The sequence below is a fragment of the Corvus cornix genome, chromosome 2 (genome assembly GCF_000738735.6).
Source record: "Corvus cornix cornix isolate S_Up_H32 chromosome 2, ASM73873v5, whole genome shotgun sequence".
NCBI classification, from domain to species: Eukaryota; Metazoa; Chordata; class Aves; order Passeriformes; family Corvidae; genus Corvus; species Corvus cornix.
In genome coordinates, this window is record NC_046333.1 from 111304724 (window position 1) to 111881439 (window position 576716).

Genomic DNA, 576716 nt, shown 5'->3' on the forward strand with positions numbered 1-576716 from the left:
CAACAAAGTAATAATAATAATAGCAGTAAATGCATCCAGGCGCGGGTTGGTGTAGTCGATCCCCATCGCGTGGAAGCCGCCCGGGCGCGATGCTGCCGGCAGGGCAGGGCAGGGCAGGGCAGGGCAGGGCAGGGCAGGGCACTGTCCCGCGGCTCCGGTGCCGTGCCCGGAGCGGCTCCCGTGGCACCTCCCGCGCGGGGCGGAGCGGAGAGGGGCGGGCGGACAAAGCCGGGCTGTCAGCGGGCGGGCGGGAGAAAGGAAAGAGGCGGCTGCTGCCGGCGGGGAGCGGAGCAGGTGAGGCGAGAGCCGGGGCTGTGCCACGCTGGCACCGGGAGCGGCCGGGAGGTGCCCCGCGCCCGGGGGCTCTGGCGGGCGGGCGCGGCTTTGTGCGCTCCGGGCGAGCGCCTCGCCCCGCGGGGGACGGGACGGGCGCGATCCCTTCAGCCGTGGCAGCGCGGGGCGGAGGGCGGTGGTGGCCGGCGCTGTCTGATTCAGCCATTGCCTGTGGGGCCGAAAGTACTTTGGGGAAGGAGAGAAGAGCTTAGTATTCCCTGCTTAAAAAAAAAAAAAAAAAAGAAAAGGAAGTGAAATTTCAGCGCTGTGACGGTGCTAAAACAATCTCCTGAGTCGAACCGAGTCCGCTATCCTGTGGCAGTGAAGCTGGAAAAATCCCATGAGTATTATGCTGAGTTGCGTCACTAGAGAGTAATTAGTATTTAGCGGACTGAAGGACCGAGAAGCGTGTTTGTGTGTTTGTTTTGTTGCTGTGAATAGTTGGGAAGCAGAAGAGTTGTTGGCTGGCTCTGTGGTGCGCTGTGTTTATGAATTTTAAATCCTTCAATATATAACCAGTTCGCATGTCCCTGCTCAGCTGCAAGCATCCAAAAGATCTTCTGGTAACAGAGGCTTGAAAAGGGAGCTTTCCTTCATCGTGCTGCATGGTAGGAAAGCTTTGTGATAAATAAATCCTATTCTAGGGAAAGCACTTAAAAGCCTGATGATTCAGCATGCTGCATCCACTGACTAAGGGTGACAGTTCCTGCGAGGAAGGATGCAGCACTGTGGGCAGATATAAACATTACCTGAAGCTACAAGCTTCCCATGCAGTAGTGCCACACCTTAGGTTGTGTCAAAAATAAAAAATGAGGCTCCCCCCCGCCCCCCCCCCCCCCCCCCCCCCCCCCGCCAATACCACCAGTTTTTCACTTTAAACAGCTTCTTCTGATAATTCAAACAAACAACCCTCTGGTGCTTTCTGTGGTGAGTGAGTTATAGTCCTTTTTGTCATTGCTTCCCAAAGGGATAGTTGCCTTTTATCTGTGGCCCCAAACTGTGTAGCAAATGAATAGAGGCTAATAATATAATAATATTATAATAATAGCTCATAACTTAACATGGCAAGAAATCTAAAGCTGTAAAGAAGGTGGAAACTTTTTACAAGAAATACTGTGACAATTTTGCTGTCTTTTAAGAGAAGACAAACACTGAGACTGAGATGACATTTGAGAAGTGGAATAGCAGAATAGTATTTCAAACAAAGCCTCGTGCAGCTCAAAGGTTATTTTGGTAAGTTGCACTTGCTCTTCAAAAGACAATCTCTTTTAAAAGTCAAATGAACCGTATAAAAGCTTGTACAGGAACACTATTGTGGGGTGAATCTAGTCAGGGTTCTGACTGCTTCCATGAAGAGCTAAGTATTTAGAAGTATCATCTCAAGGGCATGTTGAGGTTATCTATTATTCACCAGCTGTATGAGCAACTGTACACACTGTCATGTCAGGATGCCCAGGTCACGAGCTGAATGCTCTCCAAATCCTCGGCGTACACACACTCGCTCTGTGTCTTTGCTCTGAGGTACAGGGGCTCCTGCTTTAATCCTTGTTTATGTCTTTATGTGCGGGGTGGGCCTTTACCCAACGAGTGAGAAGATACAAAGAGCACAAACTGTCTTTGTCTCACACAGGGGTCGTCAGCAACCGTTGCTGAGATTGAATGGCTTCTTGTTAGTGAAGCCCTTGCAGTGAAAATCATCCCTGAAGTGGAGGGACAGGAGGGTTATGACCCCTTAACTCACCTACTTCCTTATCATGTGGGTGAAGTGTTTGAGTTACAGGAAACTCTCCATCTTTAAAAAAACACTCAAGATTTATGTTACTGCTGCAGTAGTGAAGTTTCATGCTGTCCCTAGCAGGGAAAGTTGACTGAGATGCTATATAATCTATTTAGATTCAACCAAGGGCTTCACAAATTATTAGCCGTTGATGAATTTGACTTTTCCTGAGGGCAAACCTGCCTCAAACTTAGCCTACAAAATCCATGAGCTACTTCAGTTTCCTAAGGAGAAAAGATCAGCTTATTAAGAGAGGAAGGGGTCAGAGAAAGCAGCAGGTGGGGTACTTAATGTCTTGCAGGCTTGGTGTGTATGAGACACTTATGCCATATGGAGATATTTCAAAGACAGGAAAATGTAAATAGTTTTCTATAACCTCACTTTGTGGCATGTGTCATGGGACAATGGTATAACTTGGCCCATTGTCCTGTTAGGCTGTATCAGAATGCCTGGTGGTCAGGTTTGGTCATTTGGTGGTGTCTTCTGCTTATTTAAAACCTTTGGCATTTGGCCACTTACCAGGTACCTGTTCAGGTGCCTGGAGCTCCTGGAGTTGGTCCAGCAGAGGGCTATGAAGATGACCAAAGGGCTGGAGCATCTCTCTTATGAGGAAAGGCTGAGGGAGCTGGGCCTGTTCAGCCTTGAAAAGAGATGACTGAGAGGGGACCTCAGCAATGTCTGTCAGTATCTGAAGGGAGGATGTCAAGAGGATAGAGCCAGGCTCTTCTCGGTGGTCCCAGGCGATAGGACAAGAGGCCATGGGCAGAAACTGAGGCACAGGAAGTTCCACCTGAACATGAGAAAGAACTTTATTGTGCAGCGACCATGCAATGGAACAGATTGCCCAGACAGGGTGTGGAGTCTCCCTCACTGGAGAGACTGACTCAAGAACTGGATGCAATCCTGTGCCACGTGCTTTAGGATGACCCTGCTTGAGCAGGGAGGTTGGACCAGATGGCCCACTGTGGTGGTTTTCCAACCTTACCCATCCTGTAATTTTGTGATTCTGTGATTCTTGAAGGTTAAGTCCTCCTGTAGCACGCCACTTCCTCTGAGAAGCAAAAGGGTCTCTTGTGCCACCACTACTGCTTCTCAGGCAGGAGAAGCTTCCTGTCAACAAGGGCAGCAGGCATCATTCACTTGGGAGGACATTGTCTGAAGTGCATTGGAAATAACCTGTGCATTGATGATGGTGACTGGTAGTCTTGGGCTGGGATAGTTATTTCAGCCTTATGATTTTGTTTGTAATGGCCTCTATTAGTTTTAGTCTGATACTCTAAATCTAAGGCCCCCCTCTTATGATAGAGCTCTCAAATCAGGTTTCTTTCAGCTCTTACAAGTCCAAGTATTCTCAACTATTTATCATTGTCTCTTCTGGCTATCTGGCATTTTTCTGTATTATTTTTGAAAATTCTTTCAAATTCCAGTGAAATATTTGGAGGAGTTAAAAAACAAATTATATCCTCTCCACCACACCACACCCACTCTCCCAAATGGATAACCACAATAATTTATTGTTGTGGTTTAACCTCAGCAGGCAATTAAGTACCATGCAGCGGCTCTCTCCTTGCCCCCGCAGTGGATTGGAAAGGAAAAGTAAACCTTATTGGTTAAGAGCAATTTAAGGTTTGAAACAAAATATAGTAATAATAACAAACTACTAATATTAAATGCTGTCCTTGCTGTACTCCCTCCTGGATTCTTGTGCGGCTCCTCAGTTGCAGAGCAAGAGATACTGAAAAGTCCTTAGCTTAGGGTAAACACTGCTTAGGAATAACCAAAACATCCGTGTGTTATCAACATTATTCTCATACTAAATCCAAAAACCAGAGCACAGTACCAGCTACTAAGAAGAAAAAGAAATCCCTCCTACCCAAACTGGGACATTTAATAGTTGAAAAACAAACTTGTGGGCTTTCAAAATTACTACAACTTAGGCTGAAACATATAATTCAAATTTACCTTAGAATAGCTTTTATCCTGATCCTTTTTCCCTTAAGCCTTGAGACACTGAAACCTTAATACAGTCAAGTTTTATTATTTAAATAGCTTAATTCCAAAAGAGGGAGAAACATTAGACTAATGCAATTAGGTGAGTGGAATGCATTTTTCCCTCAGGCAACTCTGGAGAGTGATACTATATCATGTTAAAAACTGCAAGTGGTTGTGTCAGAGCGAGTTGGGCTGGGCAGATGTTGGCATGAAGCACAGGAGGGAGAACTCTCTGCACAGCTGATTCAGAGCCCCAGTGGGAGCATGTTGATAGCATTGCTCTGAGTCACAGGGGGCCCAAAAAACAACTCTGTCATGATGGCTCACATGGTGGTGTTGGGTGAAGTTTAAGTGAGATCCTGAGCCTTCCAGTACCTTTATGTATAATATTTATTTTACTGCAGGTACAGGTACACGTGTGCGTACATAAAAGTCTGTTTTGGCCCAGCTCCTCTGAGCAAAGCTACAACTGCTCATGTGAAATCCTTGCAGTTTCAGTGGGGCTTGATTTGTCACTGGTGGAAAGGTGAGGGGATTTGGGCAATTCCCTCTACGGCTTTTGCCACGTGGATCCTGTGTATCCTCTCTGCTGATGGCCTCCACTGCCTCTGTCTCCAGGAGCAGTGAACCTGAAGGCTGAACTCTGGCAGAGCAATGGATGCTCTCACGGCAGCAAGAGAAAGTGGGGTTTAGTCTGCCTCCAGGAAAGGTGGGGAAAGAGCCTCAGGCAAGGTGTTGCTTTCAAGGGGTTTGAAAAGACGCTTCACTGACTGTAAGGAAGCAGCAGTGACTTGTCTTCTGCCTTTGGGAAAGTCAGATGAGAGGAAAGGGTGCTGGCAGCAGGGTTCAGGAGCAGGGAGAGGAGAATGCAAAACCTGAACTGCAGGGAAAGGATCCCGAAAACAAGAATGTTCTAGGAAAGCTGTCAGGGAAAGCATTTATCATATTATTATTTAATTGGATCTCAGAACAATTTCATGTTGTGTTTGTCCCTGACGAGCTGGAGCACAGCCCCAGCGCGCAGTCGCAGGACAGGCAGGATTAAGGCACAGACCTGTTCTAGGAGCAGTGCCCAGTGTCAGCAGCCAGCAGCAGGGCTACCCTGTGCTATTTATATTATGGCCATGACCAAAAAGTGTTTTAAAAGTACCAAAGGAAAGCAATCCTGCTAACAGAGGCCCTCTAGCAAGAGAACGGCTTCAGGAGGAGCAAGTATGCTGAAAAATGCTCAGCAACTGCTGCCCTAAAGAGGGGATGTTTCTTCACAGTGCTCCAAAAAGATGCCCAATGGTAGTGAAGAGGAGGAGGATGTGATAGAGAAGATGAAAACATGACAAAATTTGTGGGAAGAGCCTCAGTGATCCTGGCTGAATGCCTCCTCAGACCCAGAAACTCTTTTGTCTCTTGTGCTGAAGAGTTTTACAGTCAACCACTGGGCCTTTAAAGGCCACAGATTTCAAATTTGTCCTATTTAAAGTTTAGGAATGGTTCTCTTAATAGGAGCTTAATCTTTAACCCCGTCTCTTTTGAGAATGGCTCACCGTGTTACTTTTTCCCCTTCTGGGAAGAAGCCAGTAGTATTTCTTCAGCAGGGCAATTTCAGATATTGAGTACACCATTTATTTGAGTCTACTCTTTTCCTTAAATGATAAAATTAGTAGGGTCCTACCACTGGATAATCTACCATACGCAAAAATGAAAAACTTCCAGGTTGGTCTAATTACCAATGCCAAACCACATAAAAATGTCAGGTTGTCAGAAAATAAAAATCCTGGATAAATTTGACAGGTAACAAGGATGTAACTATAGAGGTCTATCAGCTATCAGACACCTAAATTGTTTTAATCTAGTAAATCTTGATAGAATCATTACAGTCTGCAGGGGAAATCTGTCTCTCGTCTCTCTGCGTGGTTAGTTTGTACAACCTGTAATGTGAAATGTCTGAATATCTGCTCAGGCTGCTCCTTACAGTAGAGTTTTATTAAAATAGGCTTTGATCTGATAACCATTTTATGCCTCAATTAATACTGGGTTGAATATAGACTAGTAACAATCTCTTCAGAGAGTTTGAATGACACTGCAAGCAATGCGTGTCACATTTTATCAAAGGAAAACAATGTGTTTTGTTTGCCTTTGCTATATTCAGACTAAGTAGAAACACTCATTCTTGAAGCTTCTTTGCAATATGGCACTTGAAACTAACCTTGGATCTCATGACTCATCTCTGCTGGGATTGTGGCATCCCTTACAGTTCTGAATCCAAGAATATTGGTGAGCCAGATGCAAAAACACAGACTAAGAAGCAAAATGGAAGCAATAGATGAATACCTCTCTTGATTTCCATCAGAGTCTGGAATTCTTCCTGTCTGATATTAGTTCAGAAGACACTGTCTTGCAGGAGTACCTGAAAATGCAAATATTGTTTGGCAGCGTTTAAGTCTTGTGGATTTAGTGGCCAAATAAATGCATTTCCAAGCACCTGCAGGTATTGTCTGCTGTGCTTTGTAAAGTTGGAAATGGCTCCTTGGCAGATGGCATGAGCACATTGTTAGTATTAATAGACCCATACACAAGGAGAACAGGGGACTTCTGTTGGTAATTAAGCTAATCACAGAGGCAGCAGAGAGCTCCTGTCTTATCACTTATCACTGCTTAAATTTCAGCTACCAGACTGCACCAGCAGAGCAAATAGTTTCCTTGGCATTTGATGCTCCCCAGTATTGTGTGCTTTGGAGTTTCCCTGGAGTTGTAAGTAGTCAGGTTTAGGACATTCCACTCATGCAGCTCTGTTCCACTTCAACAGGTTAGTCTGCAGGTCTGCTGTAAATCTAAATGATTGCCAAACAATTGGGTATTTAAATCCCCTGACACAAATAAAGCGTGCAACATAAACAAACTAACACTTAAAGCTGTTAATTTAGTTCTTTTCTGCTAGCTTTTGCATCTTTTTCTTGCAGCTCAAGTTCTCAGACATTATTGATTGCAGTAACTTTTTATAGTCAGTGCTACTCCTTTCAACTCCGTTAACCCTTTAATTCCCTCATGAATTTTGATGTCAATCATAATAATGGGAAATATTATCAAAATAAAGCAGGAAATTTAGAGGTACAAGAGACTAGGTATTGGCAATTGGTTGTGAACATCTTTATGTCTCATTAGCAAGCCCCAGAAATTTTCTAGGAATATACATTTCTGTAGAAGAAGGGGTTGTGGTGTGCAGCTGAAACCAGTCTGGGGAATGTCCTAGGAAAACCACGCTTGGTGAAGTTTTGAACAGCAGCTCTAGGTAGGCTGTCTCTTGGAAGACCTTTGAAGGGCAGATGAAATAATTCCAGATGATGACAAAAAAACTTTGTTAAGAAAACAAAAGATCTGGGCTTCCAGCCACTTCAGGGTAGTTGGTTTTGCTCCTGGAAAGAACCCTGCATCCATGCACTGCTGCTCTCAGGCTGCTCCTGTGGAGTGCCCCTTTCTTTCTCATCATACAAGATGATCTTATGAGATTTTTCACATTCTTTATCTGTGATGTGTCTCTTCCCCTGAGCTAGCTGCATCCTGACTTCACCACAAAATTGGCACTAATTCTATTCTGTCAGTTTGCTTTTTAACTTCCTCTGGCCTTTGCCTGAAAGGATCCCCCATTTTTCATAGTAACATAGAAGACATCATAGAATGGTTTGGGGTGTAAAGCACCATTAGAGGTTACCCAGTTCCAAGCCCTCATCTCTGGGTGGTCTTGGACCACCAGCCTTTTGGGTAACAGCAAACACCCTGACTGATTGTGCCACAGAGACTCCCCGCTCAGGCTGCTGTGCACCTGAACCCCAACTTTTACCAGGCAGAGCCTTGGTTGCTCTTTGACAACTCTCTCTTGTTTCCCAGCCTGGCCATGGGTTCAGTAGGAAAGGGGTATCACAGGTTAACCTTAGCCCAGCTGTGCAGCAGAGCCAGAAAATGCTGTGCCTGACCAAGAGGAATGAGAAGCAGCCTCTGTGCTCAGAGGTTGAACACACTGCTTTATCCAAACAAGAACTTTTGATTTAGGGGGACCATGAAGAGGGAGGGGACTATGAAACAAATCAGGACTGAAAGTCAGTCGTAAGTTTTCCCCTGAACATGAAATGTCAGCAGGCAGATTAACTCTGTGCTTTAAAACATTGCTTCCTTGCTAAGTACAGGCAGATTTAGAGGAGCTCTTGTAACTGTCCTTGCTCAAGAAAGCAAATGTGTTTCTAAGGCTGGCCTTTGCATGGAAGCAGCTGGCAACAGCAATTATCAGTACAGGTACTGCTGAAGTGCCTCCTCAGTAAAGACCAACCCACCAGCCCCTTGCTTGCAGGCATGTACTCACCTCTCCTGCTTTTGGCTGCCAAAATATGGTTTGGTCACCTAAGTTTTAGCAATTCCCTCTGGTTATAATGGCAAAAGGTGTGATTACGCTTACAGCTGCATAATGCTGTGTTTGCCATTATTTTATTGCCAGCAATAAAGTAGCTCTGTCAGGCAGTGCAGGTGTGCCATTGTCTTTGTAAGAGCTGTTGGTCATTGTCAGAAAACAAGGCTTCAGACTTCTTTTTTCCATGCATGGTGATTATTAGGAATGAATCCCAGGCACTGAGTGTTTTATCTATTGATTTTATTTGCTAGCTGCTACAGATGAGACTATACTCCATTTCACCATTTCAAGTTTCACTATTGGGATATAGGTACTACCAGCTGAAGGAGCAAGTCCTTTGGAAGTCAAAGCATCATCTCTGGTATCTTCCCAGTACTGTATTTCTAAATAGAGCATGGTTCCAAGCCCTAGCCTGGGAGGTGCATCTGTACAGTGTGAACTGCACTGAACACAACATTCTAGTACTCCTACCCTGATTTCTGCTCTTGCTCATCTCCTGTGATACTCCTCCTCCTTTCACCCACACCTGTGGGTTTCCCCATTCTGTCTGGGAACATCAATTCAAGAGAAGTGATAACCAAGAATGTCAGAGCTGACCTGTTTAGTCAGTCGTTGCTGAAGTGGAAAGAGAGGAAGCTGGCCCAGAGGGAGCACCTCTGCTAGAGAACCTCACAGATTGGAAAGAAAATGAGTTTGTCTCAATTTCTCCCAACTCTGAGTTTCAATAGAACTGCTTTGTTTTCTCTTGTATGTTATGTTTGTGACCTCATTCAAAATTTATCTTTTCCTCAGAATCATCAGACTTTCTCTAAGGACTGAAATGGTTTTATTAGCCTTGGAGAATGCTGCAGAGTCTCTGTATTCACATACAGTAGAGCATGTGACTACAGACTTCCAGCCACAGCAAGAGACATAGGTATCTGTCCTTTAAATATGGATTTTAAAGTCAAAGATGCTTTATCCTACCTGCAGAAGTACAAAAGCAGTGAAAAGTGAATGCTGTATTTTATTATGTAACATTTCCTGTTGCAATAAAGGTGGCTTTCTTCCTTTGTCTGACATCTGGGATTGTCTAATATTGAAGTAAAAGTTCCACATGGATATGTATTTTTTAAGCACCAGTTAGCATTATCAGACAGAAATGGCCTGGTACTGTGAAAAGGGATGAACTTTCTTCTTGTAGTACTCTTTAAAGTTAAGATTTGACCCAAGTCACGAATTCTCAAGAAAATACCTCTGTTCTTTGTATCAAGATGGAACAATCACTTCAGCTTAAATACAGGAAATGTTGGGTATAATAGTCATTACTTGCACAGATCTTGTTAACAAGAACATAATTTCCTAATCGCTCCCTTGAAAGCAAACCCAGATGATAGAAGCATAGTTGAACTCCTGCCAGACACCTCAAGAACTCTAATTTCACACCCAGCCTCCTTCAGGAGTGCCAGGATAACCTCAACTATTCAGTGAAAAAGAAACCCCAAATTTAAGCCCTGTGTTTATGGTTCCTCATACTTGTATGCTTGAACAGTAGGGATAGTACGAAAAACTAAGAGACAGGAGTGCAGCCACCTGGCTGTGTTTGTATTACACACTGAGGTAATATAAAACTCTGCAGGCAGTATTGCCTTAGTGGCAACGTCCTGATCCATCGGCCCACCCTCTTGAGTTAGGCTTTGAGAGAAAAGAAAGTTGAGGGGTTTTAAAATATAGAGTACTTAGAGGACAAAAGAACAGATTCTAATTGTTATTGGTGGCCCCTCCATAGTGAAGGCGTGTGTGCAATTTAATGAGTCATGCAAAGGGCTTTTGTGTTGCATCATCTTCACTCTGGAAGTGCTGAAAACAAGAGCCTTCACTGGTGGTGGAGGCTTGTCTTGAGGTGATGCAACTGGAAATTATTGCAAGTTCAGAGATATGCTGCTTTTCAATATAATGCATCTCTAATACCAATAAATACTCCAAGCTGGTAGACTTCCCTCAGGTTGTTACAACACTGCTTTTAAAAAGCAAACAACTGAGCAAGTTCACCGACCAGATGTTTGCAGACCAAATACCAAGATGTTGCAGGAACTGCAAATATGGGACACAAATTTAATTTTGTCTACATTTTCCCCGTCAGCTTGTGAAACTGTCAACTAGTTATCCACTTAAAAAAAAAAAAAACAAACCCAAACCACCACATGATAAGTTGATAAAATAATTATATAGCTTCAGAGAAGTGGTGGTTTGTTTTTTTTTTTTTTTTGGTAGGGTTTCTAAATAGGATGAAAGGTGGAGCTAGTCATTTAGCCACACCCATGGTGAGGTTTATAAAGGGAAGATATCTAAGGGAAGCTCTTTTCTACCAGTCTATGACAACAGGCAGTTTCATTTAACTGGTTTTTAGCTTAAAACAGAATACCAATCCTACCATGTCAAGGCTTCTTAAAGGTTCCCGTACTGGGGATACTCCTCTAAATGAACCTTTGAGACAGCAAGGTAAGGTAAGTCATGGAGTCTGCTTTACTACTTTAATTCCTTTTTTACACCTAATATTTCTCTGTCAGAGAATGGAGTATTACTGTCATTTCAAAGGCCTGTGTTTTCTCTGCCATGTGTGATTGAGGTTTTGTTCTTTATAGCTTTGTAATCCTGTATCACTAACTCAAATGGAGAAAAAACAGCCTTAAAAAAGCATCCCCAAGCCTGGAGAGGTTGTTGGTTGTCATAGGGTAATTATGCTTTCAAGACTGATGACTTTGAGGGCTAGTTTGCACCACCTGCCCACAACACTGAGGTTAATGTGGCTGTTGTAATTGTGCTGCTGTTTGTCAGTCATACCAATATTAACTTCTCAAGCATACAAATAAAAGATATGCTATGCTTCATTGTGCAATTGCTGTGGCTTAGTCATGACTTTTTTTGATACACCCAAAAATCCTGCTATAATTTTTGTTTTCTACTGTATCACAGTTTCCTTATATATACATGCACAGGATTGCTTATGAGTTACTCTGTTCAGCAGAGGCCTCGTGAGTGACTGTGGATGTTCCTCAATGAGATCAGGTGCCATAAAAGTTTGTTTGCTCTTGAACACAGGTGTTCATGTTGGTACAGTATTTCTGAGGACAGGTTTCTATCAGTTTACAAGATGTCTGAGTGAAATCTTTCATAGTCTTTAACTGAAGTTAAATGTAGTGTATGAAAAAGTGATCACAGCAGTGCAGGGGGTGTAGCATGGATGTGGCAAGAACACTGGTCAGCATAAAAAATACCTATCTCATTAAACTGGTTACCTAACTCTGGGCTTATTGCTGGTGTGATGGTAAAGCAGAACTGTGAGGAACTGGAGAGCAGGGAATGAACCTTGAAAGTACTTTTTAGGAGCTCCTTCCAGGCTGCTGGGAAAATGAAAGGACGTGTGGATGGATTTCTTTGAAAACTTAATAAGCAACCAGATACAAGTGTCTTAACTTTCTTCCCCAATTACTTCATCTGTACATAACTAGATCAGAGAAGAGTAACAAGTTTTCTTTTACAAGCCTTCAATATAGAAGGAGTAGAAGTCACTAATATTTTTTGTTACTAATTGTATCCAAAACATGGGAATATTTGAGGGTCAGTAGTCTACCAGTGGTCTGAGCATATTCTGGAATAACTACCATGGGCTACAGAAATAACCGAAGTAATGTTTTCCACAAAACTGGTGCTCTTGATGGGTTCTCTTTTTCAAATTGTAAGCAAAACTGTGAAGTAATGTATTGACAAAAGTTGACTGCTGGCCTCTTGGGCAAAATGTCATGATGCAAGTTGGAGACACTGTCAGAGCACTTTGACTTTGTGTGATTAGAGACATGAGAAAATAAATGCATCTTACATTTGAATGGACACATTTTCCACCTTGCTAATGCTGTGGGTTTTTTTTCAGAGCTTCTGCTGTCAATGTTAAACTTGTAGGATGCTTGACTTGAGCAGTGTGGTCACTTCTGCTGTCTACCATATGTTTTTACTGATATGTGGCAAATTGTGGCTGTGCTGGATTGTGGTGAGAAGAGTCTTGTTTGACAGCACAGCATCTCCTGCAAGGGCGGGCCCTTGGCTTTTTCCACTGCCATGCTTCCGGGAGATTGACATGCTGCAGTTAGATTGTCCATAGGTATTTTTAAGTGCATTGTGTTTATTTTAAGTGCCTTGTGTTGATTAAAGTCTTAAAAAATATTTGCTGATGTCTTATTGTTCTAGTACAGTAGATTGAGGAGATGAAGGAGGAGGACAATACTGTCAGTACTGGCAGATAGTTTTAGGTGTCTCTACTCTTGGATACTTTCGGCTGGGTTTTCTGAATCAGGGAGAGAGTTGAAGCTTTTTCAAGTGGGTAATGCAGAGTTACTTAATTTTTGACATCATTGCATAGCTTAACATGTTTGTAAATTTGGTCACTCCCCCAAGCAGGGATTAAAATGACTTGGAAAGCAATATTTATGCAATACTTATCTAGCATAATTCTGACACCTGCTATTCAACACAAATTACTCAAGTGACACTGACTGTCCTGTGGCTGATTACTTATTTTATTTGATAAATTTAGATAAATCTTCAAAAGGCTACTTTTGAGTGGCCAAATTACAAGCCTTTGGGTGCCATCTTCCTTTTCTGATTTGATTTTTGGAGCCACTTATGTACTAAATGTAGGAAGACTTCTTGGTGGTGCGCTGAGTAATGAAGAGGACGATGGCCGATGGCAATCTCTTGTAACTTCCTTGTAACTCCTTTGAGGCACTGTATGAAGACTCACACTGGCAGTGGCATTACCTTGACGTGGTATTCTGTTAGTCCCTTCACATTTCAAAACTTCTGCTATCAGAAGATTTCAGCAGAAAATTTAGAATATGTAAGTGGATGCTAAAATTGAGTCTGGCTCTGGATTCTCCCTCCTTAACTCATGCATGGCAACCCCAGTCTCTTCAGAGCTGAGCTGGAGGTGGGATGTGGGGTGGCTTGCAGGTTTTGTTGGGATGAGTGCAGGGCTGGTTGTGGAGAAGAGTCTGGTGTGGACGGCTTGAGAGGATCCGAAGGGACGACGTGGACGCCCAGGAGAATGGGGAGGGCAGAGTGGAAGGGGAAAGGCCCTCTCACAACTGCAGCTTCTGAATCTGGGCCCAGCCTTTAAACCTTGCTGGCCCTGCACAGTCATCTCTTCCACTACCACCAATGGATGAAAATAGAAAGGCATTTTTCTCTACATTCCTGGGTCACAACCAAAGTCTATTTTACCTGTACTGCTGAGAAGACCCAAACTGACCCTGCTCAGCTGGATGCCTTACTGCTCTATGGATTCCTCTGTTCAACTGTCATTTATTTAGATTAAATCAGAATGCTCTACAGATCTTAAAATAACTGCAGTTTCTTTAACATTATTTGATGACCTTAAATAATGTATTTTTTTTCAGGGCAGTGCTGTCAGAGGACAGAGACAGCTGGCTTTTGTTGCCCTAGTTTAGTTGCAGTCAAACCAAGTTGCTGAGTTTAAACAGTAAATCTTGTAGACTTGCAATTTTTCAGTTTTTTTCCACCTGACAGTCATGCATATAGACAACAATTTCCAACATAATGAAGAAGACTGAAATTAACTCCTTTGTGCAAGCTGGAAGGGGAGTTGTAAAGGATGTGGTATACAATGAAAACTCCTTAGATAAGTGAGATCTAAATAATAAACAGAGAAAGAAATATAACTCCCAGTCAGATGTCACTTGGCCTGAAACAATGTTTCTGAGGTGTGTTGTAAAACACTTGAAGGCCACATCAGGTGAAGGATGTGCTTAGCATCCTGTCTATGACTTTAGGGTGATGCATTGTCTCTGCTGCAGCAAAAATCTTTCATTGGGATGCAGGGACTACAGGCAACATGTGATCATGGTAGAAAACCAGACAGAGAAGTCCTATCATGGGCTTGTCAGATGACAGGGAACTTATTATGTAGCTGTGGAACAGACCAACAAGAAGCACTTGTCTGATGGATGGCAGAGATATCTCTGGTGTCCCTTTGAAAGGAACGCGTAGCTACTGGTACAGTTCTGTCCATTAAAACAATGTGGCACAGAAGGATTGATGGTGCTTTGTTCCAGCATTCACTGTGTGCTACTGCAAGAAATTGAAGTGCTGCCTTCTGATGTGTGACGGTGAAGGTCTTATTTCAGGTTTTATTGGTTTCAGTGATACATAATAAATCACAAATAAAATGTGTCTGTTCTGCAGTAGCCTAACTGTACCCATTTAAATCCACTAAGATTGGTGGCCTCTCAGTTTCCTGCATATATCCTGCTGTACAGTGCAGTGTTTATATGTGTTGCTTTTCCTGATGACCTGTTTAAAATTTGAAATTGCAAGTAAAGATTTGTTCAGAATTATGTCTGAGGTAAAACTGAAAGGCATTTCTGCTTTACTCATAGCCCTAAGCATATGGGCTGGTCCTGGAAAGTGCTGGAGAGCCCACTCAGAAGTAATCAGTGGGAGCTGGGTATCAGCCTGTGTGCTTGCAGGGTGCTGCAGCAGGGCCTGAGCTTCATGGGGGAACCACACACTCTTTCATATAAGCGTAAGTGAGGTGTTAGGGGCTTGCAGCCCACAAAACTGATTTTATTAGAACATAAAAATAAATGTGACAAGAAAAAGCACTTACTGACAGGACAGAAATCTGGTGGGTGAGATTAAAGCTATTTAATAATATATACCTTCCATGCCCTATGTATCCTGTGCAGTAGGGTCCTTCCCTCCCATCTTTTCTAGTTGTCTAATTTTGTGACTTCTGAAGCTGAAGAAATTTTTTGCTGTCTCCAGTTTATATCCACTTCTTGTTGGGTTTGCCTTTTGGTTCAAGTCCCTGGCATGAGCCCAGTACTTTGCTCAGGCATCTCCCATTGTCCACTTGCGCATCACATTGAACACGGAGGGGTTTCACTCCCAGCTCACCCCATGGAGTGCACTCACAGCAGTCAAATAAATAGCTCTGTGTATGTGTGTATAAACATAAGAACTCTTTGAGTTGGATTCTCTTGCCATGCTACAGGATGCCTTTCTGTTGATATCAAGTACAGACAGGGCTATTTCTTCTGGGACAGGGACTGACAAAACAGTGGCCTTATTCCAGTTTTACAAAACGACTATAAAGGAAGCAGTAACTTGTGTTCCTGGACTTACTGAGTTCTTAGTGTCAGAGAGCTGTTACATTGACTTGAACATCCTGTTTTCCTGCATGGAATAGTAAGGGAAAGAACACAGCACTTCAAACAAGGAAGATTCTAAGCATCTGTGCTGAATAAGGAAAGCAGAATTGTTCCTGGGTTTAAAAATACTGCACTTCCCAGAGTAGCTTCAGGTCACCTGGTTAAAGCTGGGACAGGCTCAGTTATATTTTTCTTTACATGTCTTGTATGTCAAAGTATGTTATCTTGATAATTTTCATATCCTGGAAATTAAACTTCAACATCAATTTGTCATCAGAAAGGAGTAGGAAAGCTGAACCCTGACATCTTGTCTTGGATACAGCAGTTTCTCACAACCAACACGTCACGCCGAGGGAAAACAGAACAACGTGAAGTAAAATGATGTGCTTGTGCTCTCGACAGGCAAAAGGCCTTTAGTTTGATAAGGTGCCAAACAGTGTAATTTGAGAGTGTTGTAAAGACTTCCAGCTGTCTTGCATATGCTAACTAACTATCTGGGGGATTTGGAATTTATCCCTGTGAGTATTTCACCAGAAGTGACCTTGCATTCTGGTCACTTGAATTCACCTGAATTCCAGTGAATTCAAGATCAAGTGCAGCTTGTTGCATTGTCCTGGTAATATTTTTGACCAAGGCTGCATTTCTCTGAGCATCCTGTCCACTGCTGAAGGATGGACTGTGTTTACACAGCCAGTCTCTCCTCTTGCCTCCCTCCCTGCTTGCTGCAGGAGATGCTGCCCTGCTTTGTTGACTCATGTGGAAGGTGTGGCATGTTTTGACCAGGAATGGAAGGGCGTAAGAGAGTAGCAGCAGAGTGCAGCAGACTCTGAGATAGGCCCTGAAGGGACATCAATCTTATGGGAAAGCGTAGGTTGAATCTCGGATTTTTGCTATGTGAGTTAATAAGTAATCTGACTACCAAAAAGGGAGAAAAATTGGACTTACACCACCAGCATACGTAAAACTGCTCGGTGGCTTGGGAGAGACAGACCTGCTTTCAGCTGATGGTGGATGCTTCAGCTGCAGGCACTATGCAACTGCTCATTTGTTCCACAAGTTACTACCTTGATTCACCTTGGGCATGTTCAGTTCAGTAATATCTTGTTATGGGGACTTCCAATAGCTGACTAATCTTGATGAAAACACAAAGGCTTTGTTAAATGAGTTCATGCCTGGGAAATAAGGACTATGTTTTCACAAGTTTTATTTAGAGCCCCAAAAATGCTTTTGTACATGTGTTTTATATCTAGCACTGTTTACTAAAGCAGTCGTGCCTGAAAATATCTGATAGTTGCCGTCTCAGGAGCCTTTGATGCGAAGAGTGTGAGTTTATGCAAGACAGGAGATGTGCCAATTGTTCTTTCAGGCTCATCTGAAGGACACTCTGGTCATTCCAAAGAAAAACAGCTACTGGGAGGCTGCTGCTACAGCAAGTGGCACAGTTTGAAGAGAGCTTATCTGCAACATTAACAGGGGCTGGGTTCTTGAGGGCAGATTGCATGTGCCGGAGTAAAAACAGTAAGACTTGTTATTCTGCACAGAGTCTGCTGTACTGACAGGTTTATGAAAGAAGGAGACAAACAAAACCAAACTCTCCCATACACCAAAACTGCTAAAAGGCTTTGTCTTCTAAATGTGAAAAATTGGCTCTTGTATAAGTCTATAAGGGAAATAAGTATGTATGTAAATGACCAGTCAATCCAAAGTAGCTGTTTTTTCAGTTAAGTGATGACTTTTCTTGATTGGTTTGCCCAGCAAACAAAAAGCGTAAGTGTCTGGGAAAGGCAGTGAGAGAAGTGTCTACACTTAAATTGTGTATACTATTGAAATTAGTTGAGTGCTCTTCCAAATCAGTGCTTACACAGTGTGCTTGAAGGAAAAGCTTTGCAGAGCAGATTGTTGTGGAAGTTTAAATTCAACCTGATACTGTAAAATAACTTGAAAACTTCCAAATTAGGTTTTCTTCTTATGAATAAGTGATGCACATGTGTTCATGTTAGTGGGCTGGTCCACTGTGTTCTGTGGCACTTGTCTGCAGAACAGCATAAAGAATTGGTAATTCATGTGAGCTTTGTACTGCAGCTTCTTGGAGGAAATATTGCAGCCCAAAAATTTCTGATACGGTAGAATTCAAATGCAGGCTATCCTTTCAGAACAAAGCAATATTAACTTCAGGGGTTGAGGCTTAGCAACCCATCTTTTGAACTCCCTCCCATATGACTTGCTTTATTGTGTAGTATCATGGAGTACTTAAATAAAGCAACAAGCTGTCACTCTTATCTCACAAACTGGAATATTTTTCCTTGAACTTGAAGTTCACAAGCTGTGATCAGGTAGCAATGCTATTGTAACTGAAGGAGTAAAAGGTATTTATGCAGTTTTCATATACAGTCCTGCCCTGAAGAACTTCTGCATGGCTTTTTTTAGTTTCCCTCAATGGGGAAACTTCCAGCTCTACATACACTCAAGATCCCAAAAAAGCTGGGTTGGTTCCGTGCTCTCTTTGTCAAATATACAGGTTTGCAGTTTTAGCTCTAATTACTTGTGTGGGATCATGACCACCATGCAAGTGTCCTCAAGCTTCAGTGTATTTTAGTTTTCCCATTTTGCAGGCGGGAGGCCCCCAGTTTCTGACAGACCTTTTGCAAGTGCAGGTTTCTGGTTGTAACTGAGAATATAGGTAGCTGTTATATTTGTCTGTGAAGTTCTGCTTCTCTTAGTGATAAGAGGTACTGCACCTGGGTAGGGTAAGCAAATCAGTACTCACTGCTTTGAAACATGAATAAATACCAAGTTGTATTTCTCTGCCTGCTCCCCCAAGAGATCCAATCCTATCAAATCCCCAGATTCGCCACTTGCTTTTAGTCAAAATATGTGTGGAAGAGTGTGAAGTGTCGGTGGGCCGTTCCTCCACCTTGTAGACAAGGAGGGCTGAAGGATTGACTCAAAACATGGGATACTAAAGGGGATCTGCCCCTCGGCAGCTTGGAGAAGACTTAAAACATGCTCCTGCAGAGTTTCATGATCACCAGGTTGTGACTATATCACTGCAACCCCCTGCTCACCTTTCTCCACTGATTAAGTAGTGTAAAAGATTAACATGGTCCTTTCAGCAGAGATGGGAACCCAGGGATGATTGTCACACTGTGGATCTATGGAAAAGTGACTTTTGCATTCCACCTAGGAAAACCGGATGGTTGGGATTGATTAGATGAAAAGGAGAGACTTCTTTGGTTTTTGGGAGTACCTGTGATGATCTGTGCAGGTCAAATGACGTGATGCTACACCCTTCAATGTCCCATCAGCCATCACATGAGCACCTTATCAGAAGTTCACAGGACATTTCTACAAATTGTAGCCTTAAAGCCTTCATAGGTTTGCACATACATAATTGACTGCAGGTAATCCATTCTGCTCACACAAGACAGGAATCCAAGAACTCTTACCTGCTTCACCAGTGCTGTAAAGAGAAAAACTTTTGAATTTAGATTTATGTATTAAATATTATTTATTATAAATTTATTTATATACTATATATGTTTAGATTTCTAAGGACCAAAATAAAAACCAAGTTCCAAGACTTGAACTGCTTTAACTATTGCCACAGATACCGGAATCTATCTTTACATCTTTGAGTTAGTTCCCTTTTTCTGTTCAGCAATTTACAGCAGAGAAGGATGCCAGAACTGTTAAAAGGGCTGAGATGGCAGTTCAGAACCTAACTAGGGCTCTCTTTCCTGGGTAAGGCAGGCAGGCAACAAGTAGCCTGCAGTGATGCTACTTCTACATGGAATCACTGGATGATACTGGTTGAAAGAGATAATCTTGTCCATTCCTGTTCAAAGCTATCCTGAACAGGTCAAGTTGCTCAGGAACTTTTTGAGTTCTGAGTATCTCAAACATTCAGATTTTCCAGCCTCACTAGACCCAATGTTCAACCACTCTCATGATGAAAACACTTTTCCTAACATGCAATCAGGATATTCCCTGTTGAAACTTGTCTGTTGCCTCTTGCTATGTCCGTGTGCCTGTGAGAAGATCCTGGCTCCATCTTCTCTACACCCTCCCCGTAAGTAGCTGAGGGCTGCAGTCATACATCCCCCACACACCTTAAACCTTCTCATCTTCAGGCTGAACAAACCCAACACTCTCAGCCTCTCCTGCATCGTACACTCCATCTCCTTACCTATCTTGGTATGGTAGACTGGGCTCCAGCATGTCTCTTACTGGTTTGTGGCTCCCCAGTACACAAGTACCGCGCTTTCGCAAGCCCTGAATGCAGTAATTACTGCCCTGGATCTGTAAGCCTAGAGCTCGGTGTAGAGTTCCCCTCCTTTTCTGCAAGAACATTCTGCTGAGTTTTTTTCAACTTGTTGTCCACTGAGACCCCCAGGTATTTTTTTTCTCTGAAGTTTGTCTCCAGCTGGCTGGTACCCAGCAAGGTCATTCCTTCCCTGGAGCAAGAATTTGCATACTTGCTTTCCAGACCTGTCCTCACGTCTTTCCTGGTCTCAAATAGGCATAGGTTGTGAATCTTGCACTGTTTTGGAGAACTTTTTTACTTTTTAAAGGAAGTTACTGAATTCTGTAACTTAGCAAAGACCACCAGTTTGTAAGTCTAAGCAATTTGTAGGCAAAGTGCTTATAGTAAAGCACTAGGTTAAAACAGAGAGTTGGTAGGAGCATTTATTCCCCCTCTGTCTAGCCATCTAAATGATTTTTGCTGAATGTTCTCTGATGTGCTGAATTTTCTTCACTCACTGTAAAGAGAGATCTGAAAAACTAATCTCACAATAGTGGGGGATTCAGCCCATTTAATCTCAGGCACCTGAACTGAGCTACCTGCATTTTTCTCAGGCATGTCTGGAGGTGTAAGGCTTACAGTGAAGAGTGCCACTTTCATTTAAGTTACTTTTTGAGTTAAAATATCTGTCTTGTAAACCAGCTTGCTCTTCTAAATGTTTTCCTGAAGTTGGTACATTTTATATCCCTGAAGCAATTTTGAGAATTCCCCAGACGCTGCATAACACCCCTATGGAAGTTATCTTTGGGCACTTCCTACTGTGCTTGTTCAGCAGGCTTATTTTCAAAGAATGTCAACTTGGGTAATTCAGCATATTATTATGCCATCAGAACTCTTCATGTTAACTTCAGGATTTGCTGTTTTAAAAGAACTTCAGAAAATAGCTCAGGTCAGAATACAAAGGGGGTTTTTTTGTTGGTGGTTTGTTTTTTTTTTTTTTACTTTTGAATGTGTATTTTAATGCTTTTCCCTTGAACCTTCTTTTTAATTCTAAGATGATGATTAGTCTATAAGATTCAGCTACAAAATGAAGCCTAAAACTGAGTATAGGAGAGGATACATCTGGAGACTGGTGGTGAGTTGACCTGGACCGGAGCAGTTGCTGCTAGCTGTCTTCCATGTGTCTCTTGCTCCTTCCATATTGAACGGGGGAAAGTTGATGTGTGTTCTGCCTTAGGTCTGTGTATCCTCTGGTCTTTAGACCATATCTGAGGACTCTGTGTCTGCTTTTAAAGCTTGATATTCCATCCCACTCAGTGGAGTTGTTCCCTATGTCTGTTTCTGGCCAGCAATACCAGCCAGTGAGAGAGATCCTGTCCTCCCAGTTGTGACAACCCAAGTGTTGATGGGGCCTTGCTGTGTACTGTAAAAACCAGCAACTGTCCCAGATTTACTTTTCTAAATCTGAAAAAGAAAAAAAAGAAAAAAAAAAAGGGGGTGGCCTTGAAATTAGATCCCTTTTTGCTTCTGCTTCAGAGTGGATGGGATTCAGAGTTCTAGCAAAACTGCAGGGCAGCCCAGAGAAATAAATAAGGAGCAAACAGTAAGGGCTGGTATGCCTTAAGGCAATATTATTGCCAAATTCTTCATAATGGGAAACCTTAGTCAATGCTGGCTTTTCTTGCCTCACTATAAAACATGCATCATCACAGCATAACTTTGTTTATAAGGAAGTATTTAAAAGAAATGTGTTAAATGATTCTAGTGCATGAAACTAAGCAGAAACCTGATCAACTCTAGTTATTTTTAAACCAAGTGCTTTCTTTAAGATGATATAATGCCTACCAGAAAAAAAGCCCAAAATATAATAGATGAGTACATACAGAAGTGCATCATAGCAAACTGCAATCCAGTGTGCTATCTGCAGACAGGCACCAAACAAAATTGGTGTGTTGGATGTAGAAGTCAACAGACACAGGCACTGACAGTGGCAAGTGGGACACAGACTTTTAGTTGTGTGATAGAAATTGAGATGCAGACATCAGTGACTCTGAACTAAATTTTAAAGAAAAGGATGCCTCAAATAATTGAAGCAAGATTCTTTTTCTCCAAATGGAGCAAAGAGAAGCTTTTTTTTGGAGATGAGCGAGATGTGGCAGCCTGCTGCTAAATACAAAGAACGATAAATACGCAGTCTCATCTGGTCACCCTATTAGGTCTGCCACCTACTGCTTGATAAACTGGTTTGGCATTGCTTGTCATGCAAAAAAAAAGGGTTTGCCAAATCTGTCACACTACCTAAGTAAAATCACACAAACTGAGCTCTGTTACCCTTTCCAGGTTGGAAGATAATTACTGCATCTCAGAGTTACTGGGCAGGAAGGGAGTGAAGGTATTTGTGAATAGGAGGAGGACAGGTAGGCTGCTGCAAAAATGTAGGTGTCACACTGCAGTTGGCTGGAGCTTTGAACCCAGCAGTGTCATAGAAATTCCCCTTTACAAGAAGTTGACGGGGGACAGGAGAGGACAGCAGAAATGACACAAATTGGTTTACTGCTCTATAGGGAGAAAAATCTAAAGGCTTCCCAAACAGAGTAGAAGTCTTCCTGAGAAAGGATGCATGTTCTTTCCTACAAAGTTGCTAAGTAGGACATGCTTGGATTTACTTTATATGTAAATGACCAAAAAAAGTTTATTTGCTTTGTAAATGAAAGGGAGAGAACAGAGTCTTATAAGAAATCTCTAGGACCTTTTTCATGCCAGTAGATGACTTGAAATCGGAGCACTGGAGAGAAGCAGAACCACTGGGACAAATCCATGTTTGAAATCGGAAAAGGAGAAGAGGTGGGAAGTGCTCGGTACCAGTATCTCACATCTTCTGGGACTGCCTTCCTTGTGAAGCACTCTGGGTCAGACTAGGTTTCTTGTAGTTTTGGAGCTGGAGACAGTATTAAACTCAGCTCTATTTCATGACTTCTTTGCTTTGGGTCTTTGCCTTTGTGCCTTCCCTGTAGTGCCGCAGAGCCGAGTCCTGAGTGGACGCAGAGGAATTACTCAGGAACAGTGAGACAGCGTAGGGCTGGGCTGTTAGTTAGCAGCAAGTTGAGAAATCTGCCAAACTGTGAATAGATGGGGATTTTTATTTTGGTTTTTGTGATTCATGCACAGCTCATAAAAACAGTCGTTCTTTCCTTTGACACTGGAAGCCTTAAAATTAATGGTTTTGTTCATCTTTTCAACAGGAAAGCATATGTAAATAGTGATATACATGGTTTTCTGATTTACACTCTGAGTTTGTCCATTTCTGTAATTCGTCAAGCTATTCTCCACTCAGTAAATGGCTGGATAGCAGCCACATGGGGTTGCTTAAATTCTTTCAGTTGCTAAAAATAAGTTGGTTTTGAAGTTTTTTTCTGTAACTGCTGAGGATATTTGAGGCAATAATCAGTGACTGTCAGCCTATATTACAAATTGCTTTCATGCAACATTGCATTTCCAGTCTTTGGTAGGGGGAGGAAAACAGATCTGTGCAGTGTGGAAGAAAGCATCCAGTACACAGAGAGACAGTAGCAGAAGACAGGGCTCAGTGCCCACAGGGGAAACACAGTTTCTGGAGACGAAGTTTTGAACTAGAAGACATTAGATTTAAATGAGTTTAATTACATTCTGTCCTAACTTTTCCTCCTTGGTCCTTCAAACTAACAACAATGGGTACTACTTTTCATATTACGATTGTAGGATGTGCTTCTAGACGCTGTTGTTCCTTGTTTATTACAGATTCTCTGCTGTACTTTCTTCTTCCATTTAGTTGCTTTGCTTTCTACTTGCATTCTCATATCCTTCTTGCCCAATTCTTGTTTTGTTTGGGGTGGTTTTTGTTTTGATTTGGGATTTGTTTTTGGTCAATATTCATTCAAATTAAATGTAATGCTTTACAGCATTTCAAGGGCTATTATTATAGAAGCCCCTTCTGCGTCAGTTTGTGTCAGTAGGTTCAGCATTGTGGATGCAGCAATAGCTGTTGTGCACAGGGAGGAAAAGTATATGCTGAGAGGGAGCAAGTGAAAGCCTCCAGAGACCACGTAAGCCCTGGAGAGCAGGAGTCTGGCTGAATCCACTGGACACCCCAAGATTCCATAAACTCTGAACCGTAAAAGTTTGCCAAAGCTGCCTGAGGCCTCCACTAGCACTCATTAGTATCAATCAGAATATGTAACCCAGCAGCATCTGAAAAAGTGGCAAATGTAGGCTACAGAGCTGTGTACACAGCTGGTGGAGCAAGGGAAGGGACCCCTGAGGGACCCTGTGGAAGCCAGTGGCCCACTAGTCCAACCCCCCTCGCCTGGGTTTCACTTCCCGACTGTAGCTGTAGCGGGATGACACAAGGGGTTGTGGGAGGGGGAGAACTGAATGCACTACGTGAACAGTCATTGGCTACTAATAAAAGCTACTCAATTCTATTAATAACAGCTAAACTCAAAAGCATTTTATGATAAACATTGATCTGTTTTCTCCCAGTGTAATTCACTCATCAGGGAAATGGATAGTCCAATATAGGGAACTTCCTGCTATGTGTAACTTCACACATAGCTGCAAATACTTGCATTACAACATTGAACAAATCATAAGTTTCTGTCCTGAAAGAAGAAAAACATAGTTGTTTTTGTCTGTTTTACTGCACAGGATTTTCTGAAGCTACTCTTTAAATTGCTCTTAATTTTTTTTTTTCTGTATCCTAAGGTCTTTCCCATTTTCCTGATCCTCTACAGCTTCATCCTCTTTTTCCTAGGTTTTCCAATGTGGAAGAAGGAATTTCTTTAGGTGTCTTGGAAGGTGACTTTTTAGGAGATGGGAACCTATTTTAGAATCAGTTCAGCCTGTGTGTGTTGGGGAGTTTTGAGGAATTGAATTGTGCTTGCTGGCTTACGTAGGGTGGTGATGTGATGCCAGTGTCTGCAGCTGAGAGCGGTGCATGGCCTGCTATGAAGTAGAAGGATGTGGAATCCTTTTCTCTTTGTCTTCATTGTACATCTTTATCCCTCCACCCTTTTAAAGGAGACTCCAGCTCTCCATCCTTACCTTCCTCACACCCACTAAGACCTCTACTGCATTCCTTTGTCCACCTAAATTAAATTCCACCCTAATGATCCACTGTTTCCTGCCGCTCCCTTGCCTGGGTGCTGCTGCGGCATCTCAAGCCAGCAGGACGGGTTGAGGTGTTGGCGTGGCTTACAGAGCAGGTGGAGACCTGGCAGTGCTGCTGCACACAGCAGCAAGTGCCAATTATCTCATCTGGCCACAGCGATCGCACTGCTCCCTGCAGCTCAGGTTTGAAGGCAAAAAGGCAGGAGCTGCTGCTGAGATGTACCTCTTTGGCCTGACCTGTGCAAGCATCAGCAGAATCAGCTTCCAAGTTTTAGGATCCTGTGCTTTGAGGATTTTTTTATTTGAGACTATGAATGAAGTTCAGTATGGTGGTGTTACTCAAATCCCTCTCAAACTGAGGTCTACATACTGAAGACGATGAAGTTAGCTACCTCTGTCTTCAATATGCCATAAATACCACACTCTTCAGAAAGTATAGCTAGGAAAACATTCCATGAGTAAATTAAGTGTCATATTTCTAACGGAATCACTGTGTCTCTCCACTGCTGCTGCCTGTTAGAAGTGCTGGTCAACACCTTCTGGCGAGAGATGTCTTCTTCTAACCATTGTCGCAACTTGTAAGGACGGGACACTCTTGTTGGAGTAGTGCTGTCAGATCTCAGTTCAGAGGGGCACTACTTGAGCAAAAGCCAACATACCATGATGGATTTGCTGTTCCTTTGCCAATAGGATGCCTGAGGTTTGTCAGCTGTGCTGGAATCACTTTCCACATTAAACAAATGGAGGAAAAAGAGTACATTGAAAACTAAAGCTTAAGAGGCTTGGAGAGATTCAAAGAAATGAAACAATAACATGTTTAATAGTTAATTCCCATTCTGGTTTGGCTTTAAGGTAGCTTCAGCTTTCCAGTTTGCTAGCAGCCTTCGTAAGTTCTCTGCCAGGATGAGTCACAGCTTCTGGAGCTGGGATCCAGCCCTTTAGACAAGCCATCTTTAAAGGTCTGTTTACCTTTTCCAGATGATAATGAATTATAGTGAGAATTGCTTTATGTTTTCCTCCTCTTGAAACAGGGGTTTTGATGAATATAAGTTCACCTGTGGTAGCTTCTTGCATCCCTTGGTCCCTGATGCAGTCTGAGTACTCCTGGGATCCTATTTGGTGTAGTTCCGTGCTGTTACACAGAGATAGGTGTCTTTGGAATACTCCTCCCTGCTGGGCTGTCTCAACTAGTTGACTAGGAATGCAAAACAAGCAATAACCAGAGCCCTGGTCTGACTGTAAACCATTATTTACCTGCTAGGAATGATATTTCCTGCTGACTGAGGAGTTGAATTAAGAAACTTAGCCACGTAACCATAGTATGTAATTCAAGGCACAAACTGAAACCCATATACGGTTGCTCCATCTTATGTTTCTGTAGTCTGTAATGTACCACTTGAGAGAATGGATGTGAGGACAAATTTAGCATTCATAGGCAATTCCATGTAGGAGCACAGAAGGGAATGGGCCTTAATGTGGCTGCTACAAGGGGGCAGCACCACGATTTCATTGTTTAGTGAGACACTTCAAAGAACTGCCAGCGTTTTTGTGCTGTGTTGGCAAAGACACGGGCTTTCCTGGATAACAGTTACTGTGCTTCTCAATGGCAGATTTTTTTTTTTTCCTCTGAAAAGCTGTTTAGGCAAGTGCAGCAAGGCTCCAGTTGCATGACACAACAGTCATAACTGATTGCCTGTGCTCGGAGGAAGCCTGCTTGGATGAAGAAAGACCAGTGTGCCTGGAAATCATGAATAAACTCTAAATGCAGTACTGCATAAGGGAGCTCATAGACCTGCTACTCTATCAGGGGGCATCTGATTGTTGTGCAGATGTGTTAGACACTGAGCCATTGTGAACACAGCTGAATTGGGGCATTGTAATGAAGAATTTCTACTCATTTCAATTTTCAGCATACGACTACAGCATCACTGCTCAACCAATGCAAACAAAGACCATCCAGTGAATCTTTTTTTCCCCCCCCTCCTATTTGGTGGTTGAACTAAAGGTTTCATGTTTTCTTTTCAGTGCCAAATTGCTGCAAGGAACAATTCAAGCCGGCAACCAGGGAAAGTGTTTGGATGCCCAAAGTAAGTATGTTTGTGCATTTGTGGTTTTTTTACCTAAGAACTTGTGTTTGATGGCTGTAAGGCAGTAGTTAAGTAAGTTTGGTATCAATAACAAGTGATATTCCTCTCCATCATCTTTGACTATGTAACAGTCATGAGACAAAACTGATGAAAGCTAAGTGAGAGGCCACAGACATCTTATAATAAATAATTTTATAATAAATATAGTAAGTGATTTGGGGGGAGGGGTTTTGACTGGAGTAAGAAGGGAATGGTGACAGAAAGGAACTAAAAAAAAAAAAACCTAGAGGTGGACAATGAATCTGATGTCTCCCTTCTGCTTGGGAGATTCGAGAAATTGTATCCTTCCTTGCTTTTGTTTTGTTAAATGTTAGCTCTTCTGCACTTTATTAGTGCTGCCATCATAATGTTAAGTGGAAGAAAAGCAAATTACATGAAGCATGTGTATGGAGTTAGTAATTAATGCCACATAGAATTCGTAAGGTGCTGTCCCTTTTTTAATCCCCAGCTATGGGATTTTAACTTCAGTCATCCAGCCTCCAGCTTGGCATCTGTGAAATCTGCTCGGGAAGTCACCTTGGGAAAGTGGAAGGACCGGTGATATCAGACAGGAGGCCCACAAGGTGGCAATGTTTAGAAAGCCTTCAGAAGGGATGTGCCCTGAACAGATCCCTGCTTCCTGCGGTTGCCATCACTTGCTGCCCTTGTACCATTGCTGCTGCCTCTGTGCTGTTAAACAAGAAATGCCAGTGTTGCCAAAATGGAGCATAGGATACCTGGTACTAAACCTCTTGTTTGAACGGGTTCACCATTGGCAGTGCTCACCATACTGTGCTGGATACCATTCCTTCCCTTTCCCTTGGAAGGAATGTGCTGCAGCATTAGTGGTTTGCAGTAGCATGGGGTTTCTTTATTCACAGCTAGTAATAAACACATGCATGGCACTGAAATGCTGCTCAGCCTGTGTAATGAAGAACTTTCATTTTCAAAACATACTGCTGCATTTTAGCTAATGCTTGCAAAGCTGTTATAGTGTGTAAATAAATGCTAACTTTGGATGTAGGAGGCAGCTCAGTTTGCAGTGATACTTTCTTCGTGCTTCACAGCTAAAAGTGAAAAGACTAGCTTTACTGTGAAACTAGGGGGGTTGCTCCAGGTTATGTAATGCCCTGCCAAAAAAAAAAAAGAAAAATATGTTTGCAGAAAGGTTTCTCTAGATACCTGATAGGTGTGAGAAATTATTCAGGATAAGTTCTATGGTAAATACAAGAATTGCCACCAGCAATTGTTCACCAGCACAGACATAGGTAAGTAGGAGAGGGACAGTTAAACAAGGAATCATGTAGTCCAGATTCACCAGATTGCAAGAGTAACTTCGACAGCAATTAGCAGACATGCGGGGCTCAAGTGTATTTGATGACTCTCAGGACAATCAGCCTATAATTTAGTCAAAAGTGGCTCATATGCCTCAAGGACGAAGCAATAAATCTAGACTACAGGAGGCATCTCAGAGCAAGAACTAGGAAAATGTAATGTCCTCCCCCGTGGATGCAACCCTTCCCGGGAAGGTGTTGCAGATGGAAGTGCAGCAGGACAATGCCCTGTGCTGAGCCACAGAGCCTTTCATCTGTTGCTTTCCGCTCTGGCATGGAGTAGATGCTGCTGCTTAAAGTCAGGCTTCGTCACTGTGGTTATACTGGCATTGTCACAAGTACTTGGAAACAACAGGAAGTCTAAAGAAAACTGTGAGCATGGAGATAGTGCACAACCACCAAGTGGACATTTATAAAAGCAGACTGCGTCCTACCTGTCTAACAGAAACTTATCTGACATGTGCAGATTTCCTGCAACGTGTAACCCTTTCTGTGAAGCAACAGACGGTTTTCCAGTGTATTCCCAACGGATTGCTGCTCACTGTTTAGCCTTTCCTTTTCAAATCCTTTAGTCCTTATGGCCTATTATATATCCAAATGAAGATCTAGTTATCAGCCTTCTAAGACCAGAGATTCATTACACTGCTATAGAATTAGCTGAGCTATTACAATTCCAAATCCATGTAACATATTATTATATACTAGTCTTTGCACAGGAAACCTTCTGGTCAGGTTTCAGTGGCTTTGAGCCTGACAAATGGGTGTATTTTTCCGTGGAGTTAAGTTATATGGACAACAACATGAGGGATGGATATTGGAATATCCAAGGAGTTTTACAGTTCTTGTATTAGGTGCTCTCATGTGCAACATGCAGATGGGGCCTTTTGGCAGTAGCAATTCCTTGATTGATGCATTATCACCAAAGCAATTACAATACGTCCTAACATTAGAAAGCAAGGCTGGTTTCTACTGGAACATTAGCTCAGGAATTACTCATTAGATTTCAGTTATTTTGGGATAGGTGAAGAGAAAGAAAATACCTTAAAAGTGTGTCCATATATATATATATGTACACGTGTATATAAAGTATGTTGGTATGATGAAGTACTAATTCATGAAGTGTTCAGGGGAGATCTGAACAAAGGCCATTACGAGCTTTTTTCTTCCCTGCAGACATAAATATTCTCTGGCTGTTCATGGTAAAGGTGCATGTACTTAGCAAACCAGCAGACTAAAGAATTGCTTCCTCTCACTTCTTTCTCCTTATCTCCCAGCACCAGCACTGGTACAGAAGAAACACTATTTCTAGATGAGAGCACTTTGTTTCCCCCTCAGTCCCCTGCTGCTTGTTTCCCCCAACTGGTTCCCACAATGTCCACCAAAGAAGACCTGACTTTCCTAAGGGATGCCTTGCAACTTCAGCCAAAAGACTGAAGAAGTGGGAAGTAGGTGGGCTGAGCGGAGTGCTTTTAAAGCATGGTCATTCTGTGGCAACACCATAAAGTCCCGCAAAATGCAGTGGAGGACATCTGTTTGGGAGTCAGTCCTGCGCAGAACACAGATGGTTTATAGCTGGTTTAGATCCAACATGAGAAAACCAGAGCCCTAAAGCCTGAACCTGAGGGAGCAAAGTTAACCAAATGGAATGTTTGCTTATGGCTGTGCGCTCACCAGCTCCATTCCCTTCTTAACTTAGGAACTGGGTAGCTTGGATAGCCTTTTATGGTGCTGTCTGAAAATATTCTGAACTTTGGGGTGATATTTATTTTTCCAGTACCCGATACCAAAAATTATCCCACAGGAGCTCAGCAAAGCAGCTGATGATTCATCAGGAACGTAACTGTGCTTTTCAAAAAGATAACGTGTGGTTTTGTTCAGAGTTAATGAGATCCTTTCCAACGCAGAAGCTGTCAACAGCACTGACATACATTTACAGTTGCAAAAACACATAGCCTTGTGGTTGGGGTTTTTATTAAATAGAAACCTCATTTTCTACTGTAATGAGGAAAAGGCACTGTTTTCTTGCCACTAGTACCTTTTGTACTCGAAGTGTTAGAAGACTTTTATTATTATTATTATTATTATTTTATATACAATGTGGCTGTTCAGAGGTTACAAAATGGTGCCACTTAATGCCAGGACTGCTGAAGCCATGATAATATAAAATAATATAAATTAAAAAATATACCCTTGTTTCTAGTCATCTTTTATTGTCTTCTGCATCTTGCCTATCAATGGTGCTTCATTTAGAAGCTGGAGAATGTTCATTAAAGGATGATTCAAGTAATGATTGAGTTTTGCTCCAGCAGAAAAAGAAACCATAAAATCTAGGACCTTGGAAAATAGTAATCCTTGTCAGATATATCAAGTATTTATAGTGCATGTAGATGCTATAAAAATAACTGTGTGATTTTTCAAAGCAGTTTCTAGATTTTATAAATATAATCTTGCATGTGCCCCTGTCCTGTGGTAGGCACCAGGGAGCTTTCCTGGCCTCTCTTCCCATGCTGCTGCTAAAGCCTGCATCTGCACAGCAGGCATTGGGATACTGAGCTGTGGTGCTCAGGGCCTCCAGCAGCAGAGTAAAATCCAGAGGTGGAGAGGCTCCAAGTATCAGCATTTTTTAATATTTCTCTGCAATCAGTGGAGCTGGAAACTTTGGTTTTCATTAGCTGACTGCTTGGATGCTTATACATGCTCCATGATCTGCAGCTTGCAGAAAATCACTCTATATACTGAGTCAGAGCAAAGTAGGAGTCACTGGTGATGCACAGCACACTAATGAGGTCAGGTGGAAGCAACATTTAAGTTGTTCTTACAGTAGAATTGTTCCTTGTAATAGTGGCTTCTTCGACCTTCTTAGACACTTGTTTAGCACTAGGTCAAGTATGAGAAGGCCACTGTTGTGGACAATGCTATTGTGTTACAATACAAGGTGGCAAAATTAGAGGTTTTCAGGTCTTGGGACCTAGTAATTTGTTGCACTCAAATCCAAATGTTGTAATCACCGGTAGCATCTTGCATGTCTGCTCCTACTTGAGCCTGGAGCAGGCACAGAAACAGGCATTTGGTGGGAGGTGCAAGGGGGCACAGGGGCAAAGTCAGTGGCATCTGGCTTGAGCCTTAAAAGCCTCAGCTGGAGATCTGCCACCAAAGTGTGCACAGTTGCCACCCGTGTTAAAAATCCTCTCTGAGGGATGAGACAGGCCAGGTACATGTCATGGGTACCACTTCTTGTGGGGAGCAGCAGTTTTAAGTCTCATCAGTACCCGTTCCTCATAGAAGGAAGCTGGCAGAGCCCCCATATTCAGGTTTATGCAGTGGCTTCCATTAGAGCTTCATCCTCTTACAAAAGGTCTGGATTTGGCGCACAGCACTAATGACCTGAGCGGGATGTGTGGGATAAATGCCTTCTGAACAGCACTACGGGGGAACTACCCTTACATCATGTTGTAGGTTTTTAAACAAATAACTAATTCCTGTCTTGTGTCTGTATAAAAGAACAATATTGACTGTGCTCAAGTATTTTCAGACTTGATCTGATTTCATAGCTATGATCGTTTTTGTGTAATGTAAGAGGCTTCACATAATCACTCTTTTAAATCTACAGCTTATGTTTGACAAGTGGGTCATTGGTTAATGGAAGCAAGTAAATCCAGCTGTTTATCTTTTCAGTGGGATCATGCACTTTCTGTATGCTCTTGTCTGCTCAGAATGGAGACCTGTACATTTTTAATGGCCCTCCCTCTATTTTAGAGTAGGGGCATGAGCTTTACATTATATTTCATTTCTTCCCTACATTCAAATAAAATATAGTCACAGTATTACTTCTGCTGGTATCCCACCTGATCCACAAATTTGTGGCAGCAGTTGTGGTACTGTTAATTTAATTTCTATGTGTGATTTTTTAAAAAGTTGTTTATTTGACTTCATGAGGCAAATTTACTGTTGTACACTGTTTAAAAATTTTCTTGCTTCTTTATTTCTCCTACCCAAACCCCCAATATTTCTGTGTGTTGCTCTCAACAGATGCATCTTCCACTAAAGCAGACCAGCAGGAGCTTTCTCCCAGCTAGCTTTAACTCTTAACATTTTTTGGGTAATTTGAAATTTCAGGGTTTCAGAAATTGCTATGTAAGCCTTCTGTAGGGTCCCAGCATCTAAATAAAGCACTTGCAGCACTAGGTTAATAAAGTGCTCAAAGTATTAATGGAAACTTAGTCTAATAGGTCAAGCTCCAAAAGTCCTCTTAGGGAATGTCTGTCAGCAACATAATTTTCGTGACACAGTTTTCAAGTATTCTAATTTTTTTTCAATTCAGACTACTAATATAAGTGTAACATGATTAAAGCTGTCTATGAAAATTATTTTTCCTCTGCATTTGAAAGCTATTTTATTCATAAAGGCTTAGCATAAACACTAAGATGATAATGAGCATTGACTTGCCAGGGGAAAGAGTCTGTTTTCCATCAATAAGTGAGAAAACGAAAACTTTCAGATTAGTAAGGGTATTGTGTTAAGTAGCAATTAAATTATACTCACAGAACACTTTCTTGCTCCCAAATGCTCTAGTACTTGCAAACAGAAGCTATTACTTTAGAAGTGTGTTACAGGTCTAAATTCTTAACAGCAATTTAAAAAGCATGTGTGTAAGAAATCCTCAGAAAATAAAGAGCAGAATTCCTCAGATGCTTGCATTTGGCCAGGAAGGAGCCTGAAATAGCTGAAACAAGTCTATTTGTCTGTGGGAAGACAAACGTCTGTTTAAAAATGTTGTGTGCAATACATGTATTTGCTGTAGCCCAAAGAGGAGGCACTCCCTGATTTCTCTTCCAGCTAGAGATCACAAGCAAATCCTTGGCAACCTAGTTTTTCACAGGTGCTGAGGTGCCTCAGGGATTTCAGCTCTTTGGTGTGTTAATGGCAGCAATGTGTCACATGAGGTGGTGAATCCTGGCTGTGATGCAGCCTTTAAATACAGGTGTCACTTCCTGGGGTGGCTGCATGTGAAGGTGCATGCAGCTCAGCAGGCAAGTACTGCAGCCCATTCCTCTTGGCCAGGCTGAAATGAGGTGTAATGACATATGTTAGTATGTTAGCTGACATAATGACAGTATGTTAGCTGGACAGTAAGTATGCTGGGGATTTGTCTGAGGGAAGGCAACCAATTTGACCCAGGTCCCCTGCAGGTGGCTGAGGAAGGAAAGTGGAAATTGCCCAAGCCTACAAAGGATTATGTCTGACAAAGGAAGAGTGGGGAAGAATGGGAGAAGGAACAATGGAGAAACCTCAGGTGTGGAAGAAATCCTGAGATAAAAAGGAGGAGGCACTCATTAGTTATAGCAATGGAGAAGAGGGATTGGATTTGCTTAGCTGCAGAGCTGGAAGTACTGAGAAGATTAGAAAGCAACCTGTGGAAGAAAGGATGGAGATGCACCACAGTGGTGCTGAGGATGAAGCTTGCACAGACTTGTGACAGTAAGTGTCTTGAGGAAGCTGGTCATAACAGCAGGGCCCGTTTCTGTGCTTGTAAAATGAGGAAAGTTGACAGAAATCAGTTTTTGTTAAATGTTATGAATGTCCCAGATAAAAAGCAATTATCTGGAGAAGGGGGAAGGTTGCATACAAACAGAAAAGCACACCACTTTCTGTGTAACTTCTTGGCATTTGCTGATTTGATGGGCAACGAGACACCTTGGCTCTGAAAGAGAATGATTTGTAGTGCAGTGTAGGGTCCTGAGAAAACGCATTTTGCAGCAGGGCAATGGGTTCTTGGGCTGGGGTTTGCAATCACAGAAACACTCACACGCTACTGAATGACTAGGCAGTGTGATTTTGATCCTGGTCAGGCATGAATGTGCTCTGTATTTCTTTCACATTAGCTAGGGCATGTGATACTGTTTATGTTGGCTTTTTGCTGGGTGTGGGAGGAGAGACACTTAATTAACAGTTTCCTGGGACAAAGTAACCCCTTCAAATCCTGGTTTGTAAAGTCTTTGTCAGCTGGTTGAAACATTGTTGATCCAGTAAAGTTTAATAGACCATCTGCTGGAATCATTACTTTCTTGTGCCAGCCTTCTCTCTTCCTCTTTAGCAGTGGCGAGCATCTTGGGCAGGTCAGACAGGTCTGTAGCAAAAGACTGAAATGCCTTCAAAGTGTATTGCTAACGTTTTCAGTGTAGAGCAGTAAGAACATACATCAGAGATGGAGACTGTCCACTCCCACCTGATTTTATCATCTTTTTACCTTTTTCCAGACACCCTTCCTGAGCCCCAAGAGAGCCAAAGATTCCTCAACAGCTGAAAATAAGTAAATAAATGCTAGGCTTAGTCTCTCACATTTCCAAGCCCTTCCAGGCTTTTGCCGTTTCTAACTTGTTTTACTGGTTTTGTTTAAGATACGAATGTCTGAAGCTCTGACTTTTCCCAGTTGTAACAGTCATAAACTGTACTGTATGGAAACATGAAAACCCAAATCCTTCTCTTCTAGAACACTAATCTCACTTTCATTTAATTCAAATTCTGTCATCCTCTGAAAAAATGTAGGAATCCAGATTACCTGAACATTTTTGATGTTTTTACTTTTGGCTTTCCATAGTCTTTGCATCTGAACTCTGACAAAACAAGTCTAGAAAACTAGTTAACACCTCAGTGCTAATGGAAGTGGTAATGGTACATCTAGAACAGCTCCAGCCAAACAATTCCATGTAAATGCATGTGAATGAGCCATGAGTCATTCTCCAGTCTCAATTCCTTTCAACCAGTATTAAGGACACAGGAATCCTTACTCAAAGCATTTATTGATCACAGCCTCCATTTACAGGTTTTTAAATGAGAGCTGCTCCACAAGGTGTGTCTGAAACTCTGCTTTAGCCCAGTGGGTATCACTGAAAACAAATGCAACAGACACTAAAGAATTCCAAATTTTGGGTTAGTCTGGAGTTAATGGAAGTAAAAATTTCTTCTCTTTGGAACCATTCCTCACTGAAGTATTTCCTGCTCTCACGGGAGCTTTTTGTTATGTAGAAAGTACTGGATAAAAATGTTCTGGCTATTTGGTGTGAACTTCTTATGTTTTAAGTAAGGAATCCTTTGATGTATACCGAAGAATGCTTCTTTCTAAATAGGAATTTGGGGAGTTTATTCTTTAAAGCAGCTAGATTTAGCTAATGGGATTTAATAAATGTCCACTAAACCAATTTATTAATTTTAATCAATTAATTAATTTTAATTAATATTAAAAGTACACAACTTAAAATATTTTATTCAAGGTTTTTTGAAATCCTGTTCCTGTGAATGTAAGCCCTTGTTTTGTAGACAGTATTTGAATCTTGAATTAATCCTTTGATTTCTATTTGATTTCTACAGTAACTATAAAAGGTAACTGCAGTCTTTCTGAAGGAAAATACCCACGGACTGTGGCTCTACAAGATGTCTCTCTTTAGCAATCGGTTCATGCACTAATGGTCAGATTGGATTTGCAACTCGTAAGACCAAATTTTCAAGTATGCTTAGCAGACAAAGACTCCAACATTTATTTTACGCTTCCTCACAGGCACAGAACACTTCTTAAAATGTTAAATGTGAGCTCTGAAATATAAATATCTCTGTATATTTAAAAATAGACTTGAATTACCTCATAGGGATGTGGTCCATGCACATTGTGTAATTGGGACAGCCCTCTCTTTTTTGTTTTTTTTTTTTTCCCCCCCTCTTTATCTCTGTGTCTCCAGGGAAGACAAATAATCAAGACTTGCTTAAAGTGGCAACACCAGAATCCCCAAGGGTGGGAAGCTCATTCTTTGTCTACAGGATGTCTGGAGTGATAAGTAACTGTTTTAATACAACTCATGCAGTGTTTCTTTGTCGTGACAAAATTATAATTTGGTGTTTGGCATAGTGAGTTTAAATGCCTAGAAATACAAGGTATAGAATGAAGTACCAGGATGGAGGTGGGACAATTTATTCAGTGCTGTGTAAACAAAGTCTATAAAGTTACAGTTTTGAATTTTCACCTGAAGTGATTTTATGCCACACTGCCTTCCTTTGGGTTGATCAGTGCTGTTGACAGTATGTCAGCAAAACAGGAAACATGAGTTCTGCATAACCCAGGTCAGCTTGAAATTTACCATGCACCACATCATGTCTGATACATGTTTGCTGTGTTAGTAACACTGCTGTTGCTGATCCCTTTATGGGTGTTTCTGTGTGGTACGTTATCGTCGCAGGTTAGAACTGTGCTCTAGTTTAGGCTGGCACAAGCCGGTGCTCTCTAATAGACATTCAGTTGCAGGTACCTCACTTGCACTTCTCACAGATAACATGCAAATCTGATCTCCTAAATCTTCTGTTCCTAATCTACTAAATGCAACTTTAGAAATTAGGCTGATTGTGATGCAGCCTAATTAAGTATGCTCATGGTTATACCCATCTTACTGAATCTCCTCTTGCTGGGAATAAAGTATGTCAATGTACCTTAATGAATTGGGACTTCCTTGAACAACCAAAATGTGCCCAAGACTTAACAGAGTGACTTCTTTTAGCTCTTCCAAAACTTTCTTCCTAATTTGCTTTATTCACTTATTTTCAAATTTAAACACTCTTGGCCAACTCCTTCAGGAGAAAGAGCCTGTTTCTGCATGGGTTTCTGATAAACACAGGCACACGACTGCTAGAATTAACTTATTTTAATCTACAGTGTGTAAATCTGTGGCTTTACAGAATTCTGTTAATCTTTGTTGTGATAAAAAAAGACTATGAGAATAATTAAATTAGGAAAGCGGACTACATTGCTCTGGACTGTTGCTTTCCAAAAGTTATTGCTACCTTCCAACTGTTTTCTGAAATCTAATCAAAGGAATTTTTTTCCCCCACTGGAAAAAACTGCACTTGTGACAGGAATGTTCATTAAATTCCTCAGAAAAGTGATGTCCATGGCCCAAAATAATTATATTTGCATGGTGTTTGCTGCAGTTTGTAGCTGGGCTGTATTCTGAGAAGAGTGCAAGCCATATCACACTGACTCCTTTAGAGCTTGAACAGAGATGTCAGAGATGAGGGATTCAAGCTGGCCACTGTAGGGTTAAATGTGTTTTTCTTAGTCTCACTCCCTATTGCTTCCCCCACCCGAAGTTATCCAAGCAGTGGGGAATTTCTGCAATCATTAATTGTATTTATAGTTTGGCTATGTCACATGAAATACTCCCTAAAACTGTGTGTGTTTTTTTTAATCCCCTTACAAATGTATCAGCAGAAGTCTCTAGCCTGGCCATCACCTCTGCTGTCAGAGGCTGTACATTGATTGCTTCTTATCAGCATTAAAATATTTATAATTTATTTCCACATTAACTGCCTAATATAAAATTCTGGGTCGAGTGCGCCTGAGGTCTTTCTAATGCCGCATCTTGGGCTTTTAGAGGATTTTACTCTCAGGCACTGTAAATTAGCCTGTATGGCCTTTCTACTGCAGTAAGTGAGACTTAGAGCAATTAAAGAGAGAGGAACTGAGAACAAAAGCTCTGAAGAGGAAGGAGCAACCAGATTTTGGAGAACGATGTTTAGGCCTGTTCTAGTGTTCTCTCTACCTGGTTCACCATGGCAGAAATCAAAGTACTGGAATGCATTTGATGTGGTAGGGTGATGCTTTTTGCATCAGCAGTGCACCTGGGACTTGCTGTGTGGCTAGCATGGCACGGGAGCATGTGGTCCTGAGAGGATGTGACGTCTCCATCCTTGAAGATTTTCAAGATTTGGATTGATTAAGATCATGTCACCAAATGTGACCTGATCTCATATTGGTGATGATCCTGCTCCAAGTGGGAGATTGGACTGGATGACCTCCATAGGTCCCTTTCAACCATTGCCTCTCTGGTCTCAGTGCTGAAGATCTATTACATCAGGTTTTGTAATTCCACCCTTCAGAGTAAATTGCTTTCCTGGCTCTGTGCTTTGCTTAGTCTGCACATCACTTGTGAGTACCAGATTTCGGTACTTTCAGCATACCACAGGTGGAGCTTTTTATCAACACCGACGCTGACCTTTCCTTCTTCAGATCAATTCTCTATTGGTGTGCCTAGTGCATGTAAAAATCTATAAAGGTAGCACAGATGGACGGACACCTAATAACAGCAACGAGTTTCCTCTTTCTTTGAGACCTCTTAGCTTAGAATGGTGGAAGTGGGAAGAAGATGCTGGGGGCTTCCAGCACATAGAGATAGGAGTTGTGATTGTGGGCCACACGGTGCCCAGAAACAGAGATTAAGTAGAGGGAAGGCTGTGCATATGGAATCCATATTGCACCCAGAGCCCCCTGAGCTGTGCTAGATCCACTGAAGCCCACTGAAATGTGTGCTTCCTGAAAACCAGTACCAGGCTTCTTTTTCCATAAAGGTAAGGTACTGTGCTGAGGCAGCATGGGTTTTTCTGACCTTGAGTCCTAATGCAGAGGCAGAAGAGGTCTGAAGCAAAGCTGTCATGCTCTCCTCACCTGCACTTCTCTTCTATACTTTTGTTGGTACATGTTTTAAACAGTTTTGGAGACTTCAATAAAGAAGCTTCTGTTCTTTGCCACTGGTGAAGAAATAAAAATGTTTTTACAAGTTAGGGTTGCAGAGTGTTTTACTGCTTGCTGCCTTGCAGAGCAGGTAGGGTTATGTCTGGCAGATAAAGACCTGCTATTGATTATTTTTATATTCTGTCACCACATAGCATTTCTGGCTTCTCCATGTCCTTGAGTGTTACTAAGATGCTTACTGGCCTTTTTAAAAGAATGGTTTTTGTTGCTTGTTTTGAAAAAGGCTCAAAGGTAGCTTCCTCCAATTACCAGATGAATGAAACATTTTTCAGTGAAGTGTGCCAATTGCAAATGTCCATAGATTGGTTACTGAAAGATAAGTTTGAGTGTATTTGAAAACCCGGCAGAAAGAATAAGTAAGATCCCCTGTCTTGATGTTCAGAGGACAGTGGCAAGTTGTCAGACTAACTTGAGCCTTGTTAGAGATTGCTCTAAAATGTGTGTTAATGTATACATCTGATTTAAATCCAAGGATATTCTCAGCAGTCCAAGTGCTGTGCAGTTGGTGCTATTGATAGTATTCACCTTATAAGCTCTCTGTGAGTGGTCTATATTATGAATATAATCATGTAAACTAAGCTTTCAGTGAAGTGTGATTTCAGTCTGATGTTAGGTAAAAATTAGTTAAAATTTCAGTAAGTCACTGTCTTTGTGCAGAAAAAAATCTGGGATAGAAACCTGATCAAACTCATACTTCAGAACTTCTGAGTTAAAATATCAGCATATGTCTCTGAGAACACATTAGAAATACTCACATGGCTTTTGTTTGACCTACCATCTTGAAATTATTTTTAAAAGAGTGTTGGATTTGGGGGCATGTATTTTTTAAGATGTTAATAGATCGGCTCAAATACTTTGCATCTAACAGCCTTGAGGTCATACAGATCTGTTTAGAGACTGTGCCTATAGCCCCCCCCCCCCCCCCCCGCCCTTGTTGGTTTCTGCTTAGAGAAAACAATTTGTAAACAGCTGGATAGTATGTTTTTCTAATGTGGTAGAAGTGTGGGTTTCGATGCACTATTGGGACATGAGGGTAGGTTTTGACCACAGTGAAGTTCAGATCTGCTCCTTAGGATGACCAGCATTGATCTGTGGTAATGTCAAACTTTGAAGCACGTTGCTATTTAGGCAAGGGGAGATATGCAGAAATCATGGAGCTTTGCAGAAGGAAATGGACTGGGGAGGATGCAAAAACCTTTCTAGAAGGAGGGGAAGAAGAGAGGAGGGTTGTGTGATTGGTGATGCTACCAGTGCCAGAAGTTCAGTGCTACTGCCTTGGCAGGTCTCTTCCATTCTTGTTTCTGATCCAAGCAAGATTTTAAAGGATGTACCATCAAATGTTTTTTCTGTGGAAGCCTGAGCGCAGGAGAATGCTGGAAATGTGCAATACAGCTTGACAGATGTCGTGGTGTGCTCTCCAGTGAAGTTGTAAGCAGGGATACAGAGCTTGGTAACTTGAACATCCTGGTGTTTGGGGTGGAAATACAGGCGGAGTAGCAGACACAGGAACCGGGAAAAAAAGAGCATAAAATAACTTACACCTTTGTGTGCTGTTTTATTACTAGGAGTCCATGATTTTTTACATCTTGTAGTTTCATGTCACTTAATATTTATGCACTTTTAAAAAATAAAGTGTTTACGATATGAAACACAAAACGCCCTCCATGATTCTTGCAAGCTGCAGCCCGTGCAGGCGGGCTTTGTGCGGTGGGGATGGCCATAGCCCCCGGCACACCCGCACCGGGGGAAGATGCTGGGGAGAGCTGGGCGGTGTTCGCTGCTGCGGCTCGGCGCTGTGTAACCGAGCAGCCCGGCGTGGGGGCTCCTGCAAAAGAAGGAGCCTGAGCGCGATAGCTCCCTGGTGCGGGGAAAAGGCGGACGATGCTGAGGTACCGGGGCACGGAGGGTGATGATGAGGCATCGGGCTTCGAGGTCTCGGCTGGTCTCGTACAAGCCGGGCGCACACGCGGCTGTCACAGGCGGCGGTGGGCAGGGGCACGGCGCGGTCCCCACGGGAGAGGCGGCGTTTCTGTGCCGCCCACGGGTGCAGGGACAGGCGCGGGGGCGGCGGGACCGCCGTGCGCGGCCGGGGCGTGTGTGGGGGTGCCCCGGCGCTTTGTCTGTGCCCGCGCCGGGCGGGGGCCGCCGGAACGCTCGGGCCGTTCCGCCGCGGGGGCCGGCGGCTGCCCCGCACTCCCGGGGCGAGCGGCTCTTTGTGTGGGGGCGCGGGGCGGGGCGGGCCCCTCTCCCTCCCTTCCCTCCCTTCCCTCCCTTCCCTCGCCGCTGCCGTCCCCGGGCGCAGCGCGGCGCCGGCCGGTTGCCATGGCGAGGGGCGGTCACGTGTGGCGGCGGCGGGGGCTGACGCGCGGCGGGGCGGGGCGGGCGGGCGGCAGAGTCGCGGCTGCCGCCACCTTCCGCACACCAGCAGCAGCAGCAGCGGCAGCAGCTCGGGGCTCTGCGGAGCGGCGGGAGCGCCAATGCCCGGACCGACCCAAGCCCTGTCCCCAAATGGCGAGAACAACAACGACATCATCCAGGATAACGGGACCATCATCCCCTTCAGGAAGCACACGGTGCGGGGGGAGCGCTCCTACAGGTACTGCGGGGGCGCTGCGGCGGCGCGGGGGGCGGTTGCATAAGGCGGGCGGGCTGCAGCCCCCTCCTCTCCCCCGGCCCCGCATTGTCCGGCTGCGGAGCGCTCGGGGGATAGGCGGGATGCGTGCGGGGGCTCGCCGCGCCCGGGCGGAAGAAAGGCGGTTAAAAATGATAATTAAAAAAAAAAAGAGGTGGGGAGGGGGAAATAAAAAGGAGGGAAAGAACGCCCCCCTCGCGGGCAGCCAGCTCCCCTTGGAAAAGAGCCGCAGCACCTCGCTGCGGATCTCGGAGGGAGGCGGCGCCGTGCGGGAGGCGGCGGCCGCGGATGGCGGGGCGCGGGCAGCCCCTGCCCGGCCGGGAGAGCCGCACCGGGCACCGGGCAGTGCCCGCCCCCCGCACGCCGGTGTGGGGGTGACAGCCGCCCCCCGCTCCTCGGGGCGGGGGTGACAGTTCCCGCGGTGCCTGCGCGGGGGAGGGCGGCTCCATCCCCGCCCCCCGCTCCCCGCCAGCCCCATTTTGTGTTTATTTATCGTCTCTCATTTGGGGGGGACACCCGTCTTTTGTCGCAGTTGTAGGCATTTTTGATGAATCGTTTGGCATGCGGTGCTGGCAGCGCTTCTGCATTAACATCTCTGACAATATGTTCCGGCAGATAAGCTCATTAAAATTGTTTGCATTGTTTGATAAGGGTCGCGGCGCAGCCCGGAACGCAACTGGTTTGATGTGCTCCTTGCTGCCGACTCGAAGGGCGATAATAGGGCCGGTGGCTCCTTATGTCAATATACAGTTATTTTAAATGCTCCCTGGATGACAGCAAGCAGTGCCTCTGCAGAGTACACGCCCCTCGAAGCTGATTTTCAAGCAGCAGGAAATGATGCTGCTCTCAAATATCTGACTAAAGTGGCGAGTTGTAGCTCGATTACATGAAAACAAACGTGGATGGCTTGGCTTGTTTGTCTGAAGAAAATCAGAGTATTTTTTCTTCTGCTGAGGAATAACGGAGCTGCCACCGGCATAGCTGGCCATTAATAACCTTAACAGTGAATCTCATTGTTGATAACACACTGACGGGTGAGCGTGAAAGGCGTCGGAGATCCCAGTGTGTGGTTTGTTTGAATTGCACAAAATTTAGTCGGTGTCTCTCTCTGAATCTCCTTATACCTCATGCACTGGAACCCCAGTGCACGCACTTAGCACAACGCGGCAAAATTGCTTTTGTAAGGACCTATTTCTACTTGCAGAAAGCCTGGAGCTCTCACTTCTTATATCTAAATTTCAGCTGAGTAGTACAAGATTCTGTTTTAGGAGAAAGCTGTATTTCCATCTTGCACCTAAGCAGAAATATGAAATAGATTTGAAATGCCATGCATCTATCTTTACTTATTCTGACATGTCATAGGTACCACTGATTGCTGTCTCACTTGTTTCCTTCAGAAGGGTTCTTTTGAAAACCTCAGTTAAGTGGGGTTTTCCATTCTTTTTCAGTAGGTTTGTATGGTTTTCTGCAGTCATCAACAAGTCAGTTTTCTTGCCCTTTTGCCTGTCATATCATACACTGAACTATGTCTAGAAAAGACGTTTTGTGAGGCTGCTGTGTTCAGCGCATGATGACAGGAATAACTGTATCACTTGCCCAGTTTCCCAGAAATTGTGAAGTTACTCTGTATCTGAATAGCCTTTCCTCCAGAGAAGTGCTCCTTAGTCCTTCAGGGATTTTTATCCATTTCTATCTCTCTCTAGAGCAATATAAAGGAATACAGAACTACTAATGCTAATGTTGCATGTTATTTTTGGGCAGTAAATAAGTAATTCAGTTCAATATATTTCAGAAATAAACCTTTAATACACAAATAAAAATTTCCACTGGGGAATTCTATTTAGGTTATTTTTTTCCTTTTGGAAATTTACCCTGTTCTGCAGAGTCATAACACCCATATCTGTTGATTTCTCCCTTTCTCCGGGGGAGAAAATGATGCTTAACTTGCTTCCATCTGTAGGTAACATACTTCAGGAAGGAAATGTCAAGCATAACAGAAGAGAAACATTAAAGAAAATACGTGAAAACTGCAGTGAAGCTTCTCCTTGATACTGGAAAAATGGCTTTCAACTTCCATGACAACCTTTAGTAGCTAGGCAGGTTTGGTCCTTGTTCAGTGTGAGTGGCAGCAGGAGATCACTGGGTACAACAGATGAATTCCATCAGTTTAGTGCCTGCTGCCACACTGGACTGTCGGTGTCATTCCAGACTTATGGAGCGGCTTGTAGGACCTCACCATATGACACATCAAGTTGCTATGCCTCTGATTGTTGGCCTGGGTTGTTCCATCTAGGAATATGGAATAAATATGTCATTACACACACCCTGGAGGTTGACATCAGATGAGCAGTTGTACAAAGCTAAAACACTTCTGCGTCCTGCAGCTTTGCTCTCAAGTTAACCTGCATCTGCCATGTGTATAGAGGTTCAGTATTTGCCTTTCAGTCCTTCTTTCCTGTAGTAACAGAAATGCTTTCTCATTTTACAACTTTTAACATGTTCTGTTTCATAAATATTTTAAAACAGAAGTAGTCTTACCTGACCAGGAAATTTGTATTGATCAGATTGGATACTCTCAGACCTAAGAAACAACTTCGCTATTTCTAATACCAGGTCTTACCAAAGATTTGATATCCACCTCCTGAAGAAGATTTAAAAACAACTACAGGTTATACCTTTTTACAGACTAGGAAGCTGACATGGAAGGAGCTGCTGTAAGTTGTATGCTGAGCTGAGGATGCAGCAGGGAATTGAACTTATACCACGATTCCCAGCCATGTGCTATGTATGCAAAGCCACAAATAGTTTTCTCAAGTCTTCCAAAGGACATATTATATTTTGCAGACTGGGACATACAGGCCCAAGGTGTTAAGTTTCTCAGCCAGATTTACTTAGCTGGTAAATGGAAACCAGGCACTTTGGCATAAAATTTAGTCACAGGGTGATGTTACCTTTTGGAGTTAATAACTGTAATCAATCTGTATTGCTCACGTGCTGTTTCATGTGCTTCAGATCAGGAGACTGTTGAAAATTTGTTTGGTACTGAGGTGTCTTTCTGTTGGCCCAAAGTAGACTTGGGGTCTTTTCTGAAGCAGTGAAGAATAGCATTAACATTTAACGATAGTTTACTTCCGTGTTCAAAGATGGCTGAAAAAATTCAATGAGAAACAAAATCAACAGCTGTGTGGAGAATTTTTTTTTAAATAGGGCACGTTTGCAGTGCTTTTTTTGCCAGACTCCAGGCATCCTGTGTGGTTGATCAGCTCATCATATTTTTAAAAGCTAAAGTATTGAGTGAATACTTGTAGGTTCAAATGGCATACCTAGTCTAAACCACCCTGGTCCTAAAGAGACAAACTGTTGTACCTTCCTTTGCAGAATACTGTGCTTAACTTCTGCTTTGTGTGTTGCTAGAAAAATGGTTTTCTGGGCCTTCGTTCCCTGGCTATATTTAGTTTTATACCCAGAACTTGCATGAAGCAGAGGGGAAGGGGCCAACTTCCTGATTATTTTTCTTCAAATCACTAAGCTAAAAGGAAAGAGTACTTTTGTTTTAGTTTTTTATCTATGAGTGTATACCTTTTTAATGTTACCTGTTTTAAGTGTTTGTTTTTCCTAAGTGTTGTCTTCATTCTAGAAATCATTGTGTAAGCAGTGAGTCATGGTGTTGTGCATAATAATGAAAGCTAGACAGCAGTGGTGATTTCCTCACCCACTGCTGGAATAAGTTGTGGGGTGTTACAGAGCATAGCGGGCTGCCTTTTACAGCGGTATGGGCTGATAACTTCCATGCTGAAAGTCAAGATTTACGTTGTAGCAAAATCTGTTCTGGTCTTTGCCTTCCGAACTCCCAGTGAATTGCCGGATGCAGGCTGGCCCTGGGCAGCAGAGAGCATCCATCCCTTGGCAGGACCTGCCCCTGTCTCTGGTGACTCTGTGCCTTCCACATGTGTGGCTTTACTCAGGGTTCAAAGGGAGACCTGTTGCTTCGACTTACTGTGGGCAGAAGGAATTTACTGGTCTTTAATTAGGTTCCACTGAATATGGTAAGCAGGTAGATACACTGGAGTAAAAAAAAAAAAAATTGTGTTGAAAAAATTAATATATTAAGGCCCAAGCTTGCTGAGAACTGGGAAGATGATACAGAGTAAAAGCAGTGAGTTGTCTTCTCACTTCACAGTACAGATAGGTGTGACTTCTGAAACTGTAAATGCCAGTCAAAGCAAATGCTATTAAATATATTAGTAAGTGAATCTTTATTTTCAGAGGCATCTGCTCTTGACCTAACAGCTGCATTGCAGATTATGAGAATTTTGTCCTAGATTTCACTGAAAGCAGGAAAAATGCAATAACAAATGTTTGAAAAAACCAGCAGCAAACTAATATAAATTACACCCCATAAATTTGGCTTGTGTTTTTCTAAAAGTTGTCGTTGTGATAACCCCCTTGTCTGCCAAGCATCTGGATTGCAATAAGACAGTTACTGCAGGGAGAAGACCATCCTGATGACTTAGAGCCAACAGCTTACTAGCCAGCATTAAAGAGGGACTATGCAGAAATCTTTCTTTGGTTCCTGTCAGCTTAGGTACCCTCTATTTTCTCTTCTTTCACTTTCATAAAGCTGTCTTCCTATTGCTGCCACTGCTGTTCTTCTTTAATCTTGTTTTCTGATTAGGGAGTACTCTGCCTAGAGAGAGCTGTTTCGGTGAGTATCTTCTGCTGGGCAGGTCCAGCTCTCAAAAAGCAAAGGGTGAAACTGTCTGAAGATAACTTGGAATCACATGTGAGAGCATGTAAATGTCTCTGAGGGGTAGGAGGATGACTCTGCTCAATACTGCATGAGTAATTTGAAACCTAGATAGTCCCTGCCTGTATTATTGGGGTATCTCTGTTGAACTGGATTTAGACCTTCCTTGATGGAAATACCTTCATAGTGTTTTGGGGGTTGGGGTTATTTGTTTAAATCAGGGGCTAAGACGGAGGTAGCTTTTTGGGGAGTGGGGAGAGAGGAGAGAAAACACTGCACAGACAGCCCAGTTTGTGTAAGGAAATGGAGGTAATTTTCAGACAGCATGAACTTCTCAGCTTACACCCAAGTGCTCTCACCAGAAAGGTCTGAGAACGCCTAATTTGCACCCAGCCTCCGTGGGTTTCAGAAACATCCTGTAGGTGGGAGGCTGCGTTCTGGTTTTTGTTGTGTGATGTGGTTTTTTTTAAACTACCTTGTTGAGCTGCATAGCAACAGCAATGTGTTTTTGGCATATTAAAAGAAAAAGGAGCAAGTTTGGCACACACGAGAACTGAACCTGATGCTGGCACTTTCAGAAACATACATTTTGGCTTCTGCCTAGTGTCTTCAATCTAGTCTTCCTGGAAAACAGGCGCTGAAAAATGTGCTGTATTGTGAAAGAAAGGTGATTTGGAGGTGGGGCTGTGCAGCAAGAGACCTTGATTAAAGCTATTTCTTTGGCTCGTTTGAGGGAGGTGCAGTTATCTCATCTGGACCACAGGAATGTTATTCCAGGGGGCATACCTGGACTAACCTTTTGTGATATAAAACTTGTTTTGGGAGGCAGTAAGAAAAGAAAATGTGTGGTAGGTCTACATTTCAAGCCTTGGCATTTGAATGTGTGACTCTTTAAAAATATCTTCAGAGGTTTTGGGGTTTAGTGGAGAGGTTAGTTTAATTTCACAGTCTCTCCTTCCTTATGCCCAAAGCTAATTATAGCAAAGGCTTGGTAAGGAAGCAGATGAATAGTGTGCCAGCTTTTCATTTTGGAAGTGCAACTTTCAGCCTTTGATAATTGAAAACGAGTGGTCTCACCACATCTGTTCTCAATCACGCCAGCCACCGAGTGGGATGGCACGAAGGCTGTAGCGCGGTGGCAGCAGCCGCGAGACTCGCACTGCACCGGGACAGCGTTTGGCTGCTTGCATCCTCCTCACTCCCTGAATCCTGGCCTCCAGCTAGCAGCACTGATCGCTCACTTCCAGCATCAGTGCTAGGGAATGTAAATGGAAAACATCCGTGTTTCTTCTGTGGATGGTGTTAGCTGTGCGCTGCGTAGCTGTTTGGATCTTGCTCAGATCTCTGCTGCCTGACTCACCGATAAAGCATCTTCTTCATATTGTTTCATTACAATTAGGTGGGACGGAAAAGGGAATATCAGCTATAAAAGTTTACTAAACATGCCTTTAACTGTTGGGGTTTAAAAAGAGTGGGGTTTTTTTTATTTTTAGTACAAATCTACTGTCTTTGTGCTATGAAGTATTTCATTCAAAATTGAAACCTTGCCTGCAATATTTTGACAAAAGTTTGTCTAGTTTTCTAGTGGTATACTAAGTTATTAAGTATTTTGTAGAGAAGGCTCTGTATTCTGAAAGCACACCCATTAAATGTCTCAGTTTAGCCACTCTGAAATAATTTCTTGTTTCCCATGGAGCCCCATGATTAGTGAAGGGTGCTTTTGTGTTAAATGTGGTTTTTTGCTATGCTATCCAAACAGGAAGTGTAAACATTCATCAGTGAATCAAGACTTAAGGATGTAGCTTCCGTAGGAAATCCTACAACTGTGCCAAATTATTCTGCCTGGAGAGAAATATGCCATGCACGTTGTACTGTTGATCTTCTGGCCTTGTGTATGACCATCTTGCATTGTTTTGTTTCGGAGGCTTAATTTTCAATATTATGTTTCTTGGCAATTTGGAATCGTGAGACGGACCTCAGTGGAGCCCTTAGTGAGATCTGTGCACTTCAGTTTTATCTTTTAGGAGCAACTCAAGTGAATTTTCCCCCCTAGAGCAGGGCTCCTTAGTACCATACAGAATTCCTACCCAAGCAGCTGTAATTATTCAGAGATGCACATGAATGCAAATTCTTTCCTGTCACTCTGGAATGCAGTGTTGATGCTCAGAAGGGCTCGCTGGCAGTATGTATTAAACAATTTTGGGGGAATGAAAATTCATTTTAGGCAAATCTTACACAGTTGTTATGCTTCGCTTCTTAAGGTTAATCTCTATGGAGCTAGTCCAGTAATATCAGGAATAGGAAGCACTGAAATATTTGAAGTAGAATACTCATTTGTTTTGCTTATGGATTCAGTGTTACACAAATCATAGCTTGTTAAAATAACTATAGAATCTATGAGTAATTGTTTGTATGGAAGTGGAACACATAACCCAGTGATATGGAAGTCCCACGGGAGCTTGTGTATACAGAAAGACCATGGTGTGTAGGAGTGCTGAGAGCAGGGAAGCAGTGGTAATTGGTTGGAGAGAAGGGATACATTTTCCCCAAAGGACAGCATTCAGTTGTAATTAGTCATTCTGTTGGAAACCTTGTTATGCAGAATGGTGTTCGTTATATTTTACTGAATTGAATTGTTTGGGGTCCATATCACTGCTTGCCCATAATAATGTTTCAGAGTTATACATGAGGTAGATTCTGAATCAGGGTCTGAAAACACTGTTTTCAGTCAACACATTTGTGTTGTGCTTGTTGTCAGATTCAAGGAGGCATAAGGAATATTCTCTTTTTGCTTTTTTATTTCATTTAATATATCTGCAATGAAGACAGGCTGAGAGACCTGGGGTTACTCAGCCTGGAGAAGAGAAGGCTCCTGGGAGACCTTAGAACAACCTTCCGGTACCTACAGGGGGCCTGCAAGAGAGCTGGAGAGGGACTTTTTACAAGGGTATGCAGTGATAAGATAAGGGGCAATTGCTTCAAACTGAGAGTATGTTTAGATTAGGTATTAAGAAGAAATTCTTTACTGTGGGGTGGTGACACACTGAAACATGTTGCTCAGAGAAGTTGTGGATGCCCCGTTTCTGGAAATGTTTGGGACTTGGTTGCATGGGACTTTGAGCAGCCTGGTCTAATGGAAGGTGTTCCTGCCCAAGGCGGAGGAGCTGGAACTATATGATCTTTAAGGTCTCTTCCAACCCAAACCAGTTCGTTATCCTGCGTATTTCTGTCTGCAGAGGTTTGGCTCTCTAGTGCACGTTTATAATCTGTGGTTCCCAAGTGTGGAATGAGTTCCACAGCAGCAGGGATGCTGTAGAACTGCCTTGTCTCTCAAGCAGCTCTATTTTTAATATGGTGAGGTGTTTTTTTCCACTACCACATTGTGCACAGTTGTTCCTGAAGGGTTACACAGTGTGGACCTGGTGGTGCTGGTGAACAAGATGAACATGAGTCAGCAGTGTGCTCTTGCAGGGAAGAAGGCCAAGCCCATGCTGGGCTGCATTGGCAGGCATGTAGCCAGCAGCTCCAGGGAAGTGATTTTTCCCCTCTGGTGCTTCTGAGACCACATCTCACATACCTTGTCTGAGCCTGGCCCTCTCCACTTTGAGAGAAACAGTGACATACTGAAGTGAGTGTGGCAGGATGCTCAGGGGGCTGGAGCTTGTGACCTGTGTTTGGTCAGTCTGGATAGGAGCCATCTCAGGAGAGGGGAAGATCTCACTGCAGTCTTATCTGTCTAGTGGGAGACTGTGTGTGAAGAAGATGGAGCCAGGTTCTTCTGAGGTGCATGGGGAAAGGATGAGAGGCAATGGCAGTCAGCAGCTGCAGCAGTACAAAGTACTTTAGATATTGGGAGGAATGTGTACGCGGTAGGGACAGTCAAACACCAGAAGTTACCCAGAGGGGCTGTGGAATATCTGTCCTGGGAGGGTCTTGAAACTGAGACAAGATGGGATCACCGGCAGCCTTCTCTTGCTGTCTCTGCAGTGACTGGGAGGCTGGAGCAGGTCTCTCTGGAGTTCCCTACCTACCTGAGTCACTTTATGATCCCATTCTGTAACTCTAATAAACATAAACAGCTCGTGACTTAAAAAACAAAGTAAAGAAATCACATGCTTTAAAGATGAAAGGAATATCATCTGGCAACTTTTTTACTGCCATGGAGGTGAAATCAGCCTTGCCATCAAAGATTTCAAATGGAAAAGAAAAATATGTGTATGCAGTCTCAGTATGACTTCATCAATATCAAATGTTTTCTAGTTTAATTCTTGCAAAAGCTGTACTGCTGCAGCTGCAGTATATTAATTCATATTCATATAATTTCATATTGCATTCTCTAAATCGCTGGGAACAACTTCTGCAGTTTAGTATCTAGGGCTGATCAAAAGTTTGTAAGACACAGCAGAGCAAAGGGATAGTTTTGCTGTGTCATAAAATTAATTATGTACATTGCAATTAAAGATTATGTCTTGAAGCTAATAGCTGATAAATTGCTTGCTCTGCTTTTAAGGAATTTTAACTTTTTTCATGCAGAAAATATTAGCATTATTGATAAGTTGAATCTGCAGAAAATGCTTTAACGATGAGCATAGTTCTTAAGCTGTGTCAGATGTCCGCTTAGTTTGATGTGCTTTTTACAGGGAGTGGTGCAAAACTGTCTTGTCGCATGGCCTGCAGCAACACTGAGAGGGTTGCAGGAACTAAATATTCACACTGAGCCCAGATTACCTTCCTAACTGCACTTACATGTAGTTGAAGGCAATTCAAGCAATAAACTTTTTTCTTCCTTGTTTATTGTGAGAGTTGCACTTGGTAATGTCACTGTTTTCCAGCTGGAAGCAATACATGTTAGGAATTGACCTCAAGATATTCCATGAAAGGAGGCCAAATCCTATTAAACAGTACATCTATGCGTCTCTTAGCTTAAGGTGCACAGCTTTACTGGGGCTTGTACATAAAGACTGTTGTAACTAATTCAGCTTCTACAATCACAGTTACATCAAACCAGTGAGCACCATCTAAAGAACATTATTTAGAAAACAAAGCTTTGGGGATTTCCCCCTTTAGATAGGCAGAAGATGCTAAAAGTTAAAATCTGTCTGAAAAGGCCAATTTCACAGACCTTCAAAGACCAACATGGTTGAAAAAAAAGGTTTTGGGGAAGCTTTAGATGATGCTGGTAGACTCACCAATTGTGTTGGTACTGCAACAATGGTAAAATCAGTCTGTGGTTACTGGCACACAGCAAGAATAATATGTTACATAAATCACAGATGGTTGAGCTAGAATGTTCCTACAGGGCAATTTACTTCATGAAGGATTAGTGAATTCTAGTTTTAGTTGCTCCAAAATTAATTTAGCAGTTAAGCAACTGCACTTGGAAGTTCAGCCCTGTTCTAGATAGTACTTGGTAGGATTAATTCTTAAGATAGGTGATTTACTGGTAGTATGTTGAGAACCAGAATAATTTAAGAGTGCTTCTTTGTCTGTTATGGTATTAACTCATGAGAACAAGGGAAGAGATCAAGTTACTTTGGTATCCAAACCCGAAATTAAGTGTTGTGGCTGGTAGTCTTAACACTTGAAGTCTGGATAATATTAAAAATGGTTTGTAGGGAGTTTGTAATAAGCCAAAGACTTGGATATTTATTTGTGCCTATATCAACAACACTGGAGATGTCAGAACTCCAAGATTTATTATTATCATCATTATCATTTTTAGTCTAGCTTTCACCAGTGGTTGAGGGAGAAGAGGGAGAGAGGTTGGCCTCAGAGCATAGTAAAAAGCTCTGCAGTGTGTTGGTGCAGTGGTCTGCAGAGGCAGTGCTGCAGGGGACTTTCAGCTGGTTATCATCACAGATGTTGTCTGGAGCACGGTCCTGCATTCCCAGCAGAAAGCCTGGTGCTTTTCCTTTTCCCCAAATGGTAGCAGAGCTGTGATAGCACTGGGAACCCTGGGCAACCGTACTAAAGCTTAATACTTTCGTTGCAAAAATACACAGCTGTGTTTTAGAGAGTGATGCACCAGTGAAAGCAGCTAGCATGGTTGCCCGTTGCTTCATCTGTTGTCACATGCTTGTTTACAACTTCAGGGCTTAAAATAAGTGTTGCCTTATACCCCTGATCAGTGCCATCACCTTCCTGCCAGGATGACTTGTTCAGGGGTGGAGTGGGGCTGGCTGCCTGGCTGGTATCTCAGCAGCTCTGTCGTGCAGGCTGTGCTCTGACACCTTTGCCCGTGGGTCCTGGGATACTTGCGTGAGTGGTTGCTGTGCTGTTTCTTGACCCTTGGTACCACTCCAGGAACAGTCAAAGTGAAGGTGGCCTTAGAAAGCCACTTAAAAAGGGCCTTGTTCTCTGCAGGAACAGAGAGTTGGACTTGATGATCCTTGGTGGGCACCTCCCAACACATTATATCCTGTGATTCTAACATATATGTATATTAAGGTTAGAATAAATGTTGAAATGCATTAATCAGTGTGTATCTACACTTGTTTTTGATGTAGGAGAGAGAAGAGTTGATGCATGACAAAGCCCTTGTGCTCTGTCCCATAGTGCATCATTTGTGAGTGGGAAAGCTGTATTGCAGTCCCTCCTTAGCTAGTGCAAGGGGTTTCCCTTGGGAGTGCTCTCCTCCTTAGCTTCGCCTGCCTTGGACAGCCAGGGTATTTTAAGTATACTGCAATCTCTTGTTAGGAAACGGCAGCTCTATCCTCCTGGTTTCCCTTCTACCCGGACTTGTCCTCTTCTGAAACCCATGGATGCTCAGTGCCTGTCTCCTGCTGAGTCACTGCCTCTCTTGCCTGGCTCTGCGGGGTTGTGAGGCACTTGGAGGCTGCTCAGGCCCCCCCCGTCAGGAGGGCTGTATAGTATTACAAAATCTCATTTGCCATTAGGTTATGCTTGGAGTAAATCAGCGTGTTACTTTAGCCTTTCACCTCGGAATGTATACATGCCGGAGAGGAGGAGGGGGGGGCAGCGCAACCCCGGATAGGTTAAAACTAAATTCATTTGGTGACTTCATCTGTCTCTAGTTGGATCTCATCCCTGCTGAAACTCCCAAGCCTGCCCGCAGCGTTTTCTGGACTTAAAAGGCGGAAATGGCGGGAGCCGGGAGCAGCCGGGCTGGCAGAGCTGCCGCTGGGCTGCAGCGTGGCTGCTGTCCTGCTGCGTTCTGCCTCTGGCACAGTGCCTCGGTGCCCTGCAGCCCCCGTGCCCAGCTCTGCTGGCCTTTCTCAGTCAGGGCTTCTGACTGTGCTTGTCCCTTCCTAATCACGGGCAGGTATTCCTTGGTGTAGACGCAGGTGGGTGGCTGTGTCCACGATGTTTTGCCTGGAAGTTCACAGGCTGCGCTGTGAACTCCAGGGGTCAGTGGATTTGGGGACAATTTGGGGACAAGCTCTCCTCCACTGCTGTTTTCATTTTCCAGTAAATCTGCATTTGCTAAAGAACTTGGAAATCTCCTCTCTGAAAGTGAAACTACTCATCCATCAACTCGTGGGAGCAAAATAATAGGAGGTTCCCCTGTTATTTGCAGAACTCGAGCTAGGAGCTGAGGTTTGCTTACACGGGCTGCCTCTCTAGGCATCCTTTCTTCAGTGCTCAGCGCTGATGTTACCTTGCTTTATGGCACGTTTTTAATCTCTTGGAAATCCTTCATCAATGTCTCCATGTTTGCTTGGTAATCTGTTGTTATCCCTAATGGAAAAAAAAAAAAGAAAAAAAAGGGGAATTGAAGTTCCTGTTTGTGTCTGGGTGAATTCGAGACTTCGTTTAACAGAAGATTAAATGATGGTTTCTTCATCAGCTTTCTAGAGGTTTTCTCGTTACAAAATGATCACAGGCATCTTCTGTTTCCTAAAATGTAGGTGTTTTTAATTGACTTGAGAATTATAAGTCTGAGAATTATTTTCCTTTGAATCAACTTCTTTTTCCCCCCTTCACAATCCCCTTGTCTATTGTGAAAGGTAGACTAGTTGCCAGTGTCTATTGTGAAAATTTGACACGTTGAATGTCTTCCTTCAGGGCATCAGAGCAGCAATTCAAGCTTAAGATCTTAGAGTTGAAAGCCTTGGCAGGGGGAGGGTAATAACTGTAAGTAAAAGCAGTGAAGTTTTTTAGCATTGCAGCCTTGCCACAGTTAGGTTCCTCTCATTCAGCCAACTTCAAAGGTTTCTTGTTGTTCATCATTAATAAAATGCCTTCTTAATTTGTAGTAACATTCTTTTTATACTGAAATGTACATGTCCTTACCCCATGTTAACTAGTGCCTGTCTGTTCAACACAAAACATTACTACAACTTTGTTCAATTGCTCTAAGGTGTGGTTTGAGGGTGCTGTGCACTGCTGTGGTTCATTTCTTACTGCAGTGAATATACCTATGTGGAAATGGTGGTGGCCAGAAGCTCTGAATTGCTTCCATTTTGTGTAAGCTATTGATGTCTGCCTTTCTTGAACTTCTGTCCTTTGTCAAGAATGCTTTTTTTTTTTTTTTAAATTAGGATTTGTTTCCTCATATAAATTGATCAGGAGCCTTTCAGAGCATGCAAATACCTTCAGCCAAAATGAAGATATTTTGTAGTTAGGTGTTACTGTTGCATTTTACTTTTGAAGGCAAAGGTGAAGCGTGAAAAAAAAAAGGAATTGTGTTACTGTAGAGACATGACATTGGTGTACAGTTTCAGTGGCAGCAGGAGTGAGAACATAATTGGAGAAATAAAGTCTTGCTTACGATATGCAAATACGACTGGCAGATGCAAGTGAGTCAGTGAACGTGGCTTGTCCTCCTCAGGTGGACCTTTAGGTGCCCTGAAATCTTTGAAACACTAAATAATTGTCTTGGAATTTGAAACTGTTATTTTCATTTTTGTGAACTACCCCAATTTCATAACTGGTTAGTGAATAAATTTCTAAGTATTTCTAAAAGCTATGCAGTAGACAGTGTAATGCAGTGCTAGTTATTAGGCTAGTTATTGCTAGTTATTAGTTATATCAGAGGTTTTGGCTCAAGTTGTGTATATTATTTGAATACTTCTGGTTGTGTTTTCCACATTTGAGGGAACTGAATGTCTGAAAAAGAACTAGTATTTTTCTGCCTTAGATAATAAGCTTTTTGGGGGGTGTTAGGTTTTCTAAAGTCACGTGTAGCATTAACCAGAATTGCCAGGAGTCTTTAGAAAAGATACTCAGATTTGGGTCTAAACCAGTCCTTTAGAGCTGTCATAAACATTTATGTAGGTCAGAACATCCCAGCATTGGCAGGAAGCCTCTAATTCAAAAGAGAAAATTCCCTAATCCAGTCCGAATACATCTCTATTACTCTCATTTCACTTTCATTTAAACAGGGAAGTGCAATGAGAACAATAAAAAATATGCTGTTGGCTGTGTTAAATGATAATCCTGCAATATTCAAGCCATAAAATGTACATGGATTGCCTCAGTTTCGTCTAGACTCTGTAGAGTACTTCACAAATCATTTTAGGTCAAGTCAGATCCGTGTGATAAATGTAAAATGGCATTCAGAAGTTGGTGAGGTACACAGATAATAAAAATATTTTTAACATTTCAGGGCTATTTAGTAACATGGGAACAGTGCAAAAGAGATTTGACATTCAGCATTTTAAAACATTCATTTCTCACAGTGTTATAATCACAGGATTCTTTTATTCTTTTCTTTTTTTTTTCCCATGGCAATGCCTCATTGTGATTAATCTTGTATCTGATTCAGTTTCTGGCTAGATAGAGCCTTTATGTTGCTTGCTACAAATACCACTGCAGTTGCAACACTGATGCCATGGTATTTGCTGCAGAAGTACAGCATAAGTCAAAAGGGAGAGTATGAACAGTGTTGTCAGCACTGCATAGGAGCTTTTTGTGTTGATTTTCCATCCGCAGGACTCTTTTCAGTAAAGACAACCTCAAGCATAACTGGCCTCTAATGACTGTGGCTAAGGCTGTGTGCAGTGAGCGTTAAAGAAACAGGCAAGGTCCAGCTGCAAATCAGTTGTCATTTCAGGATGATATAAAAGGATGACTTTTCTTTGTACAGGGATTTAGCTACTGAATATGGCAGGTTTCTCCTGTGGGGATTTTTTTGTTTTTGCAGTAGCTTTAATCTACAAAGCCTTTTCACCAGCAGCTGCAGCAGTCTCACTTGGCCTGATCTTAGCCTTTCTGCTGTTATCTTCTGCTTTAGTAATTTTTGGTGTGAAATCTTTTGTTTTACTGGCAGTATCTTATCAGGTGTCAGCTTCCCGAAGGCTCCTCTGTACTGTCACACAGACTTTCCACTGCATTTAAAAACTTAGTATCTACTTGTCTCTTTGTACTACTATTTAGTACGAATATGTCTATTTGTACTAAATGAGAGGCAGCAGGCAGAAACTGGAACACAGGATGTTCCACCTGAACATGAGGAAGAAATTCTTCACTGTGAGGGTGACTGAGCACTGGAACGGGTTCCCCAGAGAAGTTGTGGAGTCTCCTTCTCTAGAGAGAATCAAAAACAAACATCTGGACACAGTCCTAATGTGCTCTGGGTAGCCCTGTTTGAGCAGGGAGGTTGGACTGGATGACCTTCAGTGGTCCCTTCCAACCTTGCCTATTCTGCGAAAATGTGAAGGCCTTGTGGGTTCAGAGGTGATGGCAAGTTCTTACACTACAAATAGTTTCCTCGCTGTAATCCTTCTAGGCTTGTCATTATTACTGGTTTGTTGTGATACAGCTTCTGCTGTCAACAACCGTTAGTTTATCCCTGGAAAAATAAAGTAAATGTGCTTCTTGCAAAACTGTCCTTAGGAACAGCTGGATAGCACCTTGTAACAGCTGCAGTTATCTGTAGCAAGAGCAGTGGAAAATACCCAATATCTCAATGTTCAATGCTGCATATAATGCCTTAAAAAATCAGTAGGCTTTTGGGTGTAATGTTTACCGTCAGACGTGCTGAGCCAGTATATTTCTAGCTGGGGAAACTGCTTAAGCATGTACAGGATTTTCAGCACCTGTCTAATCCTCTGAACTCATGTCTGTGGTGTGTAGTTGTGCATGTGTGAAGTGTTTTTCTGAAATGGCCTAGACTAATATGTGAAGACTTTCCTAGGGCTTGATGTACACAAGGGAGAGTCCTTTGTGGTTAGGCAGTGCTGTAACAGCCAGAGGTTTTTACTCTCCCCCTGTGCCCTCTGAAGTGGGAGGTATGATGTGCTATCTTCAGTCTGCTTTCAGTTACTATAGCACCACCAGGCACCTCTATGGAATCCAGGTAGATACTGGTTTTCAGGCTTGTGTAAGCCTCGTTGCAATCCTATGATTCAGAGCCTTCAGTCTAAACAAGTGAAAGCCTGAAAGTTGAAAATGTAAATAATGGTATTGGAAAGAAGCAATATGTTAGGACATAAAATCAAGTTGTTAGCTACTTGGCTGTTCCAAGTATGGCCTGTGTGTCTCCACCTGTCCAACTGTTCTCTTGCATTGCCTTACTCATGTTTATTAATGTGTTTTGAAGATGGATCACATTTTTCAAAGTACTTCAGCACTTGGGGAACTAAGTCCTGCAGAAAACCCCAGCCCAGCTGTAGATGTTGAGCACAGAGGTTCTTGACTGTTGCTGAGCATGGTAGCTGTGCTACCTACACCTGCTTGTTCTTTTTTTTTTCCTTCTTTTTTGTTTTGTTCAAGGTCTCTCTGTGTGGCAAACAGGATATGTGTGTATCTGAGCACCAAATTAGAACATGCTTACTGTAAAGGAAACCTTTCCCAGCTGAGTTTATTTAGGACGTAACCAGTAGGAAGATGGGGAACAAGAGATGCAAAGACAGAGTGAACTCTTTCAAGAGAGGCAGCTGTGGAATATTCACATGTATGTCAACAAAACACTTCAGAATGAATGGCAGGGGCATGTTACTGAGTTTTTTAACAGAAATTCTGATTAATTTTGCTTGACTTTGTTTACAGTTGTACTCATACACCCTTGTGCATACTTGTGTACAAATCTGAAGCTGTTGTGTCCAACAAATAGTTTGAACTTGTCTCTAATAAATAGTCTGAACTTTTGTTTGACCCATAGACCATAATAACTCATTTACAGATGCAGCATAAGTTGTATTATCCTTCAGGGTAGCATTGTAAAACTCAAGGTTACTCATTTACTCACAGTTTCCTGCAGTGGAGTTCCCCACCCCATGCACTGGAGCAGAGGAAGTTGTTTGCTCCCCTGTGGGTTGCAGAAAGATGGATATTTCTCTCTGCAGTTCTTTGTGGAAAAAGATGATGAGGGAAGTTCTGCTTCCTTTCTGTGTGTGTGTATTTTCTTGATCTTTTTAACAAAGTGAACTTTCCCTTTTCACTAGCGGTAGCTGATGGTTGTTCTGAGCTCTGCCTGGCCTCAGAGGCCAATTAAAATTTTCTTGAAGTAGGGACAACTACATATCAGAGTAACTTTATTTTACATGTTATCATCTAAGTATCTTTAGTTGCTTTAGAATTCAGTGGACTCTTCTGCATTGAACTGTTGGTTTATTATTGAGCTCACTATTCTTAATTCTAAGTGAATGTTTAATTCATTATTAAGCTGTTATTTCAACTGATTTTACAGACAATATCTAACATGTTAGTTTAATAGTGACAGTGGTGGTATCCTTCTATTAGTTTCTCATCTATATAAAAAGGCTAAAAATAATAAAGTAAAAATGATGTGTTTCAAACTTCAGATGCCATTGGTACCAAAGGTGTTGTTTGCCTGCTCACTGCCTTCCATCCTGATGTTGAAGCTAAGCTTTTATGCTTAGCCATTATGGTGTAGTTTTAAGAGTAAAAGGGCACTCCCTGTTTCTAAAACTTTGTTCCTAGCGCTTGGTTCAATCCAAGCACTTAGTGCGTGCCAAGAAAGCGACCTTTGCTAACTCTTACAGTGAATACAGGGCTGTGTTCACACAACTGGCTGTGCTGCATGTGAGCCCACAGGAAGAGCAGGGCAGACTGAGCTGTCACAGGCTGGTTTCTTGTGTGCTCCAGAGCTGCCTGTACAGAAAGAGGTAGGGAGGCAGCCTGGTTCCGAATGAATTTCTGGCACTGGTTGTGTGACTACTGGAGCATGAGTTTTTCAACCCTATTTTCTCTCTCTTTTTTTTCTTTAATTCCCCATAAAGCAAATTTGTGGATTTTATGTCTTGCATCGTAATGTCAGCAGGTGGGAACAACTTCAACAACCTTCTGTTTGTGAGATTTGCTTCCTAGAAAGTGACCTGTATTATGAACTTTGTAATCTTGTATTTAAATGTATTCTCTGTGTTGTGTGCTTATACACTCATATGTTACCAAGTCAAGTTTTGTGCTGGCGGGTTTTTCCACACATTTTACCTAGGTTGCCCCACCTAGTTAGCACACCTAACTGTGGGTTAATCTGCAGTCTTTGTGTTCCCTGCAGAATTATCTGTCAGGCTTCAAAGGGTTACATCTCTGCAAATTCTCAATGGAAATAGTCCACACAGACTTTGGATCCTACAGAGAAGATCCTGCTCTCTTGCATTGACTGAGAAAGTTGAGGTCCAAAGCTGAGATGGCAGGACTGGCACCAAAGTTAGACAGATAAGTGTTAGCTACAGGGTGCCACTAGAGACAAAGGTGTGCAGTCCCCAGCAAACCAAGCATATTATTCTTTCCAAGAATAATCGTTCAGCTTTGACTCTTTGGTCGTTTCTGAGACACCTCATACTTGAATTGCTTCTAGTGGACTTTCTGAAGTCCATTACTCATGGGAACATTACTTACTCTCTTCATGAACTCGATTCTGCTCTTTGAAACTACTGATGAGATAAACTTGAGTGTGCTCATCTTTCCTCTTTGCAACATCTTGCAACAGAAAGATGGGACTCGGGTAGGATAACAGGAAGCAAAGTTCAGTAGTACGTGTTCCTAGTCTATGTACCTAGGAACATGATAAAAGTTAGCATGAGTTACTGACTTCCAGGAAGGGACCTTTGCTAGCTAGAAGAATCTATCTGAGGTGATGTAGCTGTGAAAACTAGGGACAGAGTGGCATTTACCAAGGTCTCAGTGAAATGTTGTCTGAACAGTGCTTGAAACTGTCTGTTGAAAGAGGACTGCTGGCATGATCAGTCACTGAATGTCTTAACTTGATATAGGAGACTCACATTGATTTGTTTGATCTAGACTACCTGGGCATTGGAACAGACACTGAGTGCTGTCCCTAACGCATTAGGAAATCTGCTCTGGGGAAGAAAAAGCCATTAGGGCTGGAGGAAAATGCTGGCAGAAGAACAAATGGGTTTAAGCTGAGAAGAAATGCTCCTAATGTTTTAGGAGAATCAGGCTCCACGGCAGCTTTCCAGCTGGACAGTTGGGGGTGCAAATCTCAGTTACCTTCACGATAGAGGTTGGTAAATTGATAACAGAGATTATCTGATATTCACTCTGTGACTGTTAGGAACTGAATTAATGATCCAAAAGGGCTCTGTCCCAGTAAGAGATCAGTATTTCAGTAAGTAGAACAGCTACATCCTCATTTAGAAGTTATCTCAAATTAAATGTTGATTTAGGGAGCCTGATCATCCTGCAGTGGCAAAAAAATGACAGATGTCAGATCACTGTATTGGTGCAGCACAATGTAACAAAATCTTTGGTCTCTGATCCTGTCTATGTATCTTTAGGCTATGTCTGATGCTGGTTTTTTTTTCTACCTTATTGGCATGAAGCAGAGTACCATAGGTTTGTATGTTCTTTAAGGTCACAGTGACAGCCAGAGAAATATGTTCATAGATTCCAAGAGGACGTTGAGGAGGTTATGTATCATCAAAGAATAAAAATTAAGCCTCTTTTTTCAACAAATAAGAGAGGGTTGTGAGTGTTGCACCTTTTCTTTCCCTGTTTTGAGCATGAAGCATATATTCACTGTATTCAGAAAGCAATTATCAAAATGTCAAAAATATTTTTGTCTCTCTTTTTTTCCTAGTTGGGGAATGGCGGTCAACGTGTACTCTACCTCTATAACCCAGGAGACTATGAGCAGACATGACATCATTGCATGGGTTAATGATATATTAGCTTTAAACTACACAAAAGTTGAACAACTCTGTTCAGGTAAGAAAGCACAGTATGCTCTACAAATGTTTATTTTAAAACCACTTTAAAAGTCTGATTTGTTGAAAATAGATAACTTTTAACTTTGACATAAACCAGTTGCTCTGAAAGGAGAGACAAATGTATGTGCACAGGAAGCATTTTTGCGTTTGTGTTAATCACGGGAAGATAAGGTACCTTGGGAAAGCATAACAAAGGCAGAGGCGAATGGGACAAATGTAGCAGGAGATACATAGAAGTAATAAAAAGGTTGGCTAAGCAAGCAAAGAATACAGTGATAAGTTTTAGTGTTTTAAAGCCACTGGGGTGGTATCTTTTCAAATGGAGAGTGGACATAACTGAAAAAGAGACAAATAGAGAACCAGCACCCCAGATGAACAAAATTCTCCAGCTCCTTTTCCTTCCTAATGAGGTTTCTCAAATCCCTGCTGATGTTTACAGGAGAAAAGCACAGGTGTGACTGAAGAAAAAACATGGATTTGAGGAAACGAGCCTTTAGCTGCTGTGAGGGCTTCAGAACTTTGTCAAAATCTGCCTGTTTCTCTTTAAATCTAACTGAGTTATTGTTTTAAGTATATTTGGTAATGAGCCCTGAAGAAAGGGTATTAGTTGGAATATTTCAGACATTTTGGTTAATCAGAGTGGCAGCTAGAAGATAGGTGTTAAACAACAGGGTCTGTAACTAGATGATGGCTAGAAATGACACAGAAAAAGGCTGATGTTTCACTGTGAATATACATGCCCCTGGGGAATGATTTCTTTCTGATTTCCTACTGTGATTTTTAAATGTGAAGATGTTTGTGGTGGAGGAGATCTAACTTAGATTGCTACTTCAACTAACGTGCTGGGAATATTTTATGAAGATACTATCTTATCTTATGAAGACAGTGCTCAAAGTACATGGAAGAGGAACCACATGACCAGATTTCAGCTGTTTCATGGTTCAGATGAAATGCATAAATGAGGTCTTATATTCATATATTTGATTTTACCTACTGTTCTGGGTAAATTCTCTGTCTTGGAGATATTCCCTGGAAGGTATAGATAATCCTTTGAGGTTGATAGTCTTGTAGCCTATTCTTCAGAATTAAAAAAAAAACAAGTCTCAGCTGCAGAAGTAGGGTTGCATGTTTGCAGCCTTGCACAACTGTAAAATTGAGGTTGAAAAAGTGCAGGTTAGGGTGCATGTAAGCAAATGATATAAACTGAAAAACTAAAGACATCAACCATGGGAAATAATCTCTTTAGCTGTTACCAAACTTTAACTTGAAATGTTGTCTTTAGCTGTTGTTATATTTATATGTCGGGAAGTTAGCCTAAGTATTTTATTTTGGAGTAAGTAAGGACAGTATTCACCCAGGGAGTAGCTATAGATAGATAGAGATAGATACATGTGTGCACACACTGAAGGAGATAGAAACATAGAAGAAAATAGACTTTTGCTCCCAAAATACCCAAAGTTTGCTATTGTTTGAAACAGGAAGCATAGTAGACAAGTTATTGACTTGTTCCTGTGTAGCTATTTAAATGCTTATAAATAGTTGAAAGGAAGCTTTTAAAGTGAGTTCTCAATCAAGTTAAATGTGTGTGGGCTTACAAAAATAACCCACCCAAACAAAAAACCAACTAAGACATAAAAAACTTCACCAAAACCCTTTCTGAAAATAGGGGAGAAGTGATCTAAGAAAATATTGACTAAGCAGAATAAAATGAGTTAAAGTTATGTAAGAAGATCAGATAGAGAGACTTCAGCTGGGTGGGGCAAGGAGGGGAAAAGCATGGGAGCTGTCACAAATCCACTGTCCCATTTCATCACGCAGCTTCTTACACAACTTTTTCTGTGACCTACAGTGAGGTTTTTGGGACACGCCACAAGGGAAGAACTGAAAAAGGCTTGTCTCATTACAGCTCTTACTCCATTCTGTATAAAATTAAATCTTTTCTTCCTTTAGAATTTCCTGGATTGTGTTAATTGTTATTGTTACCTGATGCTTCTACATGCTTGTCTTTACGGGTGAAAGCTGTTAATTTGAATTTCCCCACTTGGTTTGGTAGTCTTGATGCTTACACATTGCTGTTTTTACATTCATATGCATTGCAATCCAGAAGGGGCTGTAGTAGTTCCTTATCTAAAGAAGCATTCTAGCATGGTACTTCCTGTGTTAGTGTTACGCAGGACTTTACTCTCTGAACTGATGAACCAAAACACTGAGAGATTATTGCAGACACTAGAGCACAGTAATCTTAGTCTTAATAGGTCCTTCCCGTTTGGGACTGTGCAGTGCATTTCTCATGTGCAAGGCATCCGTGTGTAGCAATTGAAGACAGATGGACAAACAGCTTTGGGAATCTTTCTGCATTTCATATAGTACCCTGTGTAAATGCAAAGCAATTTATTTCATGTACATGTATTTTATTTAGCCTATTTCTAGCGTAGCTTTCAAGAGAGAAACTAAGGGAACAGTAGAACAAATGATGAGCCAGCTAGCAGGCAGAGCACCAGGAAGCATGGTATGGACTGCAGTTTGAGAACAGCCAGCCTAACTCATTCATTCTGGCATTCTTTGGCGGATGTTCCTTGAACCATTGGCAGCTTTCATGCAGATTAATGTTCGTTTCCATAAAATACAAGCATTTCTCCGGGACTTCAAAGGGAAGGAATATGTGGGAAACTCTTTACAGCTATGAAGCATTTCACAGCATTAACAGGGATCTGCAGAGCTGCTGTAACTGAAGTTTTATAACCTACTGTAAAATTGTATGGACATTTTCTTCTTTTTTAAAAAAAGCATTAAGATTAGTCATGCTGTTTTATGACTATTCAGTTCTTGTTCATTTTTGTTAATAAGGAGCTATCAAAATGCCAGAAAAAGCTAAGTGCCGGGCCAAAAAAGTGGGAGAGGGAAAGTGGGGGGGATGCTATATCGGAATTAAAAGCTTGAAGGAGTTACTTTTAGGAGGTAGGAGCAACCTAGATATGGCATGTGCTTCTGTTCAGCACCTGGCTGTGAGACCTCATGGGTGCTCACATTCTGCAGCCAACCCAACAATAATTTTTGACATTCACTGCTTAAGCAAGAAGGAATAATGTGACATTCTGCCTTTACTGAAGGCTTTATTCAGAGCATATCTGAAGCTTAATGTGACAGTAGTTACAACGACAGAAAAAGCAATCAGACCTTCTTTTCCTCATTGCTGGGGAGAAGTAGCTTTGGTGATACACAGGCTGTAGCAATACCAGCCTGTTTCTCAATTTCCACTTACAGGAACAGAGCTGCTAGGATGAGGAGCAGCAAAGGAAGAGGCTGGCTTAGTCATAAAGTATTTGTATTCTTTGGGAGTCTTAGATGTGGTTTTTGTCTCTGCTAAGTAGGCCAAGCAAAGTGCAGTGTCCCCTGAGCTTTCTGAATGCCTGCTGTGGTGGTGATGTGCCAAGAAAGCCAGGTTATGGATGGGTGCAGCCCTAGAGAGTCTAAATTTAGTCTGCAGCTCCTCTGGTAATTTAGTTTTGACAACTAAACAGGGAAAATCTCTCCAGGCATCTCAAAGCAATACAATTCTCTTTGCTTTAGACACGTCATATTGTCAGTTTTTGGACTCTGGGTTTGATTTCCTGCAAAGTTGTTTAACCTGAGCATGAAATTTATAAACCATGGTTTTAATAGAAGGCATAGTGCATTCCCTTTAGATTGGCATTAGAGAGGGCATTTAATTTGATACATCAATGAATTATAATAGAGAATATATAATGGAGAAGTTGTAATGTCATAGGATCCCATCTGCAAAACACATAGGTTTGGGGGATAGGAGTTTCATATGAAGTATGACACTAGTTGTTTCCTAGGAGTCATGCTATTTTTTTTAAGGAATACATGGTGGCTTCTTAGAAAGAATTCTGACTAAGCACCTTGTAACTGAATTTTCTTTACTAAGGCTGTTTTTCATCTCTAAGGAATACCAAGTATATGTGTTACAGGGCTTTTCATGACTGTTAGAATGTTACATGAGAGTATATTCAAAATAAGAGTCAGGCAGGAGCTAGAGGGCTTGCATATGAATTAAAAAGAAACAACACAATGTGTACAAGCTATATAATGTCAAGGAAATGGTAAATGGATAGAAAGGCAAATGTGGCCTGGAGCAAGGTACAATTTTTGTCTTAGCTATACTTCTGTGATCCTATGAGATTAAGGAGATACAGAGTCTCCCCACTCCGTGCATTTGAAAATTCTCAGTAGAATTATAAACTTGCAAATTGTCTGGCCCCCAGTGCCTACAGACCTTCTGTCTTTGAGGATTTGTATGCAAGGATCAAGGATTGAATGCAGGGTTGTTTTTTTCCTTGCTTTTAATAAATGGCCGTATTATAAAGAAAGCATGTGGTTTGGCATTTTCAAATTTTAGACTGTGATGCTTTCTCTGCAGATGCCCTGGGTGCTGCCACAGGGAGTTTCTCATGTGGTGACTGCTGTCGCTGGTACCGTATCTCAGTTGGTGTTCGTCCTGTGGAAATATGTAGTCCCTTTATATATACTTTTTGTTGGCACTCTGCCGCCCTGGTGTCATAGGAAAGCAGGCAGTGTGACAGTAGGGCAGATGTCATTCTTTCTTTGACTGTGTTGCCTCTCTGGCTTGGGATTTGGGGGAGAGCTTCACTGCAGCATCTGTGGGCTGTTGTGCCTTGCGACTGGTGCTGTGTGAGGGAGGAGGGTCGTTCCTGGCTTGTGGAGGGTGTCCATGGTGTTCTGCTTCCAGGGACTGGGTACTGCACGCCAGCCCCTCGGCAGGGCAGTGCCTGTTTTCAAGGCAGCCATCGTGTCTACAGCCCCTCAGCCTCTGGGCAGCAGCTGGGAGCGCGTGCCAAGCATGCTGCCTCCTGAGCAGTGCTCCATGGGAGCCGGCTCCTCTTCTCTCCACCATATGAGAGGCACAATTGAGGGGGGCTGGAGAAGAAGGGTTTTGGCCAGACAGAGAAATGGTGAGCAGGACTATTTTTTTTGAAAGTCAGTCGTGTAAATATACACACAAACGCGGTTTGTTCTGTGGGTTAGCTGCATAGGATTTGTGTTTTCATGTCTCAGAAGGTGTATTTTGCTCAATGCCTATATTAACCCATAACCTCCTACGTGCGGATTACTATAATCTGCATTACAGGACCCTGTTGCCAGCACTCCTCTACATCCCAGTGTGCCTGAGAAGCCAAAGCGTGTTTCCACGTTGGTGGTTTTGGTTTGTTCCCCGTTTGCAGCCTTGCAAAGGCTGGGTCTCTAGCGCAACTTGGGAACATGATTAAAACATGGCTTGATCCCATTTGCACTCTGTAACCGAGGCATGTTTCAAGGAACTGGCATGTTGTCCTGAGGTCATGCAACACAGAGTATACTCAGTGTCAATGACTCTCTAATGTCTTCCATATGATATTTAGGATTAGAGGGATACAATGAATGTTAATGATTGAATTTAAATCATTTCCAAAACTTTCTGGGGAAGCTTGCAAAGCAGTATTGTGAGATTCCCAGCCAATAATTTATTTTTTTTAAATGTCACTCATTAAAAATTCAGGAGGAATAGAACTTGAACAAGTTTTTGCTTTTAAAAAATAATTATTTAATTACTCAATAGCACTCATTTGCAGTCAGTTGCTTGATTTCCCCCTGGTTTAAAGAGCTTGTTAGATTTTGTGTGGTACTTTTTTTAGGCATGATGAGTTACGCAGCTATTTTAACTTAAATGGGAACTGTGTTTTCTGAAATTGTTCTGATCTTCCTGTTTAAAAATTAACGAATTCCAAAATAAATTACTGCCAAAAATTTAAGTGTTAAAAACTCTGCTGTGTATAATTTATGAGCAGCTTAATGATTTACATATTTAAGAAAAAGAGAAAACAAGTGAACACAGGGGAAACCTACCTCCAATATCCATTATTTAAGATGGTATGGGGATACTGTGGATTACATCACACGCATGCCCTACCTCTGTGGAACAGGACTTTTGGAAGCAGATGTCCTTTAGGTGCACGTTATCTCAGGGGCTGTTGGTAAGGCTGGTAGGAGGTACACAGTTCTTGTAGGCTGTGTCCTGTGGGGACAGCACTGCTTTTGCGAGCTCCTATCTGTATGCAGGCACTCACCCTGCCCTCTTCGAGGCAGCTGTGCTCATGCAACTGTGAGCAAGAGGGCAGGGCTGCGCTCTAATCTGCGTCGGTTCTAGGGCTTTTTAAGTGGCCTCCTAGGACTGTTGCTGGGAAGGGTGAAACTAGGCCAGAGTGGCTTCAGTGATGCACAGCCCCATAAAAGCTTGCTTCTCTACAACTAAGTAGGTGGTAAATTGATGTGTTCTTGAACACTCACTGGGAAATGGGCTGAAACTTCTTAAATAAGAGTGAAGGCACAGGGAGTGTGTGTGTGTTAACTGGAGAAATAGAATGGTGTTGACCTATATACTAGGTCATATAGGTGCTGCTGGAAAGGAAGAGGAATTTGAAGACCGTGGTCTCTCCAGTGGAGCACTCAATATAAAGTGTTCTGTTTCTTAAACATGTGGCTGTATGTAACACAGCATTATGCTCACAGACAGGGAATCATAGAATGATTTATGTTGGAAAAAACTTTAAAGATCATGGAGTCCAACTGCCAAGTCCACCACTAAACCATGTGACTAGGAGCCACATCTACACGACTTTTAAATACATCCAAGGGATGGTGACTCTGCCGCTTCCCTGGGGAGCCTGTTCCAGTGCTTGACAACCCTTTCTGTGAAGAAATTTTTTTTAATACCCAATCTAAACCTCCCCTGGCACATCTTGAGGCTGTTTGCTTTTGTTCTATGGCTTGTTGCTTGGGAGAAGAAACTGGCCCCCACCTGGATACAGCCTCCTTTCAGGTAGTTATAGATAGTGAGAAGGTTCCCCCGCAAGCCTCATTTTCTCCAGGCTAAATAACCCCAGCTCCAGCAGCTGCTTCTTCTAAGACTTGTTCTCCAGACCCTTCACCAGCTTCATTGCCCAGTTTTTAAAAAAACCTTTGAGTGGCATAACAGAACACCCATATTTGAAATCTAAATGAAAATCTATACTCTGGTATCCAAGTTGAAGACCTACTGCTGTGTGCTTACCTAAACATCACTGCCAAGGAAGCAGTCCTAGAAAGCCTGAGGTAAAAGACCAGCCCTAAGTGCTGCTATACTGTAAACAATGATTGCTGGCGCTTGTGGGTTTTTCTCTCCCTTTCTTATCAAAACTATTAAGTCACACGTGCTCCTTGCGAGTCACTGCTCTTTTTTCATTGTTGTTGTCGTCCCAGCAACAGAAATACGGGGTGTGTGCAGCCTTCCATCAGCTTTAGCAACCATAGTGAACTGAAGTACTGATGACTAATTCATACACAAATCATCCTGTATTTCCCAAATGCATGATCAGGTGGTTGCAGCTTTGGAGAGAATGAATAATTTGAAGGAGTTTCTATCTAACATGACTGGATATGTGTTTTTGTATTATCTGAAAAATACTTCATTAAAGCAAACAAACTAATTTTGTTACAGAAAAAGGCAGTCAGCCCTTTTCCCAAATGGAATTTTTCAAAAACTGAGTGTGTGAAAATCTGGTTAAAAATCTGGGACTGGTTAAAAGGTTTAAACTTGATTTGTATGCAATTTTAGAACAAAATTAATACTAAACACGTATACCAAATTTCTAGTGTAGAACTTGGCTCTATTTGCTGTGGTTTGGGTTTCAGAATTAAAAGAAATCAGCCCCACCCCTGCCCCAGAAAGGCCCTATCTTTTCATGGGTCCTTTGTTTTCCATATTGGCTGGTGTGGTTTTATATGGTTTTCTGGGATCTTGCTCCCACACACTGCAGGGATTCAGGGAGGAGCCACGAGGGAGTCTTTTGACATTAGATGTCGAGGATTGACTTAATTTGTGTCGGGCACACTCATATTGGCAGTACCTGAGCTTATAGTGTTTCTACCAAATATTTTATTAGCATAATAAATTCTAACTATAGTATATTAAAAGCAGTTAGTTTGCAGATAAAGTTTTCCTTTTAATTTAAATATATAAACATCAATGCTAAATAAAACCAAGGGTCTAATCTTGGTTTCAGATCTCTAGTCTGAAATCCAGGAAGTTGACTGAGTGGTAAAAACTTGTTGCAAACAGGATTCTCTTGTCTTCATTGTTGCCTCCTTTAATTTCCTTTTGATTTAAATAGTCAGGAGCAGAAGTATTTCTGATAATCAAGAAAATACTTCTTTGCATTTGTGGATTCATCAGCCTCCAGATGGTGAAGGAGAGGAGAAAAACTGAAAATCTCTAATGATGCAGAGTGCGTATGTTTCACAGCAGACTAAGTCAACATGGACAGTGTCAGAAAGAAACATAGAAGCAGGGAAGGAAGCATACAGGACAAAAGCTAAAATTAGTTCAGCATTGCTTACTGCAAGGGGCTAGTGAAAGATTATCTTCAACTCTGCAAATTCTGTAAGACATTCAGCTTTTATAGATTTGGTAGTAATTTTCAGCTTTACCACTGCATGTGGCAAAATTCTTGAATTGTAACAGCTTTAAATAACCACCTTTTCAATTCTGAGTTTGTTCGTTTGTATCTGAATCCTGCCCTGGCATCCCTTCCCCTCCCGTGGCAGCTGCTTGCCCAGCCTGGTGGATGCAATGCCCTCCCTCCACTTGCTGCCTGCCCTGCCCCAAGCCTGGGATGCCCAGGAAACACCTGCAAAGCCCTCATGCTGCTGGGCTCTTTCTGCTCACTGATGGGGCTAAAAATAGCAACTCCTGGGGGTGATTTCGGCACAGCCACGTTTGCAGGCTTGTTTCAGAGCCAGGCCTGTGAATATCTTCTGTAGCTAATGGCTGCATCAATAGTCTAGATCAAAACACAGGAGGACTTTTAGCCAGCGATTCTAAATTGCTTGTTAGCTAATAAAGGATTAGAGGTTTTTAGCATTGATCCCTCTTCTGCAGTGCCACCAGCTGTACTTTTCATCTTTCATTTGAGTAGATGTCAAATTATTTCTTCTTGTGTGTGTATGTGCATGTTTACGCATATAAAAGTTTTTTGGTCAGAGAGATAGATTTATTGTAAGAGCTATTCTGGTAGTGTGTTTTCAACTTCTCTGTACACATTTGATAAGATATAGGTTTGGGGGTCTTTCGGGTTGGGTTTTGGAGGGGAGGATTGTTGGGGTTTCTTTTAATTTTTTTTCCCTCCAGAAAATGTAGGGAAGTTTTCTAATACCGAATAAAATACAGTAGCATAAAAATTCTTTTGTTTGTGTAAATTAGGCAAGAGGTATGTCACAAGCCATAATGTCTTTATCCCTACTGTTGTGTTCTTTGTATTCCATTAAAAAGATTCCTTTCTCATGCCCCTACATTGAGACATCAATTGTTCAGTACATTGCAGAGGCCTAAAGTGCTGTCCCATGTGCAGAGGGCCACATGGATATGCTGCAGCTGGAAGATAAAGGCACTGCAGTCTCACATCACTTAAGTAGGGCTCTTCTTTCTGCTGCCTCCAGGAAATCTCAGCCATGGGCAGCATAGACAATAGTGTCCTCATTCTGTTGCACTGGTGTTTCCCATTTAAATGTAATCTGACAGCTACAAGCTTTAGGGGGTAAAATTTTGAATTATAAATAAACGTCTGTATAATATTAAATACGTACATAACCTCAATGTCCAAAATCAGGCAGTCTCAGTTGACTGTAATGATATTTTTACTTTCTCCTGTTCCTGTGGTAGGCAGGTCTCTGGCTGTTCAGAGTCGGGAGGAATTTCCTCTCTTTGTAGTTCAGTGTTTAGTTCAGTCCATGTTTGTGCGTTGCCTCTGCTCTTCAGGAAGGAGTATTTTAATGAACTGTATTTGCCAGTGTAATAAAATCCTCCTGTTGGGGAGACGGCCCAGCAGCCGCTCCAGTGTTGTGTCAGAGAACAGGTCCGTGCTGCCATGTGGATGCAGTCCAGTGTTTTCTGCCCTCGAGTGTTGTGCAGACCCAGGACCACCTCCTGGCTGGCAAAGGCACAGAAACAACTGCCAGCAGTCCGGGGAGAAACACACGGAAATACCCTAACTGGAGAGAGACTATCTAAAGGCATGGAGAAGGAATTTGCATTACCAGCAGAAGAAGAAAAATCTCATGTGAACACTTTGGGCTTCTAGTTTTCTAAAAGGATCTAGATGAAAGGTTGTGCAATGCATTTTTAGAGCCTCCAGGCAATTACTTAGATATCAGAGTACAGCTTAGAATTGGGGTATGGGGAGGATGAAAGGACAGAGTTAGGAACAAATTCAATTTATAACATTAAATGATTGCATAAAAATCTTTTTGCATTAAATTAAGCAGTAATAAGTGTACTCAACCTATGCATTATCTGTATCCATGCTTTTAACTGCAATGTAATTTTTCCATTGCCATGTATTTACAAGTTCTCTTGCTAAGGATGTGTTTTGAATAAATAATTGTGTTTATAAAGTTTTCTGTAAGACAATGCAAATTTGTCATCTGATGCTTGTAACTTGCCAGAAGGCTCCTTTTCCTTTAGGGAATATTTTACTTTGATTCCTAATCATATCAAGACCATTGCAAACAGCTAATCACAAGGTGTCCTTGGAAAATGAGATTTTATATTAACCATTTTCTGCACAAAGCTAGGCAATGTTAACAGACTGGTTTTTTAAATGGCAGTGGTTTTCAGCACTAAAGCTGGATCTTGGTAAGTCCCTCAGTAAAGTTTGTGTTGGTATTTTAGACAGCATTTTTGGACCCTACTCTTAAACTCTGCTTCTCTTTGGGAAGTTACAATTTCGGTAACCCTTCGTATGATGGCTGACTGGATACAGAGAATGAGAACTATCTCATGCATAAAATTGGTCCTGTCAAAACATATGCATACCCATGGAGAAAAATGACTTAAAGTTCAAGTTATTGTTGACTCTCCTGTAAAACTGGGCAAGCCAGGTGTCTGCTTTGTTAATTTGGTTTCTCTGTGAACACTCAGAAATATTTGTGATTAAAAAATCGTTGTTGATACTTGGCTGAACTGTTAGGTGAGATCTGGACACTTCTTTGTCAAAACTGATCTGCACAAAAAGCACAACAGTCTTTTTTGTGGTAGTGAAATTGAACTTGTCAGGGGTAATCGGGCAATCACTTCCCTGCCCTGATGCTCAAGCACAGGGGCTGCACCCTCCACAGCCCTCTGTGGACCTCACTGAATCTTTGCCGAGTATAGAGCATTTTATAGAAAACTCATCTGAAGAAGAAAGAAAATTGCTTTTCCTCTGATTTCCTCAAACATTTTCATCCTTTATTTCTAAACACTTGATTGTGTCAACAGTAAAGGCTTTGCAAATGTCAATGGCATGATGCTGTAGGAGGAAGCTCCCTGCATACAAGAAATGCTGTCTCTATTAGCTCTCCTCAGGATGCTGGTTAGAAATTTTTCCATATACTTCCTCCTTTGTGCTGGATTAGTTACACACACACCCCTACCCTCTAAGTTCAGAGAGCTCTCAAAGTTGAACTTAGGAAGCTTACTGTTTGAGTGGGAACTAAAGATGTCAGCCCAGCTTTGAAAGCTATGGGTGGACTATGCTAGAGTCTGCTTATTTAAATGCTTTTCTCAGGAAATGAAAATTAGTAAAGATGTTCATTGCAGAGGGGTGGGAACTGACTAATATGTTTTAAGAAGCTGGAGCCTTGCAATTAATTTTTTTTTTAAATCATGGATTTAATCTCAAGTGATTGCCTTGGACTTGCTTGGCATTTGGGTAGAAGGGCCAGAAGAAAGATGATCCTGGGTTGTTTGAATTCAGGACACTGTGGATTGAGGAATCTTATTAAGAGATTTTCATTTTCACTGTATGATTATCTTTTCATTATATGGACAGTCCTACTGTGTATAGGGACTCCAAGAACATTCATTTCACTTTGCATTAGTTGTGGTGATTCCTTGGATGCTGCACAGCAGTGCATCATGCATCCAGATCGAGTGGAAAAGAACCACTTGAATATGTCACTGCTCAATGTGCATTAGATAAGCAGGTCTTGGGTGCATAGTGTTAGGCTGAATTACAGCAGGGACTTGTTCAGCACTGTTGCTTTCTGCTCATGCTTTCTGCTAATGGCATGAAACACCATTTGGTCTTAGCTGGGTGCATCTGGATTAACGTCAATGCATTCTCTTGTTATAGGAGCAGCTTACTGCCAGTTCATGGACATGTTGTTTCCAGGGTGCATTAGCTTGAAGAAAGTAAAGTTTCAAGCAAAGCTGGAGCATGAGTACATTCACAACTTCAAACTTCTGCAGGCATCATTTAAAAGAATGAATGTGGATAAGGTAGGCATTCTGTATTTGTATTTCGGTCACTACATGTTTCAAAAGTTATATGAATTGTGTAACATTAATAAGTAGGGGAAACAAACTTCAAAACACTTGAAAATCCATTTTTTCAACTTTTGGATGGAGAACTGGAATTGCAAGTAGTGTATGAAGATGTTCTTGACCTTTCATCATCTGAAAAGGGTGTTTGGGTGTGAAGAAAGAAGTTTGGCATTTTGGCTCTGTTTAGGTACAAATTGAAAATTGAGTCCATATGTCTGCTGAGGAGATGTGCCATCTAACTCATTATATCTTAATATCAGAGATTATATTTGATAAAACACCATGTGTTGGAAATTCCTTGTCATTGGTGAATCTTAATTTTCAGATAAGTAAAATTATTGGTGACCTGCATTTCCAATGAAACAACTTAAAAATATGCTGTTATAAGTATACCATGTTTTTTGTCTGAAGCAGGGTTTAAGGAATTTAAATAATTTGAAAGCTGGAATAATTTACCCAGTGTTTTAATAGATTGGTCAGCACATGTGATCTTGTGAAGTTGAGAATGGAAGTCTCTGAGAAAATGCTTGTTCAGACATAATGTATTTGGTTTATGCTTGAATGTGAGAGTTTGACAGACTTGCCAATATAAATTACTGTGTTGATAAAAATGAATAATGGAAGTTACGTTGTCATGCTTACAGTTTTACACTGATGCACTACCTGTTTACCCTTTTAAGGTTCTGCCCCGGCTTTTTGTGTTGCCTTATTCTGAAATTTAAACAGTCATAATAGAGGGTCCCTTAAGACTTCTATGAAGCACTGGAAAACCCTCATTGTTTCATGAAATGTTACGGATACTTCTGTTTACAGTGTGATTTGCTAGTGAAACATTGGAAAGACTAATGTAGTGAACATTGTCAGTTTTCCTGTAGGGAGCAAATTTACCATACCTTTTTAAGTGGAGTTAAGATACAAATGGAGCAACGTGAAAAGACATGCAAAGTGCAATGTTAATTCTTGCAGAAGCATCATAGATTTATAAAATGTTGTACAGTTGGCTTAATCTTGAAGAAGAAATGAAAGCCCTTTTCCAGCTGAAAATTCAATACATTCAAGAGGCAATAAGGTCCACCTAACTTGGCTCTTTAATCAGCTGCAGGAAATAATCAAAGCAGGGCATCTCTCCTGCAGCTGTGGTCCCTGTCTGCCCTCCCTCCCCATGTCTAGGGACCTTGGGTACTGTAATATTGGCTGAAGACACCTTTTGGGGGTTTCATGTCTGTGAAAAATTTCTAAGATATTGATATGGAGACATCCATAACCTTTCCTTTGTTTTACTAGAACTTCATAGGCGTTTAAGTCAACTTCTGCACGTCCACAAACTGTTCTATGTATAGCTCTATGTGGAAGAGAAAAAAATTACACGGTTAAAACCTCAGGGTTGGTTCATATGATGACCATGTGCTACCAAAATGTAGGTTGGTTTGAACTTTAGCACGTCTTGGAAAAGCTGCTGGGTTTTGTAGTTCAAATAGTAGGACAGAAAGCAAGAAACTTCTGTCTGGAGTTTTTGAAGAATTGTTTGTTTGTATGTACCATGTGCATTAAAACAAAAAATCCCTAGTTGGCTGAGCATAGTGTTACTGCCAGAATAGTCTCATTCGTCATGGGATGTACCCATAGGATGTAAGGGAGTACCTCTGTAGAACAGCAGCTATAAAGGCTTACATACACCTACTGTAAAGCTACTTCAAAGGCTGGGTTCTCATTGGGTTTTGTTTTCATTTTATAAGAGCACCTGCAAATTTACCCTTTCTTTTAGGAACAAAACAATGGCAGAGGTTTATTTGTTGATGCATTTAGTAGATCTTTTTAAGTAAGTGTGTATATGTAATTTTTCTATTTAAAAATGGCAGTGACATAATATTTGATATTAATATCTACCTTTCAGGTAATTCCTGTGGAAAAACTGGTCAAAGGGCGCTTCCAAGACAACTTAGATTTCATTCAATGGTTTAAGAAGTTCTTTGATGCTAACTATGATGGGAAGGAGTATGATCCTGTGGAAGCTCGACAAGGCCAAGATGCTCTTCCTCCACCAGACCCTGGTGAACAGATCTTTAACCTGCCCAAAAAGTCTCACCATGCAAACTCTCCAACTGCAGGTATTTTGCGTCTTAAGAAATTCCATTTCTGTCTCTGAAGACAATCATAAACTATGGTTCACTTTACATAAATCCTAGTTAAAAGTTATTTCCTTGTGTGGTTGAGCCATTATTTTTACCTTATCATAGGTTTAGCATCTTGAGACAGCAGAAAGTTAACATCTTGTGTGCTCTAGTTTGGCCCAGCCCCACTGAGCGTAGGGTCTCCTCCCCTGAGCCCCTCCATGTAAATGACGTGGACTCTGGTAATGTCTGACGGTGGAGACAAAGGCATTTAACCATCTTGTTGCTGAATGTGGTATGTGCAAGTGTATTCAGGAACATTAAATGGAGTGTGTTCCTCTTTCACACCTCTACCTTTACAGGAGAATGCTTGCACAAGCTGATGTATTTTTTAATTTTTATGGTGAGTAAAATGTTTCCAAGTCTTAAGGGCTGACGAGAAGAGCAAAAATTAATTTTTTTTTGTTTTATGTGTGTTTATTGTTTGGGTATGCTAGTCCTCCTAACTGAACAACATACAGCTATTGCTCTTTCACAAAGATACCTCAGTCTTCTAATTTTTTATTCTGTGCTTGTATTGGGTTTTGCTAGGATAGAGATAACACTTCAGAGGAGATTGGTGCTAAATTTTAAATTTAAAACCAAAAGAGTGTTGATAAGGCATGGATATTTTAATTATTGCTAATCAGTGCTTACACAGAGTCAAGGCTTTTTCAGTTTCTCACATTGCCTTGCCAGCAGGCAGACTGGGGGTTCCCAAGAAATTTGGAGGGGACACAGCCAGGACAGGTGACCCCAGCAGACTGAGCAGCTAATCCATACCACATGGCATCGTGCTCAGCAAGAAAAGCTGGGGCAATAAGGAGAAGGGTGGGGAGGAAGGTTCAGAGTTACAGTGTTTGTCTTGTCAAATCACTGTTATGGGTGATGGAGTCTGGCTTTCCTGGAGGTGGGTTAATTCCTGCCTGCCCGTCGGAAGTGGTGAATGAATTGTTTGCGTGGCTTGTGTTTTACCTATTAAACCGTCTTTATCTCAACCCATGAATTTTCTCCCTTTTGCCCTTCTGAGTTTCTCCCCCGTCTCACTGCAGGGGACAGTGAGCGAGCAGCTGTGGGGGCTCAGCTGCATGCTGGGGTTAAGCCACAGCAGTGTTTCTGGAAGAGGCCAAAGGACTAAACCTGATCTTTGGTCTTTATGTAATGTGGGCATGACTAGTCACTAAGCAGATGTCATTTTTGTTAACTGAGAATTAAGTGAACAGGAGAGCAGCTAACATTTAAGAAAAATAATTAGTCACTAAAAAAGTGTTACTGGACATAGGTTTGTGCATATGGAAGTACACACACCTAATTCCTTTATTGGTTTGTCCTGGGTTTATGCTAACCTATTCCTCAAGTAAAGATTAATATTTAATTGTTTTAAATCTGTGACCTGTCCTCTCATGGGCTCAGATATGCACCAGTACTGGCAAAAGCAGGGGCAGGTGTGAAGCATGAAGCGCCCTCGCTTTTAGGCTGCCTTGTGCTCTGGAATCCTACCCAGATTTCAGTGTTCTGCTCTGATCACCTCTGACGTCAAAGTGGGGCATACTTGGCCTGCTGCCTTCAGCTCATTAGTGCTTCCAGGAAATGGGGCACCTAATAGCAGGCCAGTGCTACTCTGGGCTTCTAAAGCTTGTTTACATCTTTGTTTTGTACCATCTTGTGCGTGAACTTCTGAATTTCAGGGTCTGGCGCACTCCAATTTCCCATGTGATGTCTTGCACTCCCTTTGGAAACAGAAAATCCAAGTGCTAATGTCAAGATGTTGTCCAATTCAGAAATTGAAAAAGACACTTTTATTAAACACAGACTTTACTGTGCTTGTTAATTCTTCCTACAGATGGTCTATTTTTACCAAAGTCACAAATATGTCATCCAAATTAAAGCTGTGGAGGTGACAATCCTACAGAAATTGAATAGCTACTGAAGTGGAACCAGCCAGCTGATATGGAGGATAATGCAGTGATGCCATGTTGTGCTGTTGGTCGTATGAAGAGCATGTCCTGTGCCTTCCCAGCCTTTGTGTGGAATTGTACAACTGAGATAGTGTGAAGAGTTTTGATAAGATCTTGTGGCTGTGAGAGTTACCTTTTTCATGGAAAACTTCCTTCATTATTAACTTAAGTATTGTCCAGAAGTATGACAGGCAGGACACTAGTTTAATTGCTGAGCTGAGGATGGTGGGGTATGGATGTTACATGATGCAGGGTGAAATGAGAGTTCTGGCTTTTCTTGCTGCTTGCATTTCAGAACAGAATTAGTTCAGTCAGATGTCAGTCATTCCGTGGGTTTACTGAATTCTGGGTGAGCACAGCATCATGGCACTGATGTATGGTGCCTTTGTGCCTCGCCTCACTGCATCACAGAACCTGCATGTTGGAAGGAATGGGAGCCTTTACTGATGCTCTGGGAGGAGTTCTGTGTGCATCTGCAAACTTGTGTGTGCCTCATCTCCTGCTGTTTGGGAGTAAGTTGGGATGACACAGGAGCAAGTTCTGGGCAGCTGGGAAATTACCATGAAAGATGTGCTTCTGTACCTCTGTCTTGTGCACTTGCACACTTAGCTGGAAGTGAAGGGAGTATTCATTACAGCTGCTATAGGAGCCATAATATACAATATATACATGGCTGGCCTTCTGGGCTGCACGTGCACATTGCCAGGTCATGCTGAGCTTCTCAGCAACCAACGCCCCAAGTCCTTCTCAGGGCTTCTCTCAATCCATTCCCCACCCAGCCTGTGTTTGTGCTTGGGATTGCCCTGACAAAGGTGCAGGACCTTGCACTTGGCCATGTTGAACTTCATGAGGTTCCACCTCTCAGGCCTGTTGAGGTCCCTCTGGATGGCATCCCTTCCCTCCAGCATGTGACCGCACCACACCACAGTTTGGTGCCATTATTAATTTGTGTGATTTGCTCTACATTAACACTGAAGCTTTGAAGTTTTAGTACTGCCTTTTCAGTTCACTAACAAAAGAAAAGGAAGCCCTAGTGAGAAAAAATAAAGAACCCAGAAGATCCTTCAACATAATCCAAATGGTTTTAAACAGCGTGCAGTGGACATACCTAAATGTACGCATCTGTTGTTTGGTGTCAGGGGCAAGCAGATATATGGGTACTCATTCATATTTGGGGGTTTGGCAGGCTTTAAAATATGCCTATTCTAAATTGATCAGATATATGTATTTCTAAGGGAGTAATTTACTTTAGCTGCTAGCAATTTCATATGCATTTCAGGTGATTCCTGTTGCTCCATGGAGTAACTCTTCCAGTGCCCTTTGACAGAGTTTGGGGTTTGAGTGATTTAGGAGATGCTTGTTAACTATTCATAACTGCTTTATAACACTGTTCTAACAATATATTTTCAGAGGTAGACTAAGATATATGTCCTTGAGTTAACAAGTGGTCACATCCCTACAGACTGCTATGAAAACTTATCCAAAAAGGTACTGGCATGAGTTAAAATAGTTTTTGACATTTTAATCTAAAGCTTGACAGGACCCCTGGTATCAGGTAGCTGCTTCCTGTACCTGTAAATGGATATTAACCTGTATATTAACTCTATAAATGCAGAGTGTGGTCTTGATTTAATTTGAAAAATAAACACGTTTAAAACAACCCAAAACTCGAGAAATCTAAAAATGCAGCGGGTTTTGTGTTAATCAGTGAGCAGGCCAGCAGCCATAGCCCTTCCTGTTCCAAAGGTGATCCTACTGGGGAGTCAGCGCAGGTCAAGGATAATGCAGCTCGGAAATGGAAGCATAAATAGGTCCCTGCAACTAATCTGCTGTGCCACCCCCGCGTTGCCTTGTCCCCTCCTTCAGAGACAGAGCCGATTTGTGGCTGGGCTAACGGTGGTGCCGTGGGTGGATGGGTTTGGTAACGTGCCGCACTCTGCTTCTAGAAACAGCAGGAGCAGCAAGGATTCACCAGGTGGATGCAGCTCCCGGCTGGGGAAATGAGGGTCTTCTCCTCCTTCAAGGAGCAGAGCCAGCAGCACAGACCACTGCTGTAGGCTCTCTGGCAGCAGCACTACAGCTGCTTTTAGATCTAATGCCCTCTGCCAACCCTGAGCTGACTTTCGATCTCCTACAGCCTCCGCTCTTCTCTAATGCAGTGGTAAACAGCCTACTGATGTAGAGTAAAAATTAGGATTAAAATATTAGGGCACTGTTGTTTGTGCCACTTCTAATGCTCCCTGCGGGAAGTAGCGGAAAAAGCTCCATCTGATCAAAATTGAAAATAGTGATCAGGTTGTCAGGATTTTAGCTTAGTGTCTTATGTAAGTATTCCTGTATGTCACAGCAAATCTCCGTGGAGCACTCTGGTGTATGTAGTGGGGTGTCAAAAATACATGGGTAAAAGACAGCTTAATAAAATTAATTATTTACATGTGAGCTAAAAGTGTGAGAGGTTAGATCTGAAGACTGTTAGATTTTTTTTGGTTTGAAATATTCAGTGAGAGCAGGATGACTAAAGCAGAGCTGGAAAATACTGGAGAATCACATGAGGGCTAAAAATACTCATGCTATGACAGGGAAAATAACCAGGGCAGAATGAACTGTTCGTGCATGAACACATTATGTATAATGTGCCATCGAAAAGCCAATTGCACAAGAGAAATACTGATTTTCTGTAGGGAAATGGTATATCCTGCTGTGGCAGATGTGCTGTAAATTAATTTTGAGGGATAAAAATACTCAGCAAAACCTGTCTTTATTTTAGCAGCTAGTGATACAATTAGGATTCCTGGGAGACTAGAGCACTCCTAATGCTTTTTTTTGCATTCCACCAAGACTTGCTACGTTTTTCCCCGGTGGCAGGCAGTAGGTGTTGGCAATGGCAATCTCTGCTCGCAGTGGTGCGGTGCTCCGGGACAACGTGGCAGAGCTGGAGAGGGGAAGAGCTGCAGGGTGACAAACTGAAAGTGTTTTCATCCCTAGTTCATACAAGGCCAAGGAATTGTACTAACCGATGGGAACAGCATGTGCAGTGACAGTGCTGGCCTGGGAGGTAAAGTGGCTCAGCTGTAATACAGACACATCTCCCCTGCCAGCATGAGGAGAATTTAATTTTTAAACCCACTGAGCTCGAGAATTTAGACCAGGAGGCAACGTTCCTTTCAGTGCAGGAGCCAGAGCCTTTTTTCAAGAGAGGTGATTGTGTTTGGAACAGCAGTGGTGAAAATGGCTATCTTAATTTTCAGTGTACTGTGGGTGTGGTTTGAGTGTCTGTGTTGCACAAATGTTTGCACAGTCTTTCATTTTTCAACATGCATTTTTTTGCAGATTATTTTTCAGATTTTCCTTTTGCGACTGCTTTCTCCTTATAGCTAAGCAAACAGTGAGATTTTAGAAAATGCAGGTTCTTAAGAGCATTTGAAATTTTAAATTGTATTCTTCTGTTAAGCCTGTGTGGAATGGTTTAATCCGTTGAAGATAAATGTTTGACTACTTAAAGATGTTTCTAGAGCAAATAGAGGTTTCAGTTGAGAACAAGTAGTAGGTGTTGATTATTTTATATCTAGAGTAGAGTCTTCATTTATGATGGGGGAAAGGCTTTGGTTAGTTCTCTTCTATCAAATATTGTATTAAAGACGAACTGACAGAGTCATGCCATCAATAAAAACTTTTTCATTTGACTAGTGGACTCCATTGGACTTTCTTGCTTGGATAGCTCTGTTGAAATTATGAAAATTTCAAGTACTCGTACACACTTCTCCTTGCCAGCTGTCTGACAGAGAGGGTGAATGTAGAGCTCACCAGGTTGTACTGGACCAGCAGCAGTGAAGGTTTGGGGAGCTCAGGGGACAGAAGGGTCCTGCCAGCCAGGGGAAAGTAGTACCACGAAATAATTAGGACAGCTGCACCCGCAGTATGTTGGGATTTTGAAAGTTGAGTCAGATTTTGTCTGAGGTGATTTAATTCCCCTTAAGCATCATTTGTCATCGCTTATTCCATTAAGTGTCCCTAAATTGAGCATTTTCTTGTGTCCTGGTGTAGCTACAACTGTGTGTGTGAATATTAATTCATCCACTGTTCTCACTCACTTGGTTTAAGCGGGTGGAGAGTTTTTCTTTAGCTTGTGAAGAAATTACTGTGGCTTCTTGTTGGGTTTGGTTTTTCTCCTGTGGCATGAGTCAGGAATATTCATTTTATGAAATCCTTTAATTTGACTAAAATAGACAGCGAGTGATTCCCAAATTCCACTGAAGCAGTGGTTGTGTGGGCTCAGCCACGTCTTGTGCTTGTTCAGGGCTCCCATTGCTCTCCACTGCTCTCCACACTCTCCTTGTGCACATCCACACTGTATTCATGCACGTGTTTTCCTGAAATTTTACATAATTATTTAACAGCATACTAATTACTCATATAGCTTCAAGGAGGATTTCTCCCTAAACGTTAAGTAGGTCTCTTGTCCACAAGACTGTGCCTGTGATGCAAAGAGAACTGGAATTTGCAGCCTAGCTTTTTTGTACCCAAACCTGCACAGTGCCAACATCCACTGTTTTATGTTGCAGAAGTTTACATCTGTTTGTAGAACTTACATATTTAGCAAAAAGAATAGTGAAGCTGAAACTGTGTGGGATACGTTTAATTACGGTGGACTGACTAGTAATTGTTTCTGGAGTACCACAGATGGGAAACCTCTAATGCACTTCAAAGCTGACTCATCTTAATTCAGTACAAGAACAGAATAATTTGTCTTTCAACTGTGAATTTACTTTTCTCATCTCTGTGAGTATTATGTAGGTAGGTACAAAAAGTTATCCAGGTCCAAACTGAAGCAGCTGCAATACTGTTTACAAAAAAATTCTTATTGGAGTCCTGCCTTGACCTAAAATCAGAGCATGCTGTCACAGAAGTTCTCACAGAACCATGGAGGTGGGAAGACACCTCTGAGGTCATCCAGTCAAACTGCTCTGCTGAAAGCAAGGTCACCTTGAGCTCGTTGCCCAGGACCATATCCAGTCATGTTTTGAGTATCTCCAAGGTTGGAAGCCCCTCAACCTCTCTGGACAGTTTCCTCCAGTATTTGATAACGGTCAGAGTGAGGAAGTTTTTTCTTACGTTTAAATGGAATTTCTTGTGTTTCATTTTGTGTCCATTGCCTCCCATCCTTTGGGGACCACTGAAGAGGAGCCTGTTTCCTATCTTCTTTGCACCCTCTCTTGAGGTGTAGATAAGATCCCCCCCGAAGCCTCTCTTCTCCAGGCTGAACAGACCTAGCTTTCTGACTTGGCTCATGGGTGAGATGCTCCATTCCCTTAGTCTCTGTGGCTCTTTGTTGGTCTCTCTCCAGTTCATCCATGTCTGTCCTGTGCTGGAGAGCCCTGGACTGAACCAAACATTCCTCATGTGTCTGGCCAGTGCTCACTAGAGGGGGAGAATCACCTCCCTGAGCCTGCTGGCGATGCTCTTCCCAATGCAGCCCAGGAGGCTGCTGGCCTTCCTTGCTGGAAGGGTGCTTTGCTGGGTCATGCTCAACTCTGTGTCCACCAGGACTCCCAAATCCTTTTCTGCCACAGTGCTTTCCAGTCTTTTGGCTGCCAGCACTGGGGCATGGGGATGTTCCTTTCCAGGGAAGGGCCCTGCATTTCTTTTGAACATCAGCAGTAAGCTTGAAGAGGAATTAATAATGGCAAACAGTTATGGTGCTGATTACAGTGCAGTTCTCTCACTGATGGGGGAGCAGAGATGATTATTTGATACTTTTTACATAAAATACCTGTATAAAATTTTGTGCTTTCTCACAATGTGTAAATGGGTTATATATAAAAATATTTTCATGAAAGGTATGTAGTTGGAAAGAATTTAAACTGCTTGGATTATATAGTGCCTCTGAACAGTGCATTAGGAGTTATTCCATTATTGCACTAATTGACTGCGAAACCATTGCTCAACACCCAAGTCATTCAGTCTATCAAGATCTTTCGTCTCTGTTTAGATGTCTGGCTGTTACAAGTACTTTTCATTACTCTATCAACCAGCATCCTTTAATTATTTTATGAAATTAGGCTTCTGCTGGAATGGAAGCTTACCTCTGAGCTGATTATAAAACTGATGCCTCAGAACAAATGTGCAGTAAAGGTTTTTTTTTTTCCTCCAGGAAATTTAAAATTAGAAATCCCTAAGCGTTCTCTGTTGCAATTAAGTTCTATCCAGCTGTTGCTGGTACCTTCTAGCAGCTAGTTAGCTGTTTTTTATCTGTGTTACTCAAATTGGGATAGCATAGTCATTTAAGAGCTGATCATAAGCAGTGCAGCAAAAGTTGAGTTCTTTTGATTTGTCTGGACTTTATAAAGCTTAGTAACACTTTGCTGTAGAAATTCAAAAGGCTTTGTTGCTTTCAAAGGAGGGCAGAATATAATGCCGTGTATCAGTGCTGCAGACACTGGGGATGGGGTTTGCTCAGCATGCTCTGGGGGGGCACCTCAGCTGAAAATTAGAGAGAATACCTAGGGATCAAATGTTTGTGCCTGCTCTGTCCTTAGCTCTCTCTGTGTCAGCTTTAAAGCATTTACTTTTCAGCTGATACCCTGAACCTGCATCTTGTAGTTGTAGAATACAATAAGAAGTAAATGTTGATGCTTTGGTCATTAAATAACTTGAGACCCAACTGGAATGCTAGAGTCAAAGTGATTTTATCTCATGTGTGTGTTTTTCTTGCATATTTTGACACTAGTTTTCTTCTGTTTATTGCTAAACCAAATGAAAATTATTTTACTGGCTTTGAGAACATTTTAGCAATCCTGCTCTGGAGCAGCTGATTTTTAGTTAGTCAAAATATGGGCTGAACCCCGTTGAAGGCAGAGTGCTAAAGTTTAGGTGATTTCATAAAGAAAAATAGCAGCAAAAGATCTTGGCATTTTTAATGTTTTTCCACAAATGATTTATTCTTTGCTGATCTAAGTATGATGTGAAAAAAAGTTTCGTTTCAAACATATACACAACACTGAATTTTCCCAACTTTAGCAAGCCTGTGTACTATATCTGAAACGTGCTAGCGAAGAGTTTGTGTATGCAATTGACATGGAAGCTATTGGAGTCACCCGTTTCTGAAAGAAACAAAACCAAAACAAAAAGCACCAAACAAAGGGGAAAAAACCGCAACAAAAATACAAAAACCCCACCAGTATGTTTTTTTTTCTTATCCATCTTATGTTAAAGAGCATAGAAAAGGAGGATGGCCATCTTGCACAGAAATGTTTACACATGCTAACTGGATTACCAAGTTGTTTGTTTGTGTTCTGTTAGCATTAGGTGACCCAGTTAATACAGAGTTATCCGTAGGGGTGGGAGGAGATGCTTGCTACAGAGGGAGGCCTGTGACTACATCAGGAAAGCTTAAGCTTGATTAAATAACCCATTGCTGCTCTCCTTTCCCATCACTTTCCAGCTCCACCAATGAACCACTGTCATAGTTCTAGGTCAGTGACATTGTGAGCTCCATGGTCTGGACATATGGACAGCCCCACAAGCTTTCTCTTCCTCTCCCTGCCTCCTTGCAATTTCTTCCTAGTGATGGCTTTTTTTCAATGCATTGGGTTTACAATGGATTGCTTTATTAAAGCATTGTCTGACACTGGGGATACATCATGGAAATGACAACTTAGAACAATTTGTAGTGTGCCATAAACCAAGTAATCCTATGGGAGGAGCAGCTGGCGAGGTGTGGGGTAGAAAGTGGCTGCTGAGAAAGCCGGGGCAAAATCCCTCTGGAACTGGTGAACTGCCAGCTCAGAGCTCAGCTGGGAGCTGGGTGCCTGCTGGATTAGGGCTGTCTCCTGTGTGGCTCAGGCTTCAGAGCCAGCAGCATTTGATGGTGGAGGATGGCATGGAGCCTGTCAGCACGTTTGGACAACTGTGCTTTGCTCTTTGTAGGAAACAGTGATGAACGTGGGTGCTGCCAAGCAGGACCTCTGAGTCACATGCCTGCTTAATAAGTCAAACCAAATAGGCCAGAGAGAGGCTGGGTTTCTGTTTCGTCTTCTTAACCAAACCAGTTTCTCTATCAGATGTCTGTCCAGTACATCTCAAATTTATTCCTTGTTGGAGGGACTAAGGAAAAGGGCGAGTCAGAGTGCAGTGCTTGTGGGAGCTGCGGCAGGGGGAGAGCTGTGAGCCAGGCACGTGTGTATGGGCTGAGCGACTGCATCAAACAGCCAGCATCAAGAGCTGGAAGATGGAGAGGCAGAGCAAGGCGTGAGGAGCTGGCTGGGAGGTTCCTGTGAAGGCACTGCAAACCCTTTCACACAACTGTTCTTCTGCTGTGGCATTTATGTGCCAAGTCACTGCAGAAAAAGAGTCTCTGTACGCACCCGTTACTTGCCATTTTTGCTGATGAAGATGTTGCTCCATATTCTTCTGGCAGATTTGCAGTGCAAGTAATTAAAAAGAAATAGGAAAATCTAAGGAGATCAAAACACATCTGGTTGCTGTGGCCAGCTGTGAGTTCACCAATGGGTTTAATTCTGCTCTGAGTTTCAGTGCCCTTGTCTCAGGGGTGGTTTACATTTGAAAATGAGAAAAGCACAGATGCAGTTTAGCTGAGTTTATTTCAGCTCTGTCTTTCTCCAGGGAAATTGAGGATAGCTATGTATGTTAAGTAATGGGCTGGGGGCACACTCTCTTAATGGCACATTTTTTTTAAGCTGAAAGCTGCTCACATCTAAGGGAACTTTATATTATTGGTTTGATGTTGTTTATTTTGGTTTTAGGGTTACCTCACTCTCAGTACCGAACTCAGATTGGTAGGAAATGTGGTTTTTCCTTCCCCAAGGTATAACAGCAGTGGAATTTCCTCTACTGTCATCTTGAAGTAAGAGAGAGGATGGATGGCTGTAAAATCAATACCTGTGTTTCCTATTCCTGCCTATTAATCAGGTTAATAGGAATGCATTTATTATGGAGATCAATCTTGTTTATTGTTTACTTATTTATTGTGGTTTTCAGGTGCTGCTAAATCCAGTCCAGCTTCTAAACCAGGATCAACACCTTCTCGCCCATCTTCAGCAAAAAAAGCTGCACCAAGCGGCTCGGCATCCAAATCAGACAAAGATTTGGAAACTCAAGTCATACAGCTCAGTGAACAGGTAAATTTGCTTTAGGCACAAAAGTAGATGCATTCATTGTCACAGGCAGGCATGAAATCTAATATTGTCTTCTGATGAATGATGCTCTCCAGAATTACAAAGGGACAAAAGTGAAATAGCTAAGCTGGAAAGAAAAAAAACAAAAGCGATTTATTGTAAAAAATAATGTCTGGCAGAGGTGAGTGATGTTTGCCAGTATTTTTAAATTATGATTTTAGGAGTGACAGGTATGTCTTGCTGAAGTAGGATAATTTCATTAGATGTTGAAATATATCTTTTATTTCACTTGGATAGGAAAAATCCAGATAGTGTCTTTGCTCTGGTGTATTACGAATTTGAAAGAAATCATTTAATGTGCCATTGTGGAGAAAACAAGCCTGTTTGTAATACCAAGGTGTTAAGAGATTTACAGCTAAATTGAGACTAGAGCACTGTGCTCTGCTTTCTGGAAGGAAGGTGTTAAGAAGCTAACACACCATTTTCATTTAAAAATGCGATCTACCTTTTTGAGTCTACCTAGTTATAAATAATGTTCTGCAGTATAATTAATAAAGCATCGATATTTCTGTAATGTTAGGAATGTAAGGGCTTCATTTCTGTTTATGCTCTGGAACTTTACACCGTTCTCTCATTTCTGGACTGCAAGAGTGCCTGCACTGGACAAGAATAAATACCTGTATCTGACTTAAGACTGTGCTGTCAGAATGGTGTAAATGCCACTACTATAAATGAGGCCTGATCTGTGTATTTGTCCTTGGTGAGGGAAGATGGAAAGGAAAAAAACTCAGAGTTTGAGCTGCCTGGCAGCTGTATTGAAGAAGCAATTGTTATTCTGGATCAAGTATAATTTTCCACAATTAAGGGCATTTCAGTTTCAGACTTTCATTGACCTGATCAGCAAAGATTTCAGTTTGCTGGGGCACTGTTTGCAAGTTCTTGATCAGTTATACACTGAAAGGTGGTGGATGGATAGCCACATCCCAAACACAGCATTCTGCAGATTGAGGGTATCATTCTGAGCAGCAGAGAGCACAACAGGGTCCACCAGCCCTCCAAATGGACTCTAGATTGGTGCTGTAACAGAACAGTTTTTAAATGTTGCACAGGGAATGGATATATATTTTTTTAATGGAATCTTTTTTGTTTGATCAATGTCAAGCGGAGTTCAAACGTCAGCTTAATGCCACTTAAACCGTGACATTTGTACTCAGAAGTCAGAATGTGTTTGCTTCAGGAAGGAAGAGTTGGTTGGCATCTGAGCAACATCAAAATATTTGATCTTTACTGCAATAGACAGTCATTATCACATCCACTGCTAACATATTCCTAGCACGTTCCATGTGTGAAAACCTTAAGCTTTATATACAAATAACCCTGAAGGAAAAACTGATGATTTCCTCCATCACCAAAGAGAAGAAGAAATTCTGAGGATTTGAAAAACTGATTCTTTAATAGCTAGTTTTTAAGAAACATCATCTAGCTAGAATGGTCTGGAAGGCTTTTTTTTAAATGCTGACAGCATTTGGTATCTCATTTCCCACTAATGGATACTTGTAAACCATGGGCATATTACACGAGCCAAAAAAGCTATGCTGCAAGCAGCTCTGAGCCAGGTTCTCCTGACCCCCAGTATGAACATGATGGAAGAGCCAAATTGCCTGGTTTTTACTACTCTACAGCAGTTGTGGAGATGAGGGCAGCAGCCACCATTACCCAGTTTCTGTCTTGATTATGAGTAAGAAGGGCTGAATTGTGTCTTGGATATCATGGTCCTATGTGGCTGTAATAGTTTTTTCATCCCTTTCATGGATAGCAGCCAAGGGAGATGGAAACATCTGAACTTGCATGCAATTTGTAGCAGAAAAGTTTAATTAGTGGGGATGTCTGGACACTCTGTTTTACCATAGTATAGCTTAATGAGCTATTTGCAATAATTGTAAGCCATCCCTAACATTTGCCAGTTTAATGGCTCCCAACAATCCTAAAGTTTCTCTTAAAATCATCTTCGAACTGTGCCAGTAAATTAAACTCCAGAATGAAATTCTAAGGAGTGTCACTCTGTACTGGGACTTGATTACCCATAGCATTAAAATAACAAAGTGGTCCCTGTTGTGTCTTTGGTCTGTGCCAACTACTGCTCTCCTGAAGAGTGTCTGAGTGCAGCTGAGATGACAACACAAACCAGGGGCCATTACATACAGAGAAGGGACTTTTACATATGGAGAGTGGTCCCAGGAACTACTAGCTGTGTGTAGTTTCTGAAAACAGCACCATCATGGGTTTTTGCCTACAGTTGTGCTTAATCTGCAGCCTGGCTCTGCAGCCCTGTGAGTATTCATGCTACCAGTAAGTGCCATCAGAGAGAAGACCAGTCAGTAAGAACTTCTGCCTTTGCACCCATTAACTGGGTTGCAGAGGGTGACTTTTGGTCCAGAAACAGAAACATGGGAGAAACAGAAACAAGTGTCAGCCTTTTGGCAAGTTCATGGAAGGAAAAAGTGGGATGCAGATGTGCAAAGTATCTGAAGAAATACGGATTCACATGGCCCAGACAGGTAGCTGGTGTGTAACTGAAGGAAAGCATGTCTGGTTTGGTTATAACAATGGTTACTGTATCCAGTAGCTGATTAACTCCATGCAAATGTACATCGTTTAATGATTTTGTTTCTTTAAGCAGTGTGAATGTGATAGAATGAAAACAGGAGAATGTCTTCATACTAAATAGGTCAGAAGGGGAGATGGTCTAAGCTATTAGCTGCCAGTTTTTCAGCTGAAGTTCGTAGTTTTCCCAAGCTGTAGCAAGCACAGAGAAGAGATCTGGAAGCAGTTACATACTTGTTCTGGTTGGATGCAGGCATTGCTCTCAAGCAATATGCTGTGGCAGTTCCAGAAGGCACATCCTAAGTATGAGGTCTTTATCTATAAACCAGAATATTGTAAACTCTTGTTTCATTTTGCTATTCCTACTTTTGTCAAAAAATAGTTAATTTTAAGGTGACTGGTCATTATATCCATCATGGATTCAAACGATCAAGGGAAGACTTGAGTGTCACACTCAGGCAGCTGGTTAGAAATGAATTAGTACATAAATGAGATGCTCTGAGATCCTGCTCTGCTAACAGGTCAGTTCTGCTGCTGGATGCCTTGAGAGTGCAATCAAAGGTCAGAAGAAGGTATCACTAGCTCAGCAGTCATGGAAAAACAAACTGAAAGGATTTAGTAGGCTGTCAAAGCATTTTTTGAACTCTGCTGGTATTTTTACTAGTGAAGGAAATCAATTAACTTCCAGTAGAACTGGCAGCACAGAAGTTTCTATTAAATTGTATCAGTTCACTGATAAGATTTAATTTATTTAGCATGTTTTATTTAGAGAATCATTTGTATAATTGCAGGCTCTAAAATGTGAATGCTAATTTGGCTGTAATTGGATGTGATTGGGGTCAGTGTGTTTACTGTAGACAGCTTCATCTGTGATTATTTCTGTTGGTTTTTATACTGCTGTCCTCCAAGTTTCCAAGCCACTTTGATGTTATCCTGATCGTGTATGCCCCGATAGACAGAAGTTTATATGTCATGCTACCACAGAGCTGTTCTTTTTAAAATACATATGTGTAAAAATATATCGCGACATGTCGTGATTTGTACAAAGCCTAATCATTAACAGCTGTGTTGCCCATGAATTATTTGCAGCAGTCCTAGTGGTGAAATTGAGGCTGACAGTGTAGCTTGAAGACTCCTGTGAACAAGGTTGCAAAGAGAAAGGTACTTGGCATTTGAGAGAATTTGTTGGTAGAAACAGCACATCAGCCAGAGCAGGGAGCCCGAGGTGCAGCCAGTCATGGCAGCAGAGTGCTGAAACACAGGTCTGTAAAATCTGGTAAGTGGGGAGGCAGAACAGGAGAGGTGGAAAACCAGCACACCAATACCACATTTGTAACTAGAGGACCTTCTCATTTCCTAACTAGACTATTTCCCTTTATGAGCCCTTCTGCTAGTTTTGTGTATTTTTAGTCAAGGAGATACTGTATGTTTCCCAACAACGATACATTAATCCAGGCAAAATAATGCAAGTACTGAGCTGAACGTTTTATTAGTTACCACTACATGACACTGCTGGCAGCCCAGTTAGGAGACACAGCTTAGGTAGCCCTGATTTCTGAACTGCTGCTTTGGGCTTCAGTATAAAATAGTGCTGAGAAAGTTGACCTTTAAGGATCAAGGTTAAGATGTATCCAGAGGGAGTAATGGGGGAGCCTGATCTACTGTTCTCTAATGGGGTATGGTTCAATTTAGCACTGAAGAAAGAAAATTGGACTTCATTTTAAGCTATAAAATTGAATAAGTATTTAAGATTGTTTAGCATACAAAATTTTAGACTGAGTTGTTTTGTCTGCAGTGTACCTCAAAACTGATGCATCATGTCTTGGTTTATCTGCAGGTACATTCATTAAAACTTGCACTTGAAGGCGTGGAGAAGGAAAGGGATTTCTACTTTGGCAAATTAAGGGAGATTGAACTTCTCTGCCAAGAGCACGGGGGAGAGAATAATGACCTTGTCAATCGGCTAATGGAAGTCCTTTATGCTTCAGATGAACACGTAAGTTGAAGCTTAATGGTTTTTATTTCAACAAACCATCTTAATTTTGTAAAATTTTATTGGTTTAGTATTGGGTCATATCCTGTATTTAGGCCAACAGAACTGTAGCAGCTAGGATTCCTGTGACTCCTCCCCAGAAAAGAAGTTTGCGTTTGCAATTGCAAACAACAGACTTTTTAGCTTGGGGAAAAGATTCAGGAGGTTGGTTGCTTTTCACTGCTTCAGTGGAGTTTTGCATTCTGGGTTTGCTGAGCTATATCTGAAAGGGGAGGGTCTGTGTCACAATTTTAAATTGATTTCATATGGTTCTGAGCCTTAGTTTTGTTTTTTTCATCTTCCCCCAATGTGCATGAAGTCTTTTATTCATGTCCTTTAACGTGTTGAAAATCACAGGAATTCTGGCAGAGGTGCAGTTCACTGTCTACAGCTGTGAACCTTCTCTGGCCCATGTGGCAGTGTTGGAGTATGTATGCTGCAGGTTGCCAAATACATGATTATAGCTCCAAAGATAATGCTCTTTAGCATTTTTTATCCTGTTGCTATAGGCAAAATTCTTCCTTGTGCAAACCAAATAATCCTCTATTAGCAAAATTTCAGAAGTGTATTGTCTGCAAGATTAAGCAAGAATCTCATTGCATCTTAGACTTAATGTTGTAGACACTGAACAAAGCAAGAAGCTGCAAAGGGTGCTGGTTAAATTCCTCAGAGACATTCAGGGATAATGATTCAGTGGAGATTTAGCTGAACTACTCCCATTCATGTTAGCTAAATCCCTGTATGGATTGTACTGACAATTGACCCTTCAGTCTCCAGCAGACGAAGGCTTTGGCTCCAGAGTGTACAAGCATCAACTTAATCCCTTGGCAGCACAGTGGTACCATATCTGCTCCCAGAAAGCTGTTGCAGCAGTAGTCAGCTGACTTAGTTTCATATCAAACATAGTGCTGAGGGAACGACTAACTCAACATACTTTTTCTAAAAGAGGCTAATGTAGGGCATAAATGTTTGAAAGTTAGGTGCAAGAGGACCACAAGTTTGAAGCTGACAGGTGCCACTGCTCAGATGAGAACTGACGAGGGAAAGAGGATTTGTTCAGCAGTGCAGGGTAAATGCTAGAGAGGAAAAGGAGGAAGAAACCATTATTTTCACAGGAATAAACAATGAGACAAATTTGCCAGGCATGTGATAACAGGGTAAAAGTGTTACATATATATAGCGGTCAGAGAAAATGTCTTCTGGATTCAAGAGCAGTGATTTATTTATAAAGCAAAGCCAGAAAAATCCCTCTTCTCCCCATACCCCTACCACATCTGTCTGTCTGTTGGCTTAAATAGCAGAGTGATTCCGCACCAAGGAATGCATTTGTTGCTTTTCCTTCTGCAGTTTTCCTTGCTGGCAGAACATTACAAAATGTTCTACTTCAGTCCATTTCCCAGTGTTTTATCTACTTCTTCCCTCCAAGCCTTTCTCTGTTGAAATCATCATCCATGCCTGCATGTGAGCTACATACCACTGTGCTTTCATCTAAAATGTGGCTGCTGTTGGAGACTGGGCGTGTCACTGCAGCAGGAGAGCACTGCTCCTCCAGAGAGGAATACAGAGGCCATTCCACACAATTTTTTTGTACCTTTTGGTGGGAGACTTGATCTCCTCAGCTTAACAGATGGACTGTGACTGCTGAGGAAAGATCCAAATGCATCAGCACTAAACCAAAGACTGTAGCTTAGTGCTGATTTAGATCCTGGCTACTGCTTGGTTTTGGACTTTACTCTCTTATTGCCCTTATTTGCCCTTCAGATCTGGGGTTTTTTTTCTCTCTCTCTGTAATGAATTTGTCCCAAGTTAAATTCTTTATCTTGCAGTATTTTGCAGGTTAATCCCTTGGTAACAGCAGTTTGGCTTTCCCAGTCAGCCCACGAGGCTGTTAGGTGAATTGTGTGTAGAATGATTCAGAATGCAAGTATAGAGTTTAGTCCCTGATCATTCCCCAGCTGTTTAGTTATTGTAATATTGCATTGAAGAGATTTTTATCAGGTTCATGTCTTGGGGTGGGGAGTGGGGTAATTATTTTTCTCAGAATTCCAGTTTATAGTGTAGTTTCAATCATGTCACTTCCTAAGCTTCTGTTTTGCTTAATTCAAAAAGAACTAATTTTTTAAGACTGAACACTTTTTTGGGGTTTTTTGCTTGATTTTGGTGAGTTTGAGCAGCACAAATATCAATCCAGTTGGGTTCCTTCTCTTTAGAGCCTCCCTTTTCTTTTCCCTCTTATGGTACTGCTTAAACCTCATCATTATGTCTCTGCTTAAGCAAGAGGGATCTTCTACTGTCATTTAACAAGTGGCTGACGAGCCTGTAATCCTTTGTAATTTTTAATTATGAATGGGTCATTTGTAATCCTTCTTCTCCATCAAGAACATCAAAGTTGCCAGAGAACAGTGCTCAAAAGGCTACATTTGCGTGATGGAGAGATGTGGCCCGTACTTTTCAAGCTCTCAGTGTGTAAAACACTTGTTCATGTGGTATTACATTAAAAGAGCTTCAGACTGATGGACAAGAAGAGGCTCTGTGTCTGGTTATGAAGCCCAGGGCTGTTTAGGTCTTGGCTTAAAGCAGAAATGTAGGAAAGCTTTTGCTTTTGTTCACAGGCTGTTGTGGTTCAGTTCATGTAGAAGTTGGGAGCACTGTTCATGTGTGGTATCTCAGTTGCTCTACTCAATTTCCCAGAGCAATTGCTCAAAATGCAGCTGGTTTGGTAACTTTCTGCTCTAGCAGCTTCTATATCTGCTGCTACTTTTGAAAAAGGCCCCCACCGTCCCTGACACCAGGTTTTTGTAGTCTAACTCTTTCAGTCTACAGACACACCTGAATAGTTTGAGGCATATGGATCTAAGGGCCAAAAGAGAGCACCTCTCAACGTGGGAGACAGGGATGACCGTGGTCATGTGGCTCAAGCCAGAAATAAATGCTCTAAATAGATCTTCCACTACTTTCCTTATTAGGGGATGCTGTTCAATGAGATTCTACAGTCCCAAAGTAATTGGACTCTTATGGTTCCCATTTCATGGATTTATACAAGCTGTACATACTCAGAAATGTGTCTCAAGTCTCAGAACAACTTCTGAGGTAGTTACATTATAAGATTCACTATTTCCATCAAAGATAAACCGGGCAAAATAGGGGCCACCACTTCTCTTCAGAGCTGTGGAGTAGATTCCACTCCCTGTGCTTAGAGGCTTTTCCTGTTGTACGAATGAGAGCAGAGCACGTAAACGACCCATGCACAGGTGGGCTTTCTAATAGTGCATCCCATAAAGTCATCATGCACAGGGCCTGTGGAACATGTGTATTCCAGAGCAGGTCACCTCAGCACATAAGGAGGGTCAGGACAGATGGGGTTAAGGCAGCATCGCTCACTGTGGCTAAAGAAGTGTCAGTTTTCTCACCCCATGAGGCAGGGTCACGTTCTCACAGCTGTCAGCTCCTCTCTGTGAACCTCCTGTTCTCTGCACGTCCTGCACCCTTGCAGCCCATCACAGGAGCTGCAGTTTTTAGGTACTGCTCACAAAGCTGTTTTGATGTGATGTACCTACTGTATGTAATAAAGGCATCATTTCCCCCAGGGGGCCAAAACATGCTCAACTTCAGCTGCCCTGACTGATGTGTGGCTTCTACCTGAAAATGGCACCCGAGTGTGATAGAAAGCTTGTTTTCAATTGAAATTGGGCTGTTTCTATACGTGGTAAATGGATGGCTCTTTCCATTGTATCAGCAAATGTTAGGAACCTTATTCTGCTTTTGCCCTTTAGATGAATATTTTACTGCCAGAAGGCAATTTGCTTATTTCACAAGCTGCTCTGGACTATCGTGGGAGAACTAAAATTACGGCCTTCCTTTTCTTTTGATTTTTGCCTCAAACTTGAAAACTTAGCAGTATCGATTTGTTAAAGTTTGTTGTTCAAGCTGCTTGCTTCTAACAAAAGTTAGGGAGCCAGGCAAGTTCTGCAGAGGTACCCCACTGGGGATGCTGGGTTTTGAATGGCAGCTGAGTGTCTTGGAAAAGTGTTTTCTTTTGGAGCTGCCTACGGCAGAGCGGTACTAATGCAGAGCAGAGTGTACACGAGAGCGATCTCTTCAGTGAACCGTGCTGTGGAAAGATGGAAAGCTGCAAATGCAGCTGTGCTTAATGGCAGTCCAGAAGGGATGCTCTAAAAGTCAGCCAGACTTTTTGAGCTCAGATAACATTCAGGTCAACTCAGGATACTAGGCCTGTTGCCTCTAATTTGAAAGTTGTTTGGAACTGGTGTCACCTGCAGCGAGGATCCAGCCTTTCCTTGTGTCAGGGATTCATCTCATCTCCCAGTGGGAATGTATATTCAGAGAGACAGCTTTGGATAATACTGTGCATAAAAACAGTGGGAAGTGATTACTTAGTAATTAGTGCTTTTTACAGTAGCTCTAGAAGTCAGTGAATACGGGGCTCTTCCCCCCACCCTCCCCAAGAAAATGTGCTTGCAAGTCTGTGGGAGTTAGCATGGGAGTATTATTTTGGGAAAGTAACATGCCTGACCTCAAAAAGGAGGCTGTGTTGAATTTTTAAAGCAGGTGATAGTAAAAGTGTCTTGTCCATTTAGTCATCTAAACCTTGAGAGAAGATTGTGTGAAAACTACAGCAGACAGGTTCAGAAAACCTTGGACAAGCTGAAAATGGGAGGACATCAGGATGCTATGATACAGTATCTAACTGTTGGCGTATCACCATCTAACTATTCAAAATGTTTGCTCACTGGAACAGATGACAGTGATGTTTAGAGCTGACATTTTTTCTAGGGAAATATCAGTACTGCATATGCCTCAATTAGAAGTAAAGTAAGTACATTTTAATGTAATATTATGAGATGCTGCTTTTCTCAGGTAACAGCTCATTTTGTACTTCCGTGCATGGAAATTGTTAAGTTTTATGCTACAGTGGGGCAAGATTACATCAGGAATGATTTCTGCTGAAGAGCATTTTGGCATCTTTTTCTCCCTGCAGGAGAGCCACACAGATGAGCATGAAGGTGAAGAGCAAGTCCATGAACAGCCCCAGCAGCAGGATGAGTACTGACTCATGCAGCATCTCTGACAATTTTCGTTTTGTGTGAGAACTTTCTTCTGGAGAATGGAACATGTGCGGCCTCAAACTTGAAATCAGTTCACTCCCAGTCTGCCATTAACATTTATGTACCATAGTGAGTGCCAGCCAACCACTGCATTCTGTACCAATACTTTGCCAAGATGCATTTGCAGACGTCTTCTTTCAGTGTATCTTCCCAAGAGGTTGTAGGGCTACATCACCTACTGTACATCACTGCAACTTCACCACTTGGCTGCTTGAGATTTGTTCTGCTCTTTAAAAATATATATATTTATTTTTTTTTCTTTTTCGTCTTAAGTATGATACACTTGTAACTTGTTTCTAACATATTTATATTGGCATTTTGTGTGGCAAGGAGTTCTGTACCACTAGCTGTGTCTCTCACTTTGTGGTGCTTTTGCGTTTTCTAGTACATCTGCCGTGGGGCATCAATTTGGCCGAACAATTGGAATAAAGGGATACAGTGGATGTCATACTCAAGCCATAACGATGAGGTTGTGTTGTGGAGGAAAACGCTTGTGTTGCTCACATTTATTCCTTTCCTGCCTTCACAGATGAAAGGCAGAGCATCTGTTTCACTGGGAGATTTAAACCCCTGTGTTAGGAAGCTTGTTAGAAAGCTGCATGGTATGTTTTTTGGCTTATTTCTGGAGGAACAGACATCCACATAAGCTTTTTGAAAACCCACCCAGTTTCCTAACTAGTCAATAGACATTTCCCAGCTTTTCTTCTTTCCTGAGGAATCCAGTCCCAGCCTCCAGCTGCAGCTCTACCTCCACAAAGCTCAGTACTGAGGGAGGAGAGAAATCTCCTTGACACAAGTGTAGCTGCAGGACACGGTCCCATCCTCCTTGGCTTTCCGCCCCTCAGAAAAGGAGAAAGTAGGCCAGCCATTTCTTTTTGCTTTCCTTCCCCCTTCCACTGCCCCAGCCATACAAGTATAGAAGACAGAAATTTTGTCAGTAGTGCAAAGTATGGGGGAAAACAGCAACAGCATGGGCCCCGAACCCCACCCTGAACTCCCCTATAAGTGGATGGTGAACATTTCACAGGTTTAAGGCTGCTTCCAAAGCATGGAGAGGCAGTGAGGAGTCCTCCTGGAGACAGAGCACACATCAGAAGGGGACCATCTGACTGAGGGGCACAGAGCTGGTTCTGCACTTGGCTGTCCTTCCGCCTTCGAGGCCAGTGTGGTGCAGAACCATGTGTGCACTGGAGATGTCTGCAGTGGGAGTGTTCCCTTCCAGTGTGGTCCCATGGCCCTGTTCTAAATGATGGTATTTTATAAACAGAGGTATCTTGAAGTATAAAAAGCATTCCTTGTTCCTCTCATACCCCTGTGCACTGTAGTCTCTGGTTATTTAATGCCTGGTTTCCTGGTCTGTGACTTCATTTTCTGAATTCTGGTTTGCTGTGCTGATTTAGCAGGTACGTGGAAGTCCCATCGCAATTGGCATTCACTGAAAAACTCCACAGCCTATTGAACAGCTAAATCATTTTAGGTGTTCATAGGCTCCTAAAGCATTAAGTCCCCAGCTTATGCTTGCATAGAAAGGTTCCCAGTGAATCAGCCCCTGGGCACGCACACACACATGCACATGCAGTTTTCCATTCCTAATCAATCTTCTGCAGCTAAGTGGCTCTTAGTTAAATGTGAGAACCCTGCTGTTGTGTTGCACCACCAACAATATATAAAATACTGTTGAGCACCAGAACAGGTATTTCCAGTTCCTTGATCCTTCCCCTGCACAGCAGAAGAGTTTCTGGACCCTGCAGGCTGGTTTTCCCAGCTCTGCATCCAGTATTGACCTCACATCCTACCCAGTGATGAAATCAAAGTACTGCAACCTGCAGACCAGCGCTTTCCTCTCCCAGTTCAATTGGTTACAAATAAGGTCTGGTTTACAAAATTGTGTTTATTCCAAAATAAGTATTTCCAAGAATCACCACAAATGGGGGAATTGTCATTTTTGTTGTATTTGTGTTTATTAGAACATATGTACTTATTACAATTGTCATTGTAATAAACAGTAGTTCTTCATAATATTGTTGAAGAGCAGTTACTAATTTTTTTTCCAGACTCCAGAATGTCCTTTAACCTTTATGGGATCTCTGAATGGGGCAAGGAGTTTGGGATCAGGCTATATATAAACTTAATTTCATCAGCACATCTCTGCTTACCAGAGTTCATCCTTCTGCCAATAACAGAGCAGATGCATGGAGAGCACTTCAAGGGAAAACATTTTCTGAAGGTGCAAATGGTTGGGGTTGCTGAGCTCCCCAGATGGTTCATAGCCAGGCTCTTGTGCCTCTCTCCTTTTCTCTCTTTTGAAGCACATAGAAAAAAAAAATTAAAAGAATAGCTGAACTTCGTTTCCTGAAAATTCCTTGTATCCTGTTTCTGATCTGAGGACCATAGCCCTCTCACTGCTTGTACCAAGGGGGGAGTGACTGATGTAAGGAGCCAGGGCAGTGAAATACTTTGGGGGCACCAGAAATGTGGCTGTGCTGAGGGGAGAGCAGTGTTCTGAAAGGGGAAAGAGTTGTCCTTCCCCCCCACCCCCTGTGAGTAACCCATTCTTCTGTTATGGTTTTAATATGCATTTGTAATTACCTTTACTAAATAGCACACCATAAAGCTTTGGTTATATATTAAATGTAAACTGAAAGGAATGTAAACATATGTATTGTTAATTATAAATAGATAAGTAATGGCATAATAGATACAAAAGTCTTATTCAGATGTATCAGTCATTTTACATTATCCACAAATTGTCGCATGATAGAGTAGATTTTTGTCTGAATATGTGAATAACTTGACTTGCGTTTATCTTTTTACATATTTAATAAAAAAATATATGTTAAAATCTGTCTAGCTCTAGAGACTATTCAGAACATTCTAAAATAATAATTTTTCTGGATTAAATACATTTTTTTAATTCATCAGGGGCTGCATATGGGAGGAAAAAGGCAGCTGCTTTAAAAACCCAGTAGTTCATTTATCCTGTGTGTGTGGATAGCATCTCTTTCCCCAGGAGCTCAGCAACTGTATCCCCTTCTATAAATCAAAACAGAAAATGCATGTATGTATGTGCATGTAAACAGCACATTTTTGTTCATGGTAAATACTTTCAGATTTTGGAGTGCTGACTCCCATGGGTATCAGTCAGAAGCAAAACTGGCAGCAGCCAGGAGGCAAAGAGAGCACTGTAGAAAGGTACTGAAGCTCCCAGTGGGCTTCCTTGCAGTGGCCAAGTATTCAGGGATGAATCTTCAATGCAGTGCATTCAATGCAGCCACCTACATTTTAGATTAAAGCATTAGGTTTTGTTGGAAGAAAAGGGGGAAGATTCATTGTAGTTCTCACAGCTCTGTTCTTTTGTAGCAGGAGCAATGTTGCCTCGGTAGCTGCTGCTCAAGCCCAGGAGCTCTGAGCCTTGGGCCAGGATCCTTTTCTTCTGTGTTGAAGTGACCCTGTTGTGAGCCACCAGCTTGTGCCCTGCTGCTCCAGGTATCCCTGGGCCTCTGACAGAGGAGGGGAGAATGAAGCAGGGACCAGAGGAGCCTATTTTCCAACCCACGCGTTCAAACCTGGGAGAGCAGCTCTTGTTTAGTTGCTTTTAGTAAGACCAGGAGGACGGCATGTCCTTGGGTTAGTGCAAATGCTCTAAAGCATAAATAAAATTTACATATTTTCCAGTTCAGATAGTTGAAAACTTTCTGCCATAATGTTGTGACCACAAAAATCTGTTGTTAGACTGTTAGGTCACCTACATACGTGACTTTGCAAAATAAATCTGTGACCATACAGCCATATGAACAAAGCATTTTTATTCCTAATCATGGAACCAGTTGCCATCCACGATGGCTAATAATTCAGTATATACACTGTGCAGTACATGATCTCTTTTTATACTTGTCTTTATACAGACTTTAGTGACAAATTGCTTTGAAAAGGAAAAAGAAAGTTACTCGCCATGTTTTCATATAGAAGGTGAAAAAGCTGGCCAGAGCCGAATGTCCTCTGAAAGTGATACTTGATTTCTTGTTAGAAAGGTACAAGTGCAGGCAGGTTGTGGTAGTTCAAATTTTCTAATTCCATTTAATGAATATTTCAAAATACTCCATTCCAGTGCATCAAATTGCACTGCTTCTGTGACCCTTATTTCCAGCTGTTTCCTAAATAAGTGCAAGACAGATGGAAAAAGGAAGCCTGTTCACAGAGTTGCTCCAGTACAACCACATTCAGTTTGGAGTTATTTTTGTTTATTGTATCCTAATTCTTTCCTCACCAGAATTTCCTCGATACTTGTGAGGGACAGGTGAAATACAAACTGCCTTTAATAAAGCAGGTGAGACTGTTGTGGCAGTGTATCAGGTATTGGATGTAGTATTTAACTTCAACAAACATTGCTGGGTCCATGCAACAACACCAAACTCGTCGCTCCCCTTCAAACACAGTCAGAACTGCCTTTTTTGGCAAACCTCATCAAATAAAGAGCCTTCAGACTTACTCCAGGGGAGTCCTTGGGCAGTTAGGGAGTGCCTCTGTGGAGACCCCATGCTCTCTGGGCATCACACAGGGCAAGGGCATGGCTGCCACACCAGTGGGGAGGAAGGTTGGCAGATGCCTCTTGTAGCTGGACCGCAGTGGTGCCCAAGGGCATCCTCCCTTCCCTGCTGGGCTCTTGGCAAAACCTCTGACCCAGCATTACAGGATGACCTGACCCCTCTGCCTAACTCAGACCTGAAGCTGCTTGAACTGTGACTCATCTGATGTTCATTTGGGGGTGGGACCCTCAATGTGCTCGTTTGGTAGGTGGAACATGGATGCTTTCAAACCTGAAGGAACTTTCTGAGTCAGAGTGGTATTTCTGCTTTGTGAAAAGGGGAAGCTGATATGCAGGTTTGTCCCCTGGTGTCTGTGCTTAGGGCTGCCTGGGGAAATCAGCCCTGCTGCTGTTGTGGTAGAGCAACTGCTGTAACAGGCAGTACCAGCTTATGCTGAAGCTGTTCATACAACTTGCCAGTGCTCAGCTGGAAATATTAATAGAAGCTACTGATGTCAGGGTAAGTTGACTGGGGGGGAAAAATGATCAGGCTAGTGCTAAACCCAGAGAAATGGTCCAAGAACTGAAAAAGAGGAACTTCAGGCTCAGCTCAGCAGCTCAAAAACTGCACTTCCACCTGGCTTCTGGCAAGCAAGATGGTTAAGTAGTTAATAAACATGCCAGGCTGTCAGTCACATCTCTCTGTGCTTACCTTGGGGAAGTGGACAGATTGTTTAATTAGTGCTTTGAGGCCACAAAGGCCCTCTGGCTAGGGCAGCATATGAAAAGAGATGAAACTCAAATTCTTACTCTCTCGTCCAAGGCACACAGAAAACCTACGTGTATTATAGATGAAGGGAGAAGTTTGCATCTGCATGCAAACATGCAATGTTTAAAAAAAAATTTTTCTTGTTTCTTTTTCCTGTGACATTTTCTAAAACCACAAAAATTTGCTTCAAGCACACAGGCAAATAATGACTTGTTTAGCATTTCACAGTGGTAGATGATGTCGGACTGAAACTAGTTTTGCAGAGAAATATGCGAATCTTCAAAGGTTTGCTGGCCAAATTTATTTTCAGCTGTTTACCTTTGTAGGCTATATTGTTTGTTGCTACTGAAATATAAACAATATGCTTGTTACTGCCTAGAAAATAAATAGAAGGGCCAGCTGCTGCTGTATAGAGCCTGCATTTCTGACAGGTCAGCTGAGACTCATCTTAATGCTGAGAATGGGGAAAAAACTGTACATTTCAAAAACGCTTTACTGCACCCATAGCTTTCTGAGCTCATTCTCTTGTCTTCACACATTCATATGGGGTGGGGAAAAGACTCAATGTGCATAAGCCTTTCAGGAGGTTGTGTGGAAGAAATGAGTTGTGAGAAAATAAATATGGCAAATGAAGCAGGCACAGATGTCTGAGTGGGAAGGACGTACAGGGAGGGTTTGCAGTGCTGGGGTCCCACTGGTGACTAGGCTGGGAAAAACCAGTGCTGGTTATAAACCACCAAGGATCTCATGTAACCCGGCATGGACTTACCCAGGACTTTGGACACAGTGGTAAGGAGGAGGAAGACAAAAGAGAGGCGAGTAACACAGCTGGTAAAAAGAATAAATATCACCAAACAGAACAACCTCGTAAACTCTGCTGGACAGGCATCTGCCTCTGAGATGAAGCATCTTGCTGCATAGCTCATTGTCGCAGTGGTTCAGATAGCTGTACTATTCTATTCTTTGGTTATTTTAATCAGATTCATTCCAACTATTTATCACATCAGAAGATCTGCAAATCTCCATGTTATGAGTTACAGCCTGATGGTAGTGCAGGTGTTCACTCTTGGACGCGTTTCTTCAGGGAAAAGATGTAAATGTTCAAGTGCTCACTCAGCTGCCTACCCTGAAGAGAAATCGCAGAGATTAGCAACCTATTTTATATGTGCTTCACAATTCACTGCCTCCTCTCCCAGTAAGAGGAGGGAGGACCCAACCACTGTCCTCACATACTTGGGGATCTGTGAGTACACAGGGACCTGTAAGTATTCAAACAAGAGAGCTGTTTTCCTTACATTCCTCTTGCAACACACTGCTGGGAAGCTAAACAGCTACAGACCAGATTCCCAGGTGACATCAGCTGTGATGGAGCTGGGCCCCTCAGTCAATAGTGAATTTTGACCAGGTATTTCCATTCTGACCCCCACCAACAGGCCCATATTGATGCTGGGGTAGATTCTACTATGACACCAATGTCTGCTGACCAAAGGCTGCTTTCAAAGAAAAATCCTTACATGCCATTGATGTGGCTTAAATAAAAGAATGCTGACCAGCTCCCTCTGAAATGAGATCTTTGCCATGCAAGGCATTTTATCTAAAAGCTAACACATTAAAACAGTTGCTAAAGCATCATTTGACAATTTTAAAAAGTGGGCATCAACAAAGTAAAACTTAAGCAGTAGTTCAGATGACAATGACAAGACTGAGATCTAGCAGACACAAAAATGTGCTGGTAAGAGTGAATGAACTGGAAAGCTATTCATGTCTCCAGCTTGAGAGATGCTAGCAGAGGGCCAAGAAAAAATTGGGACAGCTATTTTGCCTGCAGATTCAAAGCAAAGTTGACCTTATTTTATTCTTTCTATTTATGTCACTTTGCATTTTACCTTCCTATTTTTTCAGTCAAGTGACCTTAGGAAGAAAAAGGCAAAAAAAAAAAAAAAGAGTGGTAGGAGCATTTATGCTACATGGCTTGACTGCTATGTAAAACCAGTCCATAAATATTCTGATTCTGATGGGTTTAAAGCCATAACCAGTTGGCTACATTGCAATAACTCAAGTCACTGAACTTGCTGCACATGCAAAAGGCATTGCCTGCAATAAACTGGCTTATTTTTGTTTATCTTTAGACTAAATAAAACAACACACAGGATTAAAAAAAAAAACCCCAAAACATAAACATTCAGACTCCCAGACAACACCCCAACCAGAAACTGTTTTCAGAGCCCTTTGCTCACCACGCAGACCCCGTAGTGCACGTGGGCAGCCGTGACCAGGGCGGCGAACACGCCGAGAAGCACTTCTTCCATGCAGCCCAGCAGGCCGGAGATGGCCGCGTACACCAGCAGCGCCAGCGGGAACAGGAACCAGTGGAGCAGCTCCGGCCGGGTGCTGCTCATCTGGCACACGATCACCTTGCACTGTCGGAGCAAAAGGGGCCACGTCAGGAGCTCTGGGCCAGCCCCGAGGGTCTAAGGAAAGGTACTTCCATCCTCTTTGCAGGTTGCTTTGGGTGAGGGGGAAACGTGGCTACAGTGCAAATGGGGCTTGTTTCTGGTGAGAAGGCTGCTCTAGGTACACACCTTTCTGCCTCACTGGGTCCTGGAGGAAGTTAGGACAATTGAAAATACACCCTTTTCTGGAGACAGTGCTTTGACACACTTGGTAAGTGGAAGCACATCTTCACAAAAGAGGAATTTGTTTGCCACCTTACGTTTTCACAGAGACTCATGAAGTTGTGATCCCAAATCAAATGTGCCACCACTGAATCACTGGGAGAGCATGCTGGCGTGGCAGAAATATCTTCTGGTTCATTGTATGGAACGGAGGGAAGACAATATATGACATTTTCACATCCTGTTTTTCTTTTCTAGCACTCCTTTATGTACTAAAACCCTAATTTATTGGCTCAATCATGGCAGTGGGCTCCCTGGAGATGTAGCTGGGGGCCCAGAGAAAGGGATCCCACTCAGAATGGCAGAAAAAATGAATATATGGTACATGGTTTAACTGAAGGCAATTAGCTTAATTCTACTGAGTTCTGGAAACATAATGAGACGAACTCACTTGAAATTCCATATTTTAAAAGCAATTAAGCATACCAAAGTGTTTTGTCTGGTTTAGGCTCCTTAAGAAATGTGTCTCATGTACACCATGCCCATTACCAAAAAAAAAAAAATTTAGGCACATCTGAAATATTTTATTGATTTAAGTTTCACTCAAAATTGAAATGTGGTTAAAAATAGATTTTATGTATCCTGAAAACAGTAGAAGAATGAATAACTCATTCCCTGTGCAGTGCCTGAAATCTTATGACAGCAGCAGTAGGAGTCCGACCATAGGAACAAAATACTGGCTTTACTGCCTGTGCTGTGGAAGCTGAAGAATGCAAAAGTAAACCATGAAAAAATAATTAACTTTGAATAATGGAAGAAGTAAGCCTTTGTACCTAATGTTAATATTTTCACTTACATTCTCAGTATTGATTGTGAACTTTTTAAATAACACTGGTTTTATGAGTCTTTTGGGAATCAAAGAGGGGTATCAGAAATTGCTAAAGCAATCTATATGCTATAATTTTTCTGGCTACATAATTGAACCTGTCCAGAGGTTGGATTTCACATTGTTTTAAACCATTATTATTCTTATATATTTGTGTGACCAAATACATGGTCAAAGGCATGAGAAGTTCCAGATACTGGAACCGGAATGGCAGGTAGAGAAACATGGTCTGCAGTTTGTGCTCTACAGAACAGGTAATGGAAACCCAGTGTGTCAGGCTATCACGGAGAAGAAAAGTATTGCCGTGACAAGCCTTCCTCTGATGCTGAAGAAACGTGTCTAAGGGACCAGAAGAGGTGAAAGGAAATGCAGCCTTGATTTGCAACTTCAGAATGTTACAAATTCCAGCTAACGCCCATACATTTTTAATGCCTGCTTTTAAAATGTTAAACATTTCAGCTAACATGCATACATTTTTAATTCACACGAGCCTCCAATGCGGCAGTGTATGTTTTGGGAAAAGAAAAAGCCTGAAGAATACGTATTGCACTCAGTGTCTGATAAACTGCAGCCTGTAAAGAAATTTCTGGTTTGCCTTACTATTTTTCTTCTGCAAGCATCCTGCCACAATCACTCTTGGTAGGTTAAGATGCAGTTGTATTTCCCATTTTGGAATCTCCACCATTCTCTTAAAAAAAGGGGTAGATTAGGTACTGAATAATGCATACAATAAAACTTACACATCTGAAAATAACCTCATTTTTGTGAGATTAAGTCCTTAAGATGGAACTGTTTGTGACCCTCAGAAATGTACAGAAATGTACATTTATGGGATACATCTAAGAAACATCTCAGTTACAATTTTTTTCCCATTCCTGAATTCAGATTTCTAAAGAGGTTATGCTTTGTCTTTTAAAACCCCACATTTTTGAAGATCTCTCTCATAGTGCAAGGCACTTCAAGACTTTCACTTTTTAAACTGGATGTAGCACTGCTCAGTGACAGTATTTTAGATGGTGTTGGAGACTGTTTTCCTAAGATGACACTAGTCACTATCCTCTAGGGTATTTTAGCTTAAATGGAAGAACACCTTTCTGCTTGGCTGCTCTCCTGGCTTCCCCCAGAGGAGAAAGCCCTGGGTTACCTGCAGGGCTCAGCACCACTGTCTGGCTGCCCATGCTAGAGCTGCACAGAGGTTTATGTTGTCTCTTGGGAATTAAAGGGGGGAAACTGTTCACCATGATGTGGTACAGGAGAAACTGATCTGTGAGCAGAGAGCCATCACGAGGCCCCTGCAGCTCTTCACATCCTTCCCTAAAACACACTGCCAGTGGTACACCCTTATTCTAAATGGTGAAGGGAAAATGTAGGATCAGCTGAACTGCAGGATACAGGAATGCATGTACCACACTAATGGGCACAAGAGCAAGGAAAAGCTACAGCTCCTCTACTCTTGCTAGTAAATCTGTGCCAGTGTTGACCTTTCTTTTACTTTGACAAGTCCCCAGTTCTGCCTGTGTGTTGGGGAGTATCTGTTACATTTCTGGAAGTAAGGCATCCCTAGGGTTTCATAAACCCTCAGAAAACAAACCAGAACCCTCACAGAAGTGTTATGCTGTGGCAGAGTAGGTATTTCAGTACTGTAAGTGTCCCGAGTCCAGGCACGTGTTGCGGTGTATTTTTATGAGACAGGGTGTAACACAGAGGTAGAAGAGCTGTGTGACTGCTGATTTTAGCTACATTTTCTGCTCCCTTCTTCTTATTCACAGAAAAGTAGAAAGCTATCTCTAAATAATAGCACCACCTCACATATACTTACAATAACATTTGAGAAAGCAACCCCAACCATCCATAAAAACAGCCTGGGTTGTTTTGCTAATATGTTGCTTGGAGATAAAACCACCCAGACTGTAAGAAGAACAAACAGCAACAGAGGTGACACAAGAGGTAGCAGTCCTTCATACAGAGGGTCATTCTTCAGTGTTTTCTTTAAATGTGCTCTGGAAATAAATACAATAATTTTGTGGAGAAAGGAAGTTTATCCATTCTATTTCTACACAGTAACTTCAGACTCTAGACTAAACTCAGCCCAAGAATTCATCTTGCAACACAACTACCTGTGCAAATGTGCTAGATACCAGACATTTTACAAGAAATGGTAGTATACCCAAGTAACATTTATTTCTGGGGTTAAATTATACTGGGTTATTCACGTAGCTCCTCATCAGCTTCACTTGCTCACCATTGTCTGGCAATGGACCACTAATCTCACACAAAGTGAGCTGCAGTACTCTCAAATATGCAGACATGCTGTGAATTCAAAATACATGGCTTTAGGGGATGAAGCTTCTAACCTGAGAAATAGAATTGTTTCAATCAATACTGCACATTTTCAGCAGCAGCAGTCAAGCACATGGCTGGCAGGTACTGCTGCTGTTTAAGTCTAGAGGTGATGCTGCTTGACAATCCTGTACATTAGCATTTATGCACTTTAGTCCAAGTACAGCCTAAAGGGGAGGCATTTTGGCTAATCAGACTACAGAAAATTAATGATGCATTGTGTTTTTTGGATATTTTAAGCTGTCTTTTAAAGGTAGTAAATGACTGCATTTTCTGTCAGCTAGGGAAATGGTAACTCTAAGTTCACTGCCACTAAACCATTCCTTCATACCACTAGTTCAGAAGAGCAATTCTGTGTTTGAAATGTACTGGGAAATGTCCTGTTTTAAGTCTTTGAAAATATGTATTTATAGAAACAGCTAGACAAAAATCCAAGAAATAGCTTTCTAATGCCAGAAGGAATAATCTACTCCTAAAATAACAACTGAGAACAAGCATCATGATGAAGAAGAGAGGAGATGACTGGAAAATCCCTCATCACTTAAGAGCTTGTGTGTGCATCCTTCAAGCAAACCTGACTGGTAGTTTAAAATTTTTGTGCTCTTCTCTTCAGAGGAATGATAAACCCACCAGAAAGCTTGAGAGGAACTGTCAAGTGACGACTTGAAAAGGAAAACAATAAAAAAACTCCTGACAGGAAAGGAATGAAACCAAAGCCTCAGTGTTCATTGGGGTAAATGCTGCTACTGCCCGTGGCTGACATGCACAAGGTGCTTCCCTCCTCCTCTCAGTGGTCCCTGAACCAGAGTGCCTTGCACAGCTGGTTCCCAGCCCCAGAGCCCAGCCTTTCTGTAGGTCCTCAGCTTTTCCTGCCCCATGTCTCCTGACTCTCCACGCTTCCTGCCCCAACCTGGGGCTGTGCATGCTTTGAGTAACTACCCTGAGTACCACCACACAAAAAGGGCTGTGTAGGAGAGATGCAATATTGTCTTATAGTCTCTCCAAAATTTAAATGTTAATGTCAGTTTCCACTAATTCCTGAAGACAGGCAGTGACAGTCCCTCCTCCAGGACACTTAAGACCTGAGAGACCTGAAGTGACAGATGAGTCAAATGAGCTAGCAAATACTACTGGAAGGCAGGCAGCATTAATAAAAATAGGCCATTGGAGTATAAACTATCTGTGTATAAAATTCCTAGGTGCAGTAAGCCAGCTCTTAGATGTAATCACAGCTTGCCACCTGCCTAGCTTTTATCTGATGGCAATTATCTACAGAATTCATACAGAGGAAAGTTTTACAGAAGGACCAGGAAGACAATTAACTACTTCACAGAGTACAGGATGGTCAGCTACAGAATTCTACCCAGCACAGGCAGAAGTTACAAATCACATTTGATTGCAAATAAAATACAGTGATTTTTACCACAGAACCTTTATCAGTTTACTGTGCAGGACCACTGTGAGAGAGCCAGGAGAATACCAAGTGAAAGGAAGAGAGTTGTAAACATGGAAAAGAAACCAGTCAGATTCTGAAAACTCACCAGAAAAACCTTTTACTACAGTATCAGGACAGCATCTGGATGAAAGAAGCCAGCCTACTTCAAGCATTACATTTATTTGTAAATGAGGAAATTATTAAATATACAGAATTAAAGGGGAGGTGATAGAACTTATTTAATGTTAATTAACTTACCTGTAAATGTTGTATAGTGTTTGTGGAAATGATAGAAATAGACTGAAGCCTGGAAGAGAAAAATATTAATATGTAATTCGACACTAATGACCTCAGAGTTTTCTCATATGATAACAGACCTAGTGTGCTATTCTAAAAATGACTCTGTATTCCTGTACTCATTACAGGATATGAAATTAGTTTGGAGGCTTTAGGCAATAATAAAACTGTCCTTTTTTTTTACAAAAGCTAGCTGCTAGAAATAGTTGCTGATACAGAATTTCTTGTGTAATGAGTGACAAGACCAGAAAGATTTTTTAAAAACTCTGAAGTAGCTAATAGATAGGATCAATTATTTTTCCTACAGGTTTCTCTGCTGGACCCAGGACAGCCCTACTTTTCATGAGCTGCTGTTTATCTAGAAAAATCCAAGTCTAACTCCAAAAGCCTTCCCATGGAATATAGAAAGACAGTAAACTTCAAGCTGGGCTATTCACTTACTACTGGGGAAATAAGTGTATAGTTCAAAATATTAAGGGTCAACTTATCAAACTTATCAGAACTATCTGTTTTGATAATACAATAGCTCAAATGAATTAATGTTCATGACATGTCCATCATTTGAACAAGTGGGGGTTTTTTACTTCTTCTGTAACACAGCTGTGATGTTTCTGGAGCTCAGCTTTAACCCACAGAGCACAAGGGTTTCGCCTTTGCTAACCCTGTGTCTCCCTGCCCTGCTGCTGACATTATCAACGCAGCTGCCAGCAGCCCCAGAGCTGCCTGAAGACCCAGTTGTACCCACTCAAACACCCACATCCAAAATATGCTGGTCCACCCAAGAGTCAAAGAAGACCTTCAGCAACAAGTGGAAGTTTTGAGATTTAAACAAAGAAAGGCACAGCATGAGTCAGCCCCAACTAGGTAAAAATGTATATGACTTTTTAAATCTATATGATTCCCTGTAGAGCTCTTTGGTTTGTATTTTTTCCACCACTTTCTGTGTATTAAGAACTTTTCCCTGGTCAATTTGCTGCTTGGAGATTGCTCTGGGTAGCACATTTCTGCACTGCTTTTTTATTATAGGGCATGAGACTTGGGTGTGGTGCACTAAATTAATACATAATTCCTATTATATTATGAGCAAGAAAATCACTCTGATGTGCTAAACCTTCTGAGTTTGCCCTAAAACATCTCATTTAAGAAACACAGTGTGCTGCCCATACAGAAAAGTAGAAAACTTTAATCTCGTTATTAGAAATATGGGGGGGGGGAATGAATGGAGGAAAGAGCTGATTTCAGATGACTTTGTACTGGGGCTAATGTGACATAGAAGTGTCATGAGAAATGTCAGTGTTTACCCTTCAATCCTCATCAAGGACATACCCAAGTGTTTAGAATGCCCTGGCCACAGTGGCAACTCAAGAGAAGGAAAACTAAAAATGAAAGAATAGTGGAGATCAGGATTGTTGGAAAAGAGAAGAAGTAAAAAGGGATGCAATAGATAATCTATCCCTCCAGTCTTTCTGGTTATCTGCTAAAGAGAAGGAAACAAAGAATTGGAAAAAAAAGAAAAGCCAGCCCATAAATAATTTCAGGTATTGCATTTTTTTCATGTTTACTTTTTGGGTTTGCTTTTTAAAACAATTAAGATAAAGAGCTCTGCTTCTTTACCATGGCAGAAACTCCCTATCAAACAGCTGAAGGATGTGCAATTGAAGTAATATTCCAAGTATTTTGTCAATATATTTCTAAAATTCACAGGCTTAGTGCCTTTGGAGAGATCTGTGTTTAATGTGCACTCCAGTTAGCTGTGTTTTCTATTAGCCAGGGAGCGCTAGTTCAATAAAATCTTGAGTTACGTACAGCAGTTCCAACATCTGTATCACATTAGAGCAGACATGAGACAAAACACTGACTCTTGAGGTTAAATCTAAATTTCCTGCTGCAATCCTGAAGTTTGATTTGTTAGGAGAAAAGCAACCGAGAGGAACAGAAATAGAGACTAGAACTAGAAATAGAATTCAAAGAGCAATGGTTGCCAACAATTTGTTATTTTTATGAAGTGCCATTTTAGCTAGAAATAACACACTGACCACAAACAGCCCCCCAGCTAGCAAAAAGCCACCTTCCAAACGGGGCAGTTCCACCAGTTACTCCCCTGTATTCTCACACAGCTTTGCTTTCAGCACAGCGAGAGAGCTGAGGATGGCAGCAGGGAGAGCAAAGGGTGTTCCCTGTTTCTTATGGGATTTTCGGAATTCCATCATTTCCTACAACGTGTTGCTTTCCCGTCTTTTTTTAGCTAAGGAGGCCTGGCTTGGGGGCTGCTTTTGGTACTCATTAAGTCTGCTTTTTAATTGGCATTAAGGATCCCTTTGTGCCCAGGAGCTAAACTGCTGTATCCGCATTGCTGCCATTCCCTGCTGCTCTGAGGAACAAAAGGTGCAGCCTGGAAAGCAAACCCACTGCTGGCTCTCTGGCGCTCAGCCACCCAGGCACTGCCCAAGTGATGATCATGGAGCTTTTTTTTTTGTTTGTTTTAATGTCCTAAAAGTACCTGGTTTATTTTTATTCTAAAATATTTTTTAAAATCCAATTTCAGCACATTAAATGTTTTTAACACATTAGAGAAAATAGAACTCCTCAAGTGTTCTTAGAAGTAGTATACTGCTCTTCCAGTATTTTTTAGTTTCTTCTTTAGTATTTTCCCGTTCTCCAGCTGATCTAAAATCCGAGACCCAACTGTAAGAACACAGGCCTATATTAAAGGCAGAAATACCAAAGCACAGATGGGTGGCAAAGATACACACAGGGAATTCTTGTGTCACGCTAGGCTGAAAGTATCAAGCCCAAATCCTCAGATTTAGATACAATCCTATCATCAGTCCTCTGTGTTGCACGATGTAGACTCTTTTCAGAGAAATAAACATTTTCAAAGCTCTTTATCTGGAATTATTTTGTCCATATTAAAAAATGCCAAACAGAACCATAAACAAACAAACAAACAAATCCCAATGCATTCAGAAATTCAGGATTAAAGATATATCAGAAGTGAAGAAATAAAGGCATTATCTTGTTTTCCAAATATATATATAAAAGCACACAGACACAGACATGCATATAAATACATGTGTACATGTATATATGTATATATACGTGTATAAAAGAGATCAAAAGGTAATTCCCATTAGCCTTAATGAAAAATTTAGATTTCATTTGGTGCTTTCAAATTCAACTCCAAACCAATAAGATGTTGTGTGATACAGCTGAGTAAATTAATAATAATTTTTTAAAGCTACCACATGATGGATACCATGGTACATTGTCACCCATGTTATTTGGAGTAACAGTAATGTATTTTAATTTTGTGAGGGCATTTTAAATTCTCATGTAACTAAATTTAAACACTACTGAACACCTGCAGGTGGTCAGGCTGTTTCCATGACATGCTGCAGTTACTGTGGCTGTTGTACCTGAGTTAATTCAGGCATTTTTGCAAAATACAGACTTGGTCCTTGCAGAGAAAGAGAGGGTACAGCCAGAAACAAACTGCTGACACTACTGTCAGTTCCAGAAAATGCTACTTCAGTACCCAACAGCCCCATGCTGTCTCTCAGACAAAGCAAGCAGCCTGATGCAGGTAGCCACATTTCTAAAAACACAAAAGCTCACAGACTGTAAACACCACTAAATAAAGAAGTGACCCCAAGACACATAAACCACTAAACAAGTTATACTGCTTCAAAGGAAGGACAACCTTCGCTGTTTATCTTCTCCACACCTTTGTTATCATAAATCCCCTTTGTTGATAAGTTCCCGACTTATTAACATGAATCATCCTTAAACTGTCCTAAGAAAAGCACCAAAATTTTATTTGTTAAGAACTGACTTTCCTGATAGCTAAAAATTCAAAATGTAAAAAATGAGAGAGTGCGATACAGGGATGTAATTTTAGGTGAACACTGCACTGGAAATTGTGTGAATTTGTTCATGAAAGTACCATCCCTGCTGTGCTCCCCCACAAAAAATACTCCCCAGAGTATTCATCCCATTTGGGAGGCAGGGAAGAGGTCTGTGCAGACCTTCTCCTGGGCATATTGCACAAGTTGACCAACTCTCTAACAGCAAGCAGTTGTACTTGCATTTCTGCTTACAAACTAAATACTATCACTCTCTTCTCTCATTTTTCAATTGCCCACACCTCCACATGGCCTTCTTCAGTATACTGCTTGGACTTTCCATCTCTAGATTAATAACTCATCATAATCAATGTTTGCTGTAAAGAAATAGGATGTTATCATTTACCTTTCTTAGTCACCAAGAAAAGACAAGAAAGAAGACAAGAAAAATTAGATTCAAAATATTCAGGCCTCAATATTAACTTGGAAAAATATTTAAATACTTTTTCCATGGTGGTTTTTTCCAAATTCCTTGCACATTTAGAGCAGCTAGACACATGAAAATATCTTAACACACTGAATGTTTAGCACACTGCCTGGAAGCAAGCTTCATCAAAAGGTGAACATTTTAGAGGCACTTGTTACTGGAACAGAAGCTTTTTATGGAACAGTGTGACCTTCTCAGGCATATCTTGAGAAGACAACTCTTTTAATTGATTGTGCAAACACATAATTGCGTATTGAGCTGTCCACTAACAATAAAATTATATTTTATTAGTATGCAAAATGGCAAATTTAAAACCACTTAGAAATTGGTAGGGATGGGGGGTGAACCTTAGAAAATGAATATATAATTTGCAGACTTAATTGAGCCTGTAAAGTCTGAAGACAGGGTGAAAAATACACCCAAAATGCACAGTGTGAAATGATTTTACAGGGATTAAGGGAACAGTGTAAACATAAGCACTGTCTTCGTGCACAAAGTTGATGTAGGTTTTGAATGTTTAGCATCTAAGATATTTCTTGAGTATAAAGATTGTAGAGGGATGCATTTATCATGCTTGTTGCAAAGATATGCATTTATCATGCTTGTTGATTTTATACCTTATTTTCAGTGTCTAAGGAAATGCACACTGCATTTATCTTGAACTGAGCTGTAAGATAACCATTAGCATTCAGAGGCATTTAGTACAGACTGAAGAACTGGTTTATGGATGTAGCTGCTTCTTTGATGTAGTTCTGTTCACACATCATTCTGTTTCTGGGCACAGCAAGAATTAAACACCAGAGAAACAGTGCCTTTATTTGACAAGCCCAGGCTGACTTCCAGAGGGACTCTGCCAGGCAAGCTCCCTTGTTTGACCTTCTCCTGGGGCTCCCAGCGTCCCTAAAGTGACTCCTCACAGCTTAACACCACCAAACTCATTCCCACCTGTAATCAGCATCCCGTGACACTGCTCTGCCTCCGGCCTCGAGCGCTCTGCTTTTCTGGGTTATTGTTCTGACTGGTTCAGAGGAGTTACTCCGAACATGAACTCAGTGGCTTCTTAAATGTATATCTCAAGTGACAGGTGAGTATTTCACACCCTTTACTTTAACGAAGCCTCGTTACAATCTGTCACAACAATGCCTTAATAAATGTTAAATTGGTGACAGACACGTAGAAGCCAACTCATGTTAACCACACTTCTCAAACAGGACTGGTCAAAGCCTGTCGGAGCAATAACATTTTGAAAACATATCACTTAATGTTTAATCATTCAGCAAGTCATCACTAGGGCAGATCCATCAGCCGCTTCGCATGATAAATGGGAGCTATAGGAAATCTCTACAGGATGACTTCTCATTCCACAGGGGGCAGAAACAATTATTTGACCTTGGCCTCCTAAACATTTTCTGACACTGAAAAAGGGGCAGACTGCTGTATGAACACCCATGGCAAGGACTTGTGTATCCTCCTTTGATACACAGGATGTAACACAGTGTAAGTACAAGGCACTGTTTTAGATGGATAACTGTGCTTTCCCACTATGATGGAGTTCAAATAATTGGCATGTTTCAAATGTTACAGCTTGGCCTCATTGTTAGTTTTTTGTTGCTTTTAATTTATGTTTTTACTCCTCATGTTATATACTTAAGTAACTCAGAGAAGAGTGACCTCGAGGAAAACACTCTGCAGAAGTCAGCATAGAACCCAAACCCATGCACATCATAGGAAAAAATTCTGAATGTTTTGGCCCCATCTCTAAAACATAGTTCAAGTTTCAGATCTGTGACAGATGTTAATACTCAATTCACATTTCATGTTCAAACCTGCACTTTGAAAACTTGTCTCAGCTTTGCCACAGGCTTCAGTAGCCAGATCTGGGCACTGTTGACCACACGCAGTGGACTCAAACGTGACACCATGACTGGATTACAGAATAGCCTGCCCCGTGTGCCACACACTGACGAAGTATAACATATCCACTCCATGCTTAAGTGATCCTTTTCCCACAAAGCCTATTCTTGTGGTTGCAATTAAGACTGAGGAGGAGCAGGAAACTCTCTGTGCATCCAGGAGTCCAGGAGTGCAGCCAGTTTTTCCAACTTGCCTTCCTAAGGAATGCAGCTGATGTGCTAACACTGCTTGTTTGTACATCCCACCACAACTTCCAAGCCCTCAGTCAATTCTGAACAAATTTAATACAGTGAAAGAAATTTCCAGTAAGATGCATGTCTCCAGTGAGGAAAGGATTGTAGCCTGAACTCAAATTTTTATAGACATTATAAAATTTGTCTCATACAGAGCAAGTATGAAAGTCCCAATGGGCATTTCCCATGGGAAATGCTTCATGCAGAGCATGCACCTACAGGTCACTTAACAGCAACGTGAGACAGAAACCATCATCAATTAGTAATGCTGTTCTTGAACTACAGATGCCTACCTGTCAGTTAAAATCTTCTTACAAAGTCTACAGCATCATTTGTGGTACTAGAATTTATGTGCAGGACTGACTGCTTTATAATGCTTATTGTAAATATTTTATATTGCTCTCAACCTGATAGCAGAGTGACAGGGAATGTTAGGCATTTGGGATGCCCTGGAGGGGTGAAAATAAATGATAGCTCTCACCCCAGTGCTGCCCTTTGAAGGGACCATTGTTAGCCAAATAATGCTATGAGACAGTTGTGGTTAAATCCCAAGAGAGCTTTTGGAGGGTCATCCACAGGAGCCCTGATGAGTGCAGAAGTAATTAGCTCCAGATGAGCACACAGGCACATAACTTTAAAAGGGTCTGTCTGCTCCGGTGCTGGGAGAGAAAAGGCATTTCTGCCTAGCAGCCAGGTCAACATGCTCAGGAAACAGGAGAAGGACCTTCCTCATTGGTTCAGTGTCCAGATAGGTGTGTGTTTTGGAGCTGAAGGATGGAATTGCATTCGCTGCCAGTGAAAATTATGGGATCATGTTTGCTGGGTAGCTGACAAATTCCCATAAAATACTATGCCGGAGTTTCTCTGTTTCACAGGGTAGTCCTCTGAGGTCACTACTCAGCAGCTCAAGACTTGGCTTTCCTACAGGTGTTCACAGTGTGCCAGACAGTTCCCAGGAACACACATAAAGCTCTCTTTCCTAAAACATCTAATCTAAACACCAGTATTGCTGTACTTTTATGTATATCTTTGTGTGTTCTGGCACCTGATAAAAACTCCATTATTTTCAATGAGTGAGTGTCACGTGATGATACCACAGCTTCCTCTGAGGAGGTGCTTTTGCAGAGTTCATCCTTAGGTTATACATGGGCTATTTTTTTTTCCCAGAAAACTCCAGGAAAGACATCTGAAAAGCACTCTTGTGCATCTCTTTTGGATTCCTTCCCACCACCGAAGGTATGAGCTAAAGCCCAGCTGCTCTCCGAGATGCGAGGGCTCAGCAGCTGAACTCCTGTTGTGTACAGAACTGTAAAAGCACCAAACAAATGCCAGGTATTGATGGAGCAGCTACAGGTTTGTTGTTAGAAGGACCACTAGTGACTACTAAATGCCACCAGATGGTTAAGGACAGCCAGTTAGGGTTTAATGGCTCCTCTCAGGATCCTGGGAAACGAGCTTGTAAAAAGCATCAGAGGCCCACTTTGTTTTTAACTAGCCACAAAGGCATTTAACTGAGCAAGCCAGAGTGGGCTCTCTGATACAAATGGTTCTGGCTGAGCAAAACACACTTGCTGCAGTCTCTCTAAGGGAGAGAATAATTGAATATTCCTGGCTGCTCAGCCTTTGGTGTAGGTTACACGGGTACTTTTTTCTGCAGTCACAGTGGGGTCCTGCAATTTACCATGAGATTCTAAAACCTTTACATATCCCTAGTCACTGCACACAGGCTATCCAATGATAACCACCTTAATCCCTACTGCTGAGCTGAGATTCAAATGTGAAATGGCAGTGCTTTCAGGACCAGCATGATCCTTAGTGGAAGGATTCTACTTTTTTAATATTTAAATTTAGTGTCTGTTTCTAAGAGATTTATTAAGCACTGTGTTGATTCTGTAATATAAAGTCAATCAAGACCATTTTTTGCATACTTTAAACCCATATTTAACTTCAACTAAGTTGCAAAAGTTGTCATTGTGGATAGTGTGCTAGAGACAAAGTTTTTGGAGAAACCTTTTGGCTCCTACTTAAGCCTACTCTGCTTGGGACAATGATGGAAGAAATACTATTCTGTGCTCACAAATCCTTTCATACAAGCATACCACAGAAGACAGAAGCAGTACTTCTTTCTAATAGTAATGGAACAGTCTATCAGACCTTGCTTTGCAGCTGGTTCTGATAGAATATGGAAAAGAATCTTCAAGCCTGCAGATCTGATAACACTGAAATGCTTCCCTTCCACAAATGTTCCTACTATGTTGAACAGTTTGAATTAAACCTTCATCTGTGGCTTCCCAAGTGCAAGGAAAGCCATCAGAGTACTCCCTGATGTCATGTGCCTTAGTGACAGGAACCAAAGCACTGATGTGTGGGGTAGCACAGAACAAGCATCCTCAGTGGGCTGGCCCTGGCTAGCACCTGAAGCTGCCCTAACCTGCCCCTTCTGAGTGAGCCAGCATCCATCTCCCCTGGGCTTGCAGTGCTGCTCCAAGAGCAGAGATCACTCCCTGTCTACAGCTACACGTCGGTCAAAGATGAAAAATTTTCACTGAATCACTATTGAAAAGCCATCCACTGTCTTTTCCCCTTTCCTTTCTTTCTTTCTTTTCATCAGGCCTGACTAGAAAAAGACTGTATAATCTTGGTCACACACTGTTGGTTTTACACTCTGAGTAAAGCACAAAACCATGCCCTTGCACATGCTGCTCATTAGAAAGCACACCCTGAATGCATTTCTAATCTGGGAATTCTGGGAAACTGCTGGGGCAGGAGGTGGTACCTGCTAAAGATCTTGCCATAGGAGAGGGTGATGAGGGAACCTATCAGTGCAGCAGATTCAAAGTCCCCCCCCCGTCCAAAATGCTCAGGTGGCTCCTATCAAGTTAACATGAGGTGAGCACCTATAGCCAAGTCCTCCATTTGGCTCAAGGGCAGAAGACGTTTCTTGGGATGTAAGGCTACGGTATTTGTGTCAAACAGTATTTTGGTACCCTCTTCTCACCACCTCTATGCTCATATAAAAATCCCAAAATGTATATGCTAATTTCTCCACCTTCCAAGCAACTTATCAAAGCCATTTTGCATACACAGATTTTCAGCTAAGACTTCTACGTTTTTAACTCATTAAAATGTAACGGCTCTTGTTCTCAGTCTTGATATAGCAGTCAAAAAACATTCAATGCTCATTTCAAACTACACTGACGGTATCAAATAATGAGCAAATAGGCTATTGCTGTGTATGAATCTCTTCTGTTTGCAAAGGAATTCTAAAGAGCTTAGAAACTACCTGGCTTTTATTCATATTTACAGCTGTGCATGTAAAGTTATTTAAATAATGTCTTCATTCCTTCTGTTCATAATGTTTTGGAACATAGTGTGCTCCAGGCCAAAACATTAAACTTAGAATATACATAAATGTAAGTGACATTTTACCTGAGTGACATGAAGAGTTCCTGAGAGTTTGGGAGCCCAGCCAGCCAGCACACTGCACTGAAGTGCACGTGCAGATAAGGAGTATTTTCTATATTATTTGTGTGCAGTAACTCAGTGAGGAAAAAATTTGCCAGAATTATCTACTCTTAAAAATTTTCCAGTATTAGCTCTTTTAATCATCTTTTTTCATGTAGTTTTGGACTAGCCAACACTTACAAAAGGAAAACAACAAAAAAAAAGGAAACGTAAAAAATAGCAAATCAAAATAATTAAAAAGCAGTACACTTTTGCATAGATCTGTACACTTACCTATAAGCAGGATTACTAATGCATCTGTAATATAATAACCAAATAGCAAAGGCTCCTGCCAGATTTCCACACCAACAGCCCCAGTGAGCAGATACGCTGCTATTAATACCTATAGAAAAAACAGATAACTTATTTTCAATCCTTTTCTTCTAAAGGCCCAGAATTTCACTTATCATCTTAATACAAATGCAAAGGTAAAAAAAAAAAAAAATCTGTTATTTACCTCCTGTCTCTGCTTTACCTTCTGCTGCCATGCCAAAACAATTACTTCTAAGCGGTGAAGCAACCTTCAGGGTCACTAATAGAATTATTTATTTTAAATGTACGAAATATGGTAAGCAAGTAACTTCCCTGGTGATGTGTGCATCTGTTTGTATGTGGTAAGGATTACTGACTTACCTTTTCAAAACACCTAAGTTCTAAATCCACTCTTAATGCCAGCTCTCCCCACTCTACATGCACTCCCCTGTCTTTGGATACAGACTTCAGAATTAGCAATGTGGTTATTTTTGCAGCTCTGCCCCTTGAACTGATCATATCAGAATAACTGAAGGGGGGGAGAAAAACCCTAAGCTCACCTAAAATAATAATAAAAAATAATAAAAACATTCAGTGGAATGTGAAGAAATAAAAAGAATGGGAAGGAGATGAAGTCTTCCCTGATTTTTAATTTGACAGATAACATCATTACAGGACACACAAAAATAATCACACAGATGTCACTAGGAGTGAAAGGACACATACACAAGACTCATGAGCACCCAGCTAGAGGGACTGCTGGTTTGTTCTCAGCTGTTTAGTTTTGCCACAGGACCCATAAGGGGCTGTATGTTTCATGCTACATTAGCTCTAAACTAAAACGACTATGTTAATTACAATGCCATTTAGAAAACTGCATATTCATCAACTTATTCCCAGGTAACACTCAGTAACCTTAATATTTTCCACTCAATACAGCTTCTTACTCTGGGATGAAAAACGCTTTCCAGCTTGACTTGTATTACAGATTTTACTATTTCTTATTTAGGTTCTTTTTATACTAATTTTTTCTATGTTATGTGTTTTCTCCATTTTAACTTCAACAAACACATTTCTAGTCTTCTATTAAATTTTAACTCAAAGATACTCTGAAAACCTCTTTGTTAATTAATGGGCTTTCTAAGATCACAGATTAAGAGCAGAATGCTGATGTTGCTTAAACTTCCATTACACGTAGATAATACTACATTTTATTTCATTTACTTCTCTGTATCTAAAATCAAGATTCTTGCCCTGTCAGTTGTAGGAACCCAGGGTGCTGAGAATATTTCTCTGCCTGTTTTTAAGGGTTCTTGCCCCCCTGAACAGCACTGTTTTAACCTCCAACCTTGGAAAAAATTACCAACGATGAGACAAGAACTAGAAAATACAGTGGTGTGAATTAGGTGATAGACTACTATGTAAGACTGTCACAGGGTGAAAAATGTTGAGGTTTTGGGTTTCTCTTTGTAGTAAATAGATAAGAGTAAAAAACATCAAAATGGAGGATTGTTGTTGTTCTCTGAACTTTCTCTCTTCTTCTTTTACTACTCCATATTCTGCAGTAAAAGTAGTTTGGGATGATTGGATAGAGAATTCCGCAGTTCCTGCCCGTGTTACTGAATAATTGGTAGGAAAGTGAAAATAATATATATTTTTAGTAACTATTGGTTAAATTATCTTTAAAAGGCCATGTAAATCTTGATAATTAGACTTCTCTCCTGCTTTCTGTGCTCTATGCTGTACCTGGGTCATGCTAGTGGCTCTGTTTGTCTGGTAAGACTTAAGGAACAACTATCCGGCAGCATTGAAACTCAAGGAAAAGTCTCGGTTTATCTTTTGAAACTCCTTGCAAGGATTTTAAAAAATTCTCTCCCATCAGGAGGGATTTGATTTATGGCACAGTTCAGTGTCATCAGTATGTAGATCTCTAAGAGGTTTTGCTTGGATTTGGCATTGTGGAACTGCAAACACTGATGTTTGAAATGCCTCTGCAAGAACCAGCAGCACAACAGATCTGCAGCAGGGAAGAGCAGGCAATACTGAGTGTCATTATGTCTCAGGCCACTGAAGACAGTGAGTCAAATTTTGGTCAGTGTGAAGGACACTTATAATGGGTTTTGCAATCCACTACATCAGAGCTAACATTTGGCTTCCTGAAGAAATTGTATTATATTACCCATAAGACATGATGGATGGAATCCTGACCCCATCAAAGTTGATGGCAGAACTCCAACTGGCTTTGATGGAGCCTGAATTTACCCTCACACATTGAATCCTGAACAGACATTTTTGGCAAGTGATAAAAGAGGAACTTCAGTATTAAGCACTATTGCAGTCAGTACTTTTGGCAGGGCAGTCATGAGCATCACTGTCAGATGTCAGCGCATGTCTAGGAACGGGAGTGCGGGTGCAATGGGCTCTCACAGGGAATGCCCTGCCCTGGGATTTGGTGATGCAAGACTCCCAGGTCAAGATTGCCTCTTACTTATCAGATGTAGCATATGAAAAAAAACCACTCCTTGGCTTCAAAATTTTGGTATATTGTTTTTTAAGGACTCTGACTAGAGTGAAGCAGTCTCCTGCTTTAAAAAGCAGCTTTCTAAAGCAGTCTCTGGCTTTAGAAAGCACACCATCTTTAGAAAGGAATGATAAGAAAATGGCTGTGTCCCTTGATCCAAGGTATACTAGGAAAAAATTGAAGATTGTCAAAATTATTAGCAAAACCTAAGTCTGTTAATCAGCTGTATAAACTGTTTTAGAGGCACTGCTGGTTAAAAAAAAAAGTAAAAGTAAAGCAGTGTTCCTAAGTGCAACTGAATAATTCTACTTAAGAAAAGATGGCCAAATTTTTTACTTATCTCTCTACTATCAACTAGCTTTAGTACTTTTCAGATATAAGTGTAGTCTTCAGCAAGTAAAAATAATTGCAGCCTTTTGTAAAATGAGAAGTCCAAATTAAATAATTGTATTTGGTTTGTGTGGCCAGTTTTTGGTAGCAGGGGGACTACAAGGGTGGCTTCTGTGAGATGCTGCTACAAACTTTTCCCATGTCCAGCAGAGCTAACACCAGACATAGATGGACCCACCACTGGCCAACATATTTTAAAAGGAAATTGTTGTAATTACTGCCAGAGAAGAAAGGGGTGAGAATATGCAAGAGGAACAGCCCTGTACACAACAAGGTCAGTGGAACGGAGGGGGAGGAGATGCTCCAGGCACTGGAGGTGACATTCCCCTGCAGCCCATGGTGAGGCAGCTGTGCCCCTGCAGCCCAAGGACACCCATGGGCATGCAGAGATCCACCTGCAGCCCATGAGGAGCAGGTGGGTGCCTGAGAGAGAGAGCTGTGAACCTGTGGGAGGCCTGTGCTGGAGCAGGGTCCTGGCAGGGATCTGCAGACCCGTGGAGAGAGAAGCCCCCACAGGAGCAGGTTTCCTGGCAGGACCTGTGACCCTGTGGGGGACCCACACTGGAGCAGGCTGAATGACTGTACCCATGGAAAGGTACCCCCATTACAGCAGTTCATGAAGAACTGTAGCCTGTGGGATGGACTCACATTGGACTTCATGGAGAACTGTCTCCCATGGGAGGGATTCCACACTGAAGCAGGGGAAGGACTCCTGCCTCTGAGCAGCAGCAGAAACAACCTGTGATGAACTGACCATAACCCCCATTCCCTGTCTCCCTGTGCCAGTAGGGAAGTGGAGGTAGAGCCCAGAAAGAAGGGAGAAGTGGGGGAAAGGTGTTTTTAAGATTTGTTTTACTTCTCATTATCCTGCTTTGATTTTGGTTCATAATAAATTCAATTATTATCCCCAAGCTGAGTCTGTTTTGCCCATTATAGTAATTAATGAGTGGTCTCTCCCTGTCCCTCTCTCAGCTCATGAGCCTTTCATTATTATTTTCTCTCCCCTGTCCAGTTGCAGAGGGGAGTGATAGGGCAGCTTTGGTGACATCCAGCCCACCACATTAACACAAGTGACAACTATATAGCAAGGTAGTGTAGACAGATACAATCTGGGATTCCATCTCTCTGCAGCATCTGACCAGGAGTATTTTTGGCTTGACAAGACCTTGTCTATGAGTATGAGGAATACTTATGCTGAGAAAAATGTGGAAACACAAGGTGTTAATTTGTAGGCTCTTTGATATGGCTGAGAGCAGGACAGCTGGATTCTGAGCAGGGACTCCCTATCTTGCCAAAATTTTGTAAATAACAGAGACATAGTCACATTTGTTCCTGTGTAAAATCAGAATAATTCTTTGATGTGGCATTGGGAAAGTTCTGTGTATACATAAGGCAGTATAACCCCTCAAGGTCTTCTACCTTCTAGCCTCTTACCTGCTCTCTAAAACATTGGATATTTTTAAATCAGCATCTCTTTCATGTCTTTCCACTATTTCAGGTATAGGTTTTGTGACCACAATATTTTAGATTTTGTGTGTACATACATTCTTTTTTCTTACCATTGATTTACCATTTCTGTTTTACACACAGGCACATTTAGTATGCTGTGTGATATTCTACATGGTGAAAAAAAAATCAAATATTTTGTCATCTTTTAAAAAAATGTGGATATGCCTTTAAATTCTTTATGATTCCACAAAAATATGACATTAATTTTACTGTAATATTAAATTTCAATAGCATATTGCTATAGCATTAATTGTTCATGTGCTGAAATATTTTCCATTAACACAGTGCTCAAAATAAACATCTAGGAAACAGTCATTTAAAATACAAGGCTACTTTATTTTTCTCATAATGAGTGTGACACTTGCCTAAAAGAGTAAGAATTATTTCCTACAAGCTATTTCAATAGCAGTTAACTTCAATGTGATGTGCAATTTTTCCATTTTATTTTTTTTTCCTCAGTTTTTTCCTTTCAATAAATAGCTGAAGGCTGTAAATCTTAGACTTTGAAAAATTCTACCTAAGAAGATCACTTTGCATTTAGACATTATAGATAAATAGCTAAATGTGTGGATGATTAATTAATTAATTAAGAAAGGGGAATTATAATCAAATGGTTAAGAATGGAGCACTCTGCTGCAGGAAAAGCCTGTGCACAGCAGGTTCTTCTGTTCAGATTTCACATGGATACACCATGGGGTTTCCCTCAACTGAGTATTGAGATCAGTTTCCAGCCATGTCCGGAGGCAGCTTGAAGCAGACACCACGGTCTGGCCAGCACTGCTTCCTCACTGCTATCAGTTCTCTTACTTCAACAATTCCATTGTGCTCCAACTTTGGAACTAAGTAACAATATTTTTTCTTCACAAGAAAGGCTATGCTTTCCACAGACACTTCAAATTAAAAAAGCTCTGAACGTGAATATCCTTTCAACTGAAATTAAATTGTGAATCCTGATAATGTGACCAAAGAACAACATATTTGCATCCTTATCTTGCCTTTTAATAGACAAGGTTTTTTGCCCCTCAGAAGAGGTAGAATTTTTTTCCAGATGTGATGTGCACTTGTATTGTTTGGGATTTCTCTGCCAGTTCCTGAAACACTGGCTGCCACGGCACATCCCTGGAAAAGGTCATATGAAACATATTTCAGCATGAGTTCTGTAAAAAAGCTTGCCAAAAGAAAACGTGGTATATGGCATCCACGAAAGAAACCTTCCCCAGCTTTGACTGAAAGGAAGGAGAAAAGGAAGTTCTACAATGTTTCAGTTGCTAGGGGCATCGTGTACGTAATTTATTCAGAGTTCAAGGCAGGCAGAGAGTTCTCCCAGAGGCTCTAGGTGGTACTGTCCAAAGCCATCGGGCAGAAGCAGCTGGGAAAGCATCTCAAACTGAAACCCTGGGGCTCATGGTCCAATACCCATCCCTTCAGGCATGACTCTCCCTACAGGTAGGATTTCTGCTCATCCTCTCCTTGCAGGGCAAGGGCTGGGCCAGAGAGAGCTGCCTGTCACCTTTAGGATCTTGCTGCTTGTGCTTCTTCTGAGCTTGCCCTTGGATGGGGAGAGGGAGAGGAAGGAGAGTGGAATTGTCTGGGTCACTGCAGCTCTCACTCAGCTCTTCACTTCTGAATTTTTAATTAAGTATATAAAGGGTATCTCCCATTACACTTAAGGCAGCACCAATGGAGCAGAGGTATCGTTACATCATATTAAGGAAAAATTAGTACTTTGTTCCCCTGCCATGAACTCAGCTGCAGTGGCTTATGAAAAGCAACAGCAGGATTAGGTGAGTATTTAATTAGGGTAATATTAAATTCTTCAGAAAGAAAACAGACTTTTTTTTTAAACAAAACAAGAGGATGTCTGTGAAAATTAACATATGGCAAGAAGCCAGAAATTTTAATTTCTCAGGAAAGTTTTGTCTTTTTTTTTTTTTTCTGCAAGAAACTTAATTTGCAGATACTAGCTTTCTTTGGTTAGCCTTGTGACAAAAATAAAAGTCTTCGTTTTCACAAGATGTATCCAAGGGAATTTCTCACAGATCATAGCAGAAGTTTATTTTTTAGCCTTTTCTTTGGACTTTTGGGGTTTCCAATAGGTGTGCTTACTCAAAAGTGTACGAAAATTGTCTAGATGCTATGGTACAGAGGCTCCTCTCCCTGCACCTTTTTCTGCTACTCAGGAATCAGCACAGGATAGATCCTTGTGCGGGAGGGAGGAGAGACAGGAATAGCTTTCCTTGCTGCATTTGCTGCCACCTTGATTCTGGATCCACAAATGTAACAGTCCTCTGACCAAGCATCTCTCAGACACATTACAGCCATTTTTCAAGTTTACAAACCACAGCTTCCTGTAAATGGTTGTCTGCTGTAATCAAAGCTAATTGGAGTGCCAATTACAGCCCAGCTAGTGTAATTGGGTTACCAGTTCTGATGACTCATCAAGTCACAGAAAAACGTGATGTGCATAAGTCCCACAGATCTCTCTGTCTACAACAAGGTATTTTTTTCAAGAGGAACAGCAGCTCTTTTTCTACCCCAGCTAAGGCAGAGCCCGTGAGCGGGGCTGTCTGTGCTTATGCACCGAGGAGCTGACTCAGCAGCAGCGTCCTGGGAGCCACATGCCAGCTAAGTGCTCATTAAGGCCATCAGTCCTCTATTTGAACACTTACAGTAACTAATGTTTTTCTTGAGTTCTGGGGTGATAACAAAGTCCAAACTTCCTGGCTACCATCAAATTTAAAAGCAGAAGCAGGGAACTAATCACCTGAGCATCTGACGTGTCAATGCAACAGCATCAAGTTGTAGGTGAAATTACTGAAGACAGGACAGAGAGGCACATTCCTGCAGCAATCCAGCTAGGAATGCCATGGAGGAAATACTGAACTAAACATTGTGAATCAGTCTTGAAGCAGCTAGTGAGTGCTTCTACTCTCTGCCTCTAAATGTGACTGTGGGAATGCCTGGCAGAGAAGCAGCAGCAAAAGAAAACATTACCTTTCTCACTCATCATCAGCCATTTGCTATTTTCCCCAGTATCCTCCAAGTTACAGGAGATGATAGTGCATGTATCATGTCAAATTTGCTGAATGGGTTTACAAAACAAGGACACATTTTTAGGGGAATTAAGATATTTTACTAGACTAGTTAGTAGAGCTGGAAAAAAATACATTATGTACTTTCTGGTGTGCATGTAATGTGGTTTAGACTAATGGAAAAAAACCTAGCTTGATCTACAAATCCTGCCTTCTCTTTGTTCATAGGCAATCACAACTACAACAGCTATTTTTTACAGATGGGAAAACTGACATACAGGGTTTTCAATAGTACAGTCTTCCACCACTTCTGATGACTGTGCTAAATAGCACAAAAAAATCCTTACATTTACAAGCTTATCACTTTGACTGTAACCAAGTCATCACAGAAGGTACTAGAAAGCAAGTAAGCAGGACAGCAGTTCAGCATCAGAGGGGAACAGGAAACAGCACTTGTTATCACCTTCCATCCCAGTTAATCAAAGCAGTTTACAAACTTTACTGATATTCAGCCTTGCCAAAAATCTGTCAGGCAGGGAAATATTAATCCCATTATTTCCCAGATGAGAAAACAGTGCCACAGGCAAACAGTGCCACAGGCAAACAGTGCCACAGGCACAGGTCACTAACAGGCACTGACAGAGTTAACAGTACTGCTCTGCTAGTTGATATCCATTCCCAGACTTAACCACTAATACACTTTGGATGCTGTAGCAATCCAGCAGAGCTTTCTAAACATTCACATGTACAGTGATCATCTGAGCAACAAGTGAAATAGGCTATTCCTCTCCTGCTGGAAGAACTTCACAAAGAAGCCTTACACAGACATGGCTGAAACTTGCACACCAGCTGGCTGCCTAATGTCTTAGTCCTGAGCCAACTTCTTCTCCCAAAACTTATTTTCTAGGGGACAACACAGATGCACCACAGCTGGACCACCATCTCTGAGTTGTTCTCAAACCACTGGATTCTGATTATGTTTACAGCAATACATCTGCAGCCATTAATTCGAATACTGTATTTCCATTAAAACACATATTTGAGTATTTGTCAAACTTCTTTTCAATTATTTGGCTGCACCTTTCATCTCGTGCCTGTGACAGGAAGCTCAGAAGACTGACTGTGCTCTTCAGGCTGCAAGACCTTGGCTTTCTGAGACACAGATAAGCCAGCCCAGAGAAATCCCAGTGCTGGGCCCTTGGAAGTGCTGGTTAATACTGTTACTCATCTGTGCACTGAGGATACCATTCACTGTGGTGCCCTGGCCATGTTTCTGAAGAGGTCCACCTCAAGATAGGGCTGTAAACCAGACAAGAACTCAGCTGGTGCTGACTGTGGGCTGATAAGTAATTCATGTTACTGAATGTCTATGATTTTTTGACATCCATGATGACTGACTTCTTTTTCAAAGGTAGAACTCACTTGACAACAGTTAATGCCCCCTGCATAGGTACAAGGCTATTTCCATCACCACATTTGTTGTAAAATGGGGTAGAATTGAGGTCTGGTAGTGTATAACTAGGTAATTACTGTTAACAGATACTACTTGGACTAATTCACATCGTGCCTCGCAACCTGGTATTGAGGGAAAAAATGGTTGTGACTTCAGACAGCACAGTAATTTTCGTTAATACACAAATCAAATGCAGTTAAATGACATTCTCATGGGCACTGTCTGGCTGCTAGGCTTGCTGCAAGCCTTTTTTCTCCTGCACAGCAATGGATCTCTGATGCTGACAACTTGCTCAAGAGCAGCTCTTTATTGCAAATGCAGAAAATATTTCTGAATTGCTTTTAGGGCTTTGCAATTTCACATTTTTCAATATCTCAGCCAAATTTATTTGCCTTGAGCTCCATTTTTCTATTGCTTTAATATTATGAAAACAATTACATAGTTAAAAAACCAAAACCAAAACAGGGATGATAAATACTTACCACTTGGCTTATATCATATCCCCAAGGAAGAAAAAGAACTCCTGTGTTATATTTCTCCCAGTGTGAACACATGAAGTTAAACAAGACAATGCTTAAATATATATACATTGTATATACAGAAACTCCAGTCTTCCCATTGTCACGGGAACAGACAGAAAAAAAAGAAAGAACAAAAATGGAGGTAGCCCAGCTATCCAGCCCATGGTCAAATAATTCTCCCAGAGGAGTACTGGACTGAGTCCTTCGAGCATGTTTCCCATCTATGGAGTCTAGAAGGATTGAGAAAGGAAAAGAAACAAGGAATTAGAGCACAACAAAAGGAGTAGCTTTCTTCACATACACTTCACTACTGCTATATATAACATGCAGGAAAATTACACTCATGACAGCAAACTGAAGCACAGCAGCCCCCTCAATGCCAACAGGTTAGAACTGCTCATAAAATATTTGATCCAGTTATCAAGTAATTTTTCTGTCCTTAGCTCTGAAACTGAATGCCTCCTTCCTTATAAGTTTTAGAAAGACACTCATAATTACTTGCCCCCAGTGGTCTTGAAACACTTTTACATCAGTCCCTGCAATTAGTTTCAAGTGCTGAAAAGTGTCCATAGGGCTTCTTGCCCATCCATAGGTGTTGTGGACCCTTCGAGCCTTGTGGGGTAGATTCACTAAGGCATTTAAGTTGCTTGATGCTCAATACCTCAATGACTAACAGTTACATGGCAGCTTCAAGGAGCAAATTTCACAAAATTTATTTGTATTTGTGCCTCCATATATTTCAAAGTGTTTTTCAGTTTCAAACAAGAGTGTGTTCAGGTGGCCAAAAAGGCCAATGGCATCCTGGCCTGCATCAGAAAGCTTTTGTCCAGAAGGACCAGGGCAGCGATCCTGTACTCGGCACTGGTGAGGCCACATCTCAAGTCCTGTGTTCAGTTCTGGGCCCTTCACTACAAGAAAGACACTGAGGTGCTGGGAGGTGTCCAGAGAAGGGCAACAGAGCTGGGGAAGAGTCTGGAGCACAGGTCTTATGAGGAGTGGTTGAGGGAGCTGGTTCTTGTCCTGGTTCCTGTCCTGAAGAAAAGGAGGCTCAGGAGTGGCCTTACCACTCTCTACGACTATGTGAAAGGAGGTTTTAGTGAGATGGGGGTCAGTCTCTTTTCCCAGGTTACAAGTGACAGGAAAAGAAGAAATGGCCCCAGGTCACACCAGGGGACCAGGGTCACACTGGACATTGGGAAAAATTTCTTCACCAAGACAGTTGTCAAGCATTGGAACAGGCTGCTCAGGGAAGAGGTGGAGTCACCATTGCTGGAGGTGTTTGGAAGATGTGCAGACTTGGGGACATGGTTTAGTGGTGGACTTGGCAGTGCTGTGTTCATGGTTGGACGTGATGACCTTAACGGTCTTTTCCAACATGTACAATTATATGATTCTAAGAATGCATTATAGTTAAGGTGCATTATGTGCTGATCACTTTTAGTATTGAGTGCTTGAAAAATGGTCCAACACTGTTCTGGACCTTACTCTGAGGGTGTAGTTGGACAGTATGGTTTGAGTTGATCTGATAGTTCACTGTGGTCGAACAGGGCAACCTGCAGCCTGTTCAGATGGCGGAAAGTCAGCAAACATTACATTTTCTTGTGGGTCACTGAATTGGTGCTGTGAATGGTACAAAATGCATGGGAGATGGCACTAGGGAGGGATGGTGAATGCAGGGAGGAGAAAGGTGGTCTAGAAGCTGTAACCTTTCTTAGTTGTAAAGTCAAACCATACCCTTAGTCTCTTTTCTGAGACTGTGCAGGAGAAAAATAGAAATATTTTCCTCTTAAGTGCAAAGATGCAGGATGAACCTCTTAGGAAAGAGAACAAACCCTACAGATCACTTATTGTTGTCTTGAATCTCAAAATAAAATGGAGATGTTTTTCCTTTTTATATTACTTGGAAGGTGCTATAGCTAACAATTATTAACTATTGATGGCATTAATAACCCAAAACTGACTAGGAACACAACCCAGCATAGTGAGACCAAAGACACCACAGCTGCTGTAGATCATATACTACTTACTTCTCCAGATTATTTGGCAGTACTATGAGTTTTGTATAATGTAAATATAGTTCAGAGATCTAAACCAGGAAAACATGGGATTTCACTTTGTGCAGATTTTAGACTATATCTCTATTGTAATACCTAAGCAGCTGTGAGTTATCCTCCGCTAAAATACAAATCTCTTGAGACAGTTCTCACAACTCTAAAACTTAAATATCTCATAGAGGATTTCAAATACAGCTTGCCTCCTTCTAGAGACACATTCTCTCTCTATTAACATTTCCACTGAATTTTCAGCATCTTTCTGAAATGTGCTGAAAGAAAACTGTATAAGTTTTAGGTTACTTGAATGGTGTTGCTATGGAAGTAGAAATTCTTCCATTCATTAAACAGTATCTCTGAAACTTAACTAGGAAATAAGGATGTAAACAATCCTAAAGAGTTTATGGTGTTTTACAGTCCAAGAACACCTATCCCAAATCAGGCAGAATTCAGTTACACAGGTGTTAGTATTTAAAATAAGAATGTTAGAAGATTTGTCTGTTTATAAATTTTAGGTTGTCACACAAGTATATAGATACTAAAATATGTACCTCACAGTGAACTAGTGGTTCTCATTTTGCAAAAACTTTGGTTTTTCTAAAAAGAGACTTATAATGTTGCATAAAATACAGTACTTCTAAATATAATGGTCATGAAGAAAAATACAGGAACTATATGTCACATACATAAAATTGGATTTTCAGAAATCCTTAACCACATTTTCCATGTAGTTTCATTAGGTTTTTGAGAGACTGAAAATATTTTCTGGTTTAGGTTTCGGTTTGAAATCATTCATGCCAGTGATGGTGTGTGTTCAGTAGTGGACATACACTGTTTCACACTTCCATTGCTTTAGAATTCTTATATTATGATTCTCCCTCACAAAAGTTCATAAATATTCAGTTTTATTGAAGTTTATGTAACTTTTAAGGAGTAGAATTCAAAGTAACAGCAAAGAGCACTCTATTTCATGGAAAGGAAATGATACCAAACCACCTTAAAAAAGCAGGGGTGGGGAAGAACAGCATGCTAGGGAATTTGGAGACAGTAACTGTGTCATTAAAATAAGCTGAGAAAGATTACAGTTGCATATTTAGTTAGTTATTATGGCTCTTTGCAGTCTTCCAGAGGGAAAACTTTGGCCATGCAAAATTAAATCTGAGACTAAATATTTCATGAAGTGGCTTGGACAGCAGACATAAAAATCTACATATACATTAGTTCATTATAGCTTTGACTGTCAGCATCATATTCCTTGTCTTCCAAGTATTGGGAACTACAGGCTTCACTGGCAGATACCATCTACATTAAAAATCTCAGAAGCTGAACTTCCCATGTGCCTACTGGGGTGCCATACAGTAACACTTCCAATATGTAATTCCAATTTATGAAATAATAGTCACTTCATTAAATTCCATACAATGACATAAAAAATGGTTTTCACAAAAGAAACCACTGCTTCTGAGTACAGAGAGTGGCTGGAGAAATCTGACAAAGGATGGTTGTCCCATTGCTTTTTATGGTACAAATACAAAGAAATCCCAGACAAGAAGATTTTGGCACAATCTCACCAATTGAATAGCAATGCCAAGGCATGTACAATGCAGAGGGAGATGTCTGCCCAAGGGGATACCCCAGGTCAATCAAGACGGCTCTACATGCATGGGTGTGATTCCAAAAGTGGTCAGCCCCTTTACACAGCACTGCAGCCTAAACATAAAACACATCTGTACGTAGCCTGAGGATCTCCAATATGGCACACAAATGTATGGCTGCAATGGCCTCACCAGAAACAGCTCCAAGGAGAGGGTACATTTAGAATCAAAGAATAGACTCATTAAGGTTCTCATTAAGGGAAAGACCTCCAAGGTCACTGAGTTCAACCTCTGACTGAACATCACCATGTCAACTAAGTCATAATTCTAAGTGCCACGTCCAGTAGTTTCTTGAACACCTTCCAGGGGTGATGACTCCACCACCTTCCTGGGCAGCCCATTCCAAGGCTTAACCACACTTCCAGATAAAAATTTCTTCCTGATAGCAATCAGGAACCTCCCCTGGCACAGCTTGAGGTCATTCCCTCTTATCCTGTTGATCATTGTCTGAGAGAAGAGACCAACCCCCACCTTGCTACAGCCTCCTTTCAGGTAGCTGTAGAGAGTAATAAGGTTCCCCCTGAGCCTCCTTTTCTCCAGACAAAACATCCCCAGATACCTCAGCTGCTCCTCATAGGATTTGTGCTCCAGACCCTTCCCCAGCTCCGTTGCCCTTCTCCAGACATGCCCCAGCGCCTCAATGTCTTTCCTGTAGTGAGGGGCCCAGAACTGAACACAGGATTCGAGGTGTGGCCTCACCAGTGCCGAGTACAGAGGGACCATCGCTGCCCTCGTCCTGCTGGACAAAGCTTTCTGATGCAGGCCAGGATGCCATTGGCCTTTTTGGCCACCTGGGCACACACCTGCTCATGTTCAGCCACTGTCAACCAGCGTCCTCAGGTCCTTTTCCATTGGGTCACTTTCCAGCCACTCTTCCCCAGCCTGTGGTGCTGCCTGGGGTTGTTGTGACCCGGTGCAGGACCTGGCACGTGGCCTTGTTGAACCTCCTATCACTGGCCTCAGCCCACTGATCCAGCCTGTCCAGATCCCTCTGCAGAGCCTTCCTGCCCTCCAGCAGATCAACACTCCCACCCAACTTGGTGTCATCTGCAAACTCACTGAGGGTGCACTCAATCCCCTCATCCAAATCATTGATAAAGCTGTTAAACAGGTCTGATCCCCTGGTTGTCCTGCATGTGCTGCATAATGACACTAAAGATGATCTGTTCCGTAACCTTCCCAGACACCGAGGTCTGGCTGACAGTTCCCCAGATCCTCCTTCCAACCCGTCCTGCAGGTGGGCATCACACTGGCCAACCTCCAGTTCTCTGGGTCCCCCCTGGCTCACCAGGACTGGTGATAAATGATGGAGCAGCCTGGCTCTTCCAGCGGTTCTCTCAGTACCCTGGTGTGGATCCCATCCGGCCCCACAGACTTGTGAGTGTCAAGGGGCACAGCAGGGCACTGACTGCTCCCTCCTGGGTTCCAGGGGGTCAGTGTGCTCCCTGTCCCTGTCTACCAACTCAGCAGGCCACCTGCCTTGAGGATATCAGGTCTTTCTGTTGAAGACTGAGGGAAAGAAGGCATCAAGTACCTCAGCCTTTTCCTCATCTTTGGTTACAATGCTCCCCTCCACCTCCAATAAAGAATGGAGATTTTCCTTGGCCCTCTTTTTTTTAATGTATTTATAAAACCACTTTGTATTATCTTTCACAACATGGCCACATTGAGCTGTAGCTGAGCTTTCACCAATCTAATTTTCTCTCTAGAAGACATGATGACATCCTTGTACCCTTCCTGAGTTGTCTGCCCCTATTTCCCAGGGTCATAAACTCTTTTTTTTCTCCCCAGGTTCCAGTGAAAGCTTCCTATTCAGCCAGGCCAGTCTTCTTCCCTGATGGTTCATCTTTTAGCACATAGGGACAGCCTGCTCTTGTGCCTTTAAGATTTCCTTCTTTAAATATATCCAGCCTTTCTGGACCCTTATTACACAGAACTGTGCAGTCCCTTTAAATATACTACCTTGAGTCTCCCCAGAAAAATAACTCTGTTGCACCATGTTGTGGAAAGACTAGTTTGGAATGAGAGAGCTTTGGAAGAGAAAGTGAAAAAGCCACACTAACGTGGATCTCACTCCCAGGTCAGCATCATTTCAGGTCTATGTCTTCATACCACTGCACAGCAAGGTGCAATGTACCTAAAAATACAGTCATAGCACCATATAAAGCAGTAAAAATGGAATATGAAATTGAGGTGTAGGTGTTATAGGAGAAAAACAGCAAGAGGAAAGGAAAAAAAGATACTTATTTCCATAAGAAGCTAAGGTCTGTCATCACATCTGTCATCACCATCTCTCCTGACACACACCTTAAGCACTGAAACACCTAACAATTTCCCTTTTTCTGCTTTGTCCTTTATTTTTCCTATCTTAAAAGCACCCTCTGCTAATGCTGGTGTCAGGAAGCTTCTCAGAATGTCATCATCAGGGGACAAAGATTTTTATGAAACCAAACAGCAGTGACTCCCCTATGAAGACAGGCTGAGAGAGTTGGAGGTGTTCAGCATGGAGAAGAGAAAGCTACAAGGAGACCTTAGAGCAGCCTTCCAGTACCTAAAGGGAGCTGCAAGAGAGCTGGAGAGGGACTTCCAAGGGCACGTAGGGAATGGATTTAAACTGAAAGAAGGTACGGTTAGATTAGGTATTAGCAAGAAAACCTTTACTGTGAGGGTGGTGAGGCACTGGATTGGGTTGCCTGGAGAAGTTGGGAACATTCCATCCCTGGAAGTGTTCAAGGCCAGGCTGGATGGGGCTCTGAGCAACCTGATCTAGTGGAAGGTGTCCCTGCCCACGGCAGGGGGATTGGAACTAGATTGCTGCTATATAATGATTTCTATTGTATCTCTAAAATAATTTGAACTTTCAAGATGGATAAGAGGTACTGTAATAGATCCTCTAATATATTACTTAATATGCTTTTTTGGGGGGGAGGGGTGTTTAAGTCTTATGAATGGGTTTTTCTTGTGTTGTGGCTTGGGGGTTTTTTGTTTGTTTGTTTTTAATCAAAAAGAGAGCTGTTTTGGAAAGAGATCAGTAATTTAGCCACAATGCCTCTTTATCTCAGAATCAGCACCAGTAAATTTGAAGATAAAATTACATGAAAATGTCAGACATGCAAATTATTTCACTGTACATTACCTAAAGCGTAAGCACAGAAGGTGGTAAAAGCACTGAACAGCCACACCCAGGTGGGAACAAGTCCAGGACTGGTACCTGAAAAAAATGGGGGGGTAGTGAGTCAGTGTAACAGGGGTTAACACCAAAGAAATCCCCCAAGATACACATATACATACAACCGAGCTGCCACTGATTAACCCACCGCATCAAACAGATTGCAATGCTGGCGTCTGACCTTCGGGCATCGGTGAGCTCTAGCAAAGAAGCACTGAGCAGGCTTCAATGTGTTTACACCGTAAAGGACAAAAGGTAATGCAGAGGGTTTTGGTCCTGAAATGACTCTAGTATTGCACAAAACAATGATAATAACTAGGCAAAAATTTTCACAGGTCATGGGAAGACTATCCATTGAAAAATTAGTTAATGTTCATGGACTATATAGAGGGGAAAAAAAAAGTTTTCAAGCATGATTATCAGTGCCAGTCTGGGGTTTGTGCAGCACTTTTACCACACAGATCTGAACAGGAAGTTTTTGTCCTTAGGCTAGCAGAAATATTACCACCCTTATTTTTTTCCTCTTGAGAAAAAGGAAGAGATAGCTGAATTGGACAGAGGCCAGTTCTGTTCTTGCTCTCCTGATAGCACTAACCTAAGGTTATTGTTGCTCTTTTAAGGAAATCGATCCTTTTTCCAAAGAGGGTTCTATTTAACTTAAACATCACCCAATACTACATCAACACTAAACAACTGTAAATGCAATGCTCTCTCAGGTTTCTGTCATTTGGCACCAAACACAGGGAATTCCAGCATACAGAGGTGTGTCTTTGCATGAAAGATGCCAGGAGATGCCTGCACCTAAAGTAGTGCCCTGACTACCTTTCTCTCAGTGCCTCATCTCACCATTCTGAAAGAAACGATAACAATTCCTGACTCCTAGCTACAAATCTGCAAACTGTAGAATGAAAACCAACTGTGCAGGAAATTAGGTCGTTTATTTCTGATCCTAGGTATAGGATTGATATATGATACCCAAAATGCTCTTTAGCTTGCATGAAAGTTTTCCAGAAATTGAGAAATGATGGGTACTGATGTGGACTGAGGAAGAGCTTGCAAACTACTCATACAGGTCTCAACTCTAACAGACTTAATCACCATTTCAAATGTCTTCAAGTTCCACGTATATCTGCTGAGAATGTGTCAAGATAACATCATCCCACTGAAAAGATCTGTTCTGGATGCTCTTTTATTACAGTCTGAGTAACTATCATCTGCATTGATAAAAAAACCCCAAGTGTTTAAGAATGAGGCCAGACAACTATTTAACAAGCTGGTCCTCAAAACGTAACTTTTGACCCAAAACTGCTAATAAGTATCCCTGCCTCTAGAATTGCTATGATAAATGTACAAACAGCTCACACCAAAGGGTACATCCTGAAGCTAACCACAGGCATAAAAAATGAAAGGCAGCTAAATGTAGTTATTTCAGGAAATAAAAGTGTTCTCTTCACTAAATTGTCTAGTTTAAAGAAAATCAAAGCCTTTTATCTAAATATATTTTACATATTAATCACCTGGAAGATTCTTACTATTTTCTGTGGCCTCCAAGAGCTGGTCTGAGAAGCCCAAACCAAACATGTCCTACACTCAGGAGCAATCAGATCCAAAAAATTTCTGACTTAGTTTACAATGAGGAGCAAACATGGAGTCAAACTTCGAAAGTCATAATTTGAAGAGACATTTATTTAGAAACTATGCTTCTGTCTAGAAGTAGTCTTGAATAGGGGGTGTGTATGTGTGGAGTAATGAAAGGGAAATGAACTCATTCAGGCATCAGTTTAGGTATTAGGAAATGTGAAATCAATGAAAATGTTATGGAGAATATTCAGGTGGATTTTGGCTGTGTATTTAAACCCTGGAATGAACTTTAAATAAAATGAGATCTTATCAGAGACTTCAAGCAGCATATGCTGAAACCCATTTTAGGGGGAAAATAAAATAAGATTTTTCAATAAAATGATCTAAATTTATAATGCTATGTGTGAGGTAGATTCTTCTACATGCACATATAGGAGCCTCATTAAGGGAGTAAGTGGAAGATTCAAGTGTGTGATAGCTCCCTGTAACATTCAGAAGTATAAGCAGTTCATTTATTCTGAAAAATTACAGTGTGAAGAAATTTACCTGAGGCAGTGTAGTCCCAGTCATAAAAAGATAATAGAAAATAATTAAATAAAATCATGACAAATCCAGAGAATGTTAACAGGTTGGGAGCAATCCACAAAGGCACTATCTGTTAAAAAACAAAGGGAAAAAAATTCAGAAAAATTGTATTTCTAATTGTACATCCTATTTTAATGAAATATTTTGTATCAGGAAAGAAGCCTTTATGACATCAGCAATGTTCAGATTTGTGTATATTTCCCCATTTTCAAATTAAAATACAGTTTTAATGTCTGAAATTTATTTTCAAATGAAATCCTTTTGCCTGATTTTTGTGACTGAGGTAAGAATGACATTTTAAAACATTGTATTCCCTGTGTTGTACGTTATCCTTATTTACCCAGCCAACAAGGAAAGCCTTTTGTGATCAGCTGTATCAGAACTGAAAGCAGACTGCAGCACCCCAGTGTGGTAATTCAGCATCCACGTGGCAGGTTTCTTAAGTACTCTGTTCCCACACTTTAACAAGGAAAGTTCTTCTTTCAAAGTATGTGAATAATTTCTTAATCAAAATATCAACAAAATCAGACCCTGAGTGCATTACACTTTTAGATTCAGAAGATTTCCCTGTTACAAGCATCTCCCTTCTTCTCTAGATAGTAACTTTCTGACAGGGTCTGCCTATTTACTCATCGATTATAAACACTCCATTAATTCATTTTACTTTGTAGGGTGCTGAAAAGGACTCTCTGCCTTTACCTAAACCTCTTTGTCCTAATAACCATTCTCAGGTATTCATTCCCTGTGGCTTTAAGATGCTCCTTACACTGCGACAGGAATCCCTTTTGGCAACAATCTTCCCAAGTAACATGGTTTCTCCAGAATATTTTTTGAAATAGCATACACAGCTTTCTACATGATTTTTAGACAGAACACATTTGCAGAAATACTAAGTATCAACCATTACCATCTCTCAAACACATTATCGATATATTTAAAACACAAAAACAGTGGAGACTTATAATTAAATTATTTGGAGTGTCTAAGGACTCAAAATGTTTATAAACTACTACAACACTATAAAATATTACAAGACTATATTAAAGAAAATCAAGCCAATTTCTGATACTAACAATAGTTTTGAAATCAAATGTTTTGTTAATAGCTCTGCACTAGCTAGCTGAACTAGTCAGCTAGATGAATACATAGTAATTTGTATACATCTTTACATTTCTTCTATCCTACTACTAGATGAAAAATTTACTTTTAAAATCTGAATGCTTAGAATGATTAACTATCCTACCTAGATTATCTTTTTCAACTATAGAGCAATTTATAATTTTCAGGAGAAATTGTGCAACTGATGGTGTACAGACTAAGTGTGCACTTCCAAAAATCAGATTAGAATTCCTGAACACTTTCCCATTATGTTTCTTAGATGTTTTCTGTAATAACATTGGGAAAACTATTATATTTGATATTTACTTTCCTTATTGGCAGGACTTTATCACTAATTTTAAAACACTGTATGTCAGCTCTCATAGTGCTTAAAATACACCATGGAATGCTTACAGCCATAATTTTAAAAATGTAACATATCTATCATTCTGAGTGTTCAAAAGGGCAAATCTAAACCTCTAAAAAAAGGGACAGCAAATGCCCCCTGAAGTTTCTTTTGGAGAGCATCTAAGGAGGAGTCCTTCACTGCATGGTTGCCTTTTCTTACACTGACTGCATGCTCAGCATGCAGCAAGAGCTGCACAGTTCCCAGTTTTGCTACCTGAGGATGCAGAAGATGAATCTCCTGCTGGGGATTTATCTGGTGGCTACGACCTCATGTGGAATAAGAAGCACAGACACTGAAAAAATTCTAGATTTGTCTCTTTTAATCTAAATCATAGATCAAAATAGTGCTTTAAAACACTGTGGATGAAATGTTTACATGGATATACAGATGCCACCCAATGCATTGTTTTAAACTGATTGCCTTTTCCTGGACTATTCATAGGAATTGTTGACTGTTAAATCAAGTGGGGCACCACAAACATCTGCTTTCTAATTAGGCTCATCATTCCAAACAGTCACAATGTCATTATTAAGATATTACAGGAAATAATTTATGCTTACATGGTGCAAACATGAAGAAGTTATTTTAACCCACTTTCTTGCTAACACTGTGTATTTTAAGAAGGAAACCTTCAAAGGATGTTGTTATAGTTGCAATCCCTTTGGCTAACAGACACCATGAAAAACAGTTACAGGAGTTCTGTCCTCAGGAAAACAGACTCTCCTGTAGTTAAACCCTTAAGCATGTTCTTTTGATCCTTACTGAACCTAATCTGTGTAGGTATTTGGAAAGTATTCCAGTTGCAAAATCCCTTTTGTTATATTTAATGCCCCTTATCCTTTTGGTTGGCATTACACTACCATCACCCTATTTCATAATTAGAAAATCACAGGGCGTTCAAGACTAACTTCTTACACACCTTGCAAAAATACAGCGTGAATTTATTAGTATGCTAGAGAAGGATGAGCTGCAATCTTTATTATCTAATTAACAGACAGTAGAGGTCTAATACATCAATGTGCTATATGATTAATACAACTGGAGCTGCCATGCAGAGAATCACATCTGCTCTCTGGCAAAATCCTTGTGTGCTTGAACCTTTTAAAAAACTCTTAGTTCCACAAAGTGTTAACTGATTTCTGTTTCTCTGGCTCTACAACCACTCATTCTAAAAGCCTTAATACAAACAGCAAATGCTTTAATACAGCAGCTATTAGTATAATAAATGGTATAATAAATTAGTATAATAACTGGTGAAGTACACATTTACATAAAGCTCTGTTCAAACTTCACTAAGTCACCTGAGACTACTAAAATTCTACTCTTGCCCAATTCTAGTGATAAATTCAAAGTTCATAAATGCAACAGAGGGGAGTGTAATTGATTTCAGTGAAGCTGGCATACACCTGTGTATTCCAGTGGGATTTCTTCCTTTTCCTCTCATTGTCCAGCATCCACACAGATAAATGAGCTGGGTTATGACAATATTTTTTCAGCTCACAAATTCACAGATCTTTAAGGTCAAGCTCCTCCTAATTTCTTATAACATAGAAAATACACTTTACAATGAATGGTAAAGTCTTGTAACATGTCTTTCAATGAATTCTGTGTTATGGAATACAGAGAAAATTGTGTTGCCATTAGGACATATGAAAGGCAAGACCCAAATCCCAAGCCATTGTTGTCACAGATTTTTTTTTTTTTTTTTTTTTTTTGCTTGGCTTTGTGAATTTAAGGTTGCTTTTTTAAAATTCCTCTAGAATCTGGTCAAAATAGTCCAGGTGGAATTTTTATTTTCACCAGTTTGGAAACTAAAAGATAATTGATTCATATCTGAAAATGGATGTATCAGGATGTCTAAACAGAGTGAAGGAACTTCTCCAAGTCATCAAGATACACAATTGTACAGCTCAATTTTGAATGAACATATTAGATGCAAAAAATTCTTTAAAAATTCTTTAACAATTATCCCAATCTCCCTATTGTAATGCGCTGTTCAAGAACAAAACCATTACAGCAACTTGCATTCCTACTGATATTTTTACAAACAGTTATATTGTGGCCAGTAATTTTGGTGCTCTCACAGTTCTCATTTTTATTTCTAGGAGCAACGTAGACTCTACTGCAATCTCAGTTACATACTGCTTTTCCCTCTGCAGCTATGTGCTGCCAGTTCCTCTGCAGGACTTTGATTCTACATGGCAGTATCTTTTAACATTAGAATGACGACTTTTACAAAAGCTGAGACAAATATAATTTCCCTTCAAATCCTTGTGACACATCACTGGTAAGTATTCTGTAACCCTCCTGCACCAGAAGGCGAAGTAGAACATTCATTGTTGTATCTTCAGGATTCAAACCAAACCAAATGGCACAGTACAGACAGCACCCACTTCTGTCTTTGGTTCTGTACTCAGATTGTTGAAATAGGTTTTAGGTTCTTTGCTCTGGTTTGGGTTCTCCTCCAGCAAGAAGAGAACTAAATCCTGCACACCTAAAACTCCATAAGATTTTAAAAAATCTAAAGAGGACACATTTTTTATAGGACCTATCACCCTAAGCTACCTGAGGACATTCAATAATGTTGCTTTTCTTGTGGTAAAATGCTGCAACCATTAGAAGAACTTATCTCCAAAGGAAGTTTTGCATTGACAACACTCCCCGTTCAATGTGCTAGCAGAAGAATACCCACCCATCTCCTAAACCAAAGGGCAAGTGCACAGTAAAGCTTCTACTCATCTCCCATGCCAGAGTACTGGAGGGGCTTTTTTGCATCATTGTTTTCCTCGATATTATGGTGGGAATAAAAGCAAAGTCTCTGAATTGAATTACTGAATTCAGTGTCACATCTTCGAATTGCTTTTTTCTCATCCCGTGTTCAGGTTGCTTTTTAATTCTTCAGTTGGGTCATATAAACACTTTTCATTAAATTACTTTAAGGTTATGAACTAGAGATTATGATTTTCCTACCATATCAAGAATAAGCAACACCTGAATTATAGCACCCAAAGATGGCAGATCCAACAGCACTCTGACCACATACATCCTTTTTTGTTTGTACAAAGGTTTATTTTCAATTCTACTCCAATCTAAACACTTTCTGTAATGAGGCAGATGCAGAAGTCATTGCTTCTTTAGAGATCAAAAAAGTTCGTATTTATTTGAGATACAGCTTTTTTTTTTTTTGCCAACAACAGCATAACTAACTGTGAGTGGTTTATTTTTAAAAACTGCAGATTGTAATGCATTCAAAAGATGGCATCTTCCAATCGTTATGGTGATCATGGTAACCACTCTCATTTTCAGCTTCTTAGAGGAATGCCTGGCTCCCTCAAGCAAGTCCCCTTGGGAGAAAATGAGACAGTGCTTGCATAAAATCATATGCACAGCACAGAGAGAAAGCCACGCTGTTGTTAGGCAGCATATGCTGCACAAAAATAATCTGTACGAAGTAAAACCATCCATGTCTGCAAAGCTGTTTAATGAAAGATGTAATAATGAAAGATGTAAAAAAGGAATGGATGCCTTTTCTACAGCAATCAGAAAAAAAGAAACAAGCCATTTCTTTCTAAAAAAAGATAATCTCAAAACAACATACCTTAAACACAGCTATATATCCTGCAACATTTGTTTTCTTTTATCAGATATCTTCATTTCAGCTTTATTAATCAATATGTATTTCTAAATGAAAATACATGCTGTATTTAAAACAAATTCTTACATTAACATGTCAAGTTTTTATTAAATAAAATTCTTACCTTAATAATTTTATTCCAGATGGGCTGCATAATATACACAGATAAAGGATTTGTATCCACAGCACTGTACTGTGGGGAAAAAGCAAGCATGTTAAACAAAGCACTGAACAATGGCTATTTTTCCAGCACTACGTATCTTTCAGCATCTAAGAGCACTCAGTGAGACTGGTGCAATTTTATTTTATTCTGAATCATACGGGTTTTATTTAATTTAAAAGCACTGGCCTAATTTACCATTACCTTGTTAGCAACTCCATGTATTAACACAAGGGTTTAGGCTTGTGAAATGGCAAACAGCTCTGCAGTCACAATTTACTTTTAAATTCTTGTTAATTTTACAACCCTCTAAGATTCTGCATTTTTACCATATTTTGGATTTAACACCTTTATTTGCACTACCAGTAATGCACAGTCTGAGCACCAGTTCATTGCTAGTATGTAAGATAGATAGTAAATATGGAATGTGTTCGTAGGTGGAATATTATCTTGCAGAGATACACAGCTTTTGTCATAGTAACACAGTTGCATTTGCACTATGCTAATTCATGCAAGGCAATGTTATTATAAAAATGAGCTCTAAAATAGCACAGTTCATTATCACAATAAAATTTCTCTATTGGATAGACTTAAAATATATGTAAATATGTGTGTCTTATAAATTCCAGTGAGTACATATCTGTATCTTTTGCAAACAAAATATTTCAGAAATCCAAGGCCACCCTGAATTGCTGTTGTCTGCTTTTTCTGCAGAGGACGGTATCAAGTTTTATCCTGCCTTGAGACTGCAGAACAGAGAATAATCTGAGGAAGAACAATATTAACTGATAATATCACTCAAAACCACATACTTGAGCCCTGGCAGGTAGGCATTGGAAGAGGTTATCCATCATTGGGATGGTACATGTAATTATTTCAGAAATTCTTGGACTTTGAAAGTGCATATATGTCTTAATGATGTTAGGATGATGCATATGACACACAGATTCAGATATATCTATATATAGCACTATCCAAACATTGTGTGCAGACAATGGCAGTAACATAGGGATGTGTTAGACCACAGTTTGACAAAGTTGTTCACTCGCAGAAGAGCTGATGACAAAGAGTCTGTCCTTTCACATAACTTCAGCTAACAGTTAATCGTCTCTCCGTATATATAGTTAATTTATTGACCTCTCTTAGCCAAGTACTCTTTGGAGGAGACTGCACTCTGGAAATACCTTTTTCAAGTCATTAATTATTAAAGTAACCTAGGCACTTGTCTTAAACTCAGGTACCTACAAATGAAATACTTAGGAACTCTTCCATACAGTCTCTTTTCCTATCTGAATACAAAGGATATGTTTTAATTACCTTCTGGACAAAACAAAGCGTTCACGTAGTAATTTTATGTGTTCAAGCTTAAATCACAGATCATAAACATAGCATCTCATAAAATTATTATAACACAGCTATACACTGTAAATACATACTGACAAATATAAAAAAATAACCTAGCAGCAACTGGTCAGACCAGGCTGCCTAAATTTCTGAAGGGAATAAAATGTACAGTTTAATGAAGTGTATATCATTGATTTTTATTTTTCTAAAAATACTGGAAGTATTAGTATTCACATTATATGTAATTTTTCTCTGCTACTGCCACCCATATTACTTAAAACCCAATGCAAATTTGTCATCAACAGATTTTCCATCAGAATATATATTAGGATTCTTAAATACACTACCTCAGAAAAAAATGAATACGCAGGTAAAACTAAATTTTTCATTATTCTGTATGTATTTGCAGGTCCAGATGCTGCATCTATCTTTCAAACATTGATTATTACAACTGTTTGATCTTTTGATAGTTCAGCTTGCATGTGAATTACCCAAACCTGTGGGCTTTGCTTAGATTTGTTCCAAAATTAACAGTAATACCAAGCCATATAATACCTATGCCAATGGACCAGTCAGCTAGTACTTAATTCACATGAGAACGATGGAAATCCTCTGAAAATGAAGAAAATTCAAAGCATCCATTAGCACTTCTGAGGTTCCAGGTAATCAGGAGTCTGCCCAAAGTTTCACTGTGGCTCCTGCCCATTTCCTTACCCCAGCTGGTATTCAAAGACCATGTGAGATATGGGACAATTTGCTGACCAGCATTCAGTCATACCTGGATAAGAATGTGCAAAGGTCAAAACAAGTGAGTTTTACCCTTGCTTCTGCTTTGGCATTCTCTTTCTTCCCTCACCCCCAAGTCAAAGTCATGAATAAAAGCAGAAAATTATAGTTAAACAACAACAGTGAAACAAGGCTTTCTACGCAACATATTCACTGGCTGTTCAGAACTATTGCTTTCTCTTAGAAGGACAAAAAGGAAAACCAGTCTCATTTCTTTGAAATTGTTTTCTTACAGAGAAAATATAAGAGACTATATAGGTATTATGTAATTTTTATATTTTCTTAAATGGAAAATATGAGAGATTATGTAGCTTTCCAGCATATCTCTACATAATAGACACAAACATGAGACACAGTTTCCAAAGTCAAGCATCAAAAATCAAAACAGACATAATTGGGGAAAAAAAAAAAATAGAATTACAGCCAGCTTTTGTCACCTAAAGACATTTCAAGACCCACCACACTTCATCCTGTTGATTTCTATGTCTGTGGCTGAACCATGGTCCTCTGGGTGGGGAAGGAACATTCAGCAGATGTGCAGAAGAATGGAAATTTGCTCTTCCCTCAACAATAATTTATTTTAGCTAGACCAAAGAAAACACCCATGGAAAAACAGTTTTCAGTCATGGCAAAAAATAAAACTTGACAAATAAAGTCTGCCATACAGTTTAATCCTCTGCTTTGTTCTGCTCCCAAGAAGCTACTAACCTCAAGGCACTGAAATCCTCAGGAGTTTAATGTTCATGGCTGCTCAGAAAAGTAAAGTACTGAGTAACATGCTCACATTACGATCAATGAACATGAATGCAAGAGTCACTGAACCTGACGTAAAAAAAAGCACTGCCATTTGCTATTGTGTAATTCTGTCATTTTCAGGGCACTTACACTAAAAGACAGAAGTGGAGAGGATAAGCCTGTTGGAGGTTTTTAAGTGCAAGACTCATACAAGTACTAAGCACTTCCCTGCAAACACTTTCTGCCCTGGGAAAGGGATTGATCGCCCTTATACAAAGAAGAAGGGCTTGGAATAATCAGAAAGCTTCTCTCAATTATTTTTAAAAGAAGTTGTAACAGTTGGGAGGAAACAGCAGCAGTGGGGGAATAGGAAAAATGGCGTTGACTCCATCTTACTCCCAAATTAAAAATGCTTCTTCTGGTTTTATTTAATTGCTGATATCTCCTTGAAAGCCATCTGCTTTCTCTCTCAGTGTTAATGGCTTCTAGCAGAGCTGGAAAGTAGAATACAGACACCCAACATGTACACACATACATGGTGACTCTGCAGCACACATGAGATGCGCTTTTACTTTGTGTTCCTGCATCTTAATTTCCACCTAGGGGATCCAGCACAGCATCAAGTTTGTGCTGGTCACCTGTGTTAAGGGGGAAGGAAACAAGATTAAAGAGGAGGAGGGAGAAAGGGATAAACAGTTTAAAAAAGTAGCAGAAAAACAAAAGAAAGAAAAATGAGCAAAAGCAAAGGTTTGGCTACACAGAAGAAAGACAATGGTTCTGCAGTGACAGAGTAGAGCCAAACACCGAAGGGCAAAAGCCCTCACAGTGATCAAGGTCTGCTCTGCTAAATACAAGACAAATGGTACCTCTGGCTCACATCCACACAGCTTAGAAATACTTCCCATTATTGCAAACTGGTCACATCCACACGGCACAGCATCTGCTAGAGGGGTGTTGGGCCTCATCATCTGGCCCCACACACCCAACACATCATTAGCATTCAGTATGTTTAAGTTCAAAGTATTTGAAACAATCTGGAGACTACACTGTAACCCAGCAATATGGCACTTTCAGAGCACGAAAGCAAGCCCTGTCTGCTGTGCATGTTCAGAAAACCAAAAGCCCATGTTGGCAGAGTGCTGAAGGATGGTGAAACCAAAAAAATGATGTGCACTGTCTCCAGAACAGACTACTTCCAAACCAAAGCCCGGCTATTGCCTTGGGGAGACTTTAGAGAGAATAAACAAACAAACAAACAAAACCCAAACAAGGAGTGAGCTAACCATTAGTGAGAGCAGACACTGGATCTTCACTGGACTGCCTAGCCCTCTCCAGCTTTGCATTGTGGAGGCATCACAAGAATAAAATTTTGGAATGACTACAATGAAGAGAAAAATATAAAACATGTCTACATAAACTTCAAAGTCAGGAGAGAAAGCAAGCTGCAAGAAATGTAGTTGCATAACTACATTACATAATTATTTCAACTCCAGCTGCTCTTTATACTAACAGACTATTCCTTTCCTGTACTTAAATCATCTTGTCCCAGGTAGCACCATATTGTGCCATTCAGTCATTTACATTCACCACACCTGTGTTTTGTAAATGACAGACAAGGGGATGGGAGGCATGACAATGGACTCTCTTTTGCACAAGATGAGGTTTTCTTGTGGTTTTGAAAGCTGCAAAATGACCCTCCCAATCCAGGGCATGAACCAGTCGCTATTTAAGAGAGCTCAGTGGGAAATCACCCTTCTGGGCAATGTCTTATGCAACATGAAATTGGCTTCCGTGATACATTACACTTCAGGAACCAGACAAAAATTAAAGAAAATACTGAAATACTGGCACATCTGGTAACAATTTTCCATCAATCTTTCCAATTCCTAGACTACATTAAACATGTGGAGTTTAATTCTACTTCATATATGTTTTTTACAGGTTTGTAGTTGTTATGGGACACAATATTGGATTTTAACAAAACTTCACAAAGGAAAGAAAGAGAAGCATGCTATAAACAACAGAGCTCCACAACACAGTGGATGCCAAATGTGTTCAGCAGTTTAAGTGTTCATGTATTCCAAAACCCAGTCCCGTTATTTCTAACAATAGAATTGTTTTACATTATATCATCAGTTAGTTAATTATTCATAACTAATGGCTTGGATTTTCTATCTCCTACTGCTTAAACAGTAGGAGATAGTTTGGACTATCCTGCATTTCTCCCCACCCATATATATATATATATAAGGTCACCAATATCTAAGTCCAGGAGTTATAAGCCTGTACTAGGGCTTGGTGCAGCTGCACTGTGAAGGAAGAGGCTGTACAAGTTTGGCTCCTGAACTCTTCTCTCCCCTCCCACTTTGCCCCCTTCAGTTCCATTAGCCTGTGCACCCTACAGATAGGAAATATAATTAGATTTTCCTTCCACCTGATACTATTCCTAGTAAATACTAGAATGTCATGGTTTGTGCAATTCAACAATTGTGGTTGGTATTACTAAGTCATCAGGAAGGTGTTATTACACAAACTACTGTCCTGGGGATGTTTTGTTGCATAGGTATATTTATCACTCACCTCCTCATTTTCAGGAATCCTGACACACATGTTGAGTCACAGGCCACATCCTTTCCCTTAATGAAGTAGGTATGGACCCATGTCCATGAGGTCATGGGCACATAAGAGCTGTGGTTCAGGACAGGCTACTCTTAGGGACTCATGCCTGCAAGTGGCACATCCCCTTGCCTGCAGAGCAGTGTCATTGCCTTAGGATCACAGAACCATGGGTTCGGATCACAGGATCATTCAGGTCAGAAGGGACCTCAGCAGGTCTCCTCCTTCTCAATGTAGGCTCAGCCAGGAGCTCAAAACCAAGTGCTTTATACAGACCAGAGAGAGGTGGACAGCCAGTGGGACTGGAAGTCAGCAACCATTTTTCAACTAGTAGTAGTTATATTAAGGATGCTGCCTAATTTGTCTTCAGGAAAAGACTTTGTTCAGTGGGACATGTTCAAGCACTTAACAACAAAGCCAAAATAATTAAAAATAACATAGAAACATGATTAAATATTGAGCAAGGGATAATAGAAGACAGCTACATGTGTGCTGCTGTAAAGGGACAAAGAGGCTGGCCCAGATTGGTAAAAATATAAATCCTGCAAAAACCAAAACCTGCACACTCTCAAGGAACTACACAACTGATCCTTAACTCGCTATTCAAAGAAGCTCTAACATAGCAAGAAAGTTGATTTCTATGGGGGTTTTTTGTGCAGACTGGTCTTCTACACTTGGTAAAAGGAAACAACAGAAGGATTTTGTGCTACACCTATTTCTGTGTGTGTACAAACATGTATGTGCCCTTTAAAGATCAAACAGTAGACCAAGTACCTATCCAGCTGGAGCTCTGCCAGAGTGTGCACCTAAGGCCCTGGGGAACCCAAAGAAACCACTCCAGGCCCAAAGGAAAGACAGGTTAAAAGTGTGTTGTAGTTTTCACAAGAGATGCTAAACAGGGGTTCTGTAGCACATACACTAAACCCTTGTGTTATCTAATATCCTGATGCACAAGAGAGGGAATACTTCACAGAAAGATTCCTCTCTCTATAAAACAACCCTTAGAAGAAGGGTTCCCCTAGATTTATAGCAAACAATCCGCAACCAAATCACAGATATATCTTTGCAATTAGTCTTCTATTAAAACACAGATGAATAAACAAAAATACATATGTATACATGTGATGCCTTAGGATTTTGGCTTTTATACTTTCCAGATCCTGTACTGCTTTAGTGTGTAACTCTAAAACTCCACATAGCCTGTTAGCTACTGTTCTCCCATTCTGGTTAGACATAACAAATCCTCTCTAGGCTTGGACTTCAAGGACACCTTGTTGTCCCAGGCCCTGAAATATGTAAACAAAGCCTCTAAAAAGGGGGAACAAACTTGGGGTAATGACATCATTACCTGAAATTGTAATTGGAGAATTAACCCTGATATGCAAATGGACCAAACTTATAAAAGTGTGAAAAACCCGTCGTCCATTTTGGGTGTAGCCCTAGGGCTCTGTACCCATAGTGTACATTTATTGAAGGCCCTTCAATAAATACGTGCTTTCATCCTCTTAATTTTGTCTAGCCTCTGTTTTTAGGTAGCCCCACAAGGCATCACATGCATATTCTACACATAAAAATCCAATAAGCACTTCAGAACACTAACATCTCTTGATAAAGCAATAAAATGAGATTATGCAGTTGGTATCTGCACTTTTATGAGATTCAACATGGCACACAACTCTTTATATTGAGCATATTTGTCCTAAAAGTGATCTAATGAACCTTTATAAATTCACGGGCATAATATTGCACTCAAAACCATGTACAATTTCCCATGATTGGGAAAAAAGTCCTGCGGCAAGTGATATCAACTGCAGCATCTCAGTGACGTGATTTCATTAAGTTCTTGGTTTATTAGCATATGATACGTAGAAGGAAGATAATGATTACAGAAATCTTGAAATGCTACATTATGTCAGCTACAATTACAACAGGATGAGGAAAAAGAGGTAATGTGTGCATAAAGATTGTCTTTCAGAATTACATATTCAGTTGGACTGTGGCTCTTTGACACATGAGACACATGAACGCAGTGACAGATAATGTAAGAGTAATGGTTTGGTTTATTTCACTTACTATTCAACAACATTTAATTACAACCCCAGTCTTCCAATCCATCAAAGTAACATGAAGAGGACTGCAAGATTTTATTTGTAGAACAGTGGGCTGTTGAGTCACGGTTTTATTGAAGCCAGATGACATTAGTTTTTCCTGCCTCAAATATTCAAGGACTTTATTAAATTGCAGTGGTTTGAAAAATCTAACTACAGCACACACAACTGATAACTGCTTTCAGATAATATTTGGAATGCAATATTAGTGAAAAAACCTGAAAATGCTACGTGGAAAAACACAATATAATAAACATGTAACAAAAGTACTCAACATACATAACATTGTCCATGTGCAATGAGCATTATTGCATGAGCACTACTGAATGTCTCCAAAGAAGTTCCAGATAAGCATGCAAATGAAACTCTCTTATCCTATATTTTCAAAATCTTTTAAACTCCTTGTGTTACAAGAGTTGAAAGCAAAACTACTGTTCAAGTAAGGTGAGCAGAACCCACGATTTTTCTAAATCTCATAGTTACACTTGTAGCCTTGGAAAAGCATAGACTCCACAGAAATCCAGTCTTGTTTCTGGGTGGATCCTAAACTTCCAGACAGTAATTCACTAGCTTATACTCAACACACTTTGCTCTTCTGGTATAAGCCAGTATAAGAGAAAGAGTCAGACCTTGAAATGTGAGCATCATACATCTGATCTTGTTTCTCTAACCCTCCAAAATGAGGGCTGGGATGTAATTTGAGAGACCCTAGCCCAGCGCGTTCACCTAATGCAGGATCACGTTCAGTATACATTAAGGATGCAGATCAAGTTTCCATGAGGTAATGACCCCATTGCTTGCAAGAAACAACCATGTCAGCACACTAGAAGAGAATACATTATCCAAAACTTTCCTAAAAAGGTGTCAGCAACGGTTTATTAATACTCAACACTAGATTGTTGATCTTGTCTCAGAGAAATCAAGCCATTTCTTAAGACTGATAAAATGATTGCCCAATCCCCTTTAGCACCTGTTCCAGCAGGCCTTATCAACACAAGACTGACATAGCAGACCTTAAATTTCTCTTTGTGCAGCCGAAGCTCATGTATTGTCTTTCTTTAAAAGGGCACTCATGAAGACCAACTGGCTGCTAGGCTCTTACTCCCACTTTGCTCAGACTGTTTCACACAGCTCATCTTTTCTAAGCCTCTTAGTATTCACAATGCCATTCTGAGGATGGCAAACTGTGGGCCAAAGAAGGCAGGACACATTATTCCAGCTGATACCTGATCAGTACATCAGCTACAGGAGTAAATGTAACCCTTTGACATATTTATGACACTTCCAACTTAAGAACTTTTTTCTCTTCATTGTAACAGCCACAATGCTGTTGACACTCTGATCCCCTGTATCTTTCCTGCAGTCTGTTGTCTCTTATTTTATGTTCGAAATGCTGATTTTCTTTCCCCTAAGTGCTGTACCTTGTTTACCGAATTTCTTCACATTGATTTCTGGCCATTATATCCCCTTTGCAAGTATATTTTAAATCATAAGCCCATTCTTCAAAATGCTTAGTATAGAGAAGATTTTACAATATTCTCCCTTCTGTTACTTAATGAAAGTATCAAACAGCAATGGACAGAGACACAGCTCTGTAGGTAGAATCCCACTTGACAGAACCTCCTGCTTTGACAGAGAACTTTAAATGTTTCCATTCTCTTTAAAGATGCTTCCATTCTCTTAAAAGAAACATTTTTAACTCTTTAAAATGGTTCCATTTTCCAATGATTTCATCGTAGTTACTTCTATTTACTTTACTTATGAGAACATGGGACAGTAGCAGATGCCTCACTTAAATGAAACAACTTATAACTCATTTACTCTCCCCTCCTAACACAGAGTTACCTGCTAAAAATATGGCTTAGAGGATAGAAACAGTGTGGACGAAACAAGATTAAAATGTGGAACCTCAGATGTTAATTTTTAATGTTGTATCTGATTTTTTAAATAATCTTTTCCAAGGCCTGTTGTTTGAGTCAAGCCTCTATAGTTTGTTCTTAGATCTCTTTTATTCTGAAACAGGATAAAGCATCAAAGTTTTCTGGCCTGAAAAACATCTGTGCACAGGTACTGTAAAAAAAGGTGACTCAAGGCAAATATGCAAGGGAAATCCTAAGAATGAAGGGATGAGAAGAGGCAATGGCAACATGAGCTCACCACTGACATTACTGCATTCTGGTGAGAAGGATAAAAATAAAGAACCAAATCTTGTTTTTATCTGTACTCATCACCTGGTTGTTGCAGAACAGCTTGTCTCCAACAGAAACCCAAGCAGGCAGAAAAAAAGGTAGCAGTGTAGTTCCACGGGTGCTCTTGTAGAACTGCAAAACGCTGATAAAATACAAACGTAAGAACAACATGGTCCAAACCCTGCAATTTCAGTTGGTTGTAGCTTTTTAGCTGTGTTGCTCCATGTCCTAAGGAATAGCACACAAACCAGGGATGAGAATCTTCTGCGATACAGTTGTAGCAGATCACCTGAGCATGCAACCGTCCTGGAATCAGCACCTGCCCCACAGGCAAGAAGATGGCAGAAATATCACAGCAGCAATACTCTGGGTTGTGTCTGAATGGTCTCATCATCACACCTCCACCTGTTCTCAGTGTGGTTTTGAGCAGAAAAAGGAAAACTGAATAGCTAAAGCCTCATTAACACAGAGAATCAATGGGAACAGATTTGTAAAGTGAAATAGCTAGCCCTGAGGAGCCAATGTCAGTGCTATAAGGATTTCAGAAGGTATCACATTAAACTGGTTCCATTATAATACTATGGACTGAATGTATTGAGTATACTTGTGTGTTTGTTCCCAGTACAGCTGGTTTAGGTTCATCCTAAGGGAATGCATTTTTGTGCTTTGAGATCACTCTGTGATGTAAGCCAAAGCTTGGTAATTGGAGAAAACTTGCTTCAAAAGCCTATAATATACATGGACCTAACATGCTAAAGGGTGCTGAAGTCTTTGTATTCAGTAGAGCTCTGCCATTCCCTTTGCAAAGAACTGTGCTGGTTTTGTTCTCAAGGCCCTCCTCCAACGGCAAACAGGAGACAGACAGTGCCTGAGACATACAAGTGGAGCATTCATGGTAGAGAAATGCATTCAGCTGTGCGAAAATTTTGAAAATTGCACAGCATTTTTCTCAGGCCAAATTTACCTTTACAAAAGGAGTTGATTACACAAATTATTTTTTTTTAAGCTGTGTTACGCTCAGAAGATAAATTGTGCAAAGTATGGAGTATATTAAGCCACTGACACTACTACAAATACAATGCTGCAGTGTGACATACAACAGAGAGATGGATGCCACTAAACCTAAAGATTTTATGCATGCTTCAAGTCCAGATGCAATACATTGTTTCAGCTCAATATTGAATGTATGCTCACAAATACTTTCAGAGATGACCTGGTTCTTCACAGGGCCAACTCATGTATCCCTCCACAGTACCACAGAGCTGGGTTCACCAGGAAACACAGTACAGAAATAGCCAGGAGGTTGTAAGAAGAAGTAACCCTTGCGTGCTGGGCACAGCGATCAGAGTTTAGTGCCTGCTGAGTAGGCAGCAAAGGAAGCAGCAATCTCCTCAGAGGGGCTGGGAAGCTGGAGGAGCAGGAGGCAGTAAGGCCCTAGGCCGAAAGGGAGGAGATGGCAGCCAGAGGGCAACAGGAGGTTGAAGATCACGTCTCAGGCCTGGGAGGTGGTGAGAGCAAAGCTTTGGTGATGGCAGCAGCCCAAGGTATGGGAGGGTGAGGGACAAGAGACTGTGGTAGTGATTAGTGTCTCCTTGCTGTACCCTTTTTGTATTTTTGGAGTACTTTAATCCACTGCGAGCAGCATTTAGTAATAGGCAGAGCTGCCATCACCGGCCAGGTCCTCCTACAACCTGGAGCACCAGGAAAATGGTGCAGATACCCAACCAGCTCAGCAGCACCAACCTCATGTAGCTGTACTTCTCTGTGCGTAACCTGTGCCATTTGGATTTATTTATTTCCAAGATATCCCAGTCCCAAGTCACCTCAGATAACAGAAAACTATTTGATTTCATCTTTCTAAACCCTGCACTTACCAGCATTTTTTTCAGAACACAGATGAACAGATAACTTCTCAAGAGCATTGGCTGATTCTTAGAGTTAAGAAAATCACCCTACATAGGTCTTTTTGCAATGCTGCCAAGAAAGCAATAGACTCAAATAAAATGTCTTTTGGTAGTCTTTTCCCCTGTAAATCTTAAGTTTGGCACAACGATTACAAGTTTTCAAAAGAATGTTGTTTTGATTCTTCGCATCTGCACTTGTTTGAAGCTATTTTCATTCAAGTGATAAGAAAGAATGTAATACAAGCGTTCCTTGTATTTCTACTATGAACTCAAATAATTTAGGAAAGTTACTTAAATAACAATGTCCGTTTATGCTAAAAATAGCTTTTTATTTTTCCTCCTCCGGATCTCAGGCAAGACTGCGGCTTCACCATTCAAGCACAGACCTGTGCAGCTCACGCCCAGTGGCCAGAAGCAGCTCGCAGAATGTTTTATCCCACTCACATTGGAGACACACAAACAGGTTGGTACATTTTAATGAGCTGCTGTGCAAAACGAGTTCCTAGTAAGCAACATGGAGAACACTCTCAAAGCCACAGTTCCTCCACCTTCATTCCTGCTGACGTGAACAGGCAGAGCTGCTGGCCCTGGGAAGGGAAGAGCTTGATAGGAACCAGGAAAAGCTGAGCACCCTGGTTGGAGCCCAGCCTGGGAAGGCACATGTTAAGAGCAAGAAGGCAGGAATCTTGGGGAGCATGGTGTAGGGGCTGCTCTGGGAAACTGAACATAACAGAAAATAAAAGGTTGGTAGAAGCCGGCATGCCCCCCATGCTTTTCACAGGGAATAGGGTGAGGGTGTGTGAACAGGGTGGCATGGCCCATCTCAGACACCTGCCCCTCAACTAAAGCAAACCTGGATAATTCCCTGTACTGCATCCCCTCTAACTCTTAAGTCTGTGACATAACACTGGTAAATCCAAATATCTAAAGATTCACCCATTTATTTGGATTCTGCATGCTGGTTATTTGCAAACACAAGGTTTAGTTCAAATTATTTAAAGTAAGTTTTTCTTTTTTTTCCCCTTGGCTTTCTTATTTATTTATCAATGCCAGAGCATTCCTGTGTCCAAAGGCTTTGCAGAGAGCCAGACAAACAGCATCAATGCATGATTTCTTAGAGAAACACCGGATACCTCCAAAACCACGCTGCTCTAAAACGGGCAGAGCTTTTCTAGACGTTGATGCTCACTCAAAACCCAGTTCACTCTGTCTCCACCGAGACCTGCCGCCCCGCGAACGCCCAGCTCCTGCCCAGGGCACGCACTCGATCAGAGCCGAGCCCAGGCCAGGTGCGGGCGGGCACAGGTGGAGGTGCGGGACATCCCCCCTGCGGGCACAGGTAGAGCCCTGCGGACCCTCCGCGGCGGCGGAGGGATGGCCCGGCCGGCCGGGGCCGCAAGCACAGCGGGGCTGGGCTGGGATCCAGCCGCCCCGAGCGCAGCGCTCCGGAGCCCAGAGACGCGACACGGGGAGGACCGTCCGCCGCCCTCCCTCCCGGCGCCGGGGCTGCCCTTACCTTGTAGTGTCGGAAGCCGTGCAGCTGCCGGCCGCTCACATACCGCCACCGCCACATCGCCGTCCTGCGCCGCGCCGCGCTGGCAGCGAGGCACGGAGGGACGGCGGGGACGGGAGGATGGGTGAGGGAGGCGGCGGGGCCGGGGGCGGGCGGAGGGCGGCTCCGCGGCCGCGCCCCGCGGGCTGGACCTGCCCCCGGCTCCGGGCATCCGCGCCGGGGGTGCCCGCGGGGCTGGGTCCGGGCGGCTCCCGTGGGAGCAGGCGTTCCCCCGCGGCCCCGGGACCATCCCGGGGCCCGCCTGCCAACAGCGTGTGTTACACACCCGCGATGACCTCACGGTATTCGGCTGGGCACAGCCAAGGCACGTCGCAGAACCACCTCCGAACTGTTTTTCTGGCTACGTATCTGTTAAAGGTGCCGTATTTACAGCGTGCGCGATGTAAAGTCTCATGAAGTCGTGATGTGCCCGTGAAGTCGCTATACAGAACAAGGCTGAGTAACAAATACGAAACGTGCCAAGTAACACTACACAAAACAATGTTAAGTAACGTGTTTCAGAAACAGGTGACACTGAGGATTAAGGTATATATTTGCATTCCAGCAATAATCTGGGTCTTGCATCTCTTTATTACACCTGCACTGGAGCCTGCCACACCACATCAGTCAGCAGTGCACTCTGAGCCTCCTGATTTCTAGGGAAGTGAGGCACCGGTATAGGCAAAAAAAAAAAAAAAAAAGACTGGAAAACATCAGGAGTAATGTTTCAGCTGCAAACGTATTTAAGCATATGGCATGACACCTTGTGTTACCTTCGCTGTACACTACAGGGAGAGAGAGTTGAAATCATACACATCAGGGTCTGAGATTTTATGGACCAAATGGAATCTATCCAGAAAGCAAATCAATTAAAATCCATTACTTGCAACCCACGAGACATCTTATGTATTATGAGAGTCAGTGTTATTTTACAAACTGTGCAAGTTCGATAGGAATTATATACAAGTTATGATCGTTAAGTGCAAACTGTATACAGTGGTTCTTGTTCTGTATTAGTAATTACACATTAATCAATTGAGATGTTCTTACACCTGCATTCTGCTTACAGCAGCAGCAGCTAAACTTCTGCTCTTGAAAACAACCCAGAACTTTAACTTAGCATCAGGTTACTGAGTTAGGAGCTTGATACCAGTAAGGAAAGCTAAAGTGTTTGGAGTTAATGTTTTTCATGAGACAACTCTAATTTTAATTAATATTCATACCCTGAATTTTGATTTGGGATCCCCTTCATTGTTACTATCATGTTTTTAAGTTGTGTTGTGCTATTAGATTACTTTCCAAGGGTAGATAAGAAAAGATTTGTGACCTCTACCATACTCAGTGCAATTCTTTTATGCAAGTAAGTTACTAAAACTGGCCAAACCATTTTATAGTTCACTTTCACTTCTTAACTCTAACCTTGGAAGCTCCAAACATGAAAGCAGAAATTTGTCTGAAAAACTATTAGGAAATTTGTCTGAAAAACTATTAGGAGTGTGATGGACAGTAGTAGAATAGGTGCTTGTTTTTCTGAAAGGTAGAAGGTAGGCAAAACAAAGTAATTTTTTCTTTTTGCAGCCCTGTGTCAAAAATATAAAGATACAGAAAACACAGAGATATAGTGTAGCAGTGCAGGTGGCCTGCAGCTACTCTTTATCCTGAGGAGAACTCAGACAACCAGCTGTGGTGGTTAGCAACCCAAGTTTAGCATGTAACTTTGCAGTCATGGTGAGAACCCATGAGTCCCTTGTTTTTGCCTTTTGTATGTTTTCCCCTGATTGGTTAATACTTTGTCACCCTGTGTTATGTATGAAGTTATGTATATTCATTTTCCTTCCTTAATATGTATTAGTTCTAGAAAGTTCCTTGTTCCTCAACGCCCCATTGGATCCTTCCCTGAGTCCCTCCTGTGTGCTGTTCCCATTGGTTCCCTTCCTGTCACCTGCTTGTCTCTATCCCATTGGCTGAGATCCCTTTCCCCGCCTATTCTGTACCCAGTATAAGATCCCTGGACCCTCCCCCCAATTGGCTTCTTCGTCCCTTTCGTTTCCCGGGAATAAACCTGTGTGGAGCACATACGGAGAGTCCCTTCTCTTTACTTGTTTGCCTTCGCCTGCGTAACAGCGATAGAAGGATACAGCACCTTTGGGTGAGGAGCTCTACCCCGTTTTCATCGTGTGCTGGGCACTGAGTGCCGCCTTCCAGAGGGGTTTCAGCATTGACCTCCGGGCTTCCTTGTGTTGGCACGCGAGGGGAAAAACCCCTTTTTTCCAGCTCCCAGTGGCTGGAAACCCCTCCAATATTGCAGACAGAAAATAAAAATTTTATTTCCTATTCTCTCGACGGTATTTTGGTGATAAATGAAACACTTAAAAAAACCCCTTAGAATTACTCCACTAAACAAGGAATGTTAAAGACTGCTTACATGTAAAAATGCAATTGCTTGAACTCGTACTTCAGCATGTTCTGTGTCTGCTAATGAGCACATCAAAGGAGGCAGCCTAAGTTACGCTAAAGAGCAGGAAAGGAACCGGTGAATGAGTATGGAACAGCACAGAGCAAGCTATGACACAAATAAGATGGGGTTTGAGAATACAGTGGAAATTATACTGATGTGCTAGCTGTTGATTTAAGGAACTTCCTTGATTTAGGCATCATGATTCATATCAATCGTTGGCCCCTAAAACCGCACACACAGACTGGCCAAGCCCAGGTGCAAGCCAAGGTCAAGCCACGTGCTTTACTGCTACACCTGATGTTCTCACTGTCTCCATGCCATATTCACGTATATATTTAGAGCTTATTCTATGGATATACTTTTCAATCTGAGGTGATTCAGAGTTCTTTTCTGGACAATTGTTTGAGCTGTGATCCAAGCTGTCTGCCCTACATGCAGGACTGTGGGAAGAGCAGTGAAAGCAGCCTGAAGGCTGCAGCACATTCCCTTGATTCTTTTCTGGAAGAGTAATGAGTCGTAGCCTGCATAAGGAGGAGCTCTAACTGGCACGTGAGTATTACTACCTGAACAAACTTCCATTTCATGAGCTTGATCGTGGATGAGATGAGCATTAAGACAAAAGGCCAGATCAGAGTACCGTTAACTTCCACTATAGAAAAAGCTCAAGTCTTTTCACAACTGTTATTACAGCTGGTGATGGGGTCAGTGGCTCTGACCCAGGAAGAGGTGACCGGTCCGGGGAGATGGTCCCGAAAGGAATCGCGTTCCCGAGGCCCGGTGTCTTCCCTCAGCTGCTGGCAGGAAGGCCCTTGCAGAGACTGTCAGCTCTTTAGTGATATCAGCTCGTGATTCCAGCTCAGCTCTGCAGGGCAGCCTCCAGGCCCAGCCAGACCAGAGAGAGACGAGAAGGCCCGTGTGGCTGGTTCCACACGGAAGGTAGCTTTATTGTGGGTTCCCTCCGGCGAAGGGGAAAGCCAGGGATGAGAACTCCCTCTCACAGGGGCAGAGGCCTTAGCTTTTATAGGGATACAGGGGTGGGTGAAGGCCAATGGGTTACAAAGGATCTGCATAGGGTCTCCTAAAGGATTGTGGGTCTGTCTTTTCTCGGCGTGACCAAAGAAGTGGTTGCCTTTCCAGGGAGTCCTGCTGAGCGACTGTGAAATCTCTTATCTCAGCAGAGATCCCTCCAGGGCAGGGGCTGGGCATACCCCACAAACTGTGGCTGGAACTTTTACAACAGGTCAGACTTTATTAAGAGCATGATCCAAACATGGCTTTCTGCAGCTTGGAGGAAATAATTCCACGTCAGATTCGAATTCAGTGAAATCAGCAATGGAATTCCCAGGTCTTCAGTGCTATTTATTAATTACGTGTAGTACTGAGAAGAAAATAATTATTTATTATTGTGAAAGAGTGGACATATTGTACCAGTGGATTATGCAAGAAAAAGTTAAAAATAAAGCTGTTCAACAGATTCAAATGGTATTTTTTTGAAAAACAGAAACCAAACATGAATACAAATGTATTCCTTATCCACCAGAATGGTAGGCAAATAGATGAGGGCTCAGGATGGCCCAGAATAAATACATATATGCACATATATATAAGTATAAAAAGTAAATAATAAATCAATAAATCCTTGAGTTTCATTTTTTTCTCTCTGTTATAAGTTATAATAATAAATTAATAATGATGGAGTTTCTTGGTTCGGGAAGATTGCCTAGTATGGCAAATTTGGCTTTTAATAATTTATTGTCTTGCTTATTGCCCACCTTAAAGCTGTGTACTATGCAATAGGCTTTATCTAGAGGGCATCTAATAGCACATTCCTGCCTACTTTAATAAGTGAAAAAAAAGCAGAGAGAAATAATGTAGAAGGCAAGCCCAAAATGATCAGCTGCCAAAGCAGTAGAAGAAGGGACTAATGTATTACCCTACCCACTTTTTAACATACTGTTCTCCCTTGGGCAAGGCATTTTTCAGGAAGAGTGTTTGCAAAGTCTTCAACACAAGGGCACACCATAGTCATGGTAAAACCAATTAGGCTACAGTAGTATTAATACTAGACCTAAAAGAGAAAATTCAATATCCAGAGTTACTGAAATTTATAAAGCGCTGTGTCATCGGCCCCTCAGTAATTTTAAAATCTTGTTGAATAAATTAAGAGGAAAAGCTTCCGTGGGAGTAAACTGGTCTAACGATTGAAGTTTAAAATATGCCACTTTTTTCCAGCTTTGAATATGTGCCTGCATTTTTTCTCCCCAGCTAGAGCCAAAAGAGAGTACTTTTATGATAGACGTTCAGTTTCAGCTTGGAAAATATTATTTTATTTGCAGTTACCTCATTAAACTACAGGGACACCTTATAAAAAGTAGGCAAATATGTTTCCCAAATATGTCTGTCTGTCAGAAAGTTATGTACTCATATTCCTTTTATAGCACTGACACAGAGAAATAGCAGGAGAAGACAAAAATGTCAGCCAGCCATTGCAAGATGCCATGGGGAGCACTTGGAGCTGGGATGATGAGATGACCTGGCTTAGGCTCAGCGTGGAGCCACTGTGTGCCAGTCGACAGTCAGGACACTCCAGAGGCTGGAGCCCCTCACGTCTTTATGACCCAGGGGCAAGGGCTGGTAAAGAGATGCTTCCTGGGTATGTTGATTCATTTAAAACCTATTTTTGCTTTTGATTCTTAAACGATCAGCTATTAATTTTTAATTTGTGTGAATGTAAGAACTTGACTTTTTGATTCACTGCAACCTGGAATCCCCTGAGGGGTTTTGTGGGGGGGTTTTCCCCATTTCTTCCACAGTTTACAGCTTGCCCCAGCACAGCGATGTGCTGTACTGTGAAATGGTACAATTCAATTTCATGTGGAACTGACATTGTAGCTTGAGGATTAAAAAGACTGAAGTGTTTATTGTTGTTTCCTAAAAAAAAACCTTAGAAAGCCTGGAATGATCAAACTGCAACAGAGTCTGCAGAAGAAAATGTTATTTTGGATCTAGACTGGGATCTGTCTGGGATTTAGCCTAGGTCCTTTGGATCATCTCTTGCCTGACAAACTTATAAAACTCTATCTGACCTGAAAGACTCTAAAATATTTGATGAGTTTTTCCTCATCTACTTCATCCCAATTCAGTGTCTGGGATGCTTGTGACTTTTAAAACTTTCCTGAGGACATGACTCAAACCAAAAACCTTTCTCTGTGTTTGAATTTGACATTGTCTGTACTAGACTTTGTACACTGGAAAGCTTTTAAAGCTCTAACTTAATGCTCTGTAGGAGGAAATGAATCCATAAATCCATATTAGAATGAAGGACGGGCACATTCAATCAATATAAAAAAGTGCTCCAAACTTCAGTAATTTAAGATTCCTTATCTTTTGACTCCTCTGTATAAAATGCATTTTATGTCTTTGAAAGAGTTCTTTCTACACATGGATTAAGGAACATTGGTGCAATCAACAGCACCACCAACAAATAAATGCCCTTTTTTCTGGATTTCACTAAAGAAATCAATTTTTATTGCTAAGAGAAATTTTATATTTTTCATAGAATTTTCATGTAACAAAAATACAAAAAGTACACAATTTCTTAATGTTCCCTGAGCAGCAGTAGATTTGATCTTGAGTGCAAATACAGTCAATCAGTATATCAGATAAAACAGTGGACTCAAACTATTATTTAAGCCTGTGAAAACACAAATATGCTTGTATATGTAGTTGAAAAACCAGTTCTTCAAAAATTACCTAACCAATTATGTTAATTATTACTTCCAAAATATAATGCACAGAAATTTTTTATGGACTTGAAGAATAATGTACTGATATTACGAAATTTAAGTTTTTGTCAAGAAGCTTAGCTTTTACTATTCTTTCTTCACATTATTTCAAATAATGAAACAGAAATATTATTTTTAAAAAGTCGCAGCTCTATTTTAATTCCTCATATACAGGGTGGTTTTCTCACATGCTTCCTCTACTTCCATGTCACTTCAGTTCTTGTTTGTGAAGAACATGAAAACAAATAGAAGAAATCTATTGATTGGGTCACCTTCTTGGGATTCTATAGAAGTAAGTTCCTCCCAGGTGTAAGCACCTTGGAATCCTTGGAAGGAGTTTATGTACAGAAAAAAAATACACTCACTAAAACAGACCAGACTTCTGTGGTCCATTTCTCTGTGGTTTAGCTCTAACACAAGATTATTTAGCTGAGTAGTGCAATAACATACTTTTTCAAAGAAAACCACCTTGAGGATATATAATAGAATTAATTTGTCAGTCTGGTAATTTTAGAAGAAATACCGCAAATTTTTGGAAGGATGAGAACCCAGTGCTTTTAATTCTGTTTTGAACATAAAAATCAAAGGCAGTATGGGGTTTGGATGATGTCTTTGGCTCTTCTGTTTGCAAAATCCACTTTAATTAGTGGCAGTTTTATAAAGAACACCGGATGGGTATTTGCCATAGGGTGCTTTGGAAAAAATACAAACTCTGAACTATAGACAGATATATGTAATTAGAGCTCAACAATAAAAATGCAGTCATGCAGTACCTTCTATCAAAATGTAAGTACTTCATTAATTCTAATTAAGCTACGAGATACAACTACCTCATTTTACAAAGACTGTTTATTATTATCTGTATTTAACAGCAGCAGACAGCCAAGGCAACCTTCTAAAGAACATACAATAAGCAATATAAAGATAACCTATCTGTCCCTTTTCTGCCCGTGTTTCCACTTGCACCAGTAACACATTTGCAAAGGTGATCAGCCCTTTTTTCCTTGTTAGCTGCAACGTACCATTTTACAGAAGTCCATGCAAAGCTGTTTCTAAACAAAGCTGTTTCCTAAACAAAGCTTTTTGTTTAGGAAGTTAAAAAATCTTATTTTAATGGCGTAACAGCAAACGTATTTTTCATCAAGTGCGTTGTGTGTAGACATTACTTGCTTAGATACGTAGCCAGTGTTTCCATCCCTGTGCTTTATTTCCTTGTGGTGTTAAGCATTCTTTCGAGATTTACTTCTGGGTGAACCTGGGTATCACGAAGCATGTATGAGTGACCTCGGCTATCAGGAAGGATGCAGAGGCGAAACCCAGGTTGAAAAACCTCCTCAGACAGGGAGAGACCTCAGACGTCGCTCTCCTCACCACCCCCTCAGAAATCAGCACTGCCAAGTCAACCCCTGCCCTGGGCAGAGAACAGACGGCTCCTCGCTCGCGGCACGCCCAGCTCCGCCTGGGGCCTCGGGGCAGCCCGGCGGGGAAGGAGGAGGAAGGCGGTGGCAGCAGTGGCGTTTCCCGCCGGGAAATCCCCGACGGCTCCCGAGGAGCGGCCCCGCAGCCGCGGCCCCGAGCAGTGACACGCCAACACGGATCGGCTGCCGCGCCCTCAGGGCTGCCGGCCCCGCGCGCGCGCACCGCGCCCCTCTGCCCGGGAACACCGCCCTGCCCCGTGACGTCACCCGCACCCCGCCCAATCAGGAGCCGCGGCTCTGGCGGCGCCAAAGCTGCAAAGGGCGGGCGCGGGCCGGGGCTCCCCTCGGCCCCGCCCCCGGTGCTCCCCCGCCACGTGACCGGGACGCGGCGCCGCGCCGGGGGCGATGCCCGGCGGGAAGGTACCGGCGGCGGCGGCGGGACGGGAGGAGAAGGCTCTCGGCCGGGCCGGGGAGCGCTGCCCCGCAGGGCCCGAGCCGTGGCGCTCCCTGGGCTCTTCGCGGTGGCCTTGCCGTGCGCTCCGGCCGCCGGCCAGCCGCGCCTCCCGGCCCGCTGCGAGGGGCGCGGGGGTGGGTGTTGGTGGTGGCGGCGGCAAAGCAGCAGCCGCCGCGCTGTCCCCTCGCTGCCCTTTCATATCCGGCTCCAAGGCGATACTTGTGTTGGGGACCCGCCACGCTGGAACGCGGGGCGGTGACCCGGGCCTTTCCCCGCGTTCCTGGCGTGCGCGGTTGCGCAACACCGACAGTGAGATCCGTCGTGGCACAGCTGCACCGAAGGGAGAGGGGAGCTCGGCCTTGCTACATGGCAGTCGGGGAAAAAGTGCAGGGAGAGTAAAACTCGAGAGGAAAAGAGAATTGTGGGAATTGGCAGGATTGATATTGTTTTGAGGAGCTTCGCCTCCCTGTCTGGGAGTGGAGGGAGGAGAAGCGCCCGTGCTGGTTTTCGGTCCCTTTCCTTTGGTAATTTGCTTGGTTCCCCGCAGAGTGGCAATTAGGATGTGCTGCCTCTGATTACCCGTGCTTAGCCTAATATTGAGGTACTGCTGAAAGTGGGACTGCAAGTGTTGTTTGATCTATAGAGTTGACAAATGACAGATCTGGTTCCTAAAAATTTTGTCTGTACTGGTCTGAATGTCCAACCGCTTTTTAAATATAAGCACATTTAAAATAAATTTTAATGGAAGAAAATGTCAACAGCAAGTTTAAGAATAACCTACTATACTTCACATAAATTACCTTGTCATATTGACACTTTACATGTTTTCTTCTAAAAGGTTTTAAGTTCTTGACTAGTGAAAAAATGCACACTTAACTGAAACAAGATTTAACCAAGTCTTGTTGCAATGTGATGACAGCTTGCGATAATAGTAGCTCCTTTTGCTGGCAAAGATAATGTTCTTTGTTGCTTTATGAATGAAAACTTGCACTGGTCAAGGGCAAATAAAGCACTCCTCCCCGCTTGCTGCCTATTTATTAAACTGATTAAAAACCCATGCCATAAGATGTAACAAAAATGTATGATACTGTTATTGTATCCTAAGCATTTTGGATAACCTAATTTTGTGTAATCTTTACTAAAATACGTCTGCTTTGATAGATTGCAGAGTTCTCTCTAACTACTCTGCACTAGTTGTTAATACAAAGTGTACTTCAGTAGTATTCTTATTCCATGAGAGTTTTTTGTTCAATGTAAGCATATAATAATTTATACTCTTGCTTAAAAAAGGATGTATAGGCTAAAAAATCCTGACATTCAAATGGTAATCTAATATATCTCGGTATAAGTCGATGAGAATAGTCTTTCATTTACTGTAGCAAAAATCATGCGCATGAAGAAAGGTTTTGAAAGAGTGTTTTAAAAATTTTGGTCTCACACATCAATAGCAATGGGAAAAGTATATTGAGATTTTAATTTGGTTTTAGTATTTCTTTACCATGTGCATACTGAGAGTGGAAGGAGGTAGGGTATGGCATGTTATCATTGCTATCATTGACTGTGATCATACAGTATAGGGTTTTTTTTAATGAATGATTACAACTTGATGAGGACCTTTCTAGGGACCATGCGTGTTCTTGCAAATCATCTTTGGAAAATATGCATACTGATTTTCATAGGAGTAAACAAATAATCTTGGCTGGAAAAAAATACAACTATAGGTTTAAGCCTGAAAACTATTTAAATCTCCACTTGAGTGTTTATAGTGAAGGCTGTTTTCTTGTTAAATTACAACTTTACTTTCTATCTCGGCACTTAAACCAGTAATTAGACTTTCAAAAGCTCTGTATCAGGAATGCTGATTTTTGCTGAGGATGGGATGCCTGTTGTGAAAGTCAGTTTTGTACTATCTTAAAATTGGACTTTAGAAAGCCAAGACAAGTTAAAGTGGTTTTAGTTCATGAGTACTTTTATATGAAGCCTAGGAGAACAAAGGTGAAAGATGAGGGTGGCTGTTGGTCGGTGTTTCATATTTGTGTACTTTTATGTGATTGTTCTCTTCACTTTTTTTTTTAAAAAACACAAAAAGTCTTTGGAAACTAGAGCTGTGATTTTCAATATTTTTTCATTCTGCTCTCTTCAGGAAGAATACAACAGTTGTATTTAAATACTTTTGAGTGCTGTTTAAGTGATGTCACTGACTTTTGGATTTGCAAGCCAGTAGCTGGAGTAGTTTGTGTAGTGAAACATTTAATTACTAGTTTTGTCCTTCAGCTTATGTTGCTTTTTTGTGTTAGAGAAAGTGATGTGTCAAAGAAATGCCACTTGCATATGGGGTAAATAATATATTGGGTCATGTGTTCTGGGGGTTCTTCCCGTGGTTTTTGCAACAACTCTGAGGAAGTGGGATTGTCTGGAGTGTAAAGGGCTTGTAGGGAGTAGCCTTTGAGCATGTGGTCCCAGTGACTTCATACAGGCTGTTTCTGGGTAACAAGTCCTGGCCATAAGTAACTACACAGATCGGTTGAGTGGAGATGTTCTAGACAGGAACATCTATTTAAAAATCAAATCCAACACCCCGGCCCCATACTTGCAGTAGTCTGTTGTATAATCACTATGCATATTCACTGTTTTTTCAGGGTGTGCCTCCCTTTTCCTTACACCTGCACCCTGGTAGGCTGACTTACCTTTATCTCACTGGAAATAACTAAAGGAGTAATGGGATAAGGGTTGCTTGCCATGCCTTTTGTGAGGGGGGCTTGGTCCTAATTCCACTAACGCCAACAGGAGTAACTCAATTTTTTTTTTCACTCATTTAGAAGGAACTACTCCAGAGACAAAATGCAATGCTTTTGTGAACAGAGGTCATGGCAATTTATATATGAGGTAGCCATCCTAGCCTTCCCCTTTTTAACTCTAAATTTCAGAGGTCATATTTTGGTTTCTGACACCCTACGCAATTTACAAGGTTCTTTGTCTGACTCTGGTTTGTCATAAATCTTGGTTTTATGATGTACGCCAGGGCTACATGCTTTAGCTCTTTTGAGCCTGATTTGGTGATTTTTTAAAAAATTCCAGTACCTTGTTTCTATACACTTCATGAATTCCTTTAATAAATTACACAAGTTATTTTTTGTGTGCCCCATTTTTCTTTTAGATTAAAAGAAAAACATGGTTAACCTTGTGACTCAAGATTAAAAGAACTCACAGTTGTTGCTGCATTTCTCTGGGAACAGCACAGTCTTCAGATTAGCTTCATTATAAATATTTATTCCTGAGAAGTAAGTTTCTTAAAATGTTCATTTCTCTGCTGCATTGAAGCAGGCTGGAGCAGAAGCAAAGAGCCTTTAAAACTTGCCATTTCTGCATGCCAGCAGATGTATTCCTGTGGCAGAAGTCCTTGGACACCACACTCTGTGGCAAGGTGGCTTTGCAGGGGAAGGGTGACAGTGCTGTCCCCAGCATTGGCACTGTCCCACCATGTCTGAAGGCAAAGAGCCAAACAGAGTCCCTGCAGGCTGCTCTCAGCTCCCTTGCACCTGCTCCCAGACCCTCTCAGTAACTGTGGATTGAAGCTGTAGGTCCAGTTTCTCGAATTCACATCAGATATTTACATGGAGAGATATAAATTGACAAGGAGTTTGGGATGGGGTACTTGTCTTTAAGGTTTCTTTTTTTTTTCCCATTTTTTAAGGTGATGTAGGATGTGGGAAATGGTGGCAAGATATTTGTATTGAAAGCACAGAACTCAAAGCCACTGCTGTCAATATCAACAATCATAAGTCCTTCTCTTTTGCTTCCTTCCAAGTGGTGTCTGCCAGAAATTTGCAGTAGCTGAGGAATGTTTCATGTAAAGGATATATTTCTTTACTTTTTTGGTTTGGGACTTCGGGGACCGTTTTCAGGTTTTCTCAGTGGTTGTAGTGGCTATAAATTTCTGTGTGGTGGTAGCAGAAACTCTCAGATGTTCTTGAATCTGGGGAGCAGGATACATGGTGAAACAAAGCTAATTAACCAGAATTGTCAGTAGTACTGATGGTTCTTCAGGTTGTAATTAAGTTGTCATGGTGTCAAGCAGCTGCTGGAGTGGTCCCACTGATCCTTGTATCCTTTCTGCTGCTGTGCCAGCTGTAGGTAACAAGTCCTTCTTCCCAAAGAAGTTTTCTGACAGTTTGGTTCATCACTGCTGTGTCTGCACTGAGTCTGACGAGTGCCAAGTGCTTGAAAAGAAGAGGAGGAAGAGGGGACTCCAGTTGTTTCTGGTTTGTCATGGAACCACCTGCCCTGAGACAGCTCTGTAGTGCTGCTCTGAAAACTTGAGCAGCCCTGCCTTTATTCCAGATAAGGAAGTGCAGAATTAAATAAAACTCCTGCTGTTAAGTCATTAATTATGAAAAGTCTTTCTGCCTGTCACAGTCATGACTGTCCAGTACTCTGAATTTCAGTTGTTTAAGTCACTTCCAGTGCAACTTCTCATTGCACTCTAAATAGAAGTGTAACCATCTAAGCATAAACCCAGCTATTTGTTCTACTCAGTCTGCTTTTTTAACCTTGTGGCCTGTAAACATATGCTTTCTGCTTGCACCCCAACCCTTCTTACTTAGGGAGAGGGAGCTAACATGTAGCCTTTATCCGGCTGATTTTTATATGGTGTTCCCATCCCAAATCTTGGCAATTGTGCAGCAGTGGCCATGTCTCAGCTGCCACGTTCTGCTGTTGAGCCCCTGCCTCTTATGTCACACTCTTTCTTTGCTCCGTTGGTATTGCACAGCACAGAGAAATTGAGGTTTGCTGTCTGTCAGGAAATGTCATGATTTTAATAACATGATGAGAGACTTAATAGAGAGTAACTCCCTAGTTCTATGTTTATCAAGCTTCCTAACAATAGAACTACATTACAAAGCCTGTTTCATGCAACTCTTTGTGCATGCAATTAGGTGCATTTCTTTTTCACTTATTTGCAACCATTTCTGCTTTTAACTGACCATCAAAAGTGGTATGCTGTAAACTTGCTTGCAAGCTGTGGTGCTGCTGTTGGCACAGACATGTATTCCTCAAAACTGGAGTGTCCCATTCAAGAAATAAGCTCAGATGAACTGTATTTGATACTGTAAGTCTTTGTCTGCAAAATGTATGTCACAAAATCTTCTAGAGGCTGCAAAACCGGTCATATAAGGAAGACTCCCAGCACTAAGGTTAAAAACCATCAGAAGCACTTGCCAAGAGGATAGCCCAATGTAGAGGTTCCTGTCTAAGCACTCTGGAAATCGAGGCTTGGGCCAGCAGCTTCACTGGGAGAGAAGCAGTGTTTAAATTCTCTTTGTGTTGTAACGTTAACCTTTTTTGTTAAACTGCTGTAGTTTCCTTACTTGACATCGTGTCCTTTCTGAAGTGCTGGTGATTCCAGACTTAATACCACATTGGATTCGAGGCTGTACTTTTCATATATCTGTGGGAGCAGTTATGGGGACAGTTTGACTTTGGTGATAATGAGTAGTTACTTCGAGGTGTAAATACTCCCGGCACTTTTGGAAGAGGCTCTTAGCAGGGTCAGCTACCATCAGTGGAAATGCAAAGCGAGTTTGTTTTGCTCTGTCTTCTTAACATGCACAGCAGGACTGTGTGACTGGAGGGGCGAAGTAAGATGCTGCTCCCTGTACTGGGAGCTGCTTGTTTCATTCTCAAGAGCACTGAAAAAAAACCTATGGAAAGCAAAGACGCACTGCCATTTACAAAACGGACAAAAAGTGCCAAATGCTTGTGCTCTCAAGCACATGGTGTGGTTCTTGGGGCTGTGCAGTGCCAAGATTTGGGCTTTTATGATGCTTCTGGGTCCCTTCCAAATCAGGATATTCTGTGATTCTACTTTTTGGGGTTTTTTTGTTGCCCATATGTTTGACACATATGTTACAGTCCTGATTGACCAGCCTGGTGGAAAATGTGTGTGCTGATTAACTTAACTTTGGAGTAATAATTATTTATAGGTAGGAACTTGCTTGAGAGAAAGTATATCAGAAGAAGACAGAAATACTCAGACAGATGATGTAGTCAGCGTTTTCTAAGATAAGTTTCAGTAGCATAGCAGGATAAGATGTTTATCATACTCAAGTTCAATTTCTGTGTATAAACTGGTGTTGAGTCTGAGAGATAGCTTTGGATGTCATAACAGGCAATTCTCTTATCTTCAGCTATTTTCAGATATTACAATCTCTTGCATGAAATTGGCACTGGGTGCTAATCAGCATCCTGTTTCATGACTTATCTAATAATTCAAAGGACTTCCGGCATCCCGTGTAACGGGAAGGCAACATTTTTGGTGGGGAAATGGTTATGAAAATAAATGTAATTCTTACAGCTGAAAGAGTCTGGGGTGGTTTTTTTTTGGTTGGTTGGTTATTTTTTAATGGTGAACTGTATAGTGATACCTAGTTTAACCTCCTGCATATACTAAATGAAATCGGATTAAATGCAACTTTGAAGGCATTATTTGGTTAAAGTGTATTTTACTGAGCTGTTCCTGTGTACTATAATATTTTCAGCTTCATTGAGCAGCTGTGAGGTACTACGAGATGTAACTTAGACCAACAGAAAGTGTACTTATCAAAAATTTAATTTACTCCTGACGTTGGTGGTGACGTTATTTAGTGCTACGTAAAAGATCCTTGCAAATATTTGAGACTTTTTTTTCCCGAGCTCATTAAAAATTGGAATTTGTTTGTAAACATTCAGAAAATACATGGGGTGATCTAGATTAAGTAAATTTAACTTGAAATTGATTATGTCTACACAGAGTTTTTGATGGGTTTGTTTTTCCTTTCTCTAGCGGAAGAGACTTTGGAGTGCAGAATGCATACCATTCCCAGATGAGACACCCCTACGTCTGAAAAAATCAAATGTCAGGACATCAGTGTCTGCTGCTTCGATTTCCAATGCGTGGCTTAGGTGTGGGGATGGTTTTCAGAGCACTTCAGTGCTGGAGGTAAAGTGCTGCCTCAGTGATGTAACAAAGAGATGCAAACTGACAGTGGATTTCCATGCTTGACTGAATAAGATGTTGCCTTTTTTTTGGTATTGTTGCCAAACTAACAGCATATTGTTGCAACTGTCAAAATAGACAAAAAATGGCAAGCACAGTTACATAAGGACATTGTCTTAACTTGTTAGTGTAACTTGCTGAGCATATGTTAATATGTTGTCTTCTAGATAGCACTTATCACTTAGAAAATTTCAATAATACACTAAAGGATGCAAAAGTAATTTGACATTTGGGATGGAGTGCTACATTTTCTAAAAAATATGGAATAAAAATACTGTAGTATGCATCTGAAGATTTTTTGCTAGACCTAAATAATGTATTTGCAATAGTGAATTAAGCATAGAAAGTCTTGCTCCATCATGAACAGAGATGTTCAGCCAGCTCTGAATGGGAAGTGTTTTGTGCTGACCCAGGCTGCTTTTCTGTTTCTTCTTCTGGTACTGAGCAGCCACAGTGTTGCATATCTTGTGGGATATACTAAAATCAGAGACAGGGCGACCAAGTACTTCTTTCTGAACCTTTCAATAGGGCATATCCTTTATCAAGCATGTTGTTACTGCCCGCTTTTGACATTTTAGTGCTGAAAATACTGCCTCTTGTTCTTCTTAAGGGAGAGTCACATGTGATTTCTGTCATAGTCACAGAAAGTTTGTATTTTCCAAATCTATAAGAATTCAGATTTTATGTTACTGTTGTCATGCTTTAATACCTCATTATATTACAATCTTGTAAAAGATTTAAAAATTAATTTGAAATTGTTCTGCTGTGGTGGGTGAATAATGACAGCTTTGAATATATTGATACATGTTCAAATTATTTTTAATATCTCAGTGATTAAATCTCTCTCCATGTCTCTTTTTAATACAGTCTCAGAGGCCTTCTAATAAGAAATCCAGGATTAAGAAGCGTCTTGGACCACTGTTAACATCTGCTGAAAGTGCATCTAGTATGTTTTGATTATTTCATGTTAACATTGTCAGAATATTGTTACTTTGTTTTGTCCTACACTAGGGTAGAAGTTGGCTCAAAATACTGGTTGCTTCCTTCTGTTACTGTAATTAGAAGCTAATTCTGATAAGACGCTCAGTCTCTTGCTGTTGTGGTTGGGCTCTTCTATTCACCTGGAGTGCCAGAAATTTATTCTGCAAAGCTGCAGGCACTCAGCTATTGCTTTTGAACAGGTGAAAGAAGCATCACTAATGCTGTATATGGTGTGTATTACAACAAGGATAGGATATTTAAATCTTTCACATTTTTATCAAGAGGGAATGAAAAATAGCCCTTAGCTGTGTAGATCGAGGGTGAAATTATTCTGTCTTCTTCTAGACAGACAAGCAGGCATGAGAGAACACATTTTGTAAATATGAGCAATAGATAGAAAAAAAGAATTTTGTCAACCTCCTGCTTTTACAGGCTTCTGTATGCCTTGGAGTTGCTTAATATTGTCATTAAAAAAAAGAACTCTAGGGAGAATAAAGAGGAGGAGGACTTACTGACTCTTTCTAGTTCTTTCCTTTTTTTTTTTGAGCACAGAGGAAAGGAAAGAAAGAGGGGGTGGTATTCTTCAGTCTGTATTTCTGCTTGCTCCAGCAGTTGTGCTGCTTCTGTTGGATGTAAGTAGGTGACCTACTGGGCACTTTTTTTTACCTTTTGTGGTTCTAGCTTTTCTAGATTTCTAAGAGCCACCTCTCTGTATTGCAGGAGGAGATGTGGTTGTGTTTCTCTCTTCTGGGCCCATCTGCCTAATTCCAAATCCCCAATAATTGTCTAAATTCCCTTTTACTTATAAAATTTTAGTAGTGATATGAAGTGGGAAGTTCTGCCTTCCTATGATTCCTCGTTCTGTATGCTCCATGCTAAGTATGAATCCTTTCCTCCTTGCTTTATTAAAAATGATTCAGGAAGGTATTTTGAATTAAAATGTCTTACTTCAGAAGCACAACAGCTTTTCTTTGTAACACCTGAGAAGGTTTGTTTTTTTTTCTCTCAGGAGAAAACTGGAGAGTAATCTCTACTGATAGAATACTTTTATTCCTTTGTTATTCATTGCATAAAGTCAGAGAGCTCCCAAACCCAGAATTCTAAGGACAGTCTTTCTTTAAACCACTTAGCATTTCACAAGGGTACACGTGGGGGAGTGGAGGAGTGTTAGGACTGTGTGTAGGGGGACTAAATGTCAGACAGTCATGACTTGTCCTCACTCGGCTGAAGGACACAGTGGTAGCCTCATTGTATAAAATGAAGTGTTAGCATTTGTCATGGAGAACTAAACTGAAAATAATGCATGTATGTGTAAGAAATGCATGTGAGTTAATGCTTCAGTATTAATCTCTGATGTGTAGTAGCAGACTTGATAATTTTGCCCATTAAAAAGTAGTGCAGTTTAATTTGTAATATTTTAAATTCAACAAAATTGCATTTCAATATAACAATATAACACTTTGCAATGCTTTTTCATAGGAGCTGCTGCTGCTGAAAGCTCTAAGGAAGCTGAGGACATAATATGGACCTCTAGTGGCAGTGATTTTTCAGATGATGAAAATAAAACATTGGTTCCAAGGTTGCACAGCAAAAAAAGTGAAGCTTCCAAAACAGAGGAATCACCTAGCACACATGATTTATTGTTAGAGGACAGAAGTAGTGAAGGTAAGTTGAAGTGCATGATTTAACAAGAAACCTTCTGTCAATTTAAGGTGGTAATGAAAATATTCTTGAGGTCATCCTGACAAAATTACATGATCCATTCCTATTTTGGTTGAATATTCTTGAGGTCATTCTGACAAAATTACATGATCCATTCCTATTTTGGTTAAATCAGTTGGACGGGATTTTTTTCCTTAAATTTCATCTGGGTATAGAGTAAGCTCTTAGTAAAAATTATATACAGAAATTTTAAACCTTGGAGTAAAGGAGCACAGTTGTCTGCATCTGCTGACTAGATATGGCAGACTTTGCAGCTGCAGATACCATCATCTTCTGTGGCATGCATTTTCATTTTGAAACACAGTACTCCTTGCTTCCCCTGTTAGCTGCACTGTGTGAACAGCCATGAGTTTAGTTCTTAGAACTTCCTTTCTAATTGATGGAGCAGGAAATGACACCGGGAAGAGGAATTGATTTAAAAGTGCAGCTGAAGACAGAAAAAGCTTTGGTTGTGTGCTCTATTATATGTGTTAATTAGGATAATGTATAAGTTGCATTAGAACTTGTTAGGAAGTCTTTCCAATGTAAAAAATAAGTTAGGTTAACTTTGTATTACTCCTGCTTGGTCTGAAATATTGCAGTTAGACTGGATCCTGGATGTCTGGCAAAGCATTCAAACACTGCTCTGAGCTAAGCAAATGGATTGACTGATGACTTTTTGTTTCGTGCGTGACACTGGTTAAATATGTTCCTTAGATTTAAAACAAAACTGCAAAATGTTCCTCCTTTCATCTATGTTTTTACCACCTATATAACACTGTCACTGACATATCTGATGGTTATCTTTTGTAATTCCTAGTCATTTTATTCTTTTTCAAAAGGAAGGACTGTTCATTTTCTAAACTGCAATCTGTTGCTGACTTACCATTAATATAATTCACTTGTCCCCTGCAGGTATATCCTGCAGGTTTTAATCTTTCTCTCTTTTTTTTTTTTTTTTAAGAGACAATACACAGACTTTTTTTAATCTTGTAAGATAGCAAAATTTGGTTTCTCTGTGTAGTTGAAGAAACCCTGATGTGTTATGTATCTGCTTGAAGGTTACTGAGAAAATCCAATAATTGTCATATTTTTGGGTTTAGAAGAAAAATATCTTGAAAGCAATGGGGAGTAGAAGGACTGTAATTTCCATGTTTTTTGAAGCGACCATCATATACACTGATTTTAGCATTGTACATAGTGTGCCTCTGTGTGTGCATATATAGGTACAGTTGTAGGTGTGGCCACAGTAGGTGAAAAGGTATTTTTAAAAGAGATGTTCCCTTTCATGTGAAGTTCACTTTAAGAGGCACAGCGTCAGTACTTCAGTGTGACAGGATAAAACGGACTGCCTTTTATTTTTTCAAGGAATTGATACTGTTGTCACAAGGTGCATGCAACTTGTCACACAGCTTCTAGAGGAACCTCTTTGTGCTATCTGGTTGCTGATGCCTGTGTTTAAAATTTCTGATGAAGCTTCCTCATAGTCAGAAACAGAAATGCATTCGTGTGTGTAAAAGGAGGCAATGCTACAGCTGTGTGTTTATTTTTCTGGGTGACTTCAGAGTTTGGAAGTTGGATGTAGAAACTAGTGATTTAGATTATAGTGGCACTGCCAAGTACAGAAGGTGGTGCCACAGTTCCAGGGGTATGTACAGATGCCTGGAGCATTGTGCAGGTGCCTCCTTTCTCTGCTGCCTCTCCACTATACATGACTATTCCAGTGTTAGAAATATGACATTTACAAAGCAAAAAAAGCAACCCCTCAAAAAGCTTTCACCCCTTCTTCGAACATGCTCATTTGTACAAAACACATTGAAATTATCTCTCTCAGTACCTTGTACCTAAAGGGTGATGAGGGTGCTACCACAGCTCAGGTTTCCATGGCCTTCAGTAGATCCTTGGAGTTACAGATGGGCTTTTGGAGTTGCATTAAATATCATGTGGTCATGGGGATGGTGGAAGGAAAAGTTCTGCATTTCTGTCTGCATCTCTTTGTTTATTGCTGTTGAATTGTGAGTTTGTTTGGGGCTTTTTTATTTGTTGTTTTTTTAGCTCCATCTTTTGTTATGCCTGTTTCTATTAATTTGTCATCAGCAATTCTCTCTTTGCTGTGCTTAGAGATTTGATTTGCAGACCTGTATATTCAGGCATAGTGTTCTAGGAGGTGACCATTTCAACTAGTTTTGTCATTCCTCTGTGAGGGTTACCACTAATAGCAGATGTTAGTTAACACTGTTTAAGGCATTTGCTTAGAACAGTTAATTCTGAACAAATATGCTTGGAAAATCCAATGCAACTGGGCAAAAAAGCCCCCTAACTAAACCATGGGAAAATTGATATTAACTAAACTACAAAGAGCACACTACCTACCTATGCAGTTAAATGTACTACCTCTTTGCAGACAATACTTTGAAATCTTTTTTGTATGTATGTAATTTTTATCTTTCTTCAGAGGACATTTTCTCCTAGTAGGATTTAGCTTTTATGAGACACAAAATACTTAAAGATCAGTTGAACATAAGTAAAAAATAATGTTGCAATTCTTCTCCCAAGTTCAGGATAGCTGTAGTATTATTCTCACTTCATGCTTATAATAGATGGTGATTAAGAAAAACTCTTTTTACCAATATTCTATTTTAGATGAATTGGAGCTCATCGACTGGGAGAAGGATACTGATTCCACCGATAAGTGTGATGGGTCAGAAAAAGAGGACAGCTCACTAGAGATATCAGACTCGGACTCTTGCACAAATACTAGTTCTCTGCCTGTCAAAGAGGAGAGTGATGAGCTTTGTAAGGTGAGAAACCATTCCAAGTCTAAGAAAAAAACCTGCTGCTATAATTATGGAATATATTCATATTTGTTTGCATTTGAATTGGGGGAATTTGGGGATTTTGCTTATCTTATCTTTTCAGAAAGAATTCTGTACACAAGAACTTCAAGGCACTTTCTTTGACTGCCAACCCTCAAGACCAAGCCCCTTACACAGAGCTTGGTAGTGTGGTCACTGAATCACAGGATGACTGAGGTGGGAAGGCACCTCTGGAGAATGCCTAGTCAAACCCCTCTGCTCACAGCAGGCTTGAACAGCTGGCTGTTCAAGGCTGTGTCTGGTTCAGTTTTGAGTATCTCCAAGAGCAGAGACTCCACAACTTCTCTGGGCAACATGTGCCAGTGCTCGGTCACCCTTGCAGTAAAGCAGCTTGTTCTTATATTAAAATTGAATTTCTTATATTTCAATGTGTGTGCAAAAAGTCATCAAGTTGGTGGGTTTCTCACCAGAGATGTGATCTTTCGGACTTTCTACAGTCCCTGGCTGCCAGTGACAAATTGGTGCCCAAATTTCCTGTCGTGTGGTGGGTGTGAGACCATATCCTGTTCCTCTTTAGTACTTTGAAATTGTGACTATCTAAAATTCCAGGTACTGGGAATAGAGCATGATGAGGTAGAGGACTATATGCAGGACTCCCTTCTCAGTAATGAGGATTGCAAAGCTCCAGAAAGGGAAGGCAGTAGGAACTGAATTTTACTAGCTAAAATGTGGTAGCTACTTTTCTTTACTGCAGAAAATGTAAGTTTATTTCAAAAGAAGGCATTCTGTGTCAACTCTAGATCTTTAATTAGTATCTTACAGTGAAATGACCTGTGTGAAAAGACTTGAGATGTGACAGTACCCTGGGCCAAAGGAACATTTGAAATGGGCTGCCCACGGTCAGTGTCCCTGGAGGTGTCCAAGCACAGACTGGACGTGGCGCTTAGTGCCGTGGTCTGGTTGACATGGTGGTGTTTGTTCAAAGGTTGGACTCGATTGATCTCAGAGGTCTTTTCCAACCTGACTGACTGTGATTTACCCTCTCTCTGGTGCTGGGGGCTGGTGCCGCACCAGGGAGCCCCGCGCCGGCAGCGCTCCCCGGAGTGTGGCGGAGAAGCCCCAGCCGGGGCGGGCAGAGCGGAGCGGCCGGGCTGTGACCCCCCATGAGGAGCCCAGCCGGGGGAGAAGGGGCAGCGCTCGCCTGGCAGCCGGGAAACACCGGCCGGAGGAGGTGTGGGTGTCGGAGCGGCGGGAGCAGCCGGGATCCGTGCTGGAGCAGCCCGGCAGAGGGCACCGCAGGCCCGGGAACCTCGGCCCGCGGGGGCCATGGGCACGGGGACTCGTTTATGTATCGGTGCGGTATTAAAATGCTCACGAGTGAGTGCCGATGGAGTGTGATAGGACGTCCTGCTCGCACAGGAGGGAGAGCAGCCTCCAGTTTCCCAGGAATCAGCCCCATCGCAGGGTCCTGCTGCTTTGCCGGGGCTGGAGGGTGGGACGGGTCTGCGGCCCCTCGCTACAGGAAAGACATTGAGGTGCTGGAGCGAGTCCAGGGGAGGGCAGTGGAGCTGGGCAAGGGTCTGGAGCACAAGTCTTACGATGAGCGGCTGAGGGAGCTGGGGGTGTTTATCCTGCAGAAAAGTGGGGACCTCATCACTATCTACAGCTGCCTGTGAAAGGAGGCTGCAGCCAAATGGGGTTGGCCTCTTCTCCCAGGCGACAAGTGAGGGGACAAACTTAGCGTCAAGCTGTGCCAGGGGAGGCTCAGGTTGGACTTCAGGAAGAATTTATTCACAGAAAAAGTGATCAGACATTGGAATGGGCTGCCCAGGGAGGTGGTGGAGTCACCACCCCTGAAGGTGTTTAAGGAAAAACTGGATGTGGCACCTAGTGCAGGGGTCTACTTGAACATGGTAGTGTTTTGTCATAGGTTGGATTTGATGATCTTTGAGGTCTTTTCCGATCTAATTGATTCTGTGAAGCAGCAGGTCTGGCTGTGGCAACACATGTGACCGGCTCTTGTTGGGCTCCTGTGGGTGTCAGTCCCACTCTAGTGTCTGTAGCTCAGAGTTCAGCAAGGGTTAGCCAAGTGTTTTCAGGTTTTGAAGAATTTACTTTATATAGCCTAAGTCCCAGGCTGCAGTGTCAGAAGAGACTACACACTCTGCATAAAGCTGTGGAAACAGAACTGAGATTTATGCAAGTGGTAAAAGTTGTCCTGTTTTTATTACACCAGTGTGACTGATCCCAGTGTACATGGAAAGTTGGATAAATGTTATGAGACACGTTCATATTACTAAATGATGCTCATGAGAGGGTTTTTGGGATGCAACCATACTGTAATAAAAAGTTTTTAAATCTAACCAGAATAGTTATGCTAGTACAAAAGATGCTGGTGCATTGGGAGTCTCAAGTTGTCTCTACAGATTTCCCCTTCCCCCATCCTAGCTGGAGTGCCACCGTGTGGGAATTTTGCTGGATGGTCACCTTCACCAGAAAACTTTCTTCTGGGAATTCAGTGTATGCAGGAGGGTAAATCCCCAGTGATTGCTCTGCCTGTTGCAGTCTTTGTTTTGCTTTACTTCGAATATGCTGTTTTCTGGGGAAAAAACTGCTAGAAAAAAACTGCAGGCAAGCCGAGAGGTTTCCAAGAGAGAACAGAAAAGTACTATTCACTATAGGAGGTCATTTGCTGTATGGGTATTCTTTAGAAAGGCCTGTTAATTTTGTGGCCTAGTTCATGGTGAGGGAAGGGGAAAAAAAGCCAAATGTTGATATATCATCATTTTTGTGGTATTTACTAAATATCTAGAATCTAATGGAGTGTGTGGATAATCAAAAGACCATGAAATTTATTTTACCCCACTTCAAAATATGCCAAATACCAAGAGGTTCTGGAGGTTTAGGATTACTGCCAAAATATCTTTATGGTAGTATTTACTCTTGCTAGGAGTGTATTAGGTTTCTACTGGGAAATCTCAGAAGATTGATAACTATGGCTTCCCCCCTCCTTATATCTAATTTAAAAATTGCTTCTATTTGGTGATAATTAACTGCATAGAAAAGCTTCACGTATTGTTTTGGTTGGAAGATAAGACTCTTGCTTATCTGTAGGCTGTGAAGCTGCAGTCACGATTCAGTTTATGTTCCAAGTCCCTGTGCTGTGTCTTTCCTATCAGCTATCCACTTCTGATGTGTAAAGCTGCTTGATAGAGGATAATGAGGAAGGCAAGTTGAAGCTGGCCTTGTGGGGAGCAGCTAATTTTTGTCTTCAGTTCAGAATTTTTGAAGAAAGTATGTGCAAGATATGACAGGGCCATGCTTTACTTTCCTTTGGCTGTTTTTAAGGGATGAGAGAGTTGTTTTATGCTAGCTTTCATTTGACCTATAAGTGGTTGAATTTTTGCTTAAGATGATGCAGGACAAAGATCTGACAAGGTGATCCCAGATGGTTGTATTCTTACAGTTCTTGACTTCTAGTTGCTAGTGGTGGATACCTAAGGGAACTCTTTTCTTGGAGAACATGGTACTAAAATAGAGATTAACCATTAATGTTAGTTTTTCAGCATACATGTTTTCCAGAAGAGCACAGTGTAATCACTTCAAAATTGAAAAACTCCATATTTTTATGCATTGATAGTGACCACTTTTTGCCAAACTTCTGAACAGACTTTTTGTCTCATGAGCTGAAGTTCCATGTTTTGTAAGAACTGCTTATCTATTAATTATTTTTAACTTATAATATTTAAATGCTAGTAATTAATTGAAAACGTGTGTTCCTGTTGGTAAATCCCTCTCTTCTTCCATACTACCTCTGAAACTGGGAACTTCCTCTGGCCCAGTGCACTGGGATGCATCATCTTCCCCACGTGAGCCCTTCCTCAAAACACTTAATCCCTTAAAGTAGGCCAGCACTTTTATGGAGTATGTAATTTTGGTATCTTACAAGAGTATGGTCTTTTCTTTGTGTCCTGTGTGTTAAATTCACTTTATCAGTTTCTGATGGGTAGTCAGATTTGCTTGGTTTACATGTGGAACAAGTGAGGTATATCCCAGAATGGTGTGAGGAATTAGTCTTACGTATTTGCTATGTAGCATGAATAAAGCTTAACTGGTTACAGCAGGTCCTCTTTATTGCACAGCACACTAATAAGTGCAGTAGATACTTGTCTGCTGATCTTAACTTCTGTTTGGGTGAAAATTCATCCAAAAGTCACATGGTTAAGAGCTTGTTCCCTTTAAATCTTAGAACCATTGAATGGTTTGTGTTGGAACGAAAATTAAAGGTCATCCAGTTCCAAACCCCTGTCATGGTCAGGGATACCATTCACTAGACCAGATTTCTCAAAGCTCCATCCAGCCTGGCTTTGAACACTTCCAGAGGTGGGACACCCACAATTTCTCTAGGCAACTTGTTCCAGTGTCTTACCACCCTGATAGTAAAGATTTTCTCCCTAATACCTAATCTAAAGGTGCCCTCATTCAGTTTGAAGCCATTCCCCTTTTGTCCTACTGTCTTACTGCTGTAAGAAATCCCTCTCTGGCTCTCTCATAGGCCCTTGGTAGGGACTGGAATACATAGAGAGTGGTAATATCCCCAAACTATTATGCTGAATGAAGATAGACGACTGAAAAAGAGATTTGCTGTATGTTACGTGTTTCAAAACTCTTTAATAAATCCCTATCACATTCTCAGCTCTCTATTGTGCTGCAGTCTGTGTGCCCTGACAGTGGGCAATCTGATGTGATAACTGAATATTGTGCAAAAATTATTTTAATGTTGTGCAAAAGGTTTATTTTGGGGTTTTCCCCTGAGTGAAGAACACTTTATTTTAGAAGTCCTTCCTGCATGGATATATGTAGGTCTGTGTCTTTTACCTGAGGCCTTCTGATCTTTCAAATTGAGGTTCATTCAGTTGCTTAGTTCGTGGATTTATTACTGTCTTAACTTGGCTTAAAAAAAAACCCCTCAAAACAAATTCTGTCCTTCTGTGGCATTACATTGAGGGGGATTCAACATACTTCATGAAATTCTGAAGAGGTCACTTAAAAGATGAGCAGGCCAAGACTTGCTGTTATTTCTGGACTTGCTTTTGTGTCCTGGCTTTCTTGATCCATTATAATGGTAATTATAACTAACATTGGCTTGGTAATTAGAATTGAGTCTAGAACTATTGTTGTGTAACAGAATTTAAAACAGGTTATCTCAAGGTAGGGAATCATTATTATGGCAAATGGAATTTGTGTCATCCTGTCAGACTGATGACTTAACACGGATAAAGGGTGATGATATGACCATGTTATTGCAAGCACTTTTGTCAGTTCATTACTGAAGGAAGTGTATTAGAATATACACAAAATACCCACAAGCTTACAATTATTTTTAAATATGTACTTTATGGAATAATTCAGATTGGAAACAACTTCCAAGATTTCTTCAGTCAACCTGCACAAGGCAGTCTGAGCTGCAAGGTCAAACAAGGTTGCTTAGGGCTTTATCTAGTTGGATCCTGGAAAACTTGAAGGATGAAGATAGCATAACCGGTCTGGGCAGCATCCTTCTCCCTTCCCTGTCTCTCTCCGTGTCTTTCCAAAAACAGGAACCTTACTTTTCTGGGTAGAACTGGTCTCTTCTAGCAGGGCTCTTCAGCTGGGCCTTTTAGGCAAGACCTACAGATCAGCAGATTGCAAGTCAGTAGTGGCACAGAAAGAGACACCTTTTGCATTCATACCTGCAAGGTGGAAGGATTTATACCTGAATTACCAGACAAAACTGAACCTGTGCATTTGCTGCTTTCTGCTGCATCTCATCAGCAGGGATGTCTCTGCATCTTCTGATACAGGAATCAAGCCTTGAAGCTTTTTTCCTTAGTCACAGACAATATTCCCCTCTCAACTTTGTTTCCGTGATTTAGTCAGATTATCAGAATAGGAAACAGGATGTTTCTGGGTGTGCTGTAGCTATTTGTATTATAACTAGCTTTTTTTCAGTCTGTAGTTAAACAATTACCCCATTAAGTTTAAAACAGGACTGACTACACTAGTTCAGCTAATACCTAACTGGCTCAGATGTTTCTTGCTGTGATAGTTTGAATTATCTTGGGAATAGTTTTCTTTATAATTCTGGGACTCAGGGGTTCAAATGTCAGTGTGACCGAATTGGTTCATTATCCTCCTCAAGAAGGACACAGTCATATGAATGTCTTGATGCATGTTATGTGTACTTTTGGTGGTGTAACAATGCCTGAAGTCTGTGATGCCCATTTTGAAGGAAGCATCTTTGATCACCGTTGTCATACTTACAGGTGCTTTTGTAGGTGGTCCAGTGTCACTGAGGTTGCTGTGCTTCTTTGTGCCTAGTTTGTGAAATTCCTGGATGACTTATTAATTTAGTGGAGACTTGTGTACCATGTTCTGGATGTATGAAATCTGATGGATTACAGCACCTATGACAGTGACGTAAACAGACTTTAGACTTTGCTGCCATGAGCTGTCATTCCCAGAGTGTATTTTTATGTTGTTTGAAGCACCAGGCTGTTTGTGAATGCTAATCCAACCCCTCTGCTTTGTTTAACTTAAGGCTTCAGCTGAGCCCCATATTCTTTCTTACACAGCTCTGGAGAGCAACATCTTTAAGTGCAGCTGACAGCATTGCTATCTTTGTATCCATGTATTGAATGTCCCTCTCTTTGTGGTCTTCCCACATCCTCCCCAAGTCTGCCTGGTGTTTTAAACAAGATTCAAGAGGCCTGTGTTCGCTTTCCTGCAGCTGCATGCCACACAGGGCATCTGCATTTCCTCAGGTCTGGCACCTCTCTGGAGCATGGCTCCTGACAGCACCACAGCGGATCTTCAGGAGTAACAGGGACAAGCAAAGCAGTATCTGTTTGCCCTGTCAGGGCCTTGAGCTCCATCTAAAGAGATGAAGCATGGAAAGAGGGTCTCGTCTGTCTCTTGTTGGTAGCTTGCCTGGTGCTGCAGCAGAAGATGCTACAGGGACGAGCAGAGCATGCACTGCCTGGAGTACAGTGCTCTCCTTTGAAAAGAGAGAGAGGATAAAGCCAGGGGAATTAACAACATTAATAGGAAGTTAAAGACTTTTGTCTTGCTGGTTTCCTCACCTCTGATGAGGCTTTTTGTTGTTTGCTATTATGGATAATTTGCTAATAGTTTTGCTGTCTGCAAAGAGTCGTGAGCACAGTGAGAAAGCTGCTGCGCTTTGCTTTGTCTGACTTTGTCTTCCAAACTGTCTCAGGAGTCTTCAGGATAAATTGGAATAGAGATTGATTTGAATTTGTTGGAAATCCTTTTTGAAGGAAATGGTGGAAGAGAACTTTAGTGGGATACATAGGACCAGTCTTAATAATTTCTCTTTCTTACAAACATGCTTTCTAAATACTGTTATTCTGGAAGGAGACCTGAACAGAGTAGATTGGCTAATGGCTCGAATTCTCTTAAAGCCTTTGGTTCAGTCTTTCTTGTGAGTTGTCACTTTGCTTTAAAAATAATTTTATGATCTTTTAGTGGCTGGTTCTGTCACCAATTTTGTCAGTTCATGGTGTCAGGAGAGGGACCTAATATATTGGGGAAAGTAAAATTCTCTTTTACTACCAAGGATGTTTGTTACACCCAGTTGTGGAAAAAAAAAAAAATCATTGCATGTCATTTTAAGGTTCCTAGTGCAGTTGCAGTTTCCATCTTTCCACAAGTGAATCTTACTGGTGTTGAGGTTTGTGCCAGCAGTATAAGAAAGGCATGCATATGTCTATCTCAAAAAAAGTGCATGTGTAATATTGCCTATAAAATGGCTTTAAAGTGAAAATAAGACACGTAAATGTCCAAGGTCATCCAACTCCTGGTAGAACAAGTAAAGCATGAGGTGTGCCAAAGTCATCCAACTATCTGTGTATTTAGGCTTCATCTTCTAAAGAGTTTCTTGTCAATATTCACCAAAACAGAAACGTTCCTTTTGTAGTATGGGTTAGTGTGTAGCAGCTCTTTGTAGAACCTACTGAATTGTGAAGATCTAGAAGTAAATTTAGACTATCTTAGAAAACACAGGAAGACCAAAGTTTAGAAAGTATTCTAAACTAACCTCAGGGTTATTAAATACCCCTGAGGTTTTTCCAGTGTGTTTCTCTTTAATGGATGAAGCTCCCTCCATATCTATATATGGAAGAAGGCAGTTATGTGGGGTTTTGTTTTGTGGTTGATTTGGTTTTTTTTTAAGTCATGGCACTGTATCTTTAGCTTGTAAAGAATGCAGTTTGATAGTATGGCATGGGGAACATGACTTTTGTTCCTAGCTCCCATTACAGTGTGGAAGTGTGTTGGATAGATAAGAGAAGAATAAAGGGGGGCAGAACAAATGGAATAAAACTGAGAATATGTATAGTAGAACTTGAGAAGTATGGAGGTATGAAATGATGTTGGGCAAGGGGTTGACTTTCTTGGGGACAATAAGAAGGAACTGGGATGGTGTGAAGATGCAATGCCTCTCATATCCAGTTTGTCAGGGTCTGTGTCATGTTCTGTGATAAACAGTTTCTATACAAACGTCTGAATCATCTGTAGATGACAATTCAGATTTACAGTTCTTTTGTTATCAGGATACTCGTGTTCCAGACTAACAACCCTGGTGACTGATTAACCCTTTCTGTGGAGATGATCTCTAACTTCATAGCTGTAATATGGAGTATTAAAGTATGTTAAAGAGGATTTTTCATGCTCTGTAGGAATCTGTTAGCACACTCTTGTGTATAGGCCAGCTGCAGACAATCCTGCTCCATCCCTTATTATCCCCTTTATGATAGCACTATCTGCCTTCAGACGAGGGCAACAGCCTTGACTACCTGCTGGTTTTATCTTTGTCCTCGATCTCTCTGGAAATATGCTATGAAATTGTTACTTCATATGATATCTTCCCCACTACTCACAACTTTAGCCGAGCTTTGTTATTCCAACTTCCTGGAGACACGGAGAAGCTGTTGCACATGGCTGTTGATTCACTGCTCAGTCTCAGCACAGTGGCATTCTTTTTGACTCTGTCCCAGTCATTCTCCTCCCACTCTGTCTCTTCTTCCCAGCAGTCACTATTTCATTCACTTGTCCCCATTCACCTTCACCTGGCCATTGTTTGGTGTCAGTTCACTGGTTCTGTCTTGCCTAATACAACATTTTAGTCCTGTACCACCAAGTACTCTCATCTGATTGCAGCTCTGTAGAAACACTGATTGTGGAAAACCTGTTGCTGTTTTGCAGACACCGTGACACCTTCCTGTGCATGGGAAAGGGAACACTGAAGCTAAGTGAGAAAACCAGACTAGAACTGTCTGCTTGTGAAGGCAAACATGGTGGGCAGGGCAGCTTCATCCTGACCTAAATAGTCATGTATGAGAAGGGTTGAGGTTTGTTCTGGGTTTTAAATACTGTGAAAGGCTGCTAGAAACACCACAACTTTAAGAATCCCTTAAGTTTGCACACAAATTGTACTTGTGGATAGTAGTTTTGGCCTTTCCATTCACAAGAAAAAAGGCGCAGTGGAACTTGAAAAGCTTCAGAGTAAGTTGGTATGAGCAAAAAGTTCTATAGACTAGAAATCTTCAACCTCATAAAGAGATTGCTGTGGAGAAGGCATGAAAGAAACCCATGCCTCATAAATAGATAAGAAGTAAACAAAATGACTGGGTACTGTCTAGTGCTAGGAGGCATTGAGTGAAACTAGCAGGTTGATTCAACATTAAAACGGAGTTGATTCATCCCACCATACGAACTGCTGAACTCCCTGTCACAGGATGATACGGATGCTGAAAGATTATATGGATTCAAGACTAACTGGACAAACTCAAGGAAGACAAGACAAATCTGTTAAGAATTAAATACAAAGATCTTTCCTCTAGTTGTAGCCACAAACTGGAATCAGGAAAACTCTTCTGTGGCAACACTGCTGCATGCTTGTCCTGTTTTAAACTCTTCCCTAAACATCTGACATTAATCATAGTTGGAGACAAAAGTAAGGGGGTAAAATGATCCTTGGTAGACTCCCCTACAGCTGTTCCCACGTTTGTGTGCTGTGGGCTTTTCAGCATGTATGAGTTTTGTCCTTTTTACCATTGCCACCCTCGGTGCTTCCAATGCAGAGCAATTGAGAAGTCACATACCAAAAGACAATGTTGCAAATGAGTCTCCACTTGGTCAGTGCAGTGGATACCCTTCATAGCTGTAGTTCTCTACCACCTGCTGCTCTATGTGGCTTCTGCAGGGTGTTCTTTCACGTAGTTTAGTTTGTGCTTACCTCATGTTTTTAATAAAGCTTTCTGTACAAACATAGGGAAGGAGAGGAGCTTTTGAGACAGCATAGATTTTGTAGAGGGCGATGGCTCTAGCCAGACTTGTCTAGAGAAGAATTTCGTTTCCCTGGAGTGAGCTTCACAGACTAAGTTTCTTTAATTTTCTTGATTGGGTGAGGGAGAAGTGCAAAGGTAAGTCTGGGCTTTTTTGTTTGGTTTTTTTTTTAATTGAAATCTTTAATTTTTATGACTAATTGGAAAAGCACTATGTTGGGTTTTTTAAAACATAAACATTTGTTGAAGTACATTGAAGCATCATGAAAGTAAAAAAAATAATTGGTGTTGCCGAGTTGCGAATCTGGTATGTTCGAGTAATAATGTGATTTGTCTTGGATATGAAGCACTTCAGTATCTTTTAGAATGGGAGAACAGTATAACTATTTGTATAAAAAGAATAAATAAATATCCCAATCTAATAATGCATTATCTGTTTAAAGGCAGAATTAGAAAAAATACCTTTTTTTGGTGACAGTTGCAGATAAAGCATCATGTTGCCTTTTGGCCTGTTCTTTGCAGAGTTGTACAGAGAAAAGAATTAACAATATTATGGACAGTAATATAACAGTTTTACATGGCTGCTTGGAAAACCAGATTATATAGCTGTATACCAGGACACTTTACAGAAGCTTTGACTTACTTATTCCTCCTTTACAGAATTCAGAAGATTCACCCTTAAAATGTGAGATATTTGTGGTGTGTTGGAAGGACATAAGAGTTTTTTTATGGTGTTTGTTTACTGGTTTGGAAAGGAAGGGCCAAAGCAGCTCTTTGGACTAAGATACTGCCATCAGCCTCAGTCTGTAGTAATTGGAGGAGGAGGAGGAGAAGAGAAAGAGCTATATTTTCTCTTAAATAGTTTATGGGTGGAATGTTGGATTAAAAAATACCAGGTTAAGTAGACTTTTTGAAGGGTACAAATTTAGGACGAGGAAAATAAAATAGGACATAATTGCTACTCTCATGGCTAAAAAGCAATGAGCCGGACAATAGATAAGACTGTCACTTTAAACAACAACAAAACCAATGTTTTTACATGAAACAAGTCTGAAATAAGTGCCAGGAGGGTGATTATTCCCCTCTACTTTGTAACCTTTATATGCACTTGAGTCTAGTTTTCCTATGCAAACAGTAGAGCTAGGTTTGTTCCTTATGTTATTTTAGACTTGCGGCTTACATTGCTTACAATTTAAAGATTCTGTGATGCTTTTCTCATATGTAAAAGCATTTCATTGTTAAAAACTTATCACTACCCACAGCAGTTATGGAGGAAAAAAGTAGTTAAGCGGGCATCAGAACAGGGCAGAGAATTTTTTTTTTCTTTTTGTATGGCTTTACAATTTTAGATAAATGCTTCCCATACATATTGATGGCTTCTCAAATCTAATGAACTCAGAGGAAAAATCTGTGGCAAAATCTCTGGTTTGGTTTCTTCAGTGTTAAAAAAAAAAAGAAAGAAAACCTGAATGTATTAGTCCTGTTGATAATGAAGATGTTGAGTTGATTCATCACTTTAATAAGTCTAAGTGAAAAATATTGCACATATCTCCTTGGTGGATCATCCTTGTGGATGCTGAGTATAAATATTTAAGTTATCATAGCTCATTTTGTTCAGAGGTAAGTGGAAGAAATCATAACTTGGGAAATAATGGAAAGTAAATAGTGGAAATATAACGCAAAGGAAGACTAGAACATGATTTTATGTAGAATTGGAAGGCAGCATCACCTCTGTGTCACATTTCTGTGGTACAACTTACTTTTTGAAGGCAGGAATGACAGTAAGATTTGAGGGGGAGGAGTTGCACTGTGTTATAATAAAGTACCCAATATCATTTTTTGTTGTGTGTATAACTGCAACTACTTTGAGCATTTCTGCACTTTTAATGCAGAGGTTGCTTGTGACTTCAAAAATGCAAAACCTTTTACATCCTCCGCATGTGATTTTCAGGGTTTTCAAATACTATTCAGATGTTAATTGCTATCAATTAATTTGTAAGGATTTTGGAAAGTGATGGTGGAAGTTTTCTCTCTGCCTTGCATGCTCCAGACGCTCTGAACAGTCAGAAGTAATAACTTAGGCAATAATCATTTGCCTTTGACACAGTCACGATCCTTGTCATCATCATAGAGGTGAAAAAGTAAGACTGCTGGTGATATAATGTGAGGCAGTTTATTTTCACATTTTGAGCAGGGAGGGATGATTTAAGAGACCACTGAATGCTAATTTCTGTTACTTTGGCACAATGCATTTTAAATGGAAGAACAGCAAATGGATTTAATTTTTATGAGACTTGCGCCAGTAATTGTAAAAATTCTCCATCTGCTTATTAGCAGCACTATGCTCTGTTTTTGAAAAGAAGAAAGATGCTTGTGTTTTCCTGATCTGGAATGAACTGGAATGGATTAATGAATGAAATGTTCTGAAGGACATCTCCAAGTATTGGTAGTATTGTAAGGTTGAACTGCAAGAAAAATATCTTTCAGTGTATTTTTTTTGATCAGCACTGTGACTTTTTAAAAATGCACTTCATTGCTTAAGCTCATCATCTGCCACAAATTCACTGAGCAGAGGTTGCCACTACTTCTTGTACATTTTGGTACAATTCTCAGCATAGCAGTCATTAACTTTTCTGATACTTCTTTAAATGTTGCAGCAATAATAAACCACAATGACTAAATCAGAAATCTATGGCTGCTGACCCACCTGTGGTCCCTTCTAGTGACTTTCTTTGCTGACATTAAAAACATTAAGTAAAATGTAAGAAATTCTACAATATCACTAGAATTCTTCAGAGTTTGATTTAAAAGTGATTGGACCTTTTTCTGGAGAAAAATCTAATTACCTAGTAAGTCAAATGATGCTCCCTTAGAAAGTTCTAGAGTTGCAAGTCACCTCACTCCTGAGGAGTATGTCAGGGAAGAAGCAGAAGCATTCACTTGCTTTGTGCTTCTTTGCTTTTTGCACCTCATGTGGGCCACTGTCCCAGATAGGATGCTGAGTTCAACAAGTCTCTGGCCTGACTTGTTCTTGCTGTTCTCACTTGGTTTCCTTCATCTCCACAATTTTTTAATTGATGCTTTATTGTGTGTTTAAGTCCTCAGCTTCCAGAGCCTTGTTAACATGTTATCTTATGTGGCATTATGCCAGTGTTGATGGGATTAAAGCAAAAGGAAGCCCTGGTTTGCTGCTTGCATCTAAAATGAACAGTAAATCTGATTAGTTATTTCTGTTTAGCGAAACTGAAACTGTACCTGGTGCCTCAGTCTCTCTGGCAGGCATTAGTCCCAGTCTCTGCAGTTTCTAGCAAGAATAGTGTTTTAATTTCTGCTACGTGAAACTAGACTAATTGCATGCTCAGAAATCTAAACAAACAATGCTGGAGAAAGTTAGAAAGGAATTCTTTTGTTTGGTTTTATGAGCTTAACTATGTAGTGTTGGAAAGAGAGGAAACTGTACTCTGGAAAATCAATACTTGCTGAAACTCTGAAAGACCACACAGAGGACAAACTAAGGCAAACTAGTCCATAATGAAGCAGAAGCATAAGATTAAAGTGAAGAAGGTGATAATTATGGATATAAAGAAATTAACAAGAAGTAAGGATGAAATTAAGACAAAAAACACCAATTCGATATTTTATTTAAGTAAGATCTGAGTACAAATCTGTTTTAACATTGTGAAACTGTCGAATCCAGAAGTCTGATGGGTTATATCACATTGTTTCTGTGGTTAAAATGTGGTCACTACTACAGGTGTGTATGTTTGTTTTTAGAAAAATACCTCAACCTGCACTAGCTTTTGAAAAAGAAAACACACACATGCACACATCAACCCTAAGCTGTAATTGGTAAAAATATAAACAAGCATCTAGAAATATGTTGCCATATGTAGCTGGCAAGGAACATCACCTCCTTTCCTGCAAACAATAATAACTTCTATTTAATAAATTGAAAGGTCTTGAGTTTTGTATGCATAGTCAGGTAGATGCAATTTGTTTGCCTCTGTCTGCATTTATTGTAACCACAGATCACGTAAATCCTGTTGTGTTGCCCTGCAGGTAGCTTAACAGCTTTTCCTTTCGCTCATTTTCTGTGCATTTCATCTGGTAATAAGTCATTTCCAGACCAAAGTGTTGTGAGGACTGACAGATCGGGTGCTGTAAAACAGCAATAGAAATAAAATGCTTAGACTTTAAATATTGCAGAAGCTGAAATGCAACACTAACCTAATTGTGGCATTATCCTGGGTTTACTCACCTATGGATTTGATTGTATCTGTCATGTGCTACCGCACTTCCTGCTGCTCTGAAGTCATGTTTTTGTGTTGCTTCTGCACTTAACGACTCACTCTTGTTACAGATATGTCCTAGATTCTTTTCTCTGACCCTCCAAATGGGTGTTTTAACTATTTTTAAAAATGGGTGAGGAGAAAGTAGGAAAACGTGTTAGATTGTCAGGTTCTGCAACATTACAGATAGTAAGTGCTCTTCACTTTATTAGCAAATGACCCAACTCTCAAATTAGTAACTTGGCGTGTTAACAGAACTAGACAGTATTTTCTGTGTTTTTTCAGTATCTGAATCTTGCTTACACTTGTTTTTGAGGAGGATGACCCATCAGATACAGTCTTCCTTAATTTAAAATGACAGCATTGTATTTAAGAAAAAAAAAGTATCCCTCTTGCCTGCATTTTTTTCCTACCTGGCAGGTATGTAATTGTGTGCTGTTGTGGCTGCTTTCATATGTACATGGTTAGAGATGGCTCAGGATTCAGCCATGCTTTGAAAATGGGATTTTACAATTAAACTTACTTGTGGATAGGTGGGGTTTTCTTTTGTGTGTTAAATAAAAACATAACATGGTTCAATTGAAAGTTTTAACTCAAACAATATGTACTAAAGTCAGGGAATTTTATCCTCTGATTTTGGTCCTGGTGCAACTAACTGCATCCAATCACTTGAGATTCCCTAAACTGCAAATGAAAATATGGTAGGACTTCATGTTCCAGAGAGATGAGGTGGTTTAGGAGAGAGGGGGGCAATGGAGCACAGGCCTTGCTGGCTTTTGTGGTCAGCTGCAAGACATGAGGACTTGTTGTTTTGTCTTTTAATTGTAAGAGATCCCAACTATTTTTTTTTCATATCCTGTTCACAGGTTTGAAGGGTGTAAGAACAAATGATTTTATTGAATACACACTTTAATAATACAATAAAAAATTAAACTCACCCTTTTTGAACAAACAGGCCTGTTCATTTGCTTAGAGGCTGTAAACCACACTGGGTGTTAGGAAGACAAGTAGCCTGCGTGATTGCGGTAAGTGTGTCACATCCTGCCCTCAACTTTGCCCTCCTTGGAGGCTCTGGCAGTCTCTCTGTGGTTTGCCCACTAGCCAGCTGGGAGTGGCTCGAGAAAACTTCTCTAACCTGTGGATCTGGTTCTCGAGCAAACTTTCAGACTTAACAGTATCTTGGTTCTCCTTGCCAAACCCAATTAGGAGAGAGGCGAGGGTTCTGGGGCAGGCTTTCAAAGTTTCACGGAAGACTCATCTGTAATTTTGTGACAAATTTAATTGTGTGCATTCAAAGCATGTAGTATGAGGATTGCTGCGGGGCTTTTTCCTCCTTGACAACCCAGTCAACTCCTTTGTAAACATGAGACTACCAAAGAGCTTCCCTCTTCTGTGAAAATCTTCCCCCATCTCTGCTGCGGGAGTAGTGTTTCTGGCTGTGTTTGGAGGGGAATGGGCAGGCAGCTGCTTTGACATTAGAAGCGTATGGTGTGAATGCCAGCACATCTTTATTAAATAAATATGAACTGCTCCTTCCATAGGGATTCTTAAAGATAACTGTCAAGTCAAGACATGTCACTGGAAATTTGCATGTCCTATGAATTCCCTGTCATTTTTGTCATCAGGAATCTTCGTATTTCTTACTTGAATGCCTTTTCTTCCTGTAACTTGCCAAACTCTGAATTCACTTTCTCTGCTACATGTGCCTTCTTGGATCTGGAGTCTGACCATAGAAAGATGAGATTAGAAATTTCGTCCGCTTTTTTTTTCTTTTGCTCTGTGAAAATTTTCACTTCTAGATGGTTGTGTCAAAAAACTGTAGATTGTTTACAGGGAGCTTTTAAATTACTCGTTCTTTGAGTAGTTCCATTCTCTGCTTTGTCCTGATCAGCATTTGTGGTTTTTTTCACATGTGAATGTGCTCTTGATATATCCCACAGAAAGGCAAAAGAAAATGGTGCAAGAATTGTATTTTTTTAAATGTCTCTGGATTTTTTTTTTTTTTATTTTAGGATGCAGTTACTCAGAAAATGGCATTTTGAGCATCAGGAAATTATATGCACAAAACATAAACACTTGAGTTCTTTTTCAGTTATTTTCACTCTTGGGGAATTAAAGCAGAATTATTTTCCGTACTTTTAAAGTACTGAAGCTAATACTATTTTAATTTGAGAGGCACAGGCAGAGTTCTGGGTGGAAGAAAAGGCGTTTTCCGTGATCCTGAACAGGGACTCCAGAAAGTGCCTAATTGCTTCCTATGCAAGTTTTACTGTCTCTTTGGTTAGCAGATGGTTTATTTCTATAGTTGCCAGTGTGTAAAAGTCAAGGTGAAAAATAATCAGTGCAACTTTCACATACAACACAGGCTCAGGATGTTGGATGGACTGGCCAGAGATGTGGATCATCTGCTAGATGCATGTCTTTTTAGGGAATCTATAACTAGACAAAAATGTTGTCATCTCTCAGCTGATGGATGAAGGGTGGTGGAACACGGGATAAGATACTAACTGATGCAGCTTTTCAGGTTTGCACTGAAATGGTAGAAGCAACAGTGGGCTGTCCAGGTAGGGTAGAAATTTTGTCTTACCATCTCCTGTATGTTCCTCTAATGGTATGGACAGGGTGCTAGGCTGAGGATGTGTGTGTGGAAGGTAATGAGGATGAAACTGGATCCATGTTCCTATTGTGACTGATGGCCTGGCTATAAAGCATTACTGGAGGCTTGTGCCATCTGGATGCTAGTGTGTTTGCTGGTGGCAAGTACAGGCCCTGAAGAGGTGACTGCGGAGAGTCCCCTCAGCAGGTGTGTGTGAGCTGGTTTTGATCCTGCACCTACGGGTCTCAAATGTCTTGATCAGTCACTGAAGAGGAACATAGGGCCTCAGTGAGATAAGAGGTGACAGGCGAGAAGAAGGAAAAGGACTTGAGGCCTGGATTTGGAGAGAAAGAGGGGTAGTCTGGGAGGGAGGAAATGCAGAAAGGGGAAGTAATAGCAATATGGTGTGTGGAGAAAGCACATAGAGTTCATGGTTCCTTAAGTTTATTTTGCCTGTCCTGCTTCTACTTGTGTGCTTGTCAATCTTGTGACAAGGTGTTAGCACAATCCATTGGTGAGTGGCATAACTGTGTCACCAGTCATCCCCCATAGGCTTGGGGTGCCTGCTGTGCTGCCTCTGGGTGAGGGCTGGGCGAGGGGGTGAGTCAGGGGCAGCCCTGGCAACGCAGCCGCTGTCTGCCCTCACTGCCTGGCTGAGTGCTGCACTGGAATTTTCCAGGTAGGGCACAGATAGAGGTGAGAGGGAGAGCGCGTGGGACGGGATTTGGACAGGGAAGGGCTCGTCCTGGGGAGATCTACCTGTATGATGAGCCTCTGGTACATGAGGGAATACCATTAATAAATAAACTAATAAATAAGGGGAAAAATGCAGCAGATACATTTAAAAACATCTAATGCAGCCTTTGCATTTTATTACCTTTTCATTACCGTTTTCCTTTATTAATTTGAAACATGCAGTGACTTTTTTTTTTTTCTCTCCCTCTCCAGCGTGGATTTCAACACATACTTGTGTGGGTGCCAAGAACACTGTGTTCTGTTAAGTCACGGGGTGACGTCGGGTGCTGGCCACCCGCCAACCTGGGTCAAGTTCATTCAAATAAGTTTCAGCAGCGGCCCTTGCTGCCCCAGCCCCGACAGTCCTGCCTTCGCATGGTAGATGGCTCTCTTGTGTTAGTTTTCTGGAGAGCTTGGGATTTCAGGGCTTTAAATTTTACAGGCTTTTGGATTTTCCTTAATGTTTGCAGAGGGATTAACAAACAAACAAAAAAATAGCCTGACCTCGCCTGAATCTGTGAGGAGAGAAAAGGAGATGGCCATGGGTTTACTGAGCAGAACAAGGTCTGCAAGTTGGAGCATGTGTTTCTCTGCCCACTGATTTTTACTATTTCTTTTTTTTTTTCCTCCTGTCCTTGGATGGCTTTTAATCATGATGCAAAGACTTTGTGTCTTTAAAGCAGGAGCTGCTCCTGAGTTTCCAGTGACAATCCTGTTCATAACAGAAAAAGATGAAATGGCACAAAGTGTATAAAAGCGGTGATGGCTGTGCTAGATTAATTACTTCCCTTTCCTACAGGATTTTGTGTTTTGCTGTCTTAGTTCTGAAACTTTGGACTGCTCTTAAAAATGCATTAAGCAAAGGAATCTCTTGGTCGGGGTGAGCTTCCCATGTAGAGGATTATCCCATGTCATGGTCTTAAAAATCAGACCAGTTTTCTTGGTCTCTTTATTCCAGCTTCCCTTTCAGGGGACTGTTTTGTTGCTACTTTGCATAGCAGCATACTTTTCCTTCCTGTAACCCTACCAGAAATCACACTAGATCCCCTCCCCTTCACTTCCAGTAACTGCTCTGTGAGCAATAATTTTGGAACTACTGGCAAAATAAGAGTCTTTGACAAGCTTCTAAGATCCTTACAACAGGACAGCATTTGTAACACCAGAGACATCACTAACTGGTCTCTAAGACAGCTGTTGATATTTTAGTATTTAATGAGAATCCCATTCTTCCTGTTTGCTTCTGGGATATATATTTTTAATTAAGAATGAGATCTCTGGGAAAACTTGGTGTTTCCAGAGAGAGCTGATTGGTTTTAAAGAGAATAGAGAAGTGAATTTGCAGCTCATTATTTAGATCTGTTTTCACTATCTCTCGTTTGGACAGATTAGCCATTTTATTTTTATTCTTTCTAGCTGTGCACCAAGTTTCTAGGTCTTGGCTCACTTGATATTTGGCTTTTAAGGGAGAGAAACATAGTAGTGTCAGGTTCCCATGATTCAACACCCACTCCTGAGTTACCTGTTGGTGCTTGCTGGCTTATCTTCTCTGTGTGGGAGAGTGGAGGATGATCAGATTTGTGTTCATCACTAGGTGTCACTCACTTGCAATTACTTAAACTACATTTCAGGGCAAAATTAAAAGAAATAAGAAACTCTCTTGCTTCCTACCTCACCCAGTTTGGGTGTGTGTGGGGGAAGAAAATGGCATGAAATCTGGAAAAGAATATTTTCTCATCCTTCTTTCCCATAAAACTATTGTATGTGGTGTTTTGTAATTTTATTGCTTTAAGTGTGTCTTAGTTTGTTGTTTTTTTTCTTGTATAGTTCTGTTGATGCAAAATAATGTTTTCTTGTATATTTTCAATTATCTTTTCTGCTCTCTTATCAAGTGTGTAAAAACTTGAATAGCAGATAGCATGTAAAAGATCTGGAAATCTAGCTCAAGAGGGGTGCGATGATGTAACTACAGGATCATTTGAGAGAATTCTTGGAAAAAAAATGAGATGACAGGACTCAAAATTGTTCTTGGAACTTAACCGCTGAGCTATGTTGGGCAAAGGATGCTGATTAAAAACTGTGCACATATAAAGATGATTTATCTTTGTGTTATTTAACAAATTATGTGGAATGTGATGCCTCAGCTGGGTCCTGGCTAGCCTTCTCTCTCGTCAAATGATTAGTGTGGGGAATGTACATTCAGTTGTTGAAATATAGAATATTTCAAAATTCTAACACCAGTGCTGAAAAAATAAAAGTGGGGGAGAGGAGGAAGGTTAAACAGTGAAACTCAATAGATTTGTTCAGCACACACCAAATGCTCTAAGTATTTTATTCCAGAGGAAGATTTTTTAGAGAGTGTACAAGTGTCCATGTGGATAGCTGGAAACTTTATTGGCAAGGATGACAAATTTCTTTTCCTGTATCTCTCACCCTTCCCCTGTATTTTTCCCTTGAAATGGGATGTATGTTTTATCCAGCCTGGTTCTGTCATTTAGTTTGGGGGCTGGGACTGCTGTGGATCAGAATGTTGTGTAGACGGTGCCTTCCCTCCTTCGTGTCCAGGTAAACTAGGTCTGGGTTGTGTCCGTCTCCTTGAGAAACTGAATCTCATGGAGGGTCTTGAGGCAGTGGTCACTGGGCAAGGGTCTCTGAACGGCTTCAGTGGTGTTAAATGTGAACTTGGAGTGTCAGGAAAAAAAAAGGTGAAAAACTAAAGCTTGTCTATTGTGCATTTCTTTTTCACCCTCCCTCCTGTGTAACCAGAAGCATTAGTTTAAAAGGTGTAACTGTATACAGAAATTACCTTTCCCCACCCTGTCTTATACTAGAAGAGTAGAGGCTATTTGAGATCACCTGCTTCTCTGTGAAAGGTGATCTAAGCTGAGGAAACCCCTTCTAGACAAAAGTCATTATTCCTGCTGACCTGCAATGAGGATTTGCTGAAAGTAACAATAATAGAGCAAATCTGCTGTGTGGATATCTGGAGAAGTTACGTGCTAACTGTATAAACACATAAATCTCTTAAGCTCTGTGTCAGACCCTGTGTTTGCAATGTCTTTGCTCATATTTAGGCCCGAAAACTAGCATGAATTTCTTATGACAGCCGAGAAGAAAACACGCAGCCTCCACTGATACCTGCACAGATATGACAGAACTCTTAATCATAAGATTTAGTTTCCCTTTGCGAAGATTATAGGTTGAGATTCATCTCCTTGTTCTATCTTGGATTACTAAGTGTTTGTGGCTGTGTGTCACTGTATTTATCTAGTCCACATGCTGTATTTGAATTTAACTGAGAGTTGTGTTTGAATGAATAAAGTAGCATAATTTCCTTCCCTTCCCCTGAAGGAGAGGTGGGTTTCTTTTCAAGTATGGCAGCTATTATGACTAACTATATAATTACACCTTTAATCAGACTGAACTATTTTAGATACACAGTAGCCCCATTTGGCCCCTCAGTGTTGAACTGAAAACCCTCTAAAGATGCATAGTATGGCCCATAGTCATCATCATCACCTTTAATCACTCAGCCCATTAAAGCCACTGTGCAGGAGTGTACATGGCTATGTGATTTACTTTTGGGGGTGGTGGTGAGGACAGGAAAGACACACGTTACTGAAAATTCCTTATTTTGAGTCTGCGAGGATGCTATCGTATGTCTCTTCTTACTGCCTCTGATCATTTTGCCAGCATTCAATGGATTTCTTCTACTGTTGTATTGTGTTTGAAAGTGAATGTGGCTCTGATGATGCTGAGTGAAGTTTTTAGTCTGTCTAGGCTGCTGAAGCTACTGATGGGTGTGGAAAGCAAGTGTTTCAATGCACAGTTCGGAGGCATGGCCTCCAGAAAGCCTCCCTTTGAACAATGAGCGAGGTGTCCTTGTCCTCACAGCTCTTCAAAGACACAGCCGGGCTGCTGGGTGTTCACTTTGTGCAAGCTAAATGCAGGTCTCTAATTTCTGGTGTGTTGGGATTCATCCTTAAAATAAGATGTACTGCCACAACTAACATATCAATTTTTTAGTTCACACACTCCACCTCTGGTGTTAATTCTGACTTTATTAAAGCCTAATGAGTGCTATTTCTTGCAGACCTTAATTATACGAGCAGCTCTTTTTAAAAGAAATCTTTTGCTCTAGTTGAAATACCGTTGCTTGCAATATGTGCTTCTGTTGTGTTTCATGTTTTGCCTGATACGGGGTTGGTTGGTTGGTTGATTTTTGGGGTTTTTTCACGTAAAGAGAAAGGATAGAAGAGGAAAGGGAGGGGCAGATGCCATATAATGAGGGGACACCACCAGAAAGGCAGTTCTGTCAAATGCAGCCAGATGCATGGATTGTACAAGGTGGCATACATGGTTTATTTTTGTTGTCATCTCTGAAACTAACATAAGCTAGTTTCAGCCTAAAATGTTAAACATTGTTGGGAGAAGGCTTGAGAATGACTGAGAATACTATTTAAGAAGGTTAAAAAGAGCTTAGGGTTGTGCTGTAGCAACTGATCTCACATGGAAAGGCCCAGAGTTCAGAAGTGAGCAGACCTGTGGCTGCAAGACACACACATGCACCTGGCAGAGTTCTCGGTCTTAATTATGCACAGTCTATTTTACTTCACCGTGAGTGAAAAGTTCTGAGCATCATGTTTGCAAAAGAGATCATGACAAGGCTAGAGTTTGTTGCCTGTTACTGCATGTTCTCTCACAGCTTACTGGCTATACACGAATATTGCATAGGGATGTTGGTACAACACTAAGATAAGGGCAACAAATTAAAGCAAACATAGGAAATGGAAGAGCCTTTGTAAAAATGTGCAGACAACTCATTCAGCACAACTGTTGATGGCTTGGCCTTGAGCTCAGTTGGTGGAGCTGCTGCTGCCTGGCTGCCAAGATAATGTGTATGATGTAATTGTGCCAAGCCCATACTATCATGGTATTACAGCAAAACTGTCTGTGAACTGGGCACATTCCCAGTTAGGTTCAGATACAGTAACAAGGTAAATGGAAAGGTTTTCCCAATACTGTATTGTTACAATACTGTTACAGCTTGAAGTGGGTGTTTTGGGGCAAAAAAGGCAAAGTGTCTTTTGCTGGGCAGGTAGAGAACGTAGGTTTTGCTCAGTGCCAGTATAATCTCTTTTATTAAACGACCCTACAAGGATGCCTCTCTCCCTAGCTGTAGAGGAGCATTGCAGGCTGCAGAGGAAAGATGTAAGAATGGCTATGTAGGACAGATTAAAAACCCATCCAGCCCATTGCCCCGTCTGTGCCTGTGGCCAGATGCCCACAATGTGGACGCTGGGTATAAGCATATGTTAAACTGAAAGGATTAACTGGCCAAGTAAGAATACCAGTTGCTTTGTTGCTGGCTGTTTATGAAATAATCCCTGATCTTCAGTGAAAACTAGATAGTTGAATGCTAGAAAGTTCTGGGTGTTTTTTGTTCTTTTTGTTTTTTTAATTTGAGACATATTCTTAAGATACTTACATAGTCCTAAACTGAGCTTGTTTATGTGGTCGCATGCAATTTCTTCATGCAACCTTCACAAGCCCTTCCTGCTTTCTGAAGTTTTTGGAACAGTTAGTTAATTCTAACTCTCCATCTTCCTCTTTGACTGAAATTTGCAATTTCCTTTCGAGAAACAACTTCCTATTGAGTACTAACTTATCTGACCACTTTGATGTATTTGAAATATATTTTTGAAGTCCTGAAGGCATTGCAAAATCCAGTGTTGTCTTCACAGCTTGAATTTCTGCACTGTCTAAATTGAGGAAGTACAGAAGTGGATAGGAGTTCATCTAACTAACAAATGAAAATCCAATTAAATTGTGCTTGATCATGCAGTGTCATTGTAAAATTCCAAACTGTGGTAATTGAAACCTGGTTAGGCAGCTCAAGGGGACTGAATTGTCACGTTTTTGCTGTGATCAGCATTGGCTTTGGGAGGTTTGGGAGTTGTGTGGATTTACAAAAAATGCTGCAGCGTATTTGGAGGCAGATGCAGAAATGGGCTGATTTCTGCGGTGCAGCCCATCATCATGCCAGAGCTACAGGAATCTAAGTCCTGGCCTGCAAAACAGCCATTAAACTTAGATTTAGATGCCTGTGTTCTATATACAATAAACAGATGAGCTTAAGTGCTAAATACCAGGATTCCCAGCTACTGTCTTTCTGACCAAGGAACACTTAAGCTCCCTGGTGTTCCTGCACTTTATCTAATGCCTGTTTGATGTGGAGCAGGGACTGAAGCTCTTCAAGACCCTTTGAATCTTGGGGGGCTTTTCTCTGCAGTGACACAGCCTTCGAGGCAGAGGTAGAAATTATCTCCTCATTGCTTTGTTTGGTGGGTTGAGAGCTTTACTGAGAGGAAGGGATTTAAATTCTCTTAATATAGAGATTGTCTAGCTAGAATTTGGGCTTCTCCACTGCTTAGGCTGAAATGCCTGGAGTGTTACAGAAGAGCTGTGTTTACTGTTGGGGATGTGCTTTCCAGTGCAAGCAATGCATGTACAGTATGCTGTGAGTGGAAATCCCTGCAGAGCATAAACTCACACCTACTGAATCAAGCCCCTAAACTGGCTTAGGTACAGAAGTACCAGCTTTGTACTCACAGGCTTAAATGTGTCATAAACCACGAGTCTGCAGAGTTGCAATGCATCTGGTTATGTCCAAAAGGACTGACCTCTTGGACTTTGATGTCTAAATGCCATCAAAACTCCTCTTGGAGCCTGAGTCTTAGCTTTTATAGCTGAAGATAACCTTATGTATTTGGATACATAGAACATTTTTTAGTGGTTTTTTTTAATTGTCATCTCCCTGAAGTTATCTAAGTGATTACCAGTCTGCTGTTTTGAAGAGTTAACCAATTAAGTGAGGACTCTTAAGAGTCCTTTAAACTTGAACATGTGCTTACACTGAATTTAAATACAGATGCTTTGCAGTTCTGATTCCCCCACCCCTGGATGCTAACAGTGCTCAGTGTTTTTGCATGGGAGTTGGTGCCTAGCACTTGTGCAAAATATATTTCAGAACAAAGTTGCCAGATAGAGTTAAGAATCACTTGTGAAAAATTTGTCTTAAACAACACGTCCCCAAACCACAGGAGATGCTAGATTAAGTCTTAAACATCAGGCTTTCTGACTCAGTCCTGCACTTACACCACACCACTAGATGATGACATTTTATTGTGAAGATTCACCAGTTCAGGCACTACTTCATAAACATCATCTGCTTTTTAAAGTAGATCCTTGGCTTTCTATTGCAGCTATTGTTTCCTCTTCTATATCTGAAACAGGGAATTCCCCAGATTTCTCCCAAGAGCCTTTTTTTTTTTTTTGTAATTCTGGGTTGTACTCTCTCCCTGGAAGTCTTCTGGTTTAATTTTACTTCATCAGTCACAAGCAAAGTCTTATGATGGTGGTTGCCATCTACAGAAAATTATTTCCTCTGCTTCCACCGTGGTTTTATATGTTTTCTGTCAAACTGCTTTAGACATCCTCTGTGCTTCTTTGTGCCAGGGTTGTATCCATAGAGAGGCCACATTTGTGCACCTGGTTTTTAGTCTTGGCTATGATATGTGGTGGTACTATAAGAGCTAGAAAACCCATGAGCATAAAACCCAGTGGTGTTGCTATTATAGCAAACCTGATTTATGTGCTTTCTGGATCCTCTCCCTATACTGTGCTTTTTAAATGGTTGTCAAATGAAATAGAGGGGCTTTTCTGATCTCTGTTTCTCCTGGACCACTATACTTGCTGTTCAGGACATGAATAAGGCATTACTTTAATGCTGTCCAAGTTCTGGTTTATCAGTGTAGTATTACTTGAAACCACAGAACCAACTGTGATATTGACCGTAAGTTTTGAGATTTTGAGTATAAGAAAGCATTACTGCTTTTGCTCCTTATTTTTTTGTGCAATATGCTTTTGTAATCCTTCAGATGTAAAGACAGCTGTCATGAAAGTCCTGCAAATCTTTTTATATATTTGGAACTAATTTCTAGAGTATGTACCCATGTGTAGTAGGTTGTGAAGTGATGTGCAGTTCAGTTTTGGGGCAAGGAGGAGTGGGTATGTAGGTGCATGCATCTCCTTTCGACATACGGTCATATTTCCTTTTCTGTTTAGTAAAATTTATCTTGAATTACTACAACCTTACATAGATGAAGTTAGTGAAGATAACTGAAGTTTCTGTTCTGCAAAAGGCAGAGTGAATTAAGGAACCTCTTTAATAGCCAGACTACTTATAGTTTAGGCAGAATAAGCTAGCAAGTTAACCTTAGAAGTACACAAAGAGAATCCTAAAACTGGGGAGAAAAGTATGTGACATTTCCTAAACAGAAAATGACAGGCTTATTTAAATATAAACAAACAAATGTAAATGTTTGTGTGTAGGATGTAGTGAGGTGTGTGCATATACATGTGTTTTTTTCACTGTGGTGTTGGAGAGTGTGGGTGACTTGTTAAATTCAATTTTCAATTTCCTAAGTGCTTTTTCCTTAAGAAGTGATTGTCTCATTAGGTAGTCCAAATGTAGTTGTACAGTTTTGCTATTTTACATAGGGTAGGCTTTCTGTTCTTTCAGTAAGTGCATTCCAGGAATAAATACTGCTTGTACTTGGCTGTAGTGATGCAATTTTGCAGGACTTTTGTTCATAGTAAAATGAAGAGAAAAAAATAAAATCTCTTGTTTGAGGCTACTCTTGGAAATTGACACAAACGGTCAACTTTTGATCTGGAAACTCAGTTATTCCTCTCTTCTAAGTGATTAGTCCATAACAGAATCAGTTGGCTTTTGGCAGTTTGGAAGGAAAATGAATTTAACATGTCTTAGATTTCCAAGTGTAAATTTGTCTGTAGCAGATGTCAATAAACATGTCAAAAGGATTTTTGTCCTGAAGTCTTGGTATGTGTTAAAGTTACATTAATGGTCTGAATTGTAGTAGCTCCAGTGGAAAACTTTAAGTCAGCATTTTGAATATCCAGGGTTTAATTGATGCACTTGTATTTTCACATTATTTTGACATAGGTGTGTAAAGCTGAGAAGGAATCTTTTCTCCAAAAATATTCAAATGCTTCTCTGAATCCTGAAAATATATTCCCCTTTATCCCTGTACTAAATCATCTTGCACCAAACACGGTTGTGTTTGTTCTTATTCTGAATTTTCTTAACTAAATTTTTTGCTTTATTTTAAAAACATAATTAGTGTGTTGTTTGCTTTTAATGAATTGATAACTGTAGAACACAATGTGATACCTACCATTCCTCTGATGTCTCAAAAATTGCTTTAACTTTGGCTCTCCATATTTGAGAAGAGTTATAATACATTGACAGATCCATGTAGTTACTGTCCTAGCACTGAAGGGAAAATACTGTATGAGTCGTAGTCTAAATCATTAAAACATTAATATAGATAAACTGATCGGGCTCTTGGCAAGTAGAAAGCAAGATCTTGCACCACTGCAGGTCTGTTGTATTTTGTACCCTGAAGAATGACCCTAGACACATTTGAACTTTCTGAGATTTCAAAGACAGATTCTTTTTTTACTATTACTATTATTGTTATTATTCTTCAAACCATGTCTGCTGTGATGTCTCGCCCATTTTTCTGACCAAAATGAAATTACTGTTGTTGTGAGCTGGGGAATGCAGATCATCCAGGCAGCAATTTAGTTTACTATATGCACAAGTATCTCTTTGGTGATGGGAGTGGGAGATACAACATGATGTGGTGTTTTAGGTACCGTAGACCCTGATGACCACTTGTTGCTACTGAAGCAATACGAGTGCATGGTGCATTGCTCTCTAGACTAAGAAAAGAACTTCCGATTGAAATTGTTGCCATTAAGACAAGCACAAAATTGATACAGTGGGTGCCAAAATTTGCACTTCTGCATTTAGGCAATAAAGCCGCCTGTCACACAATTTCTAAAAACAGTGTCCAGAACTGCCTGAGCACTTCTTCAAAGCTGCTGTCACTGTCCCTCTCCTTTCTCAATTTAACTTTTTTCGCTTCCCCCGTCCCAAATTTTCAGTGCTGAGCACAGCTCCCAGAGCTTGCTGGTATTTGAGAGTTAACTGCTGTTCAATGAAAAGTATTTTTTTCTTTTTTTTTACTTTCAATACAAACTTTGGGCTTGGGTTTGTGGCCCGAAACATTTCATGAAATTGCAACTTGCAGGGTATTTTTAGTTGCTTTATGCTTCACACATGCAAGTTTTTGATCAGAATGCTAATAGGTCACTTCCAAGTTCAAGAGAAAAAGGATTTGCAACACTTTTTAAAAAAATCCTTCTAGCTGCAGAGTTCAGTCTGAAGCACAAATATCACATAAGCATTTTTACTTTGGGAAGAGGAAAATAAGGAGAGAATGTTTAACAATATTTTGAAGGACACATTTCTAAATGTTCTTCTGAGATTTTGAATTAACTTCTATGATTTTAGCATTATCTTGTCAGCTTTGAGCTTCTCTTATATTATAAATAAAGGGGACACACATATCCCACACACTCATTTTGCGTTTTCCACCTGTAAATATACATTGACATGTGCTAACAGAATAAAAAAGAAAATGACAGTTTTCCATTATTTTTTCCCCTCCCCCTCTGAAGCACTGCTTTAAGAGTGGAAGAGAAGTTGAACCATCACAATCTCTCAGTCTGGTTTGAGATAGTAGAGGAGGCATGAAGCCAAAAGCTATTGGTGACTGCTGTGGAAACCAGTCAGCTATTGCTTTTTCAAGTATGTTAAAGTATGCAGACATGCACTGAGGCTCCCTTTTTCTCTTTGTCTGTAATTGAGAAGAATTACCTTAATTCTTCTCAATAATACTACTTTATGCAAGCTTTATAATCCTTATAAGGAATTCCTTTATACAAATTCTGGATGTCTATATTTCAGGGCTCCTTTCTTTACAAGTTCTCCAGGTCAGCCACTAGCCTGTTCTTAGAGAACTACAGTCCATTGAGTTTCATTGTGTAAGGATTGTATTTGACTAATGGGACATTTCAAGTGTATGTTCCTGATCAGTTTATGTGTGTGCTTATTTTCTAACACACTTTTAAAATATCTGTGATTGTCCCCATGGGTCCTGCAATGTATGTTATACCCATATTATGGCAGTCATGTCGCTGAATGTGATGTACCACACCTATGTTACAGCACACACGTTTTTATTCTAATCTAGATCTCAAAGGAGTTTTAAAGTCTGTACTTCCATGTACTGTGAACAATCAGCACAGCTAAATGTGTCAAACTTAAGACAGTATTGCAGCAGTTAGCACTTTTCAATCTTTCTATGAAGTATGTATTTGCAGCAACATTACAATTTTCAATTACAATGCCTTATCCAATTGATGGTTACTTTTTTTTCCTTCTGTTCCACCAAAGTTTAGGCACATGATCCAAAAGAAAATCTGTAAACTTTGCGTTGGGCTTCATTTTCATTGTTCTTTATCCAAACAGAACTAACTTCAGCTGAGTACATTTAATGTATTTTTCAAAGTAGTTCCATTGTTTGGTGTTCTTTGGCTTACTTGGAAAAAGCAATTAAATGGGTCTTCTGTTTCTTTAGTCTGCATAGAGGTGCTCTCATTAATGTTAGAAATCAGTTTAGGTGAAGGTGGTGCTTTTGTGTGCATGCACATGCTGTCATCACTGACACAGTATTTCAGACGTGGTAAGACATTTCCTGCCCTGAAATGTTTGCTGTTTAAAATAGTTTTAACAGTGCAAAACCACAAAATGATCTAGAAAAGGTAGGCTGTGAAAGGACTCCTGGAGAGGAGGGAAAGAGTTGGAAGAAGCTGGAAATGAAGAGGAGGGAAGAAATGAAGGGACTATTTTAGGCTTTGGGGGCAGTTTCGCAGAAGCTGTGAAGCAATAAATGGGGCAAAGGGAAGCACAGTCAAGTGAGAAGAATGTGGAGTGAGTGGGAGTAGAAAAAAATGGATGTAATGTGCTGCACTGCCCGGCAGCCTGGTGTCTCCTTAAGCTGGCGGTGCTGTAGCCGTGAACGCTGGCACTGCTGCAGCTGGAAGTGCAGAATCTCAATTTCAAGATGTTTCTGTGTGTCCCGGTGGATATTGTTAACAAAACTTTTTCCACTAAGTGCTGAGCATTATTGCAGAAATGATGCCTGTGTTGCATTTGTGTATTTTACCGCACTGTGCCACTTGTGTTTCCATTCTCTCTCATTTTCTTTTTTCTTTCCTTTTATGATAAGTGCTTTTCTAAGGGTTTTCACAGGAAACTGCAGATCCACCAAAGATGAGAAATCGGTGTGAATAATTTGTGCTTCACTGAATATCTGTGTGCAATCTCTCTTTTAGCTGATTATTCTGGAATTACTTCCTTTAATCTCAAAAATAACATGCTTGCAGTTATCATCTACTTTTAAAAAGAGAATACATAATATGAAAGATTTGAAAGTCTTTGACTGTTCCCTGATCATCTATACAGTGACATTACTGTGAGAAGCATTTTCTTTTTCAGAAACAACTTTTTAAAAAGCTTGCAAGATGGTTATACAGTTCATAACTCTATTGGCTAAAGATAAGAGAGAAGCAATTTTATAAGGAAAGATTTAGTTTACTTAGATCAAATGATCTATTTGGAGGAAAAAACCCCAAACTTTTGAGACCTGTAGAAGGGCTTAGTGCTACATGCTTGACTGTTTTCCACGGTTATATCTGTTTGTCTAGTAAAAGATATTACCTCCCATTTCAAGTATTTGTTCTCTCTGAAGGCTTGGAGTAAAACAAAACAGTTGCTTGAAGATGGAAATCTATTTCCTCCTTTAACAGTCCCTACTGAATCCTGCAGGTGTTAGTCTAGGTGCTTTAGGATTTAGTTCATAAATTATAATCTGGCTTTTAATTGTGCCTTTCAGTTGAGTTCTCTTGTTACATCCAAGCTTTAACCAGGATTATTACCATAGCATCACCTAAACCAGAGACAATAAAACTGAGGTTTCATGGCCCGGATCCACTAACTTTAATAAATGAAACTGAGTGAATAACTATAAACAAAGAATGTGAAAGTAGGTTATCAAACCATGTGATAACATCTGTTCCTTGGAAACATGAAAGTAACTATTTCTGTGTCAAGAACGAAACCCTGTTTAAGTGGTATTATAAGCTGACTGCAATTTTCTTGTGTGCCCAAACTTCAGTGTATAATGTTGAGGCTTCTGTGCGAAATGATGTAATTATCTGCATGCCCTATCAGAGTCAGGTATTTATATTTGAAAACCTGGGTCTCTATCATCTGGAGGATCCTTATCAAGATGAGAGCTCAACTGCGTGGGATAATATGCAGTTGCATGAGAGGAGACCTGATTCTGTCCCTGAATAGTTTGCAAGATGCAACACGTGAAGTGGCGTCTCCCCCTTCCCCTCTTTTTTTTTTAAGAAGGGAATGGAGAGCAAGGGTTACAGTAATTCACTTGAATGTAATGTTGGCTAACAGTATGCATAAATTGTCCAAATTGTCTTTAACAGCCAGTCATTTTCCCTGAGAGAAAATGAAGATGTTCTTGTATGATGGAAAAAAACATTAGACAAAGCAGGAAAAGCACTTGTATGTTGTCCATGTTAACATTTTTCAGCATTATTTGGTCTGTTAGAAGTTGGCTATTACTCTGATTACAGACTGATGGTGAGATCAGGGGTAATGAGATAATATTAGGAAGCGATGGATTGAATTCTTAATGCTAAAGAAGTCAACTAAACTACTAAAACAATGCTCTTAAGAGATGCATTTGCAGTGCAAATGCTACAGATGCCAAGATTGCAGCAGGGTTTTCCTTATACTCCATACAAATCAGTGTCCCTTAACTGATGTTGAATAATCCTGTTTCATGCCCATTTTTCACTGTAGGAGCTCACTGTCCCTACTGTTCTTTCCTGTCCTTGTGCACAGCAGACAACAGTTTTGTGTTCAGTCTTACCTTGGGGATCACTATTTAATTCTACATCTACAGAGTATGCTTGGAAATAAACAGTGCTTCTTGCTTTCCACACCGATTTTGTATAAAAAGGCACTTGGGCTGAGACGAGAGCCTCACCTGTTTCGGTCGGCTGATCCATGCCTCAGAACAACCTGTTCTGGGAGAGGCAGGCTGGAACAGCTTGTGGATGTATCTCCAGAGGTATAGCCTGCTTAACCTGTTTGCCTTGTGAAAGCTGAGGTTTCTGCTCAGGATTAGAAGTTACGGCTTTGATTTCATCTTTCTTACCACTTGTGCATTCTTTACCTGGCTTAAAAAAAAGAGTCAGTAAATACCATCTTTGCATTAGGTCTATAAAAATCTGGTTTGTTGTAATTTTAATAACTCTGCAAAAGTTGCAGAGTTAATAAGTCTGCAAAATCTTATTTTAATGTTATTTCTTCTGTTCTTGTTTTCCTCAGTGATTAGTGCTGCATGCAGGATACTCTCTGGCAGTGGTGTATGTGTACGGGATTGTGTGTGAGAGAGCTCAAACCAAACAAAAACATGCACCTCTTCCCTGACAATAAAGAACGCACAGCCAAACATACTGCGTGTAATCCTAATAGTCACCTCATTTTCCACTTCAAGGCACTATGATCTAAACAAGATCAGGGAGCTGATAAATGATGATACAAGTTATTTATTTTATTAATTATTATTTCATGTGTGATATAAACCACCATTTTGTGGGCTTGTGTACTGTGCTTCAACTTCCTCACTCTGTGAATTGTAAGAGGGAGCTTTCCTGTCCCTCCACAACTTTTCTTGGTTTCAGAAATTGTACAGGAAGCCCAGCATCAGATAACTGGCTCTTGGATCTGACAGCATCCATACCATTCCATTAATTTCTGCGAAGTTCCATGAAAGCCCTTTCAACTCATTCAGTGTATGAAAGCATCTCTGAAACTGTCCTATTTGCATTTCTTGTGATAACAGCTACTGGTATTTTTCCTTTGGATTGACTCCTACTTTTGGGGTTACCTTTTAAGACAGTAGCTAATGCAGCTGTATTTTTGACAGGGCTTGCAGAATAAATGGTATCAAACATGGGTAAGACTTCCCCAGGAGTTCTTCAAAGGGAAGCCCAGCAATCTAAGCAGTGGTGTGTAAGGTTTGGTAGTTGGCCTGCTTCCTCCAGAGATAATCATGAATCAATTTCCTTTACGATAGGAAGCTCCGGGCTGCTGGATGCAATGAATCCTTTTTATTAGTCATAGAAGAGAAGTCCTAACCACTTGTTTAAAGGTCTCAAAACACCATTAAGAGGAGATGAGGGTGCAGGCTGTGACCAAATTCTGCTTTGAATAATTACAGTGTTGCTGCCTACACTTTTCCTCCATATTCAAGTAGATGCTGCATTCTTCTTTGCTACTTGGCATAAATGATTTTGTGTGCTAATAACTACTGCATTCCAGCCCTGGGGTGGTGGCAGCTGGGAGACAGCAAAAATTCATTCCCATGTCTGTGTGAAGCGAGATGTCGCTGAAGTTTAGTGGTGGCCAAGCAGGGAGAAAGAAGCTCGGTGGTGCTTACTCTTGCAGAATCCCAGAGAAGTGCTCAAGGTGACTGTCACAGTGCTTGAAGAGCACATGGCTCTGTTTCCTGTAATGGCAGCCACAAAGTGCTAGTGTGTGTGGAGCAGGACATGTCATTTCCTAGTGCACTAAACCATCACCGCTGATAAATATTTAGGACAGATCAGATGGTCTGAGTGCGTGTGCTGGGGAGGAATGCTGTACTTGGCTAAACAACCAGGCATTATCTGAGATCCATTTTAAATATGTGCTGTCTCTGTAATAACACTGGGTGATTGTTCCAGATACAAAATTTCAGTTAATCTGCTGTGTCAGTTTGGGCTTGCAAGTCCAAAAATACCTTATTAGTGATTTATGTCTTTCATTGTTGTTCTTTTTTGTCATACGATTATCTCTGCCCACGCACTGCTACCTAATCTTGTATTTTTGTGTGCTGTTCCTGCGGTTATTCCATGAGAAGAAAGCTTGGTGTCACCCACAGAGCGGCACACGCCTAACTCTGCACTTCAACATAAAGTTTCTTGTATGAAGGAATATTTGAATTTTATCTCTCTAGAGTAAAAGTAGCTAGCTTACCAAGAACCAAATTATTTCTGAAGCTACTAGGAAAGTACATTTGGCATAGACTTCAGTGCTTCAGTTAAAGCTTCAGAAAACAAAGAGCTTTGAAGAAAACTGCAAGTTTTAAATCCTTTGTATCTTTAATTATGTTTGTAGAGCTGAATAATATCCTGCACAATGCTTGAATTAATTTTGTGTTGATTAATTAAGGGAAAACTTCTTTTCTTTTACCTTTACCCTCCTCCCTGTAATCCTGCAAGCCAGCTTCTGGTGGAGTTAGCTTCGAGCATTCATTAGCATGGCCCGGGCCTTTGACATACTGTGCTGATGGTTTATGCTTGTGAATATTCATTGTGCTAAATCCAGTGGCTTTTCTGCTCACTCTGTTTTTTGGAGAGTACCATGCAAGATACAAAATCTCCTTGCAACCTGTAATGTAGGGTATAACTGGGGTAGAAGTTGGCTGCATTTGAATCCCTTTGCATGCACAACAGCAAAGTACCTGCAGTGCAAATGCAGGGAAGACTGGATAAAAGAAGAGGTAGTAGGATAGTCACCTGAGTTCACTGTGTGTGTTTGTTAATACTGGTCAGCTTCCACCCATCCTGAGAGCTGTCATGAGAGGGCAGGTAGGGGAAATGCAGATTAATTCTGAAAAAAACAAGGGAATCACAAAAGGGAAAAAGATAGTCCATGAAAGAACAGGCAGAGGGTAACAGAAAATGCTTCTGGAACCAGAGGCAAAGATACGTGAATGAACAAGTAGGAAAGGAGATGCCATAAGATTAATTTTTCTCTGTATGTACAGTGATCAGAGTCTGAAACTCTGAAATAACTATTTGTGTTTCTGACATAACTTGGCTCTGTTACCTTGAGAAAGCCTGGTTCCCTAAGGGTGCTCTGAGAAACCCTGTTAGTTCTGCCATTTGAGCTAGGCTGTAGTAGGATAATAGGGGGGAAGAAATTTATTTTATTTAGGGAGGGAAATGACAGACCAAGTGACCTCCATCTGCAAAAAGTTGTATCAATATCTGTATAGAATTTGATACCCATTCTTTGTCTCTAAGACATACTGCAGCATGGTAAAGTATCTTAGTTCCAGCTGATAAACTTGCTCATAATATCTTTGAACTTTTATTGAGCATCTTATCTGCAAAGTATCTTCATATCTTCTGGGGAAGATTTACAATATTATCTGAATGTATGACGACAGAACAAATTAAAGTGTAATGAATACAGAGGTAAGGCATGGATATGGATGTTTTTCTGCAGAAATCACTGAGTGATGTATCTTGGGAGGAGAGATGAGGGGGATGAGAAACCTGCACAACTGCTCATCACCTTGCCTCTAATTAGCAATCACTGTCTGAGAGCCATTTCTTTAAAGTACAGATTTATTATTTATTTTGATAGGGTTGATCTGTTAGCTTTCTTTTTGCACAAAAACCTTTGTAAGGTTCTGCTTTCTATGCTGGAGCTGGAAACTTCAAAAGGAAACGTAACCCTTCTTGTATTAACTTACTGCTATTTTATTGATAAGAAATATCAAGTGCTTATTAAACTGATCAAATACAGATATTGCTTGCTTCCATCACTATTGAAGTGAAAAGGTTGTTTTTTCAGACCTTCTAGAAGGAAACACTACAGATTGCCAAGGTACTGCCAGAGAACTCACAAGGTGTTCAAGGTGAAGCAAGACGTAGCTGAAGCAAGTCTCTTGAGGATGAGGGAGGGAGCACTTGGTCACATAAGTAACAGCATGGTATCTTCTGTGCAAAATCTATGTGCTTATGGAATGCCGTCTTCATTCCACTGAAGTCAGGAGTGTTGTCTTTGAACAATTTGGGCTAGGATTTTACAATTTCTGTGGGGGTTTTTTTGATTTTTTTTTTTTTTTTGTTCTTAGTGATTGCAAGCTGACACAGGTAAACATACATTCTTTGGCAATCTTAGCTGCTTAGTTGGGAGGGTATTTGCTATTTCTCATTTTGGTTTCTATTTTTGTACCATCCTCTGTGTTAACTAGTACCTGTGAGTGCTTTCAAAAATGCATCACAAATTAACTAATCTTGAGAACTCTTTCTTTTTTGATGCATTTTGATTAAAAAATGCCTAACTTTAAAATATAGGGTCCTGGATGCTCTGATACAGTACTCAATGACTTCTCTGCTTTTGTGTAGTCAGATCTTGAGAGAAAAAATGGCAGTAGTCTGTGCATTTATACTTGTCATTTTTCCTTAAAGGAAGAGCCATAAAAGGGGAGCATTTAGAGCTTTTCAGCTGACACCAGTCCCAGAGAAAATAGATTTATCTTAAAATGGGACAAAATGAAATATGTTTGTTGTTTTAGTGATAGAGATTGAGGTCAACCCCTGAATTTTTTTTCAGTCAGCTCCTGAATATGGACAAGTAGCTAGCATGATCTAAAAGAGGGTGTTGTCGAAAGGCCATCATAGCAAGTGTAGGTATACCTTAGTGAACAGTCTACTACAAAGTATTTGGAGGGATTGGGATATGTGGGAGACAGTCATGAAAATCCCCGGGACTGGGGATGATTACACTGCGATCAGGGGTCAGAGGAAGGAATTGAGGTGGGGAAACTGAGCCTGCATATAGTGGGAAGCATTGTACTTTCAGCCACTGTAACCAAAACTATTATATTTCAAAATGATAAGCCATGTGGAAAAATCAACTCCTTTTAATTTGACAACTCTTTGTGCTTAGCAGTGGTGCTCTTCTGAAACTCTAATGATATTGCTGGGGATATTATTTTTTTTTAAAAACCCAACAAAATAACAACAAAACTCTTGGAAATCCTTTTTCGTGATGTTTAAGATATTGATAAAAAATAGACAAATTTTAAACTATTTATCAATGACTGTTTTATAGTGAATCAAATAAATGATTTTTTTCCCAGCTTTTCCCCACCATATTGTTGGTAGACTTTCCAGCTCAATTACTGGATACTTGAAAAATCATGTTTGTTCTGTGTTTTGAAAATGTTTTTCTCTTTTGACTAGAATTCTGATTATGGCTACAGTTAAATAATGTATAGAATTGGAAGGCTAAGTTTTTGTTCTTTGTTTTTCTTCTCCATTTCTAGAGTTTCCTCTTTTAAGAAAAATTTCCAACTGACCAATTAAAAAACCAGCAACAACAAAAAACCACTAACAAGCAAACAAAACAAAAACCCCAAAGTACAGTTTCCTTGGGGAAGTCCAGTCTAAACAAGTATACGGTAATAAATATTAGCAGAAACGATTTATTAGACAATCTTTAGTTAGGAAAGCTTCTTAACTCTTACAGCAGTCAGTGGGATTAAAATATGCTTGACTTGAAGCTCTTCCCGAGGGCTTTTCTCATTAGCATTTCACTTGCCCAGAGAATTTCAGATTTGCATACTTTTTTTAGGTGCAGTGGGTATCATAGCTATTTGAGCAAAGTTAAAGCATTCCTAAAGCAAGAGAGTGCATTGGAATGGTGTTTTAAGAATGAAGTCCTTGCTTACTGCTTTCAGAGTCTTTGAAATCTTTCATTTATGGCTCATTTCCAATATGGAAGGAGTTTGTTTTCAGAGAAATATTGTTGCCAAGGGACAGATGTTGACTGTGTTGTGTTTAAAGCAGACTGATATTAATTACATACTTTTAGCTATTCTACTTCTCTGGATAACTTTAAAAGGTCTTTCCAGTTTCCAGAATACTTAGGTAAGCTCTCGGAACATGAGCACAGTGTCTCGGCATTTACGTGAAAAATGTATTAGAGAACTGGCAAGAGCTGAACTTATTTTTGTGCACAGTCAAGAAACTCTGTTTTCAGATGATTGCACTAATTAGTAACATAGAACAGCTTTAGCAAATGCTGTGATTTCCCTCCCGCTCCTCTTTCAAGTCTTTATCTGAGTCAGTTGTTGAACAACCTGTGTGGAGCACTACTTACTGCATTTCACCAGAGGAACGGGTTAATTTTTTTCAGAACTTATTCTGTGATTGAGGCAGCATGATCTGGAGCAATGTCAGTCTTTGGGGTTTTCCAGTTTCCCATTGATAATGCAAAGTTAATGTTTTGTGTTTGGGTTCTTTCAAGGATCAGTCTGAGTTACTTGCCTTGTCTACAGTTTTATGCCTGCTTACTTGAGCTGGGCTAGTGCTGGTGGTCTCAGTGACAGGACTGTCACTGCTCATCCCACCAGAACTTGCAGACAGTGTTGGTTTGGTTGTTCTGGGTTTTTTTTCAACTAGCTCCTGAAGACTGAGCCCAGCTCATGTTTCTTAGTCCTCTGCCTATTTCAGTGGTTTAGATCATTTTGTTCTGTACTGGAACTGGTAAAATGCCACTTTCCAAGTATTTTTGCTTAATACTCAGTACTTTAAGAAACACTGGGTCAGGAGAACATAATGCATGTAACAGCTGTGCAGATCTCACCTTAGGGAGCCAACCCAGCAGCCTTAATCTGCTTTTGCAGGAGCCCTAGAGGAGAGTAAAGTAAGCTCAGCCAAAGCAGGTGAATTTTCCCTCCCAGCCCTCTTCTCAGCCTTCCATGTCTCTGCAGAGTTGTTTTTTCAGCCTTCTTATCCCTCCCTCAGTGGGATGAGTTCAGTGTGTCCTGTGAGTTTCTGGGAGAAGAGCTCCAGTGACGTTCTATGGGGCTGAACTCCAGCCCTGCTGGCCCCCAGCCCTGACTGCTGACCAGTGATCCATCCTCCTTGGAGCTACCTGGAGACAGCCCAACAGCTTATGCTCAACTTTTGAAACCTCCCTGTGAAGCTCTAGGCCTGGTGGACATGGATGGAGGCCTGCTTTAGTGGTCAAAATTATATTTTAACAAAAGGTTACATACTTATTGCCAGCTACAAGCTCTCAATAGAGGCATGTGTTTCTTCCCTCCATTCAGACTATGGAAGCTGACCTTCCTGTTTGCTTGAATCCCAATATAAAAACTCTTTCTTTCTTTCAGCTGCCGGTCATGATCCCTGTCACTCACTGACCTCTCTCTGCTTTCCTCAAAACTTGCTTTAGATAAAAGCATTAGCTTAATTCTCCAGACCTACTTATTTAAAAAACCTAAATGTTGCTCATCTCAGTTGTCCCTCAGGAGATGATCCTTGTATTCAGGAGTTGATGTTAACTGACAAAAGATTGTTGTGCATTTACGGTGAAGTTGTCCAAGTTACGTTAATAAATTCGCATTCCATTTATGGATTACTGGGGAACATAAAACTGCCTACATAAAGCTGTACTATCTCATTAGCATTCTGGTCAAATATCTTTATTTGTTTAGGCAATTTCAACAGAAATATCTGAGTATTCATCTGATAATGACAGCGTGGGAGAAGGAGAGACGAGCCTGGCGACCACTACTCCAGGATCCAGGAAGGGATTACAGCCGAGGGCAGGAGGGGACCTGGGGGATGTTACAGCACGACCGGCCAGCGAGTGGCTGCGGTCGGCACAGGCCCTGCTCCGCACCCCTGGGAAGCAGGCGGGAAAGGCCCCCCGAGCTCCCGCCGAGTCTGCCAAGAAGAGGAAGCTACTGAGGTAAATGAACTGTCCACCTTAAGGAAATCTTTTGGGTTGTTCTTCTTCTTAAATTATAAGTAAAACAATACTTACCAAAGTGTTGGAATGTGCTTCAAGGGTAAACATTTTAGAGATGCAAATACGAAAAACGTTAAAGAATGTAATTTATCTGTAAACAAGCAAAAGAGGCAAGAAAGAACTAAAGATTTTAAATCTGTGGTGAAAGCTCTCAATCTTGAACTCCTGTGTACAAATTGATTGGTTTTTGCACTTCTAATAATGCCTTACAGATGTGTGAGTGGACGTACTTCTGTTTCAGATTCTAATCATTTCACTGCTTTGTGCCTCTCCAGAAAGTCTGCAAAAATGCTGTACCTCAAGTTTTTGGGGTTGGTTTTTTTTTTTTTGGTCCTCTCCAGATTTGTCAGGGCAAAGTTATCCAAAATACTGTAGGAAAGGAGTGGATGAGCAATAGTTTTGAAGAGTGTAGGACAAAGTGGTATGTAGGAATGGGAGGGCATGTTCTCAAGGTGAAATTTAAATGTGTGTAAAGTTAAATACATTAGAAAGTAACTGCTGAAAGAAAGTACCCTGAGATTGAGCAGTTGAAACCGGATGTTCTAGCTAATTTCTTTGCAGAAATTGTGACTTCCTATATTGAATTAATGAAAATTGTGTTAACTTAAATAGTATTTGTGAAGATATGCCTCAAGCTGTGGAGACTACAATTACAAATGGTGCTGCTATACATCCCTGCTGTTGTTTTAACAGTCTGGTTCTCTTACTTCTTTTACAGCTGAAAAAGTACAGTAAACAATCACTTAAAAAGTAAATCTTTAGTTATTAGGCATACTTTTTTTTCTCTGAAATATTCTTGGCTATTTCAAAATGCTGTCTGAGGAAACAGGTTTGGAAGTCCTAATTATGGAGCATCTCTGTACTTAGAAGTGCTTTGCTTGTGCAGTCAAGCTTTGTTTCGTATTACTTTAGAAACCTGCGTACACAGCTGTACGAGGTCAGACCAGAGCTGTAACCCCCAAAAATGCCTTTTAGTGGCCAAAAGCAAGTATGTGTGACTGTCATAAAAACAGGTACAAGTGTACACAGCGGTATTTTGCCCAGGCGCTCTTCCAGCTTTAAGCAGTTCCGGAGCTGTTTGTTACCCTTAGTGGGTTTGTCTTTTTCCGAGGTCCAGCTTCATTTGGTGACCTTTACTATCAACAGTCTTAATGCAAAAAATGTTTCATAGCAAAGATACTCTGTCACAAGTGTATATGAGAATAGATTGCTTTAAAAACAAAACAAGACCGAGCCATCCACAATTATGTAGAATGTAATCTGTCTGGAATGGCCAGAGGAGCAGAGCTTACAGGGCTTTTTACCTTCCATCCTGTGGTTCCACTTTGGGTTCCTTTGGGAACAGGGAAGCAGGCAGGAAATTCCTTAGTTATGAGTGTTGTTTATCTCGTTATTTTGCTCATCCAGGTAATTGTCATCTTTTCACTCTTCCTGTTCAGGGCATTAATTCCATGTGTCTCTCCCATCCTTCCTTTTACTGCTGACAGAGAACATTTTCATTGGTGTGGTAACAGTCGATGTAAGAGTTTGCATCCTCACTAGGAAAGCATGGGTTTTCAGTGCTGTGGATTGAAGGCCAGTTCAGGGAAAGGTTTGTCAGCTTCTTGATTGATGAAGTGACAATCCCTTCTTTGTGGTTAACTAGCTAAAAGCTACAAAGCAGCCACTGGCTTGTCATTTCTCCTTCCTTCCTACCTCTGCTGCAGATCAAGGCCACAGCAGAAAAAGGAGTGAGCAGGGGAATCATCCTGCAAGCTGGATCTGGCCCGTGAGCTTCCTTTCCACTCAGATGGACCATTTGAAACTGCCCAGTAGGTGGAAGAGAGCCACAAGTCTCTGCTTAGCTGGGCTCTCTTTCTCTTTCTCCTAGGCCAGTGCCTAGGGAAGCATGGACTGAGCAGAGGTAGCACGCAGTGGTAGAGCTACCATCTTCCTGCATGAATTCCTGTGCCATAGGTTCAACTCCAAATCCAAATAAGCATACACTGTACTGTGTATGCTTATTTCATGGAAGAGTCCTGATGTAGGTAGAGCAGGTCTCTTCCCATTTTGTTTTCCCTTTTAAGAAAAATAGAAAATACTGCTATTTTCATATCTCTTTGCTATTGGACATGTGTAAATCTAGCTTCAAAAGTAGAGTTAATGTTTTCAAGAAATTTTAGCTTATGTTTTCTGTAGAAATCTTACAATCATGCTGCAATCTACATTTATTTTTGTGTTATCTGATTGCAGCTATGCCTCTGTTACATCAATGGGTACATTTCTCTGTGCAACTTCAAAGAAAACCCCCTAACATATCCCCCCTAACCTCCCAAATCCCAAGCAAAACCAAACTGAACAAAGAAAAGAGCCAGAAGAGTCTCTGGAAGAATTCAGATAAGTTCCGTTCTACTGTCCTCTCCTCCTGGAAACCTCCTGGTGCTAAAATGGAAATGGGTAGTTGCCTGGATGGGTGGAAAGAGTATTGTTTGTTTCAGCCTATTACAGATGCAATTGTCATACACTACAAAAATTGAGATGCAACCAAAGCAACAGAAATGTTCAGAAGTAAGCTAATTATGGATGACTAAAATAAATTTTTGTGATCCTAGCATAGGTAATTTGACTGTAAGTTCAACGCCTTTGAGTGTAAATAAAATGAGAAGCCCATCTATATCCCCAAATCAACATGCACAATATACAGTGCTGCTGCTGCTGAGCCACATTTGAAGGGGTATGTTGTAATTCTCCTCTGTTAGGGGTTAAGTGTGGTCTCAGAAGACAATTGGTGTCTGAAGACAAGAAAGATGTGCCCCACCATATCTACTGCCCCCACCATATCTAATTTTCATATGTTTTCTTGTATCCCATGTAATGTTAGTTTTTCTTTTCAAAAATATTCTGAGTAAAGATTATTCTTTCTACCGCAGTCCCTAGGAGGGCAGGTAATCTGTGTGGTGAGGTTTGCCCTTCGGGGGTGTTGGTGGTTCTGAAGAGCTGTGCTGTAGGAGATGCCAGTTTGTCATGCTGAAGGCAAAGCAGATCATCTCTCATTCACAGCCATCAATGCCACTGCTCGGGACATCCTCACCTTAAACACTGGTATTATATGCATGTGTAGTTGCCCTCCTCTATTTAAACAAGCCTGTTGATGGATGCCATGGGAGTACATAATTTTCCCAGGTGTGCTGCCAGATCTATGTCCTTGTACTGCACCTGTGAGCCACTGAGTTGACAATTAGGTGCTACTAGTGGTGCTTGGTGCTGAAATGAATTGCCTTGGTGATCAGGTCAAGAGGTGTTGGGTTTACATGTTCCTGCCCCTTTTTTCCATCCCAAAGCTTCAGTTTCTCAGCTTGAATCAGCACTTCATGGGAAAATTGTGCAAATGATTTGCATAACCTGAGGGGAGAGGGTATATATTGCAAATGACAGTTTTTCAAGAAGCTCTTCTTGTTACATTTGGAATTCATCTTAATGCTACTGGGTGAAATGTCTGAACTGTATTAGTTCCAAGTCTTTCAAAGTTTCTTTGTGAAAGAAAAGAGAAATGTAGAGTATTGCAAGTGTCAACGTTTATTACATAGATTAAACATATAACTGGGTTAATTCAGTATTTATAGAGAAGAAAACTCAAAATGGATGTACTCGGCTTCTCTTGTCTACAAGTAAACCTTTCTTAAAGATTTTCTGAATTGTTTGCTTTTTCCATTGAGATTTTATTTCCATCAGGAAAAAAAAGTCTGAGGTTCATTGTAGGAAATAAATATCTTAAGTTATAAAATGTTAACTCTGCATCTAAATCTGTCATGTTGCAAGAGCTTTTAGTTGTGAAGAATAAGCTTTAGCTTTTTGCTTGTTTTTTTAAATACTTGAGTGGCTGCTTATAGCTCAAGAGAAACAGGATTTCCCAATATTTTATTTTAAATTGTCCTATATCTACTTGTTTGCAGACTACTTACAAATCTGATCAGCTAAAATTAGCTTGTGTTATCAAAAGAGGAGAAAATTACAGAATGTCCTGGTACTATGTGCAGTAAAATGAAACCCAGTTGTCATATGAGGCCAACTGAGGTCCTGAAAATAAAGGAAATTGCCAAGGGAAGAGGGAGCTGGCACAAATGAAGCAGGCTTTTACTCTAAAATTGGGACTGTTCTTTCTCTACATGCATCCACAAGTGGCATGAGGGTGTAACAGCAGCAGACTAGCCCTTTAGATGGTCATGTTCTTATGCTAATTTTAACTGTTGGATTAAGTTTTCTTTGCTAGCGAATTTCTTGTTGGATTAGGAAAGTATAAATGAAGAATATCATGGCTGCCAGTACTGATGTACCACTTGTCATCACTGGCAGTATACACAGTAAAATTATTTTGCACTTAGAGAAGGTTAAAATGTATTTTCTCTTTTAGAAAGTGTGGATGGTTTCACTGGGCCAAATGTTTGGTGCTAATAGGGGGAAAAAAAAGCACCATGTTTGTCACTGGTCACAGCCAGCAGAGCTTCATGAGGGAAAAGTCCTGCTTGTCAAATCTATTTCCTTCTACCACGGGGTAACCCACTGAGCTGATCTAGGAAGCCAGTAGATGTGATCTGTTTGGACTTTGAAAGCCAATCTTTAGATACTGTCTCTCACAGTACCTTCCAGATCAAATCCACAGCTGGACAACCATGGTGAGTGATGGGTGAGCAACTGGCTCACAGGTCAGGCACAAAGGGTTACATCAGCAGTGAATGGGGTGACATCAGGCTGGCATCCAGTCACTAATGGGGTTCTACAGGGCTCCATCCTCAGCCCAGCTCTCTTCAACATCTTCATTATCCACCTGGATGCAGGACTTGAAGTGATAATAAGTAAGTTTGCCAAAGATACTAAATTGGGAGGAGCTGCTGACTCCCTCCAGAGCAGAGAGGCCCTGCAGAGAGCGTTCCACAAATCAGAGGACTGGGCTGTCACCAACTGCGTGAAGTTTAACAAGGGCAAGTGCTGGATTCTGCACCTGGGACAGGGCAGTCCTGGTTGTGTGTACAGACTGGGGAATGAGATGTTGGAAAGCAGGGCTGCAGAAAGGGACCTGGGGGTCCTGGCCACTGGCAAGATGAACATGAGTCAGCAGGGCTTTTTTTATTTCTTTAGTAAGTGCCCCATGGAGTGGAAGGAGACAGCTGAGTGTCAGTTACTTCACCAGGTAATGTGCAAATAGGAAAGGAGATCTCTCCTTGCTTTGAAATGAGAGAAGGGAAAAATTGCCCAGTCTTGAGATGGGGATATATATTTGTTTTGAATTATGTGGAGTCCTGCATATACTGTGTATGAGGAAAAAACTCAGTAGTGGGATGCTTAAGTTTTGACTTCAAATTAAGTCTGTAAAGGAGTAAACTTGGATGAACAGGGGGGTAATTTTTCGTAAGTGCCCTGCTAAATGAAAACCTTAATAAAAAAAACACAAAAAGATCTCCAACATTTCAGAAAGATTGAAAATTACTTTTCAAAACACAGCAGACTCACTAATGCTCTTTTGTTGTTGCTTTCTGTTAGCCTCATTGGAGTTGGGAGATAGGAACCAGCCTGGAAGTCACAGATTAGTCTCAGTATTACTTTTTGGTGATAGCTGTCACAAAACTCTTCAGTCTTGCTGTTAAAGTTTGTGGGAAGGGCAGCTACCAGAACCTGAGCTGTTTTACAGGATGCTGAGCTTTCTTGCGGTCTTCAAAGCGGTCTTTCATGTGGATATTGTTGGACATGGACAGTAAAGGCAATGTGTTGTTTTAAATACAGTATTTCAACAAACTCAGGTTTAGTATGGAAACAGGACATGAATTGCTGCTTTTAAATCTGTCTGCCTTCAGGGAATTAAAGGAACAAAATAGTTGTACTGGAAGTTTTGTGATTAAAAATAAAAAGGTTGTGGGCAGTGGAGATTGTATCTGAGCAGTTTGACTTCACCGAACAGCCTTTGCATTAACAATTTGCCAAATGTGTTCAATTTGTTCATATTAAAACATTTTGGGGGGAAGTTTGAAGTGCTGGTCAATAATCCTAAACTAGTTTTTGTTATTTCAATGCAGTCTGTCACTTCCCTTGATTACAGAATTAATACATTAGTAATAAAAATATATTTGCTAGTTTTATATACACACACACCCGGGATGTTGGCTTACCTTGTATTCACAGCCAGGAGTGACTCTGACTGTATAGTTCTCAGTATCTCACAGTACATGCACAAGTGTTTTACAGTGTAGGCACCTGTACTGTGCTGGAAGGGATGAGTAGTTTTCAAATTCTGTTGTCAGCAATCTGTCAGCTTGTGTAACAGAAAGCACCTTTTCCTTTGTTTTATGTGTTTGAGCTAAAAAGGGGATTGATCTTCCTGGGTTGCGGTGGTGTTTAAACTCCTTTGTTTCTACCTTTTTAAAAGAAACAAACCATAAAGTACCAACTGTTGCTCTGGCCATACAAATTCCTTTTGTGCATGGCATGTCCTTGAACTGTGTTTTCTGATTTCATGAGGTATGAAACAGACAGCACAAAAACATTTCCAATGACCAGCTGAGAACCTCTCATAAATGCATTCTTAGTTACATTTTATGTTCTGCAACCAAGCACATGCAAATTGCTTTATGATGTTTTCTGTTTAAACTATTTTTAACCTCATTTGGAATGTGAATGGAAGGATTATGATTAATAAATATCAGTGTACTTTCTTAGCACAGAGGGCTACTAAGGAAAATCAGAGTTTTACTTTATATGGACCTTCGTGATAACTGGTATCCTAATACAGACATGGTTAGCAAATTAGTAATGAAGCTGTGAGCATCAGTGAGACCCTCCTGCTAGTCATATCAGCCCTGAAGCAGCAATGATGTCTTGCTGTTGTGTGCAGTAGCCAGAGCAAGGAACCAGAAACTTGCGTTCTTTCCTTCACGCTACAGGGCATTCCTGCTGTAGGTGTAACAGTAGTGGGCTTGAAGAAGAGTAGGAGCTGGTTGACTGTACACAACATTTTCCCTGTTCAAGAAAAAAGGGGGAGATTAGGCTGTAAGCCAATAACAGCTGCTCTCTTCTGCAGGTACTTTAAGGCTTTCTTGCATTGTTTAAACTAATAAAATACATTTCTCTGACTAGTGTCTGTGGAGAGAATGAAGTAGGAGAACACTCCTGTTGAACAGTTTTGTTTCAGCAAAACAAGTTTTTGAGCTACTAACTGTATAGTGTATTGCTACAGTCCAACCACAGGGTTCAGCTGCAGACTCATGCATGCAAGACTTTTAAACAAGCAATCTGAAAATGCATTTTTATTGCTGCATTTTTAAGCCTACCTGAGCTGGCATCTACCAATTCCAGCATGGCTCATGTAAACCACCCAGCCAAACTGAATTACAGCTGCATCTGAGAATGGTTCCCTGGCAAGAAGAGAAACTGGGTGGACAGTTAGTTGGAGTTTGTAGAACTGTCTTGCCCACAAGTGCTGTGGTGTGGTAACGCTTCAGTGCTCAAGTTTTGGAGGAAAATATGGATGAGCACAGTGTTAGCAGCAGAGTAGGTTATCCCATATGAAGTTTTGTGCTTGACTGTGCTGCTCTTGGAACCAAAGCTTCCATTGCACTTCTGTATTAGTTGCCTCTCTGTCTCAAAGCCCTCGTTGAAGCCGGGATTAAACAAGGTTGTTAAGCTTACCTGGAACTTCACTGGAGGCCAATATTTTCTAAACATTTTTGTTTGTTTTTCTCCTTAATATAGCAGGGTTCGTAGCTTAAGTGTGGGTTCATAGCTTGTTAAGTCTGAGTTCTTTATTTTGGGGCTTTGGGGGTTTTCTTCTTCCTCTTGAGTTCTCTCCTCTCTTTCTGACACCAGCCATAGAGATGCAGCAATGTAAACTGCAAAACTTCTATAGGTCATTTTGGCTTAAATGGGGCTCTTGTTTCAGAGTTCGTTCTGTGATCTGCTACTTAGATGTTTAGCCATTGCATGTGATAATTCTTGTGATAATAATAATTTTGCAAAGGATATAGTTGTTCGTTAAAAATTCAGCTGACACTGCTAACTACTTTTTATATAACGTGTTGACTTGTCTGCCAATGAAATTGCTTAATAACTAGTAACCAAAGAGATTTTTTTACAACTCACCTGAAGTTCTGCTTAGCCTTTTTAGCTCCTTCTCAGTTTCCACAGGTGTGTGTCTTCCCAGTTTCACATTTACAATGTGAGTTTTACCAAGCTATTTGTCTTTTTTAACTTAGCCAAAAAATTTTCTTCATGTGCACAAATAGTCATAGGGTGGTTGTATGCTATCTCTATTGATTCCTAAACCAGTTTAACTCAAGCACACATTTCACCTTAGTAGAAATCTTTATTAATAGATTCAATAGTACTTGTGGAGAAACTTTACACTACAACAAAAGAATGAAGTAGGTCTTTATGCAAATAACTTCTTTGAAGCCAAAGAAAAATGCTCAAACACTCCCACAGTAACCCAAAGACAGCTTCCAACACATACATCTTCTTGTTCTTAAAAGTGAGAAATTATGTCTTCTGGCTTTGAATCCAAGGGTAAGAATTGCTTTAGTGTTACCTTAAGTGTATTTGTGCTAGATGCCACTCCTCTGCTCCTCACCTTGGGAATGCTAAATTAATTTCATCTTGGAGAGTGTTCAGACCACTGAAACTGCACACTTGACCCAGCTTGTGAAATGAATCATAGGGTCAAGTATGGGTAAAAGAATATTTTTGTGATCACTCCTTGCCAACAGAAAAACAAATCCGTGAGGGAAAAGAAAACCCAACCTGTTATAACTAGTGGTTATACTGGTTTGTTTTGAATTTGCAACTGTCTCTGGTGTCTAATAGGATCTGTTCATAAGTGCAAGGGAAAGTTAGAAACCTTTTTTTACACTCCTCGTGTACTGGAGACAGGACTGAAAACATGAAGATTTTGGACACCCAGATACTGCAAATGTTTTATTGTGTGTTATGACCTGAGGTGTATGATTTTTGGGAGTAACTCCATTAGAAAAATCAAAATTAGGAGAGCTAATCTACAAAATGTAATTTTACTGTATGATTCTGTCTCTAAGGGTCAAAGCATACATACACATCTATACATCTACATCTGTCCTGTGGCTTGTCACTTGGCAAAACCAAGTATTGATTCCTGGCAAAGCTGAGCATTCCTTTGTCCTCTGCAGGGGCGGGCTAGCTGAGAGATTATGTCGGCTCCAGAACAGAGAAAGATCTGCCATTAGCTTTTGGAGGCATCAGTGTATTTCAGATGATAAAACCCCCTCAGGTAAGAAGCATTCATTACACAATACCACTGGGAAAGTATTATACCTACTTGTATTTATCTATGGCCCAAGTAGGGGTAAAAGTGAAGTTTATATTATTTGCTGCTCTTTCCTGACTTGGGTTTAATGCTATCTTGATTGTCTTCTGAGCTAATAATTGCATTTCTGGTAAATATGAAGGTTTCTAACAACTCAGTCATCATTTGAATGCATAAGGTAAAGGATATATTTTAAGTAGTCTCCATCTAAGTTCTTCACAACTCCTTGATTTCCAGCATCACATGGAAAAATGGTGTTTTCAGCAGGTTTTGGGGTTTTTTTCTTTCTTTATAATCAACTCTTTTTCTTTGCTTGTTCTTTTTGCTTTGTGATCACTTCTTGCCAACAAACAAACATGGATAAAAATTTGTGGATAAGTGCTGAAATTGTGAATGACACCAAGAGTGTGAAGCATAACTACAGGGGTCACATCACTTAAAAAGAAACAGTGGGAGTCATGCAAATTAGTTACTGGTGTCTGATAGTACCACCTTTCAGTAGTGTTTCTTGAGAGGTAGCAGATTCTTAAGAGTTTAAGTATAAAGAAGTAGTTAAGTTCTTGCATCAACTGCTGTGTGTGTGACTATAGTCTACAAAATGTCAAGCATTTATTCTATATTAGGCCAACTGCTTGGTTTTGAGCATCTATTAACTTGCATTTGTTTTTCAGAAAGTCCTCTAGTCCTAATTTGAAAACATGTGGTTAAGTGAATCTATCATTTACCTTGAGAGTTTGTCCCCAGTTCTACTCCCAAATTTTTAAAGGTGGTTTTTCTTCCAAATGTGAATTTGTCTGGCTTCAGTTCCCCTGTTTTGTTTCTTGTTTCTCCCTTACAGATTTCTTTAGTATGTGACATTTTCCCTTTCTGGCACTTGCATAGCAAAACCTCTGCTGCCTCACAATTTTTGTAAACTAAACAGACTGAGCTCTCTAAGGGTCTCTAAAGCATTTTCATCAGTGTTCAAGTGACTTTCATGGCTTTTTACTGTACCCTCTTGAACTGTTCAGAAGGGTCTTAGGAACAAGGATAGCAACTCAGTATGTGTTCTTCCAGTTTTAGTCTCATTAAAATCATTGGCCAGGTCTAGTTCACTCCTCAGCCTCCTGGGTATTTGAGGCCTGTGATAAGTGTTTGAGTCTGGTTTGGCTTTGGTCACAGCATGGTGCTGGGACTTCACCTTGAATTGATTGTCCAGTGTGATTTCATAACCTCTACAGCTGTTTTTCTTCTGAGATGCTGTTTCCCACTCTCCAGCTACTCTTTCTGTTTCTCCTGCCTAAACACAAGGAAGTGTCTGTGCTGTAGCCTGGTTGATTTTACTTAAGTAGTCCAGCTAACCATGCAGTTCAGACCACTGTGTAGCTCAAGCCTGTCTTCTTTTAGTCACAGATTTGCTTGAGTTTGTGGTATTCACACAGTTTCTTTATGTCACTGATTAAACCATTTAATACCATGAGTGTTTACTTGCAAGTCCTGCTGGAATTGCTGTTACTCAGTTATAATTCTCCACTGGTAAAAAGCTCTAACTGCAATTCACAAAGTTAACTCTCAGAATTTTAATTTTTTTTTGCATTCCACTCAAAAGGTGCATTGCTCATAGTGAAAATGGTTGATTTTTCATAAGAAGGTTGTATGATTTAAAGTTACACCCAAACTGTTGGCTAAAGTTCAGTCTCAGTTTCTCACTGGAGCTTTAGAGGGCTTACATCCCTTGGCCATTTGCATGCTGTGTGTTCAAAATGCCCCCCATGCAGAATAGCACGTTGTATTTCTGACCTTAATTCCTTGCTTATTTTTCCAGTCACTTTGCCTAGATCTGATGTCAGGCTAGCTGGTCTCCAGTTATTGTAAGCCACTTTGTTTGCCCTTCCTGAATAGTAGCACAATATCATAGTCCTTTCAGTCTTCTGGAATTTCACCATTATCTGAATACTCACTAGAAAGTGACATCAGGGAACCAGAGATGTCTTTAGCCAGCTCTTTTCAGAAATGCTATGTTGAAAATTATACAGGCCTGCTCACTTAAAATCATGAGAGGTTACTCCGTCATTTGTATGTGGTGTGAGGACATCCTCTTGCTGCTTCTCAAATATGGGACAGAAATAGACATTGAATAGGCTTGCCTTTTTAACGAAATGAAGATTTTTAATGTACTGTGTAGTAACAGACCTGCAACATTGCTAACATGCTAATATTCTTTTTGTCCTAGTTTCACGTGTCATTACAAAACCTTGTGTTTGGCTGCTCAACATTTTGTTAGACCAGCTTCTAGGCTGAAATATTCCATGCTAAACATCTGCCCCTGGCTGAATTCCTTTCTTTGATTCTTCTTCTTTCTTTCAGAAAATGAGTCAGGATTCGTTAGCATTTTATGAAAAAAAGGCTATGGGAAAACACCTTGCTCTATTCTTAAGTGTGTTTAAAAAATACTGATGAGTGTCTTTAAGATGATTTAGTTTTGGCAGAAGATGAACTATTTCTGGGATATGCCTTTTCCATCGTAACAAAATTGTACAAGAAGTCTTTAGGACAAACTACTGTTTCAATTAGCCTGTAAGCTTTTGCTAAAATTTATGAAAAATGCTGAACATGCCATAAATTTAGGAATACACTTCAACTTCACAGCTTAAATTTCACTTCCAATTCTCAGTCCTTATTCCAAAGTATAATGATTATAAAATAATCATCAAAATAGCTGTGATAATATTTTGGGGATACTTTTTCATCTAGAGCAAAATTTATTTTTGATAATTGTATTCTTAGAATGGCCATAATGTTTCGTGTCACCAAAATGAAATTGATGTTTGGTTTGGAGAACATCGGTCGGAATGGTTGAAATCTTAGTAATGTAACTGGATAACCTTCTCTTTGCTTCTAGTGAGGAATGTGAAGTGTCAGCACAGCAAATGCATGTCACTTTCAGCTTTCATCTCTTTAGGTTCAAGCTAAGGGTGTCTCACTAATCTGAGAACCTTCTTGAATTTCGTTTCCCCTCTGTTTTGCCCAGTAATATTTTGAAGCCACGTTGTTTCCAGGACAGTTTCTGACTTCGGCACAGAATTAGAGGAAAGAACTTCTCAAATAACAAACTCACTTGAGTTACTAAAGAAGCCTGAAGATTATTGTGGAGGATTGAAGTAACTTAGTTGCTGGGAGAGCTGTCACGTCATTTTGGATATCCCATAGCGTGCAGACCAGAAGTTCATTGCTAAAGCAACGGGGAGCAATTTCAAATGAGATCGGTTTAAAGTCCTCCTTACATCTGAGATTTAAGGAAAAATTTTTCCGAAGTTCCAGCTGTCATCCCCACTAGACATTTCATACTGCAGAATTCTATGCCTTTATTTTGCTGTTGCTTACTTTTAGGTTGTATCCATGTCCATATTATTCAAAACCCCTAGTTTTCAGCTTTATTTTTTTTAAAAATTCCTGTCTGTTACCTCCCTGACCCCTTTCTGTAAGTAACCATTGTGGTTTGGCTGCCTCTTGGTCACTGGGATGAATCACTGCCCAGAAGAGAGCACCTCCTTTCAGCACGCACTTTTTGGTGTTTATGCAGTGCACAGGGTCTCACTTTGGCTGACTCATTCTGCAGGGTAGAAGAAACCTTTGTGCTTTCTCAGATTTTGACAATTTTGTGGCAGGGTCACATTCTACAGCCAGTCCCTGTGTTGGAATAGGCACTCACCAAGGACATGGGTTTCTGCAAGGTGATTGGGAATCCCACTTCTGTAAATCAAGGCAACCATACCATGCAGAGGCCTGAAGGGAGGGAATATCAGGGTTTGCCCATGCCACACAGCGTTGGTTGGATGCTTTCTGTGGTTCAGCTCTAACAGAGGCAAATGTCAGGCTCTGCCACAAATGCAAAATTTTCTGTTCTTCACAAGATGTAAAAGGGGAGTGGTGGTGCAGGCCACATAACAGCAAGGCTCTCATCAGCCAAGCTGATGGTTTGAGGGTACTCTGTGCAAGGGCTTGTAGACCACTTGCAGGCTTTTTTCTGTATGCAGTGCTGCAACTTCCCCATGAAGTTTCCTGTTTGGGCAAAGAGGAGATCTGGACAGCTGAAAGACAGAGAGAGAAAAATAAACCAAACCCACAACAAAAACCCAAACCTTTTTCCTGTCAACATCTGCTGGAAGAAAAAACGTGGTTTTCTGAGTTACATTTAGACAACCTTCCTGTCTATAGGGAGGGGACACTAATAATATTTAAAGCAAACTCATGTAGATTCCTACTGTAACTTCTGAAATTTTGCTTTCGATGCATCCTATCTTCTATTGGTTTTCTTTGTCTTGCAGCTGTCATCAAAACAATTCTTCACCTTAAATGCAGAAACATTTCTCTAGCATTTGCAGTCTGATGCAAGATTTTTGGTATTTGTTGACCCAAGGTTAAGATTCATGGTTGTGTTACAATTGAATTTGAGAGTAGTGAATACTGAACTGACAATAAAGCAAAACCATTGATCTTTCCTTCCAAAATGCTCCTTCATCTCAGGGAAAAGTGACTTTCAAGGGGCAACAAATTTTCGGTTTGCTGAGGCAAGTGGAAACACATACATGAGGGGAGGAGGGTGAAGCCCTGTAGATGAGGACAGGGTTTCACATGTAACATGTGGAAGGCAGAAAGCCTTAGAGAAGAGGGTATAAACAATCACTCCCCCCTCTCTTCCAGTTTCAGTGACTAGTTAAGATGATGGGAAGAAAGGATTTTAGCAGCCTGAATGCCATGAAACATGTACATGATGAAGAAAACATGGGCAGCCCTTAATAGGGTTTCCTTTACTATGTAAAATTCTTCTAAAAACACAGAAGTCTGAGATTTGCTAGTTGTTGCTTATTTTCTTAATTCTTGATAGTTTGTTTTATTACTTAAGAATTAGTAATATAAATTAGAGACATGGCAAGTGGCCAGATTTCTTTTTCCTAGCCAACTGTCTGAACTTGTTACAGCATTGGAAAGGAAAAAATCAAATGTAAACTTGTCTTCTTCAAACAATAATCTTTGTTTTCCTATGAGAAACAATAATGACATACATAGTCTCTTTAAGTAGCTTACATATGTTCTTATAAAAAATGTGTAGTGTTTAAAGCAAAGCCAAATTCAGCAGCCTTTTAAAAATTAATATAAATGTGGCAAGAAGCCATCATGCCTACGAGAGACATGTTGTGTTTCTGAGAAAAATCTTCTTGAATGGCTTCCGAAGTTACCAGCCCAGGAAGAATAATAACATTTATAGATCAGAATGGCAACCAAACGGTTTTGTACTGGCTGTGAAAACCTTGTAATCCAGAGCTGGTTTTCAGCATTGACTTTGGATTTCAAGGACCTGCTTGGTATCTTCCTGCTTGCTGAGTTTGTTATGCCTGCACCTGCAAGTTATACATGAGGGAGGAGGAAGAACAATAATGAGATGCCAAGCAAAAGAATGGTTTTGTTTTGATTTATGCTTGTAATTTGACATTTTATACTTTTTACGCTTGAGAATGAAAGTAAAACTTTGTGGCTTGAACCAGAAAGTGGTTGGCTATTCTTCCACTGCAGATAGGATGTGATGTCCCAGGAGGGTGTCTACTAACTGCAGTTTTGGAACCACATTTGACAATCAGAAGTTAAATGATGCTGGGATGAAATAATGCCTTCAAAAAAATAACTGAGTGAGACAAATTTGCAAGAGTGTTGCTAGTTTGCCTTATTAAACAAGGCATAAAGTGGAATTTTATTTGTTTCCTTTATAATTCCATAATGTATGTCTGACCTGTTCATCGGAACCAAAGGCAGAAAGTGACTTTCATTCTTTGTGCAATGAGTACTATTCCCAACCTCAATTGCCCATAATTCTTAATACTTTCAGTGGGAAAGTTTATTTTATAAAAGCTTTTAGCTAGGATTAGTAGAAATTTGACTTGAGTGTAACACCTCTATTTTGCATAGTGTGTATTTCTAAAGAATTTCCCAGTTAAGAGGAAGTATAACTTCTCAGCCATGTTTTTTAGAAATGTCAACTAGATATGTCAGGTACAGTACAAATTTACTTCTAAAATGCAGTTCATGTATATGATTTGTTTGATAGTTCTTAGTTTGATAGTTGAGGAAAAGTGACGGTAATTTGTTTTTCTTAAAAGCATTTGTCCTTTCCCCGTATCATTCCGATAGCACTAAGATAAAGAATTGTGACTGTTTAGCTGGTAAGAACAAATACAAATTGTCCTCACTGTTTTTGCACAAAGCATATATTTGTTAGCAGTTTTTCAAATAGTAATGTGGCTTCAAGCAATCTCATGTTCCTCCCTTGCCTTTTCTTATGAGTTTGTCATGGTTTTATTTAGAAAGCGCTCCTTGCATGAGTGTAGTTTTTTAATTGATTTTAAAGGAAGGTGGTGAAATAGTCTTCCTTTTGCCTCATGTTGTGCTTGCTTGGTCTCTTTTATCCGTGTGACTTGTGAGATAAGTCTTGTAGCTGAGGAGTTCTATTTTGTCAGTCTTGCTTTTCATGATAGTTCACATGTATACTTGTAGGTGTTTATATGGTCCTTATTACTGTAGACTTTTTGTTATCACAATAGTAATAATTTCCACTCTGTTCTCCTTCCTGCTTACATATGAGTTGGGGTTTTTTCTGGAATGCTCAGGGGAGCAGAGCCATTCACTGCTTGGCATTTTCCTAAGCTCCAGTTTTCTTTTGTGTTTGTAAGATGTAGTCTGTGTTGTTGTAGTTCACTGTTTTCTGCATTGGTACTGTGGCTTTGGGAACTTATTTATGCCTTGTGTCATGTGATTGTTATGTTCAGATGTAACATCCTTCAGCCCTGTGGGTGAGGTGCATTCTTGCAACATTGCAAGATTTTTAAATTTTCAGGAAGAATGGAAAATTGGAAAATTTAGGAGTATCTGCTGTCATAAACGTGGCTTTGTTTTGCTCTTGTTGATGTGGTGGTGTTACTCTTACTGCTGCTGGTCTGGTATGTGTGGAGGTGCACTGGCTATTCCAGCTAGCCCGTTCAAACCATGCAGAGTTCAGTTTGATGTCCTGAAACAAACATTTTGTCTCACTCTGTAGGTCTTGTAGAGATTGCTCTGCTGCTGGAGTTCTATTGACTGGCTCTAAAGAGAGTTTGTTCCCTTTGAGAACTTTCCATTTAAGGCTACAGGTGCTCTTTGGGAACACTGGAACAGCAGCATTTTAGCAAAATTCACTGGAGTGAGGTGAAACTGTATGTGTTCTTACTGAGATCGACATTTGATGCATTTCCATACATCAAGTGCCATGGATTCTCTCCTTGCAGTGTGCTCAGCTTCCTGTAACTGTATCACTGGAGAAACATAAAATATGTGGCTCCCAAGAGATCATAATTTCTATATTTTCCTCCTCATTTGTCTTCCTTATTGGTAGTTACAGAGTTATTAAAACAAACTTTGGAGCTGTATTTCAGGCACTGAAGCCAGAATGTCTGAACATTTGTTTTTTTAAATTGAGCTCCTTGATGGTTTTTTTTTTTCCCTTTTCTCATCTCCAGACTGCTTTTTGGTTGTTGAGAGTCAAAGCACGCTGGCTTTCTTCTTAGCCTTCCTCCTAGGCTGCCCTTGGCATGGCCAGTGCATCATCTATGAGCATGTACATTCAGTGTTGATGTGGCTTAAATATATGTGTCTGCTGTGAAGCCACTATGTTAGGTCTGAACCTTAAGGGCATTCAGTCTGCCAGAGACTGTAGAGTCATCTGAAGTCTTCAAAAGGCTCAAGACCTCAGGGTCTGTGATCTCCAAAGGAATGGGAAGCTTTTTTTGCCATTTTTCCCCTCTTTTTTTTTTCCTCTTCTTTTTGGTTTTTTTTTTCTTTAACCCTCCTGGAATTCTGAGTAAATGCAGAACATCTTCAAAGTACTGTGTCGAAACACTTTTTGATGCCATGGTATATGACATGGTATATGACTGATGGGCAGCATCACCCTGTGTACTAAAGGAATAAACAAAAATTAAAATAAGTACCCAGGGAAACTGATGCATTCAGTGTGAAATTTGTTTGTTCATCTCCCAGGCACTGGAATTATCATTGCAGTTTGAGCTACTTCATGTCTGGGTTACAAACTGGGGTGAGACACCAACATCCCAGAGGACACCTGGAATTAAATAATTAGCTATGTATGTCAGAGCAGATCTGTTAGGTGGTTAAACCAAAGTGCCTCTAGCTTAGGATCCTGTTTCTGGCAGTGACAAGAGCTAACAAAATGCCTAGAAAAAATGTTAACAGGGCTAACACTCAGTGATATTTTCCCAAAGTATTCTCCCAATTACCTCCCACAGACCTCTGACTCAGGAACTTTCTCTAAACCAGAATTACTGTCTGTGTTCTTAGTAGCTCTAAATAAAAGTTTTTCTCCTACCAAAAAGTTACTGGTTGTTTTTCTGAACCCACACATACAATATAGACCTGTTTTGATCACACAATTATGGAGCATCAGGCTTTTTTGGAAATTATGCCCAAGGTCACCGCCAGGTTTGTTCCATTACTACTGTTGCCAAAAAGACCTTTCCCTGATTTCAAAGGTTCTGCTAACAGTAGCAGTGAGAGTTTGATGTTCCATTTGCCTAGGTTTGGATCAGGATTTCTTCATCTTTGTCAGAGCTTCTTGTTTCTTGTCTGGGAGGTGAGGGAGATTCTTGCCAATCACAGCAAGGCTTCACCAAAGATGCTTCCTTGCTTACATGGCTTGTTCCTCCCACCAGTCAGTCTCTCTTGTGGATTTCACTCCTTCTGGACCCACACTTACAAAGTGTGGAAGAACCAAATTGTTTGATCATGGTCCATCTAGCGATGATTTCTATCTGTTTCCTTTCAGTGGGTGGCATTTATCACAGTGGTGTTCTGCAAAAGGTGATGTGACTAACCTAGCTCCTAACTAGTACCTGATTTTTCTTGTACACTGTCCTTTCCATGACCAATATGTCGATTCAGTAGTGGCCAGCATAACTTTGTGAAGGTTTCTCTTCTTACAGAAAATTCTGCGAGAAGTGAGGGAGCATTACAGGCCTTGGTGGCTGATCCTCTCCTTTCAGATGGTGTTCTTTAGAGGACACATATTGTACCTCTCAAATACCTCTGCAAAATTCATACTCAGCCAGATTTATCAGTGCCTTTCTGTCTTTCTTTGTAGCACCTTAAGCCTTGTGTATCAGGGATTGAATTACACTTCATGCTCCTGGGATGAATAAACCCTGTCTTTATACTCATGGAGCCAGATATTTCAAATGATCCTTGATCCTTTGTCAGTGGATGTTTTCTCTGACTTTCCAGCTGACTCTGTGAAGGCTACAGAGAGATGCTGGAAGGGGCAGCTGTCCATGTTAGGCTGTGTTCCAGGACCAGTGAGCTGCAGCTCTGTCACCCGAGCTCAGAGCACCCAGGGCTTTGCTGAGAAATGCACCTATGTCTCACACTGATCAGGCTGATGTGGGTTTCCATCTTTATCTCCCTCAAGCGTTTCACTGTTTCAGAGGCATCTGGAACCAGATTGAATATTTGGAAAAGGTCCTTCACTGAAAGCATGGTCAATCACTAGAACAGGCTCCCCACAGCACCAAGCCTGTCATTTCAAGGAGCATTTATTGTATGATTTAGTGTTAGGTGATCATGTATGGAGCAGGACTGGAGGATCCTTATGGGTCCCTTTTAACTTGAGATATTCTATGATTCTGTAAGAGCTTTGTTAAGCAGTCCTCAAATTGCTGATTGCTTCTTCATGGAAGATTTCTAAATGCATCAGGCAGCTGTATGCTCACTCTCTGTGAGCATGCCTGTGTATTTGTCTTTCGGTGGGAGAATAAAGGTTACCTTCAAGTAAGTAAACTGAAGTGGCTTTGCGGTTAGCTGGATTAGCTCATTGATTTTCATAGAAACTAACCCTGAAGAAAGAAATCCATAAGTGTTCTGGGCAGCAGAATGTGAAATGAAGAAATTTGCAGTGTAGGAGTGGGCACCATTGCAGCACAGTTATTGACTGCACCTTTTAAAATGCATGCAATTGTAAGGTATTTTTCCATGTTTAATATGACTAGGTATTGCCATGAGACATGCACATCTGTGTGTTTGCATTTCTTGGGCTGTAATTCTGCTTTGCAAATGAAAGTAAGTGAATGATAACTTCAGCAAGCAAGTGGGAATTTATGTAAGTTATCCAAGGCTGAGGGAGAACATTGCAAAACCTTGAAGTGAGCTTTTCACATGGATGAACAAACAAGTAAACTCTGGAAACCATAGAATTTGCAGTGATCCAGCCTGTCTCCTCACCCACAGATTTGCCCTTCAGTGTGCAGCCACATATGTTTGATTTATTTTTGATTGACATAACAATACAAGAGCCAAATGTATTAAAACTGAAGCTACATTCTGAACTTTGGTGTTTCATCATGTGCCAGCAATCCAAAGTGCTTTTCCATGTTGTTCAAGAGAACGCTATCATCAGCAGTAATAATAATTTCAGCGTAATTAAACTAAACTATCTCTGTGCATCTAAATAAACAAATAGATTGTGGTTCTGTAGAATGTGCATGTGTGCCAAGTGTGAGACTTGGCTACTTGTTGAAGTTGAGATGTTTTTAGTGTAGAAGCATTCTGCTTCATTTAGTATCAGCTCCCGGTATTTCCACCAACTTCAGGCTTGCAAGAGACTCTGGTGTCTTGGTAGGATATCTTTTACTCCAATGTCTTTTAGAGACTTTCATACAGATATAGTTCTTGATTTACCTAGTATTTTTAACTGTTTTACAGTCAGAGCTATTTAAAGAAAAATGTTATTAGGCTGTCATTCATTGTCATCAACCTGCTGTATCAGCTGAATAACGTATAAGCTGCTGACTAGTAAGAATTGTCATAAAATTCTGCATGTAAGAAATGCATAGTTCAGAAGTGATGAGCAGTCCCTTTCACAAGTGTCTTAATACTTTTTTTTTTAATAAACTGTTGGTGCGTTTGAAAATTGAAACCGATTTTTCTGTGACTTGGTTTTTAAAGTGGATGCAAATGCAAATTGTGCAGTATGTCTAGAGGGAAGAGGTAAGTGCTTAGTTACTTTAAAGGATGAGAATTTTTGTGGTCAGGAGAATTTGTTTATGCGTGCCAAATGACTTGGGGTTGACAGAGGACCACAACTGCAGCTAGTCAGGCAAAACAGAATTCAAGTGAGAATATTCTAAGCCCTTCCCTTCAGGCATAGAAAACTAGTCAGCGCTCACCCTTGTCAGAATTTTCACATAAGCAAACATTAACACAGTGTAGGGAGTATCTGGAGTGGCACTGTGATGTCACAGCTTTCTCTGAGAAGGTGACAGCAGTGAGGAGCAGCAGCAATGACGACCATCTCTCTTCATCAGTCAGTTTCAAAGGACTTGGCAGAAAGGGTTGATTCTCCTACTTCTCAGATCTGGAAAAGGAGGTCAAGCTGTAATGGCTTGGACAGAACTGGCTTATGTACATCTTGTGTCAGACTGTCTGGTGGAACCCTTTATGCTGCTGGAAAATACCAGTTCAGGGGAAGCAGAATGCTTTGCAGAAGTATGTTGCATGTGATGAAAAATTGGTTCACATGAAAGTGGTTTTGAGAACAATTTAGTTTTATATTTCCAAATTGCTTTATTTCAGTTTCAGTATGAAATTTAATAAAGACAAGGACATAATTTTTTTATTTTATTTTTGTAGAATTCAACTTTATTGAATAAATTCAAAAGGTTTTAGGGCCCAGTTTCTTTGGTTCGGGCTTCTTGAGGGTTGGGTTAAGTTTTTTTTGAAGTTTCTCATAAACTCAAACTAAAATATTTTGATTTATTTTCCAAAGGAAAAACATTCACAGTTGTGAAATGAGCCTTAAAATAAACAAACAAATAACTAGTACAGCTCTGCTGTTAAGTTCCAGTATCACGTTCACTGTTCCTCCCCTGTTTCTTCTTTGCTGTGGGAAGACAATAATTTATATCAGCTGTTTTTCTTGGGATGTTGTGTTTCTCCCAATGCAACTTGTAAATCAAAAAGGGTACAACTGGGGCTCTGCTGCCCTTGTCCTCTGGGACCCTGTCTTGCCCCACTAAATGCTCATAGCATTCAGCAGGGTAACAACTGTTCTCCCCTCAGTGACCAGAGTGCAGAACTGAGTAAGGCTAGGTGAGAATGAGAATAAATCTTACATAATCTTACAGCTCAGGCTGAGGTCTGTCTGGGTAGCTGCTACCCTATGCAGACTGCAAAGGGACCAAGGAGTCCCTTTTCATTTCAGTGCAAAGTTGTTTCTTGTTCAGCGTAGACAGAAGTGCTTAGAATCAATCTGTGTGGATGCCTGTATCTGTTCACATTGCTTTAAAACAAGAGCCTTCTGCCCTGACTGCCTACTGATAAAATGGATGATCAGTTTTGCAATAATTATTTTTAGGCAGTGCATCTTACTCCTTCTTTCTCAACATTTGTCCCTCAATGTGAATCATCAGCTTTTAGATGCTTTGTACTCTTCTAACTTGGTTCCTGACAGCTGCTGCTTTGAGAAAGGTCAAGGAAGGCAAACACAACTTCACTTCTAACACAGTGTTTGGTTATTCTGTTTGTAAATAAATGCATTTTTTGCAGTATCTAATAAAAAAAACTGAACAAAGTCAATGAGTTGCAAGATTTAAAAGTTTGGGTGGGGTGGGAGAGGGCTTGTTGTAGTGAGTTTGTGATTTCACTGGTATTTGGAAGAAGTGCAGGTGGGATTTTTTCTTTACAGTTAATAGTATCTATAAAGAAAACAAAAATTACTGTGAAAGCTTAACACAGGTCTTTTGATAAAGCTGTGTATTCTGCTCATATGTGGATTTATCAGGATCAGACAGATGTGCAGAGCGCAGAGGGATGCACATCTTTAGAGTTCCAGAACTACTTTCTTTCTCCTCATCCAGACTGCACATTTTTATTTTTCATTTTAATTTTCTTTCCAGATAAATCTAGTGTTTTAATTGTGAAGATCTTAGAAATATTTGAGGAGTGCACAATACAAGTTGCCATCTGCCAGCAGCTGGAACAGTCTCCTGGTACTCTTTCACCCGAGGATGCTGTCATCAATGCAGAGGAACCAATACTCAAAGTCCTCTTTGCAAGAGAGACAGCAGCTCACCTGAAGAGCAGACCACAGGACGTCATCCACATCTATCCCCCATGGTGAGTAAGAAGAAGGGGCCACATTTGCTGTAGCACTGCAGAATGAAGAGGAGTCAGTAGAATGCTGGCTGCACTATCGTAGGAAAAACCTTGGAGGGTAATGGGAGAGCAGGGCATTCTTGTGGTCATCTGTCTCTGGCAGCTTGAGAGACTTTGACAGATACCTTAAAGACAGCTCAGATAACAACTAAATGTGTATCATAATGCCTCTAGTGTTGCTCAGGGCTTCAGTTGTGTTTTCACTTAATATTTTCATGTTTAGAGCGCTAGAAAGGCCTGAGCAATGTCTTATCAATGATAAGGCCAATAAAGTGCATACTTTCTGGTAGCAAAGTAGTTCAGGAATGCTCATCTGTTGTTGTGAGCATGGGTATATTTCAGTGGAAAAGTCTGTATTAGCTGTATAGCACTCAGTCTTCAGTTCTGTGAGTCCCTCTTCAGCGCAACCCGTTCTGGTATTCTTCAAGATGTTTGGTCTACATTTGTGATTATTTTCTGAATTGGATTATTTACCCGAATTTTAAGGGGTAGCAAAAAGTGTGAAATGTCTAGTAAAACAGCTGGTTGGTGGTGGCTGTAGCTTGGAAGGACTACTCTTCATAAAAATTATGGGGAACTTTGAAGTGGGAATATTACACCTCTCTTCACTACCCTCCACCAAAATTGTAGAAGAGGAAATATTTTTCTTATGTATTTCAGCATTCATTACCTGAATTTTAGCCTCCAGCTATCTCTAGCGTTTGACCATATCCTTTTGCAAAATACTTTTTCCTGTTTTGCAAAGGTCTGTACCTGGTTTTTATCTTCATTGATAGCTACAAATCTTTTCTGAGTTCCCCAATTTGTAATCTTTTGCTTAACTCTTTTTGGAGCCAATTCAAAAACTAAGAGAAGATATTTTATTTGGGGTTTATTATGGCTACAGATACAACTATTGATAGAAGTAAATAGATCAGTAGCAAAGGGAAAATGCAGTTCAATGTTAATTAAGTCCTAGTTTGATATAACTCTAATTCACTGCCCTTTTTTGTTCTCATTTATCTTTTCCTTCACAGGCTTTTTTTCATGCTTTACATTTGGTCTTGTTTGCCTGTTTTCTTCTTGTTTCTCTCTCCTACAAACTTAGTTCCGTTTTTCTCTCTGTTGTTTTTAAACCACGAGGCATTGCACTTATGCCGCTGTATCCTTCTGTGTAGACCTTAACCTACATGAAGATTTTTGTACCAGAAAAACTGTTTTAATTAGGGTGTGATTCAACTTTTCTCTTTTTTTCCTTCTTTTTTCTTTTCCTGAGCTGTTACTGTAGAATGCTTGGCATGTGTAAGTCTCAGACTGCTCCAGCAGTCTGCTCTGGGAAGATGTAAATCTGCACTGATACGATCCTTTCCAGACTACAGACATCTGCAACTGTACTAGTGTAGTCTTCTCATTTGTTTAAATTTTAAGGTGTTCTGGACACAAAGCTCATTCCTATATGTATGTAAACTGAGATTTCTTTAGAAAGCTTCATAGCTAGCTGTCTGTCTTCCCAGAAAATCCTACTTTTATTTGCTTTTTTTTAATTTTTTTTTCTTAGTAGGATGTGCTTCTCATGTAGGCGAAAGGTTATTTCATGGAACTCTAATGTTTGGGCAGAGGATACATCTGCATTGTCAGAGTTGCTTTCCTTACATATATGTTTCTCAAGGCACTTTATAAATACACCAGTTAATTGTGGTAAAACTGCATTATACCTCTAGTCCTATTTTCTATCTTTTTCAAATTATCTTAATGTTAGTTGTCTCTTTGTTTACTCAACCAACTTCAAAAGAAGTTGGGCTGGATACTGTTAAACTACTGGAGGCGGGAAGGGGAGAGAATGAGGGATGTTTTTGTTTTAGATTATAATTTGGCACTTTTAGTTTACATTAATTGGAAATTGGACTTGTACACTTAGTGGAAGTTTCCTGTATCACTGTTCCAAGCTTCTATTCTCTTAAACTCTTACTTGCGAGCTCTGAATGCTGAAATGTAGTTCTTGTTACTCTGCATTGAATTTGTACTTCTGTTGTTAAAAACAAATGCTGTTTCTGTTAAAATCCTTGTCTGTCAATTCAAATGTGTGACTAGTGAAAAAACAAATGAACTAAATCTAACCCTGACATGGTGAAATAGGCATATTTATGTATCCTATTAACATCTTATGTATCTTATTAATATCAGTCTGAAGCAAAAGGAACCAAAAGACCACTAGATGCAAGGGGAGGCAATTGTTGAATTACCTGTGTGGTTTTGGGACACGTAACACACTGTATATTGTTGTCCTGTATTTTGAGACAGTTGTATGGTAAGACAGAATGGGATGAGATGGGATGTTTTGTAAGTGGTCTGCTTCTGGTGCTGTAGTGTCCTGAGAGCAAAATTTCCTGTTACCTTTAAAATAAAACCCCAGAATTACATTTTGACTTTGCTTTTTTGCTCTCTGACCAGGCAACCAAGTAAGTAAGATGTAGACGCACAGGCTGCTGGCTCCTGGAGGTGATTATTCATGTCAAAAATTGAACACATTGTTTCAGAGCCTTTGTAAAATTAGACTTTGCTTTTGTAACTATTTGTATGTGCTGCGAACTCAGTGCACAACTTGGTATGTAAAACATCTCTAGCAGTAGACTTGCATTAAGTACTTTTGGAAGCAGTGTTTAGGGAAGTGCTAATATACTTGTTGGTATTTGTTTGCATGCAGAATCCCATGAAACTTCAGCACTGCAGTATAAGCAATGTAATTAAAAAATAAAATATTGACAGGAGGCTGGTTATAAGAATCTTACCACTGGACACTGGACATTGCTCATGAGAATGATCCCACTGGATTTCAGAGGAGCTTTGTGTCAGGGCAAGAATTAGCAGGTCTGAACCCAGATTTCTTTATAACTAGATATGAATTTCTTCATGTCTGTTGTCTTAAGGGACATATTTATAATCTTGAAAGCAAGGGAGTTGATGTGAGAATTGTCACTCGCTATAAGGAAAGCAACCCCCATAAACTGATTAAAGCTTTCAAACCAGCATGTGTGGTGGAGGACAGAGCTCAGCTGCCTGTCCACTGAGACATCTGACAGGAGCCTGCTCTGATCTTGTGGCTATATGGAAGTATTATTGCAGTGTTGTATCTAACGAAGGCCTATTAGCTTGGACACATGACATGAAAATAATTGTGTGTTTTGGGCTGAAGCTGTTTTTTGTCTGGCCAGCCAGGAACAAAACAGGCAGAAGAACTCAGCCCTGCCTGCCCCTGCCTGTGTAGGCTTGCCTTTGATTGTCTTTGCAGTACCTGAGCAACTTCTTGGATTAAGATTTTAAATGAACATCTCATAATTTTTTACTAACTGAATCTGAATCATTAAGTGTTTTTAACATCTGGAAAAGAAAAATATTATTACTGAGTTTAATTAAATTGATTACTAAGTCTTTATTCACTTTGCAGAAATACATATCCAGCAAAAAAGTAAAGACTGCCTGCAAAGACATGAGAGAGTGGAAACAAAGGCTTTCACTCTTTTCCACTGGTGGTGATTTTTTGGCTTCAACTTACCTGGTTTTTTTCCTGTTTGTTTCATTGTAAAAAATATAGGAATAGTTTACCATACCTAGCAGAAAATAAGAAGGGTTGGCATTTTTAGACATTTCAGGGTTCAATTGACTGTTGACACTGCAAGACTTGGGGATAGACAGTTTCCCTTAGATACTCCTGTCTTCTGCTCATAGATATGCCTACTAGTTAATATTCAAGATAAACTCACCTGAAGAAAATGGTGCCGATTAGAATTCTTTTCCTTGCCAGAAAGTTTAACAACTTTGAAATGTTTTCCACGTATTTCTGAAGTTAAACTACTAGAAATATGTGATATTAATAGAGTTCTTGGCAATAGCAGCATAAACCACAGATCACGTTTGATTCAGACAGGCTCAGAGATCGATCCATACCTATTGAATGTGAATGTCCAGTATGCAGCCTCTACTTCAGGAGGTTCATGTGGTGCTAATTACTGGAGGCAGGGGCAGTATGAAGGGGACATAACCACTGTGTTCTGTTCTTACACTGCCTGAAAACACTGCAGAAAACAAGATCGTTGGCTGGATAGCCGCTATTCCCCATGCAACTTCTCCGAGACAATTTATTTTAGGAACTTGGTATGGCAAGTACATAAAACACTTAAATCTGTGACATCAACAAGCAACTTCAAAGTTGTTCTTTAGTTTCTCTTAACCTGTGAAACCACGGGGAGTCATAATTACTCAGCTTTGAGTGTTCCAGTGCCTGGAGAAAGTGTTTAATGTGGACTTCTCCTTTCTGTTTGCATAACGCTAAATTCAGTCTCTCCTCAGGAAAGAGGTTTAAAAGACTTTGAATAATTTACTGCCAAGAAGAACAACTCATACAAAACATTGCTGCAGATCAGCTGATGTACAGGGATGAAACCTTGTATCTCAAGTCCTTTAATGTAGGCCAGTGGTGGAAGTTGTTGTAGAAAAGTGCAGGCAAGCTCTGAAGAAATTTATGTACGAGAAGCAATCTGGTTTGGTGGATTCAGGTAATTCTACTTTAGAATTATCCTGGGTATGCTGTAGGCTGTTTTGTTGACTGAATGACAGAATTTATGATAAATGGGTATGTTACTGTGATTTTTGCATTTTCTTACCTAACACACTTGTCTTACATCATCTGGGTGAGAAACAAGAGGAGGGGCACAGGGAGCTAACATGAAATAGGTGTTTTGAACTAGCATGGCTCATGCTAAAGAGTGTTTGGCTTCCATTTGATGGAGATAGAGACTTTTTATCACTGTTGCTCGCACCTGTCAAGGAAAGCATTTAAGAACATTTGCAGAGTACCTTCCTATCACAAGAAAGATCATGTGAAAGGATCTGGGCTTCACCTATTAATGAAATGCAGAAACAATCCCCTGCTGCTCTGTAAAGAAAGCATCTATATCCTTTAAAGTTTTCTCATTCCATAAGGGTAAAACCAAATACAAATTAAAGGAAGACATGTATAGAACATCTTTTACATACATTCAGTTTCTCTGGTTGCTCCACAGAGAGGCAGTTTCTTTGAATGCTTGATGGATCAGTTTTGTCCAACTGATCAGTGTTCACCATCTTCCTCTGAAAGGAAATGAAATCTGGGCACTTATAAATGTATATTCACATATAAATATTCAAACATATGGAAAAGGGGGAGGGGGGGAGATCACCAGTCAGATCCCTCTCCTTGGAAAGATGTTGGCTCTGCCTTAACATCTTCAAAGAAAGAATGTAACAATAGTAGAGTGGGAGAACCCTGATAAGAGGGACAGGGCTCACTCAGAAGATAAAGTTCTACAAAACTTCAGAGCTGTAAAGCCAGTGTGGGCACTATTTCTAAAGTACATATGGGAATGGCCTTGGAGCCAGAGATCAGATCATATCATCTGCTTGGAATTGCTTCTCAGAGATCATGCAGTTGTGAAAATTGAAGTTCCTTTCAGAAGCAGCTGAAGCAGCAGCAGGTTTCAAGAATTTATTTTTTGTTTTGCTAGGATATACCTTTCCTAGTGCAATCACTTCAAAAGAGGTGATTTGCCTTTTAAGAACAGAAATACACATACTTTCTATGAGCTGAAAGTGGTCCCTAGCAAGTTTTTAATGTAATTTATTCAGTGCTTCTTTTGCTTTGCCTTTTCTTGACAGAGTAGTCCTTAGGAGTTTTCTCCTTTCTTTCCTTTAAATAATCAATTATTTTTCTTTTGTCTATCCCCTCATGGAAAGCAAGAAAATTGTATCTTTGGAGCTGCTCAGGTGTATGCTATTTTATACCTCTAGAAGTGGAGAGATTAAGAAATTATATTATTTGAGTTTGCTCACTTTGCATGTAGAAAATCAAAATAATAAAACTTCTTAGTAATCTAATCAATGAATAGTGATGTTCCTTCATAGGTGGATGACATAATTGGAAAAATGCAGAATTGCACAGCTTTGATTCCCAGAGGAGAATAAATCATTTATGTCATTTCTGTGATTTGCCACAACCACCTGAAGCAGCAGATACCCGGTATTTCAGATGTGGGCTATGTCTAATAAACACAGTAGCACGATCACACTTTTACAGTGAGACAGACATGCTTATTTTTATGACTGTGACATGAATAGACGCATTATCTGAATGCCATGTATAAAATATGAGTACCCTGAAAAACAAAAATTAAAAACCTGCTCTCTATAAAAGGGGGTTTCCATGGAGAAAAGAATGGCAACACAGGAAGATGGGAGCCTCAAGATAGTAGGTACAGTGTTCTGTAGAAGATTAAAACTGGATTTTTAAACACGACTGCCTGTCTCTGGACTAACAGCTGATGGTATCTTGACACGCTGAAAAAGGGGAATTTCCACTGTATTGTACCAATGAGGTGCGGCGGTTTGTTGATACATTTGTTTGCTTTCAGCCGAATCAGAGGGGTCAGAAGCGAGCAGTGTGTTTGCAAAGCAGCAGCTTGGTTTCTAGATCAAGGCTGAAATGTGTTGTTGCCGGCACAGAAGCCTCCATTGGGGTAGAATATGTCTCCCTGACCAGATGTGTGTCTGAACTGGGCACATCCAGTCAGTTGTTGTGCTCCTGCTTCCCACCCGGGCAGCCTGCACAGAGCTCACCCAAATGGAGCACTGCATGTTGTTCTCAGGAGGTCGTTCTGTGCTCTCAAGGGAGTCTCCCCCAGGATGACTTTTTCCAATATGAGCTTGTAAGAATAAAGGAGTTGTAGAAAAGAGACAGGGGATGTGAATAGCCTGGTTTCTGCTTGTTATGTGTTTTGCTACATTTTTCCTAAAAAATAGATACCATCCAACGTAGATCCTACTGGAATAACTGTAGTGTCCAGTTAACAGGCAAAATCTGAATCACCTCATTGTGGTGCTTCCATGTCGAGGAATTAGCATACATTTGAGTCTACAGCTTTTAGCAAGAGAATAGGAAAATTGTTTTTAAACATCTATTCCTTACAGTCAGTGATATTGTTTATGTCTGAAAAATTACTGGAAAAAATATCCTGTGAGAATGAAAATGTCTTCTCCTAATATTCACTTAATATTCTTATCCTGAAAAATCTAATAATGTTTTGTTTTGTTTTGTTTTTTAATGAAAGGTCTGTACTTGAAACTTTCCAGCTTTTTTAAGTGAGGAAATTCCAAGCATTTTGTAGTGACAGATACTGTTAGTGGGTAGTTGTCCACTGACGTCAAAAACAGAGGATGGTGAACAGCTTTGTTCAAGTCAACGAAAAATGTACGGTCTTGGATAAACTCTGTGTTAGCAACAGAGCTATCAATGATATACGAGCAGCTTCACATGAGCTCCCATGTGTATTCAATCCAATGCTAAATTCCAGATCTTGTTTAATGAGCAACTGATGGAGCCAAGACCTGGCACTGCAGTCTGCTTTATCCAGTCATGAAGGAAAAACAAGCTAAATAAGTTCAGATGAACAAGTTCAGAATTACTGCAGGGTTATTAAAAAGTTGTGATTTGTATTCCTCTGCTAATGTTTATGACTAACAGATTTGGGACGTGTAAAACAATACTTAATTTGTAAAAAGACTATGTGCCAAAATTCCTTTGGTAGTTTAACCACTGAAGGGCAAGTTTTGACTTTGTGAATGGGTTTCTTTAAATGTTTATCAGTAATCAGCTAATCTTTTTTTTTAAAAAACTTACATTTTGAAAAATTATGGTTTCTGCTTGTTGGATTGCTGTTCAGCAGTTTCACTTCGTGAAATAAAATGTATTTCCATAGCTCACTGTGGAGAGGCAATTTTCAAGACAAGGGCCATTCTTGTTATTTATCAGGTCTGATTTGCTACTGTAATAGTAGGTGTGTATTTAGAGTAAGATTTTTCCGTGCAGTTCTGTATGCGGTTAGGTTGGGGTTTGAATATGCTGGATATTTTCTACCACACTGGGTTTTCATGCTAAGGATGCTCGTGTCCTTCGGCAATTGTGTGTGGGCAAAGAGATGGATAAAGTGTGAGTTTGCCAAATTATCCTGTGTGGTCATTCCCTACGATATCAAGGTATGCTTTGTTAGATTCCTCCTCCTGAATGTCATATTTAAGTGTAGGTAAGCAACAGTTAATTACTGTATTCCTACCAGAAATAGTAATTAAAGCCCCAAGTATTTCAAAAGGCGAATGTTGCTTTCAAATATTTGAAAGATTTGGAATGTTGCTACCCAAAATGGAGTATTTAAAACATCTCAGCTATCCTGGGGGGCGGGAGCACGGGAGAGCAAGGGGGAGAACAAATTTTACTGTTACTTCTACCAGGCAGATTACTTCTCTTTCAGTAAAAGCTCGTGGAAAAAATACCCGTGGTTTTATGTATTCTGGCTGAAGGATGTACTTTGGTATATGAAACAGTTCAGCTGTGAAACATTCAGTGTAGCCTTTTGTGTGTTTGATGAAGCTTCTCTTCCTACCAGTCTCCTCACTGTGCAAATTGCAATGTATTGCTTGTCCTTGGCTGGTAGGCTTCTTTGACAGTGTCCTGAGATGTCTTGTATAAATCCTCCTCCAGTTACTGCCCCACTACAGCCAGGGACACCAAGTTTCTCCAATCTGGTGATTGGAGATCTCTTCTGGAACACCGAGTTTCTCCAATCAGAAGTATCAGAACAATATTTAGAGCACTAGAAGTCCTGTACAACCACTACTTTTACCTTTGAGGGATTTGTGTTTGGAAAGCCAAATCACTGATGTGGCTCCAAAAAAAAAAAATCACACTTGGCAGTATGTGGGAAGGGGGGTGGTTGTGCGTAGGGGGGTATTTTGTTTGTTTTGGTTGATTTTTTTCTCTTTCTTTAACCTCTTTGGACTTCTGAAATGGTACCTGTTTTCTCTCTCCTTGATAAAAGAGTTAAAGAAAGGATTAAAAATGGAGAAGCCTAGTGAATATTTCTGTGGATGTTTTTTGTTCTGATGGTTATCTTCCCCTTTTCTAAGTCTTGGATTTTTAAAATTTTTTTTTCCAAAAAAGCAGTGCATGTTTGCTGTTGCACAGATTATGATGATGGGCTTTTGCATGGTCTTCCTGGGAGTCATTGTCCATAGTCAGTCCAAGGTCCTTGGCTGGCATAAAAAACAGGACTGCATGTCCACCTTGACACTGCTGCTGTTCACAGCACGTCTGTTAGTGCAAACCCGAGTCTGTCAGCATCTCCAGCTAATACCTTGTAACTTGAACTGAGGCTGTGAAGAAATACCCTGGGCTACTCTGAGGTGTTGTTGGGACAGACACTGAGGATCATAACCACTCCAAAAAAAAAGCTGGCAGAATATCTACAGTGCTGCATGCACACACTGAAAGCACTGAACTTGAGAACACTTAAGATTCAGTATAAAACCATAAATTACATTGACTGTATTTGTGCTTTCATTTGTCTTCCCAGCATGGCACAGCATGTCTGTCTTTTGTGTTTCCCAAAAACAAATTTCTCCTCCAAGCTGAGGTTCATTTTTGAGAAACGTGGGCAATGCAGCTATGTGAGATTTGTACATTGCATTTGTGCCTTAGCAAATACTGCTTGTCTTCTGGTTCGCTGAGCTTGTCATAAATATTAATTTAATAGGGGTGGTACTGTTTTATGCATTGTGAATGTACAGATTGAGGAAGAGATAAATTTTATTGATATGGGCTGTCACTGGAACTTACAGTGTTTGTAGGCTTAAAGGAGCTCAGATTTACAGTATATATGTATAATAATCATTCTTGAATTTATTTGAAGACATTTTATACAACACAGGATTGTTCTTTATTATATTCCCAAATATGTCTTACCTTCGTCTCTTGCACAAAACCAAGTAAGTTGCCCAGCATTTTCTTTGTCTTTTTTGCAGCCTCCTGTGATTTACAGTTTGAGAAGTTCTGCATGAGGTGATTGTCTAATTTTGCTGGGAGATATTTGACTCTAGGAGTTTGCTTTTGAATCTTCCTGTATAGCAGGGACCTGTTTTCTAGCTATACTCAAAAGCAAACTCATTTTAAAACCAACTTCGACATACCACATGATCAGCTTCTAGAACAGTCCACCTAGGTCTTGAGAATTGCCTTTGGTTGTAGGTCACTTCGGATACTACTGCAGTTTCTTGATTTTTGAGGACTGATGCTTACTTAGGAAGAAATGGAATCTTACGAGGTTTACTCATTGCCCTGAAACTGCCCTGAAGACAGCTAGAGGAGAAAGCAAGCAGGAGAGGTTATTGCCACAACCTAAATATACATTACACCTTGGGGGGCGGGCAATTTTTACATCTATTTATTTTTTAGATTAGACTACGTATAAAAGTATTCCTTTCCTGTATGTTCCAGTCAATTGGTTGGGATTCTTTACCTTTGATCACGGATCTTGTTCTTAGGCAAAGCCTTACATATTGAAGACTGCCTTCCTAGAAGAGGTCTGAGATTTGGAAATACGTGTAATCTTGCATGAAAAGACCTTCTCTACTTATTTAGATTAAACTCTAAACACCCGTTTCCTAAATTAATTTATGTATTACTTGGTTGCCATGTTGACTTCTTGAAGCTTTTCTTGGAAAGTACTTTCCTATCCCACATTAACAGCTCCATTGATGTATTTTGGCTATGTCTAAATAAAGCCATTTTCCGTCCAGAATGTGCACTAAATGTGTTGGTTAATATATTGGATTTGTTATTAGTTGTATTTTAACTGCTATCATAATGCTACTGCTTTATTAACTGTGCATGAACTGTGGATGATTTGGAGGGAAATACTCCCTGCAAGCTAGCAGGATGAAATCCAGCCTTTTAACGTATAACCTCATCAGATGTTAAAACTTACATCAAATGCATATAGTGACATGCCTCCATTGTAAGTATGCAGAAGCCAGGGTAGTACATGTGTTTTGTTGCCCCTTTCATTGAAACTGGGCACGACGGCAATCCAGTGCATGAGGGCTGGAGTCTGGAATGAGACGCGCTCATGTCCGGGCATGGAGACCGCGACATTTGCCTCCCCTTAACTTCTGTTTTGACTTTCCTCAGCTTCTTCAGCTGTTTTGGGAGTGACAGGAGCAGTCACGCTGGCGATGCGTTGAGCAGCATATTGTACATGTGGTGCAGAATGCGTTCCCTGTGTCGCATTTCCCGTCCGTGTGTGCGCTCGGCCGTACCGCGCCAGTTCTCGGGACTGTGCTGCGCCCTGCGTCGGTGCAATCACAGGCTCTGGAAACAAATTATTCTGAGTTATCAGGCTGGTTACGAAGGGCAGTGGTGGGAAAGCACCTTCCTAAACAGCATCTCCGCGGCAATTCCCGGGGCGGTGGGAGGCTGCCCGAGCCCCCCGGCCGCAGGTCCGTGCCCTTCCCGGCGGCTGCGGAAGGTGGCAATGTTGTCAGCAGGAGCCCAGGAAAAGCTGATCTCGCCGAGGCAGCCGCAGCGCGTATTTGTCCACAGCTTTCTCTGGTGTCAAAGCTCCACGTCCGTGAAATAGGAGCCTGCAGCAGGGGGATTTGTTGGGGTTTGTGCGCCATCACGTCTGCACAACTTGCGATAACTCGGTGCGCTCTCAGTGCTGGATGTGGGGATGCGCATGAGGCAGGCACCGCGCTGCTCGCACAGCTTCGTTCCCCGCAAGGCTTCTCCGCGCTGGTTGCCTCTCAACTTGCAGACCGACAACCATCCTCCACCCGGGAGAGCGAAACTGAGCTCTTTAAGTGAAGTTTCATTTCTGCAAAACACTTGTAAATGTTTCTGAAACCGAGGGTCGTTTTCTGCCCACTCCCCCGGGATGTTTATAAACTTTGCTTTGAATTGAACTTGCCAGGGGAGAAACCGGGAACTTCCCTGCATGCCACAGTCATGTTAAGAGCTACCTCCTGGCTATGACAGGCTTTTAACCTGTTGAAAGCCTAACAGACCTCTTCCAGGCTTTGGTGGGGATGTTTTTCTTTTCATATTTCAGCTAACTCAGTGAATCTTTTTAACTTCTTCAACTGATTTTCTCAAAGACTTTTGTGTCTTATGATTTTTAACATTTTTTCTGTCTAATGCTAATTCCTGACTCTCAAGGGAAAGTACGAGAAAGTTCTTGGTTTATGTTACCCCATTCCTTTCCTCGTGACTGTCTTGATTCTGCACTGGTAAATAGATCATTGATTTTAAATTATCATGGAACTTTTCAACATATTTAATTGCTGGGTTCTCCTCTCATTCTGTGTTCCTTACCAAGCCTCTCTGACAAGATGTAATAGATTTAAACCATTTAGGAGGTCAAATGGGGAAAAAAAATTAAATATTCTCAATGTACTTTACGGTAAGCAGAGAGTAAATAGGATGACATTACCTTGTAATCCCTCACGTTCCAACATAACTTCATTTGCAACACAAATGACAATTTTTGTTGGACTTCTTGTCAAGTTACTTGTTTTTCGTAAGATAGGAAGGCAGAGCTAGGGTAACCAATGTCATACAACTTCTGAGACTGTGGAGCTCTGTGTGTGTGTGTGTGTATCCCATTCCTGACTCATGTACTGGAGATGCTACTCCCTGCATTAAATAGACACTGAAGGTTTCTAGAATTGCTTTGGTCTCTGTTGAACAATGATTGTTTGCTGGGTACCAAAATCTGTTGCTGTACGGATACTTTGCCTACCACTGCTCTTCACTTTATTGTACAAATGACCCAGCAGTTGTCCAGGAGAACCATGGATAATGACTCCTTAGTTGTAAAAAAAATGTAAAGGAAGACTTTTAGAAACTAGTTGGGATTTTGAGCAGGTAGTCTGGCAGAAACTGCTATATCCTGTCTCTCCAAATAAAATGACAAGCCAGCGAAAGCTTTCTGTTTTGTTGTGTGGGGGAATTTTCCTTTTCAAAATTGAAAGTGGAAAAAATAATCTCCAACTCCAAAGAGGAGAATTTAAGATATGATGGGTTGTTACCACTGTAATTTTTGTAATTATTTCTTTTTGTAGTAACAGTCTTATTGCTTTAAGAGTAAAGTGAAATATTTCACCTTGGGACTTAATTTAAACACTGCTAAGTAATGCAGTCTCATGCTGTTGTGATAATAATTTGGCCGAGGAAAAGGCTTTGTGATCATAAAATTTTCACATTAAAGGAAGTAGATGTTACACACAATATGAAACATGGAAATAAACACATTCAGAATTTTGTTTTCTCTTTTCAAGCCAAAGGAAAAGAATACTTCCCTGTGATTTCAGAATATTGTTAACAAGCCCTCATAGCTATTAGGAGCCTAAAATGGTAAACTGCTTAGTAACAACATAATTATATTAATAAACCTAACATCAAAATGACTCTACAAAGTTATGTACAGATGGTTTCATTTTACATGACAAAAGAAGTTTTCTGAAGTCCATTTGCCTAAAACAAGGGTTTTAATGGAACAGTGTAGTGATTTGACCTCATCTCTGCTTATCCTTTTTTTGAATGTAAATATGAATGCCAAGGCAATTAACTGGGTAATTTACCCAGGCAGACAGAGTTGAAGTTCTGTAGGTAGGCACTGCTTTAAGGGCAAGTTGGCGTGCTGTCTCCTGCTCAAGTGCATATCAACCTTCAAAGTGTCTTAGCGCTAGGGATAGTTCACCCTCAGGAAGTTTAGTTTAGATAAGCATCTGAATTTTTTTGGGTACTGAAATCTGGAATGCAGCTGCAAAATCTGATGAGCATGGGCTCTCCTATCTGAGTCAGCAACAGGGCTGGATCCACTCCTGTTGTTCAGCACTTCCACTGCCAGGCCCAGCCAGCAGCAGAAAACAGAGATGCGTGAGAAGAAAAACCAAGGAGCAGAGCAGGGAGTGTACCTCAAAAAAGAATGACCAGGCTTCAAAACAGAGTTTGTGTAGAGTTTGTGTGTGAAGGTGAGGAGCTGTGAAGAAACTCACACCTTCTCCCAGTGTGGCCTTCCAAAACCTCAGGGGGAGTTTGGTTCTCAGGAGGCTCTTGGCTTAGCCCTCTGTAGGCAGGGCTGTGCATCATTAGCACCTGCAGTCTGGTCTGTTTTGCTTGCCAGATGTAAAAGTGAATCTGTGAAATTAAGGTGGGTTTTTTCCTCTGCTTCTGATGCTTTGCAGTTAACAGTATTTCAGGTGTCACAGGGCACACTGATACCGACTGAAATTTTAGACTTGGAGAAAAAATTATCCACTCAAATGGCGGTCTAAGCAAGGAAGATGGAAAAGTAACCAGGAAAAGAGAGTTGGTGTATTTTTCTTAGTGATCTCTGGGTATTACTCAATTTTCTGATCTTTTTTTCCTCTGCACCCATTGTTTTCTAAACCTTGTTACTCATTAATTAATCCCTTTTCTGTAAGTTAAAGAAAATGGCTTCTGCCTCCAGAACTCACGTGACCTGCTGTGGTTCTGCCACAGCAAATACCTGTCACTTTATGTAAGTTTTTTGCTAAAAAGGAATCTTTAAGGTATTTGTGGTCTTCTAAGGCTGAATTTCCAGTCTAGTGTCCATTTCATCTGGAGACATCAAAGCACTTGTCAGATTTTGGCAGGAGAAAGTTGGTCGTGACTGATGGCAATGCATGCTGGGGACAAGGCTTGTGAATCACAGGTTCTTGAGGCAGCCTCCTGAAAACACACCTGAAGCTTAATTCTGTGTACCATGCGTAGAAGGAAGTTCTCGCTGTGACTTCATTCATGCTTTTGGCATCCCAGTGTTATTTCTGGTGATAAAAGAATAATAGAATGAATAAGCAGCTAAAACACAAGAGAAGAGAATGAATTTAATCTTCAGGGAAGGTGAGAACACACCCCAATTCTCATCACTTCTGTATGCCCGTGCCTGTTCTAATTCCGTCCAAACTTCAATACTAGGGATTAAATTGTCAATCATTTTTAAAAGTTCATCTTTCAGAAATTCTAAGGTCTTATTTTCAGATGTGACCTGGTATTGATTTGCATGTATTTTACACTTTGATAAGGTGAAATTTTAAAAAAATTCTGAAGAAAAAAGGGAAAATTTTAAAATCCCTACTATATAGCCAAAAAAACCCGTGTGTATATCTAGCTTTGCATGTAGTACAAAATAAAAAATAGAAAATGGAGAGAAATGTCAAGCACCATAAAGTGTGTAGTATTCTTCAATGGCTACAGGTGACCTTAGCTTGTGCTTAATTTCAGAAGGTACTATGGACATACTTCACTTTCTTTGCTATCTATCTTAGGAAATTGACCAGTTCTACTGAGCCACTACTTTTATTTAGGTAATAAAATATTTTTGTTACATTTCTTCCTACTTCTGTTTTTTAGTGATGGAAATCTCTTATACTTTTTTCTCACTTTGTTGCAAAATACAAAATGAAAGTATTATTTTTAATAGTAATGTATACTGATGGCTGGCTGTTGACATCAGTCAACTTCAGTTAAAATTCATAGCTGTATATATAAAAGTACAGATCAGCTAGTTTTTTCAGTAGCCTCTGGCTGCAATGGCTGCAGGAAGCTGGCTGATGTTTTTCCAGGGCCCCATCAAGTTTTATGAAACAAAATTGATGAGTCTCATTGTCACTTTCTCAACAATACCAATTTGTTTATATGATACACATTTATATGGAATACTAGTGACCTCTGGAGAAGAAAGCAAAAAAGGTGGTTTTGGGTTTTCTAGCTGGTCAGATGTGGTCAGCTGGTATAACAAAGGCAAGAACACTTGGAGAGTGTTCTTACCAGGAAAGCAGTGTGTTTACTTAGCCTGTGGTTCTTCAGAGAGCAGGTTTCCTTAAAAAAGTTGTAGGTGGCATGAGCTTAGTCAGAGGGCAGACACTTGTTTGACCTTTTAGTAACAAGTCCTTCCACTAAAAGGAAACCCAAACATGTTTTTATTTCTTAAATTGCCACAAATGGAGTGAGAAGCTGAGAAACTGGGACTGAGAGATGGCCTGCAAGTTTTGGACTCATCTGGATCTTCATGTGTAGAACTGCAGCTGCACAGACAGTATAACCCTAACAGCTGATTAATTATCAGTAATACTGAAAGTAATGCAACTGTCTTGCTTAGTGTTTCCAGATCTTTATTTTTTCATTGTGGTCAGTTAACATGGAGAAATTTGTATTTATTATGTAAATATTTGGGGGAAAGTGATATATGTGAACACTTTACTACCACCAGTCATATGCCTTAGCTATTCAGGAGGAGTTTTGGCTTCCTTCGTATTCCCTGGAAAATTATGATTAAACTAACATCTACACATTAGGGTTTTGTTGGTTTTGGAGTGATGAAATGATGTATTTTACACTTGTTGTTAACAATTAGAGACATGAAATGGAAAGGTGTCTATTAAAGAGCTCCTTCTTTGCATCCTCTAGAAATGAAGGTATTTCCATACTTCCCCTGCCCCACCCCCCCCCCCATATTCCTTAGCCTTGGCATGGTGGAATCAGGAGACTCTCTGTTTTATCATGGATCTGGTAGCAGCTACAGGGATTTTTTTTTTTTACACTGTCTTTGATACAGTGGTTGACTAAAATATGCAGAGACTTTTTTTTCCCAGGCAAAACATTTTATAACATTTTTAAAATATATGTTCCAGAAATATCAGACTAAACAATACGGAAAGGAGTAAACTCAACTCAAGGACTGCAACTCAACCTAGAGTCTCTTTTGTGTAGTTTTAGCTACCAGTTAGTTCAAGAGTAGAATAAATAAAATAATGCCATTTAATAATGTATTCTCATGAATGAAATTAGAGAGGCGAAGGATTGAAATCCCACTCTGTGATGTGTTAGGGGGTAGATACTGTGTGAAGAAAGAAGGAAACTGAGAAGGTCCGTGTTGGATGCAGCCTGCCTCCCTTGGTGTCATGTCATGTCTCTCGTGAATGTCTTAGGAGAGAAAACACAACCCACCCTGCAGCAGCGTGTCCCTGTTTTCCTTGGCACCCTTCTGCCGCCTGCCTTCGAGTGAAGAAGTTAGAAGTACAGAATCGCCAAAGTCAGCGCCTAAGCTGATTTAAGCCTACGGGGGCCCCGCAGTTTATCGGAAGCACAGACTCCTGTTTTGGGGCAAGGGGAAAGGGGTACATACATGGGTGTGGAGCGGCTCTGGAGCAGCGTGAGCCCCATCGTCGCCCCGTCCCAGGTTTATTCCGGCTCCGTGTTTGTGGGAAGAGCAAGAAAACCCCGGGAGCGGGGCACGGGCCGGCGGCGGGACCAGCCCTGGACTTTCCGGGCCCAGCCGCGGCGGGAGGAGAAGGAGGAGGAGGAGGAGGAGGAGGAGGAGGAGGAGGAGGAGGAATGCTGCCGCCCTGACGTCAGGAGCTGCTCCTGGGAATGTTTTGCATTCCTCTTCCTGGCAGTGGTCAGGTGGCTTCCAGCAAGAAGGAAGGAACAGACGCTTCCAAAAAGAAAAAAAAAAGGGGGGGGGGGGGAAGGGGGGAGTTGAGAGTGCGCGGAGGAAAAGAACACTTTATAATAAAAGTATTGTGGGGGAGGCACTTTTATTAAAAGCCAGATTGGGAATTGGAACCAGATGTTCTGCATTCGAAAGCTGCACGAATGTTAAACGCGTTTATTAATGACTGTGATGGCTTGAGGTATTTGGCTGTCTGCCTCGCTTTAATCTCATTGCTCTGTATTTAAAAACAGTTGAGAAAAACATTTTTTTTTTTTTGTACCCAACTTCAGGCAGCTTCCTTTTTACAAATATTCATTAAAAAAAAGAGACAAGATTTTAATGGGAGAATAGCCATATATATGAAAGCAAGAAACAAGCAGGGAAACGTCAACATTTGTCTTGTTCTGTTAGTTTTGACATATATGTTGTGCTGAAAATTATTGCCCTGAAATTCAGTTTCCTTCTTGATTTGTGGTTGTTGGATAATGCGCGTGATGTAAGCTGGAGAGGTCAGAACATGCAATTATTGCTGTTCACAAAGTACTTCCTATTCCCTTAATTCTCCCTCTTTAAAATCCCTGTCAAAGCCTGTGTTTAAAGCAAAACAAGAGTAGGTACTCAGTCCGATGTGAATAAAGTAGGAATTGCATTCAGCACAGGCAGTGTTTGTGAAATAGCTGCTTTATATCCTTAGATGGACCCGAGTGTATGTTGTAGCTCCATTTCAAGAGCAGTGTCTCCACCTTGGCAGTGCTGCACGTTTGGGAGTACTGAGTACCAAGAGCTTCCGTGGGGACTTCTGGCTTGTGTCTCAGTGGGGGTGAGATACCTGACAACATCATAGCCTGTACAGGCAGAGGCAGATTTGGGGTGTCCCCCAGACAGGCATGGATCCTCCTCCCATCCTTAGGCTCTGTTGTACGCAAATCGTAAGATGTTTTGTGTGAAGCGCAAGGACTGTTGGAGGGAGAGACGAAGCTGTGCCACTTGTCCCTTCAGATCACAAGTGTGGCAATGCCCTGAACCTGTGCCTTTATCCCCTTGAAATGGGAAAGAATCACTTTGTCTGTAAGCACCAGGAACCCCCCTTTTTACGTGGTGTGGCATGGCTGTTTTGTATGAATCCAGACTTCCTCGGGCAGGGGACAGATCTTGTCCTGGGCTGGTGGAGCTGAGCTGCCTCTGGAGTCAGTCTGGGAGGGCCCATACCATTAAAATTGCACCAGAGAGACTTGCCCTTGTCCAGCGTGATGCGGTTTTTTTCTTAATTGATCCTCTATTTTCCTGTTCATTGGCACTGCACGAAGTTGTATTGGGGTGTAGTTACCGATCTTATTCCCAGGCAGTGTATTTGGTGGTGTTGCAGGAAGCTGGTGGGACGGGGAACGTTTGGTAGTTTTGGGGAAGTTTCCTTGGGCTGTGTGCCCGGGTCAGGTGAGGCCCATGAGCAGCCATCCATTTCCTGGTACCGAGTGAAGTGAACAGCAGCTTCCTGCTACAGGGTGGATGCTCTGCTGAGGAATTTCCAGAAATGCTGAGAAGTGCTGACTCATAGCTTACGGCCTGTCTGGGCTGAGGGGAGGTTTTCAAATCCTTGGCTGAAGCCAGCAAAAAATGTTGCTGTAATGTACTGTTTTATTTTTAGCAAGGGGGGAGGCTGTGTTGCTTAGGATGAAGTGCTTGTGAGTGGTTTCAAAATGACAGACACTTCTAATTTTTTTTTCTTTTCTATTTTTAGAACTTGGAAAACAGGTTGTTTTGCTAAAATACAGACACTTCTCTGTTTCCCTAGTAAATGGGTTGTTGTAAAGGAGCCTTAAGGAGTTCATGCAGGAAGACTTTTACCACCACTGCAGTTCAAAATGTCCTTCAGGGTAGGAAATACTGAAGTATTTGAGACTGAAACTCAGTTGGCACTTACTTGCATGTATTTTTCACTTCTGCCGAGGTGGGACTGCAGCTCCAATTGTTGGAGCTGAAGTGTAGCCAGATATGTGCTGCTGTTACAAGATCATTGTAAAAGCTTGGTGCTTGTGTTTCATCCTCCCTTGTTTTTAGCAGTCACTTCACAAGTAATTTGCTGTGCGATTTCGGTTTTTTCTTTCTGAACAGAAAATGCCCTATAATGTTTTCTGCTAACTTCTGCCAGGAACAAGACTGAGGGAGGAGTCCTTTCAAGCTGTACCACCTCTCAAAATACGATTTTAGTGATTAGATTGTAAGGACAAAATTCTTTTCTTCTCCCCCGTCCACACCCCCAACCCCTCCCACAGTCAGTACATTTTTTTAACACATTCTTGACTGTGTGCATTGTTTTTCTGTTGAACAAGCTGTAGTACTTTGGGATGATCTCCAATGTATGCAGTGTCCCAGAGAGTATCATAAATGAAATATGAGTTTGTATAAACTCTTTTGCTTCTAATTTCTAAAATTTGCTGTCAGTGGTTCTTCATTCACATCTCTGTACCTCTGCCTATTGAGCCGTTTGCAGCCCTTTTTTTACACCTTAATAGAGAACTGTGATTCTACAAATGATCTGCAGACTGCTTCTAACCACAGTGCTAATAGTTTTTGAACCTGTAGCATAAACCAGCACATTTTGCAAATACAAAAAAAAAAAGAAACAAAGAAAGAAACCCACACCTCTTATTGCAACCCTGCAGTGTCTGGCTTGAGAATACCTGGTGCACAGCTTCCCTGAGAAAGTACATTTCCCTCTTGTTGGTGGACAGTGTTTAGCTGCTCTCCTTAGTTTTTCCCTGGGACTGAGTGATATTACCTGTCCAGCAGGGTCCACATCTGATAACAACAAAAAGGAAAAGGATAATTCTGTGCAGGAAGTACAGGAACATAGGACAATTCCTGTTTCCATGATGTGATCATTTGTTAGCTCATCACTGCAAAAGTCCCTGTCTTAGTCATTTTAATGTAAATACTATGTGTGCACGTGAGCTGCTGGTGATTTTTGTGGACAGAAAGAATTGTAGGCTGCACATCTATCACAAAATTTCACAATCAAATCCACTTTTACTAATGACTCTAACCTTGCCAGCTACCCACCTCTAAGAGAAAGCTGTTTTCCTACCCAAATCTGCCAGTTCCTTCCAAGATTTTACAGCAGCTGCACAATCTCTTTTAGGAGAGTTGTGTCCTGGCACCCGCCACTATACTGGGAAAATAATATAGGTCATACATTATTTCTAGCCACCTGTCAGTAAATTCAGGACAAGAGCCATGAACTAACAGCTTTGTGTGTGCCCCCTTTTAGATTGATGTGTCATCCGACCTGGGTGGACATGCCTCAACTGGACTGCCTGACTCCAGATAACCCCCTCTAAAATCCTCAGCTGCTTGACCCTACTCTAGTTTGGATGAGGCACAGAACGTACCTTTTTGTGAAGATTCTGTCCCCAAACTTATAAAAAAAATTATTATGCATGAATGTTGTCCAGCTTTCCAGGAATCATCTTGGTACGATGTGTATCAGTGTAGTGGGAACATCTCATTTTACGGTCAGCTTTTTGTAACTGAATCTGCCCTAGTCCTTTCTAGTAGTGTTATGCTACACAGTCTGGTTCCTGTCTCTAATACAGGCATGCCCTGCAAAGAGCTTTCTGCTTGTGGCAGTGTAAGCTTGCACTTTCTCACGTATCTTGGTCTCCTAATGCTCTCTGTTCTTGCATAGCTTTCTGATCTCTCCACTATTTGCTGCTAGTTGCACTACAGTCTTGGTAGCTGCATGAAATCTGAGCAATTCATGTCTTTTTCAGTTGCCACACTATTTTTTTTACTGTATCATTGTCTTAGATAATTTTTACTTTTGATCTTGAGTAATTTCTTCTTACACCCTTCTTGTAACTTCACTTAGGGTCACCATGACAACATATTTCTTTTTCTACATTATAGTGACAGCACAAAAAGAGCAAAAAAGATTAATGGTAAACCTTGAGAAGTCAGCTGCTTTATCATTATTGTCACTTACATGGTAGCATTATCATTAATTGTCTTTTGCTCTGTTTGTCCATTAATCTCTGTTGGTGTTCAGAAGGATTCAGTTCAAGAAATGCACTGCATAGTACTTTACTGTTTGCTGGGTAGGGTGGGTCATACATTGATTTCTATATAATGATGAGATTCCAGTGGTAAAAAATAAAACTTTTTTTAAATTAGTAGTCAGAATTTGAGTATCTTAAGTAGTGCAATAAGTCAATCCAATTGTTTTGGTAAAGGTTAGAGGAACCCTTTGTGAGAAATTTTAAAGCATGCACACAGTAGACTAAATACACACAGTATGTCTGAACACGTGAATGATAAATTCCAAGAATGTAGACTGATACTTCTAAGCAGTTTGAAGCAGTGAATAGAAATAAGTCACATTTTGTTTGAACCATTAAATAATCCAGGGAAACTGGGGGTAGAAAGAGGGAACTGATGGTTAAGGAAAAATGGCTTACCATTATTTTATTTTGGTCTCCAGGTCTCTCGGCCTCATCTCAACTCCTGCTAAGACTCTTCAGTCATCTTTTCCAGTTCTCCTGGTTTTTACATCTTATCTTTGAGTTGAAATATTTTTCCAGTATTTTCTTTTGATTACCGTAATGATTCCATGGTGTAAACTAAATTAGAAGCTGTGTCACAAACTATCATTTAAGACTTAAACTAAATCAAGGTTTGCCTCTTGCAAAACAGCAATGATTTGAATGTGATGTCTGCTATATGTGATGCAGCCCCAATAATCAGTATGTCAAAAAATGAGTACATATGCAGCTGTCAAGAAGACCTGTGCCAACATTGCAGGTTGTAGGCTGAGGGCTTCATTATTAACTCATTTACATATATTCACATCAGGAGCATTGCGGGGTGTGGAGCCTCAGCATACCCCAGAATCTGATCATCCCTGTGCCTGCCACTGCTGTGTACTGTGAATGGCATCGTTTGGTGATTTCCTTCCTGTGCCATTGATTCCCCAGTCTGTTTCAAAACATCTGTGCTGCTGTACAGCTGGGAAAGGTTGTCTGTCTTTCTGCTTTCATGGCCTTCCACAGTAATGTGTCTGTCTGAAATGAAGCTATCAAAGGATGCAGGTAGGATTGTGTGTATAGAAGATGAATTTTCCAAGGAACGGGAACATAGTTTTTGACACAGACATGTCTATACTAGCAAATAATGTGATGTGATAGGAGCAGCTTTGTGGAGTAGAAGCTGGTGTGGGAGATTTGGTCCTGCTGTAGGCATTGTGGGGCTTTACTCCAGACAGGCTGTAAGCTGATCATGTGGCCTGAATGCCTTATAGCAGTTGGAGCACATCTTCAGGTTTAGTTTCATATGAAAAGAATCCGTTGTGTGAGCTCAGAAGACTGCTCCACAATCCAAACCAAAGCTCAGGGAAGATGGAGAGATTTGCTGCAGAAGCACACCACTGATCTGAACTGCGGGACTGGTGTGGACACACCCATGAATGACCAGACATCAAACCAATCCATCTTTCTCAGTTTGGCTTGCTCTGAGAATTCCTATTGTCATACACATACGCAGATGCACACTAGTAAACAGAAAAACTCCAGACAATAAGCTGCTTTTTAAACACTAAGGAGAAGAAACAAAACAAAAAAAAAGGTGGATGTTCAGCTTTTAAATACCTGGGTGTTGCTCATTCTGGTAATGGTGGCTGTGTAGCGTCTGTCAAAGTTCTAGACCTTGTCTGACTGCATCCTTTCTTTTGTGGAGTCTTTAAGACTGTGCTAAAATACTGACATTGTTCCCTTGTAGCTGGTATGTGTTAATTTGAAAAGAGGTATGTTTTCATTCCCTTGGCTACCCTGGAAAGCTCAGACAGCTTTTGCCATATCATATACCTGATGGTACGGCAAACAGATACTTGGAACGATAAGTAGGGAAACCAGTCTTAAGCGCTGTAACTTTATACAGAGGAACAAGTTCAGAGTTTACCGTGGCATGAACACCTAGAAAAAATTTGTATGTGTGAGCTGTGGAATGTAAGATGGTGGTCCTTTACCCCATTGCCCTAAATCAATAATTCATGGTTCTTTCAGGCTTTATTTTGGTGAAGTGATAGAACAGTTATCCCCTGGATAGACATGCCCACACCACAGCAATTGCAGACTCTTGATCTCCCAGCGTATAGCTCGAGGTTTGTTTCCAGGAGAAATGAGCAGGTTCATGTGGACTTTTACCTTGTTCCCTTACGCAGCCAGGTTAGAGCCAGGAAATACAAGCAGAGCAGAGCAACAGGTCAGTCAGACCCAGTCAGGTGCCTTTTAGCACACTGTTTACAGCTTGTTCTTTTGAATAGAAGCTGCAAATGGCCAACCTGCAAGTAGCAGGTTTTTAACAAACAGTTATTGTATACAAGTGAAAAACTGATTTGTCAATATGTATTTCAATATATAATTGCCTGGAAACATGGTTACAGTAAGATTAGGTATTAAAAACTGATCTGAGAAATCAATTGGAGTAGCATACGGAACAGAGGGTTGCTTTACAAATTTTTCCCTTTCTTGTTTTCCTCTTTCCATAGAGAACATGCATTGCGTTGAGGACAGAGAAGCAGAAAGTCTTGGCAACTTCTAGTGTGCCAGAGACTTTGTTCTGCTCAGTGAGGAGGGGTGCAGTTCTCAAGAAAGATGTCAAATGCAGTAATTAATGTTTCTCCTTCATATGATGGATACCATCTGTATTTAGAAACATGTGAGCTTGTGCTTGAATAGAAGTCACGTAGCATTTTTACTGGTACAGTGTAGAACTTGAGTGTTTTTATTCATGATACTTGAGGCTTCGCTCCCAGACATAGTTTACAAATGCGTGACATTCCTTTTACGTTTCGAAGTTAAAAGTGAGCCAGGGTGAGCAGGAAGGACATTCCGTAGCTCGGTGAATCCTAGCAGTTTTTCATTGTGTCATATTTGTTTATATAGAAGCAACTTCAATCTAGGGCAATAAGAGTAGCAAATGAGTTTTTGCCTCATATAAAAACAAACATTACCAGAATCTCTTGTCTGTAAGTTATTCGTAGGGTCCATTATTGTCAGGATGTACAACTTTCCTCTTTTGACAGCCTTTCCTCAGACTTGCCAAAATATAGTATCTTCAAAACAAACAATGTTTTTAGTTTTTACTTCCTTCTTCGCTTCCGCTGTTTCCCTAACAGTGATGCACTAGTAACCTCATTTGAAATAATCTTTGTGTTTCTATCCGTGGCTCTTACAGCTGGGATGTGGCTCCAACAATTCTGTGATGTAGCAACTTACTTCCTATCTTTGTCATGTAATATATCTTCTCAGATTATTATTCCCCTTTGTTTCAGAATATAAACATCAGCAAGTATTATCTTGATTAATCCTCTCCCTTCCTTCCATAGCCTCTTTCTCCTCTCCCTGTTTGGAGAAAGAGTAAGAAAGTGCAAGCTTATTCTTTGCCAGCCAAGAACTACTAGTTTCTGTGAGGAAGAATGTCCCCTTAGTCTTAAATGTGCTTGTTTCGTTTTTTGTTTTGTTTTGTTTAATCTGCATGGAATAGTTGCTATTTGAATCAGTACACCTTTTCTGTAACTTCTCTGAACTGGTGAGAAAGAGTTAGTGGCCCAGAACAAATTTTTGGGCGATAACCTCACATTTCTCAACAATATAATGTTGCAAATGGACAATTCAATGTTCTAGCAAATAGTTTTAAAAATTTTGTTCTAGCAAATATTAAAAAAAAATTTTTAAAATATTGTGAGTCTGATTTTGGAGTCAAGAAAAAAGATGCCAGCTAGCCTGGATGCCTGACTGTGACAGCATGGAGCCAGAATGTTTTCTTTAGGCAAACCTATATTTATGATAGTGCATGAAACCTCAACTCTGCCAAAGCTCTCCTGGTTTCACAGTTTGTCCAGGGACACAGGAGGATCATATGCTGTTACCTCATATTCTACCACTGTGTCACAGAAGTCCATGTCATAGAGCTGGCTGTATGCCAATCACGTGGTCATAATCTCATCCCTTTCTCTGCTGACTCTTGACACATGTTCAAACATCTTGTAGTCTAAGGCAGAATCATAATCAAAGGCAACTAGATGAGGAAAAACAGACTATGTTTTCAAAATATTCTTTACATTCCTGATTTCATTTGGCTTATGCCACAGGCTTCCCATAAAATCTCCAGCAAGCTATCTCTTGTGAGTCTTGATGCATATTAAAAAAATGACAATAGTAGTGGTTCTCAGTTTTATTGGAATATTAGTAAATAAAATTAATGCTAATGAAGCACTGGCCTGGGCTTGAGGGAAGGCCAGAAAAGGGGGGGGGGGGGGGGGAGAGATCTGGGGGACACAAAGTGTGCTTTTCTTAAGGCATTTGGATGAGCTATGTCAGAAGCTGCTGTAGTTCCCAAGAGCAGCAGCACATTCAGAGAGACTTAAAGATGCTTCTGGCTGCTCTTTCTTGAGTTTTGAATCTTGTGCGTCTCCTGTCTAGAGGCATGTGCAGTCTTGTCCTTAAGATGTATTTGTTCATATAGAATGTGAGAACATAGAACACATCTAAATTTATTTTCTGCCAACTAGTTGGAGAAATTTGTTTTGCTTTTGAGAGGAAAGAGGAGAACTTCAGATTGTACCAAGTAATTTGTCTGTGTTGTAAGCAGCTAAAGAGAGACTAATTAAGGAAAGGGTAGGTGGAACATAAAGAAAATTGGAATTAAGCATACACAGTCTGTGTCAGTGGGATCCATTTTCAGGCAGAAAATGAATACACTGTGAACTTTGAGACATTTTAGTATATATACTTATATTTCTCTGACTAATGCTATGTTCATTTTCTTCCTTTACTATTTTCTGAGTATGTACAGGTTTTTTTACCAAAATCTTCAGCATAAAAAGCCCCAAATTAAAGACCAATAAGCATGACATGTAATATTCGGAATATTACAGAATGAAATCATCATAACAAATCAAAGCAAATTGCTCTTAAGCAATTTTGGAAGTTTCTCTAACAGGAAAACCTTTCTTGTGGAGGAATAGCTTCAATAACTAGGTGTGAAAGGTGAATGAGGGGATAGCCCACCCTTGGTTGTGAGCTAGATTTCCTGTTAAAGTGGCGGTGGAAAGCTCTCTTCCCGGAGGAGGATGTATGCAGTTCTGCTGAATTTGCCTGAAACTGCTGAATCCAGGCATTGTGCCTGCATTTTGGCTTCTTTCCCATTGTGAAAGTACAGCGCAATCTCCTGCCTGCTACTCCCTGTGAGCTCGATATCCTCATTAAAGATCAGGGAAAAGAAAGGGGAAAACCCAAAGGGGTCAGTGAGTTCATTTACATACCCTGCCAGTGCTGGCACATGGTTCAACACGTGATACAATAGTGAACTTTTGTGGTGAGCTTGCTACAGCCACTGAGAGACATTTCAAACTGCAGAGATAGAAGGCTGCAATTTCTTATTCACAAGCAAGAGTGAAAGTGCTTTATAACTCAATTACATAACGTAAATAGCATGTTTTGCATTTAGTCAGAGAGCTGTGACAATACTTGATGTTTATTGTTTTGTTTCTGTTTCTTGTTATTACTATTAATGCCTGAACTATTTGACAGTTAATACCATTCCCGTCTTAATGACCTGTGTTCCTGGGAGTCTACAGTCTAGCTGATGACTTAATGAGGTGGAAAGGCCAATGAGAAGTACCTAAAATGAGCTACATTGATGTTCATCTTGTGCTCTCATGTCTGCTTGGACACTTTCTCAATTGAAACTGGATTCTTTTATGGAGCTGTTTAGCTCCATTCCTGAGCAAAGAGCCCTGGCTGCTGCCTGGAGGGTGGGGTGTGTGTCCTTGCCATTTTGCCTGTGCCATCTCCAGCACACATCACACCCGTCTGGGAGCAGTTTCCGTTCACCAGCTCTGCATTACTAATTCCCTGGGTTAGCAAACTGAACCAGCTCACAGACAAGCACGGAGAAGGTCCTCCCCTTTTTAGGGCTAACCAGCATGTGGATGTATTGAGCTGCATCATGTAGCCTTCTGCTTTTGTCTAAGAAATTCTTTTTGTGGATGCAGAAAGGGTTTCAAGATAGCATTTGTATCTTGTTTTCTAAATTTATTTACAGCCATTTGCCTGAAAGTTGTCTGTAACAATGTTACAGCTTGGTGCCACGCAGGTGGAGTGTTACCAGCCAAGCCAAGAAAGAAGGCCTCCTTGTTATAAAATATGCTTAGCAGCATACCTGACTCATGAAGACTTGTAGTACACCCTGATTAAGAATAAATTGCTTACTTATGCTGATGTAACTTTGTCTGTATAGTGAAATACAGTGTTGGTCACTGAACTGGTAAAGATGAAGTGCAACTTCATGTAGACAGATAAAAGCTGGTAAGGCATGCGTGAGCACAGGCTTGCATACAGGAATATTGACCCTCATTGAAGCACTCAGACTATGGAAGGTCCGTGGTGGGTTTGAGGGACTTTCCAAGAAAGAGTTTAGTGTTGTTTGGGCTGCGGGAAGATGTAGCTGGGAGGAGAAAATGAGTAGTATGACACACAATGGGAAGAAGTTTCCATATCCAAGTTTGTTGAAGCAAGGTAGACTCTAACTTTTCTGTCCTCCTAATTTTTTATGTCCCAAGAATACCTTCATGGGATATACATCACTAAAGTGACTGTTTCTAGGTAAGAAATCTCCACAGTTTCCCAAACAGAAATTAAATTCGAGTTCTTGCATGGCTGCATGTAACTATTGTACTGTCTGGTCTATTCTGTTCTCAGGTTTTTTGTATGTTTTTGATGGTTCTTCACATGCATGGTTGATTTTCAGTGTTCTTTTCTAATTTAGAGCATATATGAGAGGGAAAAGAGTGCAAATTCGAAGTAAATTAAGTCTGTTCTCTTCTCTGTTCTCTAACATCTCTTTCCTCTAACATGTCTGTTCTCTAATGTGTTTTTAGTTACTGCGAACACTAATCAATTTTATGTGTGCTTTAAGAAACTGCATCTCCTGAGGCTGTTCAAGGAGCTGTGAGACTCCTCTTTACTTGGACTCAGCTGAAAATACGAGACGTGTTTATTATGATCTCAGTTGTTCCTTAAAGGTCAGAGCACCAGTTTAATTTATGACTCAGCACTCTAGTTACTAGAGTCTAGGTAAAGTGGAGACTGTAAATAATTTTCACCACTGTTCTTAGTTTAGAAATGTGTTCCTGTTCCACACAAACCCCCCCCCCCCCCCCGCTTTTCTTGCAAAGTGTTACAATCAGTGAAGAACTTATACATTTCTCTACTTTGTAGCAACTAAGTAAAGAAGAGAGGACTGCAGTCTCAGCTGGTGTTTGTTTGTGGCCCTATACTTTTAAATAAGTGCTTTAGGAGGTTGTATTACAAAAGACGGATTTTGTTTCTGGTTGTTGGAAAGCTGAATCTTTATCTTGTGTTTGGGAAACTGTATCTGAGTTAAAGTAGAAATAAAAGCACATTGCAAAGATCAAGATTTAGTGGGAAAGGTTTAATCACAAAACAGTAAAATACAGTTTTAAAAAGGAGTCTGCACAGGCTGGTCACAGAATCTTGGAATTTTTGTTTGTTTTATGGTTACCGTTAAAGCAAAACACCCTGACATTTCTGGGAATCTTGCATGATCAAGGATTATAACACTGAGACCATGTTTATATTCATTTTTCATGGCAATTTTTTTAAGCGAATACTTATCTGTTAGATGATTAAAGTTCCTGTTGCCTGCTACCAACCAAGCACATGCCTGGCAATTTTTGCTCTTGCTGGACTTTACACTGTTACTGTGCAAGGCGCTCCTTCCTTACTATCTTTGCTTTAAACAAAGAAGTTCAAAGTTGGTGGCTGGATGACGGTGAAATGAAGAAATAGCTTTAAACCATTGTAGTTGTCCCAATTCCAAGTAAAGATAAACCTTTCTGATTTACAAGGTGTTGCGTTTTAGCTTGGTCTGCGCTCTCAGGAGTTACATCTGAAAAAAATAAAATGTGAAGTATATGCTCAGCTTGGTTTTAAATAGAAAAGCTCAGAAGCGGCACTTGTCAAAACTCATTTTGGCCCAGGCAAATAAGCTGAAGGGGAAAAAAAGAAACCGAAAGCCTTACTAGCTGTAGCAATCCTAATAGGGGCTAATATGTGCCAACCTCAGCAGTGTCAAGGCTGCTGGCTCAGAAACAGATTGGGGTTTGCCCAGTACCAATGCTTCTGGCTGATGGTTTTGGGAAGCCAGGCTCTTTATTTCCAGGACAGAAACCCCTCTTGTGACATAGCACTTTCCTACTCTCTGTTGAAAACTTGAACTCTGTGATAGAGTCATGCTGTGTTGCTTGTGAGGTTTACAGCAACATTGTTTGATTCTTCACCTTGAAGGCAGCTTGAGAAAAATCTGCCCTTGTACCTTTTGTCCCAGGCTTAAAGGCATAATTTCATTTATTAAGTTCTTCTGCTAGGAAGCTGATGGAAGGGTTTGTGCAATAAAATATCAATAGCCCAAGCTGAAACATTTGCCATATGAAGTACTTGAACCATTTCACTGTACTTTTTTTTATTCCTCACACTACTGAGGGAGGAAATTTTTTTTGGAGTTTTTTCAGCACTTACTGAACACTTGGCTTCAAAGGGACATCAAATGCTACTAGATGAGTAAATTAGATTCCACTGATAACTATAAGCTCTCAGACCTTTAACAATTTTTTTTAATAAGACATTTTTTTAAACCAAATATTTTGTAGTTGTTTCACTGCCTGATACTGGAGCTTGACGCGTTATGTTATTATGACTTATTGTGTTATACCTTTGCGTGAAAACTTAGAAGGATACCCATTACTTCCCTGTTTCCACTGGAATTGAGTGGTAGGTTTTCTTTTGCCTGCCCTTGATCACTGGTTTGAGGAGCAGTCTGGAGCTTCCTTTGTTTTCCTTGAAACTCCTGCCTTGGGCTGCCACATCCCTTTGTGCTTTATTTATTGCCAATTTCTTTGATTAGATTAAGGAAGGATTAAGGGATCCAGAACCCTTAACAAAAGGCAACCCATCATTTATAAATGTGTAAACATAATGTAATTACTTCTTAATTCCTTGTGTTAAACAAAAAAGGGGGATTCTTCAGCAGATAAACCCTGAGAGGTTTTTTGAAAATCAAATGAAGGCAATTTGCTGACTCAAAGATGTGTATGCCAAAGATGAGGAGTTATCACCCACAAAGCTCAGGTTTTAGTTGATACGAAGGGCTTCAGGTACTTTGATCTCCCTGTGATCCAGATAATACACCTTGTCAGTCAACACTGGTTTCTCACCATTTCTGAATTCCTATAGTGAAAGGAGGTTTTGTTTCTGCTCTGCTTGGGCAGTTTAGCATTTGCCATTAATTTGTAGTTCAGTGCTCTTTAGGTTAGCAGTGGTAAGGGTTATAGTAAGAAGAGGATTCATCTTGTGTTCAAAAATGTAATGTCTAAAGGCCTAGCACTCATTTTTCTTTTATCTCTACCGTTAGTGGTGATTCTGGGTGAAAAACCATTATAAAAGCTTAATAAAAAAGAAAGAAAAGGTAACTCCTGCCTGTAGGCTTAGTTGGCCTCCTTGCATTTGGAGTTTTTTGGTTTCACAAATTAAAAAACTCTAAAACAGAAGAGTAAATGTGATTCAGATGGACATTGAGAGGACATACTGTGTGCAGTCTGTCCTGAGGCACTTCAAAAGAGTGTCTCAATGAAGAGCAGAAAAACCCTCTTGTGCATGTCCTGTCAGTTTCAATTTTATAATCCTCTACTGTTTGAAACTTAGCATCTTGATCTCCACATTTCTTGTATGTTGTTTTTCCTACCTCATGTGAAAGAGAGGAGGAGAAGCCTTTCTCTGGACAGAACCATCCTCTTACACTTCCATAAAGCATTAGCAGTAGAATGTTTCACCTACTTTATTCTTTCATGTTTTGGCATGTGTTATTTTTCTTCTTTCTTTGGCTTTGTTGCCTGTACTGCATATTATGGTCAGGACTGTTTATTTGTATTATACCTCAGAGGTCTGTAACAGGCTAGTTCTGAGCTCGCTACCTGCAAGAAGCTGTCTGTGCAAACTGCAAACAGCAGGGCTTTGCCTACATGTCTCTGCCAGGCTGATGTCAAAACACTGCTATCAGAAATGACGCCAGTTCACTGGCAAAGGTTTCTGTTGTCTTTTTTTTTTTTTTTTTTTAAACCAAAGACCCTGAACATGGACTGCTAAGCAGCCATCGAGCTTCTGCCATGATCACTCACATTTTTCCACAGAGTAAATAGCTGCAGCTTCTCTGTTGGCCACATGACAGCTGAAAGGAGTTGCAGATTCTGCTTACTGCTTTGGGTGTAATAATGAGCTTCCTTGTAGTGAGCACTGCTTTAAAGAGCAGAGTGCAAATCCTTGCTGTAGAAGACCTGAAATTAACTCTGGATAAATTGTGAATGACATATGCTGACATGAGATTAGGCAGAACAGTTGGAGGAAAGTATCTAGATTGCAATATTACTGCTTGTGCTATCTTACTTTGCCTCTTGCTGGCTTCGGATGGGGACTGTCCTTCAGTTTTGACAGGAACTACGTTCCATTAGAAAAGTGATGGAAGCGGCTATTGCACACACAGGCAGTTCCTTGCTGTCTATTGCAACTGCAAAGGAACAAGTTGCAATTAGCACAAGCCTCGAATAGCATGTTTCCTTTGGAAGTTGCCCTTTGAATGTATCCTTCGGTGTAGGGAGTTTTAAGGGTATGAGGTAGAGGATGATACGAACCAAGCACTCTGACGCCTCCAGCCACAATCTGGGATAAATCCTTGCCTCAGCTCTTCTGGCCTCTTCCAACTGTTCCACTGGACCCTGCATCCTGCTCCATGGCACACCTTGTTTCTGCCAGCCTAACAGTCACTGGGCTATGCTGAGACCTGGATTTGACCAAGGGGAGTGCTCCAGCTATAAGCTGGTGGGGTTTTGGTTTTGTTTTTCTTTTTTTTGAAGGGAGAGGTTTTTGTTTCTGTTTTTCCAAGTTGAATGAGTCCTTGACCTGGTCTGCAGCACAACCCACAGACTTGTCAGCCTAAACGAGGGGTGGGGGCAAACCATGGGTTGAGGATGTTGTGAACCTAGAGGTTCCTTTTCTGTGTTCCTTTAGACAAATTACTATCTTCTCTATGTTCTATTTTCATTTCATGAGGTAAAGAAAAAAACACTTCAACTAAAGCAGACGTTGTAACATGCCTGTTAATTAGTATTGCTGTGTGAACTTTTTAATTTTTGTGCATTACTATAAAATCTCCAAGGAAAAGGTACTGTTAAAGAACTAGACATTGTTTCCAGGTAGCTTACCACCTGCGTCTTTAGATGTTGATGGAGTAACCATTTTAATTTTATGAAATGCCTTGTTCGGTAGAGGAGACATCCTGCACTCGTAGACGCAGCACTTTGTTTGCTGGGTTTCCAGTTGTTGTGCCACTAGCTCAATCTTGTTCTAAAGCTAAGTGTCCTGAGGAAGGTTTAGTTGGTTCAGCAAATCTGCCTGTTTAGCAAAGAGGTTCAGAGAATTCACTAATGTTCTCCTTTCTGTTTTGAACCTGCACTAAGCATGATTGCCGTCTTAAAATCTGCAGGACTAGCTTAAAGCAATTTCTTATTTCCAGACTTTCTGTGGCATATCAGCAACAGTGAAGCAGTAAGCAACAGGTGAGCAAAAATGAATTGCTTAATAGCATGAGATACAAGGTTTTGCAGTTAAATTAACCATTAGCTTTTCAAAACATTGTTATAAAGTGAAGGGTTGCAATACAAGATTATTGCGCTTTGGAAATGCAGTTCCAGTGGCACTGCTGTGTATTTAATTCCAGTGAGTTAAGTGAGAGTGTTGGAACTGATCAGTGTTTTCAGTAGTAAATGGGAAAGTCTTTCTTTCAGTTTAGCTTTACCTTGATTTCCTTATGCACTTTCTTTGTCTGTTAGAGGCCAATACACCCACATATGCTTACAAACAATCAACAAAGCAGGGAATTAAGGTGTTTCTCTTGAAGGCTGGGAAAGGAGGGATTGCTATTGCCAAGACACACAGACACTGACAGGCTCATGGAACTGTATAAATCCGTAATTCGTGAAATGTGAAACTTTCTGCTTAACACTTGACAACTAATATCTCTAGTGGGTGCTTCAGTAGACTTCTGTTGAAAATAGGCGTTTTAGATTTGTGTGGTTGGTTTCAACAGAGAGGAGAGAGTTGGCAGAGTGTCTGGGCAATTAAGACTCTTGCTGTGTGAATAATACATAGCAGAGGTAATAGTTTGATAAAGGTGGAGTTCAAGTTCTCCTTAAGCTGTATACGGGGCTCTTAAATACTGAAATATGGCTTATGTTATACTCATGATAACTTTCCCTTTGATGTATCTGGCTGAAGAATTAGACTTAACCCTGTCTTTGAGACTCTGATTCCTCGTTATATTGAGCAGGCTTAAGGGAGAGCACTGCCAAGAGCACAGGCAGGCCTTGGGGAAAAGCACTGTGTTCTGATTTGTGCCTGCAAGTCCTTCTCAAGAGCTACTGCTGTGAAAGCTGCAATTGCAAAGATTTCTGAACAAATATTGTCAATTGCTTTTCTTCTTTGTTTTGTTGTAGTGGCATGAGCCTAAATAATTTCCCCTCAGCTCAAGAATCAGCCACCCTTGTGTTGAACAGTCACAGAAAATCTTGAGCCATCCCCTAGGTGAAACAGGCAATTGACATTTTATTCTGAGTTTCAGTCATACAAATATAGTACGATCCAAAGTTAAGAGAAATTGCAGAATCAGTCATAATGCAAATACTGAACTTCTGATTTTTGTCAGATGAAAATGTAAAGAAACCTCTAGTTCACGGTATTCAGTAGCATTCCCAAAAACAGCCAAGGGAAGACCCTGTAAATAAACGAGGACAAAAATATAATAAATCAAGCTCTCTTCTCTTTGCCATCAGCTGGCACAAGGCTTACCTGTGTTAAAAACTTGGGGTTCTTCTTTACATTGGAGCAGCTGTATTGTGTATAGCTGTACTAGTTTAAAAATCCCTAGGGAGCTGTGACTCTAAACTTAGTTTTTATTGCGTTATATTAATTTTGTTCTGTGAAGTAGTAATTTCATGGCTGATTTACATTTTGTTTATAAAGTAAAAATAAATTGTTTTGATTATATTTCTTAGGCACCAAATAGCTCAAATCTAAATCTTGCCAGCATAACTGATTAACCTTGTAATAGCATCTTTGAGATATTAATGTACGCACTACCTTATCTTGTGCTTTATCTGACCTTTATCTGTTGATTTTAATATCCTTTGTGGTTGCTAGTGACGTGTTTTTGTTGTAGAAAGGGAGAGATTTTGGCTCCTGTTTATTTCTCTGCTTTATCCTCATTCACTCTGTTTTGTCCTCTCAAAAAAATAACTGCATTAAGCAGAAAAAAACAAGATAATAAACTGTAGCCCAGTAGCACAATAGGAGCCATGTCTGCTTGAAGTGTTCAGAGAGCATTTTGCAAGCATCATGTACAGTTACCAGTCTAATGTGGATTGACAGTGAAAAAAAAGGAATTGATTGTCCTGAACAAATGTAGGAGAATTTTTACCCCTTTACAGCATAATTTACTCATAATTTGCAGCATAATTTATTTCAGTGACTTACGTAAAGTGTTTATATAGGGCAAAGTTTGGCCGTTGCATGTGCTTGCAGCGTTGGATCATCTTGTAGTGCTTGGGCGCTGGTGATCCATATCGCTAAACCAGTAGAAAACTAATCAGAAAATATGTTTTAAAAAAGTTGGGGAGGGGGGAGGAGTATGACTTTTTGACATACTACTGATTGAATTGGTTCAGCAAGATCAAGCATATCCCAGAGTAACAGAGAGGCAAAGGCAGAAGGGAGGCTGCAGCAAGTCTGTCTGCAGTGTGGATTGCCACTGGCACTGCTGGCTTCGCTGCCTGCTCACTCCGGATGCCTTGCTGGACACCATTGCCCCATGCCAGCACAGAGTGGAGATGAATGTGTGAAAGTCCTTCATGCACATTAGTGTGAAATCTGAGAGCTGAGTGGGAACTGATGATTTAAGTCAGTTCGTGATGACCTGGCTGCCTTTGCGCTGGAAGGATTGGAACTCTGCCACAAGGGGTGGTAAGGTCCTGGCAGTACCTAGTGCTGAGCAGCTGAGAGGGGCACTGCAGCTGGGTCTGGAGGAGAATGAACTGCACACCATGTGCTCCTAGGAGTGTTACACTTCTTGGCTCTATGGCCATGGCTGTACCCTCACTACATCTGCTGTGCTCTTTGCTTCTTTGGAGTCACTTGCACTTTTTCTGTGTGGGGCTGTGCTGAACACCAGTGTTATTCCCATTTGTACAACTGTTCATCAGTTCATCTCCTAGAGTTTGGACATATTTAGGAAAACATGGAGCACACTTCTCTGATGTGATACTGTGCCAGATTTCAAGTGGGTGTTCTCCTTGATGCATGACATCTGATTTGGTGGGACATGGAAAAAACTGTGTGGTTTCTTCTGTGAGTGATTTAGTTCAATTTTCATGTGGTTCTACAACAGTGTTTTCATATTTGAAAAGTGAAAGAAAACAGAAATAGGAATGAAGATTTCTTCCCTTAGCTGTATCTCTCTATCCACAAAAGTAGGTGATGAGAAGACCTCCCTCTTCCCAGCATCAAGGAGACAGATAGGGGAAGATCTCCCTCTTGGGCAAGAGGTACATTTAATTACAGGAGACAGGGAGCAGTTTGTAGTAAGATTTCATTATGATTTTTCATAACCCAGTGAAGCCTCCCATGATGTGATGATGGAGCTAGCGAAGCTGAGAGCAGCTGATGCTGTGAGAACCACAGCAGAGCTCATCTCTCCTGTTTTGGCATGGGGATTGCTGGGTTACAGATTGCCTCTGTGCTGTGCTGGCCCTGCCTGAGCAGCCTGGCAGGCAGCATTCAACTCAAGGCACCTGTGGTACAGCTGTGCAAGTATGGGCCTGTCATCCTTTTGTAGGAATCAGGGAGAAGGAAGTTGGCATTTCTGAAGTGTGTCTCCTCTCCTCTTAAGGACATCAAACGAACCTCATTTTGAAGTTTGTTTTTGCTAGACTTTGCAAAGACAGTCTAGGGGACCAGTTGATAAAGTTAGCTAGGTAAGTCCCAGTCTTGAGTGTCTGGTAAGTGTTCAGGCTTTGAACATCTCCAGCTATTTACTGATGTCTTTGTAATACTAATGTAATAGATTACATTTCCCTGCAGAATCTACCATGCTACCCGTCCACTTGACATAGTGTATCTTAAGCATTTGCTTTTATGAGTATACTATAGCTGAAATGAGCAGCAGACATTCTTAGTCTGTACCTAGTACATCTGCTGTATTTTATTTTAGATACATGAATAAATTACTATTTTTATAAGCAAACATTTTCTCTGTTGGTGCAAATGACTCGGGTGAACAAGGTTTCTGAGATTTGGAAAACTGCTTTGCTTATATTACCTTTTTCTGTTTAGAGGTGGCTCAGATTTAAGGTATTATAGCTATAGTGCAAGAAAAGGCTAACTGTAATCCAAAATCTCAACAGGACAACTGCCATCTTGTCCTGCTGACATGTAGCAGATGTGCTGCAGATCACTTTATCTTACAAATATGAGGTTAGCAAATTCTCCTTAGTAGCCAGCCTGAAGAGTTGGCAAACTATAGAATAAACTTATTAATGTAAGCATTTTTTGTTTGGATGCAATGATTATAATTTGTTCTCTTGAAGAATCACATTCATGTTACATCCTGCTCTTAGCAGAGCTCATGGCAGTTGCAATTTGTCAAAATTTGCCTTCTTTATGAACTTTGGTTTTGCTGACAAATTAAATTCTAAATTAAAACAAAGAATTGAGTTTACAGTCTTTTGCTGCCAGGATCTTTCCCCGAAGATGGTTAGCCTCAGCATAAAGTCAAGAGAGACTCATATCCTCTTTCTTTTATAAGAGGTGTTTTAATGAGCCACCTGAAGGCAAAGAGTAAGCAAAATTACTTCCTTTTTTCCATCAGGATTATCACTTAGGGCATGTGTTTTCAAACAAACATTAGAAGTTTCCTGCTATGTTTACAGTTTGGGAGGAGGGCATTCACTTTAATATCTTTTATATCCAGTTTTTGTGAAAAGCATATAGATATTTCCATGGCATAAAACAAACACATATGTATATGCCAGTAGATATAATTGCTTTAATCAAATACTGTGTGCCCCATAGCAACCTTAGTCTGGCAGTGAGGAGCACTGGAAGTAAAGCTAACTGACTTGCTTTTCAAGATAAGTAGATGAGGCTAAGGGACACAACTAGGGAATTTATTTATTTGCTTAACTTGTTGTAAGTTATACTGGTCTAAGTGGTAATAATTATTTCAGAAAGCTATTTGAAGAATGTGCCAGCTTGTGGAATATTTTCCATCCTGAGCATGAGGTACCATGGCTACACATACCTGTGGTCCTTATCCCACTGGCCTTCATCTGACCTGCATTTTCCATGTATAGGTTTCCTGTGCCTGTATCAGCATAGAGCTGAATTATATTTTTTGACTGGGGAATCGGACAATGCTCATAAGTCTCAATGTCGAAACTCTTTTTATCATCCAAGGGTGACTGTTCTTTCTGGAAGTGCCATCCCTTTCCTGGCTCTGGGGGGAAGTGGGTGAAAATTTCAATGCTCAGGGGCATCTTGAGTGGGGCCATGAGCTCTCAGCCACCGAGTCTGGTTTTGTAGCTGCATTTCTTCAGCTGGCACTCAATCATAACACTGTTAATCTTAATTCTGCCTTTGAGATCCAGCACCACATGGTGATGTTCGGTCACTGTTGGAATACTGAGAGACAGCAAAACAGCTGGCAAGAATATTTCTGGGAAGAAAGAAAAAAAGCGAGAACAAAACAAAAAATGAAGGCAGTATTGAATACTGGGTCTATGTTTAGATGGATTTTTTATTTTTTTAATCTTCCCACCTGCAGTGTTCTCTGTAAGGCTGAGTCTGTTACGGCAGCAAAAAGGTATTATTACCCTTTCAGAAAGTGTAGCTTTCTTGATACAGTCCAAGACTCAGTGCAATGGAAGCACAGTAAAGGCTCACCCACAGAGAAGACGATAGAAGAAGTGAGCACAGAGGCAAAGTGTTTGCTTAAAATTTTATCAGCCATTCATTCTGCTGCTTGAATTACTAATTTTCAATATTCTTTTGCTATGTTTTCTGGTCTAGCATAGTCTTTTTTCCTGTCTATGCCTACTCAAAGTTTTAGCTACTTGTGCTTTTCATGTGGACCTTGTTAATGTTACAATTTTATTAAAATGCAACAGCAATTTGTATGCAGCTGTATTATGTAAACAGAAGTAAGCCAACAAAATTGCATAACTACATATTTTTTAGTGGATAGGTGATTTTACCACATTTTTAAAATTGTTTGGTGGCTGTTAGACCGGGTTTTTGGTGATATAAGAACCTGAAAAAGGTAGCTTGGAAAAGTGTACAAATGACTGCTAAGCTGCCACAGTTGTGTTTATTGTGTGTCCTTAAGCCAGATACCCTCTGGCAGCGCAGGGGAGAAGCTCCCTGGATGACTTTAAGAGGCTTTCTAACCTAATGTGTTCTGATCAGACATAGCCAGAAATTCTGGGTGCCCTGGAAACCCTGCTTTCTGAAGTGAGAGAAGGAGCATGTGGGTTACAGAGTAGATGATACACATTTTGGTGCTCTCTATTGGGTAACCACGCTTGGACTTAGTAAGGCCTTGCATTTCTTCAAAAAAAATTTTTTTTAATCTTTAAAGAGGAGACTGAAATAAAAATGGCAGTCCCAGAAAAAGCTTAGAATAAAAAAGGTGAAATCTGCTTGCATCTCAAGCTTTTCACGTGTTCTGTGATGAGTTTATAAAATTAGGGAGTTGTATGCTCATATATGTAGCCATGCAAATTATGTTCATTATTGTCATTACGTGTTCAGTTGTGGTCATGGTCTGTGGCAGCAGGAGGTCTTATACAGACCGCTGTCATGGCAGGATGAGCTTGAGACATAGAAAAATGCGCATGATGCTTTTGACAATCAGCTTTTTTGTTAGTTTATGTCCTTACTGGTGTGGAGGCAAACGGTGGTGGGTGTGATGAACAGATCAGCCCTATCAGGTGAAATTGTAGTTCTGCTTATCTGGGTATCCCATCTCCAGGAGTGCATGTTGGGTGGGAGAGCAGAAGGACTGAACAAACACAGACCTATTCTGCCCTGGATTAACCTGGGAGCTTTCAGCAAACTTCAGTTCAAGGACTTCCAAGGGCAGAGGTTGCATTTCTGCACTTGGCAACATTTCTTTTAAAATGCACTTAAGCAAGTTTTTATGGGAAAGGCAGTAATTTAGATTCACTTTAAAACGAGTGCTCCAGTAGTGGAAACAGGCTTTGAAATAAGATTCTGTAATGCTGCTTGGCTCTGCATAGCTCATTGCCCAAACAGTATCTGAATGATGAAGCTGTGTTTAAATAAGATTCTTTAAAAGATTTTCAGCCCACATGGCCATGTAACCGCAATGTAGAAAACAGATACAAATGTTTTGGTAGATGCTGAAAGAGGGTGGTGGTGTAGGAATTTGGAGGTCAACAATGATAAAGAAGAAATGGAAAGACAAGTGATGTGGGGATAAGGTTCTCTAAAGGAAAAAATTAATACTTTTTCCCCAGATTGAGGACACTGAAGTTTTTGCAGTGTACGTCAGTAACACAGGTGTAGGGCTGTGCAGGCCAAGTCCTCTGTGTGTGCAATTCACCTCCTCAGCAGTTACCAGAGGGAGTACTAACAGTGTTAGCTGAAGGCTAGGGGATCTGACCCTCTCCTCTGGGACAGCAGCTCTGTTCTCTGGCAGGCGTCCCAGGGGTGCTGGAAGGCAACACAGTCTGCACAATCTCTCTGCCTCTTGACCAGAGACAGTCAGGGTCACAGACGTGAATATTATCTTTGTGACGCTTCAAGCAAGCAAACAGATAATTTTTTTTTTAAAGGAATGTTGCATGCAGTCAGTTGAATGTAAAAATGTCATATCAGATTTTTCAAGAGCTTGTTCCCTTGAGGGGATGTTGCGCCAGCTCACCCACCCCCCCAGGGCAGAGGCAAGGCAGGGAGGGGAGCAGGCAAGGCAAGGAGGGGAGCGCACACGCATGTACCTGCACTTCTGTGTGTGTGTGTGCACGCACATACGAGAGTCAGGGACTGCCGTCTTTTCCCGGGATGAGTCCCTTGTGTCTTCCTTCTGATCTTAACTAAGCCAGGGAACTCCTCTTTTTTCCTGTACCATAGTCTGGGAATCATGCCCTGGACATTTTTTCAGCTGAGCACATTTACATACAGGAAATCAGCCCAGAGACTCACTCCTCTTTGGACAGTATTTGTACTAGACAGTTTTTCAGTGGTTTCAGGTATGATTCTTTTTTTTAAGCAACTGATAGACAGGAGAGTAAAGAATACAAGTAACTTTGTTTTAAAACAAGATATATAAATACATGTCAAAATACAATACCCTGAATATATATACTTGTAGAACTTAAAGCATGACTGATCTAGTATCATTGCATTTATATGTTTTTTTCCACGTCCTGCTTAGTGATGCAGTTGAGCAAGGGAATCATTTTTATTCAGGTCCATCTTGAATTCCAGATGAATGGGAGTGTGAAGCGCTCTGCTCCCTCATAGAGCACCAGCATCAGGAGGAGCACTGCAGGAAGGGCCTGGCAGGGTGACTGCAGACCAGGATGCCCTCCTTGGGAAAGGAGATGTAAGAGAAGCTGGCCCTTGGCCTGGATGAAAAAGAGGAGGAAACACTTCTAAATAAAAGACAAAATAAATGCATAAGCAATCGAGGAGAGTCTTGCCACCACAGTAGGAAAAAATGAAGAATTTCTGCTTATATGTGAGGATCATTATCTGCTGGCACAAACTTGTTTCTTTTGGAGTTTAGAAGATGGTTTCTTACCCCTAGTGCTTCAGCTGTAGAGGGAGATAAGGCAGGTAGTTTTGCTGAAGCTTGATCATTTTTGTCTTTTTTTTTTTTCCCTCTCCTGGTTTTGCCTGTGATAGCCTGTGACTCGGCTCAAAAACTGGGGCCATTTAGATCCTGTGTACGTCACGTAAAGCCTGGGGTATTGTACAGCAATACTGCATTTGCTGTTATTTTAGTGGAGGTACATGGAGAGTGGACAGCATGGAAAAGAAAAACGAAACACTTCCTTTATAGGAAGTCAGTCAGCATTCCTTCTTTAGGTTAATATTTCTCAGGTTTTCAAATCTGGCTGCAAAATCCCTTCTTCCAAAACTTGATATGCAGCTTCCAAGCCTGAGAGTAGGGATGCCATCCATTGTTAAATGCTATGGGATATATTTGAGCCCTTGATTAACTTACGGTTGTTTGCTTGGGAAATGCGTGTGTAGTGGAGTTGTTTCACCCTTTATTGCATAAACATTTCTCTGGACTGGCAAATTTTGCTATTGTTTTTGGAATATCATTCTCACTTTAAACTCCAGGGTTTTTGCCAGGGCCAAGATGTCTGTGACAGCACACCTTCCACCTTATGTCTCTCACACCAGTTTTCTCCAAAATCTGTATGTTTTTACAGGTGTTTTCCCACAACTTCAAAGACTTTGTTTCTGCTTTTTTGGCAGGGGAGGGCAGAGTGCAATAGTGAGAGATAGGTGTGCTACAAAATGCTCCTCTGCCTTGGAAGTGGGTTGCTTCCACAGAGAGCTTTAGCTGAAGTGGTTTATCAGAAAACTGTCCCTTATGTGATCATAAGTCACAACTTCATTGCTGCCAGGACTCTTTCCAGTTTTCAGAGGTCATTGATGGCCCTTTTTTTTGGCAGTTGTGTTTGTATCAGGCTTGTAGAGGTTTTACTGTGGTAGTGCTTCAAGCAATGACTCGAGTTGCAATTCTGTTTTCTTAGCTCCTCTAAGAAAATACAGATCTCCTACTTGTCCTTAGTTGTTCTTAGGTTTTATTTCTTTAATGGTATGTCTGGTATTTTGCCACTTCTTTCTGCTTGGCTTATGTTTAGTTTTGATTGATTAGTTTTAAGGAGTTGTGTTCATATGACTGTGCAACACAGATGATTGTGGTGGGTAAACTTATTGGGTTGGTAGATGTTGGAGTATTTTAAATATAGTAAATTGAGGCAGGGCTGCATGTACTTTTTAAAAAAACCAATAATAATAATAAGGGCTTTCATCTTTCCACTATACATCTAACTTTTTTTCTCTCTGAAGCATAAAAGACTGTTTCCTTCTAAAAATAAATATTCTTTGATGTGGAAAAGTAAACCTAGAACATGCTGAAGCTGTGTAGCCTCTGAAGTCTAATAGGAGCACAAAAAACCAGTCCAGGGGTTCATCCATCTCATTGCATTATTGATTCTGCTCTGCTGAGTCACCAGCCCTCTTACATGAATCTGAAAAAGAAATTTGAGCATATAATAGTGTGATGCAGTAGGAAAACTCTCCCATATCTGATGTGATCTGGTTGCGAAGTGTCATTGCAACTGTTCAGTGAAACAAAACAAGCCAAGTTAACAGTGACCTGTAGACCATATAATATTTCAATATTAGAATTAGAATTTTTTGCTTGTTCTGTGCAGTTATGTCTTTAAAGTAACACAGGAATACTAAGATTTTCAGAAAAGAAAAAACATCAAGGAGAACGTTGAACTTAAATGTTATTTCTCAAAGTGTTTTTCCTTGTTTTGACTGAGAGAGCTATGCCATAGAATCCACCTATGGTGATTTAAGGGAGAAGATATGTGGTATTGCATAGAAGCAAAATGAAGCTTTGAAAGTTATTCTTGTGAGTGATAACTTCAAAGTACACACACTATTGAGGGCTGTTTTCTAACCTAAAAAGAAGAAAGGTATTTTTTTTATCACATACGATCAGTGTTTCTGTGGCAGGCTGAGACGCTGAACTTCTTCCTTGCACAGAAGGTTTCACTTAGGCTATGTCTCCGCCAGGATGTTTCGGTAAAGAAGTTTCCACTCTGGTCACTAGCACTGCTGTATTTTCACTGATGATTGTTGTGAGCAGATTACTGCAGAAAGGACTTTGCCTAAAAGAGTTTTCTGTGCTACCTGGCTTATCCACACCACCTTTACTTTTGTTACACATTTATCAATAGTGGCAGCAAATAAAGTGAAAAAAAGGATTTTTCTCAGCTCAGTAAAGCTGAAGTGGACTGTAGTGGAGGAAAACTTGGTCTGTAACCTGCCTAAAGACCTGTGGAGCTCTGCAGGGCAGCTTTCTGTACCAGGGGTTCAGCCTTCGCCTTGCCTGATGATATTCATTGAGACCTCCAGGCTACTTGAGGCATCTTCTTGCTTGAAGCAGAGTTTGACCAGCTCAGAAGGAGTGTTCTGCTTTGCTGTTGTGCTCTGTGGCTCAGAGCAAGCTCTCACTACCTTTTGTTATTCCCAGTTGTGTTACCAGAGAACCCAGAACGACTGCTACTTTCAGTTACTCTTCCTGTGCTGACAGCATTGGATTTGGCTGGATAAAAAGTGACCTCACCAGATAAAACCAGAATTTGGTCTTGCTTCATGGCCTGGCAAAGAAACAATAGGAAATGCCCAGAAATGAGTACCAGAACAAGACAGGAGTATAAGAACAAGTCTGATTGAAGATTTTTGGTTATTTAGTAGTTGTGCTGGGGTTTTTTTAATACTAGATTTGATAATAAAATATTTAAATAAAATCGAGCATATGTGTATATTGATCTGTCTTTCTGAAGTTTGCTCAGGGATAGTTATTTGTTCTTGCTGCTGTGCATGTGAAGACACCTGTGAGCATGAATGCGAGACTGGACTTGTAAGGAGTCTTTGCCAATAGCAAATGCCAAATGTCTATGGAAAAAGAGGACAGTGTTCTTAATAATCTCTGCAAAACATTGAACAATGCATTTTAAAATGGCATTTATTTATTAAAGTTTCTCCAATAGTCCTCCAAACTTGAACCAACCAGCAAAGTACCCTTACTCCCCATACCTTGGTCAGAAAGTCTCAAGTTCAAGTTCTTCATTTTAACACATGGCCCTCAGCTGCTTGGGTGGATATTGCAGAGTTCTGGTGTGAGAAGCAGCTTCTCCTGATACCTCAGGAGTGGTGACATTGTGTGTAATGGTGGCAGAATGGCAACACTCCTGATCTTTCATCCACTGGCAGAGGAGTTGTTGGTGTAACCTGTTGCCTCAAATCTCCATGGTACCAATGAAGAAAACAGAGAATTGGACAGCTTTTTGTACAACAGAACACTATGCAAGTTTGTATTTAATGGCATGCTGTCGTCCTCACAATCCTATGGACAGGGGCATGTGTTCATCCTCATAGTGCTCTAAAACTAGGGCTGGAGAAAGGACTTAGGCTCTCCTGCCGGGAAATTGTAGGTAAATGTGAAGTGCACATACAAAATGATGGAGTCTGGATTGTTGGTATCCAGGAATGTGTTTTTAGTGCTCTGATTGCTTCATTAATATGTCAGCTTAGTCTTCATTTAATGATCAGGAAAATACATGGTAAAATAAGACTTGACTAGAAATGGCATCAAAACCGTCATGATGTCGCTGTAGAAATTCGTGGTGCATTTCTGCATTAGGATTTCAGTCTTCCAAATCAAAGATATGTAGCAGAAGTGGAAAAATAGCAGAGAAGAGTGACAAGAAGAGATATATGGAGCAGCTTCCCTGTGAGAAATGACTAGGGTGACTAGAGCTCTTCACCTTGAGAAAGCAGTGGCTGGGAGAGGATGTGATAAAGGTCTGTATTAGGAAGTGCATCAGGAAGGATGATTGTTCACTGCCTCTTAAAAACAAGAAGTGGGGGGCAGCAATGTAACCACTAGGTGACAGATCAAAACAAATCAAAGGAAGTGGTTTCTCAGATGCGTGTAATTAGACTGTAGAGCATGGTGGATGCTACAGGATGTTGTGGATGCTGTCAATGTGCAAGTGGTCAAAAAGCAGGCACATAGGTTCCTGGAAGAAAAGTCTACCCAAGACTGTTAGATACAACGATATTACTTCTGCCTTAGGAAGTCCCTAAACTGAAAGTTTTTAGAAGTTATCAGACAGTGTTCTGCAGAACTTTCACTAGGTGCTTGCTTTTATTTTCATAGTCTTCAAACATCTGCTGTTTGCTGCTCTAAGCTAGAGTATGGGGTAGGTGGGCCTCTGATCTCACGCCAGTGCAGCCATTTTTGTTCTGTCTAACACTTACCACAAGTTTTAATGTGACGTCACTTTGCAGTTTGCTTGCTTCCTTTTTCTCTCCTTTCAGAATCCCTCTGGTATGTCCCTCTGTGTATGGTGGCTGCCTCAGCCACCTCAAACCCTACGTGCAGTTTAGCACTGGGAACAGAGGGAAGAAGTAATCTGAATGATGAGCTCATGGCTAGTCACACAAGTTGATCTGTGGGGTAAACACACAGATTGGAATTCTTTCATAACCTCTTGATTATGAAAAGATAACCATGATATTTATATCCCCCTACTTACTTGTAACACCCTCATACTGTGTGTGGGGGAGTGGTTTTGTTCTGTTTTTAAAGCAACTTTCCCATTTAATGCTTTATTGTGTGCAGGTTTTTTAATACTAATTGTTTTGTGTCTGACTTACGTATTAGGTATTTAAAAAAATCTCAGCAACCCAGTTGGAGTAGAGTTTTAGTGAATTCTCTCAAAGGTATTACCCCAGTCAGCTCAAGAGATCATTTCCATGCCGCTTTGTACGTAAGCACTACCTGTGAGTGGAATTTTATGTTTTGGTGGTGCCAAAGGTTAAGACTCATCATGATGAATTTAGGTCCAGAATGCTAGAAATTTCAGGTGCTTTCTTCATAGCCAAAAATAAGTGGCTGGAGAGCTCTGAGAAACTTCCCTGCTTTCCAGTCTTTGTAAAGCCTGATATTAGAATAATTTCCTGGAGGTGGACGAGATTTGGTTTGATACCCATCTGTGCTTTCCTACTTCAGAAGACCTATACATCCCCTTCAGTTAGCACACAGTGCAGCTCCCTGCAGAGGTGAGAGCACTGGGTGTGTGGTATAATAATGCTTAATGTTAACCACAAGCTTTTTATAGCAGAGCTCTTCTTAAATGTGAAAATTTCCATACAACTTTTTTTCATGCTACAGGGTGTCATATTTCAAAAGGCAGCACTATGGCAAGCCAGTGGTTAGTTTATATGATTACTCTGAAATTAGTAAAATGATATAGTGATAAAAATGTTGGCTTTGTGTACTGTAATTTCTTCCTGGAGTGATTTCTTAGGTTTACAGGTAATTTTGTTGAAAAGTACAGTAGTATTTTGCAGAAAGAACTTACACTGCAATAGAAAAGATTTATTTTCATTACTTGTGTTGTTTTACTGATTTTCTTAGTTTGCTTTGTGCTTAAGGTTCAGTGACAAATGGTGACAGATTGGGTTGTAACAAATCTATACATTTAACAGCTTCTTGTTCTTTTCTTTGTCTCTTGGAGTCATGGAATAAGTCCTCAGACAAAGTATTTTTCCAGTAGGGGAACAAAACAAGTATCTAGCTGTTCTATTCACAAATAAAAGTATCATACTTTAAAAGCAGAAGTTTCAGACATAGCTTGGGTAGCTTTTTGTTGTTACATCTTCTGCAGACCTGCTACTCTGAGGTGCCAAAGCCACATTTGTTTGGAAACCTGACACAGCTGAGAATTGTATGTTTGCCATATGTGACTCTGGACGTTGGCCTGGATGGTTAGTGCTGTTTTTTCATGGGGAAAAGAGTACAACCAGCCTTGAGAACTTGTACCACAATAATCTGTTGCTTTGAATAAGGTAATTTCAGAGAAAGAGATACCAGCTGATTTTTGTTTTCTGTCTTTGACGTTGGGGCATGGGAAGAAGTTAGGTACTGTAAAATGTGAGCTCAGAATCACAGTGTCCGTGCAGCGTTACAGGGGTAGTCAGTGACGCTGATGGAGACTCACACACAAGTGGTGAGATTACTCATTCATGGATGAAAAGTCTGTGTTTGGGCAATCTCTAGGCATGGCAGAAAGCAGGTCTGTCCCAAATGGCCTGTTGATTTGGTGTATATACTGAGAAGATAGTTACTGTCCTTGGGTGATAGGTGGGCAGAGATCTGTCTGAACTTGTTAAGTTTTTTTGGGGTTTTGGGAGGGTTTGTTTCTTAGTTATTATCATTAGCTCAATGCTCAGGCATTTCTTGGACATTTCACAGATAAAGCATTGCAAATGCTACACAACCCTAAGCAAGAGGCAGCATGAGCAACTTCCTCTACATTGGATAAAACAAGCGATTCCTAGGAAGTCAGGGATGGGCCCTGTATGTTGTTCCTATGTGCAATGATTCCTCATACTTCTGGGCAACAGTGTAAGGTTCTGGCACACTCTTTTTCTACATGTACTACTGCTGTGCTACTTTGGTGGATGTTAAACCTTCTTTACACAGAGATCATTGTTCTGAGACTTGAGAATAGCCTGTTTCATAATTACAGTGCAAGTTGTAGGTCACTGAAATGTTAAGAGTGTTCATTTAATGCAGTGTACTCTTCAAAAAAAAACACTCTAGGCATTTTACACTTTACAAAGGAAAAAAAAAAACCCAAAAAACTACAACAAAAAACAAAAGCCCAGTAAAATACCCAGGGAGAGTGAACAAAAAAATATGTTCTCTAATTTAAAGTGATCCAGAGTCTTCTCAAGTTCATGAACCAGCACCACCGTTTGATGTCAGCAGAACTGAGCGGAAGCGTGTGGTTTGTGAGCTCGCTGCTGCTGGAGTCACAACTCCTCGCTGGCTGTGGATGGGCTGTGCAGGGCAGACCACAGTGCAAACCCACTGGTTGTTTGCCCCAGGATTAAGACCCTGCCCCAAATTGAAACGTCAGCTCCTTTACCCAGTGCCATGCTGTACGTTCTGCAGCGTTTCGCATCTCGGATGGGGACAGACCACAATTAACGTAGAAGTGGGCAAGGACATCTCCTGCTTCTACTTGGCCAGATAGCCTCCATTGTAGGAGGGAGGAAGAGAAAAAGAAAGCTACATTCTTGGACAGAGAAGCAAGCTGCTGCTGGAAAATAAAAAAAATAACATTATTGCCTCATGTTCCTTTAGCATGTGACCAGTTACAGCAATTGCTGATGGTCTACATACCAGGAAAATAATGCCCTGTAGTATAGAATGTTCCCAGTCTCTGCTTCATGTCATTACAAAGGTCTAAAGGCAGTTACAAAGGAAGTCAACTACTAATCCAACTTTTAAATATCCTTTTCTGAGCAAGAAAAATCAAGAGAGGACAATAGATTGTTTCAGGGGGGTTTGTAATCTGTGATGAGCTTTTTTTTTTTTTCCCCCATCATCTCTGTGGTTAGCTGAATGAGATGATGTCTCTCATTCTTTGAAAACTAACTTTTAAAATATAATGAAGGAGATAGAAAAGAAGCAATTTAAGAGAGGTCACAGAAAGCTTGCAATGCTGATTTAACACTTTATGTCTAAGAGGATACTACAGAGTGTACTCCGTATTCTAGAGTAAGGCTGCTTCTGGGTATAGGGAATCTGCAGCTGGAACAGATGCTTAAAGTTGAGGTGATCAGTTATGGTGTCTCAGGCACAGGGGCAACACATGCAGGGATTGCTTGGGGAAGGGATTTTTTTTGTCCCAAATCTTCCAGCCTGTTGGGTTTTCTTTGCCCTGATCTGTACCTGTCAAACAGACAAAAAGAATTAAGGTATACATGTGTCTCTAGCGTGGTTGCCTTTGTTGCAAAGAGAAAAATATAAACAATATACAGGGGCAATGCAGAAATTTCTGCCATGATGACAGTCAAAGTTCCCATCCCGCAGAGCTTGATTTTGCTGAGCAATACTAGAAAGAATTTCTGGAAAAAGAGTTTTCATTCAATTAATTGATACTATATTAATAATTTTATTCTTCATATTGAAGAATGTATATAAAACTTGGTAATAATGTAAATAAACAGTACAATTATTCTATATATTGTATGCAAAATATAAATAATTTTATGTTTTCTATGTGTATGTATACTTACAAAATATTTCCATTCAGCCATCTAAATGCACAAAATAATGAGCTTATTACAAACTTTTTTGTTATTTCTTTCAATTGGGATTTATTTCTATTTATTCCTGGTTCTTTTCATCGTGAGGTATCTGTCCATTGTGAAATAGGGAAGATTTAAGTAGATACATGTGAATGTTCCTCTGATGTAACTGAAGAATTACTGCTAAGTCTGTGCACATTTTTGCAGGTCTAAACCAAGTGATTTCTTCAGGAGAGTGTTTTTAGTGAACTAATTGCATTTAAGAAATGGGAGGCTTCTTATGGAAATGTGTATATGTCCCCATTTTTCCTTTGTGGAAATACCAACTAGCCATTATTTTATGCATTACCCATGTAAAGATATGATGACATAATGAGTGCTTCACCAGGAAAGCTCTTGGCGATTATAGAAGTACTCGAGACATGGAATGCATAAGCATAGCAAAAGCAAGGCACACGTCACTTGGGTATCGGTAAAACCTACCTGCCTTAAAAAAAAAGCAAGTTAAAAACCTGATCACATTTTCCTGCTCAGGAAAATAAAAATAAAACCATAAACCTCAAAGTTTCTACAAATGATTTGCTACTAACGTCAGTATTTTTTTTAGAGAATGAGATGTTTTAGATCAAGCAAACATTCTTCTGACATTAGTGACGTAATGGTCTCGTGTTCAGAGAGATTTCCTGTTTACTTTGGGTCTGAACACAGACATCTCAAGAAAGAAGGTGCTAAAATTTTCATTACACATCTGCAAATAAAGACAGCCCAAACTGTTCCAAGATCTGTAGTAAGCTTTATGTACATTTCTGTTCTCTAGAAAAAAGGGGGTAAGTGACAGTTTAAAAATCTCATAGAATCAGAGGTGTTTCAGTTTGCTGACCAAGCTAATTCCTCAGTTTTAATCCTGTAATGCAGAAAATTATCAAGCAAAGTCAGTTCAGCAGCCTTATGAGCTACTGTCATGCTCTTAACTGGGAGCTTTGTTAGCAAATTCATCTGAAGTCAAGGGACTCGGTGTCCCTTAGACATGAATTGCTGCTCTCCTAAATTGGGGGAGCTCACAGATGGCAGTAAGGCTTCTTTGTGGTGAAGTTCAGGACTTAGTTTTATGCTGTAACTTTTCATGAATTTTCTGTTTCAAATCATAACTTCTCTGAGTGTTCACAGTAGAAGCAATGCATCTTGTTCATAATTTATATGTGTGATTCATAGTTCTAAGTTGTGAGCTTAGTTTTAAATGTATCCTTTTTTCCTAAAAGGCAGAGATCATCTGGCTGTTGTTTTATTTTCCTAATTATAAAATAACAGGGATTATATTTAAAACTTGCTGCAACTCTTCCTATGCCTTTGAAAATATGAATACATCAATCTCCCTTTAGCTATCCACTCTCTAAAGAACGAAGGCGTCTGTTATAAAAGAGACCGTGGTGAAGATCTTGTATGGACTGAGATCAGAAATAAGTATTTTTGAGTGTTTCATTGTTTCATTTTGCTTTTTAACTCTGTATGGTTGCATTTTGAGAAACAATGTCACAGATGTGGAAACTTGCTTCATCTCCATAATATAACTGATGAGCAGTCTAGAGGGTGAAGTTCTGAACTCGGGTCAGCACAGCTTTGCTGCCAAGGCAGGAGGCCTTGTTTTACTCCTAGGTGATAAAAATCTAATAGTAGAAAAATTCAGAATGCGGTAAAGTCACCAAGTTGATTTTGGTCTGTTTTGATGGTCTGTAGAAAATGAGATTACTGGTTGGTTTTGTTAGCTGACTTCATTAGATGTGTGTCCTCTGAGCATAAAAAGTGTACTTCTAAATGTGCGACTGTGATACCAGCATAAGAAAAACCCAACATCAACACATGCTTTGGCATGAAATTATCGTGTGTTTAGAGATTCTGCAAACATTCCCTTAATCTGGTGGGTAAGAAATTGCTGCTTGTGGAGCTGTTTGGGAATTTACATTGGCACTAGAAACCAAAACTGGATCTAGGAGAGCACATTTATTACAGTGACAAATGCACAGGCAAGATAATATACAGCATAGTGTAAGAAAAACATAGGATTTTGCTTTTAGAAAAATAGAGGAGGAAGAAGCAGCTTGCTGCCAGCTGCATGAGAATGGATTTGGGTTGGTGGCAAGCACTCACCAGAGAATGTCCTGCAAGGGTCAGGCTGGGTCCAGCGGAGCAGTGCTCTGAATTAACACGGAGCAGGATTAATAGTCTTCTGTTCATGGCTTTCACCTCAGTAACTGTATGCAGAGGGTCCTGGTGCTCTGTGCTAACAACACAGAGACACCAAGTAGCATTTGTGTGAAACCAGATGGGGCTCAGCAGCTCAGCTGGCTTCCATGTGTAACTTGTCCCTGGGTGCAGTGGATCTCCAATTGCCCAGGGCTATGCCTGAGCTAAAATGGCTGAGCCAAGCCGGCTCTGTGGGATGGGTAATTTGCAATTAGGATAACACACCTCTGAAGTGTTTTGGTGGTAAATATAGAAAAAAGGTGAGAGAAATGCAATGCAGCACACATTTTTAAATAGTGCTTATCAGTAGTTTAACTTGTAATGGATTTGATACCACTTAAATTGTTTTTTCCAGGCAAAAACTGCTTCTCCAAAATGCAGATGTTCCTGTTATCATGAACACTTACTTTAGTCAGAAGGTGCTACTCAGTGAACATTCAGAAGCCAGAGAGAAGACATATGGTCTTACAAAGATGCTTATCAGGAAGAACATTATATCTTTGGCACAGACCTTCAGACTAGATGACCTTGATGATAAGTTACACCAGGAACCTTCAGATAATCAGGTATGGTCCATTTGGTTCACAATTAAGCACTTGGTAAGAAGTTGGTGAGCAGATGTTTGGAAATCATAAGAAAAACAAAAAGTGTAAATTACAGACCTGTTTGGTTTCCCCTTTCATTTAGTCAAGGCTGAATTAATATGCAGTGTTTATTTTAATAATATTTTCTTAGTAGAGGCTTTTAGTCCATCCAAATGCTGAACTGCTGTGAGGTTATTTTGCTGAAATCTCACTACCGCGCTAAACAGTAATTACAACTTGTTTTTTTCATTGATTTTTCTCATATTCTTTATAGCTGAATAGCTAAAAAATAGCTGTTTTCTTGTAACTCACTCAAGATTCTATTTTAAATAAGCATTCGTTTTTCCTATTCCTTTATCTTAACTCATTTCCTTATTGATCCTATCCTTTCTTTAAAGCATCAGTTGATAACATCATCCCCCATTCCTACCCCTTCAGTTTGTTTTCTTTCCCATTTTGACTTTATTTGTATTAAGATGACTACTGACTCTGCATTTCTGTAACTGTGGTCGTACAAGCTGAGGTATTTTAAGAGATTTGTTTTCTTCATGGTCTGTGCCAGCACTTTCTGAAAGTAAGGCTCTTGTAAAAGCTTTATATTGGCTACCTAAATGGTTCTTAATATTTGAGAAGTTTGGCCCTTCAAGTTTGAGGAGCAATGAGTGTCAACATTTTGTGTTTGCCTTATATATAATTCCCATTATAGGCCTGAGAATTAAAAAGTTACATAAATCAAATCCTAATCGCCTTTCTTGCTTCAACTCTGACTTGTAAAAAGCTTCTACTGTGGTATTTGAAAACCAGAACAATTTACTTGTTCCCCTCATTGCTCCTAACAAACAAACCACTTCATTTAAAACTTGGTAGACAAGTTTTATTGCAACTACTTTGTAGACAAAGGGTAGTGTTGTACCACAATTTTCTTTTAAATACTGCAAATTCTTCTTTATTGGTGTATAATACTTATGGTACAGTCTGTGATACTCTGAAAACCTTTCTTGGCATCCAGCTTTTTATAAAAACAGGTCTCATTGTGAAAATAGAAAATTGGTTCATGCTGCAAAGGGACCTATATATATATTGACCATGTTAGTCTATACCTGCATGCAATTTTTATCAAGAGAGATTTATTTTAAAATTAAGATAAATTACATTACTAATTTAGATTAAGGCAAACTGCAGTGTTCATGAAGTTTCTTTTGCAAGTTTGGAAGGTTTTATTAATAAAATATGTTTTTAAAGTAGTGAAAAAATAAGTTAAAGTTTTTGCCTTAAAAGTTTTGTATTTTTCATTAATCATCTAATTCTTTTACTTTGAAATATTTTCCATTGAAATGTGTAAGTCTGAGGACTAGCTTACTAGTCTATAAAAGGCACCTGTTCATTTCCAACTTTATTTGAAAGTCCGGAAGCATTCAAGATGAATTTCACTCTTTTTTTAGAAGAGGAAGGAACAGAACATCAAAGAAGTAAAAATGAAACTCCATTCAAGGGGAAGAACCGTAAGGGCTAATATCTGTTTTCTGTTTTCCTGCTGGTGTCACCTTCATCTCTCAGGGGTTGAGTTAGCTCAGTGCAGAGCACCAGTTAAATACAGAAGCACACCATGTGTGCAACTCTCTTGAGTGTTTATTAAAAATACACAATAAATAACTGGCCACTAGTCTGCAAGTTACCTTAGGAGCAGTAAGTATTTTGAAACTGATTTTGCACTTGAAACTTGATTTTTCATGCTGACGTTTTTCCTCTCTAGCTCTACACAGTTTCAAGGTTCTCTGGAATGTTTCTCTTAATGGGTTTTCCTTCACCAGGTTGCTTGTGCTCCACAACTTCGTAACAATGGTGATTCAAAACAGCATCCCTTGGCACTGAGTGCTGTTAATGATTCTCTGCTTGACATGGTTGAAAGCCAGGGAGCCATGGGATGGAGAGAGGTGCAGGTACGAGTCGTTATCCAGAGGGTGTACTGTTTGCCTGCAAGAGAAGGGTACAGGAGCCATACTCAAGGAAATAAGCCTCTTTGTGCAACACCTGGCATGAATTCAGATCCACCAAATGTTAGGTGAGTAATAAGATGCATGGCAATTTCTTTGTTGAGGCTGTGATACATGAGAAACCAAAGAGGAGGGAGTTCAGAAATGTCATTCTTAGTTGTCAGCCCATGGGGAATAAGCACGCTCAGCAAGGAAGGCATGGGGCTGTTGATGGGAGTGGTGCCGTTTTTTCATAGGTATAGTGTGACACAGAAGTAGTCCTGCCCAGGGAAGGAAAGGATCTGTCTATGTTTACGTCATCAACAGATGACAGGAACACTGAAAATGAATTAGTGAGAAGTTAATTGAGAACATCGTATACTGTTCCTTGAGCTTCACAGAATAATTGTTACATCCCATTTGCCTGTTTCAGTCTCTGGTATGCTCTGGTAGTAAGTTATGCTCATGCAATGGTCTTTTGAAACAAAAAAGAAATACATAGAGAGACACAGAAATGAAAGGCTTTTCTATAATGAGGATTTTGCGCAGATGCTATTAGAGAAACATAGGTGTATATTCCGTTGTGAAGTCACTGGAAAAAGATCCTGTTGACTTCTGGAAATCTGGAGGCCACAGCAGTTAAGATTCCTCTACAGTAAAAAGTGTTGTGGTGTCAAAACATGAGCAGCATTGTGGAAACATTACATGCAAACCCCATGGAACATATAGCTTTCAACCAGTTGTTTTAGCCTCTTATATTTTAGTCTTTGCATTCTAACACTGTTCTGTTTACAGTGGAAGGAATCAAGAGTTGGACCTCGTTTTCTTAAATACAAAAGATATGGCAAACAGTTTTCCTTTCTGACCAGTAGTGAACCATTGAATTCTTTCCTTCTCCTTTTATGATTCTCAAGGTTTGAGGCCAAAGACTGATTTCAGTTTTTCTCAGCAACCCTGCATCTGTGTTAGCTGTGTCTGTTATTGCATTTTCTTCCTTTGGTTTTGCACTAGCTTTTGGTTCATTTGGCTTCAAATTTTGAAAGATAAGATGTATCAGATTTTATTTTCACTCAGGAAGATGATTAAAGTGCATTATAGTAGAAGAGCTTGTATTGAGGTTCTAGGTTCAGCCTTTCAGGACATAAGTAAACATTTCTTCCTGCAGAGTTTGGGACTTGAATGGGGATGTGCAATTAGTTTAACAGGTCCTGTTGAGAACTCTCCAGATGTAATTTGCAATAGGCTTTGAAAGGTTTCTTCTCAGTTTTGAAGAATTGAGTTCCTCTGAGCCACTCTGCAGGTGGATAGTGGTGTCTTCAACAGTTCTTCTTCTTGAGTTTTTGAAATACTAGAATTCTCTCAATTCTTGGTACCTTGTAAGCCACTGGGTAATTTACAGAAATAAAATTTCTCCAGAAGGAACTTACGAAGGTTATTCTTTCCTAAAATACAAGCTTGGTCATCACCCACAGGAAAGTAATTATCAACAGCCTTGTCCCCAACATTTTTAGGAGCTCTTTTACATATAATAGTTATATTGAACATTATTTTTTTAAAGTAATTGATACATCTTGTTGTGTGGACTCTTTGCTTTGTATTTAATTCATTCTTACTATAACATATATATTTTTTTAAAAAGAAAAAGTACTTTACCAGCCCACATTGATATGTGGTTTTGAGGACAGTAGTCCTCCATGTAGATTTTCTTCCAGAGAGCTACATTTGATCAAATGTCAGGGCAGCTGACAGACTGTTATTCAAGCTGATTTTTTAATTTCCAACTCTTTACCAAAAGTACACTTAACTTGCAGTCACACAATTTGAGGTAGTTAACCTGCCTGAGCCCACACCCTTCACAGGAATGGGGTGAAAGAAAGCAGAAATCTTAGATTGCACTTCTTATGTCAAACGTGAAATAGAAATGAAATAAAAAATGAGAGCTTGTTGCTTCTACGTACATGCTGTAGCTGGGTATTCTCATGTGCAGTTGTTAAACTGGTCTCTTAAAAGTTCCTCAAATTTCATAGATAGCTCAGAAAACTGTTTGTTTGTTGTTGTTCACAGCTATCAGACTGTGTTTTGGATCCTGAATCAAAAAAACCAACCCACTTTCTCTTTTGCAAAGGGGAGAACGAACACTTCTTTTACAGACTGAGGAATGAAAAACACCTCTTGCTGCTTTTTCAGCTGCTATTTCCATGGCTGATAAACATCCACATGAGACCTCCTCTACCAAAACCATCTATGTCTGTCACCTGATAGTGAGCAAAAAGGCCCTCTGGCAGTCCTTCGAACCAACTGATGGCTTATTCTTTTGTAACTAAAAACCCCTATTTTAAACTTCTTTCTGTAAAGTAAAACTGCCTAAGAACAAGGTTTGTATTTTATGAGGCAAGATGAGTTAGATTATTCATTGTTTCATAAACAAAAAATTCAAATTGGATATCAAGGTACAATAATACCTAATTGATTAGTATTTTCAACAGGCTGGTTTACTGCATATCCTCTTTTGTAGCACTCCACAATAACCTAGATGCTGTTGGCACAGGGAAGCATAAAAACCTCCACAATAAACTGCAAAGAAACATGACATTAAATGTGGAGTAGGGGAAGTGATGCATTTGGTTCAAGGCATCCGGTTTCTAGTAAGAGACTGGCAAGTTGTGGGAGAAACCTCTATTTTGATTGTAAGGAAGCGGATTAATTTAGTTGATTAAAACTAACACTTGTGAAACATAGAAGCTACGGGGCTGCCTATATGCATCTAGCATTTATTGTTCATAAATACACATGTGTGGAATATAGCCTTTTACTGATAGACAAAGGGATATGTTTGAAGGGTTTAAGTTTGCTCAGCTGAAGTATTCAAAGCATTTTCCAAGGATGCTGAGAAATCTTTGCAGAGACTGAGGAGTTCTCCGGCTTCTGTTGTCCATAAATTGGATCCACATTTCCTGTATTATTGTTGAAATATCTGCCTTTTCCCCCATAACTAACTGCGCTTGCAAATGGACTTTTCATGCTGAAGGAGTTTCTTGGGGTGGAAAAAAAAAAGAAGAAAATATGACTCGCTGTGACTGTCTGCCCATTTCCAACATTCCTGGCATGCTTTTTGCTGCCTTTTCCCCTCTGATGGCAGATAGATACTTTTGTTAATGACACAACACATGTTTGTCTAAACCCAATTGTTTTGATTCTTTTTTAAAATGTCCTGGCTTACAAAGTATGAGGATCCCAAAGAGACTCCTGTCAACCTGAGGAGCTCACTGGCCCAGAGGTGTCTGACTCACTGCGTTGGCCTTGTACTTTGTGTTCCTGGGATAAAGCAGTGTATAATTTGGATTTTGCTCCTGCCAGTATCTGTTTGTTTTGAGCAGGCCACGTGAGTTTAGTAAAAAATAGAGCTGGTTAGTTTTGTGCCTTAAAGGACAGGGCTGGTTGTGTGGTAGTCAGTGTAACTAAAATAGATGCATTTTTAGGACTATTAGGCAGTTAAACTGGTCAGAGCACTCGGAGGATTTGCGTGAGGAGGCTGGACAGAAAAGGGTGTTGTCATGAAGAGCTAACCACTGCTGGTAGAAAACAATGCTAGCTATAGCTGTGAATCCACACTTTGAAATCTGTGGGTGACTAGACAAATTTTCCATTCACTTCTCTTGGCATGTTTCAACCTATTTCCTACCTTCACAAAGCCTGCTATAGCTTTCTATTCCAAGAACAAAAGAAAGATCATATATTTACTTTAAAAATTAGTGTGATCTGCATCTCTGCACTAGTTGTCATCTGTAGTTCTTTCAGTTTTGCTCTTTATTTTGTTTTCCATTTGCCAGATCACAGAGCAGTGGAAAGGTCTGCCACCATGCAAGCAGGACCCTTGGGGAGCAAAATATTTAGAAGAGCTGAGGATTTGTTTGAGTGGCTGGGAGAAATAGAAGTGAGGACAATCACATTTCTCTTTCTGAGCAGGCCCACAGAAACATGATAGTCAGTTGCTGTAATTCATTGTGGTCTAGCAAGTTGTTGCAAGTTTCTGAGTAGTCTGTTCATATGTAATTCTTCGTAAAACAGTTTTATTGGCAAGTGATAATCCTGTAGAACTAATTAATTTCTAAATTAGATTTAATTTTTCCCCTTTTTCTTCATCCAGTGATCTCTGCTGTTTATCTTAACACAGATCTAATCAATGGGTCAACGCCTGGCAACAGGCACAAATAAAAGTTGAGTGTCAGATGCTGCAACTAGCATTCCAAGGAGATGGATTAATATATTGAAAAGTCGTCCTTCTGGTATGGAAAACCTACCTTACGTTTTATAAAGCTTATTGAAATAAACAAAAACAACATAAAAAAACTCTGGAGGTATTCTTATTTGAAAAGAGCCCAGATTGGAAAGGACTGTCATAAAAGATCCATGTTCACAGATGCTAACATCTGTCAGAATGTTTTTTGTGGCTGACTTAAATCTGTTTACAGCATTCCATTTGTTTTTTGTATTTTTTTCAACAAAACATTTTAAATTGAATGGTCATAAATGCAAGTTTTTAAAAATTACATTATGTTTCTGGGATGTGATTTTTCAAGTGGAAAATAAACAGGAAATAAGTAACTGAAATGCAGTAGAGAGTACTCCATAAACTAAAAAGTTTCTCTATTTTTGCCCTTTTCAAATCCTTCTCCGAAGTGAAGATACGTGCTCTTAATATTCTTGCAAAGTAGTCTAATTGCTACTTGACAGACTTATAATAGTTCCTCTAATAGCTGTGGTTCAAGCTCTAGTAACTGGTTTCTGCTTTGAAGTCTCTCTCTCTCTTTTTTTTTTTTTTTCCTTTTTTATTCACAGTAAAGACTCCCTGACACTTGGATTATTCCCTTTTGCCTCCACCCTGCTCTATTTGTAATTCTCAAACTGGAGCCGCCAAAACAGAGAGTAAGAACAAGAGACTGTTGGAAAAACATCTTTGGTATCACACTGTCCAACTAATACTTTAAATTGTCTTATGTAGTTAACACTGTAGCTTCCCCATGCTGTTGTCTGGATAGCCCTGAGAGTCTGTTTTCCGTGCTGCTGATGCTGCAGACAACCAAATGGAACTTGGGCTTCTTCCAGTGCCACCGTAGTACAACAATTTGTTAATTTGACATTGCTGTTTATTTTTCAGTGCTAAATATTTACATAGTCTTATTTTGTCCAAGGGCAAGGTGAAAGCACTGTTATCTGATATACTCTGTACAAATAAAAAAAAAAAAGACCCTTCAATGTACACCAGTGTTTTTCGTCCCTGTGCTGGGAATATGCAATTAAACAACTTGCTGTTGTTCTAAAATATGTCAGGGAAGTGATAAAAAATGCTGGTACAGAAAAGAGGCTTAAGAAGACCATAGCCAGCACAGACCACAAGTGTGACAGGGCTTCAGTCTCTTTGGAAAGCAAATGGGCAGGAATAGAAACCATCAGGTGGCCAATACTGTGTGTAGGCTCCTGTATGCATCTAGCAAAAAGGGGGCACTGGTTGCTTGTGTTTCTTCCATACTCAAGTGCTTAGTCTGATCAGTAAAGCACCCATGTGCTCACAGAAGACAGACACACACACCCCAAGCCTTTTTTTTGGTCGAGAAGGATGTATTCCCCATGACAGAGAAATTGTAGAGATACTTGAGTAGCACAGAGAGACAGGTAAGTGGTATAGAAGCTTCGTTATGTAGAGCTCTGTGTTCCCCACCACTTACCTTGTAACCATACCATTTCACACCTCTCACCTCTGATGATCACATGCAGGGCTTTAGGAAGCTGGGGAAGCTTTATTGCACCTGAACACCTCATTTCCCACTGCCATTTGCTTCATGGCTGTATGCACCCAGTTGGTTGTTTTTGAGGGACTGTATAAATGGTGGGAATGGGAAGAGTGATGTGGTCCCTGTACATTATCCTACAGTAGAAAGCAGACTAGGGAGAAGAAAGCAAACAATTTGAAAAGGTAATTTTCCAGCCCTAGAGCCACAGTCAAGGTATGTGCTGTTGTACATTCCGTGGTTTCAAACAAGAATAGCAATTTTCCAGCACCTGTTAGAATTATTCTAAGATGGCCTACGTAAAAGGTATGGAATCTTTTCCTTGGCTTTGACCTTTCTTCCCCCTGAATTTTTTTATCTCTGAAAGTTATGTGGTTGATAGAACTGAGAGCAGAAATCTTCCATGTGTGTTTTACACCTCTACATTTCACTGACTTCACGACTTCCTGGAGGAGGTGTTAAAGTTGTGCTGAAGCTCTCAGAAACCTTTGTAGAAGTCAGATTGTGTCTCTGGAATTTGTTTTTCTTCTACCATCGTACCCGAAGGCAAGAACCATGAGCAGTGTTAAATGTTATAAATGCCTGGATGGAGGTGAGCTAGCAGTTGGGAGAGAATTTTAACCACCTGAATATTGCATGGCATTTCTTTGCCACTTGGGCAGGTAAACAGTCTTTGTATGCATAGCCTTAAGTATCTGCAGAGGTAGAGCACGTGCATGAAAACATCAGCGCAGATTTTATGTAATAGTGATTTTCCAAAATGGAAGATTCTTAGAAATAACTTTCTGTCATCAGCTTTGTAAAAGCTTCTGTTGGATATAACGGATCAATACTCCTTGGAAAAGTATTACTAACATACTCTTTTGGGAAGAAGGAGGTCTTGAGACTCAAAGAGTCAGGAATACACAGTTCTGTGCAGAGGATGGGCATGCTCTATTAATTAAGAAAAGACAGACTTTGAAAGGGACAATATTGCTGAAACGTAGGCCTGAACATCTATATTTTAAGCTCTTCTACATTTTTTTATAAAATGCAGAAGATGAAGATACAGCTAACAATGCAAATAAACAAAGCTCCTCAGAGAAGACAATTAGTTCTTTCGGTAAGCATTGTGGTTTAAAATTGGTATGTAAGTTATAAATGTAACAAGGTTATCTTACATTCACGTGCCAGTTCTGACTGGTGGCTGCTGGTTTTGTTCCATTTCTCACAGCCAAAGGCAGTCAGCAGCATCACACTGAGTAGGGATCTGCTGTGCTGAAATCCTCGAACTCATTTCAGTTAATGCTTCAACTCCCTCTTTTGACAAAAGGGCTTTTCACAGCGTTTGGAGAAGAACATGCTCCTCAAATGGGAAAAGTGATGAGCAAAGGCCTGGGATGAACTTCCTGTATATTACACTTCACAGTGTAAGGGTTTGAGTGGGTTGGCAGTTAAGAGAGATTTAGTTATTTTTAATTTTCATCCTACAATGAGAAAAAAAGGAATTATTTAATTGATACATACTGCCTGATAAATGTTCAAACTGGTTTTGTAACAGGCTGAATTTAGATACTTTATTGGAGGTGTGTGTTTGACTGCAGTGTGGACTCCTCTGGACAACATGCTTTACAAGTGCCTAAGGCTAGGAGTGAATGCAAAGTGTACTTCAGAGCTGTTTCAGATTTGACAGGCTGAGAAAGTTGGGGCTGTTCAGCCTGGAGAAGAGAAAGCTCCAGGGAAGAACTTAGAGTAGCCTTCCAGTACATAAAGAGGCCTTGCAGGAAGGCTGGAGAGGGACTTTTTACAAGGGCATGTAGTGATAGGACAAGGGGAAATGACCTTAAACTGAAGGAGCGTGGGTTTAGATTAGATACTAGGAAAAAATTCTTTAAGGGTGCCGAGACACTGAAACAGGTTGCCCAGAAAGTTTCTGGATGCCCCCTCCCAGGAAGTGTTCAGAGCCGGATTGGATGGAACTCTGAATAACCTGGTCTACTGGAAGCTGTGGATTTCCTCTCTGAGGCAGCAGCTTTCCCCACTATTGAATTCAAATATGATCTAGTCATGACAACTACAGATGTTCTTGTCTTTGTCCTATAACAATGGGATTATGCATTTTCCACTGCCTCTGAACAAATGCCAAAATTTGTAAATTCTGTTTGACATGAGGAAAAATGTTCAAGGAAATTAATTTGATTGGAACAAGTTATGTCACATCTTCAATATGGAGCTATAAATTAAGTGGCTGTATTAACATAATATAAGTGGGACGTGGAAGACAATGTTAGCAAAGACACTCAGTGCCTAATCTTGCCAAAAGTGTTTTTAATTTCTTTATTTCTATTTAATTTAATGGTAAGTGGTTATTTCCTTTCCAAGGGAGCTGAAAACTGCCAAAACTTTCTTGCTGCAGCTTGGGCTGTTTAGTCATGATGAAAAATATCTGGGTTAGGAGCTCATCTATACCTTGGTGCTTCTGTGTATGAGTCACCATTTGTATTTGGACTGCCAGGGTTTGAGGGAGAATCATAGCAATAACATTCTGAGAAAACAGGTATTTGAAGTGGATGCATGAACAGTTAGGAAAATCAGTGTCTCTCAGGCCGTTTATGTTTAAGCATAAACAAGTGGGAAGGGACTCTACTAAGGTAGTGGATTTTTAAGAAATTAGTTGGAAATCAGCTTATATGTGCAAGGAGAAGGAGGAGAATTCAAAGCAAAAAGAGGTGTCATATCTGGTTTAGAGGTTGCAACTTCAGCAAATCAATGAATTGCAATCAGGTAGTTTCTTTTTAAATGCTTGCAAGGGTTGGACCTCATAGGATAACATCTATGTGCTAGATTTAGGAAACTCCTGCATAGACAAATGAGTTGCATTTTGTGATTTGTTTGATCCCTGCTGAATACATAGAAGCTGCATTTGGGGGTGATCTGCCTGGTTGCCATTGCTATTTGGGTAGTGCAAATCAGAAGAAATGAAAAAGTCATGCATTGAACAAAATCGTGAGAAAGAGGAATCATGGTATTTGGAAATAAGGTACTTTTTTTTTTTTTTTTTTTTTTTTTTTTTTTTTTAAGATAAATGTACTTTTGAGTCTTCCTAAACTTTTTCAATGAAGAATCCCAAATTTCCTGATCGACCTTGTGTATAAATGAATTTCAATTATAAATGAAAATAAAAAATAAAAGCTAGGTATGATTCTTACTTATTGATTCAGGCTTGTGGTTAGCCTAGGATATTGGATAGCAAGCCAACATGCCTGGCCTCCCTGCAAACACCGGAAGGGTTTTTCTCTGTCTGAGGTCAACCTGCTGAAATCCACAGAAGCAGATGGTGGCAAAGTAACTGCTTTCACGATAAAACCAACTATTTTAACAGAGCAGATAATCAGTCCAATAGTCAAATAATAATGAAGATTTTGTCTGTGTGCAGTGTGGATTAATAAAAATTGCTGGTTGTTGTAGCACTCCAGTATCCAGATGTTTTGGTCTCAATTTGCAACTCTTAGTCCCATGGAGTAGAAATAGGTGCTTTTTTCCTTTTCGCTATATGTCCTGGATAAACCTGAGTCTCTTTCCTTTTTTTTCCTGCAATTTAGTTTTATACTTGGCACAGTAAAAATGTAAGTACTGTAGCAAGTTTTGAGAGCGCGCAGAACTCCCAGGTACGAGGTGTTGTTTCTCTGCTCCGTGAATGTCGCTTGCCCGCGTTATTTATTGTAACCGAGTCTGTAACAGCAAAGCAAAGGGATATTACGGCTAAACACAGGGATAGATGGTAACGTCGGGCTGTGTTCAGACTGACTCTTTTCTGCCCGTGGGTCAGCCCCTTGGTGAACAGATATTTCCTGCCTTTATCCCAGCCCTCCCTGGAAGCCCAGGGCTCGGGGTTGCCGGAGGGCACGTGGCGTGTCTCTCTCCCCCTGCATCCCCCAGTGTGTCTCTGCACACGCTGTTCAGTAAACAAACTCGGGAGAACCAGAGCGAGCTGGTTCAGAGCAGCCAGTTCATTCACACAGACCTCTTGGAAAGCGGTGCCTTTGCGCAGCCCTGACGTACGGGCTGAGGGAAGTGGAGAAGTTAGTATTTATGTTTTCATTAATGCTTTTTATAGCTGCGAGCCAGCTGTAGCTAGTTAGCGTTAGCCTAGGACATCTATTAGCGTGCAGACCTCTTACGCAGGATAAAGGGCTTCTGATGGAAACAGAGTTGTTACTCATGGTACTCCCGGCTGCGTGTTTACATGAAGGCTGTTTGTGCTGACATAGGATATATATATTAGAACAGCATGCACCTTTCTAACGAACAAGTTTTCCAGGATTCAAGAGGATTTTGTATGAAAACTTTTAGTGCAGCAAATCTTGAGATTTGCATCTTTAAATGGAGTATTGCTTGTTTAAAAGCTATTCTATTTAAATAATGCTCTGCAGCTATGCAGATACTAAAATTATGTTGTGTTTAGCTTTTAGGCTATATTGCGAATAAGCAGTATTCCTGCAAGTCTTGAGCACACCAGTTTGGACTGTTAAAGTTTCTGCTGTGAATGATGTAAGTGGCTGGCAGTAGCACAGGGTGAATTGGACCTAAGGGTTTGGTCTAGAGAAATTGATGGCTCAGCTATTCTTCTCTGGTTTCTCCCAGTTTTTGCTTTTACGGTTTTTTTTCCCCCCTCTTCTTCTGGAAGCTAGTTAGTCGAGAGGGCATTTAAAAATAAATAACAAAAGCAACTGCAAAACAGAGAATGAGGAAGGAACGAGAAGTTTTGTATTTAGAGCTCCAGCATGACAAGCACCATGGTCTCTGGTATTTGCATCAATAAGACAATTTCCTTTCCTGGTCAGTCAGTGTTCCCCTTACAGTTCTGACACCTCCGTTCATCCAGGCAACCACAGAGATGCCTGAAGAAAAAATAGGAAATTTTGTCTATGCTCTGCTTTGCATTTCTGTAGAAGGTGTGAAGTGAACTTAGTACTTTCTCACAGAGAATTTAGTCCTTCTAGTAGTTAAAGCTTTGGAATGGAAAGTTTCAGCACTGACTTCCCTCTCAAGGAGTTTTCTTCTTCCAAAGATAGATTGTATTGAAGACCATCATCTCTATTCCTTTTCTTCCCAGGTCTTTTGCTGCTACTTGCAGTGTGTTTTACAGACTAGAGAAGATTCCTTCGCCATTGTAAAAAGATCTCAGCGTGAATTTCCACTCCTCTTATCTTTGTCACAGTCCCACCAGTTGTCAGTGATGAACTCTTTTCAGTCAAGGGGAATTCAAAAAGTTCATTGTAAAAAGCTTTGTTTGTCTCTTTAAGCCTAACCTCATGAAAGCATTGATTACATCAGCCATCATCATGTCAGAATTATACCTTTATGGTTCACAAAAAGAAGCTTTATAGTGCTATTCTTTTTCATCTGCACAACAGAATCTGTGTGTGAAACTGCTGAGTAGCCCCACATGCCAGAGTCAACTCACATGGTTGAACTATAGTCTTACCAAGACAAAAAGTCGGGTTATCTCCCAAAATTGAATCACTTCTAATCTTCTGTTCAGATAAATTTCCTCCACCCATCCATTTAGGTACACCACCCTTAATGATCCACTTGAGAAGAATGTGACAGGCTCTTGAAAGCCCTGTGAAGCTGTGGAAGTGCAGCTCATGAATTATGCGTGTTCAGTGCCTACAGCCTTAACCTCAAAATACAGGTGGGAAAACTCATGTCGGCAGTATCTAGACTTCCCTACAGATCGTGTCTGTGATTTGGTTCTCTTTTGCCTTTACAAATGTGGTCAAAGCTCAGTTCGTTCTAATTTCAAAGTCAACTGGTCTTTTGAGGACCAGAAGAAAATTCAAGCTTTGATGTGCTCACATCCTTCCTTTTAATGCAAACCCGCAAAATTGTGCTGGAATGTTTTGCACCATTCGGTAAATCTGCTGGAAACTTGTTCAGTGTGATCTGATAGACAATATTTTTGTTCATTTTTGCTATTCTACTAAATGCTTCATAAGCGTTTGTTTTTTTTATGCAGAAGGAAATGACCTATGCGGTGTCATCACATGCTGGCCCTTGGGCTTGTTTTGGACTTACTGTTCAGCCATTCAGGGTCCTTGCTCATTTGTTCCTCATGCTCTTGTGACTGAAATGAAAACCTCTGCACAAGAACTTAGTTGGAGGAATGTGGATAATTGGGAAAAGCAGTTTTACCCAACAGAGTTTTCCCACAAAGATGGCTGGGACAACCAGCACTGTACTGCTAGCTTTGGGTGTTGTGGCTACAGATCATTGTACCAGATACTGTATAGACCATGTAGCCTAAAAAGAAACATCTTTCTCCTCTGAACATTTGGCAAAGATGTTTTTAGTGCTTTATCAAAGTTCATACTTCTGTGTCACCTCACTTAACACAGCCAAATTTATCATAGCTAGATCCTGACTGCCCAGTCCCTTCCCTGAGTCAGTTGCTCATTGTCTTTAATTTTTGGTTTTAATTTATGGCTAGTTTTCCCAACATGCAGAGAACATGTGTTTGAGGGCAAGGAGGCATTTTTAACCATGGCAAGGCACCTGGTTACAGCATGGATTTTCCCATTCCTCAAATGCTGTGATGGTCTAGGATAGTACATAATTATATCCTGGAGCCAAGTGAAATCATTTTTACTAGATCTGGCAGGAGATTTTTCACTTATTTTTTGGATGGATTTTTCTGATTGCTTGAGGATGGTCTTTTTCTTGTGTGTTCTGTCCATAGGATCCTAATGAGGCACGTGATATGTAGGAGGCATGGATAAGAGAGAGATAAAACTGTAACTTCTGTCATCAGGCAGTACTGGGTTGACAACTACTTATTTTATCTAATCTGTTCACCATATACCTTACTCCTTATGCTGAGTAATTGCCAGAAACTCCCTTCTCTGGCCCCTTTGCAAAATGTTTAATGCATGTTTTCTCTCTCTGTATGTCTGTATTATGTTAGTACATTTAACATCTGAGAAATAATTGTTTTGCCTGCTTGAAAAAAAGAAATTACTGTCTTGAGGTTCAGATGTACAAATGGAATGGATGCTGAAGAAGAGGGACCTTTAAGGAGGTATTGGAGACCTTGGTGTGTTTTGAAAATCCATCCATACACAGTACAACTCACTACAGTAAAGATAAGACAACAGAAAAAATTAACAGTGATTTCTCTAGATTATATACATGGCCTGTTGTTCTTCACACACACACACACACACACACCCCCCTTTGTTTCATCCATCTGCTGAAATTTGCTAAAAGCATGTGAGCAGTCTAAGCAAACTGCTGCGTATCTCATGTGCCCAATGGGGCATGAACCTGGTTAAAGTTTCTAGGCATTTTGTAATAATTGGTATATGTGCCTTATGGAAAAAGAGTGGAAAAAAATAAGATTATTCATATGGTGCTATTAACCAGTAACAGTTTTTATTTCTGTTTTTATTTGGAAGTGCTGAGTTAAGATTTCAGATTAATCTGAATTGATGGTCTCTGCTAAGATTAAAGTTACAGTGTCTATAAACCAGTTGTTCAACTTTATGGTTGAACATGGAAAACTGTCAAATAGAAATGTTCTATATACCAATGACAGACAATGTCTGAACTACTCCCTTTAGCCCCTACCCCCCAGTTATCAGTGACCTTTAACTACCAGTTTCCTTCACCAGTTAAGTTTTCTCAATCACCCACATTTAGTTCTAAAAACTCAGATGTTTTGTTCTCAGCGGTACTTCTAGCATGAGTGTCTTCTTGCAAATAGTCAGACTCATAGGTTTTCTTCATCCTGTTGGGAAGAAAATGTTGGCTGACCAGTCTTTTCCAAGTGGAGAAGGAGGAGAGAAGGCAAGATTGGAGGAGCATTTCCATGCTGGGCACTTTAGGTCAAGCATGAATGTACAGAATGGTGTTGAAATCTTGGGAGAAGCTGTAGGCAGTAAGTGAGAGTGATGGTCTTGTTGGGCAGCTTCCCATGGGAGTTGGCAGGATGGTAATTTGTGAAAGATGTGTAGGGTTAATTCTTTTATTGAGCAAGTGCTTAACTACACTTCCAATCACCCACTCTCCTGGGTTGTGTCTGCTAAACTATCCAGTAGGAAAGTGGGAAAATAAAAAAGAAATTCAAAGCAAGCCCTTTTTATTATGAAATTATGACAATTTTCATTTTCAACATAATTCTGAAAATTCAGAGCCTTCAACCCATGCCTGCCACTCCCTTTCTCCACTGCCCCAGCAATGCAGAAAAATACAGATAATCACAGTTTGCCTCTTTGCTAAGGCTTACCTGTATGCAGAATTCTTGTAGAGATGAATGCCAAATATATGAGGTGCACATTTAAACTCTGGTAATTTCGCACAGTAAAACTTTTTTGTTATGCTCATCTGAAGGAATTTTAGTCTGGCTTCGGATTAGTAACAGGAACTTGTTCTGTGATATCTTGTCCAGTATTTTTCCCACTAAATTAATTCTTGAGTTACTTTTCATCTGCTCTTGGTCTAGGGACTAAGAGTTCTCTATCACACACTTCCCCTCTGCTTCTGAGAGGCAGGAGAGAGGGAAGACCACCAGAGTATGCTTGTGAAGAAGGCAGGAATGCCGGTGGTGTAGGAGAGTGGAGCGGAGGGGAAGTTTGGGCAGCAGGGGCCAGGGTGGCCATGGGGAAACATGACCCCATGGGAGACTGCTGTGCTAGCAGTGCTGAGAGTATGTGCAGGCATAGAGCAGGAGCCCAGAAAACATGTGGCTCCTGCTGTTGCTGAACACCATCCTGCCAAGTCTCCATGGAGGCCTCTAGTATGGGTTCAGTAGCTTCTGGCAGCCAGGGGCTCTTTGCATTGCTCCTTTGTCCTTTGGCTAGAGCTTGTGAAGTACAGCTCCATCAACAGCTTATCACATGCTCTGCTCTTCTCCCTGAAGCTCTCCAGTAGCACATGCCCTTTCTCCTTTCCCCTGCTTTGTGCTCTGCTTAGTGTGTGACCTGCTGTTTCAGAACACCCTAGAGTTTGCTTAGCTTCTTACAGCATGTAAATGCATTCCCTTCCCAAAGAACTAAAAATCTCTTCTTTTTAAGACCTGACAATTAAGGTGATTACCAAATAGCTTGAGGGAGAATGAATTCGAGTTACATCACTGGGACCATGGAATGTCTCAGCAAAGACTAGATCAGCTCACAGTGAGGTGTGTTTGAAAGCATGTGTAGTGTTTGTGAGCTGGAAGCAACCCCTGCCTGTAGGTAGCCTAATGTTTTCCACTATGAAAAATTCTTGTGACCTTTTATTTGCAAAGCTGTTTCAACTCCATTGTTTGCTGTAGACGTTTGATGTTCAGAGGGGAATGCCCTCGAGGTGGGAAAATGCCTTGTTTTCTTTGGCAGCGCCTGAAGCTGGCTCTACCATGGAAACAGTTGGGGTTGGAAAGGGAGGAGGGAGAGAGAGGTAAAGGGTAGACTTTCCTCTTCCAGCCTGAGAGGTTCATGCCACCCCAGGCAGGAAATATTTCAAGATGCAGGACAGAGAGCTGAAGTAAAGCTGTTCCCAAGCCATCCTCCCAAGTAGGGCATAAACCACACTGTTCCAGCTCCCTCTGTGAGGGCATCATACGATACTTTCCCTATGTGTGAAGCAACAGGTGGGTGGCACTTACCTATAGCCTGACCCGGGGCTGACAGCATTCCTCTTTCTTACCCAGCAGTGGGACTCAAATGTCCCCTGATTCAAATGCTACCAGTCTGCTCAAGCTGTGAGCCTGCTAATACAAACAGACATTCTTTAACCATGTGTTGAGAGGCACAGGTGCAAAATACTCGAAGACATGTAATACCGGATTTCTGCAGAATACATATATATGTACTGAAAAGTGAATGTGTCGTCTGTTGATTTCAGAGTACCTAACCTTATCACCTTCAGATTCCAAACAGGAAGGTTTAGGAAGTTTTATCTATATCTGCTTCTGAATTAAAAAAAAACAATCCACAAGAGCACAACTTAGGATGTGTGTGGGTTTATATATGTTTATGTGAATGAATGATGCATATAAATGCTCTGTTTACTCTTTCTAGGCCCATGTTTTTTCCCAGAGCAGCACAGCCTGTTGCACTTTCTGGTTTTTGGATCAGACTGTTCTTTCCATTTTCTGCTGTTTTATCAGCCATGAATTTCTGTTTTCACAACACAAACTTGAGATCTCTCTACTAGTTTGCAAGCAGTATATATTTATTAATGAACTTTAAAGTCTTACCTTTCTCTCTCTCTCTACCCAGCTATGTGTTATACAATAGAAAGAGATGAATATTGCTAAATAGTTACAATTTGTTTGCAGAATTGATGTGGCATGTAAAGCAAATAATTACGCATACAGATAGTACTGGTACTCGCGGCTCTTTCTCCTGCATACGCACATAGGGGATTTACACGCTGTAAGGTCATATTTTGCTTACATAAACGATCTTATCTTCTTGCACCCTGTGCCGTGTGGTATTCCAAACATTGCGGGGAACATGAAAAGTGCCAACAGTATATACAAATCATTTTGGCGTATGGCACACAGTATAGACCAGTTGCAGAGCATGTGGAACAGGGCAGTACAGTGATTGGAATTTTATTAGTGAATTTGTATGTCTTTTGATTGTTTCATGTTTAAAGTAGTTTGTTCATTCAGGGTGAATAAAAGTTTTCTCTGAACAATTAAAGTGAGCTGGGCTAAGGAGGTGCTTCTCTGAAAGGAGCTGAGAAATTAAAAAGAATCCCAAAAAGTAGCATTGGAGGAGAAAAGACAGTCAAGGAATGTTGGGCAATGTGGGAGCACTTTTTAAAGAGTTCTGCTAGAACGGCAACACTGCAGGAGTCACTGACACTCTCCCCAAGGTGAGACCAGAGGGTGGGCTTGGGACCAGCATCTCCTATTCACCCTGTGTGGAAAATGTAGGGAGAACGCTCTAGTTCTTGGATTTCATACAGGAAAATAAATCCCAAAATGTGTTAATCTGGGGGGAGTGGGAAAGGGAGGATGGGAAGGAGATGTGGGAAAAGAAGAGGAGTAGATGAACATTCATCTTATTTATTGTGGTTGTAAAGGTGTGCCTAGGATTGGTTGATGGGGATTGGATTAAGTGGTAATTGAGTAACAATTAATGAATCAGATAATCATTAATTCTGACCAGATAATGAGGGAGGGTAGGAGAAATTGTGTGTTTAAACAAAGGTGGTTTTAGTTGAGTGCAACTATCTATTACTTAAGGGGGCTGGAGGGAGGGGGTAACTGGACGTTGCCATCTTTGTTGGTCAAGAAATCCTTCAAACACCAATTTAGCCATTTTTCCACAGTGGATTGATCCAAGATTTGACCCTGCTTCCTTTTTGTCCCATCAACTACTGTCTTAGAGGTTGTATGCACCTTCATTGCTCAAGTCTGTGAGTTGTGGGATTTTCCCACTTTAAAAACACATCTCTCCATGTTACTCTCTTCAGTTGATACAAACCACTGCCAAAGAGTAAGTAATTCTTTATAAGTAACTGAACCCTCTCTTGAATAAAAGAACATTTTAATCTTATGTAGGTATGTTACAAGTGAAGGGGAGAAGTGACCCCCAAGTGAAGATACTTTCCTCTTATTAAAAAAAACAAAAAACAACAAACCAAGAAACAAACTCTTTATCATGTAGGGGTTTTTAAGTCTTGACTGTATTATAAGGGTCTTTTTACTTTCGTCATCTTTTTGCTTCTTGTAATTCTGCTGAAAAAATTGATGCTACTGATGGAATGACGAAATACAGGAATTGAGGTAATTGCATTAAGGGAATACTGAAAAAAAAATCCTCATAATTCAGTTTCTCCTGCTACAAAGGCTTGCAGGTAGCTTCTTGCTTTAAACTAGCATAATATAATATAATATAATAATATTAAGCATTTCTGATGGTATCTAAAACTGTCTGGTGAAAGTTTTAAACAGGTTGAGAAAAATTTGTCATTAGCTTATTGGTATAGTCTTAGGTTGGCTTTATAAAAGAGAGGTTAAGTAAGAAACTGAGGAAAGATATTGCTATTTGAATACTTGAAGTAATGATTCATTTAATGCTTTAAATAAAGATGGGATTTTTAACTAGTGTATGTTTATTTAGGTCCAGATTATTATTTATGAGTTGCTTGACATTCCAAAAACCAGGGAACAAAAGACTCCTTATACATAATTTTAAAAGGTGTGGCAATCAAGTAGGATTCTCTCTTTTACCATGTCATAGTATCTTGATGTTTTGTTAGGGCATTTTACCCTTTTATTGCTTCCTAGAAGAAGTATAGTAAGCCACATACAAATAAACCTTTAATTTTTAAAAGATTACTTCATTTGACTATATTTTAGATATATTAGGCAGCAGTTAACATAGTCCTGAAATGTTCAATAAACTGAAGTGGAATGCAGCATTTTATCCCTCATGAGTAAGAAATTGCAATTACTACACCAACTTTTTTTAACAAATATGATTAATGTTTGAAGTCACATGACTAATACTAGCTGATAAATACTCCCAGTTTCCCTGACAGGCAGCAGGTTAACTAGTGAACAGTCAGAAGTATGATACTTGAGGCTTTTCAAGAAGGATCAGTTATTTAGCATAGCTCAGTTCCCAGGAAGAAGTATTTTATTCTCCTCCTGTCAGTCCTGTTTTTCAATGATTTTGTTCTCTCCTCAAAGGCCAAGCTCTGTGACATCTTTATTCATAGCTGTGGTGACACACAGTGCTGTGAAACTAATTCTCCTAAATATCTGTTACCTGTTCCTCTGGAAGGTTAAATCTTTGGCATATTTTTCCATTGGACATCTGAAATACTCTTTATTGTTACTGACTTTTCCTTTTCTGGTGTGACACCGTTATGGTGGTACCACAAAGAGAAATATTCTAGATGTTTGCCTGAGATTTCAGGAAAACATATGCCCGAGGTTTTGCTATACTGATGGTGCTCCAGATTATTTTTGAGCTACATTGGGACATTTATAGGAAATTGCATGAAATACTGCAAATACTAATAAAACCTTGGCCTTACCACAGTCGTGGTAAAATTTTGAAAAGCGACCTCATCTTTGCACACTGACTGGAAGGATCTACCAGGTTGCTCTCAAAGATTTGCCCATTTAGTGCAAACTCTTTGGACTTCGGTCTTAACAATTAGTGAGGGGTAAGGAGAGTAACACCCTTCCTAAGAAGCCAGGAGCCACTCATCATTGTATAGATACAAGGAAGAGGAGGAAATCTTCTGAATTTTCAATAGCTAAAAATCACATAAGGTTTATAGTGCAGCAGCAGCAGTGGTGTGCGTGCCTTTGAATTTTCTCTAGAGAAAGTTTGTGTCTTACTTGGTCAGAGGAGGAAGAGAGCTTTGATATCTCTGGTCCATGTACAGTCAGGCCAGCATGTTCCTGCTTGTAGAGTTGGAGTAAGGTTCAGCTCCTTGTACACGCTGGTCAAAACACATCTGATATACATTCCTAGGTGTTCCTGTGGATTTCTCAAACTTAATAGACAAATGAGTTGTAGTGCTGAGGGCTAAAGCCAGGAGAAATTGCACAGTGTCCACTCAAGCCTCAGACCCCTCTACAGGATGTCTTTTTTCACTGGGGTGAATAAACTGTGTTTTATATTTGTTTAAAATTCTGAAATCTTCTGCTAGCAGAACATGTTTCATATTTAGAAAGAAAATATTCAGAGGGCTTCATCATTCCAAGATTTCTTTGGAGTAAGAACATTTAAAATATTGTCTCATAAACTGAATTGCAACAAACAGCTCTCAAAGGCTACTGGAGTTCAGTGAGAGATTTGGGAAGGGACCAGTAGTTATGTATTACATCAGGTGGTGTAATAAGTACATTGCCTTGTAAGTCTTTTCACTTCTTCTGTAAGGCTAAATCTAGGTGCAAGTGTACATAAATTACTATTACCTCCGTATGATGGGCTAGACTATTTGGATATCCATTTCTCATATGGATAATACTATTCCAATCTGAAAATAAGCATAGTAGGAGTTTGTGAGTGGTAAATGGCAGAGGGAAGATTGGTCTCTCAATAGTAAAAGCCCCAAGTGCCTGTCAGAAAGGATCATAGATACCTCATTTGCTTTGGTGAATTTTGGTAGTTAAAGACCACCTTTAGCATTTTGTGCAGGAGTTGTTTTTATTTTTGTTCTGCCTGCTACCTTTGTGAAAGGAAATATTTAATAATTTTTTCCCATAAATGTTTACCCGTAGCTCTCCCGAATTAAGAATGTCTCACTCTACAGGAATGTGAACTAAAAACCAAATAAAGCTTGTAGGCTTCACAACACGGTCATCCGTGCCAATGCTCTGGCCTGTGCTTAATGATGACCCAGAGTCTGACAGTTTATATCCATTTAGTTCTTTAAAAACAGCAAACATGATTTCTTCTCTTTTTTATCCCCTCTCTTTATATCAGCAAGAAAATTTGCTGGGTTTGTCTCTATCTCCTTAAATAGGTACTATTTTGGTCATTATGAAAAAAAAATTTAATTGTAATTCCTGCCAAATACGAAGTGATAAACCAAAGGAAACAATGTTCGTAACTGTCTCATTTACCAGCTGATCTGCCTCAGTCCAAGAAGAGGAAATACTAAAGTGAATATGTTCATTTGAACGTAAAAATTTTTCACTCCAGTGTATTTCGAGAGTTGCAAATGTCACTAAAGGATCTTGAAACAATTTTTAAAATAAAATTGATATACAAGTAAAATAGAAAATCACTACAGCAGACCATTAAATGGCATCCACATTTGAAGCTTTAGGTAAGTTGAATAAATTCAGTAAACTATACTGAAGGTACATTAGAAGAAAATGTGAGTCAGAAGTGTACTTGGCAGTTGGACACAGATTGAAATTTGAGTTTGAAAGCCTGAATTTCACTTTTGAAGACTGTTTTACATATTCAGTGTTAGTGATTGATTCTGCTGGGGAAATTGGGTTATGTGTTTGTGTGTTTTTGTAGTGTATAGTTGTAAATGCCCATTGGCAAACTGAAAAGACTAAATGGACTTTAAAATATGCAAAACAGTAAACTTTTTGTAGGGTTTTAAAGATGTTTTCCGTTAGACTGGCTTTCAGACTGATTTTGAACTGTTTCTGCTGGTCCTGCTAGGTTAAGCTTACGTTTTTTAATTTGCTTGTCTCTTCTGCAGTTATAAAATTAAAATGCAATATTGTTTCCAATGTTACTTTTTGCTCTATCATTTATGTAAATATTTTGTGTAAAATTATTTTTACAAGTGTTATTCTTGCAAGAATAACAATGCCCCCAATCTGTGGGGATTCAGACCAATATTTCCATCAAAACCAAGCCAAAAGACAAATGCTTGAGGCAGGAGGATTGTGATGGACCTTCAGCCAGTGGCAGAAAGCCCATTTGTTTTTATGCTTCATTTTGGGCGTGACAAAGCTGTGATCTCTCATTGGGAAATCCACGCTAAATTATTCTTGTTCTCTCTAATCTGCTTTGAAATTAATCTGATTCTGTGTCTATCTCCCCAGATTTCCTCACCCCAGTGAGCTGTCTTTTTGCCACTACATGCCAGGGTGCCCATTCAGGTGAGCTGGGACAGCTGTTTGTGATGCTAAGTCAGCAAACTGATGCAAAAGAAAAACAGAATCATAAAATCGTTTGGATTGAAGGGACCTTTAAAGGCCATCTAGTCCAACCACCCTGCCTTGACCAGGGACATATTCAACTAGATAAGGTGTTTCAGAACCTCATCCAACCTAATCTGGAATTTTTCCAGGGATGTGGTATCTACCACTTGTATGGGCAACCTCCTGCAGTGTTTCACAACCCTCATTGTAAAAAAAAAATAAATTCTTCCTTATATCTGGTCTGAATCTACAGTTTTTAAACTTAAAACCATTACCCCTTTACCTATCACAACAAAACCTATTGAAAAATTTGTCCCATCTTTCTATAAGCTCCCTTTAAATATTAATAGGCAATAAGGTCTTCCCAGAGCCTTCTCTTCTCCAGGATGATCAATCCCAATTGTTTCAGCAGCCGGTCTTCATAGGAGAGGTGCTCCAGCCCTCTGGTCATTTTTGTAGCCCTGCTATGGACCTGCTCCAACAGGTCTCATATCTTTCCTGTGCTGAAAACTCCAGAGCTGGATGTAGTACTTCAGGTAAATAACTTTATTTTTGTGTCTGAGACTTGTTTGTTAAGCAGATCAATTCCCTGATCTGATTTCTTGTGCTGCCTCAACCTGTTTTTGCCATCACAGTTATGAGAGAGGAGAGGGGACAGCTTAAAACTGTGGAATCAGTGGTGTAGGGCAGAGAGATCTACATCTGGTTTCTCCTCTTCCTGACATGAAATTTTGTTTGTGGATGCTAACTGCGTTGTTGATACCACCTGGCAAACAGTGATTTCAAGTCTGAAAGTTCAATATGTATATATACTTTTTTTTTTTTCTCCATGGATGTGTATATGCATCTACAATTGCACAAGGAAAAAAGTTTAGTTTAAAACTTCGCTGTTCTTGTACGTCATGAAAAACACAGAATTTTATGACTTTACAGAAAAATCCTTCAGTGGACATAATTTCAAGTCACAGAAGACAAAAATGATTTTGAAATCTACAGAGCACTCAAGTGCATGCCATGAGAAGATGGATATTTTCTTAGCTGAATTTGGTCATTAAGAAGTTTAGTTTGTGGGGAAGTGTAGGTGGAGATGTTAATATTTCTTTCATTGCTCAACTAGAAATTTGAAAACAATGTAAAAAGTTTCCTGTGTCCTGAGATTGCCTATGTTAATTTCAGTCTTTTAATACAACAGTCTTATACAAAGCAAGTAGAACATGGAGGGTCATTTTGTCTGTTTCTAAGCAGACCAAGTATTCTGACCCTGAGCATTGCAAAGTCTGATTTCTGTTTTCTTTGAGCAGTTTTACTTAGATTAATACAGCCTTAGGTCATCAAAGATAGTAGATGTTGTTCTTTCTTTTCACATGGCATTCTTCTGTGTCTTACCCCGTACTGCAAACTGACCTCATCACAGATCCCTGTAATTTGATTGGATTAAACAGAGGTGTTGGGAAGGACTTGGAAAGACAGAGGAAGAGCATTCCTTGGCTTCTCCTTTTGACAGGGTTGTATTTCAAGAAAACTTCTAACTGAAACCTGTTGAAGTGCAAAGCTTGTGTGGAAGTTTCTTACTGTACGTGAAAATGCTGCTGCAGTGTGAAAGATAATATTCTTGCTTTCTGGGAGCATCACTTTGTGTGCAGCTGTGATAAGATTCCAAGCCATTTTTGTGTGTTGTTTAAATACCTGGTATTTTATTTCTGCCCAGTGTAGGCTTCAGATAAGTTATTTTGAAAATATTGATGATTTAATGGTTTTTCCGTTTAATGCTACTCAAATCAACCTGCAGGTAGAAAACTAGGAAGCGTTTACTATCCAAAGGATGCGTTCCCCCCCCCCTTATTCCATTTCACCCACTGTGCTCTGAAATGGTGCAACCCATTCTGCAACTGCAAATACCCAAAGTTTGAACCGCTTCTTAACTCCTAAGCAGTGGTCACGGTTAGGCAATCTTTTCTGGCAGCTTTAATAAACTGAGTCAGTAGAAGAAGAGGATTATTGTGGTAATTATCATAATATAGCAGTTATAACAGTAGTTTCCATTTGTGTGTTTCTAAACCTGAATAAATAACACCTTGTAGGTGGTGTTGAAGTAGATTAATTGTCTCTGTTGTTCTTCAGGTAGGCAAAAATACAGGTGGTGAGCACGGTGATTTTCCCAAGAGGTGTCCTTCCAGACCAGCACCAGCACCCTCTATCTAGTTGTTGCAGTAGTTGTTTGGAAATGATGAGTTGTTCCTATGACCTCATTTTGGAATAATTTCAGTGTTTCCCTCTGGCACCTGGTGGCTGCTTGCTTTCTTACTAAGGTTCATAAGCGCTGACGCTAGAGAAGTTACCTGGAGTTCGCAAGATGAATCTGCAGCCATGCCTTAAGATTTCTGTTCCTCTGTTGTTGACTTGTGCATGTAAAACAAAGAGAACTTCTGTTCACTTTCTTTTCCTACTCTGCTTACCATACTCTTTCGTTAACTGCTCTTTTTTATCTAGAAAACAGTATTGCCTACTAAGGAACTATAACTGACTTCTACAAAAGATTCTTGCCACTTCATCAATTGAATGTTGTTCACATAGCTGTATTTACAAAGTTGATTGGTCCCAGCTCCTACCACTTAATTCAATAATAATTCAAAATTGTAATATAAAATATACTAAGAATACACTGTTTATATAAGTGTTGTAATGCATTAACACACCAGCTGTAGGATTAATACTAGTGTCCATGTGTGGAATGAAAAAATGAGGAATATTGGAAACCTTTCAGTGATACCTCATATTGAAATTTGGATTCAGTAAGTATAAAAAGGTCAGTATATGCAGTAGTGTAAAGCACATGTAGTATAGTAGACTGGGGAGAAGGGGGAAGTGAATGGGAAAAGACAGAATTATGAATTCAAATTAAACCACTGTAGGATGAAATTAAATGTGCTTTCGGTGTTTCATCCCAAATCAGATGATACCACATTTTTTTGTCCTACAAGAACATAAATTTTTGTGTGTGCTGTAGATAAACAACTTTTTGGTCAAGAAAGGAATGTTTGTGGTGAATTAAACTTCCAAACAAATTTTTAAAAATACGAAATCTAATTCTGTGTGTGGAACATTTTGTATTTCATGGTACTGCCATTAAGGGAGCCTATTAACCAGCTTAAAAAGACCAGTGAAATATGGCTTGTGTCTGTTGCAATTTTGAAATTAAAATTAGTGATAATGATATATTCAAATCAGGTCAGGTACAGGTTGTAGTTCTCTTTTCTCCAAGAAAATTCTCATGAGTGTTTCTCCCTCTTTTCACTGGGAATGCGTATTTACCACTTTTGGAAACCATAGGTGCAGTCACACTGTAAAATCCAGATCAGATCCTGCAGTTGCTGTTGGGAGTCAGCGCTGCCTCAAGCCTAGCGCAGTCCAGGTAAGATAAGGTAGTGGAGGAGGTTGGAATAAGCCCCTTTTCTTAGTGAAGTTCAGTCTCCTTACTGGGCTTCTCCACTGACTTCCTTCAAATACCCAGTGGTGTCCAGGCAGATTGCTGCTCCCACACCCAGCCCAGTACCTTTGTTTCAGGTGCATATAAAGGCAGAAGGCTGTTCTCATGTTACCTTGTTCAGGATCAGGGCCTGAACCCCACCCTAGTAGCCCCCAGGAGGACAGGTATAGCCATACTGAATCTCCAGAAATGACACCAGCAGTCTCAACCTCTTGGTTTTTCTGTAAAGGACCCAGGCTTTTTTGGGTTTTCTTTCTAAAGTTAAAGATTACCTTTTTTCCCCACTAGGTTTCTACTTTTCCTAAGCTTTAATAGGCTATTTTTAACAATCAGGAAGAGATGTAAACTCAGACATTCACTTTTATTTTGTGTAAGTTCCAAAACTTAAAATTTACGCTCAAGAGGTTTGGAGGGTTTTTTTACAGCTTTTCCTACAGTTTTTCTTCTGCTTAAAAGAAAAGTGACGTGTTGTCAGGGTTTAACCCCAGATGGCAGCTAAGCCCCAACAGCCATTCACTCAATCCCTCCACAGTGGGATGGGGGAGAGGATCCAAAGAGTGAAAATGAGAAAACTCATGGTTTGAGAGAAAACACTTTAGCAGGTAAAGCAAAAGTTGCTCATGCAAGCAAAGGAAAACTGGGAATACATTCACCTCTTCCCATGGGCAAGCCGGTGTTCAGCAATCACTAGGAACACTGGGCTCCATCATGAGTAATGGTGACTTGGGAAGACAAATGCCATCATTCTGAATGTTCTCCCCTCTTTCTCCTTCTTAGCACGATGCCATCTAGTCTGGGATATTCCTTTGGTCAGCTGGGGTCATCTATCCCAGCTGTGTCCCCTCCCAGATCCTTACGTACCCCCAGCCTCCTCAGTGGTGGGGTGGGGTGAGGAGCAGAAAAGGCCTTGACTCTCTGCAGGCTAAATACCTAAAACATCCCTGTGTTATCAACACTGTTTCCAGCACAAACCCAAACCACAGACCCGTACCAGCTACTCTGAAGAAAATTAACTTTACCAGAGCCAAATCCAGCACATATGTTCAAATGTATTTCTACAGCTGTTGTTAGAGAAGGAGGGGGAATAAATCTTTATATTGCATTTCTGTCTCTCACTGTACAGCATTGCTTCTACTCACAGGCATACTGGATAGTTATTCTTTGTTGTGCTGAATAAATACGTTTTGTTAAAACAAAGTCTTGAAAGTTAATGAATAGTTACTGCATTAGAGGTTTGAAAAATATTTCTAGGAAAAATGGTTGGGAATTTTTCAAAGAAATAATTTTCTGTCAGATCAACTTGTAAAATAATGGAAACTTCTTATGAAAAGCTTGTACAAGCAAATGAAAAGTTGTGAAATTGCTGAAATGCTATGTTTTGAAACAATGCCATTTTCCTACTCTGAAACCACTTGTTTAGAAATTCCACTTTGGTTAGGTTTTTTTAACCTAGTTTTTTTTAAAATTGGTAAAACAAAATGCTTAAATTGATCCAAGTGGGCTTCACTTGCTATGTTTTCATTTGTTGTGTTCTTCTCTTATTGATATTGTCACACTTCTTGCAGCAGTGGAATTTAGGAAACATGTTTCAAAAGTGGGTGATCAGAAAGCACATTTTTTAAAAATGTAGGCATTGAGAATATTGTTTGAATATTGTTTGTCAGTTTTGTTTTAGCGTATTTTGATATTTAAATTTAGGGTTTTTTTATGCTTCACCTTAGGAGTACATGAGTTACATAGTGTCACAGTGATCCAAAACCACAGGTTTCTGACATTACCTGGCAGTGGAGAGAGAGAACACCATGGACAGCGTGTCCCATGACAACAAGCAGTGCATGAAAATACAGCCTATATTTATTTAAATTTTGTCATTTTCATATGCTGGTGTCTCTCCGCGTCCTATAATCACATGTCCAGTAGGAAGGAACCCCCTTAAAGCAACGTTCAGACCTCCCTCTGATGTGCTCTGATTCTTTGCTCTGGGGATGACGGTGAAGCTGGGCTGGAGGAGCAGCCTCCCAGCCCGATTTGACGCCCTTCTGCGCAAAGAGATCCTACTCAAGTGGAGAGCCTGAAAGGGAAAAATGCAGCTGCTAAGTTGCTGACAGAAAATACAAATACCAGTCCTATTGCCTGTGGCTAAGAAGGGTAAGCAGCAGCTACCGATGATTAGACGGCTACAGCAAAGCTTTGATCTGCTTTTGTTACACTGATGCTCCAGTGAAGATCAGGGCGTATACCCTGATCTCAGGTGCTCTGCCAGCACAGAGAAGTCCCTGTCCTGATGTTTCCTCAGTGTACTACCCTGAAGACTTAATTAGAGCAGTAATGTGTGACAGGAAAAAGAGGACAAGACAGCAAATGTGACAATATAGAATAGTATCAGCAGGAAACTGCATGTTTTAAAGAACAGAAGTTATCTTGTTATCTTGGCTGGGATGTTGTATCTCCTGCTGGCCTGCAATGGGTGACAGCTCAGGAAAATCCAAATGTTTAGCAGTGTCTGTCCCTTCAAGTCTTTGCTGAATCACATCAGAGGCTGTAACACCACCAGAATCGTGGTAGGAGAACAATGTGTTATTGTTGATATTCTTTTGGATAAGACACAAACCCAGAATCTTAACCACAGAATATTAAATCACCTCTTTTGGCATGAATAGATAGGTTTACTAAGCCCTAATCCAGTTCTAATTTACTTTATTATCTTTTGTGTCTCTAAACTCTTCCTGTAGTTTTGATTAGATTTGATCCTGTTTTCTTCTTTACTTTGGAATATAAATGATGAGAACAAACTATGCTGTACTGATATTTGAACAGGTTCTTATTTGCAGGACCATTTTCTTTGTATCGGGAAGGGAAAATGGAATCAAATATACCATGCACGAAGTTTCTCAGTATTTGATCAGGGTATTATATCAAATCCAGTGTAATTACTGATTATGTCATTACAATTAAATAGTATTCCACATGCATGAGATATAAAATATAGACTGTCATCTGTACAGGGTGATTGAGATTAAGATGCTCTAGCAGAGACTTTTTATTTTGGAGCACTTCCTGCTAGCCCACATAATATTTGAAATCTTACACATCTGAAAATAACCAAAATGCTGAAAGAAGTGAGAAGTTCTCTGTGCCTGTTTTAAGATTACCCAATTAAATGCCACCAAAAAACAAACAAAGAAAAAAACCCCAAACAAAAAGGAGATAATATGGCAAATTTAAGATTTTTTTTTTGTGTGTACTGTGTGCTGTATTCCAAGCTCTGATCCTGCCAAAAATGATTCCTTGAAATTATAAGAAAATTTAAGTGTGGTGTTAATAAAATTGCTTCAGTGTTTGATCCCTGATTGGTGTTCTGTTTAGATGGTTTAAAAGAGAAGCATGGAATTTGCATGAATGATTGAATGAAATCAAGATGAAGGAATGTAACTGATGCTGCCCAGGTATTTTCTCTGCCTACTATACGGCATGAAATACAGCTCATTGAAATCAAAGGAAAGGTGTTAATTTGATAATGGCCCAAACCTACTGCTTATTTAAAAGTAATTTATAAAGCTTTACTTGACCTATGACTGAAAATGGGATTTCTCATTTTGCAAAGCTCAAAAAAAAAGCTTAAAATGGCAAATAAACTTTATTTTTCATTTTCAAGTTGGAAAAACTGCTGCTGTCTGCACCTCTCTTTCAGCAGGGCTTGTTGTGTTCATAATTTCTTATATTAAAAATCCCACTGTATCTGGGGAAAGTGCTCCTTCAGTAATGCTTGTAGGTCATCCATGGGATAATAGTGGTGTTGCCACAGACTGGCATTTCCCCCTCTAATCTCTAACTAAAAGAGATATGGAGAGCAGCAAGGTGTAAGAAAGGAAGTGGAAAAGAGGTGATACCAGAGAACGTTTCCTCCTCATCTTTGTCTCCTTCACCTTCCCGATTTTCTTCCTGCTGTTGCGTCATCTCCTAATGATCTCCAGTTGATTCACCTCTCATCCGCATTCCTCTCGGCTGATCCATTCCCTCCTGAAGGAGGGTGTGATGGTGGCCAGCCGCCCCGGGCTCAAACAAGAGGGTCTTTTTTGTATGTGGATTACAACTGCATGCTGAATGATTTAGGTTTATTGCTTTCTTCTCCTATGCTCAAGAGTCTCCCAGCAAGTGGAGACAGTAGGACCACCACATTCTTTTCTGGCTTCACAAGAGAGAGGTTTTACCAAGGTCTGTTGCTTCTTCCCTGCAGTCCTGCAGCCAGTATCCGCCCTGCTCAGAGCTGCAGCACCTTGGTGCAAGTTGGATCCTTCATAGAGAGGGCTGTGGGCTGTACATCAATCTGGGGACAAATTTGGCAGGCCAAACCCACAATCATGAAGGGGCATCCATGCTTTTCTTCTGCAGGTGCAGCACTGGGAGGGTGGGGGTTAAATGACAGGGTGCACCCAGAGCAAGATGAAGTGTTCAGCAGCAGTCCTGTCCTACCAATACTGGCTCTTCCAGTCTTCCCTGGAGGCATACAGGCTCTTCCAGTCTTGGCTGGGGGCCATGGTGGGCTAAGCGGTGGGTTGGGGGAATAGTCCTGAGGCTGCTCCTCTGGGGTTCTGGCCGCAGCCACTGATAGCTGCCTCTCGAGCCTGCCTCCCTTCTGTCGTGGGAAATAGCTCTCCTTTGTCCTGCTCTGTCACATTAGAGCTCACCGGAGCAGTGTAAATTCAGCAACTGCTACAAAAGTTTTAAAAATAAATGCAAACTAAATTAAGATCTCAAGGGGGGGGGAAAAAACCAAACAGGAAAAATATAAAAATTTTGCATGTAAAGTATTTTTTAAAAAAATCTGAAAATCCGACTTTCATTCGCATTAATTTACGTTTTTGCACTTCATGACATCAGTTGCACAGAAAACCCAGGATCTCAGAGCTTGAAAATGAGTAGAAATAAAACAGGGAAATATTTTTCTTCTCCTCTTACAGTTTTTCAAATCATGTATTTTTTTTGATTATAAATAGCTAAATCAACAAACTTTACTGACCAGCAATGTTAAGCACACTTTCGTTGTTGACTTTCAGAACTATTTAAACTCCTGAGTGCTAAAAATTAGAATTCCCTTTGGGAAAGCTTGTAGCTTTCAGTGGACTCTGTTGGAGTCCCCAATAAGTAGTTAATAGGTAGACTGTGGTGACTCCAGCAAAACAACATAATAAATTCCATCTGCTTTTCTGATTAATCACCCTTATTGTTGAAAGTCAGGGACACCATGAATTTGCACAGTAAGCATATATTTTGAAAAGGAGGATAACAGTTTGTTACCTTAGTTGCAGTCAATTAGTCTGACTCCTTTCTTTTCACCTCTGAGAGAAAACCTGAGACCAGCCACCCCCCTGCTCAGTAGCTGATCTCTACTCCTCAGGCACCCTGTGCTCCAGGGGCAAGGACAACAAATATCCTGATTTTTTAAATTTTACCAGTTTTGCTTGTTCTTTTCAGAAACAGAGTAGTTAAAAGGGCTGAATAGAATGTTCTGTTTGGGACTTCAGTTTTCCAAGTTAAAATATGTAAGTGAGGGAAAGGTTTCATTCAGTTTTGGCATCACTTTGTTAAGTCAGTTTAAGCCAAGAAAGATTGTTATTCCACACTGTTTGCTGATAGTAGAAAGTTTACATATCAAACTGCCTTTTTTTTTCCTTGAGGAAAGAAAAAATCTTATGAATTTAAGGGAAAGATCTCTTATTTGCTTTGCAGAAGAGATTGTTCTGTTAACAACTCATCAAGAAAGAAAAAGAAAAAAGATAAACAGGATTAACTGTTTACTTTAAGTGAGCAGAAGTAGGGTGTTTTTCCGAAGAAGAACACAATGTACTGTTGTATCTGGTTTCCAGAGTGGTGTTTATCATAATTCCTCCTGCAGTGGTTGGTAGAGTGCTGGGAAGGCTCTCCGCCCACTCACAGCTCGATCCCTTTCCCTCTCCCATTGAGGCCTCCGGCCAGGACTGCGAGATGGAGAGGGCTGTCCTGTGTGATCTTTACTGCCTGACATGAGCTGACATTGACTGAGAATAAAATAACAGGGGCTGTTTCCTAGAACTCTCAGTGGACTGCTGAGAACTGCTACCATAACTCTTGTAAACACACGGCGTGCACACACAAACACGCTCCCTCTCCCTCATTTGGAAACACACCTAGGACAGGCAGCCACTAACACGGAGTGAAGGAAAACAGCATGAGTGAAAAACACAACAAGCGGGCCCTGCGAGAAAGTGGAAAATCGCCTTTCTGCTGGGGAAGCAGCCCCGGCAGGATTGCACTTCTGCTTTTCTTCTTGGCTCTTTGCTCTGCCCTTGATTTTTGATGAATGTTATACTTTTCTGCTAGTTCAGTGGGATGATGTGGCACTGACACAGCAGAGTGTTTTTTTGAATACAGCCACAGCTGTGTAAGAAATCTTGCGGGGTTGCTACATTTCATTTACCTTTCACATGCCATAGAAAGTGCATGAGCAGGGCTATACTACCAAGAATGCAATTTAGGATGATCTGTGCCTGCTGAAATGGGCAGGGGTTTTTTTAATACTCACTGCATGTTGATTTTTTGTTTTTAAAATAAATTTTTCCAGGATCCCAGTCATGGTTCTCTGTGGTTCAGAAATAAATCTGGTGAGTCCACAAACAATACAGTCTTGAAAGATAAGGGACCCCAGTCCAGCTGCTACAGTGTTCTTGCTTCATTCCAGATGCTGTAAAGCCCTCACTGTGGGTTTTGCAGGGCAAGTTGAGAGTTCTCTAAGTCCTGTAGTGTGAAAGAAATGAGTCGATACTGCAAGGAAGCCCTTTCTCTCTGGATATACACATACATATAAATAGCCTCCTCCCCTAACTCAAATGGGATCTAGCACACATAATAGGCTTTGTGGACCAGCCCTCCCAGATACAATCGTGTTATTCAGCTATTGCTTTCAGATCACCCTTTGAAGACAGGACTTTTATTCTGATTTTTACGTATAAGGAACTGAGGCGTGGAGGAAACATAGCGCAGTGAGGATGATGTGAAACACTGCCAGAACCAGCAACTGAACGCTGATTTTCTTGGAAAGGAGGGTGCTGAGCACCTTGCAAGAAAAGATCTTTTTGGCAACACCCCACTAACTGTTGGAATTCTTGGATGCCAAAACAATAATTACAAAGTCTTGAGATTAAAAAAATAAACAAAGAACCCCTCCTCAGATTCATAGATAAGTACGTGAAATGACTGGGTGGTAATTACATGTTATATTTGGAACGTAATTTTTCTATTGGACATCATCCATAAGAAAGACTTGCAGTTTTCAACTGAGCCTGTAAATTTTTTAAATACACATTTTTTCTCTGGATTAGTAAATAATGACATGCAGGAAAATAATATTTGCTCTGATTTGTATACTGAAATAATCAAGGGATTGTGATGGGATTCCATGCTGAAGTAATGGCACACTGAGGAACCTGAGGAGTGTGTGCATCATTATTTTTCTTACCAACTACAATTAACAGCACAGTGAGTGAAACAGGCTGGGGTGATCTGATGTGCTTGCTTTTTTGTTACCACTCAAAACTAGTTTTATGGAATGGGTCTTAGCAGAAGGACCATAAATTATGTCCCATGCAGCATTGAGATACACAGGGGATCTGGAGGGAGGAAGGCCTTACTGCTCCGTTGTGGCCTAGCCTTTATACAAACTTTTAGGCAATACTTAGGAAGTTATTTTTTGTTAACTCTCTGTGTCTTCCAAACCAGCTATCACTATAAAAATTGACTTACCTGGCATAGTTACTTTGGATTTAAGCTATGAGTGTAGAACAACTTCAGTGTTCATTTTTGAATCTGACATAAGTGAAGCTATCCACGATACTGGAAATATTTTTCAAATGCAACTCTGTAACAGTTTGCAATTACAGCTTAGGCTCCATATTGTGTTTGAGTGGATGTCAGGAATGTCTTTTTATGGTTTTGAATGTTTTGTTTACTTTTAGAGAAATTCCAAGTACAAATAAAACACACATCAACAGTTTCATTCAAAAGTGCACTTAGAGACAGCATCAGATGGGGAGTTTAAAAAGTTCATTTGGTGTCACGTGAAAACTTCATAGAAGAAATGGGTTTTGCAGAAATAATTGTCACATGTGAAGCCGTGGTTGCTGTGGCAAGTACAAAAAGCTGGCTTTCGTGCTACACCAATTCCTGACAAGTTGTATGGAGCTCCCACCAGGCAGGTGGTGTTCCATGTTTTGAGTGGGAATGGTTGCAGTGCTGTGCAGCCCTGTTCTCTACACCCGCATTGTGCATTTAAAAGGTTGCTCTGCTGACATGCTTGGCTCGTGCAGGTCTCTTCCTACGCACAAAAGCTGTTTCCCACAGAAGTGCTGCTTCTTCAGGCCACAGGCAGAAAATAGTAGGTGGAAGGATTAACATGAATGAAGAAATGGAAAAAGCAATCAGCAGACAGGGAATCATGAAAGACCTTGTGGAAGTGGTATTTGATTTTCCAGTTTGTATTGAACTACGTGATGATTCAAGGAAGTGAATAAAAATAAGCAACAGTTATTTTATAACCACTCTCACTCCATTTTTTAAGATATGTATAAAAATGGTAATGAAAAGCAGGGAAAATCCAAAATGAGTGACTTGGTATAGTTACTGTAGTGAGTTTCTTGCAAGTATGTTACAGAAATCCTCTGTAAGGAGATATCTGCAAAAATAAAAGTTTCCTGAGACCAGAGGGGCCTCTGCTACATATTTTCTATTTGAGATGCTGAGATAAGACTAGGTCATTTCCCTGGTGATACTCCTATCACATGAGCAGTTTCCACTAATACTTCTGCCAGGTCCAGCGCTCCAGAATTGCCTTCTTCTTTCTTTCCTTCTGGGCCCTTCCATGGTTGCCAAATAAAAACATACATGATCGCAAACTGTACTTTTCAGTAATTTTAAACCTACAGTTTTCAAAGCAAATTATCACTGTTTTGTTCATCTCAGTGCTTCAAACCAGAGCACCAGGCTGGGTGCTAGAAACGTCTGTACTTGGACCAGGATTCTTCTTCCAGCTTGACATTCCCCTTATAAACTGGAAACAGCAGTGCTTGTGTTTTCCTGTGTACCTGTGTGCCTCTGCAACCTGTGCAGAGAAGGAGGTAGTTACCATCATCATTAATTTGTATTCGTAGCATTCAATCCATAGCTGTGTTCTGTAGAGCCTCACTCACTATTTATTGACAGCAAATGGTATGGATTTTAAGCAGAAAACTCTCAATCTTGTGTCTCCCCAAAGAAGGGTACAGTGGGTACCTTCTTTTCAAAAGGGAGCATGAAGGAATGTATGACCTGGTGAATATGGTGCTTTTAATAAAGAAATCCTGCTAGTGTTGCAAGGGGGAAGATGGACAGTTGTCCCTGTGCCCTGAGCTTTGATTTTTCAGTTACTATATGGGTATAGTGAATGCAAGGAGTTCATAAGATAGGGATAAATTAAATCCGAGTAGGGTGGTGTCCTGCAGGTTACAATTTGAATCTGAGCCATATTAGCAGGAGTTAATCAGCTCCACCTTGAGACTTGACCAGACAAGTTGCTGGATTGGAGCTGTGTAGGTAGTGTTGTGCCTCTGGTGATGAAAGGAGAGGGGGTTTTGTTTGTGTGTGTTTATGTACGTGTGCTTTATGCCTCTGCTAGGACCGCACCTCACAGAGATAAGAAGTCCTCCTGACAAACAAAGCAGCAGCAGCTGTCTCATGGATGGTTAAGATAAAGAATGAGCAAATATCAGAGCTAATACAAGTCAATTAGTTTTCAGGCATTTTCCCATTCCCTCGTTTTTCTCCCTTCCAAAGAAAGAGCAACTAATGAGGTCTGTGCAGAGTGCTGCAAAGGTGGGGGTGTTTGCCTGGCTGTCCTTCTCATGCTGTACTGCACAGCTTAGCTGTGCATGGAGAAGAGCTGCCCTGGGCCACACAGTTGTCCTCCGACCCAAGGCTAAAACAATTACTTGTTGGTTAAGATCTGCTCATGACAAATTTCTGCTGTTTGTTTTCACAAGACTCAGTAAAGGCAGTGTCTGTGTAATCAGTCTGTTCTGGCCTCCCTGTGCGCTCATCTCTGCAGGCAGATCTTCCTTTTCTTATTCTTTGCTGCTAGCTGCTGAGGAGGCTGGAGGTGACCAAAAATGGAGAAGGTTTTCATTGCCCTTACCTCTCCAGAAAGTCAGCTGCTTGATAAAAGGCAGCAATATGGAGAGAGATGATTTTTCATGCATAAAAACATATTAGTAAAAGAAGGACTTACCCTTTACCCATGAAGAGTGACTAACTGGGAGAAGGGCATGGCATTAATCCTGTAATCCTCTCCAGATTTCTACTGGGAGGCATTTTGTCCTAAAGATCAGCACCATCATAGAAATAATGCAGAGTAATCAGTCTCATCTTCCTCCAGCCCCCAACCTTGCTTCTGGCTATTAGCAAATTAACAAAATCTTCCCAAGCTTTTGCATGAGACTTACTGTGTCATTACATAAAAAAAAAAAAAAAAAGCCAAACTCTGCCTCACTTCTTATCATTCCCTATCTTTGCCCCCTTTGTTGTTACCAATGCATCATGCTTCACCTTTCCCTTAGTCTGTATCTCCTATATTTGCTCCTCTACTGGCTTTCCTGCTACCCCTCTCTCCAGGAGTGAATTCTCTGCTGTTTTACTTGAGAGATTTCAGTTTCCAACCCCGTCTTTTAAGTTGAGGTCTTACACAGGGTTACATCCTGTTGTCCCAAAAATAAAGATGGCCCTTATTTCCTCCCTGCACAAGCACCACTGATTGAATTGGAGATGTTGCCTGTCTTTTTTTAACAGTTCAGTACTATGCATGCTGACAAGGCATTGGTAAAGGTATGTTTAACCTGATTAACCTATACAAATCCACATTTTATGAAAAAAAAGTATTTTCTATAGAATAGAAAATCTATAGATGTGCATAAAACACAAATGCTGAATTCCTGGGGGGAGATACTCATTTTGGCTTTGCAGCTTGTCTCATAATTTTGATGTGGGTTTTCATCGTGGTAGTGAGGTTCAAAGGGGGAAAAAAAGTAATGGGACAAGCTGTTGGCTTTAATCACAGTTAGACTGCCAGCTAAAAATTAATTTGTGAGAACATTTGCTGTAATGTGAGAGCAACACTGCAACATGGGAAAATAATCCAAATGCACTGCTCTTGGAATAAAGTGAAATCAAGGGGAAAAGAGTTCTGGTAAAGAAGTTAAGGTCGTGAATCAATAGGCTGTGAATGCAGCTGAACTACTGTCAGTGATGCTGACAGCATGTACAAAATCCTTAAGAACAGAACCAGTCCCAAAGAACAGGAGGGTAGTTCTCCAAGTGCGTTGCTGAGTCTGTTGTGGGATACAGCTGACATCATGATAGTCATTAAGTGGAAAAATAAGTAGTCCCTCAAACACTTACAGTATTTCAAGGTTTTGTCATCATTCATTTATACTGTTTTAAGGGCGTGGTAAAGCAGGGATAATGTGTTTGTGAACTTGTCTTCATGGTGTTGATCTGGGATATTTCTCTCTTAGTCTGAAATCGGGCATCTGAAGGTTATTCATTAAATTCTGACTTCCAAGTGAGGCAATACATACATTTCATTTTAAATGCATGTTGTAGAGAAACTGTGACTACCTTTTGGACACTTAGAGCAAGTGCAGTAAATATAGTGTCTGTCTGCTCTTGTGTATGAACCTGGCAGAGCAAAGGTACTTGGAATCTGATGCAATAGGTTCTGCTGCTCTGTGGTCCTTCGTGATGCCAATCATCATGAACGTATTCCCAGTGTGAATGGGAACATTAATGATGGAAGCCTCAAATTACACAGTTCTTCTCTGCATTGAGCATGGTCAGAAGATGACCATTCTCCCATCATATGACCTGAGATGGCTGTATGTGCTGCATACACTGGGCAGCTGGAGTGGGAGCTTCAAGGAAAATACATCCTTGCCTAGAACAGTACTCCATGCAAGTAGGAGTTTACTTCTACAGAGTTAATTTTCAAGGAACTCAGATGCTGCTGCTGCTGCTGATTTGGCTACAGTATTTTTTGGTCAGATTAGTTTCCTGTCCTAGCCATTTATGTGCCACCACAAAGGAATGGAAATCTGTGGCCAGGGATGCAGGGAGTTGAGATTCCCATGTCTGACAGAAACCATCTCTTAGCTTGACTTAAAAGGACTTGGAAAATGCTCTTTTAGTGACTGATGTCTTCAGCACCAACCAAGCTAGTTTTATTTGGGCAATTAACATGTCCCAGAGGACTTAATATAACCCTGGTGCCAGCTAGTCTGAGACTTACTTGTGTTCAGTTATGTCTCACTAGAGATATGAGAAATTCCAGTGATCAGTTAAGAGACTGCTGAACTGATCTGATGTGAGACACAAATTCAGTTGGCCCTTCTTGCTCCAAGATACAGAGGCCTAATTTTTCACCATTAACAGTCAACATTTTGTTAACAGAGGCAAAACTGTTTGCTTTGTTGTTCCGGTTCCCCTCAATCTGGTTTTCAGAAATGTCCAGAGAATATGAGCTCTGGTTTTCCAAACATAACAATATCACAGGGAGTGTCAGTCAAATCAGTTGAAACTCAAGGGGGTTCTTAACTGATTCTGAAGTCCTAACATGGAAAGCAGCAGGGAAACATAGTTTTTCTGATTTATTTTGGGGTTTTTTTCTGATGATGATTCAGTTTGTATGGGACCTTTGTAGCTAGAGGTATGGGGAAAATATCGAGTCCTATCCCTTGCTGCTCTTAAAAACCAGCACCAGAATCTGAAAAATGAGGACTCTTAGCTGGTCCTTGCACAATTGCTGCTGTCAGAAAGCCTTTGGGGCTGTATCTTACATCAAATGCAGCCTTCTTGAGGGTCTAAGCCAAAGTTAGACAGTTCATCATGAACAAGGAAAGTGTGATTAGTGCTCTTCCATGTGCCTATTTTTACATGTGAAGAAAATACATTAATTTCTTCAGTGTAGGAGTTCATTTAATTTAAAATGTGTTTTATAAAGATGTAGTGACTGCAGTTGAATGCTTTCAGTGTGCATGCACATTATAGGATGTGCTCCAAAAGCAGTTGGAGTTGACTTGCTAGGAACAATGGTGCTGCTCTGGGGAGGGTAGTTTTGGCATGTACCTTTGAAATGAACTGAATTCTGCTGCCTAGTGCACCCCTGAGTTTTATTTGGAAACAAAGATGTGTGTGCTACCCTCAAAGGTAATTTTTGTTTCCCTTTGAAAAGTTTCCATGCTTAACTGTCTCTTTCTGAGGCAATTAAAACCAATCTTGTAGACAGGGGCCTCCTTCCTCCAGCCCTGCATGACTCATGCTATCGTGGCTGCTCATCTCAGGTGCAGAATCTTGTGAAATGCATTTATGACTATCTAAATGTATGACATCCACTGATTTTGCCTTATCTGTTATGACAGTACTATCTTCTCAGAATGCCATCAAGTTGGTTAAGCAATACTTCCCAGCCCTACAGCCCCTACTTCCATAGATTTTAATCAATTTGTTTGTTTAGTAGGTTCTTTAATTACCTTCTTAAAATAGTTCCTCTGGGCTTCATACCCAATACTGAATATACCAATCTTCAGTTTTGTGTTGTTTTGCTTGGGGTTTTTCTTCTTCAAAGAAAAAAAATGATGTTTCACTCTTTTTTGCATCCTGAGGACTCTTTTAAAAAAAAAAATTCAGAAAATGTAATGCTTGCTTTGCCAATCTCGGTGATTATTACCTGTGAAATATGTTGCTTTGCTTACTTCTAAGCAGAATTTTTGTATTTATAAACACACACATATTTATGTTTCTGTTGTTGTTCTTTCTTCACTGTAGAATTCACCTCAAGTAAGGCAAAAACTCAACTTTCTTCCTTTTTAAGTACACAAACCACAGTGCCTAGCAGTTAATTAATCTAATCCCCAGTGCAAGCCCTGTCCTCTTTGTTTCAGTCATGCTTCTCTACTTCTTGGCCCTGTTATGTCCTGAAAATGTACGTGAGAAAACCTTTAATGATGTTGGGTTTGTTTATTGATACGTTACTTGATAGGAGTTCTGCAGATACTGCAGAGGATAAGCCCTGTCCTGAAGTTTGTAATATCGTTCTCAGAACCTTGCTCACTGGTTTGGTACGAGCAGATGCCAGTGAGTAATGGAGGAATGTTTTGCAGGTTATGCCTCCTTGTCCAGGATGCCTATGGCATGTTCAGTGAAGTGTGGCTGCAGTCCCTGAGTTCCACAGATGACATTGAGCTGTACTGCAGGAGATGGGAAGGAAAATCCTGCTGCTTAGCTGGAATGAAAATTTTGCAGAGAACTACAAGAGGAAGGTGAGAACAATTAATGGAAGAATGTATTGCTTGCTGTGGCAGGCAAAGGTGATCTGCCTTTTTATTTATATGTGTGACCAACATTCTTTGGGACAACTGAACCTGGCTTTGTTCAATCAAATGTCCTCATTGCCACTTTTGGGCCATCCAGCTGTGCTTGAGCCAACCATTCTCCAAAATGAGCATAAATAAGCTAATGCACAAATATGTACTTAGCAGAGTAAGGAATTACTGTGTGCAATATTTCATAAAATGTGGGTGTCTTCTTCTTCTTCAGTAGATTCAGAGACTTAAAAACATTAGTTCACCTCCCTTTCATTGCAGAACTTCTTACTGCACTAAGTTCTTCTACAGTGCTGCCCAGTATGGCTTGAAGTTTCAAGCACAAACTTCCCTTTAGTATATGAGAGCCTAATTCTGTTAAGTCTATATGGTTTTAGAACCACAGTTTAAGTTTCTTAAAAAAAAAAGTCTTGCAAATCTCAAAGCCATTCTCATTTTGGAATAAGAATGTCAACAGCTTTATAGAAAAATTCCCCCAGGTAAGTAACAAAGTGACTTATGGTACATCTCAGATTTTGCTTACTCTGTGATTCCTCTTACGTTCCTCAAAAAAAATATCTTTAGTCAAGAAAAAACCTTAAATACGTTGATTATCGTACAGAGTATCGTTCTAAGGAAAGTGATACAATGTTCTCATGGGGACCTATATAAATACAATTAGATTGGTTCAGTTCTCAACATAATTTATTCGTACAAGCATCCGATCTAGATAAGCTTTGCTATTAGAATGGCTATGGTATTTCTGCTGACACTTTTTTTCCTGTTGAAAAATGCTGTTTCATCAAAACCAGAATGTTTCATGGAAACATTATCTATTTTGGAGACAGCTTTGTTGGGAAGATTATTTTCAGGTCCAGAGGGAGTGAATATTCTTTCTCTCATTCTCATTTCATGAAAACTTTGAGAAAGTCTCATTTTTGTTTCATATTGGAACAAAAACAAATTTCAAAGCCTTGAAATGTTTAGCAAAATGGAATTGTTGTTTTCCAGCCAGCCCTATTCAGTATGCTTTTCTTTTTATGTACTTGCAGTGTTAATTTTCAGAGCCTTTGGATTTCAAGCCTACTTGCATTTTTATGGATCTTTAATAACAAACACGTCTTTTTATTTAATTATTTTGTTGGCTTTTTATTTTCAAGTTACATTTTTTCCAAACAAATTAAATAATGGCTTTGGAATTCTGGATACAAATGAAGTTTTACAACTGGCTGCTGGTGCTTCCAGTACTCTGCCTAACTAATAAGAGACAGACTTTTTCTAATGTAAATTCTGTTTCAAAGCAGCAGTTACTTACTTCTGGCTATTCTGAGGACAGTTAGAAGACACACTGCTGAAAATGCTGGTGGCTCAGCTGGAGCTGTGCTGGTGGTAACCCTGCTAGGGAACATTAAAAGAAAATGGGTATAGTGTAGCTTCGGGGACAGTGCAGTGGTTAAAACGTGATTTCATTGTACAAGATGGGTGGGTGGGGGAATTGTTCAGGGATTTATTTTTTTCTTAATTGTTTTAGCCTAAGTTCTGCTTTATAACTTTTTATTACTTCTAAGTGTTTGGGACACATTCTAGGTGTGATGGAAACCACAGTAAAGCAATAGCTGAAATGAATATGAGGCAGTACTTACTCACAGAGAGTGTAATTAAGCTGTAGAACTCATTGCCACTGGATAAATGGATTTCCAGAGCCAGTGGTGTATCCAAGCACATGATGGGATATGCCTGTGAGTGCCCAACCTTGGCTTGCAGCACATGAGTGAGTAAGAACTATGTGGTCTGCCCTGCAAGAAAGACTGCTGCCTTTTTGTTTGGTTTTTTTTTGAGAACACCAATTACTTTTTGGAAGGAGATGGCTTTTGAACTGTTTGTTTCCTGGAGTCTGACAGTGGCTTTTAAGTGGATAAAAGGGAAGAAAATGTAGGAAATACGAGGGAAAAGTAATGACTTTTTTTTTGTATGTGCCTTTGAAGCGCATGATCTGGAGAGAGCCAGGAATGGCTAATAAGATCCCGTATGTTCAAGTTGTCCCACAGTCACATGGATTGTAATCAGAGACAGAGTGCTTCCTCAGTCCCTCTGTGCGACAGAGGAGATTTGCTAATAGATACAAGAGGTTCTCAAGCATTTTGCATCAATGGACCACTGTTATTGTTCAGAAAATTTTCCAGGCCATCATCCATCCTCACCATCAAATATTTAATTTAAAGTGCTATTTGACATCACTCCTGTAAATGCAATTTTAAAATCACTGTTGTGAGCTGAAGTTTCATTTCAAGGGCTAAAAACCTATAAGCCTGTAATAAGGGGTATTCTACACACAGGGGAAAACCTGGCTGGACACGTTGCTTGATCTTTGGAATGGACCTGTACTGTTAAGGAGTGCTAAAGAAACTAAACACATTTCTTCTCTGATAAGAAAACACTTGTGTTCCAAGAGAAAAGCGGGATAAGAACTTACACAACCACGTCCTGTCTTGACAAAGATCAGCTCTGTGAAAAGTTGGAATTATAGTAACGTTACATTGAGAGAAACACTTGCAATGTTGAATATTGGTTTTCAGTATGCTTTGACAAGTAGTAGGGTCTTGTATAGGTTGTTTGAAGGTCTTTTACTGATTTAGGTGGTTTTCAGAGCCAGGCCCATACCCCACATAAAGCATACTCCCCTAAGCTCCCCTGCAAGAAGTCCTTCCTTCCCTTTGCAGTCCAGTAAAGGAAGTTGTGTTTCCCTTTGCAGTCCAGTTTCTGGCAATCCTGTAAGACAGAAGGACCGGGCTGAGTCATGGCAGAGTTGCCATGGCTTGTTCAGTGCCTGATTTCCAGCAGTTCTTCTACTCTGTTCGTGAGGCTGTTGGATAAAGTAGGAAGCAGTACTGTGGCAACTGACTGAACTTGTGTGCTTCAGTATCTGCTTCCTGACAGCTTTTCTCTTCATCCTCTCATTCATACTCGTCTCTTAGCCTTTCCTACAACTATTCCCTGGACTGCGTGCTTAGTATCAGCAAAAAAGAAGAAAAAAGGTGCAGTGGTTTAAAGGGAGAAGACTAAAAAATATTAATTGAAAGGCTGCTGGTGATGTTGGCTCCTTAGAGGCTCATGTTCTCACCCTCACCCTCCCACTGCCTCATGTGTCAGTCTTAAATTCAGCCCCTTGAGGAAGAGGAAGTGAGATTTTGGGGGTGTGCTGCTAGAGGCAGGAATGCTGGTTAAAAATCCATATGCAGCACATGCAACCCTCCTGTTTTAATAGGTCCCAGGCATGTTTCAGGTATGTCAGGTATAACCAGGAACTAAATGAATGCAATTAGGTGCAGGGACTGAGCACTCACTAAAATGCCTCAGGAGTAAATAACCTATAAATTGTCATGGTTCCTGCTTCCTACCAGAAATCAATTTCAATGAGCTGAGAAAATCTTTGTAGTTAGATACCTGTCTTTATCAACAAAAAATACTGATTTTATTTTTTTCAGCCCTACCTGGAGTTCCACACAGAACAACAGTTTGGATTTTGACAATTTGTGTCTTTTCACCTGATTTTCCAATCATTGAGTTGCTTTACTGCTGAGTATAGCAGATGTACCTGCTTCTTCTCTTTATGCTTTCTTATATGTTAGAAATATGAAGAGTTTCTCTGCAGCAGAACAGAAAGATGACAACAATTTAAAAATGGAGGGGGGAGGAAGAACACAGGGTGTCAGTGCAAATTTTGTCCCTAAATTGAAAAAAATGGTTAATAAGCTTCAAAAGAAGAGGCAACTGCTGCATGGAGAGTGCTAAAATCCACCCTTGTGTTGGATAGGCTAAAACACTTTGAAGGATACATCAACTCCTAAGCTTTGGCTTTTGAGCCAACATTTAATTCATGGCAGTCTGTATTATCTGTTGCATTTTCCTCTGCAGTAAACAGACTCTGAATATTGAGTTCATCAACCAGTGTTATGTTTTTCTGAGGAATTTCTGCATTTTCAAATAAAGTTGGCTTCTGTTGTTTGTCATTTTAAGCTTTCAAATGTTAGGCACTGAAATGTGAAATCTCCCTGTATATTTGTAGTGGTCACTACTGTGCTTGAGGGTTTTCATTCTTTTCTATTTTTTTCCCTTTTTATTTGAGTCACATACTTCTCTGAGCTCAATTTCTCTCCTTTTTTCGCCTTTTCTCTGTATACTTTCTCTTCATTTTGCTGTGTCCTCAGAAGAGAGGACCTCTGCTAACTGCTGCATGAGTACGTGTTTCAACTGCTAGACATAGACAGGAAATGTAATAGTAAGAACTCTCCGCAGAGCAAGGAGGTCATAACTTCCTTCCTTTGGTTTTCCCTCCTCCAAAAAGACTGCCATCTAAAAGATCCACCCCACGTCTCTGGGTTTCGAGGTCTTGAAATACTTCAGTAATTGCTGTGGTTAAAAGTTGAGTTTCATTTAAAGCATAATTTCAGTAATCACATTGAAGTTTTGAATATTTGCATTATTTTAAAATTAATTTCTATGGCTGCTTTTGTACCAGAAATGAACTCTGTTATTTTCTGAATTTTCTATTCTTTAATAAACATGGACTGCTGCTTGTATCTTAGTGATTCTATCATTAATCTATTTAGTAGGCAGCACTGGAGAATAACATAGGCATATCCATATTGAACCAAAAGTACTTTTTTATTATAATTTCAGTGGTTTAATGTAGTATGTGTAATTTCTAATGTACTGTAGAAAATTGAGTCATTAAAGTATGTAAATCATTCAACAAAATAATTCCATATATCTAAACAAAACTTGTGGGGAGAAAAGGTCAGCAGCCCTTCCTCCCTGTTTGCATTTTGGCAAAGATGCTGGTTTAGTAGGCTCTGATTTTTACTTTGTGATTTTGTTGCTTTTATTACTCAAGTCTAAGAAAATGTGGTGTTGCATAGTTTGTGCGCTGCAAAATCTTAGTAGGTCAGTTGGAGGGAGAGAGAGAGCCTACAGTATCAGCCTTGTGTTTGGATTGCTTGTCCCTTGAAAGTTGAAGCTTATGCAGTCTAGGTGATTATTAAGGAATTCCTTAGTTTTGCACAGGGGGCTAGGAATTGCTTTATTTTTGAGTTTTTAATAATTGAGACTGACACTGCCAAGGAAAACTGTTTCGGTTTAGACAAAATTTTAAGAAGTAGGAGAGGAGGAAGCAGAGAAGTGCCAAGTCCTGAGTCCTCAGAGCAAAGCTGTGGAAGATGTTGGAAGAGAATCCTAGCATCTTTCTGTTCCTTGCTGTAAGCCTTACATAGTGTTCCTTTTTTCCCTGTTTATGTGCCTTCTTTTCTCTGACATTGCTGGTATTTTCTCCCTCCAGTAGTTTTCCCCTGAGCCTGTTGTGATTAAAGTTGAAAAATCCCTCAGACTAATAAGCCATGTGTTAAAAGCTGGATCAGGCATGGCACACACAAAGTTCTTGGAGCAGAACTGTAGCTGAAACTTCATGCTTGTGAGAGAAATAAACAAGATCATCTTATTAAATTATGAAATAAGTTGTCAGGTCAGAATCAGTGAAATGCAGTTTTGAAAAATCAGAGCTTGAAGTTGTCTGGCTTTTGAAACACAGCCTGTAGTATGAAATAAATGGAATTTCCACAGGATCAGAGATGTTCTGATAGTGTAAGTACTGGTTTATCAGTCATGTATTTAGCTTGTTTAACAGTATTACAGCTTTAAAATTCTCTTCCTGCTGTCTGGGTACACAGCAGGCAGTGTGCATTTATGGATACAGTGAAAAGATGTACTGAAGTTTAGCAAAGAAAGTTTAAGTGGAGAGAGATGTCCTTTGAGAACATTGGATAATAAAAATAATTAAGGACATGAAAAAAATTATTTTACATACTATATGGAGATACACACACACATATATAAAAATCTCATTATACATAAGCAAAGCTTGAAGATGTGGGTTTACAGAAGAGAGGCATACCTACCTGTCATAAGTCCATATTTCTGTGGAAATCTTTACTGTAACACTCCACTGGAGTTACTGGTAGTCTTACTGTGTTGGTGTTAAACAGTGGAAACATACATATTTGGGATGGGACAAAATTTGTTTTACCAAACACAAAGTTAAGTCTGGCATGGAAAGTAGACAGCTGAGTCTGTCATTTAGAATCTGATTGATGATTTTTGTCCTTCTCCTGCTATAGATTCAGTCTTTTTTTCAAAGTTACAGAGTACTACAATAGAGCCCTAGTCCCTGAAGTAAAAGAAAAAAGAAAGTTACTCAAAATACTTCACATGTTCATTTTTCTTTTTGATCCTTGAGCCTGTTTCTTCTCTCTCCTTATTCCGCTTTTCCTTTCTTAGAAGTCTGTCCTTCTGTGATCAAAATTACTTATTTTTTTAAGTAACTAGTAATTACACTCACAGAGCAAAATTTTAACATTTTTATTTTGTCTTCTGCATCTAGAGAGGCTCTATATGCACATGGGTGCTAACCATGTCCCTTCACTGTAGCACAGAGCCAGCTGTTCATCTCTTGTCCTGACTCCATAGCTGAAGAAGGCTACACATATTGAATAAACTGCACCCATTGTTCAAATGAGATTGAACTGGAGTTTGAGTGTTACTTGGCCAGTGAAGGGAATTCATTTTATTCTTTCTGTGAGGATAATGATTTCCGACAGAGGAGGACACAATGTCTTTGTCATTTCTCCAGTGTCAGTGCCCCCACTTCATTCTCCCTTCTGCTAAGTTGAAGCCCATAAGCGTAAAGAGAGAGTTAACTTTCCTGGAGGTGTGTAAGTGGGTGGAGCAAGAGGGGAACTCCCCACCAGGGACACTGACCGATGGAGTGAGAGCTCCAGGAGAGAACATCCCAGCTCATAGGCAAGGATCACAGCAGGATGTGATTTGGAACTTGCTAATCATTTGGTTTGTCCCTGCCCTTGGCCTGACTGGTGTCAAAGAAATGATGGGGCCAAGATGTTCAGGAAACCTACCCCACACAGCACTGATCCTTTGCCTGCTGGTAAGCAAATTCTGTCATTTAGTAATTAATTAATTACATTTATTAATTAAGTGCTCCTAGTTCAAGAGTAGATGGCCTTCTCCAAAAGGACACACAGAACAGAAGAAAATGTACCATATGTCTTAGATATTCTGACATGGGGTAACAAGTTAGAAGTGAGCTGAAGAAGAAAGGACAACTTCATGTCCTTTGTGAATACTTTAAAATGCATATGGGGGGTCAGTGTAAGGTCTGTGTGAAGATGGGAACTTGCAACAAGCAGCATGGCTTAGTTGCTCTAGGTTGATACATATGCAGTCTCTGTGCACACACACACACTGTTTGTGGTACATTCATATCCGTGCTCCGACCTTGTGCTGGGGTCGTGTGAGGAAGGCCACTTATGTAACTGCTTGAGCTGTACAGGAGGCTTTGCTCTCATTTTGTAGCTCTCCTTTTTCATCTCCCAGTTAGCAAGACCAGTTAGTTCCTCTGGGGATTGGCCTTCCTTGTGTCAGATATCATTCTGTACAATACAAAACAGAAAATTTTGCCCCAGTCAAGCAAGAAGTGATTGATTTGCTGTGAAGTATCTTTAATACCTAAGAAATATTGCTTTGTGTGTTGTAATGTCATCAGTGTTAAAAACCAAAACCAAACAAACAATAAACCCAAACTAAACAAAAAACCTCCGAACACCAAAACTACCCCAGTCTCTTTCCTTTTACCGACTTGGGGATGATGCCATGTAAGCCAGGAAGTCCATTTCTGTAAATGAGCAGCATATTTGTGTCTCTAGTCTGTTCATTCATGTGGAGAACACAACTACAGGTAGCAACATCATCTTTTTAGTCTGCCAGCTTGTTACCTGAATTGTGGGCCTCAGGTTTTATTCCCCAGGATCTCCTCTGAGATTTACGGCCATAAAATTTCTTGCAGTGCTGGTCCAAAGGCATCACCGTTAACACTGAATCACAGGCAGGGAAAAAAACATGCTGAGAAGCTCCCTGTAGACACCCAAAGTCTAAGGATCCAGAGAAGGACTAAGGAAATGCAGAAATAAATAAGCTTAAGCAGAAGTGAGCTAAAAGCAGAACTTTAAAAGGAAAGTTTCCATGACCCCTTGAAGAGAAGCAGCATACTGCAACGTGCTTCAGCCCTGTAAACAGGGTATGTGGTTTCCTTCTAAACAGCTGGGTTTAGAAGCTAATATTACTTTTAACAAGTTTTTGACTTCATTTTTTAGAGTTGTTTCAGAAATAGTGGTTTTCTTAATTGGAGGAACGGACAACTTGTTCTTGGAGGCAGTGTGGGGTTAAAATCCAGATTTCTGTGCTTCAACTGCACAGAACAGAGAACTGGGACAAGATAACTCAGAGCTTTAACTCAAAAATGCATGCCTCTTCAAGCTGGTTATCTGTAGCTATTTCCCCTCCCTCGGCTACTCCTGCCTGTCCAGCAAAGATGCTCCACCCAAAAGGCAGCCCCTGAACTGCTGCAAAGTACAGCTTGGTTTGCTAAAGAGTGGTCAACATATTACCTTAATGTGCTGGGCTGTTAATTTTATGTTTGTTTTTTAAATCAAAAGTGTGGAACTTGCAAAATGAGTAAATACAAATCATAACTAAGTGATCAGCAGTGTAGGAAGGAGATAGTTCTCTGCACATGTATTTAGCATAGCAAAATCTTGCCTGTTGTTGCTCTGTATCTGATAATTGCTGACTTTCTGGAAAGCAGTTACAATCAGCTGTCAACAATAACAGAAAACCCAGCAAACACACACACACACAACACCCTCCCCCCCCCCCCAAAAAAAAATAGAAATTAAAATGTTAGAAGCAAAACTTTTTAATAGTTAAATAGCTAAAAGCTGTTTTTTAAAAGAGGTTGTACTGATATCTGTGTCCTTCCCAAGCTACTATTTACCCCAGTTCCCCTGAATTCTATCGTGTAGCAAGCTGTTTGTAGCAAAGGATTAAACATGTCTTCTTGTTGCTGGATATGATACATCCCTTCTCTCCCTCTCCACCCTGCAGCAGAAACTATGGGGATTCAACTGGACCAAATCAAAACCAGCTTCCACAAAACAAATATGATTTTAAATTGCTTTCATAATCATGCAATGGTTTAGATTTAGATTTCTTAATGAATCTTTTTAATATGATGCGTAACGCTGGAAAACATTTTAAACCTGATTTTATTGGTCTCTTTGAAGGGCATTAGGACTGTTTACTCTGATAGACAGTCTGTGGCCTCCAGTAGTGCCTCTAAAAGTTCCTGGACAAAGTCAAGACTCTGAAATGGTAAGTTTTGTTATTATAGATATGAACTTTTTCACTCACAACTAGTATTTTTGGTGGTGGTATAATCATGTTTACTTCGGGAATCAACACTCTCCTTTTTACCTACCAAGTTTTGTTTTACTCATTCTGACAACCTTCCAGGCTAACCTGAAGCCCTCTGGATCAGCATCATCTTTCCAAAATGATGCAATTAGCCCCTTATTAATCCTCTAGATCTAGAATGATAAGACGCCGTGACAAATTCTTCCTCTCTTCTCCTTGCAGGAGTAAAGAGGTACTAGGTATCATGGAGCCTGCTGAGAAATCTATATACAAGGAAATCTGTATACAAGGATATTAACTCATTCTTTAAAAGCACTTTTCAGCCTTAGGTTTGAAAGCACTTTTCTGAAGATTATCTTTGAAGACAGTGTGACTGCTGGAATCAGGTCTCTTACTAGTTAGGATGACTTTGTCTGATACTTGTTTCATGAGAGGTTAGAAGGATGAACACAAAAGTAATTACTAAAAGTTAATGTTTCTGTGATTTTAGGAGGTGGGAAAGTATCGAAATGGATTTAAAGTACACAAAAGTAATTACTAAAAGTTAATGAATGTTTCTGTGATTTTAGGAGGTGGGAAAGTATAGAAATGGATTTAAAGTATGTTACCATATATTTGCAAGCTAAAATCACATCTGTAATCTTACTTCAATCAGCTTTTACCTTTGGAAAGGAGTTCTGTCGTGTCAAGTCATTTTGGTAATACAAGATCATTTGAGAAGCTTCTGGGTAGCCAAGCTTGGGCTTTCTTGATGTTCTTGTATAGGCTGTTCTTTGGGAAGAAGTGGGTGGTATTAAAATTTGTTTTAGACCAAAGGAGTCAATATGAAAAAAAAAAAAGAGAAAGCTGGAAATAAGTTTCAAAACCAGGGAATATTGAAGGTGGATATTACTAGTTATTTCTAAAGTCCAAGGACCTTTTGTCTAAAATGTAAAGTGTTCTTTGCATTGTCCAGGGGTATATACTGAGGAACAAAAAGCTCAGTTATAAATAAAATCAAGACTGAAACTCAGTGAAATAGCTGTGCTCTTTTTGACTCTCCCTTTCATCTAAATATTTTGGAAGTCTCGGAGGAATGGATGGGTTTGTGCATTAAAATAATGTGGGCAACAGAATGGAAATATCTATGGCTGAGGCAAAGCTCTTAAATGTTTGGTGTTGTTATGACTCCTTCTATGTCTTCTTTTTTTCTTTTTTATTAGCAATGTAAAAATGGAGGAAACTTTCCATAGTCATGTAATTTACACTTCTGTTATGGGTTTGAAATAGTAATTAATTCCACAAAGAATTACAACGTGCATTCTGATGCTCCACGTTTTTGGCTGGGTGGAGTTCTTTCAACTGAGATACACTTTTCTTGATACAAACAGTATAGTTTTATGCACAGTTTTATGGAAGCAGTTTTATACATAGGTACATAAATAATATTGCCAGCATGATGGTAATGTTGTTGGGAAGAGATCTGTGGAACTGATTTCTTTTGAGCCTTATGTACATTCAAATACCTACTTTAATGCTGTCAGAGGCAAACAGAGTTTGGGTATCAGCTTCCTTTGCTCTTATTTTTCTTTAAGCAGATTCTTTTTAATGGGTGGGCAACTGTCTTTAATAGATTCATGTTTGTTCTATTAAATTAAATGTTTTATTAACAACAAACATTGCTAAAAGAATATTTTACCATATTTGCAAAAATATTATCTTCCAGCATTGTCTTTTCTTTTCTGAGAAGTCTTTCCAGCTTGGGACCACTCTAAGTGGTGATTGATAAAGTTGTTACGTCATGGTACTTTTTAAGGGGAGAAGAAAAATCTGGCATACCACAAAGAGAGCAGTTCTTGCAGCTCTTGCACTCCTGTTCTTCATTATCTCCTTGTGCTGTCCTGGATTTAATTTGGCAGCTTTAAAAGTTCGGCAGCTGTTTACTATCACAAAAACCCACCCACATGCAAAAGTCCCCAAATCTCAGAAAAGCTATGGATGTTAAAAAAAAAAAGACTAATGGACGCACTCCTACCACGTAATAAAAGTACGCAAAACAGCAAAAAGCACCTTGAAACAGTCACTGTGTTTGTCAAGTGTGCCAAGTTATGAGTTGTTTTTGTGATGAGGATCAATGTCAGATTATGGAAAGAATGATGCACACAAGCTAATTTCACTTACAACTTGTGAATGTTGGTTTATTAACTCATCTTCTACATCAGAGTCCTTGTTGTTAACCATATAATTTTATTTCCCTATCCATCTTAAAATGTAAATTCTTTTGTTCATTTTGCCTATTACTATAAAACTTGACCAGCCAAACTAAAGTGCCTTTTTTATGGTCACATTTCTTTTTCTTATTTTTTAATAGATGACAACTAATCTTCCTCCTCCCAGCTTCTGTTACATTCTTACTGTTCAGTCTGGTGAAATACATGTGGAAGTGGATGAGGAAGAACAGATTTCTAATTTGTACCAGCCACCAGCTGTTCATGGTCTAAAGGAAATTCTTGGGGTAATCTGCTTTACAAATCAGATAACAAATACTTTTTACCACTGGATTTCTGGTATCACAGTTTTCTCATTCCCTGTTTTTGTGCTATTTTCAGATGGATGGTTGTAACAAGCGGTGTAGCTTCTGGGCCCAGGTGCTCTATCGAAGGCTGCAGGTAATCTTTTTACTTAGCAATGAATTCAACATAAAATCAGCATAATATTTATGTGAAGAGCATTCATCTTGTTTAGGGGTAACCCCGCTGCCAGGATTATCTTAAAAGTGTTGTACAGGCAGAGTTATCACCATGTTTAAAATGCTTGTGGGTGGGTAAAACGAACTGCATCTCCAGTTTCAATGCCATTCAGTCTAGAAAGCTAATTATTCCTGAGTAAATTGCTGTCTAACCAGAGATAATACTGCACCCTAGAGAGGAGCTTGCAGGAAGTGAGTTGAGGCGCAATTTATAGCTAAATGCTGTCCTTAGGAACATAGCAAGAAGCTCCCAGTCAGTTGTCTGTTGGGGGATAGAATGGAACAGATGATGGTTATATAAAAATACGGTTTTGCTCTTTTCATGCAAGTGTGTGGGAGATTTTCATTGACTTACATAGAAGACCCTCAGGCAAATTTGGCTTTTATGGTCCAATAAGTAGTAAAAGGGAGGAACTCTTAGGTAAATACATCTGCCATCCATACTATGCCGGAAAGCTTACAATTATGTTTTATTTGTTTCTGAATGATGCTACGATGTTCTTTCAAAATGTTGCTAGCTCCCTTAGTAGTTAAAGGAATTTTTTGTTGCTGATTTATTTATTTTTTCCTGGCGACTGTATCCTTAGTTAAGCCAGCACTGAATTCTAGCAGAGAATAATTTGCAATTGTCCATCAGCTCCACAAGAAACAAAGTGTGAATCAAAGCATATGAACCAAAGACAAAGAAATTCCAGAACGGCCAGAAAAATAGCTGGAGATGCTTCCCACAAGTTTGAGACATAAATTTAATTTAGGTCTTGCCCTTTTGCTTCAAAAGCCAATGAGTTATGATTTAATTTTTAGGCAGGGAGTACTTTTAACTACTGAGATGAGGGGTATCTCTTGTGTTTTCTCCGTGCTAGTTGAGAATGTAACAGAGCATTTGCAAACATGGAATTAGGGCTAGCAGGATGGGATCTTCAGTGTGCCAGCAGAAAGATAGACACGTACATGCATAAACTCCTATTTCCAAAAAAACTCTTCTAGTGAAAAATGAAATAAAATTGCAGACTAGGGGCATCCTAGCCAAACATTTTTGAATTCAGGAATGCCTGCATCCGAAATTGTGATGTGGGTTATCAGTAATGTTGTGTAAAAGCACTTCATCACTGAATTAGAGAAAAGATGAAGCGTGCAGGAACAGATGTGATTTTGAAGAATGGAATGTTGAGTAGCAGAAATAAAGGTCTATGATTTTTTTTCTTGCTCCTAGTAGTTTTATTAGTTGTTTGGCTATTCATTTGATGAACTGTAAGCACTAAATTTTCATAAGTGAACAGCGTGAGTGCTCATAAGTTTTTTGAAAGTAATGATGGAAAAGCAATGGAAAATATTCTTCTTAGGTTTAACTTTCTGGATAACTACTTTAGGAATGTAAGGGTATTTACCTGCTGTTAGTGTATTACTTGCCTAGTCCTCCCAGAAGATCACAAACAGCAGCTTGTATCCTGCCATTGCCTTTGCCAAGAGTATGTACCCTTCACAAGCAAAATCACCAAGTTATAGTAAGTGAGGAAGGGACAATAATTTGGTTTGTTTTGCAGATTTATTATTAAATAATCTGCTACATGAGCTAGTTCAGATGTAGTTTAAAAACTAGTATTTACTCTCTCTAGCTATAGTATTAAGTACTTAAATTAATGACTTAATTTGTGTGAAGGAAGAATGGAAATACGCTTTTATTATTACTCTGAATCCGAACTGTGGTTCAGAAGGAATATGAGGAAATATATTCCATCTGTGGTTAAGGAGCTGTCCTTCCTTGTAACTCAATCCTGCTGCTATTTGTCTGTTGTGTCCTCTCTGTTCAGAACAAATTGTCACACATAGTAAGATGATGATTTTATAGTGACTTGGGATTTTTGCTGTTATTATTATTTACTTTTTGGATGATTTTTCTGAAAGCCAGCTTTTAATGTCTTAGTAATTCTCAAGGGACAGATGTAAAAATTCTTTCTTTGAAGCTGTCCTAATGTTATCTATGCAGAGGAGGTGCCCAAATGTATGTAGTTACTAGCCAAAACAACATGGGTGCAATAGGCAGCATATGCTGTATTAAGGCATAACTGTGATATCTGAGCTGTGAATTTTTCCAGTTACTATTTGCAATTACCTCATTTGCTCTAAGAGCTGGGAGCTATGTTTAGTGTGGCTGATGGTTTCAAGGTTAGAATTCAACCAAAGACAAAATTTTGAGGGTTTTGTTACCTTCTGCTAAAGACATGGAGCTTTGAGAATAAAATTCTAAGCGTCTTTCCAGTCTTGCAGTATTTAATTTTCAGTTAAATGTTTTAAGCATTCATTTTTGATCAGCAGACTAATTAAAAAGAGTAACAAAACCATTTTAAATTAATGACATAATTTAATCTTAGATATTTTAAAATATCAGAATCCTAAAATTTGCACGTTTGTTGCACTGGTGCATATGAAATATGCTTTGATATGTACCTGTCTGGGGCAGAAAATTTACACTGTCACTGCAGATTCATATGTCTCTTACTTAGGAGTTACCTACTTCCTTAACTTTATGCATCATTGGAATATTTAGGGATATTTGTTCAGCTGAAAGAAAAAGCTCCACTTTGCAACTTGGTTATGCTTGGGAATCTGATAATAGTGTCTAGAAAATGTGCCCACAGAGGAATAATATTAGTAGTAGAAATGCTCTTTCCTTATTTTTTTTAAGACAAAAATTATGTAAGTCTTAAAAAAACCATCCAAGTAACTTTTTATACATACCATATGTACAATATAATACATATTTTTTAGAAAATATATTTTCAAATCCCATGCACAGTCCATGAAAATTATGATAAAGTGTGATGATTGATTGAGGTAAAGCCAAGAGTCCAGAGAGTCAACCTCGAAAAGTTAATTTAAGGTAGAGATTTTAAGGTTTGTATCTGAAATAAGGAATACCAAAAAATTCTAGTAAAGCTTTGACTCATTATCCTGTACAAGCCCTAAATGTAATAATTTCTGTCAGTTCTATGAGTTATTTAAATATGAAGATGTTTAGTCTTTCCTTCTACTAAAAAAATTACCAGTAGCATTCCAATTTTGTATCTTTGGTTTTTTTCTAATCATAGACAAAACACAATGTTCCTATAGACCAAAGAGATATTTTGTTGTTTGTGACTGACTCCACACTGCAAAATGTGGTTCATGGGATTCCAAGAGTTGTTGCTGTGTCAGTCACTGCATCGTGTGTTCTCAGTATGGAAATCAGAGAAGCCCTCAGTGCTGGCTCACGACTTGTCTTCTTCAAGGATGCTCTGTGGGGAAATGGTAAGCTTTGCACGTGGTTTTGAAGCTGTTGGAGTCCCAGAGAAATAGCACCCTTTATCTCTGACACCCCAACATGTGACCTCTGGAGACTTTCATTATCAGATGAAGATGAGACTTTGCAGGTTTGGGATGAGAAGTTTGAAAGGGGTTCTAGTTAGAGCTTTCCTGTTTCTATATTCTATAGGTTTCCTTTTTTCTATATTTTTGGCTTGATCTCCAAAGCCAATGAGAAATTCAGTGCTGTTGTTGTATGTCCACCAATACTACTGTCAAGTCTTCTCTGATGACTGTCGAATTTGATGACCAGTGTCAATCAAATTTGTGAGTTGACAGAAGGCTCAAAAATATCAAGAAACTTGAATGTCCTTAGAGAAATTTTTCAAGCTCTCCTAAACCCATCTTAGCTGTGAACCTTCGCTCACATACAGATCATGAAATTATGGTTGTTCACTTTACTTTCATTTTTAGTCACTTTTTTTTGAGGTTCAAGCTTAGTTCTGTATGGTGACTGCAGGGGCGGTTCACATCTCATGCCTTCAGTCACTGCCAAAATGTAAGTGAACTGGAAGTATCAAGCTATGCAAAAGGCTATGTGTCTTGAAGCAAAAATCTCTGCTCTGGAGAATAAAGCATCGCATGCACCTACTCTTTGTAATCTTTGAAGCAAAGTAGGACCACCTGAAGGGGTGCCCAAGCTTATTACCAAGGAAAAGACTGTAACCTGTTTGCAGAGAGCGAGATGTGATACAGTCTGGGTGGCATCAGACTCTCTTCTACCGTGTTCAAATTTTTAAATTTCGTTTTTTTCAAATTCTGATTTCTTTCTCTAACCAAGACTCGAAAAGTATAACAAGAACATGGTGCATATATCGCTGAAAGCAAAATATTTTGTCATTGAGAAAACCTGATGCAGTCTATTCATCTGTTTGGTAGCTGGCAGAGATTGTTGTCTTTATTGGCCGTGACAATTAACGTGGTCACCTTTTTCCTTGTTACTGTACTGAGTTGAAATGTCTTTTTTGGCAGGTAGGATTATTTGTGTTGAACGTACTGTTCTCTTGTTACAAAAGCCTCTTTTGTGCTTGGCTGCTGGTGCTGACCTCAGTAAGCTGACTGGCCCTGTCAGACTCGATGAGCTGGATTCTACAACAGAGGCCAACTCCATTTGTGCTCTGAGAGGTTTGTATGGCCTTGCCTGAAATGAATGCGGTTAATTATTTGTCCTCATTTTAGTCTTTTGTGTCTTTGTATTGATTTCTTGCACAAACAGCGTGGAGAGATAAAAAAAAGCATGGCTTTGCTGTGGTTCCTTAGGATATTTAAAATTGTATGCTTCTTTGTGGGCTCTGTTTGCCTTTTGCTGGCCAAGCTCTGCTCCCACTCACTCATACCCCAGAATAAATGTTTAGTGCACAGTCTGTTTCATTGTATTCCTTCCTTCACTGTCTTCTTTCAGGAGCCTTCTGTTCACACCAGCCTTGTTGATGTTGGCAACAGTGAGTTATACCAATATTTTTTAGGCAGATGGATAAGATATGTTACCCAGATCTTGAGTGGTAGGGGTTAGTGACTGATTTCCCTGGAGCTTTGCTGCAGTAGGAGAATTTATTATTTTACCATAGTAAATTAGCATAATGTGGCCAGTATTTGCTCACCAACCACTTTGGATCATAGCTTTGTCTAATATCTTGGTCTTACCACTAACCATGCAGAAACATTTCTTACTACATATTTTCTAGTGTTTCCAAATCATGCAGAAACATTTTCTACTGTGTATTTTCTAATGCTTTGTCCAGACAGCTTCTTAAACCTCCAGTTGTACAGTGCCTGTAGGAAAAAGTCCTTAAAAGCCCAACAACTCTTAAAGGCTATTTCCTTCCTTAAATTAACTCCTATTATTCCAGTAGCCCTTGTAGAAAATTCTTGATACAGTTTTGCATTTACACCTTCGAGTATTCACTGGAGCATTTGAAATTGACTTTAAAATTACAACAAATAATGGTTTTCAGATTAATTCTTCAGCTATAATATGATGGACTGGGAAGACAGTTTGAAACCAAGCAAAGCCTTTACTAGACATACCTGCTGCTATGGTAGAGCCACAACTTAGCAATGCCTCTGTGATTGATTACTGAGCACCTTGCAGTGACAAATGTTGAACAGTGCATAATGAAAACCAAGCACAACTAGAGGCACTTCACTCAAACCTTGGTTGTTATGGACATCTTGCATTGATACATCTACTTGAAAGATATTTCTGTCACTGGGTGTGAAATACTTTTTGACTTTTTTTTTTAACCTCTCCAGTAGTTATGCTAAGGATTGTCACTTCTCTGCTGTTAATTTTATGAGAAGTGCCTGTCTTTTTTTTCTTGTTGACAGTGTGCATAGTAGGATAAAGGAAATATTTCTCTGTCCTTTCTTCCAGCAGAGCAAAGAAAGTACACCTTTCTGATCTGTTGTGTAAACAAGTACTTACTTTACACACATGGGAGATGTCATGCTTTGCCTGTCCTGTATTACAGAAAGAAGAATGACAAAAAGAAATTAATCCTACAACCTTGTCTTGTTTAATCTGGAATTTGTTCTGGGTGGCTGTTATCACTATGTTCCCATACCTGAATACCAACATAGAATATAAAATATTTTCTTTATACCTATGCTGCTGCAATACATGTATGACAACTCTCACTTTGGTGTGTACTGAAATAATTTAATAGCATTCAAGAGATATATTCACTGTTTTAAATTTCAGTTAGTTAGTGCCTACATCTTTCTGCTGAAGTAATGAAACTAATAGCATTGACCCTACTTTGTTGGTGGGAGAATATAGTTTTGGTGGAGTAACGCATGGAGGGAGATGTAACATCTTTAAAGTTCAGTCACTGTCTCTTATCTCCTAAGTCAGAGAGTTGTTAGTCTGGCTTTCACTGGGAAGCAGTATTACCTCATTCATTCTTTTTTCTTTGTGCATCCTTTCACTTCCTGTACTTTTGCTCACCTATGTATGTTGCACATTGGCATCCTCCCACCTAACACAGAGGCTGCAAAGACTTTCTCTACTCCTTCTTCAAGAGCAGGTGCTTTCCTGCTCCTTTGGAAGGAACCTCTGAAATTCCTCCGGTCCAAGCTCCTCCTTAAAGCTGAGCCCTGAACAACTTGGTACAACTCTGGACTGGATGTTCTTCAGAGGTTCCTTCCCTATCAAAGTAGACAGTGTTCCAGTCCAAGCAGATGCAATGAGTTTGTCAGAAATCCTTGTTTCGGGGATGTCCAGTTGTACCAGCTCTGGGATAATGGAGTGTGTTGCTCTTCAACAGATGAGTGAAAACCTGTGATTGCTTTCTAATGAAAAGTTTATTCTTCATTGCAAGATGAATCTGTGGTTTTCACCTGTGATCTTAGGGTTAATAGATTTGTTTTGTTATCACTATGCATTTCAAGGTAATTCCTAACCTCTTTTTGCTCTATAGTAGCAGTCAGGATGACTGAAATGTTGGCAGCTCATATGGCACAGAACTGTTTTTCCTCTTAATCATGCTTTGAGCAAATTCTACTTAGTCTATACCACATGATACGTGGGAATATTACTTGATTAATGATATTTGCTTAGTATATGACTCACCAACGGTGATTGAATTCTGATGTTGGATGTTTTCATATTTAAGCCTTTACTTGGGTGTGGGGTTTTTTCAGTGTTCTGCTTAATAGTGGGACTAAAATGGGTTCAGTCAGTTTACCTAGGTTTCCTTTTTTGATTGAATTTTTGCCTTTTGTGTCCCATTAATCAGGGTAACTGACCAGGGGAAAAAAGTCCAAAACAACACCTCTGTTTTTTAATGTTTCAGCTGGAGTGTTCCTTTGCATTCCACATGGGAGACATGTTTTTCCAGGTGTTGTCCTATTGTCAATCTCTTCTTAATGACACCAGCCACAACCCTTAAAAATAGACTAGAGGTAAAAATCAAATCTTGGCTATGATCATTTTCATTTAAAAGAAGGATCTTGGGTCAATATCCAAAAGGTTTTTGCATGTCAAGCAAAATCTAGAGTCTTGAAAAAGATGTGCAGCAGTTCAGCAGCTCGAGAAATCACTTTGTGTATGGGGTGCACAAGACTGTCACTAGATTATTACACCTGTTCTGACTTTGAGTTGTTCTGACTTCAGTGATGTCTGGTGGTTTTCTCAAGGGAACTCTACATTGTCATCAAAATTATCTTCTTGGCTGGACATAATCTCATCCATATGATCCTGATTGATTTTCTTCAAATGGACTTTCATTACTCGGGCACTGGCATCTTGCAGTTGGAATATGGCACACAACTGGGAGAAAGTGAAAAGTCTTAGAGAGAAGGGGGATTTGTTTTGGTTTTTAAATTATTTTTTAATGAAGAAGAAAGCACACTCAGCAAGCTAATTGGTAGCTTTTTGATAAACAAGAATCATAGAATCATTTAGGTTGGAAAGGATCTTTAAGGCCATCGAGTCTGTTAATCCAGCACTGCCAAGTCCACCACTAAACCATGTCCCCAAGTGCCACATCTGCACATCTTTTAAATACCTCCAGGATTGGGGACTCCTTCTGTGCCCACTCCCTGGGCAGCTGTTCCAATGCTTGACCACCCTTTCAGTGAAGAAATTCTTTCTAATATCCAATCTAAACCTCTCTTGGCATGACTTTAGGCCATTTCCTCTCATCCTGTCACTTGTTACCTGGGAGAAGAGGTTGACCCCTGCATGGTTACAAACTCCTTTCAGGCAGTTGTAGAGAGCAAGAAAGTCTGAGCCTCCTTTTTTCCAGGCTGAAGAACCCAGCTCCCCTTCATCAGCTCCATTGCTCTTCTCTGGGCCTGCTGCAGCACCTCAATGTCTTTACTGGAGTGAGGGGCCCAGAACTGGGCACAGCCCTCAAGATGTGGCCCCACCAGTGCTGAGTACAGGGGGATGATTCCTTTCTTTGTCCTGCTGGCCACACTACTGCTGATACAGGCCAGGATGCCATTGGCCTTTTTGGCCACCTGGGCACACACCTGCTCATGTTCAGCCACTGTCAACCAGCGTCCTCAGGTCCTTTTCCATTGGGTCACTTTCCAGCCACTCTTCCCCAGCCTGTGGTGCTGCCTGGGGTTGTTGTGACCCCGGTGCAGGACCTGGCACGTGGCCTTGTTGAACCTCCTATCACTGGCCTCAGCCCACTGATCCAGCCTGTCCAGATCCCTCTGCAGAGCCTTCCTGCCCTCCAGCAGACCAACACTTCCACCCAATTTGGTGTCATCTGCAAACTGAGGGTGAACTCAATCCAGATTATTGATAAAGCTATTAAACAGGACTGGCCCCAATACTGAGCCTTAGGGAACACCACTGGTGACTGGCCACCAACTGGATTTAACTCCATTAAGCATTCACATAATTAAGGAGAAACATACCCATGGAAACTCTCAGTTTATCACAAACACTGAAGAATCAAAATTATTCCTCTAAGAGTCCAAGTGGTTAAGTAGAATTGTTTATTCTGTCAGTGAAGTGCTTACTGTTTTGTTGTATGCTTAGAAATTGAGTCATAAATGTTGTATTTGAGAAACAACTTCCCAGATCTTCAGATTCAGTGTCCTTTGAATTCCCAAAGAAAATTACAGTTTTGTTGTTTAGGTGTAGCTCCCTCCTTGCCCCAGGAGAGCCAGAAAAACAAGGGATTAGCACACTGTCTCACAGTCCAGACACTGTAAATGCTCCATAGTCTCCAAGGCTTTCTTCTATTGAATGTGGTATAGAACTGTGAGATTCTTGCTCAACTGAAGCTGGATTTTTTAGTCTGTAGTTCTGTTGTACTAATGCGGTTTTATTTTAGTGTAATTTCATTCTTACAGGTGAATATTTTTCTCTATAAATAATGCTCATAATTTCAGCATATTGTTACCATAAAATATAATACACTCTTTATTGGCTTCTCATAAAATTCTGAATATATTTTTTCTTGCCAAAACTAGCGAGGCCCTTTTTATTAGTCCAAAGTATCTTTGGCATTCCCTTCTTATGCACACACTTAAGACTGTGAGCCTGGTCTAATCTCTGTTAAATCAGTATAAATGCAGAATAACTCCCCTGTTAATGGAATTTAATCTGCACTGTTGTCTTCAAAAGGGATTAAGACTTCTTATTGGTTTGTATTTTCTAAATATCAATATCAAGCTATTTGATCTGATGATTTTTATAGCTTTTTACTGCCAAAAAAGCATCAGAGGACCAGAAAGAAAGCAAACAAGCAAAAACAAATCAGAAAAGCAATAAAATCCAAACCAAAAGAACCAAGCCTGTTTGGAAAGTTAATTGTCAATTATCTACCTTTTGGTATTTTTAGAATGTAAAACTGCTGTACTTTCATCCCATGTTGGAGGGACGAAGGAGAAAGGGAATGAGATTGTTGGAAGAGCTGAATCTTGCTCTGACAAGTCTTAAGCTGTGGGTCAGAAAGGCTCAAACCTGCTGTGAAGCCAAGAGTGACTGTGTTTGCTGGGTTAACATTAGCATTTTTTAAGAATTCCATGTTCTGCAGGTACTGTTGTAGGAGTTAACGAGAGCACTGCTTTCTCCTGGCCTACATGCGACAGATGTGGCAATGGAAAGTTGGAACTGTGTCCCCAGGACAGGTGAGAGTCAGCATGCTCCAGAGCACTCCAGGTGTTTGGTAGATGTAGCCATAACAGGTGATGCAATGGTTCCTGCAGGCACAGGCTGCACTTTGCTCCTTCCTAGAACTAAGACGTAGTATTTTTATTGCTGATGAACTGATAAAACCTGCAAGGTTACATTAATTTATTAAGAAAGATACAAGTAGATATGAAATGGTTTGATTTTGCAGTTATTACTTTTTTTTAAACCAGTCTTGCTTATAAAGATTTCATAGCCCACTGCATTATAGTATTACTTTTCATAAATATATAAGCCACAGGTCTAATTTTAAGTTCCTTTAAAGTAGGTACATGTGTTTGTGTGTCTTGCCTTGTTAATCTGTGTACCCCCAATTCACCTCATTTCTGTACTGGACTGTGGTGTCTGCTACAATTTGTCTAAGTATGAAAGAGTTACACTTCAGACCTATTAAATTAGTCACCTTTCTAAAAAGAATGTTGAATAATTCTCACAGTATGTCTGTCCTGAATGTGAAGACTGATCCTACAGGACCTGTTGCCACCTGAAATGCTGAACCTGTGTCACACTGACATACTTTTGGAAAGCCTCCCCTGCAGCTGCCTAGCCAGCTTGTGCTTGCAGTGTGAGATACCTGATGGAATAAAAGCCCAAGGGATAAGAGTAGTCAGAGGAAGGAAGGAAAGGAGGGGAAGGAGGGGAAGGAGGGGAAGGCAGGGGGGAAGGAAGGGAGGGAGGAAGGGAGGGAGGAAGGGAGGGAGGGAGGGAGGGAGGGAGGAAGGAAGGAAGGAAGGAAGGAAGGAAGGAAGGAAGGAAGGGAGGGAGGGAGGGAGGGAGGAAGGAAGGAAGGAAGGAAGGAAGGAAGGAAGGAAGGAAGGAAGGAAGGAAGGAAGGAAGGAAGGAAGGAAGGAAGGAAGGAAGGAAGGAAGGAAGGAAGGAAGGAAGGAAGGAAGGAAGGAAGGAAGGAAGGAAGGAAGGAAGGAAGGAAGGAAGGAAGGAAGGAAGGAAGGAAGGAAGGAAGGAAGGTGTTCTTTCTAGTGAAAAAGCTTACAAAGGGCATAAGGAGAAGTTGGGTTGGTCTTACTGTAATAGATAATATTTTCCTAAATATGAGAAGATGTGCCCTTTATGCTTTGTCCTTTGGGGGGAAAAAGGCTGAAAATGAGAACCAGGTGTCCTGTATTATACTGTCATGTGAAAGATAAGGATGTGTCTATGTTCACATAGTAGTGTAGTCCAATTTAAAAAGTATCTCACCTGTGAAAGACTCTTTTGCTTCATTTGGAGAACAAATGAATTATCAATATTTATTTAAGAAGTGCTTCCAAGAAGGACTTATAGCTGAGCTTAATTTTGTGCATGACTTAAGTGTGCACTGAAAACATTGAACGTTTGCTGAATGAGGGCCTAAGTCAATAAGTCACTTCAGCCAAATCTATACTACAAATTTTCTTTTGCCATAACTTTTAGGAGGTTATGAGATTAATATTTGCTTAAGTGGGGTGACTATAAATAGCAACCTCTCTATGCTGCCAGAAATTATAAAAGGAAGATCCTTTTGCCAGAAGAGTTTAGGTCCTCCAAGAGAGTTACTGCCAACAGAAGAGCTCTATTTGCTATGATCAACTGTATCTACCAGGGCTTTGTTGCTAAAAGTCTACCAGCAATGTATTTTGGACAATAAACTAACTGAGGTTTTATTTCTTTTGATCGATGACTGATAAATGATTTGATTTATGGCTTGTCTATTTCTCTATGTTTTTTCCATCATTAATTTGTGTGTTTCAGGCAATTGCTATATTGCAGCCAGTGCTCTGAAGTTGTCACAACACCAGTTTTGAAAATGCAGCTGGAAGTCTTCTTGAGTTGTCCATCCCGATCTCAAAGTACAGTAAAAGTGAAGGTATGGCATGAAAGAAGCGTTGGTGTATCAGGTGTAGTGAGGCCAGATGTGTGGACACATAGGTACTCTATGCCACACTTTTATGAACAGTTCTGTCAGAAGACAAAATATGTAAGACTATCCCATAATTTAATCTAACACTAAACTTTTGTTTCGTTGGGCTAAGAACCCAGTTCCCAGATCTTGCTCAAGTAATGCAGTCGTTGAGTTCACCCTGAGGTCTGCAAACTGTTCTACAGCCCACATGGAGGGATTTATTAGGTTGGGCCTTGGGAAACCTCAGTCTACACAGTCTAAAAGGAATGTGTGTTTTTAGACTTCCATTCTGAACATCTTTTGTGTCACCTCTCCTCTGCTTTCTTGGCCAGAGAAACAAAACTTTTTGATATTAAAATGATAAATCTTTATTCTATGTGACTGCAAACAGAATGTCTTTGCACACTTCAGATTTTTGTCATGAACAAAACCTGTGAATTTTCTCATTCCAGCTGTTGCAAAGGACAATCTCTTCTCTCCTGATGTCCTCTGCCAGTGAGGATGGGGTAGGTATAATGAATGCTGTCCAAAGAAAGTTAAACTACAGAACTTAATGTAAAGGCAGAGTACCAATATGTTGGCAGGTCAGCCATGACCTTTGTTGGCAGGGTCTTGAAAATCTTCAGTGATGGAGATTCTGACTTTCCAGGCAGTTCAGAACTGCACTAGGAGTGATAGGAGATTTCACTACAAGTGAAATGATTTTTTTTCCCATGTCCAGCCTGTGATTTGAGTGGGCTGTGCCCTTTGGCAATCCCACCTTCCAGATGGCTGCCCTCCATCTCATCAGACTCACACTCTCCTTTTCAGAAGGGGGATGCTGCAGATGGGCTGCGTGGCTTCAGCTCAGCTGTGGATCTGCAGAGCTACCTGCAAACAGCACCGTGTCCAGGCACTCAGAGCTGCCATGGGCAGTGCTGGACTTTACTCTGTTCTCTGGCTGAGCATCCAAAGACAGAAAAGATACCCTCCAAGCATCCCACCTTTTGGGTCTGGTCTTCTAAATCTTATAAACCACAACCACTTTGTAACAGCACAACACTGAAAGTACAGGCAGGTGGAAGCAGTAGAAGAATTTGCAAAATGCGTGCAAGATGTTACTTTATAATTGTATGAATGAACCACACGTAAGCTGTGGAGATCCATGGGCTAAAGTACACTTTATGTAATCATGATTATTCCTTTAATCTGAGATATCAGAAGAACCCTGACACTTGGCACAGTGACCCAGATTTATTGTGGGTGAGGGAGGCACCTGGTAGGTGCCTGGCTGGCATTGGCTGCTGGATGGGCAGCAGCAAAGGAGCAGCACCTTCAGAGAGTCATTAAGTCCAGCTAGCATTCCAAGATTTTCCCTCTCCCTTGCACGTGGAAGGGAGTAAAGGTCGGTTTGTTGTCTTGTTTAATCATCTGAGTTAAATACCTTCAGTTAGGTGATATGCATTAGGGTCAGTTTGCTCTCCCTGTCTTACAAGTTTTCCAGCATTTTCCTATTACATGCTCCATGGTTTTAGTGGGATTTGTGGAAAATATTTAAAGTGGAAAGTTACTCTGAATTTTTTTTTTTTTTTATGCTGGAGGGTGTATATTTCATTTAAGCAAAGAGATACAAGAAATTTCCAAAATGTGTTTGCTCCTTTAATAGCAGTTAAGTCTTGCTGAGTTTTGCAAGATGTGTCTGGCAAAACATAGTTCTTTTTTGAGTTATTAGAATTCAAACAACCTCTTGTTCATGTTTCAATGTGTGTAATGCCAGTATTTAGAAGTCTGGCAACTCAGATTTTTTTCTTCCCTTACTGAAACACAGGGATAAAGATTAGTCACAAGAAATAGTACTTGAGGTGGCATTTTGTTGCCAGTGCTGCTAAAGTTTCTAAGGGTGTAGCTTTGTAATCAGTTCTTTTGACAGGGAGGTTGGTTTTAGCTGTCACCAGCGCTGGCCACTTGTTCCTCACCTTGTGGCAGCCCTTCTGTAACACCAGTAGAGTTGTTTGTGCAGCTGCACGGTGAACTGGACTGCAGAACCGGTCTGGGGTAAAAATAATCTAGGAAAATAAAAAGGAGAAAGGTTGTTTATACCTTGAACCAGGCAAAGCCATGGGTATCACATACCTGTACAGAAGCACAGCACAGATGAAGGCAGGGGCACAGCCAGAGGCTGGTCACAGGCAAGGCCCATAAAGGAAAGAATGGATGTGAACCTGCCGTCTGAGATACCCTCACAAGTGAAATATCAGCTGTGAGTGTTACCTGTTCTTGTGTTAATGTGCTGTCTCATCTTAGTGAAGCCATGCCAGCCTTGCATCCCTCTTCTCCACGCAGAATACAGCCTCTACAAATTTGCTCAGGCACAACTCACAGGTGAAATGCCAGTCAGATCATTAAACAGGAGGGACTGTGTAGGTGCTGGTGATGGTAATGCATGAACAACAAAAAGTTAAAAGGGGGAGAGGGAGGAGAGTAAGAAGGGTTACAAAATGTTTTTTCCTTTAGTGGATCAGTGAGCACAGCTAATCAATATATAGTATGGATATATGCATTGCCAGCACATGTGAAGTCCTGCAAGTATCAGAAAGGCAGATAAAGGGAGCATGTGTAGGTTCTGCTTCAGCAAAACTGAGTTTAAAGTCACAGGAACATTTTTGGTTTTTAAACAGCTCATTTTTAAAGCCTGTTAGAGAAGCAGCAATTTAGGCAAGAGTGTGATCTAATTATTGAAAATCTAATGTATTCATTCTTTCCATTAGTTCTAATGCACTTTTCGAGTCCTTAAAAAAATTGTCTGTTGGAAGAGGATCTTGCATGCTGCATCTTCCCAGCTGAACGCTGCCTAGAACAGAACGTCCAGCACTGTTTGTTTTACTTACCATGCTTTTATTCCTGCAGACCTACGAGATGCAGAGCGTGCTGGGAAAGGAGGTGGGGTTATTGAACTGCTATGTCCACTCTGTAACCAGTCATCCCAACTGTGTTGCACTGGAGGAAATTGTTCTTCTGGAAGCTGCAGCAAGACAGAGTTGAACTCTAGTCAGCTATTATAGCATCTGTGGACTTTGTAATGTGATTATCTGTTAACCAGTGCCACAGATAATGTATAATGCAAGTGTGATAAGCATTAAGATAGTTTATTAAAACTGTGATTTATAAAGCACATTGTGCTAACACTGAAAAAATATCCATATATTGTTCAACTTTCTGAACTCTTTCTGATCAGTGCAGAATCTTAAGAATACAGTTCTTTGTCGTGTTTGCTGTTATGTAATGTAAAACATCTTGTTCTGGAAGTTTTGAATTTTGAATGGTTGTGAATTTTTTTTAAAAAATACTGTATTTATTACATGTCAATGGAAAATACTTTACTGATATTTTTGAAATAAATACCTTGCTGTGGGCAGCGAATGTTGGTTTAAGCTGAGTTTTATCAGTGGATTCCAGACCTGTGTGATGTGCGAATTCTGAGTTGTTATCACCTTGCAACAGTTGTTATAAAGACAGAGACTTGAATAAAGCTTATATTTTGAAGTCAACCACATATAAAGTTAATGTTTTACAGCTAATTGGTCTCTCAGCATAGAAGTAGTGTGTTATCTGTAGCTTCCCACAAAGCAGGTGTTTCATTATGGTTTCTTTTACGGGTAAGGAGCAAACTGCGTTGTAGGCCACGCAACTATCCTCAGCCAGACCGTGGAGACTAGAGATAAGATAAATGCCAAAATCTTCCTCTGAGCGTGCATTGCGAGATTTAATATAAGAATTAGAGACTGGATGGTTCCCCCCCCCCAGTATTTAAAAGCCCCTTGCAGGTCAGGAGGAACGAGTGGTTTTGCACAAGTCCCATATGTGATTAACCAGCAGAAAAGGAACAGCAAACTTGTCGCACTGGTCATTTCTGCGGCTCAGGCCAATAGTGAAAAGTCTTATGGATGTCACGATTACGAAAGGAATGACCCAGCTTTTGAATTCCCCCTTTTTCCTCCCCTCTTCCAAGCATTTCAGTCTCCTACCTGCCTCCCTGTAAGGAAAAAGGAGATTGCAGCCCATTCATGTGTAGAGGATACTGGTCTGTACTCGAGACTGGGGTTGCCCCTTCAAAACCGTTTAAGACTTGAGTCTCTGAGAAAGCTGGAGGTGTGTGTCGTGTCAGGCCATTTTTCTGCCAGTGCCCTACAGATGCTGTAGGTGCTCTTAACACTGCACTACCAACATTTAGACAAGTTGCCCGATCTTCTGCGATCTGTTCACTCACTCAGCGAGGAGCAGCAGCGTTGCTGCTCTCACTGTCACTAGCAGGGATCAGTGAAAGTCTTTGTGATCACTCACTCTGTGATGAGCAGTGGTTGCCCACTCTCACTTTCACTAGCTGGGATCAGTGAAAGTGCCCAGCTCCTACAGTGGGCTGAAGCCTGAGGGTGCATCAACACCCCTGGGACTCACTACAGCTGGTCCCAGCTCTGGAACGCGTTAGTGTAGGTGCAGCTTTCATTACCTGGAATGGAAACCCCTTGGAAGTTTTTAACAGGAATTTTAACCAATGGTATTCTTTTAATGGTGTTCTAGTAGTCCTATATAGTTGTGGGTTTTGGCTTTTTTTTTTAGATCTAGAGTACGGTATTTCTGGCAGAGTCCTGGTCACAGACCAGTCTCTTGCTGTGCAGCTGCTCGGTCCCACCAGCGCCACGGCAGCCCTGAGTCAGCACTCCCGGATCAGTGATCTGGCTCCGGGGAGAGCAGACTTCGCAACCCGCGGCCGAGGGGTCTCACGGTTGTTCCCACCCCTGCATCGCTCTCCGGATGCTTTGGGAGATAGCGTAGCGCCCCTCGCTTGCCGTCACGTCCCTCTCGGGTGCTGGGACCCCCCCCCCGCCGTGTTCCCCGCCCGTGTTCAGCCCCTCCCGGGCAGCGCAGCTTTCCCCGCCGCCAGCCCGTTACTGTCACGACACAGAGCAAACGAGAACAGGGTTGATTTAAAATGCTTTTCTTTATTCTTAGAAATGCTGTAAAAATTGATATAAAAGGTTGAGCATGCTCAGTCTTTTTTTTTTCCATCCTACTGTCTAAAATACATGGGATTTTGAATCATTTTAACAGATGTACCATAGCTGCATCGGTATGAGTAAAATGTAGAAAAGACGAAAACTACCATTACAAAAATAATTTAAGGGGAGAGAAGAAAAAAAAATAATATATTTAGCTTTTTTTCCCTTTTTCGCAAGTTTCGTGGTGAAAGACCCAGGCATCGCTCCACGTCGCTGCCACATTCCGAGCTCGGCCGCGGGCCGGCAGGTCCCGCCGCGGCTCCGCGCCTCCTGCCGCGCCCGGCCCGGCCGGGGCGCCGCGGCACGGCCCGGCAAGGCTCGGCACGGCCCTCTGAGGTATTTATCCACCGTCTCCCGGAGTCCGTCTCTCCGTCCCGCTCCCCCCCGGTTACCGGCAGTCGGTGCCCGAGCCGGGCTGAAGGAAGGAGGCGCTGGGCAGCTGCTTGAAGAAGTGCCGGAGGCTGGTCAAGTCCCGGGTGAGCTGCTCGATCTTCTTGTGCAGCTTCTCGTTCTCGGCCGAAAGCTCCAGCAGCTTTTGCTGCATCTCCTGGTTGCGTCGCTTCGCCTTGTCGCGGCTCTTGCGCACGGCGATGTTGTTGCGCTCCCGGCGCTGCCGGTACTCGGGGCTAAACCTGTCCACGCACTTCTTGCCGCCCCGCTCCTTGCCCCCGGCGGCGGCGGGCGGCGGGACGCCCTGCGCCGGCCCGGGCACGGCGACAGCGGCGGGGCCCGGCGAGCGGGTGCTGCAGCTGGAGGGGGAGCTGCTGCCCGGCGGCTCGGGGGACGTGGGCGGCGTGGGCTGCCCGCTCAGGTTCATGATGGTCTGGGCGCAGGTGGCGATTTGCGAGGGCAGCAGCGAGGAGGAGAGGTCGCTGTCGCTCCAGTCCGGCTCCTGCTTCAGAGCGCCGCGGGAGGAGAAAGAGGAGGAGGAAGAGGAGGAGGAGGAGGAGGAGGCGGTGCGGGGCTCGGAGCCCAGCAGGGTGGTCATGGCAGCGCCGAGGTCCTTGGCGGGGTCGCGGCCGGCGCCGCCGCCCGGTGGCAAGTACTCGCCGTATTCCCCGCCCCGCTCGGGCTTGTGGTTGCTGTTGAAGAGGTCGGCGAAGAGCTCGTCGTTGCAGAGCTCCAGGTTGGGCACGGCAGACATGGAGTCAATGTAGGAGCTAAAGTCGATGGCGCTCTCGTCCTCGTACATGGCCGGGGCGGCGGCGCTCAGCTCCGCCAGGTTGGTGCCGCTGCCCCCCACGCCGCCCCCCGCCTCCTCGCCGCTCATCCCGCAGCCGCCACGGGCCCCCGGCTTGCAGGCGGGACCCGGCCCGCCGCCGCTGCCACCTTGGCGTCGTAGAAGTTGGCGGGCTCCAGGCACCAGCTCTTATAACATGCCGGGGAGTCCAGGCTGTAGAGAGCGGCGGCGCTCATCGGCGAGCGGGACGCGGCACCGCACGGCCGCGGCGCGGGGGCTCCGGAGCGCGGGCACCAAACGCCGCTCCGCGACGGTCGCAGCTCCAGCCTCTGTCACGGGCAGGTGGGAGCGGGGCTGCTGCTGCTGCTGCTGCCGCTGCTCGCACCGCTGGCACTGCTGCTGGTCGGTGACACCGGCGCTGCCGCTGTAGCCCCGCCGTCTCCTCCCCGAGGGGGCCGATCCGGGCTCCGGTCACGCCGTGAGCAGCGGTAGGAGGCGGGGATGGGACAAGGCGTCTCAGGACCTGGGAGTGAAACGCCCGCTCGGTCCCTTCTTATACGGCGCGGGCCCCGCCTCCTGCCCCAATGACGGGGAACGACTGTTCCCGGCACCCCCGGGGACCCGGGGGCGGGAGCGGGTGGGGTGCGCGGCCGCGGAGGCAGGGCTGCCGCCGCAGCGAGCTGCCACCTCCCGGCGGAGGGTGGCCGCGGTCCGAGATGCCCCCGCCACAGGCTTGGACGGTGCCGGTGCCTTTCGGGCGCCTGGCGCCCTCCCCGCGTCGTCCCGTCCCCGGAGAGCGCTGTCCTGACGCCGGTACCGGCACCCCATTCCCGCGGCTGAGAGTTAATTTTCTCTTTTCCACGCGGGCCAGCGGAAAAGCTGGTTGAAAAAGCTGATTTTACCCCACCGCCGCCACCAGCGCCACGCTGCATCCCCCACGCGCTTCCCCAGCGGTGCCTTGGATGGAGCGGTACGGGGAAGATGCTGCCTGCCCCACGCGTGGCTCTGTGTATCACCCGAGCGCCCTCCCCAGGCTCATCTCCCTTCGCTGGAGCACTGGCGGCTTCACCCGAGAAATCCCCCGCTCCGGGGAGAGGGTGGCCACTTGGATTTCTTCTGGCAGGACATTCCGGTGGGAAAGGGGTCTTTGAGGCATCTTTAGCTGCTTCACGCTGTCTGCATGAAGTTATGCCTCTTAAAACCTTGCATAAAGTAATTATGCATGTTGTTGACCTCCGCCCTCCTTGCATCCCACAAACTACTACTACAGAATTGGCAAGTATCAGAGAACTGAAAATAGCTGAACTTTCAGCTGAAAGATAAGTTTTATAGTTATATAAGAGTTTCTAAAACCCTGGCTTCACCCCCTGGTGCTCCACGGACTGAATTACTATAGAAACACAACAAAATGCCCTTAAATTTACTCCAAAAAACCATTTACTTATTTATAATAGTTATAGAAGGCCCTTCTGTATTTAAGATAGGACTTTCCAGCCCAGCACTCAGCTGACGCTGCTGGCACGGAGCTGTGCCCTGCAGAGTGCGCTGCCACTCGCCCAGAAGTGGCTTTCTGGGGACCATGGGTACGTGCCGATCATGCCGGGCCTGCTGCCCCTCTCCGGGCAGGACTCCATCTGCCGCCGCCGCAGCTGTCGCAGGACCGCAGCTGTTTATCACAGGGGTGTGTGTTTTAACATAAGTAGCTGGGAACAAGACTGGTACATGCTCTCCCTTTGGATGTAAACTCCTCGTGGGAAGGCTTGTGGGATCAGGGTAAGTGCGCAGTGCCTGGCAGGTGAGGTTTTACATCTGGCAGGTAAGGTTTCGCTTGGAGAGGCTTTGCTTTTAACTCTAGCATTGCCAGATATCTCATGTTTAAATAAACTTGATTTCCCTTCTCATCAGAGGATTGATCACACAACCTCTATCTACACACAACCTCTATCTACACCAGCATTAACCACTGAATTTGACAGTGGCACAAGAAATGGTTGCTTTTCTTTTTTCCACATTGTCAAAGAAATAATATGCCCCAAACCCTTTTTACATGTTATTTTATTTTTTGCCTTCTACCACTGGGGTCTATTCATGTTGCACAGCTCTGCGCCACCTGCCCTTGGCCTGGTCTGGCTGTCCAGCAGGGAACATGGTGCTCCTGGACCTTTTTTCTCTGCATGAAGTGCAGAGGAGTGTGCACATGAGGCATGGGAAGGTAGTTCAGGAATGAGAGGCAGTCTGATATCCACTGTCTCTCCCCTTGCTCTGCTCGAAGGGGTTAGATTTCACCGGTTGTAGTCACAAAATTATGATTTGTCTTGGAAAGCACTCATTTAACTGTTTGCATGCAGAACTGTGTTACACTTCCAGCTCACTGAAGTCCTTACCCCAAAGGTCAGCCAGTGTTGGCATGCCGCTGTGCCAGCCTGAACATGCCTATTTAATGCCCATCATGTGTTACTCCAAAAAGACATGCAATTCCTAGCCAGGTCACCCGACCCCCGCTGGGCACCTTGCCTCCTGGCAATTAGATTCTCAGAATCCCTCAGTAAAAGGCACAGAACCGCTGTGTAAACCTCAATATAAGCCATCTGTGTCACAGCTAACCATGGGGAGTACAGCATTGCCCAAAGGGTCTTCAGGACCTGGAGGTGTGTTCGGAACTTGTGGTCAGACCTGTCAGTGCCCGTCCCCCAAACCCAAGCAGCAGGATCCACCCCCTGGAAGGTGGGTTGGTTGTGTTGGTTGCTGAGCCTGTGATTTCAGGAGAACGTTTGAGGGGGTTCTCCCACGTGCCATGCAGGGTGTGAAGCCCTGGGGTGCTACGACACCTGCAGCAAAGCATCCAGGAGCATGTGATACTTGGCACTTACCAGAGCAGTGCACTGAAGGCAGGACAACATCCACACTCTACTCTTTCCTGGGGTGGATTTGTCTGGCATCTCGGCAGCTGAATCTGTTCCCATCTGCATGTGTAATTTCATGAGCAGCGAAGTACAGACAAGCCCTTGATTTCCCTCATCTGTCCTGCTGAGTATCTGACCCACCGACTCACAGCTTGTCTCTGGGATCCAGTCATTTTAAACAGCAGAAGAAGCAGGTGATCATCTGAATTTCAGAATAAATTCTTTAAAACTTGCTTGAGGTTCATGCTCCAAATCAAGGAAAGTATTTAAACCTGGTGAGAAAGGACAAGAAACCTTTCTCTAAGAAGCAGAGAAAAGGCAAAACTTTTACTTACTCTGGACTGCTGGCTGTGAATCCCAGAGAAACATCAGGACCTTGAGCCCTTCAGGGATGGCAGTTAAATCACACTGTATTTCTGACAAGTTTTTCCTCATAAATAGGGGACAGGTCACTCAGGGGAGGTAAGGAAACAGGGTAATGCCTCAGCATGCTCACCTCCAGCAAGCCAGCCAGGCATACAGGACTTCTTGGGACAGTGGGACTAGGAGTGTGGCGAGGCTGTACTGATCCTGAGGAGCCTCAAGAGCCCTTCTCTTCTCTTGATATTATGGGCTTGAGAAAGAGCCAGCAGGACATCAGGTCCTGGGGGATTAATGGGTAAAGACCAAGCTGACAAGGGGGAAAAAGATGGAGGACTGGTTTGCTGCATTTCTCCTCCCCACAAGAAGCACCAGGAGTGCAAGTATCCTTTCATCCACCAGCTGGAAGCCAGCAATGGCACATGGGGCCTGACCAGGAAATGGGACACACAAAGGAGGAGGTACAAGTTGCCTGGGGAGAGTCAAACAACCTGCCCACACACTCCTAGGGAGGGACAGTACCTGGCTGAGGTTGGTGCTGGCTCTTGTCAGCCAGCACAGTGACTGCTGGACAGTCGCTTGCTACCTGCTCGTGCCACCTCTGCCAGGGCTCCTGCCTCTCCCTTGTCCTGAAGCACTGTAACAGGATTTTGCTTGTCACTTGTGCTGTACTTGTACATCATTGCCTGCCTGTGGCCTCCCTACTCTTGGCAGCTGAAGAACTTGACAGTAATTGAAAGGATTTTTCCTTTTAGCTCATTTAGTTGAAGCTCTGTGTTTTGTCTCCCTACAGACATTTAAGCTCTGGCAGTGTCAGCCTGGGCTGGGTTTGTCCAGCTGCACCTGTGGCTGCTGAGCTGCTGAATAAGATCAGGGTCCCCAGGGTCCCCAAAGGCCAAGTGCTACTGCAGCAAAACACCTCAGAACCTGTGTTCCTTGTTTTATCACACTCTTTGGTGGATACTCTGAACTTTTTTGTGATACAGGTTTTGCATGAATTGCCATTCATGTGATCAAATTGACAGCTATATCTTTTGCCTGGATATTGATTAATATCTTCATTAATCAAATGAAATCTTGTGTGGTATAATTTACTGCGAGTATAATGGACAAGTAGAGTCAGTGCTACCCTCTTCTATCCTATCAAAAAGGCAAAGAAAAAACTCACCATGTAAATAACATGGAAACTGTAACCAAAACTTTTCCAGTCCCTCTTGGCCACTCCTTCATGTTATCAGAATGGTTTGGGTTGGAAGGGACCTTAAAGTTTATCTGGTTCCAACCCTCCTGCCATGGGCCCGGACAAGTTCCACTAGATCAAGTTGCTCAAAGCCCCATCCAACCTGGCCTTGAACACTTCCAGCAATGGGGCATCCACATCTTTTCTGTTCCTGTGTCTCATCACTTTCACAGTGAAAAATTTCCTCCTAATATCTAATCTAAACATACCCACTTTCCGTTTAAAACCATTCCTCCTTGTCCTGTCACTTCAGACCTTGATAAAAAGTCCCTCTCCATCTTTCCTACAAGCTCCCTTTAGGTACTGAAAGGCTGCAGTAGGGTCTCCCCAGTACCTTCTCTTCCCCAGGCTGAACAACCTCTCAGCCTGCCTGCACTGGAGAGGTGCTTCAGCTCTTTGGTCATCTCTGTGGCCCAAAAAGCCTCCCAACCTTTTTGCAACAATGATATACCCCTCTAAACACTCTATTCTGGACACATCTTTGTTTGATGTAAGGTGTGGCTCTTTGGTAGTTTTGCGACAAGACCAGCGATACCAATTGGTGCTGTGGGTGTCTGCCAGGGTGTGAGCTTTCTGTGTGGGTGCCATTTCTTACAGGCAGCATAACTTAAAAATGACATTTTTAAAGCCCATGTAATTTCCAAATGAGGCACAGTATTAATGAAGTGACTCGTCAGACCCTCATCCTTGGGGGAAAAAAAGTTCTAAAGCAGAGGTAATAAATCCTTATCCTCAATTTTGAAAAACAAGAATTTTGGGGAGAAATGTCTCTTTATATAGATGCTTACTTTTGGAAGCAGCTGGCCAAACCCGTAAGTGTGAGACCAGAAGAGCTGCAGGAAATTCCTTATTCCATGTCTGAATATGAGCCTAATTCATTGTTTTTGTGGAAAGCTCCCAGGCTCTTTCCTGTGCCCAAATGTGTGCTGGTGCTGTATCACCTCTCAGCCACAGAGACCTCAAGATAACATTTAAATTGGGGGGCAGTGGTGGGGACTAAGGGAGAAAATCCTGATCACGAGAAACAAGAAGCAGCATGCAGGAACCTCTCAATCAGCTGGGAAAGGAGACTGTAGGCTGCAGTTCCAGTTTCCTCTGGATTCAGCTGTAAAGTTATTCTTAGCTAGAGGGAAATTGTAAGATTGGCAGGGATGGTAAGGATTAGCTTAAACACAGTATCATTCCATACACTAAGAAAAACCTAGTGAGAATATATGCTAATGTTTTACATAACATTTTAGATGCAACTAATGGATTTCCAGATACAGTGCCCATCTATCTGGTTATTTAATCTGAGAAGGAAATACTCTGTCTTACTTGTGAATAGCTCCCAAGTTTTGTTTTGCATCATGAGACCTGATGCAGTCTCTGACTCTGATCTTCACATCATCTTACTCTTTTCTGGAAGCCAAATAAACCCACCCTGTAAAGCACCGAGCCCAGCAACTTGAGGTTTGCATTGTGTAGTACCTCCCATGCTGCTTCACAGGCTGGCTCCAGCCTTTCCATTTAGCTGCTGCATCTTACTGAGAGCAGCCAGGACTGGGGACAGAAGCTGCCATTCACATGTGCTGGAGGTTATTTCCAGGGCCATTCAGCTGCAGGGTGAAAGCTCCCTAAAGAAAGTTAGGGAAACTCCACTTGCTCTGCACAGGATGTGTTGAAGACCCAGCAGCCTCGTGCTTTGCGCCTCAGCAGACACATGAGCTTGACAAACACATGACTAATAAGGGCTGATGTAGCCGAGGCTTCCCACTGTTGTGCTTCTCCTGGGCCAAAATGGAGCTTTTAAGTATTGAAGTTGTCATGAACACGTTCTAAGCCCGTGTCACTCTTGCCTGTGTCACAGCCTTGAGGGCCTTTCGCTTTGGACTGCAGGGAGCAGTGAGCACGGGGCAGCAACCCCCAGTCCCCTCCCCAGGAAGGGCCGGGCTGCACTCCAAAGCCCCTTCCCAAAGGCCAAGGAGGGATGCCTGCTGTGCACAAACATCTGCTGTTGCTGAGATATCAAAAGTCCTACGAGAAGAGCCTCGTTAAAGTATAAACCCAAACTTTGTCCTCCACAGTGCAGGTCAAAGTACCCAGTAACTATCTGAGGTATGTGCCAGAAGTGCCATTAAACACCTCGTACACCCAGCCACTTGATTTCTAAATGCCCTCTGCCTTTTCATGCTACCTTTTTTATTGTGCTTTAAACTTTCTTGTATTTGTAGAGTGACAGCATGAAAGCCAGGGTACCTCACCTGACCAAGTTTCAGTCATAAGGTTGCAGTCCTAATTGTTAGCAGAGATCAAAAGAACAAAACACCATGACATCTTACTGAAGTGTATCTAAAAAACTATATTAAACACTTTTATTAAAATAACCCCCACCTTACTGTCCAGTAATTATCATCTCCATAAATGGGTAAATGTAGAAGCTTTCTGTGATTAAAGTGCCCTGAATTAACTTTTGAAATGAGGTATACAGCTGAAAGTTTATTTTTAAATGTTTCCTCTACAAAAATACATTCCAACAATATTTTTAATTAATAAAGTCTGATAAAAATGTGGTGAATTTCTTGATTTATAACACTATTGACACAAACCATTGAATATGTTTATTAAGAAGAAAGGTAACAAATAGTAATTGTTGCTGGGAAGTATTTGAAACAGAAAAGCTCCCTCCCCATTCTTTAGAGCTCAGCATTCTTCCTCATCAGGAGTTTTTCACGGAACTGTATCCAGGAGGCAGAATTCTCTGCTCTCCAGCTGACAGATTCATTTGAGACTGGTGCCAGCAGCAGACATGGCCCTCAGCAAGACCAGAACTGCCCCACTGCCACAGAGGCAGGAAGGAAACCTTGTAAGCAGTGAAAGGGCAAAGACTCATTTTTATTACACCCTTTATGATAATTATTAAAAGCCTCAATGGGATCTATCTCCTGCAGTGAATCTGGGTAATGAGCAACAGTAGTGTTTGAGAGAATTCTCCTTCTCCCTCACTGCCCATGCTGCAGTTTAATGCCAGCTGGGAGCTCAGCCCCACAGAGCTGCTCCTCACTCCCTCCAGAGAGAATTGGAAAATGAGACAACTCGAGGGCTGAGACACAGACAGTGTAATAGATTAAAGCAAAAGCTGTGCACACAAGCAAAGCAAAACAAGGAATTCATTCACCACTTCCCCTGGGCAGGCTGGTGGTCAGCCATCCCCAGGAAAGCTGGGATAACAGTGACTTGGGAAGACAAACACCACCACTCTGAGCATCTCCCCCTCTTTCTCCTTCTCCTCCCAGCTCTATGTGCTGAGCATGACACCCTATGGCATGTGATATCCCTTGGGTCAGCTGGAGTCAGCTATCCTGGCCGTGCCCCCTCCCAGCTCCACGTGCACCCCGGACTCCTCACAGTGTGAGAGGCAGAAGAGGCCTTGTCCCTGTGCAAGCCCTGATCTGCACTAATGAAACATCCCTGTGTTATCAACAGTTCCCAGCACACATCCAAACCACAGCCCCACTCTGGCTGCTCTGAAGAAAACAAACTCAAGCCCAGCCAAACCCAGCACACCTGAGAACTGGCTGCTGGAGACAAAGAGCCACATCTGGCACAACCCCCACAGTTTGGCGTAAGCAAATTCCAAAGTGCAGCAGCCATTCCTGTGCTGTGCTGCAGTTATGGCAAGAAGCTTACAGCGCTCAGCTCTGTCGACAGCGACTTCTGGCTTGGGCCAAACAATAATTTGGAAATAACACACTGTGAGCAGTGCAGACTTCCAAAGGACAAAGATAACAGAGAAAATGGCTAATTGCTAAAAACAGTCTCATCATTACTATCTCATTATCCAGTAATGAAAAAGCTGTTCAGATACTTTAGGTGTTATCTAGAGCTAAGAGCTGTTTTCTGTTTAATTTCACCGTGTGGTTCACTGATACTATTGATATGAAAATCTTCTAATTTTAACTACAAATAGTATGTGGCTGCAGAATGGTTTCAGTCAATTGTCATCAAGGTCTCTGCAAAAGAAAAGCACAGACTCACTACATCACTGCATGGACGCCCACAAGTTTGCAGGGTATGAATTTGTGCTTTCCACTGAGGAATCTTAGTGCTTTTCAAATAAATCTTTAAGCTCTAGAGCCTCTCCAGTTCTTTCTACATTGATTTTAACGCAAAGACAATAAAGCTGCTTTGTTACAGAACCACACTCAAGAAAAATAATTTTAAAAAAAGAATCAAAAATCACTGTTTCAATACAGCTTTAATACAAAAGTTTATTTTCTCTATTAGTCAAGTTAACCGGTGATAAAAGTAGTTAAGAGTTTTTTTACTTTTTGGCCTTAAAATTCTGCTCTAGTTGCAGCTGTGTTTTAGGGTACAGATCCCTTGGCAGACAGGTTTGTAGAGGGCAGTTCCTCACATCCAGGGTTCCCATCCTTCCCAGACTCTGCCAAGAATATTGGGGTCTGTCGCTTGATCGATGAGGCACCTCACTTGGGTCTCCTCTGACAGTCCATCCTCTGGCTCTTTGGCTCTGATATCATGGTTAGAGTTACCACGAGCCACAGCTGCAAAATCATTATAAGCAGCCGACTTCTCATGGCCCAGGCGCAGTTCATCACTGAAATTGAGAACACAAAAATAAGCTCTTATTAAAAGAAACAAGCAAAAAATGTGAGATGGATTTTTAAACACAAAACAGCACTTGAAAAATAAAGCTTGAATTGAGATCAAGATGTGGAGGCTGCTCAAGAGCTGTAGAAGGCTTGGCCAGTGAAGACTGGTGACTTCAGGTGTCCTTTACTAGTAGGTATTTGGCATGAATATGCCAATCTTGTCAAAGGTCTCTAGCTGAACAGATGCAGCAGTTCACATCCAAGCTGTTGATCTCTTTACCTGCCCTCCTGATTTGTGCCTATAACAAGTATTTTGCTGCCTTTTCCAGTTCAGCCTTGACCGCAAAAGGGACTCCTCCCAAGTCCTGCACTTTTCAATATTTGTATAGTTTTAAAACAGGCTTGCTTTCTTTGCTTTTCTGTCTTTCCCCTGATTAATCCAAAATGCCTTTTTAAGAGAGGATGGAAGGGATTAATTGTACTTTTAACTGAACTTTGAAGATATTCTGGCTTGAGCCAGACTTGACTAGACTGACATAAATAACCTGAGAATGCCACCAGATTTGAATTTGATGTTTCTCGTAAGCAGCTTTCCTCCATGCCTCCGCTACAGCTGGTTCAGGTTCCATTTCAAGCAATCCTCCATCAGAAGCATATATTAATTTAAATATGATCCCTACCCTGAAAGCAATGGAGACAAACATAAAGAACAGTGGGGCTGAAGAGTATGAGATTAAGCAGCCTGACAGGGAGAGGAGGCATATGTTGCCAGGAGCAGTAAAACTGCTCAGAAGGCCTGAGCTGGAGCAAGAAAACTCACAGAGAGATATCTGGTGTTTTGGCTGGCAGGGTGATTCAGAGAGACTGTACATGGACCAAAATTATTCTGACAGAGGGTTTGTTGAAATTTTGCCCTGTCTGTCTCTTCTCTTTTCCTAGGCACCATTCTATCCAAAGGGAGCAAGATCTGACACAGGAGCCTTCCAAAGCTCTTAGTGGAGCAGTTTAAAGCAAAAGGAGAGCATCTTACCAAGTGATTATTGCTGGATTGGCACCTGTAAGCTTTCTTCTGACATAGCTGACTTTTTGCAAAGGGTACCAGTTTACTTCAGATGTGTTTATTTCCTTAATCCACGTGCCTCCTTTTGCCAGCTGTCTTTGTTCAAAGTTCTAAGGAGAAAACAAATTTGCCCTATTTATCCTAAATCACACACTTAAAAAAGGCTTTTAAGACGAAGATCATAGCAAGTCAAGCCAGTATCTTAACTGCAGATGCAGTGGAGGACAAAGCAGTGAGATAATATCTAACTTGACTGTGACCTTAATTTACAACTCAACTTACCGAAGTGCAACTAGTTTCAGATTTTTTTTTTCTCTGTAACTATTTGTTCGATATATACAGTGCTGTTACGTAAGTTTAAGAGGTTCAATGCAAGAAGTTGAAAATATTTATGCTGGTGCTATAAGTGACATAATGTGATCAAGAGTAGCCCACATCTTTAGGATTATCATGAGAGATAAAGAGCAGTACACCGACAACACAGACATATGCTACTATTTTTTGTGCATCAATATAGAATTCTGTCATTTTAAAACACTTTCTTAAAACTTAAAATACTTTTAAGTTCAGTTTCTCTGAGAACTTAATAAAACCAAGAAAGATAAAAGGAGTACTGAGAGTGAGCCTCAAGGAATACTTCCTTTTTCATCAGTTTTATTCTTATTACAGTTTAAGAATTTTCACATGAAGAAAAAGGAAAGAGGACAAAACCCCACCTTCCAGTCCAAAGAAGGCTCTTTTACGAATACATCCATGGTGCTGATGAGGAGGTCTGGATCTGAACGATAAGCCCTCAGGGCGTGCACCATCACGCTGTAAATGAGTCCCCACTCTTTCACTGGCATCATCAGATTAACAAACTGGCGAGTCAGGCGAAAGGGCATCAACTCTGGCACACGCAAAAACTAGCCAAGGGGAAGGGCAGTCAAAAGAAAACAAGAAGTAAGAAGCCTTGGAACAGAAGGATTAGATGGGAATATTTTGTTCTTTTTAAGGTTTGAAACTGTCTTTGTCACTTAACTGAAAATAACGCGCAAAAGTAGAACTGAATCAAGTTGTGACATCAAAGCTCTAGTCATGAATATTCAGTGACAGTGGTTGAAAGCATGGTTGAACTGTGTAAAACACCACCATATTGACTCTGTGGAGTTCTATAGCTCACTGCTTGTCTGAGTATATCTGGACTCAGATATTTTATTCAATTAACTAGAAATAAGTTGTAAAGATTATTTTGCGCCAAAACAATGGCAACTGAAGAGCATCCAATTTAGTACAGAGAACACATGCATAATCGCACGTAACAAACGCAAAAGCTGTAACAAATTAGTTGGAAACAAATACCTGTGTGGCTGCACCAAAAGCGTATCCAAAGTCTATTCCCACCATGCCACCTGTCTCCTTGTTAATCATGAAGTTGGACAGATGCCTGTCTCCAATCCCAAGTATCCAGTGGCTGATGCACATCAGTGCGTGAGAGCTGGCAAAATGGGAGCGCAGGGCGAGGAAGGCCTCGGGAGATGTGCTCATTTTCACAAAGGCTCGCCTTAAAAAAACAGAACTCGCTTGTTGAATGCAGAGAAACACCAACATTTGTTTCACAATGTGCAGCCATCAGCAGCCACTTACCGCAGCAGGTCTTCTGGAACGCTGCTCTCCCGGCTTCTGAAAGACGTGACTGCTTCTGTACGGTTGGCATTTCTGCAAAGTAGTGGAGAAATAAAGGTAGCTGCTGAAATAACAGCCCCCTGCATGTTGAAAGTCAAGATATGCCCAGGATGGCAGCAGTGTACGGTGCTTACTCCAGTAGATGGTACAGCAAAGCCACAAAGAGTTCATCCCCCAGATTTTATCTGATATTACAAATGCCCCATCCCCTCTCTTTCTCACAAGGGTTATTTCCAAGTCTGACATTTCTAAATACAAAAGAGTATGTAGTTTTGTGTATTTTCCCCCAAATTAAGTAGATGAGTTGAGTTTTATTACAGCAATATCATCATGTCCTTTCTGGCTGGACAGTCTCTTCCAAGCAGAGGAATTAAGGCCCCAGTTAAATCTCTCAGCAACAGGCTGAGGCCATACTGACACTAGAAAGTAGTGCAGCACAGGGGAAGCAACAGAACTGAAGAACTGGTGCTGAGGGCATTCATGCCATGCAGATTTGGGGAAGGAGGCTTTGTCCTAGCCCATGTCTAGTTCTGAATGCTCGTGAGAGCTGAAATGTGTTGGGTGCTTTCCTTCCAGTCTACTTCCCTCTGAAAGGAGCAGAGCTGAGAATTAGAGAACAGCTCTTTGATGCAGCAGACAGAAGATGAATGGGGGTGATGGGGAATTACTTTAAAAGGACATTCTGGATCTGAATAAAAGTATTAATTCAGTTAACCGAGTCAAAGTTTTGCTTTAAAAAGCAATACATTTGCACATTATGAGCTAATAAATGCTCCTCTGAACGCTTCACTTCACCACCCACAGTGCTAGATCTAGGTAGGTGTGGAAATTCCTCTGAGAGGATGCTCAAGTTGGGACCTAAACCACCAAATATTCTTAAATTCTCAGTGAATCATGGTGATTTTCTCTGTCCAACTCCAGCAGATGCTTGGGCTCTGAGGCAGCCTACCTAACTGCATAATCAGGAACAAGATGCCTAGGAAATAAAGTTGAAGAGCAGCATCTGCTTCTAGACACTTTCTAAAGGAAGTGAGCAAGCTTCTGGAAGCATTCCTGTGCTCTGGTAGGATTTTTGGCAAGAGGAATTTTGCACAGCATCTCCAGTAAGAGAAAGCAGTAAAATGAGCAAAAATCAGATCTAGCCACCATATTATAATGCAGATCATACTTTTTTCCTGGAATTTCTACAACTCTGCATGTGTGCACATTCTAGTTTCTACATTTCACATGCAGTTCTCTTTTGAAACCCACCTGTACATAGCATGGTATCGAGAGATGATGCCCTGTGCTTTCCCACCCATCCTGGACAGCCACTCAGAATAGGCAGCACGAGGTCCTCTTGGGCTAGGGACAAAAAGAAGAAAAGCACTGATGATTTCCCTGTATCTATTTTCTATTTGATTACCCACAGGTTGTGTGCTGCTCTAACCCATGAGATTTTTATGCAAAGGAAGAGTCGGGAAGCTACAGCCTACATTAATTTTAGCCTTGCTATGGAAATGAAGTTTTGCAGTCAGAGTATAGGCTGATCCATCCATCTCCTTCCCCCCCACCTTTGAACACACTTCAGTCATATCTGACAGATTAGACATCTCACTGGTGTTAATTTGTCAATAGGTACTGTGAAAATTAGATGCTGCCTCCAGAAGAAAGGTCCAAAATAATTTTTCCAGGGAGGAAAAGGTAATTTTGACACTGCCCTTGTAGCCTTTGAGAAGCCTTACGTAGTCTACCACAGTACATGCTGCCCTTTGTCCACCCAAATGGGCAGGGAATGCAGGAAGGCAGTTTGGTATCTTCTCAGCGTGCACGAGAGAGGAGGAATGAATGGGTGCTTGAACTTAGGGTATTAATCCATGAGAAGCCAGTATTCATCAGTTGCACTGCTTATGGAATAATTTGGTATTTTTCTCCCATCTTAACTAAATGCATCAGACATTAAACTTCTATTCCAGAGAGGCAGCAACTTAGCAGAGCAGCTGCCTTCTCTCTTCCTTCCAAAGCATGTTTTGAGATAGAGAATGCCATTTCCATTTAAGAAGCACTTATCAGTTATAGACTGTAGCCCATCACCTTGGGTTAAAGAAAAGTATTTCAAAAATTCAGGAAGTTGTTCCCCCCACCCCAACCAAAATTTTCCTTTGTGAGTGCTGTCACTTAACCATAGCTCAATATAAAATAACTTAATTGTCTTGACTGAGTAACGTATGGGGATCTTCCACATTGAGCATACTATAAATTTCCTCCCCTCACGAGATGGTTCCATGTGAGTCCTCCTTCACTTTCCCACTCAGTGAATTGAGATCAATGTAATACCACCGCTGTTCACAACAGTGAATCAGACAGCAGTAATGCAGGAACTGTAGCGGTTCCTAAACCGCTCACAAATCCAATAACCATAGAAATAAAGACTCTTTGGAGTCCAACCTCCACGCTGGAGTTTCCTCCAACCTGCCCCATAAATGTTAACCAGTAAAAACAAATGGTGACAACAACACTCAGGCAAACCCAAACAAAGATTATGTAACTAAGAACCACATTTGTAAATTAAACCACATTTCTAAATTCCAGGACAGAACTAGGCTGAAATGCTAGAATTAAATCAATTTTACAAATATTCAACCTCCAATTACAATCATGAGAAAGCAATATAATTTATTCAAACCCAGCATTTGTATCAAGCCAGAGAGAGTGCTCTTTTACAGTCGTGTTCTGTGCATTTGCTGCCAATTTCCAGCCCCCATCACTGACTCACTGCTGAACTCAGGTTCTGAACAGCTCTGTCTCTATTCCCTTCCCCTGCCCCCTATTGACCTAAGTCCATTTCCTGCCTGATCAAATCAAGAGATCAAAATCCTCTGCTTGTAAAATCAATCTGCTGATAAGGAAATGATGATGATAATGACGTCACACATGATTATAATTATAAGCCTCTTGTTTAAACAAGCTGGGTGGAGGATATTCCAGGTACAATGGCACTCATTAAACAAACAGTTGCCAATTACTAATTTGGGTCAGAAAGTACAAACTGCCTCCTTGCTTATAAGTGCTTTTATTTCACTACTTAATAAAAAAAAAAAGAAGAAAAAAAGAGAAAAGAAAAAAGAAAATCCTGCCACAAGACCGTCAGTTATCCAAAACCCCATTAGTAATGCTCTGTTAGAGCAGACAGCTAAACCAAGCGTCACCTGTAATAGCTGGTATCTTCCTCTTTAGACATGCTATTTTTAAGGAATTCTTTTAAGGTACAGGTATTTTCCAGCCACTTGATGAGTCCCAGTCTGGAACAAAGTAAGTCAGAGATAAGAACAAGTAGCTCAGAGCTGAACTTTAGAGGAACACCACAAATGGAAAGCAACACATTCTAGTGCCTACTAAAAGAAGGTTAACAGCTACCGATTTAAATATACTCTGAAAAACACTTTCCAGACAAAGCAATTTCAATGTTGTTTAAAAGGAAAAGGAAAAAAGATAAATTAAGCCAAGGCACAAAACACTCTCAATCTGAACCTGGCACACAAAATTCTCACTTTCCAACATCCCAAAAGTAATAAATGTTAATATAAAGATTTCTGTCCCTTCAAGATAAACGCCTACCTTGTTGTCATGGGGATGACCTGGTAAGTTTTTAACTGCATGTTTCTTTGGCTACATGCAGCATCCTGGGAAAGGATAATGTTCATTACATCAAAGAGCTGCTCAATGCGCTGGTCTTGTCGCAGGTCTTCACCACCTTTGACAAGAAAAGGATACTCCCGCTCATCGCTGCCTCGGATTGTTATACGTTTTGGCTTCCTCAAGGATTCCATTACACTTACCTTGGAAAAAGACAGGAAAAAGCAGAATATTTGTGACAGAAGACTTGGTCTTACAGAATCACCACTGGCATTAAGCATATCTGTCATTCCTAGATGACATAATCAATTTACTCAATTATACTAGGAAAACAAATGCCCACTTGCAGCCCTTCCTTTGTATGCTGCAAGATGTGTAAACAAGCAACAACCCTGCTACTGCCAAATTCTTCAGTTGGAATATGGACACAGATTTATACTACATAGGATTTTGACTCAATCTTAAAAACATACCCGTTCATCAAATCCAGAGATTTTTGCATGGTACTCTGGCAGTGGCTTCCCTTTTCCATCATACTGACCTGAAGTGATAGTGGAAAAAAAAAATTAGAAAAAAGTTACATAAACTGATGTTATTTTAAAGTGTGTTTAACACCAGAACACCCATCCAAATGTTTTGTCAAAGTGGTAGAATGACAACTGAGAAGAAAATACTTTTACATGTGTAAAAAAGATCCAACATACACATAGTATGATTTTCATCTGTGAATTACTGATACCCTTTCCTTATCTCTTAGAATTGACCTCTTGATGGTTTCAGAAGACACAACCTTTTTTGAACTAAATTTAAACACAGATTTATATTCAGATTTCCTGGAGTCAGGCCTTTAGAAAAATACTAAATTCTTAGGTAAGAGATACAAGCTTGAATACAATTTTAAAAATCAGGACTACAGTTTAATAACAGATTTAAGAGATAATGAGTGAACAGAATTATTTCAAGTAAGGCCAGATAAGGCATAAAGCCAGAAAGAAGGGCCATATAGCCCATACAAGAAATAAAGCTCAAGAGCAGCAACTTTCTTGTAAGGGACAGTTCACTATCAACACTGAAGGGGAACTTACCAGGAACCTCTAGTTCATTCCTCAAGAACTCAGCTTTGAATTCACTCATCCATGGTGAACATTCTTTGAGGTTCCCAGGTTCCTTATGGGTTTTGCTCATTTTTGAGTGGAGAGACGTTGCAATCTCACCAAAGTCACTTATCTTCATATCCAACAGTTCTGAACCACCTTTGCCGAAATGATCATCCAGGTCCTTCCCAAAAGCCTAACAATCATTTATAGAAAGGAATCCTGTTTACACAGTGCTAGACACCACCTAAGAGCACCAAAACAGTACCTTCCTATCTACACACACAGCTCGCTTAGATATCAGGAAGAAATTCTTAATATAAACCAGAACAGGCTGCCCAGAGAAGTTGTAGATGCCCCATCCCTGAAGTGTTCAAGGCCAAGTTGGATGGGGCCCTGAACAACCTGGTCTAGTGGGAGCTGCCCCTGCCCATGGCAGGGGTGTGGAAACCAGATGGTCTTTAAGGTCCCTTCCAACCCAAACCATTCTGTGATTCTGTGAAATGTTTTAGATGTTTTATTTACTATCGGATTTATTATCCGTGGATTTATTACTGCTGAGCAATAATTTTGGACATAAAATGTATAAACTCATATTTAAAAGTATTTGAAATATCCTGATAAAAGAAAAGTGCAAAGTCATTTCACATGGGCCCATTCAATAAACAAAGTAAGCATTAACTACAAATAGTTAACTGAGTTGACTTCCTGTGTTGATAATTCAAGGTTCTAGAAAAACCAAATGTTTCTTCTTGGACCTGGAAAGATACGTTTTTTTAATGCCTGATCATTTTTCTCCCAAGCTGTGAAAACACAGCTATTTCACTGCAGTAAATGAAAATACAAAAAACATTACCCTTTTGAGGAGACTGCTACAGTCAAAAACACCTTTATCCCTTAAATCTATTTCCAGATTATGAGCCTGAAGTATTCCACATAGTAGAGCAATTTTATGTGTTAGTCAAGAGAGACAACTTTTTTTCCCCAGCAAGAACACTAGAAACGATACAGTTATTCTCACAGCACATTTTGTTTCTTCATAATAATGCATTGTGAAAGCAAAGAATTCAGAGCCTGTGCATCATCGCCTTGACTCTCTTCTGAAGCTACTCTCTGCAGGAATACTGCTCTCCCTCTTCCCTTTAACAGAGAGGAACAACCCTGATATCCCTCTCTAGCATGTCTCTTGCTCTTCTTTCGGTATCCTCTACTACTGCACATTTCAGCTTCTTAAAGAGCCATGGATTTTTTTTGTGTGGGCACACAAATCACCCAAACAGCCTTTGTGCTTATGCCTGCCACGTCCCTTGCTGTGCATGCACCCTATATAGCTGCTCCCCTCTCCCTACCCCCCACCCTGACACCGGCACATCCTGCACATTCTTATCCCCTGCTCTTAAGTTTAAAGTCATTATCATCAAAGTCCCATCTTACCTCACAGCAACACATTCAAAGGGCTAGTGTGCCCCTCAACTCCCAATTACCCTTTCTGCTTCATTATCACCTCACCTCCTCCCAACTCCACCTTACTCTCATCCTCCACCTTTCCCGCTCATGGGGAAGGAATCTCCCTACAGATACCCAGGTTAGTTTATCTAATGCTAATGTGACATAAGGATGGCCACATGGGAGAGAGCTGGATGCACCCCGCCCTGGCCACAGGGCTATGCACATAGAGTGCAAGCAGTCAGGATGCTCTTTCTACAGGAGTATCACTCTCCTGGCCTCAGCAATTTGCAGCTCAGGGCTTTCTGGACCAGGAAGTGTGCATTTGTATGTAAAAGCTCTCAAAGCATTTCCCCCTCTCCGTGCTACTGCCTGCTTGCTATTTGAACCCACGAAAGCACCTGTAACAGCCTGCAGCAGGAGTTCAGCACTTAAGTGTGTACTGAATGAGGAAACACTTCTCACTGGTCTGAACCTGCCACTTCCATAGAGTATTTACTTCATGTTTGGCACTCCCGATAGAATCACAGAATTGTTAGGGTTGGAAAAGACTTTTAAGTTCACCAAGTCCAACCATGGGACTGATGTTAAGAGCTTTATTGTACCTGGCATCATTGCATCTTTTCCAACTGGAGGAATGCTAAAGTTGCTTACGCAGTGGTTACTCTGTACCTCTGATTATTCTTGCCACTTTGAACCTCATCCAATTTTACTATATCTGTGTTGAGAATACTGCAGACAAGGACTACAACATTCAAGAAGCAAGAGTCAGGGAAGGCTGCTATGCCAATGTACAAATCCATGTTCAGCTCTCTGTTCTTAAGAATGATGAACATTCACTTTTCTTTCGTGACTGCCCTTGAGTATTCACAGCTGATGTTTTCAAAGAACTACCACAAATCAAGATTTTGTTCTTGAATTGCAATAGTCAGCTAAACCCCAAAGAATTTCTATGTGATACTAGGGTAATTAAATTTTCTTGCCACACGTGTTACTTCATTTTCTACACTGATTTTCACCACTTTAGAACTCAGTCAGTTTTGTAAAGTCTCCTCTATAATTCTTCATAGTTGTAACTCTTCTGTATTACTTACCCTAAGTAACCTTGTATTGGCAGCAAATTTGAGTAGTATAATACAGCAAAACTCCCTAAGAACATTTATTCCTGTAGGGCAGTTAGAAGAGGAAAGTGAACTATGTTAACTCCATGGCTTCTAGAAAAGAAATCCCCGTCCTGTACTCCTGACTTGATCAAGTCTCATCAAGTCCTGCAGCACCTGTAAAAGCTGTGATCTTTTGACTTTCTATTGTCTTCTAGAAAAGCACATGATGTCAACGCTACTCAGGAACCTCATATACCTGAATAAACCTTTTCCTCGTCAATCCAAGGCCAGGAGCGTCCAAATTTCCCAAATTCCTGTACATTCTTTCATACATTTCCTTAAGCTTCTTTTTGTTTCTCTGAGGTTTTGACAATTCATTTTTGACATCCTCAGTCCAATCCTGCAAAAAGAAGAAAACAGATGAGTACTGAGAAAAGATTTAGTGACCCTTGCTTTTCAGTAAACCACTCAGATTGCACTGGGGTTACTGTATTTAATAGTAGTCAACTATTATGTGTCTTTTGACAACAAAAAGAGCAACCAAAAGACTGTGGAAATATTTTCCTTTCATTCTGTGTCTTGATAAAATGTTTCTACTTTATTACAATAATTATGTTTACTACCATAGTGTTTAGTGCTAACTAAGAAAGCCTTTGTGGGGCCAGGAGTGGCACCAAACACAGGGCAAGAATCCTTTGGACAAACAAGTCAGAACGTAGACAGGATGCCCAGCAGGAAAAGGGCATAAGAACACAAGTAGTCCAAAATTATGAAGATGGCCACAAATGATAATTCTGTAAGGCTTTCAGAATGATTAAGAAACACTGACCACAGGGCAGGGCATAGACCCTGAAGGGGAAAGCTGAAAAGGGCTGAAGCAGAACATCCAACTGGCACAAAGGAGGGAGCCCATCACCAGTGAAAGCTGCTGACAGCACCCTGACATCACCATCATCATCATGTGCTGGTGCTGAGTTGAACCACTTCCTGTGGCTGTGGTGTCAAACTGAACGGTGTCAGGCTCCACCCAGCACTTGCTCTTGAACAGAGGGAGAAGAATGAAGGGGAAAGGGGGAAAAAAAAAACTTTACCTTGAAAATCATTACAGGATTAGAGAGCTGCTCCAGGGAGTGAACAAAATCTTGAACTACTCCTCCTCTATCCAACTTATTCTTGATCCTTTAAGAGAAAAATGCATCACAATGCAACAGGAACTATCACCACCTCGCCTGCAGATAAGCAATGATCTGGACTGTCTGCTGTATACAAGAATCTGGTAAAATAATTCAGGTGTAGGTAGGCGAAACTCCCTCAGAATTCCCTCTTGGGCTGCATGACTGTTTATATGTTGACTAAACATGCCACACAACTCCCAATTATTTAATTGTATGTCCCACTATGAAAATAGGAACTTGGTGAGTGGAAAGCATGCTTGAAACAGACACAGGCATTGACCAGACTATACACCCTGTCATGACAGTTATTGAAGGGTGATACTGTCTGTGAAACACAAGACTATATTTTTATTTTAAGCAAAAATTTATTCAGCAAATGTATCAAACTTGAGAAAAAGGCAAAACGACACCCAAAATGTAGTTCTACAGCATTGTGTGATAGAAACTGATTTTTGCCTGGGGATTAACTCAAGTGTTACTTCATGGCAAAATGGGCAAGGGAAGGCTTGTAGGAGAAACTGCATGTTGCGTACTGAAAAAGCAGAGAACACCACTGCCAAGAGCTGCCATTCCCCAAGATAACATGCATCCATTTCATTGCCCTCTCTGAAGTCTGGCAGGAGCATCTATTCTATTTAAACATACCTGCTTCCTCTTGGTATTAGAAAGATTGTAAATGTTCAATACCACAGAATTACAAGGAAAAACGGGTTGCCTCTCTTTGGTCTTTTTGTTTTATCTTGGAAAACTTCTAACTTCCAACAGCCTGGGTACTATATGTACCCAACACTTCATAAAGTATTCATGCCACCAACCTGAGTATGCCTGACACTGACAGAGCTGATGTCTTGCATTTCTCTGTGCCTTTAAATGAAAACTCAAGACCACCCTCTAATATTTCTCGTGCTCACTGAAGAAAAGAGTTTGCATAGGAAAAATAAATAAATCTGTCCACTCCTGAATAAAAAACATACAAAAGAACTACTCCAATTGCAAATTCACCTCTCTACAAACTCCTTGTTCTTGCAACCAGCTGCAGTATCTTTGAAGCAGTAACTTTCACTGCTGATCATGAAAGGGTAGATGAGTGCCTGGGGATAGGTATTTGCAATCTCTTCAACAGTATGTTGTACAGCTACTGCTTCATCCTTGTCCAGTAGTGCCATCATCTGGCTAATCCAACCGATGAACTGCCAACAGGGAACCGAAGAAAGCTGCAAAAACATACACTGCTTTCAACTTTGGTCCTCCTCAAAAGCACCAAACATAGCAAACAAATGAAACTGCTCCATGGTGCAGCCTGACAGGGAGAAACATGAAAAGGAAACAGAGAATGTCAACTAGGGGTGCAAAACATCCTCCGATGAAGCACAGATTTGATTATTACTATCACTACTACTACCACCACCGCTGCTGCTTAATAGGTTTTCCATTATAAAGATTTGCAGCTTGTTGATCAATATGAGGCTTTACACTCAAACTTGTGGCCTTTGTCTCTGGATGCAATACAATAATTTTTCATCATCACATACAAACAACTCAAAAGTCTGAAGGAATTCACCATTGGGTTGAAGTCCCGATTTGAGTAAAAAATGCCAGGAAGGGGAACACTGAAACTCCTATCACAGTTTTGTCCTCTGTTCAGCTTTAAGAATTGCTAATAGAATTTATTATTAGATTGTCAGTATTTATCTCACGGAAAGACAGAGGATAGGATAAATAAATGCCTGGTGAACTCCCTTTCTGGGTGAGATTTGTCAACTGGACCAGGTGTCAGGTTCTGTTTGAACTATTGGTGTTTCACTGTGGACACGCCTTATGCACCTCAGTCATTTCTTCTATTTTCCCAGTTCCTTGGGATAACTAACCCGAGTTTCTGTCTCACTTGAGTTCCTTCTCTGACAGGGCCTGTTGCTGTGGGAGCAGCAGCACAATGACACTGGCTTGAAAAGGCATGCAGGCCAAGGCAGGAACAAGCATGAGTCACAGAGAAGGTCTCAGCTTATCTGCCCCATGGCAGCAGGGAAGGCTCATGGTATCCTGCCATGGAATGGCAGTGGAAAGTCAGGTTGTAGAAGGAAGGAAGGAAGTGGGAAATACAAAGGAAGACAAAGCTTCAGAGGTAGTAACCTCTGAAGTGAAGGAGGACTGGGAAAGGTGGGAGACATGGAATGAGTCTGGAAAAGCTGCTGGCTTCCTGCATACAGGAAACTCAGCCTACAGGAATAAGATACATTCCTCACCCTAATACTAACCACCTTTATCAGCTCATTTATATTGTTCTGAAGGAAAAAAACCCCAAAACATACCAGAGTTGTTCTCCAGCAACTCTCAAACTAACATTTGGAATCAGAATAATGACAAAAATTTGAACTTTTAAGAAAAACTTTTCTGTCCATATGAATTACTCAGCAAGTTACAGAAAAGACAAGGAACAATGATGGGATAAAATTTATCTGATTTCCCTGAAGCAAAACTTACCAGTCTAACCTCTCTATGTATCCAACCTCCACCCCCACCTTTAAAATTTGATTTACAGCAACATTTGCTGCCAGAAAAATTGAAGCAACTAACCTCTTGTGTCACTAGACCCAATGTCTCTGCTGGATATCTTTCAATTATTTGGAGCAGTCTAGGAAATCGCAGCCTGGCTTCTCTGGAATTCAGTTTTAAAGCTTTTATCATTTTCTCCACGACAATAGCTGGGAACTGCTGCAGATCCACAGTGTCAATTTCTGCCAAGAGACATTAAACTAGAATTATCAGAAACACCATTACTTGTTCCATGTCTTTGATCATCTGAAACATTCATCTTTACAATTTGGTATTTTTTTTCAAGTGTATTTTGTATTTTTACTTTGTTCTCCTTCCCATCTGTTTGAACTGGACACATCTGCAACACATCTACTTGGGGACTGTAAGGATTAGCTTTATCAGGAAGCTGCATCACTGCTGGTATCTTGCCTGCTTTAAATACAAGGCTGCTGTGGTCTGGGAAGGAACAAGGGAAGCATCTGCTGGATATGATATATTTCTCACAAGTAAGGAGACTACAAGTGCTTCACTAGTACCAAAGCTAGCAGTAACAGTGGATGTGAAAAAAGGAATACAAACACTGCTGAACTGGAGGTCAAACTGCTCCATCTAAATTCCAGCTGTGGGTATAGGAAAAGCTCATGGATCACAGATAAATACACCTCACAAGCTTAAGAGAAATCCTGACTAACCAAGCAAGCCTTCCTCTTCCCTGCGCAGATACTGGTCACAGAAGCTGATCAGAGTCATATATGCATCGACAACTCCCACCACGTCCACGTGCTCCATGGAGTGGGACTGCACCTCCTCCTCCGACTTCCTCACGGCACAGCTGAAACACTGAAAAGCCTTCTTGTTCAGACCCGCCAGCACCTGACATTCAACCACCAGAGGAAAAAAGCACACATTAGCAAGTAGCACTGAACAATCCTTTCTGAAACTGGAGCTTCTTTGCAAGTCTTGAGTAGATAAAACTTGAAGTGTTTTAAGATGTTCTGAGCAGCTGATACAAAGGAAAAAAATTGGGATGTTATTTCTAGCAGTGATTTCCAGAACTTTAGTTTCCACAATTTTTCAATGGAAATATATAAACCACAATTTAAACTTAAATTAGTCTTTGGACATGTTAACTGGAATTTTTGTCACTGCAAAAAAGTTAACATTAATAAAGTTTTTGGAAACAGTTAACAGAAAATACAATAAAACTTTTGGAGTTTTTCTTCTATTAAAACATAACTGCAACATCTGCATAACAGTTACACTTGGAATTTGTGTTAAAAAAAGCATGCATCAAACTCTTTTGAATCTGATGCCTTTTTCCCTATTATAAATATAGTAATATTCATCATACATTTCTAATGCAGCTCATGCAATGGGTGACTTGACAAGATTCTTTACACAATCACAGAAGCACCAAGGTTGAAAGAGACGTTCAAGATCATCTGTCCAACACCCAACCCAGCTCCACCATAATCACCCCTAAACCATATCCAGAAGTGCCACACCCAGATGCCTCTTGAACACTTCCAGGGAGGGTGACTCCACCAACTTAGACTCCACTGGACAACTTAGTCCAATGCCTGACCACTCTTTCATTTAAAAAAAAAAAAAAAATTCTAATATCCAATCTGAACCTACCTGTCACAACTTAAGCCCATTTCATCTAACCCTCTCACTTTGGACATGGCAGAAGAGACCAACCCTCACCTCACTACAGTCTCCTCTCAGGTGGTTGTAGAGAGCAGTGAGGTCTTCCCTGAGTCTCCTTTTCTCCAGGCTAGAGAATCCCAGTTGCCTCAGCTGCTCCCCACAGGATTTGTGGTCCAGACCCTTCCCCAGCTCCGCTGCCATTCTTTGGACAGGTCCCAGCACCTCAATGTCTTTCTGGGAGTGAGGGGCCAGAACACAGGATTCCAGGTGCAGTCTCACCACTGCTGAGCACAGCAGGACAATCACTTCTCTGGCCCTTCTGGCCACATTAAATGCTGTAACTGAAATTAAATAGTCAAGTAGGTAGAAGGAGACTACCAGGGTCAGAGTAGTGCTTAATACTAAGCTAAAATAAGGCTAAGCTTCTTAATCTTACAGATACAGAAATACCTGCTATGGCAATCTTACTCATCTGACACTTGACATCTGCTCATCTTTTAGATTGCCTAAAGAAGAATGCTCTTAAGAATTAGCTAATAAATTAAGCTCAAGCTTTTGCTTAAGTTTCTACACACCAGAAAATTTAAAACCTTTTTTTTCCAGGAATTTCTTCTTGGTCTGCTTTACTTTTAACAACCATGAAACACAAATTAAGAACATTTGTTTTGTTTTATACTAATATGGTTCATATTCCCTGAAGTGATCCTGCAAGAAAGATGGAGAGGGACGTTTTACAAGAGCATGTAGTGACAGGATGAGAAGCAATTGCTTCAAACTGAAAGAGAGTAGGTTTAGACTGGACATTAGGAGGAAGCTCTTTGCTGTGAGGGTGGTGAGACACTGGAACAGGCTGCCCAGGGACATTGTGGTTACCCCATCCCTGGAGGTGTTCAAGGCCAGGCTGGATGGAGCTCTGAGCAACCTGATCAAGTGGAAGGTGTCCCTGGCAAAGGCAGAGGGGTTGGAGCTAGATGATCTTTAAGGTCCCTTTCAACCCAAACCAATCTATGATTCTATATATAAGGGTCTTCACGGTGGCTTTATAAATTAGTAGAAATAAGCCAACAGTGGCACTTCAAATTCTGTATCCATTTGACAGACAAGAAGTCAATGCCCCCATTGTCATGGTGGGACACCATGTCCCCAGCATGTGGGACAATTGACAGCAAATATAATTTTAGTTGCAGCAAAGTCTGGTACTGTATTCTTCAAATGCACACCTACCCAAAATAGGCAAAGATGACCTGCATGTGCTCTGCCTTAAAAATCCCTCTTCTCTCTTCCATTAAAATTACTTAGATAAAAAAAGTGTATCACCATTACTATCAGTATTATAAATATCTCTTTATCGAAGAGAACAGTCTGGGAGCATGAAGCAGGTCACAAAGGCCCAGCTGAAATCAAGGTATTCTTTGAGGATCCCAAGCCTTGTCTGCCCACTGTACACACAGCTGCTCTGACCATGTCTTTCCCCTCCACTCAAAATGCAGGTACAGAGAAACACAAGAACATTCTCCCAGTTCAAAAGGCTAGAGTGATGCAGAACTCCAGGAGAGCAAAACCTGGAAGAAACAGCAACCACAGTTTGTTCTTTCATTCTGTCTTTCTGTCTTTCCATCTGTCTTTCTTTCTCTTTCTCTCTCTCTATCTGCTGTTGCTGGACAAATCACTGCTAATGCAGACAGGTTTCACATGCTCTGTACCTATCCATAGCCATCACTACCTACTGAAGTAGTAATTTGTAGTAATTATGATACTGAAATAACTAAAAGATCTTCCCCTCCCGTTTACCTTTTCAGGATTCTCAAGGCTTTCTCCTGATATTACTGATATCTTTCCAGCCTTTTCTTTCTCAATTTGCTCAAGACATCTTGGGTCCCGACTAAGAGCATTGGCCATGATGTGATATGTAGTACCCAGGAGAAGATTTTGGTTTCGGAAGGCCATTATGTTCTTGCTGAGATAGTCAGATTTGGTATCTTCTGTTGGAATTCAAAAACAAAAGTTGGTAACTGGACAACAAAGCAACTTTGTAAAATAAACAAGGTGAAGCAAAGAGAAGGTTGTTACCAAGCAGGGAGATGGTTTTCAACACTGAGAGCACGCGTTCAGGACAGCTCAGATTGCGGCTGCTACTGTGAGTGAAGCGGCAATAGGCGTAATTCCACCTCACCAGCCAGTCCTCCCTCGTTCTGGCTTCTTTGCGCAAGTCCTTCAGGAGCTTCTTGGCAACTGCAAAGCTGTTCTGCATTGGGATCAAGAGAATTTTCAGACAATATATCTGAAGAAGGACTAAAACTGACTGCAACCAAGTTAGGGATGAGAAGATTTAAGTAACACAAGTGAAGTTGCAATAAGGCAAAGAGATGTCCACTGCTTGCCAGGTCTCATATTCAGAACCAGATTTGTGCTAATGAAGAAGTTCGAAAAGCAAAAGAGAAGAACAGAGGTTTAAAAAACTGAGAAAATAATTCCAGCTGCACGACTCAACAAGCATTTAACTGCTCTGTAGTACAAACACATACGGGAAAAGCAACTTGATTTAATATATTGTTAAGAAAATCACTTGTGTTTATGTTTCGATGAGAAGTTTCACAACAGTAACATTAAAGGAAATCTAATTTTTCACTTACTGCTTCAAGAGTGTACAGTCAACAAAGCAATAATGTTATATTTGCTTGTCACATTGCTTAAAATAAACTCTTGTTAATGACTGCAGACTTCTGCAGCATCTCAGAAGATGGGAGACCTTGACTTAATTATTCAACTTGTCTCAAGCTTGAAACACCAAAGGCCCATCATCAAAAAGGCTGTTCCAGTCATTTCAACAGCCAGATTCAACCCAAAATTTCTAAGTCACTTTACTTCTTTGTTAGCGTTAACTAACAGCAGTAATGAAAACTATGAAAAAAAGAAATTCAGCATTGCTGATTGAAGTAAATTATACTAATTCAATAAGAATTTGATTCGTTTTCTTGTACAGAAGAGATTATTTATAAATAAGAAAGCATAATTCTTGATTGCAAGCATCCCTTCCATTAAAGACTGAAATATTTCAGATACTTTATCTGCCCTTCAGAGTGTTCAAAACCATCTGTGGATCAAAGGGGGCTTCAGGCATATTTCCTTCCAGTAATGACAAGTTATCATCAACTTTGTAATTAACATTTATCCTTTTGTTTTCTTTCATTGTGGAACTGACTTTCTTGAGCTTTCAAAATGTCCTGGACAGTAGGGTCAAAAAGAGACAAGGTTTGCCCTGGCAAAAGGGTACCATAGCCCACCTTAAAGGCTTTTCCTATGTATTTTCTCACCAAATTGGAAGCTATCAGACAGTATATTCACCTGTTTCCTGGCACTTTCTATCATCTTCATTTTCATATTAAATTTGCAGCTTTTAATCATGGAGTAAATGTTTTCACTCTGTTGATCCACTTCCATTTGGTCACCAGCACTGTATTCTCCGTCCACCTCCATACTGTCATTGGCCTGATCAGAGGGAAGCTTTTCCTGCAGTTTGTCAAGAAAGAAACACCTGCACAACAACAACAGGGGCGTAGATCACTCTGGTATACATTCAAGGGAATCAATGTTCAAAAGTGTTGATCTGTCTAACAGCAAACAAAGCTAATAAAAAATGTCAAACTACAGCTATCACCTTTAGCAGGGCTAAACACAGGCCTCAGAGTCTGGACACTCCTAAGAGGGGCCAGGCTGGCCCTGAGAGCATTCAGGATCTTGAACTAACAAGATTAGTATTAGAAAATGTCCATTATAGGGTGGGATTTTTTGTTAGTTAGTTCATTTGTGCAAGCTACAGTCCCTAAGTTCACCAAGCCGTAACTCGTAACTCGCATTCCAACTTGATGGAAGTGCAAACAAACAGGAGTCTCAATTATTTAGGGTGAGTGCCAGGCTGTATTTTATGTCAACCTGCTCTTCAAATGTTTATCACATCAACACATGGCAACATCAAAGTCTGTGTTGCAGACCAGATCAGCAACCGCACTCAGCTTTTGAAAGGGAATTGCCATGAATCAATGCTGAATCCTGTCACTCCACAACTAGTCCTATCTAATTTAATAGCACATCTCATTATGCAGACTGTTACTCAAAGCAGAGGACAGCACTGCAGTCTGAAGTGGCACTTGGAACATCCTTTGTTTTTAATTTGAGACAAAGGTTTTCTAAGCACAAAAAGTGTTTAAGACCCTGACAACCCTTCAAGTCATAAACGTTTCAAAACTTTTTTCAAAAGTAAGCCATGCCACGTTTTCTGCCTTATACCGAACTGCAAAAAGCTCTTCTGTAGCCATGCTTTCCTGACACCAAGAGATAATAAAATAAATTACAGAGCACAGTATGTATCAGCAGAGCTACTGAAGAAGTTATTGCAAGGAAGGAGGACTAATCTAGATTTGCACTGGAAGAATGAATTGAGATGAAGACAGACACCACGGCAAGGACAGAAAACCTTCAAATTTGTAAAAGCATTCCAGTTTCTTCAGAGCTAATCCAAAGGAGTCTCCAGCGAGCCTTTGTTCTTTCTAGCAACAGTTGCATAACAGAAGTCTCCAGTTAAAGCAGTGGCCATTAACTTTCCTATAAACAGGTGAAGCACTGAGAGTGACATGGCTGGGCTTGTTTTATATACTCCCTCATTTTGGAACTGCCTACAAAGTAGGCAAGTATTTTTATTCATAACAGATTGGCCTTTTGGGTGGTGTTTCATTGAGCTAAATGCAGCTAATCTACACAATTACAAGTGAGTATGTTTAAGGGCTGCTGAAATGAGCCACCTTACACAGTGCATGTAATCACTGATGCAAGAAAATGACTAAGCTAACATCTATGTTTCCCTATTAAAATACAGTTTATTCTCAACCTCCTTTGGCTCCTCACCACAAGTTAGTCATACAAACTGCCCAGTTATATTGAAAAAGTTACTACCACAGTTAAAAAAGAAAAAAAACCAGTCATACATTGGATCAAAACCCTCCCACATATGAAAACAAGCAGCATTAGAAAAAGCACTTCCTGGAACTCCACAAGCAGACAGAACTCAAGCTAACCCAAGAATGCAATTTTACCGATTTGTAATGATATCATCCCAGATGTTCATAGGATCCATTTTAGCATCTGGATATCTGCTTGTCCAAGTTCTGAGAAGTCTCTTAAGGGAAGCCTCTGAAGCTAAGTTACCTAGAAATCAATTAAGAACATTTTAAATGCATCTGAAGCCAAACAGCACAAAAATGGGCTAAAGAAAACATAGTCTAACATTCAAACCAGAAAAACTGCAATTAAGCAATGCACTTGCATTTCTGGGACTGCATTAAAAACACTACTTAGTGACCATCATATTACTTTTGTTAGTTGCTGAGGCACAGGAGATTCCGTAAGGACACCTGCATCAACTGCCACTGAGGATCACCACCAGGTATTTTCCTTTCCATATAGCAACATGCTGGAATATAGTGGAACTGTTAACTAAATTTAGTATCTAATTTGGTTTGTGCACATAAATTTGTACTTCAGGCCTACGTCAGTAGGTACAACTTATATACCACATCCATTTTTTTATCTCTGCTAACTGCTATTTACTACCAAAAGTTACTCCAACAAAACAAGCTTAGTTTAAAACTTTAATTGACACTTTTAAAAGAGATGCTTAACTCTTATCACAAAAATTACGCTAATTGAACTTTGCAATACAACACAAAGTCATGTTCAATCCTATCTTACAAAACTGTAATAGTTCTTACTGTCAAGAAGACAGTAAGAAGTAATTCCAGACTTATGCTCCTTCAAACAGCAGTTCAGAAATTCAAAGTTCAGGAAACCATGATTACTGAATACAAAAAGAAAATTGCTTGAGAAAAAAAATCTTTACTTCTCTTGGTCATAAAATTGATGAAATCCTGTATTTCTGTCAAAGCTTGTACAGACTGCAGTTTGGTCATCCGACTTTGATATAACAAGGAATCAATACTGGAGTAGCTCTGAAAAGAAAGGGAGAGAATCAGACAGAATTTAAAGCATGGTTCTGTTCAGTGCTCTACAAACTATTGATCTGATGCTGCTATACATTATGCTTTAGAACCCAACCTCTTGCAAGTAATTTAATAGCCCATAATCAGAGAGCAATTCTGCTTTGGACAAGCACAGAGGCACAGTCTAGCTGCAATTTCTATCCTAGGTTTTAGCAAAGTCCTACAGTCTAATTAGAACTTGGTAATGGATGGAACTTGTAAACTTCTCAATGCAATACTCTTTGCAAGCTTGTTCTGGGGACAGGACGCTCCTGAAAAGACGAAAGAAATAAAACTTTTATTACCTGCACAAACAATGACTCTGAAAAATGTATAAAATATTAAATCAGCAAAACAAAACAAACTAAAACAGGAGGATGCACTCCACTGGCTCACTCACCTTTCATCATTGCAAGCAGTGAATTCAAAAGAAGTTTTGTCATATGACATGGAAGGCACCTAAATTTCATTGTACTGGAGTGTTTTGAGCATATAATCTAGCAGCAGTAACAGCAACAGCAGTTTCATTGTTCCAGTTTACACAAAAAAACCACACCAGAGATAGAAGACACTATTACCTGCATGAAGATCTGCATGCCATTGCTAATGTAATATTTGGCTCTGTCAAAATCATCTTGCAGGATGTACAGGAGACTAAGTTCTTGGCTGTAGTGCATTTCTATAATGGCTTTCTTCTGTTCTGTCTTCATTGCCTCATCAATAAAGGTTAGCAAAGTCTGGTCATTCTCACCACTGAGCAGTAACTTCAGCTTACTGCGTATTACATAGGGCAGATATGTCTCCTACAAGGTGAAAACAGTCTTTATTTCTAGGAATGGAATAGTAGATGATCGAGCTTTTTGTTATCAGTGGCAGATCAAATAAATATAAAAACATTTTGGATGCTTTTAAAAATATTTTCCCTTAAGACAAATTCCTATTTGCTAACAAATCACAGCAGCCTTTTCCTATAGCTCAAGAAGTTGTTAGTAAATTCTAACAGTTTCAAAATCCATGGTTTGATAACTCTTAAAAGAGGAAACAAAGCAAGAAAAGCAACAAAAAGACTTGCAAAAGGAAGAAGGTGATGATTAAGCTGATCCTATAGAATCTGCCATTGACTTGAGATAAAAACTAAACATCAAAAAGAACAAGCAGAAGTAATTGTTTCAATTTTTAAAATATATCAGACTCTCCACTAATTTCCATAATAAAATAACCCAAACAACATGATTGATTTTCACCCATAATCTCAATACTGTAGGACATCCCTGCAGAGATAAAAATGGTGCAGTATCAATGAAATAATTTCTAAAAACCTGAAAAAATGGATCATTCCATGTTTTGTTTAGGTCTGGAGGTTTTCCACTATCAATATTAACAGTAGCACAATACTCCAGAGACTTCCACATTGTGAGGTGGTCATAGCATTCCAGAGACGCAAGTTCCCAGAAGTCCTTCTCTGCTTCTGTTGGCTCTCCATCTTGCCAGTCTTCTTGGGAGAGTGCCTAGGGAATGAATTTGGAGTGGAGAATAGTGCCAGATTCCAGCCAAGAACCCGCTTCAATTCTAAGTCACCAGCAACTTAACAAGTAATTCATTGCCTCATAAAAACATCTATCCATTTACCAGAGAGTGACAGCAACATTAAATGCAGAAAATTCAAGCTTGACAGTGTTTATACATAAATTAATTTCAGGTAGCTGTCTTCAGTAAACCTGCATTTTTGAAGAGTGAACATTTTAAAAGAAGGTCAGAAATCCTTCTTTGTTTTTACCCACAGCAACTCATGCCATGAACATATGCAATTTGCTCTCTCAGGATTGCAGTGTGCCCATGTGTTTTTACTTGTATGCCTAGATAACTGCACTTGTGAAGCTTTGTAGCAAACAGTAAGAAAAGCATCTTGCTTACTGCTTTGTTGTGACTGCTCATCTTTCCCAGTGTCTTTACACAATGAACCATCAATTAAGCACAAGGGCATTTTAGACAATATGGTACTTCTCAAAATTCAAATTTTTCTAATTTTATTAAAGTTATAAGAGATATATGAAATGAAAATACCTTGCTGTCATTTTACCTTATCATAATATTGAGCTGCTTCAGCATAATCATTCCTTGCTTCTGCCAACAAAGCTTTCTGTGTAATTTCCTTAGTCCCAATCTTACCACTGAAAATGCCACGAAGGGTATCATAATCCCCAAGGGATCTGTAGAGCCTAGTAAAATTGAAAAGAAAAATATTTTAAAGAGCTCAGCAGATGTATATCAATGCAAACAGAAGCTATTAAAAAAATAACAATTCAATAAGCAGTAATACTACTGGCTTGTAGTAGTGAATTTTTAGGAAGTATTATGTAAGATCAGAAATACATACTTAACCACATAAACTTCATCTTGTAGGGTAATATCTGAACTATGGAAATTCCTGCAGCTGAAAAGCTAGGAACAAGATGTTTTTCAGCAGTCTGACAGCACCATAAGAGTGCACAGTTTTTAAGTCTAACTGCTCTCACTGACTGTATTAAGAGAAGTCAGTGAGAAGAAATTAAAAGCATATCTGATTCTAAAAGACAGAAAGACTAAAAGAGAAATCCCACAAGCCATAAAAGCAGAGTTCTTCACAAGGCAAACCTAAGTGGGAGCAAATTGTCTCAAATAAGAATTTACTTGGCAAGTTCAATCCATCTGATCACATCTGGGGGCAGCTCTGTCCTGCCACGCATCCTTTTGGACGGGGGCTCCTCCGCAGGGGACAGAGCCATCAGGGCACGCTCCAGAAGAACGATGCCCACTGGCTGCTGCAAACTTGCAAGGCAGCTCGTGCTCACATTAGCTGAGTCCAGTTCCAGTAGCTCTCTGTGCTGGTAACTCATTTCCTGTAGAATAAAACAAAACAATGGGTGCCTACTTGGTGTAAAACTATACAGATCACTTATTTGGTATCCTTTTTCTTATAGTGCAAGCTTTGGAAATTAGCCACTAGGTCTCCAGAAGTTCCCAACTCAGGGAAAACTGGAATCCTTTCCTTCTGTGCTGTTGCTCTTTGGACAGAGAACAGTACAGAATAACCCTATATACATACTTTGGCTCTGGGACATCGGACAGGTCTCTGGACAGAATCACAAGGAAATTGGGGGAGAGATAGATGGACACAGTGACAGCCTGAACTTTTCCTTCTGTTTGTTGGCAGGATTTTGCCTGCTGCACAGCAGCTGTGCTTCACTTAACCTATTCAGTGGTGCGCTCCTGTCATAAGCCAAAGGCATGATTTACCACGATGTCTTGTCTGAGCTGGAGGCTTTCTGTCCACACACTCGGCCAGTTTTAGCACATCACAGCTTCCTGTTAGACTCCTCTAGTACTGTGCTCATCTACTCCTGCATGATTTAGAGACATGACAATATTTCTCTTTATAATTTTTAACATTAGTCCAATAATAGTACAGAATAACCTCTTCTTCAGGGATAAACATTCTTGTTTACTTGAAGGGGTCTTTTAAATATTTACATCACTACTCTAAATACAGGTAAATCTATTAAAAAATCAGCATGTTTATTAAAGCCAGTGTTGGGTTTTTTCTTTGTTTTCTTTCCCTCTAAAGAAAAATTGCAACAGTATCTTCAGCAACTGTCAGAAAAATTCACAACGTGGAAGAGGTTCAGTATAGCTTCCATTACAAGGAACAGCACCATGTTTTAGAACAAAAAATCTGATTCTTGCAACACAGTATGTTCAAGAATACTGTGTGAAAAGAAACCACTATTTGGAAATTGCAACAGGAGACTGAGAACAGCCAAGCTATACATCTTTGATAAATGACAACCACCACAAAAACTACAGAAGAGGCACCTGGCATAAGCAAACTCATGACACAATTTGCAGAGTTGAGACTCTCACACTAATGAATTTGTGCTCAATAAAGAAAGAGGAAAAAAACCACAGCCTTGTGTGGCTTCCTGAGTTACAGACCAGGCAGATCCCAATAAGGGGTTAGCATATATATTTCACTGCTGTTAAGGCAATTTCAATGAGCTGCACACATGCCCCAGACACATTCCTCGACTGCCAGCTTTTAGGGGTTATGTCAGGAACACAGTGACAACTGCACAATCTAAAACCTTAAGAACAACTTTGCTAAGGTAAGGCCAAAAGCCCTTTCTCATAGCACAGGAAAAAGTGCAAGAACTGTGCAAATATAATGATATGTCCCAAGAATTAATATCCTCCCAAACTTCAGATTTACAGACATCATCCAACATCAAAGGAGCTGTCTTTATTTAGTGCATATTAGTGACTATTGGATTACTTATCTTCTGAAAGCAGAGGGAATGTTCCCTGCTCCATATGCAAGGAGCACTGGCTTTACTTGCACCATATGTTCACAGATTAGGGGAAACGGCATCCAAGCTGGCCTGGCAGCTAAAATATTTCTAACGCAATTATATGTTCTTCAGAGGCCAAGCATCTCTTCGGAGGCTATGTAAACTTTTGTCATGGAGTTAGCCTCTTTTAGTATTACAGCTGGCTCTTAATCTGCCCTGAAAGTGAATCCCAGAGCTTCATAGTCAATTTTAAGATTATATGTGTAGACAAAACCAACTCTTTTTACCCACCAAGTTACTCTCCTGATGGGATGTGAATGTGTAGAAGATTAAAAACTCAAACAGCCAGAAGGAAACAGCAGTTAAGTAGGAAGCCTTTCTGAAACCAGCCAGTATTTATTATGCTGTTGGTATACAGGAAAAAGAAGCTGTATTTCCAAATGGCCAAGCCACTAGGACAGTCTTTGTGAGCCAGATGAAAGCCTTGACACTGCTCTGCTCTTGCTCACACTCTCCCAGCTTGCTCTCTTGATCAATGTGAACTCAGTTCCCTACTGGGAAAAAACTTCCTCTCACTGCTTGCAGGCTGTTTGTACTTCATGCTATTGTACTTTGGTTATTGATGAGGATGGCAATGAGATGCTCTTGTTGTTCTTACAAAGTCTATTTTTGATGAATCTTAACTTACCTACTTTTTGAGTCTTCATTTAATGTCTATTCAGAAAAAAATCGTAGCCTAATGCAACAGTGTTATTAGCAGGGTCTAGACAGCATAATTTGACACAAATAATATCATCAAGACAGAGAACCAACAAATGCAACGTCAAGAGGGAATATTAACAGATAGCTATTGTGAGACGTTGGCTCAAAAAATACCAAGACAGCCCAGAAAAATCCCCATAGTATTTGACCTTTTATGCAGCTGCACAGAAAAAAGTAAACAAGCAATTACATTTTTTCAGATGTCTAGTTACAAGTATCAAGAAGCAAAGTTTGTCACTGTTTACAAAGCTACTCCAAACTAGATGGTTCTCCCGTATTTGGAATGACACCTACTGTCACAGAGTATATACATTTCCATAACAAAATGCCTTTAGCCATTAGCTGCCACTCAGAAAGAGATTCCTTCCAGAGCTAGGAATCAGACACAAAAGCAATACAGTTGATAAGAATCATTACATACAGCGACAATGGGTATGTAACAGGTGTTTGGACAAGGTTTTTTTATCTCCCTGAAAACTGGTTTAAAAGATGAAATTCACAACCTATTCCAGGTCAGTATATTCTCATAACAGAAACGTTTGTGCATCTTTTCCAGTGAAACAACTGTGGTGCACCCACTCATCCTTTGGTGAGCCCTTCCCTCATTACTGAAAATCCCCAGACAACTACTTCAGGGGACTAATTTGAAAAAATAAGCAAGAGAGGCTAACAACAAACAGTCTGACAGCTACTGATATCCTCAAGACATCAAAGAATTCCTCAATAAGCACTTCCCAGAAACAGCAAGATAAGCACAACACCCACATAACCCTTCCAATTGTTCTCAAATCCCACTTCAATTGAAATAGCTATCATTTGTAATCAAACCTCTTCTTGTTACTGATGCAATTAAAACATTAAAAGGTGACTCAAACTCTAGATATCAAAAATCATAGAAACCTTGAAAAATCAGTTCAGAGGATGAATTACCTTGTTCACCTTAATAAGTGTCACTTGAAATACCCATTTGGTTAACAACTCTCTTTCCATCTCTGCCTAAACTTCAGTGACAGTATTTGACCTTCACTGCCACTTATCACACATTCAGACAAAGACATTACATCCAGTTACTTTCATGCCATGTATCAAGATTTACCTGGATGCACGCAATGAACGGTGGAAAGTATGACAGGCTCATGCTGAGGAAATTATTGAAGTTGTTCAGCAGCTTCTGGACAATAGCGTTTTTCTCAGAAGGGTTTTTAGATTTTTTTACCTCATGAAAAATTCCACTAAACAAACTGCTGAAAAGTTGCTTGGCAAATGTTGGATCTTTCTGTAAATTACAACAAAAGTGGTAAGGTCACTGAATTTTGCTGTGACACAGCAGGCTAATAAATAAAATTAAAAGACATGATCCACCCGGTATGTAATCCCTAGACACTCTTTGGGAGTGGACTATTTAGTCTGGCATGCATCTCACCTGTGCTGGGAATTACTGTACTACCCACTCATATCCCATTTTAATTCTTCTACTTAAAGAAACTCCAAGACAATGCAGTTTTCAGGCCAGTGTTAGTGGAGAGGGTGGAATTTACAATTTGCACATATTCACAACTCCCATTACAGGAACCAGACACCCAATATCACGCTAGGGACACCACAGTCCATGAAGTGAGTTTCAGAAAAAAAAAGAAGACAGCAATTGTGAGGAGACCTGGTCCTAAAAATTGAGGCAGCTAACAGAGAGACAGACTGTCTGTACAGACAGACAGTTTCATCTGAGACTTAACAGCATTTTTTCAATCCAGAAACACTTTTGTGTGTGTAACATAACCCTATGCATCTTGATCTATCACGGGCCTGGAGTTTGGTCTAACTCTTTACCTAATGCTATTCAGAGAACTTGTGAGTGTGCTACTTCCACCCTTTACAGAGAGATAAGGGGCTACCAAAAGTAATGAAATACAAAGGTAGTCAGGAAGACTGTGACTTCCCAAAGACTGTAAAATGGGATTCAGTCTACTGTTCAATTCAGTCTATAGTTTCTACCACTCTCACGTAGGAAAAGGAATATTAGATCAGCTTTACTGAGCAGTCTGAGTCCAGCCTTAGTCACACTAAGTTCATTTGTATATTTACAAGTCTGTTACAGACATATACTAGATGAGAAATGGCTGTTTTGTTACTGTACAGTGAGATGTCCTTTGCAATAATGTCTGCAGAGACCACCATCGGTTTCTCAAGCAGCGGAACCTGCAGGAAATGGAAAACAGCTGATGTATCCATCCTCAACTGCTCAGGTGAGGCAAGCAACAAAGCCTCGTCTCTTAACACTGCACCAGCACAGGGGAAGGAGAAACACTCCCTCAAAACAGTGTCTTTAAATGTGTATCACAGTGGTTGACTGCAAAACTACAAATCAATTTTCAAAGTGGTTGCTCAGCTACATGACATTTTCCCCACAGGACCAGAAAACTTCACAAATGACCTGTGAAAAGCAGACAGACCTGGGCAAGGCCCTGCAGAGGGGCAATGAGGCTGCAGTATTCAATCTGGATGTCAGGAAGGTCTCCCACTCGGTAACTTCTGTACAAAGTAACCTGGGCATCATACTTCATCTTCAGCTCGGATTTCATCTCCTGAAATGCATTAATCATGTTAAAAAATAGTTAGGAAATGGCCTCAAGCTGTGCCAGGAGAGGTTTAAATTAGATATTATGAAAAATTTTTCACTGAAGGAGTGGTCAGGCATTAGAACAAGCCTCCCACAGAAGTGGTGGAAACACCATCATTGGAAGTGTTCAAAAGACAGGGGATTTTGTTAGTTGTGTTTTGGACTGCCATACAGAACACATTTACAGGTTCTCCCTTGTAGGGTGGGAGGAAATGGTAGCTTTAGCCTGCAAGTAAACATAAATGGGCTAAAATAGGTGTTTTGTGTGGTTCTTCCAGACATAAGTTCTGTTTACACAGTTGTCTGCATCTGGAGGGTATTACAGGAGTGTCTCAAACTGGTAGCTCTCAATCCTGGGTTCCTTTGCTCTTGGGACTAAATGCTATCATTTTTTGACAATAATGTATGTTATTTTTAGCAATAGGAACCTCTGGAAAATTGCTACAATGCTTAAAAATACTTAGATTTATTGGAAGTACATAACACAACCAGGAAACCCACAAAGTAGTATGTTTCTGGCCTTGACAAACACTCAGCAAATGATTATTACTGACATTCCTCAGGTTAGAAGTTCAAACCAGTTCTGGTTAGTCCATCAGCTGTACCACATTTTTGAGTTCACCCTTGGATGCTGGATAATGTTCTCCAGCTATTTCTGCAGAATATTGTAGCTCCAAGGCTCCTAGTTTCCAGAATGACAACTGTAAAGGGCTTCCTTAGCTGCTAGGGACTCCATCACATAAAATCACTTCATGCACTTTAAGTGGTAGACTGGAAGTGTTATCATCCAGCTAGCTCTTCTCTCGCCCATGCTAAGTAACATAATTTAGCTTTAAGGCCATAAATAGCATTATTTCCGAATCAAACCTTCTAAAGCTCTTAAAGTAGCAACAAGTACCTTACACAAAGTTACCACGAGAGTTGAAGTACAAGACTTCAAATGACATCGAGACTTAAAGTTTTAAACCCATTTGGACTGACAAACCTGTTCTCTTTTCTGTTCAGCCAGACTTTTTCTGGCATAAATCAGACTGAGTTTGTCTTGGTCCTTCAAGAAACGTCTCCGCAGTCTTAGAATTTCCGCTCGTTCTTCTATACCTAGGGAACATATGATCATGTCCACAGCTTTTCATTTCCCAAGCACACTTCAGATTTAAGGCAAAAGCATCATATAAAAACAAACACCATCTTTGTATTTACTAGCTTACCAGCTAGTCTTTAAATTTCCTAGCAAACAACTCAGTGCAAGGCCTTTTAACAAGACAGCCAATGATGACAAATTAAGTTGCTCTTAGGAGAAGAGGTAATAAGCATTTATATAGAAACTTCAAGTGCATGGATGAGGTATAAAGATCTGTACTGGAAAAGACACTAAAACTCATGAACAAATATACCCCCTATGCCAGATTTATTTTAGACTCTCACAGGTATGCATGGCATTTGCACTATAGTCCAGAAAGTATATAACCCCCTACATAAAAGAGGTGCTAAAATATATTCAAATATTGTGTAGTGAGAATATTGTACTGTATTTTTAAAGTTACAGTTACAGAACTGCCACTGGATCAACTCCTGCTCAGGACAGTCACAGGGAAAGGCCACACAGACTCAGTTCAGTCCACCTCCTAGAAAAGGAGAGTGGGCAAACAAAAACATACCACCGTAACTGGTATTTGCCTGGGTAGAAGACCAGGGAATAACTGAAAGGTAGACTGACCTCTCTATTTCTGTAGTTCTGCATGAACTACAGTTCACCTGTAACTGTCCTGAAACACCTCTCAGGTACTGAAAAGGTTGATCTTTACAGCTCTATGCCTGAACTCCTAATGTCATCCTTTTGGTCAAAATTTTAATGACAAAGTAGACAAGAGCTAAAGAGGGAGAAGGATCCTAAGTCACTTCAGAGCAGTACTGGTATTTTTCACTTACTGACTGGATGGATGAAGGAGCATTCTCAGAAAAAAGCAAGGACTTCTAATGACAGAAATGGTTTAGAAAACATGTTTAAAGAAATATCTTCTTTAAAGAGTTACATTTAAAACAGAAGGGACAGAACTGTCAGACATTCATGCTCTGAACATCTTAGGGAGAGGTAGGAATGCAGAGAGCATGCCAGTCAGTTCTTTCAATGAGCAACATGTAACTTTACAATTCCTAGCACAATCCTAGCTTTTTGTCACATGTTATGTATCATCACACACGCCTGGAAACAAAATCTCTCAAAGTGAACCTCAATTAGACTGTCTGAAAGATAATGGACTGCCAGCCAAATAACTGATAAAGGATGGTTTATAAAAGTGTACTAATTACATAGAAACTGCACAATAAGGCTTACAGACCTTTAGTTTTGCTGTCCACTTCATCTCCAGGCAAACCCAACCTTTTTTTCCCAAAATCTGGCCCCACTGGTTTAAAGGTTCCTTGTTTAAATTTTTCACTCCGTTTGCTAACCAACAGCATGGATGAAGACAAGGATTCAGAGGATGAAGGAACTGCATACTCTGCCAATGTGTCAATGCTACTTCCAGTTAGCCAATTAAAAGAACTTCTACCACCTGTAAAAAGAAATTGCAAAAAAGCTGTAACATACAGATAAATAAAGTGAAAACATCTACAAAGTAGGTATTTTTTCCCCTCCCAAAAATATAATTTCCTCATGTTGACAGGCACAACAGATTTTAAGCTGTTAGGTAAGACAGTGCTTCTTTTACATTAGGCAGAACATAAAATACGTATGAGACCAATAAAACCAGGATTTTTTTCTCATAACACACACAAAAAAGCCCTTGAAAACAAAATACTAAACATATTTATACTTCTACACTAGAACATCATATATAACAGAAATGACATCATTCCTACAGCAAACAAGAACATTTCAGAAGACACCGGTCTGGACTTACTGCCATGCTGTGTAGGTGTAAATTCATATTGCCTTTGGGTAGCCCTCACTTGCCCACCAACTGACCCAGAAGGAGAAAGGGATCTTTCTTGTGACAAATTCCTGTGGATGCTCTGAGAAGCCTGAGTTTCCACAAACATTGGTGTGAGCACAGTACTTCGGTAACGCCAGCTGGAATCAACTACAAAGTCCTACAAACAAAGAAAGATTTTAAGTAGAACAATAAGGATGGAGGCTTTCTGCATTTCTTCATTGAGTAGGACAGCAGAAACTACAGTCCAGAAACCAAAACACCCTCCCAGGTATAGGGGCAGAACTTGACTATATATAAAAAACAAACAAAAAAAACCCCCAACAAACCACAAACATGTAGAAGCTCTCCACAGCTCAGTAAAGAAAGCTCACTAATTTAGACTGGTCAGCTGAGGACTGATTTACAGCTCTTGCACCAGTATTCCTGTTTCTTGACAGTATTTCTCCAGCTGATGGTGCTTCTCTCCACTACCCTTTTTTTCAGTATTTCAGTACTCTACAAATCAGCTATACTTGGTATAATTATTTTAATTAATTTTTTTTTAAAGAAACTAATACTATTGCCACCACAAAACCAGCAAATTTCTGACACTGTGCATAACTCACAACTGCTGCACCCATTAACTATGGAGCACAAAACACTTCGAAAAATCTCCTTCATTATGCCCTTCTTTTCTAAGTGGTAACTACATTAAGGAACAGAATTTGTCACATATTTGCATACAGGACAGCACATTACAATTCACCTGAAATTTGCATTCAGATAGTGGATGCTCAAATATTTTTCTGGAATAATCCGGGCTCCTGCTAGTCATTTCAAGTAGAAAATTTGTGATTAGACTCAAGTACTGTGTTTCAATCTTGGTGGAATATAAAGAACTCAACAAGGACAGCATGCGATCAAGAGTATTTGTGGGCAACCTTGTCTCATGACTCCAAAAATTCCTAACAATTAATCTGCAAAGGCAAAGAATAAAGTTATTCTTGGTTATTTGCAAACATAAAGAAAAATACTTCTAAAAAAGTCAAGTTAAAAAGGAAAAAAACCCAAAAACCACACCAACAAAAACCTCCAGAACAATAAGCTTTTAAAGCCTTCAACAAACACTTTAATGCCATTAATCTTCCACTGATTTACACTGAATTCCTCATTCATCTACCATGTTCTCTGCCTGATAGTAAAGGTTTACTCTGAACAAAATATTTCTGTCAAGTGTTTTCCTCTTGAGAAGTGCTATGTACAGATAAGCACCAAGATCTCCTCTTCTATCTTTTGCTCCTCCAAGAGAAATTTTAAAAATCCAACATTTAATCTACTGTTGTGTGTTTGTATAGGAGGGTCCTCCTTGCTCAAAAACTCTAGAACATTAATGCAGAATTAGGTTTAACATAGTGAAACAACCTCCCCACAGCTTAGAAGTTCGTTCAAATGCTCCACTTAGATTCGGTGTAAAACCATGGGACACAATTTTATAAACTGGAAGAAAAGGAAATGGTATTATCTCAGTGTTGCTCTTTTACACTGAAATACTCAAAAAACCTCTAAGGATCAACTCTTTTGCTATAAACAAAGTAAGAGAAATGTAGGTATTTTTATTTCAGACAGTTACCACAACGCTCTACTCACTGCAGTTCAGCATTCTCATCAATTAGTCCTTGAAGCAGCATTTCTTTTGCCACTTTGAGTATCTCCTGAGAATCTTCATCTGTTTGACTTTCTGGATCACTGTAGGTAGGAGAAAAATATCTATTAATGACTTCTCTCAAATAATCCATAGCAAAATAAGAGGATGAGGATGGTGAAACAAAAAGGAAGATTATGCCCTCTGATAAAAATCTCAACTTGGCATGACAACATAACATGAGGTCTTCCTTGCCAAAAATGCCTTGTGGAGATCCACTACTTATCAAAGAAATAATCTAATAAGCTAAATAATACATTAGGTATTTATTACGATGTTTGCATGGTTGAATCTGAAAAAACAGGCAGAGAATGCTTTTCACAAGTGATGCTGGAGTAAATATTGCCTGTACTTTTTCTTCACAGTAACTGTCCATTCAAACAGTTATCTTGGGAAAAAGCACATAAAACCCAACTAAGTTAGATAATTCAACAGCACCCCACTTGTCACGTGCCTGTTCCCTATTCTAAGGGGTCAAGCAGAAAGACCATCTTTATACTACCAGACTGAAGGGATCCAGATCACGCCCACGTGCCTTAATGTATCTTCTACCTAAAAGCAAATTTCTTTAATGTATAATTTTCACTAGTTACAAATTCCAGCAACAAGAAAAAAAGCTGGAACATCAAAGTTAAGACCTCTTATGCCATCCTGCTGTGGTGATGCAATGCCCTAGTTCTGGTCCAAGTATTTATCCCTTACTGGAAGTGATAAAATTGCCACCAAAGGCCAGAGCCAGTTACGCAAATCACAGACTCTATTATTCTGACAACTGGAAAAATCCCTCACCAAGCGACAAGAAGTTGGAAGACTCTTACAAACACTTTCACTCTGCCTGTGCAGGGAACACACACCTGTAATTATCGTAAATCCACATCAGGATATCATACATGCGCTGTCGACATATGACAGAAGGGTGAGAAATGAACCCTGTAACTCCAGGCAGAAGTTCTTTAAGTTCTAGTGGTTTTAATTTAGACAGCATCTTGTACACGATATCCAAACAAACCCTTTGTCTTTCATCATCCCTAAAAGAAGAGGGAAAAAAAACCCCAGTTACATTGCTTTTCTCATCACTGCTACACACAGAACCAGAAGATCAGTTTATGTTTTAGCAACAGTATTTGGTTTTGCATAAAGGGCTTTAGGTAAATACTTTTGGATTCAACCTAAGAGTAAGAATACAAGTAAACTAATACAGACCTCAGAAATTGACATCCCACTGGTGTTTCACCCTAAGGCTATTTTAGGGGCTTTTGTCTGTTTTTCACAGAGAGCTAACCATCTTAATTCCCAGATTACATTAGCTCAAATTAGGAGAGCAATGACCAAAAAGTGAAGGTGAGTTATAAATTCTTCTGAATGTAAAAATGTATGTTATCAAGAAACTTAACTATCCATCATAATCAATCACTTGACTACTTACCTATGATTCATGATCTGGATAAAGTCTTTACTCTTTAACTGCAAGTGGAGATCAGGAACTTCTTCTGCCCGGCACATTATTACTTCCAGACAATAGGTTTTCATCACACCATGAAGTTTGGGTATCAAAAAGAATACTGCATTCATAAACCTTAATTTAGCCAGAAGCCCACAAAGAAAAGCAAGTTATTCTCTATTATTCCTCTAGATTTACAGTCAACTCATCACATAAATCATCACACACCTGTCAGCAAGAGGTGGAAAATTCTTAACAACTTTATTCAAGCACTGAATAAACTTATCATGTTGGGTGTTCTGATGATGTTTTAATTGTTTTATGACACAATCATAAACTGGATCTTCAAGTATCTGAAAATGAGAAAGACAGACAAGGATACCCATGAAACTCATAACCACCTTAATGACACACTGTTTTGCTGCTATGCTGTTTGATTCTAGTGCAATTCACTAGGCAAGATCCATCCAACTCATCTTAACATTCATGGTGCTTCATGGGTCCTGTACAGATCTGCCTGGCTGAAACACATGACTGCTGCTTGAAAAACACATTTTTGAGCTTCCTTTGACTGGTTTGGAACCAACACCTTAATTTTGTAGTACAAGTTGCTTAGTGTGCTTATGCAAATATTAAGCAGCTTCTCATTCAGTACAGAAATTTCCAATCAATGAATGTAAAAAACCAAGACATTTTTAGTAAAAAGGTGAAAAACAACCAGCAACCTGCAATTAACATCAAAGAAATAAGCCTTGTTGAGGATAAAATTTAGACCACCTTTTCTCATTTATTCAAAACACTGCTTATAATGGAACTCGGAATACTGAGAAAGACTCACGAAGATTTATGAAATATGCTCTACAAACAGTGAAAGAACAACCAGAATGCAATTAAGTGGGAAAAGAAGTAAGGATATAAGGAGAGAAGGAAGAATAAACTACAAGGTCAGGCTAATACTCTACTTAGCCAACAACTTGGTATTTTTGTCTTGAATAGCAGTTATAGAATTATATTTAGGGGGAACACATGATCCTGGCTGCATTTTGTCCTCCTTTTCTCTTACACAATCCAACATGCATTTGTCATTAGATTAGGGATCTTTGAGTGTACATTGCTGTCTGTTGTATCTAGAACCTGTCCATGACATTTTTTTGTGCATTAATTTCCCTAATTTCTCTTTGACCCTGCTGATCTATTTACCCCTAGAACCTCTTCTGGCACCAGACTACAGAAGTTCACTAACCATTGTGTGAAGAAGTACTTCTAGCATGTGTCTCAAACTGACTTCTGTGATCATCAAGCACAATCCCCTAGTTCTAGTATTGTAGGATTTGGTGAGTAACAGTTTTGCATTCATCTTATCCCTTACCTATAAAAAAACTGGATTCAGATACAGTTATTCAAAAGGTAGCTCCAAACCTCCCAACTTGCCTTTTTTTCCCCTCTTAAAAACCCCCCAATTTTAAAACATACTGCGCTAGTATTGCTGGCTGGCAAAAGCTGAACAAAGCCTCAGAAAGAGATCATTCACTGACAGATCCAAAAGAGTAAGGAAAAAATTCTGCACTTAGTCTGCCCTCAAATTCTTTTCCTGTTGAGTTAGTAGTTTAAATCTTTAATTAATCTGTTGGATAAAGACTGTTGAGTTTTAGATACATCCATTTTTGGATATGAATTGAGTAGTCATACAGACAAATATAAAATTAAGACAGGAATGGTCAAACACAAAATACAGTTCACTTACATTTTCTCTCTCAGCAATGTATTGAAGAGCAAGTCCCAACACTTCTGCTGCAGCTGCGTAAACTTCTTTATACTTTAGTAAGCCCATGTTGCTGGTCAAAGCTTGAAAATACCTAGCACAAAAGACAGACCTGCTGCAAGCCACTACTCCAGCACACAAATTTAAACTGAAGCAAAACAATAATCTGAGCTGCCTAAAGTAATAGTGACTGCTTTCAGAAGAGCTGACAGCACAACATGGATTTTCCACTTGCACTGCCTCAAATCCCTGCTTTAGCAGTTCCTGACTCCAATAATGTCCACAAAACTGCAACCCTGGGGCCCACCGTAAAAAAGAGTACATTCTTCTAGATATTTTCCAAAATAAATGTGGTCTGCAATTTGTAGCTAGGAAAGTATTACATCTGCCAGATGATAACAAAGGGATGATGGGAGGGACAAGGGATTCCAAAGAACAAGCTCCCATACATCGTGCTGACAAATTAAACTTGCTCTCTTTGGCTTAAGATTTTTTCAAGATCATTCACAAAAAATCTGCATTTCTCACCTGACACGATCTATTTCACATTTTGGGTCAAAGGGTGGCATATTGTTAGCAAGAACAATTCCCAGCAGCTGAATTCCCACTGAATTGTCCTTTGTATCAGGGTCTCCACCAGAAAACTTTTCAAATATTAAACTGTTGGATAAAAACACAAAAGCAGTGATAGACATTAAAACCCCAAAACAGACGCACCCTAAATCACTCACTGCCTGTGTATACAGGGATATATATGCACGTGTACAACCCACCAAAGGGATACTGTCAGAAAGCAGTAAATATTTAGCTTTAATGAAGAAGTTTTTGCAAAGAAACCCACCCCAAAACAACTAAAAAGAGATTGTAACCCCACACAAATGCTTGACGAGTTCTGGAGCATGGCAGATAGCAGAAGTCTTACTAAGAAGGCACCAATATTCAATGACAATATCCAAAACTTCAAATAAAAAACCATCTTTGTAGAGATTACTACTGCTTTTAGTTGCTACTGTCATAATCCTTTACATATTTTCCCATCTCTCTCCTTGTTGCTTTTCAAATTAATCTACAGTCTTTGGAGAGTTTGATTCTGAAGTTCTACTGTCCACTTGAGGGACAAAAAGTTTACTATAGCAGCTGAATTTACCTTCCCATGTCCTTTGATACCCTTCACTTATATTTTTGAAATACTGATAAAAGAAAGCAGTTTTCCAAATGTTTACCTGTAAGGTATGGAGAGACACTTCTTCCAACACTCTATAACTGTCTTTATGATTTCCAGATTGTGTCTGAACACAGCTTTTTTTGGGTGAAAGGCATTTTTCATCAAGAATTCAAGCAATCTGTTAGCTAAAATCTCATCCTTAATATTCCCCTACAAAGACCAGGAGCAAAAATAACCATAGTGACTCCGAGAAGATGTATTTTACGAAACCAAGTAAGTAATCAAGTTATGTTTGAAGTTAATATGTAAAAGAATTGTAAAATGGAAAAGTGGACTGATGCATAAAATTATTTAAGAGCATAAAAACAAACTCAGTCATTCTTTACCAAACAGCCACAATAATAATAAAAATGAATTTCACATTTCCTTACTTTGGGAGTGGCTACACTTGTCCAGGAAAGGATTGTAACTACTATTTCCACTACCATGTAATGAATCCCTTCACCTCCATTATTTCCAGAAACAACAAGTTGCAGCAATGGACCAAGCCAGTGCTTCGCATAAGGCCGGAATACCTACAGAGAATCAATGATAAAGTACAAATTACCCAAGTATTCAGCAACCTGCTGTTCAATAAACATTACAGGTAAGACTGCTAGACCAACCTCTTTAGCACTTTTGCTCAACCCTCGAGGCAACAACCATAAAAAATTTAAAATAAAAAGTATCCATAACTACACTTCTCACTTTTGCTTAGAGACCTTTAACCACAGAAAGTTAATTATTTCACCAGGGCACAGATAGTACGGCTCTCACATAGAAAATCTGTCTGTAGAGGATTTGAAAGAGTATGCCATTCATCTATCCTTCCATTTCAGACAGCTTTACTAAGAAAGTAGCATTAAATGGGTATAAAGTTTCTTGAAATATTTCTGAAATTCAGCATTTTTGGATTTGGAATATTCCAGACAGAACCACTATACTTTAAAATAATTGTATGAAATAGCTTGAGAATGTTTTACCCAAGAATGTGAGCTGGAAAACGTTTCTTCTCAAGCAAAGACATGTTATGCTATCTTAGTACCTTTCTGCAACAAATTTAACTCAAAGTGTTTCTATAAGACTCATCTGTGACCATTAATAAAACACTGTATTTGCTGTGAAGATGGAAAGTATAATCAGCCACACCTTTTGCATAAGTATCAATGAATACATTACTTGTGGTTTCCAGAAGACACATATGGTGGACACCCTCTACTTATAGAAGTAGAGTATGGGAGAAAAAGTATTAATAATACATTCAAAATACTTGTACTATCTGGAATTTTGGGCCATAAATGCACTCCCTTTTATCACAGCAAACTACTCAATTTGAATGCCCCCAAGGTCTCAGCTGATGAAATATTTTACCCTGCAAGAGTTACACAGTTTATATTATGAAAAAAAATTACTCACATCCTCAGTATTAACAATAAGTTTTGCTATGAAGAGGCGAATATTTAATGGTACTGATGGGTTTTCTAATTTGCCATGAAGAAATTTCATCCAAAGAGGAAGAGCTACTGGAACTGTTCCCTGAAATTTAGATGAGATGAGAAAAAGTCAAATCACTTCTTGCACCAAACAGGCTTACCAAGCCAAAAAGCCCCAAGCTCAAACCACACAGGTTTCACCATAATATAGCCAAAAAAATGAAAAAATGAAAGGATTCAATCATGACTCTCTTTTCTTGGTAGCGTTAATGGAAAAATGCCAACTTTTTAGCTAATACTGGCCTCCTCCACTTCGGGTGTGATCTGGTTCCTCTGCATATGTTTAATCAGAGTGGTCATAGAAGCCATACATTCATGTTGGTTGAATTCATCCATTTCCAGTTCCATCTCATCGTTTAAAACCTTGTATTCTGTGGGCTCCTTAATTAAAAAAAAAAAAAAAAAGCGTTACTATGATTAATAACAACACTGCATTTTATTTTAAATCCCAATCATGCCATGAGTCATCCTGATCTTATCTGTGCTTAGATTTCACTACACACTTGGTGTGTGCAACAGGGAATACATCAAACGTATTGTTCAAACAGACACCTCCCAAATGCACGCAGCAGATCTGCACGTCCTTTACCTTTTGTGCCGACAGATGCCAACTTTATGTTACTCTGACTTTACTACCTGCCAGGACAGGTGTGGCAAATGCTGAAAGCAGAGGAGGAGTTAAGCTGAACCTCACAGAAATGATTTCATTTCATAGCTCAAAGAATGCGTTAACACATGAGGGAAAGCTCTACTTCATTGGATGTGTTGTTTCACATTGACTAGCATCTGCAGCAGCTCTTTTCAGGGACACAGAGTTAATCACAAAAGAAAATTGTTTAGTTAGAAATTACAAAATTACTAGGCAAACCAGAAGCGTATTTTCTATCTTGCTTAACTTCCCTGCAGCTAAAACACCTCCTCGCTCCAAAACATGGAAACAGTTTATCTTCACCAATGTTAACAGTTATTTTGACAGATTGTGTCTTCAGTGTCTATGATACTTTTACAAGCTGTCTGTTTCACACCAGGTATCTTATTCTATCAGCATTAGGGCTAGTGAGACATCTTTTGATTGCAGAAGGAACACAACTTCAAGTCTTCAAAGAACAGCATTTAATATCTCCCAAAAGCAACAGTTAAATACAAGCTGCCACAACAGAAAAGCAAAAACAATTGTTTGATTATTTATTCCATGCAAATGATACAGCCAGTTCTGTCACAGACCAAAAGAGGGCAACGATGAAACCTGATGGCTAACAGCAAAACACAACCATCAGAGGATGTGCCTGAGTGCAGTCACAAGCCATCATTTTACAACTCAGGCTGGACTTCACTCACACTGCTCAGCTTTAGAAACCCAACAGGGCATTGTTTTTCTCCAGCTGTAGACACTGGAGAGAAGAACTAAGAAAAGTGACTGACAGAAAACAGCTCAAGTCCCCTCCATCATCTTCTGGAGAAACTCATTCTCAATCAGGTAGCACAAATACAGAAGACTAGAAATTTCTCTTTCTCAACCCCAATAAATGTATGCAATTGCTCAAAAGCATAAAACTTGTCTTTCTCACAGCCCATAAGTCATTAAATTACCTTTCTCCTGAAACGAGTGCTGCTAGCTGTGACATCTTGGGAACTATAAGAAAAACCTTGGACTCCAGTAGAAAAATCAAACTGACTCATTTCTTCACTCAAACTGCTATCCATCATGTATGATGAAGAAGCTAAATACTTGGGCTCATCTAAACAGGAGAGAAGAACAGTCCATTAATCAAGGTAATTACAAGCTTTTACTGCCCACTAAAACTTGAGGGTAGGTGGGAATTGATTGTTAGATGAAATACATTGAATGCTTTTATTTGTTCCTGCTACTGTAGAAGCCAACTAAGAACACATCAAGAAACACTGTAAGAAAGGTAAGAAAGCATTTCTTTCATTGCCATAAATAAACTTTCATACCCTGGCTGCTATTCCCTGCATCCCTGGCCTCCTTCCTAATAGCAATGTACCGCTTCTTCCTTTCCAGAGGCACCTAAACAGCAAGAAATAAAGTTCTAATTACTTAATTTTAAAAAATAGTTAATTAGTTAAAAAAAAAATTACAGTTTATTTACACTTATTTATTTACTGGGATACAAAAAAAAGATCAAAACCATTTAACATGAATGGAAATCTCATGTTGTAAATGATTATTTAGTGCTAAATGAAAACAACAGAATTTTTTATTCCTACAGCTGTTCACTGTCAAAATAAATACACTAAAAAGTATGTTAAAAGTATACACACTGCAGGTCCGTTACAAATTTCAGGTCTGGATTTCTCTCAGAAAAATGTATTTTAAATCATTAGAGGAATACTCCATTTTTTGTATCCGCTACAGAACCCTCTTTCTCCATATGTGAGAACTGACCTGGTCTTCAGTAACTACACTGTTAACTCATACCCTTTTTTTACTTGGAAATACTAAAGGCCAGAAATTTCACTCACCTCAATTTCAACAGGAAATGTATACTGACGCTTCAGGTCTATCAAATTTTCAAAAATCAGCAAGTTCTGCAAACCGAAGCATGTTTGGAAATAGCAAAATTATAATGCTGCACACAATAACAATTGCTTTGAATGTATTTCTTCTTTAAGGAAATTCAACAGATCAATGTACAACATAGGAAGTATGGCATGTTTTCTCTTCTACATCAGTACTCTAAGAAGAATTTTGCTATTTAACTACTCAAGAATTCACGGCACATAATATACTCTGTAAAAAGGTCTCTCTTATTCAAGTACATTCCAAGCCTTGGAGAACTTAAACAATAGGGGCTTTTTCCTCATATTTTAGAAAATCAATTGGGAGTGGAAGGAAAACAGTATTACTACTTCACTCACTCCCAAACAGTTGGTAAAACTGTCATCAGCTACCACTCCTTCTATTGCCTCACTGGGTAGTTTGTTAGTATAATTGCATGTCATTCAGGTTTCATTCTTTGATTTATTGCAATCAGGTAACATCACTTTGTGTCTCATGCTCTGGAAGCCTTCTAACAGCAACAAAAGCTTCTCACCTTTTCTGATTTTTCTGAAAAAAGAAAGCCTTGATAAAATTTACTTTCAGTGAAGACACAACTGATGACAGCAATAGCACAATTATATGCTGCACAGTGATACTGTCTCCTCTTCTCCAGCAGTTGACTCTCTCCTGCCATATTTTCTGTAAATGCATCGTAGCATGACCTTGAAATACAAACAGGCAAGAAAACACCATTAGAAGTCTTTTATTAAGCAGTACAAGAAGAGTTCCAATCAGAGACCAGTGAATCAACAGAATTTCAAGGGAGCAGTATCCGATTAAATCACCTCAGACTTGTTCAAGTATTCTGCAGGTAAATGGAACCAAAATGGAACCATTCAGCAACGACAAAGAAAACTTCCCCAACTATTTACACAGGAGTCCTTAATGTCAGGAATATGATGACAGGTAATGTTCAGGTAAGATGAATACATGTTTTGATGCATACATAAATTTCTCTCATGGTCCTTTGCCAAGAATTATGAATGGACACTCATGCTAAGGTATTTTATGGATTAGCTGAAGAAAACCAGTTTAGATGTGATTTTTAAAGGTCTTTGGCAGAAAGCCATTTATAGGTCTGCAAATCATAGCCAAGAAATTCTTTGAAGTCCTCATAGGACATAGTATTGTAAAACAAAAATTAAAACAAAACAAAGCAAACAGCAATTCAGGCATCTTCTGGTTTTCTCTGAATATTAAACAAACTAAACAATACTAATTAACATACATATGTAGTACTTATCTTTTGTCCCCCTTTGCAGTGATGATTAAGCCAAACTACTACTGGGTGTGCTGCTGTATTATGAAATGTAAATGAAAATCCATCCTGTCTTCTCATCAATCATATCAGTATCAGTTTTACGACACAGAACCATACTCCACATGAAAGTGTGAGTATGCTGAAACTGAAGTTGTGAAAACACAAATTAAAGGCCAAGAATCATACTGAAGAGGTGAAATAAATGCACAGGCTTAACAAATTAAAAAAAGAAAAGGACAAAAGCAGGGGCAAAAGTTATCCTGACATAGGACTGTAAGTTTACACTGCAGATCATGCTATCAATGCAAACTCAATATTGTGTATTTCATTTAAAATCAAACGTTATGTAAGAGATGACATTTACCCTTGAATAAATCCATCTTCTGCTTCATATGGCCTACTTAAAAAAAGCAAATCTGGCCAAAACCTAACGAGAAACATAAAGTAATAAAATAAACAATAGTCTTACTTTATTAATGTCTTGGTAAGTTCATTTCCTTCTACACTCATGGAGCCACAGTAAGCTTGGTTAATTTTAGAGTCCTTGGAGTAAACTTCCTCTTTTGAAAGTCGCACATACATCACTTCTAGCAGCTTGTAATACCCCATTTTCTTGGTGACTTGTTTATCAAAAGTATATTCATGGGACTGGAAACAAATAAGCAAAATTTGGATCTTGTCCTTTCTAAATGGTTCCACAGTTACTTTAAGGTTCTCTTAGACAGCCTTTAGCTTACTTCTACCTTCTAAAAGAGGAAAGAGCTGACAATAATAAAAGACTGACAGACTCTGAGTTCCTGTGTAGTACAGTTATTAAAACTGTGTTGACCCATGTTTGTCTGGTGAGCTGTGTTAACTACAATTGACCTAAATTATTATAAGGATACTGGAGGAAAATAAGCAGAGTACCAAGTGACAGCTCAGCTTCACAACACATGTAAGCAAAACTCACACCTGTCACTATCCTTGGTATCATTCAATTCATGAGTTTCTTTCTGCACCTCATTTTGGTACCAACATTTACAGCAACAGGAACATGGTGGGGGTGACCCTACATAAATCTTAGTTTTAGCATTTTGTTTCAATAACTATTACTAAACACGGGTCATTTCAGCATCTTGCTCGTCCTACTGCCTTTGAACATCTGCACCAGAAAAACCATGGGAGTGAAGAACTATAGCAAGAGCAGAGACCTCCACTGGCAACAAGATCATTGCACACAACTGTATTCTTAAATTGGAAGACAGCCTGTAAATAGAGAAAGGAAGAACTGTGCTCCTAATCCCTTGCAGAAGAATCTTTGCAATGATTACAGATGTATTTCTTTCTCTAAAAGTAATGTACCTAATTTCAGAGCTTTCATTATAGAGGTTGAAAACCTCTCCAAAAATGTAGTAACAGGCTACAATTTTATACAGCTTTTATATTTCGAGGTTAAAATGGGTTTTTGCTTTTGACAGAACTTCAGACCCCTTTAGATATATATAGCTAACATTCCAACTTCAATTTTTATACACAATAGATATGCAAACATGCATTAACTCCAAAGGAAGAGTGTGTTGGGGAATAAAGAAAAGCTTATCAATATAAAGAAAAGCTTATCAATAACAATCAAATTATATAACTGGCACATGCTTCTGTTCCAGGATACAGAAAACTAGAAAGGAAACCCGTTTTATCAGTGTTTCATTCGAAGTTAAGCAAAATGTACATACCAACATCAACATTTTATTAGACCTTCCCTAACCCTAAAAAAAATAATTTAAAAAAAGTAATTCATACCTTTGTAAACCTAGAATTAAGTGTATCCATAGCCTCTACTATAATCTTGCCAAAGAATTCTCTCAGTGCATCCAAGCTGCAGTGCCACAGGAGAGTGAGGAGGGACCGATCCACAAATGCTTGACGAGCAGTATTTGAAAGAAGTTCTTCATTTCGGAACATTTTGTGAACAGTGTCCAACAGTATCACTTGTTTGTCAGTGGTGCTCCTAAACAAGATGGAAATCTCAAGATGAAAACTCTTTTACCAGACTTCACTTAAAATCTCAAATCCTTAGGACTTTTAAATTTTTTACTGTCTGCATTCATACCCTCTTAGATTATCCTACAAGACATGCAAGATCAGGTTGAACCACCAAGTATTACGCACCTCTCAAAAAAACCCACCTCAGCTTCTTAGGCTGCAAGAGATGGCAAACTTGTTTGTGTATCTTTAATAATTTAATCCTAAAGCAAACATTAACTTTCTCAGGTCCTTTTCACTGAGAAACCTAAAAAAAATATATCTATTATCTGGAACATGTGAAGGATGTTGGCAAACCAAAGGAAAAAAAAGAGCTGTGGCTATCAAGCATTCCACTACCAGATGATCTGTTGTTCTGAATAATTTTACTAAAGCTAAAGATTCAAAAATGGGATTTGGGCATAAGGTAAATGACTTTTTCAGGAAATAACATGCTCCACAATTGTGGAGCCCATCAAAACCGGGATGTTGGTTTTGGAAGAGATACTGAATACCTCTTCTGTGGACAGAGCATGTTTGAGTCTACAATTTAACACCCTGGAAATATTCAAGTAAGTAAGTGCATTGTTGTAGTTTCGAAGGGGTCAAACAAATGAATTCTCTGTCAATTTAAGTACTATCAACTTAAGTGATCATATAGGGATAGCAAATATATAACAAACAAGTACTATTGTCAACTGGATTCTCTCAGAACAAGCTTATTTACAGAAGGCTTTCCAAATTTGCACAGGCACTGGACGCGTAATCTGGAAACTGGTGCCACTTGTTCACACTTCGGAAATACTTTGAAAATGTGAAGACAAAAGCACAACCTGAATTAAAACTATTATGCAAAACTTTATAGTGTAAATCATCACTCTTATAAGGACAATAAAATACAAGAAGCACATTTGCTTCAGCAAAAATTCAGTGAGAACAAGCACAAAATCCAGTGGACTAAACCAACCTTCTGGAAATTCTTTTGAAGCTGGCTTGAAATAAATCCTCCATGAAATGTCTGTGATCCCTACAGAGGATTTCTGTCATCAGTTGCAACAACATTGGACTCTGAGACAACTCTAACGCATCTAAAAACTGAAGAAGAAGCAACATGTAACATGAAGAGCAACACTGGATCAGATCACTTCCATCTAATGATTAATACTGATCAGAAGCAGATGCACAGAAGTGTGTGCTTATTTAACGTGCTTCTGTAGATTCAATTTCTGGATAAAGACGTAACCCAGAAACAGGCAAGCTGATCCCCTCATGTAAGCTCAGAAAATATCTCTTTAATTCCAGATCCTCTGAAACATTGTTTCTAGACACAGTTCACTTCGGCTTCTAATTATGTTTTGTTAAAAATACTGACCTTCTTAGTGCAGTCTACATAGTTATTGTGCTTCAAAGTTCCTTTGGGAAACTCATCAGACCTCATGGGAAAATTGAAAGCTACAAGTTGATCCAGAGCATTCTTAAGGTCACTAAGCTTTTCTCCTGTCAAATTAGTGAAGAACGGGAGAATTATCACTGCTTGGCCCTGAAGAAAAAAAATAAACAAACATTAAAAAGATACAGTTTCACACTAAAAAATAAGTTATTCCCTAACTATGGAGCCAGGTGAACAGGACCACAAAACAGCAGCAGTGTCTGTTTTCACCGATTCAATGGCTCAGTGTACTAATAAAAATATGTTATGTAGCTGCTCATCTTTTCAGATACTGGTTCAGAGAACAGCCTTTAACTGTCAGGTCACTGCTGAGTGAGAGTTAAAAGCTAATTAATATCTCATGGCTGACATGGCTATGAATAATATCTCATTGCTCTTTTAAGCAACCATTCAATCTCGTACAAGTCACTGATTTAATGCATCATCTTGCAGCCAAAGCAAAATCCCGAACTTTATTTATTTTGAATACATAGGAAAGTACAAAACTCTGTCTAATTAAAGGCAGGCTGACTGAGAAGCAACTATGCAAAACGTTCATAAGTATAAAATTTTTTATTATTCTAGTCCAACCTTTATGCTCCAGCATCTTTCATAACTCACACTTCCACTCTGCAGTACTTTATCTCCCTCTCCTGCCCAAGCTGCACATAGCAGCTACTCCATTAGTACTGGTCTCACACTTGCAGACACAGACATTCAATCTCGACAAATACTCATAATATGAGCTGTAGGAATTGCCACTCCTTGCTAAAAGCCTGATTAGCTGTCATTTCTCCAGTGAACACCTGGGAGTTCAAGACAACTTGCAACTGATGGTAATTCTTCTTCCTAACAATTACATTCCTTTCTTTTGATCAAGGGAGAAAAAAAGAGCACCTTAAACCAAGACATGACATCTGTGATAGTGTCTTCTGTCTGAAGAACAAAAAGGATGATTTACAGGTTTTAGGATGTTGAACAGAAGAATAAAAACCCGTAAGTCTGTGATAAAAATTAAGCCAAATAACAGAGAATTCCATGAACAACTAACATTCTAACCTGGGGAGGGTAGGGAAGCTGAAGAAGTGAGCAATTTACCTTAAGATTTAAGCCTAAATTCTGATCAATAAGTAGACTGGTATAGGTATTAAAAACAGCTGTAAATGCTTCATGATTGGTATTGAAAGAAACTGAAGAGTCTATCTGGAAAGACAAAAGAAATAAAAAAGTTAGTTTGGGTTTTTTTTAACTAGTCAAAGAGATTTGTATTAAGGAATAATCAAAAGCCCTTGAGCTAGATTTATTTATTTCCAAAACCACACTGAATTAACAGAAACCACATACAGAGTAATTTTGGTTTTAAAAGAAGAACTAGAAAAGCTCCTACACAGTATAAACAAAATCATAATGTTGGATATTTTTCAATTCAAAAAAATATTAAGTTCCTTCTGAAAGCCGAATTTCCTACTGGTCAGTTCACTGCCAGCTAATACAGCAATACAGTTCACATTCTGTGTCCCAACACATACCTGTAAAACAATTCAAATTTAAAATAATTAAATTATAAAAAATAAAAATTCTGCTCAACAGTTGATCTTTGAGCATCTTTGTGGACAACTACTTTTACAAGTTCCCACAAAAATCCCAAAAGGATAAGTAGATAATTATGTTTTCAAAATAAGGGGAAAAAAAACCAGACCAAAATCTCAATGTCACAAAAATTAAGTGTTTAAAATAAAGATAATTCTGCAGTCTGTTAATATGGGTAGAACTCCTCCACTGTGACTTTCTGGATGCCAACATGACAAAGAATGTTATCAGAGGCTGCTCAGAGTTCACTCTCTCTACTTCTACCAATTCTCCAAAAGGAAAAGAGGCAGCTAAACAAGAACAATTAAATGAGAACAATTAAAAAAAAAAAAAAAGGTGGTAGGGGGAAGAAGAGCAGTATCTAGTAATTTCCACCTGTCCCAAATGTTTTTGTCCTTTGCTAATAAAAACTCAGATTCTAACATTGTCCAACTTTTCCCTTTTTTCCCCAAACATAAAACATTTGACTTAAACAGCATTTCTTGAAAATAAGATGCAATCCCTACATAACTAGAAAGGTTACCTGAATTTTATAAAGCAGTGCATACCTGCAGAACTTTAGCCAGCAGGGTCAAGACTGCCATTTTGCTCTCAGCAGATGAACCTTTGGCCCACCAGCTGTCCAGTTTCTCCCAGTTTCTCAGCACAGCTGTCACCAGTTTTGCTCCTTGCTGCTTGCGCACAGCACGGTCCCTAAAACTCTGATCTAACATGCCATTCAAAATGCTCCCAACCTGGAAGGAAAAGCAACAGGTAAGATTCTTGCATCCCAAATGAAAGGGTGATAGGATCACTTCAGTGGTATGGGCAGTCATAAAAAAGAAGAATCACAAAGCAATGCTAGATTTAAATCTCAAAAGGATGCAGAAGAAAGGTCTCTGCAGGAAATTAAAAGCACACCCTTCTCAAAAGAAAAGGCACCTCTCCAATTTATTCCTGTTTCAGAGAGCAGTGCAGCAATTAGTTCCGATACCTTTTGTGTATATATGGAGAAATAAATGATAATCCAGAATAAAGATCAATACTTGGTAATTTTAGTAAATGCAAAGTTGAAAAATAGCACATATGCTAACTTATTCACATCCATTTTGAAAAGAAAAACAACCCTTGCATAGCAGGTATGAACTAAGTATGCTTGAAATCTCTTTTCTTCAAAAACTGTTAGTCACTATCATCAATCAGATAGACTTAAAAGAGTTAATGTATTATGGCATGCTCCACACCGGAAACACTAGATAATCATCACCAGAAAGAGCCTTTTAAAACATACACATTCCTCTACAGTCTAACTGAACAATTTTTAGTATGACCAAAAATGATGCTGCAAGTGTTTTAAACTACTACTTGGATGCAGCACATCTAAGCATAACATTTGGGATTATGAAAGAGCCAATTATTTTAAAAGGATGATTCTACTTTGCTGAGCATCTTTTAAATCAAAAGGAAAAGCAGGCTTTCCATCTGTCTTTTTGACCCTTCTGTTATCAGAAGCAGTGAAGGAAGGCTTCTCAGATCGAAGCTTCCTTCATGGCACTGAGTTCTATAAGTGCAGTAGACAAACAGGAAGAAGCCTGTTGAGCCAAACAAGCAGTGCTGAGACTGAGTACATGACAAAGTATTTATTTCAGCTCAGGAGGGTTGTGTGTGTGTATGTCTTTCTTTTTAATACTCTGATCTAGCTCTACCCTGGTCCTGTGGACTAAATGCCCATTAGTCGCTGGAATTTGTTTTTCAGTTTAGTTTTATCCAAAACAAATCCAAGCCACATGCTCTGGGACCATTCTGCAATGAAAATCAAAGCACAGTAAATGGGTCCCTCCTTTGAAAGAACATTTTTCATCTGAAATACTATGCAAAGACATCCTGAAATATATAGATTTCAGGATAGGTAATACATAAGCACTTGCCACTCAGTTTGATGTGAGATCGTGGAGTAATGCCAGTTTGCCACAGATCATGAAGGTAGTGCCAGTAGGTCAAGACAAAAAAACCCCAAAAGCCAAACCAAAAACTATCAATGCATTGCTGTCTGAAATTCAACCCAATTCACTTTTTTCCCCACTACACACCCTATCTCTAACAAAAATACAATTGTTACTTCTAACATTCCCTTTTGACTTTGTCCTTTTAAAGAGTAAGTCCAAAACATTCCCTTTTGACTTTGTCCTTTTAAAGAGTAAGTCCAATACCATTTGAGGATTGCTGACAGATGATTCCATAAGTGGGACTATCACATCCAGGTTTTCCAGCAGCTGTTGATTGATGGTTTCTGAGAACAGGCTGTAGAAATACTGTCCATGAGAGAAATTCATCAGGTGGTTCTGGGATGCTCCTGATAGTGGCACAGATAACACTACTGTGTTCAACAGCAGACTTACTAGCTCCTCACACTGTGAAAATTAAGGTATAGAGACAAGAGTTATCTCAAGGACATTACATTTCACTTAAAAATTTCTTAGAAAAGCACACGATTTTTTTTTTAAAGCTATCATCCCAAACATATTTATTTTATTTTATTTTGAGTATTGAAACTGGAGAACCATGTCCTACCTGCTCATCAATAGCAAAGGCCAGCTGCAGGAGCCTATCAGCTAATTGCTTACTGCTGATGTCTAATGATGGAAGGGATATCCTTTCACCCCCAGGTGCAATGCCTTTATAAACAACTGAAAGAAGCTTGGAGCCAACTAAATGAGGCCCTTCATCCTATGGAAACCAAAAAAGAAGTGACAATCAATAAAAGCTGAAAAAAGGCATTCCAATCCATCTGTATAGTTAATTAAAACACCTGAACTGCCAATCATTTCCTTATAAAGCAATGCAAATACAGCATGACAAGACACCTTTCTAACTCGGGGATAACATTTTAAATGAGACAACCCTATTGTGCACAAAGTTCAGAACAAACTAACAGTAATTTGAAAATCTTCCCAATATTCTGATCCTCCTCCACCTTCTCAGGTTTACTTGACTACAGAAGTAAAATGAACAGCTAAGTCAGGATGGGTGGGACACAAATGGTAAACCATGTGGCTCCTTGATTATCACTATACTGCAATCAGAGATCTAGATTTGGTTGATATAGAGGATGGATAGCACACAGAAATGAAATATTTTGTTACTTGTTAGTTTTGCTCAGCCTTGTTAAGCCTGATTCACAAGTTCTCAGTCTTTGTGGCTGTTGCATAACCTGATTTCCTTCAATTACCCAAAGCAGAGATTTACTACAATCAGAAACTTAGTAGAAGGAATTTGAGTAATTTAGCCTACATCCTCACACTTCAGAGCTCTTTATCCTGTTTTCCTGCAATTCAGACCCACTATGTTGCTTCTGATCAGACAGGACATATTCCTTTCCTAATTTCCCTCATCACTTTGAATGGTCTCTGTGTAAAAGCTGTTAAAAAAATGCCTCCTTTATAGGATAGTTAATCCTGATTTTTGAGCTTTCAGTCTTGTGAAGCTCACTGAAAGGAAGCTTGAGAATCTACATTCTGATTTCCAGAGTCTGGAGCCAACCAGAGAAAGGCTAATATAATTTTAAAGGTTGTTCAAGCTTTTTGTGCTACTAAGATTTGTAGAATAACCATAAAACATTTATTTTTGATCCCATTCACCACTAGCTTTTCACTGTTGATCTCATTTTAAACAACTTCATCTGATCTGTTCTCTCTTTATATCATGGTTTTTTACACAGGAAAAGCTCTTTACAATATACAAATGTTCACTATTATTTTCTGTATTAACAATTACCTGACCATGAAGAACGGAATGAAGCAGGCCAGATTTCTGGAGCTGCTTGCAGGCAGCAAGGACAGCACTAAACCTAACTTGATCAAAACGTGCCTCTGAATTAAAGAGATCAACAGAATAAAGGTCCTCAAGGCTAGAGAGGAAAGAGAAGCAATAATGTTACATTAGTGCATCCACAGACAACATTATTTACTTTCCATTTCTCACAGTGAGTGTTTGTTCTGGACTCATGCTTACCAGAAAGCCCCTACTTACCTCTGTGGTGTGATTCTTTTTTTTATGCACAGTTTCAAAGATTCCTGATAGGGAGATCTCATCAGAGCTTTCATGACTCTTACTGAGATATCTGGGAGGTTTTTCATGACTTGCACATCAGCTGTGTTAAAGCCTACATGTGATGGATCACACACTGTCATCACCACAAGCTCTATGAAGCTTGCATTTAGCAGTTTCTTCTCAAGCAGCTGGAAGGAAAAAAACCATAAAATAAAAACTTGAAAAATTAATTTCGATTTCTCTATTTAATTCTTCATAACTTACCATTAATCCTATCTAAAATGAAAACAAACATGAAACAGTACCTATTCTCACTGACTTTCCCTATTGAAATGTCTGACTTTCAATCATTTATGCTAATGCACAGAAATGAGGTATCTATAGAAATAGACATAGGATATATGCTATCCCATCAAACTGCAAGTAAGACCTTTTAAACCACATAGGCCTGTTTCAGTCCTGACTATACACCTGTAAATCCTGATGTACACCTCTGTACACACTATCAGAGAGATTTGCTGAAGAGACAATCACAGTCTCAGAACTAAACTTGGCAGTGTAAATTTCCTAAGAGACTCAGAAGTACTACACTTTATATAGTTAAATATGGTTTATATTGCATCAAATACAGACACCAATAGAGGGACAAATAGAGAAAGTGAAATAGAGGAACCTGAATATCTATACTGAATTCAAGAAAGGCAGATTGTGTTAATTCTTTCTGCCTTTTAAGCAGCTACCACCTCCACACATTTAATGCCATCAGGAATCATACAGGAACTAATCATTGCAAGTACTCCATATACAGAACACATATATTTAACCACATATAAAATTTGAATCTTTTATCCACTACAGATATCAGAGCTACCTCCCAGAAATCCTGCTGGCACATTTCCAGGATCACGGTGACAAACTCCATGATCCGGACGATAATGGTACACTTGCTGTAGTTGTACATGTCTCTCTCCTGTGGACTGAATGTGCTGCCTTTCAAACTGCAGTCAAAGCACTGCTCTGCTGCGTGGATATCATGCAAAGCAATAGTGTCAAGGAAGAACTGCACGGCTTCCAAGAACGAGGAGCTTTCATTTACACCTAGAAAGAATCACACTTAGTTGAAATGATACAGCAGCTCTCAATTTAAAAATATTGTCATTCTTCCATGACTGTTTCATGCTTGGAAGAAAACAGTCAAATTGAGATGACAAACAGAGAGATGAACATCTCACACCAGTGTTTTCTGAAAGCTCTATGCCAGTTCTAAATATTACCATTCTGGGCAATAGAATAGCAGGGCAGCTTTGTACTTAGTGATCACTCCAGAAACTGACCACTACAAGCACTGATTAATGATGATGATGATGATGATGTAGGCTCACGTAATGAAATGGATAAAAAATTTAAATCCCTAATTTTGCATGACTTAGCCTTATGTTAGCTGCATCCAGCAATGATCTTACAGTACTGTTTTAAACCAAGAGAGACATAACACTGACAGACAGACCACCTGAAACTTGTACAAGACTATGAAACTGTACTATCGGTGAACAAAAGCATTTTGTTTAGACTTGCAAGAATAATTGAAAGAAAAACCTTTTGGCAGACCCAATGGCTAAACAAGGTGTTAATTATTTTACCTGATCAAAATTCAAACACAGGGCTTTTGGACCTGACGTAATTGATGCATCAGGAACTGAAGAAAGGTAATATGTACAGGGCTTGAATTAAAAAGATGACTTCTTTCACTGTTTTCTGGTAGCTTCCTCCAGATATTAATAAAGAGCAGGTAAAAAGCTTTGGACAGATTTAAAGAAAAATATGATAAAAATCTATTGCTCTTCTGAGCAGTGGGATTTTAGCTGTACAGAATAATTTTTGAAGATGAGATAGAGTAAAAGAAGTTGCTGATAAGTGGATGACTCAGAAATGCAAAGATGCATTTCTAAGGCTAAAAAGAAACATTTTAAGATTCACAGTACTTCACAAAAAAACCCCCATCCCATTACAGCTGTCATTGGAAAACTTTGGGAGAGTTTGTAAAACCATCTATTCTACATTTGAAAAAAAAGCTTCCAGTCCAAGTTAAGAACTCATCTTGGGTGGGCTTTATGTAACACACACGAATGAACCCAATGCAACATTTAATCACTCACCCAGTATTTCATAAGGTTTGATCATCTGCAGCTCAAAGAATGTATTGTAGCAATCCAGTGCTGCTAAGAACATGTCCATCCACTGCATGACAGCCTGTAAACTGAAGGGTTCCTGCATACCACGGAGAGTTGGCTGAGAAAGGATCCCAGATGGACTTTTGGCATCGGTGCCACCTCCTTCAAATTTGTTAATGAGGAAAGAAACACCTCTGCTTTTTAGAGTATCAGCCAGCCAAGAAGATGGAGACTTATTTCCTGAAAAAAAACAAAAACAGAAATATAAATTCTCTAGGAAAAACACATTTCAAACTAGCAAGGAACTAGAGGCAGATGAACTAACACACTCAAACTTTGTGATTTAAACTGTGTCTTCTAGCAGAGAAGGTATTGGTTCTGCTTTAGCCTCGGTCACATTCCTAAAATTACTCATAAGGAAGAGGCCAACTTTTAAGACATTCACAGTTCCCCATCAACAAATTTTGCTTTTTTTTAGCTGGATACAACAGTAGCTTTGGGCCTGGAAGTAAGTTTGCAATAAAAGCCTCTTCTACATCCAAAAACATCCCTCAAGCCCTGAGGTCTTCACGGCACCCGATTTGCAGTATAAGCAACTACTCAGTTTCTATTTAACAACACTGAGTGAACAGATATTTACTTGTAATTACCACCTTGAATAGAAAACACAGAGGGAAGGCATGCACAGAATATTGAAAGCAAAGATAATAGCACACCGTGACTTAAAAATACCTGGTAACAAAGGAACAAATTCATAGAAGAGCTCCATGGCTTTGTGCCGGCACTCTGTCTGAGGTCGTCCACACTGCACTAAGAGCCACGTGACAATGTCCTGAAGACACACTGACTTAGTAGCTGGGAATCCTCTGCACAGAAATACTAGGGATTAACATCTTGACATCTACCAAGAAGCAATAGTCTTCTAGTTGAAAAAAATCAAAATGTTCCACGAGCACTGTGAATCCCTTTTATCTATCTAACCACAACCTATCTGCACTACAAGAAAGAGCTCTTCCACAATCATGTCTTGTACTGCTTTTCCTTCTCCTCACTCTACTTGGGATCCCCAGAGCAAAGTCCTTGTGGAAAACAATTTAAAATGCAGAATCAGGTATCCTCCCTTCTCTTTGTGACTCAAAGAGGCAAAAATGGATGATAAAGTTTAAATAAGCCTGCACAGTTTTTCTTCATCCCCATAATTTTCAGCTTATCAAATGCCATACCAGCGACACAAATCTAAACTCCACTTGCCAGTTTCTTCAAGATCACATGATAATTTGGGTAAAAAGGGAACTAAGGAGGTATCTAGTCCAATCTCCTTCTCAAAGCAGTTTCAGCTATGCCATCAGCTCAAAGCAAGGTCAGCTAGGTGACTCAGAGGTTCATCTATCCTGATAATGAATCCATTTTTGCTTCTTTTACCTTTTTTTCTACCCTTCTTTAATTGCTGATCATCCTGTTGCAGCATGTCCTGCTTCTGGTGACATTTAACAACAGTAAGAAAGGCTTTGGAGGAGTTTCCTCCAAGTGCTTTGTACCACCAGTGCTAATGTTATTATTATATACACTGCTGTGAGGGAAACATGCACTCCTCTTCTGCCTCTTCTTGCTAAACTAAATCAAGTTCACCATGCTGGAATAAAGAATCATGCTCCTCTCATATTATGTCCAGTGTTTTCCCACCAGTTGTTCAACAGACACACCAGGAGGTCAGCAATTGTCATAGGATGAAACCCTCATTCAGAATCCCAAGCATTTAATAGAACTACTGACAATGTTTATTAGAATGCAACATGAAAATAAACGCAAATAGCTGACCGTGGCACCCGCCGTTTTCCTTCCTTGTTCAGAGAAGGTGCTTTATGCTTGATTATGCGCTTCAGGTGATTAATAGCATCACAGCATTGTTGGGCAGTACCTGTTGGAGAGAGAGAATTGACACCTGTAAATAAATGTCAGTAATCTGGTTAAATTAATTGAGATATTTGCACTGCAGACATGGCGCAAGAGACTTAGATGATAATGTCTACCAGCTCCACTACTCCGTGCTTCTACAGTAAATTTTTCAAAGGTGCAGTACAAAATCACAAAATACCAGACAGGTCAGCTTGGCCTGAGCCAAGCCTGAGGCCTTTGGTATGAAACTGAGCATTCTACTTTCTGTGATTATGCTTAGAGAAACTATAAAATTTTCCCACGTGAGTAATTCTTCTGGGGACATTTTATCATATCCTGAACTGTTCATCTGAAAGAAATGAAGTTTTGTTACACCAACTTTTGGTTTTATGTTCTAATTACTATTAACCAATGAAAGAGCATAAAAAAAAAAAAAGGAAAGAGAGAAAAGTAGGTTTACTGAAGAACCATTAGTACTGTGAAAGAGGTCACAGATTCTTCACACAACTACATCCTGTTGTAAAGAATGACAAGACAATGAGGAAAAGGTATCAGAAAATGGTGACAATATTCCACAGAATATGTCAAAAAAGACAAATTTTGGAGCATTTTATTTGTTATTTAAGAGTGGGCTGATTCTCATCAAGTTACATTTTTTACACTGTGTAACTGCAAAACCACGACTCAAATCTGAAGCACCACCAGCATTTTCAGTGTTATTACAAAACTGTAAATCATCATAAATATGAAAAGGTTCTTTCTCCTGGGCTCAAAATATTCCACCTTTATACATTGCAAGGAGCTGATTCCAAGAGTTCCTAATTAGATATCAAATTGATGCCTTAGATTTTAACTTTCATATTTTTCAAATCCTGCACTGCCTAGTGTGTAACTCTGAAGTTTCTCGTAGCCTGTTAACTGCTGCTCTCTCCTGCTGGTTAGACATAACAAAGCCTCTCCAGGCCTGCTCTCCAGGGACACTCAGACCATCCTAGGCCCAAAAAGTATAAACCAAAAGCCTCTAAAGGGGGGAAGGCTGAGGGGAAATTACATCATTAAACTGAAGCTTTAACTGGAGAATCAACCCTGATATGCAAATGAACCAAACTTATAAAAGTGTGAAGAACTCGTGACCTCTCATCCATCTTTGGGTCCATCTTGGCAAAAGCCTCTGGCTCCCCAGGGTGTACCTTTGAAGGCCTTTCAAGTAAATACCTACCTTATTCCCTTACTCCTGTCTAGTCTCTGTTTTTAGGTGGCCTCTTAAGGTATCAAAATGACCTCTCTACCCATAATGAAAAATAATTCTTCCTTTGGTGCAAAAGTAAGTGAATGTACTTTTCTTACAGTTATAGTTTTTCTTTTTTAACCCAAGATTCAACAAGGTAACTTTTTGCTTCATTCCACAGTTAATTAACTATGGCTCACCTAATGACTTCTCATCTGTATGGGCTAAAGCCAGACTTTCCAGAAAAACAACCAGGGCTTCAAATACAAACTGCTCCACCAGAGAATTTTCTTCCCTTTAAAAAAATGAGGAAAAAATTTCATGAGAAACATGAGTAGAAGAAGCACTAAGTGTAAAATTCTAATTAAAACCTACCAAATTAAATACTGTAGATATAAACTGCACACTATGTTTGCACAAAAAAAGTACACCTAAACCAGTTTAAAAATAGCAGTGAAATTTGCTGATCATCCTGAAAAGGCATAAAAAACTTGCCACAAACTTGTAATGAAAATTTATTTTTATACATTTCCCACTGGCAGAAAGCTCAAGCTACAAAATTATTGTTAAAAATTAAGAAGCTGAGTAACCTAATTTTACAGCTACCATATACATTAACAGAATGAGTGTCAGTGGATGACTATTTGAGTTCTACAATTAATTCTTTTTATCTTATTGAACCTTTAGTTCAAGTTAGCTACTGTTTCAAGCCCTGCTTGCTCACCTAAATTCTCTGTAGATACTGTTAAAAGCAAGTGCTGCACCCAGTCTCTTGAAAGCACTGGGGTGAACAGCAAGACTGTACAACCGTTTAAAAAGAGACTTGGTGTTTGCCGGGCTTTCCTCCTGCTGTCTCGGTGTTGTCTGCTTGATAGACCATTTCAAAAATTCTCGTATGCACTGACCACAGAAATCTCTCAAAGTGCTGTCAACTGGATCCACTATGCCACTCTGAAATGACATAAGATTGTTTCATTACAAGAATGAAAAAACCCCCGCCATTGTCTCAGGGCAGTGTTAGAGCAAGCTTGTTTACATGGCATTATTTACAAATTAAAAAACTGTACACACGGTTCCCCAGAAATCAACAAAGCTCATTCAAAATTGCCACTCTCTAAAGGAAGGGTAGCATTCTCAGCCCTCACAGCACTGAATTACACCTCAAAGATCTGGATTTCTACTCCTGTCTCAGCTATCAATGTAGGAGTCTTGTCTAAGTCACTTCATTTTCTGATGATGGGTGAGTTTCCTGTGCTTAAGAAGTAGTAGACAACACTGACTTTCATTTAAAAAAACTACTCCAAACCTCTCGCCTCCAACTACTTCTTCTAAATGTAAAAATTTTGCAACTGGTGAAAACAAAGATACTTAGAGAAAGATAAAACAGACAACAAAGGCATTCAGGGGAATGAATGGTGAATGTGCTTCAGTTGTTTCTAGCACACACTGATGATAAAGAGTGTTTCATTTATCTGAAGACGATATACCTGCATTTTGAGAATGCCAAAGAAAGAGAAGTCCATCATCAAAATCTCAGTTAAGAAAATAAATAAATAAACCAAGCATTTTCTCTCTTTCAAACAGTTAAGGGGCCATTCTATCTGTTCACGTGTTCCTGGTTGCTTCAGTAGTAAGAATGACGCTAGTTAAAAATAAAGTCACATGGCATAGAGAAGAGAGGAAAGACTTATCACCTACCAGGATAGCTTCCAGGAATGCCACTGTATCTTGACTCTCAAATTTTTTGTTGTTGGTAAACCAGTGAATGAGTTGCATGACTAAAGGCTCATACAACTGTCTTGCTACCTGAAAACAGCAAACATTAACTGCATTTCTAGGATTAATACATTTCTATACTTTGCTATTCAAAATATGTAAGAATAAAACCCATATATAAGAATAAAACCCTTTTTGAAAAGGGTCTATGAAATGAATAACCAATTTCATACTACATTTCCATATTAAGGATTAAAAAACCCCAAATCATTAAAATGGGTTAGATGCTTTCTATTCAGCTAGTCTCAATGACCTCCAAGCTTACTTTCAGTAATATCCTCTGAGACAAAGAACATTGCATGCCACAGACTGATGTGCCAATACACAGTCAGGGAAACAGGGAGGTTTGTTTCTTAATCTGTATTTAGATCTAAAAATCTATCTTTACCATTATTCTAACTTCCTAGATTTCAACAATTCTACCTGCAAATTACCTGATTGAGTACTGTCATACTACAACATGAAGGGAAGAAACATTAAATACACTCATTTATACATGCTTCAAGTGCAGTGCATATGCCTGTGGTTTGGACCAATCCAGACATCATTTTCCTATGGTTTATGCTCAGCCACGCGCCAGTAAAAGAGGTTTCACCTAAATTGGTAACACCACTTCCTGTACATTTTAACAGAACACAAAATCCCTTTGATCTAAAAATAAATATGGATGCCAGGGTCCAAACAGCAGTCTCAAAAGGTGTAAGACCTGTAATTTCAGTGGAGATGAACCTATGCATCTGTTCTGTTTTGTGCAAAGGAGGAGAAATATAAAGTTCAAATGTTTGAATTAAATCTGTAGGTATCAAAAAGGCAGCTACAAACTCCCTCCCAAATGCTTTTCCTATGATTGTAGCTTTGTACACATTCAATATCGAAATAATCAACTTCACCTCCAATTAACTTATTACAGAAAAACTACAAAAATTAAATATGGTGATAGAGTGTTGCTGCCACAAACTCTGAGTGAACCCTGAAACTTGAATCTCTCTTGTACACTTCTCTGAGGTACTCTGAACTACGCTTCACAGAAGTATTTGAAACCACTATTTGAAAAGGCTTCAACCTACTCCCAAAATCCAGACAGACAATCTATCCCTAGAACAGAATTACAGCTTACAAAATACACTGCATTTGGGAAAAAAAACCAACCCCAACATGTCAGGAAAACTTATAAATAAAACTATTAATTAATTCCCATATGTAAGGGTATTTGAACAAGCTAAAATTCATATAAATAAATCTGTTTACCTGGTCTATGTCACAAGCAAGACGAAGCAGTACTGGAAATACTTGCTTATGTAAATGATACATAGGTGGGGGACCCTGATGTCCTTCTGGCATCTGAGAGGCTTTCCCCAACATATATGTGACTATGCCATGTAGCAGCTCACACGCTGCAACCTGAAATTGAAAAATCCCTTTGGTATGCATCTGTTACTTTCATAGAGAAGACAAAATTGTGGGCAGGAGAGAATGAGTCACATGAAAGAGTGTACTTGAGAAATCACTCCAATCTATGCTAAATCACCATTCCAGGACCAGATCATGACCATGGAAATAATATGCATACATTCTAACTGGCCTTTAAATCAAGCACAATGCTGTCAGACAGAGCTTACAGCAACTTCTGCTCTTTAGCTTCTAAGCACTCAGAATAGTGTAACCATGAAAGAGTGCCAAAGAAGCACATTGCTACCTATGAATTAATTAAAACAGGTCTTTAGTAACAAGGAACACATTACTTTATGCAATTTTATCATCTAGCATAAAACAAGAGGTAGAAAAAAACATCAATACTTTTGTTTGCCTGTCACTTGCAGAAAGAGCCAGTTCAGTCACATGAGGCAAAAATAAGTCCAAGTAGATGACAGGCTTCATATCTGCAAATGGTACAGCAAAGCTCAGACGCTTTTCAGTGTCCCAGGATACACATTTCTTCATCATCTCTTCTGCAGATGTAGCTGATGCATTTGAAAAAAGATGAAAACAAGCTTAATACAATACACATAGAGTGAGTATTTACTTAGCTCAGTCAAAAAATCTGTAACCTTCCAACTTCAGTTAGATTGCCATGCAATGTTAATGCTCTGTAAACTACTGAAAAAATTGCAGCCAACGTTTCAGGTGAGAGTTGCAGCAGCCTCCAGTTTCAATATAGGTTAAGCATGGAGACAATAAATCCAGAAGACATTGAATCCCACTTGATTTAAAATACTTCTGTAAGACATCCAGTACAATGCTTTTGTCTTCTAATGTTACAGAAACTTCGTGAAGGTCTATCAGACAAGAAGATCCAACATACTGACTCCTGCAATTGCACAGGAAATGACTACATTTACAGCCATTTATACCTATCTCCTCCAAGGAAACCTGGCATACTTACACCCTTCTCTCCCCTATATTTGTAAATGTGGTTAACAAAGTCTGACCACACTTTGTATTTAATTTCCAGAGAATAAGGCTACTTTCCCGCAGTATTTTTGAATAAGTAACAGTGAATTACTTGGCAAAAAGAAAATCGATTGTAAAGGTAGAAAAACCAAAAGTAAGCATGCAAAGAAAGGAAAAAAAAATCTATAATACTACATTAATTTTTAGATTAATTAAATTTTGTGCTGAATTTATCCCTTGAATCTCATGGTCAGGTACTTACACTATTGTTTTCCATTTTTATTAGATTGCATGATATTTAATATTTAAATTACAAAGCTTGTTCACAGACTGGATAGAGAAAGGGAGAAAACTTTGTCTTGTTTTTTGAGGAGCACCCTCAATGGAACTCTATTACCCACACACACTAAAGGTATGATGTACCTTAAACTCGCAAGTGAAAAAGTAAGCTTGCTGAGATTTACACAATTCATGACTGCAGTTCTTAAAATACTGAGAACTGTAGTAGAGGTAGAAATAAGTACTAGGAAGCTACACACTGGGGCAAAGTTTTAAAATGGCTTTGCAGCCAGAGGGTGAAGGGGGAAATAAATAAAACCATACACTCAGATGCACAGTTTTTTGCTTTTAACTGTAGTTTCCTAAACACTTTCTGCACTCCATATTAAGTTGGGGAGTACTTTTGCTCTACTAAACTCCAGAATTGAATAAAAGTAATTTTGTTTAAACATGAGCAACAAAAAATAGGTAAACCTGAAAAGCTCATTCATTCTCATAAAGTGATATTGAGGCCTTTGAAATCTACTTTCAAGAGAGACAGCAGAGACATATAAATATTTTCACTTCCATTGATAGGATACTCACCTGTAATTAAGTTGTGGTTAATCTGCCCTCCCAAGGATCCAAGAAGGTGTGCCACTCTAGTCCTTACTGCTTCCAAGGAGGGACTATTATCCTAAATAATTCAAAAGATTAATATTAGTGAAAGAACAGTTACTTCTTTATAGAAGTAATTTGGTTTACAGAGAAAATGAAGGTCTTATGGCGCTTATTAAACACAGATGAAAAAGGTAAAATGAAGAACCCATGAGGACAAGAATTGCATCAAACGAGAGAAGAACTTCAGGTTAGTAAGCAAAAGAGGGCAGGACTGGAAAGCATTTTCATGGCATTTTGTGAGCTTTCAATTACTATTTCTCAAGTAAAATTTTATTACCACAAATAACATATACCTACAGAATGGCATAAAAGCATAAAAAGCAGAAACAAATCTGAAGCAAAAATTGCTCTTTTCATTTGCTTTAATTCCAGAACTTAAAGTTTAGATCCTGTACCTATATAGAATCACAGAATCATTTAGATTAGAAAAGATCTCTAAAGTCATCAAGTCCAACCATTAACCCAGCACTGCCATGCTCATCACTAAACCATGTCCTCAAGCACCACACCCACATGTTTTTTGAACACTTCAGGGAGGGTGATTCTACAACTTACCTTGGTAGCCTGTTCCAATGCTTGACAACCTTTTTCACGATGAAATTTTTTCAAATATCCAACCTAAACCTCCCCTGCCACAACCTGAGGCCACTTCCTCTTGTCCTGTCACTTGTTACCTGGGAGGTTGACCCCCACCTGGCTACAACCTCCTTTCAGATAGTTGTAAAGAGCAATAAGGTCTTCTCTGAGCCTCCTTTCTTCAGACTAAACAGTACCTCTCTCAGGCAACTGATTTTCAGAAGCAGCCTGTATGGGATATAAAATTCACTCATTTTGTTTCACAGAATCACAGAATGATTCAAGTTGGAAGGGGCTGCTGGAGGTCATCTGGTCAAACCTCCCTTCTCAAACAGGGTCATCCCAGAGCACATGGCACAGGATTGCATCCAGACAGTGCTAGAATATCTCCAGGAAGGGAGACTCCACAACTTCTCTGGGAAATCTGTTCCAGTCTATGGTCACTGCACAGTAAAGAAGTTCTTCCTCACATTTGGATGGAACTTCCTGTGTCTCAGTTTCTGCCCATGGCCTCTTGTCCTATCGCCTGGCACCACTGAGAAGAGCCTGGCTCTATCCTCTTGACATCCTCCCTTCAGATAGACAGACATTGCTGAGGTCCCCTCTCAGTCTTCACTTCTCCAGGTTAAACATGCCGAGCTCCCTCAGCCTTTCCTCATAAGGGATGCTCCAGTCCTCTAATCATCTTTGTAGCTCTCCACTGGATTCACTCCAGGAGCATTATGGCTAAAGACAACCAGGCTGGAAAATGTTCTACATATAGGAGTAACTAATAATTTCACGCCTAAAAAGAGGTTTATTCCAAGTTAATTTGTGCACTGGAATATACAAATAAAACTACACTTAACACTTGAGAGGCCACTGGTCAAAGTAATACATATGTTGGCCTAAAAAGACTAAAAGCCTATCCACAAGATAATTAACAAAACCCAAAACACTTAAACACTCACAAAATTATATTGCATACTGCAACACTGCCAAGCTGGGACCTGATTTTGGGAGTTGGAGTTAAATTTTTGTTGCCATAATGTATCAGTCTAGCAGTGATACTGACTTACAGGATTTTTTTCAGTCCCTTTTCCCTGCTTAATTCCCATTCTCACCCTGGAATATAACATCTTTCCAGCTGTGCTGATGTGACAGCTTCTTGAGCCACACTGTAGAATGGAATTCATTAAACTCATCTAACATAGAAGTAGCCCTTGTAAAAAAAAAAATATGCATGCAAGAAAGAAAAAGAAGCAGTGGGAGGGAAGGATTCATATTTAACTCTGAAAAGAAAGAGGGTTCTTACCACTGAAAGTGTCTTTGCTCTTCTTATACGCTGTATCACAACTTTATTACGTCCTTTCTGGGCTGCTTGAGAAAGTTTCCTTACTTCCCAGTTATTCTGGGATTCACCTGATGAACAAAAAAAACCCAGCATATCAAAACCAGTTCATTGTACCAGTATCTCATGTTCCTGCTCATAGTTTCATTTAAAAAAAAAAACCCACTCTGGTTTTGCCCATTTTTATTTTCAAGATGTGACAATTATTCTTTCATTTAAAATCTTTATTAAGGAAAATAAGTCTCCTAGAGAAACCTAAGGTAATTTAAGCAAACAAAGAACATATCACAGAGAAGTAACAAATAAAATGGCAACAATTACTGATTGTTCAGCAGAAGCAAGTAAATCCTAGCTTAAGAAAGAAGTACATTTTAGGGTGTAAGGTAAGTTGTATTGTTCTGACCACAGAAAGTGCACAATATAAATAAAAGGTAGGGCATATACGCATCTTTATAAAAAAATATTTTTCCTCTTCCTTAAGACTAGCAATTTTTTGCATGCATGTACCTGTAGATGTAGAGCTTTTCAAATAACCATCAAGAAGAGGCAGGACATCCTTGTAGTAGGGTTGCATCATATGGCTGGGGATGTGAGCTGACCAGTCTTCCAAAGCATCCAGGCCCAGATCAGCCATTGGGGTACAGCTAAGGCCCAGCTTAAATGCATTCTAAGTGTCAAATACAAAACTATCAGCCTTTCATATTTATTGACCAGTGTTACTTCATGGTAAAAGAGACAAATTTAAAAGCATTTAGCTTACAATACATCTCTCTTTGTAGTAACTTTTCTCACTCAAGATCAGCACAGGAGATACATTTATATTGCAACACAGGCACTAAGAGGATCTGCCTAGTGCAAAAGCAAATTCCAACAATTTACTTGTTTATCCAAACAGTCAAGTCATTTGTATTCTATCTCACTGAAGACTATAGAGAGCTTAATAGTTACCTTAGTAGTACAAAAGGATGCTGACTCTGCTACAGAATGTTTGTACATATCTTAGGGGAAAAAAAATGTTAGCTGTACATCACTTTGACTCACCTGCAGTGCAGGAATATATGCTTTGATATCAAGCATGACGATGTCATGTGGTAAAGAGAGCAAAAAAATCAGACAAGATGCCAACAACTCATCCTTATACTGTTTCATCTTTGCTGCAACCTAAAATTCAGATAAATAGATTGAGAACACACATAAACCTTTTGAAATCTTAACTTAGCTGTATTGATACCCATGTAAAATAAGCCAAAACCAATACTGGAATCTCATTCACCTGCAGACAGTCGCAAGAAGTATTTATACTGTTATTTCTCAATTGTATATGAACTGGTGACCAATACACCTCTTCTGACATTAAGTAAAAGACAGAAAAAGATCTTAAAACCCCACTGTGTTGCATAGCTCAGAAAGCAAGAATACTTCTACTGTATATGTAAGATTCCTCAGAAGATAAAATTTTGATTGAATCACATATGTTTATATTTGGACTAAGAAAGTTAGTGAGCAAAATTCCTTACCTCTTTTCCAAATTTTTCAAAGAGTGCAAAGCAAGAGCTCTTTTCTGGGTCTTCAGGACATCTTCTGAGGCTCCTTGGACTGACACCCTACCAAACAGAAACCAGAAGTCAACACTACTAAAAAGAACATAGTACAATTATGAATCACAAGTTCAACTCATTTACAATACATACATCACTGCCCAATATGAAACTGGTGTCAGTGAAAACTTGAAATGTATCTTTGATCTTTCAAAGGTTAGAAATTAACACTACTATGGTTCACTGAGGGTCAACTTTTTGGACTATGCTAAATATTAGGCACATAAACAAGAGATATATGACTGCAAAGTAACTTTTCAATGGTTTAATTTCCTCCACCCACCTAAGAAACCACAAAAACCCAAACTTCCCTAACAGTGGATGTCCAGGTGGCAAGAATGCTGGTAGAATAAGAAAACAATTTTCAACAGTGCCCACAGTACAAGCCTCTACACCAATGAGTTTCCAAATGTGCTTCACTTGGTGCCATCAGCAGCAGTGGCAGGGACAGCTCTGGGCTCTGTGGTGGGCTACACATCCACGTGTTTTAGCCCAATAGCTTCCATACCACAAATGGTGCATCCACCAGTAGGCATCATATTCCCTGTGGAAATCAGTGAGTGGAATAGGACTATACCCCAGAAGTACAGTAATTAACCAGTACATTACTCTGCTGTTCTGGTTAGATTGTTTCTATCCAAAATATCTTCTATACCACCTGCACTGCAAGGGTACCTCCCATCTCTCTGTTCACCCAGCTCAGGATTTTGGAAAGAGCATAGAGGGTGGCAGAGCACTGGAACAGCTGTCCAGGGAGGCTGTGGACCCTCCCTCTCTGAAGACATTCCAAACCCACCTGGATGAGTTCCTGTGTCACCTGCTCTAGGTGACACTACCATAGCAGAGGGGTTGGACTGGATGAATTCCAAAGGTCCTTTCCAACCCTAGCAATTCTGAGATTCTGTGATTACACATGGATGGTGTCTTTTCAGAAACTGGGCTTCTAGTCTAAATTTTGACTTTTAATGTGCTTCTAATTATGGAGGCATAGGAAGCTATAAATACTTGAAACAACCCAGTAACAGTTTCAATGAACTATTTCCCATAGTGCATAAAATACTATATATAAAGAATGACACAATCATTAACACAACATGTTACCCCTCCACTGGGTAAAAGATCTCACCTCAAAGTATTTTATCCTCTTGGCAATTTTCATTGTAACAGAGAGCAGCTTGTAGAATCCACTAATAAGAGGTAGTCTTGTTGAATATATAATAAGCTCATAACCAAAGGAATATACCCAAGGGTGAAAGTATTCCACATGTTTCTCTGGAAGTATCTCTCTAAAACAGATGCACAGAAAACACAGGGGGGGGAAAAAAAAGAAAAAAGAAATTTAAAAAAATGTTTTATTTTTTCAAACTTTCATCTCAGTACAAGAAAGAAATATTGCTGTAACAGAGCAGCTCCAAAGACAGACAGAGAATAAATGCATGCTGCCTTCTGAGAAGCACAGCAAGATTTTAATTTTGTTTTAGAGTGCAAAGCCATTTCTCATTATATCTCATTACTGAATTTATACAAACACACATCTTCATATTTCACATTTCACTGCTGGACCTCCACAGGCAGCTAATGCTGTACCTTTCACTTAATGCCCCTTACTAGTCTATGAAGACTGTATCTCTGGTCTTTGAAGTATTTAGGATATATGGTCAGTATAATACTGAAAGTTGCAACATATACTGAAAGACAACTACACCCAAATAATGAAAGTGAATGCTTGTCTCCTGTACTCTTTAAAAACACCTGAGCTGATGAGCTAGTATGTTTACCTATGGCCCAGATGTCTGAAAAACCCTTCCGGTCTCCCTGCTAATCATCTTGTGCATTTTGAAACACAATCTATCAAACTAACTCAGAAACAAGCACCTTAAATACATCTCACCCCCAACTTCTTCTAACCACTTTGTAACTTTCAAATTACATAAAAACATATCAATACCTGCAGAATTCCACTAGATTTATAAAGGCAATAAAATCTATTGGCTTTGTTGGCTGAAGGTTTGAAGCAGGGTCAGAAGAAGGCCCAACCAAAGCACTGTCACCTGCATTTTCACCCTGAAAATAAATATTGGAGAAAGAACACTGGATCTGCAACAAAACAGAAACTTTTACATCCTTTTTTGCCACATTAACAGTCTGTCTTTTTCTAGCTGTTACTAGGTAGTCTGACAGATGGAGGACTAACAATTGACACATCAGTAATTGAAAGGAAAAATAAGAGATGCCTGCTTCTAAGGTGAACGCAAGTAGAAAAATGAAAACCAGTAGATTCCAGAGTAAAAAGCCTAAAATAACAGGTTCTGTGAACTTCTACTGATTCTGGTGTTTCCATCTTCTAACACTGCAATGCATCATTTAGAAATACTCAGTAAAGCATTTTATCTATGATAAATGTTACTTCAAGGACACTAAAGGGTGCTATCTAGGCATAATGAAAACAAAACAGGGAATATGATTTTGATTCCCCTGCAATAGCAGGAGTTAATGGATAGGTCCTCAGGTCTCACCTGTTCACTAACATCCAGTTTCTGAACAGTCAGGTCCAATTTCTCAATAATCTTCAAAATAGATTTTATAAGTTCATCATACAGCAAGTGACTCAGGGATTGCAGTTGTGCATTTTCAGTAAGAAAGTTTGCATCTTCAAAACCACATTCCTTTGTGGGACAAAAACGTTCATGTTTCAAAACACAAATGAAAATGATTTCTTTAATTTATAAACTAACATTTAAATGACCCAGAGAATCCAGTTTTAGATGTTTCTCAGCTATGAAAGCATAAACTAATCCCTGTTTATTCATTTATCAGCCAAAAAATCCAACTAAAACCAGGAAACAATCCTTCTACAACATGACATTTGGAAAAAGTCTAAGGTTAGAAAACCAGTGATGAGAAGACTCAGAATCATATTTTCTTTTGTATTTCCATGTTAACTATGTTTTACCTTAATTGTGTCACAGCTCAGTAGACTTCTGAAGAGGTACAGATAGTCCTTACAAGTCGGTACTTTTGATCTTCGTGTCCCAACTTCTCCAGTTTCAAAGGATTCTTCTGATCCAGAAGTTTCTTTTTCAAAAAAATCCTGAAGGGACACAATATTTTTCAGAAACATTGCTCTGGTGGTTTGACCTTAGCTGCATGGCAGGTACCCACCAGGCCACTCTACCACTCCCCTCCTCAGCAGGATGGGGAAGGGGAAAGTAAGAAGGAAAAAACCCATGGGTCAAGATAAAAGTTTAATAGCAAAGGATGACAAAAGACTTATTCTCTACTTCCTATCAGCAGGCAATGTCCAGCCACTTCCTTGGAAGTAGGGGTTTGGTACATGGAGCAGATGTTCCAAAAGCCGAACATCTTAATAACCAATGCTGCCCACCTCCTTCTTTCTGCCAGCTTTTATTGCTGACCAGGCACCATATGGCACAGAATACCCCTTTGGTCAGTTTGGGTCAGCTGTCCTGGCTCTGGTCCCTCCCAAGATCTTGTCCCCCCAGCCTATTGGTGAGGGGGAAATGTTGGAGAGCCAGCCTTGATCCTGTGCCAGTGCCGCTCAGGAGTAGCCAAAACACTGGTGAGTTATCAACACATTTCCAGTTACAAATACAAGCACAGCTCCGTGAGGGCTGCTAAGGGAAAAATTAACTCCATCTCAGTCAAATCTCACTACAACTGCCTATGGAACTACCTGAGTCTTGCAACACAGTGTCAACATTACTGCTGCAGGTAGAAAAGTGAAATGCTTAACTTTCTCCATCAATCTGAAAAGAGCACAAAACAACCACCTCCTCACCAAAAAAAAAAAAAAAAAATCCCTGAAGTTGCTCTCCTAGTGCCCAGTTATTTGAGAAATTCTATAGTTATTCTGCTGCACAGGAATAAAAAGCTTTAATATCCTTGCTTAACACAAGCATTCAGTAAAACTTTTAAAATGTCCAAAACTTACCCTGGAAGAAAGATGGATGACTTTAATTATAGCCTACTTTATTACACACAACCTGACCAAACAAAAGTCTATTTCCTGTATTTTTTTTTTTATTCAGTACAAGAGGCACATCCACATTATGCAGACCACATGTGGGAACAAGAGACTAAGAACAAATGAACCCATAACTAATAACAAGAACAGATTAATACAAAATGGAGAGTGTTATATTTTTGCTTCTTTGGGCTTTCCCTTGTTTACTGGGCCAGATTGCCAAGAGCTGGAATGTACACCCTAGGAATAGAAATGAAATAAATGTGTTTAAACAGTTATTTTACCTTCGAAAATGTGATCGGCTTGGAGAAAATTCTGATTAATCCCTGATGCACTGAAACAAACAAAAACCAAATTCCCTGAATAGATTTAAAAAGACACAGCATTCATATTACTCATTACATTAACAACAAAACAAATCAGTCTTCTGTTTTCTATATTCTGTCATGGTAAGGGAGATGCAAAAAAATTTTTACCTTTAAGGACAAAATAGCCCAAATCAGAGCCTTCACTCCAGGATGTTCCACAGGTAGCCAAATCTGACCTTGCGTCTTACTACCTTTTCTCAATACTGCTTTGACTTTTTCCTGATTATGAATGATGACCAAGGAATCAGCCATAATGCCCTTGCTGAAGAGGCAACAACTCCCAATGATTTTCATGGACTTAGGATCAACACAGTACTTGGGTGCACCACTTCCCAACTCAAGAACATGGGAAACAATGAAAACGCCCCAGCAATAGAGAAAAGCCATGATAAATAGTTGAAAGAAATTAAAAATCATTTCTGAAAACCATTAAAAAGAAATGTCAGCATGCTTGAGACTACTGGAACTGTCAGCTACCAATGCTGACACATTCAGTATCACATTCACAGAACTGTACCTGACTAACTGCATATTTGGAATCTTAACTTTTACTATTTCAAACTTCCAGAGCATGAAAAAAATTGCATTTCTAATAGAGGTAACACTCACCCTACTCCCCCTATTTTCTGTGCTATTTTGTAGGGCTAACTGAAAGGACATTGAATAGATTTTTGTACACTATGCCATGAAATCCCTTTCTTCCCATAATCCTTCAGGGCAGGAATGCAAGCCTTATCACAAACATGTACTCTCCTGCCCTTAACCATATCCACTTTGTTATCCAAAACAATTGTTAAATGCATTCCTGAAGTTATTTAACAGTGGATATTGAAAAATAACACCATGGAAACACTCAACCTCCATTACTGAAGAACAACAAGCTTTATTTTTGATCCTAAATGGCTATTCCACATCTCCCTCTTAGAACTGGTTAAGCAATCTAGGGAAAAAAAACCCCAACCAACCAGAGGAAAAAAAACCATGATCCCAAAAAACTCCAATGAAGTTAATATCACAGACTCACCCACAGTGCTAATAAAGCTCCAGAGAACTGGACCTTTTCCTGAGAGGGACAGAAACACCTTTATTATAGATCTGCAACACACTGGCTGCATTTTTTCACTGTACTTTGGAAAGCTGTTGATCTGCAGCACAACTAGATGTTCAAGAACTGGAGTGTATACTTCAGGAACCTAGAATAAAGAAAAACAAAATATCCATCATGCAAATTACATGAAATTATTTCAGCAAGTTACTTTGTTACAAGAGCTTGCATGATGATCTGCTCTGAGAATAAGAAGAGACTTTGCAACTGAATTCATTTCAGACATACAAAAACCCCAAACAAAGAAACAAACAAAAGCAACAACAACAACAAATTACCCCACAAATAAAACTAACCAAACAGAATAAGAAAGTTTCCTGAACCACATAATGGAAAGTAGCTCCTGAACAGATTAGTGCTTCAGTGAATCTAGTCTTAAGCTTACTAGAAAAGTACCAATGTAATTAAATCCCAATAACAGCATTATAATGTTTATCCATAACCACCTGAATACAAAATGTATGCCCCAATCTTACTTCACAGCTACAGGTAGGAACCAGAAGGCCCTCATTTAAACAGACAGCATAGCATCATAGCAGAACCAAAGCATCAGCCTCAGAGAACAGGCTAACTATCAGTACCAAAAGACAAAGCAGCAGCAGAGTGGTATAAAGATATAAAGGGTATGGTTACGTCCAAATAAAGAACCTAAAATAAACAAAAACGTATTCACATTAGGCAATAATGGTTTTCATTAATTTCAATGCACTGTAGCATTTTATTTAGCACATTCAGTGCATTTTCTTTATCCAAATAAAATCCAATAGAGCATTCTGCTGATATTCTTCCCATCCCCTAGGGGCTAGATGTCATCACATTTCACCTAAAGGAACACCCTTTACCATAGGTAGGTTCACAGCTACTACCTCCTCATAGACCTGTAACTGCATCAAAGAATTGGGTGGTACTTTAAATACTCCACTTACTGTATCGATATGGAATATCACACTTGCAATGGACTGGAGGAAACTTGGTAGCTGATACAGATGGTCATCTACTGTTTCTGCTTCTGTGAGGAACATTTGCTTACAACGCTGAAGGAGCTCCACATACATGTGGTCCACATCCTCAGAATGTATAGCTTTACAGGGCTTACAGAGAGAAAAAAAAACCCTGCTTTGGCAATTTTGTAGAGCTGAGCAAACAAATGCATGCTGTAGCACTAAAACCCAGCCATGTCTTCACTGAACCATAATAGGAATGATATTTGAAGTTTTTCCAGAAACTCAACACATCTGAATAAACTAACTTTAAGTACTCTACTTGCTACATGTATGAGAAACACAGTACCTGAAATGGACTGTAATAATAGTTCACTAATGCAGTGTAATTTACTGTAAAAGTACTTGAACTTTCAGTGACATGAATTCATATTCAGCCTGAAAAACATGGGAGTTTGGCTGTAAATATCTTAAATATGGCATTATGGATGCTAAGATTCACTTGTATTTTGAATTAGCTGCATTAAAGTAATAAGTGGCTTACCTTAATGTAGCTTAACTGATTATCACTGACAGGTTTCTACTATTAAACACTTAACTGAGCAGTCCAAATTCTGAACTTTTATTGTTATAGGTCCTGTACAAACAGAACCTATAAAGACTATTCCTAAACTAACGAACAAGTGGGAAGTATCCAAAGGAGTAACAGAGGGTTTGTAACAAAGCTTATAAATTTCTATAGAATGATTTGTAAATCACAGCATGAACTAGGTTAAAAATCAGTCTTTGTGGACAGAAACCAGGTCACAGGCAAGCACTGTGGTAAGGAACTGACCATGGAAAAAGAATGGACTGATTTACATAACAGCGAAATATGGGAGTTAGCCTAAAGGTTGAATCTAGTCCATCTAAAAACATGCTCACAAAATTAAGACTATCCATTAATAGTTTACAGAAGTTCAAGTATTACTTTAAGATTATTTTAGCAATTAAAGAAGTATTCTGCCTTGAAACTGAACCAAGCATGGACGCAAGTTCAGTGCTACAATCACAACTTGCAGTAGCACCAAGACTCTGCTTCCTCACAACCCCGTATCTGATGCTTGGCCAAGATTTAATCTAAACACACTAACAACTATCAGTGTGTCTTAATATATTAAAGATTTATAGGTACTGGAGCAATAAATTTGTTAAAATTTGCAGTTTTATCCTATCTCTGTATTTACATTATGCAATTTTAAGTTCTTGAGTTCCATAATAGATGTTTTCAATAGGGTTCTTTCAACTCAGGAATTTGGAATACTTCTTTTTTTCTGGAAATAATACCTTGAACTAATTTCCATTCTACCTCATGCCACAAAAATGGAAGATGAGGTTTCAACAAAGAACATGGAAAATTCAACAAAACAAATGCTCTCTGCTCAAAAGGTAGCAAAATAGAAAGGATTCAGCTAGTAACTAGCTGTTCTATCACCTTTCATAACCTTCTCTACCTAATCTTTGACATTATCTAACCTAATTTCTGCTTTGAGAGAGAGAAAAAAGTCCAGAATTTTGTTATATAAAAGTTGTGGTACCAACACCAAGCACAGAGGCTGCAGATACATAAATACCACCCTTTATTTATTGAGCTTTAACTTATTGTTATATTCCCATTTTAATTGACTGCTGACAAAAACTGGAAGTTTCTTCCTAGTGGTGCTTCCTGATAAATATACCTGCCATCCAAATAGGTATGTAGGCATGGTTTTGTTTGCTGGTTCTTGTTGTATTTTAGTTTGTGGTTGTTTCAGTCAGCAGTGCCTTTTAGCTGTTTGAGTGAGCTCTGTAGGAATCTCTGAACTACTCTGAGAGCAAAGTTGGCCTGGATTCTACCATTTAAATGCAGAGAGAGGTAACAACATATTGCCTGTACCTGAACAATTAAGCACATCCTTAAGTTTTGTGACAGCTGTATATGAAGCTCCTGTTTTCCTACTTCAGAACTTGTGCACAGGAAGTAACTACAACCCCATGCTGCAAGTGCTCCCACTAGATTCAGTATATGTTTTAAAAATTTTCATCCAAAAGATATTTTACAGCATAGTTAATTAAGTCCAACACTTAGTCCAAAACCAGGAGCATTCCCTATTGAACGAGCTCGGTAAAACAGTAAGATGCATGGTATATGAATCCTAGCTTTACATGCATTCAGTAAGCTCCTTCATCAGAATAACTCTTTCACACATACTGCTGCGAAAAGCCCATATCCGCGAATGGCGATGGACAATTCTTTGCTGCTTGAATCCATCCTCCTGATGATTCCATAGAACTGCTCCATGAAGAACTGCAACTTGCTCTTGTGTAGCTCTGCATCTTTAGCCACCATTAAAGAAATCTGTAGAACAGACATAAGCATTTCAGCATTTCACAAAAAATTTACAGTAAGCCTTAGAAGATACCTAGCTTGTAATACAAAGCACTTCAAACAAAATAATTATTTATGAAACAGATTCACTGAATTTCCAAGCACCAAATATCCCCACTATTTAAAGAAATTTAATTTTGCTTTAGACTTGGAGATCCCAGTGAATCCAGGTGATGCTCACCTGCCTGAGGAATGAATCCAGTGCAGAATAACTGGCTTTCTTCAGCTCCTGATGTGTGTGGCCACACCACTTGCACATTGCTTCATAGAGGGACACATAGTTGTCCAGGAGCAAGGCTCCAAACTGAGCAGCGTGCCAGCTGAACAACTGTAGCCCAGCTGCAATTTAAAAACAATTCTCATTAAAAACCAGAGTTATACTCCATTTCACATAACCAGCCCAGACTACAAAAGTCCACAATAGGACTTTAGGTAGGTAGACCCACCATGACTGAAGGGTATAAAATATATTCCTCTAGCCAATAAAGTATCAGTATCCAAACATTAAAAATTTAAGCATAAAAACAATCCTCCAAAATCCTCTTTCTAAATGTACACCATTATGGAACACACAGCCGTGTTCTGATGTAATTTACATTAATATTGAAAAAGAAAGGGACTTCAGGGGTTTTAAATGAGAATACTTGACTGCACAATTCAGAAGGATCTGGTTTCTGTTGTCAGGACACATGCATAAGTCCCCTCCTTTGCCAAACTGTGATGCAGACAAATAAAGAATTCAGATTATAGGTAATTTCGCTATTCCAAATATAAGCATAAATGAAATTTCAAGATACTTAATGAATTAACTGGGGGGAGGGAAGACTGTCTTTAAAGAGGGTTTTACCCCTCACAGTTACTATGGGCCTAATACTCAAACCTTGCATTTTTGCAATTTCTGCATGAGCCACTCATATTTCAGAGGCCAATCTCTAACCTTCTTTAATTTTTTTCCCCCCATTCTTTTTCTCCTTCTTCCAGTGAAATTTCTCTCCTTTTTTTTCTTTTAACTCAATCCACTGCCATATCTTCTCTCCTAATTAGCTACACTCCTCTTATTTCTACCATTCCTTTCTCACGTCACAGTTTTGTACTACTCCAAAGGAGCAAACAACATCAAGTATAATGCTGCTATTCATAAGCTGGTTAGACCTTCACTAGTTTAACCAAATACATGTCAAACTCTATATTCCAACTTAAAAGCACAGCAGCTTTCCCCTTGGCCAGCTTAGAAGATTAAAGACTAGAGACATCTGAACACATCAGGTAAAGAATAAACACTTCCAGACAAAAGACAGTATCCACCTCAGCATGAATGGAAGTAGTTTACATCTTACCCAGAGGCACCGCGTATCGCTTCTGATCAACCTGTAATATCAGAAAAGGTTTGTCACATGTGATTTACTCTTCACCAGGGCTAACTGTAGAACAATTAACATGCAGCAGATTTACCTGTGGGTTGATTGCCTTCATTGCAAAATCAAAAATCTCCTTTGCAGTCTGAGGATCTGTGAAACAATCCAATAGTGAGTATTTCACTAATGACATACAGTAGGCAGAGTGAAGACTAAGATATTTTTAACAAAGCTTGGTATGAAGAAGTGATATTGGAAAGCCTTATATATCTCATTTTAAGAAAGAGACTTTTTTTTCCTGAAATACTCTTGAATTTGAAAAAAATTGTACATCTATATTAGCTGATTTTTCTGAATACCCATGTTTTAACAGACTCTTTAAGAGAAACACATCTCCATACAAACTGCATTCGGCTTCAATGTGGCTCTCACAGCTGCCCAATATGCGGTCAGAAAATAGCACTTGAAACATTTACATATAGAAAAATGCTGATGAGGCCACTTCACACAAAGACAGACGACAAGGACTGTGTATTTTGCATAAACTACCTGCCAGCATGGAAATTTTAATTCTGAGTTTACACACAGAAATGGTGCTACTTTATGGCTGTATAATAATTAAATGTATGTATGACTCTCTGTAAAACTGTATCAAAATGTGTAACTGCCTTTCACATAGGAAAAGAACATACCTTCATCCACAGACTTGGTGAAGTTGTACATGAGTGCACCCAGTCCCCTCAGACAACCTGCTACAAGAGGTAGCTTGGGTTCCCTCGTAGCATATGTCATCTGAAAAAAAATAAAATACCCTCAAGCTAAGATAAATTTACACCAAGGCTTCCCATTTCCTACAAGTGTAGTTAAATAACTTCTTTCAACTTAATAGTTACATCAGCACCCAACTCTATGAAACAACTCCACGGAAACATTTTTACTCCTAAGCGTCACTTCATTTGGAGGGAAGCGTAAGAGATCCTTTGAAAAGCATGGAAATGTTCCACCAAGACCAACCATACCAAAACTTGGATAAAATACACTAGTCTTAAAAGTACTTAAAAATGCAAAATATATGAAAGCTCAGCAGAAATGTGATGTTTACCTCAAGTGCAAGGACTTTGCAGCTAGTAGAGAACAAATCAGAAACTACCAGTGCATGACAAGATAACATGTCTTGGGGAACGATCATCACATGCCATCTTTTCACACAGCAAATTGGTTCATTTGTCTGTTACTGATGGCCTTGAATTTTTAATTTGAAAGCTTCTCAGAACCAGAGAACACAAACTTAAACACTCCTTAAGGAAGCATTTACGACTGTCCAGTCAGATCCCTACAAACTGTACTAGCTACAGTAGTATTCCAACACCCAGTGCTATACACTTCAAAGGAAAAAAAAAAAAAACCAACTCAAAACCAAAGCAATGCAAAAAAACCAAAGCAAAAAACCAAAGAATGAAAAGAAATTCCAATCATACCTGTGTTCTAAGCTCTCCCAAATAAGCTCGGAATAGTTTTTCAGAGTTGTTAATCATGTCACTAGGTTGGACTTCTCCCAAAACTCCCAAAAGCTCATAAATCTTTTCCAATACTAGAAAGTAATTTTTAATATTGTTAAATCTTAATTACTGAAATCATTGTTTCAACTTTTCCAGTGCAATTCCTATTAACTTGTATCCATGAGACAACCATCCCTGACAGTTTAATTCGTGATTAAAGTGTAGGACAGACATATTTTTATGTATACACATACATCTATATATCTACATACTATAAAGTGAGATGCATCCTCCTCTCACATCAAGTAGTTAAACACATTTACTGTTTTTAAACAGGGCTCAGAAAACTGATTTAAATGCCATATCCACTGAGGAAGCCCTTGTTAAGGCCAACAGCTAGCAGAAGTTTATAGGCTTGAATTCAGACTGAAGGATTCTATGCAGGCACAGCAAGTTTTATGAGGGGCAGACCTGTCAAGACAAGATTTCAGCTGTAACTAGCCAAGATGATCAAACTGGAGCTCATAGTAATATGCCATAAATAATATAATCAGGCAAGGCAGAACTGATGAGCTCACATTACAGGTGATCAACGCAGGAACTATCACACTAAAACTGCAGCTTTGAGGACTACACTAGCCAGGGTTAGAATAAGACTACAAAGAGCTTTAGAATCATAGAATTGTTTAGGCTGGAACAGACCTTTAAGATCATCAAGTTCAACCATTAACTTAACACTGCCACGTCTCACCACTAAACCATGTCCCCAAGTGCCACACCTACACATCTTTTAAACATGTCCAGTGATGGTGACTCCACCACTTCCTTGAAAACCTGTTCCAATGACCAACAGCCCTTTCTGAGAGGAGAAATTGTTCCTAATGTCCAATCTAAACCTCCCCTAATGCAATTTGAGGCCATCTCCTCTTGTCCTGTCACTTGTTACCTGGGAAAAGAGACAGACCCTCATCTGGCTACAGCCTCCTTTCAGGTAGTTGTAGAGAGTGACAAGGTCTCCCCTGAGCCTCCTTTTCTCCAGGCTAAACAACTGCAGCTCCCTCAGCCATTCCTCACAGGACTTGTGCTCCAGACCCTTCCCAGCTCCACTGCCCTTCTCTGGACACGCTCCAGCACCTCAATGTCCTAGCTGTAGTGAGGGGCCCAGAACTGAATGTAGGATTCGAGGTGCAGCCTCACCAGTGCTGAGTACAGGTTGACAATCTAAGAAAAACTAAAGCCTACCTGTACCAGGAATTTTACTTTTTGCAGCAAGCTCCCCATAAAATTTATTAAATATCTCTCTAACTTTCATTTCTTCCATCAGACAGGAACGTTGTAACCTGTGAAGCAACTATGATAGATTAAAAAAAAAAAAAAAAAGAAAAAGAAAAGCATTAAGATCAATAACCTGATACTACTTGGTCTAAATAAAAACACAGTTCATACATGTAAGTTCAGATTAAGTAAACAAGTATGCTATTCAATGAGAGAGATCTAAGGTGACTTGTCCAAAGAAGAGTAATGGCATGCAATCTACTTTAACAACAAACTACCTTCCCTATATACGCATAAATACAAAATTTACAACTTTTCGTTTATAGTATACAGATTATACACAGATCACCTACATAAAACCTTTACGCAGTATGATTTATAGGTATGTATACATAAACCCCACAAGAGCACATGCTTAACAAGTCTGCAGTAGCTTTTATCACACTGCATTTCTCTCCCTGCTGGTATAAAGCCAATCCAATTCAGAGAACTGACTCAGAGTAACTCAGAAGGGACTTTAGTTTCTCAAACGAACCTATGTAGGCATAAAAGCATTTACAAAAGAAGGGTCTAAATGCATTCAAAGGAACTACTGTCTCGCACAGCAAATAAATTTCTGGAAAAAAAGTCCTCCTCCTCCTCCACACCTTTCAAATACTTTATCTTATATTACAATAGCATATATAATACATAGCATTTTAAAGCAAGAATGAAATTCAACAGCAAAATTTCTCCTTAAATAATCGTAATAAACGGAGAGAGATCTGCAATTGCCCCCAAAACAATTGTATTTTGCTCTAACATATGAAGGAATGACATGCCCACATCTAAGGAACCTACTGGAGAATATTGAAGACAATCTGTTGTTAAGACGTATTTTTTTCTAACATCTAAATATGACGCTATCACTAGTCTCCTGCTACTGCAGACTACAACCTCCTCATGAGGAGAAGAGGAGGTGCAGACACTGATCTCTCTGGTGCCCACTGACAGGACTCAAGGGAATGGCCTGAAGCTGTGCCAGGGGAAGTTTAAGTTGGGTATCAGAAAACAGTTCTCCACCCAGAGGGTGGTTGGGCACTGGAACAGGCTCCCCAGGGAAGTGGTCACAGCACCACACAAGGGTTCAGGAAATGTTTGGGCAGTGTTCTCAGGCACATAGTGTGACTTTTGGGGATGGTGCTGTGCAGGGCTGGGAGTTGGACTCCATGATCCTTGTGGATCCCTTCCAACTCAGCTTATTCTGCGACTCTGTGATACAGATTTTCTGCATGATATAGTATAACTATAGTAATACAGCCAATTTTCTACAAACAAGAGAAATTTATAAAATGCATTTCACCTTAATCAGAAGTTCCAGTGCTGAGATTTTACATTTTGCTGCTCTCTCTTTTGTATAGACACTAAGACAAGTTTGCTACAAAGGAAAAAAAAACGGAGATTATAATACTTGTAAGTAAAGGTGAAAATTCAAAGATAACAACATTCCTCTACCTCCTTTTTAAAAAGATTAAAACAATACCTAGTCCTGGAAGTGGCTTCACTGACAATACTGCAGCACTGTCTGACATAGTAACAAATCCCAGCTCAAGCAAAGAAATTGCAGTTTCTGCAGTAAAAGGCACACAGAGCAAACTTTCTACCTCAGTAGTATCATTCCTTACAATCAGTAGCTACTAATTTGAGAACAAAAATTTCAGTGGTGCTGTTAAGCATTTCTATGCAAAGCAGCATACAGCTATTCAGCAATCCAGACACCAGCAACCTCAGGTATTGTAGTTACCACCAATTTCTATATATATTGCAAAAGTAACAACTTCTCAGGAGAAATTTTAAAAAAACTGGTATTTAAAATTAACCACCACCTACAAAAACATTTAAAAGTTTACACTTAAAATTATCACTTTAGTTTGTACAAATTAGAAGTTACAACTATTGTTTCCAACGAAAATAACTGATTTTCCGAAACAATACCTACTATGTCCTATAAAGAAAAGTTAATTATATTAAGTCTATAGGTGAACAAACGATTCCACACCGCTCTGTGGTATGAATTACTTTATGTCAAACAAATTATTTCAGCTCTAACACGAACACTAGAGATGGGCAAGGCTGACTGGGAGGGGTGAAGTATAGCTACGAGTGTTATGACATGACACCCACCAGACTTGTTTCAACTATCTGGCAAAGACACTTTTAGGAAATAATTTTCATTTACCCACCTTAATATTACAGGCGTAAGGATGAATTTTGTCACCAACTTTTTCCATAAAGACACAAAGAAACTTCAACGCTTCTTCCCTACAATCTCGAAACTGGAAAGTTTAAAAAAAACAATTTAAGTGTGTAACATGTTGTTCATATAGCACTACCTAAACGCTACTTTGGAGTTTGCCAACTTACTTCCTCGATGGTGAGGGATCTGTGGATAAAGACGAGTAAGCCATGCTCCTGGGAAAACACCAGGGACAGATGCAGCGCTGCAGGGAGGCAAAGGAACCATCAGGTGGTTGGTTTGATGTGCACCACCCAGCCCATCCCCTGATGCAAAGGGTGCCCTGACGCCTTGGGGACGACTGACGCTTGTCACCAGAAAAAACCACAAGTGTGGGTGCTACTGACCTCCCCATGGCCTCGGGGCCCGGGCCCGAGCCCGTGCCCTCGCACCGGAGCCCGCCCCTGCTCAGGGCCGACGGAAAGCCAGCCTTGGGGCAGCTCAGCACAGAGGCCCGCACCGAAGTGCTTTTACCCCGGTGGATGGTTATCTGGGGCAAGAGACCCCCCTCCCTCGGAATCCACCTTTATGCCACACCAGTGACACAAAGCATGGAGCGCAGCACGGAGGGAGCCGCCCCGCTCCGGTGCGTGTGTGCCGCCGCCGAGCCCTCCCCAGGCCCGCTCAGATCCCCCCGCCGGGCCCGGGCCCGCGGGCGCACCCTGCTCGCTGCTGGCCATGCTGGCCACGCAGGTCTCGGCCAGGCTGCGGAGCAGGCTGTATCCGTGCAGGGCGCTGCCGGCGGCATCGCCGGGCTGCAGGCAGCGGTGCAGCTGGAGCAGGCACTGCTGCACCCCAGCCATGCTGCCCCGGCCCCGCAGGCAACCAGGGCAAGGAAGCGGGCGGGAAGGGCCCGCCTCCCGCCGCATCCAACGCCAGCCGCGGGGGATGCGCACTGCTGAGCTCGGGCCGGAGAAGCGCTCCGCCACACCATTCCCAGCGGAATAAGGGCCGGCAGCAGGGAAGAGCGTTTCGAGCGTTTTTATGTCTCTTGTCGCAGGATGGGCTCAGGACATGCACACACAGAATGACAGAATGGGTCAGGCAGGAAGGGACCCCAGTGCGTCAAGTGCTCAAGCAGGCACAGGATTGCACCCAGACAGTGCTTCAGTATTTCCAGTAAGGGGGATTCCACACCCTCTCTGCGCAAACTGTTCCAGTGCTCGGTCACCTGCACAGTAAAAAAGCTCTTCCTCACATTCAGATGGAGCTTCCTGTGCACCAGTTTCTGCCTGTTGCCTCTTGTCCTCTTGTTTGGAACCATCGACAAGAGCCTGGCTCCATCCACTTGGCACCTTCACTACAGATACTCAGACATTGATGAGGTCCCCTTTCAGTCGTCTCTTCTCGAGACTGTACAGGCACAGCTCCCTCAGCCTTTCCTTATCACAGAGATGCTCCAGTCCCTTAATCATCTTTATTGCCCTTCGCTGGACCCGCTCCAGGAGCTCCAGTTGTACCGAGGAGCCCCGAACGGGACAGTAATGCCGGATAGAGTAGTAGTGTTCCCTCCTCCCCCCCCAGAGAATGGGCTGCTCCGACCTCCCCCCGCCTCCCTGCAACTCTAGTTTTGCCGCGAAATTCGGTACGGTGAGGGCAGCTCCACTCTAGCTTGCGGGGGGCGAAGCGATGTGCCATTACTGAGGGCAGCCTCTGCCCTGTACCACAGGTAGTAACCTGAATTATAATCCTTTCTCTATTGCAGCAGGTCGAGTGGGGCGAAACTCTCACTTCGGGGGTCTAGAGGATTCATCTCCTTCCTCCTTTCCTTCTCGGTTCCGCATCCCCCCTTTCTGCCTTCGTTGGGCGCTCCCGTTACGATCGCGCCTCGCCATTGGCCAGAAAGCCCGGGAGAGCGCGCGGACGCCGCTGGCTTTGGCGCGGAGTGTGGCGGCGTCTGTGGGGCAGTGCAGGTGGGTGGGGGCACCGGGCGGGGGTCGCGGCTGGCGAGGGGAGGACAGGGAGGCAACCCCGCCGGTCGGGGCTCGGCCGGTGGCGGAGCGCCCGTCGCGCTCATTCTTCTCGCCGACCCCCTACCCTCAGGTAGGACCGCCGCGGGAGCCGCAGCAGCGCCATGTCGTCGCCAGCCTCCACTCCCAGCCGCCGCCGGGGCAAACGCGGCCGGGGCAGCAACCCACCGACTCGTAAGTGCTGCGGGGGAAAGGGGCCGCCCGCCCCGGGGGTGTTGTCCCAGCCCCCTCCTCGGTCCGCCTGGTGCGGCGGCCTGGCTATTGTAATGCCGCCTCCGTGTCTGCTTGTGTCTTGCAGCACAAGATGCTCGCTCTCCTCCTTCCCAGAAGCGTCGGACAGACGACTCCACCTCCACCGGGGACCTGCAACCCATGCCCACGTCCCCGCCCGCGGACGTGCAGAGCCCCGGCGCCGCCGATGCGCTGTTCTCCAGCCCGCCGCAGTTCCGCCACTCCGGTACGCTGGAGCTGGGGCGCTCCGTGGCTGTGCGGGCCCCGGGGATGCAGCCCGGAGGGCCGCCTGCACCGCCGTGGGGCGAGCCAGCGTCGGGAACGGATCCGGCTGAAAAACACTCGAGGAAAAAATGAGTGTTTTCTCATGTTTCTCATTTGAATTTAGTGTAGTGAATACTACAGGAGGGCAGTCAGTGTCTGGGGTGCAGACCTCTATCGTAGCTTCCAGTTAGCATGGGAATGGGTATCGGAGATTATACTTTGTTTTAAAGTTTTCTTCTAGAAAGAATAAAATAATGAAACTACTAATGCAGAAAGAATTAGGTAGTTTACTATAGAAAGCCTTTCTTTTTATAGATAAGATTGTTTTTAATTCCAGTAGCTGTTAATTGTGTCACTTGCTTTACAGCCCCCAAAATACTAAAAAAAAAGTGTTTAATCTAAAATTCTGCATATTTTTATGCTTGAACTCCAATGTAGTTTTAAAATGTGGTACTACTGTAAAGTTTTCTAGGGAAGCTTTATTAGAACTTAAGATCTTTGAGAAGAGCTGTTAATACAAAGAAAAGTTCTAGGTAGATTGGTAACATCTTTATTGTGTGTTTTGACAAAGCACTGGACTTCATTGATACTACTCATTCTATGACAGTAGAGTTAAAAGAACAATGAGACAAATGCAGAGCCTGAATTTTAGTCTGCTCTAGAAGTAAAAAATGCTGATAATCATTACAAAACACTTCTTTTTGTAGCTATTCCTCTTGACTTCGACATCAGTTCACCTCTGACTTATGGCACACCCAGCTCCAGGGTAGAGGGTACCCCACGAAGTGGTGTACGAGGAACTCCGGTCAGGCAGAGGCCAGATCTTGGGTCTGTCCGTAAAGCCAGACAAGTGGATTTACACTCGGATGGGGTAGGTGGATGTCTCATCTCTTGTATCTGACAGCTGCTTTTTAAACATATATATATTTATGTATGCTTAACTTGTTTCCATGCAGCTGGCTGAGGATATAGTAGCAACCGAGCAATCTCTTGGACAAAAGCTTGTTATTTGGGGAACAGATGTTAATGTGGCCTCGTGCAAAGAAAAATTCCAGGTGGGTTTCGTTTCTTCCTTTTTTTTTAATGAAAAGCTAGTTTGATTTAAACAAATATTAGTTGAATATGATACAAAGTAGGTGTTTGTATTGCTAAATTCTGCTCATTTTTCTTGTCTGTATCTCTTTTACCGCTATCGTTCAGCGATTTCTCCAGCGCTTTATCGATCCACTGGATAAAGAGGATGAAGACATTGGCCTGGATCTTAATGAGCCACGCTATATGCAACGACTTCAAGAGGTACTTGGAATGCAGTGAATTCAACTTTTCTTTTTTCAGTCTTGCATGCCATTGAGCTAAAGATTTCCTAACTCTCTTGCAGATTAATATGGTTGGGGAACCATTCCTGAACGTAAATTGTGACCATCTGAGATCATTTGATGAAAATCTCTACAGGCAATTGATCTGCTATCCTCAGGTGAAGTAGTGTACTTGTTCTCTGGCTTTCAGGTGGCTCTTCAATATTTCTGGGTTTTAAAATGTTTGTTTAAATGCAGTGCATACTGTGTGTGTTCGGTGCAATCTCAGTGGCTACTTTATTTTACTGAATATAAAATGTCTTGTTTCATAGCAGATGATCATAGACACAGTGTGTACCTCGTGCATGCGAAGTTAGCTGGTGAACTGCAATGTCCAGTCTTGTACTTCCCTCCCACCCTTTGCAATACTCAAGTGAATGAATAAATCTGATCTGAACAGAGGTTTTCTGTTACATAGGAAAATGCTCAGATGGCGTAACTTATAGTCATTGCTGGCTGATCAGCAGCACATAAAATGCTTTATGCACAATTGCTTCATTCTGTGATTTAACTTGTAAGCTGTTTTTATACAGGAAGTTATCCCAACATTTGACATGGCTGCCAATGAGATCTTTTTTGATCGTTACCCTGATTCAATACTAGAGCATCAAATTCAAGTAAGGCCATATAATGCACTGAAGACCAGGAATATGAGAAATCTAAACCCTGAAGGTAAACTTTTTTCTTACCATGTTAGAAAAGAATCTTAAAGATTTTCATAAAAGTGGTGAATACTAACATAAAATTACGTTAGGACTATATAAAACTGTAGTCCATCCACACCAATGTCTTCCATTCATATGTGTGTTTCAAAAGCAAATGCTTTAGAGCCCAAATGCAGAATAATCTATCCATAAAGGAAATCTCTCCTATCATCAACTATTCATGTTCTTGGTACTGGAGGTGCAAAGGATTCTTTATTTTGCATACATAATTTTGCATGCATATTTTGCATACATACATCCTGTAAATTAGAATATTTGTACTATGCATTTATGATTCTTTTTACTCAAACAAAATAATAGTAACCTGACTGTCTGCCTCCTGCCTAAAAACTATTGTAATGTGAAATTTTGAAGGTTATTTAAATTATCAGAGTATGAGGTCATGACATGAATCTCTATATTTTTGTAGACATTGATCAACTCATCACCATCAGTGGCATGGTTATCAGAAGCTCCCAGTTAATTCCTGAGATGCAGGAAGCATTCTTTAGATGCCAGGTTTGCGCTTTCACCACCAGAGTGGAAATTGACCGTGGCAGGATTGCAGAACCATCAGTGTGCAAGAACTGTAACACAACGCACAGTATGGCGCTGATTCACAACAGATCCATGTTCTCTGACAAACAGATGGTATGTTGGCTTAGGTAGTAGCTAATAGTGGGTAAAATGAAACAGTTGCTAGGTTTTGCTCCCCCACCCTCCTAAATCATCAATGGGATTAATTACATGTCTTGAGATTGAAAGCTTTGAAAAGAAAAAGTGTTTTGGAATGTGGAAATGGGTTAAACAACTTAGTGGAAACAGTCTGCTTTGGAGAAGAAACGCATTAGTAGGATGAAATGAAGTATGTACACCTCTAATGTTTCTGTATGGAAGCCCTTTTATCTACAGTATATCCACTTCTGTCTAGACTAGGTGTGCCTTGTTCGTAGCAGCATTTTAGCCATGCCAGTAGCAATCAGCAGAATACTCATTTTCATTCTCTCTTTTAATCAGTAATCATTTTTGCTGTTTGGGTGGGGGTATTTTGTTTCTGAGCAATGTTCCTGATTGAAAATGATGCTGAAGACTGTGTTAATAGAAAATCCTGTTATATGCTCTGTGGAAAAGCTTTGATTTTTTGCAACTGAAACTTAATTGGTGTTTTTGCTAGATCAAACTGCAGGAGTCTCCTGAAGATATGCCAGCTGGGCAGACCCCGCATACGGTTGCGCTCTTTGCTCACAATGACCTTGTTGATAAAGTTCAGCCAGGTGACAGAGTTAATGTCACAGGTAAAATTTGGGTTGAATATTTCCATTCTTCTTTTTCATTGATCTTAACTGTGTCTAAAGGGACCTTATGGGATGCACTTGCTAGTGCTGAGGGAGCTTGACACTTTCTTTGCAAGGCCACTCAGCTATCTTTGAAAAGTCATGGTGACTGGCTAAAATACTAGAAAAAAAGCCAGTGTCACTCCCTAGAGTGAGGAGGAGACTTGGGGAACTGTAGGCTAGTCAACTTCATCTTGACCCCTGGGAAAGGTGATAGAGCCAATAATCCTGGAAACCTTTTGTGACTGGGGCAGTGTTGTACACCCTCAGCAGACTTGCAGACAAAAACAGAACTGGAAGGAAGCAGTGCTTGATAGACCCTGACTGTGGTGCCAGCGTTCTCCTGGGCTGTATTAGGAGTGTTGCCAGCAGGTTGAGGGAGCACTGGGTCCAGTTTTGGGGTCTCCCCAGTGCAAGGGAGACATGAACATACAGGAGTGCATTCAGCAAAGGTCTGTGATGATAACAGAAGCCTTGGTCGTACGTGGAAAGGCTGAGAAAGCTGGGAGTGCTCAGCCTGGAGAAGAGAAGGCTTGGGGAAATCCTAGCAGCATGTTTAGAAACACCTGATTTGGTGTGGTTGGAGGGGCAGTAGTGTGAAGAAGACAAAGCCAGACTCTTCTTAGTGATGCCCAGTGGCACACAGAGGGCACAAAATGAAATAGGCAGTTCCAGGTAAAAATAGGAACTTTTTTTACTGTTTATGTGGTTGAGCCCTGTCACAGGTTGCCTAGTGAGGCTGTGTGGAGTCTTTGTCCTTAGAGATACTCAAAACCTGATTGAATGCAGTCTTTAGCAAGCAGTGGACTCCAGCTGACTCCAGTTTGAGCCCATGATTAGACTAGACAATCTTCAGGCTGTCTGACCTGGATTCCTTCATTCTGAAACTGTAGCTGAAGAAGAAGGCAGTATCTTAAATAGTGTCTGCAGTCAGGAGAGTGGTAATGTAGAGTAAGTCTTGTGATACTGCAGCAACATTTTAAAAACCACTTTGCTTTAAAACAACCACTGTAAAAAACCCAAGCTGTTTGAAATGCATTTGAAAGCTGTTACTAAATTTGGCACTTAAAAAGAGGGGGAAAAGCTGACTGGAGCGGGAATTTCAAAAGCACCAAGCCTTACGTTTTTTTCAAAAATGCTTTCATTGTTGAGAACACGTTTGGTAGGAATGTAAAACACATATGTGTATCTGCAAAAATAGGATCTAGATGACTTTAAATATGGCTTCTACATGAGAAATAAGTGACACAGTGAGAAATAAGATGACAAAATATTTAGCCTGTTTAGAAAAGCTCTACTCTTCCAGGGAACATGTAAAATTTTTAGTGTTGGGGAATGACCATGTTTCTCCATACCTAACACTGTGGTTGAAATTTGTATTTAGGTATCTACAGGGCAGTCCCCATTCGAGTTAATCCACGGGTCAGCAGTGTAAAATCCGTGTATAAGACCCACATTGATGTCATACACTATCGCAAGACAGACTCCAAACGCCTGCACGGTGTTGATGAGGAAACAGAGCAAAAGAGGTTTACAGAGGAACGTGTGGAAATGCTCAAAGAGCTTTCTAAGAAAGCAGACATATATGAGAGACTTGCTTTAGCCTTGGCTCCAAGTATCTATGAGCATGAAGATATCAAAAAGGTGACAAGTTTTGTATTTCTCTTGTAAGACACGTATTTATATGTGTGTTCGTTGTTAAAGTATCTTGAAGCTTAAAAATTCAAAAAGCTGTATCTTGAGCAGTCTTAAAATGTCATGGTCTTCAGGGTGGAGTTGGTGCTAAGTGTAGCATAATTCTTATCAAGCTACTAAGGAGTGTTAATTTAGAGGGAAGATAACTGAAAAAGTAGGAAGGCAGCAGAAATGGGACAACTTAATTGCAGGATGCATCTTGGACATTTCATAGAAGTTCAGATTACTGATTATCAAAGGAAAATAAATAGCTGTAACATAGTAAGTGCTTGCTGAAAAGAGGCATCCACAAGAGAAGAGTAGCTTTAAAATGACATTTGGTTGACTCTGAGTTATGGAGTAACAAAACATTTACTTAAATGTATCCAAGAAGGGACTATTCCAATAAAGTGTCAACTGAGGTACTAACTAGAACATTGTGACAACTCCAATCAGTAGCAGGTCTCAAGATACTGTTAGACATCAAACACTCATCTTCCAAGTATATTCCTTTGAGGGTTTTTTAATAGATATATACATTATTATAGTTCACAGGTTTCTGAAAGTATAATTCAAAACCATACAGTGCTTTACTTATGAAATGGGAACACAGTAATGACTATTCCATTTGTTGTTACCTTCTCAACACGCTAATAAGGCACACCAAATCTAGGGGGTGGGGTTGAGGAAAACTAAGGACCCGTCATCAAAGGGGGTTCTTCAGGTTCCAACCAAAATCTGCTTACAACAACATACAGAATTTCTGTCTTTAATGCTTGAAACCCAGATGCATTGAGCTGTATTAATTTTAGCAGTGTTTGTTTTTCAGATGTTTCAGTTGAACAGTTGGATTTGCTCTGTTACATCTATACAAGAAGTGATGTTTTCATTTTTATAGGGCATTCTGCTTCAGCTTTTTGGGGGATCAAGAAAGGATTTTACTCACACAGGAAGAGGGAATTTTCGTGCAGAGATCAACATTCTTCTCTGTGGTGATCCTGGTACTAGCAAATCCCAGCTGCTCCAGTATGTGTATAACCTGGTTCCTCGAGGCCAGTATACTTCTGGCAAAGGCTCAAGTGCAGTTGGTCTTACTGCATATGTGATGAAGGATCCAGAAACGCGGCAGCTGGTTCTTCAGACAGGTGCTCTAGTCCTTAGTGACAATGGCATTTGCTGCATTGATGAGTTTGATAAAATGAATGAAAGCACAAGGTCAGTTCTACATGAAGTAATGGAACAACAGACACTCTCCATTGCAAAGGTAAATGAAACCGAAGTATTCCTAGAGGCTTTTGTTCTTGCTTTACTCAGAGGCTTTCGCAATGCAGTTTTTGACCACTGAACCCATCTAATTACATTGATGATCTCAGGAAATTGGAGGGAGGTTTTGGTGGCACATAGCTTCAGCTGGTTTCAGAAATGTTCTTTCCTTTTGACAGGCTGGAATTATTTGCCAATTGAACGCTCGTACATCTATCCTAGCAGCAGCTAATCCTATAGAATCACAGTGGAATCCAAAAAAGACTACTATTGAAAACATTCAGCTTCCTCATACACTGCTGTCAAGGTACTGAACTGCACTCCATGTGTCATTTTTAGGAGATGTTACACTTCCTCTTCTGAAGATGATTACATAGAATAGAACAACTGTGTTGTTCACAACCTAGTGGAAAACTTTTATAGCACATACTTCAAATGCTGTTCTTACAATTTCTGTGTGAGCACAGAAGTGTCCTTTAATACTTATATGTAGACCTTGAACAGCAGGTGTGATAAGATCTGTAGGATCTCTTTTATTTACTTCTATGTTGTTGTTTCATAATCATCTCCTTGAAAAGACCTGTTCTGAAACTTAGCGTATTGATAACTTTAGCAAAAATTCAGGATGCTTTTCTTAGCTCCATAAAGCTTTTAAAGTGAAACACTGATGAGCAGGGAACTTTGCAGCAGAGGTGGTGGAATCCTAAGATCTGTGCCTGCTTCATGTTGCTCTGCAAAATTCAGCTGAGGAGGTAGCAGTGCTAGTCAATCATTTGGGCAGTAGCTGTTAGAGCTACATTTAGTGCTTGCTGACAGAAAATTAAACTACATGCTGGAGTTGCATCTTGTTAAGAATTCCCACACTAAATTTGAAGTACACTAATGGTATACTGGATATCCTGAGAACACTTATGGCTTAAATTTCAATTAAGAGCTCCTTAATTTAATCACTTAATGACAAATGCTACCTTAGTACAGGTGTACTGGATGAAACTAGTGGATCTCAATTCTGCCATTTATCGGATTTAAGCTTACAAAAATAAATGGCTGGCTAAAAATGGATTATCCATGTCTGCTTATAGTTGCGACTAGTTGAATATATTGTTTGTAAAATTATAAACCATTTTCTTCAGGATTAAACTGCAAGTGCTTTTTGACTTACTTATAATTTATTTAGTTACGTTTTTTTGCTGTTACCTTTCATGGAAATATCTTTACCAGCAAGTTTGTTCTGTGCATTTGTTATGTGTGTGGGATTTTTTGTTTGTGGCAGGTGCAGCTTTTTTTGGGGGGGTGGGGGGGAGGATGTGGATTTTTTAAGGAAACAAAAGATGTCAGCCTTGAACAGGGAATCTGAATTTTGCAGAATGTACCTTGCTTTCAAAATTTCAAGTCCTTAGGGTGTAAGCAAATCCATTATGCTGTTCTGTACCTTGAGAATTCCAGAAAAATTTCTGGTGTAAGAAAGCAATTTCTACTTAGAGTAGGAATTAACAGTCTAGTAACTCCTACCTGTACTTGTTAAATCAAACCCTCCTAAACCAAGTACCTAAATGACAAGAAAGCACACTAATACTGGATCATATCCCATTCAGATTTGACTTGATCTTTTTGATGTTGGATCCACGCGATGAAGCTTATGACAGACGCCTTGCTCGCCATTTGGTTTCGCTGTACTACCAAAGTGAAGAGAAGATGGAGGAGGAATACATGGATATGGCAGTATTGAGGGATTACATTGCATATGCTCGTAGTTATGTAAATCCCAGATTAGGTGAAGAAGCAAGCCAAGCCCTTATTGAGGTAAAGGAATTGCTGCTAAGAATATTCAGAGTCTTCCCTGACTTGTCAGAAGTGGTGAAATTCCCTTGTGTGTACCCTCTTTACCTACATAACAACTTTCTGTAAGATCCTTGAAAAAAAAAAAAGAAGGTCTCTAAAGGAAAGAGGGATCAAATGAGAAATCATTCTGCGTTCTAATGTTTAGCTTTCAGATAGGTTGGTTTGGTTCCATCCCATAAAACACAATAAATTGTATTGAAGCAAAATAAATGTGTCATCATAGACACAAGTACTGCTATATAAGACTAATCCAGAATTTTAAAGTGATTCAAACGTGATTCATTACCATAGTTTAATTGCTTTATAATGGAAAAAAGTTACGTGATGTGGTTATTCATCACTGCAGAAGAACTGTGAAGGTGTGTGAGCAGAAATGCAGTATTTGGGATGCCTTGCCAGAATTGCTTGTATTCTGAAATAAGAGGTGGGGGATGCAGGAAAAAGAATTAATTTGCAGTGAGATATGTAACGACTGCCTCCCTTTCAGGCGTACGTGGACATGAGGAAGATTGGCAGTGGCAGGGGAATGGTTTCTGCGTATCCCCGGCAGCTGGAGTCTCTGATCCGGCTGGCGGAGGCGCACGCCAAGGTGCGCTTCTCGGAGAAGGTTGAAACAATTGATGTGGAGGAAGCAAAACGCCTCCATCGGGAAGCACTGAAACAATCTGCTACTGATCCAAGGACTGGAATTGTGGACATTTCCATTCTCACGACAGGTTTGTGCTTCCGTAGTGCTAAAGCAGGGCCGCTGTTGGGATTTTGTAATTTTTAAAATGTAACTTAACCTTGTCCTCCTTAGCTGATTGCTAAAAGGTATTTTCTTTGCTTTTATAAGGGATGAGCGCAACAGCTCGTAAGCGGAAAGAGGAATTGGCCCAAGCCTTACGGAAGCTCATCCAATCAAAGGGTAAAGCACCATCTTTGAAGTACCAACAGCTTTTGGATGATCTCCGAGCACAGTCTGATACAGTAAGTTTCCTGCTTTGCTTTTACATTTCCATTAATTTTTAAAAGCATTTTTTTCCAAATGAACAATCTTGTCCACAAATTGCATTATGGAGGGAAATGGAAACATGAACAATTTCTGTTGGCATGACTAGAAAGCCAGTTCTGTTACAGACAAATCACTTGAATCTGCTGTATCTTAGTTTATTAGGGCTTCTGGAATTAGCAAACTCAGCTCCAAGGTTCTAGGCCAGGCTTCAAATTTCAAATAGAAGCAATGAAAACTTCAAATAAAAATATTAGAAAATTGATAGAAAGTATAGCATTTTTACTATGTTTGAAGTATTTTCCCCATCTTTATTTGATTTGCTCCTTTTCTATAAGGCTGTCACGAAGGAAATGTTTGAAGAAGCACTTCGTGCCTTGGCTGATGAGGACTTCTTGACTGTGACTGGAAAGACTGTGAGACTGCTGTGAGTTACCCTGTGCTTGAGAGCCTGCTGTCATGACCTTCGCCTCACTCAAGATAGTGTCAGTCTGCAAGATCTTTGAGATTTGGGACTATCATCGGCTATGACAGGCATAGCCTGTCCCTGCCAGCCAACTGTCATGGCTTCACTTTGCCTTACTATATTGTCACTCTGCAAGATTTTCACAGCTTGGGCTATCATTTGCTATGACAAGGGTAGTCATGATTAAGTGGCACTTCTGTCATTACAAGATATTATGAAATACCTGAAAAATCCTCACGTCAATAATGCTATTTACATTCTAGCTAAATGTAATTACTAATATGTCAAGGCCTCTGTGTTTTTATGAGGTTTTTTAGAGCATGCTAACAGTATTGCCTGTATTTCCAATTGAATTATAAAAATTCATCCTCAGTGACTTTTTAGTAACTGCAGTTTTTACTATTAGCATTGCTGTAAGCTGAAATAAAATTATTTGTCTTAAAAGGACTCCTGTGTTCATTTCAAGTGCAAATCAGCATGTCCTATGCTGAGCACTTTTCAGTCTAGAATTCTGCAATTTTTTGGAAGTTCTTTGTGAGAGCATGAAAGGAGCTTTGCTTTTTGGTTTTTTTGTTTGTTTTGTTTGACCTGAGTGTACTGCAGAAGTATCCTCAACGTAAAAAAGGTAGATAGATTCTACTTCAAACCACATTTCTTTACTTCAATTATTTTAATTATGACTGGATAAATTAAGATACCCACTTTTGCTGTAATAACATATAATCAGTCCTGAAAGAACAAGGTCTTGTAGCTTGTGTACAATCATATTCCCAAGTGTCTGGTATTGCTGATTTTTTAATAGAAAAATACAATGCTATCTACTGATCATACTGAAAGTAGTCACATTTGGCGATGCTATGAATTTTCAGGTATGCCTGAGAGGTCAAGGAGAAGGTTAAGTTTTTGGCTGCCAGAGGCACGCCAAGAAATGGAATAATAAATTTTTCTAGTTCCACACACATTTTCTTACCCATGAACAGACACAAAATGTGAGGAAATAAGGCCTTGTTGCACGCTGTGAGGTGCTCAGTTAACGTTCAAGACACAACAAAATTAGCATCACTGGTCACTGAGATCTAAAAAGCTGCACTTGCTGTGCAGCTCCTGGAAGGGTCAGGGGAAAGTGCACACATAATGAAACGGATAATGTCTGGAGAAGGACCAGAAGAAATTAATAAGGTGTTGGGGGAAGTCAGTGAATCAGTTAGATTCTCAAGGTTATCTCTGAAGATCTAACAGAAGTGTGGTAGGCATTAGCCTCTCATAGGCAGCTCTGCAAAATGGAAGTAGGAGAGGTCTAAGGAGCTTAATTATAACCTGCACACAGGCCATAGCTAAAAGACATGGATGCTGCAGGGTGCTTTCTAGGACACAGACTTGGGAGGTTTACAGCTTTTACCTGTAAACTTAAATTGACCAATGCAGCTCATACCACAGCTTAATAAAGATCATTAGTGAAAGAAGATCCTATATATCTGGGCAGGGATCACAATGGACAGCTGGGGAAGAACAAGCATTCCCTAAACTACTTCCATGGCATGATCAAGACACACGAATTCAGGTCTCTAACCATCATTCATCCATTGTGTGCTGATTTTGGATCCTGTAGAGTTAACTTTCTTCACAGTGGCTGTTGTGGGGCTGTGTTTTGGATGTGTGCTGGACACAGGGTTGGTAATGCAGAGATGTATTTGTTATTGCTGAGCAGGGCTTACACAGAGCCAAGGCCTTTTCTGCTTCTTGTGCTGCCATGTTGGCATGGGAGGTTGGGAGGAGACAGCTGGGACAGGTGACCCCAACTGACCAACGGGATATTCCAGACCACATGACATCATGCCCAGCATATAAAGTGGGGGGAAGAAGGGGGGAAGCAGTGAGTTAAATCCTTGTTTTGCTTTGCTTGTGTGCATGGCTCTTGCTTTCTCTATAAAACTGCCTTTATCTCAACCACTGAGCTCTCTAGCTGTTACACTTCCAATTGTCTCCCTGTTCCTACTGGTGGGGGAATGAGTGAGCAGCTGTGTGGGGCTTGGTGACTGGCTGGGGTTAAACCACTACACTGTTTTTCATTTAACATGGAAAAATGTCATACTGCAGCATTCTCTTTCTGCTAAATTTGACTTACACTGTCCAGGAAGTCAACTGTTACAACAGAGGATTGACCTATACAGTTATATAAGCCTGATTTAGGTAGTAAGGACAGAGGAAGGAAAGGAGGAAGGAAAAAAAGCCGGTTTACTCCAACTAAAAAAAAAAATTAACGTTTACGCATAATAGTTAAACGTTCTGTTTGGTAGTGTGGCTCAATTCCTGTTTGGCAAAAGTCTGGAGAATGCGGGCATCGATCCCGCTACCTCTCGCATGCTAAGCGAGCGCTCTACCATTTGAGCTAATTCCCCTCTGCAAGACCAGGGAAGGGCATTGTGGAATTCTGATCCCCTGCGAGCATTTAAAACCGCAGTTCCACACGTAGAATGCAGTTTCCCCTCTTGCTCTGGCCTCTCTGCTCACAAACAAAACCACGTTCAGCTTCGATTGCAAAAGTTGTAGTATTTAATTTAGCATTTCCAAATCAAGCAGCAAGAAACAAGGCAAACTGGAACAGACATGATTCCAGCTGTGTGTATGCAGTACCAAAAAAAAGAACCCCGGTTTGTTACTCGCCGTTCACGAAATAAAGCCCATTACGGCATTTCGTTTTCTCACTACACGCGTCAGGCCGTATTTAAATACTTTCTGAAATACTCACAGGGATGCAAGTTTTACTTCCCCCCAGGAGCAAAACCAGCAGTGGAGAATGCGGGCATCGATCCCGCTACCTCTCGCATGCTAAGCGAGCGCTCTACCATTTGAGCTAATTCCCCCCACACTAATAAAGCAACATCCTATAACTCTAGACTTTAACTGCTACAAATACGAACTGCACCCTTCATCTTTTACCGTGGCGAGTAACCCCACGGCAGCCTCAGAACATTTAACTACCACCTGACCTTCAGTTGTCTACGGTTTTGCCCAAAATGACAAAAAAACCTGATGTGGTAAGGCAGAGTAATGTGATAAGGTACTTCACGCTAACGTCCACGACAAACTGGTGCCCTGCAGCCTTCCAGCGGCACCTGATGCACGCTGGATTTGGTCTTCTCCTACACCGAGGGAAATCACACCGCAGACGATGCAGTGGAGCAGACTGAGGATAATACAAAACTCGCATTTGCCCTGATGTTGCCTCAGGAGACCATCTAGACAGCAAAACTCAAAACTGATTAAATTATATGAGTTTCCATTGATATTGACAAGAAGATGCATTGAAGTGAGCTGTGTTAAATGAAAGTATGCGGATACAAAGCCTTCAAAACTGAAACACACTAATTTTTTAATGGAACTAAGAAAGTCAGGCTATTTTTCAGACATAGGTAAGGAAGTTTTCCCAACCAGGTTAAGAAATTAGAACATTTTACTTGCCATCTTACATGAAAACTTAGCAACACAACAAATTTAAGATCACAAAACAATGCTGTCAATTATATAAAATACACATTTTAATAATTGAAAATAGTGCAGAGGTCTTTCCTCTCCCTTACCTGGCTTGGGCACAAAATAAACTGGTTTTTTGTGAGCTGGATGGGTGAAGCTTTAGGCCTTTTCAGTGGCCACAGAGTGAGATGTGGTGGTGAAAAACAGGGAGAGGTAATCTGCCTTTTTCATAATGACTCGAACTGCACAGGGTAGATAAAGAAAACTGTTCATAGAGCTGAACCTCACGCAACACGATATGGGAGTGTCGCGGGTTCGGTTTGTAACCGGGCAGAAACACCAATTTAGTGTAGTGGTTTGGTCCAAAATACTCATTACTGTTTATCTGCTGTGAGATAAGAATTAGGAGAAATGCAAAGCAGGCACCAAACTTGAAAGAATATAAAGAAGTTTATTAACAGACCTAAAAGAAGGAAAACAAAAAAAAGATTATACCACCTTCAGAACTCTCCTCCCACCTTCCTCCCTTCTCCCACTGACAATGTAAAAAGACAACCCTTAAGATGTTCAGTCTGTTTACCATGTCCATAATAACCTTGTTCAGTCCATTTAGAAAGAGAAGTCTCTTCTTGCTCATGCTATGAAAACATTATCACAACGAGACAGCCGCCCACTTCCAAATATTGTTCAGTCCATTTAGGAAGAGGAGTCTCTCTGCCTGCGTGTGAGTCCTTTCCCCCGACTTGCAGCTTTTTCCCCGCAACTGCTTTCGAGGGGTCCACTCTTGAAGTTTTTTGGGGTACAATTTTAAGGTTGAGCCGTTCAGAAACAAAAACAGAGGCCCTTCTCCTTCCCTGGGAGCAAAGGGTCTTCATCATCTTCATCGTTAAGACTATCTCTGGGAGCATCTCTAGGGACTGAGGTCTCCTCCTTTCCCGTTTGGAGCAAAAGTCCTCATCTGGTCCATCTCTCCCTGTCCAAACTTCTCATGAAATTACAGCTGCGTCAGCATCTGCCTATCCCAGCGCAGGTGCTTTTGCTTACGAGTGGAACACTCCACCCCCCATATCTTCATGAAATTACAACAGGATACTCTGATATATCATAGCTTCACAACAGAATTTCAGCTTTAAGCATCTCCTCTCTCTCTCTTCCCTCAGGTTTTCAGCTCTTCACAGCAGTAAAAAGGGTTAATCTCACCTCGGCCTTGCAGCTTTGCAGCTGGAATGTTGAATTTTTCTTATCGCAGTGGAGAGGGGGGAGAGCCGAGCCGCTCCGGCTGCCCACGGCAAGGCAGTGGGGGGGTTCCATGGCTGGAACAGGTCCATGGCTCCAGGATGGCTGTGGCCCCGGCCCGGCCTGGCCTGAGCAGGGCCTGGCCGGGCCTGCTGGCCCCCACACGGGGCCCGCAGCCACCTGTGCCAGCGCCGGAAACGAGAGAGAGCTTGGGGGGGAGTTTGTTTATTCTTAAGTGTGGATCACAGAGGCGGTCACAACTTTAAGTGGCTTAGAGAATTGTCCATATTCAAACTTGCCAGCTGATAGGTTCTATCAGTTCCCAGAGGAAACTGTAAGGACCCCTTAGCAAGGACAGCCCTTCTGGGACTATGCTTGCTAACCTAGGACAGGGAGAGATCCTGGCCACAGGTGTGCAGTGGGCCGTCAGTGAGCCTAAGATATACATGTGCCTGTGTGAAGGACTGAAACTGCTTTTGCATATTTGCTTTCCCCCTCAAGTCTACTCTAGTGAGGTAGATAAAATCATCTACAATATAATGCAAGAAGTGTTAAGGACAAATTTTTTTTTTTTTTTATTGTCAGAGACTGAAGTTAGGCAGGACAATATTTGAATTTTAACAGAATGTTTGCAGCAATACTGTAGTTGTAGTTCCACATCTTGACCTAAATCTAGATTGTAAAAGATTCAGAGTACTACCTTACATAGGATAAGTTGTAACTTGCTGATGCTCAATTTTGAAATTTATCTGGTTTTGACTGGTTGCTGTCATCCAGTAAGTTAAATCCTTCAGAGAAAACCACCAGTACATGTACTGTTGGATTACTGCACACACTTTAGTTTACCAGCAGGTCTTAACTCCTCTGCATTTAAAACAGAGCACATCAGTGTATCCACTCTCACTGTAAACTACATCTTCTTTCTTGAAATCCAGAAAGCATTCTTTAACAGCCTGTGAACAGAGCTTTAGTAATGCGCTTCTTACTGCAAAGTCAATAAGCATGACTACAGGTGAATTTTTCTATTTCAGAAGTGTTCATAGTAACCCCATATATTTAAGATGCAATACTATTTGAACAGAATTATCAAGGTCAATAAATAAAGGTAGAAATAGAAATAATTTCTGGAATATAACACAGGAATATATGATAAACAAACTATGATAAACATGAACTTTTAAACCACTGTATTTCTCTTTTACATATTTTTAATTGGAAAATCCAGTTGGAAAAGGAACTAGAGACTTGAAAAAAGAAGGGAAAATCTAGCTGTGCTTCAGTGACTTTTAGGAGTAGACTTTCTAGATTTACAAGCCTTTGTATATGCACTGTAAGAGATGTAAAAAAATGAGTTCTCTCTCCTTCCTGAATAAACGCTAGAGGACGCACTGCTCGGGAAAACGGGTTGTTTTACCCAAGGAACACAGCAGAAAACGCTCCTCATATACCAGGTGTGTAGCCTGGCTTTTCAGCCATCGGGCTTTCCGCGTAAATACAGAGGTGACTCAGTGTTGTTGGACAGAACGACTCAACACAGCAACTGCAGCCGGAGCGGCCGCGCGGTGATTCAGCACAAGAACAGCAGCCCCGGGCAAGTTAGGCAAGGGGAATTAGCTCAAATGGTAGAGCGCTCGCTTAGCATGCGAGAGGTAGCGGGATCGATGCCCGCATTCTCCAGACTTTTGATCGGCTGTAGCGCCACGGTGGGAAAAGATTTTCTTCCATGAACTGTCCCGGGTTTGTGGTAGAAAATCCACAGCAGCTCATGCAGACCATCTCGCCCGGCAAATAAAAGGGGAGGGGAAATGTTGACCATCAAGATTACACTTGTGCACTCTCCGAAGAACAACTTCTTCACAAACCCATCAAAACTAACGCTGTTGCTCTCTGTAACACAGGAAAAAAAGTCACTTCCGTCCTTTACCGCTGCACCGAATGTGACCATTTATTACTGCTTTTTAATGATACGAAAAGTTACTGAAATTGTCTCTGCGAAGATGTAAAAGTTTGTAGGGTCTATATAAATCATCAGCTCACCACAGAATTACTGTCTCTCCAGCTACCTTGCACCCGTTGTAGGATGGGTAGGGCACGCTTGTTCTAACGTGAATTTCAAGTGACATTTGGTCTCTCACAGTATCACTCAGTGTCTTCCTCTAGCCATGAGGAGAAAATAATTTGCACTGTAAAAACAAAAAATGCTCAGCTCTGATCAACGTTAAAAACTTAAATCATCCATATCGTGAAAACGTGTCTCAAAATTGATTCATTTTAATCCTTACGAAACTGCTCCAGGAAAAAGCATCTTCAAAACAGCGGCCCCGCAGATGGAGAATGCGGGCATCGATCCCGCTACCTCTCGCATGCTAAGCGAGCGCTCTACCATTTGAGCTAATTCCCCTTGGCTAGTCCCCCCCTCCCCTCACTCACGGTTCCCGCTGTCACTTTCCTCGCTGGCGGAGTAGCCACACAGCACGCTGAACGTGGCCCGCTGTCTCCCGACACAAACAAAACTTCCTCCCCCGAATCACGGTAGCTGGGCAGTCCGAGCCCTTCTAATCCCCTCCCGAAGTCCCCGGCAGGCAGTAAGAGCGCACAGCCTTCCAGTGAAACGCAGAAAAAATTAGGACTTCCTGCAAGCGCACTGCTTTTGACAGCCGCAGTGGGAATTTTGCCTAATCCGGTATCTGGACTCCTCGAGGCAACAGCAAGCGCCTTGTTAAGCGGAGCTGCATCTGGATAACATCCGGGTTGTGCTTCTAGGCAATCGCAGACTTATGCTCACACCAAACAATTATTACTGCTTAAGAGAAATCTGGATATATTTAAATACTGTATTTTTCTAAACCAGATTTTTCCTATTTGTAATCCCTAGGTGGAAGACAATCAGCTAAATTACTTTACCCTTCTCCACAAAATATACATCCTTCTCCATATATAAAATATTTATGACTGAATAGGTAGGGTTCTTCCAGGTCTTTTTTTCTTGTGGCAAGAGCCTGGGTTCATGTTACAAAAAAGGGGTAAAAAAAAAAAAAGCACCCAGGCAAATGGAACACTAGGAAACAAAGTAGTAGTTCACATTATTTACTTACATCTCTCAGGAATTTTTAAGTTGTGATTCTATCACCAGATAAACGAGCACACTCACACAGACAATTACATATAAAAATCAAGAATATACAACTAAAACGTAAAAAAATATAAATTTTCACTATAATGAAACAGCAGTGAAAATTCTGTTCAATGGTTTGGTTTCACAAAAAAAGCAAGACAGAGTTGTGAACTTTTATTAAACGTACAATATTAAATAATCTGCCTTTCTGGAGAAAAAGGAGTACCTGAAATGAAATTTATTCAATAAGTACACAAACAACTCTTTATTTCCCCAGGATGCCTTAAGACACAGGAATCACACTGACATAAAAAGATCTTTCAAATCTCTCCTCTTCAATGAATTAGTGATTTCAGAAAACAAAATAAAATTTCAGTCTTTGGTCTAACCCTAAAGCCGTATACCAAAAGTCCTGTGCAGATTCTTCCATTAACAAAATTCCAGTGTCTTGCCACCTATTCCCTCACTCTGATTGTAACAGCTAGCTTTGCCAAAAAAATGTTTCTCCCTTTCCTATTTAAAACTAATCAATGTGGAAAGAAGCATCTGAAATTAATTTGCAGGAGGTAATTAAGTTCTTACCACTGGAATTATGCTGCAGATACCACTGACATTTAAGCAAGTGGCTGACTGAAAGTCCCACAGGTCAGTATGTCTGGCAAAGTAAGGAAGCTTGCTGCTCCTTCTATTCTGGGATGTTTCACATTTTTCTTAGTATTCCTTCTGAACAAAAACTATTTAAGTCTCAAAACCACCTACGCTATAAAACAAATAAGCAAGCAAACAGAACCCTTCTAGTTGTGTCAGTTATCAGGCTTGTATGAACACAGCCAGGTAGGATGAGGGTTTCATCATGCCAGATTTTGAACGGTAAAACACATCTACTTGGTTTAATTAAGGCAATCCCCAAGCAGGCTTACAGCTGCACATAAACAAACTTTTGTGTCTAGGCACTGAAAGTCTTAAGGCTTTAACACAGCAGGTAGGGTAAAATTTACTTAAAATCAACCAAAAAGACTGAACTATAAATTAAGCAGTGACAAAATTAGTAAGGACAGCTATAGTATATTCAGTTCATTCTGTTAAATAGTCTAACCTTCAAGTTGATAGATATAGCATTAAAATGAAACAAGTATGTCTCAAGTTCTGTATCCAGTATTTATCCCATATTTAAAGCATTGAAGGAAAATCTGTATTTAAAGTGTTGAAGGAAATGGGTTTTGGACCTCAGAGATAATTTTACTGAAAAGCAGTATCAAAATATGGAATTGGACAGCAAAATTCACACCATCCTGTGGAGGGAAAAAAACCCACAAAAAAACCCCCCTCAAACCCCAACAGACAGCACCTCACTAACTGCACTGTAAATCACATGAAAAGCAACACTGGAGACATGTCATGAGTCAGAAGAAATCGCCCAGAATCCGTGTGTCTGTTCTTAATGGCCACAAAGAGAATAAAACTTGATTTGTTGATGACGATGTTATTGCTTGTTCATAAAATTCTGCCTCCATTTTACCATCATTCATTGATTCATACCCAAAGCATAAGACATAAACATGCTAAAGAAATCCTAAAACATAAAACCAACCAAAAAGAAAAAAGCCAAAATCAAAACATAATAAACCCTAGAAAGATTTGCTACTTTTAATAATATTTGCTACTGCTGTTACCACGTTTGAGGGAAATCAGTATAGTCCATCTGGGAGCTAACGTACCAGTACAAAATTCTGTAATATTGGTCAAAGGATCAGCTTAGCCAGGCATCCTGAGTAACTTCAGTTACCATTAGCAGCCACAACAGAAACTTGCAAAGGCCAAAATAATTCATATTAAATATACTGCTTTTGCAAGAAGTACAACACCATAATGTTCTTTGAGTATATTTACGAGATTAGCACTTAGGTTAACACTGTGCTCTCTGTGCACTAATAAGAAGGCAGTGATCTCAGAGCACAGCTCTGAGCAAGATCATTTTATGCTACTCTGTCATCTCCCTGAGGACCAATACAAAAATCACCCTCATTATTTCAACCGGTAAAATCTCAAACTTTGTCGGAGAGTTGAAATACCAAGAAAATACACAAATTACCATTCTCTTTTTCTAAAAGGATCCATGGATTTTAAATTTCCATCTAGGTTTTCATACGGATTCCAAATTGGCAATGATTTAATGCTGTTTTCAGATGGGGAAATAGGAAGTCATACATTAACATGATTATGCATTTAGGTTTTTTCCCTAGGAAAATGGCTAGACTCACATCAGAACTTATTCCAAATTTTTTTTTGAAGACGTTGTATCCCTACTAATTTAATGAGTGTTTAAAAGTTTCAACACCACAGAGCTCACGTACAATGCCCTCCTTGAAATACACAGGATGACAATATAGAAAAACTGTATTACTCATTTTACATACAAAACAAACTGTTTAATAGTTAATAGTAAAAATCAAACAAGGTTGTTACAAAAACAGTGAGATGGACTATGCCTGAATCCCACTGGATCTGCAAACCTTTGTCTTCTAAATCACTACTGCAAGAATCTAAATTTTCTCTACATTCCCTATAACTCCACATAGGAGAGAATGTGTGCTAGTTATGCCTAGGCCACCTGGCTAATCAGCTATCACTAAACAGCACATACAAGATTTTCCTCACCTTTATTTAGTGTCTCTTCCAAGCCACGGATTTACACAGAATAGTAGCCAATTTCTTTATCTTTTGGCTTTTTATCCATCTTTCACTTTTCCATGCCAAACTTAACAGGGGTGAGAATGAAGATTTTTCACAGCTTAGAAGACTTAAGAAGATTCAGATCCCTATATCCTGCGGTTTTTACTAAGGAACAGAACTATGTACTCACTAAATGAGATTGTGTCCAGAATAACACAGTAGTTTTAAGAACAATAATCTCATCCAAATAAATAAACCAACCATTTATAAAAAGCCCCAAGGAACTGGTTATATGGAATAAACTGAAAAACATATTTGGCTGCAATATTCAAAGACTAGAGGGTTAAGATACACAGAACTCACTGAAGTTCAGCGTATGTTTAACATCTGATAACTCAGATCCATATGAAAATCTGAGAGCTTTTCTTTTTTAAATTTATACACCACCATGGCATACAATAATTTTAAACTAGAACAGGGAAACCAGACTTATCATTAGAGGAGCTGCATTCATTGATGAAGCTACCTGCTTACAGTGTATTCAAAACATCACAACCACGCTGAATTAAGACCACAAAAAAGTTTAGAATAGCACCCACTTCAGCCCAAGTTATCCTCTGATTTGAGTCTTCCACTTCTCTCCTGGGCTTAATGTTACATGTTAAGCAAACTCTGGATGAGCAGTATCAGAAGTAAAGAAAATAACAGCTATTAAAATTTACTAATGCAATGTAAATGGTAAATAGTGTTGTTGTAGGTGTTGAGAAAAACTGAAGGAGGACTGGAGCCTGAGTCATGGCAGAGCAGCACAGGAATAGGAAGCACCCCACAGGAACCCACAAAACCACCCCCTCCACTGAGGAGCAGCCCTGCTCTGCTGCACCTCCTCTTTCAGACACACACCCCCATGACTCCAAAACTAGATTTTGCGAGACCCACTAAGACAAACCACCACAACCAGAAAACCCCATGGTAAAAGGCTGTGCACAAACCTCCTCCGCCTGCTTTGTCTTTCAATGGTCTTCAGCCCGGACTTGCTCCAAGTGACAACAGAGCAGACACAACTCCCCCACCCCACATGTTCCCACTTTCCCGGCCTCTCAGGACCTGACCTCTGCTCCGCCCTTCCCAAGCACGCCCTGCGCTGTGCTAGAACCTTCTGTAGAGGCATATGCTTCCACCCACCCCCATAGCAACTCTCTCCTCTAGGGCAGCTGCTGCCCTCCTTTTATTCCTTTATAGATGGAGCGGTGAACAGGTGGTGCTGGGAGGTTTTGTCATCGTGTCAACAGGGAAGTGCTGTAGCTGTGTCTCCTCCTAATGCATGAGGCAGCTGTTGGTATGGCAGGTAAGTCTTCAAAAGAAAAGTCTGCCTGTCGGTCAGCTCTTCTGTTCCCCCCTAAGCTGCCTTCTGTATCATCAGGGGGAAAAGGTAATGCTGGAAAGGGCAGATATTTATCCTAGTTTTCCCAAGTGCAATGGCTATAGGTAGCAGGAATATCAGCCAAGTGTGTATGCCTTCAAATAGATCTAAATATTTTTTTCATAATGTAAATTCATAATTAGGTTTATGCTCATGCATTTTCCTAGGCATTGCTTTGAGGGTGGAGATTGGAAAACAATTTTGAAAAAAGTGTATTAATATGCGTTTAAAGAGAACAGAATTTTCATTTTCCAGACACATTCCTGATAGTTTCTAACACCTGAGAGCACGACTTCTGAATAATTTGGATATGCAGTATATTGTTCTTCGTCACTTTTTTTTTTTTTTAAGGAGATCATAGAACATAAGGGTTATTTGTAACTGTAAAAGCTGTTCTTGTCTTGCAAAACAATCTCTGCTTCTGCACTTTTGACACCAAACATCAGGTTAACTGTTAGCAAGAAAAGGCAGTTTTATCAGTAAATGGTAAAACCCACCTTTGGTTTATCCAGCCAGCAGGCTTGGTGAAACTCTGTAGGCTAAGGTGCTCCAACTTACACTCTTCTTCCTCAGTTCCCTGGAGTCTCTGAAGTTTTGGCAATAACACATCTCCTGTGTGTTTGTAATCTTGCTATTTTTGTGTATTGCCAAATATTTTTCCTGAAAAAAAGTAAAAGAAGGAAAAACCAGAAATTCATTGATTTCTTTCAGCAACAGCTGAGCTATTTTTTTGTAGCTCTTGAGTTCTTCTTTTGCTAAATGTTGTTAGTAAAATTACAGCTACTTCAGGACTTCTCAAATAAATAAAAGGCTATGAAAAAATGTTAATGGTGTTAGACAACTTGAAACAAGATCAGTGCAGAATCTTGAGTTGTTTACCAGTCATTTATGATTATAACAACATTTGCATTGTTAGTAGCCATCTCTAAACAACTTCCTGTGAAGAAAGCTTTATTTTCTCAGACAAGAAAGACAAAAATAAGGTGATTTTTTTTTTTTTTTAAAATCCAAATAGTTGACCAGGAAGTTACTCAGGAATGCCTGGTCTAAATATGTTCTTGTCATCACTGCTAAATAATGGAATAATGAGTGTTGGTTAGCTAACTTGTTCTAAATTCCTAGAGATGATCAAGTAAGCAGGTGCTTTTAGGCCCAGATGAGCATCCAAGGTGGTTTGTGCTACATAAATAAGATCATATGAAAAAATGTGCCCTACTTCAGTTGGATTTTGTATCACAGTTTTCCACCTAGTGTTTTCAACAGAAAATCTGCTGAGGTGCCTGTGCATGTTCTAGCAGCTGCCATAGAAAATTGAATTATTTACATGGCAACGATCTCTCCTTACTTCACAAGTGTTACATCATTTTCACACTGTTTTTAATCTTTTTAACATTCTACAAATACTGAAAAACTATACACAATCAATCACCCTCTCATCCACTTCAAAAATCTTGGGTTTAACTGATAGGACTAGCTTTAGGATTAAAAAAAAAAATGAAACAGAATACTACCAACCAACCAACAAACCAAAAAAATCAGGTATAGTTTAAACATACAGCTGGCCATAAATCCAGAGCAACTTTATACCTGATTAGTACTCTCACTTGTACCATTAGTGGTCTTAGAACTAACAGCTATATTTTTTTCTGAATGCCATTATTTTTTCTTCCCCTTCCTATTTTCTTGTGGTTGGCGCTGTCAAAAAATTGTAGCAAATCAGTGCTGACCCTTGTCACGCACGAAGTGAATACTGCCACATAGAGTAAAGACAGTGGGTTAGTTTCAGCTATTCCTAGTCCGTGTTGCCACCTGCCAAAGAATCCAGCTCCGGGAACAACTGAATTTGCATGTACAGTAGCTCCAAACCATCCATCACATGTCAGGGCTACATAAAATGATTCAGCATCAGAAGTAAAAACAAGCCAGGCTGGTTAGAAACCAGTCAGGTGCTGATCTTACCTCCACTCACGCTCTGATGTGATTTCTTCTTTGCCTGGCTTAAACTTGATGGATGAGTAACTTCTCCCATTCTGCTGTGGAGTGAGAAATGCGGCCTGGCTTAACAAGGAGCCATTGTCTGGTTTAGGGCTGACAGGGCAGGAACAATCTCCTCTGTAAATGAAGATGCTCAAGCAGCAGTCAGAAAGTCACTGGATGGCAGATTATGGGCTATATAATTTGGCTGTATGTGCAAGAGCAGAGGGAGCTTATGGAGAAGAGCAGAAGTGAACAATGCCACGGCAAATCAGGTGGAGTTCGTAAACTCTTTTCATCTTACAGAAAACCAGAGCCAAACCCAGCTCTCTTGCTTGGTGTATCACTTTATGTTTCAAAGAGATATCTGAGAGGCCTCTGTGGTTAAAATAAGTAGGGGAAAGATGTAAATTGGAGCTCAGCCACTTTGGTTTGGTTCAGCCCAAAAAACCTGGGTTGATCAAGTTATGTGTATGCGAAAGTTGTTACAGGTGTGTTCACATTATTTTTGTATCAGAAATAGTGTGGCCAGCAGGGTCAGGGCAGTGATTGTCACCCTGTACTCGGCACTGGTGAGGCCTCACCTCGAGCACCATGTTCAGTTCTGGGCCCCTCACTACTAGAATGACACTGAGGTGCTGGAGTGAGTCCAGAAAAGAGCAGGAGCACAAGTCCTATTGAGGAGCAGCTGAGGGAGCTGAAGCTGTTTAGCCTGGAGAAAAGGAGGCTCAGGGGAGACCTTGTCACTCTCCACAACCACCTGAAAGGAGGCTGTAGCCAGATGGAGGTCGGCCTCTTCTCCCATGCAGCTTGGGACAGGACAAGAGGACATAGTCGTAAGCTGCACCAGGGGAGGTTTAGTTTGGACGTCAGACGGAATTTCTCCACAGAAGGGGTGATTAGACATTGAAATGGGCTGCCCAGGGAGGTGGTGGAGTCACTGTCCCTGGGGGTGTTTAAGGAAAGACTGGACATGGCACTTAGTGCCGTGGTCTAGTTAACGTGGTGGTGTGCAGGCGTAAGTTGGACTCGACGATCTCTGTGGTCTTTTCCAACCTACTTGATTCTGTGAAGCAGAAGCAAGGAGGCAGGGGGGAGGAGGGGATGGAAGGGAACTGAGCAGGTGGCACGGGATTTTGGAACGCCAAAGGAAAGGGTTTGTGGAAGGAGAGAGGGCTGTCCCGAGGAAGCAGGGAAGCTAACGCGAGGAGCCCAGGCTGAGGGGCCGGTCCGTGACGGAGCGCAGCTGCAGGGGCCACGACCGGGGCCCCGGGGAGGAGCGCGGAGCGGCCCCTGCAGCCGGGGCACCGCGGCATCGCTGCTCCCTGGCGGGGAGGGGGCCCGGCCCGGGGGGCTGTGGGTGCAGTTTGGGGGGGCCATACATCATCGTGTTCCCCGCTTTATGCTGCGTGTCAAGTCACGTGAGCACGGGTGTGTTCATTTTAAAAAACCAGTGGTTTAAGGCTGTTAAAAGGAATGTATTAATTACAGGCAAGTGCATTTGGTGAGGTAATAAATAAGAAAAATACAGAGCTGTTTTATTTTCACTTGACTCTCTCACCTCAGAGAAGCCAGACACATTCCAAAAAGATGTATGTGTGTATTTATATGAGAGGATGTGGGTGTGCATATATATATGCACACACACACGTATAAGTTTTGACTATAAAACTCTGTTTCAATCAAGCATATAACGTTTTTTTTCCTTCATTAAACATTTCCTGAACCAGTCTTTATATGTACATGCCCTGAAAACTGGAAAGAATGGGGGGTTCCTGGAATTTGGAAGAGTTGTTCAATAAAAGTCGGGCTTCTTTTTTTTTTTTTCCCCCTTAAAACAGACATTTGGTTTCTTTTAAGTCACTCGATCTTTTGGAGAGCTTCTTGTATGTAAACAGCTAAATAACAAAGACTCGTGTTATAAAAGGATGAATAAGATTATTCTCGTAGTGTACATGCTGAAAGACGGTGTCCCATGATTGCAGCTGCGAGCTGCGGTCAGTTGTTGGTGAGTGGAAAGAATGACTCAGCAAGAAACAGCGAATTTATAATCCAACGTAGTTGTGTTGTGGGTTTTTTCAAGTTTAGAGTGTGTATCCCCAGGTTTTAAGGCTCGCCTATTGGGCGGGGAATTAGCTCAAATGGTAGAGCGCTCGCTTAGCATGCGAGAGGTAGCGGGATCGATGCCCGCATTCTCCAGTGTTTTCCGTGTTGATTTCATTATAAACAACACGGCAGCAGTTAAGATTATTTTCCTATTCGCACTTAATTTTTCTTGTATAAGAGTGTAAAGAAGCCTGAAAGACCTGTAAACTAAAAAAAAAAAAAAAAAAAAAGCATACTGCTTTAAATATTTCATTTTTTCATTTCAAAATCAGATGTTTGTTCTTTTGCATAGAGGAAGTAAAAAATATAATATTTGCATGAAATAACGAAATTTACTGAGATTTTAATGCAATAATAAATGACATGTAAAAATTACTGAGGAAAGGAAATGAGGAATTTTTTGATTGGTCCTTAAGTATTTGGTTAATGATTTCATTCATTAGTTAACTTTACATTTGATATTCTAGTTTAGTGTGTAGTGAACAAAATTTTGTATTCGTGGTTTGAGTAAGACTCATTGTTTCTGCTCTATTTTGGTTGTATAGGCTGTTTATTAGAAAGAGTGGGCTAGAACATTGTACAGTTCTTTTGCACCTGGTAGCAAGATTGTACCTTTTGCTTGTGAATTTTCACATCTCTGAAATACCATGGAAATTTTCTCTGTAAATCTATGCTTGCACATTTTAAGTCTTCATGAGGGTTTTATTTGGTTTCGTGGTTTGTTTGTTTGTTTTTAATTTTGGTTTTATTTTCTTACTTATTCAGATATTTAACTGCTTGTACTTTCAGTTAGAGGCAGCATGAGAAAACGAGCAGAACCTGCTTCCTGCAAGTACAGGGAATTTTTGCAGTCAGGATTTTGGGAGTGGCACATATTAAAACAAATAGCAATGGGAAACAAAAGATATTCATTAGGCTCCATTTTAAGGGAGGAGGAGGTACCCTGCTATATGGATGTACAAGTAGCACCTGTGAAGAAAGTAAGGGAGCTCGGAGATCTTCCTGTGACCATGACAAGAAAGGAATTAACTTCTAGGTGGAATGGGATAGAAATTGAATTTGCTTATTTCTCTTGTATTGCTGAAGTACTGGAGAGAAAAGAGGAATTGTGGCTTATAAGACTGCTTGATGCCTCTTAAAATGAAGTCTAATGGAGAGAAAGGTATTATGGTCCTGTCATGAGTCCTCTCTGGACTCAGGTAATGATTTAAATGTCTGTTTGCCTGGAATGAGACTCTTCAGTAGTCTTCTGTGTGATGATTATTGCTTCTGTGTTTTCTGTGTTTCTGTTACTGCTTAATACCTGACACTTTCTGTGCTTTTGAAGAGGATGAATTATGTTGTTGTTCTTGGCTGTTCAAGTGCAAGTTGTGCACTGATGGAATGAGGGAATTTGGGGGCGGGGGCTCTGTTCGAGTGCAGTCTGCAATCACTGGAAAAGCTGTGCCTTCTGGCTGAAAGCTCTCAGGACTAATGACTTTTCATTACGTTTATGCCCAGCTTCCTACATTGCAGCATTTCTGTCTACTAGGGCTGGTAAACACTGGAAAAGCTTTCTTCCAATTCTTTTGGTCTAAATATGAATAGCAGTAAGAGTTTTTTTCTCATCCCATGTGGTGTCTTATGTCCTTATTTTTTAGCTAAACTATCCTGTGAAGAATTTACTGGATTGAGAGATGCAAGGGTCCTGGCTCTCAAAAGAACTACCTATGGAAGGATACTACTTACTTGTGGGTAAGTAGTTCCCAGAGCCTCATGTCAAAGGAGTAACCACTCTGGGCCTGTCTGTGCCTTCTGAGTCAGAAATTGCATAGAAATATTCTATGTAAAGAACCATGAGGGAATTCCATTTTATTTGATTTTTGTTTTTTTTATTACTGTTACCACTCATACTTTATAGTCCTCTGGAATATCATGCTTAAATCAGTTACACAAGTTTGTTATTAATGCTGAATAATAATTTGTTTGTACTAAACTTGCTGAAAGATATTGCTATGTCTTTGTTGTAGTCTGCAAATAGGAAATAACTCTTCCTCAGTTGTCTTTTATCAGTACTTTGTTCCAAATATTACTTAGAAAATCTTTCTAGGCTGAGATGGAGCTTGGGGACCATCATATAGCAACCTGGAGACAGTTTTTTACAACATGAGGGCCATCTATAGAATCTGCACTCAAAAATCTCAACTCTGTGAAATGCTTCTTTTAAATAAAATTATTTCACAACATGATTGTAGAACATTTGTTTTCTGAGCTGAGCACACTGCAGTTCTGATTTTTCTCTTGATGGGTATTGTGGGATATTTGACGATAAAGTTAATGGAAGTTTTTTTCTGATATGACTACCATTATCCTATTTTGACCAAGTTGTAAGCAGAAGTTGTGTTTTGAACCCTTTTTGAAGAGAGTGAGAGGTGCGTTCACTACCATGTGTAAGCACTTACAATCCTAGAACCACAGAATGGTTTGCATTGGACAGGACCTTAAAGATCATCTTGTTCCAACCCTTCTGTCGTGGGCAGGGACACATTCCTCTAAAGGAGGTTGCTCTGAGCACCATCCAACCTGGCCTTGAACACTGCCACAGCTTCTCTGGGCAACCTGTTCCACTGCCTCACCACCCTCACAGTAAAGAATTTCTTCCTAATATCGAACCTAAACCTGCCCTGTCTCAGTTTAAGGCTGTACCCCTTGTCCTAGCACTGCATGCCCTTGTGAAAAGTCACTCTCCAGCTTTCTTCTAGGCCCTCTTTAGGTACTGGGAAGCTGCTTTTGCTGGAGCCTTCTTTCCTGCAGGCTGAACAATCCCAACTCTCTCAGCCTGTTTGAAAAGAAAGGAAGTTACCCCTTTAAAATGTGTTCAGCTTCCAGTTGTCATGTATTCTTCCTCTCAAATTCAATGTTGAAAAAAATAACATTTTTTCCCAGTAAACTTTGCCCAATATAAGAAGCTTTTAGAAGGTTTTAGAGTCATTCAGCAGAGGTTTCCTCACCTAGGCCAGTGACCTTATGCCTTTTTTCCATTTTGACCCATTTTATTTCCTGTGGTTGTAATTAGTATCGCAGTAATTTGTTGCTGGTAAGTGTAAGCCTTGACATCTGGTGGATGGGTCTGGATACAGATGGACTGTGGAGCCTTCTGTGTGCTTTTAGAGACCCATGGAATACCAGTGGGCTTTGGTTTGGTGAGCCTATGGCTGTATTTCTGTCATGTCTCAAGATATGCAGGTGTGCCGTTAGGATAGAATCACCTAAAAAAGAACGATTAATCCTTAAAAAAAATAAAAGCACAGACATTGGGTGGCCATTGTGCTTCTTTCTGACCTTGGAGCTGAGCAGGTTTTATCTTAATAGGAGAACAGTAGGAGAACAGCCTGATTACATTCTGGATGGACCACAGTGGACAAGGCTTGTGTAGTGGTCTCTAATAGCCTCCCGCACCTGCTCTTGATTCCAGAAAATAGGAGAAGGATAACTCGTGGAACCTTTTTTTTCTGTTCAAGGCCACAATCTTTTCTACAGTGATGTTACAAGAGGGGAGAACTTTTAAAAATATTCTGACTTTTTTTTTCAGTATCCTTACTACTTCCACAAAAATATTGAAATAGGCTACACAAGAGAATCCCTACAATCAGCTTGTTTTGACAACAGAAAGCTCCACAGGTCATTGAAATGCAGCTTAAGGAACAGTTTCACTGTACTGGGAAAGCTTACTTCTAATTCTTTTGGTGTAAATATTGAAACTCCTGCTTATTTATGTTAAAAAAATCTGGTTGAAACTAGTAACTTGATAAAAGAAAATAGAAATCAATGGGAGAAGTAAAAACTATTGTAGATTTATCATTTTTATGTATGCAGAGACAGCAAAACCAGTATTTGGGCTAAAATGAACAAAGGATAAATGAAGGGAGGCAGAGCATTTTGTGTGAGGGTGGGGATGGTGCTGTTCAGGGCCAGGAGTTGGACTCCATGGTCCTTGTGGGTACCTTTCGACTCAGCATTGAGTGATTGAGTCCTCGCTGCTGAAGAGGTTTCAGGTTAGCTGGAAGAAAAACATCTTGCATCATTGCTCTTTCTGATCTCTACCAGAAGAATCTGTGAAGGAGTTTAACTCTCTCTTTATAACCTGTAAAGGAAACAACTGAGTGTTATTTATAAAATAGGATGTCAAGAACAGCACGTAGGTGTCGGCACTGGTTAGCGAGGTGCGTGTGTGACAGTCTTTTTTTGTTAGAGACTGCTTCTGGCAGCAGCCCAGTGCTCAGGCTCCAAGTCCTCCTGGGAATCCCTCATTGCACTGACCCCGGCAATTTTTGGATGTGTTCCCTTTCAGGTGTATTCGCCTGCAGGTTGCTTTGGTGTGCATTTCCCTCATGTCCACATGAATGCTGACATGGCCCTTTTGGATTCTTCCTGAGCCTGCTGCCCTTCACCAGCACTCTGCAAGGGGAGCTGCCTTTTCCCACCTGCCTGTGGGTCCCAAGCACGGTGCAGGTTGTGGGTCCCGGGTAGGATGTGCGAGGTGCTACCGCAGTGGCCACCTTCAGCTGAGCTCAGCATTGGCTCCTGGGGAAGGGCCTGGAGCTTGTGTTTTGTAATCGACTTCTGCAGGTGAAGAAACATTTGGCATCATGGCTAGACATTTGTGGAATTAATTTTCCACCAGTTCTTATGCTACCGAATGTCAAATATTTCAGCCTTTGAAACTGTCACATCATTCTGAGGAGTTAACTCCAATTGTCACCTCTTTGATTTATTTCTTCTGGCATTTCTGTGGCTTTGAAATTTTTATCTGTATTCTTTCCTTTTCTGCCTTTGGCACATTTTAATTAATTAATTAATTATTATTTTCGGCTCCAAAGACCCGTGTGAATCTAAGTGCCTTGTTTGAAGCCAAGCTGAAAAACCAAAAATTTAAGTGAAGCTTCACCGCTGTGTGCTGACTTCCTTATTACTGGGGATTAGGGTGCGGGCTGAGCGGGGGTGGCAGGGTAGGGATGCAGCCACGGGACTTTGCTTCTCAGGTGTAACAGCCCGCATGGGAACAGATGTGGCGGACGACTGGAGGGGCACGCGTATGGACCGGGGCTGGCGAGAGGGATACAGAGGTGAGAGAAGCTCGCTGCCCGAGGGCTCCGGGAGAACAGACCGAGGACGGCTCCCGGCCCCTCCCCTGGCCCCGCCCCTCCCCGCGCGCTCCAGGGATGCGCCTCGTCCTTCCTGGCGGGAAGTGACGGAGCCTCTCGAGGAGGAAGTGACGCGCGTGGCGTGCGGGCCCGGAGCGGTGTGGGGGGGGCTCGGACAAGATGGCCGGATCCACAGGTCTGTGAGGGGGGGCTCGGTGGGCCCGGGAGAGCGGCGCGCTGGGCTCGTGCTTGGGAGGCGCCCCCGCAAGGGCCCGGGGCGGGTCTCCTTTCTCCGGGATGGGGTGGGGGGCAAGCTGCCTCCGACAGTGGGGAGGAGTTGCCTTCTAACAGGGGGGAAAGGGAAGCTGCAGGGACGCCGGGACAGGTTATCACAGAATCCCAGATTCACTTAGGTTGGAAGAGACCTCCGGGATCATCGAGTCCAGCCTATGACCGTACACCACCTTGCCAACTAGACCACGTCCAGTCTTTCCTGAAGCACCACCAGGGACGGTGACTCCACCACTTCCCTGGGCAGCCCCTTCCCATGTCTAATGTGAAGAAATTCCTCCTAATTCACTTATGCCCCGGGCCCGATCCCTTCCATCCGTGGGGCAGCGACATCCTAGTGAGAGCCCGGCCTGGGGGTGCGTGATGGGAGACAGGGCTCCGAGTGCCGGGGGAGGGAAGACTTGACCTGCCAAGAGGCAGGAATGGATGGATAGATGCTGGTGTACGTGAGGGAGGGAGGAGATATCGTTAGCCTGGTAAAAGTGCTGCAGGAAAGAAAGATTTGTACTGAAGATTTGTCCCAGTGTACCACTGGGTGAATATAGAAGACGTGATCTAGTGGTATCTGAAATAAAGGATTGTCTCTTTCCCCTCTTTATTGGGAAGAGAAGGGCTTAGGCCTGTGTTGTATTTTGGGGCAAAGGTAGTTCACATTGGTGGTGACTGTAGCATAGCGGGAAGGAGGACTGGAGCTCTCTTCCCCGTGGCATCCACTGGAGCCAAAGGGTCTCCCATAGGCAGATGTAAGGGCAAAGAGCTGCCAGTCATCCCAGGAAGCCCATCTCAGTAACCAGCATACCACGTGCGGAGCGTTGGTGCGGCAGAACGTTGTGGAAAGCGCTGGCAAAGAAAGGGACAAGGATATTGCTTCAAGTGCTAAATGTAGAAGCACAATTATACCGTCTCAGTTTCATTTCATGAGAGGTTTGAAATACAAAAGACCTTTCCCCCAGTGCTGAAACCTGAAGTCTTCAGGGCCTTGTTTCCTCTTCTCTCACCCCTGAGACTTTGTAAGTGGGATTGATGGATCTCAGGGTAAGGGAATGAATAGACCTCAGCAGCCAGTCTAGGGTGAATGTTGGCCACTAATTTATTTCTGCTGCCAATCTACTGGATCACTGGGGTTTGGGACTATAACAAAACAGAAGAAACATCTGTATATTTAAACTGGTCTTGGTACCTTGCTGTTAATTCTGTGAAGGGAGCTTGGGCAGGTTTTGGGTTGTTTTTTTTTTTTTTTTTTTTTTGTAAGAGGAAGGAGTTATCTCCAGTTGGTAATAAGTTTGGGGATGTGGGATTTCCACAGTGGAATTTGATAAAGTTGCACCAATCTGGGCTGTGGAATAGCTTTTGCAACTAACTATGTGGAAGAACAGTCCAAAAAGACAGGTATTGCCTGTGATAAACTGAGCTAGAATGGATATATTTAGAGAAACCCAAGTATTTGTCATTTGGGAATTACTGCATTTTATTTTGTTAGGGTTTTTCCTGGTGTCTAAGTTTAAAAGAGTTTTATTATGGAGCAACACTGAAAGACTTCAGCTTATGTCTAGGCTCTGGCTGGAGATTTCCTGTAATACACTAGGAAGTGCAGTTGCTTCAGGTTGTGTATTGAGTACTGGCATTTGGCATCAGAGTCCATTCAATCTGTTTAATGTAGAGTATCAGTTACTAAAAATTTATGTAGTGAAAAAAGCTATTTTCTTTCTAGTTCAACCCTATAAGAATAAATATTTTTTGACTGAACTTTGATGGTTTTACTGCCGTAAGTGTTCTTTGCAGTCTTACAGGAGTTATTTTAAAATCTATATACATTTATTCAAGGGGGTTGTTTTTGACTCAGAAATACAGCCACTCTTAAAGTTCATAAAAAGCCGGAGATGTGGAAAACTCTTAATACGTGTGACTGCTCCATACAATGTAAAGGGCCAGTACTGCATGTACACCTTGTTGAAGAAATTAAATTAAACTCGTTTGTTGTAGTAAAATGCAGCAAGCAGACTGAATCATCAAAACTGCTGGGAAAATTAGTCAGGGCTTCTAAACCAACATATTCTTGTGGAGAAAATACTGTGACTTTTTATTGGTGTACACATGGTGGGGGGGTGAGGGGTGTTTGTTTTGCTCTTTCCACATAGTATGCAGAAATTCAGACTTCACCCTGAACTGCTCTTGCCAGGAAGCTGTGTTATAATCATTTGTGGAGGAGGGAAGGAAATTATTTGCTATAGGCTTACCTTTTTCATAGACTTAAGATTTAAATGTATGTAGCTCTGTGACTTTAATCTGCTCTTGCTGTAAAGTTCAACTTTATCATTATCTATTTCAGAAAAAAAAAAAAAAAGAATATTTTGATTGCATAAAGTTCAGGAATGAAATTCTAGCCCCAAGGAAGTCAACAGCAAAACTTCTACTAAGGTCAACTGTCTTACTTTTATCCCAGAAATTCCTTTCCTGGGCTTGCTAATTCTTTGAGCAATCATGTAACAAATTATGTGCATTTAACAGCAGAGAATTTAGTTTGAAAATAGCTGTTCTTTAATGTGTGCTAAAGAAATTGTATATATCAGTGTTACATTTCTGTTCAATAAGTATCTTACCTGCTTTCTAAAATCACCTGTAACAAGTAAGTTGTACATGGAGATATTGCATATGCTAGAAATGGGCATTTGTAAGCTGCAGTTTGATAGATCTGATATTACAACTGCTTCTCCTTGAAGCTGGATCTAGGTTATTTGTGTGGGTACTGCTGGAGGTCTGAACAAGTCAATTTTTTAGAGAAGAGAGCAGCTATTAATATAATCATCCAGTTTCATGTTGCTTAGGTGGAGATGCATTCTGTTAATCTGTTTAAAATACAAAGTAGAAAATGTAAATAGATATAATTTCAAGTTAAAAGAAATAATTCCCTAAGGCATACCATTTAAATATCTCTTGCGTATCTCAAGAAAAAGAAGCCGATGAAAAACATCATTATAAGGAGTTAATTCAGGAGTTAATTTCTGCATTTAGATAATTGGGGTTTCACATAATATGACCTTATATGTAAGGTTATACGTATATATGTCTCTCTAAAATGGAAATGTTTCCTAAAGGCAGTGATGGTGTCACTAAGTGGTTAGAATTTATGTGGGAAAATACAAGAATCAAGGAAGCAGTGTCAAATATGGTGCTGTAACTATGGGCTGCTAATGCTTTTGTCTCCTTCCTCTTCAACCAAGAGCTTCAGTAGCTTGGGGGAGGGTGAATAGGGCTGTGCTAATGAAAATTCCCCTTGGTTTGCTGAAACTATGTGCTTGGGGAAGAAAAATGGACTGATCTACAATCAAAATTGTATGTGAGATTCCTGATTTACTTCTAGTATGTAGTCATGAGCATCCTTTTTTGAAAGTGTCCCTAATATTTTTGAAGGTACGTGGCTAGATGCCTGTGAAATATTTCTTTCTGTAAAATCCATACTTTTCATTTCCAGTTACTCTATAAGGATGAAACAGCTTCATTGTGTAACTTGAGTTGCCTGTGCAAAAATGTCTTTCCCTTTGATTTTATAGATGATTGATTCTGTGAGTGGAAATGGCACAATGCACAATGTCAGTGCCTTATTTTCTTAACTTTGTTTTTTACTTCTATTTGCAAACATTTGGTAGTTGTGGAAGCAGTTTTAAGTGTGCATGACTACAGCAGTAAGGAAGCTGGTATTAAAAGTGCAGGGCTGGAAGTGGTCTTGAGTGCATTCTAGACTCCCTGAGCTGTGAAGTATGGACTAAGTGTACCATTCCTAATGGTTGGGGCTTTTGTTGTTGTTGTTGGTTTTGGTTTATTTCGCTTTGAAACTTGGGGTTTTTTTCTTCCCCTCTTAAAATCCTCAATTGCAAAATATTCCATAATGTGAAATGTTTTGCAACACTTTCTCTTAAATGCCTTGAAACTCTTTTCTTCTTCATTCTGAATCAGGCTGATGTCTGTTCTGGGCTTAGTAGGGTAAAGATTTACACCCTGTGTGGAGACACCTAGAGATGAAGGGCCGTTCAGAGGAGTAATAAAGGGATATATTCATAAGTGGGTTGTAGAAGCAACGTTTTAAAGATAATTTTTTCCATGTAGGAGATGTGGTATAATTTAAACTTTGTGTCTGGAAAAGTCTTGTGTCAAACCCTGCACAGGTAGGCTTCTCTTTTCCTCTGACCTGTTGAATGTTCGTTTCCTTCCTCTTTTTTTCTCTTTGTGGAGCAAATAGTTGTCTGTTTTTTATCTGCTGTGTTTTACCTTGAAGGATGTATTACTCCCTCCCATTTTCTCTTTTACGCCTCCACCACATTGTTCATTTATCCAGAACTGGTCCAAGAAGTTGGTTTAAGAGCTTTTTAGAATTTTACAGTCCTCCATGTTTGTTCTGTGGGTTTACAGTGTTAGCTCTGTAAGCACAGATTTCTTGAAGCTGAAAGTAATCAAACAAAACAAAAGAAGTAAAATACTGTGTTCTGTGAGGCAGCAAGCACTCTGTGTGGAGCGTTTTTATAGCCTGTCCTATGCACAAGGAATTGCGACTGTGATTGTTCTGCCTGCTTAAAAACATCTTGACAAACCACAAATAATTTCAGCTGGGTTGAGAAAAGTCTAGATTACAAATGGCTTTTAAACTATATATAGACCATCAGTTCTTTTCCAACTTTGGGGCATATATAGGCAAGATACTCTCTTTCTTCTCAGAGCTTTGCCTGTATCATTTTCCTTTCTTTGTTCCTGGTGTTTTATAACTCCGTCTTTAAATACAAACCCACTTACGTCTTTCTGCCACAATAGCTGTGTTAGAGTGCTCACAGCAAAGCAACTTACCTCTGCAATAAAAAAGTGGCCTACTTTGTAATCTTCTATGTGTTTCAGAGCTTGTTTGAAATTCAAAGATGTTATCAGACATAGTATCAAAGCCCATTATCTAAACTATTCTGTACAATCCTGGAAAATTCTAGCCTGGATAAAGGTGTAACACAGAGTTTCAGGAAGATATGCCTCTCAGCAGTTGGAGGCAGATGGTCCATACTATAAACCTAAGCATGCATGAGAAGACTTCTCATGTAAGAATTAGATTTCCAAGTCTTGTGAGTAGTTGGTGGAATTGAATTACATATGTATTTGTTAGTGTTTGTATTTTGCCTTATGGAAGATTTTTCCAGAGGTAGTGTTAAATACATGCTGTGAAACTATTCAGCCTCTCTTTGTTAACAAACCTTTCCTCTCTCTTTGCCCCTGCTCTTTTTTCTACCCTATTATCTCTTCTGTTATCTTTTATTATTATCTGCACTATTAACTCTTTTTATCTACAGTATAGCTTGTACTTCATCTTGACTGAAACTTAATGTAAAGTATTACATCAGCTTCAGCTACTCCTGTTAGGTTTTGTTGCCTTGTTGTCTCAGTTATCCTGTGGGAACCTCAACAGAGATCATGGAAAGACAAGAAAGTGCTGTGGGGAAAGCATTCAAAGTAGCCTTGATTTAAGTATTTGGAAGGGTTTTACTGTATGCTGTCCTGCCCAAAAAATGTTTTTCTTTGTATTTGTCATTTGGAATACACTAATGAGATACAATTCAAACAATATTTTGAATTAAATCAGTGCAGAAACTTATCACTGTGAAGCTGTCAGACTGATTATGAATAACATGAGCTTCTGGTTTAGAGCCTTTTCAAAAACGTGTGATGATTTCAGTCTGTGACTCTAAACCATTTCTAGTTAGCATTTTGGAACGAGTGGAATCTTCAACACTTAGAACTTCAGAGCTCTAAAGTCTTTATTTCAGAAGGATGAGATGCTTCAACTAGATAAAAAAAATTGTCAGAAAAATTATAGATTCAGTATGGCCTTTTAAAAAATTCTTGCATTAGACATATTTAACAGCATAAAGAAAAAAAATCACCTCCCTCCACTGCATTTTTGACTATTCATAAACTGGATAGTTAAGTGTGTTTGCAGTTTGCTTGAGTAAATCAAAACATTTTGCCCAGTACATATGAAAGGAGTGTCCTTTATTCAGTATAGTCTTAGTAAAATGTCCCGTTTTATTCATATAACTTAGAACTTTTCCAGAGGAGGAATTGTAAGTTTTCTTTCTTCTCAGTGAAATGGAATGTGTGATCATGTAAATATTAAATAATTTGAACTTTTGAGTAGCACAGCGTATAGAAAATAGCAGGTTGAAGTATGACTTACGAAAATAATGTAGGAAAATAATTTAATGGCAATTCTTTTTACTAAATATGTGATGATTGGTACATTTGCTGATTATATCAATAGATGTATGCTTACATGTATAACTGAAAGAATAACATTATTTGTTTTACATAGATAAAGGATATTTGTCTATTTATTATGCTTTGGACTGTGGATAGGTGCTGAGTCATGTTGGAAAGGACCTTTGTGCAAGTGTTAGAACAACTGTTTGCTAATCAATGACTTGTAACCCGTTTAAGGCAGCTTTACAGCTTTGCTAGACTAAATCCTTGATGCTACTCATGTTATCTGGGTCACACATTGTATTCTTAACTTTTAAAGCAGACCCTGAGAAAGCTGTTTTGTGACAAGATATTGGGCTCTGCTGGGTTCTTCTAGCTTCCTGCTTCTTCTATCCCTTTATCTGGGGAACAAAAAAAAGGTTCTATGTCATTGTAATTTAAAAGGTAACTTTGAAAGTGTGTTTTAAACAATTTTTTCTCTCTGCCAACACAATGTCAGGTTTAATATAAAACGTTCAAAAAACGATCAATTTTACCTTTTGTTAACTTTTTCTTATTTAGCTTTGTGCTTTTAATAGTGGGGTAATTTGTACTAAACAAGTGTGGGGGTTAGTTTTTAACTTCTGAGGGTAGAAATTAGAAAGATTTCTTTGCCTGGTAAAATCTTGATTCCTTAGACTATTAAATCACAGGTGATATTGCTGGTGGTTTTTGAAGTGACAGATATCTTTTCTAACTCCTGCTTGCTGGCTTCCTGCCTTACATTGTTTTGTACAAAATTGAAATAGTAATTCTCAGTTTATTAAGCATCACAACGTGTCACTTTTCATTATCTGTCATTTCATACACTGAAACATACGGGAAGGTGGTTGTACTATTTAATATCTCACGTGTTTCATTCAGTGGTTGCCTGTAAAGAGTTAAGTTTTAAACCCGTAGTCAGCTTGTGCATTTCCACCCTTCACCGAAACAGCCCGGATGTCAATTGAGTTGTTTAGTGACTTAACTGTTTAATACCTGTATGGTTTTTCTTATAGCGTGAGGCACCACTGGTCATGCAGTGTCTGAGTCTACACTGGTCTTGTTTATAACAAAAAAATGGCACTGAGATATAATATAGACTGATAAAGAAATGTCACTAATATTCATGCAAATTTGTAAAATTACTTTCAAGCAATTTACACCAGTTTTCTTTTGGGATTGCAGTCCAGTTTAGTGGGTTTTATACTATAGTTTTCTGTTGGTGTGGTAACTTGTTAAAAAAGTTTCTTTGGATGAGGTATTTTGATTACTTAAAACATTTGTGGGAATTTTTGAAGGTAGCGGTTTCTTTCTTTTTTTTCCCCCCTCTTTGTTTTTGCTAAGAGTTTCCTTATGCCTTCTCTATTTTGTAGTCTTAACAACGTTTCTATCTGTAGTGGAGCAGGCTTCTTCATTAGTGTAATTTTTTTAAGCACCATTAGTCATTCTATGCCAGCAGCAGTACTCGGGATGATCGTATTTGCATGAAAATGTAAGGACCTAGCGATGTTGTTGCTTCCTTGCTAACAAGGCTGGGTTCAGTTGGAGTTGCTCTCAGGTCTGGACATTATTCTGTGTGTGCACGTAACCAGTGACTACTCTGTGCTTCTGCTCGCTGGTGTGCTTATGATGACTTTATTTACTGTTGTACCTTGTGCAACTTTAGGACATGTAGGGTGTTGTTCCATAAAAAATCAGGGGAGTGGAGAGGCCATTTGGAAGTTGGGCTGCGGGAGTGGAGGAATGGAGGTTTTCAGTGAGGCATGAACCTTGGTAAGGAGAGATGGTGCAGAATGGGAAAAACTTGATGGAATTTTTGAGAGATTGGCTCCTCCATGGGTGCTGTTCAGAGAGTAGAGCAGCTCTGGTGAATCAGGTGGTTAATGGCAGCTGCATCCCCATCTGCTGCTCCTCTGAGAAAGGTGTATAAGGGGAAAGGGGAAGAGAGGACGGGCCATGAGCATGGTTAGAAGTGAATAAAAACTGAACAGGTATGATATGTTTTCCTGGGGGACATTGACTGTCACAGGAAGAGTCGTGTCCACAGGGCTGCCTTCAGTAAATAATCCAATGGATTATGGAACAGAATTGGTAGAAATCAAAGTTACCAGAAGGAGTTAACTCACTTCCTTCTGGTTACTCTGGAGGCAATATAAAAGAAGGGAAGACTTAGGTGAAGATGCCTTGTTAATGTAGCAATTTGTTTTGCTAGTAATCTGTCACACTTAAAAACATAATTAGAAAACCTCAAATTGTACAAACTTTTCCCTAAGAAGTTTTGTATTTGGAATGTGCACTCTGCTGGAGAAGTCAAGTTTGAGGTCTTGTCATTCTTGGTGTGAAACCATCAGCAACTGAAACATATTGAATAAATTGATGTTGCTTTTGCAGTTTTGATCCGCTGAGATTTCTTACTCCAGCATCAAGATTTGTGGTTTAAGCCATTTTAACGTGTTTGTAAATCAGGTATGTGTCTTGACAATCCAGCTACTAATGGCTAGTTCTCTAGAAATTAATTTCTTCCCTTTCCACCCCAGGGAAACTAAAGCTACTACTGAAAACGTTGTTCTGTTCAGAATTTATCATTTTCAATTATTATCACTAGTAGATAGTTGATAGTGTCTTAATGTTATGAATATGCATATGAAGTGGAAAGCCAGGTGAAAAAACCCTGCTTCTGTAAATCTATGTTGTCTTTACTGTTTTCGTTTGGTTTTTTTTTTAAATTAAAGTTAGTGCCCTACCCTAAAGAAATAAATACCTCTGTACTTGTCCAGCCCTTTTCCCCTCCATCAAAATCTGAATGCTGAGTTGCAGTAAAGGACCAAGACTTCTGCTGTATTAACAGTTTCTCATTAGCTGCCTTCTTAATATAAGCCATATTTAAAACTTTTATGGCTGTGGCTGGACTCAAATATAAAGGAAATTCCTATGAAAGTTATTTTCATGCAGCCTAACTTTAGGTCTGGACTGTGTCTATTAAGATACTAGCAAATGTAAGATTTCACTTAGGTGAAATAAATAGAAATTTTCACCAATATAATTCTGAAAACAAATATTACTTTACTTAGCTTTAACCAAAAATTAGGTTTTAAGATAAAGGGTTATAGCTTTCACACTGCTGTGACTCTTGATTGGCTCATGCTGAGAAATGTTTCTCAGCAAGTGACATATCTTCATATGAAAAAAGCAAACCCCAAAAACCTGATGAAATGCATTCTTTAACTTCAATGTGTTTCCTAGAATTGTACCTCTTCCTTGAACTCTTCCATCCTGTGTGCTTTCAACTTACTTAATTTCAAATATTATAAAAGGAAAAAGAGGTTTACCAGTTACAGGGCTCCTACATAGTCTTTTATATAAATATAGCCATATATATCCATATATATATATGTGTGTATATGGTTTTAGTCCTGCAGAGAAGTGCAATAACCCATTTAGTTCTTACCAGTTCATAGCTGTTCCATATTGTAGCAAAACTGGCTCTGAATTACAGTGAGCATTGAACACAGTGAATAAATGGCCACTTGCTCTATAGTGTTCATTGATGTACATTTGCTTACTTGAGCTGTGGAGTCTTACCTTCTACTCATCTCTTCTCTTATTAATTCTTCAAGTTACTTGTCGTGTTTCTTTCTTTTGGGATGAATAATTTCTTTCTACATGGAAATGAAGTTTTATTTGATTATGTCAAACTTGTTTTTCTTCTTGAACTTAGATTCTTAGAAAATTTCCACAGGTAAGCATAGTTAAATCTGCAAAATCATTAAGACTAACCTAAACTGGTATTGCTTACAGCTCTGTGAGGTGCAGTCTTGATTAGTACCTTATGCCTCATCCTAATCAATGTGCATGGGCCACCTATTGCTGCTAAATACTTTGGTTTCACCATTTGAGTTAATATAATACAGAACTTTCCCAATTTAAACTCAAAACTGTTGATGCAGAATCTTCTGTTGCTCGAATTTCAGTGCTTTGGGACATACTTGCTGGAGGAAAGTAGAGAAAAATAGCATAGAGTAAGTGCAGCTTTAAGAATATGACGGATTTGAAAAATTATGAACTTGAATTTTACTGAAATGTATTGAAACTTTCCTGGAAAGCAGTTGCAAATGTCTTGAATAAGAATAATGTTGTCTTGGTTATTGGAAACAGTGATTTTTACTGTGTGTGTAGTAACATACTTGATTTTAAAACAAGAGCAACAAGAGTGGCAAAGTCCATTATTGAATTGCTGCATTCCACTACTAATGCCAGCAATGGAGTTCTATTGTAGACTAAACTGCCATGTCCAACTTGGTTGTTGTAGTAACTAGGCAGGTTACTAGAAATATTTCAGGGTTTTGGAGCCTGGTTACTGTGATCAACCTCAGATAACTGCAATATCATTATGGTACACCTGGTAATATTTCTTGATAGTAGGTTCCCGATAGTAAGGCTTTTCTTGCATGTATTTTTAGAATATTTACTAGGTCTAAGAGTATGTGATGTGAGCAGGGTAACTGGCAAACAAGAATACACATCAAGTTTACAAAAAAAAGCTTTTTTCAGAGGAATATCTTCTGCAGCCCAAAATAGAATGTGTTAGTATTGCACATGCCCTGGCCCTCTTCCCTCTCTCCTTATTTTTTTTGTTTGTTTTGTTTTTAATGTATTGGCCATTTCAGGGCCTATTTGAGGCTTTTGTAATTTTATGTTCTTTTTGTGGGTGTGTGGACTGTTGTTAGTACAGCATTTCAGGTTTTTACTTCATTTTGTCCAGAGCAAGATGAATTGTTCAGAAACTGAAAGGAAGAAGTTGTTTTCTCTGTTTCTCTGTGTATTTTTTTTTTTCCTCTCCCTGCCCCAGGAGAAATTGTATTATGGGTTGAAATTTGCAAGACTGACATGCTTCCGCTGTTTCCCTGTCCTTAGGAAATACTTACTTCGCTGCGAGCCTGAAGCTGATAAATGGGGTTTGAGAAGTTTTTCTTTTTGTTACCAAGCTGAACATACTTTTGAATTTCTGTTTTGTTGGAAGTCAGTGGGCAAGAGCTAACTCATATATTCAAAATTGTTCATACTACAGAGTTTCCCTGACATAGCTATCTCAATCAGGAAGAATAGCGTCCCTGACAGTATCCTAACTTTGTTAACGTATGATTTTTTGATATAACTTGTTCTTGTGTCCTTATCAGGATTTGTTTATGGAGCTGTCTTTTGGAGTGTTGGTGGTGTGGGGTGTGCTGGTTTAACTATGATAAAATGGTCCTGGTACTGATGTAACTTTCAGGAGTGATTGAAGTCAAGAGCTGGGGGAGATTTTAAGAGAAACCGAATGTGGGTGTGGATATTGTTATGGACAATTACTCTAAAAAACATAGTTTTGGGTGTAACAGAAAATTTCACACTTTAGGCTCTGAGCCAATCTATGAAAAATTTGGGTTATGGTTCCCTTTTATAACCTGCAGGGAGAAGAGCAGAGTGTAGGTTATCCCACTCTTGCCTGTTACACAGCAAAGAATCATTTGATGTGTGAGGAGCTTGGTCTGCCAATTCTATTTGCAGGAGTGTGTCCATGTGAATTGTTTAAAAATGTGATTTAATGTATTCAGTGAGCTCTGTCAAATCTGACATAAGTTCACATAAGTATGCTTGTGTGTTCTGTCTTGATGCTGCTGATTAAATCCCCATATCACTGGGTGACATGACATGGCCAACTGTGGAACTGTGTCAACACACTAGCAAGAACAGGTCCATCCAGGCAATTCTCATTTGTTACTCCAGTGAAAGTTGTTGGTGCTACTAATGGACACGGAAGATTCCTTTTTATTTTGTTCCCTGATTTTTTTTTTTCCCAGGTTATGCAGATTCTGGATAAAAGCATAGCTATAACTTTTTTCCTGACTTGTCCTTTGTGGTAGTGTGTTTCTTATTTCTAAGGAGATTTAGAATGTAATGTCTGAAGTAGCTCCATATATATGAAAGTAGACCCTCATGCTTAAATTAAGGGCTTTATTTATTGAGACTTCTTTCATTCTCTTCTAATTCCAAGGTATTAAATTCACTGATAATTTCACGGATTTCTGTAGTCCAGTTTCATGATGAAATTTTTAAATTAAAAACTATTGGTATATGTACGCATGAGTGATGTTTTGCTTGTTTAAGTGAAATATACTTAGTTCAGCTGTTTGTGAGAATTTGGTAAAAAGTTGTTTGGCAGTTCCTGTGACAGTTTGTGGGCAGGGTTGTCAGGAGGCTATTTGTCAGTAAAATCCACAGTGAGGTGAACTTCGCAGATAAAATGAAGAGAGGCTGGGTGGGGGGTGTTGCTTTCGCTTTTTGTTTTCTTAATCTGGATGAACCCAAGTATGTTTTCACATGCAGAGCTTTAGTCCTGCTGAAGAGCGGTGCTGGATGCAGTATTGTACTGAGCTGTAAAGCACAGCCTGCTGAGGGGAATTTACCACTCCTATAGCTCTGCCAGTGATAAAATCGACAGCTTTAATCCCCTTCACTTGGAAATGTGAGCTTTTAGCTGAGGCGTGCCTGTTACAGAGAGTAAACCCAACCTGTCTGTGCCCGTGTGAAGCTGCTCAGTGGTCCCATCAGCAAGTGGCATTGGGGAGAACACCTGAGGTCTGGTAGCGCAAGAATGGTGCTGGTTTCTGTGATTTCATACTGCTAGTGACCTGCACATGAGAACAGAAAGATGTTGTTTCATTGCCCAAATTCTGTAAATGAAATAAGGATTCTTACTCAAATTCAGTCAGGAATATTTCAAAGCTCTTAGCAAATATTTGATGAATTGCATTGTCTGGATTAGAGACAAAACTGCGAGTTATATATGCACTATTAACATGCAGTTTAGAGTGTGCCTTCTGAAATATGTGAAATAGTGAGAAGAAAAAGAATTTTTTAACTTTCTATTTATACTAGGAGCAAACTTAATTTCCGGAAAATCCAGATCATCCTTGACTGGACTTCTAGACAGAAGTTCTTGTTGTTTTTTACTGGAAAGATGGCACAATGTTGCACATGTGTTCCATTCTTCAAGCTAGGTAAATTTGTTTTGTGTGAAGGTTATAGCATGATCAAAACAAGCATGTAGAGTGTAATAGTGTGCACAAGGGCATGAGTGGATGCTCAAGACAATACTTAATTTGAGTTAGTTTTCTGGAAGTTTCTAATACTGTAATTATAAATTATAATAAGGGCTTGTTTTTCGTTGGTTTGGTTGTTTGTTTTTTGTTTGGTTTTTTTTTATATCCCCTCTGTTTAAGTATTCCATGTCACCTGTCAGAAATCTAGCAATAATGGTTTTCTATTAAAACATTCAGTAATTACTTCAGTTAAATTGGAAGTATTGATGATAAAACATTAATCCTATATGCCAGGGACATAGAAACAGTTTAGTGGGTTTGGAGGGGGAGAGTTTTGTTGATGTTGACAGGGTTTTGTGTGCATGTGTGTTGGGTTTTTTGTTGGGGTTTTTGTGTATTTTTTTTTAACACAAGGTTTTTTTTTACTCTTATTTTTAACTTCAGAAAAGTGTTTTGCTACTTAGTTCTATCACTGACAAGAACGTTAGTGTGGGAAACCTGGCACTTGCTCTCAGATGTTTTTGTCTCTTTCAGAGCACATCTAAATTATTTTCTGGAGATGTTCTGGAGGTTTCCCAAGTCCTTCACTGCTCCCCTTGGGCAGTTATGGGAACCAGTGAGCACACATAATGTAATGGAAAAAATGTGATGAACACAGGTCAGTTCATCACAAGGGGTTGTTATTTTCTAGTGTCATCTCCTACAGTTTAATGTGTTGAGTACAATTTTATGATACAGCTGAGTCAGTGCAGTGGCTTTTTGTCACAAAAAGCTCCTTTATCCTCACACCCATGATTTTGCAAAGGAAGGCACTGAGAGACACAGCAGTCAGCTCTGGCATTTGTTGTTCTTTTTTCCTGAGTCAATTCAGTTGATTAACTGGTTGGATTTGATTTTTGCCTGAAGGAAAACCAGCTTTTTTGCTAAATTAGTGTGACAATTTGACTAATAGAGGAGCCTGGTTATTGCAAGAGCAACAGAGTTCTGGGAGAAGGCATGGAACATCTGGACAATGAGCAGTTGGGTCATCTCAGCTGTACTGAAAGGTGATAGCACATGATCAGAAATAAACTTAAAGCCTGTTTGGTACCATCTTTTATGTTCTTTTTAAAGAACTAAACTGTGATTCAGAAGTTCTGCAGTCAGAGCAGGACTTCTGAGAAATGGTGGATTTAAGATACTGGGAAAGTCTCAAGTAATGTGTGAGTGCTAAAGTACATGGGGTTTGTGGGTGGAGGTTGTTGTGGGTTTTTTTAATTTGAGACTGCACATACCAGTCAGAATCTATTCAGTCATGTGATGCAAAGTAGAAGTTGATCATTCTAGTTTATTTTTTATTTTTACTGGCAGACTCAACTCCAGAACATGTATGAATCTGGAGTAAAAGTGAAAACTTTGTGCTCTATAATGTGATTGAAGTGTGATTGTAATTTCTCATCTCTAGTCTGAATTAGATATGTAAATGTACTGTCATAATGTTAATCACAAATCAGGATGGGACCAGAGGAATGGGCAAATGCATTTCAGTGAAGCTTTATAAAATGATCTATGCAGAAATACTGAGAAATGATCTACTTCTTGATGTACTCTGCTGGTGCTTTTGGGTAATAGTACGTGTGCTGGCTGGGCTGGTTTGTTAAGCTGTCAGAAGACTGGCCAAAATGTGTAATTTTCTGCTCCGTTAGCAAGCTGAAGTAGCTCATTATGGGCTCAGATGAGCGGTAGTACCAAGGAAGGAAGGAAGGTGAGGCCTTACATGAATGACTTAATTTCCTTGCACTGTTCTGATACTGTACTCTTAATGCTTTTCCCTGGGAATTTGGAGGACTTGGAGACCATAGTTTCTGCAATTTTCGGAAGCCTCTCCTTAGTGTGTGTTACTGAAAAAGAAAGTTTTAAACACTGTTTAAGAGAGGTTACAGTTCTGCAAGATAAGCTAGTTGAAGAGTTACTAAAAGGTATATGTATCTATACTGGTCCATATATTTGCATACTGACTAAATAATAATATTGTATATTGTTATTGTATATTATATAAAGCTCTTTGTTTCTTGCATGGAGACTGCTTGGAGTACTGTCACAGTGGGGATACTGCAACACGTGTATCAGACAATGAGGCCTGTGGAAAAGAAATATATATGGACAGATTCTTGATAGCTGTTTCAGAGATGTTTATTTCTCCAGCCACATGGCTGGAGCTCTGCCGAGGAACTGAGGCAATCACGGGACCCGAGGGTCCTTCTGCCCGCGCAGGGAACACAAACCAACCCATGGGAACGAGGCTGAGCAGGGGCAGGGAAACGCCGCTTCTCCCCCCCGGGGCCCCTCTCCCAGGACCACATGGTGGGGGGAAGGGACCCTGACAGAGTACAGACTAATGTAATGTAAAACCTGAAATTTCAGTGACTGAATAACTGATATGAAAAATGGTTTTATTTGACCCTTATCTTTTTCAAACTTGCTAATAACATCATGTGTGCCCAGTCTTAAGTTTTAGTTTTATGGAGCACCTGGATTCTTACAGTAAAGGATTTTTAATGAAAATCATGGAATATACTATAGTTGTAAGAAGCTATAAGAAAAAATACGTAACAATAAGCAGCTATAAGTAAATGGAAATTTTATGGTATTATAATATTGTTACTACATCATTGTGCATATTTTATTTAAAAATAAAAGCATTCCATGATTGTGTGCACAAGTGTTAATTAGCTTTCTTCCCTCCATCAGTGCTGAAGTACCATTGTAGCTTCTATACTGTAAAGGAATTAAGAATCCAGTTGTTTAATATCTATCAATATCTGCCTGTTTTCATCCATAATAATAAAATCCAGTAACTATAGTTCAGTTAGTGACTATTAGTTGGTGCTCTCTAAAGGCATCTTCATATTCTGTTGTGAATATGTCTTTATCTCTCTTTAACAATTTAATCAATGCTTCTGTGTTATTTTCTCTCCTCTGGCAAGTAGCAGTATTAATCACTAGATTAAAAAAGACTTAATTTTCAATTTGTTTTCAGATATTAGTCTTTTGTTGGTTTTTTTAAAAACAAGTGAAATCAAGTGAAAATATTTCAGCCTTACAGTTTACACTTATTAGGATAATCTGTGTTAAATGTTACATTCTTTAATTATGTTTTGGAGTAAATTTGCCATATTGATTTTATGTGGATTCTGCTTGATTAGAACTTGACAGACGGTCAGTTGATTTTGAAATGTACTGGATCTAAACAGTATTGTGCTTGGGAAAGAGAATCTGAGTTAAGCTATCTTGGACTAAAGAGAGCTGTCCTATTTTTATATTTTATGGCTTGTATTGGTATTACTTGGTAGTAATTAACTTCCAGTGAAGCAGTTAGTTGCTTCAAAGCAATTAGACTGCTAAATAAATTCATTCAGGCAATATTTGTTTAACTTGGAAAATACATTCAGCACTTGCCAGTGTGTAACATATAAAAACAATGAATTTGTTTACCTTTTCCTTAATGTGAGCAGTATTAATTACACTATTCCATTTTCTCTAGTTAAAGTACCTCGTAATTTTCGCTTGTTGGAAGAACTTGAAGAAGGGCAGAAGGGAGTAGGTGATGGTACAGTAAGCTGGGGCCTTGAAGATGATGAAGATATGACACTTACCAGATGGACAGGAATGATTATTGGGCCACCAAGGGTAAGTGTGATGAATTAAAACATTTTTGTTAGGTTTTTAGGCAATACAAAATGCTAAAATATGTTAGTGTTCTACAGTGTAAAGGAATTAGTTAAAATTCAGTGCATGAAATTGTAGAAATAGTGTATAATTCCTCACTTTCTGGCGTCTAAGTGTTTCAGTTTAGGTTCCCCTGTTTCTGCAGCTGTGTGTAAAAGCCAGTTGTGATCTGAGGTGTATTTTACTGAGTTATGAGTATATTCATTCTGTATTTCCATTGTTACTGCACATAAGTATGCACTGATAGTAAAAATAAACAGGTAACTGTCTTTCCCCATTTTATCATATGTGCCTGGCAATTTCAGTTTTGTAGTAAACTGGCAATTTATTTTCAACTTCCACAAGTTTTATCAAATAGTCTTTCAGTATAACACTTTCAGAATTTCAGTTGAATCGTGCTTAAAGACTAAGCAGCTTTTAGTTATCTCAATCCTGACCTTTGAAGTTCTATAGAATGTCATTTAGCCTGATACAACCTGCAAGACAAGTAATCACCTCTTGTGTGTATCAGGCACATGAGATATGAGTGGAGACATCTGTACTTAAGTTACTGCACACTTTCTTATAAGTTACAGTATGATGCAAAAGATCAGTGTGTAACTGAGACCTTTAAATGAAGCTATCTAAGTAGCCCTAAGTTAGCACATGGCTTTGACTGCTAGAATGGGAACTATCTTGTATGTCCCTTGGTGCTGCAGGGCTTATGGAATGAACTGTCCAAGACAGACATCAGAACTCTGCCTCAGTGCAGATAATGTCTTGCAAAGCAGCAGAGTTCCAGAGATAGAGTCAGTGTAATTCAAGCTTCTTTTGGAAATCCATTGCAACTTGCAGTAGGCTGCTTTGAGCACCTGAATGACTTTGCTGAGCTCCTCAGATTTGGGTGCAGTTGGGAGAGGGCAGGTTTAAAATATAATCATGATGACTGTATGCTTGAGATATTAGCTTCTGTGGAATCAGTGTTTGCGTACACTTTGAAGAAAGTTTGTAGTCTAATGTGTTGGGATAAAAACTTGAAAATTTGACCTAGCTGTCATAGGGTCTCCCTGGCTCTCCAAAAGCCCACCAGAACTGTCTATGACTGCTTTCTTGTTCAACCTAAGGTGGACTACTACACCTTTGAAAAGAGATTATGATGTGTTTAATACTATACTTACAATACTACTATGTAAGGTCCCATGTGTTTTAAAAAAAATAATAAAAGTACTCAACCCGGCATGGGATACACTTTTAGTCCTGGTCAATTTGTAGTTCTGTAATTTTATTTTCTTTATGATAAAGAGTGCATGCAAATAATATGTCTTGTGCCATTTCAGGGACATGCAGTCTTGCAGATAGAATGACTTGCAATATGTAGGGGCTGTAGAAAGTGGAAGCCACCAGCTAGCTCCCAAGCCAGTGGCAGCACCTTGAGAAGAATTGCATATCTAGTTTCAGGGTCTGTAGAAGATGAGTGTTTTTTGGAATTGACTGAGTTATGTAGATGGTGCAGTTAGGAAAAACACAGAGAAAGTTGCTAATACTGTCTGTGAAGTTCACATGTGGCTTCCCTAGAGCTGTGCAAAAAATTGCTTACCAGGTTTTTTTTTTTCCTTCATTTGAAAGGTGACCCAATAGAGAGAGAGGAGAGTAAGATTTGTTTTGGGTTAAAGGAAACATTTTTCTGACTTCCAGAAAATGGGATTTTAGTTTTTTTAGGAAGCTGGCCAGGGACGCTTGGCTTGCAGTAAAACAATGACTTGATAAACTGAGCAAAATTGAGAAGCCACCTGGATAGGAATAAGGGAATGAGAATTAGTGCTGTTCTTGGGATTTTCCTGAGTTGTGAGCAGAGTTATATACATTTTGGCATATTTTCACTATAACTGACAGCATCCTTCTCTGGGGAAGTAAATTGTTTTGGCTGAATGAATAATGAGAATTTTTGTTAGTGTATTTTCTTGCCTGCGGTACCAGCTATGTTACCTGTAGTAGGACAAGATGACTTTTATCTGGCCTTTAACTTTCTCAAAGTATACTTGCACTTAGAATTATCTCTTCCATGGTCACTTTGGAATGACATCTGCAAACTGGCAGTCGCTTTACTGTCCAAGCCCATAAATCCTCCAGTAAACCAAGTAATTCTCAGCTGCAGAAATTTCAGGTATTTTCTGTAGTGCTAACTACTTCCAGAATATATTTCTTTTGCAGGTCCTATTTTTATTTTGTTTTTGCTTGTATCTTAACTGTTGAGTTACTGGCATCTTCATCTTTGTCCATTTTCAATTTTTTTACAGTGTTAGGTATTTCATTATAGGGGAAGGTGGTAATTTTCCTAAAGCTAATTGATTTCTCTTACTCCTGTACTGTGCCACTGTTGTTTTGAGGATGCAGGCAGATAGAAAGGATGAGAGCAAATGTGAATTAAAAAAAGAATTGTGTTAAAACTTGTGTATGGCATAGTCAATAAGCAGTGTAATTTATGCATAATTATGAAGTAATCAATATAACGAAAACAGTGGAAATTGGTCAGTAATCCAAGACCTTCAGTTGGTACACAATATTAAAAAAATTATATTTATTTCATATTTCTTAATTGTTGTTCCTCTTGCCTTTGCTCTGCTTTTAAAAGATTTATTAATATTTAGCTTTCAGTGAAATGCATTAGTCTGTCTTTTTGCTTTCTAGACAAACTATGAAAACAGAATATACAGTCTGAAAGTAGAGTGTGGACCTAAATATCCAGAAGCACCTCCTACAGTTAGATTTGTAACTAAAATTAATATGAATGGAATAAATAATTCCAATGGAATGGTAAGTTGAAATGGTAAGATCAACCATGTTGTTAATTTATACTAAAAAATAATTCTGTGAAAATCAGGTGAGGAATATGCATGTTGGACAGAGCTTTTGCATTTAATTTTTATAATACAAATACAGATGTAAATTGAGTTTTGGTGGCATACTACTTCAAATCTTTGTGGCTTTTTGTGGCTTACCAATAAGACGAGCATTATTTATAATATTGACACAGTTGTTTCTTTCAAATGAAGATGAAGGTTTTAGTTTTGAGCAGGAAAACAGCAAGTGTTTAAGCTGTGTGTAGGTATTTCCCTCATAATACTTTTATAAAAGGGGATTAGTTTCATATTGTAGCAGGAATATTACAAGCTCTTTCTGATGTTTCCATTGAGTAAAAATGGAGGTTATTTCTGATGAGACTCACTCTGGATGTATTAATTCACCTGTAATGAACTGGTGTATTTATACTCTTGTTTCGTTTATACTGGATTTATTCAAATTCGAGGTGATTCTGAGCTTCGGTCTTAATAGATACAGATGGTAATCACTTTGATTTCAAAGATCAATTTGCAGTAAGTTGCTTTCACTGATCCCGCAGTTAGAGTGGGATGAGTTCAGAGATATAAGCCATGGCAGCAGCTCGGGCAAATTTGTTACTCTGTTGTTCACTGGGTACTGAAGTACTGTGAGCAAGGGAGGTGCTTGGTTGCTCAATGGGAGGAGGTGTGAGCTGTCTTGCATTTACAGTGGTACATGCATATATCAGCAGGAAGCACAATCACATTTGTGTGTACGTTTGTCTTCAGTGAATGCAGACTAATTGGGTTAAGGTAATATCTAAAGGTGCATCAGCATCTTTGGATTTTAAATAATTTGTAAGATTTAAAAGAAAGGTGGACTTGCATTTCTGTAATTAACACTACTGAAATGTGAAGCTCAAGTGTCTCAATGACAGTAGCAGAGGGAGAGGTTCTCAGGGGTTCTTTTGCACTTTTTTTGGGTTGTAGAGTAGTGTTCAGGTTGGTTGTCCAAAACCAGTGCACTAATGCTTCAGAAATAATCTAAAATGACTCTGAAAATACTTTTATGTAGCTAACAATGTTACTCTACCTGAAGAGCCTGTTAAAATTGCTACTGCGAATTGGCTCATGCACTTAATCACAACTGTGGCTTGTTGTCTAAAGGTATGTGTTTGTTGAGAAGGTGTGAGAAGCAAAAGCTGCTTAAGGTATGTTTGGAAGACAATTTTCATACCTCTTCCTAGTACCGTAGGAACCTGTACTATTGTGATTCACTGAAGAAGTATGCTCTCATGGCTTCATCTCTGCATACCTCAAGGTATAGGTGTTGGTTTTCAGAAGCAGGACCTCGGACTAGCAGAGCCTGAACACTTGTGTTTACTGAAGCCGGTCAGCTTGAGCTTTTGTTTGGAAAAGTCTACACTCCCTCAGCTTGCTGAGGAACAAGGTGACTGCTGTGACAGGAAATCTGCCTGGTCATTTTAAAAGCACTGTTCAAATTGAGTCATTGCTACAGGAAAAATTGATTTTAAACAGTTAATATTCTTACATAAAACCGTCATTACTTTTTCCCCCCAAAAGATAAACTTGTGTATCTCATGAAGGATTCACTATGCAAATGCATAACTTCTTTTTTAATGGATTTAAATAGGACTAAATAGTATTTTTAATGAAAGGAATTTTCATAAGTAATGAATTTAAAACACATTTATTATGTAATTTTTAATGCAGCCATTGTCACAGTGTCTTGCATTTTATCTTGTCTTTGTGCTTGTTAGAGAAGCTGTGAGATAAACTGCGGGGGCATGTTCAGCATCCTGGAGCAGTTAATATTGCTGCTTCCTGATAGTTTCCTTCGTGTTTCTTCCAAGCTGTTCTCCCACTTTCTGGTCATCTTTCATTTAATAGATCATAAGTGGTTGGCTGCATTCTTTGAATTAATGGCAGGGTTTCATCTGCAGATATCTTCTACTATCCGTGCTTCTGCAGGCACCCTGGTTTTTGACATGTGGCCAGCTTTTGGTCACATTGCTTATAGATGTCAGGAAGAAGTTGGTGACTTGCCAAAAAGAGACCTGAGGCAAACAGCAGCTGAAATTGTGTATCTTAGCAGGTTATACTCAAAAATATTTTAATGTTGTTAAGGTGGGCTTTGCAGGAGATGTGTGCCAGTTAACATCTGTGGAAAAGTAGGGCCCACACTGGGAGTGTTAGAGGGTGGTAATTTCTGTTGAGTTAGATTGTGAGTGGTGGAGGGGAAAGATGGATAAGTGCAGTTACTAGGGATCTAAGGAAACTAGTCTCATACTGCCCTGTGGGCAGTGGTTCTCAGCTTTCTTGACTTAAAAATCCTTTTACACTTTTCATGAAAAGTGCGCGTGTGTAATGAATTTATCAGTACTGACAGATACAATTTTATTGACTTTTTGTTTGATTATTCTATGAGAGAGGAGTTTGTAAGTAACTTTTCTGCCAGCAGCGTATCTTCAGGAATCACTGTTTGGTAAATTTAGTGCAGGAAAGGAGAGAACTAGTTCAGGAGTATTTTATCTCAGAAGATTTAGGTGCTCTGAGGCACCCTGTTAAATTGTCTTTCTTTTGTTATCTCCAAGTTAGTTTTTTGCGGGTTTGTTCTTTTTAATTTACCTATGGAGCTGCTGTATTTGTATACAGAATTAGATTACTAAGGTCAGAAAAATTAGACCAAGTACTTGTGTAGAGCTGGACAAAACGCCTTTATGTGCTAATGGCGTCACTGTTCTAAAACTGTAAATTATCATTCCTGGTGCTACAGGGTTTTTTCTCTTGGAGACTTATGTGTCCCATATTGATAAAACCCAGGTTGCATTCTGATGTGCTGTTTGCTTTCCCATTGTCTTTTAAGGTTGTCTGATTTTTGCATCTGTGATAGTGCTCCTCAGCAGTCTATCTTGCAGGATTTGCAATCACTTCTGTTCATTTAGATACCATTTACATTTAGTACTTGTTTCCTTTAAACCACTTGGGAGTCTCAGCTATAAATCTGTAAGCTGCTGTCCAGTTACTGCTTTGAGTATGTTTGCTGTAGACCTTGCTACTTGTTGAAGTTACTAGGAACATTATAAACACTGTATACTTTGCATCACTGTGTAAAATAATTTGTTTTATTTTCAACTGTTTAGAAAAAGATGATGCATTATATATATTGCTTCTCTTGCTATTGTTCAAGGTTCCACAGTGGTGTACCCCCCCAATAAAATAGTCTAAATAAAATAGTCTTCAGATTGTAGTTTGCAGCTTTATTAGCTTTTATGTGACCTTGAAATGTCTCCCTTTGTGTTCCAGGGTGCACATTTGAATATTATCTAATGCTTTTGTATGATTTGAACATAGTTTGTGTTACTCTCTTAAATGTCTTTAACTGTCTTCTCATTGCTCTTCATAAAGTGAGTTTATTATGCACTAACTTGGAAATCAATTCTGCAACATAGACAACAGAACCTGAGCCAAAATCTTTACTGCTGCTGATGCCATGAAGATTTTTGCCTTTTCTTTTATACCCCTGTTATGCTTTCTTACAACTTCTGTATTCTTAGTGCTTTTTGCCTACATTCTTGGACTTGTTTGTTCAGCTAGAAGACTAAACATTTTAGAAGCTTCGTAGGTAGAGGATAGTGTGCCCTAGACCCTAAGGTCCTCTCCAGAACACATTCTGTAAACTAAGATAGAACCATGCAGGGGAAGGTTCCTTGGGGAGGGGAGCTCATTCAAGCTTCTCATTGGGGAATTTTTGATAGGTATGCTAATTAGTAAGACCTATAATGTTATACCAGATCTTTTGGGGGTGGGCATTGTGGTATGCATTTTGGTGCATTTGACCTGGACGTGGTGCACCTAAGGATCCTTAAAATAAATACCAAGGTAAAATCCCTTTTTCCCTTCTAACCGTGTTTGATTCTTGATTTTAAGACCAGAAAAAGGCCTCACTGCAAGATGTTATGAAAGAAGTCAGTGACTTGCAGAAAAGAGACTTGAGATAAACAAGCGACAAAAATGTCACGTTGCAGCAGTCTTTAGTCAGAAAACATTCATAGCAATGTTAAAGCAGAGTTTACAGTCTGTGAGTTTTTTGTTGCAAATTCCCAGCAAAAAAGAAAAGCAGGAGGAGATTCTCTTAAGTGATCAGCTCTCATGTTCCAGTCTTTGTAGAACTGCATTATTTGAACAGCAGTGGTGACTGGCTGCTGTGTGCTGTAAGTGAGGCAAACATCCAGACCTGAGGGAGCTGACAAAGGCAAAATTGAGGAGGAGCATGGAGAAGGAAGATGGTGTGAAAAGAATTTCCTGACTGAAGTTAGATGTTTGTTTCTGTAGTCACAGAGCAACTTCCTTTCCAGCCATTTTGCCTCCTGTTTACCACATTACCCAAATACACCTTTAAAAAAGTAGTAATAGTACAGGAATGACAGTGATTATTTCACCAGTGCTAACTTTCAAAACCTTTCTGTGTTAGCTCATACACTCGTGTATTTTAAACTTACATGATGTTGCTGCATAATAGAGCTTTTCTTTTGATGCTGTTTTACTTTTTTTTGAACATTTGCTGTAATTATTAAGTAATCTGACTGCCTTTTGTAGTGTGGCTTGATGATACACTGTCGTTGGCAACTCTGCTGACTTTAAGGGGTTCCTGACTCTGAGGACAAGTTGTGTGAAAAGAAATGCTTATAGTGCTGAGCTACGAATAAGGTCAAGGATCCTGCTTAGGGACTTCTTTGGAAGGTGTTGTTTTAAACTGGGTGGGTTCTGTCAGTTCAGTTCAGAAAATATTTCCCCGTATGTGGTTTACCTGAGCTGATAGGCAGTAGCACTGTTAAAGGAACAAGAGAGGGAGCAGAAGTTTCTTGGGTAGTACTGCTGCCCAAGCCAGCATGTTGTTAAACCTTGGCCTCAGTTTTCTCCTACAAAAAGGTTTAGTCTCGTCTGGTGTTCTGAAAATAGACAGCCTCACTTCAAATAATCTAGAAATAAAACATCTGTGTTAATATTCTTATTTCTGATTCCAGGTTTTTTTCTTTCAGCTTGCCCTAATTAAGATGGGATAAGAAACTTCTTGATGTTTTATGCTGCCTAAATCAGAAAACAGTAGTTTCCAGCACTCTTGTAGCCATGTGGGCTGCCTGTGCTACTCTAGCAAAGGAATCCAGTAGCATACAATAGCCCTATTCCTGCCCCAGGGCCTGCTTTGCAGTTGCACAGCTGTAGGCCCCTCTGTGCTCTTAAGTTCCTCTGTGCAGGGGCTGGGACTTAACCTGCTGCCAAAACAATTCCCAGGATGACTTTCAATTGCTGACTTTCATATGGAAACCTCCTGTTATAATATAATTGTGTAAATTGTCCCACAGGTTTTATAAACGCATAGGAGAAGTCCCATGTCCTTTCCTTTCAGTTCATATTCCAATTGGTAAGTGATGTACAGTAATCTTCACGGCTCCATAAGATGACTTACTGTGAGAAGGATGCAAGGAACTAAGAAATGTCCAAGCATTACAAATCAGTTATTTCAGTATTTCAAGACATTTCTTAGTACATGTCGTGGCTCTAGATGTATCAGAAGCACCATGGATGTGAAAGAAATCACTAATAATACTTGTAGCAAAGAAATAATAAGGGAAATGTTCCTTTAGAGAGGTATTCTATGGACTCTTGTGTGGCAGGTTCTTTTAAAGAACTGAGGAACACCCAGGTGCATATATTAGCATAGTGAAGGTGATGACTTTTCTTTTTTTGGGGTAATTTGAAAAAAACTATAAATTTTGTGAGATAGCAGCTCCAGTTTTGCAGTGAACAGTTTGCTGATGTCCTCCTCCCCTCCTCTTTTCCTTCCCACTAATATTAAGTAGCAGCACAGATGGAAGGGTCCACCTGCATGGATTTTATTGCAGAATCTGTATCTGTGTGTAAGTATGTGATTGTTTTCCTTAAAATATTTTAGGAAACACAGAGAAGGTGTCAGGGAATGCTTAGACTGTTTCTTAGAGCAATTAGGTTGATAACAGTTATTTATGTAGAGATTTTGTGTTCCATCATAAATTAGACTTCTCTCTTCTTTTTCCAGGTGGATGCACGGAGCATACCAGTGTTAGCAAAATGGCAAAATTCATATAGCATTAAAGTTGTACTTCAAGAGCTAAGACGTCTAATGATGTCCAAAGAAAATATGAAGCTTCCACAACCTCCAGAGGGACAAACTTACAATAATTAATTTTAGCTGATTCTCAAACTTCTGTCTTAAAACAACAACCTTCTACTCATGTTAATGTCTTGATTAAATCTCACAATGCAAACACCCACACATTAAAGAATTTCAGCTGGTATACATGACCTGGACATTTGTAAGAATATATATAATATATGTATGCCCAATATGTTTTCAGGCACTATGGGAGAAAAAGGCAGCACAATTTTTTTTTTTCTCTTATTGAGGCACTGTCATTTAAGCATAAGCCTGAAATAGCCTATAATTGGAATTCAGGTTTTACAAGATGAAAGCATGACAGAAAGTGTCAGATTGCTGTGGAATAATATATGTTACTGAAAATAATTTCTGGAGAAGGCAAAATATAAATGGCATGCTTTATCCATCTTGCTTAGTAAAAGAGCTGCAGTTAAATTTGTTTTAAGGTAGCAGGTACAGTGAATACCGTTGCTCATCTTGTTTAATTTTGCAAGGGTGTGGGTGCCGACTACTAGTAGTGTCACAAAGTATGTTCAGGATTGTTTTGATACCTGTATTTATAAAATGGGGGGATTAATTTCTGTTAAGCAGCTCCTGTGTTACATGTATTGGACATGGCAAATATTTGTTTACAGTCTTTGTTCTAATAAACCATGCATTTAAGTTTTAGTGAAACAAAGGAAATGTATGGATATGTGATTGAGATTAAAGTTAGTCTTAAAATGTAAATAAAATGTGGAAAGTGTCTGAGGCTGTGCCATTTCTATAATAGTCATGTAATATATGTACAGTAACTGGCATAAGTAGTGGAAAGCCAAACGTAATATTGCTGCTGGTGTTACATGCACCTTTTGTTCTTATCACTTCTGTATGCTTAGTTTACTTGAGAGGTCAAGATATTCCATATGTTGCAGGGGAGTAAATTCTGTCATCTGTAGTATCACTTCTTTAGACAAACTTGCACTCTGTGTGTGTGTATATAAATATATTTTAAAAAAACCCCCGAACACCAAACCAACCCCAAAATAAAAACAAACAAAATAACCCCTTGCCTACCCTTCTTCCCTTTAGTTCCCCTGCAGATTCTTTTGAGAAATGAGCGTACCTTTCACCTTGCTTACTTGACCTCTAAGCAGTTTTCAGATCACATTGCTGTAGTCTGTCCTACTTCTCAGTCCTTTGTCTTGCTTTCTTGCATCTTTTCCTCTTTTATGTTACTTGACTTTTTTTCTTGTCTGTTCCACTTTTGCCTTTTCTGAAACACACAAAAAAGAAACTTCAGGAAGCTTTATGAAAAGGTACACCTGTGCTTCGGATCATCATATTTCCTTCTGCTTGACATGAATCATTTGGTGTGATGCCACTGTGTTTGTAGCTAGAAGCTTTCTGCCTTTCCTGCAGTCCTTAGTCTGTTTTTTCAATGTATTCTGTCTGGTGGGAACACTGGTTTTATTTCTTTTACTGATTTCTCATAAGCAAGTAGTTAATGCGATTCTTTTGGATATTACGCTTTCTTTCCCTGCCCTTCACCTTGGAGAATGCAAACCTTTGTTCATTTTGGTGAGAATATGTAACACTGGGAGTGAGTCAGCTGTTTGCATTCAAAGTTTTATTTAGTGGTTCTTTTGAAAAAGTGGATATAATCAAAAGCCATCAACAGCTAGATAACTTTCTTTGATAAGCCTTTGCCTGTTTCTGATGTAAACAATGTACCTTCAAAAGCAATAAACTAGGTGTTCTTTTTTTTTTTAATGGAAAGGTTTAATTGATATTTGTCAATTTATACTTTTTAGACAAATTGGGCACTTACAGAATTGGTGGATTTATAGCTGCCAGCTACCTCGTGTGTGTATTTTTATATAACATATCATTTGTGATGGTTTGGCTGAAGTGCATTGCAACGTTTTTTTTTCCTTGATTTAATTTGAATGATTTTGATGCCATTAAATCTTCTTTCTTACACTAACACTGCTAATCTATATTTAATCAATTAAAATAATGGAACTGTATGGTTCTGGAATGTGAATTTTTGGGAAGATTTCAACATAAACTATTGAGAGAATGCTTGTAGACTATTATATGGTTGGTAACATAATTTAAGAGACTGGCTTATTCACAGAGCATCAAGAAGGGCCTGTTGTTCGCATGGTTGTGTGTGGTGCGAGGTGATCCTGTAATCCTGTCCATTTGTATTGGTGAGAATCTGCATATCCAGCTGTAAACAGATACATTTTGCAGAAGGAAAAACCAGTGCTAGAGGGAGTTGACGTGATCTTGACGCTTGGAGTATGTAATATATGGATGACTATAAAAATATTCCTGCAGTGATCTTAGGTGTGTTGGCTTTCCATTTTGCTCACACTGGGACAAGTCTGAAGTGTAATTAATTACGAAATTTTAAAATGTCTTCAACTACGGCATAAAGTTGAGAGCCTCCTCGAAACTCTTCTACTACCTGAAGAAGATTTTGAAGCACTGTGCTTGCTCTCCTTCAGAAAGCGTTATGTTTTACAGGTATCTATGTCTGATCAATGTTTTCTTCGAATTTGCTTTCTCATATTTTTACAGTCTCTCTTAGGTAACCTAATGACAGACTTTTAATTTTCCTCTCACAAGTATTTAATTTGTGTTACGTTCTTTTGGCAAGATTTGAATTTGCCATTGTTACCAAGTGTGTATTTTTTTTTTTCTTTTCAAACCCATATTTGAACACCTTGCAAAGCAGAGCACCATTTGAAGCCAGTTGAGTGAGTGACAAAGTGGAAGAGCTCTGAATATATAATTCTTTTCATGTCAGTGGTCATTGGCTGAGATTTAAACTAGCTTTGTGCTCTGAAGCATTGCCAAAGTTCTTGTGTTTTGGTTGTTGGAGGCAGGGATACGTTTTCTATGAAGCAAAGAAACAAAGCCAAAGATGGTATGATTCATACTTTGTTAAACCTTAAGATACAATGAGCAAGCCTATGGAAATAGCCACATTACAAATGATGTGCCTTACTCATAGATAAAGTACAGAAAACATTGCAAGGTGTGAACCTAACACTGGCCTTGATTGCTCTCCTCTTCCTGAATGCAAGCTGGGAATACTTTTTATCAAGCAAGACCGAGTCAGCAGTGAATCCTTCAGCCATTATCAAATATATGCATAATGCACATTCCTCCTAAATGTTTGTAGGAGATACCTAAAGAAAAATTCTAGTATGTATTATGACAGTTGATCATCTATGATGATTAACAACTGTATAATATAGACAAGTGTTTGTGCTTTACGTAGTACTTATGTGGTGAGTTTGTGAAGATGTATTTCCTATTTAGTAGCTTTTGGGACAATAACTCAAGGCCTAAAAGTATTTGTTACACTTTTCTTATGGTATCTTTTGATGCAGAAAGCACACTTAGTAGGCCACAAGATAATTGTTCTGCAGCAGAGGCAGGATGTCTGACTACTACTTGCTTTAGTTCTGGCTTCTAGTTTATGAAAAGTCAGCCAGATTGCCCTGGTGTGGCTAGTTTCAACTGCTAGAGGAGGAATAAACTGGTACTGAGCAAGTCTGCATATGCATTACTGTACCAAAGAAGGATGACTTAAAACTACTATTGGTCTTTTATATGAGTAAAATTCCAGGTAGATGTGAAGCAGTGGGACAAAACATGTTTCTCATCAGTGTTTCTAAATAACATGTTCAGAACTCTTTTGTGTAGCTTGAAAGATTTCTGAGGTGGGGAGGTATTGAAGGAACGTGAATGTTTGTAGTCTTTATTTAATAATAATGATAATAAATTAAAAAAAAAAAGCTTTAAAACTTGTTAATCCATCTGTGTTAACTCTCTCTGTTGAAACAATGGCGGGAGATGGTTTTTTCTGTTCCCTGTTACGCTGATTGCCTTATTCCCTGAAACAATGTGCTGTACCTTTTCTGTTGCAGACCCAACTGATCATGGACTAAAGTATGAAGGATGTAATGCTGGAAGTATAAAAATAACGTACTTGATGCTTTAAAAACTCCCCACAAAATACCTTCTTACATTACCATAGTGTTACTATCATAGTGGTCATAGTGGTTTATAATTTTGTTAGGTTTTTTCTTTTTTTTTTTTTTTTAACTAAATGGATGTATACTTTCAGCTCAATTTGTAAGCAACTCTAAGTTTATGTACTGTCAATTCTGTTCTTTAAAATACAAATCATAACCCAACTCTCAAGTAGCATTTCCATATTCAAGCAGGTCTATAAAGTTTTTCAGTCTTTACTATTTTAAAACAGTGATAAATATAAAAAACATTATTTATATGAGACACAAACTGTAAAAATGGATAACTTAATGGAAGATGTTGAGATAATGCAAATATAACCAGTGTTTTGGATCTCTTGATAAAATTCATGTTTTCTATACTAATTTATGACTTTTCACCATTTCTTAACAGCAGCATCCCAGCCTTCTGCTTTTAATATAAGCAGTATGGATAAAATGTAAACATGGTTTTATAATCTATAAACTATGTAGTTTGGGTTAGAAAACCCCAAACTGTGTATTTGTTAAATCAGAAGTACTGAAGGAATGGCTGTGCAGTCATACTATGAAGGTTTTCCTAAGCTGATTTGTGCTTGTTCCCACCCTGCTCCCTGCTGATTGTTACAGATGTGTAGGTATGCTGATTTAACATATTGGCTATTTCAATTTTAATTAATATTACTATTATTATTATATCCTATTATTTTTAAGCAAGTGGGAATGAGAAGGGAAGAGGGGAAGTGTTTGATTTCCCTCTGCAATTTCTACTAAAAAATTACCAAGAAAAGTAACCTGTTTGAGGTAAACGCATCTCTTACTGACTTGACTTGAGAATAGCCCATTAAGAATTTTCTGTATTTTTTCCAATTGTCATGGAAATAAAAGCTGTTTCAATTAGGATGAGAGCAGCTCAAACAGTAGAGCTGTGAAGTTGTCATGAAGATACAGAAGAGGGTATTTCTGGCAGCTTTTCCAGCATCCTGAAAATTGGGTTAATATGGAGTGAGGGTTCAGCTTTGCAGAATGGCTTTGGGAAATGATGTAGTGTTTGGAACTCCTTAAAGTCAGCCTGGCAGGACTTAACCCAATTCTCCTCATCTCTTTCACTTTTTAAAGGTAGAATATTCCTGCATTTACAATTGTTAAAATATTCTGGTGAAGTAAAGCAGGTTGAGATGGCATTGTTTCTCTTAAGTTTTGGCAATACTTGCCACCATGCGAGCTGTGTAGACCAAAAACATGGAAGTGTGTGGTGGTGGCAGCTGGCTCTTCAGTTTCCACATTATCTAAGTGGTTGGTGATCAGCAGTTTTGGATTTAAATATGTGTGTGTAGTTAAGAGTGTCAATACTAATCGGAGAAAAATCTATACTATTACTGAGAAAAGTCTGTACTAAAAGCTCCTCTTTGGTAATGGTATCAGGCAAATTGCCAGCAGCCGTGACCTTTTCTGGCCAACAGATTCCTCCAGTGTTTGTTGTTTGCTTGACTGCAGTTCTGGGAGAGAGCATTATTTCCCATCTCTGGGAGGTATGTTGCACTTTGAACTCTGGGACTGTCTGCTTCTGAGAAATCTAAAATAATTCCTTGCCACAACATCACAATTTGAGGATTTGTGGAGATGGTCATAGTCATCTTGGGTTGTGTTTTCTGAAATGATTTCCTGTCATATGTACATTTTTTTTCTGTCTGAAGATTTGCAGATTAAATTTGCTGTAGCATGTATGATGCTACTAACCTATTGCACTGTGTGAGATTTATTACAGCATTACCAGAAAATGTTTCAACATCTATATCCTTTATGCCAACATCATATGTGTGAGTCGTTGCATTTATAGGAAAATTCTCATGCCAAGTTAGTACTATACTTTCATTCCTTAAATGCTGTAACTTTGAAATACTGAAATAATGTGAAATGAAAGTTGATAGCCATGACATTTCTAGTTAACAATGTCTTTCTATCTCTGTTCAATGACTGTGATAATTATTTGCTTCCTTGGGCTGTCATTCAGATTGCGCATTAAACACTCGTTAGTTGAAGTCTTTGAGTGTCACCTCAATTAGTAGTGTAATGGTTTTTGATCTTTGAAGTGGGATGCTGTGAATAGAGTACTGCTTTGGAAGCTCTTCATTCTATCACCCTGCTTTCAGTCTGTTGAAAAATACATTCTGAACTGCTCATGTTCCTTAGAGTAGAAACTGTTTCTTCTGGCATTGCAAAACCTCTTCACTTTTACCTTCAGATTTGTTTGGAACTGGTGTGTTACTCATGCAGTGTTAACTGTGTTAACTCGCAGTCTCTAATCCTTTATTGTATTTTTGTGATTGTATGATCCTGTAATACCTGTATGATTCTTGTATTAAAACTGAAGCCAACAAGAATGGTGCACTGCTTTACTTGACAGATGGACAAATCACATGTGCTGCACTAAACGAGCCTGTGGCTGAAGACAGAAAGGCAGTGGAGAGGGAAGAAAGTCTTATCATTTAAGTATATACAACTCCTGACACCATTCAAAAAGTACATGGTTCTCTGTCTACTTAAAACTGAGATGCCAACTAAGTATTTGCCTGGCTTTGTACATGCTTGCCACTACAGAGGTAAAATTACATTATATATAGCTATCTAGATAGAAGGGTGACCAGGAATTTTTGCTCAGGTAGGAGAGGCTTAGTACAACCATAGCAAGAATTAGAGTTCTATGGTAGGTGCTTTTATGTGTAATAGCTGGAATCTGATTTATGTCTGTACTATTTAAAGACAAGTAGTAAAATGTTTCAGTAGTAAATCCATGCTGTATCTCTACTGCCGTTTGGTGGGTAGTTCTTATTTTCTCTGGCTTCCAGTTTAGCAACTCTGTATTTTTGTTGTATTGGTTGGGATTATTCCATCCTGGTCATTTAAGGGATGAAGAACTCATGTGATGCATGCATGCACATACTCTTATGCTCACAAAACATTTAGGCAAATAAAATTGTGTTGTTCCTTCTCCATTGTTTGGGAAGAGAGTTACATGAGCTAGCCCAAAACTTCTTATTGGAATGGCCAGCTGCTGATATGTGGTAGCTGCATTTCTGCTGTGCAACACATCTCACCTGTTTTCCAGATCACCAGGTAGCAGAGGTCCAATCGTTTGATTATCTTTCTAGTTTCAGGGGAGCTACTACTGGAGGCAGCCTGGCTCAGCCTGCTTATGTTTATCAAGGAGGAGAGAGCTGTTCCAGTGTCTGCCCACCCTCTTTATTCTGCCACTGCCCTTTTGCAAAGAGCCCCACGGAAGCTGCCTGGGAGTGGAACAAGGAGCTCTGTGGCTCCCAAATGGGGTCTTGGCAGCTTAAAAGCATGGTTTCCCCCACACTGGCCTTTGAAAACTCTTTCCTAACTGAGTAAAATTCAATTTATAAGTTGACTCCTCGAAGCATTTACACAAAGAAGTGTGTAGGTAGCTTTTAGTGGTGATGAACACAGATTTCTTCTTTCCTTCCATGTCTCCAAAGCAGCCATTCCCAGTTAGGCTGTGATGAGGTAAGAACACTTTTACAGGTAGCACGCCTTGCAGAACTCAGAAATTAGTGAAGAACCTGGGAACTGGTTGCAGTTTGGATTCTCTGGTCTCCTCACATAGGTGGGGGCATTTTATCTTCCAGTATTGAGAAGAAAGTATTTTTTCATCATTGCCTCTGATTTTCTTTATCCATGGCAAAACTTGTGTTTTGGAAGGTCTTGAGTAAGCAGAAAGATCCTTGTGTGATGTTTGGAGATAAAAACATTGCAGAAAGCAGGACAATCCTTATGCAGACTTGACAGAACTGAAAATATACCATCTGAAATACTTTTCAAAAGAAAGATGAAGACTCATGTTCTGCACTGGGAGGTGTTTCTGTATGTAAAAGTGACAGCCAAAATGCATAGGTTTTGGGTCAAATTCTTACAGGCTAATTCAGCAGTATGTATTCCTAGCAGAGGAATGTCTGGTGCAGAAGCTTTTACAAGCCCAGTCTGCATTTGCCTTCATCTTCGTGTCTCTCAGTCTTCACGTTTCATTGCAAACGAACAATGCTCTGTATGTGTATGTGTTTTGTAAGGCCTTGTCTGTCCTCTGGAGAGTTGTCTCAACTCCTGCATCTCAGGGATGCAGCAATGCCTCCCTGCAATCTCAAATCTTGCTTTGTTTTTCACCATCTAGCTTTCTAACCCTGGCCATTTGTGCACTGCTTCTCAGAGGTTTGTGAAATATATTTCAGATTAGTGAGTGTACTGGTGGGTTTGACTATAGAGGAGTCCATGGCGAAAAAATAATTAGGGGTCAAAGTTTGAAACCTCATTCTTACTCTATTTTGTGTTTTATAATTTGAATGCACGAGTGGGTGATTGTGAGAGTTTGCAGTACAGCCGAGCCACTGCTGCAGAGACTGAGTCTGATGGAAGAGGAGTTGTCAGCTTTGGCTTTCTGGCAACTAGGGCCAGCAAAGCAAATGCTTAGGTGTGCTCTTATGGATGGGAATGATATTCCTGTTTGGGGAAAATCAGCCATCCTGTTTATGTAACAAATCATTGTGACGTGGAATGAGGAATATCTGTGTTGTCTGTGAGCAGTGTGACTTGGCCTCATTTGTTTCCCTTAGAAATGTAGCTTTGGTTTTAGTGTTCCTCCCCCAACCCCCATCTGTATTGTTCAGTGGATTTTGTATTTTTGTTTGTGCTGCAATCTTTGTAATACCCAGATCTATTCACATATACCATTTGGTCTAACACAGCTAGAAAATGACATCACACAAATTCCCATGTTCCAGAAATATATGGGCTAAATGGAGACCTTAGGGTAGCCAGTCTGGCATATCTGAATGAAATGGTGATGGGGTCCCAGCCAGGAGCTCTGCTCAGGTGTCTGCTTTTGCCTGGGTTCTGTTTCCTTTGCTCCATTTTAAACTTGGAGTAGAACTAGTTAAACCCAACTTTTGTGCAAGCAGAAGTTAGCAGTCTAATCTCAAAACATTTTTGTGCTTAAACACAAAACTAAGGTCTGAGCTTCCATTTGTGAAGCACTTACCACTTTTTACATTATTAGTGTACATAATAGTCAGACTCCTGCTGTTCCGTAATTCACCTTTGACTGGAGGGATTTGATTGATTACACAGTGTGTATTTGTTGTCAGATAACTTCACTATGGATGTATTGGTGGCAGATACATTTATTTCCCCGTATCTGAAGGAAAGTAACATTAAGTTTTCTAATGCATTTTCTGTTGCTTTTAGCTATTCACACAGTTTCCAACAACAATTATTTTCTGCGGTCTTTGATTTCCACCTAGATCAATTCTCTTTAACTCGTTCTCTATTTTGTCACATTGATTGTTGCCAGGTCTGCAATTTGCATAGTACTTTTGAAATCTCTAGAATTAAATGCCTGATTGAGCTGGCAAAAAACCCCCATCACAGTGTGAGAAATTGGACTTAGGCCATTGCTAGATCTTGACATGGATGTGCCCCCCTGCCCTGGGCAGTATTTCCTTCATGATGTGTGTTGTTACGTTTGGGAAGTGTGAGTAGGGGGTTCAAGGAAACTTTCTGCATTGCAAAACTACAGGTCCAAAAGACTTTATTTTGGGTAATTTGCATGTGGCTTGTGTAAAGAACTTTTCTCTTGACCTTTAGTACTCACTAATTCACAACCAGGAACTATTTATGTTTCTTCACTCCCTGGAAAAGAGAAAGCTTTGGGGTGACCCAGTTGCAGCCTTCCAGTACCTGAAGGGAGCCTAAAAGAAAGATGGAGAGAGACTGTTTACAAGGGCATGTGGTGACAGGACAAGGGGGAATGGCTTCAAACTGACAGAAAGTAGGTTTAGATTAGCTACTAGGAAGAAATTTTTCACTTTGAGGGTGGTGAGGCCCTGGATAAGGTTGCCCAGAGAAGTTGTAAATGCCCCATCCCTGGAAGTGCTCAAGGCCAGGTTGGATGGGGCTCTGAGCAGCCTGGTCTGGTGGAAGATGTCCCTGTCCATGGCAGAGGGGTTGGCACTAGATGGTCTTTAAGGTCCCTTCCAACCTGAACCATTCTATCGCTCTGTGATTCTGTGATTATTTGAGATGAGATCTTGCCAAATTTGTCCAAATGCCAGTTAGTGGAGAGCAGCAGAAATCCTTTTGTACTCTTTCTTTGGTTACCAAAGTCATGTCTTGGAGGTGGCAAACACACAGCATGCTGCTGATTTTGATTTACAGTAAACATTTTATGTGCATTGAGTCTTTTTCTCCTTTAACTGAGCTGCCAACTTGCAAACCGCCTTGAGTAAAGCATCCAAGCTGTAGTACCTTTGGTAGAGAGAACACCTTGTAGCCCATGAAAGTTTGGATTATTTGCCTTCACACAAAAAGGTTTTTAAGAAGCAGCTACAAGAAAAAACATACAGGTAAACTTACCTTAAATAGTGTTAAGTTGCCTCTAGAACTATGTGTAATTTGGACACTCCAGGGAGATGCCTGATAGCAGAAGGAATTACGAAATAGTTATTTACAGTTTCTGTACACAGGCGAATATTTTTAATGTACAAGGGGGCCAAGGGATTAAAAGAATATTTTGTAAGTGCTTATGCTCTTCACAATTATTGAATATGCAAAAAAGAATTAAAATATTAGCTTCTCATGTATACAACTGAAAAGGAAGAGACTTTGCAGAAGTTTGGGCAAATGTTCTGTTACTGAGATTTCTTGAAATTAATTTTAATTAATTTTAAAATTACAATTAATTAAAAAAATTACTATTAAAAAGTAATTAACTTGTAATTTTTTTCCTCTTAGCATAATCTGCAGGAACCATGGTGTTTGGATCTCAGTAGGCCTGCTCTAGTCCTAGATGATACTCAAAATAAATCGGTCATTATTATTGGTGCACAGTTATTATTAGAAGTGTAAGTTTAGGAAAGACAGAAACTGGAGGTAAAAGTTTGCACATTTACGTGATGGGTGCTCAGTGCATTACTTTCAGTCAAAGGAAATGGGGAATACTTAGAAATGTGTCCAGAGTGCTCTACCAAATGCTTAATTATTGGGCCACGTAATTGATTTTGATATGACATCAAGCAGTCAACATCTGAGAGCAGACTGCACTGGTACTTTTATATAAAAAAAACCCCCAGATCCAAAACCAAAAAATCCAGCTGTGTTCCTTACCCAAATGAAAATGGCTTTCACCTGAGTGTAGACCTTTGCTGAGTGTACACTTTCTTTTAAAAGAGATATTGGCAAGAGTAGCCTGTTGTTCAGGCAGTCACGGTTATTAATCAAAATGCTCTAAAAATGGAATTTGTGTGTTTGTGAGAGGCAGCATGGCAAATAATCCTGTGTTATGGTCTGAGAGGCAACTGTGCCTTCCTGTTTCTAGAAGAGAGCGGGATCGATGGCTGCTGATGCGGCTAATCGGAACAGCAGTGGGGGTGCTGGGGTTTTTGATTCATCAGATAATTAACTCTCTCATCAAATTGAAATGGAACCTGGTGGAAAGTTACTTGCAGGTGAGCAAGAGAAAGGCAGAGTGACATTTTCTGTGTGTGTTTATTAGAAAACGCAGTGTCAAGTTTTAACTGCCTGAAGGTACTGCCTGTCGAGGTGAGTGTGGAGATCAGATCCCCCTGTGGTCCTTTGTGTACACACATATTGGTGTCCTTTGCTACAGCCTGGCCTATGGTACAGTATAATATCTGATTTTATTCCTGGTATGGGATTGATGAAAGCAACATTTAATATACCATGGCCTTCCTCTTCCTCCCTGTACACTGGAGGCATGTGCTGCTTTAGGTCTGGGTGATATCCAAGGGAAGGGATGAACCTGCATTAAGGTACTTAGTGAGTGTGGACCGGGTATCAGAGAAGTTATTTCTTTCAATGGCTGGGGCAGCTACATTTTCAGTAATAGATTATTGTGGAATTATTAATTTGCCCTTGATGGCTGTCATTATCTCTGTGATAATTGGAATGGTGGTGGTAAAAATCACTGAATGGCTAAACCCAATGTAAATGTTTAGGATCTCTGACCCTGACTGCTTGCTTTTCCTCACCTGTATAAGGAAGCAGGTGGTAAAATTTTCACTTGGCTTGTGATATCTGTGGTAGATTGTATAACTGTTGAAGAGCTTCTTATGAGAAGGGGTTTTGAGCTTTTGTTCCAGCTGAATCCTGGCTAGGGAGGGTCAGGAATCCTGTCAGCTGGTGCTGGGGGAAGCCTGTAAAACCATCAAGCATGGTATGCAGCCAGCAGCACTTTGTGCAGGGGGAGGCAAGGGTCTGGGCTGACAGTGCTTTTGTGCTCCGCAGCAGTGGCAGGGAGCTGCCAGAGGTGGTCCCCAGCACTCGAAGAGAAATTACCCCTGACTCCCTGACTCAGCCGAGGCCACAGCCCAGAGCAAGCGGCTGAGGAGGGCGCAGCTCTGCAGATTTGGGGCTAGAGCAAGGCAGATGAGCTCCTTGTCTGCACAGATGTGGTGGGATAGCTGACACTGCTGCAGCACTGCTGTGGCGGGATAGAGGCTCGTTAGGAAGGCCACACCATAGCTAGAAGTGGGAGTTGTTCTTTACTTGTCAGAGAAGTGGGAATGGTTGGAGCTCTGCTTTGAGAGAGATGAGAGTCAGCTTCGAGCTTGCAGATCAGTGTTAGAGGGCACACCAACACGTGGGGTGGTGTTGTGGATGTGTGCTGTAAACTGTGTGGAATTAGACAAAGCTGTCTTCAGGTATTTGGAAGAAGTCTTTTGGTCACTGGCCCAGATCCCTGTGGGAATCCAGTCAAACACCCCAATATCTGCTGGAAGTACAACACATCAGGGCACAAGCAATCCATGAGGTTTCTGGAGTGCATTGATAGCAACTTCCTGATAGGTGATCAAGAAGAAAGTGAGGGGACATACTCTGCTGGACCTTGTACTTGCAGAGAAGGAAAGACTGATCAGGGATGTGAGGGTTAAGGGCAGCAGTAACCATGCAATTGGGGTGTGTAGGATCCTGAGATGAGGGGGAAAAGGTGAAGGACAGGACTTCAGGAGAGCACTTTGATCTGTTCAGGGATCTGCTTGGAAGAGTCCCAGAGGAGATCATCCTGGAGAGAAGTGAGGTCCAAGAGGGCTGATTGGTTTTCAGGAATTATCTCATCCGTGGTGAGGAGTTGTCCATTCCAATGAGAAAATCAAGCATGGATTTACAGTGGACAACAACCTTCTACAATAACATGTCAGGAACAGTGGCTGTTCTTTATTTCAGCTTTAGCAAGGCTTTCATCACTGTCTCCTATAACAGTCTCATAGACAAACTAATGGTGTATGGTTTAGATGTTTGGACAGTGAGATGGATTTACGTGGCAGAACTGCTGGGCTCAAAGCATTATGATCAATGGCATGAAGTCCAGCCAGAGGCTGGTCCTCAAGTGTAGGGTCAGTCCTGGAGTCAAATACTGTTGGATATCTTCACTAATGACCTGGATGATGGGACAATGTTTTGGTGCACCCTCAGCAAACTTGCAGACAAAAGTAAAAGTAAAAGGAAGCAGTGCTTGACAGGCCACAGCTGTGGTGCCAAAGCCTCCTGGGCTGCATTCAGAGTGTTAGCAGCAGGCTGAGGGAAGTGATCCTTCCCCTCTCTTCAGCATTGGTGAGGCCACATCTGGAGTACTGGGTCCAGTTCTGGGCTCTCCAGTGCAATGGAGACATGGATGTGTCCTCTTGGAATCAAGACTATGGAACAATACTGGCAGCTGCTGAAGGACAGATCTCAATCGCTTCACAGAAATGCAAGGGAAGAGTTATTCTGCAGAACAGATGGAAGCTGAATATATCAGAGGTAAATATTAAAAAAATGAACCAGTTTAGGTTTTCCATGAGGAAAGCATATATAATCCTCTTAGAATATTATTTCCCTTTTTTCTTATATACAAACTATGCATATGTTTATAAAATATATAAACAGTGGATAAATACACATGCAAATGTGTATATATGCATTTGTATGTATATACAAGCATGTGTGCATATATATACACTAAATTATAAGTACATAATACACAGAAAGAAACCACACTTTGACTCCAGGTCATCACAACAACTGTTACACACACTGTTGGTCCTATTCAATTATAAATCTGTCCTATTGTATTATTAATACAGTAGGTCAGGAGGTAAGTTCTGACATCAGTACAAACATGTAATTCCTGCCCTGAAAGATCTTCCCATCTAAATACCTCCTTTAGCTGCAGCTGAGCAAAACTTTTTTTGTGCACTTTGCTGTTTGGCTGTGCTGCACAATGCATTTACGAAACATTGGTGGGACAGGCTGCTCGGAAGGCTGTAGCACTGTGACCTCAGAAACACCAGGGATGTGCTTGATCTGCACCCACAAAGTATCACAGCTGAGCCCTGCGGAAGGCAGCGAAGGACGTGGGAGTTGAGGAGTTCTGGAGACAGCACAGCTGTCTCGCAAACAAACGCAAACAAACAAACCAAAAACCCAGGGTGACCAAAACATGTGTTTTGAATGTGAGAATGCCCAGTGTGAGAGATGTCCTTCTGTTTAAAATAAAGCAGGAAACACTTGCTCACATATATTCTGTCCATTAATAATAGCTGCAAATCCATGAAGGTAATTACTGATCTCAAACTTTGAAGGCTCCATTCAGGCAAAATGCCTGAAGACCCCAGAAAATGTTTTTTTGTGAATATTCTTAAGGTCCTTGAACCCTGCTTCTGACCTGAAAAGGAGTTTGAGGAATAACAATGTTTCCTTTATAGTGTTTTTAGAGATGGGCAGGAAGTCCTGGAAAAAACCCACGACTTGACTCCAAAAGTCATCATTCACCTTACACTTACTCACTCCCTTTTTTCTAAAGAGCCTGCATTGCTTGTTTTGGTCTTTCCCTATCATATACCTTCTGCCTGCAGAAATTTGTAGTACAAAAGAACACTGAAAAGCGGGACCTGGTCTGTGGGTGCTGATGACCTGGCTGCGTGTGCTTCTGTCTGGGCTGGTGGTTCTCTCTCTGGGTTCTGTGCTGGCAAGTGTTAGGTCTCCTATGCAACAAGTCAATAACACTGTGACAAACCAAATCTCTTACTCTTCCATATACTGGTTGTTTCAGTATTTTATGGGGAAAAAAAAAAATTATACAATTATACAACCCCATTGGAGAGGTCTTTCTTGGCCTTCAGCCTAAACCTGGATTCCACCACCCGTAATTTGTATAAAAGTGTCTGGGGTGAAATTGGTGGTGGTGGCGATGTAATTGACACTTAGCATGTGGTGTTTATAAAATAAATACAAGTGGCAGCTGGTATAACTCATAAAAACTCGGTGTTTGGAAGGGGCCTAAGCCAAAGACCATCAGTCCATATAAAAGTTCCTGTTGGTTTTAGATTGATCATTTAGCTGTGCTATGTGGATATTGCATGTGGCCCAGGTTAGTACTTTTATGAGGCACCAAAGCTACAAAATTGAGCCTTTCTGTCATTTACTATCCTGCTGTGTTCCATTTAATTATAGACAGGCAATTAACAGCATAGGTGAGAGAAAAAGTGAATGTTTTACTAGACTTACCCCAAAATCCAGCAACAGTAGGAAAAGGGAGTTTGCTGTTATGCATACAATAACCAACCAGGTTTAAGCTTTCTAAAGACTGAACTGACTGCACAAATCACTGAGGTTCATATATACACCCTGCCCCACAGACAGCCTGAGCAAAGATGAGAGGCTGATGGGCTTCAGGCATCAGGTGGAGGCTGGGGGTTAGGACAGGGGCCCTCCTCAGTTGTTTTCCTCTCTCATTAGCCCCACTATGTGTATAGCAACACCGTCAGGAGCTTGAATTTTTGTGCATTGTGAGAAGCTATATGGGCATCTGTATTGTCTGTTAATTCTGGAAAAGTTTGTTTGTGAACAGAGCAAGGTGAGGGTCACACTGGAAAATTGTCCATAGACACATCTAACACACAACATCTAATAATTGTTGACCCTGTTTCTCTTTTTTTACTTCCCCTTGCAGTTCTTTTGGCAGCAGCTTCGCTGTCTGACTTGCCAGAAAGCACTGGGTATTTGAATGGCACTTCTATTCAACATCTTTTTAACATCAAGACATTTTTAAGGACATCTGTCTCATGTATGCTGGCTGTAGCCTTCGGGCTCCTCTGTGAGAAGAAGGTCCCAAATTCCATTTGGGGTGAGAAATAGCAGACAATGCTAAAGTTATCAGGCTGTGGGTATGGCTTTGCAACATCTGTCTTGGTGCCAGCGCTGGCTTAAAAAATACCCTGCACTAGGAGCTCTTTTCACCTGTGCTGTTCTCCACCCCTTTTGCGTTAGCTCAACTATTCATGCCATGCAGTGAAGGAAAGGATTTGTTTGCTGCGTGTTTTAAATCCTGGCTTGGTTCCCCAGTATGATTCCCTGAGTGGTACTCGGCAAGCAGTTATCTGGACAACTGCAGTCAGTTTTGTTTCTGAAAAGCCACCTGCTGTGCAGCCATGGCCTGCTGGCTGCTTTACATCTCCTGTAACTGCTTTTACTTGAGCAAAGTCTGTATAAAAACAAAGCCAGTGTCAAGTGGTTTCACACAACAGGGACATTAACTTTACAGCCACCTGCAGAAGTGCCATAAGTGGCTGTGCAAGGCATGGACTGATGGGTTTGTGCTTCCAGCTTGGGAACAAGGCAGCCACCAGTGCCAGCTGAGGGCAGCCGCAGGAACTCGGTGCTGCTCTGCAGGTGGCAGATGGCAGGTTGGGTTGGAGCTGCGTGTTGCTCATGCAGTTGTGTTACACTGTTTCTAGGTGGGGAAAAGTAGACTTTATAGTCTTTTTGAAGGATAATGTTTTTATACCACCTTCTTATGCACAAAGGAAGAGAATCCCTATCATCCTGCTGTTGTCCTTGGCCTTGTGACAGGGATAGAGGAGGCTTGCCTGGCCCTCCTCTGTAGGTCAGATCTTAAAATTTACTATGTTGCAATACAGCCAAACTTGGTAAGTGCAGGCCAGATTTTGGGTTTTTTTGTTTGTTTTGGAAAGTGACATAATTTCCTTTATTCATCATTTAGAGGAGAATTCTGCTGCCCTTTATTATCTATCTGGAATCATATCTTGAAAAGAGATGCTAAAATTGGTCTCTGCTAATAGGATATAGATTGTTTGTTGCTGTTTTGCTGTTTTATGTCTGATCCTTTTTGGGTTTGGAAAGTATTCCTCCTTGAGGTTTTTCTCCCCTCTTCACCACCCTGACCAAACATATCTTCCTCCCCACCAACCATTCGCATTTTCTGTTTCTCTGTGGGTTTATACTTATTTATTTATTTGCACAGAGGTGCAGCACCCTAGGGGATGACTCAGATGTTCAAAAATAGGAGCATATGGCTAGTCGGAGGTGGCCACAAACCTTCTAGAAAATGCTTCCCAAGGGTTAGCTCTCCCTTTTGGTTTCTTTTGTTTTCTTTGCTTTCAGACATTTGTCTCCAGGAGCTCAGAGACTGCAGCTGTGATTTCTTTTTTTCCTTTGTGCTGGGTTGGTAACAGTGATTTGTGAGCCAAAGAGCTGAATCATATTTCCACGAATAAAGTCATCGCAGTATCAACATGATGCCTTTTCAAAACATAGGAATTAAGAGCTAGTTTAATTTAATTTAGTTGGAACCCTCCACCATTTTTATTAAACATAAACACACGTAAGTTGCTAAAAGCCTCTGAGAGATTTATTAAGGCTCCTAATTTAAGTTTTGTAGAAAAGTCTTCCAAGATTATACAATGAATAGATTTTTCATTCCACTAAGGGTTTAGATTTTTTTCCCCCCATTTAAATGTAATTTGAAGTGCTGCCTGGGAACACACTGTAATAATTTAAATCATCACACGTCTTCTGTTAGAAGTAGGGCTGTTCTGGCTGCCATGGTTGTTAACCTGGGAACAGATGACTGAAATGATGGGCTCTAGTCTGATGTGTCACCACACTAGAGCAGACATTGACATGCAATTCTTCAAAGGCAATTCATGGGCAACCATCATAACACTCTTTGGAAAAGAGACATTTAAGTCTCTGAGTCAAGAACGTGAAAGTCTTTAGTAGCTTCCTTCTTTATGTCAATGGGACTTTGCATGTTTAAAAGATGTGTTCAGCATTTTCCATGTTTAAATTTGTTGAAACCAATCTAGCTTTGCTGCTACATGCCAGCTAAGGCTCTGTCCTCCTCTGCCTTTAACTGATTTATGAATAATTTACCATAGAGTGCTTTCAATTATACAACATCACTTTTAGTGCTCTCCTGGGTCATGGCCTGAGCCAACTGCAGTTGGACACCATTGGCATCCACCTCCCGATCTTCACCAGGTTTTGGAATTCAGCTGATAGCAAGTGATGGGCAGAGATGTGGGGCTCTGTGAGGGCCATCCCATCACTGCCCTCAATGCCCCAGCGGTGTCTGGTGAGTCACTGGTGAGCCCATTGCATCTGGAAGGGAAACGGAGATGCTGCACCAGCAATCCTTCAGCATTCCTGCTGCCTGTCACTTTGGAATGGGGAAAAAGCCACCCACTCTAATTAAAGGAAAGTTGTTTAATTAAACAACTTTAAAGTTCTTTAATTAAAAGAAAGTTCACAAGTTGTTTAATACATTAATACAGAAGACCTTTTCCCATTGCTTTCGGGGTTATATAAGGAGGGAGAAAAATGTGAGAGTTTTACACCTGGATTTTATCCTTAAAATAACGATGCTGTTCCAGGAAAAAAGAGATTATGGGGATTTCCCAGTGTGCACAGGGAGTCCTTGATTTATTTTTTGAGTTTTGAAAAAGGAAATTGTTTGTGACACTTTTTTAGTCTGGCTCTTCTCTGCTCAAATGTGTCTATGAGATAATGCTGGTAAACTCTCTCTTGTGAACAGTTTACTGAAATTAATGAGATTAATTTCCAGGAAATGAAATTGCAAATACTTTATGTCTTCTGGATGGTATTTATTGTCATGTTGACATACAAAACCCTGTTTGGTGTTTTAAAGTAAGGATTAAAAAAAAAGTATCCCGTGTGTTAATTTCCTCAAGAAATATAATTCAAATGAACAGTCACTTGTGAACTACCTGTAGCTTACAAGTAAATAAAAAAGCATCAAAGGGAAGGTGTGGGATCTCCTTTGCCTTTTGCCTTTTAAGATCAGTCATTTAAATAAATCTGAGATGTGCTGGTTAAAAAAAAATGCTACTCATGGGAGAAATCAGCAATTATGGTAAGAAAAGAAGAAAAAAATGTTTGTTTTGCTGTGCAGGATCCAGTTGTAGTATAACTTGAAAGAAGCACTATCTTGCAGTCAGGAACCGTCCTGGGGGAAGCAGGTTGTGTGGAAGTCCCCTTCACAGAGAGAGCTGTTGCTGAGCAGCAGAGACAAATGTCAGTCTAAGTGAGACCTCACTTCTTTACAAAGACCAGGATGACAAAATCCCACTCCCCTGGTACCTTCTGGTGCTGAGTAGGCTCATGTGATGTACCCACTCCAGGTACAGTCACAGGCAGAGCAGTAGCTCAGCAAGCATTAGGCTGTTGAAGGCACTTAAGGCATTCCTCCATGGAGGAGCCCTACTGGATGTGTTGGAAGGGTCCAATTTCAGGGCTGATACCACTGGTGGGACATGTAGCATGTACAGCTGGCTGAAGCAAGAAGTTGGGGCTGTCCTCAGCTTTTACTGAGGTGTGCAGTACCTCTTGAGTTCCCTGCTGCTGGAAACAATGCCACTGGGAAGGTACCACATGTAAGTAACAATCTATGCACAGAAGTGTCTTAACCTTTGTGAGTTGGGAAGTATCAGACATGAAGTTACCTGTGTAACCTTACTGGTGAGCTTTGTTAAGGGCTTTGGCACATGACCTCTTTAATTTTTTCCTTTATTTTCCCTCCATTATGCTCACTGCCACCTGTCCGTGTACCCATAAAACTTGTGAACACTATGAGAAGTTAAAAGGGCTTAGAGATTGTTGCAGTGGGGATCCTGCAACACGCATATATCAAACCAGGAGTCCCGTGGAAAGGAAATATATATGGACAGACAGATTCTTGCTAGCTGTTTCAGAGAGATGTTTATTTCTCCAGCCGCATGGCCGGAGCTCTGCCCAGGAACTGTTCCAGTCACGGGACCAAGGGTCCTTCTGCCCGCGCAGGGAACACAAACCAACCAATGGGAACGAGGCTGAGCAGGGGCAGGGAAGCCCCGTGTCTGTGCCCTCAGGGCCCCTCTCCCAGGGCTACATGGCAGGGGAGGGACCCCAACAAGAGATGTTCAGAGATGACTCTGATGTTTGGTTTTTTTCTGAGAACTTGCTGTTTGCTACTATTTAAAATACTCAAGTGTTTTTTACACTCATTGACTTCAGCTGGTACTGAATTCTCAGCATGTCTACAAATTACCCCTGAGGTGTCAGGTAGCACATCCAGAGGACGCAAGTTTTCTAAGCTTTTGAGCACTATTGATTAGTTCATTCGATGTATCAGCATCACTGCAGTAACCCCCACAAAGGCTGGACTTGAGTCTATTTTTCTAAGACAGAATTCAAGCATAATTTTATTTCCTCCTTCTAAATCCTTCCCTCTGTTTTGCACACTGTGGCCTCCTTTAAAAATGTAACATTTGTCTGATGCAGGATGTTGTTTTAATAGAAAAAACCGAGTGTTTGGGAAAGAAAATTATGTTGTGTGAGTGAAAATATATCATATAAATGTTTAAAGGAAGACTGTCCAGTAATGCCTTTTTTTCAATACTATAATTATTTTCCTCCGTCTTTTTCCTCCTTTTTTTTTCCTTACTGGAACTGGCTCACGGTGCAGATCTCTGCTGTTTGAGCTCCTAGTGCTGCTTACAGCAATGGAGTTGCTCCTTGGGGCATATGCGAGCTCCACACCTTTACAGGGAGGAGGACAAGGCATATATGTTCCACGTGGGTTTCTTGGGCATTTACAGACTGAGGCAGCATGTTGAGCCTTCGGGCTCCAGGACTGTACTCTTATTCTCTAGTGAATCCCATTTTTTCACTGCAATAGTTCACTCCTGTGAGTGCACTGTTCCAGGATGGGAAGTGGCATATCTGCCTGCTCTTGGGCTATTTGGTGCTAGTTCAGCAGCTCACTATCACATGATACCCGTGGTACCCAAATGATGCTACAGGGCTGAGGATTTTGTCAAGACAAAGATGTCTGAACTCACATCCTAGAGATGCAAGGCACTATAATAACCCCATAATACACCTGCAGCCTTTGAGAGGAAATTATGTTTATGGTGGTTTTTTCTCCTCTTTTTTACCCCTGTTACCCAAATTTTGTTTCTTCTACCTGTTGCAGGCACAGTTTCATTACAGCTGGTGCAGGAGCAGGCATAGCTTTGGTATTTTGTGCTGTCATTGGCAGACTCTTGTTCTTCTTAGAAGAATTGGGATATCAGGCTGGCCTGAAAAACCTGCTGCTGCTGCTGCTGCTTGGTGGCCTGCATTTTCACCATGCATTTACTGTTCTCTTCTTTCTATGGGTTTGTTTACAGGGGGCATTTGGGATTTTTTGAAGCAGAGAAAGAATTCTGCTATGGGTATGTACTGTGCGGGTGTGTGAGGAAATAGATGCAGGGGGTCAGGCTTGCCTCATTCAGTGTTTTTGCTGGGGGAGTATTAGGGAAGGGGGACTGAGAAGGGGGAAAGCTGGGATACGAGCAGTTACCAGATCAGTGGGTATGGAAGCCTTCGGACTTTACGCCTGGAAATCACTTAAATACAACACAGATTATTTTGTTCTAAAGTATAGCAAACAGACAAAGCATCTACTGTTTGCTTATTAGCTATTCATAGCGTAATTTTCTGTGTTGGTGCTGGATAGAAGAAGATACTTTGAAGTAAAGGAAAAAGCAGAGAAGCTCTTAAATAGGCTGTCCTCTCCCTCTGTAGCTGGCTCGAGCTCTCTGTTGTTCCTGCCAGCCTTGCTGTACTGTGCCCCTGTTCCTTGGTGCTTACAGATTAAACATTTGAAAAGATGCAATCACTGTTTGTTCCTAGTTGCAAAACGGAGGTGACCTTCAGCCTCAGCTGCCTTTGCTTTAGTCTTTCTGGCATGACACAACTTTTTAACCGTATGTCCACCTAAAAGTAGTTGCTTTTATTTTCATGTCTTTTATTCATTTTTATTGCTCATGATGATGATTATTCAATAATGATGCGCAAGTATCAGGATCTTCACTTCTGGCCTGAATACCCTTCTTTGTATTGACTTGGAGATCAAGTCGAGAGCTAGAAATAAACTCCTGGCATTCTGAATCCCAATCCACTTTTTTGCTACTTTTTACTACAAGTGAAGTAGTTGTCTGATTGCTTTCATTTATCTCTGAATTTATTCTGGCTTGTATCACTCTAGCAATGCAGAAACAGAAGATTGTGGCATTTTCCACATGTAGCTATACCTTTGCTGGGAAAATGGGCAAAGTTTTTTGTGTGCATCCTCCCTGACATATTTGCTTTACCACAAATTTAGCTGGGGAAAGCAGAGAAGGCATTGGGTTTCCACCCAAATCCTTTTTGTGGACTAACTCATAGTACAGGTCCCCAAACTGCTGCAGTTACACACCAAGAAGATAAAAGTTTGTGGCAGAAAGGTGAGACTCTGTGGGCAGGGAAGAGGTCAAGCCTTCTGAAGCCAGATTCATTGCTGAAACCAAAGCATTGTGTAATGAACAGCTGCATGCACAGGGGAAAGTGGATTCACTTCAGTTGTTATTTTACAATAAAGTTTGCTCTTTTAGCACTCAGTTGAGGATGTTTTCTAAAAAGAGCAGTGGATTCTGTCTCCTTCTATCTTCTCTTAGTGTTACTAGAGGGAAAAGTTAGTTAAAATTATTAACAACATAACTTCAGGCAGGGTTCAATAAGTTTTTGGCTCCAATGTGGTACAGATAAGCAGAAACATTTTCATTTCACTGAACATGAGGCTCAGGGGAAATTTTGTTCCTTGTATTTTTTGTGGCATTAACAAAACACAGTTTATGGTGGATAAACTGAGTTGAAAGCTTGTGGGTTATGTTTCTCAAGAAATGATTTGGTTTTTTTTAGTTTCATTCTACCTAGCATAATGTAACTAGGGGAATTTATTGTACTCCGGAGCATGAGATTTTCAGGAAACTTCACTTTATTTTTACATAGACCATAGGATTAATTCTAAAGGTGAAACTTGCTCTGTAGGTACCATTTTTTTCTTGATGACTGGCCAAAGCTTGTGGTTTATATTACAACAAAAACAAAAAGTATACTATGCCATCTTTCATTTCCAGCCTGTGGAGTACTCTCGACTTTACCTTCACTGCCACACACATACAGTGTAATGTGCATATTTGACTTGAAAGCAAATATCTCAGGATATCTTTTCCTTAGAAAAAATGGAGATAGGAAGAAAAAACAATAAAATCACATATGTCTATTTTTAGTTTTAGTGCAGGATTGGAATTAAGTAGAATATAATGCAAGATATTTGGATCCTGAAGTAAATAAACCAGATTTTTTTTTCTACTTCAAATTAAGCTCATTCCCTCTGAATTCCAACACCTCAAATATTAGATCTCTTTAAATCCTTTGGAAAAAGATGGATTTTGTTACAGCTATTGGTAAAAACAGCATTATTAAAATTTTGCTTAGTACACAGAGTACCTACCTAGGTGATTGTTGTAATTCTGGTTCTAAGGCATGATATACCTTGAGTCTGTCCCTACTCTCTGTGAGTGTACATGCGGGTGTTGAGCGTCTGGTGCCTAGGAATGGCTGCTGGGATTCTCCCTCTTCCAGACCCACTTTCTCTGTCTGCAGCACCCTGTGGACCAGCTCTTTAAGCCTGGATGTATTTTGACCCTGGCATTTTTCTTCCCAGGAAATAACCACCCATGTTTAGTACAGCCACCTGGTGAATTTGTTAAACTCTAGGCTATTTGTAGCAAGAACAAGAAGAAGATTAAGGGTCAACAGGAAGAGAAGAAAGGAGAAAAAAGAATTTGAACAATAAGAGGACCTCAAGCTTCATCAATTTAAGGCAGGCTGACAGCTGACCATTTGTCCAGTCCACTAACCCCAAGATTATACCAGATTAGGGTTTTTTACAGGCAACTCTTGGCATGAGATCTTCCTGCATCTTGGCAGGTAGCTTTTTATGCATTTTATGATCTCTTACTCTGTTCAGATCCTAATAATGACAAAACTCTAACCCTGGGCTAGGGAAATAATATCCTCACATCTTTTAACAGATTATCACTGACCTGTTGACCCCGTTTTGTTGCCTGGAAGATAAAATTAAAACGTGATATTGCTTTCATCCTTGCTGCTTGCTGAGGAGTCAAGCAGAAAATTCAATTACTATTACAGCTACCAGATTATGTTCTGTTCCTGTGATCTGTTGTTCTGCGAGTTGTTCTAGCTCAGCCTGAATTTCCACAGTTTTACTTAAATAAATTTACTTTTAAATGATCTCAATGCACATGGATGCAGATTGACACTTAAGAAATGAACATTCAGCAAAGCTCTGATTCAGCAAAGTCTTTTGAAGTGCTCATTGAAGCCATTATATTGTGTTATTTAGATGTAACCCGAAGTGCTGAGTGCCAGTGGTAAGTGCAGTACACCATAGTTTTCTGCTATGTGTGCTGACACCAGTGTCAACCTGCTTGGTTCCACTCCTGTGAGGAGTGCAAGAAGAGATCGGCTTTAAATGAATTAGCTGAGTTCTTTAAATCAAAAGGAAAGATTTATTTCCTCTATGGAAATTATTTTGAGGTATCAGGTTTTGTGAGAAAGGATGCAATAATTCATGTCACTGGCAGGATGCTCAGAACATTTTTTACTCCTTTCTCTGACTCAGATTAAGAACTTGCTGGACATGAACATCTTGGCCTTCATTCCAAGCATCCTCCTTGGAGTGTTCAGAGGTCTTCTAGGGGGTTTCTTTTTTCCCCCTAAATTTAAAGATTAATCAATTATGTATGCAGCTCTTTAATTCAATTCCAAAATCATCCCTTAGAAAAACAAGCAACCTGTTGGAGACTGTGCTTATCTTTGTAAGTAAATAATATGGTTCTCTGAATTATCTAACATTTACAGTGACTAATGAGGGCAGGTCACAAATTGCTGGATGGAAAAGTGAATCTGACCTGCTGGTACTTAATAACGTGCAACAGAGTAAAGCAAACACGTGGATTCCCAAAACACAGATATGTATTTAATGTTGGTAGGTATATAAGAATAGAGAAGATGTTTTTTTATTTGTTTGGTTTGGTTTTTATGCTTGAAGTATTTTACCTGTGGAGTTGCTCTCCCACTGCTTACATTTATCAGCTTAGTGACATGTAGCAGTTGTGTTGGTGTGCTTTTGCATTTATTTGCAATCTATGGAGAGCTCAAATGTCCTTATAAGACATGATGGCATGATGGATTTACATCTAGGCTTTGGAGTTTCCATTTGGAATCATATGTTTTTGGGGAGAGTCATGCTGTTGGAAAAAAAGGGGTATAGGCAAAGTGTTCCTGTATTTTGAACATTTTAATGCTTTTCAGTTTTATGCTTTGGTTGTTACGAAGAATATTATGACCTTAATAATCCTATAAAGACAGGCTGAGAGCGTTGGGGTTGTTCAGCCTGGAGCAGAGCAGGGTCTGGTGAGATCTTAGGGCGGCTTCCAGTACCTAAAGGGGAGTGCAGAAAGGCTGGAGAGGGACTTTTTACAAGAGCATGTAGTGACAGGATGGGGGGAATAGCTTCAAACTGAAAGAGGGCGGGTTTAGATTAGATATTAGAAAGAAATTCTTGACTGTGAAGGTGGTGAGACACTGGACAAGGTTGCCCAGGGGAGTTGTGTACTCCACATCCCTGGAAGTGTTCAAGGCCAGGTTGGATGGGGCTTTGAGCAACCTGGTCTAGTGGAAGGTGCCCCTGCTCATGGCAGGGGTATTGGAACTAGATGATCTTTCAGGTCCCTTTCAATGCAAACCATTCTATGATTAAATGGGAAGAAAGAAAATCTTCAGAACTTTTCTACTGGGCTTTCAGGAAATTGTGCAAATTTGACATTCTCTGCAAGTTTCTTTAGTGAAGACCTACTTGTTGTAATTTTTCTTTATTTCCACTATTTTTGAGAAATTGTTTCTGAGGAGTTTTCCGGTCTTTTAAAGTGTTGAGATCTTTAGGGAAATTGGTGCACATTGAAACCCCTTTCTTCTGCCCTCTTATAGGCAGACTTGCCAGTACGCTTCATGCATGCCATATCTGTTTTTAATATATCCTGCTTTCTCTTCTCTCCCTCTTGGAGTGAGGGTTGCTCAACTGTAGACCAAGGAGCTGGCCACCTCCTCCCATCAGCCCAGACATCCCTTCAGCAGCTTCCACTCAGAGCCAGAAAAAAATACCTAAGTTTCAGGGAAAGACAATCACCTTGACTGCATCAACAGCCTGCATGATACTGGGAGGAAAACAATTAATATTTTAAATATGAGAGAGGAAACTTTTGGAGCTACAAGTGTAAATAACTGCAGGTTGAGGCACGTGGCCAAATCTCTGCAAGCTCTCCACAGACTGGTACAGATCCACATTTCCCATTGGTTTATCTCTCCGTAGGGTCAGAAGGAGCGCATTTCATTTAGTCATTGGAGGTTCTGTGTGTGCTCTGGCAGTCCACCACCTCCTCTGCCTAGTCCTGCTCTTGGTCAGAGCAGCAGTCTGCTTGTTGGGTTCTCTGTTGGCACATCAGAGGTGAAATCTGACCTGGGTAGGAGCAAGAGGAGGAGGAGGGATCCCGGTGAAAGGACTGTGCTGCAGCATGCCCGTGCTGTTGATGACAGCTGAATTTCAGCTCCTCTTAGCGGCAGGATGCTGGCATTTCTGTTGGCAGCTGTGTTTGCTCACCATCTGCGGAGGGAACATACTCCGATGGAGCTCTCTTCTAGCTTTTTGCTTCCAGGTTTGAAGGAGTGAGTAAGGTCTGTAGGGAAAACAGGATTTCTCAGCTTTAGGGAGAGCCTTTCCCCTGCGCAGCCTTCTCACGTTTTGCTACAGCTTCGCTCCCCCATCTCGCTGCAGGTTTGTGCCTTTGTGCCGTTGAGAATGGCAATGAGATGTCTTAACTAAAATCCAGTTTTCAATCCAGCAGGACGAGGAGCGGAGTCCCGTGTGTGACTCCCATTACTCTTGTGGAAATGCCATGGTTTCCAAAGGAGCTCCGTTTGCAAGAGGTCGGGTTTGTAACAATTATTGTTTTAACAATTTGGAGCTGGAGTGCTATGTTTGACAGCCATTTCCCCTACCACTGGGAAACCTTTGGCTTTCTCATGGTGCATTACAGAAACCTTGCACAAACTGCTTAAGCACATAAAAAACACTGCTTATTACTCTCTGGAATAAAAACCAAAACATGCTTCAACGTAAGCCAGTAAGAGCCAGTACGTTAGAAGACACTGCAGAATTAAATGTAAGATCATCTAGCAAACATTTAGTGCCAGACATAAAGAAAACACTAAGAAAACTCCTAAGGGTTATTTTATGTTGTTTAAGAGTGGTGTCTTGCTGACTCCAAAAGTTCACAGAGTGGTTAGCACCTTGCCAGCTCATACCTGAAGATGGGAGAACAGCATGTGTTTTGTAGGGCTGTGGTGCTTAAAGAGCTTTTCTGTATATACATTTTTGCCTTAATCCTGTATTTTTTTAAATTCTGCTTTTTTTTTTTTTTTTTTTTTTACCTTAGCTTTGTAGCATGAACTCTTATTCAGACTGTTTTTCCTTTTCCGTTAGCTCTAGAAGATCCTGCTCAGGTCACAGTCCTTATTTTATTATAACTTGGCAGAAAAAGGCAGGAAAGAAACTGTTTGATCTGAGAGAGAACCATACCTTTTTTTTTTTTTTAATAAACTCACACAATGAGGCAGCTGAAAGAAACTATGTCACAGTGACTTTAACCAAAAATAATCTTGTATAAACCAGTTTGCATTTAAACTTGGAAAGAACCCATCACAGTATCTTCCACACCCACAACATAACCCAGAGTACCATTCCTTTGACTGGAATTGAATATCTAATCTTCAGCCCATAGATTAGACGAAGCTGTCTTCTAAGTGCCCTTCTGCCCCTTGGCCTGAATTTGCTTCTCCTCAATTCATCACCTTTTTCTCTGTGAGGAAATCACAATGTAGATAATGTTTTTCCAAGAATCTGGCAGAGCTATCTTTCTTTTTCTATTTTTTTTAAAAATCATATTGACTAATGCTTCTCTTCCAAAAGCTCAGTGTTTCCATGGGCAGGGTGGACAATTTAAGTATTTATATGCATATATACTTAATATATAAGCTGTCAAAACTTTAAGAGGATACTTGAGAGGATTATTTTCCTTTCTACCTAGCTGTGAAGATAGGCTACTGCTTTAAATGTGTAGCCACTGGCTCCAGGCTAGCTGTCCTTCTAGCTCCCTTTGGACTTTGGAGTTTTGGCAAAAAGTTGACCTGGGTTTGAACTGTCCCAGAGTCAAGTTCTCAAAACCAAAACCTGACCTAAGCTTTGTGAGGACTGAACTACTCCCAGTTTCATCTGTCTGTTGTAGATGTGTTCTGCCCATAAACTTATAAATTTTGAGATACAGGGAAACAAAGGCTTGAGATACAATAATCTAACAACTCGTCACAACTGCACACAGCTGAATCTTGGCTTAAAGGTTTCCATAAATGTACTATCTGAGTTGCTTAATAGCTGTCCACAGAGGGGATGAAACCTTGTGCTTGGAAAATATATTATTACTCTGGTTGTGTGTTCCTGTAATTTTTCTCCAGACGTCTACTGAAATATTTTCTAAATATTTTTTATTTTGGGCGTATCTTCATTTGTATAGAAATGTAAATTAATCTCAATTAAGATAAAAACCTGAACATTAGATTTGAATGAAATATAACTGTTATACTGAACATATATTATGATGAAAAATATGCATCACTGAAATGCAGTGCCATCATCTCATGTAACAACTCCCTTTTGGTGAATGCAAAGCAGCCAGTGAAAACACCTTCTGCTGTGTTCTATTCCAAATGTTTTTGGTTTCATTCATGTTTACATCAAAATGGACATACGGAAAACTAGAAGGACCTGATAAAGTATCTTCAGCTATTTGGATTGCAATGTCTGTGTCTCCACCATGTAGCAACTAATTAGCTTTAGGCTTTATAGCCTAGTATTGCTAGGAAATCTAGGAACTTCTTTCTGTTGATTAACTGAGTATTAATCCTTCCATAACACCCTCATGAGAGAAGGGAAGCAATAAGTTTGCAAGTTAGAAACAAGTCACTGTTTCTAACTGTTCATACTGACCAGGGACTTCAAATTTGCGTAAACGGGGAGGAATTCAAATTGAAACAGTGGACCCTTTCTGACACACAGCGTAATTTCAAGTTCCAATGGAAAAACCCTTAATGAAAGATGCACAGATCCCAAGTCCCTGCTGTGCACAAGTGGCAGCCTGCAAAGAACTCTGCATATGGCTGCATCTCCACCACCTGCCGCAGTGCAGGGTGGGCAAGCTGGCTGTGTGTAGAGCATTCCATGTGCTCCAAATCTTCCTGGAGGTACCTGTGCTCTCTGGTGGCCACAGTCAGAGGCCAATTAGCTGGTTGGAACAGTCTGGTCCCTAAAGTTAGATTGGACAAATCTAGGCCTTATTCATTGCATATGAGCAAATTTGGGATACGTGGGCAGCACAAAAGGGCAATTTTCTTGTGGTAAGTGATGGCGTTAGTGGGATTAGACACCTTTCTTTCTTTACATCTCACAATGGACTGTTTACTTAATGCCTGCAGGTATGTATGACAACTATTAGAGTATATTTTCTGTATTTCTTTCCTTGCACTCTTGTCCTGAGTGGGAGAAACTGCCAGATGAGAAACAACTCAGAAATGTAAGTGGGGAAGATCACCATGAGCATATCTATGTGAATACAATTATTAACCATGTCTTCCAGTTAGCTGTTAAAAGGATTTCAGATGGAAAAAATTCAAAGGTGTGTCAGACCTGAGTACTTAAAATGAATTCATGTAGAGGCAAAAGTCACACTTAATCTTTTAATCACATTTAAACTTTTCCAGTGAGAGGCATTTGCTGACATGTCAAAATAAGGGGAAAAAAAGGAGAAAGAAAAAAATGAAAGGGAGCTAAACATCTAAACCAGCATGAAACGTGGCTGTATGTATTATACAAGCTCTTCTTCAATTTGGAATCCTAATTCTGATTTACAAAATGTACAGGCCTTGTAGATAGGTATATAAGTCTATAGGAGACCGGCTGTGCTTGAACTGGAATTCTGGAATGGAAACTGATGAAAAATCTTTGTTATTCTCAGCTCCAGTTGGCTGAAAGACATGATTTGATCAATCCTCTCTATGGGAACACAAATAGGTAAACACAAACTGTCGTCTGGGAACTTAAAATGGCAAGTATTGTGTTAATAAACAGGCAGGGAATATGTGGCTGAATGGCTTGGGATTTTGTGGTTAAACAGCTGAAGAGATCCTTGAATCTGATACGGGCTTTGCAGTTCAAGTGTCTTTCTTGAGAAATACATATGAGGAATCCAGAGGAACTAGAGAAAGAATTGCTCAGACCGAGGTTAAATGACTGCTTGACTTCACAGCCATTGCAAATGGCCACTGCCAGCTTCTAGTTTTACAAATTCCTAAGTTTGTAAAATGTATTAATTTGTCCTTCCATGTGGGCAGCATGATATACACACTGCATAAAATGAACTGTAAATACTGACTAGCTTGCCATTAGTGACCGGACTCATGTCGTGGTTTAGGAATGGTATTCCCCAATTTAGTGCTCCCATTAAAAACCAGAAACCAGTCTCCTCCCCTCTCTGGTGGGAGAAAAAAGGCAGAAATCACAGATTGAGATAAGAACAATTTACTGGAAATAGCACTGAGATAAGGAAACAAACAGTAACAGCAACAACAGTAATAACAAAAATATACAAAGAGAGGGTGATTTACATACCAAATGCTCAGGAAGCCCAAGACAATGTAAAACAATGGTGGACAGACCCTCTGCCTTCCACGCTTCTTTGAAGAAAAAGAGCCCCTCACCCCTGTCCCTGGCCACAATATAAAATGGTATTGAATTCCACAAGGTCTTGGCCACACCCCCTCCCACTGATCTGGGCCGGAACCAGGACGATTCTAAACTGCTTATTTAAGTATATAGAAAGCAGACATACTTTCCTGTGCTTGCCACCGATTCTAGTCTGTTATTTGACTTGCAATACTTGATTCAGTATTGTCTGCTGTAACATGTATTTACATTTTCTTTATAAAAGCAGCCTTTGTCACTTAGTACCTGGACTTGGTACCTATGGCTATTTGGGTTGCTACAGGAAAAGCCTTTTCCCTCACTCTGACATATTTTTTTGTTGTTGTTGTTGGTTTTGGTTTTTTGTTGGTTTTTTTTTGTTTGTTTTGTTTTGTTTTAAGGACTAAATGCTTGCAAAACGTTATTTTTCAAAACAAAACAATTTTTTGCTGTTAAGATAAAACAACTGAAACCATGATAATTTCATGGCTTTTTTTGTCTGTCTGTTTCTGAGTCAAAAATAGTCAGGCTGATCTAACCTAGAGGCTGGATGGTCTTAGTGCCAATTTTTCATTTGGTGTGGCTACAAGTTATAAAGAGTACATCATGTTGAAACTGGATAGATCTGAAAGGAATTAAGCATTAAATTGTTCTGGACTTTGTAAGGTCATGCACCTGCGGAAGGTAGTGATGATGTCTCTAATAAGCTTGTAATAAGACTAAATGTGGAAAAGAAGCTTGTTCACTGTTCTCTTGTTCTTAGGAATTGAAAAAGGGAATTATGATTGCAGCTGTAAGACTTTAGTTAGGATCATTTAGATTTGGTTCATCTCAGCTTAATGTGAGATTATCAGTCAGTGCTCCAGAAGCCGATAAAAATCATTACCCTTTTGAGATCCAACAGGTTAGTAATAAGCACCCTCGCCACTTTAAGAGATGGAATAAGAAGCAAATAAAAAAAATTGTAAGATGCTGAATTTTGCCTTGTGTACTGATTCAACTCAGTCAAGTGTATGGTTTTTCTTTTAAACTGTGATAGTGAAAGACTGCATCTCCAGATGGGGCTGTATGTGGCTATGCCAGTTTGACAGCACTTCCTTCTATCATAGCTTATCCTCACACATTTACACTGAACAGTGCTTTCAGTAGTGTTTTGTAGCTCTTCCAGCAGGCATTGATATTCCTTGGAGAAGGAGGAGTAGGAGGTCATGGGAAGGCAAGAGAAAGAGGTAAAGAAGCAATGGGCTTCTTCCATCAGCAAGTCTCAGTATTGCACATGTATTGCTGCAGTGTAGCAGTGCAGTCCTCCTGCTGCCACCAGGGAGAAATCTGTCTCCACCAAAGGCACTGATTTCGAACAGGAGGAGTTAGTGGTACAAACCCCTGTGTGTAAACAAGTCCTACACCTCCATTCTCTGTGCTTTGCTCTTCTTGCTCAACCATTTGTACTTTTAATTGTAAAAACCCACTTTCTTCTGTTGTTTCTCTCTCAGTTATTTTGGCATTGCTGTAAGCTTCAAATTGATTCTCAGATGTGCTGGGTTTTTGTGTGCATTCCTTTACTGGTAGCAAAGATATGTATAGAACCTGAGGCTTTGATATAAGTGAGTTACACAATCATGTGGCTTCTAAAGCAGGGCAGACTAAGCAGGTTTTTATTCTTTTCTTGACCATTATGAATTTGGAATATATTCTTGTTTGAGAGGTAGGAATAATGTAAAAAGCAAATACAAGATTGGGAAGTATCTTGTGTCCCTTTGGTTGCCAATCTGGAGTCTGGAAGAAATTTTCTTGCACTAGATGTTGGCTACATTTTAATTTTTCCTTGTAGTTCTGAGCGGGGATCAGGTGGGTCAAATACCACAGAGCTCCTGCTCTTTGTTCCAGGAACAGAGTTCATATTGTTACTTTTTAGGTTGTGGTGATGTCCAAAATATGCCAGCTGCTTTCCAGACTGGAAGAAGGAAGTTGTACCTGCTTGGAGAGTTCAACCGTTCCGGATGACAGAGATTGAGAAAGTGTCCAGGAACAGTAGAGCTGTACAGGAAGGCTGGTTGTGGTCAGCATGATAACTGGCAGTCTAAGCTGCAAAATGTTGAAATAACTGGGGCCAGCATTTACCAAAGGAGAGCTTAAAGAACTTGTGGGATAAACATCTTTTTAGGTGTGGTTTGAGTATAGCCTGTGCTGCTGTGAAAGGGGAAACCTCTAAGTCCTTCCAGCTCTCCATGGTGCTCTTCAGTGAAAAGCTGTATAATTGCAAATGAATCCGTCAACTCCAAGTGCTGTGATTATCCACCGAAGTGCTCCTCAGGAATGATACACTCTTGGTCAGCTAATCCCATTTTGTAGAGTTACAATGTTCTGTGGGCAAAGCGGTCAAGGCCAGGCTATGGATTTTAATTTTTTTTTTCTTGTTTTCTGGGTTTAGACAGCATAAAATAATTCCTGGTATTGGGAATTTTAGGTTTCAGCAGCCAGATGTTTATGTAAGGGAATATAAGCATTAGTAAACCAGATAGATTAGTAGAATAAATAACAAACTGATCTAGTAAACTAGATTTATTAGTTAACAAAACAACTTAGTAAGGGAAAGTTGGCTTTTTTTGTGTAAATAGACACATTCTGTACAGGCAGCAAGGCAAGTTATATTCATCCTTTTAATAAATTTTTTTGGTTTTGTTTTTAATATTCAAGCATAAATCAGCTCAAGAGAGAAATTTCAGAAACAAGCTATTCATGAAGTGCATGGATTGGTCCAGATAGAGTCAGATATTCTAATCAGGCCTTCAGTCAAGGTAAGGGGAGTTACGTGATTGATACTTGAGAAGAAACTGAAATAACTGGAGGGTGTGTTGAAGCATATTTGCTCATAAGGTAGGGTTTTTTTTAAAGTAATGTAATGCTCCCGTCTGATATATCAGAACTAATTGAGACAAATATGCTGGGAACATCCTGAGCTGCTACCTCTGAAAGGAAGGGGGGAAGGAGTCCTGCTGAAGTAGTCCAGTTGCCTTTCTTTGGCTTAAATCGCTGCAGTTTCTCCTTATTTAGATCAGGATTAACATCACGCAAACCCGGCTGGAGAGAACATATATTCCTTGTTTTCCTGGAAGTGCCCCAGATGCTGAAGCTGTAATGTAAACTCATTGCATTCTTTTAAATAAGGTTTAGGCAAATGGGAACTACTACAAACTGCATTTTTGTAAGAGGACCTTTTAATGATTTGTGTCTTTGCATGTCTCCTCCTCTGTGTTGCAGATGCTGTGCTTCCAGTTGAAGGTGGGAAGCAAAGGATCACATATACTTTTAAATGTGGGACTCATGAAGCACCTGGATACACATCCCTCTGCATTGCTTTGGTGTTTTATTTCATCCTTAGCTGTTGAACAGCAGGTTCTGGGGTTGCCAGTGGCCTGGTTGTTCCTATGCTTCCCTTCAGTCCTGGTTTGTGCTTCCTGTACGAAAGGCCTGTGTCAAGTAGCAACAATCTGCAATGTAGGCTGAAACTTGGCAACAGCAAAGCACCAAGTGCTTGGAGGAGGATGTATAGGTAGAACAGGATGGTTTGCTTGGAAAGAGATGCTAAAACTGGGGAAAAGAATGAAGAAATATCATCTGAGAATAGCTGTGGAAGGACCATAGCCAAAACTGTGGACTTTCCAAGTGTAGATCTTTTGAATCCTTTGGGGATCCAGAAAGAGTCTCGGCTTCTGGCTCCGTCTCTGTAACTGTAGGAATACGGGTTTGGATCCAGACTTTTCATCTGTTTCTTATGTACGTAACAGCCTGAACCTGAATCTTGGACATAACACCCTGAACTTTGGAAAAAACTGCTGGTCTTTAGCTGTAGTTTTTAGAAAGTTGTTGTAGACTAGAGCAAGGTTCTTGCAGTAATGCTGAGAGGCTTAATGTTCAGCAAGCAAGGAGACTTGGCTGGAGAGTGCATAATGCCATTCAAAAATATTGAAAAAATATAAAAAGAATTAGTTGTGTGCACAGCCTTCTGCCTTTGCCCTACCCCTGTGTATTCACCTCCTGCCCTCCCCAAAATATTGTCTAAATCAATTTTCAATATGCAATGTTTGTTGAAACGTGGTGTACTTGGCTGAATAGATATAGATAGTTAAGTCTATCAGTCAGCACTCATGTTTTTGACCTGATAACCTGACTTTTATAACCATTTTAGAACTACATATAGTTTTAAAAACCATTCCAGAACTGTGTTCATCAATCAAATAGATCAGTTGTGTGAATAAATGGGAAAAAGTTGCATAATGGTGCAAGATGATGCTCCTCAAATCATAGAATCATAGAATATCCCTGGCTAGAACGGGCCCACTAAGATGATCTAAGTCCACATCCTGGCCCTGGACTGGAGAGCCCAAGAATCACACCATGTGCCTGAGAGCATTTTCCAAATGCATCATGGACTCTGTCAGGTTTGGTGCTGTGACCACTTCCCTGGGGAGCCTGTTCCAGCACCCAACCACCCTCTGTGTGAAAAACCTTTTCCTAATATCCAACCCTAAACCTCCACTGACACAGCTTCAGGCCATTCCCTCAAGTTCTGTCACTGGTCACCACAGAGAAGAGATCAGTGCCTGCCCCTCCTCTTCCCCTCAGAAGGAAGTTGTAACTGCAGTGAGGTCTCCCCTCAGTCTCCTCTTCTCCAGGCTGAGCACACCAAGTGCCCTCAGCCACTCCTCATAAGGCTTCTCTTCAGACCCTTCACCATCCTCGTGGCCCTCCTTTGGATGGTCTCTAAGAGCTTAATGTCATTTTTATACTGTGGCACCCGACACTGCCCCCAGCACTCGAGGTGAGGCTGCCCCAGTGCAGAGCAGAGCAGGACAATCCCCTCCCTTGCCCAGCTGGCCATGCTGTGCCTGATGCCCCCAGGACAGGGCTGGCCCTCCTGGCTGCCAGGGCACGGCTGACTCGTGTCCAACTTGCCAGTGACCCCTGGGGCCCTTTCTGCAGCTCTGCTCTCCAGCCTCTTGTTCAGCAAAATACAACACTGGAGAATGCGGGCATCGATCCCGCTACCTCTCGCATGCTAAGCGAGCGCTCTACCATTTGAGCTAATTCCCCCATGCACAGTCAGAAGAGAAATAACCATATAACATCTATCATAAAAATGGCTGTAGTATGAATAATAATAATAATTCACCATTTCTGGAAAGTGAAGGTACAAATCCAGTTCCTTGTCTGACACTTGAGTCTGTGTATCTAATTCCTTGCATGTGGAATGGAATGCTGCGTATCGCATCAGCAATTACCTGCACAACTGTGCTACATTTTGGTATAGCTCTTCAGTGTAGGTTAGTTTGAAGACTCCTGGGTTCTCTTCACAACTTCATTCCTGGTTAGTTTTGGGCAGGTCATTAATACCTATTGGACCTTTCTGCCCATTTCTTATATGACTGTAATATTTTACTTGCCAGGTTTATGGGGTGAATGCAGACTTAATTTTGAGAAATTATATAAGGCTGGAGTTCTAGAAGTGAGGCCTTTTAATCTGAAATACCCCAGTGTGTATTCTGTGACCTCTACTTTTGACTTTCGCTATAAGGTTAATTCTCATTTTGCTTTGAAGGACGTGAAGACAGACATGCTGTTAGTCCTTTTTCTTTAAAGTATGGTAAATCCGTCAGCTTCGTGCTTGTGATTGGCATTAAGCAAGTGTTCATACTAAGGAGGGTTGCTAGAGCTTTTTGTGGGAAAGGGCTCTCTACAGAAGCTTACAAAATTAATCTGGGATGAACAGAATATTAAAGGATTTCCAGAAAACACCATCACTGGCAAAAGGTTTGCTCTTTTTCTTCTTGTATACAGGTACACAGGAGGTTTGTATGGCAGAATAATAGGAATGATCCTTGGTTTTTTTTTTGGTGTTCAAACTAATGGAGTATGGATTGATACAGGTCTTTGCTGCCATTGGAGCTGCCTCATTTTTCGGTGGTGTTTTAAGATTAACCACCCCCCTCATTGTGATGATGGTGAGTATGTTGAGTTTTCAAGTATTTTTGTAACCAAGGTTGAGTTGAACTTTTGCTGCTGCAGCTAAATAAAGCACTGGTGTCCCATGCACATTGAACCAGAGAGAGAAAAAAATTATTGGCCTGGCTGTTTGTAGTTTGCCTGGAGAGGGTTTTTTGTTTTGTTTCCTTTTATCTAAGAACTTTTACCTGTGGAGTGTAAGTTTGGAAATAACGCTTTGACTAAGAAATCTGACCATCTCTTTTCCTATTTTTAAATCTTTTGAGGTTGCAGAAAAGATAATGCCTTCAGTGGTTTACCAACAAGAAAAGGGATGTTTCTGCTGGGTTACAAAACAGTAGCAGGTCGCACTGCTTGCCTGAATTCACTTCTGTGGGGGATGAGGGCCTTCTACAATTCATCTTTTAATGCTGGGTTTGAGTATGGCTGCCTGGATGGAGTAAGCGAAGGATTTACGGTATAGGCAAGTGATCTAATGGGAAACCTCACAAGTCTCTCTGGTCAAGTTATGCCTCATAGATTTCAAAATTTTGGGATTCATTAGGAACACATTTCGTATTTCTGTTTCCCCCTCCTTTCGTAACAGAACATCTTGAGTCTGCACTACAATGCTTTCCAGTCAAACTTCTGAAAGCTAAAGTATTTGCAAATAATAGAGAGGGTGTTCTTTGCTCTCCCTGATTGCAACACCTGGGGACAGTGAGCTGTAAGGCGCAGCTGAAATTCAGCTTAATCAACAGACAAGTGAAGTTGAGGTCACAAGGGGGAGGTTTTCACCCTTCCATGGCAGGATATTCAAGGCCTGTGAGTATTAGCGTGTGTGGAAATTTCACCCATGACTAAACCCAGATTTGGCTGCCCAACGGGTTTTGCCCAAAAGTATCTCATTAAAATCTTTGCAGATGTCAGAATTCACATGGAGTGACTAAGCCTGGATTTTCCCTCCTAGTACGCTGTTGCACAGTGTTTGATAAAGTAGCTGTTTATTGGCACTCACACCAAATTGGGTCCATGTTAGTGATAGGTTGTGTAAATTGTGTAGGAAGCTTTTTTTTAATGTTCTAGCTTGAAAGGTGGTGTGTGACCAAAAAAAGGTCTATTGTGAAATAATAATTAGATTGATTATGGAAAAAGTACTCCTTCAGTGTCCTCTTGATGCTTTAGCACTTACTTATCCATTAAGTAAGTAAGTAAAAATGGACTCTGCTATTTCTGCTTCTGTAATTGCTGTTATGCATATTTTGGATGTTACTGTGTGAATTGTAGGCCAACTACTAAGTCTGTAAGACTTGAAGGGGGAAAAGTTGATGCCTGAACACTAGATGTAAGTTTTCTGAGAACCCCAATTACGACTAAATGTAATGTCTTTTCCAAAGTAGGCCTGGATTTTCTTGTAATGGCTCAATATATTTTAATTTAAGTATCATTTGTAAACTATTACTTTACAGTATTTCTGCAGATACAAGTCTTTAGTGGCAAAAGCAGTTGATTGACATTTTCCTCAGCTCACGAGGCTGTGCTTTATCACAGAGAAGAGAGAGGTGATTATATGCCAGAACACTTGCTGGTCTTGGACGCCAGAACTGCTTTTCATTCAGCTTCAGTACAGAGGAAATGTATACATTTTATTTTCTTCAGTTTCTCCCTACCTTCCCCACTACCTGTACTTGTTCTCTGTTTTGTAAGTGCCTCTGCACACACAGCGTATGCAAAACAATATCTGGAAACTCTCAAAGAACTGTAGGAAACCGAGTTGAAAAGGCCCTAGAAAAATGACGAGGATTGCATTGCAGTGTGTTCTGAATTCCCCTAGGTGTCATGTTCTAGCCCTTCTGTGCCTCTCTCTGCACAGGCGGATTCTGTTTCAATTTATGTTCATCCAAGATAAATAGCTGCATTGCTTGAGGAAATATTAATTTTTGAGGAGAAAAAAGGTCTTGGACATGACAATGCAAACACATAATTAAAAGGTTGTGCCCTCAAACCATAAAATGCACATATTTTTCCTATATTGTCTGATGGGTTCAAAAAGAATTGGGAATGTTTGTTTTGGCTTTTCACAGCCTTCTATTTGGAAACAGTTATGAATGTGGGACTTGTAGTGAACAGGTTTGTAAGATGCCTTTTTTTTTTTTCCTTCATGGCAGACCCTACAGTCATCTGCCCACCTCTTCTTTCTTGGCTGCCTGTTTCTACCCCCCATGCTGACACTTGACCCTCATCCTCAGCTTTTTGTGGCAAAGGGTAGATGTGGTGACATTTTTTTTGGCATGTACAAGGAAAAGCCTTATGACTTGCCTTCCCACAGCCTTCTGTTTTCCATGTCTTTTTAAGTGTCATGTGTCCTGAGCTCGCAGGCCTCAGGGTGCTCTAGACGTGGCAGGGGAGTAGCATCTTTCTACAGTGTGCTTGCTCTCTGGCTAATTCTCTATTTTTAACATTCCTTTTATTTTTACTTCTCAATAAAAATGTCTCACAAGTGTTAAAGAGGAAAGGTGGCTCTGGGCTAGCCTAGTATTAGTGTCTGTGTCCAGTACTGTTGATGTGCCTATGTGCAAGCTGAGAGAAGTTTCATCTGCACCAATTTGGATCCCTTGTCCCATGAGTTGTCTTTCTCTCTATTACACGTGATAGAAAAAGCCTGACTCTCACACCTTTCTTGCCTATTCTCTTCAAACAGAATTAAAGCAGCATATCAGTTTATTGGCCAAATTTCTTTCTCCAAGAAATCTCATCTGATGAATATGGGAAATGCAATTAATTCTGAAAAGGTTAAGACTCTTAAACCCTTCTCCGAGTGTGAAACACTGGAATATCAGGCTTTTGACAGATGTAAACTAAAGGAGAAAATAGGTTATTCCTTAGGATTTGGAAGTGGAAATGCAATGTCATTTTATAAACCAAAGGGAAATATCCTCAGGGATTAAATCTCCCAAGGTCTGTCCCAGAGTCTCCTGTGAATGGTGGGTGTGACTGCTGTGAATGAATGGGTCATGCCAATGGGCACGATGTTGGTACTGAAATATGACCATCTGATGGGGCTTCAGAGCCCCTTGTTAACATCTGTCTGAGTCTGCAATATGGCAGAAATAAAAAGCTGTGTCTAAAATCACCTGGTTCTTAAGACAGTAATGAAGGCACAGAAATGAGGTTTGTTTGTGCTTTCTGTTGTTTGATGCCTACATTAAAACAGGCACACTGGCAGAGCACTGTATGTAATAAACTACACTGCTGTAAGTGACCACTGTCCTACAGGTAGGAAATTTGGTATATACTTTTGATACACATTCCATTAGTAAGGAAAATTAACTTTCTTTTTTCGTAATTTGAATACCTCACTTGTAATGTATAGTTCTGACATGTTTCACAGTATTGCTACAGGTCATCTGGAGTAAGTGTGATGAAATAGCTCTAACAGCACGTAGTAACAACTAAATCCTTACCTCCTCCCTCTCTGTGTATTCCTTCAGTACTTCTAATTTAGGCAAAATGTACTTACCTGAAATTATAGGCAGGATGCATTGTTGCACGTTCTGGGGTTACCCTTCTCAGTTCCTCTGAGAGAGACTCTCAACAAGCTTAAGCCCTTTCATGAGAAATTTAAGTAGAGCACTGTTTTACAGATGAGATGTGAGGATACAGCATGACCACCCAATCCAGGCAACTAGAGGGAAGTTATAACAAAATCAAAATGATGATATAAGATGTTAGAAAAATGAGCACAAGACTTCTAAAATGCATGTCCAATCTCCCTGGTACCAGTGCAGGTTTTTCACCAGAGAGCTGTGTTGCCCAGTGATTGTAGGATGCAAGATGCTCAATCTGAAACCCTCTGCAGTAATGATGATGCAAGCAGAAGGGATGTTTTTGAAAATGCTAACACGAATATAAATTCTCAGTCTTTCCTTCTTGAGTAGAGTCGGGTAATAGTACATAGCTGGTGTTTGAAGACCAAACAGTGAAAACAGTCTCTGGCCCCTAAAGACACCATCAGGGGCCAAGAATCCTCATTGACTTAAATGAAATTTCTCTTGAGGGAGTCCAGATCTAATGGGTGAGAGCTCTATTCTACAGGTGAAGATGGATAAATTAATTGGGCAACAAAATAGTGATACGTATCAGGCTTGGATTAAATGTGAATATTAATTGGGTGTAAATTCTCAGGTTTCTTCTTGACTAATGGGATGCTAGAAAAAGTCTGTGTAGCTGTGCCTTTTAACACCCTTGAGCAGCCCCTACCTCCCTTTGGGTGGGGGCTGTTTCTGTCACCTTTACCTCCTGTTTTTCCCTCTTCCCTTCTGCTCCTTGAGCTGGAAAGGATGAAAGCAGCTCACAGTATGAAATGGTTTGTCCCTCCCTGGTTTACAAGTGTCTGCTGGTACTTGCTATGTTGTATAGAAAACAAGGAGAGCCTGCAACGAGGAGCTGGTGTTACTCCAGGAGGTGCTCTGGCAGAGCTGGCTGGACTTAGAGATACAAAAGGTTTTCAGTGCAAACTATGTCTTATGTGAGACTTGTTCATGCACTTGCTGCCTTGGAACTTGATATGGTAAGAGAAAGGCCAAGGTCAGGTTGAATGGGGCTTTGAGCAGCCTGGTCTACTTGAACTGGATGATCTTTAAGGTCCCTTCCAATGCAAACCATTCTATGATTCCATGAAGGAAACAATAAAAATACTCTTGAAGCAGCTAACTTTAGAGTCAACTAGCTTGCAGATGCCTTTCTGTAATGTACAGTTTCCACCTAGTTTTTCTTAAGTTTGTTTTTTGGTTTTTCTTTGTAAATTATTAAGTGGTTAAAGTGAGTGCTGGCACAAAGCTGGGCTTCTGTACCAGTGCCCTTAGGTTCTTGCAAACGGAGTAGCAGCTGACCCTGAAGTGATGGGGGTCAAGAGCTGTGGAACAGCCATGCTGTGAGACTCAGAAAATGGAGACCACTGGATCTTGGTCCATCACAGGTTTCCAGGGCAGGTCTTATGGCATGAGTAATTACAGGAAGCAGGATATTTTGCAAGATGTCAAGTTAAATTATTTAATCGGTCCTTTTGGTCTTAAAAGAAACCAGTCTTGTTTTCAGCACATAAAACATGGTGTTACATTTGGCCAGTTGAAGAGAAGGGACTTCCCATCCAAACTCGTAGTGCCATCCAAAGTGCGATCCTTTCCTTGATAAGGATTATAGTTGGCTGAGGTGTGAGAAGAAAAATTCTCTGAGAGCTGAATATGCTTTTGGCATACCAGGAAGCAGGAGAACAGGCTGATTTAAAATACATGAATTTCATGTTCATCTGAAAGATCTTACGGGTCAAGTAAGATTAATATGATCTTATGGTCAAATATAGTAAAATAACGCTGGTTGGAGTGATGGTAGACGATGAAGTCTGCAAGAGCTTGTTTATCCACCACCACCCTGTTTAGAATGATTTAAAAAATTTGCTTCTCCTTTATTTTTGACTGAAAATGAGGACTTCAGATTTTTTTTACAAAAATCTTGGACTTTTCATCAGAAAGCTGAACATCTGAAAAACACAAAAAAACCCCCCAAACTTGTCTTGCTACAAACTTTGTTGTTCCATGTTAACATTTTTCGTTAGGGAATGAAATATTTGCCATGAAACACCAAAGAAACTTTCTTGGTATGTTCAAGGAGGAGGCCCAATACATGGTGCATCGTGGGAGACGTAGTTTAATCTGAGGGGCCAAGCCAAATCCAATTTTAAAATTCTCAAGGGATGACAATATAGCATTCCAGATGAAAGCTTCTTGGGTTCTAACCTAAAAAATACTGCTCTATAGGGATGATAAACAATTTGTCCGGTCACTGGAACATTCAATAAAAGATGAGTGCTTGTAGGGAAAATGAAATATACCCCTTTTTTCTTTCTGGATGGCGGCCTTGTGAACCCAGCCCAAGAAAGTCAGAACAAGTCCCCTCTGATTACTTCATTCATCATTTGTAAAGAAGAACTGAAACTATGGGACAGTTGGTTAGCCTGCAGGTAATTCCCAAACTAGAAGAGAATCCAGCTCTATCTCTAATATAGCTGTGTCAGCTTTGGTACCAGGTTTTATCAGTAAAATAAACAGACACGACTGAATTGTACATGGATTCAATTGGCACTGAACTCTTAGAAAGTTCAGCTGTGCATCTGAAATATTGAAATTGAGATTGCATCTCTCTTTTAAATACACACATTGGAAATGAAGTTGTAATTTGAGAAGATAACATTTTTATATAGTCACTTTTCTGGCTCTAGCTATCGGTAGCTTTAAAAGTATTTTATAAATAAAGGGATGTAGTGTATTACAACATACAATGGTACATTTGGGACATGCAACACAAGCCTTAATGAAAGTTCATGAGAATTTAACATGCAGAGTTATTTTTAATTCACAGTATCTTATCTGTTTTCAGGCTTTTTGAATTACAAAATGCAATTGGGATGTCTTATGTACTAATTCTTTGCCAAATTTAATTTGTTTCCATATTAAAGGCATTTTTCTAGTTACATTGACATGAAAAGCATCTGAAACCATTAAATTTTGTTATATTTTTAACTTTAAAACCTTCATAATGCTGCCAATAGTGGGTTTTTTTCCAAATTTTGAGAAAATTATTTATCTCTGGGACCAAAGCTACCACAATAAACCTATCTTTTTTTTTTTTTTCCTGGCATGAGGAGTTGATAATAATTTTGAATTAAACTCCCCATGTAACCGAGTGCTCTAATGAATGGGGGCTTAGGGCCAGAGATCCCCATTTGATTATTTGACCCTGCTGAAACAGGAGCAAGTGGTTACACAACGCAGCAGCTGCTGGGCTGGACACGGTCTGTCAGTGGGATGGAGGGTCCTTCTGTAGGTCCTGAGAGAGCTAAATCCCTAAGGAAGGATCATGGTCTCCCCTTGGGCAGAGCAACATGTTTTGTTTCTACATGTCATCTGTTTTTTTGGAAGAGGAATAAGACTGGGTCCAGGACGCAAATGGTGATGGCAGTGAAGGTGGGTGAAAGGTGTGCTGCTGTCATGAGCAAGACTGAATGGAGATGGGCATCAAGGGGAAGCTGTGAAAGCACATGGAGAAGTAGAAGCATTGAGGGAAAGAGGAGCATACATGGTATCCAGTGGGACCTGTTCTTATAGTGGCTCTTCTTTCAACATGCAGTATGAGAGAGTGGTGATGGAAAAACTCTTGAGTGCCTGAAAGATGTCTCAGGCAAGCTTGCAGAGCCAGACCTGACCTCTTTTCTTGTATCTCTAAAATAAAACCCCACTAAGACCCCAGCCTGCCAGTGGCCAACCAGGTTGTTATCCACTGGTGAGTTGTGCAGCAGCAGGTGATTTCTGAAGTTGCTGGTGCAACATATAAAAGAGCAGTGCCTGCCTTTAGAGAGGATGAAGTTGCATAGACTGTGGAGATAATTGGAGTTGTGTTGTCTGGTGCTTCAGATCCTGTATCTAATGGTTGATGTGAGGTCACTCTGGTTATATTGCTCCCATTTCACCCTGTTCCTCAGTCTGACCCTTGTTTAAAGAAAAGATAACTTACTTGGAAGGCTTGAGTCATGCTTTTCCCTTTCTCCCACTTGTTTAGCAGAGTGTATGCAATACTCGGGAGGGAACAGACGAAGACAAGGGAGAGAACTGGCTGTAACAAATGACCACATCCTCAAGGCACACTTTGGCAGCACAGACCTTGGGAGATTTCTGATCATGCCTTCCTCTGACTTGCTCAAGACGGAAGGGCGTGAAAGGGACACTGGGTTCCTGGAGCAAACATGGAGAGAAAATGATAAGGAGCACACCCTCTGTCAGGAGAGGCATTGCTGTGTGAGAATGCAGCAGAGGCTCATGACCGGTCATGCATGTTGTGCTACATAGGTGTAGATGAGAGAAGGCTTTGACCCTTGCTTTAGAATGAGTACACATCTGCATGCTCTGGATCAGGGAGCATTTTTTTGCACTGCTGGCTAACAAGGCATGTGCTACAGAGTCCTTACTGAAAGGGCAGGGAGGCATATGTGCCCACCAACAGGCAAGTTCAGATTGTCTCCTCCTTAGTTGTTTAAAAATAGTTCAAAAATAGATGCCTTAAATGCTGTTACTCCAGCAGGGTTACTCAATACTGAATTTAGCTTTTGGATTCTCTCCATGGCCACAGTCTTCATTTTAACTCCTCATGAGAGAATGCCACATGGCTGCTTTTCCATCTGATTCTGGTGAGGAAAGGAAAATCTTTTGCAGAAGCTGGGACAAATGGGTAGTATTCAAGATTTTTCACATCATGTTTACTTCAAAGAAGGCAGACGAAGTGCATAATTACTTGGAAATTAATTTGGCAGGTTCTTCCCAGTGCTAGGCTGTTTAACGCATCAGCCCATCATGCTTAAACAGTTTAGGGCTCACATACTGTTTTTGATTACACCTGAGATGGTTCACAGAAGTTGTTCTGACAGGGCCTAACTTTCTGTTACTAAACTGCCTGATTTTTTTTTTTCTAATGAAAAGATTAAACCCTAGTAAAACAATTTTTCAAATCTTCAAGCCTGCAGATATTCCTAACAGGGTAAGTGTTTCCTCTCCTTCCCCTGCCTGTTGGGAGGAGCCTAGTGTGTTCAAATGGTATGTTTAACACTATTTCAGACTGCAACCTTTTTAGAAAGGAGACGCAGAGTAGTGTTGTACAGATTCTAGTCTTATTCAAATTAGTCCCAAAATAATTGGAGTAACTGCATAATCAGCAAACTGTTAAATACACTACGTCCTACCTACTATTTTCTGTTGAATTTTCTCCAGCTAGGGGAAGAGCACTGTGTGTTTTTTGGCAGTAGCTTTTCTGGAAAATGAAATAAGTGAAACTCTTCTCACAGAGAAGGGGATGGGGAATGGTTTCAAGACTTCAGATTTTGTAATGCAGTTCTTTAAGAAACTGGCAGTGAATGAATACCTATGCTTGTTTTGACAACAGCAAGATTTTGTAAGTTTTCTGTTATTTAAGGTCTAATCTCCCACTGAAGTTGAAGTTGAAATGAGCTTCTCAGCCTGTGGCATAGAGCGTTTATCAAAAAGCCCTGGTAAAAACCTCGTGTAGTCTACAGCTGTCTGTAGTCAATTGTCTCTTTCTTCTCCAGCATTTTCTAGACCTCAGGAGCTAGGGACATAAGAATTCTGGAATTCTGGAGATGTTGGTTTTAGCATCACTTAAATATGACAGAGATTCACTGCAGTTGTCTACTTTATTTGAAAAAACGCTCATGAATTATAACTAAAAGCATTCTGCAATACTGTGAGCTAAAAAAGCACCAGGTTGCTTAGCTGGGTTATTATACAGTACAGAGCTTGTTTTGAAAAGATTTAACATGTGAGCCTGCTGAATGTTTGGGCATATTCAGCAACACACAAAATACACAGTGCTGCTTTTTTTATTAACAGAATGTTCACTTGGCACAACACGCACCAGTGTTACCTTTCTGACACAGATTTAGGCATCTTTGAAACCTCCTTTCAGGGTTTCGTGTCTGCTGTGTACGTAAGATGAAGAGCCAGATTACAGAAAAAGTCACTGATAGATATCTTTCCAGGGATCTTGGCAAGAGTCACTGCTATCACCAATACTGTTCCTGATACCACTTGCATCCATTGCCACAACATGTCAAAACAGGTGTATTTATAGGCCTTGAGGGACTGAAACAAGATATCAAACATTTGCATAGCATTTTCCATCAAGTTCCCAAGGACTGAGACTCAAAGGATTTTGATATGTTTCCAGAGATTACTTAGCTGTGCTGGATATTTCTATGTTCTCTTCAGCAATCAATGTCCCGTTTCTGTACTAGGTCTTAGAAAAAAAAGTTCTCTCTTCTACCGAGGAAATCATCAACATTGGCTTCAGAAAAACTCACACAAATATTTAAATTCACATTAGAGAAAACTGGGATGAGAGCTCACTTAACACTGTGAATTAAGTTAAATTAGGAAGTAGTGCACGAGTGTGATTCATTAGAACTACTTTGCTTAAAAAGTTTGTGCCTTGTGCTAAGATATGTTTTCGTGCTCTGTCTTGGCAGCAATTAAGCTCTAGGGTACTAGAGGCTGCCTACTCCTTGTAATGGCTTGGAATAGTTAATGGTGTTGAGTTCTGGAAGAGGAAGAATCCCACTAATTATGCAATCCTCCTGGCAGTAGAGTTTGGCAGGACGTCCTCACAGTGAACCTACGCTGGGTGTGCCGCCCTTTGTAGAGTGTGATGCAGAGCTTCGTGTGCCTCAGGCTGCAAGAAATAATAATTTTCAGCAGGGTGAGGGAACTTTAGTGCATAACTTTTCAGGGCTAGCATGACAATCGTGCCTTTTTAGGAGATTTATGTTTACCGTAGTGCAGCATCCCACTTTTCCAAAAATTTTCAGCAGTGATGGTGGTGAGTGATAAGGAGACAGTAAAGTGAGTTGAGTTAATGAATGTAGTCCTAAGACTATAAAGGATTTCTTTAAAGGTGAAGTGCACAGGAAAGGAACATTTTTCACTTTGTTTTAAAGCGAGAGATTAAGGCAAGTTCAGGAAGGGAGTATTTGGTTGTATCGATATGTGAAGAAGGTGCCTCTTTTGGCATAATCCCAGATGGAAATAGTGGATCATGATAACAGCATTTCAATTCATAGTTTGTCAGGACATTATTAAGTGGCAATTAAAATGAATCAAGTGTTCCAACACACAGGCTGCTGAGGGCCAGCAGATGATAAAACCAAGACTAAAGAAATTGAAATGCAGATCTGCATTGTCTATGAAATGGCTGTGACCATACAAGTAATTTAATCCTGTTTGATGTTACTTCCATAAACTCCTATTCTCAAGAAAGCTGCATGAACAGCTCTTTTACTGCTGTGAATAGGGAATTGTAGTCTCCTTCCATTCTTTACATCAAATGATTAGCTTGCAACCTTGTTCATATTTGCTCCAAGAGAAGAATGATCAAAAGCTTTCTGCTGGCTACAAGCCCTCCACCCTTTGGAAATGTTCTCTTGACCATGAACAAATCTTTCTTGGTGTCTTTTATAAATAGTAGCAAAAATTTCCAGTGAGGGAAGTTCTGGCTTTATGTGCGAGAACTGAAAGGTGCTTTCCAGGGGGAGTGTGTGCTCTTCCACAAAATCTGGGAGAAGACTGGGAATCTGAAAATCTGGGAAACTGTGCCCAGAGCTGGTGTATTGTGCCAGCTGCAGATTCAACACCAAAACTATTTGATTTGGCTGGTAGTACTGAGACTTCATGTCCCTTCCCATCCACCCCCTTTTTAAACTTGCTCTCATATGTACTGCCTTGTACCTTTGTCAAGCAGCTACCTGTTTTTTTTTTTTTTTCTTTCCTAAATGTTTTCTTAATTCCAAGCCTTTTAGTTCAGTGTAACCTTGTGAAAAATGACAAAATTATTTCTTCTGGGGAGTTTGCTTCTCCCAAGGATGATAATTTTTATATCATCTGAAGGACAAAGATTTTGCCTTTTCTTTGTACAGTTGGCCAGACAGATCTTCTGTTTGAACAAATCTTGAAAAATTAATTAAAATACAAAATAAACACATCTTTTTTCTCTTTTTGATAGGCCCTCATCTCTGCATTTCTCCTTGTAGGCTACAAGTAGCAAGAGAGATCTCTGGCTAAGTGGGTTTTCAGTAGAAGAAGGAAAATTGATTTGCACTATGTAGCTAGCTGATGATTTTTTCTTTTATATGATTGGAAATATCAAGAGTTCAGGGAATATTCACTGTGTCAGCAGCCTTGTGTCTAATGAGGTTGTTTGGACTCTGCTCTCTGAGCCAGAGTAAAATCTTTGAAACATTAGTCAAAATTTAACTGAAAGTGGGGGAGGTTTTTAACAGTGAGCTTTAAGTAAACTGCATCTTTTTGAATTTCCTGGGCAGCTGCCTTTCTCTCTTTGATGTACTGTGCCTGGTGATGCTGTTAATGAAATGCATAATTATGTGTTATAGAATAAAACAGAGCTAACATGAAGGTGCCTAATAGATTATAATGATGTGGAGGCCTGAGAAACTAAAGACTACTGGGGGTTGTTGAAAAGTTCCTCTGGTGACAAAGATGATGTCTAAAGAGGTTTGAATAACTGTGCTGATAAATTAATTGTGGTCTCTCTGTGTGTAAACAACATTTTTCAGGATTTTATATATAGAGAGATTATTGGAAAAAAAAATAGGTACAATTTACTAGGCTGCTGATGTATGAAGTGTCAGTGCCGAGTGCTTCCAGTGACTATTAGAGCTGCTGGCTTTGCATAGATGGGTGCCCTAGGCAAAGACATTTTTGGCACAGCCTGCCTCACCCGTAGGATCAAAAGGAACAAAAAAAAAAATCTGGCAATATGCACAGAGAGTAAATTGCATCCTAAAGAGCAGCCCCTAGAATGCAGTCTTGGAATGAATATCGATAAATGAAGCCTCACGTTTTATGGCTGAAGAGTTGTAGGCGTTTGGCGACTGCCCTCAGCTTCCCTCCCTCCTTTCTCTGCTGTTGTCACCAGTATTTTCTCTCTCCCTCTGTAATACTCTATATAACTTGTTCGTTTCTGAGAATCTTTAGGAACTGGTTTGTACACACAGGTATTTTTAAAGGAGAAGCTGTATAATCTTCCAGCCCTGGACCACATGGGCTCCTGATGGTGCTGGGCTGTGGCTGGGCTTGCTTGGCTGCTGCTCTGGGCACACAAGGGCCTGTCTGCTGGTAGAATTAGCATGCAGGGAGCCCCAGGATGGATTTACAGCTTGCTAGTTACTTGGCACTAATTCCCTTGGGTGGGTGATTCTAGTAGCTACTAAGAGTGCTTTTGTGCAGGTTAGCTTCAAGAGTGCTTTTGTGTGAGTTAGGCGGGCTCCTTTCTGAAGGTCAAATAGGCTGTTTTTCACTTCCCAAGCACCAAGGGTACCCAAATGGGCAGTTAGTGCAGAGCAGCTAATATGCAGTAAATTCACACCCAAGCTCACTGAGCATGAACTTCCTCATGCAGCTGAATCCCGAGGCTCTGCACTTTGTCTCTCTCAGCAGGGAGCAGATGGCCCTTCTCTAAACAGGGAATACCAATAAAGCCTTAAGAAGAGCACAGATATGTGTGCCTGTAGGTTCGTGCCTGTCCACGTGCTTCTGTGAGGTCACTTGAATCTATCACAGTTCTTGCATTAACTTCTGCTTCTGTGATTTCTGTTAAGATACCCTAAGGAGAACTTTGCTGCTGAAGTACCATCATCCTTCTCATTAATAGACTGGGGTTTTAGCTGCAGGTTTTGATGATTTCTTCCTTCTTCTCCAGCACTAAGACAGCATACTTTTTATTATATGAATGACAGCATCTTTTTTGTGTGAATCTTTCTTTGTTGCAATTCCCTTTCCCAGAATTTATTTGAACTATCGATTAATGCTTTTCTCTAGGTTTTTAAGTACTTGGATGTAAAATCAAGTCGATTTTTAGATAAGACTTTGCTTTAGGCTGGGGTTCATAAATAACTTGATCTATAATTAGTGTACAACTTCACTTTATCTTAAGATCACATAATGGGTTAAATTTTCATGCAAAGTTTTCTTGAAATTTTATAAATGATTCTATCAGTTTTTTATGCTTATGCTTCAAATATATCATTGTTTTCTAAGTCATCTGCATCTTTTCTTTATGTTTTTGCTCCAGTATAGCCTATTTGCAAGAAAATTTGTATCACAGAAATTGCCTCTCCAGTTTCCATCTACAGTAAGAGTTCAGCACAACTCCACCAGCAGTATTGTGGCCAAAGTTTAAATCTACTTACATACAAAAGATATTGCTCAAAATGCTTTTAGCATGTCTTTTTAAAAATGACCTCAGCCATCCTAGCCTGCCAAAGATAAACAGCATTTCTGCTCGACAGGCGTTAACCCTTGGAGGAAGTGAAGTCCAACACTGAATGCAGAGGCACTTGCTCCAAGCATTCAGTGTGCTGTTGTAGAGAGGAGCCATCCTCCCTCCAGATCCCAGCACTCAGGAAGGCTGCAGGGCTGGGGGAAATCAGCACAAGCCTCAGAGTTTCTCAGTCACAGATGTAAAATGCTGGCTGGATGTTTCTGACAATAAAGGATGAGGGTCTGCGCCAGGTCAGCTTGACTGAGGACAGAAGGGTAGGAGGAAGGGATAAAATGGGATGAAAAACAAGAAGAGGTGACTGGAAAGCCAGGCTCTGGTTCTTGCTGTTCTGAAGATATTCTGTATAGGTTAAAACAATCACTTGAAAGTATTTTTTCGAGTTTAAGTTTCAAGAAGTTTTATATTTAGAGTTTCAGAGTGCTTTTATAGCTTTTTATAGTAATTTTTAATGTTGGTTTTATTCCAGAAGAGTTCCCTGTAGCAAGATACTTAAGAAAACCTTAAAAGGAATCCACAGTAAAGGAGTATCCATCTGTGTGAATGAGTTGCAGCAGATATGATGAAGCAATTCTTAAAATCCCACAGTTGCTGTTTTCCTTTCAACTGACATGTTCCTGTTTTAAAATAAAACAGTTGAATGCTAGGTTTAAAGAGACAGTCAAAGAATGCTGTGGTGGTATTAGGAATCCCTGGCTATGTCCAAGCAGAAAGGACAGTTGCATGACTCCGTTGTACGTGGCTGACTATGCCATATGGGTCCCTTGTTGGGATATGCTGTAAACCACGTAAATCATCCTGAATGGTATCTTTTCAAAGAACAGAGACAGAAGGAGGGTGAAAATTTATGTCTGGATAAATTTCCTACAGCTCATCATGCAGAAATGTGCTTATTGGCATTCTTTGAATGTAGATATTTGGAGTACTTAACAATCTCTAACTGATGAGGTCTATAAAATGGCCATGTTCTCTAATTCACTTTGAATTGGAGAAAAGTTTCTGGGCAAAAGCCTCTTAGTGTTATGAGGAAGGGTTGCATATTTAGTCCCAGGGTAATTGCTAATGAATATACCTGTTTAACAGGATGCAGTGATAGGGGAAATAGTGGGATGTGGAAGGAGACAGCAGTTTTTACCAAAAAGCCTTACTAAGGTATCATAAGGAGAATATTTCTGTGCAGTGGTTTTCACCATGAAAAATATTTCACTTCATTGTGACCTGGGTCTAAACAACATTAATTACATTCCTATTACTCTCTGTTTTGTATAGGAGGATTCACTCTTAATCCTTTATTTAAAGGCAGTTTACTGGTGTGCCTTGAGTCACTTCCACCACAGGTGGACAGTTGAGTAGCAGGGCAGGTGAACTTGGTCTACCTTTGAGCTTAGTGATAGCGGCTGTATGCAACCATGGAGGTAAAACCAATTAGCTCAAGGGTAATCAAGTGTTAAAACATACTACATTCTTCACCACTCATCTGACCATACCCTCACTACACAGGGAGAAAGGACAAGCCAGCTTAGGAAAGATGTTTTGGGTGAGATACCATCCTTTTGATGGTCCTTTTGCATATGATTTTCTACAACCAACACTTCATTCCAGTTCATGGGTTTGTGATTGTGGGGACAGGGATGCCTGCACCTTGCCTTGTACTGTTGAACATTGCTCTGCATGGTAACTGATGTTCCTGCTGCTTGATCTCCTGAGCTGGACTTCTGTTGGAAGCTGCTTCATCCCTTTTCTGACATCCTTAGGGACAGTGTTTGTATAAGGAGCTTGTTTTATCAGGAAGCATAAGTATGGGAAAACAATTTTATATCTCCTGAGCTCAGCAAATAAGAAAAAATACTTGGATTTGTTTGCATTTTTAAATATTTGTCACAATGCCAAGCTATTTTAAGCAATCTGGCTACTTCATCTCCACTTACTGTCCTCTTCTACATCAGAATTATCACAAGCCACCTGAAATATGGGAATCAAATGTGACTTTTAATGTAAGTGTCATGCTTCAAGCTGACAGGGATGGGAGGGGGAAGTGTCACTGCATCAGCCAAGACTCTCTGGTGGAAGTGTTGATTGATAACCTATCCCTGAGAAAGGAGAGAGAGCACCTTTCTGCCTTCAGTGGACTGGATTGCATTCCGTTCCCCTGTGAAAGAAGTAGGTAGTCCTGTGCAACCACTGCCTTCGTCGCCAGGTATATGAAACAGATGAAAAGCCCTTTGTTCTATTTTTTCCTTAGGTAGAGTTCACAAATGATGTCCAGTCCTCCCCACTGATAGTGCTGGCTGTCATGCTGGCCAAGAAGGTTGGTGACTTGTTTAACGTCTCCCTGTAGGGTTCCCTCATGAAGCTGAAATTCATTCCCGGCTTGGATGTGGAACCTTTTGTTCATTACAGGAGAAAATGGTGAGGTTTCTTGTGTTGCTGATCTGTAATTTTTCTGTGTCGTGTTCTTTGCAGAGGCTGTGTGGGTTCTCTGAGACCTGGAGCTTAGAGAGAAAAAGGGGAAAATGGAGACCTTGTTCCTGAACAAGGTCCCCATGGTGTGATGTGCTGTACAAACAGAACGGAAGAGACTCCCTTTCTCTTCAGGTTTATGGTAGGATCTGAATTACCACTGCCACTGGTGTCATGAGAGCAGTAAATGCCCCATAATGCCCAGCTGGATGCTGTTTGTTAGTGGTCCAATGGAGAATCCAGTGGAGGTTTTCACAGACAGTTGTCACTGTTTCTTGTGAGTGAAAGCCGTAGAAGAGAGGAACAACAACACAGTATGGTGGAGTTTGGTTTGGATGACTACTCTGGGCTTCCTGTATGCTGGGTACCATAAGATGTGCACTTTCAGGTGGTGATTCCTGCCATCCAAGGACAGCAATTTAAGGCAGATAAGAATTGTTTTCTGGAAGTGCCTGCATTATTAACTAAAGACTAAATGGAAAGAAGTTACATCCTTTATGTTTCGATCTACATTAATCCAACCTGTCCTGTGTATCTTTCCAGAGTGTGAACCAGTATCCAAAACTTCATTTTTTTCATAGCATTTATGACAGGTAATAAGAACCATTTCCTCTCCTAGGTGTAGGTGCTGGGTCTATATTTATCTCCAGGTAGTGAGAACTCTGTACTACTGTCTTCTATAAAATAATTAGCAGAAATGCTGATTCTTTGAGATGTTCTCTAGGAATTAATTAGGTAATGTGGTGAAGAAATAGAAAGAAAAATGAATAAATCTATTTTCCATAGAAAGGCTTTTGTTTTCCTTAAGGCACATTAGGGTAGCATACATCCACAGCCAAAGCTATTTGCAGGGCACTTCAATTTTCTCCCAGTATTGAGGTCTACTGGACAAACTTTTAGCTTCAAATGACCCTCTAGAAGAATAAAATGTTGGCAACTGACTCTGTCCACACTTTCTTCCAAATGTAGCCATGTCTGAAAGGTTTTAACAAGCACATAGAACTCTGGGTATAATCTAACTGCATTTATCATGAGAGGAAAAATTGCCAGCAATTCAGTAGGAGGAAATAAAAACAATCTGTGACATTATGGATGACTTCTATGTGTACCATGGCAGATAAAACAGAGGGGAAGAAGCCATAAAGTTTCCCATGGTATTCCAATTAGATGACAAGCCCATGGAAAGAATTATAACTGCTTTCCTGGTTCAGAGTGAGGTTCTGTTCACTTGAAGGACATATATATATATACATACACATTCATATATATATAAAATTTCGTTTTCCTCCCACTCCTTCTTTTTTTCTCTCCAAGCACATTAAAGAAAGTTTCTGGATAACCTGATGGCAGACTATACCAATACTCTAAAGCAAAATACATAGCATCACAACTTGGTAAGTATTTTATAGCCAGACACTTTACAGACTGCCAAGTTTTAGCCTAAATCCTCTTAGATATAGTCTGAATAGGCTGACATATATCTGAAGTAGCAGATGTAGTTGCTAAGCTTCTCTCCATCATATTTAAAAAGTCATGACAGTTAGGTGAAGCCTTCAGTGACTGGAAAAAGGGAAACTTCACACCCATTTTTTAAGAAGGATACGAAGGCAGACCCCAGCAACTATCATGGACAGTGAGATTGTAACCTCAGCAAGTTTGTGGATGACAAAAAGCTGAGCAGTGTTTATCTGCCTGAGGGAAAGGATGCCATCCATGGGGACCTTGAGAGATTTGAGGAGTGGGCCGTTGTGAACCTCATGAAGTTCAATAAGGTCCTGCACCTGCCCTGGGGCAGTCTCTGGCATCAGTACAGACAAGATAACGAATAGACTGAGAGCAGCCCTGCAGACTAGGGGATATTGGCTGACAAAATATTAGATATGAGCTGGCAATGGGTAATTGCAGCCCAGAAAGCCAGTTATATCCTGGGCTGTGTAAAAAGAAGTGTGACCAGCAGGTTTACTCTGCTCTTGTGACACCCCACCTGGCACACTGCATCCAGCTCTGGAAACCTCAGTACATGGATCTCTTCTCTGGAGCAGGTCCAGAGAAGGCCCACAAAAATGATCAGATAGCTGGAACACCTCTCCTGTGGAGAAAGGCTGAAAGAGTTGTGGTTGTTCAGCCTGGAAAAACGAAGGCTCTGGGGACACCTTGTTGCAGCTTTTCCTATAAGCTTAAAGGGGCTTATAGGAAAGATGGAGAGAGACTTTTTGTCAGGGCCTGTAGTGATATGATAAGGGTCAACAGTCTCAAACTAAAAGAGAATAGGTTTAGATTGGGCATAAGGAAGATATTTATTATGATGAAAGTGCCTCCCTGGCAGTGCTCAAGACCAGGTTGGATGGAGCAACCTGGTCTGGTGAAAGGTGTCCCTGCCCATGGCAGGAGCTGGAACTAGCTGATCTTTAAGGGTCCTTCTAGCCCAAACCATTCTATATGACTCTATGACCCTGGTCTCTCCAGCATACTTCCTGGATGCTCTGTTACCTTGTTATCCTCTCAAACAAATGAAGCTTCACCATTCAGCCACCTTAGACCTCTCGGATTTGGACTGATCCCCAGCTCTCTTACACCTTGGGCATCCTAAACCCTGAATAGTGACTCAAGGGATTTCTGGTCTGCCTCTTAAAGTAAAAAATATAATAATTGAAACAAATTATGAGGACTAACATGCTGTCTTTGTAAGAATTCCAAGCCCTAGATCTTGTTACTTCACCTAGCATGGGAAATAAACAGATTAAGACAAGACAGTAAAAAAAAATTAGTCTCTTTACATGTTTCCTTATCTCTTTCCTCCTTACTTCTGAGCATCCTTGAAACTTGAGCAGAAGTTCTTGAGCAGAAATTCTACAGAAAGGTGTCTGGCCATGAACTTATCTTTCCGTGTGTTTTCCCTGTGGATCAAGGTTTCTCTTTTTTCTCTCTAAGTGATCCTGCAGCTAACAAGATGCTGTGGGAGCCTGTCTATTTGCTTCTTTAGTCTTCCTTTTATCTCAGTGGCCACCCAGTGTATGTAAAGCTCTGCTGTTTTAAAATTCCACTTATTTGTTACACTTTGGTAGTATTTTTATCTTCAAATGCCTACACGCAGCTGTCATTTTGCAGAGACTGTCCTCTTCCTCTGATTGTGTCAGCTTGGTTGGGGGTTTGCTGCTCTGGGAAAGAGTGGGTGACACAGTTATATTTGTGCCAGGTTCTGCATCTTCTTTGTTCAGTATTATTCTGAAAGATCACAAAATATATAAACCATGTGTTGCTGGATCCCCCAAATCAAAACAGGGATAGGGGTCAGCTTTGTGGGAACTGGTAGCTAGCATGTACTTATAAACAGGTGATAAATTATATTTGCAGAGTGAAAGATTCAGATAACTAGCGGCTTGCTTAAATGCCACGTAAATCTGGATTCTTCTTCAATGGAAACTGAAAAACCTTTGGAAAACAGTGCCTGGTTGGTAGCAGAGAGGAAATGTGAGAGACTCAAGAGAGCATGTGATTTTAGGTCCTCAGCACTGGTACTGTTAGAAAGTATGGATCTTCTCTTTCCCAGTTCTTCATCAGCGTTAAGGATGGAAAGACCTCCTGTATTTGATCATTTTGTTGTTCCTCTTATATGTCTGGATAATATCCCTAGGCAGAAGATATGTTAGACACTGAATGAGAAGCAAAACCAGCCCCATGATGAACAAGGTGGGGGGCAGCATTAAGGTCCAGCTCCACAAAGGAATGTAACTCCTAACTGCTGCAGCAGTCAGTGGGTACACTGAGAAGCTGCATTATGTACATGCTGACTATGAAGACATCTCTGTAAATACTGTTATATACAAAACTGGTGGAAGCAAGACCTGGATCTTCAGTGGTATTTCACTGCCTAATTTGTATTTAGCACTGTCATCTCTGGATGCTCTGCTTCCTATGGAGCAGGGAAGTTTAAGATTTGTTTTCTTGATACTCATTATATTTTTGGAACCTCATTGATCACCCTGCCTGTTTTATTCTGTGCTCTGGGTGATAAGGCTCCAAACACAGCTGTATCTAGTACAGGGCTGCTAAAGTGCACTGTGATTTCCAGCTACATTGCACACCACTGTAAACACCCCCCCTTATAAAATCTGGTTCGCTGGAACACTCAAAGCTGCTGGCTGCCAGGGAATGTTCCTTAATGAGGGTAAGGAGTACTTGAACACATCTATGACTTGGCAACCCTTCCTGTTTTTTATAAGCTACTATACACTTCAGAGAGAAAATATCTTAGAGGCTACTTTTTAATGGGACAAGTTTACTTAAGAGCTGAGTGGAGTTGGTGCCAGTAGTTCTGTTTTGTTCTAGCTTAATATTAGCCTTGTCAAAGTTCTTATAGTGTCTCCTGGGTGTTTCTGTATTGCATACCATATAAAGCTGGTTTTGGGAGCCAAGAATTTTGGCTGGAATATATATTATAGTGGTCTCATTATATTTTTCTAAAGTGTATCAGAGGTGGCCCTATATTAAAGATCCATGGAGCAAGGCTGATTTTTTTTTCTTTCTCCCTTCTAGTTTTGCCTTAGCTCACAACACAGATATTGCATCCAGAATTTGAGCCAACCCAAGTTTGAGGGTTATTTGGGATCCAAGGTCTTGGTTTGGCCTGTAATAAAATTTGGGGTAATTAGTGATTTTTTTTTTTTCAGATTATGCCTTGGATTTTGAAAATCACCAGACTTTTGGGAGGGTGCTTTTGGTTTGGGCCTACACTAGCAACTACTACATGAAAAGATTCCTTTCTTGTCTTGCTGACACAAGTATTCACCCAAAGACAGCTCGCCAACATGGTGCAACATGTGATGCATCCTGTCTTGACTCTTTGAGAAGCTGTGTGTTTTATGACTGCTCGGTGCTTTCATACTGAGAGGTATCAATAGGTAGTGTGGACTTGGCAATGATTTTGAATCAGAGGGCATCCAGCCCATCTTTTCTAGAGTGTTTGTGGTAGACCCTGGATCCTTTCCTGGCTGCACAAAGGAAAAAGGGAGCTGCTGTAACAAGGCCATGCTTTGTCTCGGGAGAATCCTGGCTACCACAGAAAAGATGGAGGGAAGGTGTTGAGATGTGGGTGAGATTTATTAAAATTATGTTTGGGCTTTAAGCCTATGTCAAGTTTAAGAAAACATGGCAAAGAACCATTTTTATTCCCTTTTTTGTGCCTATTCTCCTGTGCTCGGTTTTGAGTTTGGTGTGATCACATTACCCGAGAAGCAGCTGTAGGAGCCATAAACAGTAGAATTGACCCCCTGACAAAAATGTTATGGCAGAACCAGATGCTGCTTTATGTGCATGGAAGAGCAGCAGCACAACCCTGCCGTGGTTCCAGTGTGGTGCTGTTGGTGGTGCCCATGTGGGATGGGTGAAAGGACACATTGCTGCCTCCTGTACCTACAGCAGCTCTCTGTGGGACAGTCCAGCGTGTCTCTCTTCATGATCTTCTTAACCAGGGGCTGATGCCAGCTTGCTTCACTGTACACCAGCTTTCAGGCTGTGCTTGCAACCAGGTTATCCAGAACTACTCCTGAAAACAACAAAACAGAGTGAAGGATTGGCGCTCATGAATCTGTGTGAAGAAGGTTAATCTGAACATGAATGGAGGGCAAACTTCCAGCTGGGCAGAGTTACTGCTGTATATTAACCCAAGTATTTAAGTTACAGAGGCATGCTTTTCTGACAGGTGGTGGTAAAAAAGGCTACTTAGCTTTGTAGTTTTCAGGAGACCTGATTTTCTCTCTTTATAGGATTTTTGGAAAAAACCCAAAACTTAGTGACACTGAATGACCTACAAAGATGAAGTAATCGGCCTTTTCAGCTTTAATCCTCAGAGAACAGAGACACTGTTTTCTGCTGTTAAATTTCACCCCAAATTTCAAATTTTTAATGAAGTGATTTCAGTGTCCAAATCTATTAGGAAAAAAAAGTCACATGCAAACAGTGTAATCGTATTATTGTGAATATTCAAAGCAGACAGGAAGAGGAAGGCTGTACGGAGGGACACAGGAGGACTTCTGTTTTCAGGCCTGCCCCATTTCGTCATGTTGCTTTGGCCAAACCAATTCATTTTTCAATATTCTCAGTTACAGAGGGGAAAACAATGCCTCCACACCTCATGCGGCCTTCCGTGTCTGTTGTCTTTGCCCAGTATTGCCAATTTCTTAAACAAAAGGCCTTATGTAAAGGCATTTCTTGCGAACCCTAGAAGATGATTTTTACCTGCTCTCATTTTGACTATTTAATGAAGCTACTACATAAAGGTACTACATGAATCAAGATGATTTTATTTGTTTAGATTGGTGAAACCATAAAAGGAAGCCCAAGATTCCAATTGCATTGCAGTTTATTTTTAGAGCAGACTCTGAACAAATAAAACAAATTGCCTTTCCCATGCTACAGTGAATGCCAACAGATATAACCCTTCCTCCAATCTAAAATAAACTTTTCCCAATCTTAGCCATTCCCTTTCCTAAAATGTCCAGGATGAGAGCTGTCACTGTGCTCTTCAGGTTTGGAGCTGCAGGCTTCCACAGAGTGGTGGGTGAGGAGCAAGTGTGGAGCTGGCTGAGGTTAGGGATCCTGGAGACCCAGCTGGCAGCACCTTCCTTTGATAGGAAGGGTTGGAAGCTGAGTAATAGCACACGGCTGACCTACTGCCCTTGGAAGTGCACTGGTGGTTACTGCAGTCCTCATAACCAAAGATATACAATAGAAGTTATGGATACAGGGATAGTGAAGACGAGCCAACAATCTGTCAGACTGAAATCCTTGAAGGACCTCGTAAATACTTTAATGTTTACACAGGGCCTGTATATTTTCACAATTACCTTTCCATGAGCCCAGAATGCTTTACACTGGAACGTTTTCAGGCCTTAAGAAATTATATTTTCTGATATGTCTGAAAACTGCAGGCTCAGCTTCTCTATTGGCCCATATTTTCTCATGAGCAATTAAAGCTGGATTCCTTTTTACCCCCAAATATGCAAAATGTAAATGGTGAGTTCTACCAAAATTATGTATTGATTATGATCACAATGTGGTAAGAAGAAAATGGTTTGAATTTACAAGGGAATGTTGTACCATAAATTGGCAAAAAGATGCATCTACAGGATTTACCTCTATTATGATTAAGAAGTGATAAGAAAAATGACTTTTCTGTAGTGAGATTTTTGAGAGGAACAAACGTATAAGAAGTTTGAAAGATTTAATGCAGTTCTTTAAAACCTTAGGGTGAAAGTTAGGAGGCCTGAAGACATAGATCAAGTGTAGTGAATTTTGAAGCAGCTGACGTGTTCCTCTGGTTTCTGTCACGAGGCGCTTTCCTTTTCTCTCCAAAACAAAGTTTCTGTTAGAGTGTGAATAGGACTGTCATGGAGCTGGCACACCTGCTGCATGTATTAGACATGCAGTGACAATGGATTGGTACTTAATATGAGGCTCTGGTTCTTGCTGTGAGGTCCATTGTGAATCGGCTGTAAGGTCCATAGTGAGTGTAACACAGATCCCTTTTGGCTCAGGGACAAGACTTTCTGCCTGATGTTGAGGGAGGGATAACAAATCCACAGTGACTTTTGGTGGTGTTTTCTATTTCTGGGGAGTCCTGAGAAACCAAAAGAAGTGACTTCTGCATACTTTGTGCAGAAGGAAAGGCGCTGAAGCAGCATCTGGAACTAATAACCTGTGTTTCACAGCTCACTGGTGGGCAGCAAGGGAGCCGCTCCAGCTCCGACAGGCCCTTACGTAAAACCTGCAACACAGTGATTTTCAGCTGTGGGAAACTCGAAACGGCTTCTGCTGGCCCAGCAAGGAGGAGACTGCCTGACTCCCTTTTGGTTCACCTGGGACGACAGGCTCCCTGCAAGGGCATCACCACAGCCTTCAGATGTGGTAGCATGCAGGTGGAGCATGCACATACACACACAGGAAAATCACATCCCGCCATCAAATGGGGTATTCCACTAATTGGAAAGTCTGTTCTGGTGTCTGGCCACCATTTGGCAGATACTGACAGTTTCCACTTAAAACCAGCCAACCTCACCAGAAAGCCAGCTGTGCGGCTGATCTCATGAAGATGTCATTGAACAACTGTTTGAACTCATTCAAGAAATAGTGGGTCTGATTTGAGGCAGGCTGGGATCCCCTGGGGGTCTTTGCTGGATGTTGGTATACAGGCATCCATTGACGTAATAGTTGCACCTCAGTGTTCCTGAGTTACATGTAAGGACATCAGCTTCATTCTGGCACCAGGGACTCATTCCAAGTTCACCTTAAGCTGAAAGAGATTCTCTTTGCTGTTCACATATATGTCACTTTTTCTGTTCCTATGAGTGTTGCTACATCCTCATAAATATTGGTAGCTTGTCATAATGGTTGCCACGATGAAAAGAGTTATTTATTTAAAAAGAAGAAACAGATGGCAAAAAATACTTCAGTAAGTTTCAGCATGTTTGAGAAATGAAATACCCTTTTCAGAAATATCAGTTTTGTGATGCTGTTAAATGCTATTTCACACAATTGCAAGGGAGTTTTTTTTCAGTACACTGTGTGTACACAGAGAGACAGCAGAAGTAAGGCAAAATAAAAAGGCACAGAGTGGAGTAGTTTTATGAAAAGCCATAAAGAGATGAGCATAGTTTTATTAGCTGCTGCCATTCAAATGCATGGAGTTCTGACAGTAGGTGAATGGGACACGAAAGCCATGTCAGACAGAAAAAGCCTGAGGAAGCTGAATCCTGGTGTTGGGAAGAAAGAAGGAAGGAGAAAGAGAAACCAAGTTACACATACACAAAATCTGTTCCCAGAATTGGTAGGTGCATATATCAACCACATTTCACTATAAATACGCTGTCAGGTGCAGAGAGACAGCCACTTGTTTCCTGGAGGAGCAGAAAGTAATACCAGGGTCTTATTTTTAACACATTCTGCACTTGTAGTGAAGGGTCCTTGCCATAAATCACAACCGAGGAAAAAACATGTACTGCACATGAATGGTATGTAGAAAGCAAGAGAATTAGTTAAGGGAATCTTTTTTAAAATTATGAAAGTTTGAAGATATTTGTAGCTGAAAGTATTTTTATGAAAAATTAATTATGGTTCCTAATATGAAAGATAGATAAGAAATATAAGAGATATATTTGTTTTAGAAAAGGGAATGCTGAAGTTTGAGGGGTTAAATGCCTTTCCCAAGGAAGCTGATTGTACAGCTGGAAGGAGAAGTGCTTTTGCTTGAAATTCTGGTTAAAAATGTCAAAACCTTCTATTTACGGGACTGGGAACAGGGTGTAATCAGTATCTCTAGGTAACTAATATTATGTTTTAATAACCTGACTACACT

General features: G+C 40.4%; 7 protein-coding genes, 1 long non-coding RNA gene and 6 other non-coding genes across 23 annotated transcripts; 6 read left to right on the forward strand and 8 right to left on the reverse strand.

Moving 5' to 3' along the window:
* Window positions 1–278: 278 nt before the first annotated feature.
* On the forward strand, window positions 279–99694 carry MAPRE2 (microtubule associated protein RP/EB family member 2). 4 transcript variants are annotated; one of them, XM_039549803.1, is made up of 8 exons: window positions 279–294; window positions 27117–27178; window positions 61472–61599; window positions 73811–73956; window positions 75896–76109; window positions 87107–87246; window positions 91685–91843; window positions 96879–99694. In XM_039549803.1, the coding sequence occupies exons 3-8, from the start codon at window positions 61479–61481 to the stop codon at window positions 96948–96950; spliced, it is 852 nt and encodes a 283-aa protein (XP_039405737.1). In that variant the 5' UTR covers window positions 279–294; window positions 27117–27178; window positions 61472–61478; the 3' UTR covers window positions 96951–99694. The 4 variants fall into 4 exon arrangements, with proteins under 4 accessions (XP_039405737.1, XP_010399500.2, XP_039405736.1 ...); XM_010401198.4 differs by lacking the exon at window positions 279–294 and adding an exon at window positions 10888–10984; XM_039549802.1 differs by lacking the exons at window positions 279–294; window positions 27117–27178 and adding an exon at window positions 41522–41720.
* Window positions 99695–100794: 1100 nt separating this feature from the next.
* Window positions 100795–157204, reverse strand: SELENOI (selenoprotein I). Of its 3 annotated transcripts, XM_039549800.1 has the most exons (11): window positions 157071–157156; window positions 153693–153792; window positions 143837–143905; window positions 138533–138641; window positions 136373–136447; window positions 129492–129760; window positions 120087–120195; window positions 109834–109882; window positions 107620–107800; window positions 104537–104719; window positions 100795–103425 (listed from the first exon to the last, which is right to left on the reverse strand). In XM_039549800.1, exons 3-11 carry the CDS (start codon window positions 143864–143866, stop codon window positions 103360–103362), a joined length of 1071 nt encoding a protein of 356 aa, XP_039405734.1. In that variant the 5' UTR covers window positions 143867–143905; window positions 153693–153792; window positions 157071–157156; the 3' UTR covers window positions 100795–103359. The 3 variants fall into 3 exon arrangements, with proteins under 3 accessions (XP_039405734.1, XP_039405733.1, XP_039405735.1); XM_039549799.1 differs by lacking the exon at window positions 153693–153792 and having other exon boundaries at window positions 157071–157204; XM_039549801.1 differs by lacking the exons at window positions 104537–104719; window positions 153693–153792 and having other exon boundaries at window positions 157071–157204.
* A 7894-nt stretch (window positions 157205–165098) lies between these two features.
* SPIDR (scaffold protein involved in DNA repair) lies at window positions 165099–360952 on the forward strand. 2 transcript variants are annotated; one of them, XM_039549214.1, is made up of 20 exons: window positions 165099–165187; window positions 172045–172200; window positions 173125–173203; window positions 174718–174903; window positions 177583–177740; window positions 217084–217340; window positions 226565–226665; window positions 239670–239889; window positions 292002–292212; window positions 294042–294292; window positions 333303–333461; window positions 342692–342779; window positions 345172–345315; window positions 345410–345469; window positions 348639–348837; window positions 349864–350016; window positions 355392–355485; window positions 357275–357389; window positions 357878–357931; window positions 360312–360952. In XM_039549214.1, exons 1-20 carry the CDS (start codon window positions 165173–165175, stop codon window positions 360444–360446), a joined length of 2835 nt encoding a protein of 944 aa, XP_039405148.1. In that variant the 5' UTR covers window positions 165099–165172; the 3' UTR covers window positions 360447–360952. The 2 variants fall into 2 exon arrangements, with proteins under 2 accessions (XP_039405148.1, XP_039405149.1); XM_039549215.1 differs by lacking the exon at window positions 333303–333461.
* Window positions 355510–360420, reverse strand: LOC120409700. The gene is made up of 3 exons (XR_005601461.1): window positions 360293–360420; window positions 359381–359470; window positions 355510–355593 (listed from the first exon to the last, which is right to left on the reverse strand). It is a non-coding gene; the product is annotated as an uncharacterized LOC120409700 (long non-coding RNA).
* Window positions 360953–362384: 1432 nt separating the features above from the next.
* Window positions 362385–364165, reverse strand: CEBPD (CCAAT enhancer binding protein delta). Its single transcript, XM_039549941.1, is given in 2 exon segments — window positions 362385–363790; window positions 363793–364165. Coding segments are annotated over 2 exon segments (1026 nt in total). The 5' UTR covers window positions 363878–364165; the 3' UTR covers window positions 362385–362849.
* An 8197-nt stretch (window positions 364166–372362) lies between these two features.
* Window positions 372363–455162, reverse strand: PRKDC (protein kinase, DNA-activated, catalytic subunit). 2 transcript variants are annotated; one of them, XM_039548908.1, is made up of 86 exons: window positions 454985–455162; window positions 454452–454528; window positions 454271–454363; window positions 453391–453465; window positions 452016–452124; window positions 450753–450865; window positions 449967–450066; window positions 449372–449427; window positions 449257–449287; window positions 448101–448258; window positions 447743–447889; window positions 445498–445662; window positions 444491–444659; window positions 443383–443432; window positions 442067–442204; window positions 441630–441779; window positions 441062–441177; window positions 440240–440399; window positions 439033–439119; window positions 438557–438676; window positions 438023–438182; window positions 437480–437586; window positions 435535–435625; window positions 434077–434240; window positions 433528–433680; window positions 432202–432309; window positions 431228–431454; window positions 430704–430798; window positions 429198–429297; window positions 428112–428245; window positions 427365–427619; window positions 426080–426306; window positions 425188–425396; window positions 424933–425065; window positions 423730–423885; window positions 423369–423569; window positions 421728–421913; window positions 420688–420792; window positions 419533–419700; window positions 419128–419255; window positions 417939–418146; window positions 416626–416804; window positions 415389–415557; window positions 414817–414882; window positions 414289–414361; window positions 413923–414071; window positions 412576–412713; window positions 412256–412375; window positions 411232–411375; window positions 410859–411010; window positions 410164–410295; window positions 409618–409729; window positions 408102–408226; window positions 407859–408008; window positions 407287–407460; window positions 406378–406476; window positions 405497–405707; window positions 404719–404908; window positions 404155–404370; window positions 402801–402913; window positions 401649–401780; window positions 400295–400474; window positions 396782–396990; window positions 396192–396330; window positions 395431–395619; window positions 394690–394914; window positions 393973–394081; window positions 393170–393281; window positions 391425–391614; window positions 390150–390324; window positions 389871–390061; window positions 387122–387302; window positions 386469–386629; window positions 384897–385108; window positions 383811–383898; window positions 382976–383119; window positions 380162–380366; window positions 379550–379617; window positions 379059–379279; window positions 378650–378742; window positions 376713–376805; window positions 375423–375494; window positions 375138–375339; window positions 374513–374701; window positions 373767–373906; window positions 372363–372741 (listed from the first exon to the last, which is right to left on the reverse strand). In XM_039548908.1, exons 1-86 carry the CDS (start codon window positions 455124–455126, stop codon window positions 372537–372539), a joined length of 12408 nt encoding a protein of 4135 aa, XP_039404842.1. In that variant the 5' UTR covers window positions 455127–455162; the 3' UTR covers window positions 372363–372536. The 2 variants fall into 2 exon arrangements, with proteins under 2 accessions (XP_039404842.1, XP_039404843.1); XM_039548909.1 differs by lacking the exon at window positions 445498–445662.
* A 979-nt stretch (window positions 455163–456141) lies between these two features.
* On the forward strand, window positions 456142–466861 carry MCM4 (minichromosome maintenance complex component 4). The gene is made up of 17 exons (XM_039549726.1): window positions 456142–456236; window positions 456367–456467; window positions 456592–456750; window positions 457496–457659; window positions 457745–457843; window positions 457989–458084; window positions 458167–458262; window positions 458677–458815; window positions 459278–459498; window positions 460022–460142; window positions 461566–461825; window positions 462754–463119; window positions 463298–463425; window positions 464714–464921; window positions 465448–465676; window positions 465796–465929; window positions 466290–466861. The coding sequence occupies exons 2-17, from the start codon at window positions 456398–456400 to the stop codon at window positions 466380–466382; spliced, it is 2583 nt and encodes an 860-aa protein (XP_039405660.1). The 5' UTR covers window positions 456142–456236; window positions 456367–456397; the 3' UTR covers window positions 466383–466861.
* A 1882-nt stretch (window positions 466862–468743) lies between these two features.
* TRNAA-AGC lies at window positions 468744–468816 on the reverse strand. Its single transcript has one exon. It is a non-coding gene; the product is annotated as a tRNA-Ala (tRNA).
* A 392-nt stretch (window positions 468817–469208) lies between these two features.
* On the reverse strand, window positions 469209–469281 carry TRNAA-AGC. The gene has a single exon. It is a non-coding gene; the product is annotated as a tRNA-Ala (tRNA).
* Window positions 469282–472731: 3450 nt separating this feature from the next.
* On the forward strand, window positions 472732–472804 carry TRNAA-AGC. Its single transcript has one exon. It is a non-coding gene; the product is annotated as a tRNA-Ala (tRNA).
* Window positions 472805–473455: 651 nt separating this feature from the next.
* TRNAA-AGC lies at window positions 473456–473528 on the reverse strand. The gene has a single exon. It is a non-coding gene; the product is annotated as a tRNA-Ala (tRNA).
* A 4647-nt stretch (window positions 473529–478175) lies between these two features.
* On the forward strand, window positions 478176–515898 carry UBE2V2 (ubiquitin conjugating enzyme E2 V2). 3 transcript variants are annotated; one of them, XM_019286830.1, is made up of 5 exons: window positions 478176–478263; window positions 484059–484152; window positions 504690–504835; window positions 507542–507667; window positions 513773–514643. In XM_019286830.1, the coding sequence occupies exons 2-5, from the start codon at window positions 484095–484097 to the stop codon at window positions 513917–513919; spliced, it is 477 nt and encodes a 158-aa protein (XP_019142375.1). In that variant the 5' UTR covers window positions 478176–478263; window positions 484059–484094; the 3' UTR covers window positions 513920–514643. The 3 variants fall into 3 exon arrangements, with proteins under 3 accessions (XP_019142375.1, XP_010399497.1, XP_019142376.1); XM_019286831.3 differs by lacking the exons at window positions 478176–478263; window positions 484059–484152 and adding exons at window positions 487688–487737; window positions 496476–496550 and having other exon boundaries at window positions 513773–515898; XM_010401195.3 differs by lacking the exons at window positions 478176–478263; window positions 484059–484152 and adding an exon at window positions 487632–487737 and having other exon boundaries at window positions 513773–514637.
* On the forward strand, window positions 482439–482511 carry TRNAA-AGC. Its single transcript has one exon. It is a non-coding gene; the product is annotated as a tRNA-Ala (tRNA).
* Window positions 515899–550032: 34134 nt separating the features above from the next.
* TRNAA-AGC lies at window positions 550033–550105 on the reverse strand. Its single transcript has one exon. It is a non-coding gene; the product is annotated as a tRNA-Ala (tRNA).
* Between the last annotated feature and the right edge of the window lie 26611 nt (window positions 550106–576716).

Excerpts from the sequence above, each read along its gene's own strand:
- MAPRE2 (XM_010401198.4), top strand. The coding sequence starts at position 10,913 with ATGTCAAGGCTTCTTAAAGGTTCCCGTACTGGGGATACTCCTCTAAAT. Across the intron at positions 87,247-91,684 it reads TCATACAGCTCAGTGAACAG|GTACATTCATTAAAACTTGC; the intron begins GTAAATTTGCTT and ends GTTTATCTGCAG. Across the intron at positions 91,844-96,878 it reads TTTATGCTTCAGATGAACAC|GAGAGCCACACAGATGAGCA; the intron begins GTAAGTTGAAGC and ends TTCTCCCTGCAG.
- SELENOI (XM_039549799.1), bottom strand. The coding sequence starts at position 157,127 with ATGTGGCGGTGGCGGTATGTGAGCGGCCGGCAGCTGCACGGCTTCCGA. Across the intron at positions 138,642-143,836 it reads TCTGGAATAAAATTATTAAG|ATAGTGCCTTTGTGGATTGC; the intron begins GTAAGAATTTTA and ends GTTTTTTAACAG. Across the intron at positions 103,426-104,536 it reads TGCACTACGGGGTCTGCGTG|GGTAGGCAGCTGAGTGAGCA; the intron begins GTGAGCAAAGGG and ends ATTTCTCTTCAG.
- SPIDR (XM_039549214.1), top strand. Across the intron at positions 333,462-342,691 it reads CAGAGAACTACAAGAGGAAG|GGCATTAGGACTGTTTACTC; the intron begins GTGAGAACAATT and ends GTCTCTTTGAAG. Across the intron at positions 342,780-345,171 it reads AAAGTCAAGACTCTGAAATG|ATGACAACTAATCTTCCTCC; the intron begins GTAAGTTTTGTT and ends ATTTTTTAATAG.
- PRKDC (XM_039548908.1), bottom strand. The coding sequence starts at position 455,126 with ATGGCTGGGGTGCAGCAGTGCCTGCTCCAGCTGCACCGCTGCCTGCAG. Across the intron at positions 376,806-378,649 it reads GAAGATACCAGCTATTACAG|CCCAAGAGGACCTCGTGCTG; the intron begins GTGACGCTTGGT and ends TTTTGTCCCTAG. Across the intron at positions 375,340-375,422 it reads GTTCCAGAAGACCTGCTGCG|GCGAGCCTTTGTGAAAATGA; the intron begins GTAAGTGGCTGC and ends TGTTTTTTTAAG.
- MCM4 (XM_039549726.1), top strand. The coding sequence starts at position 456,398 with ATGTCGTCGCCAGCCTCCACTCCCAGCCGCCGCCGGGGCAAACGCGGC. Across the intron at positions 458,085-458,166 it reads ATATGCAACGACTTCAAGAG|ATTAATATGGTTGGGGAACC; the intron begins GTACTTGGAATG and ends ACTCTCTTGCAG. Across the intron at positions 463,120-463,297 it reads AGACACTCTCCATTGCAAAG|GCTGGAATTATTTGCCAATT; the intron begins GTAAATGAAACC and ends TCCTTTTGACAG.
- UBE2V2 (XM_019286830.1), top strand. The coding sequence starts at position 484,095 with ATGCAAGGGTCCTGGCTCTCAAAAGAACTACCTATGGAAGGATACTAC. Across the intron at positions 484,153-504,689 it reads AGGATACTACTTACTTGTGG|TTAAAGTACCTCGTAATTTT; the intron begins GTAAGTAGTTCC and ends CATTTTCTCTAG. Across the intron at positions 504,836-507,541 it reads TGATTATTGGGCCACCAAGG|ACAAACTATGAAAACAGAAT; the intron begins GTAAGTGTGATG and ends TTTGCTTTCTAG.